The 515,386-nt window shown below is 44.4% G+C and overlaps 2 protein-coding genes, 1 long non-coding RNA gene, 2 other non-coding genes and 1 pseudogene across 5 annotated transcripts; 3 read left to right on the top strand and 3 right to left on the bottom strand.

Moving 5' to 3' along the window:
- Positions 1-13,608: 13,608 nt before the first annotated feature.
- On the bottom strand, positions 13,609-13,776 carry LOC139036255 (small integral membrane protein 27-like; annotated as a pseudogene).
- Positions 13,777-26,772: 12,996 nt separating this feature from the next.
- On the top strand, positions 26,773-33,222 carry SHISA2 (shisa family member 2). The gene is made up of 2 exons (XM_020902982.2): positions 26,773-28,045; positions 31,034-33,222. The coding sequence occupies exons 1-2, from the start codon at positions 27,715-27,717 to the stop codon at positions 31,585-31,587; spliced, it is 885 nt and encodes a 294-aa protein (XP_020758641.1). The 5' UTR covers positions 26,773-27,714; the 3' UTR covers positions 31,588-33,222.
- Positions 33,223-61,347: 28,125 nt separating this feature from the next.
- ATP8A2 (ATPase phospholipid transporting 8A2) lies at positions 61,348-508,394 on the bottom strand. The gene is made up of 37 exons (XM_070471693.1): positions 508,150-508,394; positions 448,499-448,643; positions 416,594-416,693; positions 416,061-416,159; positions 415,217-415,262; positions 414,510-414,550; positions 411,040-411,113; positions 407,990-408,059; positions 406,577-406,704; positions 405,267-405,378; positions 398,194-398,359; positions 394,583-394,710; positions 393,690-393,767; positions 390,875-390,963; positions 388,241-388,285; positions 387,393-387,468; positions 385,637-385,742; positions 385,198-385,280; positions 383,652-383,701; positions 382,950-383,019; positions 381,081-381,165; positions 378,837-378,976; positions 377,287-377,425; positions 369,635-369,699; positions 313,685-313,857; positions 258,398-258,581; positions 254,406-254,516; positions 208,882-208,956; positions 201,540-201,662; positions 199,523-199,601; positions 183,197-183,258; positions 181,569-181,625; positions 180,105-180,212; positions 117,439-117,527; positions 110,087-110,191; positions 71,667-71,758; positions 61,348-66,826 (listed from the first exon to the last, which is right to left on the bottom strand). The coding sequence occupies exons 1-37, from the start codon at positions 508,223-508,225 to the stop codon at positions 66,729-66,731; spliced, it is 3,567 nt and encodes a 1,188-aa protein (XP_070327794.1). The 5' UTR covers positions 508,226-508,394; the 3' UTR covers positions 61,348-66,728.
- LOC139036350 (uncharacterized) lies at positions 178,990-198,942 on the top strand. Its single transcript, XR_011489096.1, has 2 exons — positions 178,990-179,237; positions 198,688-198,942. It is a non-coding gene; the product is annotated as an uncharacterized lncRNA (long non-coding RNA).
- TRNAE-UUC (transfer RNA glutamic acid (anticodon UUC)) lies at positions 362,909-362,980 on the top strand. Its single transcript has one exon. It is a non-coding gene; the product is annotated as a tRNA-Glu (tRNA).
- On the bottom strand, positions 374,479-374,585 carry LOC139036408 (U6 spliceosomal RNA). The gene has a single exon (XR_011489200.1). It is a non-coding gene; the product is annotated as a U6 spliceosomal RNA (small nuclear RNA).
- Positions 508,395-515,386: the final 6,992 nt, after the last annotated feature.

Raw genomic sequence — 515,386 nt, 5'->3', positions numbered from 1 at the left:
ATAAGAATGAAACACACACAAAATGGATAAACCTTAAAAACATTATGCTAAGTAAAAAAAAAAAGCCAGTCCTAAGGGGGCTCATGGGCTTCCCTGGTGGCTCAGTGGTGAAGAATCCACCTGCCAATGCAGGTGACATGGATTTGATCCCTGGATCAGGAAGATCCTTTGGAGAAGGGCATGGCAGCCCTCTCCAGTATCCTTGCCTGTGAAATCCCATGGACAAAGGAGCCAGGTGGGCTATGGTCCGTGGGATCACAAAGAGTCAGACACAACTTAGCGACTAAACAACATCAAGGGGTCACATACAACACGATTCCATTCACAAGAAAGTCACAAGCAAATCTACAGATGTAAAGTAGACTAGTGGTTGCCTAGGGCTGGGGGTGGAGGGGCTGAATGGAAGGTGGGGCGATTGCTCAGGGGCACAATGTGCCTTCCAAGGGTGATGAAAATGTTGTACATTTGGATAGTGGTGCTAGGTGCACAATTCTGTAATAGTCTAAAAATATTGCACTATGCACTTAAGGGTGGATTTTCTGGTATACAAATTATATCTTAATAAAACCATGAAGTTTTTAATCACCTATTTCAAAAGTGATAAATTCAGACATTTCAAAGCTACCACGTCCATGCTTTTATGTGATTGTAGCAAAAGTTTATTATGCAGATAGTACAGGCTGCACACTTTGCTAGGGGTACCAGCAAGAAACAAGAAAAACAAGTTGCCTGACACCATGCAGGTTACAGTGTGCTTAGGGAAAAAGTATTACATGCCTACTTTACTTTGACAGCATCTCACCTGTTTCCTGAAAAATATCCTTTCTCCAGCCAGTGAGGCTTACTGAGAAAAGATTTCCTGACCAAAAACCAACCCAGTGATGGACTATCCTATGTTAATCATTTGGGAAAATGTCTTGTTCCAAAGCTCCTTGTTAAAACTTCATTTCTGGGCAGGAAGCCTTTTTAGGAAGCTTATTTGTGGAAAGGAACTTATTAATATTAAAGACCTGTGCCGTCTCTTGCTGGCCTGCGTTTTCCAAGGCTAGTTGCTCAAGCTTTCCGTCTATTGTTGCTGTTTGATTGGTTTCTTAAGAACTAGGACACCAGGTGGTCTGTCCATTTCCTGGAAATATAGGCCAGCCTCAGCTTCAAGCGGCCTCGAGGATTTGATCCTTTGGGGGGATGTCTGCACCTGGTCCACTACTGATCCACAACCTAGTATTAATAGAATGAAACACAATATTCCCTGGCAAATAAACGATTGTACACCCACGCTCTGAATTTGGGTTTTGAACCTCTCAAGTTGGTATTTTTGTCTAGTTACCTTAAAGTTTTTTTTACATTTATGAACTGTGCGCAGAGACAGCAGCCACATTTAATACTCTGAAAACCAAAAAAAAAAAAAAAAAAAACCAATCAAAAGTTGAGTAAGATACCCTTGGACAAGTCACTGCTCAAGAATTTTGTTTCGGCAGAGCACGGATTCCCTGCACGTTCACTTCTATGGCGCCTCTTTTCTGCGCAGGTGGCTAGAGACCCAGGATACTTCGGGAATCCAGGCGCAAGGAGCCTGCGCAGGTGCGCAGATACGGCGCGGGGCGGGGCCGAGTGGGGAGGAGCGGCGCGCGCTGGGAGAGCGTGGGGGTGCGCGCGGGGTGTAGTCCCAGGGGGTTCACGCAGAGCCGGCGGATCCTTCCAGTTCGCGAGGCGAACGCCACACCCGACGGCAGGAAGCAGGCTTTCTGAGGCGCTCCCAAAGTTCAGGCAAGGGCCGCCCCCCAGCAGATACACGTTCCCAGCTCCTGAAAAGCCCCCTAAGTTCGCGGCTTTCTGCACTCTTTTTACCAAGCCCGGTCCCTCCAGCCCCACCAGTTGAGTGCGGGACGCCGGGCCAGCCGGACCTAGGAGGGGACTGGGTGACTGGCTTCGAAAGGGTCGGGGCTCGAACCGATGCGGGGGCGACTCGGGCGCTGGAGGGGCGAGACCGGCCGAGGGAATGGAGGGACCTCTGTGCACCCCCTTGCAGCCGCAGGTGAGCAGGTCCGCGGCGGGAGGCTACGGGGAGCGGAAACGGAGGTGGGCGCAGGGGTGTGCACAGGTGTGTGCGCTGCACGTGCTTGTGAGTTCACTAGAGGGGAGAAGCGCCCCGACACCCCGTTGGGCATCGCATGTCCTCGGACCCAGGGGTGGGTCAGCCGGAGCCGGGCACGTCTGTTCCAAGGTCCAAGCTCGCGGCTGTTCTGCGCAGGGACGCACAGCTGGGCTTGTTAGAGACTCAAATTCGCGGCGCACCCTGCTATTGCGCGTTTGGAAATTCAGCTGTTCCCCGACGAGTCGGGGAGTCAGACAGTTCAGCTGGGGTCTCCACGCGCACGATGCGCTCCGGCCCGCAGGGGAGACTTAGCCCGGGTGCCCAACTATGGGTTTTTGCACGCGAGGAGCGCGCGGGGCCTCGGACGCACCAGCTAGCCGATCGTTAGTTTCCTGGCCCCTTAGGCGCCCACGTCTGGCTGAGCTTCATGAGGGTGGCCAGGACCCAGAAAGCCGTGTCCGCGGCGCACGCTTGGTGCCCAGTTCGGAAAGAGCGTTGTACGGGTCTCTGCCTGCTCTTGGAAGCCTCTGGGTTGCATTCGCAGAGGGGAGCCCTGAACCCCTGGGCTTTTCAGGGCAGACGAGGGCTTCAAGAAGCCTTTGGATTTAGACAGTGGGGATTTAGACCATAGGGAGCATGCTGCCCTCCCCTGGTGATACAAAAACAATTTGTCTGCAGTTCCTTCGTGGTGCAGTTAATGGGCATAGCTGAAGGTTGTGTTACTCCGCATCCTCCACCTTTGACTTGGAAAAAGTAAGGGTTGGCTACTGTTTTCACCTGCCCGGTATGGAGTGGGCAGAAGTGTTGGGGTCGTGAGGGTGTCCTCCCTGGACCAGGAAAACATCAAGTGCAAGGTTGAGGACTTAAAACTTCTAGCTTCAATGGAAGCAAATCCTTCTGATTCTTTGGGTTCACCCAAGTCAAACGGGGGAGTATTATTCAGTAAAGGCACACTATTAGTTTTCTTCTGCCTTTCAATAGATTCTGTTTGAAAACAGCTGGGTGACCTCATCATGATAAGATACGGTTTTGTTGGCTGTGAAGCCTTAGGAAGGTTTTGGGCAGCCCCACAAATCGATCTCTGAAAAGCAGTGCCTTGTGACTTTGGGCAGAGGGAAGCTGGAGGGGTGGAGCAGGTGGAGACTTGGCAGTAAGGTGCTCCTCTAGGCGTGTCCCAGAGGACTGGGTGGGTAAATCCCAGCAGAATCCACCCCAGCACCGGGGAGCCAGCTTCTCAAAGTGATCCGACCTCCCGCTGATTGTGGTGTTGATTATTTAGTGTTGTCGCTGGGAGACCAGTGTCTTGTATCTGTGGGACCTCTTGGATGCTGTGTCATTTGGCCTGGGTCAGCCCAAATTGTGCAAAAACAAACCCTTCCTGGGATGTCACGTGCACACCTGCTGTGGTACTCAGACCTCAGGCTTGAAGAGATGGAGATGTGGCTCTTGAGGTGGTAAGTAAGGAAACTGATTCTTTGACAAGCCCTGTGTTCTGTTTCCTCCTCTCACCAAAAATCACATGCATGAAAAATACTTTCCCAGAAGCCTGCTGTCTGGCTTTTAGTTTTGTTCATGTTCTTTAGCTATTTGAACTTTTTAAACATCAAATTCCTGAAGCTTCTAATGCAAGTGGTAACAGCAAATAAATAGAGACCATTCTCAGCACTCTTCTGATCACATTATTTTGATTATTTCTCTGAAGGAGGCTTTATTTTCTTAATGGCCCCTTTCTGTTAGTTTGTTTTGATAGTTGCTTATTTGACTGCCTTAGATCTAAACTAGGTTAAAGCAACATTCAAAACTCCCAGCTCTACACAGCCGTCAGCAAACACTCAGCCTCCCGTCATTTGTTGTTGTTCAGCTGCTAAGTTGTGTCTCTCTCTATGACCCCATGGACTGCAGCACACCAGGCTCTTCTGTCCTCCTCTGTCTCCTGGTATTTACTCAAATTCATGCGTGTGAATTCATAAAATATCTCATAAGTAAGGATGGGGAATTAAAATTCATTCACTGTTCTAGGAATTGTTTTGAGTCAGGGAAAAAATCTACAGAAATCTTTTCCCTTGAAATAATGATTCAAAAATTTTAGAATGCTGCCAAGTCAGATGGAAAGACAGCAGGGGGCAGGAGAGACGTTTTTCCCTCTGGTCAGCAGCACTTTCCCTGAATAGGAAGAAAGAAGACATGTCCAATGTTGACGTTTGTAGTTTTTCCACCTACCAGATCTGCATTTGTTTTGTCCACAGTTTATATATATTTCTATTCCCCCCCCCCCCCGAGCACTGGGTGAAAATCAAATTGGCTGTGTATTAACAGCAAATCAAACATCTGGGCTGACAGTGAATATTTGTTTCACATGATTTGCTCCCAGAGCAGCAATTGAGGCCAGGAAGAGCGTTCCGTCCTGGTCATGCAGCTTCCTTCTGCTTCAAGGTATCAGGATGTGTTCAGAGAGGGTTTTCCACTTGGCTGGTGGCTCAGATGGTTAAGTATCTGCCTACAGTGCAGAAGACCTGGGTTCAGTCCCTGGGTCGGGAAGATCTGGAGAAGGAAATGGCAACCCACTCCAGTATTCTTGCCTGGAAAATCCAATGGACACAGGAGCCTGGTAGGCTACTGTCCATGGGGTCACAAAGAGTCGGACGCGACTGAGCGACTTCACTTTAAAGAGGGTTTTAGGGGAAAAAAAATGGTACCCTTGTGCACAGAGTAGGAAATACTTCCTAGAAAGTGCTGACTGGGAAAACAAATGCCAGTAATTCAAACAAATTGCAGGTGGTAGGCATTATATTGTGTTCAATAATTGTTAAGTAGTTGTTGAGTCACTAAGTTGTGTGTGACTGCAATCCCATGAACTGCAGCACACCAGTCTTCCCTGTCCTTCACCATCTCCTGGAGTTTACTCAAAACTCCTTTCATCCTCTGTTGCTGCCTTCTCATTGTCAAGTTACCTGAATGAATTTATAAAAGGTGCTTTGGAAACAGTAGTATTCAACATTTTTAACCCTGTATACCCAGTGATTAAAATAATTTTCCTATACCTTCTTGAATGATGAGAAATTTCAAAAGAAGTGGTTTGTCTGTTTTTTCCTATCAAAATTTTTTTATTGGTGTATAATTGCTTTATGGTTAGTTTCCTCTTCCAAGTAGTCAGTGATCTGAAAACAGTGAATTTTATGCTTGCCTGCCTCAGAGATTCAGAGGTGTCTGCCCGTTTTGGTTGGGAAGGAATCAGCTTCATGGTGGGCACAACTAGGACGTATCCTGTGACTAACAGGAGACAAATGTTAGTTTGTGTCTCTTGTCTTTGATCAAGCTCATTGCCCTCTTTAGTTCACCTGTCCAGGCCATCTTCAGATCCCAGTAGAGTTATCACAACGATGTAACCTTGGCAGCTCTGCCAGAGATGGTTGAATCCCCCTGCCCCAACCCACCCACATGCCGACCCCCTGCAGAATCCGCCTGCCTGACCTCTCCTCCCTGCCTGGGGCTCCAGCACCTCTCCACGGGTTCATCCAGTCAAGATGCCCTACTGTCCATTTTCAGACCTATGTGTCTTTGCAGAGGCTCCAGTCCCACCTGAAATGCACCGTCTCTTTCCTTCACCCAACCTAGATGCCTCCCTCCAGTCTCTGAGCTCTGCTTGGACCTGTTTTAACATCACATACCTTGTCTCCATCTTGTGGACTAAGTCTCTTCACTCACATTTCCAGGGCTGCACGCGTGTTGTCCATTTGGTAGATGCTCAGTAAACCCTTGCTGGATAAATAGACTTCTGGCCAGGTCCAGGGCTGAACTTTTCTGCAGGTTTAGTTTGGGTTCTCTGGCCATGAGTGGTCCATAAACTGAACTTTTAAAATTCATTCTTATGGAAGGCAGAGGGGAAAAAAAAATCCAGGTCTGAGTAATCACTTGAACCATTATCTTTTTTGTATCAGGCACTTTTGATTTCCATCCTGTATTTCAGACAGAGTTCCTGAATGCATGTAGTCAGCTTGCCCTAGCCGAGCATTCAACAAGGAGCCCACCTTCCCTCGCATCTGTAGCGGCTGCTTCTCACCTTCTAATCCTGCAATCTCTTGAATCCCAACCAGCTGAATTTCCTGATACTGATTTCGAAATAGCTTTATCACAGTTAACTAAAAGTTAGGCTATTCCAACAAAAAGCATGTTTTTTCTACTGGATGTGCCATTCTTTAACTTGGAGGGAAAGTTTTTTTACCTTTTTCCTGTACATAACACACAGTTCCCTTCCTCTCTCACACATGCTTCTGCTGTTTTAAAATAGCAACTACAGCTGCCAGTAGAGACTCTTGGGGGAATTTTTAAGGCCACTAATCAGTTTCACAGCTGGAGGCAAAGCACGTTGCTGGGGAATATTTTTCGCATGACACACCAGGTGCTTTGACCTTGTCGGGGCAGCCAGAGGGTTAAGCTTAAGGAGTTGGGGGGAGCAAGGACCGAGTAACGAGACCACCGGAGGCCCAGTTCCTTCCCCTGACCCCTGCACTGTGCAGAAACCAAGCCAGGCACCAGGGGGATCCCATGTCCTCCAGGAGCCTCTGGGGGCATAGAGCTGGGGCCATCGGGACCCCCCCAAGTCCTCCCAGAGTCTCTGGAAGTGCTGGGAAGGTCAGAGCTCTCGGTTCCCCCTCTGAACTGAGCACAAGCCCCAGACTTTAAATGTATGCAGAAGCAAAGTCCTCCTTGAAAGACACCTCCTCCTACCCGATGTTGCTCAGCTTCCAGGACATCAGAACCTTGGAGGGTTCCTTGGAACATGGATTGCTGGGCCTCAGTCCAGACTGCTGTCTCCATAGGCCCAAGAATCTGCATTTCTCACCCGTTCCGAGGCGACTGGAAACCACTGTTAGAACTTCTTTTCTATTCAGTCAGTTTAGTTTCTTTCACTCAAATATTTACTCAAAAGAGAGTTTGTTTCTCCCAGACACACAACGTGGATGCGGTGAGCAGAGCAGATGAAGAGAACAGAGCGGTGGTTACCAGAGGTGCCTGTTGGGAGAGGTGGTGACTGGTACAGGGGGTCAGTTGTCTGGTGACTACAGAAACAAAAAGTTTTAGTGGTGAGCATGTTGTAGGCTATACAGAGACCCAGGATGCTCTGGGAATCCAGGTGCAAAACTTAACTCGCAACTCTCAAGTTGTACATCTTTTTAGTTGACAGTTTTGGTGACCATGAAGGGACCCAGAGTGGACTTCCCTCCCTCACCTGAACTCCATGAGGAACCTGATCTTTGGTACCAGCAGCAGCCCCTTGCACCCATTCGCCTTCTTGGGGAATCCAGACGAATTTGGGTAAATCTCTGTTGGTTCTCTAATCTCCCGTAGTGGTTGAGATTGGGAGTTTTATTTGGCGGTGGAGCAGGTTAGCTGCCCCCTCCCAGTTGGAAAGATACTGGCGGGAGTGGGGCGGGGGTGCTCTGGTGAAATATCCGGGGCATACGCAGTCATGGTCTAGACACTGAGTGGGGCTCAGTTGGAAGATACTGAGAAATTTCCACCCAGTTGAAAGATACTAGGTGGGAGGCTGGGTGGAAAAACCCAGCAAAATACCCAGCCCGTAGAAAGGTACTGGTTGGGGGCCTCGACTGAAAGAAATCGAAGCATACCCAGGGCTCAGTTGAAAAGATACTGAGGTCACTCCATTGTAGAGGATTGAATGATCTCGGCTGAGTGCATAGGTGAGAGGCTGACCTGACATTTTTCCTCCATTCAGCTGTCTTTATAGAATTTGTTGGGATAAAAGTGTGGAAGATACATGAGAGCTTTTCTCCAAAGAGAAGGGACGAGACTCCTCCTGGCCGGTTTCGGTTTTCTCAGGTGACAGAGAAATTTACTGGAGTGGTGGAGGCCTAGTCCTCATACCATGCAGTGGTCCCATAGGGAAACCCACTCATTAATTAAAATATTTGCTCGTCCAGGGGTTGCACATAAGAACTGGCCATTTAGCAACCTGAGCAGCCACGGTGGTCTTAAATTGCTGGAGGCAGAATCCGAGACTTATAAGAGGGCTGAAATGACTCTAGGGTGACTCCTAGAAGAGTTAAGCTCACAAGCAACACACGGGCCCACTACACAAGTTCACTAGTGATTTTTATCTCTGACAAATTCAGCTTAAAATAGGAAATAGAATCTTGCAAAATCAAAAAGGAGGGGCATCAGAAAGCCAACCTCCAACCAACACCCCAGCCAAATTCATGTACAATATGTGCGGATCTCATACTTGTAGGTACCTAGTTAATTGGGGAATTTATACTAAAGGAGACCCTAACTTAAAATGGCCAAACTGGCATTCTTTCGATATTCCAAAATTGATATTTTTGCATGCACAACTAGAAAAAGCCAGCCGTAAGATCAAACAGACTGAATGGAATGCTTACTCTGGGTAGTGTCTAGAAGCTTCTAAAAGAGGAAATAATAGAGTAACTTCTTTGCAGGAAACCAACAAAAAATTGCTTGATATGATATCAGAACTAGGAAAAGCCACTGCTGCTAACTCTGTCTCTCCCTCTGCTCCTCTTCTCTCTGAACTGCCAGACACTTTGTCCTTCAGCCTCCTGTTGCTCCTCTTTCCCCAGCAAAGGAGGATAAAAAATCAGAAGTAATTATGGCTCCCTTTAAGGAGAAACCTATCACAAGGAGAGGTGACCCATCCTCAGTGTTGACCTTCACACCCTGGACCAGTACAGAACTTAGAGCCGTCGCTAAGGAATTTCCTGGTCCCAGTCAGGATCCATTGGGATTTTCTAAGGAATCTGAATTAACCATCCAGGCCTACAAACCTGGGCTTTCAGATCTATATCAACTAATACTGCTATTAGTTTCTGAAAGTAAAGCAAGGGAATGGAGAAAGCCAGATGGAAACACCCTTAATGAATTTTGAATCCCACAGTCCACAGGCTCATACTAAGTGCAAGGAATTGGCTCAGAAATTATTCGAACTTATCCCAGAGCTTTTTTCAAAGACTGAGGACTAGACAAAAATTCAACAGTGCAAGCAGAGACCAGATGAATCAATCCAGATTATTATGAGGGATTTGAAAAAAACTTTTAAACAATATTTAGGTTTGACGCCTGAATCATTCTCCAGCCCCCAAAATGATTCCGTGCTTAACTCCACCTTTTTAGAAGGTTTAGATGAAGATTTGGCTACTTTGGTCAAAAGACACAATCTAGGTTGGTCTGTGTTGTATACCAGTGGTCTCGTTACACTGGCTGACCAACTTTTCAACACCATTAGAAAGAAAAAGGATTATCTACCAAAATCATGAACCTTCAGCTGTGCCAGTTAAGTACTCAAAGCCAGTTGAAGGTCAACCAACCCTCATTTAGTTCTCAACTGAGAGGAAAACAGTTTGGTTTTACTGTGGAAAACCAGGACATCAGAAAATGAACTGTAAGCTAAGAGGGAAAAAAAAAAAGGCTAAGGGAGAACTGGGTTTTAGGCCAGAATTCCGAGTTAAACAGGGATAGGGCTGCTGCTCCTAGGGAACATGGGGCGCTTTCCCCCTTTTCCTCTCTAATACTCTGGGAGAAGTAGAAATGATTATAAAAGGGGAAACAAAGCCCTAATAGACACAGGGGCCACCTTTTCAGCTTTAAACCTTACCAAAATTAAAGGCGCTCTCCCTCAGAGTGATACCTCAGTACAGGTGGGAGGGGCTTCTAGTGCGCCTATTAAGGCTCCTAAATCATTACTCTTAGAGTTCTACATGGGGAAACTTAAGACATTCCTTCCAGTAGAAAGTGCTCCTGTTCACTTGATAGGTAGAGACCTACTGGTAGTTTGCGAAGCCCATATTTCCTTTATTTCTGAGGGAGAAATGTTTCTAGATCTAAAGGACAATCAGATTTCCTTCATCATATAATGTTTGTGACTCATGATGAGGATGATGCTGAACAAGATAGGTTGCTAGCCTTAGTACCTAAAGAATTATGGGCACTTGATTCTACTGACAACAGATGAATACATTCTGCATCCCCCATCAAAATTACTGTAGATAAAGATAAGCCTCTGCCCAATATTTGCCAGCATCCATTAAGGCAGGAGGCCATAGAAGGAATAAAACCTTTAATATCAGCTTACATCAAGAAAGGGCTCATTGTGCCTTGCACAAGCCTCTGTAACACTCCCATTTTGCCAGTTAGAAAACCAAACGGCAAGGGTTGGGGATTTGTACAGGATCTGACATCTATCAATGCTATTATTATCCCTCGACATTCGGTAGTGCCAGACCCCCATACTTTAGTGTCGTGGAATCCTAAAGACAGAAATTTCTTTTCTGTGATTGATCTCTGCAGTGCAGCTTTTAGTGTCCCTGAACACCCTGGTGATTAGTATCTTTTTGCCTTTACTTGGAATGAATGGCAATATACGTGGACTGTAATGCCACAAGGATATACTGAAAGCCCCACTTCTCCCAGATATTGAAAGCTGATCTAGATGATCTGGACTTCCCTCACAAGTCCGTGTTGATACAATATGTAGATGATTTGCTGCTGTGTTCAAAGTCTTTGACAAACAGCCAGCAAGACACCTTGTATTTACTCCAGAAACCTTAAAGGGACATAAAGTGTCGAGAGAAAAATTGCAGTTCTGTAAGACTGGTGTAAAATATTTAGGACATAGGGTGGTGACCCGAGGACAAAAGAGCAGATAAAACCAAGGAGGGTCTTGGAATGCAGGAACAGAAAAACCAGACCCTTATCGTCCTTCCCTCCCCCATGTTGTAACTATTAATGGAACAGTATAACCTGTCTCCCCTGGGAGAAGGTATTTGCCCTACTCTTCCCCCACCCAGTATACATGCCTCATCCAATCAGCAAATGACCTGCAAGATCCCTATCCACTCCTTGTACCCTGGGTATAAAAGTGGACTAAGGACTCCCTGTTCAACGTTGGTTCTCCCTTGAGCTGGCCCACTGTTCTAACAGCGTCTCCCACTCTAATAAACTTTATTCCCTCTCATTCTGTCTCATGTCTGGAAATTCTTTTCCAACCCACGCCTGGACCATGACACATAGGATCTCTAAGGAAGAGCTTCTGATTGATCTGGTTGGAGTGAAGGGCATTCTGGCCTTCCCTGCCCCAAAGACAAAAAAGATAACCAAGGGGATTTTTAGGACTTGCAGGCTACTGTAGAAATTGGATTCCAAATTTTTCCTTAAGTGCTCAACCATTATATAACCTACTCAAACAGGACTAACCTGAATCACTTTGCTGGAATGCAGAACATTCTGAGGCCACACGGAGACCTTAAAAAAACAAGGCCCCAGCCCTGGGGCATCCAAATTATGATCTGCCCTTCTTCCTCTTGGTTCATGAAAATAAGGGAATTGCACTAGGAGTACTAACTCAACCACATGGTGGTTACTACCGGCCCATAGGGTATTATAGCCAACAGCTAGATTCGGTAGCCAGAGGCCTCCCCCCTTGCCTCCAGGGTATTATGTCAGATCACAGAAGAGACAGTCATGAGTCCCCCCTCACTATCTTTGCTCCTCATTCTGTGGAAGCCTTACTAAATTCTCATCACACACATTACTCAGCAAGTAGACTAACTTCCCATGAAATTATCTTGCTCTTGCCAAATATGACTATTCACAGAAGCTTAACCCAGCTACCTTGCTGCTGGAGGAATCAGGTATCGAAGATGAAAAACATGATTGTATTGTTTTTAACTGTCAATCTTTTATCCCCTAGGATTGACCTCTGAGAAAGCCCTATGGATAATCCTGATTTTATATTATTCACTGATGGGTCATATTTGCGAGGACCTCATGGGAAATACCAGGCTGGTTATGCTGTTGTTTCTCCAGTATCAGTCCTTGAGAATGGTCCCTTACCTGATGTCTCTTCTGCCCAAGAGGCCAAATTAATAGCATTAACTAGAGCCTGCCAGCTGCAAAAGGGAAATCTGCTAATATTTATTCCAAGAGCCGCTTATGCATTTGGGGTGGCACCTGATTTTGGCATGCTTTGGAAACAGGATTTTTAACATCTGCAGGGAAACCTATAAAAATGGGAGACAAGTTGCAGAATTGTTGGATGCAATTCTGCTACCAAGTGCATTAGCTTTCATTAAGGTGTCAGGTCATTCAAGGGCTGACACTGCAGAAGCTAAAGGGAACTTTAGCAGATCACACCACCAAAACAGCAGCTCTGCAGAATGATAATAATCAATTAACAACTTATTTCCCTTTTCAGCTTCCTAGTAATCTTACTAACACCCTGTTAAATTTTCAGAAAACAGCTCCAAATGGAGAAAAAGGTACTTAGAAACAAAAAGGAGGAAGGTTTGACTCCAATAAAGGGCTGTGGATAGGCCCAAATGGAAAGCCTATCCTTCTGTTTGGAGCTCAGTACCCCACTTTTCAATATATTCATGAGTTAGCTCACTGGAACCCAGATAAGATGATACTATGGGGTAAACTATTATTGGAAGCCATCTTTCACTATAGCTCAGAAAGTTTATTCTAGGTGTACCATATATCTGAAATACAACTCAGGAAAGCTGTTACATAGTTCTCAGGGAAACTTTCCATTACCAGTTGGCCCTTTTGAAATTTGGCAGATTGATTTTATCCAGATGCCCCCTGTCAAGGTTACCAGAACGTACTTGTCATGGTTTGCATGTTTTTACATTGGATTGAGGCATTCCCATGCAGATGGGCCACCACGCAGTTGGTAGGCAAATTAATCTTAGAAAGAGTGACTCCCATTTGGGGAGTCCCTGCAGAAATACATAGTGATAGGAGAACCCATTTCACTGGACAAACTGTTAAGGAAATTTGCAAAATCTGGCCAATTATGCAGCATTTCCATTGTGCTTACCATCCCCAGTCCTCTGGGCTGGTGGAAAATACAAATGGAACAATTAAAATTCAGTTGGCTAAAATTGTAGATGCTTATTCCCTTCCCTGGCCAAAGGCTCTTCGTTGGTTCTCCTCAACTTAAGGTCTACTCCCTTTGGAAAGCATCCTTTGTGTCCCTTTGAAATTGTCGCTGGGAGACCAATGAGACTAGATGAAGGATTGTATGAACCTATATTATTAAAGGGGATATGTTACATTATCATAAAGGCTTAATCAAACTCCTAAAGGAACATTATAAAGGAACATTCTAAACTTGTTTCTGAAGCTCATCATAGTAATCTATCTTTGGATGAAGATAAGGTATCGCATGATCTGCAACCAGGAGATCATGTGTATTGGAAAAAACATCATATAAAGGATTCCCTGAAACCCAGATGGAAAGGCCCTCATCAGGTACTCTTAACTAACTCATGTGCAGCAAAATTTAAAGGAATTGACTCTTGCTTTCATTTTTCCCACTTAAAAGGGGCCCCTGCTCCAGACTGGACTATAGAAAGGGCTACTGATCTCAAACTCACTTTTTTCCCCCCCATTATATTAAAGATTTTACTTTAAATCGAGACATGTATCAGACAGAGGTAAAGAACTGTATATGCATGCAATCAAATCCAGAGGAATTACAAATTTTCGTTCATTCTGAAGATTTTGTCTGGGTAGTCCCTGCTTAATTGTCGTCATGCAGCTACATTTGATGCATAGCTGACGTATCCCCAGGAGAGCAATATGACCGCGGGGATCAACACGGAATAAATCCGGTCTAGGGTGCGGCGCCTCACTGGCTTCATGGTAAGGTGGTGGCAGTGGTTCGCGGGCACGGGCGGAAGCCGCAGGCCCTACAGTAACCTCCGGGGTGGTGGCATCTTTCAGCTGGGCGCGAGCGCCTACCCACTCAAACTCACTTTAAAACAATGCTGAAATAGAGGAGGAGCTGCACTCAACTTCAGGATGAGAAGAGGACGACATAAGTAGACAGCTTGCCCAAGATGCTGGACCTGAACCGTATGATCATTTATAATGTTTTCCTGACTTCTTGGACCTTTGCATATGAATCAAATGTTTTCATGGCATGGGTACAATCCTTTGCAATCCAATTTTAAGAATCAGTCCAATTGTTGGTTTGTGGCCAGTTACCTGCATCTAGTACTTCTGGGTTGCCTTGGTCTCCCCTTTAAGGCTCTGACTGGCTAGCTCTTAGGAAATTTATTTTAAAAGAAAGAGAGTTTAACTCTGTTTTGTCTATGCCTGATATTACTAGATGGGATCCTCTCAATTGGCCAATTAATAATACGTGCTCTGACCCTGGCCATAAATTTAACTTTTCTGTTAGGATTACTCAAGCTCATTCAGAGCAACAAGCTAAATCGCAATCAAAAACTGTAACGTCTCGTCTATTAAAAGGAAAACTTCCACAATTATGGGATGGATCCATGTTGTTAACACCAGGCTATGGTCATTTAAGTTTAAAATCTCCCCTATGTTGGGGACAATTAAATCACAATAAGGATGATCAACCTAGTAATATCAGGAAACTAGGCTGGTTGCCTTACAAACAATGCCTACATATTATTACCCTTAGAGAGAGTGACTGTTACGGAACTGACTGGTTCAGACGACCAGATTTGCTGGGTTGCACCAAATGGAACTCAGTGAATCTGTGGTACTAATTTATGGCCTTGGCTTCCATCAGGATGGATAGGAAAGTGTACCCTGGGATTCTCATGGACACAAGGTGTTATACATAACAAATTAGAGGTAACTCTAGCCAATCTACCATTGATGTGAGCCCAATGGGTCAAACAGTCTATATTCCACTGGTATGACCATTTAGCGGCTCTTCTTTTGCCTCCAGTAGGATTAGTGGATGTAATTGCCCATATCGAAGCCTTAACAGCTTTCACTCAACAAGTTTTAAATGATAGTAACCAGGCTGTTAGCCTCTTGAACTCTGAGGTCTCTATGATGACAAAGGAAGTGCTACAAAACCGCATGGCCCTTGACATCCTTGCAGCATCTCAGGGAGGCACCTGCGCCAAAATTCAATGTTGAACGTTGTGTTTTTATACCTGATGAATCCTCTAATATAACACATTTGATGAATCATATGAAAAATCAGATTTCTTCTTTAGGTGACCCACTGCCTAGTCTTGATGATGTTTTAAAATGCTGGTTTGCACAATGAGGTACCATTACATGCCAGTCAGGATGGCTGCTCTCCAAGTCTACAAGCAATAAATGCTGGAGAGGGTGTGGAGAAAAGGGAACCCTCTTACACTGTTGGTGGGAATGCAAACTAGTACAGCCGCTATGGAGAACAGTGTGGAGATTCCTTAAAAAACTGGAAATAGAACTGCCATATGACCCAGCAATCCCACTCCTGGGCATACACACTGAGGAAAGCAGATCTGAAAGAGACACGTGCACCCCAATGTTCATTGCAGCACTGTTTATAATAGCCAGGACATGGAAGCAACCTAGATGCCCATCAGCAGACGAATGGATAAGGAAGCTGTGGTACATATACACCATGGAATATTACTCAGCCTTTAAAAAGAATTCATTTGAATCAGTTCTAATGAGATGGATGAAACTGGAGCCCATTATACAGAGTGAAGAAAGAACATTACAACATACTAACACATAAATATGGGATTTAGAAAGATGGTAACGATAACCCTATATGCAAAACAGAAAAAGAGACACAGGTGTACAGAACAGACTTTTGGACTCTGTGGGAGAAGGCGAGGGTGGGATGTTTCGAGAGAACAGCATCGAAACATGTATATTATCTAGGGTGAAACAGATCACCAGCCCAGGTTGGATGCATGAGACAAGTGCTCAGGCCTGGTGCACTGGGAAGACCCAGAGGGATCGGGTGGAGAGGGAGGTGGGTGGGGGGATCGGGATGGGGAATACATGTAAATCCATGGCTGATTCATGTCAATGTATGACAAAAACCACTACAATATTGTAAAGTAATTAGCCTCCAACTAATAAAAATAAATGAAAAAAAAACTATAATTCTACTCAAATTAGAAATGGAAATAAAACTTCAAATCACCTTTATTAAAAAATAAATAAATAAAATGCTGGTTTGGTGTGGGATGCTCATGGCTAATATATTTACTTGTAATTCCACTAATGTTATTAACTATACTATTTTGCCTGTTTTAGAAGATTATAGTTTCTTGTATTACCAAGTGTATGACAGAGCTTCCAACCAGATTAATGATGACTAGATTTGAAGCAGTTGGTCCGTTTGAGATCAATGATTGTAGCGTAGGAGGCAGCACCTCAGATAGCTCTGAGAGACTGCTCCAAAGAAGTGGTAGGGGAAGGTCAATATATAGGATTTTGGTGAAGGGGGGAGTCCAATACCATTAAGCATTCCTAGATGTGGGAAGATGCAATGATAGGGAATACTTTCCTGGACCATAACTAGAAGACAGGTGTCCAGAGATCTTTAACTATGAAGACCTAGTCCAGTAATAGCACATTGAGTGGCTTATCAGCTAAAACCTTCTTCAGAACTGGAAACAAGCCTCCCCAGCAATGTGGGCCAAAATGGTCATACACTGGGGCCATGTCAACTACAAACTGGCACTTGCCAAGATTGTTGCCGATGACTGTACAACAAAGGCATTGGCCATCTGCCTCTGCAGAGACCGAACCCTGCCCTGCTGCAGCTGTCGACCGTCACCACCTCCTGAGCGAGTGCAGGGTGGAGTAAGGCACTCTGCTCCAGGCAATCTGGTCAGACAGGCTTTTAGATAGATGTTTTAAGAACAGATTTTATGATCTCAATCCTTGCATCTCCTCATACCTAGAAAAGCAATAAACCCCTTCATGGTGACATCAGATCCTCATGACTAGCAGAAAATTTGTTGTAAAAGGAATGCTTAATGGTATTGAATTCCCCCCTTCACCAAAATCCTATATATTGACCTTCCCCTACTACCTCTTTGGAGCAGTCTCCAGAGCTATCTGAGGTGCTGCCTCCTGGGCTGCAGCCCTCATTTTGCCCCAAATGAAACTCAACTTGCAACTCTCAAGTTGTCCGTCTTTTTAGTCGACAGCTGGGGAGAAATATCAATAACCTCAGATATGCAGATGATGCCACCCTTATGGCAGAAAGCAAAGAACTAAAAGAGCCTCTTGATGAAAACAAAGAGGAGAGTGAAAAAGTTGGCTTAAAACTCAGCATTCAGAAAACTAAGATCATGGCATCTGGTCCCCTCACTTCATGGCAGATAGATGGGGAAACAATGGAAACAGAGACTTTATTTTGGGGGGCTCCAAAATCACTGCAGATGGTGACTGCAGCCATGAAATTAAAAGACACTTGCTCCTTGGAAGAAAAGTTATGATCAATCTAGGCAGCATATTAAAAAGCAGATTACTTTGCCAACAAAGGTCCATCTAGTCAAAGCTATGGTTTTTCCAGTGGTCATGTATGGATGTGAGAGCTGGACAATAAAGAAAGCTGAATGCCGAAGAATTGATGCTTTTGAAATGTGGTGTTGGAGAAGACTTTTGAGAGTCCTTTGGACTGCAAGGAGATCCAACCATCCTAAAGGGAATCAGTCCTGAATATTTACTGGAAGGACTGATGCTGAAGCTGAAACTCCAATACTTTGGCCACCTGATGCAAAGAACTGACTACTTGGGGGAAGACTCTGATGCTGGGAAAGACTGAAGGCGGGAGGAGAAGGGGACGACAGAGGATGAGATGGTTGGATGGCATCACCGACTTGATGAACATGAGTTTGAGTAGGCTCAGGGAGTTGGTGATGGACAGGGAAGACTGGCGTTTGGAAGTCTGTGGGGTCGCAAAGAGTTGGACACGACTGAGCAACTGAACTGAACTGAACTGACGTTATTGGTTATACCAATTGGTGTGTTCAGTTTAACTGTCTTGACTGTGTGCTACTTGCTCAGTTGTGTGGACTTTTTGAGACCCCATGAACTGCAGCCTGCCAGATAAATGGAATTTCCCATTCAAGAACAACTGTCTTATGGACAACTTTTAGCCAGAAGATGGTGCTCAAGAGCCAAGATAGGAAATCTTGGCACGTTTACGGCTTTCATTCTTTTCCTCTGTTTTGAAAGGCCTGGAGTCATACTCTTCAGTTTAGCCCTTGAGCCCAAAGTTCAGCAGCCAGATACATGTGAAGTTAGCCAAGCTATCAGGAATGGGTCCTCCAATGATGTGTTTTAACAAGCATACGATTGAGAGTTAACAATTTGTTGACAATAAGGAAATGTATAAATCAATCACCAGCATGAGAAAATGGGACTTGGGTCTGTTCTAACAAGCAGTGTACAATTGGTGATGTTGGTGCTGTGATGTTGGTCTTCGTGTCTGTATGGCAGATCACCCCAGATCAGAAGGAGCGGGGTTAATCCATTCTGTGAGTCATTGTTTGGCCATAAGACAGATTGCCTGAATGTGAAAAATTGCTGACCACGGTAAAGGGGTACAGAGCGGTGCTGTATGCCATTCTTATTCATGCAACTCTTTCTCCAAGCTTGAAGTTATTTGCAAGTGAAAAATAAAAACAAAAAGCAAGCTTCCTAGTTTACAGAGTCAGATATGACATGATTTTATCATTTGGGTAACAGCAACGCTGACACTGCCCTTAGCTTACTTCGTAGGAAAAGACACTCAAATATTGGAGTTGGCGGAAACCTACAGCCAACTGTGAAATGATAAGTCATGAGCATTAATCAAGGGAGTTTGGAGATTTGATATGTGTCAGTGATCTGAATCTCAAGTGTTCAGAGTCCGAGGAATCTTGGAGTCTCCAGTGACCAGAGACGTGGCAGTGTCTGAATTCTTCCAGAGAGGCACGGGAAAAGGCGAGGAGCTAGGTTTTGGCTTTCTTTCTTTGTCTTTTAAAAAGAATCTTCCAACTTAGTGTGCTTGCTCACTCTTCATCCATGACTCAGCCAGGATAATCCCCGCCTGTGCTAGAACATCTCCCCCTCACACCCAAACCCACAAGTGGCTGTGCCTCAGGGCCGGGGGGTCGAGATCTATTCCAAGTAAAGTAAAGTAAAACCAGCCCCGATCTTCAGCTTTACCTCCAGGACGACCAGAACGGGACCCACCATGATGAAGAAAACAGCAGCGAGAGCTGTGCTGGGAGCCAGTTCCTCATATTTTTATTACTTGGAGTCTGTCTTAATCTTTCTCTTCCTATCAGGCAACATATGGATTATATTTTCTCAAAAATCAGACTGAGTTTGGCAGCCCCGTGCAGATTCTGGAAATGTATGAATGAGTTCAGAAGGAAGTGGGCTTTTTTTTTTTTTTTTGCTTGCTTGCTTGTTTTTTTGTTTTGTTTCTGAGCACTTAGTGTTCATTCCATACCAAGAGGATATCGGATGTGCAAGTACGTCTGAAACAGAGCTGTAGATGTTGGGAGTTCTCTCCTATGGCATCAGCACTCAGTATCAGGACCACTGTGTTCACTTGGCAGGACTTCTCCACGTGCAGTGAGAGATACCGGTTTTACTGCACTCTATAAATACGCCACTTATTGGCTCCAACACATTTATGTGTCCCTTCACTCAGTGCTCACTTAAACTGTCCAGTTTGCTTGACCTGGTCTATAAATGTAAATTGCCTACATCTGAAACCCACTCTGGTTGCCTTCTGAATGCACAGGAACTCGAGTCGCATTACTTCTGCAGACAGAGACCAGGTCTGAAGATAGCTCTCAAGCAAGGGGTCACCTTCTTACTATCTCTCCCCCCCACCCCCTCAAAAGTGTTAAATATGCATATGATTCCAAAACTGTAAACTATTACAGGGATGGGATACCAGGTACATTTTTGGAGGCAACGTTTTGTTTTAAGATGTTTTCTTTGTTGAAGGATGTCAGGAAGCTTGACTGATGTCAGAGGAACAAAGATGAACTGCATTTGTTTTCTTTATTATAAGCCTGACACTACACATTGCATAGTAAGAGTCAAGAAATACTAGGAAGGAATCTTGAGAGTTTAACCAGTCTTGGCCCTGTCTATGGCACAGCTATTCTAAGACATCCTTCCCTCTTCCGAGGCTGGAGTATGTGTGCTCAGTCACTTCAGTCGTGTCTGACTCTGCATCCCCATCGACTGTAGCCTGCTAGGCTCCTCCATCCATCCATGGAATTTGCCCAGCAAGAATACTGAAGTGGTTAGCCATTTCCTCCTCCAGGGGATCTTCCCAATCCAGGGATGGAAATTGTGTCTCCAGCATTGTAGGCAGATTCTTTCCACTGAGCCATCAGGGAAGCCCAAGCTCTTACGGGAGGTAGGGGCTAGGCAATTTCACCCCCTATTTTCATCCTCCGTGTTCCTGCTTCTGTACCTACACTGGTTAAACGATGTGCTTTAAGTATCGCTCTCCATGATTGATTCCCCTTGCTCTAGTCTGCTTTCTCTGTACTGGAGACTAAAGCCCACATCGTTAAAGGGTGTTCTGAAGCAAACCCATCATCTTTTTTTCCCTCCGTCACAGTAGCTCATCACCTGAAGTCTATACTCTCCTGCTTTCAACTTTTTAAATATTTTCTTCTGTACTTATCTCTAAAGTCAATCAACCTACTTCCAGAAATAGAATTAAAAATGGAACTAAAAATATGTACACCTTATAAAATCAAACTGCTGTGCATCAAAAAGGTGATCGAAATTAAGAATGCCAGCAGTTTGTCATCTTCTAAGACATCTCATTTGTGTCACCTTAGTAACTGGTTCATTGACCATAAAGACTGCGAAAGGAATGCTAATGATACTTGTGTTAAAATTAATTGGATGACATTCTGTGTAGGCTGGAAATTCCTTTTTAACTTCTTTGGAAATTTTAGAGAAGTGGATGAAGAAACCTTTCTAAAATGCTTTCTTAGTAAACTTATTAGGAGAGACACTGTAATGATAATCAAAGAATTCAGCACAATGCCCAGCACATACCAGATGTTCAGTAGTCAGTGGTCCTTATTAGCTGACGGAGCTTCAGTCTTTGAGCTATTCAAGCATATGTTCTAATGTAAAAACATTAAAAAAATAAAACAACCCTTTCTTCTAATTAGGTAATGAAGGCTAGCCAGTTGGAAACTGTCCAGAGAACAGTTACATTATCTGAGAACTTACAATATCAAGCAAGCAGTGCCCTGAATGCTGCAAAGCTGCAAAATGGTCTGAAATACTTGAGTCTGAAGTATAATTGGGCTGCTAACTTAGATTCATGGGACACAGACTCATCAAACCTTTCTCCACTCATCTGAATACTACACAGTACAGAACATTCTTCCTGTATTCTTTTAGTGAAGACATTTTGAGGAAACACAAATGTGGGGTGTTATCCAAGGTCTTTTAAGCAAATGTGAAGTTTAATTCAGTTGCTTCCTGAGAGGCTGACTTCTTGCAAAAGCCAAGGAAAATCTCATACTAATCCAAAAGGTACCCAAAAAAATGTCGACACCGTAACACGGGGGAGGGCTCAGTTTGGAAAAGTTAAAGTGTTTGGACAGGGGTAATTACGAGGGCTGTGAGGCTGCACTGTAAATTCCATCATCCCGTTTCTGCTCAAATAAGCAGCACAATGGTTCTTTTATCTTTTTATGTTTTTACCAGGAGACTAGTAAGGCAGCTTTGATGAAGGAAATTCCCATTTATGTCAAATCTAAACACCCAGGATGAATGGGATTTTTTCCCTATGACCCGGGCATATAAAAACAATGATCTTAAGAGTGAGAAATCCCAAGGAACCAATGGTCTCAAAGTGACCTCTGAATTATTAAGTTAAAGATACGAAATTTGAATTCTGTGTAAAATGACATCCTTTCATACAACATAGCATTAGACATGATTCCAGGTTGTCTTGCCCTGCCCCACCTGGAAAGTCCTCTCCATTGGGGGAATCCTTGGGTGACTGAGCTTCTCAGACTCACCTTTGTGGCACCCTCTGAAGCTGGCAGCCTGCTGGGCCAGCCCTGGGTCTCAGTGGTACCCAGAGCCCCAGTGCCCAGGCTTCTGCTTGGGGAAGGCCTGATGATGTCCCGCCCCCACAACACTGCAAATGATGGAAGCTTCTGGCACTGGTTCTGTGGATGGCAAACTTTCCCGTTTCACCTGGTGACACCCAGGAAACAGCTTGTTTCTTTTCTCAGCTTCCTTCATTGCAAAGCCACTCTCACCTTCAGCCTCAAAAGGATTCTGTTAGGTGGGGCCCTGGGAGGTTCCAAGCAGGAGTTCCCTCCCTCTGAGCCTGCCTTCCAAGGCTTTCATCCCCAGCGTCCTCTGTCCTCTTAGAGTCACATTGAGGGGTTAGGGCTTCAGCCTGTGCATTTGGGGGGGGGGGGGGGGGGCGGGGGGCGGGGAGGGTCATAATTGAAGTCCATAATGGAGAACTTGCAGCATTCATTTTAGAGGGTAGGAATTACATTCAGAAGTGTCTGACTGTGTCTAGCTTCCTTGGTTTACCATAGTCTTTCCAAAGTTCATCCGCTCTGTAGCGTGTCAGTACTTGATAATATTCCAGTTGTATGGCTTGACCACCTTTTGTTTATCTGATCATCAGTGGCTGGACACTGAGTTGTTTCTATTTTTTTGACAATGATAAATAGTGCTGTTATGTGTACAATTTTTTTGTATGGACACAAGTTTCCAACTCTTTTGGGTGTGTGCACCTAGGAGTGGAATTGCAGGGTCATAGAGCAATTCTGTTACTTTTGAGGAACCGTCAACTTGCTTCGCACAGTGGTTCGTATTCCCAGTTAGCAAAGTGCAAGGTTTCCAGTTTCTCTCCAACACTTGTTATTTTCGGTTTATTATTATCCTTAGTATTACTACTATTGCTATCCTAGTAGGTTCGAAGTATTACTGTGATAGTGACTGGGTTTCCTTGGTGGCTCTTGACAGTAAAGATTCTGCCTGCAATGCGGGCGACTCCATTTCGATCCCTGGATTGGGAAGATCCCTAAAGATGCTGAACGTCTTTTCATGCGTTTGTCAGACTGTCTTCTTTGGAGAAATGTCTATTCAAATTCTCTGCTTGTTTTCTGATTGGATTGTCTTTGAGTTGTATATACACTCTGGATACTAGACTCTTCTCATATAATTCGAAAAAACTTGCTGCAGGCTTTTTGATGTTGTGTTGGTTTTATTTATGTCACCCTTTCAGATACTCTGGCATTACTGGAAGTCCTGGCTGGTGTTTAACTCCATATCTTCAAAAAGAAAATATACCACTAGTAAACAGAAAAATCAACATAAAAATGGTTCCTTAAACTGTGGAGTTAGGGGTGAGGGTGGGGCAGGAAGAGAAGTATGCTAAATGTTTAAAGTGAATCGTAGATGAGAAGGAAAGGAATTTTAAATATGGAAATTACTTTCCTGAAAGTCAGTGTATTAATTACAAGGAAAAAACAGGAGGATGAAAGATGAAAACTGTTAAAACAACAGGAATTTTTTTTCAGAGTTTTATGACCATTTTTATTTTCAGATGAGGTTAGGTAACCACAAGACAAAATTAAAAGAAAGGTAAATTAGCATATTTGTTTGGGTTTGCGGTCTCATTCGTTAACACAAACACTTTAACTTGAAAGAAATTCTGGTAGACCAAATGTGAGTTTTCAATACTACTCCCATTTATAAAAGAGGACGAGAGAAGCGAATGAACCCAGGGAAAGACACTCTTCCGAAACAGACTGCTGACTGGTGTGCAGATGGCAGTGACCTTCTGCTCTTCCTGAAATTTATAGAAAATCACTGTAGATCTTGCAAGTTTTAGAACTGCCAGACAAATGAAATATGACTACCCTCATATGATTTGCATCAAGTCCAGTTAGCAAAGTTATAAGTAATCATTTCTATAGTTCTATGACTTTGTACTTGTACTCTTGAAGACATGTCAGAAGTTTGTTTTTAAATAGTTGCATTTTATTCATATATATCTGTATATAGGCACAGACTGAAAGGTAAAACAAACTGAAAAATCTGTAGTTAGTGTCTATAGAATTCAACTTTTTAAAAGGGGGAAGGGCACACCTTCATTGGTGTTTAAATCTACTCTGGCAGACTGCCTGACATTTAGTTTTGATTATGATAAATTATTATTACTACTACCTATATGTTTTGATAACTAATTACAGCTGCTCAGAAGAGACTAGTAAAATAGTTTAAGGCTATCTGTTAAGGATGGTCAGGGAATTTTTTATGGAAGGAGTTCCACTGCCTTACTATGTTCAGGTAGTACCTCTCACAGCGATGCCAGTAAGTACCTGACAACTTAATTTATAAAACTTCAGTACAACATACTAGATACACAAAGAAAAAGTAAAATCAAGTCAGAGAGAGGAACCGAGTGATATAAAGTCTCCATGAGCATTGAAGACAGTCAACCACCGCATTGAGCAACCACGGGAGAGGCCACTCCTTCACTTTTAGGGAATACAGGAATACAGCAATGCAAAAAAAAAAAAAAAAAAAAAGGATGAATTTGCTCAAAGCTTTGCACTTCCAAGTCTGCTGGTTGTGGGCTAAATTGTGAACTGTTTGGGAAAAACTTGTGTTTAGGCTCAGGTATTACCAGCTCATAAATCAATTTCCATATGAAAATGACCAACATTGCTTTCTTTATTAGTAAACTCTGACAAATGGTGGGTGTTCTGGAGAAGTAGATAAATGTATAGTGGAAAGAAGCTATGACATAGGTGCTGTCTGAAGAAATGGACAGTTCCCTTGCATTTTCCCTCCCCAAGACAAAAAGCAAGGTAAAGGATTAAACCTTTAAACACCACCCTAGTTATTTTATGGTGCCATAGGAAAACAATGCTGCCTAACCATCTGGTCATTGGTATAGACTCTGAAGTTCAGTCCAGGCTTTTTGTAGTGGAGCCTGGTGACCAGCAGCATAGTGGGCAGGCTTTGGAGTCCAGGAGACTGTCACTTTCTGTTTGTAAGGGTTGCACGGGCTGTCCTCACCAGTAAAGTGGGGCAAATCATTATATCTTCTTTGTGGGGTTGCTGTGAGGATTACTCAGGTAAAACAGCCCTGTGTCCAGCATAGAGGAAGCACTCAATAAACATTTGCTCATAGTATCTTCTAAGAAAAAGACCCAGTCTTAACACCTGAGTCTTCCCTCCACTTCATCTGGACAAATGCCATTGCTCTGATGATTCTTCTGACCCTCCCACCCACCTCCCCACCCCCAGGTTATGTGCTTAAACTGACTCTGCACATCACCACTCAGCTTTATAATACTTGTACCATCTTTGCTTAGTCAGTTCTTTGGGTCTCTGTCCAATTTCCATTGACTTTCAGCTCTGTTTGGAGGAAATGGCCAGAATGTCTGGCTTTTTGGAGAACCCCCAGTACCCAACCCAGAGCACAGTACACCGTGACTGCTTAGCATGTAGTTGTGGAACAAATAATTTGATATTGAAATTTTGTTAATTTACTCGGTTTAGAAAAGTTCCTGGCTGGTGCATTTAAATGCACAATTTTCTGAAGCTAAAAATACACCCCTCCCCAAAATGCAATGAAGTAAAGTGCAGTGCTTGGAAAGAAGTTTACTGAAGAGTAAGATGTTTGTTTCCAGTGTGTAGGGTAGGTTTTTTCCTTTGATTCTGTGTGGTGGCTGGCAGGGTAGCCACCCTACTTGAGTTGGACAGGTGACCCAGCCGACACAAGCGCTATGAATAAAACTGCCTTATGTTACACGGTCATGGACTTGGAAGGGACCTCTGTGGGTCGTGTGTGTGTGCGCTAAGTTGCTCAGTTGTCTTTGACTCTTTGCAACTCCATGGACTGTAGCCCACCAGGTTCCTCTGTCCCTGGGATTCTCCAGGCAAGAATACTGGAGTGGGTTGCCATGCCCTCCTCCAAGGGATCTTCCCAACCCAGGGATTGAACCCGTGTCTCTTATGTCTCCTGCATTGGCAGGCAGGTTCCTTACCCCTAGTGCTACCTGGGAAACCCCTGCAGGTTCTGTGCTCCACTTTAAGGATGAGGAAACTAAGGCCAGCACAGTGCAAGGTTCTTCTTCTGGTCAGATGAGGCCTAGATTTCAGGTTGCTGACTAGCAGACCTTGTTGGCTGGGTCACCAGATCTTTTAAAAATAATCTGGCGGCTTTAATAGCATCAGCACCTGTCACTGCGGCTTCCGCAGGTCAGCAGCTATCAATTTCTCCTTCTCAAAGCCGCGCTGAGGGTCTGTCGGGAACCTTGTTTGCTTCCTCCCACAGCTGTCTACACCGCCGGGGCCAAATGTGGGGCCCAGGCACCTTTCTGCCTGGATCCAATAAATCGCTCGGCCCAAATTTAGAAAGACAAAAAGCGACACAAATCATCGGGAAGGAGGCCCCATTGGGGCATTCTCCATCCCACCTAGTAGAGACCCGAGCCCACCGCGCGGCCCCCGGTCCGTGCGTGGCTGGCCGAGGCCTGGACAGCAGGGGCCTGGAACTAAGTGGGACAGTGATTCTGAGCAACAACTTCAGTGTCTGCCAAGTGGAGCGCAGTTATCATCCTTCTTTGGGGAGTTTTGAGAATCAAACCGAACTGTGAATGCCTAAGACCTGCAGAAACACGTTTAGTTTGTCCTTATTGCCAGGACTGCTGTTACTGTGTCAGCTCCGGCCCGGGTCTCCCGCCCGCCTTCCAGCCGGCAACCCACCGCCCGCGGCCGCCGGAGTCCAAAGGTGCAGGGCGGGCGGCCGGGGAGGCAGGAGCAGGGGGGCGGTGGTCCAGCGCGCATGCGCGTCCGCGGCGCCCGCCCCTCTTAAGAGCGCAGCGCAGCCGCTGGGCCCCAGAGTCGGAGCCGCGCGCGCGGGTTCCCTGCGCTCGGCTTCGTCCGCAGCCCGGGGGGACCTAGACTTCCGTGGGAGGCGCCCGGCTGTGCGCGCTCCCTGCCCCGCCCCCCGCCCCCCGCGAGGGCGCAGCGCCGGGGGAGAAGGAGCGCCGGACAGAGCTGGCCGCGGCCGGAGAGCAGAGAAGGGGAGCGGGGCCAGCCGCCCGCCTGGATCCGCGCCCAGCAGCAGCCGCGGCCACCGCCAGCCCGGCCGGCTCCCGGGACCGCGGCGGGGCGCGACGGACCCGCATCTACGTCCCGGACGCCCGCGAGCGTCTGGAGACCGACCGTCCGGCCGCAGAGCGGATCGTGGGGGCTGCGGCCGGGTGGTGGGGAGGTGCGCTGCCCGGGTGGCGCGGCCGGAGCCATGCGGACCGAGCTCGGAGCGCAGAAGGCTGGGCGCGGCCGACCGCTGCACTTGCTGCCCGGCTTCCTGGGCTCTTCTCACCGCCCGCGCGGGGTATAAAGGCAAGGAGACGCACTCTGTACCCTGGGGCTTAAACTCTGCGGAGCACCCCGGCTCCGGGTACGCCGCGGCGCGCCCACTGGTGGTCCGGCTAGAGTGAGCGTCCCCTCGGGGATGCACGGGCAGGGTCCCGTCGCGGGTGAAGCCTCCAGGGGCTGCGCCACGGCAGCCCCGGGGACCCTCTGACTTGTAACCCGGAGAGCTCGGTCGGCGAGTGCCCACGAGTCCAAGGCTGCCTCTGCTCGGACCGCGCCGCCGGCCGACGGAGGGCATGGCTTAGGTCCCGGACGTCGCGGCGGGGGCGGTGCCCGCGGACCCGACACTCGGCGAAGAGGACCCGGCCTCGGCACCGCGGGAACCAGGGTGCCGGAGTCGGTTCTGCGCCCTCGGAAGACGCGCCGCCCGCGCCCAGGGTGGTGCCATGTGGGCCGGCCGCCACCCGGCCGCCGCCTCCCCGGACGCCGCTTCACTCCTGCGGCTGCTGCTGGCCGCGCTGCTGGCGGCCGGGGCGCTGGCCAGCGGCGAGTACTGCCACGGCTGGCTGGACGCGCAGGGCGTCTGGCGCCTCGGCTTCCAGTGCCCCGAGCGCTTCGACGGCGGCGACGCCACCATCTGCTGCGGCAGCTGCGCGCTGCGCTACTGCTGCTCCAGCGCCGACGCGCGCCTGGACCAAGGCGGCTGCGACAACGACCGCCAGCAGGGCGCCGGCGAGCCCGGCCGCGCGGACAAAGACGGCCCCGACGGCTCGGCAGGTAGGCGGGCCGGGCCGGGCCGGGCAGGGCGAGCCGGAAGGGGCGCTGGCTCGCCGGCGGGCCCCGCGAGCCTGGAGAGGGGGAGGGTGTTAGGAGGCTGCGATTGCGGGCCTGGGGTCTGGACTGGGTCGCGGGGGGCGGGGGGGGGGGTGCGGGGTAGGCGGGGGAAGGTGTCTGCACTCTGGCCCAGCCTTTAATGTGTGCGGAACCGGACACCGGTTCAGTGCCCTGGGCCTCAGTTGCCCCATCTGTCAGCTATAGGGTGGCTTGGCTTGGATTTTTCTCGAAACAAACAAGATCGTAACATGCAAGTCAGGGTTGGCCACAGACAGCCCCACGTTCCTCCTCCCCGGGGGTCTCTGTGCCCCTCCCCGTGTCTCCTGTTTCCATGAGTATAAGTCCCAGCACAGGGTCCTGTCCTGGCGGGGGCACTCGAGGGCTCCCCAGAGGGGAGACAGCTCCGGGGCCTTCCCCGGGGTGATGGTGACGCGGCGCCCCCATACCCCGGGAGAGTTTAGCTCTCCCTAAGACACGCTCCCCTGGCCGGGTCTCCTTACCACGTCAGACCTGGTGCGTGTGACATCAGAGCGCTGCCAGTCTTGCACTTTGTGGCTTTGATTTTTTAATTATAGTTTTTTAAATTGCCGAAATTAGAGTTGGAAAAATATAGGCCTGAAAGCCTTTGGTAGGTTCCACCTCCTCTGCTTGTCACCAGCCTCCAAGACCCCTTCCTACCTCGAGGGTCCACCCAGGATGTGTCCAAGGAGGGAGGACATGGTCCGGTGGAGGTGGCAGGGCACCTGTACTCCTGAGGGGCATCTCCTCTGATTCTTTGGCAGGTATTGAGAAGGAGAGGACTTTGCACCTCGACCCCCCTGGGTTCCAGCTGCCTGAGCCCTGCTCTGCTGGTCACTCTTCCCAGAACTGGCTGGGCTTGTGAGAGGCAGCTCCTCTCGGTGTCCTTCCCCTTGCAGTGACACGTTTCTGTTAGCCGCCCTTCCTGATCTCTGCCTTGACTCTGAAGAGGAGAAGGGAGGGTGACTCCAGATGAGGAGCTGTCCTGGAAGGCAAGCCCAGTGCAGCTGGGTGTGTGGCCACAGAGCAGACCTGGAGCTGGAGGGAGGATCCAAGGCACAGGGCTCCCGGGGCTGCCCAGTTGGCTGTAGATGGCCTCCCAGATGCCGCGGTGACTGCGGACCAGTCAGCGGGCAGCCGGCTTCTCACAATCCTGTCGTGTGAGCAGATGCCTTCTGAGTTGCACTTTTGGATCTGTTTTCCTAAAAACCCTGCGCTTCTGCATTCAGTAAGGACAGCATGTCTAATCAAGCAGTCTCCAGGGTTTCTAGGAGCACTGCCTTCTCTGCCCTGCATTGTTATTTAGGCTTCTGATTAAAATCCTGGAAAGAGAACAGTTATTTCCCCCCAAAACTCATTATGTGGACTTAGACTGCTTTCAGTTAGTTACACTATAACATTTGGGGTACTTTTTCTTAACCGTTAATTCCTTTACTTCTCAATAACATATAAGGCTGGTATCTTAATTTAGAAAATGTTATCTTCCATCATCAGCCTTTGGTTACATGCTTAATAAAGTATGTTTTACTGAGAAGCCATCTTTTTTCCGTGACTCTGTGCGATTCTGTGTCCTAGAAACACCAACTCCAGAAATACCAGTGCTGTCAGAGGAGTGTGGTTAGAACAGCCGCTGCTCTAGTGGACAGTTAGGATAAGACAGTGTTTTGAGTCTCTGCCCTCCGGTGCCGGGGAGCTGCACATCTTCCTGGACCGTGTACTGACCGAGACCGGTGGGACCAGTCCTTGTCCTCATGTCCAATCAGAGAGTCAGGGAGATGGGAAGGAACACCTCAAAAGACATGGTCATGTGGGGTGGGGTCCACAGACCCCATCAAGCCAGTGTGTCCAGCTTCTGAAACCCCATAGTGCTAGGCCCACGGCACCCCCCCACGGTCTTTGTAAGTAAAATAATTTTAAAAATGGAGCTCACTACTGATTTTAGGAAAGTGTGATTTTTATCTTGACAGTTTTATTTTCTGGAATAAATCTTACTGGCTAGGTACAATGTCCACTGCTATATGTTCAATGGCTTTCCCTGGGGTTTTCCACACAGAATCCAGTGTCCTAAGCCAGGCCTGTGACTCCTCCTCCACCACCTGGTCCTGCCTAGGCCCTTCTTGGTGCCCTGGAAACACTTGTCCTCCTGGGTACCTTGTTTCATGCTGACCCATTGTCTGGACAGATCCCCTGCTCCCTCCCCACTGCCCCCCATTCAGGCCCACCTCCTAGTTACCAGCCTTCAGCTTGGCAAGTGTGTATGGGAGGGCTTTTTTCCCTTAAAACCCTTCTTTGACCTTTGTGCCTTACAAACTCTTTTTGGAAATGGTTGTGACTAGGATGTGACCTAAATTTTTGATTTATTTGCCTGTGAAACAAGAACCTGTGAAAAAATGGTCAAAGAAGTTTGCAAGAAATGCAAATAACTTTCTGGGGAAAAGAAAAAAGACTTTGAAATACTATCGACTCATTTCTGTGCAGACCACACAAACTTTAGGGCAGACTGAAATGTGGGCAGTGCAGTTACTGTAGAAATTTTAGAATAACTCAATCTGCAAAACTCATATTTTTACTAAATTGGATATCTACCTCAAAGAGTGTTGTGATTGGTGAGTCTAGCTGTCAGCTTTAACAGCTTTGCTTTGGGAACCGACCCCCCGAGTCTGCAGGCAGGTCCTATTCCTCACCCCCTTTTCCTAAGCTCCTGATAAAGGACGGTGCTTCCTGTGCTGTGCAATGCCGATCAGCGCACATACCAGCCTGGCCGCGGTCCCGAGGCTCTGGGTACTGGCGCGGCTCATTTATTCACCTCTGCTGCCCATCACCGATTTTTACTGCATCCTTCCAGGAAGTCATCAGATTTTTACTGCCTCCTTCCAGGAAGTCATCATGGTATATCTCTCTCCTTTCCTTCAGTCCCCATCTACGTGCCCTTCCTCATCGTCGGGTCAGTGTTTGTCGCCTTCATCGTCTTGGGGTCCCTCGTGGCTGCCTGCTGCTGCAGATGCCTCCGGCCCAAGCAGGAACCGCAGCTGAGCCGGGCCCCGGGAGGGCCCCGCCTGGTGGAGACCATCCCCATGATCCCGAGCGCCAGCACCTCTCGGGGTTCCTCCTCCCGCCAGTCCAGCACGGCTGCCAGCTCCAGCTCCAGCGCCAACTCGGGGGCCCGGGCACCCCCGACCAGGTCCCAGACCAACTGTTGCCTGCCCGAGGGCACCATGAACAACGTGTACGTGAACATGCCCACGAACTTCTCTGTGCTCAACTGCCAGCAGGCCACCCAGATCGTGCCCCATCAGGGGCAGTACCTCCACCCCCCCTTCGTGGGGTACACCGTGCAGCCAGACTCGGTGCCCCTGACCCCGGTGCCCCCGTTCCTGGATGGGCTGCAGACGGGCTACAGGCAGCTCCAGGCTCCCTTCCCTCACACTAACAGTGAACAGAAGATGTACCCAGCGGTGACCGTGTAACTCAGAGGGCAGCCAGGGGCCTGGACCAGACGGCTGAGTGGGCGCTATGGGCTTGGGAAGGATGCCAGCCTGGAAGTCTGTGCCTGTCGGTGTTGCTTATGACATGGTTCTGTTGGATGGCTTCACTTGCCCCCAAACTGTATGAAAACATCTTTCTCCAAATTAGCCTGTCTAGATTTGTTTATCCTGGTGAATGATTGATTTATGATGGGAAAGAGCAGTCCCTGGAGATACCTGTGTCGTTACCAACAGCTCCGTGACATCTGTAAGCCTTTAAGTGCCCTTGAGGTATGGCTGTCAAAAGAATTTTATAAACGGATGGAGCGTTTTTATTATTTTGTTATTATTACTTCTTTTTTTTTTTTTGTACAAGATCAGAATTGCTGTTCCCTCCCTGTTACCTGGGCCAGTTTCTAATAAGCATATAAGGTTTTAGGGGAGATGCAAAGAACAACAGTTCTTGTAAAAGGAAGCCAACCTGGACTCAGACGTTAGTCCTTGATCTCAGTATTTCCCAGGCACATCTTAATTTGTTGTAAAAAGATATATATATTATCTATTTTTGTGCTTTATGGGGGGTCTGTTTTGTGCTTTTTTACCTTGTGTAGAGATCTTATTACAAAGTGATTTTCTACATTAAAAAAAAGACTGAAAGAAATTGTATAGTTCTTAACTGATGACATTTCAGAACTCTGGGATTATTTTAATCTTGAAGTAGTGGATGGTGTAGTAATAAAACCATTCATCCCCTTCTTGATTGTATCTTTAAAATTTCTGGCTTTACATTGGTATCTGAGAAGAAGTAATTGTTTTTGTGTTGAAATCATAAACTGTATCACCTGCTACTTCTCCAGGTTACTTTTTAATTTTGCTGTGTGGTATGGCTTGGCTTTCATTCTCTTTGGTGTTCAGATCTCCATGTCTATACGGTACTGAGTGCAGGTAATTACTGTTGTTATAAATGTTATAACATCAGCCTTTCTGCCTAGATCTGATAAAACATTTTCTTGTTTTCCCTATAAAAACTCACATGCTTTATAAAGATACTTAGTATCATTTTTCAGCCATAATCCCAGTCTTGGGATGAAATTTAAACCACAAATACGATTTACTGTGCAAATCATAGGGTTTTTATACTGTCGTTATCAAAACATCTTATTTTTCAAGCAAGAGGGACTGTTAAGTTGAGAAGAGCTTTTCAAAGTAGATATTGTCTTTCTTCCCCACAAAGTTAGTTCTTGTTTTCCTCTCTTGGTCCTCAGCAAGCACTGTATTCATTACCAGCATGGTGAATTATGAATCTCAAGTGAATTTATTTGTGTATTGTTCACTTATAAGAAATAAGTCAAAATGTGTGCCAGTAAATTTCCAAATGCTAGCAAAACCAAGATTTGTAATTAAATGGTCATAAAGTATGGTCTTTTACATATTTATATCTGTATCTGTGGTTATCTGTCGTCAATCATCTGTCTACCTGTTTGATTGCTTATGTGCATCTCTACCTGTTATCTCATGACTGAATAATGTAAAACCATTGTTGGCAATTGGTGTCAACAAGATACTCCATCAAACCTCTTAATAACCAAAGGCAGGGGAAAATCATTTTACTTATTAATAAATATTTTATGGGATGAATTCCTAGGGGAGCTGGTTTTTTTTTGAATTTTCATTCTACTTGGTAATTTTTCAGATGGTCTATTAAACCTGTTAATAGAGTAAAATTGCTAAAAATCATAAATACTGCTTTCTAGAACCAAGAGCCTGCCTTTAAAAGTTATTAATATCTGGGAAAGTGGTGGTGTGTTCTGAGTCAGTGGGTGTCATTTTACATGTGTCTTGGGAAATGTTGCCAGCACAAAACAAACAGTTCTTCTGGGGTCATTATACTATCAGGCTAATGTGTGTTCTGTATATTGTCTTTGACGGAGGATTCTAGCTTATCTAAGGAAGTAAAATTCCCAGGAATTTGGAGGTGAAAGGAGCCTCAGAGATCGCCCAGACGAAAGATTGGCAAACTATTTTTTTTTCTGTAAAGAGCCAGATTGTAAATATTTTAGCCTGTGCCTGTTGTCTCTAAAACTATTCAGCTCTGCCATTACAGCAGAAGGCACATAAGTGAGCGTGTCTGGGCTCCAAGAAAACCTGATGGATGGACACTGAAATCTGAATTTTATGTAATTTTCGCATGTTACAAAATACTCTTCTTTTGATTTGATTTTTTTCCCCAGCCATTTCAAAATATAAAAGCTATCATTAGCCCTGCTGCTGCTGCTAAGTCGCTTCAGTCGTGTCCAACTCTGTGCGACCCCATAGATGGCAGCCCACCAGTCTCCTCCGTCCCAGGGATTCTCCAGGCAAGAACACTGGAGTGGGGTGCCATTGCCTTCTCCAATGCATGAAAGTGAAAAGTGAAAGTGAAGTCGCTCAGTCGTGTCTGACTCTTCACAACCCCGTGAACTGCAGCCCACCAGGCTCCTCTGTCCATGGGATTTTCCAGGCGAGAGCACTGGAGTGGGGCGCCATCACCTTCTGATCATTAGCCTTAGGGCTAAACAAATCCAGTGTGCCAGATTTGGCCATTAGGCCGTGGTTTCCCAACCGCTAGTGGCTCAGCTGGTGAAGAATCTGCCTGGGTTCTTCAGTGCAATGCAGGAGACCTGGGTTTGATCCCTGGGCTGGGAAGATCCCCTGGAGAAGGGAAAGGCTGCCCACTCCAGTATTCCGGCCTGGAGAATTCCATGGACTATGTAGTCCATGGGGTCACAAAGAGTTGGACACAACTGAGCGACCTTCACTTTCCCAACCCCTAATCTAGTCCATGGGCTTCCCAGGTGGCTCAGTGGTGAAGAATCCACCTGCCAGGGCAGGAGATGAGGGTTCAGTCCTTGGCTTGGGAAGATCTCTGGAGAAGGAAATGGCAACCCACTCCGCTATTCTTACCTGGAGAATCACCGTGGACAGAGGAGCCTGGGGGGCTGCAGAGTTGAACACGACTGAGTGACTCACACACACACGGTCCAGTCCATCGTTACTTGGTGCCGGAGTCCCCATGCAGCGTTCTCAGCAGCCTTTTCTAAACACAGAGATGGAGGGCGCCTGCTTCTCTATGTGAGACTGTCTGACTTTGTCTTCTTTTCAATATCATGATTCAAGCAAAAGTGCACTTTAATGAAGGAAATGAGTTTTTCACTTAGTGAATGCTACTTGGTCTTTCAAAAAAATATAACATCCCTAGAAGCAACTTCAGGTCTCTTCAGTTTTGGTCAAAACCGGAGAAATGTAACTGACAAAGTATCCATAAAGACGTTCAAACGCCTAGTTTTGGTATACCTGCCTTACTGCCAGGAAATCAGAACCGGTAAAGTGTAACGTGCACCCCACAGAAACATTGTAAACCGTTGGAAAAAGAAAAAGCACATACAGACAGGAAATAGTCTAGTGCTACACATTCTCTGTGTGGAAAACTTCAGCGTTGGCTGGTTCATGATGGTTCAGGGGCATTTGGGGTTCCCGTTTGTAAGAAAGTTAGATCCTTTGACGGCAGGGAAGACATTAACTAGGTCTTGGCATCCACTTGAGAACCTGGAAACTCCCCGTCTCCTATCTCTATTGCTGCCGCTGGGAAAGTTAAATTTTAACAAGAATATCAACAGTCAAAGTGGCGAGAAGACCATTGAGACAAATGTGGTTTTCCAGTGTGTTTACTCTGCATTGCTCACCTTGAAGCCAGCCTTCCGCTTCTGATCAAGTCCTTAAACTCATGATTAAGGACGTATTTCATCTATTAAATTTACCTTGAGCATTGTCATGCATTGCATTGTCATGCTCCATGAATTCTTGTATTTTCTCCGTGTTTTGTTACAAATTAGGATTTAAGTTTCCTCCGAAAGCATCTCCTGAGGAATGCACGAAGGTGAGAATGGGGTTGGCGAGGCAAGTGGGGCAGAAGTTCCGGGCACGCGAGAGAAAAGTTGATTAGTCACTAAGTTGCATCTGACTTTTTGTGACCCCATGGACTGTAGCCCGCTAGGCTCCTTGGTCCATGGGATTCTCCAGGCGAGAATACTGGAGTGGGTTGCTATGCCCTCCTCCAGGGGATCTTCCCAACCCAGGGTTAGAACTCCATGTCTCTTGCATTGGCAGGATTCTTTACCACTAGTCACCCGGAGAAAAGTTTAAATAGAGCTACAAGTGGGGCTCAGAAAGTTTGGAATACTGCTTTCTCTCCTCAAGTGGCCCCTGCCCAATAACAGCGATCGCCTTGTCCCTTTTTCTCTCGAGACTTTGACCAGTGTTTCCCTGCAAATTCACAGCAGTCTTTCGCTTACATAACATCTTCCCACCACACACGTGCCCAGCTATTCATTAAAGTGGTTTAAATTAATGCACAGATGCTTGCTTTTAGTTGCTTAAACTTCCTAAGCGTGTAAAAGGAATACGTTTATTTATAATTGACTTTAACATTGTGACTTCCCAGGAACTTGGCCTGGTCCTCCTCTAGTCTGTCAAAGTGCAGATTAAAATGAGTCATGGGTGTTTGACTCCATCTACTCCTAGCCTGTTCTGGAGAGGGCGGTGTGCTGGTGGGATCTGGGGAGAGGGGTTACCCGGGCTCAGAAATGAGACTGACCGTGTCAGTCATCAGGAGGGAAGGCCAGCGTCTCGGGCACCTGATGGACTTGATGAGCTGCTGCCCAGTGAGTCAGGTAACAGCAGATGTGGCTGGCTGAACTTGCTGGGAGTTTTTTGTTTTTATTCTATTTAAATTTTTTGTCAATTTTTTAACTTTTTATTTTATATTGGAGTATAACTGATTAATAATGTGATAGTTTCACCTGTACATCAAAGTGAGTCAGTTATATACATATATCTGTTCTTTTTCAGACTGATGCTGAAGCTGAAACTCTAGTACTTTGGCCACCTGATGTGAAGAACTGACTCATTTGAAAAGACCCTGATGCTGGGAAAGATTGAAGGTGGGAGGAGAAGGGGCTGAGAGAGGATGAGATGGTTGGATGGCATCACTGACTCAATGGACATGAGTTTGAGTAAACTCCAGGAGTTAGTGATAGACAGGGAGGCCTGGCATGCTGCAGTCCATGGCGTCGAAAAGAGTCGGACATGCCTGAGTGACTGAACTGAACGGATTCTTTTTCAAATTCTTTTCCCATTTAGGTTGTTACATGATATTGAGCAGAGTTCCCTGTGTTATTCAGTAGGTCCTGTTGGTTCTCCATTTTAAATATAGCCGTGTGTACATGTCCATCTCAAACTCCCTAACTATCCCTTCCTCCCACTTCCCCCCGGTAACCGTTAAGTTCGTTCTCTAAGTCTGTACACTACCCTCACGGTGAAGGTGCCTGATAGCATCTGATCTTGGAAGGTAAGCAGGGTCTGTCCTGGTTAGTGTTCGGATGGCACTTTTTAACATGATCACTTCCCTATTTTGTTTATTTCCTTCGCGTCTTGAACAGGAACAAAATCACAGTATCTGAGGATGCTGTGAAGGAATCCCCAGACCCAGAGTGGGTGGCCGCAGAAACTTAAAAAAACCAGAGGAAGGCCGAGGAGCCCAGCAGTGGGTGGGAACCTGGCCGCTGGGGAAATCATATGTCTTGTGCTCTTACAGGGCTCCCCAGGTAGCTCAGCGGTAAAGAATTCTCCCACCAATGCAAGAGACGCAAGAGACCCCTGGGTCAGAAAGATCCCCTGGAGGAGGAAATGGCAACCCACTCCAGCATTCTTGCCTGGAGAATCCCATGGCCAGAGGAGCCTGGAGGTACAGTCCATGGGTCACAAAGAGTCGGACACGACTGAGCGAGCACGTGCACGTGTGCTCGTAGAGCCCTTGCATTTTTTGAGCAGCCTATATATTGCAAGGATGGATGAGTCATGCACACGAGTGAGAACCCCATTCCCTGTCAACTGATCAACTGTGATCCTCCTTTCCCTCCCCTTCTTAGATAGTAGAGCAAGGAGGACAGCTTCATCCTTCTGCCCCCCCCACTTTTTTTTAAAATGTGCTATATGTTTCATTATTTTTTTTTCCATTTTTATTAGTTGGAGGCTAATTACTTTACAATATTGTAGTGGGTTTTGCCATACACTGAAATGAATCAGCCATGGAGTTACATGTATTCCCCATCCCGATCCCCTCTCCCACCTCCCTCTCCACCTGATTCCTCTGGGCCTTCCCAGTGCACCAGCCCTGAGCACTTGTCTCATGCATCCAGCCTGGGCTGGTGATCTGTTTCACCCTAGATAATATACATGTTTCGATGCTGTTCTCTCGAAACATCCCACCCTCGCCTTCTCCCACAGAGTCCAAAAGTCTGTTCTGTACATCTGTGTCTCTTTTTCTGTTTTGCATATAGGGTTATCGTTACCATCTTTCTAAATTCCATATATATGTGTTAGTGTACTGTGTTGGTCTTTATCTTTCTGGTTTACTTCACTCTGTATAATGGGCTCCAGTTTCATCCATCTCATTAGAACTGATTCAAATGAATTCTTTTTAATGGCTCCCTCTCTCTTTTTTAAGAACCAGAGATGAACTATTTTCATTGGCCCATTCATTCCAAAATACTTATATAGAAAATTTCTTGGACTTCTGAGAATTTTTTCTTAATTGAAAACATGAATGTTACTGTGATTTAAGTACCTTTCAGGTGGACAAGTGAAAGATGACAAAGAGAAATTATTAACCCCTTTCCTGAAAATCATGGCACTACATGGGCACACGTGTGTCCTGCAGATTTGTCAGTGAAAGATGAAAAGATAAAGCCCTGGAAAAACAGTCCCTCCTGTCTAGAATGTTTGGTATTTTTTAATATTAGCTATAACCCACAGTACTTTTGAGATAAAATGTGGGGGGTTGGCTGTAATGGTCATTTTACTTTTCATAGTTAAATGTTCAGAATGCTGTCAACACTTACACTCAAAACTGAAGGACATAGATTCCAATCAAGAACAAGAAATTTAGAATTAATGTTTAAAAATTTTTTGATGAGAGATGATAAAAAGGGGTAAAAATGATGGCAGATTTAAGATCAATTTTAAACATAAAACTGGCATCTTAATTTCACACATCTTGAAATGCAGGTCTTTCCATTTAGAAAATCCATAGTTTACATGAGACATTATTTAAGGAGCCATAACAGTTGTAGAAGTCTGATCGCCGTCTGTATCATGTATGTACAATTGCCGCGGGTGTGTGCACATAGGGGAAATTGGAACTGGAATGACTTATTATATGAAGCTGTCTCATCCATGACTCTGCTTGGGGCCCTTGACTGTTATTTTGAAACTGGAATTTGTTTGCTGGGCTCAGCTTTTCCTGTTTTGATAGAGTTGGTTCTGTCCACCCACTCTGGAAGTAGGTGGGCCCAGGTTTGAACCCATTTCTGCCACCTGCTGTGTGGCCTTCGAGGAGGATTGCCAGTCTTTAAGCCTTGGTGTGAATTCTGTAAAAGGGGATTAACACCCACCTCCTACGGTTGGCATGGGGATGGAGGACCTGGCATCATACACTCTTGGTGGCATCCAGTAGGTTTCTGTGATACACATAGAACTTAACTTCTTTTTCAGGTGTTTTTAACCTGCTCAATATAAAGAAATATATACCTTATTTGACAAAGTATATCACATAAGTATATATGTGCATCTTTATAAGAGAACCAGCTTAGGATATTTCCCTTATTTTTGTTTCAACCACTAACGGGTTTTACCTGGGTTAGTCTACATTTCTTGTATTTTGGGGTTGCCTAGTATACTTGTATGGGCTTCCATGGTGGCTTCCATGGTAAAGAATCCACCTGCAATGCTGGAGACCTGGGTTTGATCTCTGGGTTGGGAAGATTCCCTGGAGGAGGGCATGGCAACCCACTGCAGTATTCTTGTCTGGAGAACCCCATGGACAGAAGAGCCTGGCTACAGTCCATGGGGTCCCAAAGAGTCAGACACGACTCTGCGACAGCACACACGCACAGAGGACTTGTGCAGAACTGGTCTTCTCTGACCCTGGGGTCATTTCCATTCATCATAACACCCTGAATGCCTGCATTACTTTGCTGTTGCTTTATGAGTTCCCAGGCTCTGTCTGCTCCTTGTATCTCTACTAGATTTGATATTTCCTACCAAGCCTTCCTACTCTGCCACTTGGCATCTCTTTGAAGCAGTTACGGTTCAGTCCACAACCTGGACTGAAACATTAAAATTTCCCACTGAATTACAACCAAGCACACACATCTGAAATCTACATCACAGTGGACCATCACCCAGATCAAGAATAGAAAATATCTACTTGATAGCACCCTTAGAAAATAAGTGCTCTCTCGTCACCAATGATTAGCATTGCCTGGTTTTGAGTATCATACAAATGGAAGAGTACACAATATGTACTCTTCTGTGTCTCAATGTTATGACTAGTGTTGAACAGGGCAATTTCTTCCTCTTCTCTGCTGTGTACTATTCCACCCATGGACCGCAGTGTAATTATTTATCAACTCTACTGTCAATGGAGCTAGTGGAGGACAGAGGAGCCTGGCATGCTGCAGTCCATGGGGTCACAAAGAGTGGGACACAACTTAGCAACTGAAAAAACTGTGGGTGGACATGGGTTATTTTCAGTTTGGGGCTGTTAAATAGGCATTTAGGAACATTTTGAAACTTGTGTTTTGGTGAACAAAAACACTCGGTTCTCTTGGGTGGAATTCCAGAAGTAGAGTTGCTATGGTGTAAGATATATTTGTCTATATTTACCTTAGTATAATAGATATGGCCATTGACACACCAGTTATTTTTAATAGAAATTTGTGTTAAGGATTTGGTTAAACAGGTGTGAGAGGCCTGGAACAGCAGAAGGGGATGCTGAGGTAACTCAGAGGGAGACAGAATTGTTACCCACTCGAGGCAGTTACTTCCCCAGGGTCAAAGTGAAGGGAAGAAGCTGGGTGTTGGAATCTAGGAGCTGGAGGACCCGCCATGATCAGAGAGGGGGTACCTGCAGACCGGTGTCCAAGGGGTCACAGGGAGGCTGATTCTGAGGATATCTATGTTAAATATAGCAGTGTGTATGTACATGTCAATTCCAGACTCCCAATATAGTCCTTCATCCATCCCTCCCCCCATAGTAACCATAAGTTCGTTCTCTTAAGTCTGTGAGTCTATTTCTGTTTTGAAAACAAGCTCATTTGTATGATTTTCTAAAGCTTCATCTTAATTCAACATTTTCTGTCACTGACGATACATTGGTGGAAGAGTTCATGGTGTATAAGTTGTTCTCACATCCATTACCTCCTCCTAGATGAGACCATCTCCTTTCCCTAAAGTCTTGTGTATCCCCAGGGAGGCATCTTGTGCCCACACTGCTTCAGTACCTTGTACACACCTCACTTCTATGTTGAGCTGGAATAAGACGGGCCACGAATTCTCTGGAACTCCTTCCACAGAGAGGCAGGGCTGTCAGCCCCCTCCCCTGGGATCTGGGGGACGAGGGGCTCTGTGGCTTCTGACTGACGGCATTTGGGGAGGAGATTCTGTGGTGTCTCCAGGCCGGACCTCAGCTCAGCTTCGACTTCTTCCTCTTGGACGCCAGAGCTGCCACAAATGACCTCTGACTGTGGTGAGAGTGAAACTGCGGGTGTGACAGTGAAAATGTTAGCCACTCAGTCATGTCTGACTCTTTGCGACCCCATGGACTGTAGACCACCAGGCTCCACTGTCCCTGGGATTCTCCAGGCAAGAATACTGGAGTGGGTTGTCAGTCCCTTCTCCAGGGGATCCTCTCGACCCAGGGATTGAACCGGTGTCTGCTGCATTGCAGACAGATTCACAGTTGGAGTCGCTGAAACTGTGGGTAACCATGAGTTAAATCCATTTCACCTGTGACTAGCTTTCACGAATCAAGTTCATTTTTAATTGCTATTAGGAAGGACTTGCGTGTCCTCCATTGGAGAGAACCTGAACAACAAGAGGTTTCCTAGTGACCATGGAGTCAGCTGTGTCTAGTTCTAGCTGAGCCTGTTAAGACTGGTCCTGACAGGAGCACCTGCCCTCCGGCTGGGCCGGCCTGCATGTCCTCCTGACCTCGTGACGTCAGAGGACCCCAACCCCACCTTGAGCATGTGCTGCCCGCCTCCTGCGTCTCCATCCCTCATCCCACGAATACCCTGCCCTCACCTTCTGGAGAGCTGGTCTGAGGCTTGTTCTGCCATCTTCTTGGACCTTTTGGATAAACCCCTCTTTGCTGCAAACCCCAGCGTCCCTTGGGCTGTGGCTCCTGACAGCATGTCCGGCAAGCGGACCTGGTTTGGTGACAAGGTGAGACCAGGTGGCGGGGCCGCCGGTGAGGCTCAGAGGCGCGGGAGGCTCGACCACGGCGGCCTTCCCAGGTGATGGCTTAGCATCGTCAGCAGTCACTGCTGCTGAACTCTGCAAATCACTGCTTCAAGAGCAAAAGAAACTGTTGTTCTTTTTCTTCTTTTTGAAAAAAAATTGTAAAATACACAAAATTTGCCACTCTGACTCTCTTTAAGTGTAGCATTGAGGACATTCATATTGTTAAACATGTACCACCATCCATCTCTAGAACTGTTTTTTCATCTTCCCAAACTCAAAAACTCTGTACCCTAAACACTCACTTCCTGTGCCTCTTTTACCCAGACCCTGACGACCACCATTCCACTTTTGGGAGGGGGAAGATTTTATTATTTATATTTTATTGAAGTAGAGTTGATTGACTAGTATTGATTATACTATTCGTTTCAGGTGAAGTATAGTTGGTTGACTAATATTGATTACAATGTTAGTTTCATGTGAATTATGATAATTTTATTTTCATTAAAAGTTATTATAAGATAATGGTTATAATTTCCTGTGCTGTACAATATATTCTTGTTGCTTGGCTATTTTATATATAGTAGTTGTATCTCTTACTGCCTTTCCTACTGGGAACCACTAGTTCTATCTGTGAGTCTGTTTCTGTTTTGCATATGCATTCATTTGTATTATATTTTGGATTTCACATGATTGATATCATACAATATTTGTCCTTCTCTGACTTATTTCACTAAGCACAAGATTCTCTAGGTATGTCTACATTTCTGCAAATGACAATATTTTATTCTTTTTTATGACTGGATAATATTCTACTGTGTGTGTGTGCACATGTGTGCTATATCTTCCTAATCCAGTCCTCTGTTCATGGGCAATTGGACTGTTTCCATGACTTTGCCATTGTCAGTAGTGTTTCTGTGACCACTGAGGTGCATGTACCTTTTCAAATTAGTGTTTTCATTTTTTTCCAAATATATACCCAGGAGTGGAATTGCTGGATCATATGGTAGCTCTAGTTTTCGTTTTTTGAGGAACTCCATACCATTTTCTATAGTGGCTGTGCTGATTTACATTCCCAGCAATAGTGTAGGAGGGTTCTTTTTTTTTTTTTCCAGAGCTTCTGCAGGGTTTGTTATTTGTGGACTTTTAGATGATGAACATTCTGACTGGTGTGAGGTGATATCTCATCATCTTGATTTGCGTGTCTCTAATAATAAGCAGTGTTGGGCATTTTTCATGTGCCTCTTGGCCATCTGTATGTCTTCTTTGGAAAAATGTCTATTCAGATCTTCTGTTCATTTTTTAAATTTTTTTTTGATATTGAGTTGTATGAGCTGTTTGTATATTTTAGATACTAACTCCTCATCAACTATATCATTTATAAATATTTTCTCCCATTCTGTAGGTTGTCTTCTTATTTTTTCCTTTCCTTACCAAAGCTTATAAGTTTAATTAGGTCTTATTTATTTATTTTTGTTTTAGTTTCCTTTGCCTTAGGATCCAAAGACTATTGGTATGATTTATGACGACTATTCCGCCTAAGGTCTCTTTTATGATTTATGACGACTATTCCGCCTATGGTCTCTTTTATGATTTATGATGAGTATTCCGCCTATGGTCTCTTTTAGGAGTTTTATGGTTTCAGGTATTAAATTTGGGTCTTCCATCCATTTTGAGTCTATTTGTTTTTAATATGGTGACAGGGAGTTCTAATCTCATTGCTTTGCAGCTATTTCAGCAGCATTTATGGAAGAGACTGTCATTTCTCCACTGTGTATTCTTGCTGCTTTGTCATAGACTGACCATCGGTGTGTGGGTTTATTTCTGGGCGCTCTCTACTATTGCACTGATCTGTGTGTCTGTGCTTATACCAGCATGCTGCTTTGGTTACTGTAGCTTTGTTGTACAGTGTGACATCTGAGAGACTGATACTACCTGCTGTGTTCTTTTTTCTCAAGATTGCTTTGGCAATTTAGAGTCTTTTGTGGTTCCATGCGAATTTTAGGATTATTTTTTCTAGTTCTGTGGGAAAATATTATTGGTATTTTATGCTTAGCGTCATGTCTTTGAGCTTATCCGTGTTGTTGCACATGTCAGAATTTCCTTTGGAGAGTAAATAATATTCCACTGTATGGACAGATGAGTTTATGTATCTGTTCACCCAATGGTGGACATTTGTGTCGTTTTCAGTTTTGGCTGTTGAGAATAATGTGTGTAAATATCGGTCTGAGTCCCAGCTTTCAGTTCTTTTGGATATATACCCAGAAATGGGGCTTCTCAGATGTCTCTAGTGGTAAAGAAGCTGTTTGCCAAGGCAGGAGATGCAAGAGACATGGTTCAGTCCCTGGGTGAGGAAGATCTCCTGGAGAAGGCAGTGATAACCCACTCCAGTATTCTTGCCTGGAAAATCCCACGGCGGGCTACAATCCACAGGGCTCACAAAGAGTAGGACGCAACTGAGTGCACACACATACACACCCAGAAGTGAAATTTCTGGGTCTTACTTAACATCTGTTTGGTTTTTGAGGAGCCTGTTGTTTTGAGCCTAAGTTCGGAGGTGGTTTGCTCCATGGTAACAGGCAACCCGAACGCTCCTGGACTGCGCTGTGTGTTTGCATGTCTGTCTTCTCCACTGGGCAGAGCTCCTCTGATGCCCTGTTGGTCTGCGTTGTTAGCTTGTAGCAGCGAGCATGGACCATGGTTCTGGCACTAGTGAACGGAGAATCTCACAGCCAGCTGTGACTTTGAGAATATTTATGAATCTGATGGGCAGTAGGCATGGGTTTGTTACAAAGGACCAGTGCCTTGTAGGGTCAGGAACACCCCCTGACCCCTGGCAGGTATCCCCTCTAGTTGCTGGATGGTGAGGTGGTCCAGAGGTGGTGGTGGAGTGGACCCCCTGCTGCTTTACTGGCAGGGATGCAGCTAGTTATCACCTGGTATGGATGTTTCAGCATCTCTGCAGGCAGCCGAGTGGTCCTAGGGCGTCACTTGCAGCAACAGTGTTCACCGTTGCTGTTGGGGGCGTGGACCACATCCTGCAGGTAAGGAAACTGAGGTGTGGAGGAGGGCGGGTCAGTGACTTCTGTGAGGTCACAAGGTGCACAGGTGTCCATGCTCATGAAATGGGGGCTTTGATTCTTAGTCGAAGTCCTTCCATCACACTATGGGTGCTGCAGGGGAAGTTCACGGTCATCCCGGGAGGATGGACTTCTTGTTGTAAGCCCTCTAGCTGCAGGGACTGGGGACTCCGGGCTATGGGTGCAGGCCTGTGAGCCCTGCGGTCTGAGGCATGCCCTGGGGAGGCTGTGGGAACCAGGCTCTGAGGATGTGGGTCTTGGTCTGGGGGAGGGAAAGCAGAGAGCCCAAGTGGGCCGTGGGCCTGGATGTCCAGAGGCCCTGAACTCTGGCTGAAGTGGTGATCCTCTGGTGAGCAGACAGATGGCCATCTGCTGGGGAAGGGAAGAGACACACTTGTCCCCTCTCTGGTCAGTTACTGTGTGGCCGATGTGAATGTCCATTCATGGAGAAGATTGTGCGGTGAGAAGGAATTCACAGAAATATTAGCAAGAAGAGAAATTCATTTTCCAAGAGAGGGAAGAGCCAGATGCTTAGAGTGGCATTGGCACAGAGATGGGGGTCTGACTTTTATCAAGTTTAGGGGACCAGGTGCAGGGAAGAGGGGTTGCGTGCATGTCTATCTTTGTCCCCAGCAGAATCCGGGCTGCTGTGTCTGTACAATGTGGTTTTACTGCGATTCTGTACGTTCTTGTCTTCAGTAGTTTTCCAGTCCTGGGGTCTGAGAGAGACTCGATAGTGGCCCTTGACAGGTGCTGCTCTGTTGTGAACAGTGTTAGATGGGTTTACATTTCCCTCCTCTGAATATTCTGGCTTCCTAGGTAAAGAACCCATCTGCTAATGCAGGCAACGGGTTCAATCCCTGGGTCAGGAAGATACCGTGGAGGAAGAATGGTAACCCACTCCAGTATCCTTGCCTGGGAAATCCCATGGACAGTGGAGCCTGACGGGCTACAGTCTGTGGGGTCGCAAAGAGTCAGACACGACTGAGCGACTAAACAGCAGCAGAAGCTTCTGAATATTAACTTAGTCTTAAGAGTTACATGGAACCTAGATGGCCCCTCTGTTGGGAATCAGGACGGAGGCTCGTCTTCTGAGCTGGGCCACAGAGCTGTCCCCACCTGGGGGCCCTGGAGGGTTGTCTCGGGATTGAATTGACTAGTGATGGGGGTGAGGGGCGGGGAAGGGCAGGAAAACAGTTCTTGGTGAAGGAGAGGAGAAACCAGACAAGACAGGGAGTGAAGCAGAGGAGACAGCGCAGCAGCTATGGAAGAGTACAAGATAGCCACTTTAGTGCCTGAAGCCAGAGCTGCAGCCACGGTCACTAGGACGGACAGAGGCTGTCCTTTCATCCGGCATCTGAAAAGGTGCGGGGAGGCGTAGTCCCGGTGTGGCTGCTCTTCTGGGGTAACAGGGGTGCAACAGTGCAGCTTTCGATCCAGTTAGAGGAGTACAGAGGTCCCGAGGTCCCACGGAGGAAGTGCTGTCCAGCTGAAAGGGGCATCCGGCTGCAAGAGCTGTGGAAAAGCGGACGTTCACGTCTGACACTTCTGGCAGGGCCTGTGTGGGGGTTACACGCAGAGGGCTCCCTCCAGAGGGCTTAAGGTGGCAGAAGCCTTGGGGAGACTGGAGGTTCTTTTCCCAGCTGAGAAGCTGTCCTTGAAAGTCAAAGCCCCAACTTTTTGTGGAAGGAGCAGATGTGTTTGTGATGGGTCCTCGTTTCACCTAGCTGTGTAGGGCAGGTGCCAGGGGTTACCTGGAGAGGAGGTCAGGTGAAAGTCAGTGGAACTGATAGGAGGACAAATAGAAGTCTTGTGAAAGGACTATTGACTGAAGGAGGATGGAATTGTTTAGATGCCCGATTTAGGAAGGCCCCTAGGTTGGGGAAATTATTTATTTGAGCTCTGTTTCTTGTTCTGCCCCAACGTCAAGAGGGCGTTTAGGTAGAGAGTTTGATTGCAGTTGGGAGGAGTTGGGGGTGAAGGTGTGGTCTGGGTGTGAGGCCAGGGGACCACCCCTGAGGAAGTGCTGGCCATAACGTACCCGGGAGACTCAATCAGTAAGGAGACCTCCTGGAAGAGGGGTCCGTGGAGGGAGGGGAATTAGAGGAAGTGGATCCATGAGACAGCCTGATGTCAGAAATGCCACCATGGGGGGAGGGCCTGAGTAGGGACAAGGTTGCCTGAGGGTGTCCTGGGAACCCCGAGGAGCCTGTCCTGCCAGTGGTACCACACAGCCAGCAGCTGCAATGCTGTGAGCCCTTGGCCTTTGGAAGGAGGGCCGTGGTTTCTTCTGTTATGTGGAAGGAAGGGCGATGGATGAGAGGCCCCTGACGGGTGGCTGGTATGAAGGAGAGTGGTCAAGTACAAGGTGAGAAAGAGAACAAGCATTCTGTCTTAGCCATCTGCAGGGCTGGTCCAGCAGGGGCTGGGAACTTCCCTCCAGGGACAGGAAAAGGGTTATGTCTGCCGCTGTGCAAGATTATAAAGAGTAGAAGGGGAAATAAGAGAGTAAGACCCACGTAAGCCCCCCTGGGTATCTGGGTTTCGGTGGTCTCTGGGTTCTGGTGGACCTGTAGTTTGGAGGCAGATGATTGCTGACTGATGTAGGGGAAACAGCAGGGGGACCAGTGGGCTTGAGTCATGACAGGTGGGTCCAGCTGGATGTCCCGAGAGCTTGGCTGCTGTTGGAGGTGTGAGTAGTACCTGAAATGGACCCTCTGCAGGAGATCGAGGGGTTTGGTATGTGGGTGGAGGCTCTTTCCTAGGACCCAGTCCCCAGATTGTAGGATTGTGGGTGGGGGCAAGTCCTGAGGTCAGGGTGTGTGCTGCGTGCCAAGTCACTTCAGTTGTCATGTCCAACTCTGTGCAACCCCATGGACAGTGGCCTGCCAGGCTCCTCTGTCCATGGAATTCTCCAAGCAAGAATACTGGAGTGGGTTGTCATGCCCCCTCCAGGGGATCTTCCCAATCCAGGGATGGAACCCAGGTCTCTTAAGTCTCCTGTATTGGCAGGTGGGTTCTTTACCACTAGCACCACCTGAGGTTGGGGTAGGTATCTATTAGCATGGGTCCATGAAAGGTTCTAAGTTTAGTTTTAAGGCTGAGAGGTTAAGAGCTTGGAGGAGGAGTCCTCATGGTAAAAAAGAATAAGAAGAGCTGGGTGTCATACATGAGTTCAAAGGGATGGAGATGTAAGTGGGACTTCAGAGTCATCTGGAGTCAGAAAGCACGGGAATATGTTCTAGCCAGCCCTGATGGAGTTCCAAGGTGAACTTGGTGAGATGTTTTTTAAGGCAGGGGTCCCCAACTTCTGGGACCTAATGCCTGATTTTCTGAGGTGGAACTCAGAAAATAATAATAATAGAAAACAAGTGCACAATAAATATAATGCTCTTGAATCATCCCGAAACCATCAAACCATCCCCCAGTCTGTGGAAAAATTGTCTTCCATGAAACTGGTCCTTGGTGCCAAAAAGGATGTGGACTGCTGTTTGAAGAGAAGAGGGAGCCTTTTCTGGTTTCTCCTGAAGGTTGGGGATGCCAGGCTGTATGTGGTTTGTATTTAATGTCTAAAGTTTGAAACACCTGTTGGGTAATTTGAGAGGTGAAAGCTGAGCCACTGTCACTCAGAGAGAGGTGGGGAGACCCAATCTAGGGATAATTTCTTGCAGAAGTGCCTGAGTTGCACAGAAGCCCTTCCGGGTGTAGCGGGAAGGACTTGGTCCACCTAGTAAAGTGTCTACAAGTGTTAACAGGTACTTGCACCTTTTATGGGTGGTCATACGGGTGAAGTCTAATTGCCAGTCCTGACCTGGCAGGCATCCTCTTAATTGCTGGGTTGGGAGAGATGGCACAGGCTTTAGATATCTCCGGGAGTTCACTCGTTTGCAGATAGGATATGATGAGGTGACATCTTCTAGTTCTACTTCTAAGTTAGCGGAATGGAGAAGAGGGGCTGAGAGAACCTTTCAGGGCTCTGTGTCCATGTGGAGAGTGGTATGTGGGTCAGCCTCTTGCTGACCCAACAACATTTTCCCGAGAGTAAAAACTGTGGCCTGTCCTGAGGAGCTCCTGGTTCTGAGCACACCTCAGCCTCAGACTGGTGAACATGCAGGGCATCTGGAGAGGGAGAAGGGCTGGAGAGAGCCTGGCAGGAAGGGGGAGGCCCTGCAGCCGCCAGTGTGGCTGCTTTGTCAACTGTGCTGTTGCCTGTAGTCTCTGAGCACTGGGTCTGTTGTTGCCCTTTGCGGTGCATGACTGACACCTGAACGGATGATGACGTCTGAGTTATAGGATAAGATGGGCATGTTTACTTGAGGTCCCCTGGGTGGTGAGCAGGCCCCTTTCTTTCCAGATAGTGCATGTGAGTGAAGGAGATGGAAGGCAAATTTAGAATCTGTGTGTTTGTTGACCTCAAGGTCTCTAGACCTCAAGGTCTATTTGTAAAGCTCTGTGCCATGCCTAGTCACTCAGTTGTGTCCAACTCTTTGCAACCCCATGGACTGTAGCCCGCCACGCTCCTTTGTCCATGGAATTCTCCAGGCAAGAATACTGGAGTAGGTTGCCATGTCCTCCTCCAGGGGATCTTCCCAATCCAGGGATCGAACCTGGGTCTTCCGCGTTACAGGCAGATTCTTTACCATCTGAGCCACCAGGGAAGCCTGTAAAGCTCTAATTAAGGCTATTAATTCAGCCTTTGGGGGAGAGGTATTGGGTGGCAGTGGGGAGCCCTCTCTTACTTGGGTGATGGTGACAGGACTGTATCCTGCTGTGCATTGTTCATTGACCATATATATATAAGAGCATATATATATATATATGGTGCTGCTGCCACTGGTGAACCAAGTGTTATCCAGGGATGACATGGGGTGTCTTTTAAATCAGATTGGACAGTGATGGACTGTTCCAGGATTTCTATACCAGAGTGTTCTGGGGATTTGGGTTCAGAGGAGTCTGACAGGAATGTGGCAGGTTGAGGACTGAGTGCATAGAGAGACGCCGAGTGATGGACTGTCGGGTAAGAGAGTTTGATATTGAGTGATCCTGCTGTTGGTGAGAAACTGAGGGGCCTTGTTTGGAATGTCCATCACCTGGTGAGGTGTGGGGAGAGGAAGTGTCTGTCCAGAAGTGAGTTTGTTGCCCTCTGCTCGGAGGAGGCCTGCCTTCAGCTGTGGTATCCTGGTTCTTTGAGAATTAAGCTACAGCTTTAAAATCAGGGTTGTGTTTTTGTCCTAAGACTTGTGGGGTGATTCCTCTTCATTCAGGGGGGTATAGCCAGAAGGGCTTCTCCAAGTCTGGGGGGCCAGGGCCGGAGCAGTGGGGAGGACTGACTGGGGAGAGGGCCTCAGGAGGAGGTTTGGCTGTAAGGCCACAGTGAGGGGCCAGATGTGGAAGTGCCCAGTGAGGCTCAGAAAGGCCCTGATTTCCTTTTAGTTCAGAGGTGGAAGGAGAGAGGCTGTGAGCTCTGGGTGTTGAGTAGTGACTGCGTGATGTCCTGGGGGTGAGGGAAATTCCTGGGAATCCGACTGTGACTGGACTGACGTGTGTTCTAGAAAGAAGACCTTGGTAGCCTCACAGAGCTCGGTGGGTGAGGAGGGCGGTGGATCTGGTGAGGGAGGTGTGGTGGTCCAGCTGTAGAGGAGGGGTCGTCAACACGGTGAGGAGGAGTGCTGCCCAGGAGCCATGGGTGGATAGATCAGAGGCGGGGGTTTGACCAGAGAGGTGGGAGCTATCTCTGAATCCCTGGAGAAGGGAGGGCAAGGTGAGTTGTTGTTGGGAGTGGAGAGTGTTAGGGTCCATTCATAAAAAAGCAAATATATTTCGAGAATCTCGGGGGAGAGGGATGGTGGAGAAAGCATCTTTTAGATGGAGGACAGTAAAGACCTGAGTGTTAGGAGAACTGAGGACGGTGTGGGAATTTGGGACTGCAGGGTGGAGAAGGACCACTGTCTCATAAATCACAGCTAGGCCCTGTACTAGACGACACGTGCCTTCTGCCTTTTAATGAGTTGAACAGGGGTGTTATAAGGGGAGTTGCTAAGTCTAAGGAGTCCAGAGTTTAGAAATGTGTGAATGAGGGGTGTGTGTCCCCTAAGATCTTCCAGTTTTATAGGGTATTGAGAGCAGCAGGGACAGCAAGAGGGGTCCCTCCTGGTGACAGTGACAGGAGTCAGGTGAGAGGTCCTCCTGGGGGTGTCAATGTCCCGTACCACTGTTGTTCAGTCGTGTCTGACTCTTTGCGCCCCCTTGGACTGTAGCGTGCCAGGTTCCTCTGTCCCCCACTATCACCTGGAGTTTGCCCAAGTTCATGTCCATTGAATTGGTGATGACATCCAACCATCTCATCCTTTGTTGCCCCCTTCTCCTCTTGCCCTCAATCTTTCCCAGCATCAGGGTCTTTTCCAATGCGTTGGCTCTTCACATCAGGCAGCCCAAGTATTGGAGCTCAGCTTCAGCATCAGTCCTTCCAATGAATATTCAAGGTTGCTTTCCTTTAGGATTGACTGGCTGGATCTCCTTGAGGTCCAACAGACTCTCAAGAGTCTTCTCTGTATAATTGAAGGAACCTGTTTAAGCATTTCTTGTGGGAGAAGAGGGCTGAGCATCAGAGGGAGCATCTCTTAAGACTCCAGGGAAGGAGGCTCATGATGTAGAATTAGTTCAGTCTTTAGTTTGGTCCAAAACAGGGTTGGGAGGAGGCCTATGAGTGTGCCTAGGAGGGGATGGGACAGCTGGGAAGGACGAGGAAGGAGTGTGAAGATCTGATCTCCCAGTGAGCGTGGTGAGTCACAGGTTTGGAGTGTAGGTTGAAGTTTGCCTTCTGCTGTGATAATGATGATGGGTGAGGGAATCAAGGGACCTGAGAACTTGGGAAGAGCAGAGTAAGTGGCTGCAGTAGCAGTTAAGAAATTGACTTTCTTACTACCTCTATGAATAGAGTTACCCGAGGCTTGGCCAAGTCGATTAAACAATATATTTGTTTATTTGACTGTGCCCGGTCTTAGATGCAGCATGCAGGATCTTTAGTTGAGGTATGTGAACTCTTTAAAAATAAATACATATATATGTGTGTGTGTGTATACACACACACACACAGACACACACACACATTTTTTTATTTGACTGTTGGGTCTTAGTTGAGGCATGAAAACTCTTATATATTTTTATATATATATGGGCTTCTCCAGTGGCTCAGTGGAAAAGAATCTACCTGCGGGTCTGGCGTGCCATGGGGTCACAAAGAGTTGAACATGACTTAACAACTAAAAAACTACACTATTTATTTATTTATTTGTCTGTGTCGGGTCTTAGTCGCAGCACGCTGGATATTTGGGTGCAGCATGCTGGCTCAGTAGTCATGGGCTTAGTTGGCCCAAGGCATGTGGGATCCTAGCTCCACAACCAGCGATGGAACCCATGTCTCCTGAATTATAAGTGGATTCTTAACCACTGGACCACAAGGAAACTCCCACAGGCTTAGTTGATCTCATGTCAGGGAGCCAGGTCCAGGGTCGTGGCCGTCAATCTGAAGATGGTAGACGTTCTTGAAGATCATGGGGGTGGAGGGGTCCTCGCAGGAGGGTCCCCAGTTTCAGAAAGGGATTTTGTCCCTTCTCCTCACGGCAAGGGCGGACAGTCCCTCGCCTAGTGTCTTGTTCGTTCACACAGGGGGCACTGTCCTGTGGGCAACCTCTCCTGGTAATCTTGATTCCAGGGCCCCCTGGTCTGCAGCAGGAGTAGGAGCCAGAGTCGGGGCCCAGTGACTGTTTTCCTTGTCGCTGCTGGGGGGCCTCAGACGATTCTTAGCCTGGTGGGTGCCTCTGATCGATTGCAGAGGTGAGCGTTTAGAGAGATTTTTCTGCTCTCGAGACCCTTGTGATCTCGCTCGCTCTCAGCCATCCTCATCTCGGTTATTAGAGACCTTAAAGACTGGTCTCTGAGTTCAAACTGGGTAGTCTGAGGACCCTTCTCTAATTTTTGGAGTTTTCCACATGTGTTGGAGGTTGGCTGGGAGATGAAACACATTGCCAGCATTGCTTTGCCTTCCTCAGAGGTTAAGTCGGAGTTGGTGAAAAGGTATAGAGCCTCTGAAAGATGAGACAGGAGAAGAGCAGAGTTTTTATCTGGGCCTGAAGTAATTTCTTTACTTTTGTCATAGTTGCAGCCTTGGTGGTGGCCCTTTTCATGCCTTCGATGAGGCAGGTAAGCACATGGGCCCATCGCTGTCTGTCCCGACACTTCCTGGTAGTTTCAGTCAGGGTCATTGTCAGGGACCACCGTGGGTCCCAGCACATGAGCATCAGTTGGCCCCTGTTAAGGTCGTCCCCATATTCCCTGGCTCTAGACCAGATTCTAGCTTGCTCTGCTGTTTTGGTACAAGTGGGGAAATGACATGTATGTCACACCAAGAAAGGTCTTGAGTTAGAGTAAGATATTCAAATTCTTTGGTAAATTTGTTGGGGTCTTCCAAGAAATTGCCTGCTTGAGAGAGATCAGACATAGAAAAAGGAACACAGACACGAACGATTCCCTGGGAACCACGCACTTCATGTGAAAGAAATTGTGGGGCTGACTCCAGAGGAAACTAGGGGGGACATCCAGACCAGGTGTGCTGGGGAGGAGAAGGAGAACCGGGGGCTGGTGGAGGAGCGGTTGGTGGTAGGGAAGAGGGGGTGCTGGGGGTCCTGGTCTGGGAAAGGGATTCAGTGATTTCAAGGGGCTGGAGGAGGATGTGGCTGAGGGGACTGGGGGGAAGCTTCAGAAAGAGGGAGGTGCTCAGGATCAGAGGTGGGAAAGTCAGGTGGTATTGATGGTGATGTGTGGCATCACCACACATGGGGACCACAGTTTGGGGTCTTGAGTGAGTTGACACAAGGCCTAGACGTCAGAAACCTCAGACCATCTGCCAAGGTGGCGGCAGTACAGATGGAGAATAGTGTTGCAGGTGAGACAGCTGTCCTGGGGCTGGACCTCCCAGTTTCCCAGTGTATATTGAGGCCAAGTCGTTGGCAGAAGACCTTTCATTTGGGTCTGAGGTTGTCCAGGTTGAAGTGAAAGTGTTAGTTGCTCAGTCGTGTCCAACTCTTTGCAACCCCATAGACTATAGCCTGCCAGGCTCCTCTGTCCATGGGATTCTCCAGGCAAGAAAACTGGAGTGGGTTGCCCTTCCCTTCTCCAGGAGATCTTCCCCACTCAGGGATTGAACCTGAGTCTCTTGCATTATAGGCAGATTCTTTACCAGCTGAGCTACCAGGGAAGCCTAGTCTGAGAGCTTTCCAGTGTTTGAGGAGACATCCCAAGGGGGAGTCTTTCCCTGGGGCAGATTGACAGTTGCCCATAATGACAGCTAGGAAGAAGAGGAACGAGAGAATTTGGGAGATGGGGCCATCCTGGGAATCCTGGGGTTCAGAAGAAGCATCCCTCTCCCCCTTTGAACAACCTAGGATTCACTCTGAGTCAGAGATGAATTGGATCATTGATGAGACATAAAGAAGATGGACGGGGGCATCTGAGAGGCCATGTTCCAACCTAGACCTCGATGGTGACAGACCTGACCTCAGGCTTTCTGCCGCCCAGATTCTGCCACTGATCTCCCTAGAGGAAGCCGCATCAAAGGGAATGACTTTCAGTTTGGTGGATGTCTCGGTGGGTGATGAGGAAGGTCAAATCAGAGGTAAAGGCGAAAGGAGTTCAGTTAGTGGAGGTTCTCCCCGTGCGAGCCACCAAAGTGTTAGGTGAGCCGATGCAAGTTGTGAAAGAATTCATGGGAATATTAACAAGAGGAGAAAAGAGTGTTTGTATTCACTTTCCATGAGAGGAAAGGGGTAGATGCATGGAGCAGTGCTGGCACTGAAGATTGGGGGTCTGAGTCTTTCATTGAGTTTAGGGTGCAGGGAAGAGGGGATACATGCATGTCTATCCTTGTCCCCAGCAGACTCTGGGCCACCATGTCTCTGTAAGATATGGTTTTCCTGAGATTCTGTTTGTTCTTATCTTCAGTAGTTTTCTAGTCCTGGGGACTGAGAGACTCAACAGTGGCGCTTGACAAGCACTGCTGTATTTGTGGACGGTGTTAGGTGGGTTTATGGAGGTTAAAAGAGAAGGACAGTTTGTTGGCTGAGTGGGACTAAACCATCTTCAGGGCTGTGGGATGTGGCTCCAGGGTTTGGTGCAGAGGGTGGTCACCTTTTGCTGGGACTGGGTGCTGTGTCCCCCTGAAGTGCTGCCCCCGTGAGGAGGTGGGCCATGGTGGGTGGTGGAGTTAGTGCTTTTGTAGAAGGGACCCAGGAGCTGCCCAGACACTGCTGTGGTGGGAGGACCGGGTGGAAGGATGCTGTGACCCGACCAGACCCCTCTCCTACATCTCAGCCTACAGCCTCGGCTACGTGGGAAAGGAATGGGGTTCTTACGAGTCCTCAGGGCTGAGTGGTATTGTCGGGGCAGTGTCTGTGCTGTGGGCTGAGCTGTTGGATCCCTCTTTCTGTCTCTGCTTCCCCTGGAAGATAAGCTCCAAGAAGCAGGGACTTTGCTCCGCTGGCTCCTCTCCAGAGTTGGGAAGATGGCTCAGGAGCAGCTATGCAGGTATGTGACTATCTTGCAGGCCAAAAGCCCCTGGACAGCAGAACTCAGGGTCACTGGCAGGTCTTGCTTCCAAGCTTGGCTGTGGCGCCCACGTGGACGGCAGGGCCCAGGTCTTCTACCTCTGCCTCCAGCCTAGCTTCTCCCCAGGCATTGGGCCTCAGCCACCTCATCAGAGAGGCCCAGGTTCTTAAACAGCTGTCTGGGCAGCTGGGACCCGAGGGACCCTGAGCCGTCCCTCGTGCATGCAGTTGCCAGAAGTATGTATTCTCCTGTCTTCAGAAACAAGCTGTGGGCCAGCCTTTGCATACCTTCATAGCATTGTCAGAGCTGCTCTGCCAAATTCTCAAGGTTTTGTTCATTTGTGTTCATGGACATCTGTCTCCTTCACTGCCCACCTCGGAACCAGCCCCTGTTTCACTTTGCCCACGTGGTTCCAGAAGTGTCCTTTGTGTCTGCCCTGGGGGCCCTCATGTGGGGGGGCAGGAGGTGGTGGAACGCCTGCCCCCCGCCACTCCTGCATCCCAGGTCCGCAGTAAACCCCCCGGGGCTTATCACCGAATAAATTGGAGAGCAGGATTCCATTAAAATGTTTTCAGCAAAAGTATTAAATAAATTTGCTGGGAGGTGGTTTCTTTTACCGATGCATGAGGGTCTCCCCCGCCCCCATCCAATTTTAAATGTAATATGGAAACAAATTCAAGGGCTTTACCTGCAGCCACCTTTGCATGTAATTTGCAGGCAGCGGCTTCTCTTAAGCACACTGAGAAGGAAGAAAAGAGTGACTTTGTTCTTGGCTGAAGGTCCATTTCCACTCACAGCAGCTACTTGTGCCCCCCATTCAGGGTCATTTGGGAAGGATCGGGGACAACCCAGTGTAACCCCCCAACTCCCCTGGCCACGGGCAAGGTGTCTGGTCAGCAGAAGGGCTTTACATTAAATGAAACTTAACGTATGCACAGATGTTTTGTTGGAAGAGAATCAGGAAGAGTTTCTCAGCAATTAGAGTATTTCAAATCAAAACACACAGTCTTTAGAGTAGAGGAGACAGTGCAGGTAGCATTAAACTGTGAACAACTGAGACAAGCTCTGTGGATACTGGACAGGACAGATCCTCCCTGTTCAGGGCTCAGGCCAAGGCTGTGACTCTTAGGACAGCCCTGAATCCTTGCTGTCAGCACCCGTCACTCTGCAGTCTGAGGTCAAGGACTGTGCACTGCAGAGAGAGACGAGCATGAAGACAGAGCTTTGAGGCCAGCATCAGGAATTTTAAGTCATTTTATTTATGTGTGTTGTTATTGTGGTTCGATTGCTAAGTTGTGTCTGACTCTTTGAGACCCCACGGACTGCAGCACACCAGGCTTCCCTGTCCTTCACCATCTCCTGCAATTTGCTCAAACTCATGTCCATTGAGTCGGTGATACCATCCAACCATCTCATCCTCTGTTGTCCCCTTCTTCTCCCACCTTCAATCTTTCCCAGCAACAGGGTCTTTTCCAATGAGTCAGTTCTTCACATCAGGCAACCAAAGTATTGGAGTTTCAGCTTCAGCATCAGTCCTTCCAATGAATATTCAGGACTGATGTCCTTTAGGATGGACTGGTTTGATCTCCTTGCAGTCCAAGGGACTCTCTAGAGTCTTCTCCAACACCACAGTTCAAAAGCATCAATTCTTCAGCACTTAGCTTTATGGTCCAACTGTCACAACTGTACATGATTACTGGAAAAAACACAGCTTTGACTGTATGGATCTTTGTAGGCAAAGTGATGTCTCTGCTTTTTAATACACTGTCTAGGATGGTCATAGCTTTTCTTCTGAGGAGCAAGTGTGGCCTCCTTTAAATAAGAAAACCTCAGTGTCTGGGAGCTGGACTATGTGGTTTGGTGCTTCTGGTTTTGCTAAGTGGAGGATTTTATTCAGTCCTCCTTTGGGAAAAGATTAAGTCCCACACCTCCAATTATAGACCCAGGTACATCGACTGCCTAGCTTTGCAACAACTGCTGGAAAGTCCCCATGAAAGATTCCTATGTAGAAGAGAGCGTAGGCAGAAGATGTTAGAGGCTGGAACAGGTTTCTGCCGTGTGCTGTGTTCCTCTGACCGTACTTCAGTCCCTCATGTTGTGTATATTGTACGTAAAGGTTTTGAAAATACACAGTGGAACCTGAATGATTTTTCAGAGCATCCTGAGTCTTTTTCAGAGACAGAACTATTCTAGAGAGCGCTGCTTTAGGCAGAAAGGTAGGGTCTGCTCATTGTCGTCAGCTGCCCTTTGGCCTTAGTGGCTCAGGTTCATTCTGGTGAGCATATTGGCAAAGGCAGATTTTTGTAGACATGATCAAGAAATGACAACGGGTGGAATTTAACACTTTGCTGCTGATCGCATGAAATCATCTTGTCTTGCATGACTTTTTTTAAAAGAGAAAGCAAGGACTATTTAGAGCAGAGGAAAAGCTGCAGAACTCTGCCTGGAAGTGAGGTTGGCCTCCTCTCCCCACTGTGCCAGGAGATGGGGCCACCAAGGTCATGACCCCTGTCCAAGTCCAGTTCTAACAGCACATGGCCTATCTAGGAGGAATTGATACTGACCAGGGTTCTTGGCCTTCTCAAGGCAATAGAAACTGATCAGAGGCCAGACAAGAAATTCAGGCAGGGCTTTATTGGGGCCCCTCTGCAGCAGAGGGGAGCAAGAACAAGTAAGGGATTCCCTTACTCACTTGTTCCCCAAGGGGAGGTGGTGAGCTGGTCCCTTATATGGGGTGAGGGTAGGGGTGTGTCCAGGGGTCAGGCTGGAGGGTGGCTTAGGTGGGGTTTGCCCAACCCATTGAGGGTGTTGAGTGCAGGGGACATGTGCAGTACCCTGCTTTTGCTCTTGGGTCCTCAGAAGTAGCAGTTGGGGTTCTTTGGTCTCTCAGTATTTTATTGTCCATAACTTGCCCTAATTGTACATTGTTGTTGTTCAGTCTAAGTCATGTCTGACTCTGTGACCCCATGAAGTGCAGCACACCAGGCTTTCCTGTCCTTTACTATCTCCTGCAGTTTTCTCGGTGATACCATCCAACCATTTCATCCTGGTCACCCCTTCCCCTTCTTCCCTCAATCTTTCCCAGCATCAGGGTCTTTTCCAATGAGTTGCCTCTTTGCATCAGGTGGCCAAAGTACTGGAGCTTCAGCTTCAGCATCAGTCCTTCCAATGAACATTCTGGACTGATTTCCTTTAGGATTGAGTGCTTTGATCTCCTTACAGTCCAAGGGATTCTCAAGAGTCTTCTCCAGCACCCAGTTCAAAAGCATCAATTATTTAGTACTCAGCCTTCTTTATGGTCCAACTTTCACATCCAGACATGTGTGTGTCCGGATGGGTGTTATTTGCTCAGTTGTATCTGACTCTTTGTGACCCCATGGACTGCGAAGGCTCCCCTGTCCATGCATAACTACTGGAAAAGCTATAACTTTGACTATATGAACCTTTGTCATCAAAGTGATGTCTCTGCTTTTTTAAATTTTTTTTTATTTTTTTTTCTTCCATTTATTTTTATTTGTTGGAGGCTAATTACTTTACAACATTGCAGTGGTTTTTGTCATACATTGAAATGAATTAGCCATGGATTTACATGTATTCCCCATTGTCTCTGCTTTTTAATACACTGTCTAGGTTTGTCAAAGCTTTTCTTCCAAGGTGCAAGTGCCTTTTGATGTGACTGCAATCACCATCCTCAGTGAGTTTGGAGCCCAAGAAAATAATATCTTTCACTGTTTCCACTTTCCCCATCTATTTGCCATGAAGTTATGAGACTGGATGCCATGATCTTAGTTTTTTGAATGTTGAATTTTAAGTCAGGTTTTCACTCTTTTTTCACCCTCATCAAGAGGCTCTTTAGTTCTTCTTTGCTTTCTGCCATTAGAGTGGTATCATCTGCATATCTGAGGTTGTTGATATTTCTTCTGGCAATCTTGATTCCACCTTGTGATTCATCCAACCTGGCATTTCGCATGATGTACTCTGCATATAAGTTAAATAAGCAGAGTGACAAAATACAGCCTTGATATACTTTCCCAATTTTGAACCAGTCTGTTGTTCCATGTCCAGTTCTAACTGTTGCTTCTTATTCTGCATACAGGTTTCTCAGGAGGCAGGTCAAGTGGTCTGGTATTCCCATCTCTTTCAGAAGTTTCCCCAGTTTGTTGTGATCCACACAGTCAAAGGTTTTAGCATAATCAGTGAAGCAGATGCATTAAGTTATTTTTAGTCCCTCATTGTTTCTTTGCATCCTGTTTCTGGAGGAGACATTTGTCCGGGTGACAGGCACTGCAGCAAAGGGGCCCAGGGCCTGTCTCAGAGACATAGTAAATGCGTCAGTCACTCAGTCGTGTCTGACTCTTTGCGACCCCGTGGACTGTGGCCCGCCAGGCTCCTCTGTCCATGGGATTCTCCAGGCACGAATACTGGAGTGTGTAGCCATTGCCTCCTCCAGGGGATCTTCCCAACCCAGGGACTGAACCCGCTTCTCCCACACTGCAGGTGGATTCTTTACTGTCTGAGCCACCAGGGAAACCCAGGTGAAGTGGATAGGTAAGAGGTTTTTGGGTTCTGGCCTCAGGTCCTGCAGGGAACCATGTCCAGCATGCTTTACTTCCTCCCTGCCCTGCACCCCTGGGATGTGTGGAGCTGCCCAGACAAAGCCAGGCAGGCAGGCCACTGGCCAGGGTTCCGGCAATGATGCCCCCTCCCCTGTGCTCCAAAGCTGACTTCTGGGCCCTCAGCTCCCCTAACCCAGCCTCCCCATGGCCTGGGCCATGTGAACTGTGCCTCCCAGGGAGGGACTTCTGGGGCTGTGGATGCTTGCCCAAAAGCGACATGTTGTGCCTGCAGCGACATGAGCGGTCTCGTGATGCTCTTGAAAATAATGGCAGTTCTGTGGTTGGTCGGGTTCATTGACATGAAACAGGAGAAGAGCACACACATTTATTTAACATTCTTATGTGCACATAGGAGCCTTCAGGAGGAAAATGAAGACCCCAGCAGCTCATCTACTGTTTTATGGAAAGAGAGATTGTGGGACGTGAGTAGGAAATTTAGGGGGGGGAACTTGTGGAGGATCAGGGTTATTTCACAAGATGGTCTGTCCATGCCTATGAATATCTCCACACCCATTTCTGGTGGCAAGAACGTCCTTCTCTTCATGATGCAGGGAGGGAGGGCCCCTTTCTCACAGAGATGCTGGGGCCTGACTGTTGGTGGAAAGCGGGGGCGGGGAACCCTTCCCGCACCTGCTGTTTCGCAGACACCTTCAGCTCAAAGTCATCATTATGCCAAAGCGGTTGCTCTCTGGATGCCATGTTTGGACCCTCTTTTAGGACAGTGTCATGACTTCACACTTGACAACAGAATCTGAACTTCCCACATCTCAGTTTGCAAGGGAACTGGGATGAACCAAAGGGAATGAAGTAATTGAGAGAGAAGGCCTTCTGTGCACAGTCTGCCCCTCTGCCTGGTCAGTCTGGCTCAGGGAGGCCTCTCGGACCTGCTTCTCATAAAGGGGGCCTGGCCTCCCACTCATCTGCAATTCAGATCACTCTGCACGCCCGCCGTTCACAGCAATTCCAGACTGTCAGCTCGGGAGGCAGAGCATGCGTGTGTGTGGGTGTGGGTGTGTGTGTGTAGTCTGTAGCTGCTGACAAAACCTCTGTGTAATAGGCCAAAATCCCTATGGCAGGAGCTGCTTATTAGTGGGAAAGAAATTCACAAATACAGCCCAGTCCAATCATTTACTTTAACAAAAGATTTATTTGAAACAGGTTTGTGCAGACATACACCAGTCAACAGGATTGATCAAAGCCACGCATCATTACATTTTCCAACCCCCCCTCCCCAAAATACCAGTAAATGCCCTTCATTTGTATTCATTCAACGAGGAACCCCCGGCTCCCGGTTCTGGCTAAAGACTGCTGTAATTTAACAACCAGAGGACGTTAATAGGACATGAGGACGGTAGTAAGACTTCCAGAGGGGGAGGACAGGACCGCTATACTCCAGAGAAGAGCTGCCCACTCTGCTGGGAGCCAATTAAGCCAGCTCCCCCCTACCCATGCCCCCTTCCCTCTGCATAACCAGATGAAATCTCCCAGCCAAATGCCATCTCAGCAGTGGCAGCACAGATGTGACAATGGAAAGGAGAACACGTGGCTTTGCCCAAGTGAAGGAGACACTGCAGGGTGGCATGTTCAGACCGCAGCCGGAAGGGTGACCTGTCAGGGCTGCAGGCCCTGGGGGCGGGGGGACTAAGGGGGCAGCCCAACACACCTCCCAGCTCAGCCACCCGGGAGAGGGCAGGTGGAGTAAGAGCGACTGGACTTGGGTTGACTTTATTAATTATTAATGGAAAACCGCAAACGCATTCCCCTGTGCAGGGACTTCGTGGGGAGGAGGGAGGCCCCGAGACAAGGCAGGTTGTCTTTCTGTTCTGTACCTGGTGTCTCCTGCTCTGCCTGCAGCTGCACGCCCAGCGGTCTCAGGACCCCGGCCGGCTCCGGTCCTTCGGAAGGAAGTGGGCTCACATCCTGACCCTCAGGCGGCCCCCCTCCTGCTGGCCCTTTCTCCACACTGTCAGGCTGGCTTGTGAGAGGCTCTTGAGAAGGCTCTCTTGACCCCGGGTTTCCCCGGGCAGGGTTATTTGGATAGCGCCAGTCTTTCCACTTGCTTCTTCCTCTTCCGTCATAAATCAAAGCCACCTGACACTTTGTTCCCAGCTTTTAAAATGCACAGGTCTCCTTTCTGTGGCCAGGTCAGGAGAAATGCTGATGGGCTAATCTCAGGAGTGTGTTTTTCTTGGTCTGATGCCTGGGAGTAGATATCGCTAAGGCAACTCGGACGAGAGATTGTCACTTGAAAACGAGCCGGCCTGGGTGTCAGAAGAATCACTCTCTTGTCTCCTTCCTGTCCACCGCCCCCCCCAGTCAGGGGAGCAGGGGCCTCTGCTGGGTGACAGGTATGGGCTCTACGTGGTGTGGGGACGGGGGGGTGCGTGCCCCTCCTCCACTGCTGCTTGTTTCACAGTCTAGCCACTTGGAGCTGCTGTGGGCTCCCAGGGCTTTCTTCCTGCCGGAAGGATTCCCGTGTAGACCCAAAAAACCAGAAGCCCTTTAAACAGCTGGAGCTGGAGGTCTGGCATTAAATGAAGCTCTTGTAAAAAAGAGTGGAGGCGTGGGCTGCTGGGCACTGGAGGATACAAGAAAAACTCAGTGAAGAGTCTGATACGTCGAGTATCATGGGTCCCTTCCTTTTGGGAACACTTGTTAGTTTGTCATCACATGGGATCTCAGGTCCTGACCTCTAAGACCCATTGGAAAATCTTCTGTCCTCTTAGTTCTTCAAGATAGAAAGATGGCTAATATGAGGCAAAATAATTTTCCCCCAAGACTTACAGAGACCAAGAACAGACTTAAAACCATAGAGCCTCTGCTGTATTGCTCTATTTTTTGGGAAGGGATGCTTTATTTTCACTGTCTCCATCACTTGTATATTTTCTAATTTAAGCATCTGCATGAAGAAATTGTTTAATGAATATGATGGGGTGGGGGGTGGTATCCTTTAACTTGACCTGATAAATTCTCTTCTTTGCCACATTATTTCAGGCTCTGCTTAACCAGTTTCCCTGTTAAAATTCTTTATGGCTCCCAGGAGATAAAGGCTACATTTCAAATGCTGAGCCTAAATCACCTTTGAGTTACTTGGGGACAGTGACCCTGGGCGGTAATTCAAACCCTGGCTGAAATGTGTGTAGTTCTTTCAAATGTTCAAAACTAAAGACCACCTTATCTTAGAGCAGAGCTTTGAAAACATTCTATTCAACCTGTGGTCCAGGATGTAAATCTCTAGGAGTGGGACTATGATAGGAAATTCTCTTCTTTATGGTTAAAAAAGATAAAGGGTCATTATTATAACAATAAGATGATAGACTAGAGCTTTATTTAAAGAAAATTCAACCATATAGTTGATAATATTATGTCCATATGCATTTTCAGATATTAGTTACTTATACTCACTTTTTCATGATCACAGTTTCTGGACAAGTAATTATAGATTTTCACTGCCAGCTCCCTACAGCAAGACCTAAAGCCTTGTCAGGGGAAAGCAAAGACCAGCACAGCTCTCAGCTGTGGTCCACCAAAGCCCAGGCTTCCATGTTAGGGTTTCACTCCAAATGTTAAAGGCACAGCATCTCCTTTCTCCAAAGCACAGGGTTTTTGTTTTGTTGTTGTTGTTGTTGTGTGTGTGTATGTGTTGGGAGATGGGAGAATGTAACACTGGTCAAGACTGAAATATTCTGCCTAGAGACAGACTAGAGGCATCAGTGACACCCAAAAATTATGACCAAGCCCCCAGACTGGTGATCACAGGCTAATCCCAACAGCCCAGCAGAAATGGCTGATTTCTTCTGCTTTCTCATTTCCTCCTCTCGGCGTGCAGGCACCCACCTGTGCTCGCCGGTGCAGAGCTGAGAGCTGGGGAGGCTGCTCTCTTCTGTTTGCAGAGGCAGCCGGCACCAAGCAAAGGTTCAAATGCGCATCAGCAGTCTGGGTACCAGGCTAGCCCAGCACTGGGTCCGAGTGGGATCTGCCATTTTAGCCCAATCGAATGTCAGGCCCTGCAGTGCCGACCTGCTGGCCTGTGTCACGTTCCGTGTGGCAGAGTGACAATTCCCAGGTGGCATCTCCACGGAGCTGACAGCGTGGAGCCTAGTCGGCCCACCCTGCTCCCAGGGAAGGGCTTGTGTGCGACACTCTGACCTCAATTTAAAGATAGGACAAACAACACAGCGCGAGTCGCCCCAGCTGAAGGTCATGCATCTCACATAGTGACAGCTGCTCTTCCTGGACACCCAGTTTAGTCATTTGGCTACAAGATAGCTTAATCGTGGGAGGGAATAAATAGAAAGGCATCTCTCTAGTGCTTCCTTCTCTGTGCATCTTTCATGACTGCAAAGGCTGTTTAGTCTACTTCTCAAGAGAGCTGGAAAATATACTTCAGTCTCAGAAAACTCAGAACTGTATTTCAACGTGAAAAATGAGAATGATAAAGCCCTAAAAAAGTGCACGCAGTAATTCGCAAATCTGATTTGGAAGGCTTCAAGAACCAGCCAAATGTTTGACCAAAAAATTGAGTTTGAATTCCCTTTTCCAACCAGGCTTAGTTCCCAGATGACACCAAATTGTCCTGGGTGCCTAGCGCAGCTCAATCCAAAGGTTCATTTCTCCTCTGTATTTAGGACTTCCTCCTCCTGTGTGTGAAGGTGGGACATCTGCCTGGCTTTGTGTTAATTACAGGCACGTATTTTGTTGTGATTCTTGCTCAAGGGTCCTCAACCCCTCCTCTCTCTGGTTGCCCTAGTGTTTAAAATGTCTCAGACCTTGGGAAGGGAGAAGGGGCCATTTTCCTACCCTTGCCTGTTTGCTGTGCTGTTCTGCTTGCCCTGGAGCCCTCTCTGTGCTCTCATCACCTCTCGTTTTCTGTAAGCCAGGCAGATCATACCCTAAATGATCTCAATGCCCAATCAGACGCGGATGCTCTGAAAAGAAGCCAAGGAAGCAAAATGCCCCATTGTTTTATTTTGTAATTTAGCATGGCCCTCCCCAGGGGAACTGTGTCATTTTAACCAGCCACAGCTGCCCAGAAGTATTGATGTTACACCATCCAAATAGCTGGTTTGGCAACAAAGCTGCAAGTAGGGGACATGCCTCCAGGCTGGTTCCAGGTGGTGCCTTCCCGCCTGAAGGCACCTGGGTTTTGTCCTGTTCAGAACTTGGACAAACACGTGGCCACCCCAACCCCCCCCCCCTGCCCCCCCCCCCCCCCCCCCCCGTGTTGGAATCAGGGACCCTCCTGTTCAGACAGCTGCTTGCATCTAACATGGGCAGGATAGGAAGGAAAATCTGTCCAGGTAAGAAAGGCCGCTTGCTTGAAATGTCTGGAGCTCTGTTCAATTAAGACTGCAGGCCTGTGGACACTGTAGGCTGATCATGACGACTATCTGGGCTTCGGGCTTGATTTCAGAATTCTGTTGACATTTGCAGGAAAAGCGTCCTCCTTCGGTGTCTCTGCCGCCACTCCCCTGCAGTGGCTGTCTTCCTCTGCACCTTCAGGGACTCTCACTAGGCTATTTATCCTCCCAGAGTCTGGAGCGACTGGTGTGTTCCTTTGCTGGGGAGACGTGCTGTAAATTTACTCAAAATCCAAAATGTGCTCTGAACTCCCAAGAGAACGAGTGTGGGTTCTAATTTAAGCAGGTGCCAAGGTCCAGGGGTCTGGAGGCCAGAAAATGAGGTTTGCGAGCCTGAGCAGAGCAGGCAGGGCTCCAGCAAGTCCACATCACCCTGACCCGCAGGCCTCCTTGTTGCCAGAAAGAGGAAGATAAACACTTGGAATATATGCAAATTGCTGTATCTTTAGATAGAGAAGAAGGGGGGTTTCTTGCATCCGTTTCTGAATCTGGGGGAGAAGGAGGGAGGGTGAGGGTCGGAGCAGGTGCCCGCAGCTGCCATGCACCAAGCACAGGGCCAGCCATGCAGCAGGACTGTTTTGGGGGCGCCCGGCTGGGAGGCGCCGGGCAGGAGGGGTCAGGAGACTGTGCAGACCCAGCGGGTCCGCCCTGCTGAGACCGTGACTGAGGTTCCAAAAGTTCTTCTCAGGTTTACCACCCAGATACCTATGTTTATGACTTCACTGCAATCAAGGTGATGATGCCAACTTCATACAAACACAGGGGACATCAAAGCCAGCGGGCTGTCCACCTCGAGGGAAGGTTCCGTGCAGCCTGCGGAACAAACCCGCGGGTATCCGACCCCCAGCTGGGCTCCTCACGCAGCATGAAAGCCTCTCCCTGTTCTCCCAGAGCCACCCGGACGGATGTGTAAATACTGGGGAAACATAATGGTTTTAATTTCACACCTCACAGCGCACAGTTGAACGCTTAAACAAGAGTCGGGCCGAGCACGGCGGACGAGCAGGGAGGGCGTGGGGTGCCCCGGCAGTCTGGGTCCAGGCTCGCCAGGGCACGGAGCGAAGGAACGGGCTAAGGCCACAGGACGTGTTGCGGTGTTTTGGCTGCTGCCATGAGTCTCTTCTTGCGCTCCGGCGGGAGGCAGCGTCCTACTTCTTCCTGGATTTCTGCTTCGTGGTGTCATAGGCGCGGACGATTTCCTCCTGAGTCACGGCTCCGTGTTCCTCCTGGGAGAAGGCGTACCCGTCTGCAAGAGAAGCACAGGGGCCGGTGAGGAGGGGCGTCCAGAGCAGCTGCATTTGGGGGAGAGACTGCGGCTCTGTAGCCTTGGATGGGGGTCCAGGGCCCTGTGACCCCCATGAAGGGGGGGTGCTGACGCGGCTGGGCAGGGCTCATTTAGCGCAGCCTGTGAGGCATCATCTGTGGGTCACTGGGCCATGGCTGCACTTTCCCACCACCCATCAAGAGGAAAGGTAAGTCGTCCTGTGCGGGAAACATCCCAATGCGCCCCGAGCCGCAGGCCAGTCGGTAATTCATGAAGCCATAAACACACTAACAGGAAAGGCTGGCAGATCACACATGGCGCTGGGAGCCTGCCTGGCTGACGTGCACGGATCTGGACCGGTAATAAATTACCGTGAGTGTGTATTCGTGTAAATAAAGAAAAAGATCACTAGATAAAGTTGAGGAGTTTAATGATTGGCCCAGTGGCTACATAAAGACTAGATTTTACAACCAGTACCAATAATGATTTTTTCCTTTTTTTGGCCACAAAGCTTGTGAGATTTTAGTTCCTCACTCAGGGATTGAACCTGGGCCCTTGGCATTGACAGCCTGGAGTTCCTAACCACTGGATCCCCAGGGAGTTCCCACTTCCAATGATGATGACAGCAGACAATTATTAAATGCTATGTGTCTTGGGCACTGTTGTATGTATTATGCTAAGCACACATGGCTTATTTCCTCCTCCTGACAGCCCTAGGAGACAGGTGAGAGCTCTTCCCATGTCACAGGTGGGGAAACTGAGGCACAGGTGATGTCATTTTTCCCAAGGTGGCAGAGCTGGGAGTCAAGCCCAGGCAGGGCCCACATTCCCCTGCAGCTCTGTCCTGTGTTCCTGGGACGGAGTTTGCATTCCCAGCCTGAGGCAGGACACTCCCTCCTAACCAGCCCTTCCCACTGGAGGGACATTTGTAAGACTGCCTCTCTGCTCACTGACCCTCCTGGGTCAGGGGTCCAGAAACGCCCCACAGCCAGATAAGACGTTCTGAGCAAAAGACAACCCAGGCCAGAGCCTGCCTCCCATCCACACATGTTTATGACTTATCACTGGTGCTGTTATCTCATCATATCCTTTAAAGGAGAACAAGAAATCAGGAGTTTTGCCTGTGTATCATCCTGGATTTCTTTTTTGTTTGAATTTTTATTTTATATTGAAGTATAGTTGATTCACAGTGTTGTGTTTTGGGTGGACAGTACAGTGACTTAGTTATACATGTCTTCAGTTCAGTTCAGTTCAATCGCTCAGTTGTGTCCGATTCTTTGTGATCCCATGGACTGCAGCACGCCAGGCCTCCCTGTCCATCACCAACTCCCGGAGTTTACTCAAACTCACGCCCATTGAGTTGGTGATGCCATCCAACCACCTCGTCCTCTGTAGACCCCTTCTGCTCCTGCCTTCAATCTTTCCCAGCCTCAGGGTCTTTTCAAATGAGTAAGCTCTTAGCATCAGGTGGCCATAGTATTGGAATTTCAGCTTCAACATCAGTCCTTCCAATAAACACTCAGGACTGATCTCCTTTAGGATGGACTAGTTGGATCTCCTTGCTGTTCAAGGGGCTCTCAAGAGTCTTCTCCCAGTTCAAAAGCATCAATTCTTCGGTTCTCAGCTTTCTTTATAGTCCAACTCTCACATCCATACATGACTACTGGAAAAACCATAGCCTTGAGTAGACGGATCTTTGTTGGCAAAGTAAAATGTCTCTGCTTTTTAATATACACGTGTATCTATTCTTTAAGCTCTTCTCCCATTTAGGTTATTAGGGAGTATTAAGTTCCCTGTGCTATACAGTAAGGTCTCTTGTTTGTCTATTTTATATACACACGTGTGTACACGTCCGCCCCAGTCTCCTGTCCTGTCGCTCCCCCCCACCCCCATACCATGAGTTTGTTTTCTGTGATTCTGTTTCTGTTTTATAAACAAGTTCATTTGTAGCCTCTTTTAGATTCTGCATGTAAGTGACATCCTATGATATTTGTCTTTCTCTGCCTGACCTACTTCACTTAGTATGTAAGTGCTGCTCCCACACCTGGGGAGGTAGGCAGCCACGGGGCTCTCCATCCTAAGCTGGCTGTCCCCCCACCCCATTTTTACAGGGGATCTGGAGCCCAGGGCCAAGGCCCCAGGTGAGAAGGGCTGGTTCCAGTCCTTGCTTGGCCACAGAACTGGTGCCCTTTAAGGTTTCGGTCTCCTGGGTTTACTTTTCCATAAAATAAATGGGCTGTACCAGACGAGGTCTCCACCTCGTCTTCCATGCGGGCCAGCACGGGCCCCTGGCTGACAGTGCCCGGGCCACAGAGCCCTCTCCTGCAGGCAGAACTGCTTCTACCCTTGGTGTCCCCAACGGAGGCCTCCACTCCAGGTCAGGGACCAAGGAGCCTGACTTGACAACCAGCCCAGACAAAACAATTGGTAACTGTGTTTTAATGCGCCTTCTCCAGTGCTGGATGGGCTGGAGTGAAGGGGGCTTGCTGAGAGGTACAAGTAAACACTGCTTGGGAATGTCCTGTCGGGAAGAGGGCCTTAGCATCTGGAGTGGTCTACTCCCTGTTCCAGGGGAAGGGCTGCAGCCTTATCTTTTATTTCGTGTTTTCTGTTCAGACCTGCCTGCGCCTGGGGGACTCAGCTGCAGTGCCCTCCTGGGCTCCTGGGAACAGGGCCATCCGGTGGGATAGCTTGGCCCCTCGGTGGTGGGAAGGTTTCCAGGGAAGCTTCTGGTCAGACAGCAAAGCTATTCTCCTGGAGTCCCCTCTACCAGCTCCCCCAGGGGGATCCACCAGGATGTTCTCAGCCTCAACTGAGGCTAAGTGGACTTGCAAGAAAGAAAGGATGGCGGTCCTAGGAACAAGGGTGCTCTGTGATTCAAATAAACATTTTCCTCTTGGAAACCAGTCCTGGGAGAGGTTAGACCAGAACCACCAGGACAGTAACCACCCAGGCAGCCTCCGCCTGCCCAGCCTGACCAAGATTCCCCATCGCTCACAGCTCCTGCCAGATGAACAGGTAACTGCCATCTGCATTCAAACGGGGAAGGGGGGAGCCCTGGCTCATAGCATTTCCCGCCATCATTCATCTCCAGGAAGTCCTGAGAGCCGGGAAGGAATGCTGGGGGCCTGGAGAACACACTTGATGGCTGGTGCATCAGCTTCCTTGACCTCAGTCGCGGCCGGGACCTGAGGACAGTGTTCGGGTAGGTGGGAGGGCAGACGCACTGCTTAGTTGTTTTGTCTTCTTCTGGTAGGACATTTGGGGAAGTCCATAAAATCAGGTCATTTTTTCATTATTTTGGAATGAAACGTCCCTTAAGTAGCATTCCTTCAACGCTGAGCTCTGATAACATCTTAGGGGAAGTAGCTGTTTCCTATCTGGAAGAGTCCTCAGAGCAGAGAATGTGGGAAGACCAGGGGGATGGCAAAGAGATCAGACCGGCCAGGGAGCCCTGAGCCTGGGCTGCGGACACCGTGTACGTGCGGTCCCCGGGAACAACTGCTCCAGGACCTGGGCTCCTGGTTTCCTGGGAACACTGAGGCCGGAGGCTGCTCCCGATGCAAGATGGTCTTCTCTGGGGGTGAGTGATGAGAACACCCTCCTGCCCATCAGGGTCTTACTATTAGCTGCTGACTGTCTTTAAAACATGGTGTGATTTTTAGCAGCTTGCCTATGCTTTGTACTTGTTCATTAGAAAAAAAAAATTTTTTTGTCCTTCAAAATATGGAGAGTTCAGAAAACAATTCTTAGTTATTTTAAGAGCCTTTCCGGTTGTTGCCAGACAACCGAATGGGTCCTCAAGTGGTCTTTGCTCTCCTGTCTGTCCTTTCTCTGGTCAGAGGCTCCACAGCACAAGACCTGTGTTTATGGAGCCAGCGCTCCCGTTCCTCATGGGCTGTGCTCCGACCGTCATGCGACCTCACAGACTGTGTAAGATGGACATCATTCCATTTTTTCCCCTCAGGTGAGAAAACAGATGTTCAAAGAAATATGTAAGTGGCTCAAACTTATTCAGTTAGTGGCAGAAAAGTAATACCTAGCATTTTACTCCTTACTGTTAGGCTCTGTGCCAGGCACTCTGTATGTACAACCTCAGAGAATCATCCCAGTAACCCAAGTATGTTCTCATGTCCTCTCTGATTTACAGGTCTAGAAACAGAGGCGTTAACTCACCTGAGGTCACAGAGGGGCAGAGATGGGACAGGACTGCAGGCAGCCCGGTTCCAAGTTGCGACCCCGAACCTCGGAGCCCACCACCCCACCTCCTTCAGACTCACCCTCTCGAGGATCAGAGGCCCTGGCTGGGCTCTGGAGCCCTGGGTGGTGCTGGATCAGTTACTGCGCTGATCTGAGGCTCGGCCAGGTGTCCTGAGGCAGGTAAGCCCACCACCTCCCTGAGCTCCATTCCCTCTGAACTCTCGTGTCTCCCGCTCCCCTGGCCTCTGGCACATCCCCGTGGACCCCACTTGGCAGAAACCAGGCCAAGCCTCCACTTGTGGGGCCAGGGGAGGCAGGGGCCAGTGATTGTCATTGCTTAGTTTGCAAAGAGCACGGGGCCATCCTTGGGATGCACCAGGCAAAGGCAACATCACTTCCATCTTAGAAAGAATCTGACTGGGAGGCTGACACAAGGATCATAACCACATCCAAGTTTTAAGTTTATGGACCATGTCATTCAGACACTTGACTAGGTCCTGGGGAATTACCTGCCACCTAGCTGTCCCTGCCTGGGGCCAGGTACACCAATTCTACTTCCCTATGTGGGGCTCCAGCCTGGCCGTAGGCTCCCCCCATCCCCCCGTCCCAGGGGGCTACTCACGTGGCATGGACTGCTGGAGGGAGCTGCCCCGGAAGAGGGTGGGCGGCGTCTTCCTGCTCAGCCTCTTTAGCAGCCGGTCTCGCTCGTTCATCCTGGGGGCACAGCACACATGGTCAGTCTCCGGCCCCGTGGACACCTCCTTGAGGTGCTTGGAGGGCGACTTCAGGTCATAAGATGAAACAGACCAGGAAGAAGCTGCCCCCATCCAGAAGAATGCCCCATCTTACCAGCCACCTGTCCACACAGATGCTGCCTGCTGCTGCTCGACCCCGTGAACTGGGTCCTCTGAAAGCAACCCTGTGTCCAGCCCACCCTGTGCAGGACACCTTGGAGCCCTGCCAGCCTCACCCCGGAGGGGACCAGTGCTGTGGCTCTGGTGAATGAAAACCCTCCATCCCTGCCAGGCCTGGAGCCTCCCCCAGTACCCTGGGGACCCAGCAGGAAATGGTTTCTTTCTGTAGAATCTGATGCTTCTTTAGAACCACGGTGAACACCAAGGTGCATTTTCTTTGAAAACCTAAGGATTAGGAGTTCTTCCTGCTTCTCCAGACATGATCCCCTCCAATGCTGCCACTGCTTTGGGAAGACACAGGTCCCCCCCGAGGACAGCTGGGTTTTATGCCTGCAGATCAAGATGGGGGGTACTCGGGGTGGTCCAGTGCCCTGACTTCCTCCTGTTGGGGGGACGTCACCAGGCTTTCCCCAAGAGATCACGGTGTACAGAGCTGCCCACACCGTCTGTGATGGCTGGACTGGGCCCCTCCAGACTGCACCTGTGGGAACCCCAACCCTCCAGGATGCCAGGATGGGCCTGGATTAGGAGAGGGGGCTTTTAAAGAGCTAATTAAGTTCAAATGGGTTCCCTGGTGGCTCAGACAGTAAAGAAACCATCTGTAACACAGGAGATCTGGGTTCACTCCCTGGGTTGGGAAGATCCCCAGGAGAAGCGAATAGCTACCCACTCTAGTATTCTTGCCTAGGGAATCCCATGGACAGAAGGGCCTAGCAGCCTACAGTCCACGGGGTTGCAAAGAGTTGGACATGACTGAGCAACTAGTGTTAAGTTCAAATGGAGTCGTTGGGGTGACCCTAATCCAATCTGACGGGGTCTTTATGAGGAGAGGTGATTAAGACACACATACACAGAGGGACGACCAAGTGAGGACACAGTGAGGAGACTGCCTTCACCTACAAGCAGAGGAGGCCACCTCCGGAGGAACCAGCCTTGTAGACACCTTGCTCTGGGACTTCTGACCTCCAGAACCATGAGAAAACACTGCTGTTGTTTAAACTATCTGCTGAGTGGTACTTTCTATGGCAACGCACACAGCCCCCTCCCCAGCCCCCAATCTGCTCTGCCCCGATTCCCACGATGGGAGTTGTAGGAGAAGCCGAGGTTGCCTGTGGTCCAGGCCTGAGCCCAGGTCCCACTTCATGCTCCCCCAGGGGCCTATGTGGGGGGAGCAGGGCCCAGCTCCTCTCCATTGACCTACGAGCTGAATTTCACTGTGCACTAAGACTGCAGTGTCTGATTATCTTGGTTGGAAGGACGAGCCTCAGCCTGCCCTTCTCGGGAAGACATCTGATGAGGACACATGCTTCCCTCTCCCCTCACACTGCTTCTCCCTGCCCTCTCGTCTTTCCTTCCAGGGAAATGAACTGCCCTGGGCCCTCTGAACCAACCCTGAGCCACAGGGCTGAGCAGATGCACCATCCACAGCTCCCAGACTCTCTGGGCATCACCAGGCATTGCGGTCTTCATGCAGGTATGCTGATCATGGTGCTTGATTATTTGTCAGCTTGACTTACTTTCACACACACACGCAGACACAGTCTCCACTTGCACTCTTGTACCAAGTCGTACAAGTGTTGGAAAAGCTCAAGACAGAAATGGGTATAAGAATAATATTTACCACTTCCAGCATTCTGCTATCTATATATAGTTTGAAAGTCACCTCCTCAAGAAGACTTAGGAAGAAAGGTGAAGAAAACACAATCAAATATTTGCTTTGGTTAATTCTGCTTAATAAGAAAAAAAAAGAGTACAGCTTACTTAGGAAAGAATAATTTAGGTCTAAAAAAGAGAACTCTTGATAAAATATTACAAACCAAATTCAGCAGTATAATTAAAGGATTATATAACCTTACCAAGGACTTCCCTTGTGGCTCAGTCAGTAAATAATCTGCTTGCAATGCAGGAGACCCAGGTTCAATCCCTGGGTCAGGAAGATCCCCTGGAGAAGGAAATGGCAACCCACTCCAGTATTCTTGCCTGGGAAATTCCATGGACAGAGGAGCCTGGTGGGCTTCTGTCCATGGGGTCGCAAGAGTTGGACACAACTTAGCGACTAAACTTACCACCAACAACCTCACCAAATGGGATTTATTCCCGAATGCAAAGGTGGTACAACATACAAAAATCAATCAATATAATACACCACATCGATAGAATGAAAGAATAGTATCAATGATCACCTACATTAACACAGAAAAATTATTTGACAAAGTCCAATGCCCTTTCATAATAAAAATGCTCAGCAAACTAAGACAAGAAGGGAAATTCCTCAACAGAGCATTTATGAAAAACCCACAATTGACATCATACTCTGTGGTGAAAGACATCTCTCTCATGATCATGAACAAGACAAAGCTGTGTTGTTTCACCACTTCTATTCAACAAATTTACTGGACATTCTAACCAAAGCAGTTAGCTAAGATTCCAACAACTTTTTGTTTTAATAGAAATGGAAAAATTTATCCTAAGATTCACTTGGAATTACAAGGGGCCCCAAGTAGTAAAAATGATCTTGAAAAAAGAACAACAGAATTATTGGACTCATACTTCCTGACTTCAGTTCAGTTCAGTTCAATTGCTCAGTTGTGTCCGACTCTTTGCGACCCCACGAATCGCAGCACGCCAGGCCTCCCTGTCCATCACCAACTCGCGGAGTCTACCCAAACCCATGTGTAAAACCATAAGTGAACGTGAGTCACTCAGTCGTGTCCAACTCTTTGTGACCCTAGGGATTATATAGTCCATGGAATTCTCCAGGCCAGAACACCAGAGTGGGTAGCCATTCCCTTCTCCAGGGAATCTTCCCAACCCAGGGAATGAACCCAGGTTTCCCGCACTGCAGGCAGATTCTTTACCAGCTGAACCACAAGGGAAACCCAAGAATACTGGAGTGGGTAGCCTATCCCTTCTCCAGGGGATCTTCCTGACCCAGGAATTGAACCGGGGTCTTCTGCATTGCAGGCAGAATTTTTACCAACTGAACTACCAGGAAGTCCTGAAATTTACAGACATATAAATCAGCGTAGTGTAGTTAAGTAGTAATCTTGTACATCTATGGTTGGCTGATTGGCCAAGGTACCAAGACCATTCATGAGGAGAAAAAAGTTTCTTCAGCAAATGGGTCTGCAGTAACTGAGGTTGAGCTCTTACCTGCAATCACAAGCAAAAAGTATCTCAAAATGGGTTGAAGACCTAAATGTAAGAGCTGTGGTTGTTTTTCAGTCACCCAGTCATGTCTGACTCTTTCGACCCCATGGACTTCAGCACACCAGGCCTCCCTGTCACTGTAAGAGCTAAAACTATATAAATCTCTATATGGATAAATATAAAAAGATTTATATATATCTATATCAGTTCAGTTCAGTCGCTCAGTTGTTTCTGACTCTTTGCGACCCTGTGAATCGCAGCACGCCAGGCCTCCCTGTCCATCACCAACTCCCAGAGTCTACCCAAACCCATGCCCATCGAGTTGGTAATGCCATCCAGCCATCTCATCCTCTGTTGTCCCCTTCTCCTCCTGCCCCCAATCCCTCCCAGCATCAGGGTCTTTTCCAATGAGTCAACTCTTCGCATGAGGTGGCCAAAGTATTGGAGCTTCAGCTTCAGCATCAGTCCTTCCAATGAATATTCAGGATTGATTTCCTTTACAAAGGACTGGTTGGATCTCCTTGCAGTCCAAGGGACTGTCAAGAATCTTCTCCAACATCACGGTTCAAAAGCATCAATTTTGTGGCGCTCAGCTTTCTTCACAGTCCAACTCTCACATCCATACATGACCACTGGAAAAACCATAGCCTTGACCAGATGGACCTTTGTTGGCAAAGTAATGTCTCTGCTTTTTAATATGCTATCTAGGTTGGTCATAACTTTCCTTCCAAGGGGTAAACGTCTTTTAATTTCATGGCTGCAGTCACCATCTGCAGTGATTTTGGAGCCCAAAAAAATAAAGTCTGTCACTGTTTCCACTGTCTCCCCATCTATTTCCCATGAAGTGATGAGACCAGATGCCATGATCTTAGTTTTCTGAATGTTAAGCTTTAAGCCAACTTTTTCACTTTCTTCTTTCACTTTCATCAAGAGGTTTTTTAGTTCCTCTTCACTTTCTGCCATAAGGGTGGTGTCATCTGCATATCTGAGGTTATTGATATTTCTCCTGGCAATCTTGATTCTAGCTTGTGCTTCTTCCAGCCCAGCATTTCTCATGATGTACTCTGCATATAAGTTAAATAAGCAGGGTGACAATATGCAACCTTGACGCCCTCCTTTTCCTATTTGGAACCAGTCTGTTGTTCCATGTCCAGTTCTCACTGTTGCTTCCTGCCCTGCATACAGGTTTCTCAAGAGGCAGGTCAGGTGGTCTGGTATTCCCATTTCTTTCCAAATTTTCCTTAGTTTATTGTGATCCACACAGTCGAAGGCTTTGGCATAGTCAATAAAGTAGAAATAGATGTTTTTCTGGAACTCTCTTGCTCCAATGGATGTTGGCAATTTGATCTCTGGTTCCTCTGCCTTTTCCAAAACCAGGTGGAACATCTGGAAGTTCATGATTCATGTACTGTTGAAGCCTGGTTTGGAGAATTTTGAGCATTACTTTGCTAGTATGCGAGATGAGTGCAATTTTGGGGTAGTTTGAACATTCTTTGGCATTGCCTTTCTTTGGAATTGGAATGAAAACTGACCTTTTCCAGTCCTGTGGCCACTGCTGAGTTTTCCAAATTTGCTGGCATATTGAGTGCAGCATTTTCACAGCATCATCTTTTAGGATTTGAAATAGCTCAACTGGAATTCCATCACCTTCACTAGCTTTGCTCATAGTGATGCTTCCTAAGGCCCACTTGACTTCGCATTCCAGGATGTCTGGCTCTAGGTGAGTGATCACACCATCGTGATTATCTGGGTCATGAATATCTTTTTTGTACAGTTCTTCTGTGTATTCTTGCCACTTCTTAATATCCTCTGCTTCTGTTAGGTCCATACCATTTCTGTCCTTTATTGTCCCCATCTTTGCAGGAAATATTCCCTTGGTATCTCTAATTTTTTTGAAAAGATCTCTAGTATTTCCCATTATATTGTTTTCCTCTATTTCTTTGCATTGATCATTGAGGAAGGCTTTCTTATCTCTACTTGCTATTCTTTGGAACTCTGCATTCAAATGGGTATATCTTTTCTTTTCTCCTTTGCCTTTTGCTTCTCTTCTTCTCACAGCTATTTTAAGGCCTCCTCAGACAACCATTTTGCCTCTTTGCATTTCTTTCTCTTGGGGACAGTCTTGATCACTACCTCCTATACAATATCATGAAGCTCTGTCCATAGTTTTTCAGGCACTCTATCAGATCTAATTCCTTGAATCTATTTGTCACTTCCACTGTATAATTGTAAGGGATTTGATTTAAGTCGTACCTGAATGGTCTAATGGTTTTCCCTACTTTCTTCAATTTCAGTCTGAATTTGGCAATGTGTTCATGATCTGAGCCACAGTCAGCTCCTCGTCTTGCTTTTGCTGACTGTATAAAGCTTCTCCATCTTTGGCTGCAAAGAATATAATCAATCTGATTTCAGTATTGACCATCTGGCGACGTCCAGGTGTAGAGTCTTCTCTTATGTTGTTGGAAGAGGGTGTTTGCTATGACAAGAGCGTTCTCTTGTCAAAACTCTATTATCCTTTGCCCTGCTTCATTCTGTACTCCAAGGCCAAATTTGCCTGTTACTGCAGGTATTTTTGACTTCCTACTTTTGCATTCCAATCCCCTATAATGAAAAGGATATCTTTTTTTTTTTTTTTTTTTGGTGTTAGTTCTAGAAGGTCTTGTAGGTCTTCATAGAACCATTCAACTTCAGCTTCTTTAGCATTACTGGTCGGGGCATAGACTTGGATTACTGTGATACTGAATGGTTTGCTTGGAAACGAACAGAGATCTTTCTGTATTGAGATTGCATCCAAGTACTGCATTTCAGACTCTTGTTGACTATGATGGCCACTCCATTTCTTTTAAGGGATTCTTGCCCACAATAGTAGATATAATGGTCATCTGAGTTAAATTCACCCATTCCTGTCCATTTTAGTTCACTGATTCCTAAAATGTTGTTGTTCACTCTTGCCATCTCCTATTTGATCACTTCCAATTTGCCTTGATTCATGGACTTAACATTCTAGGTTCCTACGCAATATGGCTCTTCACAGCATCAGACTTTGCTTCTAGCACCGGTCACATCCACAGCTGGGTTTTTGCTTTGGCTCCAACTCTTCATTCTTTCTGGAGTTATTTCTCCAATGATCTCCAGTAGCATATTGGGCACCTACTGACCTGGGGAGTTCATCTTTCAGTGTCATAACTTTTTGCCTTTTCATACTGTCCATGGGGTTCTCAAGGCAAGAACACTGAAGTGGTTTGCCATTCCCTTCTCCAATGGACCATGTTTTGTCAGAACTCTCTGCAGTGACCTATCCGTCTTGGGTGGCCCTACATGGCACAGCTCATGGTTTCATTGAGTTAGAGAAGACTGTGGTCCATGTGATCAGATTGGTTAGTTTTCTGTGGTTGTGGTTTTCAGTCTGTCTGCCCTCTGATGGAGAAAGATAAGATGCTTATGGAAGCTTCCTGATGGGAGAGACTGACTGAGGGGGGGAAACCAGGTCTTGTTCTGATGGGTGGGGCCATGCTTAGTAAATCTTTAATCCAATTTTCTACTGATGGGTGGAGCTCTGTTCCCTCCCTGTTTTTTGATCGGAGGCCAAATTATGGTGGAAGTAATGAAGATAATGGCGACCTCCTTCAGAAGGTCCCATGCGTGCACGGCTACACTCAGTGCCCCAACCTGCAGCAGGTCACTGCTGACCCACACCTCTGCCAGAGACTCCTGGACACTCACGGCAAGTCTGGGTCAGCCTTTTGTGGGGTCACTGCTCCTTTCTCCTGGGTCCTGGTGTGCACAAGGTTCTGTTTGTGGCCTCCCAGAGTCTGTTTCGCCAGTCCTGTGTAAGTTCTGGTGGCTCTATGGTGGGGTTAATGGCGCCCTCCTCGAAGAGGGCTTATGTCACACCCAGGTATAAAAACAAAACAATGCCATTAGCAGCAAAATGGATAGACCTGGAGATGATCACATCAACTGAGGTAAGCTAGACAAAGACAAATACCACATCACTTAGATGGGGAACCTAATAAAAATGATACAAATGAGCTTAGTTACAGAACAGCCTCACAGATCTCAAAATCAAACTTAAGACTAACAAAGGGGAAACTTCAGGAAAAGTGATAAATTAGGAGATTTGGATTAACAAGTACACACTATTATATATCAAATAGATAACTAACAAGGACTCACTGTATAGCACAAAGAATTCTACTCAGAGTTCTGTAATAATACACCAGAGGGAGCGGGTGGAGAGGGAGGTGGGAGGGGGGACCGGGATGGGGAATACTTGTAAATCCATGGCTAATTCATTTCAATGTATGACAAAAAACCACTGCAATGTTGTAAAGTAATTAGCCTCCAACTAATAAAAATACATGGAAAAAAAATAAAGTATATATATAAATACATATATATAACTGAATCACTTTGCTGTTCACATGAAACTGATACAACATTGTAAATCAACTATACTCCAATTGGAATTTTTTTAAGAAAGTGAAAGGACAACCACAGAATGAAAATATTTACAAATCAAGTATCTGGTAAGGGCCTAGTACCCAGAATGTATCAATAATCCCAACTCCAGGCAAAAAGACAGACAAACCAAACCAAAAACGGGCAAAGGATTTGGATACATTATCTGAAGAAGAAACACCGTGGCCAATGAGCACCTGAGAAGATACTCAACATCATCAGTCATTAGGGACATGCAAATCAGAACCACAAAGAAATAGCACCTAGCATCTACTAGGGCAGCTATAAGAAAAGCTAGAACAGATAACGACAAGTCTTGGAGAGCACGTGGAGAGATTAGAATGCTAGCACATTACTGGTGGGCCTGTAAAATGATGCAGCCATGGTTCTTCAGGAACTTCAATGTGGAATTGCTATCTCAACTGACAGTTCTGCTTCTAGGTTACATAACACCCAAAAGAACCAAAAATGGACTCAGACCTTTGTACACCAATGTGTGTGGCAGTGTTATTCATAATAACAGTCCAGATAGATACCTATCAATTGCTGTGTGGATAAACAAGGTGTGATCTAGCCATACAATGGAATATCATTCAGCCACAAAAAGGAACAAAGGACTGACACATGCACAACATGGAAGAACCTTGAAAACCTTATGGTGAGTGAAAGGCGCCAACCCAGTAGGCTATGTCTTGTCTGGTTTCATTTATATGAAGTGTCTGGAACAGGCAACTACACAGAGACAGAAGAGTGGGTGGGGACTGCAGCGGGGAGTAGAGGTGGGGAGGGGAAAGGGGAAGAGAGCGGGGAGGGTCTGCTCAAAGCATCTGAGGTTTCCATTTGGGGAGATGAAAATGTTCTGTAATTAAACAGGGGTGAGGGCTGCACAGCAGGTGAATGTACTAAATGCCACCGAACTTAGTGGCTTAGTACATTTAGTACTAAGTACACAACTTAGTACACTTAGAATGGTAACTCTTATATTCAGAGTAAACAAGGTCCTGTACTGAACTATATTTAGTATCCTGTGATAAACCATAATGGAAAAGAATATGGAAAAATATACATGTATAACTGACTCATTTTGCTGTATGGCAGAAATTAATACAACATTGTAAACCAACTCTACTTCAATAACATTTTAAAAAATAAAACTGAATTTAAAAGGACAGGGGCTGGCTTCTGAATGGAGCAAAATTCCTTCTCCTCACCTGAAGGGCTGGTAATGTCCTCTTTATGGTTTATCTTCCCCACCGGAGCTGGGAGGGGGAATGGAGCCTAGTGCTTATTTGACCTTTGTCCATTGCAGCTTAGGCAGAGATACTGCCTGAGCTCTGTCCCCACTGTGGAAGGTGCAGGTAAACACCAGTGATGGTGGTGAAAGCCCATCTCATGCAGCCCCTAAGGCAGACTGCTGTGAAGCCGGCACATCCCGGGGGAGGTGGTTGGTGTGCTCCAGTCTCAAAGAGCAGGAGCAGGATGGAGCGGAGAGCTGGCAAGCATTATTCGGGGGATAATAAACCTATGCCCACGTGTCTGCCGGGAAGCTGCTCCTGCTAGAACCACACATGCATCACTGGTGCAGAGCAGACCATAGAGAGTACAGCAAGAACCACGATTCTGCTTTAGATCTTGTCAAAAGTTGACGCTTTCCAACTGTGGGGCTGGAGAAGCAAGGAGATCAAACCAGTCAATTCTAAAGGAAATCAACCCTGAATATTCATTGGAAGGACTGATGTTGAAGCTGAAGCTCTGATACCTTGGCCGCCTGATACAAAGGGCCAGCTCACTGGAAAAGACCCTGAAGCTTGGAAAGATTGAAGGCAGGACGAGAAGGAGACAACAGGGGTGAGATGGTTGGATGGCATCACTGATTCAATGGACATGAGTTTGAGCAAGCTCCAGGAGTTAGTGATGGACAGGGAAGCCTGGCATGCTGCAGTCCATGGGATTGCAAAGAGTTGAACACAACCGAGTGATTGAACAACAACAGAAGTTACAGCTGGTAAGAGTCACAGCTGACACCACAAAGCAGCCAAAAAAACAGGTATTTTTAGACACTTATTTTTAAATGACTGCTGGACTGTCTTCAAAACATAAATCTAATGGGTTCCTCAAGATAAAAGCTAATCCAAAGTGCCCTTACCTTCAGGTAGGGCCAAGCATCTACCCAGCTAGCTGATTGTTGAAATTAGAACCCACTTTTAAAGATCCCCAGGGAATGAAACTTCGTGGCCTCAATTGGTAACTTATTTGGCTCATTATAATCTTAACATTAGGAAATGAGAAATTTGGGGCTCAATCATACTCCAGACTTACCCAGGTCTTTGTAGGATTAAAAAGTAAAAGCCCTAACAAAATAACAACAATAACAAAAAAAACCCTCACCTTTGTTAAATACACTTAGGTAATGAGGGAAAATCACAAGAACAAAAAAACCAAAAAAAACAAAAAAAAACAGTATTTCCAGCCCAAGATTCCAATAAGACAGGTGTTCTACGCTGGACGTATGAGTCCTTCATAAACTCTATGGTGGTGGTGATGCTTTAGTCGCTCAGTCGTGTCCGGCTCTTTGTGACACCATGAACTGTAGCCCACCAGGTTCCTCTGTCCATGGAATTCTCCAGGCAATTAATACTGGAATGGGTTGCCATTTCCTTCTCCAGGGCATCTTCCTGACCCAGGGATTGAACCCAGGTCTTCTGCATTGGCAGATGGATTCTTTACCCACTGAGCCACCAGGGAAGCCCTCATAAACTCTATTAGATGGTGGTGAATTATTCTCCTCCTGGGCTGCCTTTGAGGCACTGGGGGCAGGGGGCTGTGTCAGAGACGCTCTCCCGGCCCCTTATCCTAGGAACCACAGAGAGCAGGCAGGGAGGAGGCCTTGTGAGCAGAGACTCTCAGAAACACCAATGCAGCTCTGCGTGTTCCCCTGGAGGGCTCGTCCTCAGACAGGGACCGGGTCCTCTGTCTTCTCTGCATTTTCACAGTGCCCACCCTGGCTGAGAACAGGGGACACAGTTACACACACAAACCCACCCTTGTGCTTGGCACCGCCCTGTGTGTCTGCCCTGTGACTCCATCACTGGGCCCTGCGTCTTGAGGCTCTGCGTTTGTCCACACTGCCCACCGCTGACCTCAGGACAGCCGGTGTCCCCATGCTAGCTGTGAAAATTCCTCTTTAGTAAATTCTTCTTTTAAAATGACAGAATGGAGAGCCTTCCCTGGGGGCTCGGGGGTAAAGTATCCACCTGGCAATGAAGGAGACACAGGTTCGATCCCTGGTCTGGGAAGATCCCACAGGCCGCGGGACAGCTAAGCCCATGCACAGCTGCTGAGCCTGTGCTATAGAGCCCCGGGGCTACTGAGTCCACGTGGCATAATTACTGCAGCCCTGACACCCTGGAGACTGTGCCCCACGACAAGAGAAGCCGCCACAGGGCGAGGCCTGAGTGCCACAGCTAGACAGCAGCCCATGCAACAATCAAGACCCAGCATGGCCAAGTACATCAACAATGTAAAGAAATGACAGAATAGGGCCAGCATCCCACTTCTCTCTGAGAAGAGGAAAGCCCCCTCTGGATCCTCGACAACACGATGAGCAAGAATTAAAACAGTTCCGTGGCCTTTACAGAGACAGGACGCTGTGTTTTGTCAAGAAAAGAATTCAGACGCAAGCAACAGCTGGAGGACAATCTGGCTGAGGACAGGATAGAGTTCAAGGTTAACTAACTTAATACAAATTCCATTCCCCAAATAAAAAGATTGCTCTCATCCTCCCAGGTCTCAAGTCTCCTCTGACCATCAAAACTGGGAAGGCTTGTCTCAGCAGTGTCTGTTTTCTTCTCTTCTGCACAAAGCTTTGGACAGTGCAGGTAAGGGGCGCGTTCTGGGCGTCAGAAGACATCTCATCCTTCTATAGTGTGGATTGGGTGATTTCTTTTCAAAAAGAAGAGTGTGACCAAAGAGTGGCAGTACCAAATTGGGTGGAGAACTTGACAGGGGAAATAGTGGATCTGCAACCTCAAAAAAAGGCGGGGGGGTCTGGTAGAGAACAGACTAGCGGACACAGTGGGAGAGGGCGGGGCACATTGAGAGAGTAGCACTGAAATGTACACATCACCGTGTGTGAAATAGCTAGCGGAAGCTGCTGCATTGCACAGGGGGGCTCAGCTCAGTGCTCTGGGATGACCTAGAGGGGTGGGATGGGCTGGGGGGTGGGGGTGGGAGGGAAGTTGAAGCGGGAGGGTACACATGTATACTATGGCTGATTCACGTCGTTGTATAGCAGAAACCAACAGAACATGGTAAGGCAATTATTCTCCAATTAAAAGTAAATTTTAAAAGCTATTATATAATACCTCCTTGAAGTCAAACAAGACAAGTGAGGTCTGTCTGTTGACAACCAGCCTGGCTCAGGACACAGGTGGTGTGCATGAGGTGACAGTGGTGATGGATAGGGCTGCCTGGGAAACTTTTAACAAAAGGAGGGGCAGGGGACATTGAAAAGATTCCATAGCAAAGACAGATACATGCAAATCCTCTTCCACCATGCCTGCTCATGAGGTGGGAATCTAAATAAACCAGTGAGGTTAGGAGGAAAGCCAAAAAGAGATAGAAACGGGCAGCCAGCAACTACACTGTCCTTTACCTGAAATGGCAAGTTAGCTAAAATTGGCAAAAATGCTTCTCCTGAAAATCTGTATTATCATATCTCTCTACTTTTAAAACGTTTAAAAGGCTGTTAAAAACAAAATTCCCAGAGAAACTTCTGCCTTCAAGAGGATGGAATAGATGCATTTTCTTTATTCTGCCTGTAAAGTACAACTGACAACCCTGGACATCACATGTCAAACAAATATATGAAGACACTGAAAAGGTGAGAGAAGGTGGAAGACCAGCTAGGAACCTTGGGGCATGAGAAACCCGAGTCTCCTTTTGGCTTGTAAATTCCAGACTCAGAGTGGAAGAGTCTCGCAACACAGAAATGTCCAGGGGTGCAGCCAGAAACCCAGGAAGAAAGCCCTCTTGTCTTCTGCCAAAGAAGCAGGAAGGCTGCAGCCTCACAAGACAGAACACTCTTAGACTATAACCACTCTAATCACACACCATGGAAGAAGCTGTGACTCTGCTTCCATCTGTGCCAGAAAAAACCAATGGAGGCCTGGACTCCACCCTCAAGAGGCTGTGACAAGGTGTCCTAAAGCCCTACTGTGTAAGTGATGGAGGAGGCAAGGTAGGGACCTGGGGTTTTCATCCCTGCCAGCATCTGGCCCCTGTGGTGTCAGAGAAGATGTTGGGAGATGCACAGGCGAGAATGGACTTCTGTCCTTCCTCTCCTCACTGGGGGCTGGTATCAGAAAAGGCCTAATGGAGAATCAGGACTTTCATCCTTACCCAATAGTGATAAGGACGTACCTACCTGAGACCCCTCCCCACCTGCCCTGCAGCATCACTGGAGACCACGCAGAGAGCAGGAACTCACACCTGCTCTCTGCTGGCATCAACACAGACCAAGCTGGGGTCCAGGATCACCTCTGCCTGGCTGGGGGGAACCTGCCATAAATCCAGAGTCACATAACACAACACCCAAATGTCCAGGTTTTATTTGAAAGGTTCTACACTGAGAACCATTAAGGTCTGAAATTGAATGTAAAGAGATCAACAGATACTGATATCAAGATGACAGAGATGGTGGAATAACCTGGCCAAGATTTTAAAGCAGCCATGATACAAATGCTTCAGTGAGCAACTATGAACATGCTAAAAGCAAATGGAAAAAAAGAAGAAAGCCTCAGCAAAGAAATAGAAGATAGAAGAAGAACCAATTGGAAATTTTAGAAGCTCAAAAACACAATCACTGAAATAAAAAGCATGGTGGATGGGCTGTCTTGATGGCAGGGCAGAAGGGACAGAGGAAACAACCTGCAAACTGGAAGACAGGGAAGTAAGCAATGATCTGAGTTCAATAACAGAGGCAAACAGTCTGAAGGGAAAATTAGCAGAGCCTGGGGACCTGTGGGACCATAACTGGCAATATAACCATTCATGTCTTTAGAGTTCTAGAAGGAGAGGTGAACGAGGATGGGGCTGAAAAAGCATTCCAAGAAATAAAGGCTGAAAACTCCCCAAATCTGGTGAAAGACATCTAGATATTCAAGAAGCTCCATTAATCTTAACTGGGATAAACCCAAAGAGAGCCAGGCCAAGACAGATTATAATTAAACTTCTGGAAATTAAAGACAAAGAAAAGATCTTAAAAAGGAGCCAAAGAGAAATGACACTCTACCTATAGTGGAAAACCAATTCGAATGACAAAGGATTTCTCATCAGAAATGATGAGGCCAGACATGGCATAATATTTTTCAAGTGCTGAAAGAAAAGAACTGTCAACTCCGTGAAAATACCTTTCAGAAATGAGGAAGAAACTGGAACATTCTTAGATGGAAAGAAAACTAAGAGAATCTGTCACCACCAAAACTACCCCATAAGAATTGCTAAAGGAAGTTCTAAAAACAAAAAGGGAATAATAAAAGAAGGAATTTCAGCACATCAGGGGAGAACATGGTAAGCAAATATATGGGTACAACAATGAGCCTTCTCTTTCCTCCTGAATTCTCCAAATTATGTCTGACAAGTTAAAGCAAAAATTACATACTGTCTGATGTGGTTCTGAATGCATGCAAAGAAAATATTTAAGAATATTATAAATATGGGTGGGTAAACAGATAAAAGGAGGCAAGATTCCTGTACTTCATTCAAACTGGTAAAATGACAACACCAGTAGACTGAGATTAGTTTTGTATATATAATATAATGCATAGAACAACAGTAGAAAGAAACTATACTGTAGAGACACTAAAAAACACAACAGATAAATAAAAATGGAATACTAGAAAATGTTCACATAACACATGAGAAGAAAAAATACAAAAATGAAAAACAGAACAAATAGAAAACAAAAGATAAAATGGTAAATGAAGCCCAAACATATTAATAATACATAAAATATAAATGTTTTAAATATGCCAATTAAAAGACACAGGGTGGCAGAATGGATCACAAAACCGGACCCAATGATATGATATGCTGTTTACAAGAAACTTACACTTTAAATATATTGCTATAGAAAGAAAATAAAAGGATGGAAAAAATACATCACATGAATATTAATCAAAGGAAAATAGGAGTAACTATATTAACATTAGATAAAGTAGATTTGAGAACAAAGAAAAAGTACCGGACAGTGAAAGACATTAGTTCAGTTCAGTTCAGTCGCTCAGTCGTGTCCAACTCTTTGCGACCCCATGAATCGCAGCACGCCAGGCCTCCCTGTCCATCACCAACTCCCAGAGTTTACTCAAACTCATGCCCATCGAGTCGGTGATGCCATCCAGCCATCTCATCCTCTGTCGTCCCCTTCTCCTCCTGCCCCCAATCCCTCTCAGCATCAGGGTCTTTTCCAACGAGTCAACTCTTCGCATGAGGTGGCCAAAGTATTGGAGCTTCAGCTTCAGCATCAGTCCTTCCAATGAACACCCAGGACTGATCTCCTTTTGGATGGACTGGTTGGATCTCCTTGCAGTCCAAGGGACTGTCAAGAATCTTCTCCAACATCACAGTTCAAAAGCATCAATTTTGTGGTGCTCAGCTTTCTTCACAGTCCAACTCTCACATCCATACATGACCACTGGAAAAACCATAGCCTTGACTAGATGGACCTTTGTAGGCAAAGTAACGTCTCTGCTTTTTAATATGCTATCTAGGTTGCTCATAACTTTCCTTCCGAGGAGTAAGCGTCTTTTAATTTCATGGCTGCAGTCACTATCTGCAGTGATTTTGGACCCCAAAAAAATAAAGTCTGTCACTGTTTCCACTGTCTCCCCATCTATTTCCCATGAGGTTATGGGACCAGATGCCATGATCTTAGTTTTCAGAATGTTAAGCTTTAAGCCAACTTTTTCACTTTCCTCTTTCACTTTCATCAAGAGGTTTTTTAGTTCCTCTTCACTTTCTGCCATAAGGGTGGTGTCATCTGCATACCTGAGGTTATTGATATTTCTCCCGGCAATCTTGATTCTAGCTTGTGCTTCTTCCAGCCCAGCATTTCTCATGATGTACTCTGCATATAAGTTAAATAAGCAGGGTGACAATATGCAGCCTTGATGCACTCCTTTTCCTATTTGGAACCAGTCTGTTGTTCCATGTCCAGTTCTCACTGTTGCTTCCGGACCTGCATATATGTTTCTCAAGAGGCAGGTCAGGTGGTCTGGTATTCCCATCTCCTTCAGAATTTTTCACAGTTTATTGTGATCCACACAGTTGAAGGCTTTGGCATAGTCAATAAAGCGGAAATAGATGTTTTTCTGGAACTCTCTTGCTCCAATGGATGTTGGCAATTTGATCTCTGGTTCCTCTGCCTTTTTTAAAACCAGCTGGAACATCTGGAAGTTCTCAGTTCACGTATTGCTGAAGCCTGGCTTGGAGAATTTTGAGCATTACCTTATTAGCGCGTGAGATGAGTGCAACTGTGCGGTAGTTTGAGCATTCTCTGGCATTGCCTTTCTTAGGGATTGGAATGAAAACTGACCTTTTCCAGTCCTGTGGCCACTGCTGAGTTTTCCAAATTTGCTGGCATATTGAGTGCAGCAATTTCACAGCATCATCTTTCAGGATTTTAAATCTTTCAGGAAAGACATTATGTAATGACAAAAAGTCAGTGTACCCAAAGCACACAGCGATCCTAAATGAATGTCCGTGCACCAGGCAACAGAGATGGAAAGTGCGTGAAGCCCAAACTAATACATCAAAAAGAAAAACAGACAAACTCACAATTATAGTTGAATCTGTCAATATGCCTCTACCAACAGTTGAGAGTACAGACAAAATAAGCAAGGAAAAATCACATGATCGTATCAGTTGATGCAAATTAAAACCACAATGAGTTATTGTTACACAACTTTCACAATGGTTAACACTATAAAAATAGGGACCACACCAAATGCCAGCAAGGATCTGGAAAAACTGGATTCCTCACACATTACTAGTAGGGATGTTATGTGGTCTGACCACTAGTTCCTTAAAAACACCAAACATACCACATCATTGTGAATATACCAAAACCACTGAATTTACACTTTAAAATGATGAAGTTTATGTCTTTAAATTCTATCTCCAAAAAAATGATCAGATAAGCCTGGAGTAACATGCAGCCCAAGTTGCCAATCCACAGAACTTTGAGCTAAATAAATGGTTGATATTTTTTCAAAGAGGGAACACCTAAACATGCAAGTACCATAAACCCAGCAGTTGTACTCCTGGACTTTTATCCCAGAAAAATGAAGAACTTGTGTTCATGCAAAAACCTGTACACATATGCCTATAAGAGCTTTATTCATAATAGCCCCAATCTAGAAACCCAGGTATCTTTCAACAGGTGAATGGTTTAACAAAGCTCGGTGTATCCATACCATGACGTACTACTCAGCAATTAAGAGGAAGGAAGTACTGATACACGAAATGACACTCATGAATCTCCAGAGAGCTATGTCGTGTGAGCAAAGCTCACTGCCAGAAGGTTACATACTGTATGGTTCATTTATACGACTTTCTTGAAATGACCAAATTATAGAAATAGAGACCAGAGAGATGGAGCTAAGCAGAGGAAGAGAGTAGATTCGATTATAAAAAGATGACATGAGAAACCTTGTAGTGATGGAAACATTCTATATCCTGACCACGTCTGTATCAGGTGTAGATGACTGAATCTATTCCTGGTTGTGAGACTGTTTCTTCACTTATGCAGGATGTTACTATCAGGGGAGGGCTTCCCTGGTGGCTTAGTCGGTAAAGAGTCTGCCTGCAATGCAGGAGACCTCGGTTCAGTTCCTGGGTCTGGAAGATCCCCTGGTGAAGAAAATGGCAACCCACTCCAGTATTCTTGCCTGGAGAATCCCATGGACAGAAGAGCCTGGCGGGCCACAGTCCATGGGGTTGCAAGAGTCAGACACGACTTAGCAACTCAACCACCACCACCACCACCACCACTATCAGGGGAACTAAGAGTACACGGGATTTCTCTGAATTATTTCTTACAACTGCAGGTCAAGCTGCAATTTTCTCCAAATAAAAAGTTTTAATAAAAATCCCTCTCAGTTTTGCGCATTCCCTCCTGTTTTGTGTTTGTCTGCAGTAACCCTTTTGAAGCAGTCGGGGGAATGCTGCATCTCAGAGCTGTGTTAGAGCGAGATGAGGGGGGGGACCCTCCTCCATCTCCCGCCAGCCCTGCCCCAGAGAGCAGCCGTCCACCTCCACCGAGCCGTCTGACCTCATTAGAGCAGGCGAAGTGGAGTTGGATCGACAGCCCCGCACATATGGAAACCATTCCCATCCCAGGACTTGCAGTGAGGAGGGAGGCTCCCCTCGAACAGAGTGGAGCTCCGTGGGTCAGTCGGAGAGCCCACGGTGAGGTTAGGTCAGAGTCCTGGGGCTGTGAGGAACAGATAAATTAGCAGGGGCACCTGGCTGACCCGGAGGGGCCTCAGGGAACGGCGGCTCCGTGGGTTGAGGAGCCCCAGATGTAATGGAGCGAGTCAGGAATGGTCCAGGCTCCACGCGTTTCCTGACGGGTATCTGGGGAAAGGACGAGCCTGAACAGGACTGCAATGGTACAGCAGCATGTGGGTCAGCAAGAGGCAGCTTTACTGGCAGGAAGTTTTGTTAAAGCTCTGTTTCCGCCCATTGGACCTGACTCTCACCTGCTCAGAAGCATTGGCTAAAGGACCCTGGCTTCCTCTCCAACCCAGCATCCTACCCGCCCACCTCTCCCTCGCTCTGCTCCAGCCACAGGGCCTTCCGGCCTTTCCTGGGACACCCCAGACAGTGTCCCACCCCAGAGTCTCTGCCTCCCACGTGGCTCCTTTCCCCACTTCCCTCGGAGCAGCCCCAGGACCACTCACGTGAGAATGCCCTCCTCTCTCTATCCCCGTGTCCCCTGCTTTACCTTCAGCCCGCTTTCACCGCAGACTTGGTGTTGACGTCTGTGGTCCGTGCTGGATGTCAGCTCCAGGAGGGCTAGAATTTGGGTTTTGTTCACAGTTCTGCACCCAGCACCCAGAACAGTGTTTAAGCCCATAGCAGATGCTGAGGAACTATTTGTTGCAGGATTGGAGGAGTCAAGAGAGTCTGGTCTCTGGGCCAGAGCGCCAAGCAGAGACAAAGACAGACATGGCAAGGCCACAGAGCCCTATGCCTTTTCTTCTCCCCATGAGCTTTCCTCTTCCAGAGGGGTGAGGGGGTAGCTGGCACGGCCTCACAAGATCTTGTCACAGGAGCTTCTTTCTATAAAAGGGAATTTCCAGGTCCACAGGACTCCCAAGTCTACTTTGTAATTTGGCCAAAGAAGAGCGGGCACTCCTCAGCAGACCCATAGTCTGGCGAAGAGTCAGGAAACCGTGCATCATGGCCCCAGTCCAAGGTGCACCTTCAGATGATGCCCAGAAGCACAGACTTATTGAAGGCTGCAAAATTAACAAATGAGGAGGTCCCTGGCCCAAATCAAGGTTAGGAATTAAAATCTCAGGACACGTGATCCACCAGCAGCCGAGAGGACTTGAAGCGATGGCCAGTCAACAACCACCTTGCCTTTCTCCCCCTCCTCTGAGTACACCCCCTCCCCAGCTCCACTCTGCTCTGTTGCTGCTTGATTTGGGTTTGTTTTCTTTTTTGCTTAAACTCTTGACTTTTAAAAAGATGCCTCAGTTTTCTCTTTTTGTAGGAACAGTATGTAATGAAGGAAGGAAAAGAACTTTGGAAAAACATTTATAAAAAGGCAACAGTGGAAGCAGCCTAAAGGTCCATCAACAGAGAAATAAAGAAGAGGATAAATAAGATGTGGTACATATAGACAATGGGACACTCTTCAGCCATGAAAAGGAATGAAACTGTGCCATTTGCAGAGATGTGGATATAGAGACTCATATGGGTGAAGTAAGTCAAAAGGAGAAAAACAAATACTATATATTAATGCATATATGTTGAATCTATAAAAATGGTATAGATGATCTTATTTGCAAAACAGAAATAGAGACAAAGATGTAGAGAACAAATGTATGGCTATGACGGAGGTGGGATGAATTGGAAGATTAGGGTTGACACACATATACTGTTGATACTACGTGTAAGAAAGTGAAAGTCGCTCAGTTGTGTCTGACTCTTTGCGATCCCATGGACTATACAGTCCATCAAATCCTCCAGGCCAGAATACTGGAGTGGGTAGCCTTTCCCTTCTCCAGGGCATCTTCCCAACCCAGGGATTGAACCCAGGTCTCCCTCATTGCAGGAGGATTCTTACCAGCTGAGCCACAAGGGAAGCCCAAGAATACTGGTGTGGGTAGCCTATCCCTTCTCCAGGGGATCTTCATGACCCAGGAATCGAACCTGGTCTCCTGCATTGCGGGCGGATTCTTCACCAGCTGAGCTACCAGGGAAGCCCACCAAGTGCAAAATAGGTAATGAGAGAACCTACTCTACAGCACAGGGAACTCGATTCAGTGCTCGCTGCTGACCTTCATGGGAAGGAAATCCAAAAAGAGGGACTAGACGTACACGTAGAGCCGACTCACTGCCGTACAGCAGAAACTGACAGCAAAGTAAAGCAACTTTACTCCAATAAAAGTTTTGTAAGAAGGCAGCAGTGAGTGATTTTTGATGGTTACAGGTAACAGCTGGAAGACGGACTGACGTAACACAGGGTTCTGGAGAAAAGCCGGGGGCGTGGAAACCACATAATAAAGGTGGGTTTGAACAATGAAGCCTGTTGGGCTACAGTCTAATTTCCCGAGGGTAAGGCTAGCAGCCCCAGCACGTAAAATACTGGAAAGTTAACCTGACCGGACAAAGGAGCCAGTTTGTGAAAGTTAAGGCATGCGGACAGGGCCTTCATCATATTTTTTGAAATCAGTTAAATCCCCTGAATGTGAACTTGCCCTTAAAGGAAAAAGAAAATTTGCCTATTAGAACCCGAGCAGATTTGAATCAAGTATGAAACCACCGATATCTCTCATGATGGTGATTTTGTTTTAAGGTAGCCAACTTCCCAGGAGGCCCATGAAGCTGCAAATTAATTATAATAAAATAACTCCCCCCTCCACCATCACCCCACTTTCATTCCCTCCAATACACACAGGGTCTGGGCAATGAACACCTGACTTCACAGATTCAAATCAGCGTGCAGACAGACAGAAAAATTCAGAAGGGGCCACAGGGTCCCCCGACTCAATTGTGGAAGTAATTAAAGAAAGATGAGCTTCTCTACCGATTAACCTCCTAAATGCTAATTAAAGATAATGATGGATGGAGGTGCAGCCTGCCCTGTTCTCTGGTGTCTGCGGGCAGGTGCCCCCAGGGAGGCGAGGGTGGAGTGGGCACTGCCTTCCTGCCGATCGATGGGGAAGACAATAACCTCACCCGGTAAGAACAACTGGGGAGGCCCTGCAGCCTCAGACCATTCTCTGTTTCTTTACAGACATCAGACCACAGACGAGTCACTGCTCGTTCAGCCCAGCCTATGGGGAGAGCCGGAGAACGTCAAGAAATTGGTTTTTACACCAGAGCACTTGAGTCACGGTCTTGAGCTGCCTAAAACCCGTTTGGGAACCAGGTGGGTTTATAATGTAAGCAAGACTTTACAAAGGGGGATGCACTCATGGTCCTGAGCCCCCAGAGTCCAGCCGGCCACTCCCAGCACGTGGGGGAAGCTCCCCCCATCCTCCCCCACCGCATCCCCAGTGACAACTAGTCCTGGGGAGACTCAGGAAAAGCCACCAGCTGCCCTCCCTTTCAGATGACTGTGTTCCACGTGGGATGCGGTGCTGGGATGCAGCGGCTGGGGACAAGGTGAGCGGGGTGACTGTGGGGTGAGCCCAGGCCTGTCCTCAGCCCCATGCCAGGGCCCAGCATCTCCATGCTTGGGCACAGGTGGTGTCTGAGCTCTGTGACCCCGAGGGACAGGCCTGCCCATTGGCTGAGGCTGACGGCCCTGCTCCGTGTCTTGGCGGGGCCCCTTCATCATTCCCGGGGGACAGGTCTCTGCTACCAGGCATGGCCACTTTGGAGCTTTCCCAGATTTTTGGAGATTTCCCAGAATCCTCTCTGGAGACTAACAACTCTATTTCCCATGGCCAAGCCGCCGGCCTGGCTGAACCCCTGACTTTGCTTAAACCCTGACTTTGCTTAAATAAACTTACTTTTTAAAAATATGCTTTCAGTTTTCTCTTTTTGTAGGATACTATGTAGACAGCAGTGATGTTTCTCGGATGTTGCTATTAGTTGTTATTTCATAATCTTTATGGATGACCCAGAGAGAGTCTTCTTGGAAGAGGCCCTGTCTTCTTCCAGGTAGGAGAGCTGCTAAACTTGCTGGTGTTTCTGGCAGACCATCGCTTTCAAAATTTCAAAATAACATTACTGTCTGCATCACTGCTGGCTCACGCTTTGCAGTCTGAAGAAGAGCCTTCGTTGAGAGGACTTACCTATATCCAACAGGGTGAGGCTGCCCAGGCAGGTCTACCGGATCACCTTGGTCTGGGTGCCAGCAGTCTGTGGGAAAGTCCTGGCAGCTGATGCTAGGACCGTGTGTGAAGGACGTGATGAAGAGAAGTATAGGGGGCGCAGGAGAGAAAACAGGTTTCCCTTTCTCTTCCAATGGAAAAAAAAAAACCCTCTGGATTATGAACTTTTTAAAGAGTATATTAAATGTTTAAAGTTAACTCTTCATATATTATTACCTGGCCTCTCTCTGGGTCATCCATAAAGATGATGAAATAGCAACTAAAAACCAGAGTCTATCTCCAGTGTTTGATCCCTGTACTTCAGGAGTGCATAAACCGCAAGGGAGAATGCTGAAACCTCAGAGTATGACACATCTCTGCCTCTGGGAAGCAATGCTGTTTTTCTAAGATAAAGAATAACATCCATCAAGAGAGGAATGGCTAAGGAAGATGTGACACATAGATACAATGGAATACTACTCAGCCGTAAAAAGAATGAAATGATGCCATTTGCACAAACATGAAAGGACATGGAGGTTATCATACTTAGTGAAGTGAGACAGAGAAAGACAAATACCAAATGATATCACTTATATGTGGAATCTAAAAAAAAAAGGAAAAAGATACAAATGAACTTATTCACAAAACAAAAACAGCTTCAAAGACTTAGAAAACAAGCTTGTGGTTGCTAGAGGAAAGGTGAGGGGCCAGGAGCTTGAGGTTAACAGATACACACCGAGTGCAGAGTGAATGCTTGGTCGCTTAGTCGTGTCTGACTCTCTGTGACCCCATGGACTATAAGCCCACCAGACTCCTTTGTCCATGGAATTCTCCAGGCAAGAATACTGGAGTGGGTTGCCATTTCCTTCTCCAGGGGATCTTCCCCATCCAGGGATTGATCTCGGGTCTTCTGCACTGCAGGCGGATCTTTTTTGTCTGAGTTACCAGGGAATCCCAGGATACACACTACTATATAGAAAATAACCAACAACGAGCTACTGTATAGCATAGGGAACTTACACCTAGTGTTTACTTTTTAAAACCTGCTTTTGGATGTGATTTGTAGTAGTAGTTTGGGTTTTAACACCTTCTCCATTCCTGTAAACAACCAGCACATGTTATTTCTCCTGGCTGAGTAGACCCATCAGGTCCTGCCTGGGTGACAATATGCCCACTGGTGCCATGATTTCAGGATGGAGGCCAGGTCACGGTCAGCTCCGGGGACAGTGTTCTGAGCACACTGCATGTGTGCTCAGGGCTTTTCTGCAAGGCAGTCACTCACCTGCACTTTTTTTTTTCTCAAAAACAGTGTGAGGTCACGGTGAGAAAACCTTCCTATGTTGTAAGCTATTCTAGGGTGGGGTTGAGGGTGACCTTGGAATACTCCTGGATGAAATATGCGTGTCCCAGGACAGCCCCGGTGGGGAGGACTCCCGGGGACATCTGAACTTTGTTTCTGCGTGGACACACTGCACAGAGCAGGGTGAAGAAAGGCCAGTGCTCTCTCCTCAGAGGATCTCACTCATGGCTGTTTCTTGTAAGTGAGGCCAAGTGAGGCTGTCGACAGCTCCCTGTGGTTTACAGAATAAAGCCTCACAGGTCATATGATCTGGCCCGCCACCTACTTATGAGACCTAACTTCTCAGCCCTTGTTCTGCATTTTTCACTGTGCCCGGATAACTCTTCACATCTGCCCTACAGCCAGATCCCTCCCTTGCTTCACTCTCCAGGGACAGATCCTAATTCGCATGGTGCTCTCTGGGCAGTCTCTGCATCACTGCTACAGCACCTTCCCACTGTATTCCCATGCTTATCTGCCATCCCTCCCTGAATTTCTATACCACCCACAACGATCTCTGGCAAAACACAGGGACTCAGTATAGGCTCTTGCCTGGTTTAGCATCACCACGAAGGACAACATCATCAGCATCTCTGGGTGAGCAAACACATACCAGCAGCCCCATGTGGAAAACTCTCGGGAGCTCCACTTTTATCCAAGCTGACCCCTAGCCATTAGGAGGAAATCGCACCAAGGTTCTGTCAGAGAAACCTCTTTTCATAACATGACCTTCAACAACAGGATATGCCTATTCACAGGCATTTAAAAATAGTGGGATTCTGCTTGCTTATCAGGTGTTTTGTACAAAACATTTGTAAGAGTTTGGACGTAAATGGTAATGGTTTATGGAAGAAAAAAAAAATTAAGGGAGTATTATGTCCTGTACTGCTCACTGATGGTTGAGCAGAGTTTTGAGAGAACAAAATGTCACTGAAAACTCTAGAGTTGCTTCTTTTTGTTGTTACTTCATTTTTCTTTTGTTGTTCCTATAAATAGTAGAAATACTCTTTGCACAGCAAAGAAAGCCATTGATAAAATGAAAGGACAACATCCTGAGTGGGAGAAAATATTTGCAAATGATATGAATGACAAGGGGTTCATATATAAAATATATAAAAAAAATATACAACTCAGTATTAAAAAAAAAAACCCACAGAACCCCATTTAAAAAATGGACAGAAAACCTGAATAGACAGTTTTTCCAAAAAGGTATGTAGATGGTCAACAGACACAGGGAAAACTGCTCAACATGGTACTTATCAGGGAAATGCAAATCAAAACCACAGTGAACTATCACCTCACACCTGTTAGAATGGCTGTTATCACAAAGACAACAAACAACAAGCGCTGGTGAAGATACGGAGAAGATGGAACCCATGTGCACCGTTGGTGGGAATGTACGGAATAAACTGGTGCAGCCACTATGGAAAACAGTGTAGAGGCCTGAAAAAATTAAAGAAGAACTACCATATGATCCAGCAACTCCACACCTGGGTATATATGCAAAGAAAATGAAAAGACTAATTGGAAAAGGTAAAAGCACCCCAATGTTCAAGGATGCATTATTCATCATAGCTAAGATATGGGAACAATCTTAGTACCCATCAACAGACAACTGGATTCACACACACACACACACAACGACATGCTACTCAGCCATAAAAAGAATGAAATTCTGCTATATGAAGCAATGTGGACGGACCTGGGGAATATCATGCTAAGTGAAATGAGTCAGACAGACAAAGACAATTACTGTATAATATCACTTACATGTGGAATCTAAAACATAATACAAATGAATGTATATTGCAAAACATAAACAGACTCACAGCTACAGAAAACAAGCTACTGGTTACCAGTGGGCAGAGGGGAGAGCGGAGGGGAGAGAAAGGGATGTGAGATTAAGAGACACAAACTACTATATATACAATAAATGAGCAACAGGGAATTACAACCATCATCTGTAATAGCTTTAAATGGAATACAACTTATAATAATACTGAATCACTAAGTTTTACACCTGAAAGTAACATTACAAATCGACTATATTTCAATAAAAAAATAGAAATAGATGTTCTTTTGTTGTTCTTGTAAATGGCAGAGTTAGATGAGAAATGTTGGCTGAGTATATGTGTGTGTATATACCTAACAACATCAATCAGTGGTTAGGTATGTGAAAACACTTGCTGCTGACATGAACATGAAAGCAACAAGGAAAATCCAAGTGGATCCCCAGCAGGTGCGTCTCCCGGCCTCCACGCTATGTCTACTGATGTCATGGGCTGGCCGCGCTCCAGCACGGCTATAAAAGAACAAAAGTCAGCGCCACAAAACCTCTGCCGAGTATGAGCTGCTGCCTTCGGGAAAGAAACGAAGGCAGGGAACACAGCAGTGACACAGTTATGAAGTAACCCTGATGGAATGATGTGGTTACGTCCTTTGAGACTACCACACAAAAAGGAAGAAGAAGTTGATCGTAAGGATCAAAGGAGGAAGAAGGATGTCTGCTGGGCTGAGAGGCGAATTCCCTCACGATGCTCAAGACGAACCTTTATCTGGAATCAGACGGTGCACTCTGCCCATAGACATTCCTTACAAAACAGCACAGACACATATCTATTGTTTCTGAGGATGAAAGGGTGTTCTCATTTCCCAGCCCTGAAGAAACTCAAGTGAAAACCTCCGAGGGATGGCAGGAATGGTCCTCAGCCGTTGGATCAGGGCAGCACGATTTCCAGACGCAAGAAGCAGGGGCCAGATGGAGCAGACGTGCAGGTGCAGCATTTCCCTGGGTTATCAAACGAGCAGCTCCCTGGGATTTTAATTTGGAAAGCCGCTGGGGAATCTCAGAGGCTCCAGGACACATCATTTTTGATGCTGGTCAAAGAACCCAGCACCGCGGCCATTGAGCCAGCACACAGCCCAGCCCGACACCGCTGCCACTGAGGGCCGTAGCATCTTTCATCCGTTTTGAGAAAGGCTGAATGAAAGATGCTGCCTGGATGGAGCAGGCAGAGGCCTCGGTCTCCAGCCTTGACAGTTCTCCTGCTTTCTACATATTTGTGAGGATAGTGAAAAGATGACACCGAGACAAGAGGCCCAAAGTTCACATGACCAAAGTGCTTCCACCGAGTTCCTGTCCTATGTGCTTTTCAAAAAAGACAAATGCTTTCTGAATAAGTAGCACAGAGTCAGGATGATACAGGGTGTCTGGGTGGTATGTCAAGGCTTTAATAAACAAACCTATTGTTCTACAGATATCTTGAATATCTAACAATTGTGATTATTTTGGATGAACTGGCAAAAAGAAATCTATGGTAGAATTTAAATTTTAAAAATTTCATTAGTAATGAAAAGTTATGTTTGTCAGTAAATTAAATGAGTGCATAAAATTTACTTTTTAATTTAATCACATGTTCAAGAAAACCGGGTCCTGCAGTCACCTTGCTGAGACCCATCCCTGACTCTGAAGACTGAAACCCTGGTCCCCTGAGCTGGCTCACCATCCCCCAAGAGACCCTGCTGCCTGCAAAAAGACTCTGCCTGCAAGAAGACTCTGCCTGCAAGAAGACTCTGCCTGCACTGCGGAGGCCCCCAGTTCAACCAGACAGCCCCCTTGGCTTCCCCACCAGCCTCTCTGCAGCCAGCAGGTCTCTTTCCTCAGATCTGTCTGGTTGGCCGTGTGTATTGATTTTATTCGGGTCTCAGAGTGTCACCTGGAGAGGCTCTGCTGCTACTCCAGCCCTGCCCGTCTCAGTCCAGCACAGAGCTCTGCCTCATTTTCCTCCTTTCCTCCTGTTCATCTTTCTGTTTGTTCTCTGTCACCTGCACTGAAATGTGAACCTCAGCACAGCAGAAATCTGTCTCGCCCTACGCCACACCCTGGTCTGGCTGGTCCTCACTTCGGACTTGTCTCCTAGTAAGCCGATCAATGGTTCTATTTGTTTGGAAGCCAATGTGGTGAATCATTAGCAAGTGTGTGAACTCCCAATTATCCCAGTTATACCACCCATGGTGCCCTGAGTAGATGCTAATTGCATGAGAGAGAATACATGCTGAAGATCCATGTTATCAGTGTCTTGTTAGGAAGCAAAGACTTTGCTGAGGTCCCGGAGTAGCTGAAAACCGAGGGACCACGATTAGCAGTCATGCCTGTGTCCTGTGTCCTGGTCCAGAGAAGGATTTACTCTCTAGAGACACTACTCAGTCCATGACTAAATTCAGTGATTCTCCAACAATGACCATCTCCTAGTTTTTGTGTCTTGGAAATTTATTCTCCAAGTTCTTCTCAATCTCAGGGTCAACGATGTAATATTTACCTGTGACCAAATGGGCAAATAGATGGGGAAAAATGGAAACAGTGACAGACTTTATTTTCTTGGGCTCCAAAATCACTGGGGATGGTGACTGCTGTCATGAAATTAAAAGACACTTGCTCCTTGGTAGAAAAACTATGACAAACCTAGACAGTGTATTAAAAAGCAGAGTCATTACTTTACTGACAAAAGTCTGTATAGTCAAAGCTATGGTTTTTCCAGTAGTCATGTATGGATGTGAGAGTTGGACCATAAAGAAAGCTGAGCAACAAAGAATTGATGCTTCTGAACTGTGGTGCTGGAGAAGATTCTTGAGAGTCCCCTGGACTGCAAAGAGATCAAATCAGTCAATTCTAAAGTAAATCAACCCTGAATATTCATTGGAAGGACTGAAGCTGAAGCTTCAATCCTTTGGCCATCTGATGTGAAGAGCCGACACATTGAAAAAGACCCTGCTGCTGGGAAAAATTGAAAGCAAGAAGAGAAGGGGGTGAGAGAAGATGAGATGGCTGGATGGCGTCACCAACTCAATGGACATTGCTTTCGAGCAAACTCTGGGAAACAGTGAAGGACAGGGAAACCTGGTGTGCTTCAGGCCGTGGGCTCACAAAGAGTTGGACATGACTGAGCGACTGAAAATCAACAACAAATGGGCCTCAACTGGCCTTCCAAGTGCCAGGTACAGATGGGGCCGCCTCATCTGACACAAACAACCATGCCTGGGACCTGGGCGATATGTTCAGAGCAGTATCAGTGCAGAAGCAGATATGGGACGTCAGCGAAAAATGTCCAGCAGCCCATCTCAACTTTTTCACCCCAACAGTCCAGTATGACTGGGGGATTCAATAATCTCGTGACTGCACCACAAAACCCACTGGCAGGGCACCAGAAAGTCCACACTTCTTTCCTCGGTCTCCCCAAGAACTGAGGAGTGAAATAGGTGGTAGCATTAGGTCCTTCCTGGACAACATCTCACTGTGGCTCCGTTTCAAAGCAGGTATTCTGGGTCATCTGGTTTCTGGCTGGGATGTTTTGCTCCCATATCAGCTGGAGGCAGGGGAGATGGGATGGGGTGGGGTGGCAAACAGAAAAGCAAACAGCTCACCGATAATCAAAGGAAAGCAATTAGCAGAGATCTTCTAAGGTGGAGAAGAACTAATCTCTGCCTGGAATGTGAAGCATCACCATTCAAATGATATGACCTATACAAGCAAAACAGACGTCTTACGTCCACCCTTGATTGCTTCTCTTGTTGCTCAGATGGCTTAAATATTAATAAAGTCAACTTTCAAAAAAGAGAATTAAAATAGTTCATGTTAGTTTTATAAGGATGCTATAAGCTGTCTATCCTGGGTCGTTACTGACATTAACTTCATGGGTGAAAAATTTTTGAAAAGGGGTCTTGTTGGCAGATAAAAGTTGACACTGAGCTAACTTAAGTCATAATCCAAAACAAAATTAAACATATTTAAGTCATTTGACAAATAGAATGAGGACTGCTGCCAGCAAACCACTGATCAACACTGAATCTGCCTTCACCCATTACCTCGTCTCCCTACATCGCAAGGAAACAGCACTCCTGCCCAGCCCTCTCTGGGTGTCCTGTAAAGATGCCATCATCATTCATCAAGCTATGGCCAGTGGCTAGATTCTGGGCACATCTCAGCACAGCTAGCCTGCCTCCCAAGGTGGACCAGAAGTCTATTTCTCGCTTTAAAACAAATGACAAATGGTGTTCAGAAAAGTTGTTCCTAATTATCAAACACCAGGCCATAACAACAACAACAGGACCCTTGGGATGGAGCATCATAAAATATTAATAACAGAGCCGATTAATTCTAGTTGACACGGGCGGCTTAGGTGTTCATTAACCACATGCTAGTCAGGTCTCTCACCTCCTTAAGAGTTTATTCCCTCAGCCCCTCCTCCCTGGGCCCAGGATACAAAACAGTTCCCAGAAATCCCCGTCTGGGTCATCCCATCAGCCCTCCTGTCGTTTTCTGGATCATCTACTCTCCCTGTCCCCCAGATGCATTTCCTTGCCGGCTCTGACATCTCCCTGGTCTCACCTGGGAGTGTTGCTGCCTCTTGCTGGTAGTTCCCCTGAGAGGGCTCCCTGGTGTCTAAACTGAAAGACCTGCCAGTGCTCAGCCTTGCCCCAGGCTCTTCACCACACCCAGGGTCTGTTAGGCACATGCTGGTCCCCTGGAAGGTGATGCTGGCCAGATGCCATCTTTCTCCACAAGGCTGCTTCTCTCTGAGCCCGTGGAAACAGAGCAGTCTTCATCAGCTCCCTGCCCTTCTCTCCTCGGCAGTGGTCAGCTGCTTGGCTTCTGGTTCCTCTAAGGGAGGGTATGGTTTTTCTATTTGCCCCATGTTTTTTCTGCGTTTAGGGACCTAAAGCCACCACCCCCTGGCTCCCCAGCTCCTGCAGAGCCCTGCTCATGACGTCAGACTCTGGTCTGCAGCCTCTGATGGGGCTCCCGCTCCAGGACGGAACTCCCTCCTGGTCTCTGGGGCTCCGAGGCTCTCCAAGAACTCTGAGGAAGGTCAACTCAGAAACTGAAGCACTCAGTGACTCTCACTATCTTGGCTTCCTAGAAAGAGCCCTGGACTTGGAAGACAGGGTCCAGCCCCTGCTTAGTTGGATGACAGGGGCGTGAGTCCACCTCCCAGAGGGTAAGCTCCCCACTCTGTACAGAAGGAAAGTGCCAATTGCTGCCTGCAGCAACAATCGTGATGAGGAAAATCAAATGGGGCATCATGTCTTCAAGTCCATGGCATTAATAACAAGGAAGGGGATGCTTCTTGAGATCCAGAGACTTAAAAAACAGAGCAAGCACAGGTTATGTGTGGACCTCACCTAGATCCTAAAACACACCTAATAAAACCCTAAAAAGACAGGGCTGAGATGACCCAGAAAATATTTATGGGCTGAGCATCAATTGATACTGAAAAATGATTGCTAATTATTAGAGGTGATAACAAGCAGTGGAGTTACAGTGTTTCTATGTCACAACACAAACAAGGATAAGATGTATTAGTCATCAGTTCAGTTCAGTCACTCAGTCACGTCCAACTCTTAGCAACCCATGGGCTATAGTCCACAAGGCTGCTCTATCCAAGGGGATTCTCCAGGCAAGAATACTGGAGTGGGCTGCCATGCCCTCCTCCAGGGGATCTTCCCAACCCAGGTCTCCTGTATTGCAGGTGGATTCTTTACTGTCTAAGCCACCAGGGAAGCCCATAATGTAGGATATTTAGAGCCAAATGCTGACATATGCCAGGGTGAAATGCTGTCATGTCTAGGATTTGCAAAGAAAAAACAGGAGTGGGGAGTTCCCTGGCACTCCAGGGGTTAGGACTCGGTGCTTTCACTGCTGAGCGCCTGGGTTCAATTCCTGGTCTGGGAACTAAGATCACCCTGCAAGCTGTGAGGCGTGACTGAAAACAAGAAAGAAAATATTTATAACAATACGCGTATCTGACTGAGGGCAGAAGAGAAGGGGTGATAGGAGATGGTTGGATGACATCACCAATTCAGTCGACATGAACTTGGGCAAACTCCGAGAGACGGTGAGGGACAGGGGAGGCTGGCGTGCTGCAGTCCACGGGGCTGCAAGGAGTCGGACATGACGTGGTGACTGAACAACAACAGAAGGGTCTAGATGAAACAACTGTGGCAGCATCTTGAAACTGCTGAACCCGGGCAGTGAGTACACAGCAATTCCTTGTACTAGTCTCTCTACTCTTGTGTTTGTTGAATATCTGAATAATTTAGAAAACTGTAGAAATGAACATACTCAGGGAAGCCCAGGTGTATGTCAGGATAGCGGGAAGACTCAGGAACGAGGGAGCAAGGTCAGTGTGTCCGGGGGAGGAAGCATCTGTCCTCAGGGCTGGGTCCCTGCAGCACAAGGATCTGACTCTATGCTTCTCCAAGCCCTCTGAGAAAACCAAAGATCCAGTGGAATTGAACTGCGGTTCTGCTTCTGAGTTACAGACACAGGAGTATTAACACTTTCTGAACGTCTACATGTGCTACGGATTTAACATGTATTATTTCACTTAGACCTCAAGTCAAAGTGATGATAAGCAAACTAAAGTTCAGAGACGTCTGTAACTCAGCCAAGGTCACACAGTGCAGTGAGTAGCCGGGGCTTGGAGCCCAACTCAGCTCTGTCTGTCTCCACAATCTGTGCTTCCTCCCCAGCTTCATGACACATCGATGGAAAAAACGCAGCTGGAAGTGAAATAAATCTTAACCAGGTGTTGGAGGCAGAAGTTTGCCACCTGGCCTGGAGAGGTTCATTGAAATGATGGCATAATTTCCTAACCTTTTAGCTAATAAAACAACTAATAGATATTTTAGGGGGGAAAATGTGGGGAGTGGGGTGGAGAGGGAAACAAAATGAATGTGTTGTTCGCAGCCAATACTTTGAGAAAGAATTTTTCCTGAAATGATATAAAACCCATATTGGAGAATAATATACAATCAAGCTGGTTGTTTCCTATTTTTGGCCTTATTTCTACTCATCTTTGACTCAGCAGTTGTACCCAATTTGCCTTGGAGGAATGACGAAACCAAATAGCTTTTTAAACATCATTTTAAAGATCAAAGGATTTCCATTTGAAGATCAAAGCATAATGGATATTTTTTTGGTAAGAGCACACATTCAAAATGTATTGGGCAGTTTTTGTGTTTTGTTTTTAACATAACTTGTTTCAAAAGAGCCTGGGAGAGTGTGGCCTGTGGTGGAGTGGATGAGCTTTTTGGTCTGAAAACCCTGTTGATGGTGCTCTCTGACAGTCCGGAGGGATGAGGTGGGGACGGAAGTGGGAGAGGGAGTTCAGGATGTGGGGGGGGTGGTGGTCAGAAACACATGTATACCTATGGCCGATTCAGGTTGATGTATGGTAAAAGCCATCACTATAGTGTAAAGTCATTATCCTCCAATTAAAAAAAAAAGAAAAAAACCAACCCCTGCTGATGTGTTTCAGGCTCTGTCCTCTGGTTCTGGGCAGATGACACTCCACGAGGAGGCCCAGATGGCCAGCGAGGACCATGTCCTGGCTGTGCAGAGCAGCCTTGATGCGATGAACGCTGGGGGACACGAGGAGGCTGTGGCCCAGACAGAGGAGCAGAGAGGAATTTCCGAGAGGCAGATGTGTGTCTAGATTTCCCCTGAGTGCTGGCTCAGGTGGGGCAGAGTGGGAGGGTGGGGGACATTGAAGCCTGTGCATCAGTGTTCGCAAAGGACAGAAAACCACGTGGGGGATGCGGTGATGGCTTAGGGCCCGAGGAGACCAGCCGCATGGCTTCCTCTACCCAGGCCTCAGTGAGCTTGGGGAAAGCACATAAACGAAAGAATTCCACCACCTGGCTGGCCCAAGGCAGGGGCAGCAACCAGAACTCTTGACCTTGAACCTGGAGAAGATCAGCATAGGGTCCACCCCACCTGCCTCCTGCCAACTCTGATGAGCAGAAAGGTCTGGGACAAGACTGGGGCCTGCTTGTTGCTCCTTCAGACTTAAGGCACAGCTGGGAAACTAGGCGTTTGCATCAAACACACCCAGCCTTTCTTCTTGCTTTGATGAAACACCTAAAACACCAGGACACCCCCTACTACACACCAAGGAAGAAAAATAATGTAAAGGGGAGAAAACAATAGCTTGTCCCCTTACATGATATTTTAGGCATTTGTCTGAACTGTATTTGTAAAGGAAGTGGCCACTGGGAGATTTTCTTCCAGTGGGAAAAAAAAAAATGCATGAGTTATGCATTAGGAATAAAGAGGGAGGGATAAACAGCAAGGTCCTACTGTACAGCGAGGGAACTACATTCAACGTCCTGAGAGAAACCATAATGGAAACCAGTATGAAAAAGAATGTATAAATGCATAACTGAGTCACTTTGCTATAAGCAGAAAGTAACACAACATTGCAAGTTAACTCTAGTTCAATTTTTTAAAAAAGGAATAAAGAGGGAAAGATATTACCAAAACATTGAAACATGGAATTCTTCCAACTTAGCTCATTTTTAAGACCATGTAGAGTAACGGTGTGCATGACAGACTGTTCCATAGGCAGAACGGTAGGGCTATCTTCTGGTGAAGAACACTGGGAATATGGGTTGGCAAGAGGTGTTCTGAACAACCAAATATCTCTAAGTTCTTAGCATCTCTACTGTACACAAACTACCTGGTGAGAAAAATGCTCCACCCAGAAGAAACAAACTGCAAATCAAGAAAAATCATTTTGCTCATCCCCTTGGCATTTCTTACTTCACTATACTTTCTAGACACCTAATTCTCTTTCTCAGTTTCTTTTCTCTAAGTCATAAGAACAGGCGGATTTATGTCCAAATCACACAGGTTAATTTTGGAAGCCGATTCCACTCATGAGGAAAGGCAGAAACCGTTTCATGAAACTTTAAGGTTTACCAAAATCACGCAAAAGTCTGGGGGCTTAGATAAATCAATAAAATGTTTGGGTATTTTCACTGGATGAATTAGGGGCACAGAGGGGTACTTGGAATCTCCAGGTACCATTTCAAAATGGTCATTTGGCACAAAAGGGGTTTTGGAATTGATGTAGAAAGATTTTGGTACTGTTTCTTATGAGCACGTTCCTGAGAAAAACGGCTAGATGTGGCTGTTCGTTAGACTTTGCCAGTGACTTGGACCTGCTTTTAGGACTTGGCAGGCTGTGCTCGAGGCCCTCTTTCGGGCATCAGAGCTAAACTGAGGGACAGTGACGGGCAGGGTTCGGCCATGGAGCCAGGATACCTGGGTGCTGGGGCAGCAGGGAGGACCAGAGCCCCATCTGCGCTTCTCTCAAGCCACCAGCTGAAAGGGCCCGGTCACTAGAGGTTGAGTGACAGCCTGCACCCTCGGTGGCCACTTGCAACAGGAGCGATCGCCCTGGCACCAGATGCAAGAAAGCTGCAGGTTCACCTTCCTCACCTCGCTGGGTTTCTGCATTTCCACTTGGTCAACAAATATTTACGGGGTCTTCCCCGGTGGCTCAGTGGTTAAAAATCCACTGGTGTGGAAAGATCCCACATGCTGTGGAGCAGCTAAGCCTGTGCACCACAATTACGGACGTGCACCCTAGAGCCCATGTTCTGCCGGAGAAGCCGCTGTGATGAGAAGCCTGCACAACGCAAAGAAGAGCAGTCTCCGCTGGCCGAAACTAGAGAAACCTGAGTAGCAACAAAGTCTCAGTGAAGCCAAAGAGAAGAAATTAACTCAATTAAAAGAAAACAAATATTTACAGAGCTTCCTTATGTGCCAGACTGACAGCTGGAGAGAGAGGCGTGGATGAACTCAAACATTACAGGAGGTGGGGAAGCAGGCACGGGGATGTGGGGGGAGAGACAAAATCCTCAGGGTCTCTCAAAGAGGGAGCCGGTTTGTGACTCTTCAGATGGGGGGACAGGGCCGCCCCCACCCTGGCCCGGGCCGCACCTCCCCCAGCAGCTCCTCAGCTGCGGGGAGTCCGAGCAGGAGTGAAAGGAGCCAGGCAGGTGGCAGACGAACAACTGGGAGAGCAGAGTCCTCTCTCCAGAGCAGCTGCCTCTCCAGGCTGCCCATGGACCACCCAGGAAATCTGGGAGCCGCTGGGGGGAGGAGGAAGGAGTGAGGGGCGCTGGGAGGCCTGGAGTCCCTGAACTAACCTCCCCAGGAGCCCCAGTGTGAGGCCAGATCTGGGAGAAAGGAAGCTGTGACCCCACGTTTCCTCCTGCACACCCATGTTCACACCCTCCCTCCACCCGCTAATCGACTGTCCCGGTAAGGAGTTTACAGCGTGCTCAGGGAAGAGACTCCAAAATGCCTGAGGCAGAGACCACGTTTAAACTCCGGTTATCTCTTGATCCGCCTGAACATATGAAAGTGAACTTTGAACAGGATAAGTGCTTTTAGAAATTACATTCTCTTTGAATCTGAAAAAGTATGTGTATGTCTGTATAACTGAATCACTTTGCTATACACCTGAAACTAATACACATTGTAAATCAACTATACTTCCATAAAAAATAAGTATTTTTTAATTTACTTTTTTTTTCAAGCAACCACAAGCTGAGAGCCCAAGACACCCTTCAACATCACAACCTTCCTGACAAACCAAAGCCCAGCCCCTGACCTTTTGCTGGCCAGAGACTCAGGTTTGATCCCTGGGTCAGGAAGATCCCCTGGAGAAGGAAATGGCAACACACTCCAGTATCCTTGCCTGGAGAATCCCATGGACAGAGGAGCCTGGCGGGCTACAGTCCAGGGGTCGCAAAGAGTCGGACAGGACTCAGCAACTGATCACAGCACTGGTCAGTGTGCTGTCACTCATCATAAACTCAGTTTCATAAATTCTAACACCTCCCACCCTCTACGAGTCTCCATCTCTAATAGATGAAGACAGTCTCCTTATAGGAAATCTCTCGCCCAAGACTGCAGGGCTCGCCATGGCTGAGCCAGGATTCAGACAGGCTCAGAGCTCTGTGATCCCCTCTGACTCGAGCCTCCGCCACACAGGCTCTCATCCTTTCTGTGCATCCCCATCCTCACAGCTCTGTCTTCCATCCTGTCTCCAGTGGGCAGCCTCTCTCGACTTCTCAAGCCAGAGGCTACCTGGGATCGCCGCCTCTTCCAGACGTCCCCTGTGCCGCTAACTCCCCATTCAGGCTTGTTCTGAGGACCCCACGGGCCAGAGATCCCGCCCAGGTCAGCTCAGACTTGGTGAAGGGTTGTCTTACGCTGCCTTCCTTGCAATGTTTTCCTGTCCAATGTTTGAGAAGAGTTTTAGAATTTTGCTTGGAAAGTCTCATTGTCCTCAGAAACGACTCATGATCTCTTAGCAATCACTGTGTATATATGGGAGAATTCTTGAGATACAGAAGAGCCTGTAAAATTTTTTGCAAATAGGATAAAACAGTGCTTATTTCGCTTGACAGTTATTAAGACTGACATCCATGTATTAGTTTCAATTTGTAGAGGCATCTCCCTATTTTTAGAAGCTATGAACATGTTGTTTTTGGAGATTAAAGAATTTTGTGGGTCCTTGACAACCTAGACACAAGCCCTGTGTCTGCTGTCCAATGGGGAGAAGAGGCCTGCTCACCCTCAGCTGTGTGGCCTGTGTATTAACAGACCACCTTAAAGCCCAGTCCTGCCCCCACCAGTCACGGCTTCAGACAGAGATTTTTGTCCAGCTGACTGATAAAGTCTTACAACGACTAGCACAGCTGCCATAAAATAAATGCTAATGGACTCAGGAAAAATGTCATAAATACACAAAAAAATCACAACTTCAACCACAGAGCCTTCAATCCTATACTCTTCAGCCCCTTTCCTAAAATATCTAGCCATTTGAGATAATATTCCTGATACTTCTCAAAATATTTGCATTCTCCTTCCTAAAAGCAACACAAAACAAAAATGCTTTGATTTCATTGCTTTGAAAGATGGTACAAGAAGACAGGACCTAAATAAAACAGAACATAAATATCAGAGGGTCTCTGGAATTACTCCACTTCTAGATTTTTGTTTCTTGAGTAGCTAGTTCTAGGATCCCTTCCAAGTAGTTAGAGGGGAGCCGTGCTCATAATCTCCTGGACCTCCGTGCCCCTAAGGTGGCCAAGGCCTCCTATTACCTGCACATTGTCCTTGGGCTCAGGTCATTTTCCTTCAGTAAATTTTAACCAGATGCAATCTGATAACATTTTAACACATACAACTAAACCAAACCTACTCACATGCCCAGCAGTTAGGAGAGGAGTAGGGGCCACTGAGGCTCTGTAAGAAATAAAGGGGGTGGGGGGGGCAGCCCCTGCTTTGCTGGACCAACCAGTAGGTCACATGATGCTGTCTCAACACCAGGAACAAAAAATAATTCATCAAAAACAAAACAAAACCTGGGTATACTTGGAATGAACAGAATCTACACGAACAAAATGCATTCTTCGATGAGCAGAACTTCAGGGCAGATACCCTTTAGCACATCACTGGGGCCGAGAGCAAGAGGCCTGGCTTTTAAACATGCTTTGCTAATATTGCTGACACAGCACTTCTCCACCTGAAGATCACTATGTTATTTTCTATTTTCTGCATGTCCACACCCCATATAAGCCTCTGTTTCACCTGGGGGCAGGCCCAGAGACCTGAAAGTCAGATTTCATGTTGCCCTTGAGAGGGCATGGTTTCTGTTTCATCCATCATGTGCTCACATTGAAAACCAAGAGGAGGAAGGGAAACCCCAGAAGGAGAGATAGGGAAAAGGAGAGGGGGTCCTGGGGACCCTGGCCCGGCACTGCCCACCTCTTTCCGTTACTGTCCCGGAGCATTGCTCTGCCCATCACTCTGGACTTCGTCTCCAGCTCCTGCACCTCCTCCAGCAGTGTTTTCTTGCAGGTGTGCTTGGCCCTGTGTCCAAGGAAAAGACAAGAAAGACATGACATGTGAACTCAGCCGTGACAACAGGCTGCTCCCCCATGGGCCCTCTCTGATGTCCTCTGACCCAGGCTGGGGCTCAGGGACACCGTGGAACATGCGCCAGCCCTGTGCCTGGCAAGGGCTCCGCCTCTGCAACCTGGGAAGCACCCCAAGTCCTGCAGAATGGGCCCAGGCCATGGGTGTCAGCAAATGATCCCCTAAGAGCATTGCTTGTGGCTGCAGAGTGGGCTGATATCCTCCAAGTCCAGACAGAAGCCCAGGGTTCCTGCAGGGTCACAGGTCTACCTCGAAAGCTGTCTACTGCAGGACCTAAAGACCCAGAAGTTGTTCTAATCCTCACCCAAGTGGACATATGCAGGTTCTTTGGACTGTGCCCCAACTGTAAGGTCAAGAGCCGGGGGAAACAGTCTTCTCTCTCCTTTTAGGGTAAAAAACGTCACAGCAAGATGGAGTTATGATGCCAGAGGTCACTGTTGTCATGCCAAACCCTTGATCTGAAATTCGGGTCAACACAAATATCCAGGCACAGATTTCCTTTCTTCTCTTGCAGACTTCAGAAGCGTAAAACAACAAACACAGTAGCAAAACAGGCTGGCCTTTCCAGCCTGTAAATCTCAAACTCTCTCCCTGACCTGCGAAGAGTTACCTGCATCTTCTCCTGATTAAACTAAGAGACACCTCACAATGTTTCAATAAGTGTCTGATTGCAAAGGTCTTCCTAAAATTGAGATTAAACAGAATGGCTGGTTGGAAGCTATACAGGCGAAGAAAGGGCATTGATGGAGACACAGGTTAGAAATGAGAAAAGAGAAACTGTAAAAAAGCAAAAGACTCTAGCAGAGCAGCACAGGGCAGTGTTTTTCTGAAAAACTTTTTCTAGTTTTTCTGCAGAAGCGCATGTGGGCTGCCCATCAAGCACCCAGACTCAGAGACAGAATCAGAACCAAATTGAGTGTGTCTGCAAAGACATGGCACAATGCAGTGGAACCTTCTGGAGACCTGAGCTGCTCCACGGAACCACGTGCTCCCATCCACCTTCCACCCTCAAGGAGTCTGGGAAGACAGCGCCCAGTTGTCTGCTGACACCCCAAGTTCATTTCCGGTGGAGAGTCAGAGCGGAGGCTCTGTGTAAGTGTAGGTCATTTATTTCCCCACAGGAAACAAGAACTGAACCACACAGTTTTCACACATAATTCCTTAACCACACCAAGCAGTGTCCTGAGACTCAGGGGCGATTAAAACACTGCAGTTCAAAGCGGAGACAGGGAAATTTTCATTTAAACAAGAAATGAGAAAATGTTTAACTTTCTGCTGGAAAGAAGACAAAAAGAACGTGACACTGTTCACTATGAATGAATGTGCCAGGCCCAAAGTCCACCTTTGATCTCAACTGGGCTTCTGGGCTGTATTGATAACAGCCATCTGGGTAAACAGCCAGCCCCGCTCCACTTGGATTCACCCCAGATACACGGGTCCTGTGGAGTGTGTCTGCCTTGTCCTTACTGTTTCAGGAATGTCTTCACTCCAGCATCCTCCCTTCCTTCTTCCTTTCTCGCCCACAGAGCAAGCAGTGCTCATCAACCTCTAGACCAGCCCCGAGTGTTATTCTCTGGGTTGGGGTAGGGGAAGGGAAACACGAAGAAGTAGGCTTGAAACAGGAAGGCTGGACCACAGGGCGCAGAGCACCAGAAACCTACAGCTTGGGCCAAGAGAAAAGAGACTTTGACCCATGGGACTGAAGCTGCCAGTTTTCACTCATTCATAAAATTGCTCAAGAAGGAAGTAAGCATGTTGATTCTACTAGGCCTTGTTTACATCCCCAGTAGATGAAAATGTATTCATAGCCAAGAGTTATTCAGCAATTTTGTAGTATTTCCACAAAGCTAGTTCCCGGGAGTCAGCCTGGGAAGTTAACCAGTATGAGAACATGGCTAGTCTTCCTGCCTGGAGCACTTCAGTAGAGTTGATGCTAGAAATTTAAAACCATGTTTTTGGGGACTGTCCTGGCGGTCCAGAGGCTAAGACTCTGAGCTCCCAATGCAGGGGCCCTGGGTTCAATTTCTGGTCAGGGAACTAGATCCTGAATTTGTGGTTGCTGTTTAGTCCCTAAGTTGTGTCTGACTCTTTTGCGACCCCATGGACTGTGGCCCACCAGGATCCTCTGTCCATGGAATTCTCCAGGCAAGAATACTGGAGTGGGTTGCCATTCCAGGGCATCTTCCCGAACCAGGGATCAAACCTGAGTCTCCTGCATTGGCAGGCGGATTCTTTACCACCAGAGAAGCCACCAGGCAATCCCAGATCCTGCCTGCTGCAACTAAAAATTCCACATGCCACAACAAAGACTGAAGATCCCACGTGCCGCAACTAAGACCCAGTGCAGTCAAATAAATAAATAAAAATAGCTAAAAATATTTTTCTTCAAGAATCTTTACCTAATAAGGCCTTACTTAGAGAAATGATTCTAAGACCTCCCCTGCCAAAGTCTACATTTGTCATCAACTAAAATCTAATACTTCTAAGTTTCAAAAAGCCAGCCACTAAGTATTAACCACTGGCAAGGAAATCAGGTCTCAGGTCTACATGAGCTGGGGTTGGGTTTGTTCTGAATCACAGCTTGGGCAGAGTGAACCCAATTACCTGTGGATGGCTGTTTCCCAGGGCTCCTCCCCCAACCCCATGTCCAGAGGCCAGGTGAGCACAGAAGAGCAGGTGGGGATGCTTAGACCCTGTAAGAGTGTGTGGCAGTCCACACTGAACCTTCAGATAGAATGAAAGGTATTCTCCAGGTTATCAGAGATTTTTGAAATAAGTAAGTCGGCCTAAAACCCTGAACTTTTCATCTTCTTGTTTCTGAATTATTTTTCCTGGACTCCTTTTCCTTTTTTTCCTTATGGAAGGAGAACAAGTCAGAAGGAAACATTAGATTCTAAATGTGGATGAAAATGTAAATAGAATGTGCCTTAAAAGAAATTAGTCTAGTTGGAATGCTTTTTTTTTTAATCAAGGCCCCATTGTACACAGAAATTTCTTATTACCTTTAATTTCCACTTAACTGCCTATCGGGGATTATAATAAGGAAATGAAGTCATTCTGGACTTGCCGAATGTACTGTGTGCTGACTGGTAAGGTATAGGAGATACAGTTAGATAAAAAGAGATGGGTCCCTGAGTTCTGTGGCCTTGAGCTTTATATTATTTTTATAAAGCAACGTAAGTGAATTGTTGCTTTATGAGCATAAGTACATGGGAGCTTACCTAAGAATGTTGTCATGGGTAAACATTTTGGAAGCACATGAGCTAAAGGATATTAAAGTAGTTCTGGACAATTTAAACTGCATGCATCTAATAAAAATATTCATTAGCCAGGTAGCATCTATCATCAATTATTTTAATAAAAGATGTGTTAGTTTAGTCCCTCATGAAAATTCTGGTTAACAGAGTAACAGAAGAAGTTTTTTTGCAAAGTCCAAATCTGCCTTAACATACTTTAATAATGGACTTTCATTCAGAAATTTGATAGACTTCACTGAAAAAAATCACCAAATTGCCTCATGCTATTTTTTCTTCCTTACGCTTAACTGTGCAGGTCCTGAAAATGGGAGAGAGACTGGGCGAAGAAAGAGGGAAAATGCAGGAAGACAGAGCAACCTGCGTGCACAGAAATGCACAGTTAAGTCCCCTATATACGAACCATCAAGTTGCGAACTTTCAAAGATGAGAATGTGTATTTGGTTCCAGCATGGAGCCAGCACCTGCTCCATGCACATCAGGTGTGAGGGACACTGCAGCTGGCCCGCCTCCTGCTGCTGACGACCCTTCAGCTCTCCCACCTCCCACCTCCCCTCCCTCCGCTGCTCGATAACTCTCCTTGTCTGTTCACTCGATGCCAGCACCTGTGTGCCTGCTATTGTACTACGAGGTACTGTACCGTAAGATTAAAAATGCTTTATTTTTTGTTTTGTTTTTTATGTATTACTTGTGTTAAGAGTACTATAGGTCACTACAATACTATATAGCTGATTATGTTATTTATAGTTGGGTACCTAGGCTAAGTTTGTTGGACGTATGAACAAATGGATTTAGCAAACACACTCTTGGAATGGAACTCGTTTGTATGTAAGGGACTCCCTGTATGTGAAAAGGCAGGACTGCTTTGCGCTGGAATTTAAAAGAGAGTTAAATAGAGTTAACCGCCAAATCTCAAAATAAAACGAAAAGGTCTTAAGACTGGCCCAAGGCAAGATGAAAGAATCACAGCAAATTTACAGAAGGTTCCAGACACTGCCCCAAGCTGATTCAGCTGCCCTGACTCCCTATCATGTCACACAAGCTGTCTTCTCCAGAGTCCAGGGTGCATCCTGGCACATCACGTGACAAGAAACATTCTACAGTCTGAACCAAATGACGAGCAATTTTCTGGACAATTGGGATTAATATTTTTGTTCATTGTGTAGGAAGGAAAAACAGGACAGCTTTGTAAAGCTGAAGAAAGAGAAATGACAGGTAAGTGTCATGGCCTCATTAGAGGTAAGCAACTCATAATACACTTTCCCTGGGAGAAGCCTCTGAATTTACTTGAAGTGAAGTGAAGTGAAAATCACTCAGTTGTGTCTGACTCTTTGTGATCCCATGGACTGTACAGTCCATGGAATTCTCCAGGCCAGAATACTGGAGTGGGTAGCCTTTCCCTTCTCCAGGGGATCTTCTCAACCCAGGGATCGAAACCAGGCCTCCCGCATTGCAGGCGGATTCTTTACCAGCTGAGATATCAGGAAAGCTCCCGAATTTACTTGACTCAACAATAAATATTTCAGGCTGGGAGTATAATAGGAGATAAAAGATGGACTCCTTGATCAGAAGCAAAATGTCCAAAGAAACTTGCTGAATTCTTGCTTTTGAGGAGAGGGATAAGTATAGTTTAGACATTAACTATGTATTACTGGTCATATATTTTGGGCAAACACTCTGGGTCAGAGGCTATACATGCCATACAATCCAAATTAAATGAGACAAAAATGCATTTCAGGAGATGGGGCTGGAATTCAGAGGGGCCTTTCCTGCGCCTACCTGGCTGGCAACCGCCTTGGAAAGAAGTGACTTCCCTTTCCAAATAGGAGCTGGAAGCAGTGTCCTTGTTAAAATATAAATAGCGCTAATCTGGCAGTGCCAGGAACCCACCTCCCCCCCAAAAAAAAATCCCGTTGGAGAGGATAGATAATTTGCTTCACACAGACATGGAACTCTTCCTTGGAATGTATTAGAAAAGATCCAGAAAACAGAGGAGGTGGCAGAGATATTACAATCTGCAAATACTCTCTTTTGAAATGGTAGAAAGATACTCCTGCCAGCATCTCACTTAGTAAATACATCAGTCTCAGCAAAAATGTATGGCAGAAACCAACACAATACTGTAAAGCAATTATCCTTCAATTAAAAACAAATTTAAAATTGTGTACTAATAAAATTCTTTCATGACATTAATTTGATAGTTGAATTAAAAGAGACCAAGATTAATCTATAATCAAGTTACTAGTCTCAAACTATACACTAAAAAGTGATCTGATGTAATCAAGACCACATTCTATTTACCTAAACTAACTTGATGATCTTGCAAAACTGAAGAAATTTGGCAAGGCAATGTATCGTGCCATAATTGGGCTGTGTTATTAGCACAAGTCATAGAACTCAGATTTTCTTTCAGTTCATTTATTAGATTAAGAATACATCTTTCTTGGGTATCATAGTTTGATTTCCAAGGATTCAAATTCTGCTATTTATAGAACACAGTTTTAGCAGATAAAATGGAAGTAGTGATAAATCAAAATTTTTGAGAAATCACAGTTATTTAATTTTCACTGACAGTTGTAAAACTTAGTGAAGAGAAGGAAAAAAAGAAAACACCCAAAATATGTGCTATAAAATCCTCTCTCCCACCTTCTCTCTCTGCAGATCATTGGTTGTCAAGATAATGCCAAGATAAAGATTTTTTTCAAAATACACTCCTACATGTCAGGTAGGAGCAGTTCTCATTGAGTGGGGGAGGAAGGGAGAGAGAAAAATGAAATCTGATGTCTTCTCCTGGAAGGTTTGGAATCAAGTCTCAGTTCTCTACCTTAGAGATGCCAAGTAATTATGCTTTGCCCAAAGTAATACCAATCCAGGAGCCTCAATCCAGGAGCCTTGATTTTCAGGGAAGTTGGCAACAGTATAAGTCATCAGGTCTAACCCTGTCCTCAAAAATCAACCTGATCTCTTTTGCAATATTCCTTCTTTTCCCTGCAGATGAAATAAAGTTTATTTTATCTTGGAACCTCGTAGCTTTTTTTCACATTGTAAATAAGATAGTTAGAAAATAATATATTTTGAAACACAAACAAAAATTGAGCATAAGTTATTTCCTATTGAACCTATGTGATAATTTTGTCATTGTGATTAATCTTCTCATAGAATTGTAAACTGACACTTCAGGAAAATTATATTTGAAGGATTCTCACTGGGAGTAATTTGGAAAAACAGAGACTACTTGATTCTAAGCATCTGGTGATTTGAAATGACGTACATATACACACAATTTCCCTTTAAGCATGGAGTTTAAAGCCAGACTATATTTGTGATCACTCAGCATTGATAAAAATCAATGAATTTTGAGGGGCTTGTCTAGTGATCCAGTGGTTACAGATCTGCCTTGTAATACAGGGGATGCTGGTTCAATCCCTGGCCAGGGAACTAAGATCCCACATGCCTGGAGGAGCTGAGTCCTCACACTGCAACTACGGAGTTCACATCACAACTGCAGAGTTCATGCAACACAAAGAAAGATCCTACATGATGCGATGAAGCTCTCGTGTGCTGCAACTAAGACCCGACACAGCTAAATTTTTTTAAAAAATCAATGAATTTTGAGTTACGCTTCTTAACCCTGGTGGAATGGATCTGTACTCAGAAATTCTCCCTTATAATCCTGTACAAGCAACACCTCTCTTGACATTCACACAGTCTGACTCCTTTCCTACTATATTCTCCTATCAAGGTAAAGCACAGGTTAAAAGAAAACAAAACAAAACAAGCCAACATCCTTTATATCTGCTGTGGCAGGTGGCAGGAGACCTGTGACTTCAGAAATCTCACAGCATCTAACACCCTATGAAGGGGCTTGCTAAAGACTAATAGAGGACACAGGACAAGACCTGGGGTATCACTTTATCTCTCACTTACGCTCTCCATGCCACGTCTTCGATCAGACATGCGGTGGGAACCAGAAATAATCCCAGCCAGAAGTGCGCAGAGCTCAGAACCATGGTTGCCTGCAAAAACCAGAAGTGACACATGCATTAACACTGCTGAGAGAGAGAAATGTAATTCAATCAGTATAAAACGCTTCTTAAGCAAAAGAAGGTTATTAAGTTCAATGAAAGCTGAAATACACACTCAGGAAGAATGTCAAGGGGACCAACCGGTGGCGAGAGCCCCTCATCATGATCTCCATTAGCTCTTGTCTCCACCCTGATAGGTTGACGAGTTTTGTCTCCTCTTTTATAAAGCACTTCAAACCCCTTCACGGCAACAGGAGTGGGAATGGGAAAGGAAGCAGGATTAGCCCAAGTCTCAGAACTGAACCTGAGATCTCCCGATGCTACTCACCCAGAGTTACACTGCCTCTTTAAGTGTTACATGCTGTGTATATGTCCATATACATTGATGCATATGATGGCTTTTGTGTGTTCTGGTTTGGAATCTCCTCAGCTTAAAAAAAAAAATTCATGGGCCTCAAACACAGTGCATCACTCCAGGCCTTGATCCACTGAGACTATGCAGACCACCGACCACTGGACCCACCGTGAGATCACATGGCAGGAAAAACGCATGCAGAGGTCTCTCAGAGGGAGTGCACTGCAGTTTTCATAGCTCTTTGGCTATCTCTAGTTCCCATTTCTCATACAGAAAGCATTAACACAGAAGAAAAATTTAACTCACCCGCCTAGCCACAGCAGCCCAAGCAAACCACAGGGAGATGCTGAATTATCCAGGTTCTTTCTGCAGGTCCCGCCTTCCTCCTCCAAACCTATCCCAGCTTGATGGAGCAGCAGAAGGCGGGCTTGTTAAAGCTAGATTTGTGGGGCTACTACGTCCTGGATCATTACCGGCTGGCATATTTATCAAAGAATACAGTTACTTAAAAATAACGTCTTATAGAAATGACAATTATCTGATGAACTGGAGGTGTTAGCTAATGCTGTGATGGAAATCATTTTCCAAGACGTAAGTGGATCAAATCGACATGCTGTATGTACCCCTTGAACATACGATGTTAGATGTCAACTGTGTCTCAATAAAGCTAGGAAATGCTTTTTGAGAAAAGTAAAAATAACATTTGATAACAATCATGTATGTGCTATTTAAAGTGGGTTATGAAACATCAGTAAGAACTCTCATGGCTGAGGGAAATGAGGAAAATAATCTTGAACCCAGTTGACAAAGGTTATGTGGGGATTTGGAAGTATGGTTTTGTCGTTGGTTTTTAAAACTTGGAGCTGTTAAAACATGTCGTGGAAATAACTGATTTTGAGGGTGTGTCTCCAGAAAGATTTTCTAGTGTCTTGATTTTCACATATTGACTAAGTTCGAGGTACTGAAATCTCTGCCAAGGCCACAGCTATTGGTATTGAAATTGAGATTTAGTTAGATTGTTCTTATTCTCTTAGCATAAAAAAAAAAGGTTTATTAAACTGGACTAGGTGACAAACAGCATTACTTACTCCCTTCTCCCCACCCACATACACTACTGAGTGAGGCATCCTTTTGATGTGCTAACAGCTCCACCAGGAATAAGGCACCCTCAGTTAACCCATCTTTAGCTAGTGAGGACTCTTGGGTTGGGTGCCAAATGCATGGGCTTCCTTGGCAGCTCAGTGGTGAAGAATCCACCCACCAATGCAGGAGACTCCAGTTTGATCCCTGGACCAGGAAGAGCCCTTGGAGAAGAAAATGGCAACCCACTCCAGTATTCTTGTCTGGAAAATCCTATGGACAGAGGAGCCTGGTGGGCTACAGTCCATGGGGTCACAAAGAGTTGGACATGACTGAGCACACATGCCAGATGCAGAGGAACCTCTTGCAGTAAATCAGAGGAAAGTGAGGCTTGCCACAGCTGGTGAGAGCCCAGAGAGGGTAGAGATGGTCTGGATGTAACACAGCACAGAACCGTATCTGGACAGACCAGGGGTGCCATGAAACAAGTGGCCAGGGATTAGAGCATGCAGAAACTTCTGCGGGCTCCTCATCACACACACACAGTGTCCATGGTGCGCAGGACCAGACACCCAGGAACATGGTGACAGACGAGAGACGGTTCTAGAAATGAGGCTGGAGGAGCCTGAGTTGGGCAAGGTCGGTCTGTGTTTCCTGTTGTGGGGTGGATTCTGGATGCCGTGATGGCCATGGAGGAGGCAACCACGGCAGTTGCTCCCCTGCCTGGTGGAGGAGACCAAGATTGCCTGGTGCATCGCCGAGTGCCAGGACTTCCCATAATGCATTCTTCCCAGTCCCTTTTCTACAGAAGAAAATCAATACTGCAACCTCCCCAGGGACCCAACTCCCTCCCTAGGTGTGAGGGGCAAGGGGCTTCCTTTGGGAGGGACCTGGTGAGGGACCACCTCCTCATGAATGAAGAGGCAGACAACAGGAACCAGGTAATTAATACGATGCTTGCGCTGAGACACACATCCCAACTGGGACATCCTTCATCCCACAGGAAAGGCCTCAGCAATCACTCCTTGGAGCAATTAGAGTATCTTTAAAACTCCAAGTGGGACCTGAAAGACATGCATATTCTAAATTAGAATAAAAACCACCTGATAAAAAGGTCATGTTTCCTGGATCTTCAATCTTGCCCAAAGATTTGAAAAATGGATCATTTCATATTGGTAAAACCAGAGTGTTCAAATACATATGAACTTGGAGATGCAGTGAATGCTACAGGATACATCCCTGGACTTCCAGGGTATGTGTGTCTCCCTCATCCACTGTCAGAGGTATTTCATTAATTAAGGAGAGTGGACTTAACAGTCAAGAATACGTATCTGGTGTGGAGACTACACATTAGATGACCAATCCCTGAGGTGGGAGCTTAGAGGGGCAGGAGCGGGCGTTGTTGGGGGGACACAGAGGGGCCATGGATCACCAGGCTTCAATCACACTACAGTTTCGCTGATTCAGGTTTCAGGTGGATCCTACCTGGATCAAGGTTTCCATATTTCCAACCCACTGGATCTCTTGGGGGTGCTTCTCAATCTAGATCCCAGAATGGACACAGAAGGGACAAGAAGGATTCCCCTTGGGGACAGGACCAGCGTCTTCTTCTCCTCCATGAGTCACCAAGAGCATTTGCTGGGGGTGGGGGTGCAGAGTCCTTGCCCCTGGGCGGCAGCCTCGGGCTACCAACTCTTGCTGTTCTGGGGGATTTCTCAGCAGTTGAGCAGGTGGATGGAGCAAGGTCTTCCGGTTCACACGGAGCTGGGAGGGAGCTGTGCCTCTAAGCTTTAGACGGTGACACCTGCATGGGGCCACTGCCCTCTGCCTGCCTCAGTTTCCCCTGAGTGGCCAGGACCAGGACAATGGAACCTCTTCCCTTCGAGGGGCTGTGGTACCCAGCTCACTGTCAGCTGCACTCACAGATGATCCATGCCACCAAAGCCCCGAGCAAACCTTCAAAAATAAGCCCGTGCTCCTCCCTTCCTTGAAGTCTTCCTAGCTCTCCCAACCCCCACACATCTGATCTGGAAACAGCTCTGCCTGTAAGATGACTTAGCGCCGCCAGTGAGCTCAGGGCTGGCGCGGGCACCGTGTCTGAGCCCCCGCCCGCCCTCTGGCTGCGCTCCAGCCCTCTGCTGACTTCCTGGAGCAGAGCAGCCCGGGACCCTCGATGAGCCGTTTTCTCCACTGTTTTCTTTACCTCTGACAACTGCAACTGAAACTGAGCAGCAGCCTGCAGCCCTCCAGGGAGCCCTTCCGCAGTTTTTTCCTCTCTCTCTCACTCTTGCTGTTACTTTTTACAGCTCCTCCAACCAAAGTTCAGATTGCTATTTTTTTTTAAGAGAAAAAAAAGAGTCTTGGGAAGAAAAGATCTGACTTCATAAACAGTTTATGACAACCAAACGAGAATTGCAAATGACCCATCCACAGGACCAGACTGAGAAAAGAAAACTATGCTTTCTACTTTTAAAGTAAATTTATTTCTTGAAGCTAGAAACTTCACAGCAACAACTATTCTGCCTTCCCTTCTCCAAGGTTTTGGAGCTCTCGGTACGTACCAACCTCGAGGTCCCTTTGTAGAGACTTGGGGATGGAGGAGGGCCATCCATGCCTCCAGGGCCTCATCTCCACCCACTCACAACATGTGTTGCGGGCACTTCTCATTTCCATGGACACACTGCTGGATGTACACAAGGATCTGCCAACACACCCTGCACCAGCTCCAAATTCCCCAGAGGGGCTTCCCAAATAATAGACGTGTATTAGCAGCTGAAATTAGTGATGGACAGGGAAGCCTGGTGTGCTGCAGTCCATGGTGTCGCAAAGAATCAGACATCACTGAGCATCTAAAACTGAACTGACTGAGTAACTGAAAATCAACCCTCCCACCTCCCCACTCCTCCCCTAGCCTTTCCTACTTTCATTAAGTGACACCACCTGCCTCAGGCTTGTGTAAGAGATGGGTCTGGTTTCTGCTTCTCTTCTATTAAACCTCTCTTCCTGGGCACTCCCACATATATTGTTTCTAAGCCCCACAAAAACCCCCTGCAAGAGATTGCTCCCATTTTACAGATGAGGCAACTAAGGCTCAAGGACAAGTGGCCAATTCAAGTTCACCTGTAGGGGGGCTAAGTCAAGATCTGAACCCAGGTCTCTCTTAGTCTAGTGCCAGGGCCTCTCCTGTGGTCTGAGATCCATATACTCAACAGACAGGGGCTTTAATGGCTCCTCATAATTTTCTAGTATTTTCTTTCCCATTTGCTAGCATTTCAATAACTTTTATTTTAATAAATTGCAAGCCTTTAGATATGTATAATCCAGCTGCAAGTTTTGGCTCAGAGGTCCTACTCTATTGCAACTTTTCTGACCTTGTCTTTTTCCATTCTGCTTAAAATGCAACATTTTTCAATGATGGATTTAATAACTGGGGTATTTCATGGGAATGTCATTGTTCCAGAGGGTGATGCAATGTGCTGACCCAGTGAGCAGGCGTGCGTTGTCTAAATTAACAGACAACAAAGTGCCATGTCCATAAAAACTAGAGTCTGGTGCTGGAACAGCTGTGGGTCTGAGTGGGTCTCATGGTCCTTACTATTTCTCAGTAGGACAAGTCTTATTAAGGTTGGTACCTATGAAGCAAAACCAACATCTTAGTTTTCACAGCATCTTGGCTGGCATCAACAGGTTAGGAAACAATCATTTCTATAAAAAGGTCTTTGATGACCAAGGTTCATATAGTCAAATCTATGGTTTTTTCCAGCAGTCATGTATGGATGTCAGAGTTGGACCATAAAGAAGGCCAAGTGTCGAAGAATTTATGCTTTCAAACTGTGGTGCTGGAGAAGACTCTTGAGAGTCCCTTCAACAGCAAGGAGATCAAACCAGTCAATCCTAAAGGAAATCAACCCTGAACATTCATGGGACGGACTGATGGTGAAGCTGAAGCTCTAATACTTTGGCCACCTGATGCAATGAGCTGACTCACTGGAAAAGACCCTGATGCTGGGAAAGATTGAAGGCAGGAGAAGAAGGGGTTGACAGAGGATGAGATGGTCGGAGGGCATCACTGACTCAATGGACATGAGTTTCAGCAAGCTCTGGGAGATGGTGAAGAACAGGGAAGCCTGGTATGCTGCAGTCCATGGGGTCACAAGGAGTCAGACATGACTTAGCAACGGAACAACAACAATTTAAAAGTGGAAAAGAGGCTACCAGTGGATGACCCAATTGTTCTCTGGAGATTCCAGCTTCTAGACACTTAGCCTTAGCTATACTGAAGGTCTCAGGACTCTTGAGACTCTGCAGAGGGACAAAACCTCCCATGCAGTGGACCATGGACCATCTCAGACAGGCTCTGTATTCAAGCCACTCACCCGTAGGCAAAGGCTCATGGTCCTCTAAACTTGGCTAACAGAGTACCCCCACCCATTGCTCAGACCCTACCCCTCAGATGCAACCCCAGTGACTGGGGGCCTGGATGTGCAGAATCCCAGTGACAGCACTAGAGATCCAGAGGTTAGGAGTCCTGCAAATCTGTGGGGGAGGAGCTCGTCTAGATGCAAACATCTGGTTCCACCTGCTTCGAGCCTCAGACACAGATCACTTCTGGTTGGATCGGAGACCTCCGGATGAAAGGCAAAACTTAACACTTATGGAAGAAAAGGTGGGAGAGTCCCTGATTAGCTATTAGAAAAGTTGATATGAAACAGCAAAAAATATGCAGGGAAACGAATGAGTGTGCATTAAAATGGAAGACTTGCACTAAAATACAACATAACAGAGTTTAAAGAAAAGCCACAGGCTCAGAGATTTCCAATGGGCATTCCAATCCTGGTCATACATATGCTCTGGTTATACGTAGGCTCTGGCTATACATATATATGTTCACAACCAGATACAGAAATCTGCGCAGGAATGTTCACTACAGCATTTTTGGTGATTGAACTTCACCAAAAGTCAAAACCTTAAATGTTTGTCAATAGAAGGAGAAATGCATTCTGGCATATTTATATGGGGAGATTCCCTGATGACTCAGCAGGTAAAGAATCTGCCTGCCATCCCTAGGTTGGGAAGATCCCCTGGAGAAAGAAATGGCAACCCACTCCAGTACTCTTGTCTGGGAAATTCTATGGACAGAAGAGCCTGGTGGGCTACGGTCCATGGGGTTGCAAAGAGTCGGACATGACTGAGCGACTTCACTTTCACTTTTCACTTTCATGCATTGGAGAAGGAAATGGCAGCCCACTCCAGTATTCTCGCTTGGAGAATCCCAGGGACAGAGGAGCCTGGTGGGCTGCCATCTATGGGGTTGCACAGAGTCAGACACAACTGAAGTGACTTAGCAGCAGAGCGCATACACACATATTTATATAACTGAAAACAGAACTAAAATGAGTCAGCTACATATGCATCACTATAGATAATCCTCAAAAACCAGTCTTGGAAAAAACCAAAGCAATCCAGTTTTGAGGGGAAGAGTATATATCACACAGTCTATATAAAGTTCCAAAACCCTGCAAAAGTCAACATTGCTCATTATTTATATTTTCTACATACATATTACATGCATGAGGATAGTAAACATGAAAGCAATGAGAATACTTCTAGCTCAAAAGGAATGAGACAGGGAGTTCCATGAGGAGGACTCAACAGCATGGCTAACACTTTCTTTTTGAAAAGATACGAAGGAAGTGGCATGTCAACATTCAATATTCAATATTCAACTAAGCTGGGGGTTTAACTCCACATCCTTTGTCTCTCCATGTGAAATCTGTCACCAGGTTGAAAAATTCCACAGAAAGAGGGTCTCTGAAACAGCCAGGAGGACAAAGGTGAGCCTTGACTGGTCAGAGGGCAACAGAGGCGGTGGGCAGGAAGAAGAAGGAGCCTGTAAGGAAGGGGAGGTGGAACCACAGGTCCTGAGGCTGAATGAGGCGAACTTGCAGAAAGTTCCAGTTTTGCAAAGAATTGGAGCTCCCAGTAATGACCACCACGTGGAGGTGGATGAGGAAGGCCATGACCACAAGGAAAGAGCCTGCTGTGTGCTCAGTCCTTTCCATAGTCAGCTTCCCCCATCCTCCCGCATCCAGGTAAGACGGGCTCTGTGGCAACTCCCAGCTTACAGACGAGGTCCTCTGCATCCTATTACAAGTTAATCACTAAAGGGACATTGCCTATAATCCATACATAATGGCCCAGCTCTGGGAACTCTGCCTCGAGGATGATGAGCATTAAGTTAAAATACCTTTGTTTAGGTTACAGGAAATATCCTGACCAGACCCACCTGTGAACGACTGTGGGCAAGAAGAAATTAATACATCCCCTCTGGAGTCTAGCTGGAACCAGGAAATGTCTGACATTACTCCCTCCCCTTTTAGGATAAAAGAGGCCTGAATTCTAACTCTGGGAAGACAGTTCTCCAGGACATGAGTCCACCATCTTCTCGGTCTGCTGGCTTTCGAAATAAAGTCGCTGTTCCTTGTCCCAACAACTCCTCTCTGGATTTACAGGCCTGTTGTGAGGTAAGCAGTGTGCACTTGGACTTGGTTACAAACCCAGCCGACTGACCCCAGGGCTATGCCTTCTCACAGGAGAGGTAGGCTAGCTCTATTTATTCAGAGGCTCGTTTGTACCCAGTGAGAGGTAAATCTGTGGAAATATATGAGATCATGAGGAAAGGGAATACTGGGTGGGGAAAGGCTTGAGATTATCATCTGAGTGATTCCTACACTAGCAGGTGGGGAGTGGAAGGAGGAATCAAGACTCAGTGAAGCTTGGGGGAGGGAGTCCAGTATGGGGCTGGGTTCTGAGGTGAGGAGATTTTAGGGATGATGAGGGGGAGGATGATGGGGGTTGGGGTACAGTGATAGCATGAGGAAATGGGGGCAGGGAGGAGAGCCGGATGGAGCTTGTCCAGTAAGATGAGATTGCAGCGGGGGGACGGGATAGGAGAGAGAAAAAATCTTGGGAGGTAAAATGAAAGTGAAGTGAAAGTTGCTCAGTCGTGCCTGACTCTTTGCAACCCCATGGACAATACAGTCCATGGAATTCTCCAGGCCTGAATACTGGAGTGGGTAGCTGTGCCCTTCTCCAGAGGATCTTCTCAACCCAGGGATCGAACCCAGGTCTCCCACATGGCAGGAGGATTCTTTACCAGCCGAGTCACCAGGGAAACTCAAGAATACTGGAGGGGGAAGCCTATCCCTTCTCCAGGGGATCTTCCTGACCCAGGAATTGAACTGGGGTCGGGTCTCCTTCTTCATAGGTAGATTCTTTACCAACTGAGCTATCACGGAAGCCCTGGAGGTAAAATAATCAAGAGGACAGGGTGTGAGAGTGGTCCCAGCAAAGTGCAGAGAGGGGATGGGGTGGAAGGTGTGACTTTGGAAGTTCAAGGGCCAGTGTCAACTCAGAGGTGCTAAGGGCAACTTTCCAAGACCCCAGACACACACGGCACTTCACAATTATCAAGAAACAACCCTCCAGGTCCTCCGATAAATAATGACACTGAACGAAAGCCTATCTCCTCCCAAGTCTTTCCTCGGGCTCCCAGGCTGCTGATGACTTGGGAAAAGGAGCAGGAGACCCATCACACATCCTGTTTCACCTCTGTCCTGTTACAACTATAATTCAGATGAAACACACACACACGTCTATCCGAGAAAGTTAGCATCACATCCCGGAATATGAAATACTACACATATGCCATGGGGCTAATTTACAGTTACTGCGGGATCCACAACTGTGTAATTTCCTGGCTTTGGTCTGTATGGTTTTTCAGACTCAACATTTTATTAAGTTTTCCTTTAACCCAGCTATCTGTTTTTGGCTAGTATTCCCCATCGTACTCGCGTGCATATTTCTAAGCTGAAAATCATGTTGTAAAGGTCTGTCTATTTCCTCTCATCTCTCTCAGTCCATCTGTGTTTTTATGTCTCACCTCCTGGGTCTTCACCTTTTTTTGGCTCTGTAAATTTAATTAATGTAGTTTTGACGTTCTTTACCAGGTCACTGTTGAAAATTTACATAAAGCAGATGCAATTTTTTCATCGTACTCTAATAGAAACATATCAGCCATGTTTCCCTTTCCCATATATTTCATTTTATCTCAATATAGCTTCCCGAGTTTAAAAATTCATAGATGCAATAGTACATGAATGCTTTTGACTGATTCTTCTTTAACCTAGTTATCTATAGATATCCTACTACATTTCAGCATCTTCTCAGGTTAGAACTGGGTCATGTACATAACATGTAATAGCATTTGCCCTTCATAAAACGATCTAAACTTTCTTTTATTCTTTAAGAGTTCAATATAAATATTTTATATATATATATATACATATATATTCTTTGTCATATTCTTTCCCATTATGCCTTATCCCAGGATATTGACTATAGCTCCCTGTGCCGTACAGTAGGACCTTGCTGTCTAACCATCCTATAGACAGTAGTTTGCATCTGTTAATCCGACACTCCCAGTCCATTCCTCCCCTACCTCCTCGGCAACCACAGGTTTGTTCTCTGCGTCTGTGGGTCTGTTTCTAGATAAGGTCACTTGTATTGTATTTTAGATGCCACATACAAGTGACATTATGTGGTATTTTAGACCTTCTTTTTTTTGGTCTTTGTTCCCTTAATATTGTTGAAGGCACTGTGGGATTTCTTTTCTTTTACAGAAATGTCTTATATTAATTTTGGAGAAATGAAGATGCTTTCAGAGGAGAAACAAAACTCAATAATTATCCCTCTTTCTCACTTTAAAAAACAAAACAAAACAAAAACAGTTAGGCTAATTTGAGGCACTGTTAAAATTTCTAGCTGATTGTGTGAATGAATTCTACTAATGCATTTGAGATTTTGAATAATACAATGTTTATTCCAAGGATCCATTTTGCTTTTTTTCAAACTTTTACTTGTTTATTCATTATGGAAATTCATGCCAATTATATACAATTTTATGTCTCCTTTATCTGTTTTTTTCTTTAAAAACATTTGTTAGCAACCTATCACCATTCCTTTGTTCTCCACATTAACTACCTGCTTTCTCCCTAGCACAAATGTTTATATGTTTACCTTCAGAAAACACAACATATATACTACAATCTCAGAAAAAAACAAAAAACAAAAAATTCATATAAACTCTAAGGCAGTAATGGTTGAACATACATCTTTGCCTGTAATTCTTTCTACTGAAATCCTTGAAAGTGAAAACCACTCAGTTGTGTCTGACCATTTGTGAACCTGTGGACTATACAGTGCATGGAATTCTCCAGGCCAGAATACTGGAGTGGGTAGCTTTTTCCTTCTCCAGGAAATCTTCCCAATCCAGGGATTGAACCCAGGTCTCCCACATTGCGGGCAGATTCTTTATCAGCTGGCCTACAAGGGAAGCCCAAAATACTGGAGTGGGTAGCCTATCCCTTCTCCAGCGGATCTTCCCGATCCAGGAATCAAACTGGGCTCTCCTGCATTGCAGGCATATTCTTTACCAATTGAGCTATCAGGGAAGCCCTCTGAAATCCTTAACAGGCTATAAATAAGTTGGCAACAGACCTAATGGAAGAGAAAAATCTGAGAAGAAAAAAAAGTATTCTGAGTTCTATTTCACTTAAAGTCCCTATTTAAATACTTTTATTTCTAAATTTTTCTTCAATGAGTCTTACTGGCTCAGGTGATTCGAATCATGTCATTGCTTTCTTTGTGGCTCTTTAAATGACTTTATTTTTTAAACCAACAACAGTGACTGACATGCACTGACCAATGCAATTGAATTGTATGAGAAATCAGACTGAAGTCCATTACCCGCACAGAGGTTGACCCAGAAGCACTTAATGTAGTTGTCTTCTGGTTAGCTTTCCACAGAGCAGTGCTAAGAAACAGCCGAGGCTCACTGATGGTCATTGTGCAGACACTGAAACTGTCACCTAGAGCATCATATGCTCTGGACCTCTAACTCACAGCATCTTGGAAAGCAGGCTGAGGATGAGACAACAGTACATGTACCGCTGGTGGAGCAGCTGGACAGATGAATTTTAGGATGGCCAGAAATGGGCAGGAAGAAACACTTCTGTGTAATCCTGGGGTAAATCGACCCCAGACTTAAAGGAGACTCCTGGAAGCAAGGCCAGGGATGGGCCACCAAGCTTCCAGGACTTTGCCAACCGTCTCCCAGTGATTCACATGGAATCAAACAGAGGATACCGCTCTGATGAGTCAGGACCTCACTGATTAATTCACAGTTTAGAATTTGAACGAGTATCTGTGGGATTAGGATTTCTTCACTTCTCTGTTCAGCTGGACTTGTAGATGATGATGGACAATTTTTCCTTCAATCCAAGGACACCGGGAGAATGTTTGTTTTGCACCCTGATCTGCAGGCCCATTGAGGCTTATTTCCTAGAACTTCTTACCACAGGTTCCACGGGGCCTATCCAGCCCCCACAATAAATTACTTCCACAGATGCTCGGGCCCACGGCCTCCCCAGGTCCTCCCCTGTAATCCCCAACATCTGTTCTGTGTCCAGCGCTGACCAGCGTGGGAACTGGCAAGTCCCGGCCATCAGCATCGCACAGAGGAGCCGCCAGGCCTGCATGGCCTCCGCTCCGCGATTCCAGCTGAACACGCCGGACGTGGTGAGCCTCTGAGTTAAACCACTTGCGGCCCAGAGGAAACACCTGTTTAGAACTCATCCAAAATAAATGCATGGTGAGCATTCTGGGTGCACAGCAGCGGTGGAGATGACAGAGCTCGGGGTTCTAGGGTGTGTCAGATACCCCAGCTCCTAGGTTGATGTGAACATGTGCTTTTACCACCTTTTAATTGAGGATGCTTCATCTGAGGTTGTGTGCATGCATGCTCGGTCTCTCAGCCATGTCCTACCCTTTGCAACCTCATAGACTGTAGCCCACCAGGCTCCTCTGTCCATGGGATTCTCCAGGCAAGAATATTGGAGTGGGTTGCTGTTTCTTCCTCCAGTGGATCTTCCTGAGTCTCCTGTGTCTCTTGCATTGGCAGGAGGATTCTTTACCTTCTGAACCATTTGGGAAGCCCATCCATCTGAGGTTGGTTTGGGTCTTATTCCTTTCTGGGTGACACACAAAATTTCATTAAATTCATAGCTTCAATCTCAACCCAATGTTTCATATTATCCTATTTTGCACTCAAGCTAATACCTACCATAAAAAAAAAAAGAATGTGTTGTTTTGTAACAGGGTGCCTGATTTATTTGGAGAGAATATGACCCAAAGTAAACATGAGTCTCTGTGTTGGTGTTTTGCCTTTAACAGAGAAGCAGGGCTCCACCCCATCTGGTCAGTGGTCCAGCTGGTGAGGGTGACCCAACTCTACTTTAAGTCTCACCATCAGAGGAGATGGTGTATTTTATTTATTTGTGGTATTGCTTTGTTCCAAATGCATCCAAGGGGAAGTGGGTAAACATGAAACAAAAAGTAAGGCAACACAATTGAACATGAAATATGAGATACCTCTGTCAGGTGGGCAGCCTGCCTAATTCCCCAAAAGTTAATATGGTGAGTTGAATGATGAAGTGACAATCTCCTTGAGCTCAAGTGCACACATCTGTAAAATGGGGCTATCTTATCCTCGGAGGGTGAATTTGGGCATCAAGTACCATAAAGAAAGCTGAACACCAAAGAATTGATGGTTTCAAACTGTGGTGCTGGAGAAGACTCTGGAGGGTCCCTTCGACAGCAAAGAGATCAAACCAGTCAATTCTAAAGGAAGTCAACCCTGAATATTCATGGGAAGGACTGATGCTGAAGCTGAAGCTCCAATACTTCGGCCACCTGATTGCAAATAGGTGACTCACTAGAAAAGACCCTGATTCTGGGAAAGATTGAGGGCAGGAGGAGAAGAGGATGACAGAGGATGAGATGGTTGGATGGCATCACCGACTCAATGGACATGAGTTTGAGAAAGCTCTAGGAGATAGTGAAGGACAGGGAAGCCTGGCATGCTGCAGTTCATGGGTCACAAAGAGTTAAACATGACTTAACGACTGAACAACAACTGTACATAAATTGCCTAATAGGATACTTGGCACTGGGCTTTTTAGCACGTTGCAAAACTTGGCAAAATCTCTCTACAAGGGCACCTGAGGCCACTTTTGGTCTTTCATTCAAGACCCAGTTCTTGGCCTTGCCTGCCCAGCTGTGCATTCTGGCCACATGGACTGTCTATATTTCTCCAAATCCTCAAGGTTCTTTTTTTTGCGGGGGGGGTGGGCGGGCTTTGCCCACCTTGTTTTATGCTTGGCTGACAGTGCCCACCTCTGCCATGGTTCTAACAGTGAGAATTCCTCTTCCTTCTTCAGGATTCAGTTCAAGGATCACCCCCTGGGTGTCTCCAGGCAGAATGATCCACTTCCTCCCTTGTGTTTGTCTATACCGGTGACAGTTCTATTGCTGCCACTTCTTGCATGACTACTGTGTGTGGCTACATGGTCACTTGCTATCGCCTGGGTTAACACGCACAGATGGCCCTGCAACAATAGCATTCACCTCTGTTTCACAGATGGGGAAAGTCTGGTCCAGAGAGGTCATGTGTCCTCCCTCTGGAGCCGGAGGTAAGAACCACCCCCTGGTCCAGGTGGGCAGACCTCAGGGTGTACCCACTTTCCACAGTGCCTTGTGATTCTGCTCTGTGCTTAGGGATGGTCATGTGTTGCTTGATCTTCTTCCTTAGACAGAAAGCCTCCTGAGGGTGGAGGTGGGTCCTCAGTGGCTGATGTCATAGGTGACCCCTTATTAACAGGTTCGCTGGCACAGGCTAGTCACATACATTATAGAATCTACACTGTCGTCTTGGTTGAGGTACAAATATCTGGTAAGAAAGCTAAGGCCGGGCCTATGAGTACCACCAGTTCCTAAATCTTCAGCAGCTAATACTCAGCATTTTCATCCAGGCTCTTAAGGATTCTTCAGTTGGCATCAGGCAAGCCTCTCCCCTGGCCTGGCTTTCCAGCAGTCAGATGGGGTTAGGTTCCTCAACACGTGGGTCCATTCTGAGCCGATGACTGAGTGATCTTCTCTAAGGGGCAAGCAGTGTGCTCACTCCCAGGTCGGCATGCCCCAGCCCTGGGAGACACGGTGCTGGCCTGTAAGACTGTGATTTTGGTGATAATTCCTCAGTGAAGGAACACGGCAAACCCTAAGATGTTGGCGGTTTCCACCACCCCGATCCGCCTTTGGCAGATGACGCAGCACAGCGTAAAGACACGGTGACTCATCTAAGGTCACACAAGACAAGAAGCAGTCCAGCTGGGAGACCTCGTGCTCTGAACCCTGGGCTGTGCTGCTTCTCGGGCAAACCCAGGTTTTACTAAAGCCTCTAGAGACCAGCAGGGAAAAGCAGGCAAGGAATCCAAGATCATGACCGCCAAACCAGGCAGAAAAGCTGGGCTGGCCCTGCCTTGTAATCCGGCCTCAGCGGAAGGAAAGCTGAGTAAACAGAAGTTGGAGGAAAAGTTCGCACATGGCTCACAATAATGCACTGGGAATGGGAAACCTCGCCGGGAAGATGAAAAGTGAAATTTGCGGGCATTCAATATGGTTCCTTTCAGCTCTAAAGCCCACGACTGACTTCCCCAGCAGGTCTGAAGCAATCCAAACACCCAGGACAAATCCTATAAGCGTGCCTAATGGAATAATCCACACTCTGTTTGCTTGGGGTTTTGAAGCATCAAAACAGTTCCTTTCTGCGCTTACTTTGGCTCCCCTGCAGTTTTAATTAAGCCTCCCGCAGCTCACGAGCATATGAAAATTAGGCAGAAAGAAAACCCGGGGCCTCTGATGCCAGGGACCACAAGGTGCAGGCCTTCCGGTTTGCTCTTTGCTTGAGCGGCCTCAACGAATGCTCAGAGTCCACCATCTTATTTTCTTTTGTGGGGAGGGGGCTGTGATGACTCAAGTGATGAAAAGGTTTCTTGTGGGAAGCTGCAACAAAACAGGCACCACGGAATCCTCAGGCTGGGCTGTCATTTCTCCTCTGACCTGGCTGGGGAGACAGGATGACTGTGGGCCTCTTCCCTCTCTGCGCCTCTCTGAAGGCCACAGCATCCGCCCACCAGCTGTGATTATACCATACTCTGGTCCTACCCCTGGTCTGCTGTCACGGAAGCTAGACATGTCAGGTCTGCACCCTGTGGGTGAGTTTATTATAAAACAAGGAGTTCACCTACAAGTATATCCAATGCATCTAGCAAGGGAGACTAACAAGGCACAATTTCCTCCAGAATCTCACATTCTAGTGCAGAAGAGGAAGAAAGTCAGTGGTTCTGGGCCGCATAGAGTAACAGCCGAATTGAAGACTGATTTTGACTTTTTCTCCCCCAACATTTCTGGAAGAAGGTATTTGTTCTGCCAGGATCCAGAGTACCCAGGTTTTTCTGGCCTCGGTGCCATCACCCTCAGTGTTAGTTTTCTTCTTTCCACTCTCCTGTGGCTTCATGGCCCCAAGATGGCAGCCGTAACACTAGACCTTCCATCTGTCTTCCAGGAGGGAAGACGAGGCAGCCTATCCAGCTCCCCTCATGCTGGAAGGCCCTGGTTGACGTCCCCACTGACCACTACCTAATTCTGGCTCATAGGACCACTTCCAGCTACCAGGGAGTTGGCCCCCTGAATATGTGTCTCCTTAGCATCCTTAGTAGTAAGTGGTAGGAACCAAAGAGGCTGCTAATGGCACTTGAGTTGGCTATGGCGATGTAACTTGGGGAAGAGGCAGTTAGCTTGAGGGAACAGAGCAATCACATGGCTCCTGAGACAGAGGTGAAAACACATATGATACAGAGGAGCTGGGAGAAGAGAAACATGAAGGTGGTGATGGCTCGGTCACCAGTGTGGCACACGGGACCATCCTCGGACAGAGCTCAAGCGAGGGAGGGCGGGAGAGAAGTGGGGACCATGGCGGTGTCCTCTGGGCAGCATGGAGGAGCACCTGTCTGTACTTAGCCCAACCTGACCTGCCGGGTTGGGCTCCAGCATGGAGACCTAGGACCACGTTCCATGACTCAAACACCACTTCTGATACCAGTTTCCTTTTAACGATTTATTGGGTTGGCCAAAACGTTTGTTTGGGTTTTTCTGTAATGTTGTACGGAAAAACCCAAAAATGTTTTGGCCAATCCAGCTGAATACTCATTTTGTTTTTTCTTAAATGGTCAACTTTCAAATTCATGGGGAGTTCTTGCTCTTTGTTCCTTTTAAGTATTTAAGGGACTGGCTGAATTAATTTTAGGGTATAAATATGAACGTAGGCTTAAAGGAAAGAAAGAAGACTGAGAAATATTGTCAACAATTTCTACTTGAACACAGAGAAATAAGTGGAATACATATTTTCCTACCTCCCTCAATTACATAATTTTGAATCAACTGAAAGGATTCTAGGGCTTCCCTGGTGGTGCAGTGGCTGAAAATCTGCCTTGCAATTCAGGAGACACTGGTTCGATTCCTGGTCTGGGAAGATGCCACTTGCCTCGGGGCAACTTAAGCCCACGTGCCACAACAACTGAGTCGGTGCTCTGGAGCCTGGGAGCCGCAACTACTGAGCTCACGGCTGCAGCTACTGAAGTCCACACATCAAAACAAGAGAAGCCACCATGACAAGAGAAGCCGCCGCAACAAAGAAGCCACTGCATAAGAAGCCCACGCACCGCAAATGGAAAGTAGTTCCTGCTCGCTGCAACTAGAGGAAAAGCCCACAGAGCAATGAAGACCCAGCACAGCCAAAAATAAATAAATAAATAGACCTTAGAAAAGAAAAAAAAAGGATTCTAGTTTCTATGATTGCAAAAATACTGAAAAACGCTAATACGCATGTCTGCTGACTCCTTGTCCTTCCTTAATAAGCAGCCCCCCCCAACGCCCCCGCACCCCCTCTCCCTGTCATCTGCTCTGGGAAGCCCAGAGTGTCAAGGAAGTACCTCTGCCAAGCTGGAGCTCCTTTCCAGCCGACAGGGAGAAAATGTGGCTTTGCAGAACTTCCCAATTGTTTTCCCTGGGGTTTGAAACCATAACATTTCCATGCAGAGGAAATAGTCGTAGGATGTTTATTTTTTCAGACTTCATGAATATTAAAAGCACTGTGATTGAGGCCAAAACATAAGAAAAATGAAGGCAGGGATACCAAATGTGGGCGTTCTTTCAAAGCCGTCTTCGCCCTTGTAAAATGTTTGACGCAAAAGATGAGGAGTGGTGTACACGTAAAGTGAAATCAAACGTGGTTCTGGACATGTGGTGATCACAGTTTTATCTGGGCTTTGGCTGTGGTCTGGGGGACAGCGTAGTGGAAGGGCTGCGCTGCTCTGAGTGGATGGAGCCCCAAGAAGAAGGAAACGTTGAATTTTCAATTGAAAATCAATGTGCCAATTCTTTTTTTAAAGGTTCACACTTACTCAGCCCGGATGTATCATGAACCTCTGAGGACTTACACATCTTTTTAATGTGAAGAACTAATAACCAGTGAGTGGCTTAGATAAGACCTTATGAATATTCAGACCTTTTAAATCTTTGGGTGCCAAGATACACACTTCCAATGTGAACCCAATTACTCCAGTGAACATTAGACTATTTCTTTTCCAGCCCTGTTGACCCAACAGCAGCACCCACAGTTGGATAAACATTACCTGGCATTATGACCAAAAAAAGGAGCCCAGAACCCTGACACAGCCACCTGCCTATTTTGAGACTGAGTATGATTCAACACTTTGGCCACCTGATGCGAAGAACCAGCTCACTAGAAAAGACGCTGATGCTGCACAAGATTGAAGGCAAAAGGAGGAGACAGCAGAGGATGGGACGGTTAGATAGCATCACCGACTCAGTGGACATGAACTTGAGCAAACTCCGGGAGACAGTGGAAGACAGAGGCGTCCGTGGCACGCCAGTCCATGGTGGTGCAAAGTGCTGGACGTGACACTGTGACTGAACAGCAACAACATGATTGCAGGTCCCCCAGATGTCAACTCTGATTGACTTTTAAAGAGAAAAACCAAACACTTCTGAAATGAAGAAGTCATTACATTTTGTCCAATGAAAGTGACAAAATACATAACCTTAACCTTTTAAAAGTTAAGATTACATGCCTTTTCCAGTCTGTTGAGTAGTAGAAGAGATGAAATACTGTGATGGTGGGGTTCGAAGCACAAGGGCCAGCCACATGGTCAGGGAGGGGAGCCCAGTACTGAACGAGCATTGATACGCTTCTGTTAGAACAAACTGTGGGCCCAGCACGCCAGGAAGGATGGAGGATGGGGAAAAGGAATGGGAAAGACGAAGTCAGCAGAGAAGAGGGAGGCTGGGGGCATCTGGGAACACACATCACCCACTGCTCCTGTGATCCTCTAAGGCTTTCTGGGGTCAGGGTAAGTAACTACCAAGCCATTTTTCAGTTCACTAGTTCATTCTTCCAAACATTTCTGTTAACTGAATCAAACTACATTAGTTCTGCAGTTTTACAAAAGATAATAATAAAAAAGCACAATCCAGTCCTTCATCTGGTTAGTTCTTAGTGAGAATTATACATAGTAGGAAGCAAAACTATCTCAACGTAAAATCAATTTATGACACTGCTATAGGTTGAACTGTACCCCTCCCAAATTCTCATGGTAAAGTCATAACCCCCAGAACCTCCCAGCCTCAGAAGGTTGGAAATAGGCTCACTGCAGATGTCACTAGTTCAGATCAGGTGGTTAGGATGGGACCTTAATCCACTACGACTAGCATCTTTTAAAAAAGTGAAGTGTGGACACAGACATGAAGACAGGGAGAAAGCCATGTGAACATGAAGGCAGGAATTAGGTGGTGCTTCTCCCAGACATGGAGAAGGAAATAGCAACCCACTCCAGTATTCTTGCCTGGAGAATCCCATGGATGGAGGAGCCTGGTAGGCTACAATCCACGGGGTCGCAAAGAGTTGGACATGACTGAGCGACTTCACTTCACTTCTCCGAGACAAGGAATGACAAAAATCACCAGCAAACCACTGGAAGCAAGGAGACAGAAGCCTGGGGAAGACCCACCCTCAGTCTCAGGAGGAACCAACCCTGCCAACACCGTGACCTCAGACTTGCAGCCTCCAGAACCACAAGACAAGACATTTCCGCTGTCTGAGCCACCCAGCATGTGGTCCTTTCTTACAGAACCCTAGGAAATGAAGGTGGATGTTAACAGGTCTGCTATTTGCAGTTCAATCGTCCTTGTCAAGCCTTCCATTGCTCTTCCTCTGGGTCTGGGACCTACAGGAAGAAATTGGGAAGGAGCTGGGCATGTTTGTTGGGATGCAAACCATAGACATGACCAACCTACTTGATTCTTGCAAAGACACAGAGGGTGAGCTGAAGGGCTGCTGACTGGCTAGTGTGTGTTTGCCTACCTGAGCCAGCCACCTGGAAGAGAAGTGCCCTCTGATAATGCTATGGCTTCCCAGGAGGCGCCAGTGGTAAAGAACCCGCCTGCCAACACAGGAGACATAAGAGATGCTGGTTTGATGCTTGGGTCAGGAAGATGCCCTAGAGGAGGAAATGGCACCCCTTCCAGATCGGTGCCTGGAAAATCCCATGGACAGAGGAGCCTGGCGGGCTACAATCCATGGGGTCACAAAGAGTTGGACATGACTGAAGAGACTTAGCACACACACATCCATTAAAAAGCCAGACACTTGTAACCATACTGCTGTTTTCTGGAGTGTCTTATGCAGCCAGAGAACAACTTCACAGAAAATGCTAGAATTACATAATCCTATCTAGATGATATTCTCAGAAAAATAAAGCCAGAAAGGAATGAAATGATTCAACCCTCTGTCTACAAAAAGATGAAGATCAGAGCCATCATATCCAGAGGATCTCTGGATGTGGGCAGTGTTTTTAATACACACGGGACCTCCAAGGCCATTGTTATGATAACTTCCAGGTACCAAGGGGCCTAACATCATCCCCATTTTACAGAAGACAAGTGGAGGCCAGAGATCAAGATACCCCCAGGCTGAAATGTAAGGCATCTGAACTTCATCACTGGGATTTCAGTCTCAATCATTTTTCTAAAACAAATGGTGAAAAATAAAATAAAATAAAATAAATGGTGCCTGGATGGACATGGTCACGGACAGGGTAACTTTTCTTAACTTGAAAAATAAAAAAGTAACAGTAAAAGACATGAGACGCTTTTGCACACTCTGCATTTCACGCTTTTCAGAGCTTAGACCAGCCTTCGGTGGCGGAGGCCAAGGGCTCGCCTACTGTCTGCAGTGCCTCGCTGATTACTGGCTTGTGGAGGGCAAACAATAAACGTTCCCTGAAAGTGAAATAAAAGATCTTAATAAAATGCTCTTTTAGGAGACTCCTTGAACTGCAAGCCTGTGGCTGCTGCTCTTGGCAGGGCATTGGCAGTGGATCTGGTTGTGGGAAAACTTGACTACACTGTTCAGTCAAATATGATAATTGGTGACCTTTTCTGATGTGAGGAGGGGCGCTCTTTTTCACTCTGTGTTCCTCCCAAGACATGTGTTTCTAGGTCTTTCCTTGGCTTTGTAAAGTAAACAGGGTAACCAAGTCTGGAGCTGTCCCTTCCCCATCGTGTTGGTAATAGAAAGATCAACTCAGCACAGGGTCTAAGACTGGGTTCCTGGGAAAGAAGGCGTTCTCTGGGTTTCTACTAGGTGAGTTTCTGGGTCCAGTGATGCGAGCGAGGCTACAGGGATCAGAATTAGCCCATGCTGCAGGCAGACAGCGGGGCTGGCTGGCAGCTGCCTGATGCCAGCAGATGAGCAACAAATGTGCAGCAGACCCATGGTTCTCCCCTTCGGTTTGGGAAGCATGGGGTCTCTGGATGCACACAGGCGTGTGTGCCTCGGCATCAGAATTCTAGTGGCGGGCCAAAGAAAGAATGCCAGGAATCACTGACCCTTCTGCCTGGTCTCTGAAGGGGTTCCAGTAATTGCTTATTTATAACCTCGGAGCACTTGGTGGCCGTCCAGGAAGCAGTGAGCAGCTGCCTATAACAGGAAACCCACGGCCCTGCCCACTGACTGCAAACACATGTTCCTTTCTGTCATCTTGGGAAGAGGTGTAGCTCCGAAACGGGAGAGCTGTCGGCTGGTTTCCTTCCGTCTGGGGTTCACTGCAACTTCAGGATCGAAAGGTCTCATCGTCCTGTCACCAGCCGCTGTTGATTCCCCAAACAACGTGACAAGAGTTAAGACCGATCACTCTTACTCTTGTAAAGTCACTTTTCATCCTAAACTACACGCTCCTGTGCTCCCCCACCCCACCCCCAGACATACTCAGATACCCAAATTCTGGATGCTGGAATAAAATTCTGAATGTTTAAAAACTCCTAAAAAGCAACAGCAAACTGGCCACAGAGACCTTTCCAAATCACATGTTTACTGGTTAAGATGACAGACTCATTCATGGAATTTTAGAATTGAAGACCGCATCCATTTTGTAATATAGTTTCACCTCCTTATTTATATAGATAAGATCCAAGCCATCACCATGCCAGGACTTCTCTGTTTGATCCTGAAACTCTGAAAATGCAGCTAATTCTTACTCTTCAAATTTAAATGAAGTTACTTCTTACCCTCCAGACTTCACACAAGGGTGTCACTGTTTTTACATTTCAGAAGTTGAAGAAATAAAGCTGGGAAAGGAAAAATATTCACTACCTCAAGAAATTATTTAACTTATTTCTGTTTTAGAAACCTAGTTCAATATACGTTTCACTTTCATACACATTTGATCAAATAAACACAGAGAACTACTCTTTCAAACTATAAATATTGTACCGGGCCACAGCATGTCACATATTCCATCAAAATAACATATTTTGGCTTTGAAGTCTTTCAAGTCAGCACACAATTTTATAGGTAAATAAATTAAACAGAACACACAGATATGAATTACTTTCAGTTCAGCTTTTCTAGTATCTGATCATCTTTTATATATTTTAAAGGTGGGGGGAAGATTCAACAGTTCTCTTTAGAAACTTGCTCACACTAGCTTATTCGGTTGCAAGAAAAGTCTTATAGCCTTGCTGTTGAACTTTGTTAGATCTTATTCATTAGTCATTGCTTTTATTGTGTGTCTAAGAGTAAGGAAAACAGTGCTGCTTCTTGTAACACTAGGAGGAAGACAGAGTTTCTGCCCTCTGAACCCTCATCGTTTGTCCCTTGGCACAAATAAGGAACAGTAAAATATGACGACAGAGGATGAGATGGTTGGATGGCATCCCCAACATGATGGACATGAGTTTGAGCAAGCTCTGGGAATTGGTGATGGACAGGGAGGCCTGGAGTGCTGCAGTCCATGAGGTCGCAAAGAGTCGGACACGACTGAGAGACTGAACTGAAGTGAAAATAAGAAAGTGTTGGGAACGTTAGGGAAAAGGACTATTTTAAAGGCAAAGGAAGGAATGGGAGTTCAAGATGCTAGGGTAAATGGCAAAGCTGCAGGATGGGGACCCCTGGGCCTCCTTGGCCAGAAATGGTGCGATTCCACTGAGCCAGGCAGCCAGCACGCCGGGAGACCTGGCGATGTTTCAGACACAGAAACCCCAGGCTCGTTGATGCCTCGCCTGCTGAGAGAGAGGATGGTGGCTCCCCATCGTGTGGGCTGGGAGACGGGGACGCCATCTTTTTTAAGGAGAGGCAGAAACACAGACTGTTTCTGTGGGCGTGCGGGGGAAAGTGAGGCCCCTCTCCCACATGCTGGGCTCGGGGTGCGAGTGTTCTCATCCAGGCTGGGAAGCGGGAGGATGCTGCCTCACCAAGTCCTTGCCTGTCAGCGCTGATGACGTTCCCATCTACTAGTCTCACCCAAGTCTGTGACCAGCTCCCAATTCCAATTCCAAAGAATAGCTTCCATCTTACAGACTTCCTTGTAGTTTGTAACAGTGGCTAAGGCTCTGAGCCCTGGTGCCGTTTCCAGTGTCCAACTAGCAGGAGCGGGAGGTCCTGGGGGGGCAGGAAGCCTGTCTCATGGGAATACAAGTAAATGCCAGGAAGAGTCCAGGAAATGGACTGGATTTCCTCTATTTTACTAAAACAAGTGTGTGTATGTACACACTTAGCAGTCATCAAAATAACTGCAGACAGTGACTGCAGCCATGAAATTAAAAGACGCTTGCTCCTTGGAAGGAAAGCTATGACAAACCTAGATAGCGTATTACAAAACAGAGATATCACTTTGCCGTCAAAGGTCCATCTAGTCAAAGCTATGATTTTTCCAGTAGTCATGTACAGATGTGAGAGTTGGACCATAAAGAAGGCTGAGCGCCAAAGAATTAATGTTTTCCAACTGTGGTATGGAGAAGACTCTTGAGAGTCCCTTCGACAGCAAGATCAAACCAGTCAATCCTAAAGGAAATCAACCCTGAATATTCATTGGAAGGACTGATGCTGAAGCTGAAACTCCAATACTTTGGCCGCCTGATGTGAAGAGCCCACTCACTGGAAAGACCCTGATGCTGGGAAAGACTGAGGGTGGGAGAAGGGGGGCGACAGAGGATAAGATGATGGGCAGCATCACAGACTCAATGGACATGAGTTAGAGCAAACTCTGGGGGATAGTGAAGGACAGGGAAGCCTGATGTGCTACAGACCCACAAAGAGTCAGACATGACCAAGAGACTGAACAACAATAACTTTAAAAATATCTGGAGTTAGGAGTCATGATGTGTGTATAATTTCACATCTTAGTTTACTCCTGAAAAACGATTCACAAGCCCCTTCCCCTACCCTCAGTGTAAAGACCACACTTAAGGAATCAAGGAAAAGAGAAGAACAAATCATTTCCCAGAGGGCTGAAAGCTGTAGCCAAGACTTGCTTGGTGTTTTTTCCCAAATGAACGCATGTAGTTTTTCTCAGCATCTTGGTCTTGACTATGAGATCACCTGAACCCTCCAGTAAGAAGAACAATGTAAAATTTTGGAGAATGTATTAAAAACATGACTTGAAAGCGGAAGTCGAATTCCAGGTTGGGTACACAGCCATTGAGTCACTGGCCAGGACTGTCCAGGCTTCCATTTCCTCATGGAAGGAAAGGACTGGGGTGTTCCCTAAAAGTTCCTCCAACTTTGCTTGGACACATGCTTCACGTAGGGCTTCCCTGGTGGGTCAGTGGTAATGAAGCCGCTTGCCAACGCAGGACACACAGGAGACTCAGGTTCGATCCCTGGGTTGGGAAGATCCCCTAGAGAAGGCAATAGCAACCCACTTCAGTATTCTTGCCTAGGAATCCCATGCACAGAGGAGCCTGGTGGGCTACAGTCCACAGGGTCGTAGAGTTGGACACAATTGAGCATGCATGCTATGCTATGCTTCATGCAGTAGATCCCATGATGCATTTTTTAAAAATTGAAGTATAGTTAATCTACAAGGTTGTGTTGATTTTCAGGTATACAGCGAAGTTACTCGACTCAGTTACATATGTGTATTGTTTTAGATTCTTTTACATTAAAGGTTATTATAAGATACTGAATGTAGTTGCCTAAGCTATACAGGAGGTCCCTGCTGCTCATCTATTTTACCCATGGAGCATTTTAAGTTGAATCCTGCTATCTGACAGGCCCAGTCTGTAGGTTGGGCAGCAGCCAGATGATATCTCAGCAGGGTGAGGCTGATTTACAAGCAGGAGGGTGACTGCTGCGTGCCAGGAACATGGGCTGCCCTGGGATGGCTTTATTCTTTGGTATGTCTCCTTCGAGGGAAAGCTGGACCAGTGAGGCAGACAGGCAGCCTGACTACACAGCTCCGGCCCCACACCCACTGTGCCCTGCCCATGTGGCCCCTCTCTCTGAAAGATCCGCTCTGCGTGGTCCAGGGGAGCCTGGTCACAGCTGGGGAAGGAGCCGGTTCAAAGGCATATTTAGGATGACTGATGTGAAAATTGCCCACAATGTCATTTTTCCTTTTTCTCTCACATTGTTAGCATTTATGAAGCCCACATCTCGGTTTCCCTTCCTTTACTTTCACGTGACTCACGGTTGGTGGAGAATGTTTTCAAAACCGAATTCAGAGCTGATAAATAGCACTGGCTTCACGGTAATAAAGGAACAGAGTTGAGATGGAACGAGAGCCTGGGTTTAAGTAAATAATGACACAAAACCCTATGATTTTTGGAAAGACAAATTTCATGGAAATGTTTCATGTTTTTGCTTCCACGTGATGATAAATGGAAGCAGAGGGGTGGAGAAAGCATCATTTTGGTCCTGGAAGGAAACTCAAGAACTCACTCCAATTCACTAAATATTTAAATATTCACTAAACCCTACTTGGTGCTGGGTGCTGTGATTACAAAAGCAAGCGAGATGAGGTCCCTGTTTTTAAGCAGCTCAGAGCACATCATGGAGACAGACACAGCCGCTATCTGTGCTTGGTCCCATCTGCCTCCAGGGCCTCTGCACGGCCCCTGCTCTGCTCTGCTGCACTCGGGCTGACCCCGGCGGGCTGCAGGTCCTGGGAGCTCCAGCCGGGGTCTGCCAGGAGGGAGGTGCTGGCAAGCGATCACAGGGTGGGGAGTAGGGAGAAGCCAGGATTTCTCCCCTCTGCTGGGATGTCTCCAGAACTGGCTGTGTTTTCCAAGGGCTCTTGCTCTTGCAGGTGAACCGGCCAGGATTCCTGCTCTGTGCAGTGGTCCAGCCCACTCCCCCTTCCACCCTGCAGCCTAGGGTGCAGGCACTTTCCACTGTGGCTCACCTCTGGCTGCCCTCCCAACCCCTGTGTTACCTCCACAGCCATCTCTTCAAATTAAAAAAAAAAAAAAAAAAACTTAAAAATAATGAGCCTGACTTCTCTGTTGCTGGTTAGACCCTGACCAATGTGCAACAAATTAATGATGAGATACAAGATTCCTGGAGAAGGAAATGACAACCCACTGCAGTACTCTAGCCTGGAAAATCCCATGGACAGAGGAGCCTGGCGGGCTACGGTCCATAGGGTCGCAAAGAGTCAAATACAACTTAGCAAGTAAACAACAGCAACAATAAGTAGAATAGACATTCTTCTAGCAACCTGAGCATTTCAGAGCTATGGGTGGGCATAGAGAGAAAGTTAAGTTTGCTCAGAAGACTGGAGAAGACCACCCCCAGGGAGTAACACTTGTCATGGTGAAACCCTGACAAGTGATGAGGGTTTAGTCCTTGAAAGGTCAACCAAGTCTTAAGAGCTTTACACAAGGGGGAACTAAGGTGCAGGCTGGAAATGAGCCTTGGATTTTTCCTGCCTAGAAGGGAAGGTTTTGGAATGTTTCCACCTGGGCTTTCCTGGTGACTCAGATGGTAAAGAATCTGCCTCTAATACAGGAGACCAGGGTTAGATCTCTGGGTTGGGAAGATCCCCTGGAGAAGGGAATGGCAACCCACTCCAGTATCCGTGCTTGGAGAATCCCATGGACAGAGCAGCCTGGGGAGCTACGGTCCATGGGGTCACAAAGAGTTGAGTACAACTGAGCAAGTTACACTTTCACTTCCACCTGGGTTGGAGCCTCCGACCCCCACCCTGACGCTGACCACATGGGTCCTGAACTGCCAAGCTACTAACTCCTTCCTTTCAAGCTCCTCCCTCATCCCTTTATGATTCTCAGGGTAAATTCTAACTGCTCGCAGCACACTTCCTCCTGCTTAAGCCTAAATGAGCCCCTACTCTGGACCCCCACTGGGCTGCCCTGGTACATCACGGGACACTGGCTGGGAAAATCTCTTTTTAGTGCCCGAAAATCACCCTAGTACCTGCACCTCTGAGGAGGCCTGTGCCATTATTTATTACAGAATAAGCTCTAGCTGTTGAGGGTCAATTATTCCATTGACCAGGCATTACAATAATTCCTGGTAATTAAAAGAGGTACTTATGTGAATCCGGGTGCATATTGAAAGAAACATTAGTCCTTTTGTCATCTTGGCAAGTCTATTGTTCTGAGCCAGGCCCAACCAATTAACATCTTTCCCCAATCCCTGTCAGCTGGGGCTTGAAAAAAAAGAGGAGAGAAAGGGGGTCACTCAGATGCTAATTTAGATACAATTGTGTCAGGGCTGTTTGGAGGGGTCTGGCTAGAAAGAAGCCACTGGGGTTTAATGAAGCAAACAGCTTGGGTCCCAGTGACCCTGCAGGGGTAATTTTTAAAAGACCCTTCTGTGTTCCTTTGCCAAATAGAAGAGGGCATCACAAGAAGCCCTTCCTTCAAAAAATAAAAAAAAAAAGAAAGAAAAAAATTAAGACAGGGATAATCATGCATTTAATCTGCTCATTAAACAAATCTCTCAGGCGGACTTAACGTGAATTAGCACTTCTCTAAAAAGGTAAAATGTGACATACACCAGACAGCTCAGATCATTTGAAAAAGGTCACAATTCTTTGTCAGAAGCTCAATTGTTAATGTATTAATATTCGAGGATATTGAGGGAAGACCTCCACCTCCATTCAACCCCAGGAGCAGAACAGTATACGTTTTCCTAACTGGAAAACAAAAACACTTTCTCCAGGTACTGATACAGATGGAAGCACAAGCTACATACAGATGATGCGCAATTTTCAAACAAAGGAATTAAGAGAGAGAGGGGAAAAAATCCACAACTGAGTCTGCTGGCTCCCAGCACAGCTTTCCACCTGACCCTGCTGGGCTCACCTGTATGGTTGCTAAGATCCAGTAGCGACATCAATCCTGAATACTCATTGGAAGGCCTGATGCTGAAGCTGAAGCTCTTCAGCTTTGGCTAAACAAATACTTTGGCTAACTGATGGGAAGAGCCAGCTCACTGGAAAAGACCCTGATGCTGGGAGAGATTGAAGGCGGGAGAAGAAGAGGGCGACAGACGATGAGATGGTTGGATGGCATCACTGACTCAATGGACATGAATCTGAGCAAATTCTGGGAGATGGTGAAGGTCAGGAAAGCCTGGCATGCTGCAGTCCATGGGGTCACAAAAAGTTGGACAAGACTTAGCGACTTAACAACAAGAAGACTACCCTTCTGTGGGGACTCTCAGGGCCACCTGGTCTGAGCACTACAGCCTGGACGCAGGGACTCTGGCAGCTGAGGCTCCAGGGAGGTTCCAGGTTGACAAGGTCTGGAATATAAACTTCCTGGAAAACAGTGGAATCTTTTGTTCACCCAAGAAACATCACACTGACACACATACCTTTCAAAGATCTCAGCCTTCTCTAAAGTGGGCTAACTGTCTTCTCTCCATAGTTACCTAGTCATCTGTAGGTGCCGCAGAGGTTGAGACAATGTCTATAGGAAAGTGTGAAGACTCACACAATTCTCTAACTAGTCAACCTAGACCCTCACACAGGACGCTTATACCCATGAAGGTATTGTTTCAATGGAAACAAGAGTAAAAAGGCCAATCCTGGACCCCCTTTGAAAGACACAGTTGATGTTTCTTGTCAAAAAGTATTTCCGATCATAAGAAAAAGAGAGAGAGGCCCATTTCAAGACAAGTCAATACTCAAACTGAAATGATACACCTCTGTTCATGGCAGCATTACTCACAATAGCGAAAAGGTGGAAATAACACAAGTGTCCATGAACAGATGACAGATAAACAAAACCTGGTCTGTATTCATGGGGTTGAGGACACCCTATCCTCACCTATGGCACCTTGGCAGAATGAATAGTTTAAGCTGAAGGAGTCTGCAAGCATGTGGCAGAAGCAAGATGTGTCTCCGATCTCCACCCTGCACCCCTGGGGTGGGTAAAAGACCTTCACGTGAGAGGTACATCCTTAAAGAGCAGGGACAGACGGATCCGACAGACAGGCCATGCGGAGCCCCTTCAGCTCATCACCCTGAGCTCATACTCTGCTCAGTACAACTGTCCACTCTTTGCCCGGTGAAAAGTGAAAGTATTAGTCACTTAGTCATGTCTGATTATTTGTGACTACATGGACTGTAGCCTGCCAGGCTCCTCTGTCCATGGGATTCTCCAGGCAAGAATACTGGAGTGGGTAGCCATTTCCTCCTCCAGGGTATCTTCCTGACACAGGGTCTCCTGCATTTCAGGTGGATTCTTTACCATTTGAGCTATCTGAGAAGCCTACTCTTCAGCAAACTCAGCATAAAAGCATTCAGGTTTAACCATTTTTTCTGGGCTTCATTTCCTTATGAAGTTTTCTGAGTCACATAAAATTCAAATAAATTTGCATGCTTTTCTCCTGCTGGGCCTCCTTGGGGGCTCAGATGGTAAAGAATCTGCCTGCAATGCAGGAGACCTGGGTTCAATCCCCGGGTCAGGAAGATCCCCTGGGAAGGGAATGGCAACCCACTCCAGTGTTCTTGCCTGGAGAATTCCATGGAGTCTGGTGGGCTTCAGTCCATGGGATCGCAAAGAGTCAGACATGACTAAGTGACTAACACTTCTCCTGCTAACCTGTCTTTTTCAGTTTAATTTTCAGACTCAACTAGCAACTCTAAGAGGGTCAAGGAAAACCTTTTTCCTTGTCTATGAAGCATTTAATGGAATCATGTGATTCAGCCTTTGAAAGGAATGAACTTCTGATATGAGCGACAACATGGTTGAGCCTTGAACACATCATGCTAAATGAAATAAGCTAGAAACAAAGGATGAATAGTGTATAATTCTACTTACATGCGAGGTACCTAGACTAGGCAAATACAGAAGGACAGAGAGGGGCTGGGTAATGAGAGGGTGTGAGGAGTTAAAGGGGACAGACTTTCTGTTTGGGAAGATGAGAAAATTCTGACAGTGAATAGTGGGGATAGTTGCACGCATTATGAATATCCTTAATGCCACTGAGTTGTACATGTAAAAATGGTTAAAATGATTAAAAATTAATATGAAACAAAATATGACATGGATAATAAGTCACAGTTAAATGACTTTACCAGCTACATTTTTCTACAAACTTAGTGTTAGTCTTTCAGTTGTGTTGGACTATTTATGACTCCAAGAACTATAGCCCACCAGGCGCCTCTGTCCATGGGATTCTCCAGGTAAGAAACTGGAGTGGGTAGTTATTTCTTCTTCTCCAAGGGATCTTCCTGACCCAGGGATTGAACCCAGGTCTCCTGCACTGCAGACAGATTCTGTGCCATCTCAGCCACCAGTCAAGCCCCCTAGAAACTTATGAAACTATTACCTTAGGATGATTTAATTATAGTAACATAAATGGGCACTTAGGATTTCCTTTTTTTAGGAAAGTAAATAAACAATCAGAAGATAAATCATTCAGCAACTCCAATGTCTATTTGCAAAGCTCTTCTACTCAGCTTACATCAGGTTGAAATAAAGATTTAGCTATGGGTATTACTGATAAAGAAGAACTCTCAAAGTTCAAGCTTTATTTTACACCATCTAAAAATTTAATACCATAAATTCAACATAAAGCCATGAATAAATCACTTAGCTTTCTTTAGTATTCCTTCACACTGTTTGCTTTTCCTATTTTCCAAAGAAAATTTTCTACTTTATTGGCTGCTTATATATAAAAGCTAAGTCACGCACTAAAAGTATTAAGAATCATTGAGTCAACTGCCCCATCTACAGAAAGGCCAAGGGAGAGAAATGCTGTTGAAGTCAGTGGAACCAGGCTCCCGACTGCCTGAGAGCTGCTCCTGGGAAGTCAATCTCTTTTGAAGAAAGCAGCAGTTCATTGGCATTTGAACTGTTTTCCCTCTTTGGTACTTGTTGTCTGAACAGTTAAGTCATGTCAGCTTTAGCTCAGCCCCCTTGAGGCCCAAACCCAGCGAAGCCTGAATTCACCATTCAGCGCAGCAGTGGCCGGAGGGTGTCTGGAATCTGTTGAGTGCAGTGAGCCTTACAATGGCACAGCTGCCCTGGAATGCTGTTACACGACACCCAGGGGGCCTGGGCCTCGGGGATATCCTGAACAGGGAGGCCAATCACGGCTTCTTTATCTCCTTACCAGACAAGAAGCTGCAAATGGGAAAGTGTCCAGGAGCAGCCTAAGGACCAACGGGGAAATTCTCGGCTCCTCGTGGCCCCAGCTGCACAAGACCACTCAGTGGGTGAAACCCTGCTCAGCTCCCCTACATCATTGTGACCACAGACCAAAGTGCGCGGTGCAGAGCCACCCGGCTGTGAGCCCACGGGATTGATGACTCATAGGAAAAATCGCTTGTATAAATATACCATGTCTTCTTTATCCGTTCATCTGTCAATGGATACAGGTTGCTTCCATGTCTTGGTTATTGTAAACAGTGCTGCAGTGAACACTGCGGTCCATGAACCTTTTCGAATTATGGTATATTTATACAACGGAATATTATTCAGCCACAGAAAAGAATGAAATAATGCCATCTGCAGTAACATGGGTGGACCTGAAGACTACCTTACTAAGTGAAATAAGCCAGAGAAAGACAAATACCGTATGATATGACTTACGTGTGAAATCTAAAAAAAAGCTATAAATGAACTTATATACAAAAAACACAGACTACAAAGCTGTGGTTACCAAGGGGAAAGTGGAGGCAGGGAAAAATTAGGAGTTTAGATTAACAGATACACTCTACTACATATAAAAGAGTATATATATGTTTGTGTTACTGAATCACTTTCCTGCACACCTGAAATCAACTCAACATTGTAAATCAACTATATTTCAATTTTAAAAAAGGATGCTATCAAAACCATGCATGAAAGATCTGCTCTATAGATGCAGAAGCAAAGAAAGTCTGTCTCAATAGGAAACCATCAGGCATGGAGGAACTGGCTCCAGCAGAGATTTCTAAGGTTTATGTCAAATCATGGTAGTTATTACTTCAGTCTTGATAGCCTGGTAGTGGGAAGCACTAGACTATAGAGATGATTTGTTATCAAAGAACCATGATCTGAAAAAAGTCTATCAAGGATGCAGAAGTAAGTAAAATCCTAAGGACCCAGCTACGTAACATGACACCTTAACTCCTGAAAATCACCTGTAAGACCCCACTTCTGTTCAGAGCCAGCTGCACCAGGTCACGCTTTGGTCAATCCCAGACTGAGAAAATCTCTTTTTACTCTGCAATCTACTGTGTTTATTTAAGAATGTCATCTGATGACTGAGAGCTGAAAGCACGGGGACCAAACCTGGGGTGGGAAATAAAGGTAGGAGATAAAAAAAGAGGGGCATGTGGAAAGCTTGTGATGGCAAAAAGGGAATAATAAAAATTATCTCTCTGAGGCCTGTTAATCAAGCAAGGCTTTTGTCTGTCTTCAGAAAATGTCATTGATACGGTGCCGTTGAAAGCAGACTTAGGAATCTGCCGTGTCCCTTTCGTAGGTATTCACGGAATGGTTGTTGAATGGTTGAGTCAATAAACCCTTTTACTGAATAAATGAGACAAGCAAGAAAAATAAAGAAGACATCTTAGGCCTCTGTCAAGGAGAAACCCACTGAAGAACCCAAGATTCCAAACTAGTGTTAATGTAAATGGTTATCAAAGTGGAGGTTTCAGGTTAATTGAGCTCCCTTTGAAAGTTATCATTTGTTGGAACACAGCAACATCCCAGCCCCTTGAATGTGTTCTGCCCTGTTTTAACTGCCTGACAACCTGTACTGATTGAGGAGCCCTGCTCCACGCCTAGACGCGCTCACCATCGAGAAACAGTGTGTATACTCAGTCACGCAGTCGTGTCTGACTCCTTGCGACCCCATGGACCATAGCCCGCCAGGCTCCTCTATCTGTGGAATTATACTGGAGTGAGCTGTTATTTCCTCCTCCAGGGGATCTTCCTGACCCAGGGATTGAACCTGCGTCTCCTTCAGGGGCAGGCGGATTCTATACCACTGTGCCTGGGAAGCCCAGAGAGAAACAGACATGGATGCAGAACTCAGCCAGACCCACATTGGCGCCGAACCACGTCACAGGAGCCAGGGTCTCCTAACCAAAGGCTCTCATTTTGTCATCTCGATAACTAAGCAGAAAAAGCAAGAGCAAAGCAAAGATTGTGTAGAATGTGTTCACAAAGAAACAAGAACAAGGAGGAGAAGCAGAGCATCTGGGTGGAAAGAGAGATGGAGAGGAGAGCAGAGAATCTCCTCTGGGAGCACAGAAGACGTCACAGGGAGGCAGAGCAGGGAGGGGGGACCCTGACGCTGGGCAGTGGGTGCAGAGGGGTGGCGGACGGCCGTGGGGAGCTGGGAACCCCGGGGAGGTGTGTGCAAGGGAAATAACGGAACATCTGCAGATTCTGGGCAGAGGGACCATGAGAACGGGCTTTCAGAAGTCAAGGCTGTTGGCTGTGTGGGTCCCGAGAGGGGAGACCAAAGGTGGGAAGCAGGAAGCAATAGAGGATTTATGCTCTCGGGCTGGAATAAAAGCCAACAGGGGCAGACGGGTGGGCTGGAGAGACAAAGGTGGAGGGCAGAGACGCGAGTCAGAGGGTGAATGACAACCACAGCAACTAGGAAGGATCTGTCTCAAAAGGGAGTAAAGAAGACAAAAGTTTCAGACAGTGAGGTTTGAGGTAAGGGTATTACCCATGAGAGGCACAGCTGGCAAGCAGGGAGCTGGAGGGAGGGCTGGGGGCGCTGAGATGGACGGAAGAAGGACAGAAGTGGCAGCCAGGCCACGTCAAGGAGAGGAAACTGGGAAACTAGGAGAGGAAGTGTCAGGGTCCTGCTGCTGACCTTGGGAGGTGTGCATACAGGAGTGATGCGGGGAGAAGCCGGAATGAGTCCCTGATTTGGGTTACTTGAAAGCAAGACAGGGCTCACAGCAGGAGAAACACCTTTTATTCCTCTTTGTCCCCCCGCCTTCTGATGCATGCATGTGTGTGTGTGCGCTCGTGTGTCTGCGTGTGTGTTGAGGGGTGGATAAAGTGAGTTACTACTTTGACATATTGATTTTGAGAGGTCTGGTGACCAAGAGACATTTAGGAGGAAGTGACCAGTTGAAAAAGCTGTGCCCAGTCAATGTCAGTCTGAGGCTCAGGATGCTGTCTGGGCTGGACACGGGCATGGGGTCATTATCTAAGAGTGGGGGTGGATGTTGCAGCAATGATGTACTGGGCATTTCCAATGAACAGACACAACAGACTGTTTCAAATACCCACGATCCAAAATCTAAGTATAGGCACGTAGTATTTACACTCTTCTCTCTCCACCAGGTATGGGGATTCTATAGGCAGAAGCTGGATTTCCTATTTCAAAAATGCCCATCATTTGGACAAATAACCCAATCAGTTTGTAAAGAAAAATGTCCAATGTCCCCCGAGGCTTTGGGGAGACGAGTACAGAGATATGACTGAAGCTTCAACGTGTAACTAAAAGAAGACCAGATGGACCATTATCACATCACCCTGCCGTCAGATAATGTCTTCTGGTAGGAACTGCATCTGCCTCTTGAAACGACAAGATGCTGGCGGGAGAGATGGGTCCCTGTCCGCTGAGGAATCAACCCCTTCCTGCTCAACTTTTTCACTATTCTTTCCCAAACTCCATGCTTTTGTTTCATTTTTTTGCCAAGAATTTTTAACTTTGTTATCTTTTTCTATAAATACTAGGCTAGTCGCTTAATGGATCCCAAAGCCAGGTCAACACAGCTAAATTATTTAGAATTATCTTTAGTGAGTCACCTTCCAATTTGGTAGGTCATCTAGTATTGTGTATGCTTGCGCATATGATATTTTCATTCAAATCATCTGTATATGTTTCAAAGTTGGCCCTCTGAGTACTTGGGGATGAGCTATTGTCAGAAGGAGCAATGATCATTTACAAATAATCACCATATCCTGTTCGGAGAGAGTTTCCCAGCCAAGAGACTGGAAGAGGCCTCTCCAGAGTGAAATCTAATCTGACTTTGAAACCTCAGCCGTCCAGCACAGTTGCTTTGTTATCAACAGCAATTTAAAGCCTGGCTATTCACTCCTCTCAGAAACAGACCTGTGAAACGGCTCAGTTCCCGCTTCTAAGATCTATATACAAAAAACAATGGAAAAACGAATCATCAAAAATTTTATTTGATCCTATCTAGTTGATCTAATTTTTCTATGAATCATACTTTCCATGTATATAATATAGCTATGAATTTGTAGTCATAGCTATGATACATTTTTACATAAAAATGTACATCTCCTGAGTATACAATTTAATTCCTTTAAAGGCACACACATGCAGAGAAAGTATCTCAACTACAAATACTACATGTAATTTTTTTTTTTTCTTGGACATGAACAGATGCTGCTGGAGCTCCCTCCTTCAGAAAAGTTCTCCAATCCCACAAAATTCCCAAAGCCCCTCCTGCTCAGCCCATTTCTCTTTTTCCTGTTCCTCAGACTCTCAACTTTCATATTCCAGCGCTACTTACAAGATCCCCAGCCCAACACTCTTATCACCCTCTTCCAGCACCACCCAGGCTGGCAGAAGTCTCCAGAAGTATCCCTTCCTCCAGGCCTGGCACCTTCAGCAAATCTCACCGACCCTGTTTAGTCACCCATCTTAGCCAGTTTCTTTGCCATCCGAGGGTGGTGGCCATCTCTCTGTCTTCCTTCACCGCCCCCCTCCAAACTTCCTCCTTAGACCCGTGGAGGGTCGTTTCTTGGGCCCCACCTCTAAGCACAACACTGCATGGCATTTGCTTCAGGGTGGCTCATGTTTTGGATACCGTCATATCCAAGGGGAGTCAGACTTTTCTCTCACCTAGACCCCAACTCTGATGCTCACTGGTTTTCTTGCTTCTTCCAAGCATCTCCCTGGAACCAACGAGGCCAGAATAGAGAAGCTGTGTCCCCCATAAAGGCACCTCTGTGCTTCACATGAGGGCAGCCTGGCCCGGGACCCAGTACTAGTCAGCCGAGCTGGTGACGACCCGCTGCAGAGGAGAGGGCGTGGGAGAAGCTTCCAGTCGTAGGAGAGACAGCCCTGCACTCTGTGGGCACAGACCTCCCAGAGCACCTCAGTAACACAGGTGGGAGAACAAGAAAAGTCACTGAGGCGTGTGAAGAGACAGTGCCCGGGACTTTCCACCTATTTTCCATGGGCATCAAGGAAATTTCTCTCCTCCAGCCCAGATAAATCTCTTATAATGAAGGAAGTGCCTCAGCACACCTGGATAGGCCCTACATGGTAAGAACCTAAACGATACCAGCTCCTAAGAAAACAATAAAGAGACATTCAAGGTCACACGCATCCATTTTCTAAAAGACGTGAAGCCTCAAAATCAAGCAGACAACAACAACAACAAAACACCATTCCAATCAATCTGTTAGAGACCTTACTTTGGGCTTTCTTTTGAAAGAGTCAGACAAAAGAAATCCATCAGTCTTTCTGCTGCTTGTTCTTTTCCCAGAATGGGCCCCTCTGGCCCTTCCTGGGGAAACACTCAGACACCCGAGTGCAGAGACAGAAACAGCGGTGACCCCTCCAGAGTTAGTCCCCTAAAGTTGATAGATTGCTCTTTATTTTTTAAAGTTTACTTCATTAAAGTACAATCGATCTACAATGCTGTATTAGTTTCAAGTAGACAGCCAATGATTCAGTTATACACACACGCATTCATTCTTTTTCATATTCTTTTCCATTATGGTTTATCACAGGAGAGTGAATAGTTTCCTGTGCTGTTCAGTTGGACCTTGCTGTTTATCCATAATAGATTTTTTTTGGACAATTCATAGGGATGAAGGAGGGTGGTGGCAGGACCCAATGGTTCAGATCTAAGAAGCATCCCTGAATCTACTCCATTCTGGATTCTGTAGGCTTCTCAACATGATCATTCTTGAGTTATTTGAAATATTTGCCGTAAAGAAATATCAAGTACACTTCAAAGAAAATCTATGGTTTTCCCCAGTGAGAGCCAAGTAGAGTGTCTATTGAAAAGTGAAAGTGAAAGTCGCTCAGTCCTGTCAGACTCTTTGCGGCCCCAAGGACACAGTCCATGGAATTCTCCAGGCCAGAATACTGGAGTGGGTAGACTTTTCCTTCTCCAGGGGGATCTTCCCAATCCAGGGACTGAACCCAGGTCTCCCGCATTGCTGATTCTTTACCTGATTGTTGATTCTTTACCAGCTGAGCCACCAGGGAAGCCCAGAATGTCTATTAAAACACACTTTTCATTAGACAAAGGTAGATATCAAAGACCGGGGAGCTTGCTGGCCTCAGGAAGAGAAGCGTGATCCTCTAACAATGATGGGCACCCCTCCCCTCCCCAAACCCGTGGCTACCACACACCCTCAGCTGTGAGCTCTGCTGAGCTGTCAGAATGTGTTCCAGGTTATAACTTGGCAAACGTGACTTAACCTAAAGGAAATGCTTTAAAACAAATTTTCATAACATCTGCCATGTTCTGTCTAAGCAGTACCTTCTGTTTCCACAGAACTTAAACACAACTTTGTTTTTAAAAGCTAAATTTCATAGGTCTTTCTTCAGCCCTATGGAAGACTCACTTTTGGCCATAAAAATCTCCCCCTAGGAAAAAAGTTTCCCAAATGTTTCAGCATTTCAGCTCCGCAGACTGAAGTTCAAAAGCAGTCTGTCCCACAAGAATCTAGGAAAAAACTCTTCTGCAAAGTGTCACCTTGATCCCAAAAGAAGCACTTGTACAAGAAGTGTGATAGGTGGGTCCTCAGGTCAAAAGGTGTCAATAATGAACACGGCATGAGGACAGAAGAGTCTGGGAAAGGAAACATCCTTATTCATCTTTCAACATGTCATTACTTAGGGAATGGCTTTCCAGGTGGCTCAGTGGTAAAGAAACCACCTGCCAATTCAGGAGATGCAAGAGACACGAGTTCAATCCTTGACTTGGGAAGATCCCCTAGAGAAGGAAATGACAATCACTCTAGTATTCTTGCCTGGGAAATCTCATAGACAGAGGAGCCTGGTGGGCTACAGTCTATTGGGTTGCAGAGTCGGGCATGACTGAGCAACTGAGCACTATTAGAAGAAGTTCATAAAATTGAACAGAGAAATTAATTTAATTAAGTTTTAATTAAATTTTTACCAGTGTGATAATGTTCTCCATCCATCTAATATTTTATTATGTACCAGGTATTCTGTCAACTATTCAAAGAGACACAAAAGGTGAAAAAGACCTGTCTCCATTTTCAAAGTAAATCAAGCTGCAGGTAACTATCAAGCTTTGGCTGAAAGACAGACAGTTAGGTGTTATATTAGTTTTTAGCTGAAATTAAAGACTTTGGTATATATACTGTAACCTAAGAGAAAGTTAAAATAAAATAAGGAAAGAATCCTTCAGACTAATTATACTTTACCGCCACTGAAATGGAGGTAAAGAAACAGTTAAGAAAGATAGGAGAAAACTATGTTTCAGAAGCAAAAGACAGAATTTCTAGAAGACTCAGGATCAAGTGCTGCCCAGAGATCAACCACCATGAAGGTGAAGAAGAGGTCACTGTATCAGGGAGGGAGGGGGCGGAAACGGTATTGATGATATCCAACAGGAAAAGAGCTAAGGTTTGCATAAAAAGCCCAAACTGAGCCTAAAATAATAGTTCTTCCAAAAGAACACGTTCTTCATCCGCCACGGAGCCTCAAGCAAGTGTGAACAGAGTTATGATCAGACCACATGTCAGGGACTTTCTTAAGAGAAATGAAACCACGTCTTCAAGAGTCCTCCAGCCAAGAGGCAGAGAGGCAGTGATTTCAACAAAATTTGTTCATACTATGCTCTGTCCCCAGGATTTTCAACTTCCTGAAATTATGAAACCTTTTATTATCTTTGAAAAATCATTTCTGTGACATATTTGACAAATGATGAGAAAGCAAATTTAACAGCAATAAGGAGACAAGGTCTCTGTTAGGAAATGGGGAAGATCAGAACAGTAAGAGCAACAAGATAGGAGAGCAAATGATAGTCTGAAACGGGCTTCAGACAACACTTCATTATTCCTTTGTAGAGAAGTCTCTCAGGTGATGAAGCTGAATTGGCTTGTTTCTTGGCATAGCCCGGGTCATGGGGGAAAAAAATGCCATATTAAGGTGAAAAAGAAAAAGGAAGCATCAGAAATAGAACTTGCCCATAAGCTTAAACACATGGGGGGAAAATTTGGTCTATTCCAGTAAACTTTCCATCCCTGAGAAGGGCCACTGAACTCGCACAGGCAGACACATCAACTGGTCCAGTAAGGGGGCTCCTGCCCTGATGCTGCCTGAACCCCCGCACCGCCGACCTCTGAGAGGCTGCTGCACACAGCCTCTGGGTGGTCACTGTCCTTTTGCTTTTAGCCTTTTCTGCACTTTTTCTTTATGAAAACAAAAAAAAGAGTTCGTATCATGTAGTTTTAGAAAATTTACGCAAAGTATTTTAAAGTTCTTTATTGAATCAGACTGTCATGCTACTGAACTCTCAGTCAGGATATTGCTTTAACATCTCAGGTAGGGAATCTCATGGTGACTCAAAGTTATTTCATTTTTCTTTTCAATGTTATTTTTTAATTGAAGTCCAGTTGATTTACATTGTGTTAGCTTCAGGTGTATAGTATAGTGATTCATGTATGTGTGTATGTGTGTGTGTGTGTGTGTGTGTGTGTGTGAGAGAGTATGTGCAATCTCAGACTCTTTTCCCTTATAGGTTATTATAAACTATAGTTCTCTGTGCTATTTAGTAGGTTCTTGTTGGTTATCCATCTTACATATAGTAGTATGTATATACTGAGCCCAAACTCCTAATTCATCCCTCCTACACTATTGATGGGAATACATATTGATGCATCCATTATGGAGAACAGTATGTAAGTTCCTTAAAAACCTAAAAATAGCAATCCTAGCAATCCCACTCCTGGGCATATGTATGGAGAGAATTATAACTTGAAAAGATACGTGCACACCAATGTTCATTGCAGCACTATTTATAATAGCCAAGGTATGGAAGCAACCTAAATGTCCATCAATAGATGAATGGATAAAGGAGATGTGTTGCATATACGGGTTTCCCAGGTGGCACTTACGGTAAAGATCCTGCCAGTCAGTGCAGGGGACGCAAGAGATGTGGGTTTGATCTCTGAGTTGGGAAGATCCCCAGGAGGAGGAAATGGCAACCCACTCCAGTGGCTAGAGAATCCCACGGATTGAAGACCCTGGTGGGCTACAGTCCATGGGGTTGCAAAGAGTCAGACAAGACAGAAGCGACTTAATATGGCTGTGTGTATATGATAGAATATTACTCAGCCATAAAAAAGAATGAAATAATACCATTTACAGCAACATGGATAGATCTTGAGATTATCATACTAAGTGAAGAAAGCCAGATAAAGACAGATATCATATAACTTTGCTTATATGTGGCAGCTAAAAAAAATGACAAAATGAACTTCCGAAAAAGTTCATCCAAAATGAAATTATATACAAAATGGAAATAGACCCACAGACATAGAAAACAAACTTGTACCAAAGGGGAAAAAGAAGGGACATAAGATTTAAACAGACATATCTCCAAAGAAGACACTCAGATACCAAAAGGCACATGAAAAGATGCTCAATGTAGCCATTGCATTTTTATAAAAAGATTGAATTATTCAACCCATCTTTCTATTAATAGAGCCATCGCGGTACTGCCTAGGGCTCCCCTAGTGGCTCAGATGGTAAAGAATCTGCCTGTAATACAAGAGACCCAGGTTTGATCTCTGGGTGGCTAAGATCCCCTGGAGAAGGGCATGGCAACCAACTCCAGTATTCTTGCCTGGAGAATCCCATAGACAGAGGAACCTGGTGGGCTTATGAACTGCCTACTATCCTGTGCTATCTTTGGTGGGCAGAAGGCCGTTACCCACCCCACCATGTAAATGCTGGGTTCCCTGGGGCTGTTCCTTTCCTGTCTCTCTGCCCACTCACCATGGGCCTGCTGCCCCTCCCGTGATCATCACCCACATGGTGCTAATTTCCAAGTCAGCCTATTGAAAGGGATATTGAAGAATATTCACTGCAGAAGCAGCAACAGATGCTTTTATTCAAAAGCATTCTACTGAGGTTAAAAAACATATTGATATGCTTATTATTTAAAAAAAAAAAACCCAAGCCAAACACCCAACCTGGGACCCTCAATAGACAATCCAAAGCTTGGTAGGGAGGGTCGTCAGATAATACACAGCCGATGGGGTCCCCACCTCCAGTGCTGCAGGAAACAGCCACTTTGATCTGCAGCCTCCTCTCTCCTCTCATCTGCAATTATTACTAATGAGAGGTGGATTGATAGCTCAGTGGGTAAAGAATCCACCTGCAATGCAGGAGACAGGAGACGTGGGTGCAGGTTCAATCCCTGGGTTGGGAAAATCCCTGGAGGAGGAAATGGCAACCCACTCCAGTACTCTTGCCTGGGAAATTCCATGGACAGAGCAGTCTGTTGGGCTGCAGTCCCTGGGGTTGCAAAGAGTCAGACACAACTGAGTGACTAAGCATGACAGATTGAGGAAAGAACATTATCCTCATGCTCTTATGTCATACTTACAAATGCAAAGTTTTGATTGAAATAAAACATGTACATGACAGAGTGCACAGACGATATGTGTATATTGCAAATGGGCTTTCATTTTTGCAAAACGAATACTGTGAACACAGCACTCTGATGGAAGCAAGCCCCCAGAAACTCAGCAGACAAGTCTTCAGGCCTCTCCCATTTCTCACTCCTCCTCCACCTAAGCGTAACCCCTGCCCTGACCCTTAACACCATAAATTAGTTTGGCACGTTTTTGAACTTTCTATGAATGTAATCACACAGCATGGATGTTTGGCGAGACCACTTGGATGTTACAGAGAGTCAACCACTTCATGGGAAAATATTCTGTCTGCCTCTTGACTGGGTGCTGTCAACAGCTGAAGTGGATGCCCTTTGCTTTGCAAACTGGGTTCTATAATATAATAAACAACCTGTGATGTCGCATCTGTAAAGCCTACGGAACACAAAGGGCCTGGCAAATGGAAGCCTCCTCATGTTTTTCTCATAATTTTCCACTTTCATGGCAGTAAATCTCTGATAGTCCCGCTGGAGGAGGCCCCGAGTCTCAGAACATTTTTCCTACATGCCACTCAACAGCTACCAGATGTGACAAAGATGCCCTGGGCTATTGCTTGGCACAGATTCCCCAAGTGGCCGGGGAGGCACTGTGCCCATGAGGTCAAACCCAGGGGGACCACCCCTCTCCCGCGGTCAGCACCCAGCACATGTGGAACGTGTGGGGCCATCATGGCGGCAGCTGGGTGTAACACCCTCGTCTGGATTTAGGGACCTGTTGTAAAAGGCAGGCTATGCTTCCAGATGTGACCTAAAATAGAGAGACCAGAGCAGGGGACGATGTCCAACAGTCATTGCATGTAAACCCAGGGCACGAATGCCGTCCCGCTATAAACACACACAAAGCACGTGCAGTCAAGTCCAGCCAGAGCCGAAAGCCACCAAGTCCAGAGAATCTTCCAGAATGAGAGCGGATTGAGATTTATGACCTAATTTCCCCAGCATCACTTTAACTCACCATCATCTCCCATGATCCAACGTCTTTGGAGAGGGGTGTGATAGGGTTTGTATTAGGTAAGGTAGAAAACATGGCATTGTTGATTAATACGGGTGCATAAACACATAACCTCATCTAAGAGAAGACATACCACTACTTGCCAGTTTCAGAACTAGCTACTATAATAGAGATAAAACTCCCTTCAGAGCAAATGCAACTTGAAAACAAAGGTATATGCTAGAGGGGCAATAATGTGCTGCTCTGGGAGGTCGCTCTCTTTTTTCAAAAATTAAATTTTTCAAAAAAATATTATTTTAAGTAATTTATTATTTTTATTAATTTAAAAAATTTTTATAATGCTGTGTTATGTTGGAGATGGCTCTCTTAGACATTTCCAGTCCCTCTTTGGTAGGGTTTTCAGTTTCTCTCTGGAATTTTGAATCTTCAGTTCCCTTTGCTTTTCCTGAACAAACCCCCTCCTTCAGTAGAAATCCTGGTTATTACAAGTTAATATTGGATTACTCAGGGTGAGAGAGGTTGTGTGGGTCTAGGTAAATAAACACGCCATCGGGGCAAGCGTGGAAACAATGCCCATGGCTGCGTCAGAGGCCAATTTTCAGAGAGGAAAAAGCACCTCAACTCCACAAACACCCTGACTGAAGTTCCCTCCACTCAGGTTATGACTTCTAGGGAACAAGACTACAGAATCAACGGGAAGAAAGCAGATAATCAGAAACAGACTTCTCTGGGTTAGGGCTGGACTACTCAGGGGCTGGTGATGTTTTCTCCAGTTTACCTGGAGTGGCCGACACGGGAGGGGACTCTCTAGCTTTTCAAAGCAGCTTCGGCAGAGCCCTCGGCAACCCAGTCCAGTACTCTTGCCTGGAGAACCCCCATGGACAGAGGGGCCTGGCGGGCTGCAGTCCACGGGGTCACAGAGAGTCCGGTGTGACTGAAGCGAGCAAGCACACATGGGACAAAGCCCAGGGCCAAGGGCTCTCCTCGCCCCTCCAGAATCACTCAGGCTCAAGTTCCATCACCCAGTCCCCCCTTCACCGCCCCCCACCCCTGGACAGGCCACAGCACAGGATGGAGACTCGGGGCTGGGGGTGTTCAGGAGGAGCCACCTCTGACCACTGCCAGCCCGTTCCAAGCCAGGCCCTCTCCTGAGATCCCTACCGGTCCAGTGAGTGAGGGACGTGCACGCACACTCGTCTGTAACAACAATGGTAACCTTTTTCATAACTAAATGACACAGAGGACTCAGCGCACAGAGAAGGCAGGAAGCCCTCTGGGAGGCAGGGAGGCAGGCTAAGAGGCTAAGGGGGGTTGTGTTTGGGAGGGTGACCGGGGCTGAGAGGGGCCCTCAAGGCAGCCCAAGGTCAAATCCTGCCTCCCTCCCTGACTTAGCAACCACGGCAGTTCCTCTGCTTCATCAGAACGTGGTTTCCTGCCTAGGAAATGGAAACTGTAGTGAAGATTAAATAGTTGAAGCATTCAATAAAGTGCCCAGCACTGGGTGAGCCCTTCTGACCAGCAAGGGCACCGAAGGCTTAAGAAAACATTTGCAGATAAAATGAGTGAAGAATCTGCCTCTCTGGACAGCCACTCCTTGCTGAGTGGGTACAAGGAGTCACAGTCATTACTAGCTGGGAAACAGATGTCTCTTTGGAACACACGGCAGTCAACGAGCTCCTACAAAGCACAGCACGAGAACCACCTGGCAATATGTAAGTGAGCACCTTGCCCAGCACGGCACGAAGAGTTTAATAAACACGATCCAGGGAGGACGGCTCCACCCCCAAAACCATTCATGAACATCAAATGTCAGGAACCAGCCCTGTCAACGTTTACAGGTTCATGGTTCCAAGGATGCTCTTGTTCTAAAACTCCTTCCCCTCCCTGCTTCTCAGGGACTCAGCTTTGTAAGGGAAGGGGTGATGTGAATAGTCATTTATCTGCCAGCAGCCTGTGTGGGACCGGCCGCTGTCCCACTTATCTGAACCCCTGGAAATCTGATCTGCATTGATTTAAAGGAAGAGGAGGGGGCTGTTCAGGGTGTTTCATCTTTTCAAATAACTGAGACTTGATCTCAGCTGGCACAGCCCTCTCCAGCTCCACTTGGTTTGGCACTTAACGCTGACCTGAAAACCTCCCTTGTAGGGCAAGACCATCTCTTCTGCATTATCTCCTGGTCGCAGGGCTGCACTGGTCCACAGTCTGGTTTCTGAGGCGCTGGTCCCTGCATTCCAGCCTGAGCCCGGCAGGAAACGGAGCCTCTGCAGCTGCCAGCGTTTATTTACACACATTCCTGCCTCAAATTGAATTAATGAGCATAATTTAACTCAGCCGATGTCCTCCCCGCCCTCCTTCCTCTCTGCCCCACACGCTCTTGGGTGATCTTACTGAGATGGGACTCTGGTGGCCGAGATCTAACTCAGGCTTCTTCCCCTTTAATGTCCTACGAAACCCCTGGGACTCTGGTTACAAATGCAGACTCCAGTCCAGTAGTTCGAGACTAGGGCCTGAGATTCAGCATTTCTAACAAGCCCTCTCTTCAGTGACACTGGGGCTGCCAGTGGCTGGGGGCTGCATGAATTACTGAAAAACTCACCTGCACTGCATATAATGATCTTTGTCCTCAGTGAGTCACCTGAAGGCAAACGTGACCCTGTGAGCCTTCTGACAAACCCGACATAATGTAAGGTTTCTCAGAAGTGTGTCCACAGGGAATCCGTTTCCTGCGTCTACCTTCTCTGTGTGTGCATAAATAACACAGAGTAAGTCCTATTAAACCCCAAGGCCTATTAACCCCTAAACACAGCCATACGCCAATTCCAAAGCGTAGGGGTTAGAGGAGTTGGAATAGGAATGCTGGGACCCTTAACTTTTACACAAAGAGCAAAAGGAACCCCACATAAGAAACTTTGGTGTGGATGTGGTTAGATGCAGGAGGTCTGTTTATTGCATCGGGCAGACCCTGGAGGAATTTCCTGCATGCCAAGCCAGAGTCAGAGTGCATGGAACTTTCTCTGAAGTCTGCAATGAAACCAGCAGCTCTCCTGTGTATTCACACACTGTCTGCCTTAGCTCGTTACTCCTGGCAAAAATCCTTCCGAATTCTACCAAGTGTGGAAAAGGATTAAAAGCGGGAGTGGGGAGAGAAACATTCCCCCAAGACAAGAGAAGGCAAATTAATATATTTCAAAACCACTGTCAATGTGTTGGATTTTGCTCTTCCTGGATACGAATACACGTAATGCCTCCAGCAATAAATATCCTTAACCTTGGACCCAGCACTGTTTGCCCAGGTCCACATACACTCAGCATTTGGCTGCATCAAGAGAGAAAGCCCCACATGTCGAAATTTGTGCAGAAAAGTAGATTTGGGGAGCTTCTTTTTAGAGGAAAGATTGAATTTATCATGGAACATATTTCTTCAAGAAACTGGTAAAATGAACCACCTTTCTACCCAAACCACAAAGACTGCAAATTCCTTTGCTGGAAAAGTTGGCTGCTCTGTTGAAAAGATTAACTTACTCTGAGTAGGTTTAGGAGGGGGCATGCAGGAGTAGATGGGATTCCATTTTTCATTTAGAGACACAGAACTTGTAAAGACACTTAGTAACTCTTGGGAGAGGAAAAATGGTTATCTTATTGTGAAGATTCTTCTGGAAATTTTACATGAATTGATCTAAAGGTATTCTAGAAAGATCCTCACAATGCCTAAATTCTGCTGCAAAGCCAGAAGTCATCTCAAACCTTTCATTCCCACTTAAGGTCTCTCTGTAAAGACTAACAATAGGGGAACAACTTCCCCTGGTTTTAGTGACTGATCCGATCAAGTTGAAACTACCACTGTGTTTTAATTAATATAATGAAATAATGCTAATCGTATGTTTTCTCTTCTCTTGTTTTGGTTGCTCCTGATTTGACAGAACCCTGAAAAAAACAGAGAAATTACACTTTTTAACCTGGTGGAATGTCTAACTACTTCATGTATGTGCTTAGTAGTTCAGTCACGACCGACTCTGTGACCCCAAGGACTGTAGCCCACCAGGCTCCTCTGTCCATACGGATTCTCCAAGCAAGAATACTGCAGTGGGTTGCCATGCCCTCCTCCAGGAGATCTTCCCAACCCAGGGATTGAACCCGGGTCTCCCGCATTGCAGGGGGGTTCTTTACCATCTGAGCCACAGGGAAGCCGTACTTCATGCAGAGCAAGTTTGCCAAGAGACAACCACCTACAGATGAGCTGCTGGCTTCCCTTGAAGCGGAAGGAAAAGGAAATTCATTCTTTGAGTTCCTATGGACCCTGACAAGCTCTAGGTAATTATATGTCTATATGTGGTTTACTTCTGACTTCAGGATTATGTCCTTCTCGAGTTCTTAATGAGCACAGCCCACTTCCTAAACTATGTCTGAGGGGGCTGAGAGTCTTACAGAATGACGTCAGAATTCACGGAGACAGATTTTGGTAGAAGACACCCGGGCAAAACTGTGATCTATAAATTAATTTAATCTGACGCCACTACAGCAGCATACAAAAGTTTAGAAAGGCACTTGCTCTAAGACACACGAGAGGAGACACCCCATAGAAGTGACCACTGACTGAGACCCAGAGTCAGATGGAAGAGCAGGGGGCGACCATGACAAGACATCAAAGGGAAAACCAAGAAGTAGCCTGAAAGAAGGCGAGAGGTATGTAAAACTACCAAATATAAACAATTCTCTGTGAAACAAAGCAAAGCGACATAGAGAATTCACACGCAGGACAGCTTCAAACACATCACTTTATCAGTCAGATGTTCATTGTTTAGAGCTTTGAGTTCTGGAAGCTCATTTCACCCTATCGAAAGTTTAGGGGATAAAGAGGGTTGGGGCTCTGTGGACGACCTGGCCCCAAAATGCAACTTTCTAAAATGACTAACTCCTTTTGGAAAACTAACTTATGGTTACCAGGGGAGGGAACGATGGGGTGAAGAGATAGTTAGGGAGTTTGGGATAGACAAGTACACACAACTATATTTCAAGTGGATTACCAACAAGGACCTACTGTAGGGCACGGGAAGCTCTGCTCAGTGTTATGTGGGAGCCTGGATGGCAGGGGGGCTTTAGGGAGAATGGATATGTGGATATGCATGGCTAACTTGCTTTGCTGCTCACCTGAAACTATCACAACATTGTTAATTGGCTACATTCCAACATAAAATACATAGTTAAATGACAGCCCCTATCTTGGTAGTTACATAAATATATATGGAAGAATAAAGGACAAATTGCTTTTCTTTAAAAAAGTTTTGGGGGAGCAAATGGCCTGAAATGGCCTCTAGAAGATGGTAACCCATCACTAAGACCTATGTCAGAAGAAGGTCTTAGAAGATTTGAATAGAATTCACATTTGTGCCTTGTATGAGAATACTGCCTTTGTTCAATTATTCCACTAAATCTGAGCCATTGAAAACACTGAAAATCTAAAGGACCAATTTTTCTTTTAACAAAATGAGCAAATCCCCAAGTAGACAACTTTGTTAATTATCTAAAGTTGTTCCTTGATTTTACATTTCCAGTTCAAAACAAACCATTCTGGCATAATAAGCTATTTTCTAAAATTGTGATCATCTCAGATTTTAAAAAATCTCATCTAGAATCAATAAGTTTATATAACAGAAAACTACTGTAATGTTCTAATCCAATATTTAATTATTTTTGGATGGTGGAATGAAGACTTTTTTTTTTAACAGCCTAGACAAGGGCTACAATTTTATTCATTTAAAATGATTCAGTTGTCAGAAAGTCAGCAAAAAATGAAACTCCTATGCCCTCTATTTCCTTTCGTTTCTAAGAATTAATTTTCCCACATTGATCATAAGAAGGTAAAACCCAGACTCATTATGTTACAGGACCTTTATTTATGGTCACCCTCATTCTTTCTTGATGCCATGTCTTGGAAAATTTCTCAACAACCCTGTAATTTCCTTTGGTGAAATTTTAAAGCCCTCTCTTTCCAGCCTCATTGCCCCACCTGGCCTTCTCCATCACACTAAGACTTCTCATGTCCTTCCTGTATCAATCACAACCCCCTCCATCCGTCTGTTTCCCACCGCTGCTTCTTCTGGTTTCACTGGACATAGAAATCACCGTACCTACCGCTTTTCCTTCTTTTAATGAAGATGCTGTATTGGGTACAAATCAAACTTTTTGCTTTCTTGTAATATCACTTTACATGACACTGAAATTCTACGTCCCAACGTGGTTCTTGGTGTCAGATCCACTCCAGCTTTAAACCACAAGCCTGGAATGCTTCCCCTTTTGACTAAAGGCTCAAACCCCCCAGAGAAGGTCTGTTTTTTCCATGAAATCATCTCAGATTTATCACAGGCCAGCTGCTAATGAAACTCTACCTATGACATTTTCTTGACCAAAACCTCCTCCCCAACTATGTGCTTGTATTTATTACTCTAAAAATAACCAATCCCTTCAACAGAATAATAAAAAGGCTGTCTGATAATGCTTTTGTTTAGAGAACTTACATTTCTGCTAAAACTATCTGTGACCCACTAACTTCATCAGTTTTATCTCCAGTAAAAAAACTGTTGGAAAATGATTAGCTTAGTACTTCCTTGAAGTAGGTACTCAAAATTTCATCTCTATTCCACATTTACCTTTCCTTTAATATTTGCTCCAAAACAGCCATTTCCATTAAGTAATTAAACCTTAATATTAACCCTACACAAATATCAACATCAACAACAAACATTTACCACAGGTATCACCCATGTAGCTAAAAATTATTCAACTACAATTTTAACTGGAAGTGTTTCAAAATTTCTTTAAATCTAGAAATCATTCTTTGGGTGGGAAAAATGTATGGTTCGTGCACTGGTTTTTTGAGCACACTTCAGAAAATGGTAAATTAACTAACCAATCCCTTCTTACATGCACATCCTGTGCCAGGCTATTTCCAAATGTTTGACTATTTGGCATCTGCTTTTGTTATCAAGTCAACAAACAGATATTAAGCACCTATTACACAAAGTCAAATCCATTTTCCATTTCTACAGGAGAGGTGTTTAATTCTGCTTTATTAATCCATTCATTTAAATACTTACTGAATGCCAGGAAAGAGCAGAGGTAAGCACTAAAGACATATTGAAGAGCGTTCACTTTGCTCATCAGCTTACAATTTAGAGGAAGAAATTGATATGAATTATGAAATCACATAAACATAAATTTTTGAAAATTGTGATAAAAATAACATAAAATGTACCATCTTAAGCCTCTTAAGTTCAACAGTGTAAACGATCTTTACATTGCTGTGCAACAGATCTCTACAATGTTTTCATCTTGCAAACTTGAAACTCTTTCCATTGAACACAGCACCCCATTTCCCCTCCCAGCATCCCCTTCTATTTTCTGTCTCTATGACTGACTACTTCAGGTTCCTCCTACAGTGGAACCACAAGGTGTCTGTCTTCTTGTGACTGGCTTATTTCACGCAGCCTACTGTTCTCAGGATTCATCCATACTGGGTAGAGGCTACACAGTATTCCATGGCATGGACAGATTGCATTTGTGTAGCTGATTACATGTCAACAGGCACTTTGCGGCTCCTTCCTCTTGGCTATTGTGAATCCTGCTGCTTTGAACAAGGGTGTACAAATACCTCAAGATTCTGCTTCCAATTCTTTCAGGAATAAGAAGTGAAATTATGAGATCATGTGCTAATTCTTTAACATTTTGAGGACACTCCATACTGTTTTTTTTTTTCAGTGTCCACACCATTTTATACGCCCAAGGATTCCATTTTTCCACATTTTGCCGGCATTTGCTGTTCTTTGAGTCTTTTTAAACAGCGGCTATCCTAATGCGTATAAAGTATTATCTCACACACAAAGGTAGATTTTTAATTGTGCTAAGTGCAAGGGAGAGAGGTAAGTTGTGTGAAGAGAACACACAGCTAGGAGGGTTTCACCTTGTTAAGGCCACAAGAAAAAGGAAGGAAGGCCACCTGCAGGAAGAAATGACTCATCGGAGGTCTGAACACCAGGTGAGCCCTAGCTCCGTACAAGGTAGAGACCAAGGCATTTAGGAAGTGGGGGCAGGAGCAATTACACTGTGGGAGCTTAAACAGGGCCCACCCAGCAGTGAAGGAAGGCCAGTGTGGGTGGGGCGGGAGTGGGCGCTGGCCAAACAGGCCTGGCAAACGGCCTATAGTTTTACCCTGAGCACACTGGGAGGCCAGGGGGACAACTCCATCAGTTTTCTGTTTTGAAAGCCACTTTGGCTGCAAAGGGCTTCCCTGGGGGCTCAGATGGTAAAGATTCTGCCTGCAGTGCAGGAGATCCAGGTTTGATCCCTGGGTGGGGAAGATCCCCCGGAGAAGGGAATGGCTACCCACTCCAGTATTCTTGCCTGGAGAATTCCATGGACAGAGGAGCCTAGCAGGCCACAGTCCATGGGGTCACAAAGAGTTGGACACGACTGAGCGACTAACATTGTCACTTGGCTGCACAGAATAACGGGTCTAGACAGGTTTTGAGAAACCAGTCATGAGGCTACTCTACTGCAATGGTCCAGGCATGAAATTCTGTAGCACTAACTGCATGGGAACAGAACTGGATGGAAGGGGACAGGTAAGAGATATTTAGGAGGTAGAAACAGTAGGGCTTGCATCCAGCACAATGATGTTGGAATGATGGCCTGAAACTCTAGAAGGAAAAAAAAAGGATGGATGTTCATACAATCTTAGGAATTAAGAATCCTACCTGAAATTGCTGCTTGCTGAACAAATTAACCCCTTGTTCACAACAAATCTAGTTTATTTTTGGTGGCACTTGTTACTGTGACTCTACGACTCCTTAGTTGGTTGCCTCTGTGTGCATGCTCAGTCGTGTCTGACTCTTTGTGACCCCACAGACTGAAACCCACCAGACTCCTCTGTCCATGGGATTCTCCAGGCAAGAATACTGGAGTGGGTTGCCATTTCCTCCTCCAGGGGATCTTCCCCACTCAGGGACTGAACCCAGGCCTCCTGCATTGGCAGGTGGATTCTTTACCACTGAGCCACCAGGGAAGTCCTTTCAGCTGGCTGCCGCATCATAGAAAAGTGACCAAACGCCTCCATCCTGACTTCTTCCATCCCACGTCCAGGAAGATGTGGCTGGGTAATTAGCCAGCACTTTGAGAAAACCACCTGAAGTCAGATCCAGGTTTCCTAAGTCTTGGTTTATACACTTTGCTTAAAGCAATTAATGAGCAGTGATGAACAGCAGCTCCAGGGTCCCCAGAGTTTCTTCTTTAGGGGAAACCTCCTGTAAGACCCTTTTCACTGCAGGTGACAGAGATCAAAGTCAGACACCCACACCATGCTGCAGAGGAAGGTCCTGGAGGCCAGGCTTCTCCCAGGCCCCAGTCTTATCTGAGCCCGGGTTTCCCACCTCTTAATCTTGCCTGCACTAAATTTAGTTCTGGAGCGTGAAACTGCTGTTTAAGAGCTGGGCTGTCCAATACATTAGTTGCTGTCCAGGTGTGGCTACTGGGCACTTGCCATTGAGTCAGCCTGCCTTGGGATGCCCTCCAAGTCTAACATTACACTGGCTTGCAAAGATTTGGTGCAGCGATGCAAATTACCTCTTTAACAATTTCTTTAAATGCCAACTACATGTTTAAGTGATACTACTTTGGAAATGGTGGGCTAACTATATTAATAAAGCTAACAAGCTGTTCCATTTTCCATTTTTTTTTAATGGGGCTGCTAGAAAATTCAAAGTTATAATGTGTCTCCCATTATATTAATACTTCTATAGGACAGCATTGCTCAGGACCACGTGACTCTGAACCATGTTGAATTGTTGGCTGCAGAGAGAAAGAGGCCCATCTTAGAAAAACTTCTATTTCCTTCCATCTCATTTTTGAACAACCACTTCATGTCTTTTTTTCTTGGGGGGCGGGTGGGGGGCGTGGCAGGAGAAGGGCATAGGAAAGCCACAAAAGTAGGCAAATTCCCTTGGTACTCTGACTCTCCGACTGCCGACGCAAGATGCATAGTAGGGAAATTCACCAGCTGCTTTTCTACAACATAACCAGTTTCCCAGAAGGGACGAGTTCTCGTTACCTTAGCTTGACCCAGCTGATTTTATCCTTTGTATCTGTAACTTAGCAATTTTTTTGTTAATTAGAAACCTTTTCAGAAGTAACAGAAAGCCAACTTGAATTGTATTCTTCATTCATATACCCAAAAATGGGTATATATTGATTTAATGTGTCTGGAAGTTCACAGATCACTCCAGCTTCAGGTAGAGCTTGATCCAGGTGCACACTCAATGCCATCATCTCTCACTTTGGCTTTCCTCTGTGCTCGATTCATCCCCAGTCAAACACTCTCTTGGCGGTGGCCTGTGGCATCTCAAGACTGATGACATCCCTAATACATAACAAATCCAGCAGCAAGAGAGCTCCTCCCTTCCCTCTTAGTTTCTACAGATAATCCCTGAACTATCTCTAAGTGGCCGTGGTGGGACACCACGCTGTTCCTGAATCAGTCCCATTGTACACGAGACAAAGATCCTGCTTGAGTAGTCCTAGGTGGTGGGTCCAGACCCAGAGGCAGTAGAACCAGCACTGTTGGAGTGCATGTTCTGAAAGAGGGGATGGGACTGGGGGGTTGGGACCAGAGGAGGGGAAAAGGGACATAGGGCAGGCGACAGGTGAGGAGATGCTGCCGCTGGGTGGAGTGGGGGAAGATGCCTCCATTTCTCTTTTTCTGTCTTTTGCCAAAGGAATGCCAAACACACCGGCTGGTTAATCCAACTCAAAAAGCATATGATTTTGATGAACACTTGATAGTATGTAGCACCCTGAGAAGGACCAGCACATCCACATGTGCCCTTCATTCTGTTTCTATCCTTTATCAAGACCAGGGATCCCTGACATACTGTTGGTGGGAATGTAAACTGGGGCAGTCACTAGGGAGAGCAGTGTGGTGGTCCCTTAAAAAGCTAAAACTAGAACTACCATATGATCCAGCAGTCCCACTCCTGGGCATATATCCAGAGAAAAGCACAATCTGAAAGGATACCTGAACACCAATGTTCACAGCAGCACTATTCACAATAGCCAAGACAGGGAAATGACCTAAATATCCATCAACAGATGAATGAAGAAAATGTGGTACATATATACAGTGGAATATTACTCAGCTATAAAAAAGAACTAAAGAATGCCACCTGCAGCAATACGGGTGGACCTAGAGATTATTATACTAACTGAACTAAGTCAAAGACAAATACCATATACTATCATTTACATGTGGAATGTAAAGTGAATACAAATGAACTATTCACAAAATAGAATCATAGACCTAGAGAACAAATTTATGATTACTCAAAGCAAAAGGTGGCAGAGTGGGATAAATTGGGGAAAATAAATGCATAAAATATTTAATAGATTTTTTTTAAAAAACAAAGTTGGAGACAAAAGAGAACAGGGTGCTGGATTAGGATGGACCCACAGTACTATCAAGTAAGACTTTGAACTCAGTGACTGTTTCCTCATAAGAGACGCCTTGTCCCACGCTAACGATGTGTGTTTACATTATGGTATGTCTAAAATTTTCCATAATAAAAAATCTTAAAAATTAAGGAAAAAACACACTGCAGTAATTTTACTTAAAAAAATATGTGGATGAAAGTGCCCTACAGACATGGACACAGATAACCTAGACTTCTCTTTTCCGGCCTTTTGCCAAAGGAATGCAAAAAAAACAACAGCTGGCTAATCCGACTCGAAAGGCATATGATTTCGATGAACATCTGATAGTTCGTAGCACCCATGGCAACAACAGTTAAAGCTCTCACCTGCTTTAAGTCCTTTCACTATCTGGTGCTCTGGGATGCTGTCAATAAGAGCTTTGCATCCTCATTTGCACAAAACAGGGAAACTTGGTACATGTATAATAGTGTGCTGAGATCCTGCTTTCTCTCTTCTTAGCCTAACCCAACCTATCTTCTCCTGCATGAATTCTTTATCTGCTGGTCTTTCTCAGGCACCTCTCTATCTCTTAAATAGAATAAACCTAAAGAACCCGGATGTTGGTGGGTGGTGGGGAGAACTACAGCTCTGGTCCCCAGATAGGCATCTCCCTTCACAGATGTTTGAGAAGAAGTCAATCCCTGCAGAGAACTTCAACCCCAGAGCTCCCCACGCACATTTCCACATGTTTAGAGAAAGGAAAAGTTCAAAACCACATCAAACATCCTCTGTGCCCATGGAGGATAAATATTCCAAACAAACAAAATCAGCATGTAATGTGTACTTCAATTTGCTGACAGATATTTTAAAAATTAACATCAGAATGAATGGCAAACGCCAACACCAACACCAGACCTTTAACCCCAGAGAAAAAGAACTCGCAATCAAAGCCGTCCAGTTTTGAATTAGCACACAGCATCCTTGAAACGAGAGGCCAAAATAAAACAAACTTCCAGAATGGAGAGAACGGTGCAGAAAGCAGGGCTAAGAAAATTTCCGCTTTTTATGATGTGCTTAGAAAAAGGCCATTGTTTGAAACTGGCTTGACTAGGGTTCATAGGCAGTTGTTGCTTAGTCGCTCAGTCATTGTGTCCCACTCTTTGCGACCCCATGAACTGCAGCCCATCAGGCTTCCCTGTCCTTCACTATCTCCTGGAGTTTGTTCAAACTCATGTCCATTGAGTTAGTGATGTCATCCAACTATCTCATCCTCCGTCTCCCCCTTCTCCTCGATTGCTGCTTAAATATGAAGTATGTGTAGAAATTCTACATTCATATTTGAAAAATTCTCTGAAACTGCAGGGCAAGTCACGTCAGATACAATCTAAGAAAACCAAATTTTTAAGAAGTTTTTAAGAAGTGACTGGCACCTATTTGATCCCTGGTTTGCACCAAGCATTGCCCTAGGTGCTCACCATAATGACAGTGTGTGGAGGCTCGTACCCTGAGATTTCGGGGACTCAGGAAGCCCCAGCTACCTTCCACAGCCTGACCAAGGTGCTGGTTTCTTTCTTACTAAGCCCCTACCTGTTCATATGGTTATAGAGTGAATTATCAGATGAACTAATGCTAATTTATTATACATGTAATTTCACAGGCAGAGCATATTTATTTGAATGTATATTTTGTCTGGGACATAGTACTTTCTCAATAGACATCATCTGTTGTTACTCATTGGAAAAGACCCCAATGCTGGGAAAGATTGAGGGCAAGAGGAGAAGGGGTCAACAGAGGATGAGATGGCTGGATAGCATCACTGACTCGATGGACATGAGTTTCAGTAAGCCCCGGGAAATGGTGAAGGACAATGAAGATTTTTTGATGTGGACTATTTTTAAAAAGTCTTCGTTGAATTTGTTACAGTATTTTTACTGTTTTATATTTTGGTTTCTTGGCCCAATGGCATGTGGGATCTTAGCTCCCTGACCAGGATCGAATCCACACCCCACTTGGCACTGGAAGGCCAAGTCTTTACCACTGAGCTACTACGGAAGTCCCATATTATCTCCTTCTCACACCTGACAAAACTAAGGCTCAGAAATAACACAATTATGGTCTTATGGACAACTGACTTGATTGATTTCTTAAGCACGAGGCTAATTTAATTCACATCCCACTTTCACTGTTAGGATTTTCAGAGAATAGGAAAGAAGTTTGATTCGGGTCACATTAACCTAGACCTCAGTTGATCCCGCAGACCCTGTAGGAAGCAGCCAGGAACCAGTGGGCGCTGGTTGCATTCCTTTAGGGGAAGAATCTGGATTACTTTGAGGGGCAAATGGATTTTATAAAGCACACTTTCTTCCTTGTTTGGTAATCAGGAAAAGAAAAGCAGAAACAATTTGGCATGACATATAATGACTTTGAAAGCCATAGAACTCTTGTCCAATGCCTGAATTTTCTGATTTTTAGAGCCCAGATATTTATAGCCCTATATTTACAGTGAGAACTCATCTAGATAGCCCTGGTCAAGTGACTGTTTTTGACTTCCCTTTTGTTAGTGAAGAGCTTTTTGTTATAGTTTTCTTTATTTATTTTTCAGTTCTAGTGACTAACTCAGACAGGGATTCGTGTAGGGAGCATTCAAGAGGCAAATGTATATGAATGCAAGAACCCTGGATGCCAGACACATAAAAACCAGAAAGTCCTTAACCTCTTAATTTTATTCCTATTGATATTTTTTCAGATCATGCCATCTAGAAACAGCAAGCTCCTCCTTGGACGCCAGTCTTATGATTACACAAAATGCACAAATTGAAAACCAAAATGTAAACTGGACTTCAACAGATAATTTGGCCAAGTTCCACACAGAAGTATACTGTACAAAGAAGGTGTCAGGAAGTTATTTCAAACCAAGAGGCAAGTTTCTACTGATGGGACTTCCTGCCTAACTGGGATGACCATGTCTCACCCTGGTCAGGCCACAGGCTCCTGAAATATATTATTTAGGAAAAATAGGACCAACTCCATTCAATATTGCTGTATCAAAAGATTTCAATGAATTTATGATATTCACATTACATGTTTCTGGGATATTATCATGTAAAACACTCATAATTGCAACACTCAAGTAATTGTTTACAAAATCTTTAAACAAATCTATAAATACCTAAGTTTGAGTGAAACAGAACTTGGGATATTAAAGCCTTATGACTGCTTTTTAAAAATCACCTGTTTTCTTTGTTGCCCTTATACTTGCAAACACAAGAGAAAGCTCCGTCCACGGGAGGCTGACAGCTGCTTCTCACTGAGGCCAGGCAGCCCGGGGCGGTGCTCCTGGGGGGGCCTGCACTGGGGGTGGCCTTCCAGGAAGCTGCACCTGCTGTCTGGACAACCGTGTAACAGACGTTTGCTGGTTTCGGTCTCTCTATTTCTTCTCTCAAAGCAGCAGTTTGATTCTGGAGCTGGCATCTCTCCCAGTGGTGAACAAGTCCAGGCAACCTTACCCACTGTGCATAAGAGCAGACCAAGTCTCTGAAGGGCTTCTTTCAGGAGCAGACATGCGACTTTGCCAGGAACCCCAGCGAACGTTTCCTTGCATCCCCCTTCAGGGTTCTGAACCACGCATGACAGCACGGGGTTGGGGACAAGCTCCCCACTGGACTGAGGGGTGGAAAGGCTCCCTCAGGCTTGCTCTTCCAAGAGGGCCAGAATGGGATATGAACTGGGTCCCTCAGCAAAGGTGGGAGGGAAGGGGGTGCTGGGGACAGACAGCAGTGTCCCAAGCCACAACAATTAACCTGAGGACATGGGTTCTCCTGGCCCTTAGGCCAGCCTCGGCCTGACACAAACATTCTGGAATGTTCTGAGCAGAGATGGCCCTTACCTCGGCTTCTCGGTGTACCTCTTAACACCTGGAAACAAAAACCCTTCTTTTATATTTATATGGAAAATGCCTGCATCTGAGATCTTGCTCAGCTGCAAAGTCCAGAGAAAGCCAGCATGTAGGGAAGATGAGGAATTAATCGCTTTGATCCAAAGATGGCACTGAGGCAGCCAGACCCACTCCCCCTTCCCGTTCACTCTTAGTCCACTGGGATCTGCATTGTGTATACAAAGTGTGTATATAAAACTCAAAAGTAAACCCATTCCTGGGTTTGGATTAAAAAAAATAAAAGACTGCCCTCTGCCAGAAGCTGGCTGGAGCCTGGCACTGGCAGACAGAGTTAGCGGTTTGTCGGCTTTGAAGTGAAGGTTTCTTTCCCTCTTTACTAGCCATGGAAAGGACTTTAAAGGAAAAGCAAGGAGCAGTCGGCGAGGAGTACTTTTCTCTGGCAGACGAGGTAATGTCTTTGGGTATAATCTGCTGCTTAGAGCGCGGGGTTGAGAGCAGACGCCACACCACCGCTGGCGCTCACGGGCCCACCGCTCAGAGACGCAGGGCCGCTGCGGACACTCAGACGCCGTCTTCTCCAGGAACCCCAGGGCTGGCTTAAATGTCAGGGGTCACATTTTAGGTGTGGTGAGCAGGGGTGCTCCAGCTTTAAACAGAAGAATAGCCTGGAGATTTATCACAATTCAGAGGCTGGGGCTCCAGGCTCAGGGATTCTGATTCTGTGTGTGTGTATTCCAAGTACATATTTTTTTGGTGGAGAAAGAGGTTGTCATTTTAACAAGCAGCCCAGATAGTTCAGATGTAGGTGGTCAGTGGACCCTACTAAGAAATTTCACCTCAAGAACCTATAGAATGTTGAAAATAAAGTGAAAAAGAACCCATAAAATGTTAAAACTCTTTAGTCAAAAGAAATGGAAGTTTAAGTCACAATATTCTGATTTATAAAGGCTTGAGGAAATAACTGATCAGTGAAAGATCAAGAAGAGGAGGCATGTCTCTCAGGTAATTCTATTTTGACTCCTGGTAAGAAATGCCATTTGCCTTCAGAGACTAGTTTAATTTTACGACTCAAAAGAACCGCGTTCCATTGCCAAAACCTGACTGCCCATGACCTACAAAAAATGTTTATAAAAATCACTAGAAACAATCTTATAATAATATAACAACAATAATCTTAAAAATGCAGTCTTTTTTCCAGAATACCGTCACCCGAAAGCCTTGGCCAACCGTCTCAGTCAGCTTGAGCTGCTGTAACAAAATACCCCAAAGTGGGTGGCTTCTCAACAGCAGGAATGTATTTCTCCCTGTTCTGGAGGTTGGGTATCTGAGGCCAGGGTGCCAGCCTGGCTGGGCTCTGGTGAGGGCGGGCCCTCTTCTGGGTGGGAGATGTCTAACTTCTTTCATCTATTTTTTCCCTCTCTTGCTGTGTCCGTCAGGCATTTTTAAAAATTGAAGGACAGATGACTTACAGTATTGTGCTAGTTTCAGGTGTATAGCAAAGTGACTCAGATATGTACATTTTCAGATCCTTGGGTTTTCACACAGCAGAGAACGAGCAAGCTGTCTCTGAGGTTGTCTCTCCGCTCATCTGATCTCTAGTCCCTCCCCAAGGTCCCAGCTCCATGTTGGAGAGGGGGGTCAGGGCCTCAGCACAAATTTGAGGGGGGCCCAAACATTCAGCCCACAGGACCAGCATAGCACCAAAGGGATGGATGTGACTTAGCCACATTTTCAACTTCAAGACCAGGGATAAGAAATAGTCCTTTCAACACTGACTGTGGATTATCCACCCAGCAGCTCCTGGACATGAAAACTACAGTGGAATTGCCTTCCATGTCTAATGAAAACCTCGGACTCAGCCAGTGACGGGCGATTTCAGAACAACATCTTTTGCCTCATGGAAATAGACCAACCAACCTAAAAGCTGAAACGATGTAGTTTATGTTAAAAAAAAAAAAAAGCTTTTATACCTAAGAGAAACATGATTTAATATTACAAATTCCTTGCTCTTGGATGGCAGGAATAGCTCACTGGTTTTTTCCAGAAAGTCCCCAACTATGGAAATTTCATCATTACACTGAGCCTTTGAACCACACAAAAGAACATGCAACTCGGACTACACAGTGAATGGTCCCCCCACATATCAAAGGTCAACCTCCTGATGAACTGGTGACCAGTCTAACTCATGCACGTCTGAATTGGGGTTACTGGAGCCAGTGAACATAGAGGGGTCACTGGAACATCTCTCTGGGGAGGGGCTTTCAAAGGAGGGGGCTTTGTCAACCAGCCACCCGACAGCTGATTCCATCCTTCCGCTGTCATTCTCCTCTAATTTAGAAGATTGTCCTCTGCAGTTGGCTGCTGTCCCTTTTATCGTCCCCTGCCCCAAATCCCCCCAGTGAAATGTTTATTGGGCCACACTCACCCTTAACCACAAGGCAAGAACATGAAGCAGATACTTTAGGCACCAAGCCTTACCCGGTGATCATCATTATGGATAGTTTTCTTGCTTAATTAGCCCATGCATATGGAATCTACAAAGATGATACTGATGAACCTATTTGCAGGGCAGCAATGGAGATGCAGATGTAGAGAACAGACTTGTGGACACAGTCGGGGAAGGAGAGGGTGGGACAAATTGAGAGGGTAGCATGGAAACATATACACTACCATATGTAAAATAGACAGCCAGTGGGAATTTGCTATATGATGCAGGGAGCTCAACCCAGTGCTCTGTGACAACCTAGAGGGGTGGGGTGGGGGGGTGGGATTCACGAGGGAGGGGACACATGTATACTTATGGATGATTCATGTAGATGTGTGGCAGAGGCCAGTACAATATTGTAAAGCAATTATCCTCCAATAAAAAAAAATTCAAGAACAGAAAGAACTGGTTGAAGGGTACAAAGCATCTTTGCTGGGAAATGCTTGTTTGGCTACGCAACGATCTTCTTGATTCATTCACTGCTCTGTAATTTCTTATACCGCTTGGATTTGGGAAGGACCTAAAAAGTGTGTTATATGTTTGTCCTGGTGCCTTACAGGAGGCAAAGCTGTGTTCAGGGACACACAAGTCACCCCTCTAGGATACATCCATCCTGCTCAGCACTTCAGAGGAGGTCCCAGGCCCCCGAGGGTACATCAATGGATTCACCAAGTAAAAATGGCAAGCAGCCCACCCCGATGACCTCACAGTAAACAGTTGCCGGGTGTATATCTAGACCTAGGAGACCTGAGTTCTGGTTCATTCGTGTAGAGTAAGTGAGGTAAAGATAGCAGCCCAATGTGCCGTGCATGGGCCTGCCCCTATAATACATCAGCGTGGGGCAGGAGCCAGAAGAAGCCTGTAACCCACAGCCTTCTCTTCCGATGCTTGGTTCTGACCAGAGACACCGGCGCCCTCGTGCAAATCTGGGGGGATGACCCAGAGCAAACCTCAGCAGACCGAGCGCATGCCCCCTGCGAACAGCTGCCCGGGCCCTGCGGTGTGCTCCGGGCCTGGAAGTGGGGACAAAACAAGGTAGGCCTGGCAGGTAGAGCTGGGGAGCAGACTACAGCTGGGGTGCTTCCCCAGCACCAGGACTGCTGACCTGGACAAGCCCAACCAGGGACGGTCAGCAAGGAGACCTCCAAAGGGGTCTGAGTGCAAAGAGAACAGGGAATGCAATGTCTTCCTTCATAGACATTCTGTGTCCCTTCCCACAAATCACATATTCTCTTATAAACCCTGAAACACTTCCCTGTAAAGCAAGTTTTACAGCTTCATTTGTAAACTGAGGGGGTTTGGAAGCCAGGGCTTTCAAGTTCCCCCCCCCAGACCCCATCCTGTAGGATCTTAAGATCCAGTGCGTCAGGGCTGAAGGCTCCGTGGCAAACACAGACGGAGATAATATAAAAGATGAAACAAAATACAAATGAGCGTAAAGGTCTTCTATCTCAGCCTCTCCATGAAGAGATGCACAGTGCGAAATTCTGGTTAACTAGTGATCTAGTTCATAAGGTAGTTAGATTTCTCTTTCACAGGTGACCTTGTCAACTACTCAAAGTATAATAATACCACTATCAAAATCGCAACCAATATAATCATGAACGACTCAAATCATCTCCCATTTTCCATGTCTGTGAACCGTACACCTGAGAACAGAATTCACTGCGGAAATGCAGATGCGCTGGGTAGGTCAGAGGACCTACCTGGGTAGGTCACAGTTTACCTAACTGTGAACATTTCAAATGCTCTTGCTGTGGCCTGGACAACCTCTTCCTGGGGTTCTAATGTGGTTTGTTTCCCACCAGATTCATGTTGACAGAAGCAGGCAACACCAGCCTGTCCTGCAGTTCATCCCCACCCTGAGACCCAGGACGCCCATTGATAGTTAGTGGCACTGACCTGTCCTTTCATGTCTGGAGCGATGGGAATGGTGGGCCAGATGGTTGAGTAGATGCCAAAAAATACCAGCCAGATGAGCATGCTTCCCCAGACGGCCAGGTGACTGAACTGCAAGAGGAAACAGACGCTCATCAACAGGGCCATCTGCAGGCCTGGGAGCCACCTGACCAACCCCGCCCCACTGCAGGAGCCCTTGGTCCATGCCACTTTTCTTTACGGAAAGATTTCTATGAGTCACTGGTCATTGGAGAGTTTGATCTTTCTCATTTTCTTGTCTCAGAGTATTTAACGGTGAATTTAAGTAACTAGTGACCCCAAACCACCCTGAAGAGGAAAGTGCTTTTTGCACCACTGCTGATGGTCCCCTAGGCACACCCCATGGTGCCAGCAGAATCCTGCCCGTCCCTTACTGGTGTGCATTCCAACCTGGTCTGAATAAACAAGGCCTCATTCGTCTAGTAAGAGGGTGCTGGACAGACAAAACGACCAAGGTCGTTTTATTTATCATTCTGAGACTTCAATTGTTCTTTTCTAAAGAACTTAAAAAACAATCTGGCATGGACATATATCTTAACAATACCACTCTGAGCATCTACTGGCTTGTGAATTTCTTCTCCTTTGTCCTCTTAATAGGATAATCCTTGACTTCCTCCATGATCTAATCCATCATGAGCCTCTGTCAGCTTTTTAAAAAATCTGACCACTGCTCAGTGCCTGCTCTAACCCCCAGGCTAAGCCACCATCCCCCCTCACCTGGCTTCATTGTCTCTGTCTCAATTCTCTGCTTCCATATTTACCTCCCACCCCTCTCTTGCGTAATCAGCACAGAATTAGAAGCCTTTGTAAACAGCAGAGACAACTGTGAAACATTGGCCATAACCCTCAAGAGTTGGAGATAACTAAAAATGCCCCAAACTGGGACCTGATTAAACAAGTGATGGGATATTGATAAAACTCAATCCTCTTTAATCATGAACTATGACTTTGCAGAAGCATATTTTAAAGCATGTAAAATACTGATATATTTTTAAGTGAAAAAAAGGCTACAGTACTCTATGTTCTGTAAAGCTTCATCTTATTAAAATAAATGCACAAAGTCTGGAAGATAATATAGCAAATGTTAAAAGTAACTACCTCTTGGTGGTAAAATTATGGAAATTAAAAATTCACCTTTCTGTCCTGTATTTTCTTTGTATGTATATATATATATTTTTTATAATGTGCATACATATTTTAAATGAGCTGTTAATAGCTTAGAGTTGTATTAAGAGCCTAGCAAATGATTAGGGAACTTTGGATGGCAAATGTGCCCTGATAAAGATCAAACCACAATTTTTAGATGCAAAAATTTAAAGTCCGTGGCTTGACATTGCTTACCGTTTTCCTGGGTTTTTAAAAAGATACTATGCCACAAAAATATCTATACTGGATAGAGAAATATTAATAATTCTATAGAAAACTTACTTTTGTCCAAGCTGTCGTCTCCAAACCAGCTTTCAGACAAACAGTAACAACAACATACTGTGAAAGAAAGTGCAATTTGGGAAACGTGTTATCCTTGTATTTTCAACCAGGAAAAACCCCACATCCTCCCCAGGGGCAGTTTCTTCCCAGCAGCTGGACTTTGGAAGTGCTACCTTGGGAGCTAGTTTCCTGGGGGTAAGTTTTAGGAAACTTACAGGCAGGTTTCTTTTAAGAAAAGCCCTCACTTTAGTGATTGTCTTCTCATAAGTAATATTACTTCTCCCTTTTCTTTAACTTGGAAGATTAGGGAGAAATCACCTTCTCTCAATGTAGGGGTTTTTTTTTTGTTTCTTTGTTTGTTTTGCTTGTTTTGATTTTTTCACAAGTAGGTGTGAAATGTTCATGTAAAGACTGAGGGAAGTCTGTTGATCCCTTGTCCTGAAGTCTGAACTTTACAAAAGTGAGTGAGTGAAGTCGCTCAATAGTGTCCGACTCTTTGCGACTCTGTGGACTGTAGCCTACCAGGCTCCTCCATCCATGGGATTCTCCAGGTAGGAATACTGAAGTGGGTTGCCATTTCCTTCTTCACGAGATCTTCCCGATCCATGGATCAAACCCAGGTCTCCCGCATTGTAGGCAGACGCTTTATCCTCTGAGCCACCAGGGAAGTTCCCACCAGGGAATTTTGCATAAACTTCACTAAAATACAAGGTAAGCATTTTACAACCATTTTGAGCTTGTTGTTGTTGTGTTGCTAAGTCATGTCTGACTATTTGCGATCCCATGGACTGCAGCACACCAGCCTTCCCTGTCCTCCACTATCTCCTGGAGTTGTCTCAGATTCATGTCTATTGAATTGGTGAGGCCATCCAACCATTTCATCCTCTGTCCTCCCTTTCTCCTCCTGCCCTCAATCTTCCCAGCATCAGGGTCTTTTCTAATGAGTCGGCTCTTTGCATCAGGTGACCAAAGTGTTGGAGCTTCAGCTTCAGCATCAGCCCTTTCAATGAATATTCAGGGTTGATTTCCTTTAGGATTGACTGGTTTGATCTTCTTGCTGTCCAAGAGACTCTCAAGAGTCTTCTCCAGCACCACAGTTCGAAGGCATCAATTCTTCGGCACTCAGCCTTCTTTATGGTCCAACTCTCACATCTGTACATGACTACTGGAAAAACCATGACTTTGACTATACAGACCTTTGTTGACAAAGTGATATCTCTGCTTTTTAATATGCTGTCTAGGTTTATCATAGCTTTCCTTCCAAGGGGCAAGAGTCTTTTAATTTCAAGGCTGCAGTTTTTCAGTTCAGTTCAGTTCAGTTCAGTTCAGTTCAGTTGCCTAGTCGTGGCCAACTCTTTGTGACCCCATGAACTGCAGCACTCCAGGCCTCCCTGTCCATCACCAACTCCCAGAGTTTACTCAAACTCATGTCCGTTGAGTCGGTGATGCCATCCAGCCATCTCATCCTCTGTCGTCCCCTTCTCCTCCTGCCCCCAATCTTTAAGGAATCTATAATATATACTTCAGAGATTTGAAATAATGATGACAAAGACCTTATACAAAGGGACAGAGAGATAGAACCCACACACGTGCCATTTAAGAAAGATTCAATAAACAGGCAAACTTACTGTATAAACGATATTTCCAACAAATAAATAGTCTGTGGCATGACCATTGGCCAACACAGTATCTGAAAAACAAAGAAGTCACAATTAACCTGTAGAGCGCTGCAGTCTGTTTTACTCAGAATGCAAAAAGAGAACTTCAGAGACATTTACATTTGTCACATCATCTGTGGTTCTAATGCCTCCTCTTTCTAACTCTGAATTTCTTCTTCTTATATTTTCTCCAAATGAAGCAAACACACAAAGTCAGGTTTCCAACCAACCAACCAACCAACCAACCACTTTTCATACAGATTAAAATTTCTCTTTGTCTATTAGAAGAAGGGATAGAATAAAACCACATTAATCTATCTCTGGGTTTCCCTGGTGGCTCAGTGGTAAAGAATCCATCTGCCAATGAAGGAAATGTGGGTTCAATCCCTGGGTCGGGAAGATCCCCTGGAGAAGGAAATGGCAACCCGCTCCGGTATTCTTGCCTGGGAAATCCCATGGACAGAGTGGCCTACAGTCCATGGGATCAGTCATAAAGGGTCGGACATGACTAAGCAACTAAACAACCAAAAAATCTATTTCTGTGGGTGCTAGTATTAGACAGTCTCTGTGTGTTCATTTGTCATTTGTCTTTAATTTTTGCTAAATTGGCATTGTAGGCCAATAGCACAGATAACTATGTGATACAAAATGAGTCCATGATGACTGCACTCAGAATTCTGGAAGACATTCACTACTCATGTTCTCCATCAACTTCTATGTGAATTACTGGGGGCCTGTAAATGCAAACATTCAATGCGAGATGCCTAGACAATATAACTAGGATGTGAAGCCTTAATTTTGCAGCTTTTCCATTTTCCAACGTACATAATGATCACTAAGACAGAAGTGAAGGGAAAGTCACTCAGTCATGTCTGACTCTTTGTGACCCCATGGACTATACAGTCCATAGAATTCTCCAGGCCAGAATACTGGAGTGGGTAGCCTTTCCCTTCTGCAGGGGATTTTCCCAACCCAGGGACCAAACCCAGGTCGCCCACATTGTAGGCAGATTCTTTACCAGCTGAGCCACAAGAGAATTATCTAGTTCAGGTCAGCTAGCCTGCTGTGAAAAGTCTGATTTTTACCTTGAGGGTTGAAAACCTGTTTTAAAATCAGAAATGGTTTATTTGAGTGACACTGCCAATGTCCTTTTATTCTTTCTTTATACCCAAATTAGACCTGTGGCCTATAGGCCAAGTAAACATGGATTTTTGTGTTCAAATTTCCAACCCAGTAGCTGTTGTACATGTACATTTGGGCTCATCAATTTACCCATCTGTTTGTTGAAGAATCTGACTCATGAAAGAATCAAAATCTATTTAGTTTTGTCAAACACCATAATGACGAAGTACATCACAGGTAAAATATGATCGTCATGGGACCCTGGATCCAGCCACAGGGTGTTCTCTTTCTCCTGAGTCCTGGTAAGAAAATTGGTGGATAAGGACAGATGAATCCTCAAAGAGACATCACGGGCTATGTTAGCTACAGACCTAAACTGAGAGTTTCCAAACTACCTCCTGTTTGTTTTAGCTCAAGATGGATTTCCTATCCTTAGTCTTGCCCTCTGACTTCACAAACGAAGAAAAGACATTTGATTGAGATGAGCAGTGATCTGAGGGCCCTGAGTTCTACCTACACGAAACCCTGACGGAGTCTGGAGAAAACGCTGATCAGATGGAAGACTTAGAACAGCTGGGAGGCTAAGCTGAAAACCAGGTTTACAATTATGGTTTGACAACTTCTGAATTTCCTTTCAACAGTAATATTACAAAGGCTGGTTGACTCATGTGCTAAAAGAAATTAAACATAGAAAGCATTTGTCTACATATGGAGGACTGAGAATGTGCTTCATACTTCAAGAATATACACTTAATGAACAGAAAACTGTTAATTCTACACTGAAAATAGAAATTACATTACTAAGCATAAGACAGGCTCTGTTCTAAGCACTTTACCTCCATGAGTATGCTTACTAATATATGTAATACTAATAGATGACTATTAGCATTGCTAATACACAACACTAAAATACCTAACACTTCTTTGACGCTCCAGCAATGGTATGAAATGGTATTATGACCTGCATGTTTCAGATGAGGAAACTAGGGCAGCAAAGAGAAGCTAAATGACATGTGAGGCCATACTCTGAGTGAGAAACTGTGGACTCTGGAAATAAGACATTGTTCTCACTAACTGAGAGAGAGAAATGGATCCCAAAGTGGTACAGAATCTCTGCCACGTGAATCTCACTTTTATTTCCACCTTATTTCTCTTCTAGAAAGTTCCTTCCTATTAGGTGTTGGTATTTCAAAAGAATTCTTCTTAATTTAGTTATTTTTCCCCTTGAAGTTGTCTTCTTTTATTCTTCGGGGGCCATTTTTCCCATCAGTTGGAGGGTGCTGTCCCTGTGATGGCAGGGTGTTCGGCAGCATGCCTGGTCTCGATCCACAGGATGAGAATAATACCGACTCCCTGGTTGTGAGCCAGTAGTATCTACCATCAAGTTGTGACAACAAAAAATGCCTCTGGACACTGCCAAGGTCCCCTGGGGAAAATTCCCCATATTGAGAATCACAGTATTAGAGGAAAGAAAACAGAGGAGCTGGAATAAATACAGAGAATACACCCTGAAATAAGAGTGGTGAATGAAGGGAATGCCCCTCGTCTGCAGTCAGGCTGAGGAGCAGAGTATGTTAGGACCTCACAGCTCACACCATCAGGAGAGAAGTAAGGTTAGGCCTTGGTACAAAGAGATGGAACTGCCATTGCTTGATGGCTTTTAAAGGGACAAACTCTGTAATCACCTCCAGGGCTGAGACCTCACTGATGGAGAGAGCATCTCCATGGAGACCCTTAAGACCATGGACCACCATGCTGGGAATTTGGCACAAACAGAAGAAACAGATAGTGAAACCCAGGGATCTCTTCTAACTGTAGCTTCTAGAATTTTATAAGGCATGCATTTCTACCTTGCCATGACAGTACAATGCTACTAGCATTAAATAACTGGCTTGCACCTGAGTTCATCTGAATACACTTAAGATTAGTGAAGCCAAGATAACCCTACTATTCCAAATCATCATTTTTCAAGGATAACTCAACACTGTGTTTTAAGTTTCTGCTTAGGAAAGAGCATCTCCCAGCCCAATCGAAACTAATACCATCTGGGAATAATTCATTCCTTGAAGGAGAAATTCCCAAACTAACTTGTGATTCTGAACATACCAACAGCCTTGGAAAAGACAGCATCCACTAAACAACTCACAAGTCACTGCTTGGCCCGCCCTTTTTGGGAAATTCCCACAAAATAGTGTGTTCTCTTAAAAGTTATATGTTGACTGCTTTAGAGGGAAATACCCATTGGAATCAGTTCTTATGAAAAATTTGCCAGTAGCATCCTCCTGAAGAAAAGACACCAAGTCTTAAACGATCATTGGTGAAAGAACACATTCATAAGCTACAGCTGGCTTATAATTCAAGGCTGGAAAAGTCCATTTGCACTGTCCACTTTATTATTTCTGCAGCACGTTACTCACAAATTATTTCTTCCCGTTTTGCTTAATCTTAACAATACTGTTTTTTTTTTTTTTCTTTTTTTTAAAAATTTTTATTAGTTGGAGGCTAATTACTTTACATCATTACAGTAGTTTTTGTTATACATTGATATGAATTAGCCCTGGATTTACATGTATTCCCCATCCCAGTCCCCCCTCCCACCTCCCTCTCCACCCGATCCCTCTGGGTCTTCCCAGTGCACCAGGCCCGAGCACTTGTCTCATGTACCCAACCTGAGCTGGTTATCCGTTTCACCCTAGATAATATACATGTTTCGATGCTGTTCTCCTGAAACATCCCACCCTCTCCTTCTCCCAGAGTCCACAAGTCTGTTCCATACATCTGAGTCTCTTTTTCTGTTTTGCATATAGGGTTATCGTTACCATCTTTCTAAAGTCCATATATATGTGTTAGTATATTGTAATGGTCTTTATCTTTCTGGCTTACTTCGCTCTGTATAATGGGCTCCAGTTTCATCCATCTCATTAGAACTGATTCAAATGAATTCTTTTTAATGGCTGAGTAGTATTCCATGGTGTATATGTACCACAGCTTCCTCATCCATTCGTCTGCTGATGGGCATCTGGGTTGCTTCCATGTCCTGGCTATTATAAACAGTGCTGCGATGAACAATACTGTTAAGATCCACCACTCTACTCTGAAAAACAACTTTCCTGTAGCTTAGCTGTTTTCATTTTAGCAGGGTATTTAAAACTCAAGTAACTTTTTAAATAGGAGATAAAGAACCCCTAAACCAAGGTAAGTCATTGGGTTCCCAAGCCAGCCTTTAGAACATATTTATCCACCGTCTATGTAAGCGATGATAAGATTACTGCAGATGAAGCAGCACGGGGGGCACAGATGGATGTAGGGAGGAAGGGGGCAGAGAGAGGGGAAAGGACAGTTCAGGCACAAAAGGAAATACATCCACCTAGAGACATGGGGGTGGATGCCTGAGCTGCATCAGGCGGTGACGTCAGCTGGAGCCAAGCCATTCCAGGTTCTGAGAAGGTCCCAGTAAGAGAAACCCATCCAATGCACAGGTGGAGAGAAGTGATCTCAACACACCTTTATTCACCAGCATGATGTTGAGCATCTCCCAGTAGAAACCATCACTAGCACACAAAGGCCCAGCAGGCCCAGGGCGGGGTGGGGGAGGGAGGGGGAGGGAGAGAGGGATTGAGGGGGGAGGGGGACGAGGGAAGAGGAGAGAAGTGGGCTGCCTGTTGTGTCAGCACTCTCCGCAGCGTCTCACTGGACCATGTGAGGTCAGCCAGGAGATCGAGATTGAGGATCAGCTCTCCCTAGATGAGAGCTGAAACAGGGGGGGACAGTGTGTGCTCCCCGTCCCTGCGGTCCAGGGAAAGAGCTCTGCAAGGTAAAAGAAGCTGTAAGAGTGGGAAAGATGCTTGTCTCACTTGTTGGTCACATATAGAATGACCTGGTGGGGCTGCATGTGGGGTAAAATCTGATACAATAATGGGATGACCGTGTACATCAAAGGTGGTATTACGGGATCCTGAAGCTCTGTCCTGAAAGCCACTCATTCTCCTCCAGGCAGAAATGATGCTGTGGCTTCAGGACCCACAGACCCTCAGCAGCCGCCCAGCCTGTTGGTCCAGACTTACGTTATCTGCAAAGTAGGGTTGGAGTCAGGGACTAGCATGATGTAGGAATAGCCAAATGAGGTTGACAAACCCAGACACTAAACCGACTGGTGTGAACAATGACGACAAACCCACATGGACCCTCCAGTGACTAGTGACAGCCCCAAACACTGCAAGCAAAACGCTCTCCAAGAATGTTTGTGGGGAAAGTCTGTCTCATTTTCTAAACAGGCAGAATGATTGGGGAACTTACCTCAGAGGCTTCCAAGGGGCTAGGCTGATGACATCTTATAAAGATGCCATTTCAATGAAATACTCGTTAAACACACTACATTATGACCCGGCTAAACCACAAAAACGTATTCAGAGAGGGCTTTGACGAAAAGCAAAATCTGAAGCCTAAGTTACAGCGTAGTCCTGTGCAGTCAGGGCTCAATAATCAAGAAAACAGATGGCGTGAATGCATACATGTGTTTTTGGTGTGTTAAGAACCTGTGGAGGACTGGATTCAAAATCACAGCATCGAGCACACATCCAACTCGAGAGGAAGAATTAGGGAGATGGCACCGTTCCCTTGACAGACACCAGGGCACCTGCCAAGAATTTTGGCTGGAGAGCAGATGCCAAGTCCCTCCTGTTCTCTTTCTTCCAACCTTTTGCTTCAGCAGCACCAATTCAGTGTGCGTGTTAGTCAATCAGTCATATCCGACTCTTTGCAGCCTGCCAGGCTCCTTTGTCCGTGGGATTTCCCAGGCAAGAATACTGGAGTGTGTTGCCATTCCCTTTTCCAGGAGATCTTCCCGACCCAGGAATTGAACCTGTGTCTCTTGCTTTGCAAGTGGATCCTTTAGCATCTGAGCCTCTAATCTTCAGCACCACCAATTCAGAGCAGCCCGTGCTCCAGCACATTAACAGGCTCTCCTCTCCCCATCTCACTCTTGGGGCCTCTTAAGATGGCAGAGGCTCAGAGGTACAATGCCAACCAGCTACGACTGGATGAATATCAAGAGTGAAAATGTCTTCCAAGTGTCAAAGAACTCACTTACAAATGCACTTAGAAGTCATCCTGCTCAAATGACTTCACTGTCTGTATGACAACTGAAATGATTCTTTTTGCTTCTGATGCTGTGTATTCATAAAGAGAAGATTCATTTTTCCTTTCTCTGTAGAGTGCCATACACTATTGAAAGGCGTTTCTAAACGGTAGAGTTTATACAAGTGTTAGTGATTATAATTACATTGAGAACCAGCACTGGGTTAAGTTCCTGGTTATATAAGCCTTTTTCTGGATTTTCTCCTCTCTACTGACATTTCTGCTGGATAAAGTTAAGGATATGAAACTCAGATTTCAACCTTTCTCTTTTTTCATTCTTGTTTACTAAAAATAGATTTTAAAAAGGAAGTGAAAATGATGGAAAATAAACTCGACTGCCTGTCGATGTCAAACAGCCATCTTGTAGGCACAGGCTCGTTTCTGACTCCCAGGAGCAGAGTCTAGGGACAGTTCGAGGCTCTTCTTACCTAGGCAGGCCCTGTGACTGGTTCTCGCCAATCAGAAGTGATGGATCCTGTCCTGCCAGAGAAGGTTAAGAGCCATCAGTCCTCCCGGCCCTCTCCTGTCCCTGTGTGAGGCTAAGGGTGAACTCGGGGGCCATGAACAGATGAAGCACCACTATAGAGATGAACCCAGGGCTTGTTTTAACCAGCTGTCAGAAGAGAAAACGACATGGATGTAATGGTCATGAAGGGCGAAGTTTATACTCAAGGATGCCTAAAAACAGGACACACAGGATGTCAGGCAGAGTCACGTGGGGAAACAGCAGGGTCAGGCAGGAGGGGAGAGGAGAAGACATGACCCAGAGCTTTTATTTGGGTTTTCACGGGATAAAATGGACAAGGCAGGGTAGGTACACTGTGTAAGCTCAGGGTTGGATAGTGTGAATAATTTCAACAGCCTCTGGGTTCAAGGTTGATCCCTAGCTATGTGATACCTGGTCCAGGGTGATTTAGGGTAGAGAAAGTTAGTCTGGTGTGAGAGAGTAAGATACAGAGATGTCTGGGGGCCCCAGAACTGTTGGCTGGATATCAAAGGCAAGCCTGCAGGGGAGCTGTCTGCTCTAGGAATCAGCCAACACTGGGAACACAGCCTCTCCAGAATCAGCTCAGTTCAATCACTCAGTTGCGTCCAACTCTTTGCGACTCCATGGACTGCAGCACACCAGGCTTCCCTGTCCACCACCAACTCCTAAAGCTTGCTCAAACTCATGTCCATTGAGTCAGTAATGCCATCCAACCATCTCATCCTCTGTTGTCCCCTTATCCTCCTGCCTGCAATCTTTCCCAGCATCAGGGTCTTTTCCAAGGAGTCAGTTCTTTGCATCAGGTGGCCAAAGTATGAGAGTTTCAGCTTCAGCATCAGTCCTTCCAATGAATATTCAGGACTGATGCCCTTTCGGATTGACTGGTTTGATCTCCTTGAAGTCCAAGGGACTCTCAAGAGTTTTCTTCAACACCACAGTTCAAAAGCACCAATTCTTTGGCACTCAGCTTTCTTTATAGTCCAACTCTCACATTCATACATGACTACTGGAAAAACCATAGCTTTGACTAGATGGACCTTTGTCAGCAAAATAATGTCTCTGCTTTTTAATATGCTGTCTAGGTTGGTCATAGCTTTTCTTCCAAGGATCAAGTGTCTTTTAATTTCATGGCTGCAGTCACCATCTGCAGTGATTTTGGAGCCCAAGAAAATAAAGTCTGTCACTGTTTCCATTGTTTCCTCATCTATTTGCCATGAAGTGATGGGACTGGATGCCATGATCTTCGTTTTCTGAAAGTTGAGTTTTAAGCCAGCTTTTTCACTCTCCTCTTTCACTTTCATCAAGAGGCTCTTTAGTTCTTCTTTGCTTTTTGCCATAATGGTGGTGTCATCTACATATCTGAGGTTAATGATATTTCTCCCAGTAATTTTGATTCCAGCTTGTGCTTCGCCCAGCGTGGCATTTCTCATAGTGTACTCTTCATATAAGTTAAATAAGCAGGGTGACAATATACAGCTTTGATGTACTCCTTTCCTGATTTGGAACTAGTCTGTTGTTTCATGTCCAGTTCTCACTGTTGCTTCTTAACCTGCATACAGATTTCTCAGGAGGCAGGTCAGGTGGTCTGGTATTCCCATCTCTTGAAGAATTTTCCACAGTTTGTTATGATCTACACAGTCAAAGGCTTTGGCGTAGTCGACAAAGCAGATGCTTTTCTGGTATTCTCTTGTTTTTTCGATGATTCAGTGGATGTTGGCAATTTGACCTCTGGTTCCTCTGCCTTTTAAATACAGCTTGAACATCTGGGAGTTCACGGTTCACATATTGTTGAAGCCTGGCTTGGAGAATTTTGAGCATTACTTTGCTAGTGTGTGAGATGAGTGTAATTATGCGGTAGTTTGAACATTCTTTGTCACCGCCTTTCTTTGGGATTGGAATGAAAACTGACCTTTTCCAGGATCAAGGTGCCTAATATCAGGGCATCACAAATGCAGAAAATAGAAAACAGTGTCAATATACCATGTACAATATACTATTCCATTTGATGATGACATGAGGCAGAATTAGCCTTTATTGGGCTAAACCCTTGATATTTGGGGGTTGTTTGTTGCAGCAGCTGTTCCTACCCTAATACACCTTGATTCAACTTCTTGGTAGAGTTCTAAAGGTGAAATTTAGGAACTCTGTCTCATACTTTTTCAGCGTTACATCAAACCCAACTGTGTAAAATACATGTGACACAGTCAGGTTACAGAAGTTGTCAACAGTGCAAAATAGAAATGGTTAATGAATCATACTTTGGGGCACGGAAGAAGTCCAAGCTGTACAGTTTATTATTATCTTCTTGAGAAAATATTGGCTTCCCATGTGGCTCAGTGGTAAAGAATCTGCCTGCCCTATAGGAGGTGTAGTTTTGATCCCTGCGTTGGGAAGGTCCACTGGAGGAGGGCACAACAACCCACTCCAATATTCTTGCCTGGAGAATCCCCATAGACAGAGGAGCTTGGCTGGCTACAGTCCATGGGGTTGCACAGAGTTAGACACAACTAAGGCAACTTAGCACACATGCACACACAGTCAGATAGACCAGGGAAGTTTTCATTAATGCAATATTCAGCTCAGTTCAGTTGCTTAGTTGTGTCCGACTCTTTGCGACCCCACGAACCTCAGCACGCCAGGCCTCCCTGTCCATCACCAACTCCCGGAGTCCACCCAGACCCATGTCCATCGAGTCGATGATGCCATCCAACCATCTCATCCTCTGTCGTCCCCTTCTCCTCCTGCCCTCAATCTTTCCCAGCATCAGGGTCTTTTCAAATGAGTCAGCTCTTCGCATGAGCTGGCCAAAGTATTGGAGTTTCAGCTTCAGCATCAGTCCTTCCAATGAACACCCAGGACTGATCTCCTTTAGGATGGACTGGTTGGATCTCCTTGTAGTCCAAGGGACTGTCAAGAGTCTTCTCCAACACCACAGTTCAAAAGCATCAATTCTTTCATGCTCAACTTTCTTCACAGTCCAACTCTCACATCCATACATGACCACTGGAAAAACCATAGCCTTGACTAGACAGACCTTTGTTGGCAAAGTATGTCTCTGCTTTTTAATATGCTGTCTAGGTTGGTCATAACTTTCCTTCCAAGGAGTAAGAGTGTTTTAATTTCATTGCTGCAATCACTATCTGCAGTGATTTTAGATCCTTCCAATTCTGCCCCCTTAGTAGCCCTCTAATCCATCCACCTCTCTGACACTGTCACTATACAACCTAAGCAACAGCCAACCAGCTGGATGCTAAAAATCGTTCTGGCCAGTGTGGTCACATTGAAATTTATCAGCTACTTGGCTCTCTGCTTATAACCCATCAGTGACTCCCTCTGAACTTATACTTGAAAAGGCTCACTAGTCCCCAAGACTGGGAAAGGTCTGATCTCTTGGTCTCCATCCTTTACCATCCCTAGGCAATCGATCTCACAGCCTCGCTTCTCAGTCTTCTACCCACACATGTCTTCTCTGACTCTGAATCACAGCCTCTTACCCATGCTGTTCCCATAGCCTGAAACCCTTCCCTCCCTACTTTCTTCCCAGCTCTCTCCTCCCACTCATCCTTCGACTATGTAACACATCCTCTAGGGGGCAGTCCTCAAACCCGGGGCCAGATCAGTGGTCCTTGGAACACACACCATTCGACCTTGATTGTCCTGTCATTATACTTTCTGTTCAGCCCTGCTTTGTCCTGTGTGAGCTCCACGAGGGCAGGGAATCTGCCTGCTGCTACTTGTACTCCATCTGCCAACAGGGACGGGGCACAAAGGACATAGTCACTTGTCTTTTTTTTTTTAAATGAATGAGTAATTGATTTTAAGAAGATGCAATCTCAGAGAACAAGGGCAATCTAACCCCAGTTTAGCATAATGTGAAACTTATGTGACATAAAAATAACCAAGTTTATTGTAACAGGTATAGGGTCATAAATAATTCAAGCTAAAATGACCCAGTACTGCCACAGGCAGAGAGAAGTACCCTACATCTCATTTTTTGCCCCCCAATCATCAAATATTTATTTATTTATTTATTTTGCTTTTATCATTTTGTTTTTTTCTTTTTTCATTTATTTTTATTAGTTGGAGGCTAATTACTTTACAATATTGTAGTGGGTTTTGTCATACATTGACATGAATCAGCCATGGACTTACATCTCATTTTATACGGATATACCATCATTTCAGTTTATAAAACGTGTCTCGTCTTACAGCAGCACATTTATTAGAAAATATAATGTAGCCATCTCCAAAAATGTTCAGAGATCCTGCTGCTTAAATAGTGCCAATACTATAAGTATGTACATCGCATTTCTTCTGGAAAGAGATGGGGATGGTTTCCAGAGTGTAGACAGGGAGGAATCAAGAATAAATCTTTTTGGGGGGGCATTTTTCTCTGATGCTAAGTATATTCCTATCCCTTCCCTCTTAAATTTCATCAAGAAAAACAAAATCTGAAAATTTCCTTTTTAAAAAGTCAAAACGGATTTGCCAATAACCACATGCCACTTCAAGGAGGGTTGCTCAAATATGCAGACTGGATACACCACTGGAAAGTCCAAGAGTGGCCCACCACCAAAGTCTTGGTGAATTTCGGTCCCTGCAAAGGTGACATCTCTGGTTTTAACCTAGAATCACGTTTAAGTTTGAAGGGTGGGAGCTGCAGACTGGCCATGGCCATGAGCATAAGGTTGTGATGGTTGGAAGAAAATTGATTTACTACAGAATTGCTGGAGTGGAAAAATGTATTTTGAAACTTGAAATGAATCATCACAAACTCCATCAGCCAAGCACTGCTTTGAAAATTCTATCCAAAACCACGCAGAAATAAGCAAAGCAAAATTCTTGGACACTTCTTAAGGAATGATCGATGGGCTAGCACCTCTCAGAAACGTTTCTTGCCAACAGTGATGCTGGGGGTGACCAGCTCTGTCTGTACCTAAGCCTCTATGCTGGGAGTGACCAGCATTGTCTATACCTAAGCCTCTCCCCAGGACGTCTGGAGAGGATTTCCTGGTAAAATCCACTACACTGACGATGCAGCCCACAGAGTATGAAACACTGCAACCAAGCTGCTCGGTGGATCTCAGCCCCCAGTCGAGCAAAGGTCCTCAGGGCTGAGTGTAGCCCACGGCTGACGGACAGCTTCCGGCAGGACTTGGGGCTGGGGCGGGAGTGGGGGGCCCAAAGCACTGTTCTGTGAGATCAGGGTCCCCGTGGTTTGATGATGCCCTCGTTTGTCTCAAATTGGAGCTATTTTCCAATACTTCTTTGGGAGCGGGGTGAATGCCTCCTTCTAAGGGGTGGTTCAGAGTGTTAACAGGAGCTCATTGTTATTTAGGGCAATCAGCCCGTGAACAAATAATCAAATCAGCTGCCACATCCTGGTTCTTCTCAAACTTGCAAGCTTTTTGATCCCCCCCCCCCACCCCCGACTTCCTTCCCTCCACTAAAAAACCAAATACACAAAGACCTGTGCTCTTGCCAGACCTCATGCACTTTTCTACACGGTTGTCTTGTCTTCCTCAGAGGCAAGTCTGGGGTGTAACTCTCCCACCCCAAACCTCTCCCTGAAAAAGGGCCCCATCTGGGTTTTAGTGACCTGACCCTCAACCTAACACCCCTATGCTATTGCCCTCTCGACTGGGATGCTGCTGCAGATGCAGAGGGGATGCTGGAAATGTGCGCAGTCATGTTTTGATTCACAGCTGCAGAAGGACGGGGGAAAGGCAGTCGGGAGGGGATTCGCTGTCCACGGCCAGGGACGCTCAGGGTCCGGAAGTGCTCACCAAAGGCTGAACAAGGTCCCGAGTCCATCCCCTGCATCCCCTTGGGGGCCACTGTCCGAGGACTCTGCCAGCTCCTAGGCAGCACAAGCCCCGTGTGCTTGCGCTCCCTGTCAGGAATGCTCTTTCTCCCCTACCTTCCCTACACCTCCCCTGCCCCACCTGCTCACCCCCTGTTCCTTTTTTTAAGAACTTAAGTACTACTTATCTTCTTGGAGAAGATGCTTCCTTGACCCACTCAACTAGACTATGTCCTGGTATTACAAGCTCCCCAGCAGTCTGTAGAACACTGCACGCTGGCCATTAAGCAATTACACGCGTAATTCCTGATCATCTAACAGCTTCTTCTTCCGACCTCACAGACGCTCCCAGAGAGCAAGACAAGCTGCGTTTATGTCCACCAGGCCCTTGGTACCTGGCCCATCACAGGTCTGCCATGATTCTGCAGGAGGACTTCTCAAAACAAGTTCTCCCCTCACTAAACACGTCCCTAGTCCCAGGTTTAACCCTACTTAAGCTCCCTGGAACAGCTGGAGACCTACCCAGGACTCCTGCTATCAGTTTTCCTTCTACTATCGGCCTTACAAGATGTGATGGATTCAACTTCCCAAAACTGCTCTGCTCGAAATACTCAACTCAATCTAAATGCTACTGACTGTTCAGTTACTCCAAATGGAGTCTTGGCTTCTTAACATTGCATTCCAAGTTCTTTGCAGTCCAGTTTTCACCCACCTTCTCCAACTCTTCTGCCTTCCTCCCAGTAAGGAATGAACTTCTCAAACTCTCCGCATCTGTCCTGAATCGCCCGCTTCATTCAGCTCTTCCCTCCAACCTTCGCATCTCACTCTGCCTGGACTTCCAGGCTAAGCCTACACCTTATCCCCTCCAATAAGCCATGAGTCATCCTAAATGAAAGACATCTCTCTCAGCCCCCTGCAATCTGAGAGTGCTTCCTCTGGATTTTACTTGAGAGTTACTTTCTGCCTGTACTAGAATTATCCACATCCCTTACCAGACTTTGAATGCCTTGATGGTGAGACCCACGTTGCCACATTTACCCACCACCCTTAGACTCTATCACAGGGCCTTGGAGATAAATATCACATCAAAGAATAGGGCTGAGGGACACTGTAATCATGTTTGTGGTGTACTGATACTGAGAATTTAGAAATGAATCCTACAATATTCGTTCCATTTGCTAGAGGACATCAACTAGTGACCAAAACACCAACAGTCTTCTGTTGTTCTTTACCAGGTAGACTTCACACTTGCTGTTCATTTCACCTTCAACAGTTTCAGTCAAAAGGTTACTGTTTATAATATAACCAAAAGAAAACCTCTATGCAGAAGCCTTAATAAATATAACGAAATCATGATGCTAATCATCATGGCGATTAAAAAATGGAAAAAAGTCATCCTTTTGGTTGCTAGGCAAATTGCTAATCTGAATGAAGCAGATAAAGTGAAAGTCACTCAGTTGTGTCCAATTCTTTGCGACCCCATGGACTATACAGCCCATGGAATTCTCCAGGCCAGAATACTGGAGTGGGTAGCGTTTCCCTTCTCCAGGGGATCTTAACACAGGGATCGAACCCAGGTCTCCCACATTGCAGGTGTATTCTTTACCAGCTGAGCCACAAGGGGAGCCCAAGAATACTGGAGTGGGTAGCCTATCCCTTCTCCAGTGGATCTTCCCAATCCAGGAATTGAACCGAGGTCTCCTGCATTGCAGGGGGATTCTTTACCAACTGAGCTACCAGGGAAGCCATGTGGTGGAAGCTAACTTGAAATTTAGCTGGTGACACCTCTTAGGTAAACTAGTAACTGTTGGGGATCTATCTTCTCTTAAATACAGACCACATTGGGAGAGTGGATGGATTTATATGATGTGATCTAGGTAAACAATAGTGATCCCACCATAAACTACAAGCCGCCATCTCAGAGCACATAATGTTGACTCAGGATCAGAAAACCATCTGATCAGATGGGGTCACACTAGTTCCTTCTGAAGCGGCCAAGTAAAGGACCCTCTTGTAAAACATCTATGAGTCCAAAGCAAGCACTGCATATTTACAGAGTCCGCATAGACATAAGAGGGTGCTGGGCCTAGAGATAATACACAGAGTCAGTATGAGTACAAGTCTTCCTCTGCACAAAAGGCTGGGCTTGGGGACCAGAGGACACGTACCAAAGCTGCTCTTGTGCTCAGCAGACAAACAGCCTCCCATCACCAGCCCAGCCTGATACAAAGACAGCCACTTTATCACCAAATTGCCAGAGCTTCTAATACAAAGCACAGTCAACACTCTTACATTTATAAGCCCTTAATCACAAAATCATTTCAAAATATTGGGTTGGTCAAAAAGTTTGTTCAGGTTTTCCTGTATGATCTTATGAAAAAATTAAAAGAACTCTTTGGCCAACCCAATAAATTAAGACCACTACATGTAAAGAAAATGGCAATCCACTCCAGTAGTCTTGCCTGGGAAATCTCATGACAGAGGAGGTTGGTGGGCTACAGTTCACGGGGCTGCAAAGAGTTGGACACGACTGAAACGACTACACAACAGCAACACATAAAGATGAATCACAGGAAAGCATCACCATCCAAAGAATGATTCACCTAGAATGCCCCTTTGGGGGTGAGGCTAGAAGCAAAAAATTTTACTTTCTGATTTAGAGACTCAGGCGTGGAGTAGGAAATGGCAACCCACTCCAGTATTCTTGCCTGGGAAAGTCCACGGACCGAGGAACTTGTCAGGCTAGAGCCCATGGATCACAAAAAGTCAGACACGACTGAGCACACACACAAGTAAGCAAGAGACTCAGGGACCCTTGAAAGAAAAGGAGGTCTGATGAAACAGAGAATAAGTCATAAGACATATAACACATTGGCTGTGCATGCATTTTCTCTAACAATCAGTATTTGACAGGTTAAAGCGCATCAGTGAGGATGAATCATGTCCGTCTGAAGCACAAAATCCACCGACACAGAAGCTTGGAAGAAGAAACAAAGAAGCTTGGAAACTTCATATCCTTTGGTTCTCTGAACAATCAGAGGCCTTGTCTAGTCAACATTTGGAGTAACTTTCCCCGGGGGTATTTTTATGATTTGAGAGGGGTAATAGACTGACATTCTCATAATACGTTTTCATTTTTTGAGATTAAAAAGTATGTCTCTTTAAGAAGCCACATTTTGGATGCATTAATGAGAACAAGCATACCCTCCTCCAGCTCAGCGAAGGTTAAAACCAACTGGAATAGTCCGGCCTCCAACAAACTTTAAACATTTGCTTGAAAAGTGTACATCAAGGAAAAGAGACTTTGAGAAGACAGGGTATAAAATTATACTCTCATGAGATTTGAGTTATTTAGCATAGAGGTGTGTCATGTTTGGAAAACGAAAGCCCAAGTAATTAACAGAAAATTTCAAACTCGAGGGCAAGAGGCATTGATGTTTCATTATAGTAAAGTGCTTTTCTTCAAGATCCTAGACTGAAATGGTTATTAAAAATAAAGTTTCAAATTCCTAGTATTTAAACTCTCCAGGCAACTGGAAAGAAAATGGGTTCTTAGAGCCAGAAGGGGTGAAACCTACAAGCTATAAAGCCGAGACTAGCTCTCATTAGATGTTATGTATGTTTTTCTTCTGAAATTTGTTCCTGTGATCTCTAGGCCTGTGGAACTGGGGAAAAAATTTGTGAACAACTGGCGTGGAGGGGCTGCAAAGCTACTTGCTGAGAGTTGAATCATGAAGCCATTACCTACCATGCTCCAGCGCTTTCATGGGAAACCAGAAGAGGATGAGCGAGTGGACCAAGGCGTTGATGCAGTGACCCCAGAAAACCTAAGGGAAAACAGACCGAGGTTGTCAGGAACTGCCCACACTCTTGACCTCTGTGTGGCTCAACAAGCCCCTCACTGTCAGGGATGCGGGCGGCAATTCCAGCTCCAGAAGGCGGAAAAAACCAATTTCCTCCTTTTTAGCTACAAATGAGCCGGCTGTCTCCAGATAATATTCCTTGAGTACAAAGACCTAAAGAGATATTCACATATACACAGGACAATATACAATCTACCCACATCTGAAAAATAAATGATGATCCATTTCCTTTAGAACTGAAAGCAAGCCGGCAACATTTTACCATCACTCAAAAAAAAAGGGGTAATAGGTCACAGTGGGACTGAAGGGACTGAAACCATCCTTTTGGAAAGCATTAAAAACATTTAACATGTGAATTCTCACACAGCACGCTCACTCTCTTGTTTCACCCCTGAATATCCCTCCCATTTTCGGTTTTTAGGATTTAGATGAGTATCATTCAGAGTTAAAGATTCTGTTTAACACTTAAAAGGTCAAACAACAGAACTTTAGTTCTAAACCAGTCGTTTCTTCTAAATTACAGATTCATAAATGCATTTCAATCATGCTTTTAACCCTGAGATGAAAGAATTACTAAAGCCAGATTGAATTTCTTTAAAAATCTACACATCATACTAGGAACTGCCATATAGCTTGCTCTTAACTAGTGACGGGACAACTGAAAATGATGAGAAATAATAAGACAATGAGATCTTCCTACTTTAATGTTTAATGTTCATGATTTCCCTATCTCTTCCCTGCCCTTTACGTGCCACCCCCATCTTCAAAATGCCTGCAGGTTAGTCTCCGAGCACCCTCATCTCTGCTGTCTTTCCAATGGGTCCACTCCCTACCCCCACCTTATGCAGCCTTTGAATTCAAATTCTGTAGATCACAGATTTGATTCACATAAATGATGCTGGACAAAGAGACCCTATTTCTCATGGACAGAGCCACAGTGAACAAGGACACAATCAGTCACTCCTATCTCCTTGTGTGTGGAACACACAAGATCCAGCAGGATCCCTCGTACTTTTTCAAGATGTGGACACAGCTATCATGCTTTCCTGAACATGAGGCCGCTCTGAAGGAGGACTGTCACAACACCTGGCTCAGAACAAGGTCTTCAGGGACCGCTCTTTGCCCAGGACTCCGGATGACCCTCTCTCAGGCCCCGACGGTGGTCACACAGGCTGGTCACACACTCAACCAGTACCTGCTGCCTTAACTGAACGGGGCAATGAGCCTCAGTTCCAGCCCCTGAAACCCCTCCTGCATGAACACTGGAGATGGAAACATGGCAAATGCAGGCATATGGGCATCTCTGCCTCCAGCCCAGCTGGGCAACTGCCCTCCTCAGGGTGGGTCCTCACCACTGCCCCCCAGATGTGGCTGGCTGGCCAGTGACCCACCAGACCCCTTGGCTACTCTTGATCAGAGGACCCTGCAACACCTAAGCCTGCTCCTGCTCAGCTCAGCCCTGGATCCCTACTCCTTGTCTGTCTAGATGTCTTCTCTTTACCGATTCTTCAGACTGAGAAACAACAGCCACGTCTGACTTGATTCCTGCGTTCACCTCTGGCCAATTCTCCTGAAGGAATATTTCTCTGTCACTGAGAACCAGGCAGTGATGGAGTGAGGACCGTGCCAGGTGACGGGGCTTGATGGGATGGGGGAGGATTGGATCCTACAGGCCTCGGGGTGTGGGGGCCACTGGCCACGTGGCCATCAGGGGAGCAGGTGGGGAAGAAGGCTTTGTGAAACAGGAAGACTGGATGCTTCCTGCCTGGTCAGGCAGCTCAGAGTCCCCGGGTGTACCATCCTGGGGGAGGTCTGGGGCTTTGCCTTCCTTCAAGCACTCCCTCCGAGCATCGGCGGGGTCACCAGCCTTTCCGAGGGGTCCCATGTGCACATGTGGCTCACCTTGGTGTTGAAGCCCTCAGCGTTCTGGGTGATCTTGTAGAGCTGTGGGAACCTCAGCATGCTCTCCTGGCTGCAAGACCTCTCGAAGATGCCCAGCGTGAAGGGGGGCAGCGCCGTGAAAATCTGCGGAGATAACAGTGAGCCGTTAGCAGAGGCCCTTCCGACTCCTGCAGCCCCAGAGGTTTAGGTCAACGTGATGATGCCGTAACTTCAGGTCAAGTCCAAACCCGAGGTTCAGGGACTCCCTGGACACCCTCCCATCAGAGAAAATAAATGAAAGGTCATTTTACACTGTTGCCTAATCAGCATAAAATAAATTGACACAAAACACTAAGACCAACATCCTAAAAATGTGATTGGCCAAGAGCTCTGGTTCAAGGAATAACTGCCTTCCTTTGCAGATGAGCTGTGACTTCGAACCCGACACGGTGGGCTCTTTGTGGTGTGGGGGTATTTTTCTGTGGGAGCCGAGGCCCCATTTACCTTGATTTTATGCTCACTTTTCAGGAAGCACAATGTCCTTCACCCACTTACTCAGTCATTTTACTGAGAATACATGATGGTTAGATACTGTGATAACCCTCAGGAAGGGAGAGATTTAAGAACAGAAGAAGGAAGAAGGCAAAGAAGCAGGTCCCTGATCCCTTGGAACTCTGTCTACTGCAGAGGTGGGGACGCGGCAGCTGGCAACAGGCACAGAACATACATACACAACAGCATGCTCTGCAAAGTCACTCCTGGGGAGACGATGCAGGAAGCGGGGGGATCAAGGAAGGATGTTTGGACCACAGAGCCTCTGGCCTGGAAGGTACTGCACCTGTAGAGTTTGGCGGGATGGCAAGGGGTGAGAGTGGGAGGGGACAGGGGGCAGCAACCCCACAGAACGAGCACCCGTCACAAAGTTCTGAGGCTCAAACACACACAGAACATTTGGGGGGACCTGGAGGTCATCCAGGGTGGCCAGGGACATGGCAGGAGACAAGGCTGGGATGGAGACAGAATGACCTCTGGATATGCTGAGCAGAGGGTGCTGACATTTGCCTGTCCTCCATAGCATGTGGCAGGCTTACATCTGTGTTCTGGAAAGAGAAAGCTGGGTGCTAAAGCACAGGGCTGGAACAAACATGTCATCCCATCTGGCAGATCTACGGGCCACCTCCTCCTCAGGTGTGAGCATGGGCCGCTCTCTGCTCGGCATGGACCAAATCTGTACCCCCAAGCCTGCCAAGTTCTGGGGGCCATGAGAACTGAATGTGCGTCTCAAGAAAGTGCTGAGTGCATATCAGTTCCCAGCACCTGGATGTCTGGCCAGGAGTCAGCCAGTCCTAAGTCTGCTGGGACAAGGCAACCAGAGTGTGCTGGGGTGAGGCCCGGAAAACTGGCCGGCTCCACCTTCAACTGGGAGCAGAGGAGAACAGCCCCAGGATGGCCATGTTCTAAAGATCTCAAGGAGAAAAAGATGTCAATGACAAATGCTACAGGAAGGTGCCCCACAGACATCTCAGAAGTGCTGCACACTCAGTGTATATATAAACTCACCCTCACTGTCGGGCTGAAGGAGTGATCCCCACATTATGTACACAGCCAGCTGTTTCTTCTTTTCCTTTTTTCACTTGACTTCCTCCTCCTACCTACTTCAAATCCTCTGGCCCTCTGCACCCCCAGGCTAACCACCTGCCAGATAGCTCACCTGGATTGTAGTGTGTGTGAGTGCGTGCACACATGCGCACACACGCGCACACACACACACACACACGTCAGGGATCATTACTTGTTTTTCAGAAACAATCCATCATACAAACTTTCTTCATTGTATTTTTCTTATTAAACGAAACACCATGGGAAGCCCCCAAGTTCCCAGGGTTTGACCCCAAAGCCGTCATTTTCATGCTCACATAATAATTCATACTATAAGGGAACCGTATTTTTTCAACCATCACCTATGAATAGGCATTCATCTTGTTTCCAGTTCTCTGTTGCCACAACCATCATGTAATAAACACCTAGAATATATTATAATATCTATCCTGTATCTTTTATTTCTCTGTGAAGGATTCCCAGAAGTAGGGCTATGGGATTTTAAAAAACAAATACATTTTTAACTTCACAGAATGCTGCTTGGCTGCTTTCAGAAAACGTCCCAATGGTTTATCTCTCCTTTCATGAAGGACACAATCTTTTCCCTGCTCTCCTATCAGCAATTGCTTGTTATATTTTATTTAATACTCTCCACTTAGAAAAACTGAAGATTTGACTACTTCTAAAAATAAACATTCCCGGGCCACCAGTGAGTCTGACCATGTTTTCATGTATTTGCTGGATGTGAGGATTTGGAATTATGCGCAACATCAGGTCCTCTGTCCATTTTCAATTCATGGTTTATCTGCTTTTCTAAGAGTTCTTGAACTCTGTCTTTCTATCATAAAATTTCCTCCAAATACACTTTTTGTCTACTGGCTTTCTTTACGGTTTAATTTGTCATATAAAATGCTTTGAATTTCTATAAGATCAAGAATAGTTTTTCAACATGCAATTACGTCAGGAGTTTCTTGCAGGATTTTTATAGTTTTACTTCTCAAATTTATGTCTCAATTTTTTTCTGAAACTAATGTATCTATGCTGGATAAGAAAGGAGTCCAATTTTACTTTTTTTCCCTATAAAGAGCCAGTTTTGAGAACACAATCCAAACTTTTTCACCACACTAAAATATCACCTTGGACATTGACTTATTAAATTCTCACATGTTACAGATCTAGAAGCTAGAACTGGGATTTAGTGCTAAGTTCCCTGACTGATCCACCCAGTTCTCTCAGTACCATGTCGATGCGGTTGTGGCAGCCTTACAGCATGGTTTGATGTTTAGATAAGTCTACCCTCTGATTGTTCTTTTCTGAACATGCTTCGCATATTTACTCTTAGGCAGGCACCTGTTAATTCCATTTACACTTCAATATCATTTTATGCAATTCCCTTCCCCTACCCTCTCCCACCCAAACAATCATCCATCAGGATTCTAACTGGAATCACATAAATTTACATGCTAATTTTTGGATGGGTTGATACAAAGTTTTATATGATACTGTGTGAAAGTCGCTCAGTCGTGCCTGACTCTTTGCGACCCCATGGTCTATACAGTCCATGGAATTCTCCAGGCCAGAATACTGGAGTGGGTAGCCTTTCCCTTCTCCAGGGGATCTTCCCAACCCAGGAATAGAACCCAGGTCTCCTACCTTGCAGGCAGATTCTTTACGAGCTGAGCCACAAGGGAAGTCCTCAGTATAAAAATTATTCCTATGAAAGGTAGAGTTCTAATTGCTATTTTGAAAGGAATTATTACTCTCCTTTCATTTCTAAATCTACTGCTATACTAAACAAAAATAGCTAGTGACTGCCAGGTCAGAAAAAGCTATTGGTTTTCATGTATTTATTATGAATCTAGTCATTTAGATTTTCTTATAATTTTATCATTGTCTTATAGATTTATAACTTACAATCAAAATCTTACAATTTTATAATTTTCTCATAATTCTATCATTTCTTTACTGATATGTTTTTGGGCTTTTTAGATGTACAGTCATATGAACATATTTACACAGCCATTTTTGGTCACATATTTGTATGAGCACAGAAATATTTTACTTTTTCCTAGTATTTGTAATAGCTATTTAATTTTCTTGGCAGTTGCTGAAAATTCCCAAACAATGCTGAATTATATAGTGATGACAGGAATCCCTGACTAATTTCTTATGTAAAATGAAAGTTTTAGGATTTTACCATTTATGGTAGTACGGTACTAGTTTTTCATAAATAGTATGCATTATAGCCAATTGACTTCCTTCTATGTTATGTTACTTAGATTTCTTATTTTGGGACTGACAGTTGGATTGACTCAATAACTTTTGCAGCATCTACTGATGGGATCACATTTTTCTTCTTTATTTGGCTGATACAGTGATATTTAGAAAGTTTTTTAAAGTTTTGAGTCTCCTACATTTCTGAAATAAACCAATTATCTGTCAAATATTTTATCCTTTTGATATACTGTTGAACTCTATTTGGTGACACCTTATTTATAATTTGTACACTTCTTTTTATAAGTGAAGCTGGGATCAGTTTTCTTCAAATTCTGCTAGCTTGATAAAATTAAGTCAGATACATTTCTTTGTTGTTAAAAAGTCATCTCTTCACACACAAAAAATGGATAAAATGTAACTGAAATCCATTTGATCATGGTAGCTTTTGTCACTGGTGGCTTCTTTGGTCTCATTCTACCCATAAAATAAAATGATGTAGAAATTTGACTATGGATATAATTAACATCTAATAGGATGGCATTGATCCATCACTTCAGGATATGGAGGAATCTGAAGTTAGTTTCAGAGCTATTTAATTCAGCTCTGTGAGAATTAAATTGGGAAACAGAAACTTGCTGCTTTAGCTGGTTTGGTGAATCAAACATGGAGAGTTAAGTATGGAAGAAGGAAAAGCAATATTGCTTGAAGAAAATGGGAAGAGCGACCCCAGTCCAGAAAAGCGGTCACCAGCATCATCTCAGATGTCACTAACTGCCTCTTGCCCTGGGTATCTGCGGAGCAACCTGGAGAGGAAGGAAATGCTAAACAGAAGAATGCCAGTGTATCTGTGGTAAAAGAATCTGCCTGCAATGTAGGAGCCAAAGGTGACCCAGGTTTGATCCCTGGGTTGGGAAGATCCCCTGGAGGAGGGCATGGTAACCCACTCCAGTATTCTTGCCTGGAGAATCCCATGGACAGAAGAGCCTGGCAGGCTATACCCCAAAGGGTCACAAAGAGTTGGACACGACCATAGCGACTTAGCATGCATGTACATATAGATTAGACAGCAGTGTTGTAGCCATATTAAACTTCATGATTTTGATCATCATACTGTGATTACATAACAGAACTGTCTTACCAGCTATGCACTTGAGGATAAAGCAGAAGGACATGATGTCTTTAAAAAAAAATTTTTTTTTTTAGTAAATCGCTTATTTGTTATTTATTTGGCTGCCCTGGGTCTTAGTTGCAGCATGTGTGATCTAGTTCCCTGACCAGGGATTGAATCCCGGTCTCCTGCATTGGAAGAGCAGAGTCTTAGCCACTGCACCAGCAGGGAAGTCCCAGGGACATGATGTCTTAACTGATTCCCAATTAGCTCAGAAATACATGTGTTGCAGTGTGTGCATGTGTTTGACTATATGTGCACATGTGAATGTCTTGAGAGAGAATGCCAGTGGGGGCAAAATGTTAATAACTGATGGATGAAGGTATACAGTTCTGTGTATCCTTTTTACATCTTTTCCCTAAGTTTCTATTTATTTCAAACAAAAGTTACCAAGACAATTTCCAAGGGAGGTGAGCAGACTTTCAGTCCTCAAAAGCATTGGCCCTTCCGTGACTGACTGTGAGGTCAATGACCCTCTGAGCCCACTGGACTTGACTGTCCCAACTCTCTGCCACCACTTCCTGGTGACCAACTTCCACACTGTGGCAACAGGGCCTTTTCACCTGGGAATTCACTTCTCAGCTGCAATAATCTCTCTCCTCTGGATTTTTAAGTTACACTTAAAAAATACATCCCAAACCCTAGGGGGTCAAACTTTAATGTGGATAACCACTGTTAGAAAGTTTTGCTAAAAATTTTATTTTGTTTCTCAGTATCTTTGGGAAACTCTTTGTTAAGTTGGGACGGTGCTCAGGAATCCGCATTATCAAAGAATTCCTGGTGATGCTCATGCATGCGATCTGAGGACCACGTTGACCAACATAGTCCCACAGCCCATCAACATCTGATGTATCATAGATATGAGTTTGCTGGATGAACCTGAACTGCCCAATATGGCAGAGAACTAAGGAGAGGATTCAATGCTCTGCCTGAGCATGAAGACAGGGCTAAACTCCTTTTATTGTGTAACCAAGTGATGCGTATTTCAATTCTTAGTGCTAAAGCACAGCCTCTTAGGTCTCAGCCTTCCAGTTATTAATACTATACCTATGCGGGCCAGTGTTGGCCTTTTCCAATACTAAATCACTGTGGAGCAGTCCGTATATTTCCCCCTGAATGGTCACATAATTTTAACCTACTCAAAACACTTCTAAGTCCCGCAAAGTTAACAACCTGCCCAAGGGGAGGCCCTTTCCATGTGGTAGGTGGTTAGAGTGGCTTTTCTAGCATAGGTGATAAATGGCCATCAATTCAGCTCTGTTCTCTCCACTTGTCACTTTTGCCTTTGGGGGCACAATTATTAGCAAAAAACGTACTAGTGCACTTTGCGGTGAGTAACATAGTTATCAACTGATCAACCAAGATCTGAACTTGGTTCAGCACCATCTTAGTCTCCACATGCGACCCTCTTCATCTGTTGAGCTCTATAGGGCTGAAGCTGTGTGTTCTGTGTGTTGCATGCAGTATTTTATTAAAATATAGAGCACCTAGCAGAGTGTCTACTTAAAAAAAAGAGGGGACTGAGTAGATGGATGACTTGAATATCCAGCCACAAATGTATATACAAACTCTAAATATTTATAGCACCATGATTTATATTACTGTATGTCTGGTAACTTCCATCTATGCCTACCTATGACAGCTGTTTCAGAGTATAAACTCCCCCAAGGCAGAGAATATCAGAGTTAGGGTCCAAAACAAAAGTGTGAAAGCACAATTCAAGAAAGGTGCCTTAAGTTACACCCCTTGCCAGGAAAACAAAAGGCTAAGTAGTTACTTAGTCATGTTAACCTATAGTTGATACTTATTTTTAGCTTTTGAATTTGTTACAGTCAAGTAATGAAATGAGAACTCGAAAATCATAAAAAATACCAAATAAACTGAAGACCGTTTTCCACAGGAGCTGGGAGTCAGAACTCATTACTTTAGCACTAACTGTGGGAGGAAATGTCCATCCACAAGGACACATAAGCTTTTAAGAAGGACAAAAAGGACACCAGCTTAGGTTTTGTACATTCACATCTGGGTTGATAGATTCAGAAACGAAATTATGGAGCTGAATGAGTTTAGACACAGTTCAGAAATTTTTTTTCTGGAGCTGCAAACATGGAAATGTTGCCCAGGCATTTAGTCAGGAGGTAACAAGGGTCTATTATCAAGATATATGGGTTAATAATTTCATGGGGTTATTCAGGAATGATCTGCAATGATTGAAACCATGTGTGGGGAGTTTGTGCTTCTGCAGGATGTGTGGCAGCAACGGAGGCCCTAAAGATGTATGTGAGCAGTGGATGCAGATGAGGGACTTAGCTCCGCGTCCCAGACACAAACAGCGCGGCCCCGCACGCTGTCAGAGGGATAGGGAGAGTGCTTACTTACCACGTTGTACAAGCCGATGCACCAACGTTCAAATAAAATCTGCCCAGAAAATCCATTAACGAAGGCAAACCAAAGCTGAAAGAGAAGGAAGTTCATGAAGTTTTATATCAATATTGACCTAAATGTTTCCATTCACTGAAGGAATCGCGGGGAATGTGGACCACCAGCTGGACACAGCTGCCTAGGGACACAGAGCCAGAGGACCGAGGTTATTCTTCCATAAAATACAGATTCCCAATATCACAAACACCAACATCCTAAGGACACTGTACATTGAAGGCATTCATCGACTTTAAGAGGTAGCATGCACATATTTATAGAAAAGCAATTTATGTTTAATTTATATCTAATGTTTCGTGTCAGCACGTTCTCAATATGGGAAGGATCTCTACTTCATGGTCTTTTCCCTATAAAATTGACTTGATAAATATGACTTATCTTTGTAGGGCTTTCAAATAGATAAAAATGAAAAAGAAAAAAACAAAAAACAAACCAGACACACCACTGTTGGTCACATGTGTTCTTAGCTCATTAAGTACTTGTGTGCTCAGGCGTGTCTGACTCTTTGCAGCCTCATGTACTGAAGCCCACCAGACTCCTCTGTCCATGGAATTTTCTAGGCAAGAATATTGAAAGGGGTTGCCATTTCCTCCTCCAGGAGATCTTCCCAATCCAGGGATTGAACCCACATCTCTTGCATCTCCTGCATTGGCAGGTGGATTCTTTACCACTGAGCCACCTGGGAAACCCAATTTAAAGATTAGCCACCCCTAAAACAACAGTTTTATTCACATGTCTTCCCTACCATGTGAGGCCTGGGAAATCAGTACTTCAACCAAACTTTTAGTGCAATGAGAGTCCAGATCCATACAAGATACAAACATAATTCTAAAGTGTTTTAAGGGTCTTAACTTAATTTTCCCAAGATTGTGTTATACTTTTCTTTGTCCTTTTCTCACACAACTGAGTGAATATTGATAAATACCTAGCAAACAGAACTATTTTATTGCTTATTTCGGTTAATTTATTGGTTTTTGTTGAAGATAGAGTAGTAATATTTTTACTGCCCTGACCTCCCTAATAGCAACTGAAAGCAGCAAAAATAATTGAAAACAAAAAAGATATAGCTATTTTCAGTGAAACTATGAGATAGCCTTAGTTAAAACTACAAATGACATAGAATAGAAACTGATCAATAAGACGAGAACGTCAACAGCAGACAAAACCTTCAGAGACAGGACTTCCCTGGTGGTCCAGTGGGTAAGCATCTGTCTAAGAATGCAAGGAACCTTGGTTTGATCCCTGGTTGGGGAACTAAGACTCCCACATGCTGCGTAGCAACTAAACTTGTGCACGGCAACTACTGCGCCTCTGAGCCCCAACTAGAGAATCTAGTGGAGCAATGAAAGGATCCCACATGCCACAACGAAGACCCGACACAGCCTCATTAATTAATTAATTAAAAGAAAACAGAAAAAAAAATTTTTTTTAAACCCTTCAGAGTAAAAAGGTTTCCAAGAAAGAGGTGAAACAAGCCCAGAAAGAGCAGAATCAGCTCTTATTTAGAGGGTGAGATTGATGTAGGGGTGAGTCATGACTGATGTCCTGAGACTGATTCAACACAGCAGGCACACAGAGTTCAAGAGCAATCTACACATATATGCCTCCTCTCCTCGTAAGTGATGGAGGAGGAGATTGGCAGGGCCCAGTAAGGAGCAAAGGGCAATCAATGCGGCAGATGCTAATTGAGGTAAACCAAAAGGAAATAAATGCAGATTCACCTAACAGGAAAGCTGTGATACACAGAAATTCACCACGAGGTGTAGAGGCCTCCAACTCACCTGCAGAGAAAAAACGGTGGTGAGGGAGGTGGTCACAGTAGCAATGGGACAGGTGACCCAGGCAGAAGAGACAAACTACTGATGAGAAAGAGTTCTGAAAAACTGAGGTCCCCTCCCCTAGGCGTCACTACAAAATAACAAAAAATAAACAAAATAATGTGGCATAAATGACCAAATATGAAACAATCTCCATAGAAAGAACCAGTTCAAAGCACAGAAAAATATTTTGAATGCTCTCGACAAGCCTAAAAGAGCCAAAGAAGATGTGACCTTTCACTGAAACAAGCTGGAACAAGATGTGTAAGATACCAAAGAGGGAAACAAATAATAAGAGGCTGATGAGACAGATTAAGGACACATAAAGGGAAATAAAAATGGGCTCCCCACATGGCACTGGTGGAAAAGAATCTGCTTACCAATGCCGGAGATGCAAGAGATGTGGGTTCAATCCCTGGGTTGGGAAGATGCCCTGGAGAAGGAAATGGCAACCCAATCCAGTATTCTTGCCTGGAGAATTCCATGGACAGAGGAGCCTGGTGGGCTTCAGTCCACAGCATCACAGAGAGTTGGACACAACTGAGCATCTGAGCACACACACAACGGGAAACAAAAATCAGGATGGACACTGAAACTAGTCTGGGTTGGGTAGGACAGGCTCTGAGTAGAAAAATGCTGGGCAAAGGACAAAAGTTAACACTGAATTTAGGAGAAACTGACAGCCTTCCACATATAACAACAAAAGCCCGAAAAGGGGTACCTTTAAAAAAAACGTAGACTAGAAACAAATGTTCAAAGATATAATAGAAGAAAAATTTCTGAAATAGTCTAAAACCTTACTCAGCCAATAAATACAGAAGACACCCTTTGTCCCCAGAAAACAAAACAACAGCTACAAAAAGATCAAAAGCCATGGGCACCCTGATGTATCAGTTAATGACTTTTGAAACTTTGTAGTATCAACCCTTTAATATATTCAACCAGGAAAACCAATTAGCCTACAAGGGGAAAAGTCAAGTTGGTGTCATGTTTCTCCAGCACAGTTAGACAATACCCGAAGTCAGCAGTGAGTGTTCACAAGCCCTTAGGGAAATAAAGCATGAGGATAATTTCAGTAAAACGTAGAAACCAAGGAAACAGCAAGAGCTGAAAACATAACATAAAATGTGATAACAGAAGCAATACCAAATATGTCTGTTACATTAATAATGCACTGAGAAATGCAGAAAGGATTAAAAATATGAAACCCCAAATATATGCTAAGTACCAGAGAAATGTGAAAAAGAAACACTATTCAAATAAGATTGAATTCATAACCCTAACTTACAAAGTCCTACAATGGACAAGGCCCTTGCCTGTCATCTTGAGGTCACTGTCCTTCCTTACAGAGAGGTAATGGCCTTCCACTGGTTCCTATGAGTGCCAAAGGTGGATCCAGCTTCATTACTTGGAACCCAGACAGAAGGCAATTATGCCAACAGCATTTGGTTCATAAGCCACCTTTATCTCACTCTGTTGAAATGCCTTTTAATATATGTTACCACAGTATTGGAAAAAGTTTTAGGTTGTTTTGGTCTCAAGCCATATACTGAAACTAATTACAGATGGCTTGAATACTTAACCATGATACCCAATGCAAAGCATTAGGAGATAGCAGGAAAAAAAGTTATTTTTTTGTATGTGAAATTGACTCTATATGACATTAATTTTCAGAAATCATACAAAAAGAGAAATACATTTGAAACACTTCTATAGAGACAAACATTAATAAAGTTGAAAGAAGATGAACAAACAGTATATATAAATATGTATTTGTAACATCTGTGAAGATCTAATTTCCTTACTCTATAAAGAGTTCCTCAAATGACGAAGAAAATGCCCAACAAGCTATTAGGAAAACAGGCCAAAAATACACATGCAGTGTGATCACAGGACACAAAACCACTTATAAATGTAGGAAACCTCATTTTTTGTGAAACACACCCACAAAGGGATATCATTTTTCACCCAACAAATGGTCAAAGATTTAAAAGTTTGACAACCTGAGAAAACAGCTACTTTCATACCTAGGTGGCAATACAGCACTGTCCACAAATATGTTTCATATATTTTTCCTTTGATCTAGCAATTCCACTTCTAGGAACATACTCTATATCTTATAGCTATAATCATATAGCATTCAACATAAAATATTAATACTAGGGGGTTACCATGGCATTATTTAGAAGGATAAGAAACTAGGATCCCCCATGTACACTGGAGGCTGGTTAAATGGATATAATTCATCTAAAACAATGAAATACTAGGCAGACATTTAAAAAAGCAATATAGGTCTGTGCACATGGTGATACTGAACTCTCACTGATACAGTGATACATGAAAAATACCAGGGTACATATTGAATGGTCATGGTTATATGGAGTTGGTGGATACACTCCTGCATGCATGGCAAATTTCTGGAAGACCCTTACGAAATTGTTAATATTCATTATCTTGATATAGCAGAAGTGGTCTCTAGGTGGGTAGTATGGAGACTCACATACCTCTGTGAACTTTTTAGACATGTCCATGTTTCATTTAGATAACTGTTTCAAGCAGTTATTCTCAACTAGGGTTGATTTTGCCTCTGAGACACCTGACCATGCCTGGAAATGATCTGAGTGTGTTATCAGCATCTGGTGGGCAGAAGCCAAAGATTCTGCTAAATATCATAGGAGGACCTGGACAGCTCCCTATAGTAAGGAGCTGTCTAGTCCAAGGGGTCAACAGTGCCACTGCAGGGAAAGCCTGGATGAAAGAAATAGGTTCATGAGGTCAACATGATAAAGTTTTAAAACAATATTGTAACATGTTTGTTATAAGCAAAATAACGCCACATAACAGACTGCAGGAAGTCATGCTTGTACGTGTGTGTACAACGTGGGGGTTCAGAAAGCTTTGCTTCTTTTTGAGCAACTCCCCTCTGGGCTGACCTCGTACATAGGACCACAGGCCCTACACCTTAGAGACCGTGGTTACAATGGATGTGACTGCAAAAGTGGACAAAATTAGATCCCTAAACCAGAATATATCTTGATAAATTATCACTGAGATATCACTTTAAAGACAGTAAATTTCATGTAACTGTGACATTCTAATTGTTGAAATTCACAGTAAGGAAAAAAAAAATCCTAAGAAATCAAGCATGTCTTTCTCAGCATTAACCTTCGCCCTGAGCAATCCTAACCAAGTCACAATTTTCAATCTTCACTTCAGATTAACATCCCTGATTAGCTGAATGTTGAGTTATTTCCTCTAAGCAGCCCATGTTATGATTCTGTCCAAGTTGGCCCTGGTTGAGCCACATGTTTCTTCCAAGATTTTTGATATGTTTGTACTAATTTTTATCAATTGCAGGTGCTGCAGCTTTTTGAAAAGTATAAGCCAGCTCATTTTCAACATTTCCAAGTTTGTTTCCATCTTCATTCAAATAATCCATCATTAGATGATCAGATCTGTTTATTTCATTAGAAATATTTATTTGGGAGAGGAAAAAAATTAAAACAAAAATAAACACAATTCTCCTAAATTCAAAATCCATGAGCTGGTTTTCTCTTACGCTGTAAACACTCAAACTTGATTTTATTTTGGCAAGATCTCCCTAGGTGAAATGGAAAAAGTAGAACACACTGTATTCTAAAATATTTATATAAACGTACTGAGTTTTTACTTTATTTATCCACGGGACAGGTACACGACAACTCCCTGACACACTATAAAATCAGACTTTCACACTGGTTAGTCAGACACAAATGCTAATTCATCTACTAAAAGAGAAAGCACTGCCCAATTCGTAAACATCAGTGTCAATTTTGGAGCACCGGGGCTCCAAGCCACACATCCAGGCACACAGCCCGCAGAGCAGACAGACTGCCCGCCCCTCTGCGGTGGGGTTACTTGGACTATGGTTTGCTAGTCGCTAAATCTTACTCTTCTGGACTAAGAGGGCAAAGATTCCTCCGCCTTCACTCTGCTGTTAACTGGGAATGATATTAAATGGCTGCAGTCAAAGTGGAGAGCCAGGCTCTGCCCGGAGAGCCTCAGACTTGTGAGCTGGTGGGAATGCTGGCCAGCAACATGCTTTGCCAAGCTCCTGGGGTTTCTCCTGCTCAAATGCAGTGCTGTTAGGAGCAAACTGACCCAAACTTATTAAATGACTTTTCCTTCTTGGAAAAAGATCCTTTCTTGCTTTAACTGCTGCCCTTCTGCCAAGAATGCAGTAACCGTCCTGGCTGACTGCACAGACTCCCGTCTAGGGTCCCGGCCGCCACTGTACCACCTCGGCAGTTAGCCCTGCTGCTGCTCAGAGTCTGAGCCCCCGGCCCACAGGCTTGGGTGATGGTTTCACCTGGGAATGGGCGGACCTGCTCCGCAGTTGACCCTGCTCTTCCCAGACCCACAGTAGAGGGCTGAAGTGGAAAAGTGCCCTCCAGAGAGTAGTTAAATAAACCAGCCACAGTTCCTCACTAAAGTGGCAGCAACACTGTGATCTACTGATGTGCAGATGGGTCTGAGCCGATCAAAGTCAAAGCGCTACAGTCTTTCTGGAATTCGATCTGGCAATATGTATTAGTATAGAAAAGAAACACACACCTCACCTAGAAATTCTATTTTTAGAAGTTCATTTCTCATAAATAAAAGCACCTGTATGTTAAAATATGTCTTCTTTTGCAGTACTGTTAACAGTGGAAAAACAGATCCCTTGAAGTTCTTTATTAGGGGGTGAAAGCAGCAAGTCTGTCTTTTAAAATGTAAAATCTGTATGTACGTGAATGAAGGAATGTGTGCCAGAGAATCAGCATGGAACTGACCAAAGAAAAGACAAAATGAACAAATAAGTTTGTAGGTAGGTAGTTAGGAAAACAAGAAAATAATTCAGGGGTGCTATGATAGAGTTAAGAATTATCAGAAGTTAAAAATAATAGAACAGTAAAAAAAAAAAAAAGGGCACTAGGTAGGGGGACTTCCCTGGTGGTCCAGTGGTTAAGACTATACCTTCCAATCTGGGGTGTGCAGGTTCAATCCCTGGTTGGGGAACTAAAATCACACAGTGCCTTGTGGCCAAAACATAAAACAGAAGCAATATTGTAACAAACTCAATAAAGACTTTAAAAATGATCCACGTTAAAAAAATAAAATCTTAGTAAAAACAAGTAGTAGCAAAATACCCTAGAAACCTCCCCCTTCAGGACGTTTTGTCCAATAAAGATGGGACTAAGTGGCCAGAATTAAATGAAGACTATGGTAATAAACAGGCAGACTTCCTCTCTGAAAACGACGGGGTTTTTTCTTTCTGGGCCAGTCCTGGACAGGCCTGCCCAACGCTAACAGCAAACACCACGTGCTTTCAAAACTTCTGGTGATTTTTTTTGTTTTGTTTTTTCTTTTTCTTTTATTTTTTTTTTCATTTATTTTTATTAGTTGGAGGCTAATTACTTTACAATATTGTAGTGGTTTTTGTCATACATTGACATGAATCAGCCATGGAGTTGCATGTATTCCCTATCCTGATCCCCACCTCCCACCTCCCTCTCCACCCAATCCCTACGCAAACCAACACAAGAAAGTTACACAGTGATGTGTATAGAATCCACCTCATGTAAAACCACAACAAAAATGCTGCGTGTTTACGTATTTCTATGAATGCAGAGAAAAGCATGGAAGTGACTATTAGTGCAGAAATAGTGGTGGATGAGGAGGGAGCTATTTTTCTGTACACATTGCTACCACACAACAAATAAGCATTCTTTTCAAGAAGTTCATAGAAAAAAACACCTTGTTACTCTCTGTCACTTCACCATGTTCATTTATCTCCTGTACTTTCTGTCGCCTTGTTACCTGTTTACCCCACTATCTGAGGGACGCATGCAGCAGAGATGATGTCAATTCCACTCACTGAATTTCTGTGATCGGGGAAGCTTCCTTAATTCACCTCGAGCTTCTTGTTTTTATGAAATAAATGGAAAGAAAACCACCCACTGCCGAACTGTCATTGTTGTTTCTGACAATGACCATAAAAGCTAATGCGTATACATGTTTTGATGCTGTTCTCTCTAAACATCCCACAGAGTCCCAAAGTCTGTTCTGTACATCTGTGTCTCTTTTTCTGTTTTGCATATAGGGTTATCGTTACCATCTTTCTAAATTCCAGGGAAGACCCAGAGGGATGGGGTGGAGAGGGAGGTGGGAGGGGGGGATCGGGATGGGGAATACATGTAAATCCACGGCTGATTCATGTCAATGTATGGCAAAAACCACTACAATATTGTAAAGTAATTAGCCTCCAACTAATAAATGGAAAAAAAAATAAAATACCATGATAAAAATAAAAGCTAATGCATATTTGATGCTTACTCTGAACAGAACGTTTGAGCACTCTAAGTGGAGTAACTCACTTAAACCTCCTAGCAGTCCCAACAAAGGCATAGTCTGCATTTCACAAGTGACAAAATCAGGGCACAGAGACGATCTGCGATATTACGAATGCTACCAAATAGGTGTCTGATAGGCTGCTGTAGTTATTAACAGTAGACCCTGCATAACAAATCAGTTTTTTTTTTTTTTTAAACGTTGACGTTAAGGCGATTCAGAATCAAATCAATATTCATGGCAACTAACCATGCTGTTGACGGTTTAAGATTGAGACAGGAACAAAATACTTCACAACTATAAGCATGTAAGAAGTTCAAAAAACTTATTAACAGAATGATCTCAGTCTTCAGCCTCTAATAACATGGAAAGAAGCTAAGTCTCCTTTTTAAATTAAGATAGAAACTGCTTTGAAAAACATGCCACAAAACAAAACGCAACCACACTGGTTCTAAAAACATTTTCCTCCAGTATTTTAAGCTGAAATATTACAGCCTTTCGTTAATATGGTTGAAACCAACCCAGCAGACAAGAGTAAGCCCTCTCACCTTTCATTATCCAAAATTTTTTAACATAAAACAACACAAATTAATACTAATGTGACCATCTAAGTTATGTTTAAAGAGATTAGAATGTCAACAGCATAAAACAGAATTTGTTACATGCAAATAAATGTAGCATATGATCTGCACATAGCAATTTTCTTGCTTCAGTTTAAACATTTTCTTTTCCATTAAAATCCCAAATGATCGAAGATGTTAAGCCTTACAGCTCAAAAGACCCAAAAGTTAGTAAAGTGAAATCTGGTAAACAACCTCAAAGTCTTCTTAATTTTTCAGGGCTACCAAATGCCTCCTTTTCTGCAAAATGACGTGCTTGTCCTATGGACCATCAGGTAAATACAGAAACGTGTTTCCTTCCCATAAAAACCATAATACCAACCAGATGGAGTATGCACAATTAAATTGATTTTTAATAAGGAATTCTTGGCACAATAGAAAGTAACCGCTCCAAATTGTGTCAAGGACTACTTACATTTTTTAATAGTTCAAGGCTTAGACTCTCAGCCCAAACCCCGTGCTCCAGTGTTACGAGACCAAACAGCCCTGGAGACTAGTAATGAAATAATGAGCCTTTCGTCTGGGATAACTGATGTTGGAACAGTGGCAGGGGGTTTATTGCAGAAGGGGTAGCAGAAATATGAATAAGATCATTCCACTTATGGATAGGACCTATGACAAATATTTGGGATCATGTGTTTTATAACCAATAAAGGAGTGCTCCTAATACACGAACGGTAAGATTTAAGGCCTGGCTCCACAGATGGGGACTGGAAGGAGGCAAGAGAACACTGATGCTGTTCCTCCACCTCCACAGGTCATCTGACACCTGCAACCTGGACGAGGTGTGACATTTCTTTTCCTTATTTATTTGTTCTGGAAAGTGGGGGCAAAGGATTGTCTACCCTCTGAGAAGGATTAGAAAAATACTATGTATTTTTTTTTCCATTTATTTTTATTAGTTGGAGGCTAATTACTTTACAACATTGCAGTGGTTTTTGTCATACATTGAAATGAATTAGCCATGGATTTACATGTATTCCCCATCCCGGTCCCCCCTCCCACCTCCCTCTCCACCCGATCCCTCTGGGTCTTCCCAGTGCACCAGGCCTGAGCACTTGTCTCATGCACCCAACCTGGGCTGGTGATCTGTTTCACCCTATATAATATACATGTTTTGATGCTGTTCTCTTGAAACATCCCTTTAAAAAATTCAGTTACTGAACTATTTCCTAAGACCCTGCTTCAAATTATGTTCTGTGCTCTGTGTAGCTGGTACAAAGGTGAGGCAGACATGCCCTTAAAGACCTCACTCTGGTTGAGGACAAGTTTGGGATGGATCAGAAGGATGGAAGAGTTCTTTGGTAAATGGATTCTGTCTACAGGAGTCACTGCAGCTTTTCCAAAGGTGGCAGGCACTTGGCTGGGTCTTGAAGTATCAGATTCCATCATCAACTCACAGGGGCAGAGGGACATTAAAGGCAGAGGAAAGACTTGCATGTAATTTTAGCAGATGTGAATTTCCAGGTGGCTAGAACAAGGGAAATGAGGTGAGAGGAGAGGGCTGGCTTCAGACTCTGAAGGACATCAGACAGCTGTTCTTTAAGAAGGTGAACAGCACCGCACACACTGCCTTAGAGAAGTGCCCTAGAGAAATATGCATATACAAGCCTGCAACTCTCTCAATATACACTTATGTATCTTACTGTGGCAAAATACACAGAGCACAAAATTTACCATTTTAAGTGTGCAATTCAGTGGCATTAAGTACATTGGCATTGTTGTAAAACCATTACCACCATCCATCTCCATACCCTTCTCATTGTTCCAAACTGAAACAGTTCCCATAACCAATACCTGCCCATTTCCGCCTCCCTCTAGCCCTTTGTAACCATTCTTCTGCATTCTGTCTCTGTAAAATAACTACTCCTGTGGCTTCATATTGGAGAAGGAAGTGGCAAACCACTCCAGTGTTCTTGCCTGGGAATTTCCATGGACAGAGGAGCCTGGTGGGCTACAGGCCATGGGGGTCACAGAGAGTTGGACATGACTGAAGCTATTGTGTGTGTGTGTGTGTGTGTGTGTGTGTGTGGCTTCATATAAGTGGAATCACGCAATATTTGTCCTTTTGTGTCTGCCTTATGCCTTTAAGCATGATAGTTTCCAGGTTTATCTACAATGTAGCAATTATCAGAATTTCAGTCCTTTTTAAGACTGAATAATATTTCATTGTATATATAGACCATGTTTTACTCATCTCTTCATCCAGGGATGGACCCTTGGGTTGCATCCACCTTTTGGATACTGTGAATAATGTTCCTATGAACCCTGATGTCCAAGTATCTATTCAGGTTTTTGTGTTTGATTCTTTTGAGCATATATCCAGAAGTGGAATTGTTGGATTGTATGGTTCAACTTTCTGAGGAACTTCTATACTGTCTTCCACTGTGGCTACACCATTTAACTTTCCCACCAGCAAGGCACAAAGTTCTAATTTCTCTATATCTGCACCAACACTTGTTATTTTCTGTATGTAAGTGTGTTTTAAATAGTAGCTATCTTAATGGGTATGAGTTGTATGAATTGGTATTTCATAGTGGTTTTGGTTTGCATTTCCCTAATGGTTAGTAATGACCACAACCAGAGGTGGAGCTTGGAGGTGAGAGGGCAGAAGACAAGTTCGTTTTGGGGGTGTGTTAAATGCACAGAACCTGTGGGCTTGGCTCCCCAGGGAGAAATCCATAGTGCAAGGCTGATGCTCAGGGGAGAATCTAAATAAGGAAAATGTTTTCAATATTAATAAATAGGTAATAATCATATCAACAGGAGTAGAAGACATCCAGTGAGGGACCCTGGGTTAGAAGAAACCCATGGATGGGCCTCTGGGTGTCAGCAACAGTTATAGGTCAGGGGTCAAACACAGAAGCAAAGCAAAGGCACTTTGCATTAAATTTTATAAATGGCACTTAAAGTTTATAGCTCATTTATTTCACTGCTGAGTAAATATTTGCTCATGGGCCAGGCACTTCTGGAAGTCCACCCAGAGGCTTTACTTACATAAGACTGGCCAGAACAAGGCACACAGTCTGGTCCCAAACAATTGCTCTGGGGTTGTGGGTGGAAGGGTGGGAAGCTATAGGGGAAAACATTATAGAGGAGGTCAAGTTAGCCTAACATCCTTGTTTGTCCCATCAGATAAGAAACTACACGAGACCAAAGCTAAAATGATGCTTTGTAAAAGCACTCCTACCCTGCCCTCTGTACCAACTGTGATGTTCAAAGTTCCCGACTATGGGACCCTTACAAGTGGCAGTTTCCTCAAAGGTCCCACATTGAGAGCTGCTTCAGTAGGTTTAATCTCAGGATCTGAGTGAATTAATATGGGAAATATCACCAGGAGCATCCCCTCTCTCAATCAACACCACATATTTGCCCCAGGCCTCACCAAGTTGTCAGAACAGGGCAGAGTGATGCTGGTGAATGAGCATGGAAAACCTTCGAGTACTTTTCCCTTTTTCTTCTCCCTTTTCTTTGCCCTCAGCTTTTATTTTCAGAAGGGAAAATATCTCCTCAATAAATTCATAGCAATCGAGCTACTATGATGGCTTTTATTGCCTTTTATTTAATTGGGGCACGATTCATATTTAGAACATAATTTTAAATAATTTTGGGGCACTAATACAGCAACTTGTCCATTTTAAGCACATGTGTATGTGTGGTTACTCACGTCCAACTATTTTGCAATCCTATGGATTGCAATCCTATAGCCCTACAGGCTCCTCTGTCCACAGAATTTTCCAGGCAAGAATACTGGAATGGGTTGCCATTTCCTCCTCCAGGAGGAATCCTGATCCTGGGATTGAACCCATATCTCCTGCATTGGCAGGCAGATTCTTTACCATTGTGCCACGTGGGAAGCTATTTTAAGCATAGGTTCAGAATAACAGTTTTAACAACCAGCAGAAACATTTTTCAATCTTTCTAAAAGGCTAATATAGACAGGCTAATATAAACACTAATATAGAGTATCAGCAAATGCTAAAGGCATTAATTATAGCCTGGTATGTATTTTATGGGGAGTTAAATTCTCAAAATAGCTTTTCTTATTGCAGATACTTGTCAGTCTTAGACTTACACTAAATAAGCTAATATACAATTTAACTTGAATCTAATATATAACTCAATTAATTATTAATATCTTGGAAAAATTCCAGAATTCATTCTTGAGAAAGACCTCTTGATAGCTATCCAAGGATATATGCACATATGCAGTAATAATGATGCATTTTTTATATTTCCATGAAAGAAAACTCTCACAATAGGATGTAAAGGAATAGGTATAATGCTTGTCATTAACTAGATTTGCTAAGAAGCTGGTTATCCATTATTTTCATAGCTTATTGAGATATTCTTTCAGGAGACAAGAATAAATGTGATAAACAGAAAATGCTGTCACCTTTGATCCAAGGGTCAAATTACTATAAGCATACATTAATTTTATGATTGTCTGAAATGTCTTAGCTTATTCAATGTTTACCTTATTAGGTGAATATTAAAATATGTAAATAAGAAATAAAAGAGCTGATTAGAGAAAGTCTAAAACCACACATTGGAGCTTCTGAGAACTTTCAAAAACAGAAAAAGAAAACCACATAAAATGAAGGGAAATGTGGGAACAAAAGAAAACTTCAAATAAATTTTATTTCACATCCTCAAAGAGATATGAGAAGATGTTTCACCTATAAACTAAGGTCAGGATGTTATATAAAAGCAGGGAGTAAAATAAATAAAGCACTTACAAATTAAAAAGAAATAAAAAGATCAACATTTAAAAAAACCTCAATCAGAGGGCTAACAGATAAGACAAGGAATCTCCAAGAGGGCAAAAAATAAGATAGAATAAAGTCAAAGAAAATACAATCTGCTTGGGAGATAAACCCAAGGTTCTATATATGACTAAGCTGTAGAAAGACAAAATGCAGAAAATTGAGGAGGATGTTACTAAAAAAATAAAAATAAAAAAACAATGAAAAAAAATTTCCCAGACTAAAGAAAACCAGTCTCTAGGTTGAAAACGCACATAAAGGAAAGAAGATCCTCCCCCCTTCCCACATCTGCAAATTTCAGAACACAAAACATAATGAGAAGACAGAAAAATATCCTAGAGTCTAAGTACAAAGGATTGGGAATCAGAATTGCATTGAGTTTCTCTCAGAAGAAAGGTAAAAGACACATAGAATTCTGAGAGGGAAAGAATTTCAGCCTATGATTTTATACCTAGCCAATCTACCAACCAATTACAGTTAAAAAAAAAAAGATATTTCTGGTTATCTAATGTCTCAGAAATACACTACCCAATTAACACTTGTTGATTATCTACTGATGTTTATGCATCAGGAACATGACTGAAGAATTTGAGAATAAAGATGACAAGGGGTCCAGGAGACAAATTTCCACAGTAGAAGGAACGGACCATCTAGATGGAGCCTGGAGGGCGAGAGCCTCAGAAGGGAAGAAGGGTGGACAGACAGGACAGCAGACACAAGAAAATAAACGACAGGATGGAGCACATGGAGAGTATTTTGTGAGCATCAGAAGTGTGCAGAATTCAGTTAAGAGGCAAAAAAGAACAGCTTTCAGAAACTGAAACCTGAGCAAGAAAGGAAAATTAATCCTAACACATTTCTTGGCTCTAGAGCAAACGTGATTTACATCATTCTAAAGAGGTTAGCATGGGTCCATGCATTTACAACGTGATAGATGTAACTGCCCTAGAAGCAAGGAGGGGGAAGAGGGCAGGGCTGTGGGGGAGGGAATTCCTTCCCCACCAAAATGGGAAGTCAGAGGTGGGGTGTGAAACAGGCAAACCAACACACAGCACAAGCACTTCATTAGAGACACAAAGATAATTTCCAGGAGAAACGTCTAAAGGGGTTTTTCTCTTGGAATTATGACCAGAGGAGAAATAAAAGTAGTGGTAAAGATTATGATTTTTAATGGAATGTAAATACATACACACTCCCAGTATATATAAGTACATATATATATAGACACCCTATGCCTACAGGTACTATGACTTCAACTTTTACGTAAACTGTATGCTTTATTTTGATTAGAAAATTTAATGTAATTTTACTTCCCAGAAGCATTAATTCTCAAATTATTGACAACCTGGTATAAATTTTTTATTTCTGTATTGACATTTGGATTATACACATTTTTTTCTACTGCCAAGGTTATGCCACTGATAGTGCTGCTTACTTCTTTGCCAAGTGCCTTCCAAACACGAATTATCAACTTAAAATCATGTTATTACATCTCACTCAGCACAGCTTATATAATTAAGAGGGGGAAAAAAAACCCAGGAAAATAGCTGCCTCTTAAGACAGGAGAGTCTTTTAATACAGTTGTGGGTATTTTTTTTTTTCTCTTAGGGGAAGCAAAAAACAAACATCATGTATAACTCTATTGTTCGTCCATTAAAATCCTTAACTCCAACAAAATTTATAGAGCAAACTGAAAACAAAATGATGAATAAAATGTAAAGATGATCATAATCCTATTCTTGAATATTTCTAAGAAGTTGGAAAAGATCATCAACAATGTGAAGGTATAAGCTAATACACCATAATCACATTAATGATTGTTAAAAAGTTCAAGTTGCCAACCCAGGAAACAAGTCGCTGCTGCTGCTGCTGCTAAGTCGCTTCAGTCGTGTCCGACTCTGTGAGACCCCATAGACGGCAGCCCACCAGGCTCCCCCGTCCCTGGGATTCTCCAGGCAAGAACACTGGAGTGGGTTGCCATTTCCTTCTCCAACGCATGAAAGTGAAAGGTGAAAGTGAAGTCACTCAGTCGTCTCTGACTCTTTGCAACCCCTTGGACTGCGGCCTGCCAGACTCCTCTGTCCATGGGATTTTCCAGGCAAGAGTACTGGAATGGGGTGCCATTGCCTTCTCTGGAAACAAGCTACCTGCCTGCAATTCTGCGGCTGAAAGCTCAAACTGGCTTCTCCTGTTCTCTCTCTCTCTTCTCGCCCCTCTTTCTCAATACCTGAGACATTCTCACTGAGCCATTCACATCCCTGTATTTGAATTTTCTGGACATTTATTTACTATTACAGCAAAGTCACATTATTACTACTGCTGGAAAATGGGTCCACGCATCACAGATGTCAGCATTTTCAGGCTGGAAAGGGATGTATTCTAGAGATAGAGCAGTTTAGGCAAAAAGACAGAGGTGTTCTCTGGTCTCAAGGATATTTTCAGGCTGGGGCTAGGATGACAACAGGATGGACGATTAATTGGCATCTTGAATGTGATAAATGCTATTAAGGACAGTAAAGGACCCAAAACAAGGCCCCAGCTTCAGCTGTGGCATCAAAGACAGGCAGTAGCTCCTACCAAGAAGGACAGGGGAGTCAGCGCTCTCATTCATGCTGTAACTTCTAACTTGCCATCTAAAGAAGCAGAATCTCGTGTCAGTTCATCAGCACTGAGACCAGAAGCACAGCTAAAATCAGAAGCCACACGAAGCCTCCTTCAGACAACCTGCCTTTTCCACATTACTTCAGTACAACAGTCCTTCATTCAGTCTGAATGAAGATCACAAACCCTCAGAGCTGAAGGAAAGCTGTCATAATGACTTTTCTGGGGTTCAAAGCCCAGGGAAAAATAAAACCGAACAGAACTGAAACGACTTTGCTGCATTTGAGTGGTGGAGGTCGGCTAAGTGGGCTCCCTAGGAAGAGGGAGGGATGGACGGTCCACTCCACGGCAATACATCAGTTAGGGCTCTGCACAGAGGCTAGTTCTTGCAGACTCTCCAGGGGTGTGACTTTGGGTTCAGCTCACTGCTTATGCTGTGATCATGTGTGGGGCATGTATTTATGAAGCACCAACCATGTATTAGGCTCTCCTCCAGGTGCTGGAGATTCAGGGGGAAGGAATGGTCCTTGCCTCCATGGCAACTGTGGACTAGTGGGAAACACAGGAGAAAGGGGAAAATATACAAATCAGAGGGTCCTGGCAGTGAAGAAAATAAACAGGGTGTTGTGAGATGGAGGTGAGAACAATCACCTTTCAAAGGGAGATGGATCAGCCCAGTTAGAGAGGAAGAGGAGGTGAATATGTTTAGACTACAGGACAGAGGGTAATTCTGCTGGAGTTTAATAAGTACTTGGGAGTGTGGTGTGAAGAGGCAGAGAGGTGGACAAGAATGGACCACAAGAGAAGGGGGAGGGAAGCGCAGCAAGGCTAGGTTTTGAGATGAAAGCATCAACACCTTTCTTGGACAGGTGAAGTTTGAGAGGGTAAAACAACATAGATTTTAATTTCAAATAGCAGTCTTTCCCTTTCTGATCATTTAAAGCCAGTACTTCACATACAAGCCAAGCCATTGTCAAAGTCAGATCATTTAAAATATGCCATGTGAATATTCACCAGAACAATACATTTAAAAAATATTACATGTGTTTTTCACATCTGGCTCTTAAGAAGGACACAGTCCTTCCTCCTGAGATGTGAATTCCTTAGCGCTCTTTCAACTTTTTGAAAAATCTCTCAGTTCTCTGAAAATATGAATTCCCAGTTTGGTTCTCAAGAGATCTCTTTGTTTGTAAGGTCACGGAGGTACCTAAAAGTTAAATCATGTGTAGTAAAGTATAGCTATCTGAAGGTTTTTTTAAATTCAAGCACAAATATCTTTTATGTAGGTATTTCAGGTCTAAAAAGTCTTTGGGGAGCCAAGAAATCAGCTTGAACTTTGGTTCAAAAAAGGTTTATATGTTGTTCAGAATGCCCTTATTTCTTGTCCTGAAATTAGGGTAACTTGTGATTCAAAGCTCTCAGGAAAATGTTTCTGAAGGTGTGTTAAGAGACAGACTCGAGTGCACAGCTGGTGCAGGGACCCTGTACGGTACTCAGTGAGTCAGGGAACAACAAAGAATAGAATATTAAAAGGAAATTCAACAACCCCTTTCCCCTTCCTGCGTGTGTGTGTGTGTGTGAAGTGATCCTAGGGGTCCTGCTGCTTCATGTGTTTCCTCTGTGTTCTGCAGAGTGCAGGAGAACAAATGAGCAATGCAAGCAGACTGAGTTAAAAAAAAAAAAAAAAACAGTAAGAATAACAACTTTAAAGGAATTAAATGGTCCAACTCTCATTCAAGGGAAATATGGCAAAACATTCCCAGTGACAGCATTACAGATATTTTTCCATCCTCTCTTTTCCACAAGGAATAAGTAATGTGACCAAGTTAATTGTATCACTATTGGTATTTCTTTTAAGAATTTTGAGGTTAGACATATAGATCAATAGAGTATAATTGAGAACTCAGAAATCAACCCTCTCATTTTGTGGTCAACTGATTTTCAACAAGCATCCCAAGACAATTTAATGAGGCAAAGAATAGTCTTTTCAATAAATGGTGCCAGTGGATATTCACAGGCAAAAGAATGAAATTATACAAAAACTAACTCAAAGTGGACAATGATCCTAAATATAAGAGCTAAACCTATAGAACACCTGGAAAAAATATGAGTCCAGAGAGTTGGACTGTGAAGAAAGCTGAGCACCAAAAAATTGATGCTTTCGAACTGTGGTGTTGGAAAAGACTCTTGAGAGTCCCTTGGACTGCAAGGAGATCCAACCAGTCCATCCTAAAGATCAGTCCTGGGTGTTCATTGGAAGGACTGATGCTGAAGCTGAAACTCCAATACTTTGGCCACCTCATGTGAAGGGTTGACTCACTGGAAAAGACCCTGATGCTGGGAGGGATTGGGGGCAGGAGGATAAGGGGACGACAGAGGATGAGATGGCTGGATGGCATCACTGACTCAATGGGCATGAGTTTGAGCAAACTCCAGGAGTTGGTGATGGACAGGGAGGCCTGGGGTGCTGCGATTCATGGGGTCGCAAAGAGTTGGACACGACTAAGCGACTGAACTGAACTGAGTTAGAAAATGGTTTCTTGTATTGTGAAAGTGAAAATCACTCAGTGGTCTCTGGCTTTTTGTGACCCCATGGACTGTAGTCCATGGAATTCTCCAGACCAAAATACTACAGTGGTAGCCTTTCCCTTCTCCAGGGGATCTTCCCAATCTAGGGATCAAACCCAGGTCTCCTGCTTGGCAGGCGGATTCTTTACCAGCTGAGCCACAAGGAAAGCATTGTGAAGTGAAGTGAAAATGTTAGTCGCTCAGTTGTGTTTGATTCTTTGCGACCCCCATGGACCCCCATGGACTGCAGCCTGCCAGGCTCCTCTGTCCGTGGGATTTTTCCAGGCAAGAATACTGGAGTGGGTTGCCATTTCCTTCTCCAGGGCATCTTTGTGACCCAGGAATCAAACCCAGGAATGCCATATTGCAGGCGGATCATCTGAATCATCAGGGAAACTCTAGCTGCTTGTATATCTGATACCGAAAACAAGGACAAATGAGAAAAAGATAAATTGGGCTTTGTGAAAATTAGAAACTTTTATACTTCAAAGGATACCATCAAGAAGGTGAAAAGACAACTCACAGAATGGGAGGAAATTCCAAGGCAAGAATAATGAACTGGGTAGCCAGTCCCTTTCTCCAGGGGATCTTTCTGACCCAGGGATTGAACCCTGGTCTCCCACACTGCAGGCAGATTCTTTAACATTGAGCCACAGGGAAGGGAAATGGAAATCAAAACCAGACTGATGTACTGCACACCCACTGGGATGGCCATAACTAAAAAGGAGGGTGGTAACAAGTGTTGGTGAGGGTATGGAGACATTGGAATCCCTGGATACTGCTGGTGAGAATGAAAAATGGTACAGCTAATTTGGAAAACAATTTGGCCATTCCCCAAAATGTTAACATAGAGTTATTATCTTTCTCTGTCTCAATTGTATACACAACTCAACAATTCCATTCCTAGTATACACGAAGGGAACTGAAAATACATGTCTGTACAAAATACTTGTATATGAAAGTCTGCAGGAGTATTATTCATAATAGACCAAAGGTAGAAATGTTTCAAATATCTATCAATTAACAAGTGGATACATAAAATGTGATCTATCCATACAATGGTGTAGTACTTGCCACAGAAAGAAATGAAGTCCTGACACCTGCTACATGCTACAACTTGAAAGCCTCATGCTAACCCAAAAAAGCCAGACACAAAATGCCACGTATGGAATTATTCCACCTACATAATAAAGCATCCCGAAGAGGCAAATCCACAGAGACAGGAAGTAGGTTTGAGGTCGTCAGGGGCTTTGGTGGTGGTGTTGGCTCTATTTTTTTTCTATCACTACTTCCAAATGTTGAGCTTCTACCAGAGCTTTGGCTCTTTTACCTCTTCCTGTAAACAGACCTTCTTCTGTAGTTAAAGAAAAATGCTGTAATAGCTATAGCCTTCATCAAGACAGTAACTTAAATATTTCCACATTTTCGAAATTAGATGCTGCATGCCATTTTATAAGAACAGTTTGTACTTAATTTCTGAAATGCCAGTATGGTTTTCAATGTGAAATATGGACAGAAACTCCATCAAGAGGCACAGCTTTAGGTCCCAAGCATGCGGAAATTTAAAAAGCAATCTTTGCTTTGGAATAAATTACACATATTACAGATTTCTGTGATCAAATCAAAGATATATTACCTCCCTACTTTTAAATAAGGGTAAATAAGAAAAAGTAAGCAATCTCTAAGTAGCTATCTCTAAAGCAAAGTCAGAATTTGTAGGACATGAGAATTTAAACAAGAAAAGATATATATATATATATTTTAACATTTATTTTTATTTATTTGGCTACATAGAGTCTTACTTGTGACATGTGGGATCTAGTTCCCTAACCAGGGATTGAACCCAGCCCCCATGTATCAGGAGCTCAGAGTCTTAGCCACTGGACCACCAGGAAATTCCCAAGAAAAGATATTTTAACAAAACTCTTAGCCGAGTATCTAAAACACACACACTAAAAAGTAACAATCAAGAAACCAGAAGCTGGCAACCAAATGTTTAATATTGGTGAGTTGGAAATGGTTATATTTTGGACCCAAGACCTGAGTGTTTCAGCACTATTAATTGATGCTGAAAATTTGGTGGCTGTGTCTAACACCTCATTTTTCTCCTAAACAAGCTTCATAAACCTCAGCGAGCCTTTTCTTTATACTAGAAGTCCCCAGGGGCTGTGACTTCAGGTTCACAGAAATCATTTTTTCTGCACAACTTGAGTCAAGAAGTCTTTGCAGGGCTACCAAACCCAGGCTGTGTCAGCTGGGCAGCCAGGCCACACCAAGTGCAGACTCCCTAGGGAGCACCTTTAGAGCAAAATACCTGCCCAACCGAAACCCCGTCTTAAAAGAAAAAAAAAGGGGGGGAGCTCACTTTTAAAGATACTTTTATATTTAGAATGTGTTTACAGACAACTTGACAATTTGGGGACCCCATCTATCAAGGAAAACTAGCCCCACTCACTAGCACTATAAATGCAGACACAACCATTTTCTCTATTGAGTTGTGAGATCAATACAATTGCAAAGCTAACTCATTACATGGAATTGGCTAATATCAGAGAAAATTAAACTCCAAAACACATGGAGATGCTATTTCAGAGTTAAAATGAGCTTCCTCATTCCTTGTAGGTTCTAAGTTATACAGCTTTTCAAGCAGGCACCACTTATTTCTATCTTCACACTTTCAATACATATTGTAATTTTTACTAACACTACTTCCTAGCCCAGAATCCTCTGTTAATATCATCAAAGCGACCCTTCCTCACAGCGCCTCCTCACTCCCAGAAAATGATGATAAATGCATACAAGCATTTAAAAATCTCCTGGCAAACACTAAAAGGCTCTTGAAGTTTAAGCAAAACATTTTGCTAAAGTACACAGTGCTCTATACATGCAAGGCATCACTTCAGCGGCAGAATGTTATTAATGTGTTTTTTCTCAAGAGCTGGATCTGTTCATGCTTGCTCTGATCATTTGCTGTCTCTTCTGATACCTAAGTTCACGCTGCTCTTCACAGTATTTCTCTTAAATGGGAGTTAAGTAAAAGCGCTAAAGACAGTGTTTCAGAAAAACTGGAGATGTAGTCAGGTGCAGACAAACCTACACCCAAGTGCAAGTATGTTCTCAGACGCATCGCCTGTAACACACCTCTGGAAAACACAGTACCGGGACCAACCCCAACTAAGGCAAAGAGTAGGTAATAACCTGAGGTACCAGCCACAGACAAGTTCCACGGGTCTGCTGTAGCATCACATGGAGAACCTGGAAGAGCCTGCAGGTAAAGGTGATACTGGATCTGGTTTTGAAAGGATATGCAGCATTTCAATACTCAAATGTAGCGAAGAGGCAAGGGGCATTTGGGTTGAGAGGCTCATTTAGACAAACGCATGAGAGCAAGGCAGCATATGTCATCTGTGCGATATTTATTAAATGACTGTAGCTAAAAAAAGTTCACATGTGGGCCAAGTCTCTACAAATATCCTATTTAAGGATATACATATATATACTTATATACTATGGGATATTCCTTAGAGAAGACTCTTGAGAAGCCCTTGGACAATAAGGAGATCAAACCTGTCAAACCTAAAGGAAATCAACCCTGAATATTCATTGGAAGAACTGGTGCTGAAACTGAGGCTCCAATACTTTGGCTACTTGATGCAAAAAGTCAACTCACTGGAAAAGACCCTGATGCTGGGAAAGATTGAGGGCAGGAGGAGAAGGGGGTGGCAGAAGAGAACAAGATGGTTAGATAGCATTACTGACTCAATGGACATAGGTTTGATCAAACTCTGGGAGACAGTGAAGGACAGGAGAGCCTGGAATGCTGCAGTCCATCGGATTGCAAAGAGTCAGACATGACTTAGTGACTGAACAACAAATTCCTTAAATTGACATCAAAGAACCTCCATTAAATGACTGTGTGATTTAACTGTTCTCCCAAAGACTGAATTATAATTTTAATATTCAGTTTCAATTATATTATGAAACTCATTTTAGTAATCTGTTATAATCCTGTCATCTGGTTTTCCTGAGATCTGCAGTAAGTCAGTTAATCAAAAATGAATCAAACCCGATACATAAATATTTTGTTCAATTGAGAATATATAAACATAAATCTGTTCACTAAACGTGATTCTGCTGGTAGGAACTCCTCTCCGAGACAAAAGTTCTGTCTTCTCCATCACACACAGACACCACAAGATGTCCATATTGTAAGTTACAAAATGCCCAGGGTCATTTTTTTTTTTTAGGTAAAGAGAAAACATGCAAGGCAATTTGGGTGTAAATCCTTCATGATTTTTTTTTAAATTCACCGGTTTTTCAGTTGTTTTACTCCTATCTAAATAGCTTTAAAGCAAACCCCCACCTTTGAGTCTTTCCAAAGCATACAAATTAGTTTTCATTAGGACAACACAACACCCTCCCTTTCTGCAGGAGCATTTCATCACTTCATGTACATTTACACTACATGGTTATGACAACTTGCATGCCTAGCAAGGCAGTAACCACTGAAAGGGACACAAGAATGAAAGGGAAACAGAACTTCACTTTTCTTCCCCGCAACTGGAGGAGAAAAAATTTCCAGGTGGAAGGCTGGAGGTTTATTTTTACAACAAAACTAAAAATAAGTTGATATTCAGATTTCTCTCCTGCTAAGTTAATATCCAACATCTAAGCCTTCTGCTTTACAAATAAAATCAGGACGAGTACACACAGTGGTTATGTCTTCTGTTGCTTCACAATCTGCCGTTTTCATGAGAAAAGGACAATAGACGTTTACCATCTCCATATATTTTGTGTAGGAAAGGAAGTTCACTTGGGGTTACTGCATTTTTTTTTCAATTAAAACATACAATTCATATCTCCTAAGAGAGATACTGATTGATTTGTTAGCTTATTTTTTATTTTTAATTGAAGTATACTTAATTTACAATGCTATGTTAGTTTCAAATGTACAGCAAAGTGATCCAGATATATGTGCATTTTTTTTTTTTGGTATTCTTTTCCATTATAGTTTATTACAAAATATTGAATATAATTCCCTATGCTATACAGTAGGCCTTTATTGTTTGTTTTATATATAATGGGCTTCCTTGGTGGCTCAGATGGTTAAGAATCTGGAGGAGACTGGGGTTCGACCCCCGGGTTTGGAAGATCCCCTGGAGAATGGAATGGTTACCCACTCCAGTATTCTTGCCTGGAGAATCTCATGGACAGAGGAGCCTGGCGGGCTACAGTCCATAGGATTGTGAAGAGTTGGCCAGGACTGAGTGATTAACTTTCACTTTTTCATCTGCTAACTCCAAATTCCTAATTTATCCCTCCCCCACCCTTTTCCACTTTGGTAACCAGAAGCTTGTTTTCTATGTCTGTAGGTCTGTTTCTGGTTTGTAATATAAGTTCATTGTGTCATCTTCTTAGATTCCACATATAAGTACTAGCATATGGTATTTGTCTTTCTCTTTCTGATTTACTTCACTTCGTATGATCATTTCTGGGTCCATCCATGTTGCTGCAAAGGACGTTATGTCATTCGATGTGTTTATTTTGTGGAAGTTGGCACGTGGTGACTGGGCATTCATCATCCCATCTCTCACTGCTCCTGTCTGCTCCCAGGGGATGGGGAACCAGAACAGAGCTGTTAGCCTCCAAGGTCTCCGTGAAGCTGCCCGTGGGAACTGAGCCTCCCTGACTGAATACTGATCACTTGTTCCACCTCAGTTACTCACCATGTGTGTTTGTAAAGACAAGTTCTAAGAGAACATACACCTATTTTTAACAATCATGGGAGGCGTCTCTAAAGAAAAACGTGTTTTTAACATCTAGTATCCAGATGATGACTCTCTCATTAATGTAGGTTACCACACAGGCCACATTTTTAATATTTAAGTTTGTCTAGTAATATCCGTTCACATCCAATCACTTAACAATCTTCAAGTTTCAAGGCATACTGAAAAATTCTCCAAAAGCAAGCCCCAGTCCTCCGGGAAGAAGGAGGAAGAAGATTTAGCAGTATGTCCTCCCTGATCATCCTGGCCACCTTCATGAGAGAACCACCCACAGACAGGGCCATGGGAGGTAGACTTTTAACAGCAGCAGTGATTAGAGTTTACCCGTGTGAGCTTCCAGAAGACTGATGTGCGTGGCTGCTGGGCTGGAGTGACGGAGCAATCCCAAAGCTGGAGATGATTTGGCTGGAAGCTGGGAGACAAGGGGCATTTCATTTGGGTCAGAACGCTAACCCACTCCAGGTGAGTGTGTCTGGACAGCCCACCAAGCACAGAAAATGCCTTAAAGAGAGAGATGCCCTGGGCTCCACAGCTGTCCCCAGGAGAGGGGGCGCAGATTCCAGGGGAACCAGAAGAGGAGGCAGAGCTCAGAGGTGGAGCTCCCCCGCACCCCACTCCAAGCACACTTTAATTCTCTTTCACAGGCAGGCTCTGTTCTGGTTGCAACTGAAGTCATCTTATTCTGGCAGTAGTGCAGTGTATTCTACAGACAAACTTCAGAAAACCAAGCAAGGGTTAGGCTCAGAGTTCAGCTTCTGTGTTTGAATGGAAGAAGACTTTTGCCGAGGGTCTCAGTGATTCTTGATCCAGAAAGATGCTTTCTGCTGCTTCTTCCTGGAATCAGCACAGAGTGGGCAACTGACCGCTTTGAAGGGAGGTCTTCGAATCACAAACCCCCTTTGGCTGCTGAAACAATATCCTACCGACGCCCCGTGGATCCTCTCGCCACTGCTCACTGAGAATTTCACAAAGGTCAAGTTTTCCAAGCAAGGATGGGGATGTGAGTCAGGCTGAAGTCAGGACTGAGACGGAAAAGCTCAGTCCAGCGGTAACGGCTGAAGTCCTCCTTCACCGTGAGACACACACATCCTTTGTGAGAGAGAGCTCCACATCTCAAGTCAGCCGTTTCCTCCCAAGGGACAGCTTTTTAGGAAAAAGGAATCCATATAGTGCCTCCAGGTGTTCGGGAACCTACCATATAACTCCTTTAACATCAAAATAAGTAGCTGCACCTGAAATCATATGCAGGATTTCTGAAAACTCCAGGAAAAGGGTTCTATCAGACATCTGGACCGGATTCAAGCTATTGCATCATAATTTCTGGTGTGACTTCTTAGGACTGACCTGCCATCTAGTTTGTGGTTTTATAATCATGTTCCTGTGTTTTTATTACACTCTTCCCAGATCAGCACAGATGCCTGCTCCCTATCCTCACTGGTCTCAGAGATACAGATTCAGATGCGATGCGTGCATTCATTACAACCAGTATGTCTGCTTTAAAATGTTGGCTTGGCCATCGTTTGACTATGAACACATTGCTTCTGACCTGCATGCTCCTTGGTTTCTTCATGTAAAATGGGGATCACCTTTCGTGAAAGTCTAATAGGGCGTGTGTGTGTGCATGCTAAGTTGCTCAGTCATGTCCAACTCTTTGCAACCCCATGGACTGTAGCCCACCAGGCTCCTCTGTCCATGGGATTCTCCAAGGCAAGAATACTGGAGTGGGTTGCCATGCCCTCCTCCAGAGGGTCTTCCCGACCTAGTGATGCAACCCAAATTTCCTGTGTCTCCTACATTGGCAGATGGGTTCTTTACCACTAGCGCCATCTGGGAATAAGTGAATACATGTAAAGCACTGAAAACAGTGGATGGTACCCAGAGATACACGGCAGATGTCTGCTACACTGTGACTGTACTTACTGTGGAGTATACTGAGTCATCGGAAAATATTTCACCTTTACCACTTCCTTTGGAAAAAGTTTTATATTTCCCCAAAGATCTGGCTGCTCTGTTGGGGAGGTCTGAATTTCGTCTTCATGAATAAGAGTCACTGTCCTGCTCTCCAAGGAGCAGGGCAGCCCTTTGTAATGAACACTGCCGCCGTGCCCTACATCTGCCTTCTATAAGAGCAGCTGACATCCTTGAGTATGAGCGCGGCTTAGGGCTGAGTCCTTAAAAACACAGAGCAAAAGCTCCTCGTTCACCTGGATGCCGCTGCGCTGGGAGCACGCCTCACCTGGACTCTTCTCTCCAGGCTCCCGCTCAGCCTCCATCTGCCCTCTGGGGAGGCAGACCTGCTTTAGGCGACTTTCCAGGGACGAACTCCTGTCATGTCCCACAGAACTGCCTGCCAGAATGACTCTGTTTCGTATGGCACGGCGTTTAGGGCTTTAGACTCTATCAGGCACCCACGTGTCAATACTATGTAACTGCTGCAACTACCATTTAGGGTAGAAAGTCCTATTTTGTAATGAGGACACTGAAATGCAGAAAGATAGTTAATATGAAGATGTTTAATTTTTATGAATTCAGCATGTGATGTTAAATAAAACTTCAAAAATGTGCCATCACAAGTGGTAGTGAAACAGTCAATAGGCCCTTGTAGATTCTACTTTCACACACTCAAACCATCAAATAATACTAGTTTGGCCCTTCCAGCACCTAAAGTAGAAGATAGAACTTAAGTAGAATCTATACTAATACAACCTATACATCAAATTTCCCCCCCAAATAAGTATATATGCTTGATAGTCTATATAGTTGCAGGTAAAAGTGTCCCTCAGTTTCTTTGGATTAAAGCTTTTTATAAACATGCCACTTATTATTATAACCAGCTTACTAGCATAAACTTTTAAATACACAAGCATATTTTAAAACCAAAAAGGAGCAAATTAATATAGAAGAACTCAACAGACGACAACACACCTGACTGCAATGAAAGTGAGATGAAATTAACGATTGAAATAGGTACAACGTAGCTATTTTGTTTACTCCTCACTATGGCAGGTTTTTCTTATTATATTTGAATGTGTTCAGAACTCAACTCATGCAGAAGTGTAAATTACCTAGTGTCCACTAGAGACCCTTGAAGAGAGAGTTCATTAAATCCAGCCAAGGTGAGCATCACTTTGAAAAACTTTCACAGTATGTATCTTTCAGGGAAAACTGTTTGTAAATAAATATGTATGATTGACAGCAAAACATATGTAATAATATAAGATTCCCTGAAACTTTCCCCGTAACGGCCTAATTTTTGTTGCAATGGCCTACTTGAGTTTCAGTGGATTTTGGGAGTGATTTTGTTTTTAATATATATAACAGCTATAATTTCTGGTTGTCTTTCTCCTAACCCTCTTCATTAGAGCATCTATTCATACATGTACAAATTAAAATGACATTTTTCTGCATATAAAATCAATCAATATGCTATTTTAGGTGACATTTAAAAATATCTATACAACACATAGAAAACTCACCCATACATTTACTCAAATGTGAGCATGTGGATATATTAATATTTGCCCTTCTACTCTTTTTTATATGCACATATATTTACAGAGCTGAGTTTATATGGTATAAAAATGTCATTATCTTAAGGAAGCTTTCTCATGGTCATTAAAAATACACAGTCATCACATTTTAAAATACAGGTTTAAAATGGGGCAGTAACTGCAAATAAAGTATCAAAAGGTTCCCCACCCACATTACACTTCACCCTAAAAAGAAGGATTCGATGCAGGTGAAGCCCAAGGGTACAGCTCAGCCACAATGTACAGTTTCGGGGTCAGAAGTGAAGCTGTGAATGGCACTCGTATCTGCAAGTATGTCTTAGTAGTTTCATTTTGATATTCTTTTTCAATTCACTATCATCGTTATTTTAAGTCACCTCTCCAGACTCTCTGATTCCTGTGACCAGTGAGGTAATGATGCCTCGGGGCCTCCACCCACTAAGGGGTGGGATAAAGCCTCCTGCTCAGCCATCCAGGAGAGGGTCAGGGTGATGTAGGCAGGTGTCAGAGACCTGAGATTCCCCGGGTAGGATCAGGCACTGAGAGCTGGAGTTCTATGGGGCACCCACATTCCCGCAGGATGTTCCTGGATTCACCCAAAAAACTCCACCAATGACCCCCCAAGAACCCTGCCAAGGAACCTTCGCTGTTTGTGCGCAGTTGTTGAAGGATTCGTGGTCTCTGGTGGCTGTTAAATATTTTCCAAAGGAAAATTAAAACTGCTTTGTCTGCTACACAAAATTTACGTTCTTCATCCATGTGATGGTGTTTTCACCTCCCTGGGTCCATGTCCTATAAAATCTTACCAGTTTAAAAGGAATCAAGGCAGGTGATGCTTTTGGGCAACACAATGGCCATTTCCAGTGAGATGGTCCCAAACATTTGGAGGCAGAAACAGCCTGCTTCCTGAGCAAATTCCAGAACCCCGGATCATAACTGGGTCATAGACACAAGTTGAACCCCTGATCCTAGTCAAGGATCCAGGATCTCAGAATGATCATAATTCCCCAAATAGATACATCAGGGAAATACTGTCCTGCCAACAACAGATTTCAGTTCAGTTTCACGAATAAATGTAAGGAAATGCCCTGTCTACCATGTTTTGATCAGTTTCTTTGCTCACACATTATCCAAGTAACAAAATATAATAAAGGAGAAGAAACAGTTCTAAACTATTAATTTTTTTTCCCTCTGTCTTCAGCCGAGAAGATTCAGATGATTTCTTTACTATTTACTCACAGGTCTATTTCTGTAAATGTGAGAATGCTTTTCAGCAAACTCCAAATTTCCTTTTTCTTTTGTAAAATACTTGTTATTAAGTACAGATTGAGTTGACCTTAACCCCACAAAAAGGGGGAAAAAATTCTGTAAGTTTGGTACATGGACTAACAATCTTTTTCCTTATTATTGTATTTGTGAGAAAAACTCACTCAAAAATCATTTATACCCACCAAAAATATACAACTAAAGCAATCTACGTCAATGTGCTGACAATCTGCCATCCTAAAGAAATTTCTTCAGCTGTCATTAAGTGAGAATGGAAAAGAAATTGACTAAATATGCTAAATGTGGGCACAGGTGTTTGCATCTTTGAATTGTGGTTTATTATTTACTGTATTCACATTTGAAAGTTAAGGAAATGTATAGAAATATAAGCATTTTAACTATCTTCTTACAACTGAAAAATAATGAAGAGTATGAAGCTGTGATAGCCCGATGGAACACAAATAAATTGCTGCCCCCAAACCTTTGAAACACATAAACTCTCAAGGATGAGAAAGTGGAACGAGAGAAAACTCCATAGTGCTCTTCACATATGCACATGTGAAGGGCTTGCATCACTTTCCCAGGCTTTGGCTGTGGCCAAGGAGACAAAGTTTAGTTTGGTCAAGTGTTCCCCAGTTTTATAAATTATAGAATCAATCTTCTGATCACAGCTCTGTCTGCTGCATCAAAACCCAGGCAGGGATTCATGGACCAGCCTTAGCAGGCCTACACATCAAAAACGATTATAAGAAAGTGTGCAAGATAGTGGGCACATAACCTGAGAAAACCTTAATTCAAAAAGTCACAGGAACTCCAATGTTCACCGCAGTGCTACTGACAATAGCCAGGATATGGAAGCAACCTAGATGTACATGGACAGATGGATGGTAAAGAAGATGTGATACACACACACACACACACACACACACAAAAACACACAATGGAATATTACTCAGCCATGAAAAGGAAGGAAATTGAGTCAGTTGAAGCAATGTGGATGAACCCAGAGCCTGTCATACAGACTGAATTAAGTCAGAAAAAAGAAAAACAAACACCATATTTTAACGCATATATATGGAATCTAAAAAATGGAACTGATGAACCTATTTGCAGGGTAGGAATGGAGGCACAGATGTACAGAATGAACTTGTGGACACATGGGGGGAAGGAAGGCATGAAATGAGAAAGTAGCACTGACATATATACATTACCATGTGTAAAAGCTACCTAGTGGGAAGCTGCTGAATCACACAGGGGGCTCAGCTCAGGGCTCTGACCGGATGAGTAGGATGGGGGTGGGGTGGGAGGGAGGTTCATGAGGAAGGAGACATACGTATGTGTAGACATATATATAGACATATATATATATATATATATATACACACACACACACCCAGCTGATTCACTTCATCATACAGCAGAAACTAATACAACATTGTAAAGAAATTACATTACAACAAAAAATGTGTGAGATTATGAAAGAGAAACAAACTCTATGTGTGTGCGTGTGCGCGCATGTGCGCGCGTGCGTGCATGTTGAGAGCAACAAGAGGACAGGAGGGGAGAAGTTCAATATAAATGAAAGGCCTTTCTGATAGATGCAGAGTTTGACCTGATTCAAATATCAGGAAGCAATTAGTAGACTCTCTCTCTTCACTTATTTGTATTTATTTTTAGATATAATTTATAATACAGTAAAATTGGCCCTGTTCCAGGTACGGTCCCGTGAGTTTTTAATAACTGCATAGACTTGTGCGGCAAGAGGAAGACCTGGTACTGTCCTGTCACTGGGACACGGATGGTTTCAGTGTCTCGGCAGGTCCAGGGGGAAAGGATACAGGGCAGAGCACCTGTGCCTAATCATTACGTCTCCTGGTGACGGGGTCCTTGTAACCAGGCTGCTTTTTGATGAATGGACCGTTTTTATTAATACATAACACAGCATTGCCCAAAGTGCCTGGCTCAAAGAAACATGAACCAAAAGATAAAAAAACTTGTTGGCTGGATGGGGCATTAATTAAAATCAAAATGGGCATAACTATTTGTCCCAGTGATTGGGGTTCCTTAATGAGTTACTCCCAAGACTTAGTGGCTCTAAGTGAGGATGAGGCGAATAGGGCTCACAGATCTGCCCCTTGGCAGGCTCAGCAGGAAGCAAGCTGTACTACCCTGGCATCAGCTGGGGGTGGGGCTGGCAGCTGAGGCCTCAGAGAGCTGTCAACTAGAAAGCTCTATATGCCCTACTCTTTGCCCTGGCCTTCCTACAACAGGACAGCTGGTTTCCAAGGGCAGTGCCCCTTTTATGCTTTACCCTTGGAAGTCACCTGGTGTCATGTAATAGGGGAGAACAAATCTGACTCCATATTGGGTCTGTTTCTTTAACTTTTATGTTCTCTTGCTTTTACAAGTCAAGAATGTTGCCTGTAGCCTGAAATATACAGGAGAGCCTATTTTCAAGACTCTGATCTTTAAAGGTATAGAACTTTTCCATCCACATAAATATAAAAAGTTGCCAGAGAATAATTTGTCTTGTTGAACGGTTTACAGGACTATTATGACCTGACTTACCTGGACAATGGCAAGAATAAAGGACCCTGACACTAAGAAGTTTGCACCAACCAACCACATCCCTCCCCTTTTCATGTCAAAGAAGCCTGAAATCAAACTCCGGGAAGGTGGTTCTTTGGGACAGGAGTCCAGCATCTTCTCAGTCTGCTGGCTTTCCAGATAAAGCCACTATTTCTTGTCCTGAAAAGTCATCTCCAATTTACTGGAGTGTGGAGAGAGGTACAAGCTTGGACTCAGAAACATCTATTGCTGCAGCGTGTTACAACAGTCCACCCTGATCAGGGAAGGGAAACACAGTCCCAGGGCTTAGTTCAGGAGTGACAGGGGCACTTTGTATGACAATCACAGGACTTAAAAGACACATTGGTGGCACCCTCTGTGTAAAACAGCATCTGTTGCTCTGTTATGAGCCATCAACATGAACTGCTACCAGAAAGATCTTTCAGAAGCTTACATCTCATCACATCACTGCTACTATGTTTAAAATGCTGGGACTCACCCATACCTGAGGCTTACCTTCACTCCTGCTGCATTTCTAGGCATTTCTTTTATTCCTAATTTTCAACCATTCAGACCTACTTACAACTTCCCAGCCTCACTTGCACACCCTCTTCCTAAGGAAGCCTTCCTTCTTTGCTTTTGTTTGCTTCCTCCCACTTGTTTCTTTAGGAATCATGTCTCCTGAGCTAGGGCCTTCTGTAAGATACTGTCCTTGGAAGCAGCAGCCTGCATCTGTGCCCCAGCAAGAGCAGGGCCCGTGGTCCCCTCCTGGCTCTGCCCCTGGTCAGCCCTCTGACCCAGAGTCCCATACATACATTTGCCTGAGTCACAGTTTCTAGGAGCTTCCAGCCCGCCCATCAAGAGATGCTGATCTCAAGGGTACTTCTTAACAAACACCCCTCATGCCAACCACATCTCAGAGTCTCCTTCTCAGGAATCCTAACCTGTAGTTAATAGCTTAGAATGATTCCAATCTTTTACAATGAAAAATAAAATACTTGCAACTCATACCACACACTAACCTCCATGATACATAAGGAACCGCTAGAAAAAAATTTTTTTGAAAAGGGAAAATGACAGTGTTTATCAAAATTATTAATGCATTCACCCTATGACATGGAAGTCCCACTTCTGGGAATTTATCCAGCATTGCAGCATAATTTGTTAAAGGAAAATGTTGAAGTTGGAAAAAACCCAAGTGCCCATCAAAAGGGGACTGGTTAAATAAGCTATTTACCTAATTGAACACTCTGCTATTGAAGAAGATTGAGGAGGCCCTCCAGTATTATGTGCAGAGATTCTTGGGATACATTATGTCACAAAAGTGGGTACAGAAGAGGTCAGTAGAATGTGGCCTTCTGTGTAAAAAAAGAAGGCCTAATGGTGAGTTTCCGAGGTGGCACAGAGGTAAAGAAATTGCCTGCCAATGCAGGAAACACAAGAGACACGGGTTCAATCCCTGGGTTGGGAAGATGCCCTGGAAGAGAAAACGGCAGCCTGCTCTAGTATTCTTGCCTGGAAAATCCCTAGAAAAAGGAACCTGGCAGACTATGGGCCATGGGATCACAAAGAGTCAGACACGACTGAGCACGCATGTGCACACACACACAATGGTGAATAATCATATAATCCAGTATCCATAAACAAATGCCAGAAAGATGTATGAGGGACCCCTTCAGAGGGCAGGAGGCAATGATGCAGAGCCAGCAGAGACAGAGGCAGGTTTATATTCTTCACTTGGATGGGGTTTTACAGCTTAGAACCACATGACTGCATTGCCTTTCCACAGCATGAAATGGTATTTTAAACCAATCAGCCAACCAACCTCAAATCCATTTGGAATTAACTTTGGTGACAACAGTAAAGAATTACCAATCCACTGAAATAGTTTTTCCAAATGGCTCCCTGTTGCCCATTAGCATTTATGTCAAGATCTTGGACCCACTCATTTCAAATGCCAGTTTCATCATGACTCAAAGATCCTGCTGGAATTCAGATCTGTGTGTTTTCTCTATCCAGTTTTATTGCTCTGTCCATCCACAGTCCCAATGGCTTTTATTGCTATAATTTTTATACTATGTTTAACATCTGGTGTGACAAATCCTTCTTAACACCCTTATTTTCAAAATTTCCAGGCTCTTTCCTCCTATTTATATTTTCTTATGGTCTTCAGCATTTCCTTGTCTAAATAAATAATCATTTTGATACTTTAATTGTCATTTGAAAGTCACTCAGTTGTGTCCAGTTCTTTCATAGACTATACAGTCCATGGAATTCTCTAGGCCAGAATATTGGAATGCGTGTCCTTCCCCTTCTCCAGGGGATCTTCCCAACCCAGGGATCAAATCCAGGTCTCCCACATTGCAGGTGGATTCTTTACCAGCTGAGCTATGAGGGAAGCCCCTCTAATTGTCATATATTATACATAGATATGTATGCATATGTATGTATGTATCTGAATGTCTGTGTGTATGTGTGCATATTTCTTCATATCCAAAAGTGGGAAGGTCTTCTTGTTTATTCACATTGACTTTCATAGTAGTACTTTTCTTACTCTAGCTTAGGACACTTATGTTCATTTTTAATATATCTTTTTTAAGTATAGTTGATTTTTAACATATTAATTTCTGTTATAAGCAGTGATTCATACATACATATATATATATATATATATATATATATATATATATATATACATTCTTTTCTGATATTCTTTTCCATTACAGTTCATCACAGGATATTGAATATATCCTTATGTTAATGTTTAAGACAAATATTTCTGTAACTCATCATAGGCAGAAAAATTTGATTTTAAATATCATTTTAATTGTATTCTTTAGAATTCCTTCTACCCACTTAATCAGCAACAATAAGACTTAATTGTTTTAAATAGAATTGAGGGTTCTTTTTTTTCCATTTGTGCTTAATGTTTAGAAACCACTGATTAGCATTTTTTTATATAGGCGATACCACCAGGGGGATTATACATTGTGGCAGATGCTACAGAAACAGGATAGAAAAGAGAAGCAGCAGATCATCACTCATGACTCCTCTCTGCACAGACTTGGGCCTGAAGCAGAGTGCTGGCTGTCGTTACAGGAAGTAGCCGATAAGAGGAGGGATGAGGGAGGAAGACAAGAGGAGGGATGCAGGAAGACACATCCAGTGAGGGTTCCTGTGGCAGGAGCCCCAGGGAATTTCCATCACAGACAGATTCCTATCAGACCACACAAAGAGAAATAGGAAGGAAAGGCAAGCTCTGAGGGTATTTGTATATACATGGCTCTTGTGCATCTATGGCAGGGCTTATTCTGGGAGGAACTTTGAGAAAGATGCAACCAGAAGACCCGTGTTAAAACAAGGGCCATCTGTTTGGTGTGATTCAGGTGGGAGAAAAAACCCACAGCTGCTGTATAACTTTGCTGTGGTGAGTCTTCCATCAGTCTTTTCAGATATATTTGAGGATAAAGTAACAAGATACTGCAAGTACTCAGTATGAGCTTTTAATGTTTCCAGAAAGAATCACTAAGTCAAATGCACTAACTCAAATGTTTTACACCAGCTAATGATACTATTATAAGAATGGACCCCACTGGCCTTTATTATGACCCATCAAATAGCACAGGAATGCTTTATAGCACTGCGTTTTGGTTTCTCTGGCAAGTCTCCTCCCCCACCAAAAAAGTCAGGCTATACCAAATACACCCAACTTTTAAAGATTTAAAATGTGCTCAGCAGCAAGAATAGCAACAAGAACCCAGGAAAACTTACTTTCTATTTTCATTCCAACACATACTGGTGACCAGTATCTCACTGTAACCTGCTCTTATGGTAGAGAGCCCAAAGCAGGTGAATTTCAAAGCATCTTTTTGCAGGTGTAACTGGCAGAACTTCTGGATGCTTTAAAACTATAAGTGGAAAATGCCCAAGATCAACACAGCACTTTACCCACCTGAAAGTGCTGACATTACTTTTTTGACAGCACAATTCCCACCCAGTTTGTACATGAGGAGAGAAGAGGGTGTGTTTTCAGGTGATCGGCAGGCACCCAGAGATAGGATTATTTTGGCTTCTAAAGCAGACAGGCATCCTGATCCTTTACAACCTGGAGAGTGACCTTCAGTCCACATGAAATGTCCTGGCTTTGAAAGAAACCGGCAAATCTCATACTCTGGGGGAGAAGCCCTCTCATGTGGATTCCGTCCAGCAAAGTCCAGCAGAGTGGACTGGGGAGAGGATGCAGTTTTAATGTTTCATTTAAATGCTCCTGATGTAACTCGGGCAGAGTGTGTAAGTACCGAGGGGTCTAGGCTACGTGATGAAATTTGCAGGGGCCACTCTGGGTCAGGGCAGATGAGACATCAAAGAATGTTAGAAGAACTCTTTCTCAGTTATGGACAGGGGCCCACGATACTGGAAAACAAAGTATCAGCACCTCAATTATAAGCAATCCACAGATGGGAAGCAAGCAAACTTCCAGTTAATCTAGCAGATTGGTCCTTGTTGTTTTGCTCGACAGTGATTATCCACAGTTGCAGGGTTTAGGATTATATAATCTGAGCCACACTTAAGGCAGAGCATCTACAGAAGCAGTTAAGGGAAGACATGCCTCCTCCCCAGAAGGCTTCCTGTTGTGCGGGAGGGGGACTAGAAAACTAGACTCCTGTTCTGGGGAGAAGCAGGGACGAGAAGCGTCTCAAGCCTGTGAACACAGTGTAGCGGTAAGGGTATCAGATATGAAATAACATAGGGATGCTAAAGGCTGATGTGATGTGAGGGCTGCTATGTGGTTGGCTAAAGGCTTTCCATGGTGATTTCACTTAATCCTCACCAACTTTCTGATACATGGGCTATCTTATCGTCATTTTACAGAGGACACTGAGGCTGGGAGTGGTCTGGGGCTTAGGCTGCATGACAAGCTGGAGACAAAGCCCCCAGGTGGAGCCTCTGGCTGTGACCAATGCTGCCATGGTGATGGTGCCCAGCCAGACAGTGGATGGAAGTGTGGCTCTAGGAGACAATTCTGTGGGCCTCTGGTCTTTCTCTTCCCAGAGAGGTGAAGCAGACAACATTCACCAGGCTGACTCACCCGTCCACTACCACCATCTTGCTTTATTATGGCCAGTGTCATCACAGTCAAACTTGACTCCAGCCCTTCCTTAAACTATGATATTATCTGGAGTTCATTGACTTCCTGGCCCCTGGTTCTCAACCCCCTGAGATTGGGTTTCCAGAACTCCCCAACCACAGGAAACTCTATTGCTATAAAGGAATATTGTGCTGTGCTTAGTCGTTCAGTTGTGTCCAACTCTTCGTGACCCCATGGACTATAGGCCACCAGGCTCCTCAGTCCATGGGATTCTTTAGGCAAGAATACTGGAGTGGGTTGCCATGCCCTCCTCCAGGGGATCTTCCCAACCCAGGGATCGAACCCAGGTATCCAGCATTGCAGGCAGATTCTTTACCAGCTGAGCTACCAAGGAAGTCCATAAAGGAATACTACTTGGCAATAAAAAAAGAATAAACTCTCAACAACTCTCAGCAACATGGATGAATCCCAAATGCATTATGCTGCAAGGAGAAGTCAGCGTGACCACACACTATGCAGTTACATGCCTATGGAATGGCAAAACTATAGCATCAGAAACCAGGCTGGTCATTTCCAGGGACTGGGTGTGGGGGTAGAAGCTGATACAAAGGGAGCTGAAGGAGGTTTGGGTAATGATGATACTGTTCTATATCCGAGAATGGCAATGCATTTGTTAAGACTCAGAACTGTATGCTAAAAAGTATTAATTTTGTGCATGTAAATTACACCTTATGAAATAGGAGAATGGCATACCTTACTAATAAATACTTTCAAAGGAATAAGGGAAACTAATTAGGTGAAGCTAATGAGGAGGTAACAGCTTCTAATTAATAGCCCATGTTATGAAAAAGCAATTTTCAAATTGACAAGTGTCCCACAACAGATTATCAGAACAACATGCAGCTTAGTTAAGGAGCAATGATAAACTTCATCCAATGATCCCAAGATAAAAGAGGCCAATATTTAATCAATATTCTTTTAATGGCATGCTTTGCAGGTACTGGCAGCATCTGATTGCACTAATCTACTTCGTTTACCCTCGTTTGAAAGATCAGGCAAGAAAATATATACATTACTCTTGAGCTTTCTTGAAATAATCTACTGGGTCTGCCAGGACCTTGGAAATAAGAAGGAAAGGGCACCTGTTGGAAAACCAATACCGGGGCTCAAATGAGCTGTCAGAATGCAGCAGAGATTAGCTACCACTTAAGGGTACAGGCCTTTACTGGAGGGAAGACGAGTTTCTAATGTGGTGCTTATTAATAGGAACGGTTTCAACTAAAAGTCAAAGCCAGAAAACTCTCAAGTACAAGAAAAAGAAAGATGAATTGCATTACCATAAGTAATTATATTTTACTTGCCTATAAAAGATATTTTAAAACTATGAGCCATGCTACCATATGACCCAACAATCTCACTCCTGGGCATATATCCAGAAAAGTTGAAAACTCTAATTCAAAAAGATACATGCACCCCAATGTTCATAGCAGCACCATTCACAACAGTCAAGCCATGGAAGCAAGTTAAACATTTATGGATAAAGAAGATCTGATATATATAAACATGCACACACACATAGAATGAAATATTAGCCATAAAAAAGAATGCAATAATACTGTTTGCATCAACATGGATGGACCTAATCATCTTACTAGGTGAAGTCAGGAGAAAGACAAATATCATATGCTATTACTTCTATGTGGAATTTAAAAAAAATAATATAAACTTATTTACAAAACAGACTCACAGATGCAAAAAATTTATGGTTATGAAAGTGGAAAGGGGACAGATAAATTAGGAGTTTGGGATTAACAAATACATACTACTACATATAAAGTAAACAACAAGGACCTACTATAGGGAGCACAGGGAGCTATGTTCAATATCTTGTAACCTATAATGGAAAAGATTTTTCTGCCATTGGAGTCACACATCATCAGTCAATACACTCTGTCTGTTACTGTTACCGACCCCTCACCACTGTCGACTTCGTCGTCTACAGAAGGTGCCTTTCGTTGTCACTTTGTATCTTCTGGGTCTATAATCAAATTCTCCATTTTTTAGAAAAATTTTTTAAAAATTAGTTTTTGGCTGTTCCGTGTGGCATATGGGATCTTCATTCCCAGCTAAGGACTGAATTCATGTCCCCTGCAGTAAAAGCGCAAAGTCTTAACCACTGGACCACGAGGGTAGTCCTTTGATCTTGGACCTTCCACCACACCCACTCAGCCCAGTGTCCCCCACTTTACAGAGATGAACACGGACAGGTAGGAATCAGAATGGATTTGTGCCGAGACATTATCCCAAAATTAACTGTAAAAATGAAAGGAAATCTGGTTTCAACAGTTTTAGGAAACCCAGTCTCTACTGCAAGAAGAACGGAGAGGAAAAAAAATGCATTTCAGGAGAGCAAATCAAACAGAGGAAAATGGCAAGAAAAAAACAGCAGATGAAAAACCTAACTGGTAAAATCAACTTCCTGAGAATGAAAAATCTATTTGAGAGTTTCAGCTGAAATAGAAGTTAGTTTGAGTAGGAAAGTGTGTGTGCTCATTCATGTCCGATTCTTTGTGATCCCATGGACTGTACCTGCCAGACTCCTCTGTCCATGGCGAGAATACTGGAGTGGTTTGTCATTTCCTTCTCCAGGGGATCTTCCCAACCCAGGGATCGAACCCACGTCTCGTCTCCTGCATTGGCAGGTGGATTGTTTACTACTGAGTCATCTGGGAAGCCCGGAAAGTGTATAAAGAATGCAATCAATATTATACTTCACTCTCAAAAGACGAGATTAAACACACTGTAAAATGAATTAACTAATACTTGGAGGGGATATTTCTCCATGTGAAAATTCCGCCCGGAAAGATTTAAGGTTAGACCAGAAAGGCATTTCCTAAAAGGCAAGACACACAGTACAAAGTGCAAACCTTCTCTTCTATCCTAAAAACAAAAACAAAACAAGCAAAAGAGAAAACCAAGAAGCCTGACAGTTTCCTAGAGGCTGGCTGCTACTGAAACCCGCTCAGTCGAGTGTGTGTTTATTGGGTGCTGGTCACTCATTATGCCTGGACGTCCCCACCGATCTGGTGGATAGAGAAGCACCCAGTACTGCCCTGGGTGGAGCTGTCTCTGGAAGCAGGAGGCCTTCAGGAAGGGAAGCGAGTTGGAACCTGTGAACTTTAATGCAGACCAGACATGATGAGCTGGACACTTTGCTGGGTTTGGGTGTTTTGTTTTTTCTTTTTTTCTTTTTTTGGCCCAAGTACCAGATGGTGGGGAAATGTGGTCACCTGGAATAACGCATACCATAGAGCTCTCGAAGTCTTTTTTTGTTTTTGGACTTGCGCCTCTTTTTTTTCTTTTTTTAATTCCAGGGAGGCTTAAACATTTTATGGAGTTAGAGACTCAATTTTTAAAACAGCCACGGCTGAATACTTTTTTCTTCCAGAATGCTGGATCTTTATAACGATCCTCTTAGGTAAAGCAGCTGCGAAAACATCATTAAAAAAGCATATATTGTCACCTGTAAAAAGCAGTAAGAGTCTATTTTTATAAAGTTCAAAGTGCTCGGGTATCTGGTGGGGGGATCCCTCTGGACTGCTAAGATTTCTCTGGCTTGGTGACCGCTCCTCTCCCTTTTTCCTCCCCTCGCCTTCTGCGAACACACTCCCAGCTCTAAGGACCAGCAGCAACCAACTAGGCTTTGAGAGGCTGGTCCTGAGCCCACGTCTAACTAGTTCTGCAGCCGCCTTCTGACCAAAACATAAAATCCCAACAAAATGTACTTTCCCCCTATTGTTTACTTGTATCACTTCTCTACAGAGCTGGAATAAATAGGGCATGGGATGGGAACGGCAGGTGTGGGCTCCCCTTGGCACATGGGTCTAACCTTCCCCTCCAGCCCCTCCTCATCCTCCCGGTGTTGACCTGCTTCGTCCTAGGACCTGGAGGCTGCCACCCTCCCTGGATGTGAAGCACGCCTCTGACAGATCTCATTGCAAGTGTCTTCCTGGAAGTCGTCTGAGTGGTGGGTGCTCCTCTTTCTGTCCCCTCACTCGACTCCAAGAGCCAGGGCTCTGTCTTGCTCATCTGGATCCCGTGTGGGCGTGCTAAGTTGCTTCAGTCATGTCCAACTCTTTGCAACCCCATGGACTGTAGCCCACCAGGCTCCTCTGTCCGTGGGATTCTCCAGGCAAGAATACTGGAGTGGATTGCCAAGCCCTCCTCCAGGGGATCTTCCCAACCCAGCGATCGAACCTGTGTGTCTTACATCTACTTGTGTTGGCAGGAGGGTTCTTTACCACGATCCCAAAATGCAATAGTTTAAATCTCTATTTCTCATTTGGTGATAATATTTCCAGACCACCAGGCTAATCTGCATCCCATTTCCTGGCCCATATCCCATACCAATTTAACGACCCCAAGAAAACACTAAAATTTCTTATATATGGTGCCAAAAATAAGTAGGCACTCACTCTAAGTGGTATAAAAATTCCTATTTTTTTTTTCACCTCGATATCTATATGTCATGGTTATTCTCTGTATTAGGAACCACCAATTGCTCACCATCATGATGGCCAGGATTCATGCCCCAGGTTAAAACTACAGAAGTATGTTAAAGGTCTCTGCTTACCATCTGCCTGCCACACTGACAGACACATTTTCTGAAGCTGCATTTACTGTGGAACATGCCTATTCCAGAATGAAAAACGAATCCCAGCCTCCAAGAGCAACAAAGCTCCTGTCTGGTTTTCAGGCCCTTCCTCTGGCCACTCCAGTGGCCACCCATGCCCTCCTTGCTTCTGCAAATTCCATTTCTTTTCCTGCCCTGAATGCAGACACACAGGGCACACTCCCCTCCAACTGGCTGATCGGGGTCCCACCTGCTTGGCCAGCTTGTGAAGCCACCCCTCTCCCAAGCCAGCCCCATGACAAGGTTTCTCCTTCTAAGTATGGTCCATCTGGTCACAGCCATTAGACTCAGCATCTGCTTGGTTTGATTCATGTCAATATATGGCAAAAACCACTACAATATTGTAAAGTAATTAGCCTCCAACTAATAAAAATAAATGGAAAAAAAAAAAAACCCAAAGTGTAAAGTTGTCTTTCAAGCCTGCAATAAGCTGATGCGCATTTTTTTGGTTTCCCCTCAATGTGACTAAAGCAGCCAAATGCTTGTGACATTCTTTAACATTTTAGCAAAAAATTGTGGCAAAATTCACACAAAGTTCACCATCTTAACCATTTCCAAGCGTGTAGTTTAGTGATATTAGTATATACATTCACACATGTGTGCTCAGTCGTGCATGTCTGACTCTTTGTGACCCCCATGGACTGTAGCTCTTCAGGCTCCTCTGTCCATGGGATTCTCCAGGCAAGAAAACTGGAGTGGGTTGCCATTTCCTCCTCCAGGGGATCTTCCCAACCCAGAGATCAAGCCCACATCTTGTCTCCTGCGTTGGCAGGCAGGCTCTTTACCACTGTGCCACCATATACATCCACACTGTTTTGCAACCATTATCGTCCATCCACAGGACTCTGTGACATTTTTGTTTGTCATCATCGGTGAGAGGCAGACAGAAAACTGCCAGTTAGTTTCTAATGATAAAAACTCCATTTTAATTCATGGAACTGTACACCAAGAAATGGTATATCTTATGGTGTATTAATTATACTTTAAAACAGTGATGTCTGCCCATTCAAGCATCTCTAATGCAGGCAGGATGGGCTTTCTGAAACATACATCTGAGCAGTCCCACTGCCTGGCACAGAGTTTAGAGCATGGGTGCTCCAAATTGTTGGCAACGAATGAGTGAATGAATTCAACTACTCTCTTCAAACTTGTTAAGGGTTCCTGTGTCTAACACCTTTATTGGTAATTCAAGTCATGGTAGCTTCCCTGGTGGCTCAGTGGTAAAGAATCTGCCTGCAATGTGGGAGACATGGATTTGATCCTTGGGTTGGGAAGATCCCCTGGAGGAGGAAATGGCAACCCACTCCAGTATTCTTGCCTGGAGAATCCAATGGACAGAAGAGCCTGGCAGGTTACAGTCCATGGGGTCATAAAGAGTTGGGTATGACTTTGCAACTAAACAACAACAAATGATTCTCCTACTAATGACTAAGGCTAGATACGTGTGTGTACATGCATGACACCTTTGTATTGATGTCTTTTTTAGTTGGCAAATTATTTCAAGTTTGTATTTTTAAGTGACAGTTACATGTATCACAGGGCATCTGAGATGAGAACGTCCTGGCTATTGCAGCTTCTTCTTGAATTACAAGAAAACCATTTAAGAAAAATACACAATATATTTAATTTATTCTCACATAAATAATTAGCTACAAGGTAACCCTTACTTAGAATGCAAAACTTTTGATTGCAAATGAACAAATCAAATTATACCATCTTTGATCTTTCAGCTCAAAATACACTAAAACAGCATGCACATAGTACTTTCCTGTATTTGAATTATGCTTGAAGCGCACCCACTGATGCCATGAAGGTTATGTAGCAATGGCAGATGCGGTCTGAGTCAGTGCTCTGTCTGGGCTCAGGAAGGATTTCGTTTCCTATTTTAAAATGAAGATCACCCAGCCATACCAAGGAGAAAATTGGGCACAGAGCGGTGGAGACACTGTATTTTATATAGAATGTTTTAAAAGCCTGATTATGCAAGACTGTTTAACCCCTGCTGCTCAGCCACAATAGCCAATATTAATGTAAGGAACTTGCCTGGCACGTTCAGAGTTGAAAGCCTGCCAAACAGAATTTTTCAGACAGACTGAAATTGTACTCGTCTCAGAGTCAGCTCACTGGAAGCTTTCTCTTTTTTTAAAGGAAAAAGCCAAGATAGTAGGTGTCAATGACTAAGAAGGGCCCCCAAGGAAGCTCTGGAAAGCTCCAGGGTTGGGGCTCCTTGGGGACGGTTCTGATAAGAAGTCTAGACTATCTGTAATGTGCTGATCATGAGGAAAACCAGATTATTGAGCAAGCTTCTGAAGCCAGCAGCTCCAAGAGATGAACATGCACGTGAGACACGCTGACATGTGGGAACTTGCTGACACCAGGGCCTCAGTGATCCTGGCCCCAGACCACAGCACCAATTATCTGTGACCCCGAGTGACACTCAAGAGGGACTCCCGCTACAGATGCAGAAAAGGCTGTGGGGAGGGGGCTGGCAAACATCTTTAAGCACCCAAAGGGAACTGTAAGAATGTGGACAGAAAGAAGACAGAAACCACAGCATCTATGATGGGTAACATCTGAAAGCTCTTACTCAGAGAGGGTGGAGTTGAACACAGCAGCACCAGACAAGCAGACGAGGCAAGTGGGCTGCCCTTTGTAGGGGTAAGAAAACATATCCCTTCTTCTAGGTTTTCCTATGTTTCAGCTGCTTTGGCTGGGCAGCCTTGTGCAGTGAACAACCTGTGCAACTTGGGGAAACTGCTTGGTAGGAGTTTGGCTACAGAGGGAGGGATGCAAACCTCTAGGTCTGAGCTGACTCTTCAACAGGAAGGATCAGATGATTTGGTCAAGAAACGGTTAACTGCAGTTCCACTAGCAAACCCCATGTCCACGATCTGAGCTGAGCCTTTTCAGGGGCCACATCAGAAACAGTGGATCTATGCCTCAGTTATTATTTCTGCCAAGAGTGGAGAAACCAGACACAAAATAACCTGCACCACACACAATGACCACTGCTTCCCTATTTCCCCAGAGTGACTGCCTGTTGCCTCTTTCCTAAACACGTCTGGAAATCTCTTAGTCGTGACGGCCACACCTTTACAGTAGAGCTGCTCCAAAGGAGGAGGAACGAGGTGGCTGGTGCTCCCATCGGAGTGGAACTTGAAGTGTCTTTTCCACTCGTCCCTGGGCCAGCACCTCTGCCCCGCCGGTCCCTCCAACCAGCATGCGTATTTCACTTACAACCGAATCTGCGTCTTGAAAAACAGGCTGGCGACTCAATGCGTTCATTGAGACATTTTTAATTATGTTCCTGGCTTTCTCCCCACTCAATCCCACATCCTCCCGGCTAAAGCAGCAACATCCACATGTCCCAGAAGCAAGAACCAAAAGCTCAGGAAGCCTGTGGAGTCCGTGAGACATCCAGGAAGAAACCCTTCCATTCAGTGAAGAAAAACCAGGCTGGGTTGCCTAGGAATGTCTCAGCACCCACCACGCCAGGTGCCAACATCTGCCGCCCAGGCTCCCTCCACTGGGGGGTGGGGGAAGGTGTGAGTGACAGCAGGAGGGCCACGCAGAGGAGAGGGCCTTGCCCTGTCCGTCTGTCCATCAGGGAGAGAGAAGGCAGAAGGCAGCCATGGACGCCTGACTTTTGGTCCAGCGAAACTAGATCTGGAAGGTGTCCCCAGCTTCAAAGAGGCTCCACACATCAGGGGAACATCTTTTAAGTATTCCCTGAACAAAACCCTTCCTTGAAGTCACCTAAGGTCCCTCTGATGAGGACCCTCCTCCTGAAGGAAGGGGCCAGCCATGCTCACCTCAATGATGTAGAGAACTACGTTCTTGTAGAAACAGTACAGGATGCACTTGGTCACCCGGTTGTAGCTCCAGGCACCGTGAACCAGCAGGAGCTTCTCCAAGTAGGAAAACTGAAAAAGGAAAGAAAGAGGGTCTGGAATGACCTTCGGAGGAGAAGACGGGCAAGGGAGTGGAGGAACCCGGATTCTGCTGGTGACCAAGAACACCACTCGCTTTAGAGGCAGCTTTCAGGCCAGATGAGAAGGTCTAAGATCTCCTCTTTAAGCTACAGAGTTGTGATTTTCCCCAGTCACACAGCTAGACTTCAGATTGCCGTCTTGTGAAGTTCTATTTACTCTAATGTTTTTAGGATATTAGTTATTAAAAGGAGGTGACCAACCAAAATTGGAAGAAAAGAGCAGTGAAATAAGATGCTTCCATTCAATCACCAATTTTGTAATGACAACAGGAGCAAGGGACAGGGACTGTCATGCACCTGTATCCTTTTAAGAAGAGGGATGTGCATATAGACACTACCTGTTCCTATTTCCACTGTCAGCCTGCAGATGTGAGACAATGACACTCCACCCACAGAGAGACATATACTCTGCCCTCCACTTCTAGACCCATCTCCTTCCCCTTTTTCTGGCCTCCAACAAGTAACAGCCCCTCTTGCTGAAATGTGATGTAGTCATCCGTCCAAATAAAACATCAACATGCAGCTGACACCAAGTTGAGAGTGATGTAATGGCTTAGCTCTTGCAGTCTGAAATATTCAACAATATTCGAATAAAATACTCAAATCCTCCTCGGGGCAGGGGGTCTTTGGACACCACTCCAATCCTATCTCCTCAGCCTCCCTTTAGCCTGCCTTTGTCTTCTGGGTCCTAATTCACAAAAGCCCCCAAAAGTGTGAACAAGGAGCTGGAGGGAGGGAGATGGGCTGTTTTTGGGGTCATAGTCTGGGCGTGTTCTGGCAGTATGCATCATTAGGGGTGATCCTGCTTCACTTCACGGTTCCTATGTATTCAATTAGCCTCTCCTGGCACTGAGTCCTCCTTGGTTGCCTTGAACTAAAACCTCACCTCCTGTTCTGAGTCGCAGGGCAGCCCACAAACTCAAATCCATCACTCTCCCACGAGAGAGGACCATGCACAGATACTAGGAGTTCTGCTGTTGTCAACTTCCTATTAACTTTAGGTTACTTTTGAAGTTACATTTAACCATCTACAGAAAAGAAAGACTGGCCAAAGATACAGTATTTTTTAAACACTTTTTCGAGAGGAGGCCACACAATAGCTGGTATTAACACTAAGGACAGGAGCTCAAGCCACGCAAACCACATCTGGGTGAGTTTCTGCAGGTGGCTTGTCTACGTGTGGCTCCAAAAGCTGAATGAGACTCTGGAGTGGTGGGAATGGGTACACGTGGAGAAATAAAGCTCCCCATACAGGGTCATCAAGGATTCCAAAGAGAATGGTTAAACAAATAAAGAGGAAGTTTGTATTTGACCTGGACACCCTGGCGTTCAACCTTCCACGAGTACAGAGAACATCTGTTGGAACCATCCAGAAGGCCTTAGCTTAGTGCTACAGTGATTTCTTTTCAGAAAACAAAACAAAAAAATCCTAAATCAAAATGCTGTTTTCATGAGGTTGCTCAAAAAACATTAAGGAGGCAGGAGGCAGAAATGACTCTCTCCAAGGAGAACAGGCAGCGGAGGGCTGGAGACACAACATGACACGGGCTGGCCCTGCACACTGAGGCCCCAGCGGGCTGGCCGGCAACCTGGGGCCACCCCGTAGACACAGCACAGGCCAGCTGGGGAGAAACAGAACCAGGGTTTGCCGACTTCATAATTTTCCCAAGGACAAGTCTTTGAGCTAACCTTTCTTTCCTTCTGGATATAACTTTCCAGGGCACGTTCTCAAGAATCCAATCAAAAATATGCTCATCCACATTAAAATAAACAGATCAAGTGCTAAGGCATGAACTTTGACCAAAGACATTTATCACTTTATTAACTTCAACCAAAGGAACTCAGTCAGTTGTGGCATGTCCTACCTAGTAATTATGGCAGAGGAAACATCCTGGTGAAGAGGGTATGAGGTAAGCAGAACGCAGACCTGAAATAACGGGATCTCTGATTACACCTGAGCAGGATGGCAGATGGGAGGGACACGCAGTGATGCTTGTTGGCTAGAGACCCCTGGTGTTCCTCTGTGTTAGTCTTTGGGGCTGTCCATCAGCTCCTCCAGCACAGGTGATATAGGCTGGATGGACAAGAAAAGCCCCAAACAGAATCACATAGCCCTGCCACCCTCTGTATCTGCCCTTTAGTTTTGATTTCCTTGTCATTTTGATTTGCCTTTAATTTGAAGAGACCAACTGCTCCAGATCCCACATCCTATTAGTCCGGTTTCAATAAAGCAGGTCACGGAATCTCCCTTCCCTCGACATTTGCAAGAAAAAGACAAATATTTGCCTGGAGCTCCTAGGAAACCTCTGAAGACCCCTGCCAGCCATATGATGCTATAACTCAAGTATTTAATAATGCTGGGGTGCATAACATCTCCAGGTGCTGACAGCCTGCAGGAAGCACAAGTCCCATAGGCCTTGGGGCAGTCAACTCTGGAAAGGAACCAGGCAGGTGCATGGGGCTAGTTCCCCAAGGTCACGTGCAGGTCCGCTGTTCTCTGACCCTGGGGGCTGGGACCCGCGGTAGGTCACCTCTTGTAAAGGAAGCCCAGTTTTCCCTCCTATAAAGTCGGAATTCCTTCTCCTACCTATGTGAGTCATCATCTTGAAGATTCATTTAAAATCGACAAAAGGAACAAGGTAGATTTCATGTACTTTTTGGACTTATAAGGATCCTGCTGTTCTCTGCGTTTGCAAAACCACTAGCTGGTGGGTGGGGGGTGGTGGGGATTTGAGATGGCATCTAAGCAGAGCCCCCCTCTGGGAAGTGGGGCCTTGAAGATACAGAAGGCCAGTCTGCATCCCTGGGCTTGCAACAAGTTCTTCCACGCTTAACATGCAGCCCCAGATTTCAGCTTCAAGGAGGAAAAGGCCATGATTACTCGTGCTCATGTGATAAGGTTAATGCATTCTCCCAAAGACTGAACACGGAGGACCATGAGGGGACTCGCGCCAACAAGCAGGCATTTAATCCCAGCACACTGTGATTGGAGATGGGAGGAACCGGTCTGTGTTCTCTGAGACACCTAAATTTCCTGGATGGTCAGGCAGCAAAGATGGTCTAGATGCAAATCCCAGCGGGGCAGGAGCTTGGCCATTTCCCTTCACTTTGGGGCTGTCATTGAGGAGTGGACATTCTGTTTGGTCTCCGACTGCTAGGACAGGAGATGCTAAGTATGTCAGGAGCCTCTGCTGAATTGCATAGACCTGAGAGGAACGGGCTGGATGTGGCCGAACTGCCAAAAGCTTTGTGCTGCTGACCACAGGGGGACCGCTGCCCAAGCCTGGGCAGTGCTCCTAAGAGCAGTGGCTCTGCAACCCTGCAGCACAGCCAAGAGGGCAGTGTCTGTGAGTCACTGAGTCCCCCGACCTCACGTGCCACGAGACAGAGGGTTCCAGCACCTTCTGGCAGAGGGGAGATGCCAGGAGGGAGGATGCAGAGAAAGGTGCTACAAGCACAGCCATCCCTGGGCATGGAAGACACTGGAAGAGAATACGCAGCGGGTGCAGGGTTTAGGGGAAGAGACTATTATCATAAAATCAGAGATTCATCTGTTGGAAATGACCTCTCACCTGGACGACAGAAAGCCTGGCCCTTCCCACAGCCGGAAAAGAAACCCAAACCGCAGAACAGGGCCTCGTAACTACACAAGATGAAGCCAAGAGAGAAACCCAGCTATATTGGTGGGTTCTCCTCCACGCCACCTCCAAAGGGGCGGCTGAAGGACTGGACTGAAGGTCAAGCGCCAGCTGGCCTTCATGCCCAGCGAACTCTGTCAACTACATGTGACAGCTGGTCGACCACGTGGCTCACCTGAGCGATGGCGTAATCCGAGTTGTTGGTGGCCTGCATACCCTCATTCCCACTGATGCCTATACCCACGTGGGCCGTCTGGATCATCCCCACATCGTTGGCACCATCCCCGATGGCCAGGGTGATGGCTTTCACCCGCTTCTTCACCACGTCCACTATCTCCGACTTCTGCAGGGGAGACACCCTGGAGGAGGAGAGAGACGAGTTAGGACTCTACACGGCCTTCCAGAGGAAACAGCTGTAATCTACATTTCGCTGCATTAAAAGGGCAGTTACTGGATAATTTCCAAATCCAATACAGACGGTTTTAGGCTCATGTGCAAAGAAGCTTTCAGAAAACAGTAGCTTGCGGCTTTCAAGTATGTGCCAGCTTCACAAATGAAATACACAACTCAAGCTAACGCAAAACACAGCCTGTCAGTAATCACACCACCAGGCGGGAGCTGTACGTGCAAACTCCTCTGGGGCATGCCTGCCCTCCCGGATGATAAAGGCAGTTGAGATGCTCACAGAGGTCTTGGGATAGGTCTTCCCAATAAATCAGAAAACTAGCACAGATTCGTTTTGCTTTGCCGTCCATCATACGTAACTTAGGACGGGCAAGGGAATTTTCTACAAAACCTGCTTTCAGAAAAGAGAATGAAAAATTGGCAGGGCTTGAGAAGTGCAGAAAAGAGGACTAGTGTGAGAGGAAAGAAGAAAGAGGTCTCCATCTCCACCCTGGAGATGGAGGCAGCGTTTAAAGTGCAGCCAAGGCAGAAGGGCTTAGGACGGGCAGACCCAGGACAGAAGGTCCACTGACACCGAACTTGTAGAAGCCCGGCCCCAAAGGAGATGGTGTGCAACCTGTACCTGAGAGGGGCTATTTCCACGGAGAGTCAAAGAAAGTGGGCTCTTTTCCATAGCCCTCCTGGGGGAAAGAGCAGTATAAATCTATGGGATCCAAAACACAGCACCATCAGTTATGATGAAGTGTTTGTTCAGAGTATAAAACCAGATAATAAAGCATGGCGGCTCAGATGGTAAAGAATCTGCCTGGAATGCAGGAGACACGGGTTTGATCCCTGGGTTAGGAAGATCCTCTGGGGAAGGGAATGGCTACCCACTCCAGTGTTCTTACCTAGAGAATTCCATGGACAGAGGAGCCTGGTGGGCTACAGTCCATGGAGTCACAAAGAGTGGACACGACTGAGCGACTGACACTTTCACTTTTACTTTTCAAAATGACTAGTATATGGTACGTGTGTGCTAAGTTGTTCCAGTCATGTCTGACTCTATTGTACATTGGAAACTAACACAACATTGTATATAAAATAAAAGTTGAAAAAATTTCAAAACCACATCTGATTGGTAATATAAAAGGAGAGGTTTCCTTCAAAATGCCATAGGACTGAAGTTACTATTCCTTCTCTGACCTCATAAAAGAGCAGGAAGGATAAGAGACCACAAGGGGGGCCACCAGCACGTCTCTCAGTTGTATTTACTTCTATGAACCCTAATTAATATACACTCAGGGTGACTGAGCACATCCTTTCTGTGGGGTGTGTTTGTTTGTCTCGTTCACCTTTCCTTCCTCATCCTGCCTGGCCCTCACTGCTAATCCAATGATCATACCGTGGACTTTCAATCCATGGGGACTAACTACCACAATCACGCTTCTAAGATTAATTACATCTCTAGCCATACTATGGATAACAGGGGAAAAAATACTCTTCGACCTACACAAAACTACACTAACTTCCGTATAAGTAACAGACCTAGAAACGTGGCGAATGAAAGCATTCAGAAAATGACCAGACGCCTCTGTAAGATCTAAACTTGGCACCCCTGGAAGTAGATAAAAGCACCCCCTCCCCCCACTGCCTGTGGTCCAGGAACGGACACTGTTTACAAGCTTCCTGACTAAACAAGCCAAGGGTCTTGATTTCTGTTTTCTGCCAACATCCCTGGAAACATTATAGACTTACTACAGGCTTTTTGTGACAGCTCTTATTGACATATAGCTGCCAGAGCTCTTTGGCCTCTTGTAGGGCTCTCCTGGGACAGGCTAGCACATAAGCCTGGTCTCTTCCACTCCCCCGTCCCTCCACCCCGGGCCTCTCTCCATCACTGTGCTTTGACTATGATAAGCCGATGGTGAGGCCCTGAGTATCATCTTAAACAAGCACTTGGAGGGCAGAGCAGACACTGGCTCACCAAGTCTCTACAAACACTCTCAGGATGTTGGGTGATGCAAGTCCTCCAAACAAGGTCTTTTTAAGCATTTCACCGGGTATTTGCTCTCTGCACAAGGATTTCAGTCTGAAATCACACGCTATTGAAATCTCCAACACTTGAGCGCCTTCGCACTGCTAATAACGATCAACGCAGAGGCTAGTAGGATAAGCACTGAACTTGCTGACTAAATAAAATGCGGAATCTCATTACTGGTGACAAACAGCTGCATGAATTAACGATGAACCCTGATGCTGGCCAGCCAATGCTATGACACACAGGCCACCATGCCACTGGATTTGCCAAGAAATGAAGCTGAGAGCTCAGATGTGCCAGCACCATTACTTATTTTGGTATGGTTGAAATGCACCCGTTTTGATAACATTTCCTGTATTTTGCCAGCTTCAGCCATAAGGCAGTCTTCTTCTGACGACAGTGGAGGTTGAGTGTGTGCTTTGGGCACAATGTGACAAATCTGGCTATGTGGGGGCTGAGGGGGAAGCAAGCAGGTGCCCTGTCATCTTGCTTTATATCCTGCTGGGACAATTCTACAGTCACTTTAGGAACTTAACACATACATGTGGGCAATATTAAATTCAAACTGCAGAAAATGTAACATTTCTGCAGCATCCTATGGGTACAAAGATGATTTTCAACATGGCCTAAATGTTCATTTTCCTTAATGGTAAGTAAAAATGATTCCACGCTCCAGACAAGACACTTCAGGTAGAAGTCAACTCTCAAAAGCTGAAGTTGAGCTCATCTTCAAACTCTTAACAAAAAGGAGACAAGGGATGAACAAGGGGAGGATAGAAGCAAAAAAAGAACTTGAGAGGCTTTTAAAAAATACTACTTATATAAACTGATTGCTATAACAATACATCAACCTTTTCTACTGATAATATCATTGTTGTTTAAAAGGTTCATTTACCTCATTCAATATTTAATATTTAGTAATCATATAAAATCTGGAGGGGTCCCTGACTATCTTAGAGCTGTACACACACACACACACACACACACACACACATATCACACAAAATACAGTCCTGATTCTCCTACGTTTAGTGTTGGACCTTGAAAAGCAAACTCGCCCGGTCACTTTCACTGGGACGCATTACCCAAGGTTTAAGAATGAAAAATTTCAAGACGAGATTTTCTGGTCCTTGAGGTCATCTTTATACGGCCTCTACATCTTGATTCCAAATGCTGAAAGTTTCCTCAATAAACAGGAATTTTAAAAGGAAGGATGCTATCACCTAATGTGGAGATGAGGCCATCTATTAATATTTATCACTGACCTCAGTGACTACCTGCCCGCTAATAGCCCATCTTGCTCCCCAGCCTCCGGGGGGACAGACCAGCCATCCCACAGCGCGAGTCAGAGGGAACCTGATCTTCTTTATTAAGAGAACAAAACCCTTATAACCTGATCCTGCACCAGGGCCGTAAATGCTGCCTGGGTAACTCGGGCTTTTAGAAGTGCTCTTGGTGAAGGGAGGACACCCTGGCTGAAGATCAGCTTACTCTGCAACTGAGAAACGGCTCCCTTTGAAATCAGGATACCCGGCTTGTGGGTTCAGGATTTATCATCTGCACTTGTGTCCATGACAATTTTATCACAGAGCAACTCAAGAGGCGCTCAGACAGGAGGCTGGCTTCTGAAAACCCAACATCGACACCAACTGGTGTCAAATCGATTAAGATCTGGGTAACCGCATTTTATAAAAACTTTACTAGGCTGTATGTTGTGAATGACACTGAGTTTTATATTCACTGAAGTCGACTGGTTAGCGTCTGTTTCTTCCTATACTAGGTGCAGTCGAGGAAGGCTGGGATTTAAATAAAAGATATAGGATCCTCCTGTTCCCAGGCTGCAAGAGGGATTAGAATAACACATTTAAATACCTTAATGTTTTTAGCACAAAAAGCATAAATTCGATACTCTGCTTCCTTGAAATGCTTTATTAAGGCCCCCAAGACCCTCTCAGGAGTGTCTGCTTCCTTGAAGCTAACATACATTAACTACTCCCCACTGTAAATTTCACTACTATTTCAAAACAGCATGCCTGGCCTCAGCTCCAGGGCAGGTGGGTATAGGAAATACAGTCGGGAGGAAAGCTGAGAAGGGTTTGAGTTTTGATGTCTCGGAGCAAGCTGACGGCTCCATCAGGACCAGGCATTGTGAGAAGCTGCAAGGCTGAAAATGAATGACGACCGAGGTGCTTAAGAGAATAACCTTAATCACACCTGCCCATCACCTGTGCCTGCAACAAAGGCCCCCACCTGGTTAATGATCAACAAGCAGGGCAAGCTGTAACTGCTCATGCTCTGCAAAAAGAAGGCAACCATTTCACCACTGACCTTCACCCCAGACCTAATCCAGACAGCCAACAGTGCTGAGAGGCCCGGGGATGGTGGTAGCCAGGCCAGGTTCCGTGCCTAGGAGGTAAGTGCACAAATCAATGCCTCTCTCTCCTGTCCTTTTTTTAAAAAAATTTGAGAGTGGGATTTGTTGGGTGGGAATAGAAGTGAATTAAACAAAGGACTTTCTTTTAAATAACACAGACCCTTCTCAAAGCTTATATTTAATAAACTGGAGAAGGAAATGGCAACCCACTCCAGTCTTCTTGCCTGGAAAATCCCGTGGACAGAGGAGCCTAGTGGATTATAGTCCATGGGATTGCAAAGTGTCAGACATGACTGAGCACGCATGCAATGCAACACATATTTAATAAAAACCACTAATTCTTGGTCTCAATAGCAGGAAATGATATGCTTCCCTTTTCATGACCATACAAGTAAATGTGTGTAAACCAGGAGGTACATTCATCCAAACCCATAGGATGTACAACACTAACAGTGAATCCTACCATCAGCTGTGGCTGGTGGGTGATAGATGTTGATAGTGGGGGAAGCCATGCATGTGTGGGGCAGGGGGACAGGGGCATATCCAGACCTTTCCTTCATTTCCTGTGAGCCTAAAACTTCTAAAAATAAACGCTACTGGAAAAAAAACAACAGCATTCTACCACTCCCCAAACAGAGGATGAAAATGATTCTTGATGGCTCTGGACACCTGCTTAAGTCCTGGACAGAGGACTTAACGGCCTGCCATCAAGAGAGATATGGCCAGCCATCAGGCACGTGGGCAGGAGGTCCTGGGCTGGTGGGCACACCTGGCATAGTGGACACCCATGGGGGTTCGTGTAAAGAAGGACGTGGGCCTTAAGGCATGTGCACCCCCAGAGGAAATGAACTATGACAGCAGTCAGCCAAGTCTTCTGCAAAGTTGTATCTGTAACTCGTTCTTCAAGCTGATCGAGGCCATCGTCATACTGCTTCTTCAGATAAAGCCTCATCTGAAATGCAGTCAGCTATGCACTTCTGTCTCCACAACTGGGCTCTGAGCTACCCAGGGTTCGGGACCTGCTTTACAGCACCAAATACAACAGGTAATAAATGAACATTTGCTGAATCATCCATTTTTTAAATGATTCTTTGGGACTTCAAACACAGCTCCCCATTTCCTCCTTCTTAATTATAATGAACAGTTTTCATTTCATGTTCAAGGACACACTTAGCGTGCAAAGTGAATAATGTTCATCTTGCAGTTTGATTAAAGAAAGTGCAAGATTAAGAGGATTCGTTTGCCTGTTCAGAGAAGCCTAAATCACAACCTTCGATTCCACCTGGTACTTTCAGAGGAAATGAATTCACCAACAACCACATGTATCAGGTTACCACCTTTCACAACCTCTTATACCACTGCCAAAGAATCAAGCCTGCTGGTTTACAGGCTGTTAGTGGGTCGGTGACACCAGCACCTGCCAGGTCCACCTTGTCTGGTAGGACCACGCTGCCTCAGGGCAGAGTGCCTTGATGCTGAGCTTGTAACAAGGACCAAGAGAGAACTCGCCAGACCCCTGACTGCAGGGGTATGGCTGGCACCAGACTGGGGTCGGGGGGAGAGAGAAGGAAGTTCCAGCTGAGACACTTGAGATGTGGGGGGGCTGCTCCCACAGAGGGGCTCCGAGCTTCATGAAGATGGGTCTGAGTTCCTGGCCCACATGAGCCTTTATGCAACCTTATGATTCCACCCACCTTGCAGCCAAACACGGGACTAAAGTGGGCCCCAACCAAGAGGATGTGTCGGGGGCATGAGACTAGATCAGTGTCACAGCGAACAAAGTCACAGGAACACCCAAACTCTTCAGTTCATTTCCACATACACACTCATCCCCACAGTGTCTAATTAAACTGAATAGGTAAATATACCCCTTACATACAAATGAGTTCTATTCTGAGACCGTATTTGTTAAGTCAAATTTGTTCTAAGTTCAGCAGTTAGCCTAGGTACCCAAGTGACACAACTGGCTATATAGTACTATACTGTAATAGGTTTATAATACTTTTCCCATGAATGGTGCATAAAAAACAAAGAAAACATTTGAATCTTATAGTATTGTACCTTGAAAAGTACAGTAGTCCAGTACAACAGCTGGGACACAGGGGCTGGCATCAAGTGAACAGACAAGAAGAGTTACTAACTGGGGTGGGGAGAGGAGGTGGGAGATGGTGGAGCTGAAGCGTTGTCAGCGATTGGAGATGAAGGGCCAGGTGCAATGTCACTCATGCCTGATGTTTATGGAATGCACATTTGCATCTTTGAAAGTCTGCAACTTGAAGGTTTGTGTGTAGGGGACCTACTGAACTACAGATAGACTCTAAAGTATGATACCTTCTGTGTCCTAATCTGTTTTTCAAGCAATGTAACAAAACTCCAACAATGCTACTTTGTCCTCTGGTTCTTGGTTTCCTGTTTGTGCTTTGGTGGGTTAGTGGGTGACAGCTAAAGGGGTTTCTTTCTGAGGTGATGAAAACGCTCTAAAGTTGACTGGGCTGATGGCTGCGTACTTGTGAATATACTAAAACCCACTGGACTGTACACATTAAAGAGGGGAACTATACGGTATATAAAATTAAATCTCTACCAGCCTGTTTTTCAAAATAAAAAAAAAAAAAAATCTTCACATATTGAGGTCTGGGGAAGTCATTCTGAGTTCACCTGAATGAGTTGACTTGAACTGGATGCTAATTAGAACAGCCTGCTTGTGGCCTATCAAACAAACACTGTACATCTGCTTTAATTATCAAGGAAAAGCACACACTGACCAGAAGTGAAGAACTGTCCACGTTCAACATGAAGATTCAACGCCTCCCTTCCTGGGACGCCGGCGCTGGTCCCCCTTTGATGATGAGTCTCCCTCCCAGGCGCCAAGGTCATGCTGACTTTCTGTGGACGTCAGGCTGGTCTGTGATTTGAAACCTTGAAGAAATGTATCCCTGGCTTGTTGAATGCTCTTTGTTCTGACAAGATATAAAACTGTGCTGAGAACCCTGCCTCTCCAGAGCAGTTTCTCAGCGTCATCTGGGAATCAGGCTTCCGGGCTGTAGTCTTCAGTCTGGCTCAAAGAAAACTCTCCTATTCTTACTGCTGATGGTTTATTGAATTTATTAGCCCTTCCCCTAAAGTCCTGTGTCAATGGTCTCCATGTATAATTTAATATAGTTTCTTTCTATACCAACCCATTAAATAGTATAATCATTTACACTACTATTCATACCTACTGAATATGAATGTAAGTAAACACAAGCAAGATTTCAGGTCTTGCAGAGTGAAGACAACGTCTCCCCTTTTTCAACTGTCCACACGCCCAACAATGTGCTTGGCACACAAGGGCTTCAGCTCATTTACTCTCGTGACCAAGGCTGCAGAAGTGATGGAAGCTTCTCTGCTGTGTGCTGTGGGGACGGATATGCGTGGAGCAGACAGCAAATGTGGAATGAGTGAACTTGTCACTGTCAGCACCCCTCGCTCAGCAGCTCTGTCCCAGAGGAAGTGGGGAGCTGAGCAGAAGGCCTGCATCTGAAGATGGAGGTGAAATAATGCCAGCTTTTTCTGAACGATCACCACCGTACAATGAGCCCACTCCATCCTCATGCCCTAAAACGATGCCCATTTTAGGCATGTTCCCTAGAATCAATGACAAACACCACTAATGTATGTGCAGCCACCCCAAGCACAACCTCCTCCCCAAGGGACCTCAAACATGGAAGCCTGGTTCTCTTCATTGAGACCCCACATCATCCTCCTTCTTGCTCTCAGCTCCAAAATCAAGACAAAACAGCAAACCATAACCCAGCTGGGGTGCAATTAATCCCAGTGAAAGTTTATAGACCCAGTTTGATGCTTTCCAAAGAAAAGGGATAGAAACATATAAAATAATGTCAAATAGCCCTAGCTATGTAAAATAATATCAGTGAACAAGTCAGAAACAAAACTACCCTCTCCAGTAGATGACCATTGTCAATTACCCTATGATTCTAACAAAATCTGTGATTTTTCTCTTATATCAGAGATAATCTGCTGGTCCCTGGTGCCTCAGACAGTAAAGAATCAGTTTGCAATGCAGGAGACCTCAGTTCAATCCCTGGTCCAGGAAGGTCCCCTGGAGAAGGGAATGGCTACCCACTTCAATATTTTTGCCTGGAGAATCCCATGGACAGAGGAGCCTGGCGGGCTACAGTCCATGGGGTCACAGAGAGTAGGACATGACTGAACAACTAACACTTTCACTTTTATAGCAAAACACAACAGAAATTTAAAAAGCACTTTATTTCTGAAGTGATGATTAAAGTCACAGGAAGACTTTAAATTAGAACGTGAATGTGTTCTTCATCTCTGATACAATTTTAAGAGCTAAAATGATGTATGCCTCTGTGCCATCAGACAATTCCCCACTATGTGCTCACTCACATGGGGCTCAACAGAGCCACAAAACTCTAAGCAGAGTTCTTCTAAAGTCAAAGGCATTTTCAGTCAAAGGGGAGGGCTTTTCAACACTACTGAAAAGATGGTTTGGTTTCCAAGAAGCTGGCTGCAGCCTATTAAGTCATATTTGCAAAAGCAGCACCTCCCCCACATCCCCACACATACAAAAAAAAAATCACAGAGGGTTTTTTTTCTGTTTGAAATGTTTAAAAGTTGGAGTTTCCCTAAGAAGCAAACAGAAGGCTGCTGCTTCCTGGAGAGATAACCGCCTGATGGATCTGGGCCATCAGCATGGGGATAAGCCCACTCTGTCTGACTTGCTCACAGATATCCCCAGAGGCCAGGCCAGTTAGTTTAATGAGACACCGACATGCTCTGTCAGTTTCCTTTCCACATTTGGGGACACTTTTTATCCACATGCTATAAAGTTTAGGTCATTAGTTGAACAAAAGAATATATATATATTAATAATCCAGCTACACAGACTGCAGCCAACTGGTCGACCAATATAAATGCATCTGGCAATTAAGTTGGACGTATAGAGACATCCCCCCAGCTGCTGAGGTGCTGCAGTGATAAGGTGGGACATCAATCCTCACTGAATCAGATGTACCTGCAGGGGGCCCGGCAGCTCTTGGAATAAATCACACAGTATGTATGTGTGTGTGTGTGTGTGTGTGTGCTTAGTCGCTCAGTCGTGTCTGACTCTTTGTGACCCCATGGACTAAAGCTCGCCAGGTTCCTCTGTCCATGGGAGTTCCCAGGTAAGAATACTGGAGTGGGTTGCCATTTCCTTCTCCAGGGCATCTTCCCAACCCAGGGATCTAACCCGCATCTCTTGTGTCTTGTGCATTGGCAGGTGGGTTCTTTACCACTATCGCCAACTGGGAAGTCCATAAATCACACAGACATAGTGCTAAATGCAAGGGAAGTGGTTTCTTTCCAAGTCCTTGAGTGAATGTAGGAGAGAAAAATATACATGAATGTTGGCTTAGTACACTTTAATGGTAATCGGAAATAGCCATTTTCTATTTCTTCCAGATGCACGTTAATCAAGGAAATAGACTAGTCCTGAATTTGAGGAGGTTGTTTTGATGCAGGTGTGGTACCTCTTTTCCTGCACACTCACTCACCACACCCAGGGCAAAAGGACACCCTTCAAAGGCAGGGAGACCCTTCACTCCAGAGCATCATCATGGGTCCCTGGTGGGGCTGCCGGTTCTCAGACATCTCGTCCCTGAGAGACAAGCTGGGAAGTGCCATCACAGGCATGCAGACCCTGTCCTTCCACACTGAGGCTGGCGTTCCCACTGCCATCTCCCCAAGGCAACACCACACTTGTTGTTTCCCAACATAACGCCAGTGGTCACCACACTCCTGGGTATGTGGTCCACTCTCACGACATTTGTGGATGGACCTATGCCACCAAAATGAGAGTCTCCACACCTACAGCTGCATGTCACCCTGGTCTGTGAGGAAGGCAGTATTGTGCTCATCGAGAGAAGAGGAAGCATCCTACCACACACACACATACACACACACACACACACGCCCCTAGAACATTCTGCCAGCACTTCCAGGATTCAGTTCTGAGCTGTTGGCTGAAGGAGCTGGAGAGGGTTTTATATGTGTGTGTGTGTGGTGGTGGGGGGGGCTGTCGAGTGGGGGTGGGCAGCTGCAGGACCACACCCAGGAGAATCACCCAGCTCATGGGCTCCCATGTGCATCCCCCGGTCTGTCTGTGATGCCACCTCCCAGCTTCACCTGCATGTTTTACTCATCCAGTGATCTGACATGTGCTGTGATCATCCTGCCAGCATGTCTCTGATCTGTGGTTCCAACGTGGCACCTACCTGGTCTGTGCCTTCTCTCAGCACATGAGCTGTAGGCCCACCCTGGGGAAGGGTCCCATGGGAGGGCCAAAGACCCCCACGGTGAGCCACACCCCACCCCTGCCCCCAGGATGCCACACTCCAGCAGGAGAGATAAGAGCTGCTTATTTGTCACCCTAGTCGGGGGGGACAACACAGAAACTAAGGAACAGAAACTAAGGAGACTCTGTTATAGTTACCTGAAGTAATTGTTTTTTCTCCATAATGATCAAAACTTCCTTTTTTAATGTTTTTTTCATAAAAAAAAAAAATCTGAGCAAGTATCACAGGTTTGTCCACCCTGCAGCCTTGCTCTGCTCGTGGGACTACTATGCCCAGTGGACCCTTTCCTAAACACCCTGCCTCTCCCCACAGCCAAAAGCTCACCACACAGGAGGATCCCTGATCAGCTTTGCTCATGATGGGTGTGTCTGGTACCCTGATGGGGTGATGGTTTCATGGTTGTTTGCATATGTCCAAGTTCAGACTATACACACTACCTGTGTGCAGCTTTGGTCTATCAATTATATCTCAACAAAACTTAAAAATATGCAGGAGTCATGAATTCTGAGGAGACTGGTGTTTTATATCTCTAATTGTGTTTTCCTGGGTATACCTAGCTTAATTTTCTCTTTTGACTCTCTTTTGCATTTGACTTGCAAATTAACATTTCAAACACAGAACCTCTCCTTTCTTTCTCTGAGTGCAGATCACGATATTAAATTACAATAAATCCCCGTTTTTGAAGTAAGAGGTTTCCTGACCATCCCCTGCATCAAGGCTGTTCCCTCCAGACACCGCCTTCCCCTGAGAACTCTGGCGCCCAGAACTACGCACCATCTACACCCATCCACCCATTCACGTTCCTATACCTGCTTCTTCTCCTGATCAACGCCCCCCGCCCCGGAACCTGCAGTTTCCTGTTTCCCCTCAGCTCACTTCTGTCCATTCTGAAGACCAGTTCCAAGGTCACCTCCTCTTTGAGAGAGGTCTGTCCCAGTTACTCTCCATATCTGGCCCACCCACCCGCCTAGCCCAGCCACCCTCCACTACCCTCCTGTGGTCCCCTGGTAAATATCTCAATCAGAACCCTCACCCCATCACCCTGAAGGGACCTGTTTCTGTTGTCTAGTTCCTAAAGGCAAAGATGACTCTCCTTAGGAGGACATCCCTGGTGGTCTAGTGGTTAAGACTCTGAGCTTCCACAGCAGGGGGCAGGGTCCAATACCTGGTTGGGGAACTAAGATCCCACATGTTGTGCAGTGCAGCCAAAAAGTAAAAATTAAAGATGATTTTCTTTTGTATTCTCAGTGCCTGGTACAATGCTTAGCACAAAATGTGCCAACAATAATGAAAGTGTCAACTTTTATCTACTGGACAGAAAAACAATGCTAAGGACCCACAATTGGATGTTACTAAAAACTGTTCTGATAATTTCTCTCTAGAATGGTGTCATAACTCCATTGTCTTTCAAGGACAAACACTGATTACCTATGCTAACTCTCAAACTTCCTAAAAATTTTGGCATAGAACCAAACTGGGTTCCTATATTCTGACCTCTATGTCTTTTAAATGTGGAAGTCGTGTCCAACTCTTTGTGACCCCATGGGCTATACAGTCCACGGAACTCTCCAGGCCAGAATACTGGAGTGGGTAGCCTTTCCCTTCTCCAGGGTATCTTCCCAACCCAGGGACTGAACCCAGGTCTCCCACATTGCAGGCAGATTCTTTACCAGCTGAGATACAAGGAAAGCCCTTATAAAAATTAAGGTGTAATAATTTACAATATTGTATTAGTTTCAAGTGTACAGTGAAGTGATTCAGTTATGCACATGTATATATTCTTTTTTCAGATTCTTTTGCATTATACGTCATTACAAGACATGCAAGAAAGTTTCCCGTGCTATGCAGTAGGTCTATGGAAAAGCCCATGGTATGTACATGTGGGAATGATGGTGGGCTGGGTCTCTGCAAATACTAAAAACATTCAAAGAGAAAGAACAGAAAAGACATTTTGAAAATGCTATAACCCAAACCAGAAATAACTGCTAATACAAACAGACCCCTTCACAAATGCAAGCAGGTCACAGGTCATAGGTCACCTCAAAGCGGTCACAGCCATACTGTTTACTCTCTTTTTGGGGCTTAAAAGCATTTTAGTTGATGAACAGGCTCTGAGGCAGAAACATCTAAACCCATGCTAATGCCCAGCAGTGCAGTAACTTCTTTTGATTAATTTACCAGGACTGAAAGCACAAGAAAGAGATCAAACCACGTTCTGTGCTAAACAATTAAACAAGCGGCCACTGCCTCCAGGATGGTGTATGTCAGGATGAAAGCAGGACGGGGTCGAATGAAAAAGCAACAAATAGCTTGCATTGATTAATGCTTATAGGATTTTTTCCCCTTAAATGTCATAACATTTCATTCAAGGGTCCAACCAAAGAGTTTATATAACATTTACAACAGAAAAAAAAAAAGTTCCAAATGCTTAAGAAAATTCAGATGTGTAGTGAGGAGAAAAATCAGGTCAGTTTCAAAGATCCTTCAAAATGGGTTGGCAGAAGGCTGGCCAGTTTGTTGAAGAATCTTCAACATGAAACAGCACAGGGTGTGTGTGTGTGGTGAGGGGAGAATCTCACTGTCTCCTTTCACCAAAAAATAGCTTTTACTATGAGTGAAACTTTCACAAACTATTTAGCTCATTTACAATGTACAGTACTATCTACATATACTGCTTTGAAAACACAGAGCTAAAACTATTAAAGTACAAACAGATCTCTACTGAATATATTTTTCTATGAACTAAGAAACTTAAACCAAACTGACTTTCAAATCAAAATGCACTACAAACATGTTAGAAATGAACCCTCAGATTTTCTCAATCATTAGCTGAATTGATTTTTTTTAAAACCCAGTGAATCCTTTTGTAATGAAACAAAACTCATTCACATATTGTACTTATAGAAAAATACCTGAATAGAACCAGCTAAAAATGTCAACCTGCTGGAAAATCAAAATTGGCTAATTTTATATCCCCGGGGAACATTTCTTAGTTAATTCAGCATTATGTTTAAATGTATTTCTGTGCCCGTGGTATTGCTCACTGCTGTTCTTTCCTGGTCTGTACAATGGGGGTGATGAGGCATGCCTGCAGGGTCTTAAGCTGAAATAAAAGTATACATACAAAGCAGGTATCAAAACTCCACACGAGGTACATGCCTCACTGCACAGTCTGCACTGGTCCTCGCTAGACCATCCCCAGAGTGGTCCCTCTTCCTGGGAGATGTTCCATGTGGCCAGCTCCCCTCCATGCTGGCGCATCACCTCCAGGGTCACCTCAATGCCACTGTATCCTAAAGACTCCTTCACAAGCGGCCTTCAGGGCAGCTATTCTCCTGCAAAGGTCCTCCAGGATATGAAACATCATAATGCCCTTTACTACTTCTGCCAAAAGATTAAAATAGAATTCCTTAAACTCTTCTATGGAAAGACCATAAAAACTGGGGAATGCAGAAAACTGACTCTTCTTCTGACCTGCCCACAAGCCTGCCCCTCGTATGAGTCCAAGGATCATGGATGTAGCAGCGTGTTTTCCAGCTTAAGCTGGTTCTAGCAGGCTTGAATTCCTTATTACTACTAGTGGATAAAATAACAGGGTTACAGATGAGATGGATGTATCTCTTGATCCCTATTTTTCCTTTCTCCTATGTGTACACAAAACGAAAATTACCCTTCTAAAGCTTTCTGAAGATGGTAACATCCTCCCTTGTTTAAAAAAAAACAAAACAATTGGAAAACCCTTGGGTGAGATCAGAAAACCTGAGAAAGAAGAGTCTCACCTTACAGAGGAAGTGGGGAGATGTGAACATGATCCCAGCGGACCCTGGGATTCCCCTAAACGAACTAAATGTCTCCGATCCAAGACACTCTGGTCACAGGGGTGTTTTGAAAGCCCGGATGGAAGAGCCAGAAATGACACCACAATGTTTAAAATATGAAATTAAGAAATACCTACTCCACAGTGATTTTCACTCTGGTTGTAAAAATTGGCTTTCACTCTGACCTGTTTATATAGCTCAGACTTAAATGCAATTCTCTCTCAACACTCTGAGCTGGGACTCTCAGGTTTTAGCTATTGAGGAAATGCTTGCTTTTCTGTTCATTGCTATTGTTGTTGAGGCATAAACAGTGTCCATCCAGGGCAGAGGATGCACTGTAAAGTTTCCTTTTGATAACCTGATCCTCAGTGTGCAAAGAATGAGCAAAGTACATAGTATAATCTCACAAGTATTTGAACACCTACAATGTACATGTCAGTCACTTCAGTCATGTCTGACTCTTTACAATCCCATGGATTGTAGCCCGCCAGTCTCCTCTGTCTTTGGGATCTTTCCAGGCAAGAATACTGGAGTGAGTTGCCATGTTCTCCTCCAGGGGATGTTTCTGACCCAGGGATCAAATCCAGATCTCCTGCATTACAGGCAGACTCTTTACCTGCTGAGCTACCTGGGAAGCCCCATAACAAACAAAGTCATCTCAAATATTTTCCTTTAAAAAAAGAGAATTTTACGAGTACAGAAAGGGACTGTTTGAAGTCCTTCCAAAAATTCAAATTCTTGTGACCACTTTACTCTAAGGAACTTTAACTGTGGGCAAGCATCACTCTTTTTCCTTTCCCAAGTTCAATAACCAGGGAGGTGCCCACGCCATGTTACCCATCCTGCCTGAAGCCCAAGTCCACTGCAGAGCCCACCAACAGCCTGAGAGCTCTGGATCAGTCTGCCCTGTTCCGCCTGGAGTTTTGTCTTTAGGGTTTTGGACTTGAATTGGTTTTATCATTAGTGCCTTGAGGGTATCAGCGAGCAAACCAGTTGCAGCTGGAAATATGATGAACATGAATGACATCATGTGGATTTTAAAGTCTTTTCTGAAAAGCATTATTTCAATGGTGGCAGTCTCTAGGGTACAAATGAAGCTGTAACAAAGGCTCACTGCAGGAGAATGAGAACTTGGCCCCAAAAGATACCCATAGCATGGTGAAAACACTGGGAATCACAGACGTGTGGGATCTAGCCTCATGTTCAGCATTTTGTCCAAACTAGGGAGATCTACCCCTACAACAACACTATTTCTCTTTGACTAAAATATCTTTTTTGGCACCAAAAAAAATATTGCATTTCTAGGAAACTGAACAGGATGGTAAAACTCAGGTATTCTTTGTTTGCTTAAAAACTCTTTTTGAAAAGAAGAAGCAATGAAAGTCCTAATCACATTAGGAATTGACACTGGCACTTACTTCATTCATGTAATAGTCATTTCGTTCCTTAAATGTTACCTTATCTTTGTATCAACTCTGCCCTGCCTGAATTCATATTCCTCTACATGGAAATTCTCCAACACATCCCCAGTTGCCAGGAAAACTCCATCTTCGGTCATAGGTGGATATAATACAGAGCATCAGTGGACTTAGACCAAGCGAATGAAATATTCTAAGTCTTCCTGAGATAATCCTGAAGATGACACCAAATCGAATTCAAGCACCTCACGTAGGGTATCAGAAACAAGATGGGCAAAAATAAAGATACATTAATAGTATAACGGACTTGACTTTAAATTTTAGGCTGGTTCCCCTGACACTGGCACGTGACTCCTGTTGACATCAAGCCATTTGTAGCATAAAGCACAGGGCTTCTCATCAGCCTGAGGAAAACAAGTGGGAAGGTAAACTATATACCATCCATGCTCCCTCCTTATCTTGAAAATTTCAAAGCCAAATCAGAAGAGGTGGGTCCCTTCCCTAGCACTCTCCTCCTTTCTCCCCCCAACCACTTAACACAACCATACAGTCACTGGGTTTTTCAGGGTTTTCTCAAAAGGTGTTAATTTCCCTTGCCCTTCAGCTTTACTGAGATATAACTGATATGTAACATTAAGGCTTACAACATGTTGATTTGGTACACTGATACACTATAAAATTATTAGCTTGGCTCACACATGCATCATGTCACATAATTACCATTTCTTTTTTCTTTTTTGTGGAGACAATGTTTAAGATCCACTCTCAGCAACTTTGAAGTATATAATACAGCATATCAGCTACAATCAGTACTCTGTGCATTAAGTCCCAGAACTTATTTATCTTACAAATGCATGTTTGTATTCTCTGGCCGACATCTCCCCCTCGAACCTGTTCCCCAGCCCCTGACAACCACCCTTCTCATTCCCATTTCTATGAGTTCAGCTTTTTCAGATTCCATATATGCGATAGCACACAGAATTTGTCTTTCTCTGACTTACAACTTCCCTTTTATCATCTGCAGGACATGGGACTATATCCTTGAAAGACATATTAAGTTGGCCAACCCAATATCTAAGATTCTTTCCTCGGAACTGCAACCTGTGTCTGATCAGCAAAGAATGAAGAAAACTCCAGTATTTCTCTCCAGACAGGTACACATTAATTTCACAGCACGCCTTGTAATGTGGTTGTTGTTCCATTATCTGAGGCAAGTCACTCTGACTACAGTGGCTTTGAGATTTCCAACCAAGGGCACAGTTGAGCTAGAACCCACAGTCTCATCTCCTTTCTCAATCTATTTAACAGTTTGCAATAACTTCCTAATTATCACTACCACAGATGCAATTGAAATGATCCCATAATCTCAAACTATGGAATCATATTTTTACAGGTTAAGCTCTCCCCTTCACCCATCTTAGTCCTTTTGAAGGGACCAAGGAAAGTGCATTTGAAATGGCATGTGCAAAACCACATACAGCATTCATTGCCCAGCAGTGTCTCTGACTCCATACCCCTGCATATTTGGGTAGAATGAACCTCACACACACACACATACACACACACACACACACACACACACACACAGGAGGAGACAGCCAGGAGGGCAGGGGGAGGGTGAAAGCAAACCTAGAAGAGAACAAAGAAATATATTCCACTGATAGTTTCAGGGTTAAAAAAAAAATCTACTGCATTCAGATTGGTTTATAAGTTGAGTAGTTTGAAACCATACACTTGTTTTCTATGTACATTTGTTATGTTGAAATTCAGAGAGATTGCGAACAATGCAGAGCACTAAATGGTACCAAATATTGTTAATAATAAATGCTGCTGCTGCTGCTAAGTTGCTTCAGTCGTGTCGGACTCTATGAGACCCCGTAGACGGCAGCCCACCAGGCTCCGCCGTCCCTGGGATTCTCCAGGCAAGAACACTGGAGTGGGTTGCCATTTCCTTCTCCAATGCATGAAAGTAAAAGGTGAAAGTGAAGTTGCTCAGTCATGTCCAACTCTTAGCGACCCCATGGACTGCAGCCCACCAGGCTCCTCTGTCCATGGGATTTTCCAGGCAAGAGTACTGGAGTGGGGTGCCAATGCTACCGAATGTCAAAACTGTACTCATTTATTTACACAGGAAACACTTCCTTTCCCACTGCTGTCAGGAAAAGTTGGACCATGGTCTAAGAAAATTCATACCTAGGGTGCATTATGTCCCCAGAACTTATTTGTCTGACAGAGGCATGTTTGTATTCCCTGGCCAACATCTCCCCTCACCCTTCCTTTCCAGCCCCTGACAACTACCCTTCTTGCTCCCATTTCTATGAGTTCAGCTTTTTCAGTCTGTTCCTTCTCACAAGACTGAGGCACCTGTTGGAAGATGTTAGCTTGTAAAAATTACCAGATCCACAGAAGATAATGAATGACTTTAAACGTTGCTGCTATGCTAGAAGACAGTATATACTTTTTCCTTCCTAAGTAACAGATGTAGTCACAGGATTAACTTACATCCTACAGCATTTCAGAACACTTTCCTTCTAACCCAAAATGCTTTTTCCAAGGACATTCCATCGATGAATAAATCAACTGCTAACTGACAGAAAGCATGCTTCTCAAGGGCCTTCACCTCATTCATCAATATAGGTTTTCACAACTAATTAGCATTCTTGCTAAGGTTAAGAAAAACTCAGCAACAGGTGAAGTGGGTGAAATTGATCAACTTGTTGAAAGCTTTAGAACAAATCGCCATAGAACCCTTTCAGTGGTGCTGCTGGACACCCCAAAACACACTGGTCTAATGTTTCTTTTCCAACCCAACATATGCCAGAAGCTGATGCAAGGTCTCCCGTTACAAATGAAAAATGTGATGGGTAGATGCCACATGCAAAAGTGGAGCTGTGTTCCCAGATTCCGTGACCACCCACACGCACTGGGTTCATCTCCTCCACACCCACAAGCTGACTCTTTGTGCTTCCTGCCCGTGACCAGACTGTCCACCACTCAGCAGGGATCTTGAGGTGAGAACATAGCGAACAGACTCGCGGACACGGTCGGGGAAGGAGAGGGTGGGATGGATTGAGAGAGTGGCATGGAAACATACGCATTACTGTATATAAAACGGTCAGTGGGAATTTGCTGTATGAGGCAGGGAGCTCAAAGTGGTGCTCTCTGACAACCCAGAGGGGTGGGATGGGGGCAGGTTGGAGGGAGTTCAAGAGGGAGGGGATATGTGAATACCTAGGGCTGATTCATGTTGTTGCAAGGCAGAATCCAACACAATATTGTAAAGCAATTATCCTCCAATTAGAAATAAATCAAAAGAAAGAACTTCTTCGTGACACCATCTCCCCTTCGATTAGTTTGCTGGGGCTGCCATAACAAGGTGCACACCTGGGCGGCTTAAACAACAGAAGTGTATTGTGTCAGAGGCCGGGAGGCTGGAGGCTCCATCAGGGGGTTGGCAGGTTCCACTTGAAGCTCCAAGGGAGACTGTTTCAGGCCCCTCTCCTCACTTCTGGTGGTTGGCTGGCGACTCTTGACATTCCTTGGCTTGCAGAAGCATTGCTCCAACTTCTGTATTTACCATCACATGATATCCTGACCATGTTCCTCTCTCTGTCCAAATCACCCCTTTATATAAAGTCATCCTGGATCAGGGTGTATCCTAATGACCTAATTTAATTTAACTAATTTAATTAATTACATCAGAATGACTCTTCCCACTAAGGTCACAGTCTGAGGAACTGGGCAGGTCTGGACTTCAACACAAGGATCTGGGGAGACAACTCAATCCTAAATCTTCCTAAATCTTCCACCTCTTCAAGATCCCTCCACCTCCCAAACTGGAACCTAGCTCCTCCAGGAAGTCCTGTGATACAAGGGTGCCCCCCATCTTGGTCCCCCCACCGTCTCACATTCCATATCCTTCAGATTGAAAGGGGCAGAGGCCGCCTTCTCCTCAGCCTCTGAAGGCCATTTCCAAGTCTCTGCTTCCTCCACCTACTGTAAAATCTGTGGTTATAGGTTCCCTTCCTGAGGCACAGTCCTCAGAGTAAAAGGCCCCAAAGATTCACTGCCAATAAAAAAGGGGGTGTCAAATAAGTCAAATACGTGTGGGCATCACTGCCTACTATGGATTCCCCTCCTGAAAAGATAAACGATGCCAACAGGGGAAACATCAATGCTGGTGAGAGGAGCAGGAAATACTCTGTGAAGCAGAGAGCCTCAGCAACTCCCAGCCCCTCACCTGTCCTAATTCCTCCTTACGATGTCCCTGTGTGCAGTCTGCCTTCGCGATGTGGTCGCTGCGGACACGAACAATGCACTTTTTTCTCATGTACCCTCACACGCACCCTGAGAAACTGACTCTTAGAAAGACATGGAAGGAAGGCTGCTGGGGTTTCCCCCAATGAGCATCCACACTGAAATCTCTACAATGAAGGAGGAGAGATGCCCAGGCACGTCCGCTCAGGTGACCAGAGCCTCGTCAGAGCTCACACATGTAAAGGGCAGGTCCAACCGCAGAACACAACTCTCCTGGTTTCGGGGTCCAGTGTTCTTCCCCAAAATACCATGACAACCAGGCCTCATTTTGTAAAGGGTTGTATTTTAATAGAATGTCAGTAATTCAACATCCCTAAACATTTAAACTTAAAAGCTAAAATTTTGCTTGCATGTATATTTCAGCTATTCTAGGAACACTTCTATTCCGGATATTCTGCCCATTAGCTGCTAATTACTATCAAGGGGGAAAATTCCAGTATCTTAAGAAACAAAGCAGCAATCTGATTTTAACCTCACACATCATCAATGTCCTTAGAATGTGAGGTTTACATCCAGTACACAGCAAAGTTCCCATGACATCCTAGAATTCATTGATTTTTAAACTAATTCTTTGTCAGACAAAGGTCTATCCTACAAACCTAAAATTACGAGAACTTACATTAAGTGTTCTTTTAAATAGCCGTTTTCTTAGGTAGTTCATAGCAACTACACATGGTTTTAAATGTGTGATGATTGAAATAGCTTTATTTACTGTAGCTGTGGTTAAGAAAGGTGGGTGCTTCCCTGATGGCCCAGTGGTTGGGGACGCACCTGCCAATGCAGGGGACAGAGGTTTGATCCCTGGCCCAGAAACACATCACATGCCGTGGGCAGCTAAGCCCGTGTGCCACAGCTACTGAAGCCTGTGCTCCATGACAACAGAAGCCATGGTAACAAGAGGCCCACGCACCGCAACTGGTGAGTAGCCCTCACCAACCACAACTAGAGAAAGCCTGTGCAATGCAATGAGGATCCAGCAGTCAAAAATAAATAAACAAAATTAAACTTTAAAAAAGAAAGGTGAAGAAACAGTCTTGTGGAAAGAAAAAAGATGCTTAAATAACTGGTTTACCTTGTTTTGCCCAAGTTGAAATTCTTGCATTTTTCAGTTTTGGGGGAGGAAAGGTTAAAGGTCAACGCAACATAGTAACTGATGTTTCATATCAACCTTGAACACACTATTCAGTTTGCTAGACCAACCCAGCTGGACCTAAACATTGATTTGGATACTAGAAACTCCTACAATTGAATATACTTTTAACCTCTGCAAAAAGTCAACTGCCAACTCTGCAAACTCTGACTTGCCTCCTACCACCTCTCCTGCGGGTGTTCACCGCGACCTGCTGCCCCAGGGGTGGCGCCATCTTCAACTTCTCCCCACTCCTTCTTGGACCTTCACCTTGTTGACTTTGCCTCCTGAACTTCTCTGAGATCCATCTCTTTGGACCAACCCCATGATCATGGTCTCAGGTTAGTATTCATCTACATTTGCATCTTCCCTAGGGTCGTGCTAACGTCTACCAATCAGTGCCTTCCAATCTCCTTGTCTCTTAAACAGTGAAATGATGGAAGCTAACTTCAGCACTGCTGGTCATCTCTCTGCAAACTAAACCATCTCTTTATTGAGGATATGCAACGTAGGTGGCCCTGATGGCTAGTCTTCTGTAGTGTATTACACAGTCCAGTGGAGACTTCCAAATACTATTGCTCTCTGGCAGTTTAGAACACATTTCTTCTGTTCACTTGGATCCTGCACTTTACATTATTTTCCCCCAGTTGTATTAGTCTGCGTTTTTCAAGCTGTATCTCATTTTGTTATTTCCTGCCTATATTTTTAATCCTTAAGGTATAATTATAATAGTTCTGTTCTTCCAGATTTTTGAAATCTCATGATTCAAGACCACCTGCCAACCTCATTAACATGAAATCTGTTCCTCCTGAGATAAAATAAGATCGATCGTACAAATCCCCGTAACGTCAAGCTACAGTGCCATTTATCGTACATTTATTTACTGTCTTCCCACTATTTTCCATCTGTGTGGCTCTTCTCCAAGCCAAGTTGAATTTACTTGGCAATAGAACAGGGTCAAAAGTACTGTAGAAAATAAGAAGGAAAGAAAGCCTCCTTCTATTCTGTATCATGATGACTTGCACCTCTTGGTTATCTAGTTACAGAGAAAAAAGTTAATGTCCACAAGTTTCACCTTTAAATCTTTCAGCTCCTGTTCCTCTCTCTGTTTCAATATGGTTTGATTGAAGGAGAAAAGAATTTCTCCTGCAAACAAGAGCATCACATCAATAAGCTCCATTTAGGATAAAGTTGGGAGGCAAGGGGGACACAAGCAGTGCTGCAGATGCCTTTGGGACCTGTGTTGGCAGGTGCTGTGAGGGATGGCACCCCAGCATTCATCCTGTGACCAGCAGGCACTTAGGCAGGCATTGGAGACCCTCTTCAAATGCAGGGTGTGACTCTTTTGCCCCAGAAGTTTGAGGGAAAAAACAGAACATTTACTCACCAATTTCACATGCCAGTCTACCCTTTCATGCCTCATGTCTCCCTTCCACACCCACCAACACAGTAACAGAAGTTTATTCATGATGAGACCAATCATCAGCTCAATAATTCCCATGATTTTCAGAGTTGTAAAGTTTTACGTTTTCATGTTTCATGTTTCTTTATGTAAAGGAAACCAATATTCAGATATCCTGTACTGAACAGCTGTAACAGATGCAGCCTTATCTTGCCACCTCATTAGAAGAAACAAACAACTATAAATCTTGTATTACATCCAAAATATTGTCAGCCCGAAATAAAAGCTGGCAAAGATCCAGGTGGTATGAGCCTTGATTCCAGCCATTTTGCCTGTAGTTCTTACGTATGTAAATTGAGAAACTGTTAGCAGAAGTGAGCCAGCTGAAAACAGATGTGTTTAGGGTACACAGACACATTCAGAGGGGCCCCCAGGCTCGGCCCCCTCCCCATTCTTCACCACGAATCCCTTTCTACTTCCTGCCCTGGGTACCCCTTTACCCACCTCCCCCCATCACGACCCATTCCCATTAATTTCTACTGGCTAAGCTCACAAGCCCAGCCATGGCGGTAGACCTCAGAATAAGAACACAGGATATGACAAAATTCCACAGCCCTACAACCTTCTTAAAGATGAAACCAGAGCAATGATCAGAAAAGGAGGTGAGGGTGGGGCAAGGGGACAGGCAGAAACAAGAGGAACATACAAGACAACAGAAACATCACATCTGTGTTTCTGAATCTGCAGTCCGTGCCGAAGTTTCAGCACTCGGGGATCTAAATCCTGGGCCACAACCTACTCTGGGGGTATCTTGGAGCCTTTCTTGTGGGTAAAATGAAAACAATACTCCTGAAATCAGAGGGCTGATCTAAGATTAAACAAACTGACATGCCTAACACTCTGGGTCCAGAGTACGACATGGTCTTAGGACTCAGCCAGCAGCACCCTATGTACAAAAAGGGTCATCTGGTCTCTGGATGTGAAAATAAGTTTATAGAAATAAACTATCACATTGTTTACAATAGCTAGGACATGGAAGCAACCTAGATGTCCATCAGCAGATGAATGGATAAGAAAGCTGTGGTAAATATACACCGTGGAATATTACTCAGCTATTAAAAAGAAATGCATTTGAATCAGTTCTAATGAGGTGGATGAAACTGGAGCCTATTATACAGAGTGAAGTAAGTCAGAAAGAAAAACACCAATATAGTATATTAATGCATATATATGGGATTTAGAAAGATGGTAATGATGACCATATATGCGAGACAGCAAAAGAGACAGATGTGAAGAACAGACTTTGGACTCCGTGGGAGAAGGCGAGGGTGGGATGATTTGAAAGAATAGCACTGAAACGCATATATTACCATATGTGAAATAGATCACCAGTCCAAGTTCAATGCATGAAACAGGGCACTCAAAGCCGGTGCACTGGGACAACCCTGAGGGAGGGGATGGGGAGGGAGGGAGGAGGCAGGGGGGTCAGAATGGGGGACACATGTACACCCATGGGTGATTCATGTCAATGTATGGCAAAAAGCAATTACCATATTGTAATGTAATTAGCCTCCAATTAAATAATTTTTTAAAAAAAGAAATAAACTATCAAGTCTGTTGTGGATTACTTGTAGAAGAGAAGCTTTTACCTGCACACAGGAGACCAATGGGTGACTTATCCTTGGTCAAACAGGAAAGGATTCTCTTAACGTGGGACATAACAAAATGACCAAAAGAATTTATCAGGGCCCAGGTGGGTACAGTAGGAAACTAAAACTATACACAGACACCTGAGTTTGAGTTTGGGCTCAGATTTGGGTAATTTGTTTTACCTTTGCAAGGGTCTGTTTCCTGTCATTTAGACTTGGTAAAGACCCCTGTGCTCACCTGCCCACCTTCTATGCACTCTCCAATCCACCTGTGTCCCTCCTTCTGGCTTACCCCTCCCCTACACGTCCCCCCTGCCTGATGGGCATCACAAAGTTGTTACCTCAGCACTTAGACAGTCACGGTGACAGCTGACTTTGACACATCTCCCCAAACGCTGAAATCCTCTTCCCAGTTTTTATCTTCTGATTAGTGTTCCACAGGGCTCTGTGTCACACGGCCACAGAGTACATGTTCAAAGGCAAACTCCACATGGACACTCTTGTAACCTGGGGGTCAAAATTCCAGCCCACCGCCCAACCTCGTAAGCACAGATGTCCCGGAACACAGCCCACTTCGCTTGTTATGGAGCATCCACAGCCATATGAAGCTTGGGATCCTTATTATCTGACCCTTTACAGAAAAGGTTTGCCAACCCTCAATGCAGACTGTGCTTCAGGTCACATTGGCACGGCTGTCTCCCAGGCTGCTCTCTAAACATCTGCAAGTGCCTGCACTCCTGTCATCCCTCACCCTCGCATTGCACTTGGAATTAAAGGAGGTATGGCCCACCCACAGCCAGGAATCCACCTACCACAGTGCGGTCAGCCTCACCTCCAGCTCTCTAAGCAACCCCATCCACTCTCCCCTGGTTTCCTCCTCTCCCTCACCTCACCTTCTTCTCATTCACCCTTGCCCCAGCTGTCAGTCATTTTTCTGGCATCAAAAGCCTTCAACTCTATTTCTCACTCAGTGTCCCCTAAGATATGGCCCCCCAGGCTTCATCTACATCTACAATCACTTCTGTCTTCACAGCCAACAATTTCCCATCCACAGATCCAGCTGCCTATACAAGGATTTCCAATACCCACCTTCTAAGAGAGGGATGGAACCACAGAACTAAATAAATCAAACTGGATTTTAGGTGATGCACTGGGAACCAAGTCAACTGCTTCTTCCTGAGTCTCAGTTGACCATCAGATGGAACTGATCATGTGTTCCTTTCTGCCACGATGGCACCTTGATCATACCTCTATTAAACAGCTATCACAATGGGTCATGATTATTCACTACATGCTACCCAGTATTCATTACATGCCATCCGTCCTCTGGGCTATGAACTCAAGGTAAGAGCTGTCTTGAGCAACACTAAAGTCCCAGTAACCTCACCCACTGCAACATAACAGGTACCCAATAAATGCCTGCTAAGACACGAAATGTTTTGTGCAAAGTAGTGCACAAAAGATAAGAGAGAGACCTATGTTGCCAACTGTTTTATGTTTAGTTTACCACCCACTTCCTACAGACACAACCTGTCCTACAGACACAACCTGCAGAAGGAAAGGCCATTCGTCCGGACTTGATCAAATTCTGAGCCAAGGGCTTTCCCAAGTGTTGTCTTAGCAGTGGGCCTAGTTCCCATTCCCAGTTTGACATAGGGGCCTTTCCAAGTAGGATGAACCAGGAAGACAGAAAAGGATATGAAGATAAAGAAAAGATAGTTCAGAATGAAAGTGATGCTTTATCTACACAACAATTCACAACCAATACTGATATACAATTGAACATATCTACGGAATGCATACCACATGGCAGTCATGATATTCGAGGTGTCCAGAGTCAGCTCATCATGATAAAAGAGGATGGAAAGAAGTTTAACAAGAAGAGGAAGTTAGAGGGACCTTGGTCTTTTCTGTACATTGGGGAAAGGTAATGTTACAGAAGAGCTGACCAGCTGTTCCCCATCGCCAAGGGAGAAAAATCTAAAGGAAATGGGGTAAGCTGTGCCACAAGGTATTGAAATTTGGTAGGAGGAATAATTTGCTGACATCAAACGGTGCTAAACACTATTTGTGGTTTACAGTTTTACTTTCAGGAGGTCCTTAAACCATTTGAGAGAATCTGGGTGGCTCTATTTGAAGAAATGAGAAGGAACTGATAAATTCTTAAGCTACCTCATTGGATCACGACGGATTGACTTTTGATTAAAGTGGGCTCATGTATAAAATAGACTAAGTGATTCCATACTTGCAACCACTAAACAACACATCCTTTGGAAACACTATTAAAACCCAGTAAATAGGAGGGTTGACCAAGTACAAAGAACAAAATAAGTAGCTTCTAGATTAGTATAAATGAAAAGAGAAAAGTTCTTAACACAAAGAGTAGAACTTTTGGGTCTTGTTGACCTAGGTTTCCAATCTTCTCATGTCATTGATGACCTATTTGACCTTGTGGAAAATGCATGATACACCTTAATGAACATCAAGAGAAATGAGACCCACATGTGCATGCACATACAAGTACATGTTTGCTTACTGTTATAAGCAAACAATGGTATTTGTCTAAAAATTGTGGCACCATTAGTGATTTCTAGTTTCTGCACATTTTCCAAATTCTACAGTTAATATCTATTACTTCTATAGTTGGAGGAGGGAGAAATTGTTCCCCTTCCCACTCCTCCCCAAATCTGTCTTATTTTTGGGGGCAATATAATCCTTCATGCCATTCTTTATTATGCTATAAACTAACTTCTCTATTAATCAAAACACCTGCTGTGGGTCAGCTTCTTCCTGTATTCAGCTTGAAGACTTCACAACACACATTTCCTACCACCCGTATTTCATCCTAAAAGCATGTAAAACTGTTGTTTAACAGCCTATTATTCTCCAATCCACCCTATTCAATTTTCTCACATGTGGGAAATGACACCATTGAGATATAAGACAAATCCCAGCCAACTATAATAATTCTAGATTTCTGGACAGGAACAAAGAAAGGGTGGGAGTTCTGTACTACATTTCCAATAAATTTTCAATAACTTCCAAATGTTTACGCTTTCTGAGTGTATTCACACCTGTGGGACAAATCAGCAATAATACTGGGTATGAGGTATTCTTTTCAGCCATAAGTTAGCTCTTTTACTGAGGCAAATTATGTACTTTTTTCCATAATTTGTATCCCTCTGAGACCTCACTGATTGACTCATTAAAGACAGCATCCATTCTGTTATCGCTCAGTTTGCTAGAGCAACTCAGCTCATAGATAGGCTGAGATCCTTCACAAGTCAGGATGCCATGAAAATAAAACATCTCAAGTCAAATATAATCCCACAGAAAAATTAAAGAGCACTTCCTGAAATGACTCATTGACATCAATGAATATTCTCGGTTACAAGCTATAAGCGCAAAGTAAATTCAGGAGAGATTTCATTTATTTCCCTTAGGTACTGAAATTTAAATACTATCTATAATTTCTGAACAATAAACAATATCTTGGAGATAGTGGAGTCTATTCCTACTTTATAATCAGGAAATAGGGGTCTGAAGTGTGAACAGCTTGTTCAAAGGACTCATGGTGAGTGACAGTCTCCATGTGGCCACACAGGTCCAGACACTCTCCCATCATGCAATGCTGCTCATCCCTGGAAACCCATGAGCACATCTCATCCACATGGGACCGTCCATACATCCAGCCTCCAAACTGGAGGCTGTACAGGGGGAGAAGGGCCTCCTTCCTCCAAACCCAATGACTGGACCAGGGGTTTCTCGTTCCTCCAGGAAAAGTCGAGCTCTTTGGGCTGGGGAGAGAAAAGCTTGTTTTCTCTCCTGATGTTAGGGAGACTGAGCAGCATGTCCCAGGTAGAGCACCACAAGAGGGATGGTGAAGAGGAAGGGGAACCAGTGGGGGGTGATACTGGGGACCCTACAAGGACACCAGAGTTCCAAGGGGGAGGCACTACCCACCTGTGGAAAAAGTCTGGTTTTCCAATGTTGATGGTGTCACCCTAAGATCAAGAAAGCATTCAATTCCACTTTTTGCAAATGCGATCACACCAACAGACATATTCCACTAACCATTGCAGTGACTCTAAGTGTCTTACATGAGCTCTCATGGAATCAGCACTCTGACTCAGAAAAATGGAAGTACAAGACTGGACAGGTCTTCCTCCAAGTAAAAATTAGCCTGTGGCCAAAAGAGTTTGGAAAGAGAAGGCAGAAATCAGGACAAGAATTCAATTGATTAATATTTTAACGATTATGGCTTTCCAGCAATCCCACCCCTGGGCATATATCCAGAAAAGATGAAAACTCTAAGTTGAAAGGACATGCTCCTGTGAGGGTGACCCAATAGACCAGTGAAATCTTCTGCAAGAAAAGAAGAGAGAGAAAAGCAAGATTAGCCTTGAGGGTGTATGAATGCAACAGGAAGGGACCCATCTGATAAGGCTAAGACAAAGTTATACCTGCTCTTTGAAAAACAATTTTCAGAGTCAGCCGTTGCCTGCAGTCACTGTCCAAGAAGAACTCAATGGGAACTTCACAACAGTCTCAGGCATATGCCTAGACATGCACACCCAAATGCCAATTCCAGATCTCCCCACACATACTGAAGAGATGCAGTGAGAACCTCGACCTGAAAGCTACAGCTGTGCAAACAGCATGAGACCAGGGGTGGTGGGGAAGATCTCAGTGGTTCTGTTCTCGAGGACACAGCACCAAACCTTCTTGCAGGCTCAGATGCTTCACCACTCGAATTTCAGATGCTCAACTCAAATATCTGCTGCTGACAGTATGATGCCATCCTGACCACTTACAAAGTCCATTTGCTCCCTAAGGCAAGGACCATTTATCTGTCCATTTCATGGCTCAAATATCCTCAGTTGTCCTAAAAAGAAATATGACTTTTAAGTACAGATCTTCCTCAACTTACAATGGTGTTATGTTCTGATAAGCCCATCATCAAGTTGAAAATACAGTAAACTGAAAATGCATTAATACCCCTAACCTACTGAACACCACAGCCTAGCACTGCCTACCTTCAATGCTCAGGACACTTAGATTAGCCTACAGTTGAGCACATTCATCTAACGCACTGATTATTTCATACTGAAGCATTGAGCAAGTCATGTAATTGACTGAATACTGTACCAAAAGTGAACAACAGAATGGTTGTCTGCATCTTGCATGACAGCATGTCAGGTGCATCCCCTTGTGATTGCAGGAGAGTTTCACTCACCAATGCTGCCCAGCATCACAAGAGAGGATCAGACCCCCTATTTCCAGCCTGAGAAAATATCCAAACCCCAAATTTGAAGTATGGTTTCCACTGAATGCATATCACTTTCCCACCATCATAAAGTCAAAAAACTGTAAGTTGAACCATCATAAATCAGGGACCATCTGTCCTAGTGGTTTCAACACAAGATGAGAAGCTCAGAGGAAAGCCCTAAACTTCTTCCTGTAATACTGGGAAAGACCTCACTGCAGCTTTTACCTCCATTATTAAACGGGTAATATCATCAGCCAGGCAGTGTGCTGGGCACTTCACATTTGCACAGGTGGGTTTGTGAGGCAGATGTCCCCGCATCATACAGGAGACCCAATACATGATTCTGGTCAATTCCTTGATGAGGCCCCACAACTAGCAGGTGGACGAGACAAGGTTCAGAACCTGCACCCTCCTAACTATAGCTGCTAAGTTTGTTCGAACACACCAGCCACTTATACATTGTTAAATTCTAAACAATAATACATTATTAATAATGAGTACTTAATAATAAGTAGTAAAAAATATTGGTGCAAATGTTGATGTCTGGTAAAGACTACAAACATGGGTTTTGGTTTAACTAAATCTGACAAAGCTTTAACTAAACAGACCATGTGCCAGTTTAGAGCAGGAGAGGGCTCTGTGGATGCCCATGCCACGGTCCTGCCCTGCCCACACCCCACCCACAGCACCCCTGCCATGCCCCTAAGACACCAAACCAATGCCTGTCACCCCCATATCACGCCCCCAGCCCATACTACATCCACCCATACTACGTCCACAGTGTCCCACCACTCCCACTGCAAAGGGTTAGGGCCACACCTGGGGAGTGGGCCAGGGACCACAGGTGCGCTGTGACTCTGAACCTCAGAAGAGAGGGCTTACAGGCAATTTAAGGTTTCCATCTGGGTCTGTCCCCACATGCAGCCTCTTCAGGGTTCATGCTCTGTCCGTAACTGAGGCGAACCAGTAGGAAATTACACAGGGGCATATTCCCATCGCTCCGTCATACTTGAGGAAATGAAAGGATTTAAGCATATCTGGCTTCAATAAATATTTTCTCTATAAAAACTAATCTACAATTACATTTAGTGTGAAATATTATATACGAAAACATCCCACGTGTTTTTGTTGCCGGAGGACTCTTTACAGTTTGTGTTTTATTACTGGTCCACTGCATAAGTCTGGAAAATTCCCTCTGGGGAAGTTGATTCTGGGTAAGGGCTGACTTCAGCTGTGAGCACTCCCAGCCCTCTAGGACAGAGGGTCTCAAATTCTTCAAAGGCCCGTGGTGTCTGCTTTTCTATACTGCAAATACAGCCCTACCGCGTGGTGGATGCTCTGGTCCTGACACAAATGACACCACGGACAGAATTACTTCCCTGGCTGTGCACAGCATCTTGTGGGAACCAAGGTTTTCATGACACCAAACATACCCCCCAAAGCCCTAAACTTCTTCCTGTAATATTTCAATGCAGTAAACAATATTTCTCAGAGGACGGAAAACTATCACAGGAGGGTTAAGCTTAAAAGGTTTCGAGTTTCTGGTTTACCTTGAAAATTCAGGTGACCTTTACAGTCTCCATCATACCACAGTGAGGTTAATTTATACACAAAGACTTTCCTCTGAGAGCTGTGGGGGAAAAACGTACCCTGGATGGGCCAGGTTTTCTGTGAGGCCCTGATCAGCCCAGTCCGACGGGACACGTGTGCACACAACCTACCCCAGCTGGAGGAGGGTGGGGATGTGGTATTATAGGTACCAGGCACTGCACCGAACATCAAGACCAAGGAAGGGAGCTGAAATGTATACACATATGTCCGCCCAACTTCTCCTCCTCCTCCAGCTGATGCTTAACACTTTATGACCGGGGAGTTTTTGCAGAAACTAATGCCTGTGGCTGGAGATTTGTTAGATAAGGGATATTGCTATGACTCCGGTCAATAACGTTCCAGTAACACAAGACTGCAAGGTCAAACCAATCCATCCTAAAGGAAATCAGTCCTGAATATTATGCTGAAGCCGAAACTCCAAACTTGGCCACCTGATGCGAAGAACTGACTCATTGAAAAAGACCCTGATGCTGGGAAAGATTGAAGGCGGGAAGAGAAGGGGATGACAGGATGAGATGGTTGGATGGCATCACCGACACAATGGACATGAGTTTGAGTAAGCTCCAGGAGTTGGTGATGGACAGGGAAACCTGGGTGCTGCAGTCCATGGGGTCACAGAGAGTCAGACACGACTGAGCGACTGAACTGAACACAAGATGTATCACTTCCTCCCTGGTCAGTAAGCTGTTAACTGCTCTTCCCTACAGAGCCTCCTAGCATTTCTGTCTTGTTGCTGGATATTTCCTCCAGCCCCTAGAAATCCAGCCTTCTCATGGAAAGGTCTCCTTGGAATCCATCAAATGACTCCTCTGTCCTTTCAAGCCAATGATACTAGGCTGAATAAAAGCTTACGCCCACATCTTAATCCTTGCAACCCATAAATGTTACCTTCTATGGCAAAGAGGACCTCTGCAGACATAATTAAGTTCAGGAGCTGGAGCTGGAGCAATTATCTGGGATTATTTGTGTGGTCTCTAAATGTGATCACCGCCGTCCACTGAGGACAGTTTACTGCAGAAGCAGAGGAGGCAATGTGATGACAGAAGCAGCCTGCAATGATGCATTCTGAAGACAGGAGAAGGGGCCACAAGCCGAGGAGTTTCTCATTTAAAGAAACCCTTTAGCGTTAACCCAGTGCACCAGCCCTGAGCACCCTGCCTCATGCATCGAACCTGGACTGGTTCTATTTCACATATGATAATATACACGTTTCAATGCTATTCTCTCAAATCATCCTACCCTCCTGAGGGATGGGATGGCGAGGGAAGTGGGAGGAGGGTTCAGGATGGAGAATACATGTACACCCATGGCTGATTCATGTCAACGTATGGCAAAAACCACCACAATATTGTAAAGTAATTAGCCTCCAATTAAAATAAATAAATAAAACAGAAACCCTTTAGAATTCCGCATCCACCAGACGCTGGAAAAGACAAGGAAACAATCTCCTCTGGAGCCTCCAGAATCGTAAGAGAATAGCTGCTGAACTTGTGGAGACTTGTTACAGCAGCAGGAGGAAACTACTGATACTGCCCAGCTCGCAAAGGGCTCCCTGCCCTCCTCGCATCCATCCCCGTCATGCTTCCCACACCCACTGCGGCTCCCCGAGTCCTGTCTGCCTTCTAACAACAGTTTGCCTCAGCTTCTGGACAACAAAACATGATCTATTTCACCCAAATTGGAAACTTTTCCCCCCTAATATATATATATATCCTAAATATTGGATATATAGGAAATTTTTTCGTTATATATCCAGTATGTCCTCTTTGGAAAATAACTCTCATCTAATAATTCTTTAAATAATAAACACCACTGATGCCTTTGAAATAAATAGGTCCAAAATATGTTGACGGAGTTTTCTATTAAATGTGTATCTATATGCCACAGGTGAACATGGGCTCAGATAGTGCTTGTCAAGTCACTTATCCCCTCTGAGCTTCAGCTTTCTTTCTAGAAAAATAGTGTAGCCACACAAATGAAATTACATATAAAGAGTCTTGCGTAACAGCCGGTACATGATGAGCACTCAGCGTGTGTCATCGCCCCGGCATGTGACATTGAGCCACAGGTATCATATTGATCCCCCGTGTTCTAGGACTTAAAAGGCACACAATGGGTCTATGAGTTGGAAAACCAGTTCATCTGACTTCCCAGTCTCAACACTTGCAAACTCACAGCATATCCCCATTGCAGCTGGCTACATCTCCATGACACCAGAAACAAGAACATCATCAATGATATAAGAACTGAAACAGGAATGGGGACCCATCATTACATGTGACCATCAGGAACAAACCAGGGTGATATCAGCAGGAGGAGACAGAGAGGAAGCTGGTGGGACGAAGGGTCCAGCACCTAAGAGGCCAAGAGTATAGTGTTTCGGTAATAAACTCCGAGGCCTGGGCAATGCACGGGGCAGGTTTTCAGCCAGGGCAGGCCCCAGGGCGGCCATCTGACCGTGTCTGGTCCAGGTCAACAGATGTGTCTGGGAGTCACACCCAGCAGCCTGGCGATCACAGATGCACAGTTTTCTGCCACCAGCACCTAGCGACAGAGCTGTGGGACCTGGCTTCCCTGCTTCTGCATCCTTGCATCCACCCAAGAGTGAGTCCTCTGTTGTCCTGCCCCAATCTTCCATCCTTCAGGTCTGGGAATGTTCACCTCAGAGGAACAGTGTCTGCACAGTGAACGTTGGGTCTGAAAAGGCCCTCGGACCCCATCTCGGTCAACAGTCACCACCTCTAGCTCTGGTCAGCAAGACAGGCACATGACACCACACTCAGACTCTGCCCCGAACCTCTGGGTCCATTCTCATGGGTAAGTGATGAGCCTCCACGATGACTTACCCACCCTGGATCACTGCACAGATCGTGCTACACGTCAACTCATCCCTCCCATTCTTCACTCACCCGAACAGCAGCAAACAATCACCACAGCCTCCGGGAAACGACCACACTGTCCAGCTACACCGACCCTCCCAACAGAGTTGCAAACCATAAACTAACAAAAGCCCGCTAGATGATGCTTAAAAGGAACACAGAAGAGCCAGAAGTGAAAGGATAGGGACGGATGTGCCAGGCAGATGCTCACTAAAGAGAACGCATTACTGTGCTAAATTAGTATCGGATATGAGACTGTAAGGCAAAAAAAAGCATTGCTAAAAGTACAGAAATGCCTTTCATGAGCAAGTGGGGAGCAAAGTTGGGACAAGGAGATAAGGCGCATCACATTTTCGAGGTTGGTAAGAGTTAAACATGTGCTGGAGAAGACTCTTGAGAGTTCCCTGGATAGCAGGGAGATCAAACAAGTTAATCCTAAAGAAAATCAACCCTAAATATTCATAGGAAGGATTGATGCTGAAGCTGAAGCTCCAATACTTTGGCCACCTGATGCAAAGAGCCGACTCACTGGGAAAGACCTTGATGCTGGGAAAGATTGAGGGCAGGAGGAGAAAGGGGTAACAGAGGATGAGATGGTTGGATGGCATCACCGACTCAATGGACATGAGTTTCAACAAACTCGGGGAGATAGTGAAGAACAGGGAAGCCTGGTGTGTTGCAGTCCATGGGGTCACAAAAAGTCAGATACAACTTAGTGACTGAACAGGAGTTAAACACCTTAAAAACCCATGTCCTTAGAGAACAGACTTGTGATTGCCATGGGGTAGGCAGTGTGGGGCATGGACTGGGAGTCTGGAATTCACAGATGTAAACAATTATATACAGAATGAATAAACAACAAGTTCTATAAACATCATCCTGTGATAAACCATAATTGAAAAGAATATGAACACACACACACATCTGAAGAAGGAAATGGCAACCCATTCCAGGACTCCTGCCTGGAAAATCCCATGGACACCAGAGTCTGGTGGGCTACAGTCCATGGGATCACAAAGAGTGGGAAACAACTTAGCAATTAAACCAGCACCACACACACACACACAAGTAAACCACTTTTCTGTGTAGCAGAAATTAACAACATTGCAAATCAACCATACTTCAATAAAGTTAAAAAAAAATACATGTCTTAGCATGTATGTAGATCTGGGGAAACTTCTATAAACTGCTGACCATTCACTTGAAAAAGCAATTCTGCACTATTTAGAAAAGTTGAAAATGTACATTCCCCACTACCAAGAAATTCTACTCCCAAGCATTACACTCTAGGAAAATATTTGTACATGTGCACAGAGGGACGTTTACTATTTGCATATCCACATTGTGTGTATGTGTAATAATCTGCCATCAAGCCAAATAAATGCCTGTTGATGGGAGAATAATAAAATAAGTCATGGGGATATTCATACAATGGGCATTTGTGTGGCAGTGGGAATAAAATACCACAGCTACACGAATCACAGATTAAATGCAAACAACCTTGAGCAAAACGGGCCACACTGCAGTACAATTCCATTTACGCTGCATTCAAACATACATACAGGGAAGCAACGTGAGTCACAGACAGGCAGAAACTGGGAGGAACGCAACTGACCAGGCAAACAAGGTGGGTGGGCACCGTCACCTCCGTGGGGGAGGAGGGGGTGTGGTCTCGGGTACAGAAGGGCTTCAGCGCCATTGATTCGCTTCCATTTCTTGGCCCGGTATAAGACAGCAGTATTTGTTTTGCTGTGGTCATCCCTGAGGGAGAAAGGGCAGCTGTCCAGCCAGCACATGGCAGTGATGCGGTGGAACTATTCTGGAAGAAATGAAATAGGGAGACTTTCCGAACTGAAGCCTGAAGCCCAATGATGAAGTCTTTCTCTGGGCCTGAGTTGGAGTCCCAGGACAGCAGGGCCCAGTGAAGGAAGTCCGGGTGACAGCGCCCGCAGACATTGATGGCCGAGGGTTTCACCCACATTTGAACTCAAAAGAGCCAGAAGAAGGCACAGCCTGGGAGACCCTGCACACAGATGGTGCCACTGGGTGTCCACGTGTGTGATTCTACACTTGAACAAGGCGCAGTCCTTTCTTCCCTCTGCCATTTTGTACCAACTTTGTTCATTCAATCCTTCCTTCCTTCATTCATTCAGTTTGTTCTCATCTAAGCCAGAAGCCAGTTACAACAGAACACTCACTAAACTGGCCCATGTTCGTGTTTTTGCTTCTAACCAACTTTTGAAAGTTCAATTTAGAACAGTGTACTGGTGTTTGTTTGTTTTTCATTAATTAATTTATTTTAATTGGATTAAATGCAATTAATTGGATTAAAATTACTTTACAATATTGTGGTGGTTTTCGCCATACACTGAATGAATCAGGCACGGGTACATGTGTCCCCTCATGTGTACATGAGTCCCCCATCCTGAACCCCCCTCCCACCTCCATCCCCATCCCATCCCTCAGGGTTGTCCCAGTGCACTGGCTTTGGTGCCCTGTTTCACGCATTGAACTTGGACTGGCCATCTATTTCACACATGATAATATACATGTTTCAATGCTGTTCTCTCAAATCATCTCACCCTCACCTTCTCCCACAGAGTCCAAAAGTCTGTTCTTTATATCTGTGTCTGTTTTGCTGTCTCACATATAGGGTCATCATTATCATCTTTCTAAATTTCATATACATGCGTTAATATACCATATTGGGATTTTTCTTTCTGACTTACTTCACTCTGTATAATAGGCTCCAGTTTCATCCACCTCATTAGAACTGATTCAAATGCATTCTTTTTAATAGCTGAGTAATATTCCACGGTGTATATGTACCACAGCTTCCTTATCCATTCATCTGCTGATGGACATCTAGGTTGCTTCCATGTCCTGCCTATTGTAAACAGTGCTGCGATGAACATTGGGGTACACGTGTCTCTTTCAGATCTGGTTTCCTCAGTGTGTATGCCCAGCAGTGGGATTGCTAGGTCATATGGCAGTTCTACTTCCAGTTTTTTAAGGAATCTCCACACTGTTCTCCATAGTGGCTATACTAGTTTGTATTCCCACCAACAGTGTAAGAGGGTTCCCTTTTCTCCACACCCTTTCCAGCATTTATTGTTTTAATCTCTCATTGTTATTCTTAGCTAAAAAAAAACCCTACCTGTTTTCATTTCCTCAACTCATTGTCTTAGGAGGCTCGGCCTCTGTATTGGTCTTCTTGGAGGATGTTTCTTAGATTATTATTGGTTCTTCAGCACGTAAAAAAAAATTTTTTTTTAGTATATATTGATTTTTGTAGCTCCCTTGGGCAAAACAAATACATATTACTCCAGATTTAACACAGTGTCAGCTAAACAACAGCAAACAGGCTCTCAGTTTTGTGTACTAGCTGGCATTCGTAACCCCAAGAACAATAAACATATAAAAAAGAACCAAGAGATTCAGAACAGCAGGACAATAAAAAGGAAACAAAGCTCAAAGCAAACTGTCTAGTCATTTAACTTTCTTCTGACCCTGAGTCTCTGAGATACTAAGATGCTCTTAAATAAATTTTATAATCCAAGATTTCCCTTCAACTCAAGGAATGACACAAATGCTTGGTTTTAGAAACTGTTATTGAATTTCATCATTATGACAAAAAAAGTAATCTTAGTCCAACTTCCCTGACATCACTATCCCACTCTAAAAATTTAGCACACCACCACACAAATAAAATCCCATGACCTAACCAGTCCCAACATCAAGGGAAAAAGATCTTGGGATACATGTGACACCAGGGAGGAGTAACCCCATATAATAGGCCCCAGGACCCCCCTGCCTAATCCCCAAGTCCTTACATGCAATATCATTTTCTTTTGCTTGGGAGCCTGGACTTTAAAGTGCTACCATTAAAATATATATCATGCAGTAAAAGGGAGGAAATTAAAATGCCAAAGATAAGCAAGCTTGATCTCAATTCTTCATTCCAACTGTGTGCCTCAGGCCCTTGCCCACCCCAGAAAGGACTTCAGTGGGGCACATGCTCTAATGACTAGGGTCAATTATACAAAGAGAAGTGTTCAGATTAGGGTTCATCCCCCCAAAAGCAAGCACAGCCACCAAAAGATCATCATACATTACAGAGTCAGTGAGATTATGGGAAATTTCTTTTCTGGGGTCAGCTTTCCTTCTTTGATAAAGTTTTACTTAGAGTTATTATAGATTCTTTCATTCCATCTTTGGATACTTTTTGAAAAGAGGAGTTTGACAAAGTGAAAGGAAGTTCAGCACACTAGTAAGAGGAACTATTATTGATCAAGATTCACAGTTTTGAGATCTGGGGCCTGTGACTTTATACCCTTAAGACTTGGTCTTGTCTGATGGCAGTGGTGGTAGTGTTCATCGTGAAAGGATTTTTTGGACATCATATGAAATGATGCCTGGAAGCTTCTCAGTAGGGAGCCCATTCTCAGCATTAAATAGCTTTCATTACCAATAAAATATTGAATCCCTCATCCCATTCTTGACAATTTGCTCCTTTCACTCTGACTTTTCATACTTAATTAGAGTCCTCTCCATTTTCCATCCTGACCGCCCTCAAATCTGTGAATTTCTCTTCAACTCCTTAATCCAAGCTACTCAAGATCTGACTGACTATGGATGAATGAATGAATGAGCCTGCCCATCTCTGGCAACGTCACCAGCAGTTGGAAACACACTTTAAATGAAAAACTCACAGGCGAAAATAGCACCTATGGGACAATGACAACTAAAGACTGGGCAATGACAACTAAAGACATCTTTCTTTCCAGGAGACTATTTACCAATTCTGTTCTACCCACCTAGTGTGTGACTCGTTACATTCAACCCAAGCATGGAAACACATGTGAGACCTTGTTTCCACCACCTCTCCCTCCCCTGCCACCATACAGCTCTGTCCCCAGAACAGACCAGGAGCCCCAAGGAGGTATTGGGCAGGAATATTTTTATACTACGTACCTTTAACTCATTCAACACATATGCAAATTTCATCTTGATTTTCAACTCAAGACACACCATGTGATCTAAATTTGAATTAATCTTTAGAAGACTTCTAGAATTTTCTGGGATAGTCACAGGAAAGGCACTGAGGTAAAAATAGGAAAAATTTACAAATCATTAGCAGCTGCTAGATTCATATCAGACTTTTCCAGAATCTTGCCTGAGAATCTTAGCTCACAGCAGTGAGATATTTATTTTCCCTAAAACATCTACATGAAAGCTGTGGCACTCTAGTCATCAAGACAGTATGGTACTGGCACAAAGACAGAAATATAGATCAATGGAACAGAATAGAAAGCCCAGAGATAAATCCACGAACCTATGGTCACCTTATCTTCGACAAAGGAGGCAAGGATATACAATGGAAAAAAGGCAATCTCTTTAACAAGTGGTGCTGGGAAAACTGGTCAACCACCTGTAAAAGAATGAAACTAGAACACTTTCTAACACCATACACAAAAATAAACTCAAAATGGATTAAAGATCTAAATGTAAGACCAGAAACTATAAAACTCCTAGAGGAGAACATAGGCAAAACACTCTTCGACATAAATCACAGCAGAATCCTCTATGACCCACCTCCCAGAATTCTAGAAACAAAAGCAAAAATAAACAAATGGGACCTAATGAAACTTAAAAGCTTTTGCACAACAAAGGAAACTATAAGCAAGGTGAAAAGACAGCCCTCAGATTGGGAGAAAATAATAGCAAACGAAGCAACAGACAAAGGATTAATCTCAAAAATATACAAGCAACTCCTCCAGCTCAACTCCAAAAAAATAAATGACCCAATCAAAAAATGGGCCAAAGAACTAAACAGACATTTCTCCAAGGAAGACATACAGATGGCAAAAAAACACATGAAAAGATGCTCAACATCGCTCATTATCAGAGAAATGCAAATCAAAACCACAATGAGGTACCATTACACGCCAGTCAGGATGGCTGCTATCCAAAAGTCTACAAGCAATAAATGCTGGAGAAGGTGTGGAGAAAAGGGAACCCTCTTACACTGTTGGTGGAAATGCAAATTAGTACAGCCACTATGGAAAACAGTGTGGAGATTTCTTAAAAAGCTGGAAATAGAACTGCCATATGACCCAGCAATCCCACTTCTGGGCATACACACCAAGGAAACCAGATCTGAAAGAGACACGTGTACCCCAAGGTTCATCGCAGCACTGTTTATAATAGCCAGGACATGGAAGCAACCCAGATGCCCATCAGCAGACGAACGGATGAGGAAGCTGTGGTACATATACACCATGGAATATTACTCAGCCATTAAAAAGAATTCATTTGAATCAGTTCTAATGAGATGGATGAAACTGGAGCCCATTATACAGAGCAAAGTAAGCCAGAAAGATAAAGACCGTTACAGTATACTAACACATATATATGGAATTTAGAAAGATGGTAACGATAACCCTATATGCAAAACAGAAAAAGAGACTCAGATGTATAGAACAGACTTGTGGACTCTGGGAGAAGGCGAGGGTGGGATGTTTCAAGAGAACAGCATCGAAACATGTATATTATCTAGGGTGAAACAGATCACCAGCCCAGGTTGGGTGCATGAGACAAGTGCTCGGGCCTGGTGCACTGGGAAGACCCAGAGGGATCGGGTGGAGAGGGAGGTGGGAGGGGGGACTGGGATGGGGAATGCATGTAAATCCATGGCTAATTCATTTCAATGTATGACAAAAACCACTGCAATGATGTAAAGTAATTAGCCTCCAACTAATAAAAATAAATGGAAAAAAATAAAAATGAAAATAAAATAAAAATAAATTAAAAAAAAGAAATAAGTTGTAAAACAATGGATGTAAATATATATTTTTAGGAACAAAATAAACCATTAAAAAAAATAAATAAATAAAGCTGTGGCACTCCAAATCAGACTGATTAATTTCAGGAATTTGAAAATTAGTGGGCTAACGTAAATTGGTTCTAAATCAGCACCCTTTCATACACAAAGGTATGCTTGAATAATATATTATATTATATTATATTATATATTATATTATATTATATTATATTATATTATATTATATATACATAAAATAATAATATAATATATTATATTATATTATATTATATATAATAATATAATATATATATAACTGGTAAAAATTCCAAAGCCAATGAAAATCATCCCCTAGTCCTATCAGATAACAGAGACACAGTGAGAATGATGCAATTTGTTACACAGAATTGTAAACGTGCCTTTCAAGTTGGAAACAGAGGAGGCAATTTCTGCTTCTCAAAGTTGACATCAAAACTGAAATATGGGATGAACTGACAAAGCTGGGAACTTAGTAAAAGAAACAGACATCATTCTGGGAAAGGAGGGAACTGTGTACAGTGATCACCATGTTGATTTTTAAGGATTAAGTTACTAAATGTACCTTAAGACAAAATAAATCAAGTTAATCTTAGGATAATCTTAAGGGGAGACTGGTATAGTGAACTAAATACAGTATTAAATTTTCAGTTCCATGAAGATATCCCTCACTTTCCCATCTATCAGTTGAAATAACGTATCCTTTGTTGTTTGTTGTTTAGTCACTAAGTCATGTCCAACTATTAACCTCATAGACTAGCCAACCAGGCTCCTCTGTCCATGGGATTTCCCAGGCAAGAATACTGGAGTGGGTTGCCATTTCCTTCTCCATATGCTTTGTTGGAATGGCATAAATTTCCATTCCAAGCAGTTCCTGGTTTATTTCACAAGGAAATACTTTTAAGGCTATTATTTCCTACTCATGCAACTCGACCCACCTATCATTCATACCCCCGCAAATCCTTTTACATACACAAACTCAGACTTGAGGATTTTATTAATTAGCTTGAGCAGTATGGAGACCTAAGCTTACTGTATTGGTTGGCTCAGGTTGGCATAACAAAGTACCACAGACTAGGGGGCTTCAACAACAGAAAGACACTTTTCCCACTGTTCCGGAGTTGGAAGTCCAAGATCAAGGTGCTGGCCAGCTGGGTTTCTGGGGAGAGCTGCTTCCTGGCTTGCAGACAGTGCCTTCTCCCTGTGTGCGTACCTGGCAGAGAGCTCTCTGGTACCGATTACAAGGACACTAAGCATATTAGATCAGGTTGTTGCTGTGTTTTCATTGTTCCGTCGCTAAGTTATGTCTAACTCTTTGAGACCCCATGAACTGCAGCATGCCGGGCTTCCCTATCCTTCACTATCTCCTAGAGTTTGCGCAAACTCGTGTCCATTGAGTCAGTGATGCCATCCAACCATTTCATCCTCAGTCACCCTCTTCTTCCTTATGACTTCATTTTACCTCAGTTACCTCCTAAGGCTCTGTTTGTGAACATGGTCAAATCAGGGGCTAGGCTTTCAACATACAAATTTTGTTGTTCAGTCACTAAGTCATGTCTGACTCTTTGTGACCCCATGGACTGAAGGCTTCCCTGTCCTTCACCACCTCCCAGAGTTTGCTCAGACTCATGTCCATTGAGTTGGTGATGCCATCCAACCATCTCATCCTCTGTTGCCCCCTTCTCCTCTTGCTATCAATATTTTCTAGCAAAAGGGTATTTTCCAGTGAGTTGATTCTTTGTATCAGGTGGCCAAAGTATTGGAGCTTCAACTTCAGCATCAGTCCTTCCAATGAATATTCAGGGTTGATTTCTTTTAAGATTGACTGGTTAAATTTTGGGAGGACATAATTATGTCCATAGCACTTAGATTCCCTTTCACTGTGTCTATGGTCTCAAGCAGAGCATGAAGGGAGCCACTTAGATCCTTGTCATCTAGTCCTCTAGAGTCTGTAGACTTCCAGCAAACCCATGCAATTGGTCTGCATACAGGCAGCATATTCACATTACCCTGAATAGGCTCATTACTGAGTAAGCAAGCCTGACCTTACCCAAAGCCCTGCCTCTCGGTGACCTTGACAGGGGGACTGAGTTATGGAGGATGCTTCACCTTCCTTGGCACTTCCTCCTCTTCTGAGCCTGCATGGAGAGAGAGGGACTTCCTACAAGACTCATCCTCTTGGCTCCGGAGACCTAGAGGGAGCGGCACTGACCGATGAAGATGGTCTCTGTGCCTTGAGGTGAAAACCTCCATGTTCTGTGCAAAACGAGAGGAGCTCAGAGTCCTTTTCTCATGGGGAACAGCTTCAGTAGTCTGGCTCACAAACCCAAGACAAAGAGCAGCCCTGCGACTTGCACCTGATGGAAACACAGCAAGTCGATAGAGGAGAGCACAGGCTTTCAGTGGCTGCTTGTTGGTGCAACTTCACACATCAAGGAAATTAATACAGAAAGGCAAGGGCCCCCAGAATCAACTACAAAACATTCCAGTTTCCTCCTGCAATCAAAAAGGAACATTCATAGAACATTTGTTCTATGAAAGACGCCAACCATGTCACCTGGTGTCCCATACTGCATCAGCTGTGATGCACCTTCCTCCTGAAGTCCTGTCCACTCAGATCCTGCCTGACCCCCTAGGAGGACAGTACTAGCCTCTCCCCGTGTTACAAATTTCCATCACTTCTGCAAGCTGCAAAGGGAATTCACCTCCTCCAGAAAACGTCCCCTGATCAAACAAACTACAGTGATAAATACTAGAACTTGCCACTGTATGATATTTAATTTGCAATCAGCTCTCATCATTTACATGCGTTATTTTATATATTTTCTAAAGACGTACTATGTTTATTTATATTTTTTTCCACCAGATTGTATGTAGCTCAGGGTGACTCTGTGTGCAGCCCAGAGTCTTTCCCTCTTGTTTTCGTCCTGTAGCTGCACAAACTATAGTGACTAATCAAATGCCGTTTGCAGCTACACAGATGGAACTAGCGATGATCATACTAAACGATCTAAGTCAGAAAGACAAATATTATAACACTACTATGTGGAATCTAAAAAAATGATGCAAATGAACTTATTAACAAAACATAAACTGATCCACAGACATAGAAAACTTATGGTTTGCAAAAAGGGAAAGTAGAGGAGAGGGATAAATTAGGAGTTTGGAATTAGCACATTCACACTACTATGTATAAAACAGATAAATAAGAAGGACCTACAGTATTGCACAGAGAACTATACTCAATATTTTGTAATAACTTATATGGAAAAAGAATCTGAAAAAGTATATATATATGTATATATACATATATATATATATATATGCGTGTGTGTGTGTGTGTGTGTGTGTGTGTATGTAGGGATATGAATATATGTATGCGTATAAAACTGAATCACTTTGCTATACACCTAAAACTAATACAACATTGTAGATCAACTATACTTCAATTAAAAAAATATATAAAAATACTAACTCTAACCATAATTAGACTTTGGCAGGTCTAGAAAATATTTAAAAGCCCTCTTTTTCTCTTTTTGTCCTAAATAACATGACACTGAATCCAGAGAAATCTTTAGCACAAGACAACCTCAGATACAAAAGAAATACGGCAAGGTCCCCAACGGTGGACTCACGCTAAAGATTCAGACACAGTTTTTAAACACATAAAACACAAATAGGACCACAACCAACCCCTGCCTTCTCTCTTTAACTTTTCTGATTATAAATATTTTAAACTTCATGTAATGTTGGTACCAGCCCTAATGCAGTTGTTATTTATTATTCTTAAGTAGCTGTGTTTACACTCTCATGGGTTAATATACAATCACAGCTATATGGGAATAGAAACTCAGATCCCAAGTGCCATGAAAGTAAGTGAACACAGTGCAACATTTTTCTTCCATTTTTCAAATATTTCCAAATATTTTTCTATATTAATCTTGCATTTGTTCCCAGATTTGATCATTCAAACTTCCTATTGTGATGCAAAGCATTAGGGTTTGAAAAAACACTGAACCTATATGTTCACATGTTCAGTAGTCTACAAATAAGCATCTATTCCCTCATTGTTGCTATCTTCTGTTTCAGGGACAATAGTTTATGTTTATCATGGTTTTATAAAGAAAAAATAAGAACTTAAGCCTCAATTATCCGTGCACTGGCAAAATACTGTGATAACATAAAACTTCTAATTTTTCAGGCTCTAGTATATTCAAACAACAACTATCCATTAAAACAAATAAAAGGAAAAACACAACGATTGACAGATGGTTTTAATTTGACGCTTGTATATTTGTGAAAGGATTGTCTTCAAGCTGGTGTATTTACTTTGGTCTTTAATGACTGGTATGCCCAACTGAAAGGACGCCACAACGAGTACTTGCTTAGTAGGAAGAAAGGCTGGCTCTGCTCTTCTCAGATGATCCGGATGTCAAATGATGGAGTACTTGGGTGAGAGTGGCTGTCTGTCCGTCTACCTCGCTCTCATTTGCCAGCCTATCCAGAACTCAGCCACGGGAGACCACTGGCTGGCAGACCTCAGTCAGCTGATCAACAAACAGCAGAAAGCAAGCCTTTCAGCAAAAGCTCTTAGCCTTTGCTGACCCAGCAAAGCTATGCAGAGGACCCTGGTAACAAAGCTCTGAAATCACCAACCAGAAAAGTCAAACCAAGCCCAGGCTTCCAAAATTTGGCAACTTGACTCCACCAATCTGACTTCTCTCCTGTTCACAATTCTGCTTGTAATCCAAAGTGGGACAGAATATAAATATCATATCAAGAACTCTGAGAAACAAAAGATGTCAATGTTCTTCTCTGCCTTGCATTCTCTCCCTTGTCCTGCATCCTCTCTCAAGTTCACCATGGAATCTCGGGGGCTCAAAGCAGAGAAGCCACCCTGCCCTCACGGTGGATGGACGGACCCGGAAGATGTTATGCTGGTGAAACAAATCAGTCCCAGAAGGACAGCCACTGCGCGATTCCTCTTACGAGAGGCGTCTGAAATAGTCAATGGTAGAGCCCCTGGTGGCTCAGAAAGTAAAGAATTGGCCTGCAGTGGCAGTTTGATCTCTGGGTCAGGAAGATCCCCTGGAGAAGGGAATGGCTACCCACTCAAATATTCTTGCTTGGAGTATTCCATGAACAGAGGAGCCTGGCAGGCTACCATCCACGGGGTTGCAACGGAGCAACTGACACTTTCACTTTCTTTTTTTCATAGTAATCAACAACAGAAAGGTGGTGACGGAGGGGCAGGGGGCTGTTGTCCAGTGGGTACAGACTTCCAGTAACACATAAGTGAGCTCCAGAGATCTGCTGGAGTTCACGATGAGGTCCTTGACAATCTGTCCACAGAGTCGATCTCACACTAAGCATCCTTACTACATCAAACAAAAGAAACAAGCAAAAAAAACACCATTGGGGACACAAGGAAACCCTGGGAGGTGGTGGATATGTTAATTACCCAGATTGTGGTGATGGTGAAAAGAGTGGATACATATGTCTTGACTCTGCAAACTACATATGCTAATTACGTGCGGTTTCTATATACCAATTACACCTTAATAGAGCTGGAAAATACAAGCAGAAATATAGACGCCTTCAGTCTGTGGATGCAAACTGTAACCCTGATCCTTCCTATTCAAACTGGGGGACAGTGAATCTTCAGGGTGGAGCACTCCATATGATGTTCAAAGTCATCGGAGGAATCTTAGCTGTCAGATGAGGACAGGGAAGGCATCGATAATTCAAGAGGTGATAAATGAGGGAACGCATCAGATACATAGACAGGAAAAGGGAAAACATAATTTTCTTTGGGACCAATTAAGGTAAGAGCTACTTTGCATATTCTCAATCAGAAAGACATCAGTGCTGTCAGGAGAAGTGGGATTTTTTTCCGAACGAAAGTTAACATGACACTTTCTTGTATTAATGAAACACGTTCTGGACGACTTCACAGGAAACGGAAAAAAAAGGCACTTTAAGAACAAATACTATCACAAGGCAAGACCTGGGGACATAAATATTCACGACATATTCCACATGTTTAATTGAGCTCTGTTCTTGACTTTGTCCTCCACTGGTTTGTTTTTATAGTAGGAAAGATGCCAAATATTATGAGCTTCTATTTCAGAACTTTGGACCGCAGTTTGACCTAACATCACTCTGTTTCATTTGGCAAGCAGCATTGTCAAAAATGACATGCACCAGAGAATTAATCATTCCTGAAAGGGTGGAGAGGAAGAAACACAGGGAAAAAACGTGAGACGTGACGTGTCTCTGGGCTCCTCTGGCATCTCCTGCTGGCCCGGGTGTTGGAAGTAGCAGAGCAGAAGGATGGAGAGCTGGGGAATCCTGTTACCATAATTCTTAGACTACTGCCGAAAAGAAAAAGGGTCTCCATCCTTCCCCTGCCCACTTTCTACCTGAGGTTCTATGTAGACACACTGATGTGAAGATCACCAATCCAAGGGAACTCGTCATAAAAACCACTTTTCAGAAATGTTTAGAATAATACTTTCCTTACAGATGAAAGGCGATACAACACTAATTTTATAACTAAAAAGAATTTTCTTCTAGGAGATGTTTCCAATAACACAGCATATTATTATAGATCAAACCCTATTATCATATGTCCCCCAGTAGATATTTCTATCATGTTGTCATGTACCAACTTTTCATTTGAATTACTTATACTAGATTTTCTTAAAGAGGATTTTCCTGCAGTCTGAATCTATACTAAAATATTTGCCCATGTTTTATCACATGTACTATAAAAAGCCATCTGTCTACCAAATCAGTTTGTTAGTTCTGGACACAAGCAACTAAGTTGACAGGTTAGTTCACTTTTCTATGTCTCACTGGAAGGAGTTACATGTAAACAGTGGTAACAGATAACTTTTAGCTGGAGGGGAATCAAATGTATCAGAGACCTCTAAAAGTCAAAAGTTGATCTCAGAGTGATTAGCATAAATTATTTCCTGCAATAGTTACTTAAGATGAAAATAGTCCATTTCTAAACATGAGTCATAGTCAAAATTATCTTTGGCTTCCAAAAGTTGAATAAAATTTTTTTTCTAAGATGGAATGTTTAGAAAGGGATTCCTTTCACTATTTCAGATTAATACTCTGAAGCCTTCAAATATGCCAGTCTCTACAACGGTTAACATAAGGAATTTTTTATACATTACAAAACCTACATCCATTTCATTTTCATTCTGGAGAAACACTAGTAAAACTGTGGGTAGAAAAACATTTCTTAAACTTTGAGCTTCTGGAAATTGTTTTCATTCAATGTGTTGCCAAAGAACCATTACACCTAAGCACTCTTTAGCAGAGTAACAATAAAGCCAGTTAGGACCATATAAAATTGCTGTAATCATTCAAATAATAGCATTCATGTTAGAGCTAACCAAAAAAAGAGAAAACCTGTCTAAAAATGAATTCTCCCTTAATTGCATTTAATCAACAAACGGGCTTACATACTCTTAAACTGTAATACAAACAACCCAAGGATAGACTTACAACTCGACAAGTTAATAATGCTCTCTGGAATAAAAGGTCCAAGGAGGAAGTTGACTTGTAACCAAACACGTAGGATGCCGAGAAATCACATCATGAAAGAAACCAAAGAAAAGTTTTATTTTTGCAAGTGTACGATTGGATCCCTACCAACATCGAGGCCAACCCAAACATGATCGGTGGTACAATTCTAATTAGTGTGTCTGAGCTCTGCTTTGATATTATTCTTGTGGATGGCTCACAGGCTGAAAGACACCCCATGCAAAATCACAGTGCCCTGAGACGCCTCAAAGTCCATCATGCCTCATTAATGGGAGAGCGGAGCTGGAGGGAGACTGAGTGGGAAGAAGCAGTTCCTTTCCCAGGGGGACAGAGGCACAGACATTGGATAAGTGAGTCCGGAGCTTCAGGGAGTTCAGAAAATGTAAGATTCAGAAAATGTAAGACTGAGCCAGTTGTGGGAATGACACTGTCAGCAGGTAAAAATGCAGTGTGGTTTCTCCCTAGATTCGGCATACGCATGTCCTGACACAAAATAGTTTCTCAACTGCTCTTCTTTCTAGGCGAGACTAACAAAGCCCAGCTCTGCTGCCGAAACAGAGGACAGCACATTTGTCCTGGCCAGGGGGTGACCAGAGAGTGGACCAGTGAACCAGAGAGTGACCACTGACCACACCCAAGTCATCACTTGGCTTTCCGAGAGGAAGGGCACAGACATTTTTGTAAATTTCTGTATTGCTCCCTCTTGAATCCACTACTATATTATGGAAATCAAGCATCCTTACAAAGACTGAGCTATAACAACCTTATTCACAGTGATACTTAAATCAGTGGAGGGTGGGGGGGAACCCCTCTTAACCTGAATATTCAGCAACAAGGAATAAATTAAACAACACATTTATGTTACTATTTGCCATAAATACTGTTAAAACATCTTTGCACTCCACATATTGTGGACAGTCTAACTCTCTTCCAAGAAAAACCATTTCAACTGAAAAAGATGTACATTTAGACACTGATAGCTAAAAAGGCTTATCTCCAGCCTACAGGATTGGGAATGCTGTTTTCTTTCTTCTTGTTTATCTGCACTTTCTGACTTCTCTCTACAAGAAATATAAATCACTCTTAGAAAAATAAGCCCCCAAAGCTTTCAGAAACATTGGTCGTACCCACTCTGCGCTCTCCTCTGCACTATCTTTACTCCCATGGTGCGAGAGTAGGTACATACTTGTTTATCTTTGCATCTTTCCTAAAAGACAGAAGTCTAAACACATTGGAGAAAATAAACGATGCCTTCTGAGATGCCTAATTTGCACAACCAGGGTAAATCTCTGCTGTGATGTTTTCCTTCCACTCCATCTCCTGCCCAGAGACACAGAGCCATAAATCACCTCCGCCTGGGTGGCGGCACTGGGGCTGTGAACACCCCGTGTTTGCAGGGGGCTGCGGTGGGGCCATCCACCGGCTCCCTCACAAAGCCGGCCCTGATGATTCTTTCATGACTCTCTTCCTGTCAAGATAAACTTTTAAATTTGTCAAAGTTCGAGAAGTCAAAGTGTCCCTAGACTCTCATCTGTGCCTACAAAATTGATCTGCATTTTGAAGCTCTCCAAAATAAAGAGCTTCACAGAAAAAGGAAAAATAAGAAAACAAGATACATAGTCATTTTAGGTAACGGGAACAGGGAAGAGAGAACAGAGGATTCCTTCTTTCAACCCATTTTCTACATGCCTGCTATCCCTCTGTGTGTGCTTGCTAAGTCGCTTCAGTCATGTCCCACTCTGTGTGACCCCATGGACTGTAGCCTGCCAGACTCCTCTGTCCATGAGATTCTCCAGGCAAGAATATTGGAGTGGGTTGCCATGCCCTCCTCCAGGGAATCTTCCCGACCCAGGGTTCGATCCACATCTCTTAGTCTCCTGCATTGGCAGGTGGGTTCTTTACCACTAGCGCTACCTGGGAAGCACTCTGGGGAATGATAAATCCCACAAAATTTTATGTTGAATAGGTTTAAACAAATTCTATGGGTTTAAAAATGTGTTAAAAATCAAACCTTACATTTGGTCCCAGTAATAAACACAGGACCACTGATTTTCTGGCACAGACAACTTCATGACTCAGAAGTGGATAATGCCTCCATCACTTGCTGAACCCATAGGCAAGATGATGTAGTTTGTCTGAGGCTTTCATTTCCTCACTTATAAAAAATCAAGACAACACTTTTCAAGAATAAGTTTTGAGCCTGCAATTTCTGACCTCGATGTCATAATCTGTCTATGTGTTTAGTCTCTCCAAAAGTTCCTTGGGTATAAAATCATGCCTGTTCTGCTACAAAAAGGCCCTGGTGATGGAGAAGAGTACCATCCACTGAGACAGTAAACCTGGAAAACCAGTGGGAAGACTGGCAAGGATAATGAGATGCACAGCCCAGAGGACAGTAACCAACTCAGTCACATTCCAACTCAAGATGCCCAAGAATGTCAGTGTGAGGAACCCCAGACACAGATGGAGCAGCTCTCAAGCTGGAGCTCAAGGGAGCGGCTGCACGGGACAGAAAGACTGGGGAGGTCATCTAGTCTCAACCCTGACTATTCATCAGAACCACCCAGAGGCTCATAAAATTCCTAGAATTCCACATTAATTATCCTGGGATAGGGCCTAGGGCTCAGGCTTTTTTTGCTTATTTTCTCAACAAAGATTTCATTCAAATGAATCAATAAAACTTCCATTCAACATTCCATTTTTTCATTCAACAAACATGTCATTGCAATGGATGAATTCTTTGGTTCATTTGTTTATATTGTTAAGTTAACATTCTCCTTGGAAGAAAAGCTATGACAAACGTAGACAGTGTATTAAAAAGCAGAGACATCACTTTGCCAACAAAGGTCCATATAGTCAAAGCTACAGTTTTTCCAGTAGTCATGTATGGATGTGAGAGATGGACCATAAAGAAGGCCAAAGAAATGATGCTTTCAAAGTGTGGTGCTGGAGAAGACTCTTGAGAGTCTCTTGGACTGCAAGGAGATCAAACCAGTCAATCCTAAAGGAAATCAACCCTGAATATTCATGGGAAGGACTTACGCTGAAACTGAAGCTTCAATACTTTGGACACCTGATTGCAAAGAGCTGATTCACTGGGAAAGACCCTGATCCTGGGAAATATTGAGGGCAAGAGGAGAAGGGGATGACAGAAGATGAAATGGTTGGATGGCATCACCAACTCAATGGACATGAGTTTGAGCAAACTCTGGGAGATAGCGAAGGCCAGGGAAGCCTGGTGTGCTATAGTCCATGGGGTCACAAAGAATCAGACACAACTGACTGACTGAACGACAATAGCAATGTTAACATAAAATTAACCACATCAAGTGTAACAGCTCAGTTCATTCACAGTGCTGTGTGCAGCATCACTGCTGTGGAGTCTCAGAACATGTTCATCAACCCCAAAAGGAGACCCGTATCCACCAGACACTCTCCCGATTCCTCCTCCCCCAGTCCTAGACAACCACTAAGCCACTTTCTCTCTGTGTGGATTTGCTAATTCTGAATGTATCCCATGAATGGAACCCTATAATGCACAGTCTTTTGTGACTGGCTTATTTTTCTGGGTATGTTTTTGAGGTTTATCCATGTTACAGCATGTATCAGTGCTTCATTCCTTCTTATGGCTGAAAAAGCACCCATTGTATGGACAGACCACATTTTGCTTGTCCATTCATCCATCGAGTGACACTTGGGTTGTGTCCACCTTTTGGCCATTACAACTAGTGCTCCTTTGAACATGCACACGCAAGTATTTGCTTGGTCACCTCTTTTTAATTCTCTTGAGGAGCTACCCAAGAGTGGAACAGCTAGGTCATACAGGGGTAATTATATGCTTAACTTTTTAAAGAAAATGTCTTAGGCTCTCCAGATAATCCAGTGGGAAGTTAGCATTGAGAATCTCTAATGGAGAAGACAGATGAGCCGTAAGAGCAGAGGGAACACATGTGTTGAAGAGACATGGGTTGAAAATACAACAGGGCCAAAGGTGAAAGCTGAAAATATGGAGTCTCAAAGCTGGTGTGAAAGGCCCTATGAGGGAAACACAAAACTAGGGAGAAGAGAAAGGTGTCATGGAAATAGAGGAGAATCCAATGGGCAGTGACTCTCAACATCAGATGCTGAGGACAAATTAAGAAAAAAATTGAGAGGCTGTGCATATGGCAAGATGGAGGCCTTCCTGGAGGAGGCCTGATTTCAAGGAGGAGAGGAGTACAAGAGAAGTAAAGGAAGATACCAGAAGCAAGGATTACAAACACACATTCATCATTTGCACTGAAAGCAAAGACCAATCTTTTCTCTGTTCTCCGATGATGCCCAGGAACATATAGTACGAATATCAAGCCTACAATAAACACCCTAGTGGACTATTCATTTTAAATCTCAATAAATAAATGCCAACATCCCTGCCAACAACAGTAAGCTGTCATCCACACTGATCGCTAAATGTACTGCTGCCCAGATGATGACTTTCCTAGAATTTTAAGCACATGAAAAAATACTCTGGTATCAGTTCAGTTCAATTCAGTTGCTCAGTCATATCCAACTCTTTGAGACCCTGTGGACCGCAACACGCCAGGCTTCCCTGTCCATCACCAACTCCCAGAGCTTCTCAAACTCATGTCCATGGAGTCAGTGATGCCATCCAACCATCTCATTCTCTGTTGTCCCCTTCTCTTCCCACCTTGAATCTTTCCCAGCATCAGAGTCTTCTCCAATGAGTCAGTTCTTCTAATCAGGTGGCCAAAATAGTGGAGCTTCAGCTTCAGCATCAGTCCTTCCAATGAACATTCAGGTCTGATTTCCTTTACAATTGACTGGTTTGATCTCCTTGCTGTCCAAAGGACTCTCAAGAGTCTTCTCCAACACCACAGTTCAAAAGCATCAGTTATTTGGCACTCAGCTTTCTTTATAGTCCAACTCTCACATCCATACATGACTACTGAAAAAACCATAGCCTTTACTAGATGGACCTTTGTTGGCAAAGTAATGTCTCTGCTTTTTAATATACTATCTAGGTTGGTCATAGTTTTTCTTCCAAGGAGCAAGCGTCTTTTAATTTCATGGCTGCAATCACCATCTGCAGTGATTTTGGAGCCTAAGAAAGTAAAGTCTGTCAGTGTTTCCATGGTTTCCTCATCAATTTGCCATGAAGTGATGGGACCGGATGCCATGATCTTAGTATAACAATATGTAATTAGCAAAATAGTGTGATTCCAATCTCAGCAAAATCTTAAATTCTTCCATTTTCCCTCCTTCTGCTGCCTAAAATATTTCTTTAAAGTATTTATCCATTACACAGCCTCTGCCAGTCTTTGAATCAATACTGCTGGGAGACTATACAAAACAATGTCTGTGAAAAATTATTTTCTTCTATTATTAGAGAAAAGGGTAACTTTGATAACTATTACATTTTAAAGATGAAAAAGTCAACCTTAAATGGAAGGTTAAACCTTATATTTGAAGCCACATATTAAAGTTTAAATCCTCAATGAAGAGAAAGCAACTGAAAGATGCGCTTTAAAAAAAAAAAGAGAAGTATGTGGTTTTTCTCCCCTTAATCTTAAATGTGAGACCAGCCAAGAAACATCTCCTGGAGGTAAAACTGCACCATCCCAGGTTCTTTTTTTTTTTTTTTCCCCAATTAATGCTTCTATTTTGTAGACAGTAACGGTATTTAATTTGAAATTTCCTCCTTCCGTGCCAGTTCCAGGGTGAACGCCTTCCTGTGAAGCGATGAGGGATGCAGTGAGGTGGGACACACAGAGGCCTCAGGGAGCAGCCATGGTCAGAAGGGGAGAAAGATGTTTTCCTCTGGTGTCCAGCACCTGGCAAGCGGAGCGCGAGTTCCCGTGGAGCCTGGAAGGCACTCCTGCTCTCCCCTGAGAAACCCAAACGGGCTCCTTTCGCTTTCCCTTTGAAAAACCATGACGTGAGAGCACATGTGCTGGGACTCACAGCCTACCAGACCTCCCGTGTCGTTTCCGGTGGTGTCTGGCGCGTCTCTGCTCACCACGGCGGCGGGCTGGTGGCTCCCTGGCCATCGTGGGAGCTGCCGGGGATGGTGACACTCTCACCGTGACCTCCGGCTCCGCATGAGACAGTGAGTGACGCCCTCGGGTGCTGGCACCTCACAGACACACAGCGTGCCTGCCAAGACAGCCTGGCTCCGATCACCTCTACCTTCTCAGAAGACAGTAGAGAAAACAAAAACGCAAAAGCCACTGACTGCCTCCACAAAATCTGTGAACGGACGGTTGAATCTGTATTGTTGTTCTGCTTTTTTTTCCCCCCGAAACTTCACCCTTAGAATTCCCACGTGTGGTTCTCTTACGTAAACGAAGGACATGGACAAGTCAGAGCATGAGCCTGGGGCAGCCCGGCACCTACCTGCAACAGATGACCGCCTTGCACGAGAGGGCCAGGTCCAGGAAGCTCCTCCGGACCTCGAAGGACAGCGCGTACTTGAGGGTGTGGCCGTCGATGATGAGGGCCGCGTCGTTCTCCTTGCCCAGAAGGCTCCCGAGGTCAGCACAGTGCTGGGTGATGGCCGCCCGCGTGGCCTGAAACAAGGCGGTGGGGGGGAGGGTTGAGGCGGGGTGTTACAGCTCAGTGTAGCAGAAACAGCAGCAGCTTTTAAACAGCAGAAAAAAGACCCAGAAATCCAAAGTAAGTTCCTTAAAATGAAAACATGCCCCCTATAATGTAAAACATACAAACAGAGCTCAACTTGGCCTATTGATGCATTGATATTATAACAGACCACAGCCTAGGTCTGTGCTATGGGTGAAAACATCCCCATAGTGTAACTTACAATAACCTACTGTGGTTGCCATCTTCAGCTGACCTAGAGCATCTGAATTCTTTTCCATTGGAACTTTAATTGCTAAGGTTCCTGTGACTAACTTTCTCTCTCCTCCTTTACCTACATACACATTATTCTTGGTGTTCCTAGAACAGGAGATTCCATAAATACAAATGTTTTTTGGGAGGTGGGTGAGGGTGATAATGTTGCTGGAACTTAAATGTCAAGAAGTTCTCAGTTTACACAAGGTCATGTTCAAAGCATGCAAAAGAAATTAGAGGATATAAAAATAACACAAAAGGTCCCTTTCTTTTCTTTGCTGAGATCTGCAGAATAAACCATTTTTCTTCATGAATCATCAGAGTAAGAAACGAATTGATAATTTTTTTCATGTTACAAAAAAATATTCAAGCAAATTAAATCACCAGTACCTTTCAAAACGTTACTACCAGCCTGAGTAACTGTTTTCGTGTGATATCTATTATCAGAAGGAATTGAAGCATAGAACCACTTTTTAAAACTTTTTATTTAGTACTGGAATATAGCCAATTAACAATGGCGTGAATTTCAGATGGACAGCAAAGGAACTCAGCCATGCATGTACATGTATCCATTCTCCCCCAAACTCCTCTCCCATCCAGGCTGCCGTGTAACTATGAGCAGAATTCTCTGTACTATACAGCAGCTCCTTGCTGATAACCCATTTTAAATAGAAAAAGTGTATACATGTCTAACCCAAGCTCCCTAACTATCCCTTCCCCTCATCCTTTCCCTCCAGCAACCATAAGTTCATTATAGAATCATTTTTAAGATTTAAAAAAAGGATGTTCTGATCTTCCTAGGGAATTTGTGATTACGAATAGGATATCCAGTTCAAATATAAGAAGATATTTTGGGCTCATAATAAAAACCTGCTTTAAATTAATCAGGGATGCACACCAGTCAGCTGAAATTCCTCATTTGGACAGCTGTCCTTCGGCTATTAAGTGACATATACATGTATTTGTCATCTGATAACATAGAGTACAGTTAAGAAACATGTAGAATGAATTGTAATTCTTCTACCCCTTGTTAAACTGAGGATCAGCCACCATCACAAGGTGAGAAGCGGTTTCTACTGTCTGACTGCTCAGCTTTCCTTCTCAACAGGAGGCTGTCAATGTCAAAAAGTCTTTGCTAAGTAGCAGAAACTAACCACACTGTAAAGCAACTATACTCCAGTAGAAATTAATTTTAAAAAAAGATATATCTAAGGCACAATTGTCGTTCTATGGTCAAGTGTCCTGGGGTCCGGTCCCAACTCTCCCCTTATTGCCTCTGTGACCTTGGGCAAGATGCAAAACCTCTTTAAATAGCAGTTTCCTCAAGTGTAAAACAAAGCTAAGAATACTCACTTCATAGCGCCCTTCTTATGAAAAATGAGCTACTCAGCGTAACCCACTTGGCATATAATAGGCATCCAGTCAAACCCATTCCTCTTCCTGTTACTATTTATTCAATAAGAACTTCCCACATCAAGGAAAACACACATCTCTGCCACTTCAGGCAGTGAATAAATGCCATCCGTGACAAGACCTGCTTTGTCAACGTGGTAATAGAGGAAGTCATAAAATAATGCTCTAAGAAAAAAAGTTAAATGGACTCCTACTAAAAATAAAAATAAAGGACACTTTATGCTTCTTACTCTTGGTGAGTTGTGTAATTCTGAATCTCAAACAAAACATCTATGTTTACTTTATCTGTGCCAACAGCCTGTCCTTCAGAATTTGGGTAGAGAAGACAATTCCAGCCACTTAGGGAAACTCCAGCCTGGCAGTCTGGAGATGTCTCCGGGGGAACTCAGACAGGTCCAGGCAATTCTGGAGAGCATGCCTGCCGGGGTCAGTGCACAGTGGCCAGAACACCCTCCTGGGAAACTGCTCACCACAGTTATGAGACTGGGTTTGCAGATGTGGTCCACAGAGGTTCAGGCATGAATGGGGGTTGGCCCAGAAGAAGTCTGAGCAAAGGGCACATGATGGCAGAAATGTGCTGATAAAACGTGCTCCAGGGTTACCACGGCTGCTCCCCTGGAATCACACCCTGAAGTGAAAGTTAGTCACTCAGTTGTGTCCAACTCTGTGTAAACGCATGGACTGCAGCCTGCCAGGCTCTTCTGTCCATAGCATTCTCCAGGCAAGAACACTGGAGTGGGTTGCTGTGGCCTTCTCTGGGGGATCTTCCTGACCCAGAGATCGAACACAGGTGTCCTGCATTGCAAGTGGATTCTTTAACGACCAAGCCACCAGGGAAGCCCTTCATACCCCAAACCCTCCGTCAAATGTCAATCAATTGCTCTTCTCTAAGTTTTAGAAAGAAGCTGCAGAGAATAAAACTGGTTAAAACCAACTAGGCCCAAGATGGTATGGGCCAAAAATGTCACCTGCCGCGTCAGTATCTAAAGGGTGTTGCGGTCCATCCAACCATCAGCCAGCACAGCTGCCCCTGACTGTACAACCTTGGGGGTGCAAGATGGAGAAAAGCCGGACAGTGGCCCGAGACAAGACGCACAAAGGACAGAATTCAGTGAGCCCATAATAACCCCATTGTGCCCTTAGGAGAAGAGACAGGAGAACTTCTCTCTCCCTTCCCCTCTCAACCCTCATGAGGACAAACCAGGAAGAAAGCCCGCACGAGACACTGGCTCTACTCCTGGGTCCTGGTCTTCCAGCTTTCACAACTATGAGGAGAGAGCTCCGGTTGTCTAGGCCACCAGACTACGTACTTTTGTGACAGCAGCCTGAGCTAACACAGAAGGTCACTCGGTGAATTCACGGGTGCTGCAGCACTCTTGTTGGAGTAGTGGACACAGAGATGAAAGGACCAGGAGGACATGGTCACTGAACAAGCAACAACCCATCACATTTACTGTCTGGAATGAGGCCTCTGCTCCAGCGTGGCAACGGCGGTGTCAGATATGTGCAACATGGGAGACAAGGCCATGAATACTTGGAAATGGGGTGAGCAGGGCATGGCCATTGGCGTGGGTGGCGCCCACTGGCTATGCTGAACTATACCCTGTAAAAACAGGGCAACCAAGCTCTCCACTTGCAGTAAGAACACTAAATGTTACTAAAACACATTTTAAAAAAGAGAGAGATTTCACGTTCATATTCCACTGACTGGGAAATTTCTCATACACTAGTAAAGAGTGCAGTACGTTAACAAATACAAGTTTCCCCATGAATAAGAAGGGTTCAACTAAGCAATTACATGAGTCAGACCTATTACCATCAACCAACCAAGATGTGGTTACTCGAGTACCTACTACACTCTGGGGGACTTAATCCCCAGAAGTCCTACTATACCATCAGGGTAGCAAATACACACACAGAAGAGTGAATAAAAAACCTAATATTCTTATGGACAGAGTATAGGTCTCACCAACATTCTGCCCTAGCCAGCTCTGGCTCATCTTTGAGTCTGGCTGGAACTGTACTCAATTGTAAATTTGATGAAGGCAGAAACTTCCTTTGCCAAACTCAGATCATGCGAGCCCAGAGCAGCTGCTCAGTAAATATGCTGACTTCGTAAATGAATGAATGTGTCTCAGCTAATCCTTCACTGTAGTATCTTTAAGAGATTATTTATAGGTCTCACAGGCATTTGTTTGTCTGGAAGACATGAGCTATCCAGCCTTCCTTTTCATTTGACATTATATTTCCTTAAAAATTACTGGTTCTTCATGCGTTTGCTTTCTATGAGTATGGGTCTATTTCTGTTTTATAAATTGGTTCATTTATAATTTGTATCTTTTTTTTGGATTCCACGTATTTATTGTTGTTCAGTAGCTCAGTGGTGTCCGACTCTTTGCAACCCCATGGACATATATAAGTGATGTCAGTGGTGTTTGTCTTTGACTTAGTACTTAGTATAATAATTTCTAGATCCAACCATATTGCTACAAATGACATTCTTTCATTTTTTCAAAGAATGCCGCTAGATTTAACACTTCTCAGTAAAATCTATAAAATGATTAGGAAATAATATCAACTATAAAAGAGATAAGGGTATAACTCACCGTCTCTAATTTAATAAGAATATTTGCAAACCAATTAAAACATAATTTATATTTCCAGGTTCAAAAAAAATGACTGGTTCTTGATTCACCTTCCTCCTCCTATCCTAGCCTTTTTGTTTTCAATGTTTTCTACATTTAACCTCCCTAGTCACCTGTTCTCCCCTCATTCCATCGGCTCAGAACCACACCTGTGCCTTTGAGATTAAAACCCTTTCCTACCACTAAACCCCCTCCAGACCCATCCTTCCAGCTCTACCCTTGACTTGTCCCCAGTCTCTACTTTGGTTTTAATTCCTACGCTTTCAATGCCCACTCAGCAATAATCTTTGATCAAACCCAGACAAACTCGGCTCACCACACATGTGTGGCAGAATATAGGTCCCTTCTGTGTACTTCTGGAGCAAGCCAATCGGAGGTATTACTATCACAAACAGTTCCTTATTCTCAAATGGACTATGATTCAAAAGTCTATTTGTAAGTTAGTTATGGGGCACTTAGAATCCATTTTCCCAAAGGAACGATGTTACAAATTGTGGTTGGATCCCAGGGCCTGTTAATACCTATTTAGCCTAGTTGCTAAAATTTATACTACACTCTCTTATTTTAATAAAAAACCAATTACAGAAAGTTACAATAGACTTGGCTGTTACAAGGGGCAGAGGGAATTGGGGCTGGGGTTTCATTGCCTGAAAGATGCGAAACATTCCGAAATTCTTCATTAGAATTTGCCTTTTAGGCGTTGCTATGAAAAATTACATTTCCAGCTTTTCATACACATTCTCCATTTTCCTTCACAATTAAAAGCACACAAGACTTAAAGCCAAAAGTGGGCAACTCAGAGGGAAGGTTGATCCCTGAGTCACACCAGACACTTTTACCCAGAAGTGCTGTACAATGAACCCTGCACTTCTTATCAGTAAAGTCAGTGCTTGCCTCTGCCTTTCCGGGTTTTTAAATATGATTAGATAAACAACATAGACAGTGCTACCCTGTGATCTCAGGAAATGGTTCTCCTCTGCAGATTCATAGATCAGATGTTCATCAGATGGCCCCTGAGCACAGCTGAAATGCACTCCGCTCAGCCTACAGGCAGATGGGATCTGGAAGGTGGTGCTACTGTTCTGACTTTAGACTTAATAAACAAACCAGGAGAGACGACCATTTCTAGACCCCGGATGCATGACTTCCAGTCTGCAGATAGCAGGAATCTTTCCTCAAAATTAAACAGTGCAGCAACACTGAGCTCATCCAGACGGGTCACTCTCCCCTTCCCTGACCTTGGCAGGGTCCTAAGGAATGTCTGAGATGGCCCTGCTAGCAGCAGCTGCCTCAGCTCTCATGTTGATGTTCTATAAATTCCAACACGCTCAGAGCTGACGATGCTGAAAAGCCCGGATGGCTTGAGTTTCAGGGCCGGCAACTCAATCAAATCACACTCAAGAACTTGCACAGCCTTCATGTTCAAGGGCGAACTACCTTCTCCTGAGGGAACTTTGGGCTCACAAGCCTCTTAGGCTCATGGCCATCCTATGGCCCAAGAGTTCAAGAGAAGAGGAATCTGTTAGATGTGTAACATTTCAAAGACTTCCTATAACACAAATAATTTCAGGGAAAATGGCATGATATGTCACAGGCATGAAGCAAACATCCTCAAGAGATCATGTGGTCTCTTGCTATTAATACAAACACAAGGTGCTTGTCAGGTATCCTCACATCACCTTTTACCACATCCCACTCCCATCAGGCCCTTCCCTGCACTGGCCATCTCCACCTCCTATAGAATGCTTGCATTTCTGATTTAAAAAAATTAATCTCAGAGTAAACCAACCCAATTTACTAAATTTGCACAAGCACAAAAGCCTATCCAGAGGTTTGTTTGGTTTGGTTTTGTTAATCAGCTTCATTGGGTTATAATTAACACAAAATTGAGCCACTTTAAGTGTACAATTCAATGAGTTTTGCCAAAAGAATACAAAATGATGTCAAGACATAAAACTAAATAAAGAGGAATAATTCAAGTAGTACACAGCGATAGTTTTGTGTAGGGTAATAACAACAGGGCTTCCCTGCTGGTTCAGCGGTAAAGAATTCACCTGCCAATGCAGGAGACGTGGGTTCAATTCCTGGGCTGGGAAGATCCCCTGGCGATGGAAATGACAACCAACTCCAGTATTCTTGCCTGGGGAAATCCCATGGACAGAGGAGCCTGGTGGGTTACAGTCCATGGGGTCAAAAACAGTTGGACACAACTGAGGGACTAAACAACAATAACAGTGGAGGACATAGGCCAGCCCCAAGAATCTCTCTATAGATTGGTCATGTAACCTCTTCAACCATTAAAATACCGATCTCCATCACTCCAGCATGTCCCCACCTGACATTCCACAGGCAATTTCATCCCTTCCTCTGCCAGCCTTTGGCCACTTCTGTTACTACAGTTTTCCTTTTCTGGAAAGCCATATAAATAGAAGCAGAGTTTAGTCATTCCTCTCTCACCTATCCATTCGGCCTAATCTTTTGAGATCTGTCCAATATTTATGCACTTACCAATAGCGTATTCCTTTTTGTTTCCAAGTGGTATTCCAATGTATGACTACACCACAGTCATTCACTCACCTGTTATTACACACGGGGATTGTTTCTAGTTTTAGGATATTTTGAATTAATTCTACTATAAATACTTGTATACTAGTCTTTGTGTGGACACACATTTTTATTTTTCTTTGGTAGATTCTCTAATTGGAATTACTCTGTCTTACCATCTATACAGATACATACAGAACACACATGTGTTTACTTTAAGGAAACAGAATCTTTTCCAAAGTGGGTGTATCATTTTGCCTTCTCACCAGTCCCAGCTGAGCTTTCTAACTACGCCTCATCCTGTTCACACTGACACCATCCGTCTTGCTAATGTCAGACATTCTAATGGATAGGTAGTGTTAGATTTAGTAGTTTTCATTTGCATTTCTCAAATGACTACCAGTTTGAAATATCTTTGGATGCTTAAAGAATTAAACAGACTTCTATTTGCTGGAATTCATGACATGCAACAAAGTGCAGGGGAATAATTCACATAATACACGGGGGACATTATGTAGGGTAATGTGCTCAGATGGTAAAGAATCCACCTGCAACACAGGAGACCCGGGTTTGATCCCTGGGTCAGGAAGATCCCCTTGAGAAGCAAATAGCAACCCACTTCAGTATTCTTGCCTGGAGAGTTGGAGAGTGAAGCCTGGCGGGTTACAGTCCATGGGGTCACAAAGAATGGGACATAATTGAGCAACTAACACTGACTGACTAATAACAACCATGTACATAGGCTAGCACCAAGAATCTCTCTTCAGGGCCGGAATACTCTATTTTCTCAGGTTCTTCTTTTCTTTTTACATTTCACATCCACAAAGATCCATGATTTCCTGAAAAGGCAGCCCCAGCAGTGTTAGAAAAGAGATTCAGCAAGTGGGGCGTGTGAAAGAAACCAGTGGCAGCCACTCACCCACAAGTATCATTTATAAGAAAGAGACCATTTATTCACTGAGGCTTCAGACCCTAGGAAGTTTGCAAACTATCAGTCCCCACTATTTATTGAAAGAAAGTTCGACTAACAGTTGTGACACAGTTCACATCACTGAGGTTAAAAAACTCCCTGAAAATACGTACTTCCTTTTACTTCTCAAAGGATATTAAGCAGCAACCCAAATATGCTTAACTTATTTTCTTCCAGAAAACTAGATTTTGGTTTTAGCACCAGGAATCCTTTTATAGACTGAACAGATATGTTTCTTGTATAACTGCGTACAGTGAACTGAAAGTCGCTCAGTCTTTGCAATCCCATGGACTATAGAGTTCATGGAATTCTCCAGGACAGAATACTGGAATGGGTAACTATTCTCTTCTCCAGGGGATCGTTCCAACCCAGGGATGGAACCCAGGTCTCCTGCATTGCAGGCGGATTCTTTAGCAGTTGAGCCACAAGGGAAGCCCAGCTGTGTATAATAAGATCTCAGAAATAATGTAGATGCATGAAAAAACATTTGGTACTTGAATTTCAGCTATGGATCCTTTTGGCAATGTTGGAGAAAAGAGATAACATTTTTCTTTAAGAGATGACTTCAAAGCATGACGCTCTTGCAAGAAGAATGTGACATCCGCATTTGTGAGCGATCACTCAGCTGTGTAGAAAATGACCCTCTATAATTCCACACAACAGTTGCTTCTCACACGTCTGTCCAGACTGGGTCTCAGGAAGTAGCTGTCTATTGTGGGGACATGGTGAATTGTATATTTACAATCATCACAATAGATAAACAACAAGGTCCTACTGTTGTAGGAACTACATCCATTATCCTGTGATAAACCGTATTGGAAAAGAACATGAAAAGAACTTACGTATGTGTCACTGAGTCACTTGGCTATACAGCAAAACGTAACACCATTGTAAATCAAGTAGACTTTAATAATATTAAAAATAAAAAGATAAAGAACTCACACACAAATAAAACAGAAAAAAAAGATGTAAGTATCGTCAGTGATTCTGAAAGAGTCACAAATAACACACTTATCACTAAAGTACCTCCTGGACTCCAAAATTCCTGGGCCTTATCCCCCTCCCCAACCACACACACACACACACACAAAAACCACTCACCAGGAATAATTTTACTCTCCACATAACGACCTCAGCTTAATTGCTTTTTCCTTACCTTTGCAGATTTACATTTTTAACTTTTAACCTATCTATGATATAGTCATTGCACTTAACTGTTTCAAAGTTGCCTTGGTTCTTGGAGGAATTATAAAATGCCCAAAGCAAATACAATGGTGACTGAGCTGAGAAATGCAAAAAGAAAAGTATTACAGAAAAAGATGGTAGAGTATTTCTAATGAACTGTGTGATTAACTACATCAGGTAAACTTTGGCAAAGGAAGACAGTGCTATTAATCTCACATAGGAAACATAACATATCTCAACGAGGACCTACTGTACAACACAGGGAATTATAGTCAATATTTTATAATAATATATAAGGGGAAAGAATCTGAAAAAGAATCTAGAAAATATATTCTTCTCTCCCCCTCTCTCTACATACATATATATACATTCTAGATTCTTTTTCAGACTCTTTTCCCTTATAGATTATTATAAAATATTGAGTATAGTATATATATTAAATTCATAAGTCTAGGTATTTCTGGGCATGTGTATGTGCTTAGAGTGTGCTCAGCCGTGTCCAACGCTACAACCCCATGGACTATAGCCTGCCAGGCCTCTCTGTCTATGGGTTTTCCCAGGCAAGAATACTGGAGTGGGTTACCATTTCCTCCTCCAGGGGATCTTCCCGACCCAGGGATCAAACCTGAGTCTCCTGTGTCTCCTGCATTGCAGGCAGATTCTGTACCACTGGGCCACCTGGGAAGCCCGACATATACACATACAGACAGGTATACGTTTGACTGACACTTTGCCGTACAGCTGAAACTAATGCAACATTGTAAGTCAACTACACTTCAATTAAAAAACAGGTAAAATACCAATTACAAACTAAAGGCCTAAATAGCTCCTCAGTGACAAATGCTAACATCTGTCACGTCCTCACGCAGAGCACATTGCAACTACTACAAAATCATCTCGGTTCTTGAACTACTGATTTGTTGTATGATGAGACCAGATTCTTTAAAAGCACAGGCTAACTTTTAAAATAAACCTTATGGATGCCATGTAAAAAATGATCATATTATTAGTTAATTTCCTGACGTTGGAAATTTAAGCTTTTAACATTAATATTTCGAGGATATGGCCTTTGCACTTCCTACTTCTAAAGGCTTCTGGACTCAGAGGAATTATAATGTGTCCAGACTGTGTTTAGACTTGTGTGAGCAACAGAGAGGGTAAAAAAAATTTCTGAAAGAGAAACAGTGAAGGCAGATCATAAAAATGATCTGTGTGTGGCATGTGCGGCAGCTGCAGGCTGAGCGAGCGGGCAGTGAAGAGTGTCACCCACAGGAAGAAGAAGGGACCGTGGGCTCTCATTTGGGGCACTGAGGCAGGACCACAGAAGGGGGAGGACTGGGCCTGGCTGCCATCAGAGCTGCCACCAGAACCACCCACCCCGCCCGGTTCTGCAAAGAGTCTGCCCACAGGTCCTCTGCACTTTTCCTCAAATCGGCAGTCGTTGGGAGAAGAATCTGTCACGTGAGAGGCCAGCTGTCCGCAAACCCTCAGCTCTGTTAGGAAAACATCTCATGTCTTCGTGGACACTGCTGCACACTTTCTAAGCGATAGTCTCTGGTCAGAAAAGCCAGGGGTGTACTTCACGGCACACGCATTTGAAAAATGAAAAAATAAAACCAAATAAATCAGCAAAGAGCGTAGGAATGGTCGCGTTTCCACAGGTGACCTCTTCCCTGGACTGATGCCCTCCCCATGGCCTTTTTCTGAGCCTGCCCTGTAGAGTATGCTCCAACCTTTCCTGAGCGACAGGAGCGCTTAGGGAAGGGAGCCGTGGGTGGGGAGCGGAAGACCAGCCAAGGGGCTGTGCCAACAGCCACGGAGGGCGAGGCTGGGCTGGGGAAGTGCGGGATTGGAGATTTCTCTGGAGCAGAAGTACCAGGGCGGGTGGTAACAGAGTAAGGCTGTGAGAGGGGCCATCACCTCCAACAATAGCTAGACCACCTTCATGGAGCTGGGGGCGGCTGGAGGGATCGGGGGAGGGCAGGACGGATGGACACGGAGTTTGACTTCTGAGCCTCTTAATTAAACAAGGGGCACTGATCCATCCTTCTCAGATGCAGTTCAAAGCCTAATAAACTCCTCCAAGATGATTTTTAAAGGCTTAATTTATTCCTTGAACAATTATTCCTTCAACAATTTACTCTTTGAACAAGCCCAAAGACCCACATGGGCTCAAATTCACTAGGTATCTGTGCTACACCCCAGCAGAAAAGAAAAATACCAACACCAGAAATAAGTGTGAAATGATGATATGCAGAAGACCAGAGTGTCCCTAGTGCTTGAAAACTATGTAGAAAATTTTTTAAAAGAGTAGTAGCTCTTCCCTCCAGACCCACATTTAATAGGTTCTAAATCCAGGCTAGATTTGACCTTTACTTTAAATACATTTTCTTACAGAGAAGGGAAGAAAACATTGATTCATCCAAGACTCCTGAACGACCTACTGTTCACATGACTTGAAATAATGTCTGCTTTAAATCAGAATTCTTGAGACACAGAAATAAATATACCAAGAGGGTTCTAATTCTGGGCTTTCACCAACTGATTATTTTCATTCACAACAGAGGACGAACTTGATACGGCCTTTCCAGAAGACAGCCCTTGACCACAGAGAGGAACGTGGGGGGGAACTGATCACACCACTGCCAGCCAGGCTCAGGCTGTAGCCAGTCGCGAGATCAACACTTTCAGAGAACAAATAAGAGATGTGAAATGGAGAGGATTTTGCTTGTGTTAATTCAGCAACATTTGGGGAAGAAGGGAAACCTAGCAGCAAAAAATCTTTCCAGTAAGATCAAAAGCAGTGAAACCAGGGTCATTCAATACCAGTGCTGTTCACTCAGTCAGTGTGAAGCATACAAGCTTCCCGCCCTGAACGCAGTCATTATGCAGTTAATCTGTAATCCTGGCCCTAAGCCTTCCTAGTCTATCCTTCAGCAGTTTTATTACCTTTCGTAAATGTTGTTTCAACTCTTAATTTTCAACTTTCTTTTTTTTGGCCACACTGCTTGGCATGCGGGATCTTAGTTCCCCGACCAAGGATCGAACCCATGCCCCCTGGAGTGTAAGTGTGGAGTCTTAACCACTGGACCACGAGGGAAGTCCCCTCAACTGTTCATTTTAAACCACTATCAGAAGATAGTTGGAGAGAGAAATACAAATACAATTGATCTTGAACTACATGGGTTTTGAACTGTGTGGGTCTACTTATATGGAGTTTTAAACATTTATAGGGTTTTCAATAAATGTAGTGCTTATATTTTCATTTTATAGATCTTTAAATTAACTAACTGGGGAAAAATTTTGATATTGTTAGAGATCACAAAATGTGAAATCAGAAAAAGGAGGGTTTGAGTCTACCCCAAACGTTTCAGCTTTGTGCATTTGAATGAGTCATCCATTCCTTTGTTTTTGAGGCAGACATAGTAGAATATAGATCTTCAATTACTCAGGGGTAGGTGCCCCTAACCCCGGCTCTAATAACGGGTCAAGGGACAACTGAATAAACTGAATAGAAATCTGTCTATTGGCTTTTGGTTGGGAAGAACTTGAAAATGTGCTTTGGGAGGTCATTTATCTGCACACAAATGTATCTGCAGATACAAATGCAGATAAATGACCTCAGGGCACCAGCCAGGTTATAAAAGTATAGCTGACACTGAGGAGCAGCGGGGTCTGTGACCAATTACAAAGTGCCACTCACCAGCATGGACAAGATGGTTGGAGGGCATCACTGACTCAATGGACACGAGTTTGAGCAAACTCTTGGAAATTGTGAAGGACAGGGAAGTTTGAGTGCCACAGTCCATGGGGTCACAACTGAGCAACTAAACAAGAGCAGCAGCAAACCCATTGGCACATGAGAATCCTCAGAGCAGGCCCCACAGCCTGAGGACTCTGGGGAAAGACATCTTGCAGCTGAGAACTAACCAAGTCCAGCACTCCTCGGGTGTAACGTGATCAGTCGCCCTGCAGAAACCCACCAGTCAATGGCTTTGCCAAGAACTGAGCAGAGGGCACAGGTCTCCTCACCAGCCATGCACCGCGTGCAGAGAAAAGAATCCCAGTAAAGAAGGGGGAAATGACTCTCGTATGATTTTCAAGAGTTTTCGCAACAGATGAAGAGAACTGGGGCCAATTAAAGCAGCTGCGCAAGTAAGGAAACCAGTGGCTGGGGAGTGCGCCAGGAGGCCAGGCCACTCCGGCTGGAGGGCGCAGGGGTCCCAGGGCCGGGCTGCGGCCTGGCCACCCCCTCTCAGAACTGCGAGGTGTCTGGGGAGGAGCGGGGGATGGAGGGTCCAGTTAACCACAGACCCAACGGGAAGGGGCAAGGCCGATGGGGGACTCCAGAAGCCCCTGTGCCCAGGGTGCCCACATCTTCATGAAAACTGCCACGGCACTTCTTCCTGCCACACTGTCTGGGTCACAGAGAAGAGCAATCACAAGTTGTTCCCCCCACGTTAGTGTTCCTGCAGCTACAGTTACACACACAGTTACAAGCAGAAGCCGACACGCATTCATCTTGCTTCTATGTGACACGGTTTGCTTTTCAGCGTCAGCCAAGGACCAGAGTGTTCTTCAGGGCCTGGACTATGGTCCAGCACGCTCGCTAGAGACGCAGCCTGTTTTAGTCACACAGACCACGTGGCCAGCCGTCAACCCACAGCTGTCCCCTCGTTCCCTCTGTTCTGAAAGGTGCACGGAAGGGAACAGGCCCTGAGGTTCCCCTTGTCTCCTGCCATCTCAGATCACTGTTTTCACACACTTCCAGTTCTTGAGGACCCAGGTACTCGGTCTTGGTGAGACGAGGAGGAGGGAAGTAAAAAGAGAAGGACTGGAATGGCCAATCTATGGAGGGTAAGCAGGGCCATCCACAGTTCCTACCGGGACCATGTCTCTTCTTCCACTGGGAGAAACCACTGTTTCTGGAGCTGCCCTGGAAACTTCGAGAAGGGCTCCCTGCTGCTTCCTTCCCAGCCAGGGAGGCTTTGCCAAGAGCCCACAGTGGCCAGGACGGCAGGAATGCACACAGGTCAGGCTGCTAACCCAAAGTCACACACCTGTCCATCTCTGGAGTAACCACAGCTTGGAAACTTAAAGAAAACATGAGTGAGGGGAACACAAATATTTCATGCTGCATCCAATATGTGACAAAGCTTTCAACATGTCAGCACTTAGTCCTTCATTGGAAGGACTGATGCTAAAGCTGAAACTCCAATACCTCAGCCACCTGATGCGAAGAACTGACTCATTGGAAAAGACCCTGATGCTGGGAAAGATTGAAGGCAGGAGGAGAAGGGGATGACAGAGGATGCGATGGTTGGACGGCATCACCAACTCGATGGACATGAGTTTAGGTAAACTCTGGGAGTCGGTGATGGACAGGGAGGCCTGGCGTGCTGCAGTCCATGAGGTCACAAAGAGTCGGACACTACTGAGTGACTGAACTGAACTGAACTTAGGCCAAGCTCACCGTCCAACACAGCAGCTCTAAGAGAATGGACTGAAGACACAGGTTTTCATGTGTCCGGAGTCACAGGACACATAGACAACCAGCCTGCAATGCCTTTGCCACCCTCAGGCCCTGGATCTTGGGACGTCCAGCTGCCTGAACACAGATCTTTCCTTTTATTTTCCAGTTTCTTAACCTTCAAAGACTCTGTTCTCCAGAAAGCCCATCTAGAATTCCCAGTGTTCCTGTAGGCCCTTGTAAAGAATCAGTCACTTTAAAACCAACTGTTTCCATGACTTGCAGTTGCCAAGAGGGAAGCAGGGAGGGTGATGGACTGGGAGTTTGGAGTTAGCAGATACAAACCAGCATATATAAGATGGATAAACAGCAAGGTCCTACTGTATAGTACAGGAAACTATATTCAATAGTCTGTGATAAACCAGGATGGGAAAGAACAAAAGGACGTAAACACGTGTACAACTGAGTCACTCTGCTATACAGCAGAAAGTACCACAACATTGTAAAATCAACTGCTGCTGTTTGTTGTTCAGTCACTAAGTCGTGTGACTCTGTGACCCCATGGACTGCAGCATGCCAGGCTTCCCTGTCCATCATCATCTCCCAAGTCTGCTCAAACTCATGTCCATTGAGTCTGTGATGCCGACTTCAATTAAACAAAAACAAACAAAAAAAATGCTTCCACACAAATTCCCTTCACCCATCAACCTGCAGTGGTTCGGAGAGTGGGAATTATTCTCCTCGTTCTGGGAAGATGAAACAGCCTGAGAGGTTGCCCTCTATTCCCTATACTTCACCAAGATCTTCCACACATCTGAAATTGACCTTCCCATTCACACCTTTCCTCAGACCCACCTCCTGTCTGTTGGAACACCACTCATTCTTGAAAAAGGAATGAGATGCCTCATTCGTTCCACCCAGTCTCCTGGGAGCTCCAGCCCGTGGGTTTTCCTCACCACCTGATAGTGAGACATACTCAGTCTGTACAGACAGCAAGACTGCAGAAGGCTTAGAAGCCAGGTTAAGGTGTTTACACGTGAAGCTTTACAGGACAGGAAACTTCTATGGACGTTAGACCAGCATCACCAATAGAACTTTCTGTGATGATGTCAGTGTTCTTCTCCTCGTTCTGGGAAGATGAAACAGCCTGAGAGGTTGCCCTCTATTCCCTATACTTCACCAAGATCTTCCACACATCTGAAATTGACCTTCCCATTCACACCTTTCCTCAGACCCACCTCCTGTCTGTTGGAACACCACTCATTCTTGAAAAAGGAATGAGATGCCTCATCCGTTCCACCCAGTCTCCTGGGAGCTCCAGCCCGTGGGTTTTCCTCACCACCTGATAGTGAGACATACTCAGTCTGTACAGACAGCAAGACTGCAGAAGGCTTAGAAGCCAGGTTAAGGTGTTTACACGTGAAGCTTTACAGGACAGGAAACTTCTATGGACGTTAGACCAGCATCACCAATAGAACTTTCTGTGATGATGTCAGTGTTCTTCTGTCTTGTCCGTACGTGGTCATGGAGCGCCTGAAATGTGGCTGAAGCAACCAGGGAACTAACTTTTCAACTGTGTTTAATTTAAATACCCACACACAGCTGGTGGCAACAGGAGTGGGCAGATTTCTAGACTATGGTGATGCCACAACAGAAGGCTTTTTTTAAAAGATGAGTGTGATCCAGCAGGACAGCAGGTAGTGTGCTGAGGACCCAGTGAGGGAAACTAGCCAGGCGCCCCTGGAGGCAATCTAAGCAGACTTCTCTTTCTCTAGAAGGGAGGAGAAAGAGAGGACTCTGTTCCACCACCAAGGCACTAGGAAAAGAAAAATGAAAAGAAGAGTAGGGGGTTTCCTAAACTCCTTAAAGACACAAAACAACAAAAACCACAAGACTAGAGAAGATAAGACATTTTTCCATTTGGGAGCATTGAAACTGTGTTAGTAGCTCAGTTCAGTTCAGTTGCTCAGTCATGTCCGACTCTTTGCAACCCCATAAATCGCAGCGCGCCAGACCTCCCTGTCTATCACCAACTCCCGGAGTTTACTCAAACTCACGTCCATCGAGTTGGTGTTGCCATCCAACCATCTCATCCTCTGTCATCCCCTTCTCCTCCTGCCCCCAATCCCTCCCAGCATCAGGGTCTTTTCCAACGAGTCAACTCTTCGCATGAAGTGGCCAAAGTATTGGCGTTTCAGCTTCAGCATCAGTCCTTCCAATGAACACCCAGGACTGATCTCCTTTAGGATGGACTGGTTGGATCTCCTTGCAGTCCAGGGACTCTCAAGAGTCTTCTCCAACACCACAGTTCAAAAGCATCAATTCTTCAGCGTTCAGCTTTCTTCACAGTCCAACTCTTACATCCATACATGACCACTGGAAAAACCATAGCCTTGACTACATGGACCTTTGTTGGCAAAGTAATGTCTCTGCTTTTTAATATGCTATCTAGGTTGGTCATAACCTTCCTTCCAAAGAGTAAGCGTTTTTTAATTTCATGGCTGCAATCACCATCTGCAGTGATTTTGGAGCCCAAAAAAATAGAGTCTGACACTGTTTCCACTGTCTCCCCATCTATTTGCCATGAAGTGATGGAATCAGATGCCATGATCTTAGTTTTCTGAATGTTGAGCTTTAAGCCAACTTTTTCACTCCCCTCTTTCACTTCCATCAAGAGGCTTTTTAGTTCCTCTTCACTTTCTGCCATGAGGCTGGTGTCATCTGCATATCTGGTTATTGATACTTCTCCCGGCAATCTTGATTCCAGCTTATGCTTCTTCCAGCCCAGTCTTTCTCATGATGTACTCTGCATATAAGTTGAATAAACAAGGTGACAATATATAGCCTTGACACACTCCTTTTCCTATTTGGAACCAGTCTGTTGTTCCATGTCCAGTTCTTGCTGTTGCTTCCTGACCTGCACATATGTTTCTCAAGAGGCAGGTCAGGTGGTCTAGTATTCCCATCTCTTTCAGAATTTTCCACAATTTATTGTGATTCACACAGTCAAAGGCCTTGGCATGGTCAATAAAGCAGAAATAGACATTTTTCTGGAACGCTCTTGCTTTTTCGATGATCCAGCGGATGTTGGCAATTTGATCTCTGGCTCCTCTGCCTTTCCTAAGACCAGCTTGAACATTTAGAAGTTCACGGTTCACGTATTGCTGAAGCCTGGCTTGGAGAATTTTGAGCATTACTTTACTAGCATGTGAGATGAGTGCAATTGTGCAGTAGTTTGAGCAATCTTTGGAATTGCCTTTCTTTGGGATTGGAATGAAAACTGACCTTTTCCAGTCTGGTGGCCACTGCTCAGTCATGTCCAATTCTTTGCAATCCCATGGACTGTAGCCCGCCAGGTTCCTCTGTCCATGGGATTCCCCAGGCAAGAACAATGGAGTGGGTTGCCATTTCCTTCTCCAGGGGATCTTCCTGACCCAGGAATCGAACCCAGGGCTCCTGCATTGCAGGCAGATTCTTTACAATAAGACGTTTTTCTATTTGAGAGCCTTAACTTGTCAAATCTGAATTTCCAATTGACTAACCCTACCAGTAAGAGATTTTGAGTCCCTACTAAGTTCATCATTCTATCAAATCAAACACAAAATTATTATTTTCTAGACAGGATATGTAAAATGTAAAATAATCATGTAATAGGAATTTCTATATTTTCCTTTCCACTTTGGCAAAATTCAGCCTTTTTATTTTGGCACACATTAAACAATCTATTTCTGAAGTGTGGGGAGGCTGGGAGAAGGTAGTAGGTTTTATGATATGCTCATGTAAAATCAACTGCTGCCAGGAAAATGGTCAGGATATCCTCAGGTACTGCTCACAGTGGTCTCTAAACCAGATTAGACCTCACTCCCCTGAAATGACCTATTTGCCACCTTCCGCCTCACACAAAGGTCTGCACTTTCCTGGTAGAACTCAACTTTAGTGGCGAGCTACTGAGGGAAGCAAATGCAGAAAGATCTATGAGAAAAACAACCTAGCTCACCCCTCCCTGGATGCCCGTGAACATTAAGGACATCTGACAATCTCTATGCTTGAGCTCTCAAGTTGGAAACTTACTCCTTAATTTGAAATTTCAATCCCCTGATTTGTACTTCCACTCAGATCATGAGCTTATAACCATTATCTCTCTGTCGGAAGACTTATCCTCCAAGGCACTCTGATTTTTCAAATGAATAAATAACCAAGTAAATAAATAAGGAATGTAATTATAGTAATTGAGTTTATGTAACCTAAATCAAAGAAAGAAAGCACCAACTGGGAGATTTCCAAAAAAGTGTTCTTTTTTTTTTCATAGAAAATAAACTTACGGTTATAAAGGGGAAAGTGGGGAGGAACAAATTAGGAGATTGGGGTTTATTTCTTAATTGGAGGATAGTTGCTTTCTGCTGTGCAATATCATGAATCAGCTATAAGTATACATATATCCCCTCCCTCTCGAGCCTCCCTCCCACCCCCCACACCCCCCTTAGGTCCTCACAGAGCACTGAGCTGAGCCCCCTATGCAATACAGCAGCTTCCCACTAGTGAGCTGTTACATTTGTAATGTGTATATTTCAATGCTACTCTCTCAATTCATCCCAGCCCTTCCTCCCCTGCTGTGTCCACAAGTCTGATCTCTACATTTGTGTCTATTCCTGCCCTGCAAATAGGTTCATCAGTACCAACTTTCTAGATTCCATATATATATGTATATATATCATAAATAAATGACATGTGTTTTTCTCTTTCTGACTTACTTCAATCTGTATAACGGGCTCTAGGTTCATCCACCTCATTACAACTGACTAAATTTGGGATTACCATAAACACTACACTATATATAAAGTAATCAACAAGGACCTACTTTACAGCACAGGGAATTCTACTCAATATTCTGGGGAAAGGATCTGAAAAAGAAGAGATATACATATATGTATAACTGAGTCCTTTCGCTGTATGCTTGAGACTAATACACTATTATAAATCAACCATATTCCAATATAAAATAAAAAATCAAATGTTCTTTTTAGAGCCTCTGCATCACTGATTGGCAGCACTCAGACTTGCTAATCGAAAGTAAGCACACTCAACTCATGAACTCCAGCAGAACCCAGGAGAATATTTTCAACACTCTTCCAAACACCTTCACTCTCCAAAACATACTCATCAGAACAAAAGTTAATGCCTGAATCTGCTGAAATCTGTCCACAAGACAGCCTTCTTCCATAATTCTTTCCTACTTCTGGAGGAATGACTTCACATTCTACCAAAAGCACACAAGATATTAGTGAGAAAAGGTTATGTCATCACATTTCCTAAGATATTAAAATGAAAACCTACTTGATAAAACACATAACCTCCACATAGTCGCCAGCATCTTAAAAATATTGCAGGCATGTACCTGGCCTGCAGCGATTCGGTCTGTCCTGCTCTACAACTCATGTATCCGCTAGGCTTGACTTCAACAGTGACCATGTGCACACACGACATGCCTTCCGGAAAGGAAGAATGTCAGATGTCTTTAAGCATTTCAGAGTGGCAACTGCAGGGCACTGGTCCTGGTGACAGACAGACAGCTTGGCTCCTGCTCAGCCACCTGGCATTTCAGGTCACATGACCCAAATCTTCAGGACAACAGACACAACAGACATGTAACATGCATTGCTGCCATTCCCCAAATTCTGTCCCAGGAGGCCTCCCCTCCACCTCATGGGGACCATGTCCATTTCGTCTGTTCACCTACCTTGTAAAGCCTGATGCTAACAAGCAGGTGGACACATTTAGGGGGAGAATCGGCATGAGGGACAAAGGGAGGGAGAAGAAAGCAGGTTCACCCCCACCTGGTCCCAGAATAGTTCCATGAATAATAGGAGGAAAGGAAAGAATGAAAGGGTCCATCCATGGCTCCCTATATTCACTTGATGACTACAGTTTGCTTTCAAACCACTCAGAAACACAACCAGTGAATCTGGTACCTTCAAAAGCCCACCCGTGAGATGATCTTCTTGAGGCCAGTGGAAACAATTTAGGCTCGGTTTCAAGCTTCAAGCCTCTCTCACTTCAAGCACTGCTCCCAATTCCATGCTGTTGAGAACTACAGTCACACTGCCATTTTGAAAAGGGAGTCAAGTATTACTCTCTCAAGAGCCAAGCAATGGGAAGAAATGTGCCACTGAGGATTCCAGGGTATGGAGATTGTGCCAGAGAATGTGCTTTCTCTCAAAGTCTCAGTCTCATTTTGCTCTCCAAATCTGATGGTAATTTTATACTCTTCAGAGAAAAAAAAAAAGAATAGGAAACTCCAGTCTGTTACAGGGATTATAAAGCAACAAATACACCACCTACTAGGAGAGGCAGAAATAAGAGGGCCATCCTGGCAGGGAGCCCACAGGAACCTCCTCCTGCTGAAATATGGGCGCCAACAGGAATCAGAGACATTTAAAAGCTGATTTGTTTCAGCCAATTCAGGACCTAATGACTTGATTGGAGGCCTAAAACTGCCTGGAATGGAAAAACCATTATGTGAGGAGTCGTGATTTATAAAAAAAAAAAAACCTAATTTGCATACTTTATTCCACACAAGGCTGAAAATAAAACAAACTTCTTAGAATGTGCCCAGGGTCCTCATAGACCTGATACAGTTTCTTGACATCTGGACCCTCCACAGGACCCCTGGAAAGGCACTATGACCAGGATGGCTGTTTCCTTCACAGAGATCTGGAGGCTTCTCTCAGTGCAGAAATGTTACTTTGGGCAGAAAATGGAGCTCCTTGGCTGGCTCGGTTATAACTTGAGACATCAACGCCATCCCGAAGGCATCATTCTTCAGGCAAGGTATAGCCAGGATGGATTCCATAGCTGCAGTCACACTCCTGGGTGTTTCCTGCTGAACCACCAAAACTTTAAAACACAAGCTTCAGGAGGACAAAGCAGCATGTGGACTACAAAATTTCTAACCAGTGTCCTACACCATCTTTCACTTGTTCCCTGATCTCACTTTTTGTATTTCTCCTGTCCACTTAAGGGACCAAGTAAAACTAGGACCACAAAAGCAAATAAATACATCTTTCAAAGTAAGGGGTTCCTTTTCCGTTAGTTCAGTAGCCATTTTCCTTTCTTTTTGTAAACCCCACTGTTGTAAAGTATTCTTTATAAGCCTAAACCATTTTTCCCACTTATGAAGAGCTATCTGGGTAGAGTAGATGGAAGATTCCAACTCCATTTGTGTCTAGAGTAAGAAACCTAGCTTATTGGAGGAACAAAGCAGGGTGAACAGGGAGTGATAAATGCCAATTTGTAAATGTCATGAAATTAAGGTCAATTAGTTAGTAAGGTTGTATGACTCTCAGAATCACATTAGTTACAGTATATTTTTTACTTCCATTCCTATAATTACATCGATATTATACACAACAGGATTGGAGTAATGAGATTTCATTTCCTCTGTGGTGTACAGACATGAGAGTCATTGCTTTCTAGTTACAGCAATTGGTCTCTGGGAAGTTAAACAAGAATTATTGAATAGAATCCCTTATGAGTTTACAGAAGGCCATCAGCATTCACTGGTAAGAATCTCAACAGAAATATGCAAATGGTATGATCTCAAAGCCAGAGCTTTGAGAATGCAGGAATGCCTCAGTCTCCCCTCTGGTCCTCCTCTGCTGGTAGGACAGGGGCAGGGTCACATGGAAAGACAGTGCTAATGTGGGAATTCTGTGATTTTCCATCTAAAATACCATGCTCATTTTCATTCTGAAGATGGAAGCTGGAGAGATTATTTTCAGGGCGTGTGTGTGTGTGTGTGTGTTAGTCCTTCAGTCATGTCTCTTTGCGACCCCATGGGATGTAGCCCGCCAAGCTCCTCTATCCATGGGATTTTCCAGGCAAGAATACTGGAGTGGGTTGCTGTTTCCTTCTGCAGGGGATCTTCCTGACCCAGGGATCAAACCTGGTCTTCTGCATTGCAGGCAGACTTTTTACCATCTGAGCCATCAGAGGCTTTCAGGGCGTACTGACCATAAAAGCTACCACAGGAACAAAATTTTTGTCCCTGTCCTGCCTCTTCCATCTCTTCCACAATGCCTCGTATTATTCATGTCTCCCAAAGTCCCTGAAACCACCGGAGCTTGTCCCATCCCACTCCCCTCCCACTCCGTAATTGCCTCCTCTTTCCTCTATGACCCAGGCTCTTCCGGTCTTAAATAAGCATGTTCACAGTCTCAAAATGTTTTAATAGCTATCATATGCGAGGGAAATTAGAAGAATATATTAGCTCCAAAAGGCAGAACCGGGACCCATTGGTACAGATTTTCACCCCATCCAAAGGTCAGATGCATCCACACTCACAAAGGAACAAACTGGCCCATGTCTGGCAACTGGGAGAGGCAGCTCCAGAAATGCTGCTGACAAATGAATTTAAAGAACAAAGAAAAGAAACAGCAGCCAGAATAAGTTTGTAGGCAAGGAAACTTTAGGGCCTCTCAAAAAAAAAAAAGAAAGAAAGCACACATGTTAAAAAATATATTCCTTATAGTTTGGGATCTGACTTCCCATATCAAATATGTTAGAAAAGAATATCACCCCATCCCCAAGATCCAGCCCCAAAGAGAAACAGACTAACCTTGTCAAGTGATGCTCTAAGAGGTTAGTACTTACAGAAATGCTTAGGACAATACAGTCAGAAAAGACAAAAAGCCTGATATATCTGCTCTGGCGCATGCATATTCAATGGTGTCTGACTCTTTGCAATGCCACAGACTGTAGCCTGCCAGGCTCCTCTGTCCATGGAATTTTCCAGGCAAGAGCACTAGGGTAGGTTGCCATTTCCTACTCCAACCTGTTCTACGGTGGCCTGTAAAGACAGGCTGAAACAGAATCAGAATTTCCTTGGGCATCTTGTATTGATGCCCTATAGAAAAAAAAAAAAAAATAGCAATCTTCAAATAAGACAATAGGCATACAAAGAGATAGTCAAAGAAAGAGATAAGAGACAAGACAGATTGGCATACACTAACTCCAAGCTGATACCCATCTGAAGCAGATGCTACAGCCTACAAGGTCCTCACTGAACAAAACTGTATCCTGTTCCTCTGTCTGTTTCTAGAAGATACAGGCTGAGGTGTGATATATAACAGACAAGTAAATACGAAAGCATGTGTACCAAAAATAACTACAGTACAAGACACTGGAACATTAAGAGCAAAAAGTAGTAAAGTAATAAGGAATTTTTTTTAAAGTAGATGTTTCTTTTACAAGACTTTCTAATCCCCCACAACTAGCAGATGTGACATCTAAGACAGATGTTAAGAGACAGGTAGACTACAGACCCACGAAGGAGAGAAGGTGAGGGAGGGGAAAGATGGGGAAAGGGGAATGACAAGGGGGAGACCCCTAGGCTCTACACCAGCAGTGGTGACTGACTCACTATGAATACAACAGGACAGAATGGGAACTGGTGGGCTGGTAAGACCAGGCTGGGTTAAGGGAGCACTTGAAGGGGAGCCACTAAAGCTGAAGTTTCATTTTGAAGTTAACAGGTGTTTGTTTGTTTGTGTTTTAATTTTTTTAACTGAAGTATAGTTGATTTAGGGAATTCCCTGGTGGCTCTGATGGTAAAGAAATTGCCTGCGATGCAGGAGACCCAGATTTGATCTCTGGGTTGGGAAGATCCCCTGGAGATGGGGATGGTTACCCACTCTGATATTCTTGCCTGGAGAATTCCACGGACAGACAAGCCTAGTGAGTACAATCTATGGGCTACAATCACAAAGTGTCAGACATGACTGAGGGACTAACACTTTCACATTTACAAAGTTGTTAATTTCTGCTTATGGCAAAGTGACTCAATTATACATATATATTATTCTTTCATATTCTTTCCCATTATGGTTTATCACAGGATATTGAGTACAGTTCCCTGTGCTCTACAGAGACATCAGAAGTCCTAGGATCATGTTGATGTTGCCTCTAACCAGATAGCCTAGTTGCAAATCCATCTCAAAGTTTTATTCCTTTGCCCTAATCTTTCTGAAAGCAAAGTTAAAACGCATGCTTCTTTGCTGTAGCTTGGTGTCAGACTCTCAGAGTTTAACATATATAACAGTGAAAAGAGGAAAAATACCAAAAAATATCCACTTTTAAGCCAAAAAATTCAAAGTTATGATAATAAACCCCAATATGTGGGATAGCAAAATTTAACCTTAAATCATTCGTTTCAAAACTACTATTTTTAAGATTCGACAGTTTAAAAGTTCCAGAGAATCTCTTCCCAGGAAGTTTAAAGCCCATTTCATACCACGCCAGTTTTTGAGAACAGGAAGGCACACCTGCCTTGGTCTGGGTAAACATTCTGCTAACAAGCCTATGATGATCTTCCCACCAGCCAATAAAAGTCAAAGGAAAGAAACACCACTGTTAATCTTAAATTTTCTACCACACATTTCATGATTATGCAAGGCTTAATAATCCAATTGGATTAAAAAACCTAGCCAGCATGGTTACCGGGAAAATTGAACAGCAACATGTAAAATAACGAAATTAAAACATTTTCTAACATCATATACAAAAATAAAGTCAAAACAGATTAAAGACCTAAAACCATAAAAGACCAGAAACCATAAAACTCCTAGAGGCAAAGAAGTAGAATGCAAATTTTTAAACTGTGGCAAACTATTCTGGATCCATCTCCTAAAGCAAGGAGAAAAAAAGCAAAATATAAACTAATAGGACTGAATTAAGCTTAAAAGTTTTTGCATAGCAAAGGAAACCATCGACAAAAAAAGACAACCTACTGAATAGGAGAAAATCTTTGCAAATGATATGACCTATAAGGTATTAATATCCAAAATATCTAAACAGCTCATACAACTCAACATCAAAAACTAAACAACTCCATTTAAAAAATGGGCAGAATACCTAAGCAGACACTTTTCCGAAGAAGACATACAGATGGCCAACAGCACATGAAAAGATGCTCAGCATTGCTAATCATTAGGGAAATGCAAGTCAAAACCACAATAAGATAGCAACTCACACTTGTCAGAATGGCTAGCATCAAAAAGAACACAAATGTGGCAGAGAGTGTGGAGAAAAGGAAATCCCTGTATATTGTTAATGGGAATGTAAATTGGTACAGCCACTGTCGAAAACAATACAGAGGTTTCTAAAAAAAAAAAAAACAAAACCTAAAAGTAGAGCTACCATGTTGTTTTCGTTCAGTTGCTAAGTTGTATCTGACTCTTTGCAACCCTGTGAACTTCAGCATGCCAGGCCTCCCTGTCCCTCACCATCTCCTGGAGTTCACCCAAGTTCATGTCCATTGAATCAGTGATGCCATCCAACCAGAAATTCCACTTCTGGATATATATCCAGAAAAAATGAAAATACTAATTCAAAAAGATTAATGTACTCCAATGTCCATAGAGGCAACCTAGGCATCAATAGATGATTTGATAAAGAAGATGTGGTATATATACACAATGGAATACTACTCAGTCATTTTTTTTTTAAAAAGGTAATTTTGCCATTTGCAACAACATGAATGGACTTGGACAGCATTACGCTAAGTGAAATAAGTCAGACAGATAAAGACAGATACAGTAGGAGAAGGGACAATACACAGATAGGGGAATGAGAGGTACAAACTTTTCTGTATAAAATAAGCTACAAGGATACACAGACAACATGGGGAATATGGCCAATATTTTATAATAACTATAAAAGGAGTATAACCTTTAAAAATTGTGAATCACTTTATTGTACCAGTGAATCCTAAAGGAAATCAACACTGAATATTCATTGGAAGGACTGATGCTGAAGCACCAATACTTTGGCCACCTGATGCGAAGAGCCAACTCACTGGAAAAGACCCTGATGCTGGGAAAGATAGAAGGAACGCGGAGAAAGGGACAACAGAGGACAAGATGGTTGGATGGCATCACCAACTCAATGGACATGAGTTGAACAAATTCCAGGAGATGGTGAAGGACAGGGAAGCCTGGCATGCTGCAGTTCATGGGGTCCCAAAGAGTCGGACATGACTTAGCAACTGAACAACAACATTATATTGCACACCTGTAATTTATATAACATTGTACAGCAACTATACATCAATTAAAAATCATTGATGCATCTACATATCAGGATTTTCTCCTGCATTATAACAGGATGCTTTTTGTTGTTGTTCAGTCGCTAAGTTGTGTCTGATTCTTTGAGATACCATGGACTGCAGCACACCTGGTTTCCCTGTCCTTCACTATCTCCCAAGGTTTGCTCAGATTCACGTCTCAGAGTTGGTGATGTTATCTAAGCATCTCATCCTCTGCTGTCCCCTTCTTCTCATGCCCTCAAGCTCTCCCAGCATCAGGGTCTTTTCTACAGGCAGATATTCCTGGTTGCACTGAATTACCTTATAGACACATTAGTTGAATCTTACGAAACCTGCACCTTCAGAAGATTCGGCAGCTCTGGAGTTACTCCAAACTGAGTGATGCGAGCCTTGGCTCTGCCATGCGCTATGTGTGATTTTGACTGGGATGCTCTTCTTCCCGCAGCCTCACTCTCCTCCAAAGGCCAGATAGAGGCCACTGTGTCCCTCTTCTGGATGCCAGGGCACATTCACTGGACTGGTGGCTGAGGACGCCAGCACAAAGCGCAGGCAGGGTGGTTGGTTAGGTGTCCACCTGGCTGGCTTCCTACCAGTTACTCTGTGAGTTCTGGGTGATCCTCTGATTTGGGCTGCTGCCATCTTTTCACTGACAGAGTACTTGGAAATGAGCTAGTATCTGTGTATGAAGGTCTTCTTCTGCATTGTAACAGATGTTACAAGCAAATATTCCCAGTTTCCAGAAGAACCTTCAGCACAGATCCGGGTTTCTATAAACTTTTTCAAGAGCACCTTCTTAGAACCCTCAGCTAATAATTTTAAGGGACATGAGCAGCCTAAAGACAAGTACACACAGGTACCTCAATGTGAGGGCTTCCCTGGTGGTTCAGGAAACAAAGAATCTGCCTGCAATGTGGGACAGCAGAGTTCAATACCTGGGTCAGAAAATTCCTATGAGAAAGGAATGGCAACCCACTCCAGTATTCTTGCCTGGAGAACTCCACGGACAGAGGAGTCTGGTGTGCTACAGTCCATGGGGTCACAACAGAGTTGGATATGACTGAGCAACTAATACTTTGATTTTCACCTCGATGTGTAAGGTTTATTTGCTGCCAAGGGATTTTTTTTTCTAGGTTAATCACTAATTCACTTTTAGAACAGTGATTGTAAGTTCACACTTCTTAGAATAATTTGTTTCAGCTTGCAATGATTCGCTATTAACTTGCAGTCAGGTTTCTCTCTCAGACAGACCATTTCAAGAACATTCTTAATTTGATACCAAAGGATCTAAAAATTAGTACGACCTCTTTTCTGTTTAATACAATTAAGAAAACAACATACAACATGCAAAGCTAGAGACGAACAAAGATCCAGAAGCCCTCACAGGGGTGGTGAGCACGTAGGTCCCAATCGGTCACACATTAGGCCTACAGGTACTTTCTTTCTGAAAAATGGGGTGCCATCTTGGGGCACCTACTAAACCTTTTTTTAATTGAATTATTACTAACATATAATGCTGTGTTAATTTTCGTTGTACAAAGTGATTCAGTTATACATATATATATTCTTTTTTATATATTTTTCCATTATCATTTAGTGTAGGCAACTACCAAATTTTATCAAGGATACAGCCCACAAAAAAACACTTAGGTCTGATGCTGTGAGCTGCCTTTGTGTCCTAGTCAATCTCTGCCCACTCATCACAGCAAGTCATGGTAGCCAACACATAGTGCTGACAATATGCTATCAAGTGCCTGTTTTTTGTATTGCAGCATAGATGATTAACAGCGTTGTAAGAGTTTCAGGTGAACAACGAAGGGACTCAACCATACATGTACATGTATCCATTCTCTCCCAAATTCCCCTCCCATCCAGGCTGCCACATAACACCGAGCAGAATTCCATGTACTATACAGTAGGTCCTTGTTGGTTATCAATTTTAAATACAGCAGTGTGCTCGTGTGCCTATTTTAACTCACTTGATAATCCTGAGGTTGGTGTTATGATTAGCACCATTTTATAGTAGGGAGAGTCTAGGCATAGAGAGTTTAAGAAACTTGGTCCGGATCACAGTCACAAAGTAGTACAACCAGATTCAGTTTCAGACTATCTGACCTCAGGATTCTTGGGCTAATTGCTACCCTATATTGCCTCAAGTGTGATGGAAACAAGCATGGTCAAAGTACAGAATCCTCACGTTTCCACTGGTTCTCAGTTCACATCAGTGATTGCACATGTGTCAATGCCAACCTCACACCAACACTTTGATTAGCATCTATCCTTCTCTCTCCTTTAAAATGATGCCTTATTCCCTAGTGGCTCAGCTGGTAAAGAATCCACCTGTAATGCAGGGGACCTGGGATCGATTCCTGGGATGGGAAGATCCCCTGGAGAAGGGAATGGCTACTCACTCCAGTATTCTGGCCTGAAGAATTCCATGGACTACATAGTTCACGGGGTGGCAAAGAGTCAGACACAACTGAGTGACTTTCACTTTCACTTATTTTTAAAACATCCTTATACAAACAACAAATTTACTCCCCAGTCCCAAACAATGGGCTTAATTTTATGTCAGTGCCCATTAGGATGTAAGAAATGGGTGCTAAGTAGAGTCACATGGTTCATGATTCAGACATTACATCTCACATCTTCTAAATTCTGCTTTACAGAAGTGACATACAGCCTCTCCAGAGCTATGCAAACTGATTTTATCCTGCTTAAGTTCCCCCCTTTTTCCTTCAAGCAGTTTTCACTTCATTTAGTATGTAACTGAAATATCAAGGCTAATAAACAAGAGAAAAGATAATCCTGACTCCACTCAACGATGTACATAATGTGCATGCGTGGTAAGTTGCTTCAGTTGTGTCCGACCCTCTGCGACCCTACAGACCATAGCCTACCAGGCTCCTCTGTCCATGGGATTCTCCAGACAAGAATACCAGAGTGAGTTGCCATGCCCTCCTCCAGCAGATCTTCCCGATCTACATAACAGTTGTGGTCAAAGACAAAAATTGTTTGTCTATCCTTTTTTGTGTGTGTTTATCCTATTGAGGACCAAAAGACCCATTTATATGCCAATAAGCAAAATGAACGAATATTATCTGAATCAAGAAGAGTATAAGTAGAAAAATATTTCTCATCTTTAATACTATGCATTTATTCAGCATTGGATCCATCTAGATTAAGTGGGGCGGCAGCAGGTTTTACGGAAATGAAAGAGTAGAAGAGATGGTCCTATAGTCAGTATCTGATAGGTGGGTCAGGTGTATTCCTGTGTCAGAGAACTTGTGTATCATAATATTCTTGGACTTCAAGGAACTCACGATTCAGTAGAGGATTCTAAATCTGCCCCCCGCCCCCTGCCCACACACACACACATCTCTCTCTCTCAGACCCATGTGCGTGCACACACATCAGTTCTTACTACGGATCTACAGTTAACATGAATTCAGAAACACAGATATCTCATACGATTGTTGTGTATGTATGTGCTGAGTGTGTGAGTTGTGTCCGACTCTTTGCAACCCCATGGACTGTAGCCCACCAGGCTCTTCTGTCCATGAGATTCTCCAGGCAAGGATACTGGAGTGGGATGCCACTTCCTTTCCCAGAGGATCTTCCTGACCCAGGGATCGAACCCACGTCTCCTGCACTGGCAGGTGGACTCCTGACCACTGTGCCCCCCAGGAAGCCCCACAGTTGCTTAGAACAAAGGTAATCATTTTAAAAGCATCCAGCATGTGATGAGAACTCAACGAATCCTGCCATCATCATCCACCTGAGAAACAGATAACAAAATAATACACCTATTGCTGGATCAAAGACTTCTCAAAAGCTAAAAAGCATATATAATCATATTGCTTAGCTTACTGTTTTTCCCAATTTGCTGCAAATATGTTAAAGGGATTTTCCTTGAAAATTATCCACCCTGTAATCATCCCAGCATATTTTAAATTTTTTGTATATTTCCTTACACATCCCCACAGGCTAGTTCAGACAATGGCTCCTCATTTACCACATTCTTTAACCTACCCTTGCCAGTGTGTGGGCTTTAACCGGGTAGGTATGTTAGCTGCCAGAAACCAAGAGTACCTGATAGGCCCTGCTCTCAAGGGTATCTTGAGATAACAAGGGAATATTTCTAGATTTATGACTTGGTTTGTTGCTTCACACCTGAGCATAGTCTATTTTTATTTTCTATGATATTCTCTACAGTTTGACGATTTGTTATCATTAGATAATGTGGGGCACCCTTTGTTTGTTTTAGGTCTATGGTGTGGGATCTAAGTTTCTGGCTCCAAACTGCCATTTTTCTATGCCACCATCATTCCTGAAGAGTTCCAATGTCTTATTTGGGAGTAATTTTTGATAATAAAATAGACTCAACTTGCTAGCTGGCAATTTCTCGACTGCCTTATGGGTTCTTGCTATTTTATGTGTCCCCAGCACCATACTGTTTTAAGGATCAGTGTGTTAACTTGGGCTCTAGTATTTGATGGGTTAAGCCCTCCCCTCAGATTTGTTGTTTCAGAATGTATTTGGTTGGCCAAAATGTTTCAGTTTTTAAGTAAGCTGTTATGGAAAAATTTGAAAAACTTTTTGGCCAACCCAACACTACTGGCCTCTCTGGCCCATTTATTTTCTGCACGCATTTCAGAATCACAAGATTTCAATGAAGATGATGTATTTGACTTTAGGGGAGAAAGCTCAAGCATGAGGACAGGCACTGAAAGTAACGAAAAGGATTCTTCCATCTCACTTTAATTTTTTAAAAAAGAAATGGATGCTGTCTAGAAAGACTTCTTTAAGTCTAACATTTGGAAGAGTTAAACTTGTCTGAAATAAAGGGCCTGACAGTAAAAGATTGAGTTCCTTTCTGACTGCGTCCTGTTAGCAACAACTGGCTTCGACTGGTTCTAGTTCATTAAAAATAAAAGGGGAAAAAATGGCTAATAGCAAATTCAGGAGGGTGGCTCAGCTCTCAGTAATTCAATTCTGAATGTAATAACATGCTTATTAAAAATGGAAGGTCACTCTTCCAAAAATTTCCCCAAAGGCACAGCTGCCAAATTGACTTCTGATTTCGTCTTTACAACATTATTAATTCAATGACATAATAGAGCTGGCAAGAGAAGGCTTTGCGTTTGCCTCACAAAGGGAGCTGCCAGCGCCTGAGAGAGGACCTTGCCTGTTTCCTAGAAAAGTGACCTGAAAAAATAAAAGTCAGCTTACATTTTTAAAAAAAGTTGTCCTGATAAAGGACTAAAAATACTCTGGCTTTTGGGAAAAGCCTACCAAACGGCTTCCCTAATTCCACCACCTCATAGGCTTCGCTTTGTCTTCATGCATCAGCAGCAAAGAGTCCTACAGGCAGTGGTGCTGGAAGGGTCGGTCCAGGGTCCCCCCCCCCCCCCGCCCCGGACTGGGTCTACCAGCTAACCGATCTAGGTAAAAGGCAGCATATCCTGGGAGGTTGTCTACCTTGACCGCTGAAACATACTTGGCACGGAAGTCGGCCTCCAAACCATGACTTGGCAGTGAACGCTAATTAAATGAAACTCGACCACAAGGTGCTTGTTGATCTTAACTTGTCTCAAGTTCCAGACTTGGACAGCAGGTTGAAACCTGCTAGGATCGTAATCAGCACAATCGATAGCTTTTGGAAAGAACATTCTCGACCTGGGTTGCCAAGGGTCATCAGCTCCTCCTGACAGAATCGCTGCGTCTGCAATTCTGCCCCTGAGACGTCCTGACTCTCCCAAGTCCTGCAGGGGCCACCCCGCTCCCCCCAGGTCTCACCGCCTGGACGAGAGACCATGTGTGAAGCAGCTTTTAATGAAATGGATCATTCATTCAGTTTTTACCATCCATCTCCCTTTATAAACTTTCTCCTATAATGTGTCCTTCTGCCTCTAATGTTTCTCAAGTAATGAAAGTACCGATGTAATAATACCATCCACTCTTACACAGGTGTCAATGCCCCTCACCTACAGATCGCTAGGACGGCCTGTGGGAATCAGGTGTCCAACAGGCAATGGGAACTGGGGTGGAGGTGGGGGGGTGCTCCAGAACAGGTCCAGGAGGGGCTTGTTACAGGTTGAGTTCTGACAGCTGATTTGGGGAAAGCTTCACAGCAGGCTCGCATTCTCTCTGGATTGGGGGCTGTCAGAAAGCAGGGGCAATCTGTGATCAGGGGTCTTGGTAGTTTTATTAAGAAGATGGAAAGACCCAAGGAAGGCACGACCGTCAAACAGTAAAGCAGAGTAGCCTCCCCAGAGGGGGAGAGAGTGTGGGTGCCTGTGGCTTGGACACTGGTAATTCTGTCTATACGGTCAATTTGCAAAGTCACATACATTTTTCAGGTAATTCAACTTAGGGAATCTAACAAAGGCCCAAGCCAAACAACTGTCTGCTGAAGAGGCCAAGCAGTCACTTCAACCCGCTCTTATGTATTAAGATGACCGTCTGCTATCCACGCCTAGGTCTGGGGGTCCTGCAAGCTCGGGTGTCTCTGTCCGCCCCTAGGCCTCCCCTGATTTTGGGATTCTGAGCCATAAAACTGAAATCCTTTAGCAGATGATGCAATCAGTTGAACACAAAAGAAGAGAAGAACCCAATCCTTGAACCTTGACAAAGGAAACATCACTAAAAGGCAAAAGACAAGCATTCCAAGCATTTTACAGGGTGGCGTTGGCTGTATTGGGCCAAGTCTGACTTGTAGCAACTGCTCTACCAAGAAACTGTGGGTGGAGTTATGTATTCACTCATACAGCAGGTGCCCCGAATAACTCAGGCATCCCACAGTAGACCAGCCAGCCCACAATAACCCTCACTAGTCCAGTCCAGGCCACTTCACTCAGAGCTTCCAGTAACGTCACCCGACACCCTCAGTATTCCTGCATTACATGCATAGTAAATGTGTTCTTCCTATTTCAAAGAAAGCCAACAGATGGTTTTAAGCCTGGATCCTAAGATATGATTTACTGGGGCCGTGCAGTACTCCTAAAACATCATTTCCAGCATGCCAAAATCAAGAGATTTTACGTAAAAATCTAAGTTTCTGCTTCTTTTGAAAAATCAGACTCTGGAACGGTGGGCCTGAATTCCTACATGAAACAAATGGTTGGCACCAGTCGGCCTGAATTCCTACATGAAACAAATGGTTGGCACCAGTCGGTGGCTGAACCTTTAGAAGGAAAAGGTTCTGCCTGGTGACAGTCCCCACCCAGCCACCACACTCATGTATTTCCCTATCTCACCCCAGAGGCATCTGAGCTTGCGAAATGGATCAAGACCGACCCTATGGGTTCCTCCCAGGACAGTCTGCATGTCCTCCACCTGCCTCTCGTCTATAGACAAATTTTAGTCAGAATAAATTTAATCAGACAAAAATGAGGAAATATAGAAAAAGTAGTTAAAACAAAATAGCAATAGTTTCATCATTAAATAAATGATCTTGCCCTTTGGTTCCCCATCAAGGGCTAGAGACAATATTCTGAGCTGTGTCCTTTGAGCTGTCTTCTAGATATTAAAACCTCTACCAGGTGGACTAGCTTCGGGTGACTTGATCACAAAGCTGGGATTTTGAATCTTAGAGTCTTATTTCATATCCAAGGTCAGAATAACACTTCAGATTAGAGTTTCATTAGAGATACAAATAAAATCAAGTTGGAAGAAATTTCTCAATCTTTAATTTCTAGATAGAAGATGGCTTTTCAGGTCTAAAAATAAAGGGAGAAATTACAAACAAAAAATCTGACTGAAGACTGAAGAATAGCAGAGAAAATCATTTACAACAAAGTTGGAAATTGTGTTAAATGATTAATATCTTTCATAAATACATAGCTTATAAGAAATGAGAAAAATTATTATGATGGACAAGAGTGAAATAGATGTGTACAGTTCAACCTTCAGAATGGCTATCAAATAAAGCCCAAGTCTGTTCTTTGAAAAGTCTAACATAGTCCCTGGTAATATTGCTCTAATCAATAAGATGTAAAATAAATCAATAACAAACTGAATTAAAATGAGAGGCACTTCAGTCATAAAGTTAAGAGGATCATAACTATGAATAACTTTAAGCCAATAAATTTGAAAATTGAACGATATGAACAACTCCCATCCCCTGAAAAACAGTATAGCATAATAACTTGACTTTCCAAGAAAAAGAAAACTGAATAATCTTATAATCATCAAGAAATGGACTCCATATTTTAAATCTTTCCACAAAGAAAATTACAAATGGGCTCTAGCAAACTGTAAAAAAAAAAAAAAAAAAAAGTCATTCCAGCTTTATACAAACCATCAGAGAAAAACACAGAACTTGTCCTGAGCTCGTTGTGTGTTATGTAACCAATATCACAATCCAACAAGGACAACAGAGAGAAACAAAAATCACAGACAAATTACACTCATAAAGTGTGTGAAGTTGCTCAGCCATGTCCAACTCTTTGCAACCCCATGGGCTGTAGCCTACCAGGCTTCTCTGTCCATGGGATTTTTCAGGCAAGAATACTGGAGTGGGTTGCCATTTCCTTCTACACATGTAAATAGAGATATAAAATTCTAAATAAACATTTGCAAATAAAAGTCAGTAAGAAATAAAAAATGTAATTCATCCTAAGTTGGATATTTCTGGGAATGCCAGAGTGGTTTAATATTGAATAAATGCAAATGTAGCTCAAAAATTAAGTGTACTTCCAGGCTTCCCCAGTGTGGCTCAGTGAATCTGCCTGCCAATGCAGAAGACACAGGTTCAATCCCTGACCTGGGAAGATCCCACACGCTGCGGAGCAGCTAAGCCCACGCACCACAAATTTTGAGCCTGTGCTCTAGAGTCCAGAAGCAGCAACAACTGAAGCCCAAACATCCTAGAGCCTGTGCTCCACACCAAGAGAAGCCTCTGCAATGAGAAGCCAGCACACACGGCTACAGAGGCACCCCCGCTCTGCACAACTAGAGAAAAACCCTTGCAGAAATGAAGACCCAGCATAGCCAAAAATAAATAAATGAAAAGATATTAGAAAATTAATTGCAGCTCAAAAATTAAAAGATGAAAGATGAAAAATCAACAGATCCTCCAAATTAATATATAAAAACAATCTAATACAACTCATATCCATTCATCTTAACATGGTAAAGAGTATCTACAGAAAATCTATAATAAGCATCATTCTTAAAGGTAAAACTTGAAAAGACTTCAGACAAGAAAGAAACAAAACCAGCCCCCTGACTATTTTTATTTGGCAATGTGCAGGACGACCCAGTCAGTAAGGTAAGTCAAGACAGGGGATAAACCACGAGGGCTTGGAAGATGTACCACAATTCCATTCAAAGGGTATATTATCATTTTCACTAAAAACTAACATTTCATTTTTAATGTTTCATTAAAAACATTTCATTTTCATTAAAAACTAATATTTACATTAGGATATTAGAGTTTAGCAAAGTTCCTAGATCACAAAATAACCTACTAAATAAATTCCATTTAGAAATGCCAGCAATGTATATGTAGCAAATAAAATTTGGAAGAAGTCACTATCTATCACAACATAGAGAAGCATAATATACCCAGAAATAAATCTAAAAGCATACAGGAGACCTTTAAGGAGAAATTACAAAATTTCAGCCACAATCGCTCTTTCTCACGGACACAGCTCACAGCCTGGAGTACAGATATTCAGCAGGACACTCTGCACATGATGGCAACCTTCTTTAAGGAGGAACTTATGCCTTATTTCCCCACCCCCACCCCATCCTTTCTCTCCAATTCATTTCTTCAGCCTTAACCTTCACTAATCTTAGCCCACTCCTATCCACATCCCCCCTTATTTCCACAGCCCTCTCTAGGTTTATGAGTTTGCACTTTTAAAACATTTTGTTGGTCCCTCTCCCTTGAACTGAGCTTGGTGACCCTGATGATGAGAGCTTGCCTCCCCAGCACAGAGCGAAGCCCCTACCATGTAGTAAAAACTGATAAACACTAGGCAGATAGGGACAGTGCACACACAACAATGCAAACTCACTTTTCCCCCCCAGCTTTGTTTCTGGTACTTTTTTTTAAACTAGAAGGAATATTCCACAGAGCAATTTCAGTAGGTATTTCCATCCTTCTCTTTAAAATTTAAAAAAAAAAAAAGTGTGTGTGCTAATGATCAGGTAATTGTGTTTTTTATGATTACAACTTCCAAACCAATGGCTAGCCATGATGGCTAGTGTCAAAGAGGTTAGTTCTCAGGGCCCTAACTCCCCTGGGAGGCCTAGCTGGTCAGGGACCAGAGTTAAAATTGCAATTCTATGTCAACTTGAAAAGACAAGTGGAAGGAGGGAAGCGGAAGAAAGGTTTGACACAAGTCTTCTTTCCAACATTTTCCACTGAAGACAGAATACAAAAGTACCACCACAGGAAAGTGAAAGAAGTGAAGTCGCTCAGTCGTGTCAGACTCTTTGAGACCCTGTGGACTGTAGCCTCCCAGGCTCCTCCCTCCATGGGATTCTCCAGGCAAGAGTACTGGAGTGGGTTGCCATTTCCTTCTCCAGGGGATCTTCCCAACTCAGGGATTGAACCAGGGTCTCTCACATTCCAGGCAAACGCTTTAACCTCTGAGCCACAAGGGAAGCCCAAGCAAACTAAACATGGACTTATTTTTCATGCCACTACTTGGTACAGGAGGATTTAAAAGAAAACATCAGTTTCAACTTCCTTAGAGAGTCTTAAGAGATTGTTATAGTCATAGTTGAAAAGCCTTAAGATGAACTACTTCTCATTAAAATTTGAATTTTTTCATAGTTTAGATGTAGCTTAAGTTTACGATGTGTTAGAATTTTATTTCTGAACGATCACTTTATAGGCTGGATGAACTGAACACCCACACCCACTAAGAGCGCTTACTGTAGTTTAAAGCAGAATGTGACCATTTTAAAGGGCTAGAGACCTAGTATTTACTTTTTAGAAATTAATATTCATGAGTTCCATTGATTTGTTGCCTGCTCCATCAGGAGCACAGTTTCCAACTGTAGTTAACGGTTCCCAGAGAAAAACCGACAGCTTTTCTGAAGACTTGTTTGGGGACACTGTCTCCTAAAACGTCTGTAGCTAAAAGCAGAGACAGCACAGGTCTGTGTCAAGCTTGACTGAGTTAATCCTTAAAGTTCTTACATTTTGGGGTGAAGTTTTGCAGATTTTGAGAGCATTCAAATTCCTTTTTTCTTGATCACGTTTAATATTCAGGTGGTTGTCCCATCAACAAATAATATTTGCCAGGTACTCTTGACTACAATCTTGATTTTGCTGATGCTACGTTACATCCACCTTATCCCACACCTCATTCCTGCAGTGCACAGTTTGTCCTCCCAGAGACAAACTGACAGCAAGTGACTATTACAGCATCACTACTGTGATCACATGTCACTTTACTGCTGCTACTGAAAGGGCAAAGTAAGAAATTAATTTTGATGCCAACATCTGAGATTTCTATTGGGCTAGCCAGAAACAGGAAAACCCAAACGAACTAGCTGGCTAACCTAATAAAAAGTCAAAGATGTGATCTTACTCACACGCTGATGCATTTCATATTCTCCTTCTCTCCTTCTTCCTCTCCCCCTGCCCCCACCTCCCACCTCTTTCTTTGTGAACCCATGAACTTTAGCCCACCAGGCTCCTCTGTCCATGGGATTCTCCAGGCAAAAATACTGGAGTGGGTTGCCATTCCCTTCTCCAGGGGATCTTCTCGATCCAGGGATCAAACCCGGTCTCCAGCATTGCAGACAGGTTCTTACTGACTGAGCCACCAGGCAAGCCCCCTAGAAAGGAAAACAAAGCTGTAATTCAAACCACTGAGACTCACGATGGATAGTATTCACTCTTCATTCTTTGAAATCACACTACAGGATGAATCCCCTTAAAAGCAGACTATGAGCAGTGAACATGGAATATACAATGAATACTCCAGGAAGCAATACATGTCTTTACATGCCATTCTAAAGAGAGGTCGTTACTTACTCCGTGTGGACACTTGGGGAACCTCAATCTTGACTCTGTAAAAACAGAGCATGCTAGGCCAGATCAACCTCCATCTATAAAGGTTATAATAATGGATGTCACCAAGCTCCAGAGGAATAAAACTTCATTTTTCTTTGCCAATGGGAGTAAGTAGAAGCTGGAAGAAACCAATCCCCAGGATCCCCTTTTTCAGTACTTTGGAAATCAGCCAAACAATTTTAGACACTAAATATACTCCCATGACTCAGCACTTTTACATAAAATTGGTCACCTAGGCATGAAAGCTTCAAACTGCCTGTAGTAAATAAACCGTGAGACTCTGAGAGCATCTTCCAGAGTCCCCTCCCTGCGGAAGTGACAACAACTTGCAGGGTGAGCAGGGCACCCCCATTCCCCTGAGAAGAGAGCTTCCCCCTTGAGCTGGGGACAAAGACACAGATGTCCACACCTCCTCTGAATCTCTAAATGAAAGGTGCTCCCACAGAACTGCCCCTCGCAGCCCAGGATCCCACCGTCCATCTACCTCCCACCCACCCTCCCCCATGAGTTACCCCTGTGCCATGACCTTGACGACAGCCTGCAGAAGCCCACCAGGTCAAAGAGACTGCAAGGTGAAAGACAGGCACCTTAGGGCAAAGACCAGGTGAGCTGTGAATGCACAAAATCGGAAGAAGTAGAGGGATAGTACCCAAGTTGACGGTAGCAGCAGTTTTTAAGTGCGTTTTAAAAACACTGTCATCATGTTCCTTGGGCCACTATAAGCTAATCCAGCCTCAGGTGAGACTGTATAATGCCCAGGACAGATACAGCCTTGGTCTCTTCAGCTTGTGAATGAAGCACAACCCACCAGGTTACTCTTCTCCCACATGAGCAGCAAGCTCTTTCTTCTAGAGTCAAAGTCATCATCCTCACCCAGCACTGGACAAAATGATGTTGCATAAAGGGTAAGTTTAGATGATCTCAAAAACATAAGCCTCTTCCTCATATCAACTCAGGACCAAAAATATAAATGTATCCTGGAATGAACCTAAGTACACTAAGTTTATTTAGGATTATCTCCAGCAGGTAGAATTATCTCTGGTCTTTTAAAATATTCTAAATCTCCCCTGAAGGGAATGGCTACTCACTCCAGTATTCTTGGAGCTTTCCTGGTGGCTCAGATAATAAAGAATCTGCCTGCAATGCAGGAGACCCGGGTTTGATCCCTGGGTCAGGAAGATCTCCTGGAGGAGGAAATAGCAGCCCACTCCAGTGTTCTTGCCTGGAGAATCCCATGGACAGAGGAGTCCACAGGGTCACAAAGTGTCTGACACGACTGATTGACTAACACTTTCACTTTCAGAACTATCTTCGATCTTTAAAAATATTCTCAATCTATTTAATACATTGCCTGATGAGGCAGCTACCAGTCACATGTGGTAAGTTACACACAAATTCAGGAGAATAAAAAGTTGAGCTCCTTGGGCACACTGGCCTAGGGCATGAAGAGCACGGACGAACATTCCTGCAGGAGGGGACGCTGCTCCTGTAAGTTCTGAAGACCCGTTATTCCCCCTGCAAAGATCACATGTGTTTTTCTCTTACTGAACAATTACCTGGGGAAAGTTACTCTCTTGCTGGGTCAGAAACTGAAAAGGAAATTGCTCTCAGCTCCCGTGGTCTCTGAAAACCCACCATCAACAATTCAAGATGCTGTGATTAAGCTCCGATGAGAGAGGCCCTTCACCATGAAGCCTGCGGTCTCCAGCACAGCCTAAGTCTCCATACCCAGACTTAATCCCCAGGAAACACTCCCAAGTCACTCCCAAGAGCAGTCACCACTTGTGCAAGTTAAAATGAAGGAGGAAAAAGAGAACTCGAACAACTTCTCAATAAATGATGCACTGGCCTTTGGTATGTCTGGGGGATTCGTAAACACCCTGTTCGCCAGCCAATCAGCAAGCTGGAGCGCTCAGTCATCACTCCGTTTATCCGATTATCACCAAAATGCACAACTAAGCGGCGGATTTTACGTGTATCAACATAAGGGCTGCCTCCAGATTTCCTGCAGAGTCTTTCCCTCCAGGAAATACCTGGAAGAGCTTTCTATTCATCAGAGGACATGAGCACTGCTAGCTGAGTGAGCAAAGCAAAGCTCCGGCACTTAAAATTGTTTGCCTGGAGCTAAGCTTCATCCATGAAGCATGAAGGAGGAACACGCCTGTGTGTAAAATGAGGATTACGGCTGGGACACACTGGCCAGGAAACTGATGCTGGAAAGTCAGTGTGACACCAAATAAATGTCGTCAGATAAAGAGGGAAAGGGCATAGAGTCCTCTGATTGGCCATCTCTACGGAGACCTGCCACTTCTTTTGGACACACGACAGTAACTAGACCTGGCCTGTGGGACTCACACGGTGGGTTTGAGTTATAAATTGTCCCATGAACACATTATTTCCCACTAATTGTGAGCAAAACTGGAAATGTTTCAAGGCCACAAAATTAAAGCTCTGAACCTCCTAGCTTCAGCTTTATGTGACCATATGGTCTCCATTCACTTAGAAATAAAACCCTGGAAGGCAAGCACTGAAACACCCTACGCCTGGTTTTCCCTCCCAGTTCCCTGCTCAAGGAAGGGGGGAAAAGTGTCTTTAATAGCGTGAGGGTGGTGCAGGTCTATGACAGAATAATAAGAATCGCTTTCTTTGAAAGAAATTGCCAACACAAAGCTTTCAGTTCCATAAATACATCACCCTTTCTAAAGTCGGTGATTTTTGTCATAAAATTAAACTGGCTGCCACATGAACTGCAATATTATATTCTCCCTTCCCTGCATATCTTAAGTTCTCTCTCAAATATCAAAATAATAAAATTATTACTAAAAATGCTGTGATAGAAAGAAGAACATCCTCCTACACTTCAAACATTTAACAGCATCAGACGGGGCGGCACAGTCTGTGACCGACCGCCACTGAGCCTGGCTGGACCTTCCTGGGCACCATCCCTCTGGTTGATTGCAATACCCAGGTGTTGGCCTCTCGGGATCCTCATCATCTTTCCTTTTTACCAATTTTTATTTCTTTCAGTTTTTTCTTTCCTTAATGCTAATTCCTTCAGTCGAATTATACGACAGGCCCTCTAGCCCAGGAGCCACTCACTCTCATTAAGATAATGTCACACAGCTCTGTTTTGATCCTGTGTTAACTAATCACACTGCATTTTCAAGTTCTAGAATGTCTAGGATAGTCCTGTCTCCTCCTTGTGTACGAGGGCCCCACGTGACCTGCCAAATGCTTTCCTGCTTCTGGACCTCACCCAGCAAATCCCTCGGTGGGGGTGGAATAAAGGTAAATACCCATTTGCTCAGTCCACATGCTCCTCCCCTGGCCCTATGCCAGCATTGCTGGGTCTCGGGCAGAAGGCCAGCTCCTCACGATGGACCCTCTTGAGCATCCTACAGAAAGGTGCTCTCCTTTACCCCCCAAACCACTCAATACACCAGCCTGTCACCTGCCCTTCAAGGCACTTACACTGTCTTGTTGACTCATTTATCCACCCACCTCCCTCCAACTACATGAGGCGTTCCCTTCAAGCACCTCCGTGTCCTTTATAACCTCTTATTCCATGTCACCTAAAACTACACCCAACAGGTGCTCAATAAATTTATTAAACTGAAGAATTCAACCTCTTTTAATGAGCAGCCGATCATCACCCCTTGAACATGGGTTGAAAGATCAAAACCACGATAGACTTGATCTTTGACTATAAGATATCTGAAACCTCAACATAGCAGAGACATAGTTTAAAAAAATGGTCAGACATAGGGAATGGACATCTGGACACGGGGAGGGCAGGGGAGGGTGACATGAATAAACAGAGTAGGACTCAACGCGTATACACTACCGTGTGTGAAATAGATAGCTAGTGGGAAGTTGTCGTATAGTACAGGGAGCTCAGCTCGATGCTCTGTGATGACCTGGAGGGGTAGGGGGGGGGGTGTGGGAGGGAGATACAAGAGGGAGGGGATATATGTACACGTGTAGCTGATCCCGTATATTGTACAGGAGAAACTAACACAGCACTGTGGAGTAATTATCCTCCAATAAAAAATAACAACATTTAAAAATAAAATTAAAAATAAATTGGAGCCAGGAGAGCCAGTGTCAGCAATTCTACTTAGTGGTGTGACCATGGCTAAGTCACTTCTGAGCCCAATACACCCATGTGTGAGAGGGAGACAGAGCTGCCAGGAGAGTTAAACAGGAACTGAGTTATATACCAATGTGCACTTTTCGGTTCATAAGTCATTTAATTTCTGGATACTCGGAGCTCAACCCAAAAATCAAAGCAAGAGTCAAACAGTTCAAGAAACCTCAGCTTTTCCGGACCTGCGAAGGAATCAAATCTCCCCTCTTAGGAAGGATCCCACACCTCACACACAAGTGCCTGGCAGCAAAGCTGTAAGGAGACACCTATCACCTGGCATCTCCAAGACCCTCCTCCCCACTGCTCCACGGATGGTGGATCCCACAAGAAAGCATAATTCAGGCATCTCTGAATTGCTGAGGTTTGTGCAGTTTTAAAGACCTGAGGGCTCATTTAGCAGCCGGAGTTCAATCACTGTAGCAGCACAGGTAATTTTGGCCAATCACTTCACACCATGCAGGGAACTCTGGGTGCGAAGAGCCAAGTATTTTAAGTCCTACTCACATGACTGTGCTTCAACACCCTTTTCATTAAACGATGTCTTCAAGGACTGCATTTGAGGGACTGATAAAGAAGGAGTTTCTCTCAAAGGGAACTCTACTACACAGTCGGTGGGAATGTAAATTGGTGCAGTCACTATGGAAAACACTATGGAAGATCCTCAAAAAACTAAAAATAGAGCTCCCATATGATCCTGCAATCCCACTCTTGGGCGTACTGCTGCTGCTGCTGCTGCCAAGTCGCTTCATTCGTGTCCAACTCTGCGCAACCCCATAGACGGCAGCCCACCAGGCTCCCCCGTCCCTGGGATTCTCCAGGCAAGAACACTGGAGTGGGTTGCCATTTCCTTCTCCAATGCATGCAAGTGGCAAGTGAAAGCAAAGTCGCTCAGTCGTATCCGACTGTTTGTAACCCCATGGACTGTAGCCTATCAGGCTCCCCTGTCCATGTGATTTTCCAGTCAAGAGTAATGGAGTGAGTTGCCATTTCCTTCTCCACCTGGGCGTACACCCAGAAAAAAATAAAATTCAAGAAGATACATGCATCCCTAAGTTTACAGCAGCACTACTGACAACAGCCAAGACATGGAAACAAGCTAAACATCCACTGACAGATGCACGGATAAAGAAGATGTGGTACAGATGTACAATGGAATATTACTCAGCCATAAAAAGATGAAACAATGCCATCTGCAGCAACATGGACGGACCTAGAGATTCTCACACAAAGGGAGCTCAGAAAGACGAAGAAAATACCATATGAAATTACATATAAGCAAAATCTAAAATATGACACAAATAAACTTATCTACAAAACAGAAATAGATTCACAGACATAGAAAGCAAACTTATGCTTGCCAAGGGAGGGAGGAGAGGTGGGGGAGGGATGGGTTGGGAGTTTGGGAATAGCAGATGCAAGCTATTATATATAGGCTAGATAAACAAGGCCTTATTGTACAGGACAGGGAATTATATTCAATGTCTTTTGATAAACCATGGTGGTAAGGAATATGAAAAAGAGTGTGTGTGTGTATATATATATATATATGTATATACATGTGTATGTATAACTGAATCATTTTGCTTTACAGCAGAAACTAACACAATGTTGTAAATCAAGTATATTTCAAAAAATAATTTAAAAAAAAATGGAAACAAAAAGAACAGGGTTTTGTCTTCTTAAAGAACACTTTGTCTCTTGATGACTAGACCCCAGTTGAACTCAGACTAGTTTAATTTGGGGGCTGAGGGATGCATATTACAATATATTCTTTAAACTTCAATGGCTCATAATTTATAGCAAAGACATTTAATTGAGAATATCTCTAACAGATTTACACACAAATGTTTAAATGAGAAAATCCTGGCAAATCCATTTTTCTCTTACATGATGACTTAGGTCTGTAATGACCCTATAGGAACTCCTATAAACATTTGTTTCAGATTATTTCACCCCTTCCCAAAGTATCGGAGCGGGGAGAAGGGTAGGAAGGGGGGGCAGGACAAGATTCATTGCTTTTCTAGGTTTCAAAATATAATAATTTTATATCTCAACATTACCAGTTTTTTAAAAAGCTTTCACTGAAGTGTAGTTGATTTACAAAGGTGTGCTCCTTTCGGCTAGACAGCAAAGGGATTCCGTCATACATATACAGGCATTTTTCTCATGCTCTTTCCCACTGTGGTTTATCACCGGATATTGAATATAGTTCCTGCGCTCTACAGTGGGACCTTGCTGTTTATCCATCTTACATGTAACAGCTTGCGTCTGCCAACCCCACACTCGCAACCCTTCCCTCCCCTACCTCCCCTTCTCCTCGGCAACCACAGGTCTCTTCTCTAAGGTCCATGATGCTGTTTGTTTCACGGAGGCTCATTTGTGTCATGTTTCAGATTCCACACACAAGGATATCATGTGGGATTTGTCTTTCTCTCTCATCAGCACCCCCACGGCTTTGTGACACCCTCTCTCCTGGCTTCTGCTCACCATCACCCCTCACAAGACTGCTTACGTCACTGGTTCTTTCCGTTTCTTTTCTCTCCATTAGGCACTAAACAGGCCAGCTGCCCAAAATCTGCTTAGCTCCGCTTACACATCTCACACTTGCCACATAAATTCCTCGAACATCTTGATTTATAAAAATAACACAGGGGCAAGGTGTAATTGAATCATGTCCACAGGACAAAATTCAAAGCCCACTGTGGATTTTAAAGACAAACTTTGGGGTAAATTTGCTCTAGATTCAGTACAAACTTGTTCTCTACGATTTCTAATTTTGACAACCAATACTTCAAAAGAACCAGATTTTCAAATATCTCGAGGGGAACCCATTGTTATATAAGCAATTGCACCTGCCACCCACCCCCAAATTTCCTCACATGTATCAAGACTGGATTTGATAAATATCAACATTAGCTGGAATGATTAAAAAAATGGACTTTGGGGTCTGACCAAAAAAACTATGAAGATCTCTGTCCATAACGACTCTCGTTAGGAAGAACATAGATTACACAGTAAGGTTTTTTTTTTCTCTAGAATTCAATCTTTTATTTGAATAAGTATTTTACATCATTTATTCATTGCCATTATGTAGATTTTGATACAAATTCAGAATTAGAAATGACCTAATGGAGTTCCTATAGAAAGAGCGAACAGAAAATGTATTTTGTCCCATGAACTAAATTTATGGTAAGTATTTTCCACATGAATGCAATTTAAAACAAAATGTATGAGCTTACTTAAGGAAAGAATTCCTCTTTTACTATCTCAAAACTTTGAAACAAAAATAAAACTCCATGTTCCAGTATGTCTCATAATACAGAAATAAGACTGAATGATGGTGAATTTAACTGTATGTGAATTAGATTTTGGTAAAAAATGAAAGTGCATTAAATAAAACCTAAGACAATTATACTTAAGAGAAAGCAACTGATCTCTCTGTTCTGCAAAATCCCTCAAGAATTTCCAAGATTGACATTTATAAGCATTATTAGCCCAAGATAATACTTGAGGAGTTAAACATACTAATTTTAAAAATCCAAGACAAAAAAAAATATATAAAAAAATAAAAAATAAAAATCCAAGACAATAGCAAGTAAGCACCAAGTAGCAAAACAGGTTGTGGAAAATAAAAAAAGTGAAGTAAACTGATTTAGTCTAGTTCTAATTAAGTCTAATGGTTAATTTGTCATCCAACGTCTCCACCAACACTCAGCCCAGGGACTAAGAAATCTGATATTTGACACGTAAGTAGGTTTTATACTTACTAATGCACAAAACAAGTTATATTGAGAGCATCTTTCCTTATTATTAAGTAAATATTTCTTGATGCATCTCAAGGTACCTTCTTGTGAACTGGAGAGGAGAGCAGACGTGAGAGTAAGTAGGATAAGACGCCTTCCCTGGGGATGCTGAGCCTAGAGTGGAGGACGCTGGGACCAGTCCCACTAACATAGCAAGAGGAGCAATAAAACAGAGGCCAGACAGCAACACTGATAATCCTTCCACAGGGCCACGGCTCAACCCTCACCGTAACGCCCTCAAACCAGCTCCCCGTCACAATGATCACACATTCCTTGAGGACTCTTTCATTTATTTAGGTCTCTTTTCCCCTATAGTTTCATACAATTTTACTGAAATAAAATTAAAATATCATCATTGGAGCCAAGACATGGAAGCAACATACATGTTCATTGACAGAACGGATAACAAAGATGTGGTGCATATATACATGAAATATAACTCAGTCATTAAAAAGAAGGAAATGATGCCATTTGGACGGATGCACCTAGAGAGTATCATATGAAGGGAAATCAGTGAAAGACAAATACCATATGATATCACTTATATGTGTGATCTAAAATATGACACAAATGAACTCATATGACAAAACAGAACCAGACTCATAGACATAGAAAACAAACTTAAGGTTACCAAACAGGAAAGGCAGGAGAGGGATAGATTAGGAGGTTGGTATTAACAGATACAAGCTACTATATATGAAAAAGATAAATGACAAAGTCCTACTATATAGCACAAGGACCTATATTCAATATCTCATAATAAACTATAATGGAAAAGAATATAAAAAGGAATATATATATATAACTGATTGCTTTGATGCACAGCAAAAACTAACATAGCTTTGTGAATTAACTATACTTCAATAAAAAGTAATGTCATCATTGGTTTACTGATTTCCAACGTTCCCCCTTGATGACAGGTACCAAGCAAGAGCATTCACAGTGTCTACTTGGAACATTTGATTCCATTATTCTATTTAAAAGGGAGGAAAAGGCTGTTTAGTCTTAAGATTTCTATCAACCATAAAGCAATTTCTGCTTGAAAACTATTTCCAAACAACATGAGGGTTTCCAACTAATATCTATTTCCCACTCTTCAACTTGTAGGCTATCATCATGTTATATTTCAAATTGATACTATATCCCCAGGTACTACTGAATACATTCAGTATTAATCTAGGCTTTATCACTCATTTTACACTTTCTTTGCTTTTTAGTCTGCTGTGCAACTTAGGTCTTCCACCCAAGGCCATTTTCTTTCTGTACAAAATACAAACTTCAACTTCTCAGCCCTAGTTCTGTGAGTACTCTGCACCAGACAGGTGAGAAGAACCCTGTGTCAAGCCCACAGGAAGCTAGGTTCGCCCCGGCTCACTCAGATTCCTAGGCTATGGCCATGAAGGCCTTCAGGACAAGGCTTCGGTTCTTCCTTCAGTTTTATCTGAGAACTCCTCACCTGTCTTCTCTTCAACATGTATAAAAATATTAATTCAACAGCCTTACTTATTTTCAGCAGGAGAGCTGGTTAAGCTTACACCAATCACAACGAGAAACAAGAAATAGCTTCAGTTTTAAAGTTCAAAAAGGAATCTCTTTCCCCACTGCCACCCAAATATCCATCCAAGTTCATACCATCTTTCAGCTCCTACACATTTTCTACAGGACAGGCAACAAGCCCTAGATTCTCAACCTGCTTTTGTGATGATGGCATACTTACATGCTGGCCACTTGCATGCAATTTCCAGACCAGTAATCAATTTCTGTATTGTTTAAATTCATAATATAAAACATAGGAACATATAAATTAACTAATATAAATAATGTGTCATGAGGCAGAGGGGTTCAATAGGCTACATGGGTAGAAACGGTTGAATTTTAAACAAACATGCATCACACCACCAAGTGCTATTTTGCAAAACAGTTAGAAACCCACTCCTTTCTTTACCCATCGTGTATATTTTAAGTCTAGATAATAAGGTTGATGAGGGGAAGGTCACAGAAGCTAAGAGTGAAGGAAGAGGGGTGTTTCTGAAAATCTTCTCACCAGATCACACTCACTTTTTTAAATTCTAAAGTAATGAAGAAAAACCATGGGAAAATATAAGTAATTCAGTAAATTGCATGATTCTAACAAAAATAAATTCAAGAAATCCATACAGAAAACCACAATAAACAATAAAGTTGGAAAAAAAAAAAAAAAACAAAGTTGAGGTAACACCAACAAAGAATCAGGTTGGTAAGCAAATATCTTGTCCTTGTCTCGGCACCCAACTTAAGAGTTTTTGTCAGATGAACCAATTTTCAGTTCTATTTGGCCAAACCCTTCAAATAAACCCACTTACAAAACTAGTCTGTAAATTCTCAATGGAAAGAACTGAAATATTGAAAAGTGCTTATAATTCAGATTCAATGGAACATAAAATCCCAGAATTTAAATAAAGATATCAAGGGAATTTCCTGATGGTCCAGTGGTTAGGACTTGGTGCTTTCACTGCTGAGGCCCAGGTTCAATCCCTGGTCAGGGAATTAAGATCCCACAAGCCACAAGGTGCAGTCAAAAAAATAATAATATATAAAAACAATCAACTTCTAAAACTAAAACCTAATATCTAAATACTGCAAATGCCACATAAATAACAAGGAAAAGACCTTCAAATTAATCTATTAGACAATGATAAAGAAATTGTACATGGTCATGGAATAATAACTCTCTGTACAATTATAGTCAAAAAATTAACTTCAAAATTAATTGAAACTGGTTTTACATTCCACTTGGCATCATAGCTTTTGCTATTTCCATACAAATGCAGCAAGATTTTTAGTCCTACATGAATCTCCTTGTGGAGATTCATCAGTTGAGCCTTGTCTACTAGTAAGACTATAATTAAACTGTACAGTAAGCTATTTATACGTCTGAAATAATTTCCTTCTCAAGATACAGCAGGCTTCAGCTTTATTCTGCAAAATCATTGTCAATGACATATTTAATCTCGAGGTTACTGCTTAAATTACATGTGCACCGCCCTCTAAGCCTAGATCCTGGCTGGAGGCTGGCAGCAGCTGCCACACGTGTCAAAGGGTTACTATGATTACCTTCAATAGGAGCCATATGTGCTTGGTTGGCCACAGCAATTTGTCCCCTACAACCTAATTCAATCTATCAGATTTGTTAATTTTTTTTTTTTTTTAAAGGAACAAAGAGTGATTCCTAGGATTCGTGATTCAGAAACAGAAAATAAACGTTCCAGAGGTGTGGGCAGCCTAGAAGTTCTTTCTGGATCCCCAACAGGTAACTTCAGGGACTCAAAGAATCTGATGAGATAAGCTATCCCAAATACTGCTCTTAAAATTTCAGTTTCATTAAGTGGTCACTGAAGAATGGCAACAAAGAAGGATTCGTCTTCATTTATCTGGGGGAAAAGAACTGCTTTAGAAACCATTTACCCACAAAGAAAAAAAAAAAAAAAGGAACACCGAAAAGGTATGGAGAGCATGTGGAGTCCACAATCCTTAAGAAGAAAATGAGGTTCCACACACTGACAACATAATTCGTCACACAGGCCCCAGAAGTTCTTGTGAGAAATCAGAGTGGAGGAGCACACTGAAAACTTTCCCCAAGCAGTCAGGAAGCAGTACGAAAAAGACCCACTAAGAGGTGACTGTCAGCCTTCGGCAAAGATAATGGGAAACTGACATCTTTTCGTGCCATCCACGGAAATGGGGTTTGGAGTCATGGAAACCTGTACACACGCCTGGAGGAGGAGTGTGTGGTGGAACCACCCCAGAAAGAAGCATCACCTGGGGACACAGTGGGTGTGCACATTGAGTAGTTAGACTTGCTCCTCAGTGCAGGGGGCACGGAGATCACATGCGTGCAACGTTCTCAGCAGCACTCACAACAACACAAAAATGGAAACTCAATCCGACACATCTACCACCAAGTTTTCAACGCTGTTCGGCAACGAGCTAGAAGTAGACTGATCAGCATGAGTCAGTGTCAAAAACACAGGTGAAAACAGCAAACTGCACAGAGATACATAAAATACGATCTCAAAATTAAAGCTTCAACACAAGGTTTGACATAGCTTATAGATACACGCGTGGATGGCAAAGGAACCCAAAGGTTTTAGACCATGGATAAAGGAGAACTAATGAAGCTTCAATCATCTGTAATGTTATGTTTCTTTAAAAAGTTATCTAGCAACCCAGGACATCTAGGCAATAACAGGATATCTAGCAATAAAAGGGACTCCTGGCGGGAACATGCTATCTCTCTACTGTAGAGAAAATGAGTCCATCATTGACTGTGAATAATACAGTTATTTGACAGAGGATTTCAGTAGATGCACCTTATCAAGTTAAGTGCACACGTACTCCAGGATTTAAAGTTCGTTGCTGTTGTTGGTTAAAGATAAATACTAAATTTTTTTCTACATCCAATTGGATGACTGTATTATTTTTATCTGTTAATGAGGTAAAGTATATTAACAGCAGATTTTTCTCAAGAAAACACATGCTTACAGCCTTGGAATTAAACCTAACTGTATCATATGTCTGATTTCTTTTGTATTATTGGATTTGGTTTGTTGATCTTTTATCAAAGAATGTTACCTCTCCGTTCACAGTTGAGACTGATCTGCAATTTTTCTTTACCATTCTGCCCCTATTGCTTTTGATCCAAAGGTTACTTCAAACATCAACCTACACTGAAAAGTATTGACTTTTTTTGGTATTTTTTTGGAAGACTTTTTATAAAATTGGAACTGTTTGTTCTTTTAATTCTTGACAAAACTAGAGTATAATATATTCTCTTTGGAGGAAAAATCAGAAGTCATGACACTATTCCTTTAATGGTTGTAGGGTTATTCAGGTTTCCTATTTCCTCGAGTCTGAAGTTTTATGTTTTTCCTAGGTAATTACCCATTTCATCTAAGCCTCAAATTTATTTACACAGAGTCATTCATATTATTCTAATCACTGCTGTCTCTACCTGGAGTTATTTCTCTTTTCTCATTCCTAACATTTTTTTTCCCTGACCAGCTTTGTGTGTGTTAATCTCATTAGTCTTTTTAAAGAATCCACTTTCAGTTTTGTTGATCTTATCTTGCTCTTTTGCTAACATCTTAAATTGTATGAATAGCTTATTAATTTTAACTATTTCTTCTTTTATACGATAAGCAGTGATAGTACAAATTTCTCTGGGAAATTCAAATCCCACAGATTTTGATACAAAGTATTTTTAAATCATTCTAAGTATTTTCTAATTTCCAATGTGATTTCCTCTCTGACTCTTGAATTATTTATGAGTGTAGTTTTTAAATTTCCAAGAGGACAGATTTTTATGAGTGTGAAAGACCCTCAGTCGTGTCTGACTCTTTGCGACCCCATGGACTGTAGTCCATGGAGTTCTCCAGGCCAGAATACTGGAGTGGGTAGCCTTTTCCTTCTCCAGAGGATCTTCTTAACCCAGGGATCAAACCCAGGTCTCCCACATTGCCAGTGGATTCTTTACCAGCTGAGCCACCAGGGAAGTTTTATAATAAACTTTTTTTAAATCACTGATTTGTTGGTGTGGGGCCTTGGATTCACAGAACAAGCCAAATGATAACCAATTCTCTGAAATGTCATGAAGACTTTCTTTATGACACATAGAGTCATTTTTGGAAAATACTTAATCATTATTGACCAAAGAGGTATTATGGCCACAAGTGTTAGTGTTTATAAAATCCCCTGGTCAATAAATGTGTTAAGAACATGAGTACAAAGAGACAGATATATGTACGTGAATGGGGCACACTCACATCTATGTATGTGTGACCTGTGTGTGTACTATCTACAGCTGCTTTCTCATTAAAGGGGGAGAAAAGAGCAGCTGTGACCTAGAGCCTAAAATATTTGCCATCTCATCCTTCGCCAAGACAGCTCATGAATCCCCCTTAGCATCTTACCTTACACTTCTCCTTTGTGGCAACTGTCACAAAAAAAGCTTAATTAAGTCAATACTAAATGGCTGTTTTCTCAGCTAAAATATAAACCTGAGAGTAGAGAATACACTGTAATTTATTGCTGTGTCTGCAATTCTAGCAATCTCCCTGGCCTACTAAGAACACTCAAATATCTGTTGATTTCATATAAATTCTGAAGTTAAATATGTGCTTTTCTGTTTTCTTATCAGTATCAGTATACTCTTTTATTTGCTTTTACTTTATCACATCTGTAAAGAGGAAAGCTCTATATTTTTAAAATCAGCATTTCTAAACCTGTATTGCTATCACAAGAGTTACTCATCAAAAAAGAAACTCAGTGGTTAAATAAGTTTGGTTAACAAAATATTCTATATTACCCTCTGCCTGACTCACAGTGTGATAAGCATATTAAAGATCGCACAAAACTTATGGTAGGGAAATGTACTTAATTATTTATAAATCTGGATCTCCCCCTCAAATTAGCCAAAGATTCTACTTCTCTCTTAGTGCTTCTTAACATTTCAAAAAACATTGTTTTAGAAGATGCAGCAATAGCACACAATGGAACTAGAATGGGGTCAGTTTCCCTCTGATCACGGAGGGCAAAGGAGCAGACAGCCAACCGTTGAGGGTTCATGGACCATTTGTTCTGTTTTGCAATTACTTATATTTACCACTGACAATATGTAAATGACTGTCTTCCAATAAAACTTTATTTAAAAAACAGGTAGTCAAATCCCTATGTTGTGTAACAGGAACTAACAGTGCTATAGGTCAATTATATTTCAAAACCAACTCATAGAAAAAGATCAGATTTGCGGGCACCAGAAGTGGGGGATCGGGGAGGGGGAAGTGTAGGAAGGTGGTCAGAAGCTACAAACTTCCAGTTGTAAAGTAAATAAGTACTAGGGATGGAATGCACAACATGATAAATATAATTTATTTATTAACTGCTGTTAAGTTACATATGAAAGTTTGTTAAGAGTAAATCCTAAGAGTTCTCATCACAAGAAATATTTTTTCTACTTAATTTTGTATTTAGGAGATGACATTCACTCAGTGTATTATGGTCATCATTTCATAATGCAGGTAAGTAATTTTGCTGAACACCTTAAATGGATACAGGGTCGCATCCGACTCTTTGCAACTCCATGGTCTGTAGCCTGCCAGGCTCCTCTGTCCATGGAATTCTCTAGGCAAGAATGCTGGAGTCAGTAGCCATTCCCTTTCCTGGGGAATCTTCCTGACCTAGGGATTGAACCCAGGTCTCATGCACTGCAGGCAGATTCTCTATTGCCTGAGCCGCCAGGGAAGCCCAACGTGTACAGTGCTGTATGTCAATTATGTCTTAATAAAACTGAGAGAAATAAAAAGTGGTAAGCTTAGATTCGGACCAATGGCCAGAAATTGCTGACCCCTGCACAAATGGACTGAAAATGACCTACACTGTCTTCCAATACAGTAGCCACTAGCCACACGTGTTCATTTAAATTACTTGAAATTGATAGTTCCTTAATCAAGCTGGTTACGTTTCAAGTAATTAATAACCACTTATGGCAAGCGACTATTGCCATGAACAGCAGAGAATAACATTTTAACTTCTCATTAACCCTTACAGAAAGTTTTCTCTCTTTTTTTTATATGTCGCTTTATTTTACACTGAAAATTTAAGTTCTGGGTAATAAGAGAAAAGAGTACCTCAATAAAATAATGTTCAGATCAAATGAATAAGTTCACATGAACTAAAACATCTTCCATGAGGTTTATGATTCTAATTTAAGTGGAAGAAGTAGATGGTTACACCGGGAGAAGGAGACAGTGGTTAACTTAAGAATTTCCCCAATGAGAGCAGACAGCTCATCTCTAAGAAAGAAGACTCCTATTCCTACTTACTAATATAGTAAGCTTGGGTTTTTATCTGCCCAGGGGTTCTTTTTCTTCAACATGTTCTTGAGTCATGCACTGAAGACTGCCCTCATCTTGAAAGACTGAAAACAAAATGCTCATCCAAACAGAAGAGTGATCAGTGACACCTCTTACCATCTCTCGGTTCACTCAGCACCACAGCCCAGGGAGGAGAAGCAGAGACCATCCACATCAACTTACAAGGGGCTTCAGGGGTACAGACACCCCCTGACTTCCGCCCCTGGAATCCTCAGTGGGTACACCACATCCTGGCACTGACAGGAGGATTCACATCCCCAGTTTGCAGGTAGTACATCTCCCCCCTCTACAAGTGTAACTAACCTTAATACCTGCTCGGAGGGCTGGCATTTATATATAACGCACTGCCATGGGTGCCTGCCAGGAACAAGCTCTTGTTAAGTGACCTACAAATGGAACCTCACTGTTGAGCTCCTGGTATCTTATCAAACTGCCAAGCAGACCACTGGTGACCCTCAAATCAGCTCCCAGCCAGGGTCTTACCAGTGGCTTTAGACTGTGAGATGGCAAATAGGGGTCTCTTCCATTCTCCCTGAGCCTGTGTAACCAACTGTCATATACACAGAGACAACTCCTGACACTTGAAACTAGAAAAGAAATCCTGCAAGTCTCCATAGCAAGCAACACTTGAGCTGACCATCACTTCTTTATGGAGATCCTAACAGGAAGTCAAGCCACACTAAGACTCAGTCAGTTCAATTCAGTTCAGTCGCTCAGTCGTGTCCGACTCTTTGCGACCCCATGAATCGCAGCATGCCAGGCCTCTCTGTCCACCACAAACTCCCGGAGTTTACTCAAACTCATGCCCATCAAGTCAGTGATGCCATCCAGCCATCTTATCCTCTGTCGCCCCCTTCTCCTCCTGCCCCCAATCCCTCCCAGCATCAGGGTCTTTTCCAATGAGTCAAGTCTTCACATGAGGTGGCCAAAGTATTGGAGTTTCAGCTTCAGCATCAGTCCTTCCAATGAACACCCAGGACTGATCTCCTTTAGGATGGACTAGGACTACTCCATTATAAATGTACAACTCTAGGTGAGTAAAACAAGGCATCATCAAGGAGATCACAAAGCAATGTCCTAAACTCACTATTTTGACGTTTAAAGATACGACTTTATGCCATCCATTCATAAACAAAAACAGAAAACACACCAAGTAGTTTCAGTCGCTTTTCAGTAAAATTAATAAACACTGTTTATCAGCCATACTAGATAAAATAAACAAAAGGTTTAACACAATTATATCAAATATAAGTTTTGAAAAGCTACTTACGTCCAAAGAATCCTCCTTCAGTAGGATAAGGGCCATGTTCTGTGATACCAACCGGCAGGAATAACCTAGAGTGAAAAAAAGAACAAGATATGTGAATTAACCATCCCCTCCAGGAACGCACCATGTTCAGAGTGACCTGAATTCAGTCCCCCTCCTGCACCTGACTGATGACCATGTTAAGCCTACGGGCTCACGCAGAGGAACCGAGCAGAGCTTGCCCCATGCGGCTCAAGAAGGTCTCCATAACTAATGACTGAAAGAGCAATAAACACTTGTCAGTTTTCTGTGGATCTTCCCTTATCCCTGTTATCCTTGTAGAACAGTAGGATGAGCTCTGGGTTCTCTAGAACAACAGCAAACACTTCAGGAGACAAATGGAACCCAAAAGTCCTCCTCAATCACCATAAATGCGCCTACCGTGACATTAAGTCCCTCACCTGCTTGGGACTTCCCTGGAGGCTCAGATGGCAAAGAATCTACCTGCTAATGCAGGGGACCCGGGTTCGATCCCTGGGTTGGGAAGATCCCCTGGAGAAAGGGATGGAAACCCACTCCAGTATTCGTGCCTGGAGAATCCCATGGACAGAGGAGCCTGGCAGGTTACAGTCCGTGGGGTCACAAAGAGTCAGACACGACTGAGTGACTAACACTTTGACTTTTACTTCAATCCTCACACAGGTTTCTAAGGAATCCTATGATACACAGAGTTACTTTTCCCGGGGAAACTCAAAGCAATCCCATTTCAAAAATTAAATGAGCTTTAAAAAATGTTTGGAATAAGAGTATCTCAGTGCTAATTCTTAATAATTCCCATTGCATTTTAAACAACAGTACCTCTCCTCTGTAGGTTAATTTAAGCCAGGTACTCTCCCACTTTTCCTCCTAGAAGCTGAATATATTTCTATGAAGCTCTTTCCTACTCAGACTTTGAGAGCCTCTTCTGACTCCTCCCCTTCAAATCCCCAGGCTCTGGGGAAGAGGAGGAGGTGGGCCTCAGTCAGTTCAGTTCAGTTCAGTTGCTCAGTCGTGTCCGACTCTTTGAGACCCCATGAATCGCAGCACGCCAGACCTCCCTGTCCATCACCAACTCACGGAGTTTACTCAGACTCATGCCCATCGAGTCGGTGATGCCATACAACCATCTCATCCTCTGTCACCCCCTTCTCCTCCTGCCCCCAATCCCTCCCAGCATCAGGGTCTTTTCCAACGAGTCAACTCTTTGCATGAGGTGGCTAAAGTACTGGAGTTTCAGCTTCAGCATCAGTCCTTCCAATGAACACCCACGACTCATCTCCTTTAGGATGGACCGGTTGGATCTCCTAGCAGTCCAAGGGACTCTCAAGAGTCTTCTCCAACACCACAGTTCAAAAGCATCAATTTTTCGGCACTCAGCTTTCTTCACAGTCCAACTCTCACATCCATACACGACCACTGGAAAAACCATAGCCGTGACCAGACGGACCTTTGTTGGCAAAGTAATGTCTCTGCTTTTTAATATGCTGTCTAGGTTGGTCATAACTTTCCTTCCAAGGAGTAAGCGTCTTTTAATTTCATGGCTGCAGTCACCATCTGCAGTGATTTTGGAGCCCAAAAAAATGAAGTCTGACACTGTTTCCACTGTCTCCCCAGTGACACTGTCTCCACTTCCCATGAAGTGATGGGACCAGATGCCATGATTTTAGTTTTCTGAATGTTAAGCTTTAAGCCAACTTCTTCACTCTCCTCTTTCACTTTCATCAAGAGGTTTAGCCAACCCTAAGTCCAAGGGTGTTTATAGGGGCCCTGGGCTTTCTTTCAAATCACCCTGCTCAAGAGAGCTGGCAACAACATGCATTCACCACCAGCCCCTACTCACTTGATCTCATTGAGAAAAGGCAAGAAGAGAGTCCTCCCACCTAGAAAAGTGGCCCTTACAGCAATAATGGACCACTGACCACAGAAACAGGGAATAAGTTATCAGCATGAAGGACATCACCCTTCATGCAAGGATGCAGGTAACCATCACATGAAGGGCCTTAACCCATGCCGTTCCCTGGGCAACAGGGGCCAGGGCTCTCCTCTACAGAAGAGCCAAAATAACCCTTCCCACAGATGCTGTATTTATTAGAAAAGACAACAGGTATTTAATGGATGAACAAGTCACAGAGCTACTGTGCGTATATGCTCAATTCTACCCAGCAGGCTCTCTTTTCATCCTCAGGAAGCACTACTAAAAGGCACAAAATAGAACTCAAGACAGACTAAAATTAAGATGAGAAAAACCTTGGGGTTTTTTTTGGGGGGGGGGGAGTGATAAATATTTTTGTTTATTTTGGAATATATGAAATATAATCTTCACAAATGATGGTCATTTAACAAGAATATTTAGCAGCCATCTCAGAACACAAATTTTCAAGCACGAAACTACAGCTTTTTATCCAATGGTTATTTTTTTAAGAATGCCATCAAGAATACCTAGTCCAGGCAGTTAATAACAGTTATCTCAAGGGAATGAGACTATTTTGCTGGTTATAACCGCCACATATTATTAATGTTTTTATGAAAACAACTAAGTCAAAAATTATAGGACCACACAAGCAAACACCTGTTAAACCTCTAAGAGGGGGAGAGGGGAAAAAAGGGAGGAAACACAGCACCATTTTCTATGCATTTCCAAACTTGTTCAAGTCTGTGTTTTAACAATAGTGATGAGTAGAAATGAGTTTCCCAGGATGTCATTAAAAGTTCTACAGAGCAGGATAGAAATAATTGAACTTTCTTTCCCCCAAATTTTACAAATGTATTCTTCCTTCCTGTAAATTCTTGGGTGAAGTATAGAAGGGAGGTCTACATTTTATTTTCATTGACAAACAGGGATATTGAAACTTTAATCATTTTTCTTCCCTTGCCCCAGAAACTTCCAGCAACTCCACACAACAGAGACTGCTACAAATTTAGTATAACTCATGTGAAAGGATTTGCTGGTAGTTTTTGATATGAACAACAGCTGCAGAAGCAAGCTGTAATCTTTAAGCCGTCGCCTGCTGCTTGATTTTACATTTTGCAATTTAAGTCAAATGCCACTTGACAACTGAAGCTGCATAAAGATATTATGGAAAAGCTCAAAGTATTTTTCTATCCGTTGCAGGGAGAGGGTAATAAATAAAACCACTGACAGGTTCATGAATTTAAATACACAGAACTCAAGGCTTCTGAGAAGAAACAGGTTTTTTTTTTTTTTTAATTTGGAAAACGAAGCAAGATTTTGCCTAAAGAATTATCACACAGAACACTTGCTCTAGACAGACCATGGAAGTTTAACACAGTTAAATGTGACTTAGCTAATGTGGCAAATTAAATTATGTCAATCCAAGTTTGCTGTGCTTGATTTCTAATGTTTTTGGATAAAATGAGATCAACTCTTGGAGAAGAGCCAGGTATGAAATGTCAATCTACTCTTGTAAATTGAGGTCTATTCCTTTAATCTCACAATCTAACAAGACGACCGTAAAATGACTGAGGAGGGGACCTCTGGGATTTCACTCTTTACTAGGGCTGAAGTTAACAGTACACCACAAAAGTGTTGAGTCTTTCTGCTACCTGAGTAGACTCAAAGAAATCAAAATATTACAGCATCTACGGTACTTAGAGCAGGACCTGACTTTAATAAAATCATCATTCACACTAGAAAATATGACCAAACCAAACCTCTTGGAACTCACTATCACTGTCTTTTTTTTGAGGTAAGCATATATTGTCAAAGATAGCTCAACCCAAATTTCTTCAGAGACACTTTTGGAAGGTTCGTGTTCATGCTAAGTCACTTCAGACGTGTCCAACTCTTAGTGGCGCTATGGACTCTAGCCCATAGGCTCCTCTGTCCATGGGATTCTCCAGGCAAGAATACAGGAGTGGGTTGCCATTTCCTACTCCACGGGATCTTCTGGACCCAGGGATTGAACCCGCGTCTCTTACATCTCCTGCATTGGCAGGTGGGTTCTTCACCACTGCGCCACCTGGGAGGCCCTCTGGAAGGGTTAGGAACGACTGATTCCTACTAACCATAAACCTGGGTTTCACCAAACTAGCTGACAGAGGGATTCACCTTGGTCCAAATCCTCGGCAAGTGTGCTGTTTGTTCTAAATGATATCAGGTAGAATCTGGTCACTCGATGTTCGAGTGTGAGCATGTGGAACATAGCTCCAGATGTCAAAAACAAATGATGACAGATGGAACTCAATCTCCTCCAGACTGGGTCAAGGCTCAAGAATCCTTCCCCATCAGAGAACCAGAATGTTGAAGGCTTGTCCACAGAACCACACCCAGGCACCCTTCTCGCCAGATCCTCAGCTCTCAGAAAGGCTTCAACCATACCTCATCATGAACCCTGCAAACCCTGCCATCGTTACCTGTGCTATGCTCATTCTTTGTCTGAAACAAATTCTTGAGGTTCAAGTTTTAAACCCATCTCACCCATGGAGCCTCCCTTGGTCTTTCTTTTTTTTTAATTAATTAATTTTTTTATTGAATGATAATTGTTTACAGAATTTTGCTGTTTTCTGTCAAACCTCAACATGAATCAGCCGTAGGTATACATATACCCTCTCCCTTTTGAACCTCCCTCCCCATCCCACCCCTCTAGGTTGATACAGAGCCCCTGTTTGAGTTTCCTAAGCCATACAGCAAATTCCCACTGGCTGTCTATTTTACATACGGTAATGTGAGTTTCCATGTTATTCTTTCTATACATCTCACCCTCTCCTCCCCTCTCCCGGTGTCCATAAGTCTATTCTCTATGCCTGTTTCTCCACTGTTGCCCTGTAAATAAATTCTTCAGAACCATTTTTCCTAGATGCCATATATAAAAAACATGGAACGCATCACGAATTTGTGTGTCATCATTGCACGGGGGCCATGCTGATCTTCTCTGTATTGTTCTAATTTTAGTGTATGTGCTGCTGAAGCGAGCACTCCCTTGGTCTTTCTGATGCACATCTTTCCTTCTGGGTAGTGACCATCCCATGTCAAGCTCACACGCTCAGACTCTCAGCCTAGGTGTGGCCCAGGCTAGGTAACCTGGTATCTCTGTGCCTCAGTTTCATCTTTAAAAGGGGATAATGTCGATCTCAAAGGGGATGTAAGACTTACAGAAAGGACTTAGCCATCATATGCCAACTGCCATGTGCACATTCACTGAGTAACTACTATGAACACCAGCCATGCTCAGCACCTACACTGCATGACTGGTACTTTCTCATCTATCTCATTCCTGAGTTGGTCTAATAATTCACTCAGGCCCCAAGTTGGGAATCTAAGCTCCCCAGTCTACGGGGGAGCATCTGGCAACTACGGAGCTGCAGGTCATCAAGAAACCACGCACCTGACTCTTCTGTGAGCATCACTGGGGCCGGGGCCGAGCTCCCCCAGCACCCCCGACAACCAGACTCATCTTCCTGCCAGTGGGCAAGTCCACGTTCATGGGTTTCAGAAATTAAACTTGCAAAAGACTACAGAAGTGGTTTCAAGGTATCAAATGACACCAAAATGTGTGTGTGTAGGGGGGGGGTCTGAATTCCAGCTCAGATGGTTCACAATGAAAGCTGCTCCCAGCATGATGACTTTAAAACGGAATATGCATTCAGAGTTTGTTCTCACTTATGCTGCCTCCACTAAAAGAAAATTATAGACTCTGAAAACCTCACATCTACTTTCTTACTACGTAATAGATGCTTCATCCAGCCATAATAGGAAATGACAACTAAATGATTCACAAAGGCTACAGCTGAAATTTCACTTTAGAATAGCTGATGCTAAATTTTTAGGCTAAAAAAGAGAATTGCCAGTTCCCGGAAACACAGCTCACTAGTGTGTTTCAAGCACGGCACTGCAGAGTCCTGGCATTGTGCCAGTTCCAAAGGACCTCAAAGTCACATGCAGGATGACTGTGTCTACCTAATATTCATAAGCTCATACAAGACAAATATCCTGGAATTTAATTTGACTACATGTATTTATCTTCATATAAACTAAAAGGTATGCTTTAAATAAGTTTTCAAACTCTGATAGATAGATGGGTGGACAGGTGGTAGATAAATGACAAGAAATGGACAGAGCAAATACTAAAGACAGTCAATAGCACCAAACACCACATGTCACCTCTAAAGGGAAACACTGCCAGTTAAAACCATAAGAGTTAACAGTCATAAGACATTCCAACTTTGGAGGCAGTGAAATATGACAACAATGTGTGTCTTAGAATGCATGAAATAAAGTACCTTCTCCAGGGTTTTCAAAGTCAAATTTTGGAGAAGCGTGCTCATGAAAGCTGTGTGAATCTGTTTAAAATGCTTCCTGCAGCAGGACTCATGGCCCCAAGACCCGGCACTAACTGGCTTGGTCATCAAGTAGCGTGAGACCTTGTAGACTCTGATGTCTCCCGCTTCCAGGGCTGTAAGACCGCTGATGTGTGAAGACCAAAGGCAGGGTAGAGGAAGGACCCCCAGCACAGCACTTGGCTCTCAGGACTCGTCTCCTTACTCCAGCTAGAAGGAGAACTGCGAGACACTTGATCTGCTTCCCAAGTACCTTCTGGGTACCCTAACATACATATAGGATGCACTCAAATGTACAAAATATCCAGTCCATATTGTGGGAAACAGATGGATAACAGCTCATATCACAGGATGTTTGAGGAACATGGGACTAGAACAGAGGCTGACAACTGTCCTCGACCTATAGCATGACCTCAGGCTGCTCACAGCCATTGCCTATGGTCTGATGTGGACAAGTCTAACATTAAGTCTAGACATCTGCACTGCATCCTCTACAGGCTCAACTGATGCCCTAATTCAGTGATACACACACAGTGGAATACTACTCAGCCATAAACAAGAAATAAAGCCATCTTCAGCAACACTCATCAAGTCATTTGGACTCAAATTCCCTGTCTTCAATTTTCATTTCTGCAATACTCAGCAACCAAAGAGGTTGTCAACTCATACAGGGAAGGGAAAGATGCAAGCCTCTTGGGAAAACATATCAATTGGTAAAAGTCATTAAAATGGCTATAACTATATAAAATAGTAATGCATATTTATGTTTAGTCTCTGAGACTAAATTTTTCTGAAAAAATAAGAATATCAAGAATAATAAGAATATAAAAAATAATAAGAAAATCAAGCTGTCATCAACTCTTGAATTCCCTAGGTTTTATGAATGTATACTCAGTTGCTCAGTTGTGTCTGATTCTTTGACTCCATGGACTGTAGCCTACCAGGCTCCTCTGTCCATGGGGTTTTCCAGGCAAGAATACCAGAGTGGGTTGCCATTTCCTACTCCAGGGGATCTTCCCAACCCAGGGATCGAACTGGCCTCTCCTGTGTCTTCTGCATTGCAGGCAGATTTTTTTGCCGCTGAGCCACCGAGGAAGCCCTATAAGTGTGTCTAAATACTTTTCAGGAAGGTGTCATAGTTTTACTATTTATAACAGGCAGATAATGCTCATAAAGAGCATGTTAATTTGGTTTCAGTAAACTTTTCTCGACCTTGTGAATGAAGAATTCTATAAAACACCATCTGTCAGTGTGTCTGAGGAGCCCATGGACACTTCTACAAGCGTTTAAAAACACAAGACAAAAATCAGCATCAGGCAATTATTTTTTAAATGAATTACCTATATTAATAGCAGTTTCTTGTTTGTCACCTGTCAACACCCATATTTTAATCTCAGCCTTCAACAGAGTTGCTATGGTTTCCGGCACGCCTGCCTGAAGTCGATCTTCTATGGCGGTGGCTCCAAGGAGCAGTAGATTCTGGATTGAAAAACAGCTTCAATTAAAGATGGGGAAACATGTGAGAGTGGTGTGAATGACAAAACTCCTCACAAATGAAAGGCGGTCAAAATGTTCTGAAGTAATTACCTTATTTCCTCTACGCGAAACCTTTGTTTGCAGATAATTAATGATAGATGCGTGTGGCATTTCAAAACCATCCACAAGGCTAGAGCCCCCCACTCCCCACACACACACACAGGCCAACACTCATCATCTACTTCCAGGTACCCGGGCATCCTGAGATACAGACCATCTAGCAGCAGAGCACTTGGGCAGGTCACCTTGGGGACACCCACAGGACTGAGCCCTCCCTCTCACTTCACTGACAAGCCAAGGACAGTGGTCCAGCTAATGCCTGAGAAGAAATGACTCAGTGACCAGCAAGCCAACAATGTCCTGAGTGCCCACCGCTAGCTTGGGGCCACAAGGGTACTGCATCTATTTAATTGCTTTATGACTCACAAAGTAAATATTGGAATCTTCAGGGAATCAGGGTAAATGGACATGCTAATTCAGCTCCATCTGCACCCAAATTTCTTAAAATGACAAACAAGGGGGAAAAAAGCAAAGGTGAATTAAAATAAATAAGTAAATAAAGGAATGAGAAAAGCAAGCAGGCAATGACTTTGAAGCTACTGAAACTGGAAAACGGACAGACCAACAGTTGCTGACATGAAACAAAAGGTTGAAATCCGGCTCCCAGATTTCAGGGGATCAGCCTGTAGAAAGCTGATTCACATCTTGGGAGAATGAAACAACAAAATCCACACCAGCGACACAAAGCAGCAAAGGCAGAGCTCAAACCGTGTTGGGATAGTAAGTGTAAGAACAGTAGGTATGATGTCCAACCAGCCTAGGCATTCTATTGGCCCAGGAAACTCAATAGGGTCAACCAATCTCATTAAGCCTCATCTCAGGCCAGCCCAGAAAGCCATCGATGCTGTTTTGACCCAGATACTTAAGACACGAATGTTTGGCAGAGGGTGGCTAGACCTTTCCAGTAGCCCATAAAAACTGATGGTTTCTTAAAGAAGAGAAACGATTAAAAACTAATGATGACTTTTTACTTGGTTTTTAGTTTTTCCAAAGTGTATCTTTCTTCACTGATGTACCTCATTGATTTAATGAACTCGTTTTACGAAAAGTTTCAAATAATCAGGTAACTGTTATGTAAGGATAATATGTCATAAAGTAAGTTATCAGGCTGCCAATTTTTGTGTTCAATAAACTGCAATTTCCTAGTGAGAAAAACAAAAAGAGCTAATGGTGAGTTAAGACACTCATAAGACAGAGAACATCACTGTGCAGATATAGCAAAAGGAGTCCTGCTCACAGACTGTCTGCCCGCTGGGTGTCACTGGGCAATAACAACCCCGCCACATGCAGGTACCTTCTCGATGATCTCGTAGCACTCCTCCAGCCGCTGTGCGCGATCCTTCAGGATGGTGCTGGCTTCCTGGTAGACTTGGAGCCACTCCTCGTAATCCCGCTCACTGAGGTCGGCGTAAGCCACACACAGAGTCCGCAAGCCTGCAAGACAGCCCCAGCGTCTCTCGGTGAGGCTGCTGGTGACGGGCCAGCAGGGGGCTTACCCCCGGGGGACACCGTGCGACCCCACTGGCGCATGCAAAAGTGAGACAGACCATTGGCTCTGTAGGGTCACTCTGACTCCACGTTCACACACTCAAAAGGAGAATTTAAAAGCAATTCTATTTTAATATAAACCAGCTCTTCTACAGATGCTGACAGTAGAGAAGAAGCCATAAGAGTGAGCCCCCAGCCGCAGAGCAGGACAAGAGCTGGGTACGACCCACACCCAGGAGCCAGGGCTGGGGAGCAGGAGCGCCTATCAGACAGCAACAGAGGCCCAGCACGCTACCACACGAAAGACACGGGCTTCAATCAGCCAGGCTGTGCATGTACGTGGGCATGTGTCCCTGTGTGGGAGTGTGCTCCCAGGTGTGCGTTTGTGTTCTCATGTGTGCATGTGTGTGCGTGTGCATGTGTCCCTCTGTGGGACTGTGTTCCCACATGTGTGTGTGTTCCCTTGTGTGCATGTGTCCCTGTGTGGGAGTGTGCTCCCATGTGTGCATGTGTGTCTCCATGTGTGCATGTGTCCCTATGTGGGAGTGTGTTCCCATGTGTGCATGTGTGTGTGTGGGCATGTGTCCCTGTGTGGGACTGTGTTCCCACATGTGTGTGTGTGTGTCCCTTCTGTGTGTGTGCCCCTGTGTGGGAGTGTGCTCCCACGTGTGCATGTGTGTTCCCAGGTGTGCATGTGTGTTCCCATGTGTGCATGTGTGTGCGTGTGCATGTGTCCCTGTGTGGGACTGTGTTCCCCCATGTGTGTGTGTGTCCCATGTGTGCATGTGTCCCTGTGTGAGAGTGTGCTCCCATGTGTGCATGTGTGTTCCTCTATGTCCCCGTGTGTGTATGTGTCCCTGTGTGCATGTGTGTTCCCATGTGTTCATGTGTCCCTGTGTGAGAGTGTGCTCCCACGTGTGCATGTGTGTTCCCATGTGTGTTCCTCTATGTCCCCGTGTGTGTATGTGTCCCTGTGTGCATGTGTGTTCCCATGTGTGTTCCTCTATGTCCCCGTGTGTATGTGTCCCTGTGTGTGTGTGTTCCCATGTGTTCATGTGTCCCTGTGTGGGACTGTGTTTCCGTGTGTGTGTGTGTTTCCGTGTGTGCTCCCCTACATCCCCATGTGTGCATGTGTGTTCCCATGTGTGTTCCTCTATGTCCCCATGTGTGTATGTGTCCCTGTGTGTGTGTGTTCCCATGTGTTCATGTGTCCCTGTGTGAGAGTGCGCTCCCACGTGTGCATGTGTGTTCCCATGTGTGTTCCTCTATGTCCCCGTGGGTGTATGTGTCCCTGTGTGCATGTGTGTTCCTCTATGTCCCCGTGTGTATGTGTCCCTGTGTGTGTGTGTTCCCATGTGTTCATGTGTCCCTGTGTGAGAGTGTGCTCCATGTGTTCATGTGTGTTCCCATGTGTGCATGTGTCCCTGTGTGGGACTGTGTTCCCGTGTGTGCATGTGTGTTTCCATGTGTGCTCCCCTACATCCCCGTGTGTGCATGTGTGTGCACAGACGTGGGTACACATGCCCACGGGAGCCCAGGGAGATGAGGAAGCAGAGGCCGGCACTCACGCAGGGGCCCGGCCCTCATCGCACGCATGTGCAGGGGAGCCGGACATCAGTCTGTCTAAGCCCTGCAGAGAACTCCTTTCCTGTTCTCTGTGGGTTCAGTGGGTTATTCTCACGGGAAGTCAGGGTAAGCCAGCGTCATAAGGAAAACAACAACAAGGGGAGTTTTCCCAGAAAGGGACTATGAACTAGAAGACGATTCTGTGCAGCAGCAGGTGTGAACCTGCCTCACCCGCGTCCCCCGGGTTAAGAGTTGGGGGGTTCCCGTGCAGGTCACAGAGCAGAGCTGGTCTGGGGCCTCAACTCTTGTCACTGCCAGGGGCACAGAACACCAGAGGTAGGGCCGGGGTTGGCACGAAACCACCATCCGCCTGTGAAGCAAGCCAAGTGCCGCCCAGAGGTGACACGTGAATGCGAAGGCTCACCGGAGTGGCCCCTGAAAGCACGGCTCTGCCGGCAGAAATAACATTTCCAACTCCACTCACCTTCCGTGGCAAAGTACTCCAGGTGGCAGAGAGTCTCCTCCATGTATTTTGAATCTTTTGAAAGTCTCTCAAAAATCACGTTATCCTATAAAACAGGGAAACGCTGTAATTGGCAAACCCTTAGGCCAGCTGACCCTTCAGCACCACAAGCCCAGCTCCGACTTCCTGGTTTCGATCCAGTACACGCCTGAGTGGGGAAGGGGAAGGACAGCTCTGGGCTGGATGCAGTCATGAGCTATGGAAAGCAAATCGGCTGTGAGTCCACAAATCGGGGAGGACCCCAGGTGTCAGGAGGATACATAATCAGGGACACAAAGGGGCCCACGTTCACCCAGGTTTGTGAAGCTCAAGTGAAGTTTATAATACCCTTTGCAGAAGTGGCAAACATAAACACACCCTACACTGTTCAAGTGTAGGGTCTCTTCCTAGCACTGCTGGACTCCCACCTGGGGGCAGGCACAACCTGCCCAGCACAGAATCCAATTCAGCTGAGAACACGGTATAGACAGTTCATCACCCAGGGATTATTCACAACCTACAAAAGTAGGGCTGGAGGATTGCAGGCTACAGATCATGCAGCAAATATGTTACAAATGGCACAGTGTTAGGCTTCCCCCAAAGTTTTTAAGAAATCTAGTTTGGTTTGGGGGGAAGCAAGTTGGAAAAATATTAAGTCCTATAATACTTTGGGCACCGGTGCAGAGTCAACTTGTTGGAAAAGATCCTGATGTCAGGAAAGACTGAGGGCAAGAGCAGAAAGGAACACAGAGGATGAGACGGTTGGATGGCATCCCTGACTCAAGTGATCACCGACAAACTCACTTGAGCTTGGGCAGACTCTGGGAGATGGTGAAGAACAGGGAAGCCTGGTACACTGCAAACCTAACATAATCTGGACCTCAATGAATTCACATAGGATGTCTTTAGAATTCACACACATTGCCCACTTTTAAAAACTCTGGTCACAGTGTCCTCAAATACTTCTTCCCACAATTAGTAAAGATCAGTAAGATTTCCAACGCATTGTTGATCCTAGTTTTATTTCATATTTCCTGACACAGACTCAAGAACTGAGCTTAATAAAGCTTTCCTTCAATACATAAGACCACAGCGTTACAGAATGTAGTTTTGTGAGTCAGGCTCATAAACAACAGCATCTTTCCCTAAAGATTTAGATTCAATGACCAGGAGGCAGAGAGGACAAAAAGCCTGATGTGGGAAGTAACCAGAGGGGACCAGACGTGATGATGGACCACAGATGGACACCGCCTCAAGCCTGCCACACAGCCTCTGTGGTGAATAAAAACCACAAATACTGAGAGCAACTACTAAAGGAAAAAGACACACCAGAGTTCTTAAAAGATTAAGTCACTTCAGTCGTGTCTGACTCTGTGCGAGCCCATCGACTGTTGCCCGCCCCAGGCTCCTCTGTCCATGGGATTCTCCGGGCAAGAATGCTGGAGTGGGTTGCCATGCCCTCCTCCAGGGAAGCTTCCTGACCCAGGGTCTGAACCCACATCTCTTACGTCTCCTGCATTGGCAGGGGGCTTCTTTACCACCTGGGAAACCCTAAAAGATCATAGGTCAACACAATTGATTGCATCTGTCACAGCCACAACGCAAGGGTGGAAAACGGCAATCAGAATTCACACGCCAAGGATTCTGGAGGACACAGCCAGCTACTGTTTCTGAAACCAACCACTGACTGTCCTGGCCACGCTGGCTTGAGCCCCCGTCACGATCAGAGGGCTTTTACCTCTCATTGAGCTTCGGGAGCCTCTCAACCTGGGTGATCATGAGGGGTGCTGAGAATGGCAGGTAAGGGAGAAGCAGGGGTCCCCCACCGTGCAGACACCAGCCAGTACTTACAGCCCCTTTACAGTAGAGTCGAAGCTGTCCTGAAGGAGTTCGCACTATCACAGACATTCTCTTTCTGTCGCTATAAGAGTAAAGACACAAAGGAAAAAAAACTGTCATTGCTGTTTTACAGGATCACATCCTGTGATTAAACAGTAAGCAGCCCAAAAGGTGGTCTGGCTGCCTCAATCTCCATCTTCCCTACCTTCCTCCTCCAAGTCGAAATTGGTGTGCCTCCTACTCTCTTATTTATATATAAGGGACATAAATCTATTCTCTTCCCTACCAAGGAGACTCACTAGCACAGCTCTTGATGGCAGGAGAGACAGAAATGGAGACCTTGAGTGCCTCCTCTGTGCATCTAATTTTCTTCTGATGATACTCTGTCCATGTACTCTCATTGCACAGCTCAAAAATATCCAGCCACATGCCAAATAACAAAGGGGAAGATTGAATACAAACCCACTTCACTCAAAAGCATCTCATCCTGCCTTCTTTTGACTGGAGTGGAAAGAGATGATGGATTCTGAGAACATCGTGATTTAGCACTGAGGTCCCTCCCTGGCTCCTCCCCAGCGCCCTCCCCCCACCCCCCCACCCCCGCCCCAGCATGTGCCTCCTTGCACATCTTCCATCAGGACCCGCCCTCTCCCTCTGATTCTTCTTCTTGCTGATCAGTATATATAGAGAGAGTTTAAGAAAAGAGAGACATACCTGGAGAATTCCAGGACATTCAGGATTCCAAATGTCTGTTCCTGTCCCATCTAGAGGGGGAAAAAAAAAGCTCTTACCTGAAGTGCGAAGCATTAACATCTCAAAACAACCGACTCCCCACTCACAAACCTCTCTACACACACCTGCCCCCCTCCTCTCCCCTCCTCCATCCTCATTCTCTCCATCTATTCCTGGTCAGACGCCTTCCAACCTGTACGGGTCCCCGCAGTTAGTCTGGTAGGGTCACAGCGCCCCCTTCTGGTGGAAGCTTCTCATTTCCTCCACCAGGAGTGACCGTCCCACTAGCTAGTGACACAGTCACTTCCAAGACATACAAATAAAGGACAAGAGCTACACAGGTCCATCCCAAACCTGGGGCCAGTTAGGCTCACGAATCCAGAATTTTTCACATTTCGTAGAAGTATATACACACAACTACATCCCACTACATTCCCGGGGGGCTAGGACTGCACTCTGTTATACAACACATGGGTTTTCTGCAGTATTAGTCGCTCAGTCACGTCCAACTCTTTGTGGTCCCGTGGACTGTAGCCTGTGCAGCGACATGTGGCTAGGTGAGAGTCACACAGAACAGACGCAGCCCCGTGGCAGTCCCATCAGGTTTTGCTACCAAATGTCCACACTCCAAGTTCAGGGGAATTCTGAAAACAACTTGGAATATGATATTTTGTAAGTTTTGCATGTAAGTAAAAGAATGGACTGCCGCCAGGTCAGGAACAACACAGACTTATTACACCAGATGGACGTGAACTTCACACACATCCATGAGATCCAAGGATGCAGAAAGCTAAGAGCTGTAAAACGCCATGAGTCCTCCCCAAACGGAGGGTGGGGATCGTTAGAGGACTTGCCCACAGACCTTCACCCACCAAGACAGTGAGCATGGCCCCTCTCGGCTCATTACAGAAAACACCCATCCCACCCACCTGTGTCCCCACGCCACCCCAAGATCCCTATCCGACCTCACTCCTGATTTAAACCTTTTCTTATCCCCGAATTTTCCCTCTAGCTCCTTGAGAGGGACACTCAGAAAAAAATCAAACTCATTGATCTCAAGGGGGGAAAAAAAACCCATATCAAAAAAGAAAAAAAAATTTAAGTGACAACACCATCCTCTGCCAGCCGCAGAGACCAGAGTCAGAGACCAAGGGCTTCAGAGAGACAGACACAGACCCGCCCTTGAGGATGGGGTTGGGGCGGGGGATGGATAGGGAATTATTCCCAACAACCACAGACCCGGTATCAGGCTTCCCACGTTCTCTCCTGCACATCAGCGGGTGGAAGACCATGGGTAGTGCCTTTGAGAGAGAAAGATGATAGAAATGCAAAAACACAACCCTGAGCCAACAACATAAAAACACACCACACTGAGCCAGCAGAACCACACAACCTGCCAATTCTCAACGCGCCTAGTTTCTCAGACAACCAGCTCTCCTAATTACAACAGATGTATTATATCTAACAGACAGCCTTCCAGAAAGCAGGTGACCAGGAGCATCCGGCGGTGCCCAGGGCTGTCACTTACGGCCTCGATGATGACAGAGTAGGGCGTTCTGGCTGTGAAGACAAAGCCCAGCTTCCGGGCCCCTTTAACCAAAGCGGCTTCGTCTGTCAATGAGAACAGAGGAGGCATTGACTCATCTCTGGGAGGGATAGCATTCTGTTCAGCAAGTGTTATTTTTCACATGAAAAAGACCCACACCAGCGGCAGACACCTGGTCTTCCGTGCAGTAAAGACTGAGGACCTAGAAAGTGCCCACTCGCTCCTCACCCCCTACTAGGGCCCCGAAAGGAGCACCTCCCTCAGAGGAGAAGCCGTGGGCCTGGAACTAGTCCCCCAGGACACTCTGCAGCCAGCGGGAGACCGGAGACACACGGCGGGGCTTGGCGGGGCCGGCAACAGCACTGCAAATGCCCAGGGGTAGGGGAAGGGGGCAACGAGCACCCTGGCCGCGGGGTCTCACCTGGGGAGGAGGCCTGGTAGACAATGCTGTCCCCATCCCTCTCGGGGACCACGGTGTGGCACACGGCCAGCAGGGTCAGGAACTCCTGGATGCAGGGTGCTGTGGGCTGCAAACGGAGCTGAGGTCAGTGGCTGTCAGGACGCCCCTGACCTATTTCAGGGTAGGGACCTCCTGCTTAGAATCCAGGGGTCCCCTCCTGCTCCCCCCAGAATAGAGGTCAGGAGCCCCGGTGTGGACTCCAGGCACCCTTCCATTCACACCTGCTCATCATCCGGCCCATCTCCTGCGGCTCACAACCCCCTACTGCTGGTACCTAGCAAGGTGTTTGGTGTGAACTAAGCCCTTAAACTGTTTGTAAACGAATGAGTCTTATTGGCCAGTTTGCTGTTTGACAGTTTAAATCCTTTGCTGCTGTCACCTGTACTTCCTTCTTACCCTTCACCATCCCAATGTGAACAGACCATTGCAGCCATCCATCTGCGTTATCACTCTCAACCTAACACACTTTGAGGACGCTTGAGTCCTTTCTCAGAAAGCAAGTCCTCACAGGTGCTCATTTCTTTAACATCCTTAATTAACACTCCCCTCCTCCACAGAAGGTTCTTCTGAGATGCCACTCTTCTGCTTAGAGGACCTCTAGCCAAGTAGCTCCATCTACCTCTGAGACCAAAATCCAGGAAAGGACAGTATCAACGTCTGTGATCCTGACACAGAGCACGGCCTTCAGCAGCATCCTCTGTGCAGCCTGGACCACCTGGTCAGCATCTCTGGGGCTGAAGCAGGACGGCTGCATCCCAACCCGGGAGCACGGGTGCCTTCCATGCTCACATCTCAGAACACTGCTGGGAAAGTTCTAGCATCAACAAATAGGCACTAACTGAAATATAGTATAGCAGACTTCTTCACTGAAAATTCAGTGAACGTTTTAAGTATATCTATCTCTTCACAAAATTTGGGAAAGATGAAGTTTTAATGTTGCTCGCATTTACCTAATTTTAAAACTGAATTTTTTTTTTTTTTTAGAAAAGTCATATTAGGTTTAATTTATACTGGTTAAACTGGTTGTGAAATGCTCTGATCACTGAAAAAGTTAGTATTTTTCAGAATAACCTTTAGAACAAAAATGCATTTATATGGACCTGCAGTAAATCCTGGTTTCCTACAATAGTTCAGAATGTGACATCACAGTTAAGAATCCAACAGATTAAGATTCTGACTTTCATTTCTCCATCTGTTTGCTGGATAACTTTTGGCCAAGTCAAGTTTTCTATGCAATTCCCCATCATCTCTCTGAGGTGACTCAGGTGCTAAAGGAAATATACTTCAAATGTCTAGCACATAAGTAGGATGCTATAAATCCTGCATATTATATCTTGTTTCCTAAATGATCCTAACCAAAAGATACTGTAATTACTTTTCAAAATACATGACCTCTTAGATTCATAACTATGAAGAAACAGTCTTGCAGAAATCTTACAAAACAACAGAAATCTGAAATGTTAGCAAATTCTACGATCAGACTCATCTTGATGTGCTTACTTTATAACTTCACTACATACTTAATTGGGCTTCAAATTAAGTTATGCAAAGTGTTCTTCACAAACTGATCATTTTCCTAAAGTACTAACACCATAGAAGTGAAGCCACATCTCTTCCCCAAGTTCCAAAATAGCAACTTTCAAGATGCTACATACATACATGAATGCAAGTGCATCATAAAATGTTTAATGTCCCAGAAGTGAATGATGGCCCTTACATGATGATCCTCAATGTTCTTCAAGAGCCTGGGGTCATCAAAGTCGCAGGAATCACTAGGTGGAGGAGGAATCCGGCTGAGAAGAGAATAGGAGATATTACTCAGCTCCAAAGTTCCTTTAACTCAAATCTAGGAAAAATATGTCTTCAGAAAGAACCACACGTAAAAGAATCTATAAATTTATATTAAACTTTTAAAGATTTGAAATATTGTGTATTATTTCAAACCTCAAGACAGTAAATAAATCTCACACCTGACTATAAACAAAATAAGGATGGTCCCTGACTTACATTGTTTTGACTTAATAACTTTTCAGTGGTGCAAAACTGATAAGCATTCAGTAGAAACTATCTTCCAATCTTTGAATTTTGATCTCTCCACAGGCTGGCAACACATGGCACAATCCTCTCATGATTCTGGGCAGCGAGTGTAGTCCTACCATCACACAGGTGAACAACTAAAACATAACCATGCTGGACCCAGACAGCCACACAACAGATGAATTAATAAACAAAATGTGGTGTATATATATGTGGAATATTACTCAGCCTTCCAAAGGAATGAAATTCTGATACATGTTACAACATGTATGTTACAACCTTAAAGATATTATGCTGGGAAGTGGGAAGTGAGCAGGACGTATCAGACCGATGGCTGGGTATTTTTGTTAAAAGCCCTGTAGCACGATTGGACTTTTAAAACCATACTCATGTTTCATTTTTATTCTGGTTCTCTCTTGAAATAACATGCAAATTTTATTTACAAAATAATCAGGTTAGAAATGCTGATATAAAACTGTTCCAAAGCCTTTCCCACTAAAGTATAAAGAACTGTTAAAATATACTTACGAGAAATCATCTGAGGATGGTTCCCTTGTCAGTTCTGGAAAATGACTGCCAGAGAAAGAAACAGAGTAGTTACAGAGCTGTGATCAAAAACACAGGCATTCACACAAAGTACAAGCTCCGGCATAGACCATACATTAGGCTACTAAACAAGTCTTAGTAAATTTAAGAAAACTGAACTAGCAAGCATCTTTTCCTATCACAAGATAGGAAACTGAAACTCAATTACCCCCCAAAAAATGGAAGATTCACAAATATGTGATAATTAAACAACATGTGACTGAACAACCAATGGATCAATGAAGAAATCAAACATGAAATCCAAAAATACCTAGAGACAAATGAAAATACTAAAACTTGCAGAATGCAGCAGAAGCAGTTCTGAGAAGTTTATAGCAATAAATGCCTAGCTCAAGAAACAAAAATCTCAAGCAACTTATACCAAAAATAACTAGAAAAGGAACAAATAAAACTCAAAGTTGGAAGGAAATAAAGATTAGAGCAAAAACAGATGAAATAGAGACTCAAAAGTCAATAGAAAAAAAAATCAATGAAATTAAAAGTTGGTTCTTTGAAAAGATCAAGTTAAGAAACCTTTAGCTAGACTCACCAAGAAAGAGAGGACTCAATCAGAAATGAAAGAGAAGACATTACAACTGACACTACAGAAATAAAAGTATCACAAAAGACAACTATGAACAATTAGATGGTAACCAATTTGACAACCTAGAAGAAACAGATAAATGCCTAGTAACATATAACCTAAACAGAAAATCTGAGTGCACCCATTACTGCTAAAGAAACTGAATTAATAATTTAAAAACTCCCAACAAAAGTCTGGAACCAGAAGGCTGCACTAGTGAATTCTACCAAACATTCAAAGAAGAATTAATACCAACCATTTTCAAAAAATAGAAGAGGGAACACTTCCAAACTCATTTTACAAGGTCAGCATTTCCCTGATACCAAATGAAAAAGAACATCACAAGAAAATTACAGGCCAATATCCCTGAATAACAGACACAAAAATCCTCAATAAAGTATTAGCAAACCATATTCAACAATACATTAAAAGGGTCATACACCACAATCAAGTGGGATTTATTCTAAGGATGGAAGATCAGTTTAGTATCTGCAAATCAATATGACAACACCATCCACTTTACCAAAATGAAGAATAAAATCATATAATTGCCTCAATGAAAGAAAGTGAAAGTGAAGGCTGTTCAGTCATGTCTGACTCTTTGCGAACCCATGGACTATACAGTCCATGGAATTCTTCAGGCCAGAATACTGGAGTGGGTACCCTTTCCCTTCTCCAGGGGATCTTCCCAATCCAAAGATCAAACCCAGGTCTCCCACATTGCAGCTGGATTCTTTACCAGCTGAGCCACAAGGGAAGCCCAGGAATACTGGAGTGGGTAGCCTATCCCTTCTCCAGTGGATCTTCCCAACCCAGGAATCAAACTGGGGTTTCCTGCATTGCAGGTAGATTCTTTACAAACTGAGCTATGAGGGAAGCCCCAATAGATTTGCCTCAATAGATGCAGAAAAAAGCATTTGATAAAATTCAAAATTCACATATAATGAAAAAAAAACTCTCAGCAAAATGGGTATAGAAGGAATGTAGCCCAGTATAATAAAGTCCATATAATATATGACAAATCCAAGGCTAATATCATACTCAACAGTGAAAAGCTGAAAGCTTTTCCTCTAAGATCAGGAATAAAACAAAGATGCCCACTCTTATTATTTTTTTTTCTCAACATAGTATTAGAAGTCCTGGCCACAGCAATTAGGCAAGAAAGAGAAGTAAAAGGTATCCAAATAGAAAAGGAAGAAACAAAACTGTCACTATTTATAGATGATATGATTTTATATATAGAAAACTCTAAAAGATTCCACCAAAAATCTGCTAGAACTAACAAATTCAGTGAAGTTGCAAGATACAAAATCAATATACAAAAGTCTGTTGCATTTCTATACATTAGTAAAGAACTATCAGAAGGAGAAATTAAGAACACAATTCCACTTATACTTGCATCAAAAAGAAGAAAATACCTAGGAATACATTCAACCAAAGGAATGGAAGATCATATACTGAAAAGTGTAATACATTACTGAAAGAAATTCAGCAACACAAATGAATAGAAAGATGTTCTGTGCTCATGGATTGGAAGAATTAATGTTGAAATGTCTATACTACCCAAAGAAATCCACAGACCCAATGCAATCCATATCAAAATCCCAAAGGCATTTTTCACAGAAATAAAATAATTCTAAAATTTATACAGACTCACAAAACCTTGAGAAATAAGAACATAGCCAAATACATTATGCTCCTTTTAAAAAAGGAAAGTGTTGAGATCAAAACATGAAGTAGAGATGTATACTTACTCGATTGGAAATATAAAGTTACATATTCCTTGAGATTTCTCATAGGTTAGTATTTATAGAAATAACCATGTTTTAACTGTTCTAAATTGGGACTCATTCAGTAGTAATTATGAAACCAAATCCCTTATAAATACCCTTTCAAAGTATCATAAAGTCAAGGTATTTGACTAAGTGGCTAAAAATAAACTTCTTTTGTTGGAAGAATACAAATAAAATTCAGTAAGTTATAAAGACACTCACCCATAGGTTACCCCAGCAATGCTACACTTTTTGAAATTCATGATATTGCATGTAAGAGTTCCTGTTTTGTCAGAAAATAGATATTTTACCTAAATCAAAGAGAAAAATATATGCCAAGAATGTAACAACATGCAAAGACACGTAAGTGAAGTCTTTTATTCTACATGTTTCAACATCTGTATTAGTTTTCAAAGGTAAATTTCCTTAGGCAAGCAAAACATATTTTATAATTAAATATATGTTATATATGATAACTACATATTATAAAACTAATATATTTTAAAGCTTAAGACCACAATTTTGGACTCCAAGTGTGTGGAAACATACAAAAGAGATTTTAGTAACAGCCCTGAATCTATTTAATATCAGTAAGCACTAAATTTCGCCACAAGGCATCTCAATGACACTTACGCAGAATTCATTCTTGTGTTTAATACATCAAGACAACAAACTCAGATTGTGGCAACCACAAAATATTTGTTTTTAAAACTCCATCCTTTGGTTGTACTAAGAAAGCACATCCTGAAATAGCACAGAACACCAAGCTTTTCAATCACCCTCATGGTGAGGTTACCTAAAGGCAGCATGGCACTGCAACAGATTAATGTAAATTTCTAAGGCACAAAGTTCTATAGATTTAACATGCCAGGCTCTCAATATACAAAGGTGAAAAGAGGAATTCCTATGAAAGTCAATAAGCAAACCATTTGGATATGATTAAATGAGTGCACAAGAGATGAGCCCAAATGCACGTGTGCTGTTGTGCTCTGTCCTCTGGGGTGGATGCTCCGATGGGGGAAAGGGCAAAGAACTCAGGACCACAGAGAAGGGAGTCCAGGTCAGCCTCTGCATCGTGCACATTGGAAAAGTCACTTCAGCCTTCTGGGACTCAACGTCCACGTCCATAAGGGTTTGGCCAGAAGATAAGCAACATTACTCCATGTCTAACTTTCTGGGAAATTACATCATAGATTAGTGAGGGGGCATAATTAACAGAACTGTCTCCAGTAAAATTCCAGTTTCTCAGGGACTTTCTAAAGAGGGGTCATGACTGCGGCTGGATGTGAGATGGATTCCAGGAATTCCCAAGAACCGTGCTAGGGAAGTCACACTGCACTGTTTTTATACAAGACAGATTAATAACAAGAGTTGTGTACTCTAGACTTTTCCTAACTGATAAAATATAAGCAAATACTAAGAATTATTTTTAAAGTGCCTTCAAGTAATGATTATTAATGATCCTAAAGAAGTCAAATAGTACACAGAAATATGAAAGTATTAAAGTAATGAATGTTTAACCATAAACAAGTTTTTATATAAGCTTTATCTGCAGTAAGACTAGGGGTATAAAAAGATCAGTAGAATCAGCCTTTCAAAAAGCAGTATCTCTTCCTGTTTCTTTTTTAAAAGTTAAAAGATGATATCAAAATATTTTAAAATGACAATTTTATAATAAGGAATTAAGATTTTTCTATTCTGCCTATTGGATTTTGACTTGTCTTTTCAGTTCCAACTCAGAACTACTTCCCCATGCAAACTTTTTCTATTCCCAATTAGGATGAACTATCTCATTGTGGGGGCTGGAGGACGTTGAATCCTTCATTTGGGTCCAGTTCAACAGCATCTGAGAACAAAGGTACACTAACCATTATGCTAAAGTAACGAAGGCAGACAAAGACGACCAAAGACCTCGTCTCCACACCCTTGAACAGGCTCAGAAGTCCCAGGACGGAAACAGACACATATCACTGTCACTCTTTTTTACTGTATTTATGTTTGGAGAGATTGTTGCAGAAACACTGAAGAGAGGTAAATTAACTCTGCTGGAAGACTGCAGCAGGGTTCAAAGAGAAGGCTGGTTTAGTCCGATACATACTGCACACTTCATGGGGTTGTTGGGAGAATCATAAAAGATAAGTAAATAAAATGAAATTATAATCTGTAATTATAGTGTATTCAACAGACCTAGACTTTTCAGTGATTTCAACTCACAATGAGGACATAATGCAAAATGTAACTCAGTAAAAGGCAATATGGGTTTGGGGCTGGTGGTGGAAAAGAAACTGGGTCCCTGAAATATTACAGAGATGAAATCTGGAACATGTGAGAGATTTTATGGATTTATGTCCTTCAAATTAGCCCCCACATAAAGTCTCTTGGACACCAAGGAAATCAAACCAGTCAACCCTAAAGGAAATCAACACTGAGTATTCACTGGAAGGACTGACGATGAAATTGAAGCTCCAATACTTTGGCCACCTGATCCGATGAGCCAACTCGTTGGGAAAGACCTTGATGCTGAGAAAGATTAAGAGCAAAAGGAGAAGGGGGCAACAGAGGATGAGATGTTTAGATAGTATCACTGACTCAATGGACATGAGTTTGAACAAACTCTGGAAGATAGTGAAGGACAGGGAAGCCTAGCGTGCTGCAGTCCATGGGGTCACAAAGAGTCAGACACAACTTAGCAACTGAACAACAACCCAATATCCAAGCATCTTAACCATCATCTTCCCTTTATTTGCTCCTGATTAACAATTTTGCATACAAAGTGACCTTGCACTATATTTTTTGTACTAAATGTGTTGCAGGTGATAAGATCTTCTAGGTGATAAGATCTATCCATGCCTCAAAAAGCAAGTCAAGATCAATTAACATTTGTATTGAATTAATACCTCCAAATACTACAGAGCTCTTCAGACATCAAAACCACCTTTATGGAGAATTATTTTTGCACAATCTCTGCACAGTTCTTCCAACACTTGTCTGCCCCCGTGCTCACATCACTGTCCCAAAGTCCCGAAGAGGCGCTCACCTGGCCAAGCTCTTCATTAAGGTTTGATGTCCTGGCCATGGCAGGGGTGTCATTTCCTAGATAATACATATCTGTGTCCTGAGAGAGAGAAAAAAGTGGGAGGACTTCAGCAAATATCCACCATCCATCGTTCATTTAGATTAAGAAGAAGCTCAAAACAGGTAACTCAAACAAATGCTAATTTTTAATTTAGTGGTGAAAATACAGGGTCTGTTTATGTAGAGAAACACTGAGATACAGGTTTATTTATATCTAGAAGATTTGGCTTCCAGATGATCATTTCCTAACCTAGACTAACTCATACTTCTGAGCTTAGCTAACACCTCATTCAAAGGGTTGTTGCGAAGCGCAAATAAAAATGCCCGTAAAAAAAATGCACATGAAAGTGTCTGGTCATCAAATACTAGCTGCTGAGGTTCAGAGCTTCACAACCATGGCGGGGTCCTTGAAAATTCCACCTGGACTCTTAAAACAGAACCCAAGTTCACTGTCACTGTGAATTTTTATATAAAGAACACTTAGGCACACACACTTAAGAGAGCTTTCCTTCTGCACTGGGGAGACTATAGAGCATGAGCAGCTGCAGCCACTCATTCCCACGCACTGGAAGACAGGGACCTGCTTGCCTTCTTCTCCATTATCCCACTGATGCTCCTGGGAGCACCTGCCTGTTTCATGGCCCAGGACACTGAGGCACTAGGCAACTAGTCACCACCACCACTGGCTCAGGGACAACCTTGCCCAGTCTCTGAGCAGTGAAATCCCAGATCGGATCATAAATCAATGACGCTCTTCCTTTTCTGGAGGCCCAGTTGCATCACTAAGGCTCTGACAGGATATTAGGAAGTGACATGTCCCCAGCAGTTCTGCTTCCAGCCCCGTGTGATACTCACCCAGTTTATGAAGAGGGCTTGTGTGTACTTCACAACCTCAAGAGTCACCAGCAGACTGATGGGAATCAGATTGTTGTAGAGGATGATGAATGTCAACAGGTTGTATCCAAAATTGTCTGAGGTCGCGTCTGCAGAAGAAAACCACAATATGTGCATAGCTTAGTCTCTGTTTATTTAGAGATTCAAGTTGAAATAGTTACTGAGCACCTGCTCTGTGCCATGAACTGTGGATACACAAGGCTGTGATGACACAATTCCTTCCAATAAAGAGCTGGCTTCCAATAGGAGGCTTTGGGGGAAGGGGGTTAGCAGAAGTAAGCATCTGCCAAGGTGGTCATATAGCAGGAGATATCGATTAAAGAGGAGTTCACAGGCATGCAGACACCACGGCAGCAGGGGTTTAATGGGAAGGCACCGTCAGTCACTCAAAACCATCCAGAAGAACGGAGGCTTAAGACAAGTTCTGGAGATGGCAAGAAGGCAGCTAACTGAAAAGGATGCAGAAAAGAGGACAGGCGTCTGAGATGGTTGTAGGAATACCTACAACCTCACTAAGGTAGGAGTGTATTGGGGACACCCCAGAGAATTGGTCAAACTGGGGCAAGCGTGAACAGGCGAAACAGGTGCAGACAGAGAGGCGGACAGGAAGCTTTGAGCCTATTCATAGAAGACAAGAGGAAGAATGTCTCAATGGAACATGGTCCCTAAAGGAAGAATCTGAAGCAGAATCGGCTAAGGCAGGAGGAGGGACCAGGAGAGGAGGGGTAGGTACAGGGTCTCCGAGTGTCAAAGAGGAAAGTTCTCTGAAGTCAGAGCTCTGACCCTGATGGCACAAGTGTGAAGTCTGATGGCTTTCACTGGAGCTACTCAGACTTCAACCTAAGGATAACAAGGCACACAGCGCTGAAGGAACCAAAAATAAGTAAGGTATTCACTGCAAATCATGCAGCTAGGACTGGAGTTTGATGTCAGCTGAGCAATTTAAATGACAGTTTCCACAAAGTTTGTATATCAGTACAGTGTCACTGTTGTTTATGTACCTAAACCATGATATGCTGCAACTAGTACATATGCAAATTCATCTGTGTTCACGTTTGAAGCTAAACATACAACATGGTTGAAATCCATGTTTTAAGAACCAAAATCAAGGAATTTTGACCCAACATACAACGGAAGTCCCAGTGCCTTTTTCCATCTGTAAAGTGGCAACAAGTGTCCTCCTGGGCAGTTCAAAATGTGTGAGCTTTCTATATGAGATAACTAGGAAAGGGGAAAAAAATGTTTTCATCAGTTTAACTAAAATATAAAGAAAGGTGGGAATAATAATTATCCCAAGAAAATACTTCAAAGTTTAAAATTCAAATGTATTACTCAACTTATCATTATTTATTTTGTCATTAAATTTTACTTATTTTTCTGGAATTGCTGTGGAAGGAGATTAGCAAATCTTCTCTCAAAACAAGAAGCCATAAAACTGGACAAAACTATCAAAACAAGCATTCAAAGTGCTGAGAAACCAATCATAGAGCACATAAAAAAATAAAAGCATGAATTCAAGAATAACTGCTCAATCTCAATGAGTGGGAGACTTTGGCATTTAAGCCAAAGTCTGTTTTTCCCTTCTCTCCCCCAGATCCATGTTGCTTAAGTTCTGCTCTGGGTTGTAGGTGGAGAGGGCCCTGAGGACTGGCAACTCTCATCCCCCCACCCCAGCCCAGTTGCATAAATTCTATCCCAGGGTGGGACAGACTGTCAGAACAGGAACAGCCTGAGGGATCTGACAGTATCTGAAGCAGAGCACAAAACTGCCTTGCCCAGGGCACTGTGAAAAAACAATAGACATCCCTGATCAAGGAAGACCAATCTCTCCCAATACTAGTGGGGGCAAACAAACCAGCAGACTAGACTGAAATTAAACAGGCAGATCCACGGAAAGATGGCCAAGGAAAACTAGCTAAGATTATACCCAGCCCTGGTGGTCCAGAGGGCAGGTCCATGTGCAAGGCTCCACCTGCTCACGAGACTGGACTAGTCCTTGTGAGCCTCGAGTCCCTGATTGAATGTGGGGTCGATTTTAAACTTCCCATCAATGAGGCCAATTCCGAAGCCACACACAGATCAAACAACTGGCCCCTCACTGGCTCAAGGGAAGGTCAGGACAACCTCTGACCACCCACTGGCTGACTTCTAAGTTATGCTGACCCCCTAGAAGTCCAAGATAAAAACCTGGGATGACTTGTTGCTATCCAGTCTGCCTTACAAGAAATAACAAAGGAAATTCTCTGGGACAACAGGAAGTGACACCAGACAGCAATTCAATGCACATAAAGGAACAAGGGCAACAAAGGTAATTATATAGTGCTTGTAAAAGAATATAGTTACATATGTTCTATACTTTCACATGGATTTTTTTTAAGTGGTAAAAGATTATAAAATTGCACGATGGACATATCTAGACATAACATGGCAGTGGTGGTTTAGTTGCTCAGTCATGTCCAACTCTTTGTGGCCCCATAGACTGTAGCCTACCCGTCCCCTCTGTCCATGGGATTCTTTAGTCAAGAACACTGGAGTGGCTTGCCATTTCCTTCTCCAGGGGATCTTTCCAACCCAGGGATTGAACCTATGTCTCTTGCACTGCAAGCAGTCTCCTGCAGAGCAGGTGAATTTTTTTTTACTGACTGAGCCACTAAGGAAACCCCAATGTAAAATACATGTCAGCAAAAAAGAGTAAGGAAACAAGTCATGTGAAGCAAAGACACGACAAGTTGGTAACTCAGATACACAGGGAGAAATGAGAAGAACTGGGAATAAGAGTAAATAAGTACGTTAAAGTGAAACAACTCTATAAATACACTTGTTTTTTTTTCTTTTTGCTTCTTTAAGAGACATAAAATTATGTAGGCAGTAAATACAACATTGTATTATGGGCTTGATGACAAAGACGGATGTGATACACGTGGTAATAACAAGACAAAGTCGGGGAGAAAATGGACCTACACCGGAGTAAAGTTTCTGTATTTTATTGGAATTGAGTTAGTATTAATCTGAAGTCGATGCTGAGGATCATAATTCCTATGCCGTAATTCCTAAAGCAACCACTAAGAAAATAACTCCAACACTGACAATCAAAAAGGAATCATCTGGGATGTTCCTGGTGGTCCGGTGGTTAAGAATCTGCCTGCCAGTGCGGGGGGACATGTGTCTGATTCCACTAGCCTCGGGGCAACTGAGTCCGTGTGCTGCAACTTCAGAGCCCACGCTCCAAAAGGACTGAAGCCCGCAGGCTCTGGAGCCGTGCGCCTTCTCCTGACAGTGAGGAGCCCGCGTACCACATCTAGGGAGGAGCCCCCACTTGCCACAACTAGAGAAAGCGTGCATGTAGCAGTGAAGACCCAGTGCAGCCAAAACATAAGTAATTTTAAGAAATAATCATCTGAATAGACAACAATTCCCAGATGAGTCCACCTTCACTTTATCACGAGACTCCTGTTCTTCCGATTCTTCAAAGATGGGCTTTGTGTACAACAGCCCAAGGGTGAAGAAGAAGGAAGGATGGCACGTAGTTGGAAGGATGGACCATGTCAACAAGCAGCCCGCCCAGCACGTACCCATCTTCTTGATGTACCAGTTCTTCCCTCCTTGAGAGCCGTTCCAGTACAGGGCCCCCACCGAGCTCACCAGGGCCATGACCAGGAGGATGCCGAACAGCACCAGGATCTGCACGTTGGTTACCTTCTCCACGTTTGACCTCTTGAGAGGGGCTTTGGTGGAATTCTGCACAGGAGCATTTAAAATCAGTGAGGGTCACAGAACACACCCAGGGGCCAAGAGGAGGGGGAAAAGGAGGCAAGTTAACCAAATTCAACAAATAAAAAGACTATGTTTTCCTTGCCCAATAAGCAAAGAAATTTTAAAGTAGTACCTTTAATCAATCAACATCTAGTTTCACATAAAGAACACAGAAGACACACTCTAAAAACATACGTCTCAACTTCACCGGATTCAGTCTGTATTTCTTATGACTACATTTTAACAAAAAATTAGCTACTTGTGTGATCTTAGACATGGCAGGTTCTACATCATTTACATCCAGTTTTAAAGAAATCAAGATGTTGCTAATTTAAGAGAAAAAAAGATTCTACCTCAGGAAAATCTAGAAGCTTCAAAAGAATAACATAGCTCTGTAATTAATACATGATGAGCTATTTTTTAAGCTCAGTAGCTCAAATTTTAATTGGGGCGGTGCAGGGGTGGGGAAGACATACACAAACACACACATTAATAATGCAAAATAGAACAGTAGGTGTCAAAAAGAAATGGATAGACAAAGAGTTCATTTGGAAAGCTGTGAACAGGAATAAAGAAGAGTTGAGAAAGCTTGAGGGGACAGGAGAATTCTGAACAGAGTCCTAAGGTCCTAACCACAGACAGAATACAGGCAGGAAGCAACGACGAAAGCAGAAAGACAGCGCAGCTGCCTATAAATGCTCATGGCCTGATTTCTCACTGCTGGTGGGGAAACCAGCCCAGCTACACAATAAGCGAGTGAGTCCAGAAAGCTTCATTAAGACCAGATTTGGGGACCACTGCACATCACCTTTGGAACCGCATATCCTCTGCAGTGGAAAAGTCAACACAACTGTTTGCACTGGACAGGTATTCATTCAAAGTCATTTTTTAAAAATCTCTGAAGGAAGCTGTGGGGAACAGAATAACATTCCTCCCCAGGATGACCTGGACCATGAATATGTCACTTTACATGGCAAAGGGGCTTTTCTGGTCTGACTTAGGGAGATTAACCTGAATTCTCCAAATGGGCCCAGTTTAATTACTTAGGTCTTCAAAAGCAGAAAAGGAAGAGATCCTTTCCCAGCAGTGGTCAGAGGGAGATATGACTACAGATAAATGGCCAAAGAGATGCAGTGTTGATGCTCCGAAGATGGATGCTATTGTTGTTTAGTCACTCAGTCATGTCTGACTCTTTATGACCCCATGGACTATAGCCCGCCAGGCTCCTCTGTCCATGGGATTTCCCAGCAAGAATACTGGAGTGGGTTGCCATTCCCTTCTCTAGGGGATCTTCCCACCAGGGATCAAACCTGAGGCTCCCGCATTGGCAGGCAGATTCTTTGCCACTGAGCCAGCAGGGAAATCCCTAAGATAAACATGCTTAGTCACTCAGTCATGTCTGACTCTTTGCAACCCCATGGTCTGTAACCCACCAGGCTCCTCTGTCCATGGGATTCTCCAGGCAAGACTACTGGAGTGGGTTGCCATCCAAGAAATTCAGGCAGCCTCTAGGAGGCTGGGAAAGGCAAGAAAGGAGTCTCCTCTGGAACCTCCCGGAATGTTCTAAAGAGGAAGGCTGCCGGACAACACCACGATGTGGATGAGACCCTCATCAGACCTCTGCCCTACAGAACGTCATGTAAGAGCTTCATGCAGTCGTAAGCCACGGCATTTGTGCAATTTGTTGTAGAAGCGACAGGAAACCGACACAGCAATACAGCAGAGGTGACAACCCTTCCTGGAGGAGGACAGAGCAGAAGCCAGAAGAGGACAGCGGGGGCGAGGTGGCAGGAGCTCCACTCCACAGTCTCCTTCCACGAGTCCTGAGCCTTGTCCCCCTACAGGTGACACTGATTCACAAGATCAGTGATCGGAATGCTTGCAGGGCACTGACTGGCCATAAAAATGGCATCAACTCGAGTCCACTCTCTCCCTCCCTCTTCCCAATCTATCTGACCCCAACAGAGCTAGGATGAAAATCTCCCTGAAAATAAGACCACAAAGTCACAACGTGAGAACAAAATCGAGATAAAAATTAGAGGCGACTCATTCCTACATTCCATAGAGAATCTCAGACCACAGGAGGCTGAAACTTATCTGAATTCTATCCCCAAAACCAAGACTGCTGTTACTGTGGCTTTCTGTGAGGCTGGGGAGTCTAGGAGTTGCAAAGCTGGTAATTTTGTAGTCTTATAAGAATCTAAACAGCATAGCACTGTTTCCTTCATGTATACTCTTTTCTCCATTTCACCTTCAGTTCAGTTCAGTTTTTTAGTCGTGTCCGACTCTTTGTGACCCCATGGACTGCAGCACGCCAGGCTTCCCTGTCCATCACCAACTCCCAAAGCTTGTTCAAACTCATGTACATTGAGTTGGTGATGCCATCCAACCATTTCATCCTGTCATCTCCTCCTCCTGCCTTCAATCTTTACCAGCATCAGGGTCTTTTCCAGTGAGTCAGTTCTTCACATCAGGTAGCCAAAGTATTGGAGTTTCAGCTTCAGCATCAGTCCTTCCAATGAATATTCAGGACTGATTTCCTTTAGGATGGACTGATCTGATCTCCTTGCTGTCCAAGGGACTCTTAAGAGTCTTCTCCAACACCACGGTTCAAAAGCATCAATTCTTCAGCACTCAGCTTCCTTTACAGTCCAACTCTCACATCCATACATGACTAATGAAAAAACCATAGCTTTGACTAGATGGACCTTTGTTGGCAAAGTAATATCTCTGCTTCTTAATATGCTGTCTAGGTTTGTCAAAGTTTTTTTTCCAAGGAGCAAGCATCTTTTAATTCCATGGCTGCAGTCACCATCTGCAGTGATTTTGGAGCTTCACTTTAGTTTCACTTTATAGTTCACTAAATTATTCATTCTTTGAAGATTTTTTAAAAATTTCCTCTGGAATCTAAATGGAAATCCATCAGTAAAGGCCAGCTTATCAAATATCATATCAAAGTTGATAGGGTCAACACATCACCTTTGGCCTCATGGCAAGATCCAGAAGACCCATTTTAAGACTGCCTACTCCAATCTTTTAAAAGTTATTTTTAATAAACATTCATTGGAGATACAATAAACATTATTTCTATGACTCTGTAAGTTTACTAATTTCTGATCTGTCCCAGTGTTTGAATCCCGGCCAGTTAACTGGGCTAAGAGAAGTTGTATTTCATTAAACACAAGAGCAAAAACCCAAAACTTCCAGCTTCAGCCCATGCACTTAGGGGAGACAAGGTCTACCTGCTCATCCCCCTTCCCTAAGCATTTCTCCTTGTAGTGATGAACCTGTAATAATGCAAGTAGGAATCTGATATGTTTCTCTCCAAAATTCTCAGAAAATACTGCTACTTCTGGTGATGGAGTTCTAAATAGAAACAGGCCAAAATCTCAGATTTTGCAAAATCTTAAATCAGGCCTGAACTTTACACATTTGATTCCCTTCTAAGAAAATAGTCAGCAGGGTACTAGTCAGAACAAGGAGCCAAACTGCCTAGGTTCAGATCCTAGCTCTCTCTTACTGGGAATATAACTTTGGTAACTTACTTAGGTTCTGTGCCTGTGTCCTCATCTAGAAAATGGGAACAACAATTCGTATTTTCTTCATAGCACCGTTGTGAGGAATCAGTGAGTTCATAAATGCAAGCTCCTTGGAACAATGCATGGGGCACTATTTGCTGCTATTAATGTGACAGTATCTCTTTCCCATTTAATCAATCAACAGAAACATCAGACGCTGAAATATTTTTACCAGTAAGTACTCTCAACATGAAATGAGGGAACTTTGAAGAGTGGAAGACATTGAGGTGAGAGTTGAAAAAAACAAAAAGAAGAACCCTAAAGCAACGGTGTTTCCTCTCTGTGGTCAAGCAGCATAAGTACAGACGGGAAATATTATTTCACAAACAGGATGGCTTCCAGCTATGTGTGTTATATTATATTCCTTTTAAAAGCTCATTATTTTTACTTGTTGTTTTAGCCCTAAAGGCACAGCCACCCTAGCACAGCTTTTCTGGGGCTTTCCATTATTCTGCACTCGAGCAGTCAATGTGTAAGAAGCCTTACAAAGAGGCTTACCACATGCAGAGGCAAGGAAGGTGCCCAGCACACTCTGGAGACACAGACCTCATGAGTTCACTGAGTGTACCTTGTTCACCGAAGGGAGGACAGAATCATTCTTGAGTGTCACTTAAGTATCTCTTACGCCTTAGTTACAAAGCTGTATCACCAACACATGATCTAGAGAAACAGCGTACTTAGTCGCTCAATCATGTATGACTCTTTGTGATCCCGCAGACTGTGGTCAGCCAGGCTCCTTTGCCCATGGGATTTTTTCAGGCAAGAACACTGGAGCGGGTTGCCATTTCCTTCTCCAGGGCATCTTCCTGACCCCGGGATAGAACCCGCGTCTCCTGAGTCTCCTACATTGCAGTCTCCTACATTTACCCACTGGGCCATCGGGGAAGTCCAAGATTTCCACAGAGAAACAGTACTGCACCCTGAAAAAAGAACCACTCAGGGTACAAGGAATCTTAGAGAGCAGCGACATTTGTAAAATGCACAACCTGAAAACTAGTCTCAGAGCCCTACCCAAATACTGAGCGGGTGCCTCGTGCTCTGTCACTTCATCATAAAGACGGAGGTAAAGTGTGGCCGGCGGGGCTTCCAGCTCTGGCCGCTGGCTGCTGATGCTAGGCTGGGGCAGGGTGAGGACCCTCCCCAGGTGGCAGGGTGCTAAGCTATTCATGGAGATCAGGTCTTCCACACAGCCACTCAGAACCCACACACTTCACGTGTTCTGATCAGCGCTGGTGGACAGGTGAGGACCTACAGGAAGGCTGGAGCAGGTGGATCCCAGGTAAGCACAAGTCTTCATCCATCCAAGAGCTGCCTCTCAGCACTCACCAGCTCCTGTCTCTGTGAGCTGCCACGGACCCTTCCTGCCCAGTGCACCCTCTGCAGCAACTCTCCTGCCTCCAAGACCAGGACTGCCCTAGGCCACTAGGCCCTCCTCCTTGCACCTACCTCACCCACCCCTTCCCGGGAGGTGCCCTTGGCAGAGGGGTCTCCGTGCAGACTCCCATGCTGCAGAAGACAGTGTTGCTAAGCGTGTACTCAGGACCGGCTAATACTCCGACACTTTCTTCCTCCAGTGCTGCATTTAAAACCCACATGTAACATTCCTGCATTGGCTTCACTGCCTTCTGCCCCTTCCCCCAGCAAGTCCACCAACTCTCCCCTCCCCCAGTCCCTGAAGACTCGAGCCACCGGCTTCAGCGTCCTCTCTACCTGGCCCTCATCCTACAGTCACCAAATGCTGTGGTCCCTGTGTCGTCCATCACTCCTCAGTGGCCTCCGACAGCTTTCCTTTAGCATCCTACCCTCCGGGGATCAGGCCTGGGCCTCCACTCCACAAACCCTCTTCCCCAGGAGGTCAAAGCCAAGTGCCCTGCACAGAGGCCTGTCACTCATCAATCTTCCTCCACTTCAGTGAGTCTCAGCCCTTCTAATCCCCTCGACCTTCCTCTCCTGTCTGCATTGCAGTGACCAGCTTGTGTAGACACTGGGCTATATCACCCCATTGGTCCTAATCAATAGCTAATGCTCTCCTTCTATATCATTTAACCTTCAGGAGTGGACCGACACAACAGCCTCTGTTCTTCAGTTCAACGTCTAAAATGTGCTTCTTGGTATCTGGTCAACTGACACCCTCCTAACCTGGGCTGGTTGGCCTTCCACATGGACCTGTGTGTGTGTGTGTGTGTGTGCCTGCTCAGTCATGTCCAACTCTATGTGACCCCATGGACTGTATGTAGCCCTCCAGGTTCCTCTGCCCACGGAATTTTCCAGGCAAGAATACTGGAGTGGGTTGCCATCTCCTACTCCAAGGAATCTTCCCAATTCAGGGATTGAATCCTCATCTCTTGTGTCTCCTGCATTGACAGGTGGATGCTTTACCACTGAACCACCTGGAAAGTCACCATGGACCCATGACCCTCAGTAATGACCTGCATCACACACTCATCTCTCCACTCTGTAATCCCCATCACTCCTCAGTCTATCTAACTCTCTGGGGGGCAGGGGGCAAGACTGGGCCTTTCACTATTGTATCCACACAGCCTGGCACAAGATATGGTGCCTGGTGGCCACTAAACACTTTTAAATCAAGAAACATCACCAAATATGTGCCTCGGAGGTTATACAAAAGGGCAGACAAGTTGAAAAGCCAATCCTGATGAATAACAACCATGAGCCCAGTAAGATGCCAAGTGATAGCAAAGCAACGTAAGAAAGGACATGGAAGGACACTGATTTATGCAGGATTTCAAAGTCATCTGGCAAAATGTGTCATAAAAGAATTACAGGTTATAAATTCACAAATAATCTTAAAAAAAATGAACAGGGAGAAAGAACAAAACCATTTTAGTGCTTTTTCTCTTTGGTATAGGATACAAAGAATAAACATGATTTCAAAACTAACTGATTTTCAATTGCCTACAATTCAGTTAAATAAGACAATTTCCTATAAAATCTTAATCAATCATGTGAGAAGGAGAGGTAGAAAGAAAAATAAAGAAGTTAGAACAAATCCCCCCTCCCCCACCCTTGAATCTGAAGACAAAATAGACGAGGACTGATTGTCCCATTAGATCCAGAAAATAAAGACGGTTGATATTTCAGGCAAGAGATAACAAATACCTGATACAATAAAAGAAAACCAGGAGAAACCAACTCGGAACCAAAATAAAGGCCCTTCCTTTCCAAATTTAGGTTCACAGCCAAAACTCGAGCCTCTTAAAGGCAACATCTGCATTTTACACCCTCTACTCCATAAAAAAAAACAGGAAAAAAGGCTAAAATTGGCATTGTTTCTCAGCACAGAAATGTTTTACCTGCATGAGCTTGGTGTCATGTCCAGTGTAAACAACTATGCCAAAGCCCCACTGAGTGTTTCTAAGCTGTGTGCCTCTCAATAAGATCTGGTCCGGCCCAAGGGCAACGGGGCTAAAAACAAGAAACAACATTTATATTCAATGAGAGTTCAAAAAAAAATGAGCATGAGCTTTCCCCTTAAACAAAAACCCACAGTAAATGAAGTGTTTCCTTTAGTCACATTTGGACTATTTCACTGGGACACAGAGGCCATAAAGGTTACCACTGGCTTAATCTACCCCGAAAGAGACCCACACAGAAAGGCTGACCTCATCCATTCATCAACACAGAAAAGGTTTCTTTTTTTTTTTCCTTTAAAACATTAAGAGGAAATATTTTCTCTTATAACTCTATTAGGACACTCAATATCGAAAAAGGAACTTGCTAAGATAACCAGAAGTTTATTCATTTGGGAAAGTCAGTTTATAGATTATAAGAAAAAAAAAAAAACACCAAAGCTATACTATCAGATCTGTAGAAGATGACTTCATTAAATAAAAGCCTGAGTGAAAATTTAGAAATTTAAAAAGATAGTCTACAGAATTGCTCTGCGGACTGCATGAGACCAAGAAAGCTGTCACACTTAGAGTTGTCAGAGGTATCTTATGTCGATTCCTATGGCTGGGTCCTTCCCTTTGGGTCTGTTCAAATATGAATGTGAGGAGCGCTAGTAAGAGGCATGATGATGAAAGATGAGCAGAAGAGAGACACTGCACCGCAACGTAATGACAAAAAATGACTCAAATGATAAAACAAGTGCCAAGAGGACAAGGATGACAGAATATAGACAACAGGGCAGTGAACATTCTAATGGAAGGATAGTTGTTCCTTTCATTTAACTTGCTAAAAGCACAGACTACTTAGAAGAAAGCAAAAAGATAAATAAAAAGGATGTTTCTCTAATAACTGTTAGCCTTTATACACTTCAGACACCTCTCTTCTGCTTTTCTGCATAATTTCATGCACTCAAAACCAACTAGTCTTTTACCTGATGGGTAATACACACAGATAGACACACCAGGCCAGTTTTGTGAACCTCATTTCAGACCCTTGTGACATTTTCTTGCCAAAAATCAGGTCTTCCCTTAAATTTCAGGGAAGCCTTAAATTGATTAAAATGGTGTTTCGGAAAAAGCTCAACATGGAGAAATCTGTTTTAAAACATTATGAAGCCAGAAGACAAACTGATATTTCCCAAAGCTCCTATATATAATTCTTAAGTCACATTAAAGATTAAAATAAAAACCACTAAGACAAGAGGAAGCGGTACCTTTTCCCATCCAAGTTCAAGTTCCCGGTGAAGTCGTAGAGGTGGCGATTGGGCCCTTCACACTCTATGGTCCCAGACAACTTCATCAGCACCTCCCTCGTCTGCATGTCCGCAGTGTGACTCAAACCCTAAAACGTTCAACCCCAAGAGGAAACTGAACACAAACTTCCAGGCTTAGGAACGACACGCAGCACCCCTACTGTTAATCCAAAGGGAAGCCTGAATCAACTAAAATGGAATAGTTTTGGGACAGGGGGCTCCTCAAACATATCAACCCCTCAGGATGGATCATAGGTGGCTTTGGCCACAGCAACCGAATAGAAAAGGTTCAAAAAAATTCAACAAAGCAGGAAGTCAAGACTCTACTACTATGCTGACACATTCATACTAAAGTCATAATTTGTTATTGTTCAGTCACTAAGTCCTGTCTGACTCTTTGAGACCCCATAGACTGCAGTACATCAGGCTTCCCTGTCCTTCAGTATCTCCCAGAGTTTGCTCAAACTCATGTCCATTGAGTCAGTGATACTACCCAACCATCTCATCCTCTGTCGTCCCCTTTCCCTCCAGCCTTCAATCTTGCCCAGCATCAAGGTCTTTTCCACTGAGTCAGCTTTTCGCATCAGGTGGCCAAGTATTGGAGCTTCCGTATGATAATTAGCACACCAAAACACCTTACAGAAAGCATCCTTCATTAGCGGTATCCTGACAGGACCATAAACACAGAATAAAGTGCCCCTTTAATACACTGTGATGTCTAATGCCCTGTAACTCTTCTCTAACGAGAAAAATAAAATGTCTGTGCCAAATATCTAACACAGAAATGAAAACTATGTGGACAGAAGCATCAAATTCAGCTTGGTACCACAGAAAACTGGTGTCAAAATGAATCATTGTTCATTGAACCTTAAAACTTTTCTATCAAAGACTAATCTCCATTCAAGAATTAAAATATATGGTAAGAATGGCTTTATGTAAGGCATGGATGTTTTGTACACTGGAAATCTAATATACTACTCTCTAGAATTAGAATCTCCATGAAAACAACAAAGTCCAGTGAGGCACCCGGAGCCCATCTGGGTCCTCTGTCCACTGCACTTGCTGCCCGCGGCCTCTCCCAGGATCCCTTTCCTCCCACCCGACCAGGTGGAGAGTACAGTAAGATATACATCAAGACATGGCTCCCAGTGTGGGCTGTGTTCTGAGGAAGCCCACTTGCTTTAGTTTTGTCATCACTCCCAAGGAATCCCGCCCCTGACCGTGCTCTTCCCATGGATCCCATCAGGGTGAAGGCATAACCTTTTGTGACAGAACATTTTGTTCCCTCTGGAAACAGCACCGATGGTTAACCTGTGGGAAGCACCTTTACAATCTGGGCTCTGTGACGATGCAGGTGGTAAAGGGCCACGTTACCTGACGTATTTTAAGGTTCGTCTCCCCGTCCAGGTTGGCTGTTTCAACGTAACACATTGCCTGAGGTTCACTAAGGAAAGAGAAAAAACAAAACAGCCAAGTTGAATAAGGTCCACTCCGGCACTTCATGGCTGACAGAGCCTCCACCACAGAAACTCTGCTGACGGACCCTCACAGGGGTGTCAGAATCGACCACCGCGGGAGCAGTGACTGACTGGGCAGACAGACGGACACTCCAGTCCAGTGATCCACCCACAAAGACCCCACACAACAGCGCCTGACCCCACGTGGGCAGAAGTAATGGAGGATGAACAGAAGCACAAGATGTCCCAGCTAAGACCGGCCCAGTGGGCTCAGGTGACCTTGAAAGTCGGAGGCCTGTCGGGAGCCGCCGGGACGTGCCCAGGCCGTGACAAGGTCACGAGATGAGAGAGGAACCTGCAAGGCAGCTCCTCCCCTCGAGGTCGCCCCGGGGACCCAGTTTGTCCCCTTTCTCTTTCTGTCTTACTGTTGTGCTTTCTTCTAAATCTTGGAAATGTAATATGTAGTAATCAGGCCTCCACGGAACAGCCCAAGCCTATTAGGAATTCTCCCCCAAAGCCTAGACCCACCATGCCTCCAGGTCACTGAGAGCCTTATGAGCAACCAGGAATGAAAGGTTTATTTAGATATCTCACAGATCCTCCTCGTTGGACAAATAGATATGAAAGGATGGTATGTAGCCATGGATTTGGTCAGTGTAGTTTTCCACGGTATAAAAATGCTCATGATTCCTTCGGCCCAGGACATGACCATAAGCACCGTACCAAGCCAAAAAGGAAAAGGCCACAGGCATAGATTGGCTGCTTGCTTAGAAGATTATAATGTTCTAGGTTAGAAAAGAGTAGAGGCATTTAGATTCAGAAGTAGATGTACCATAGGTTAATGTTCTTTGGTCAAGAGGATTTTCATTGTTGCTATTTCAGTGCTTCTATTTGTCCACTGTTTCCATTCCCTTAATAAACATAGAATATTACGGGTATTTTTGTAGAATTAGAAATATGTAGCGTAGGATTTCAATAGTATAGAAAATTTATATTAACCAGCCTCACTGCCATTACCTCACTATTAATAGAGGTATTTTTGCTGCTTTAGAGGTGTTTTGTGGTCACCACATCGTAGACTGAGGTTTTGTGGTCTCAAGTAAAGAAAAATGTCAGGGTTATTCTCAGAAATGTCAAACATGTTTTTTGTAACCCTTCCCATGTATTGTTTTATTGTCCAAAGAATTCATACTGTATCTGGAATCTATGGAACATTGTTTTTGTCAGAGTGAAAATGTTAGGCCATTGAGGCAAGAAGACTATGTACGGGACATTCAAGGTAAAAACCTGTAATCGGGATTGTTCCAGATAAAGTCATTGGGAAAGATATGAGGGAAAATGTTGACAGGAGTATGAAACCAACATCTGATGTAACATGGGGTGATGGTAAGGGGGAGGCAAGAAAAAAATTCTATATAATCTGAGCTGTTAAAAAATAAAGTAGACGAGTTCTTGCATTGCAACCAGAGTCCGTGCACTTCTTCTTGCCGACGCCACTCATCCCTTAGGTATTCCTGGACCCTCCAGGGATGGACTCCAGCAGAGGCTGACTTGCCCTTGACCACAAGAGCTGCCCGGGTCAGGCCCGTGCACATGGCATCTGAAGATCACAGCCGGAGGAGCTGAGAAACCAAGGCAGGGGGTTGCAGGCCTTTTCTTTCTACAGTTTTTACTATGTCTACAGGCGACTTTTTAATCAAAACACCTAATTTCAAGGACAGAAAATTCAAAGAAGAAATGTAAGCATGGCAGAGACTACGCCCCGACTTCGGGTATTCAGGTCCAGGCAGCAGAGTTCAGGTTAAGAGAACAGATGCTATGACCACCGGCCACATAGTCTCCTGCGCTGCTCCCCCCGGTGGGGTGGGCTCTGTAAGCTGCCCCTCATCCCCGCTGCATCCCTTGCTGTCTCATGGACCAAGTAGGGATGTCTAGGGTTGGTGGGAAGATGAGATGCGATAATGTGCTCAGCAGGTGGCTTGGCACAAATGCCAACGAGCACATGGGAAACGCGACATCTGCTCAGACATGCTGCCTTCAAACCAGGCTTTCTGAGGGTCACATTCAGCCCTCATAACCCACACTATCAAGTGATCAACGTTTTACTATTTCTGAGAGTTCCTTGGTTACTGATCATTAGGGACAAACATGAGCCCTGCCCCAGGGTACACAGTGCTCATCCCTCTCTACAGGCCTGGGGTGCTTTTATTAAGCTTTTTATCTCAAGGGGAAAATCCATGCTAAGGCTTAAAATCTGACAAAATGAGTGATTCGGCCCCATAAAAGAAAGTCTGTCTGCGCTCAAATCACACACACCCAGTGTGACAGCTGATTCCCAGCAGCACATCAGTACAGCATCTAGTTGAGCTCAAGTTCAAGTGTATTCTTATCCTGATTTGGGCTTTTCTTCTCTGACAGATGTTTTTATGTATCATCCAGGGGAAAGTCAAGGACTGAGATGTCTATCATTTATGTCCCTTGGTGATGATACCTCTGTGACACAAATTACCTAGAAAACAAGGACAGAAAGGGGGCAAAATATGGACCATCTGCAAGTCACATGGACGCTGAGAAATGCCTGTGGTCGCTGAACCTCTAGTGAAGGGAGGCCTGGATTCTGGGGAAGGCTGCTGGGCTGGACCCTCCATCAGAGCTGGTCCTCAAGTTTCAGAGACTCTGTGACCTGGACGCTACTCAACACATCACTCCACTGCTCTGAAACGTTTCCCTACCAATAAGGAACAGCCCAGAACAGCCATGAGATGAAAACGAGTCAAAAAACAGAAAAGTTCAGGAAGAAGGACGAGGTGAAGGCAGGATGACGCAAAGGAGTAAAAGAGGAGGAGCCTAGGAGGGGGTGGTGGCCGGGAGGTGGGCGGAAGGCGACCGGAGTCCTGTCCAGGCACCTGGCGACACTCTACTGTTCTCAACACCGACTCCAAAGCCGTGCCCTCGAGCCCACCTGACCTGGAGGAGAGCAGGACCACGTCTGCTGGAAGGTACTGCCCGTTGACGACCTTGACGATGTCTCCCACGGCCACCTAGAACCCGGGGACAAGGACACAGACGCATGAGAGACAAGCAAGCGCAACGTGGTTAAACATCTGGAGGAAATATTACTGTGTAACTGTGCCATGATGTTTAAGGCAGAGAAGCTTAAATTCGAACATTTCAGTACAGACGAATGGTAATACTGCCTTTTTACAATGATGCTGAATGCAGGAGCACAAGAGAGATGAGTCAAAACGATCAAGGTCTCACTTTCTCACAGCTATTCATCCACTTACAAACACACGCATGTCCATCCCCACAGCTGTGGACAGCCGGGCGAGTGGCTAACGGCACAGATCTAGAGCCTGCCTGGATCAATCCCCCTTCCCCAGGGATACCCCTTCCCTGTGTGTGTAAACATTTGACATTTATATCCAATTTAAAGGCAAAAGAAAGCAAATATTTAAAGGAGATCCCATAATGAAGTCAAAGATGACACACACCTATTTTGACAACCAGCATAAGCAAAAGTATTTACAAAAACTGAAAACGTTTTCTTAATGTAAAAACATTTTATGTGAATAGTTTAATTACACAGAAGAAAATCAGACGCAATTAGTTACGGAAAAAACTAGAAAGGAAAATTACTCATGTTTTCAAAAGAAAAAAGGCCATGAATTTTTTTTTTTTTTTTTTTTAGTTCAAAGTGGGAGGACAGGGAAATTATGGCTTTCCCTTGTCTTTGCTAATGAGGTAGAAATGCTTCTTAGATTAAAAAAAAAAAAAAGTACTAAGAAGTTTTTTATATATGAGAAGCTACTTACTTGGAATTTCATTTGAAAATAGTTTTCTATCTGGTGTTCTTATGTGTGGTCGTCCCTTACGTGTGTAAGACTACCTAGAGGAAGGTTTCTTAAGGAGGGAAAGGGCCCCCCATCGGTCCCTGAATCCCCTCTTGCCTCACAGGGCTGCTCACAGTTCTGAATAAGCACAGAGGAAGGTCCCGCCAAAGAGCCAGGGTCACAGAGATGCCCCTGAAGCTGCCGCTGCAGCTGAAGAACCAGAACAGCCAACTCCAGCTTACAAGTCTCAGACTCGAGTCACGTTGCTTGGGGACCCGCGAGGCAGCCAGCTCCCCATGCCTGACCCACCGCCCCCGCACATCACCCCAACCTCTCATCACCTGTCCTCTCACACCTTCTCAGCCTCGCTCTGAGCAGCTCTACAGATGCACTGGCTCTCCACCCACCTCTAATTTTGCCCAGTTAGCTCTTCACTGCAGCATCTGTGAAGCAAGCCTTTCCTGACCTGAACTGGTGGGTCCAGACCACGTGTCCCTCCCTGACAGCCCCGGGCATCTGAGGCAGGCCTCACCCCAGGGCTCAGTGTCCACACAGCATCCTGTTTACCTGCCCATCACTTCCACTACACCTGTGATTCTGGAGTGGGATCCCCGGACCAACAGCATCAACCTCACCGAGGAACTCTTAAAAATGCAAATTCTGAGGCCTCAGCCTGGAGTTGCTGGATCAAAGGGTCTAAGAGAGGGGTCCAGGACCAGCCCACCAGGCAACTGGGGTGCCAGCTGAAGCCTGACCACTTAAACCCACCCCACCCCCCCCCGCAAGGGCAGGTGCCAGGCTTAATTCTTATCTGCATTTCAGCGCCTAAGACTGCCTCTGGTCCATGCTCTTCATGCTTCATGCTAAGTCGCTTCAGTCATATCTGACTCTGTACAACCCCATGGACTGCAGCCCGCCAGGCTCCTCTGTCCATGGGATTCTCCAGGCAAGTATACTGGAGTGGGTTGCCATGCCCTCCCCCAGGGGATCTTCCTTACCCAGGGATCAAACCCATGTCTGTTACATCTAACCTGCATTGGCAGGCAGGTTCTTTACCACTAGCACCATCTGGGAAGTCTGGTCCATGCTAAGAGATCCAATTAAATAAGCACAATGCATTTTTAACTGAAATAAAAATGCATGTGGCAAAGCATATAACAGGTATTTGTTTTGTTTTTTCTCCTCTCTCAGCAAACGTGTGTGGGAAACAGTAACGAGATTTAGGAATCTGAATCCGTCCGCTCCTAGATCCAAAATTCTGAGCTCATCGCTCCAATTTCAAGCAGTGTCGGGAGATCCCAAATTCAAATAATTCTCCACTCTGGCCAGGATGACTGCCTTTCCGGGGAGCGGGTGGGGAGTGGCCAGGATGACTGCCTTTCCGGGGAGCGGGTGGGGAGTGGCAGCAGGGACTTTAGGGAAAGAAAAGCCAATCCTCAGTGCCTGGGAGGTTTTCGAGTTTCTCTAGTACTGGGAGCACTGCCACCCTCTGTGGAGGCAAGAATTTCCAACCACTTGACGGAGGGCCATCCCACTTCCTAATGCGGTCCAAGTGAGATCAGTTAGTATTTACAGGACAGGACCTCTGGGTGTCTACCAGGTTAAGGTGCTCTACCAGGGGCTAATGATCGCCAGCACAAAGTTAAAGGAAAAGAACTACAATGAAGGCCGCATTACCACATCTCCGGCATCCTAGAGACTCACAAGGTTATAGAGACATTTTGAAACGTTGCTTATTAAATGCTTAGCAAGAGAAACTATTATAAGTCACCCTTCTAAAACACAGTCTTCTTCTGAAATGAAGATAGTCAGCTTTGCATCTTGGAATCATGAGTCACACTCCAAGAACATCTTGTGACCGTTAAGCTCCAGTCACAACAGACACTCCTGAAAAAGCCAACTTTAGTAGACATGAAATACCCAGATGGCACAGCAGGTCCTTTCTCAGTCTTCTATTTCTCACTAGCAACAACCAAATCACCAGGCCGTTCTCAAGCCCTGCCAACCCCAACCTCCAGGCGTGTGGATGCAAAGCCTTCTTGCTCTTGTAAAGCTAAAAGCATCAACAACTCTCAGCATCAGGACCAACACAAGACGATTCCAAACCCCGACTCCACCACTTCAAATTTAGTGCTAATCAGTCCCAAACCCTTTCCACCAAAAATGTCAGAAGTGAGAATCTCAAAAGTTAAAAAAAAAAAATCTTAAAAAAATCGAACTGACACTAAGATAGCAAAGAAGACCAGAGGAAAATGTTTCTTGAACTGGGTTTAGAAACTAGAAAATGCTGTGAAATTTCAGAAACATCCATCAAGAGCAATGAATTTCCCAGTTCTGAGCTGACATGAGGGAACACCTAGAAGATCCAGGAACAAAGGATACACATACCCGTTCCAGGGAAGTCTCAGGGAAAACAATATTGCCACACTTACCTGAAATGGACATGGCTGTGTCTTAACACAAACTGTATTCCAAAATCTACAGTAACAATTAATTACAAGTCTCCAAGCCAGTACTTTCTGGCATATCTGCCATCACAATATTGTAAAGTAATTATCCTCCAATTAAAATACATAAATTTTAAAAAATAAAATCAGTCTTTACCTCTTTCCACACAATGGTTTGCCACATACCATTCCTTAACACTGAAAAAGAAAAACAAAACAATGTATTGGTTAATACTGATGATAATCAGAATAAAACCAGCTTTCCAAACTCCAAAAGGCTCCCTTTAAAATTCCACTGATTAATCCCACTACACCATATCCTTAGACATAAAGATGTAACACCACCACTCCCCAAAACAGAGCCCCATCAAGGTACTTACATACCATATATTCAGCAAAGAACACACATAAATACATGTGGACGCAAGGAAGTTGCATCTATGCATATTTAGCCCATGTGAAGTAAAGTACATCTCTGTGCTGCTACAAGATTTTACCAAAGCACACATGCACCCCCTAATAACACAGAGCTACTGTTCTAGAAATGCTAGAATAAGTAGACAGAGGTAGGGAGCAATTACAAAGCCAGAGTATGAATGCTTTGACTTTTTACAGACACAATGTATGTCTCGCTCCTGAAAACTACCATCTTTTCTTAAATTTTACACAAATCCTGTTCAAATCTTAACTATCAGGACTCACCTTCTACTGGGCTCATCTGTCATTTTGCTATTTTTAATGTATTTTATAGATTACTTCCCTCAATTTATCTCAACACCATTAACTACCAATTTAAAATTCCTTAAATGCAAGTCTTGTTCTTAAGTTTTCTAGCAGAAAAAGTGAGTCAGCCTGGAATCTTACCTATGGTTTTCTTTTTGTTAACTGCATTGTCTGCCTTATGTCGCTTCTGTTACAGAAAGGAAAAAAGATGTTAGTTTCAAAAGTTCCAAATGAATAACTGAAACATCAAACAACAAGACTGGGCAAAAGCAGGACAAAGAAGGCAACTGGCAGGAACACTAATGTCCTAAAATTCAGTTCAATGGACAAGGTCACTCACTAAATTCAGAGGCTAACACAGTAACAATAAATGAGGTTTAAATGCCTATATTTTGGCTATAGCAAGTAACAAGCACTTTGAAGTATAAAACTTTTACTCCTAGATTATTTTAGATTGAACAAAAAGAACTATTCTACATGATTACCAACAAACAACGGAGTTCATTTTATTAATAAAGAACTTTATGGATAAAGTACTTTGGCTTTGATTTATATTGCATTGATTCATTTATCTATTTCCAGAAAAAATGTGTGTGCACGTATGGGAGAGAGGGGGAGACAGACAGAGAGGAAGGGGAGAAGAGAGAGCCTGAAAAGAAGACAGAAAACAGAGGAGAGTATGAGCCAGTGAACTTGGAGACACTGACACAAGGATGAGAGGGAGAAGAGTCTTGTAAAAATAACCTCAGTGCTGCTACCCTAGACAACCTGACATCAGTCAACACAGACTGAACTACTTCTGTCCCACTGTATGGGTATTTCAGACATTGTGTGGGCACATTTTCTTCCCCAAGATACCATCACAAGCCTTGAGAGGCTGGTTAGCCTACAGACCAATTTTTCTGCCTGAAAGACTCCAAAGCAACAAGTAAGTTGTAAGATACAGTCAATACAGTGTTGTTATTATCTGAAAGCAAAAACTTACAAAATCTTCTACAATCTCTTTGATGCCTGCGATTGTTAAAATAATGATCAATGGCACCAGGGTGGTGTATCTTCCTGTTGGAGATACATCTGGAATTTGCTGTAAGATAAAGAAACCAAAAGTAGGGACTGGGCACATTAAAATCCTCTCCATGAAAAAGAAAATACAGCACTCACTCCTCACTCTTCTGTAGTTCTGTTTCATTTCTGTTGCAGTGATTACCTTATTTTAAAAACTAGCTAAGTGTGTTACATGTCTTTAAAATTTTACCCGACATCTCTGTGTTTGGAACAAAAACAGGGTTAAAGTGGGACCCTGCAATCATATTTCAATGCCTCTTTTCGCAACTGCAATTCCCTTAAGCAAACACCTAAAGAATTCTACCTTTATGCAAATATCGCATTCATGCAAACAGTGACTGCATGAAGGAAGCAAATTTCATCAAGTATGATAACACTTTCTCAGTTAAGTGACCTTTCAGCAAGAGCTTATTTTGCATGCAATTAAAGCTATGAATTTTAAATAAACGTCACCTGTAATAAGGCAATGAAGAGGAAGAAGGCATTGGCAGCTCTCCTGATCTGCTCGTACAAGAATCGAGGTAGAAACGTCACCACGCTGTACTTGGCCGTGCTGTGAGGGCAAGGGACAACACTGCTATCAGGTATAGACAGAAATTCTACACAATGAAAACAAAGATTCCAAAATTACACGAGTAACTGTAAGAACAAAATATTTCAAAACTCAGGATAAGAACATTGCTATGCTGGCCTGCTCCTACGAAGCTTCATTGTGTAAAAAGACCTTTCCTAAGAAAATCTTCTGATGTGATCTTGGCTTTCAGACTTTGATAGATATCTGTTTGGTTATTGCCACCCAGTGTAAGGGTGTAAGGACATGAACCCACCTTCTGGGAGCCTCGGGCTGTGAACAGAGTGAGCGTGCAAATGATGTTTTTAGAGATAAAGACGTGTCAAAGGTCACAAAACAGAAAGAGGCACACGTTCCCAACGCAGTAAGATATGAATGGAGAGAGGTGAAGCATCACTGAGAAACTCACAATCAGGGGAGAATTATCACCCTGGGATTGGTGATGCACTAGAATTCTCATCACACAGTCGCTGATTCAACGTAGAAAGTCAACTCTGCCAAACATGGTAATGGGTATATGGTTGGCCGTTTAATGTACCTCTCTGGGCACTCACCACAGGCACTTTACGCCACTTCCACACACCCTTCAGTCAGTCATGTTCATTCACATTCCAGCTTCCACGGCCAATGTTCTGTGCTTCCACGTGGTGTCTCCAGGACTAAATGGTCCTACCCATCTTACCCTTCCATGAAGTCTGGTCCAATTCGAAGGCTCTTCCCCCAAGTCACAGTGTGGTGTTTACACCTTTGTTACACAGTCTCTGCTTTGCTTTGTATTATATTTATCTACTCCCAGAATAGACTCTGGGAATAATAAGATTATTTTCTTTATTTAAAAAATAAAGAAATAACAGACCCAAAGTGGAGTCACTAGTGCTCAGCCCACATCTCCAAACCAAGGCTCAATGCCAGATCTAACGGATGAGTTTCAGCCTCTCTCAGGAATGTATTCTCAACCAGTCTGGAGTCACCTGCTGAGCACTCGGGAGTAATCTGCCTGACAGACCCCCATGCTGTCCCCCCAAAGGAAGGTGACCTTGTCCCCAACAACCTATTATTTGCTAGCAGCCTCTTTGCCTGCTCCCATCTGCTTATAAAAATCTTCCACTTTGCACAGCTCTGCAGAGCTCCTTTCTATCTGCTCAGTGGAATGCTGCCCAACTCATGAATCATTGAATAAAGTCAATAAGATCTTTAAAATTTACTCAGTTGAATTTTTTTTAAACAACTTTGACTTCGTATATTCCTGGCACGTAGCAGATAATCAATGAACCATGAAATAATGAAAAGGCCTGAACTAGGGATCTGAGGGATAAAATTAACCATGCCTCCTTTAGCTGCTCAAAGGCTCATCCATAAGAGTACCTGCCTGAGTCCTAGCTCACCTTATGAAGCCAACTCTTCTCTTGTGAAAATCAAGAGATTTTCTAGGTTTAAAATACACTGATGCTGAAGCCGCAACTCCAATACTTTGGCCACCTGATGCAAAGAACTGACTCATTAGAAAAGACCGTGATGCTGGGAAAGATTGAAGGCTGGAGGAGAAGGGAATGACAGAGGATGAGATGGTTGGATGGCATCACCGACTTGATGGACATGAGTTTGAGCAAGTTCCGGGAGTTGGTGATGGACAGGGAAGCCTGGCGTGCTGCAGTCCATGGGGTCACAAAGAGTCGGACACGACTGAACTGAACTGAAAATACACCTCAGTTAGAAGCACCAGACAGAAGAGCCAAGGGCTCAGAAGACAGGCTACCTGAGGCACAGGTACTCCTTAAAGACCCGACAGTGACCAAACCTGGGAGGACAGAAGGAAACATGAAAGCAGACAACTCAAACAGCACAGTAGCCAGAGGCCATCTGACGGAGCTGAGCAGTGGCTCAGTGGGCCATCTGCGGCCACTGCCTCAGGGAAGACCTCGGACCACAGCCTGGGGTTTCATTATACGGTGATTACTGTCATCCTTGAGTTATCTTTAGCCTTCTTCTGCGCAAGGTGCTGTGATATTGTCCTTCATCACAAGAAATATGTATTTGGTTTTCATCCCAGTTTCTGGCACAGAGCTCCCAAAACCCTGGGGACTGCCACATTGTTGAGAGAGAGAGAGATAAAGGTATCTTTTGTTACCTCAATGAGGTGACTCATGGAAAGCCCCTAGGATGCTGGCTGGTTCCCAGAGGAACCAACCACATGATCAGAGGGTTGGAAATTTCAGTCCTGCCCCCTCCTAAGAGAGAAGAGGGACTGGAGATTGATTTCAATCACCAACACCCAATGATTCACTCAACTGTGTGTTTGCAATGAAGCCTCCGTAAGAACCCAAAAGGACAGGCTTTGGAGAGCTGGAGGTCAGAGGGAAGATCTAATGTAGCAATTCAAGTCTGTAGACCATCTGCTGGCAGAATTCCTTCTTCCTCAGTGAGGTGACTCTTTGTTCATTAATGCTGTCAGCTGATCTGACAAGGTCCACCTACATTACCGTGGGTAATCTGCCTTATTCAAAGCCCATCAATTTAAATGTAAACCTAATCCAAAAGGCACCTTGAAAGAAACATCTAGAGACATGTTTGGCCAGATATCCAGGTGCCATGGCCCAGCCAAAATGACATGGAAGATTAACCATCGCATGTATATCCTGATTCAGTGGGGCTTCCCTGGTGGCTCAGATGGTTAAGAATCTGCCTGCAATGCAGGCTACAAGGGTTCCATCCCTGGGTCAGGCAGATTTGCTGGAGAAAGGAATGGCAACCCACTCCAGTATTCTTGCCTGGAGAATTCCATGGACAGAGGAGCCTGGTGGGTTACGGTCCGTGGGGTCACAGAGAGTCAGACATGACTGAGCAACCAACTTCCTGATTCAATAGGTCTGGCATGGGTCTCAGATTTTGCATTTCTAACAAGTTCCCAGGTGAGACCAGAGCTGCTGGTCTGAGGACCACAGTTTGAGTGGCAGCTACCCCTGAGGAGGTAGATGTATTCAAATATCACATTTGAGTTCAGTCCAGCTGAACATTACATGATGTAATGGGATGGGAGATCTTTACCATTGCTGCCCCAGGTGAAGAACACGTACAGGATGACCGGGGTGAAGGAAGAGCTTCCCAACAGAAGAGTCTGTCCACTGGGTGAGCTCACTGACCCCACAACGTTCCCCCTCAGTCTGCAGGCAGCAGCACCCCTGAGAACCTGGCCCAGCGTCGGCTGCCAGCAAATCTCAGGCACTGAGCGAGTCCGCAGGGCCTGGGGCACAGGGAGAAATGACCAGGAGAAAACAGAACTGTACCCTGTCATTCAGTCCATCTAAACACCTGTCAAACCAGTGTTTCCTGAAATCGGGTGACATGAAGAATGACCAGGGGCTTGACAAAAATCCACCCATGCATCCACAGGTATATCCCGAGCCCCATCCATATACCAGGCACGGGGCCAGGCACTGTGGGAAACTGGAGGGTCACAAAAGCATAGTCTCAAGGGAATTACATTCCAGAGGAAAGTGAGATTTAAAAACCAATGCATGGCAGGATAGATGATGATGAATACCATGGAGGGAAACAGACCAGGGATGGAGGGCGGGGGAAGAGGTTGCTTTCAATGATGATAAGAGACCATGTCGCTGAGAAGGTGACCTGTGAGCAAAGGCCTCTCTGGGGACCTGACTCAGCAGGGCCAGAACTTGGCTACATGTGTGGTGGATACACGTCTTGCAGAAACTCTTACAACGTGGCAAGTGTGGGAAACAACCCATCAGAAAATAGGGCCTGGAGAAATGTGTGTCAAGGGCTCCCCACCCATCACACATCATAAGCACTTACAGAATCTGACCTCCAGAAGGCAGCCCCAGGACCAACCCTGAAATGATGTCTGAGTGTGAATTTTCAGCTGGGAGAAAAATTCAAGTTGATTTCCAAAGGCAAATCTAAAAATTCAACAGCTGCTCAAAGTGTAACTTCCCTGAATAACAAGCCTCCAGAAACCCAGGAACCAAACTAGCTTACACTGTACGTGTGAACAGTAAACACACACTGGGGTGTTTTCCTTCTCTGGCCCCACACAAATAAATTTCTTGCATGAGCCTAATATACCCAAACTGTTCGATGTTTACTGGAAGGGAAGAAGCCTGTTTAAACCCCTTCACCCCTTTGAGCTGGCCAGGGGCTCTAACACCCTGTTCTGGTACCCTCCACTCTCCCCAGATCCCTGCAGGAGACCTTTCACCTTTCTGCTCTCACATACTCAATGAGAAAGAAGTTCTGAATTACTGGAAGAAGAAGACATGTCCTCAGTCATTCATGTACTCATAAACAGCTTCATTCATTTACCCCTTCATTCATTTATTCCATTTATTCCATGGAACAGTCCATGCGATGTTCCAGGCCAGAATATTGGAGGGGTAGCCGTTCCCCTTTTCAGGGGGTCTTCCCCACCCAGGGATTGAACCCAGGTCTCCCTCATTGCAGGCAGATTCTTTACCAGATGAGCTACCAGGGAAGCTCAGTAACACTGGAGTGGGTAGCCTATCCCTTCTCCAGCAGATCTCCCAACCCAGGAATCAAACCAGGGTCTCCTGCATTATAGGTGAATTCTTTACCAGCTGAGCTATTAGGAAAGCCCTATCTACCCCTTAAGAGTCCATTATTCTCTAACCCAGATCACTCTATGCAAAGCCCCCAGGAGACCCCCTGCCATTGACTCCTGGTCTCACCACACACCTAGGACTCACCCAGGAGGACATGCCAATGGATGGCCAGGCCCACCGTCCTCTCCCTGGGCTGGGACTCCTGATGTGTTGTCAACCACTCCTCCCAAATTATATTCTGGAAATCTCAAATGCAAAAATCCCTCTTAATCACCAGTGCCCATCCACATGAATATAAGACCACTAGAAAGTTTTACCTCATTTTACTAAACTACTAAAATTTTACCAGTTGCACATCAGAGGTTAATTAACTCATTTCAAAATGTTGACATATTTATTTTCAACACTTCTCTGATTTTTTTGGTCTATAGCTGGGAAACAAGTGCTAAATACTGCCTGGCCTCATTGCCTGGACCAGAATGTAGTCATGAGACCAGCAGTGCTATTAGTGCTATAATTATTTATAGCCTTTATTATAGATCATGCCAGCTGAAAGATCAGCCTAATCTTTATAACACACATTCAATGAGAAAAATGGGCTGAATTTTAATCAGCTTATAAATATACCTTTGAAAATTAGATACCCTCATAATTCCTATTAAACAGCATGAGAGTCTTGTTCCTTTCACATTCTTAATTTGGTTTTCCTTTACTCAATACATTATTCAATGAATAGCTTTGGCTATAAAGCAATTTATTTTGCATAGAAACATGGACTGACAAGAAGATAACAAAGAGAAGATAGCATCTTGAGCATGGTAGTTGCTGCCAAGCAAGTCTTTCAGTGCAGAAAACTCTTAGGTAAGCATTCTCAAAGGTCGGACGTTAGATGCTGATGGCTAACATCTTTAAACGCAGCACCATGAAAGAGTAGGTTAGATTCATCTGCTTTACAAGAAAACGTGTGAACTTTATGATGTAAAATCAAATGGAAAGAAGTTCTGAGACTCATTCAATTTTGCATCACAAATCTCCAAGGACCCTTTTCCATGAGAAGTCTCATCTTCAGTGAAAAAAAAAAAAACAAAAAAACAGCAGATACTTATGAAACTATCTGTCTTGAAGGCAGGTAAGCACAGAAGCAGTCACAGTTAAGGCCCAATCCTACCACTGGGCCACAGAAAGAAAGCAATATGGTTCAGTCCACTGAATTACAACACCCTTGGCCCTTTGCTCAGAATTCAGTATATTCTTTCCAAACCCAGGGCAACAAGCCCTCTCAGAAGGGAAGGATTAAGGCTGCCCTAGATGTCAAACAAGGTGTGACCTGACTCTGAAATTGAGTTATAAAAACAGAAGCATCCAAGTCCACCGTGCATGTCTCTGCCCTCAGCCAAGGAGGCAGTGGTGCTGCAGGTCGCAAGGGGAGGGCACGTGACTCGTCCAAGAGGTAACTTCCCAGTGGGCAGAGTCTGTGAGCTCCAACAGTGAGCGACACCTACCTGGAGACCAGGAGGAGGTGGAATCAGGGTGCAGGGCTCACACAGAAACCTCACCCAGGGCTGGTGTAAAGCAAGTCTGTCTGTCCTTTATCATTGTGTGTACGTGTGTGTGCACGTGTGTGCATGCACGTACTCAGTCAGGTCCAGCTGTTGGTGACCCCATGGACTGTAGCCCTCCAGGCTCCTCTCTCCATGGGATTCTCCAGGCAAGGATACTGGAGTGGGTTGCCATGCCCTCCTCCAGGGGATCTTCCCAACCCAGGGACTGAACCTGCACTTCTTGCGTCTCCTATATTGCAGGCAGATTCTTTACTGAGTCACCTGAAGCTCTAGTTTATTTTTGTCAATTTCGCACATAATTGCCAAACTTAATCCAAATGTTCAATTTTAGTGACAGATTTCTTTTTGGGTTCTGTGCAATTTCTTACATTCACGATGAGTTAAGGATACAACTGGACTTTCCAGAAGTGAATACAACCATGGAGGCGACTGCCTGAGATTTAACACAGAGACATGAGGGGTATCAAGTCTCCACGAGTGGATTCGAGAGCAACAACGGCCCAGTCTCAAGGGGGCCTGGCTTCTGATACCCAACTGTGAAATGGACACACACATGTTATACTTCTGTCTACTCAGGCACCATTAAAATAGTAGGAAAGAATGTCATGTGTTTAAAATTGAGGAATGAAATTATCAGCTAAGGTGATTTTTTCCCCCTGAAATAGACTCCTTTCTGCTTCTGGCATCACCTCTAAGATGCCTTTTGAAAATGAGCTGTGGTTTGAGAGGGATCTACAAAGGTCCGTCTAGTCAAGGCTATGGTTTTTCCAGTGGTCATGTATGGATGTGAGAGTTGGACTACAAGGAAAGCTGAGCACCAAAGAATTGATGCTTTTGAACTGTGGTCTTGGAGAAGACTCTTGAGAGTCCCTTGGACTGCAAGGAGATCCAACCAGTCCATCCTAAAGGAGATCAGTCCTGGGTGTTCATTGGAAGGACTGATGCTGAAGCTGAAACTCCAATACTTTGGCCACCTCATGCGAAGAGTTGACTCATTGGAAAAGACCCTGATGCTGGGAGGGACTGGGGCAGGAGGAGAAAGGGACGACAGAGGATGAGATGGCTGGATGGTATCACTGACTCGATGGACATGAGTTTGAGTAGACTCCAGGAGTTTGTGATGGACAGGGAGGCCTGGCATGCTGTGATTCATGAGGTCACAAAGAGTCGGACACGACTGAGTGACTGAACTGAACTGAATGAACTGAACAGAGGGACTGTGGCCTCCCGGTCCCAAAGAGGATCAACCCAGAGAGAACACACCAAGAAAGACTGCAATTTCAATGAGGCAAAAATTAAAGAGAATATTAAAAGCAGCGAAGGAAAGGCAACTTAAGTTACATACAAGGCAACTCCCATAAGGTGATCGGGTCTTTTCAGCAGAAACTTTGCAGGCCAGAAGGGAGTGACACAATATACTTCAAGGGATGAAAAGGTAAAACCTACAACCAAGACTATTCAATCCAACAAGGCTGAATTCAGATTTGATTCAGAAATCAGAAGTTTTACAGACAAGCAAAACCATGGAGAGTTCAGCACCAAACTAACTTTATAAAAAATTGTAAAAGGAACATTTCTAAGCAGAAAAGGCCACAACCAGAAATATGAAAGTCACCAAAGAAAAAATTATTAGTAAAGGCAAATATGAAGCTGAAGTGCCAGTACTTTGGCCACCTGATGCAAAGAGCCAACTCACTGGAAAAGACCCTGATGCTGGAGAAGATTGAAGGCAGGAGGAGAAGGGGACAACGGAGGATGAGATGGTTGGATGGCATCACTGACTCGATGGACATGAATTTGAGCAAACTCCGGGAGATAGCGAAGGACAAGGAAGTCTGGTATGCTGCAGTCCATGGGGTCGCAAAGAGTCAGACTTGACTGAACAACTGAACAACCACAAAAGGAAAGTACACAGTAAAGGTAATAAATCAGCCATATATAAAGCTAGTAGGAAGGTTAAAAACATTAGTAGTGATGTCTATATCCACAATAATTATTAAGGAATACACAGAAAGATGTAAAATATGTTGTCAAAATAGTTGACCTTAAACAGTACTATACATCAGTTATATCTCAGTACAGATAGAAGAAAAAATAAAAACACTTTAAAAATAAGGTACAGTGAGAGGCTGAAAAATATAAATATATAATGTTCTGATGGAAAAATAAGAATTGATATGTAAAAAAAAGTTCCAGTAGAAAAATAACACAGGAAAAGTAAGTTGTATTAGAAAAGAGACGAACATGATACACTACTTCATGAATTCATCCCAAAGCAAATGAGTTAAATATCCATCTACAAGAGAATTCAGAGAGATTTCTTCTAAATCTAGTTTAGAAACATGGTGGAAACCACCAAAAGAATTAAAAATAGTGGTTGCCTTTGGTGAAGTAAAATCAGAATGGGAGAGATGAGGCTGGAGGTACTGATTTTCATGCTAAGCTTCTATAGCGTTTGAACTTTTACCTGCCTCCATGTATGATTTTATTAATAAACATTTTAAATAAGAATAGTACCCAGATGTAACTGTCAAGGGAACTATCGGTTCTTCTGTTTTAAGCTAATTTCAGGAATGGCTGCATATAAGGAGTTGCTTATTAGAACATGAAATCAGGCTGAACACCTAAGTTATTCACATAGTACCTCCCAGCAGAAAACAATCTATTGACACTCATCTCTGACAGTGATTGCTATGGTCACTCTCTTCTGCCAGCAGCTTCTGGGCCCCTGGTGAGGGATAAAAGGAAGGGAGTTCTAAACTGCCCTCCATGAGCTTAACGAGGAGCAGACATCAGCCCAGAAACCCAGGTACAAGGCGTTTTTCCACTCATCCCTTTGAGAAGAGAGTCTGGCTTTCAGGATGAGAGCCTCAATCCTGTAACTCAGCCCACAGAAGCAACAAGAGCAAAGTTCCTCCCCCTTAAATGGAGATCATTTATTCTGAAGAGTATCGAGCTCTTCCTCAGTTCCCTTGCTTCCTGTCATCCTCTGCCAAATTCTTCGAACATCTTTCTTTCTTCTTCTCAAACCACATCCTTCTCTTCTGAGCCAACAGCCCAAGGGGTCATCTTCCCTGCAAGCTTTTCCCTATGCATGCCTTCCCAACACAATCAGTTCAGCTGCCTGTGTGAATGTGGGTGGGGGGTTGAGGGTGGAGAGAGAAAGCAATTCCATCTGCTCTTAGCGGTGGGCTCTATGAGCCACATCAAAGACCCACTCCCTTAACCACCTGTGCTTTCCTTGCAGGTGGAGAACTCCACGCACCCCGCACACCAGCAACGCAGCGCCCTCTGCTGGCTGGTCATCACAGCGGCGTTTCTGCGGGTAAACCTCACTGCTCCATCCAGCCTGAGCCAGACCTGGGTCCTCAGTCATTTCCTAACAAAGCCTCAGAGAACCAGTATTTAATGAAGAAAGTTCACATTTTATTTAATTTTAATAGTTGGTCCATGTAAATTCACTAGATAAGTCTCTGGAGCGTCCCTTGGACAGCAAGGTGATCAAACCAGTCAATCCTAAATGATATCAACCTTGAGTAAATCACTGCAGATGGTGACTGCACCCATGAAATTAAAAGACACTTGCTCCTTGGAAGAGGTGAGTGAAAAAGCTGGCTTAAAACTCAACATTCAAAAAATTAAGAACATGGCATCCGGTCCCATCACTTCATGGCAAATAGATGGGGAAATAATGGAAACAGTGACAGACTTTATTTTCTTGGGCTCCAAAATCACTGCAGATGGTGACTGCAGCCATAAAATTAAGGCACTTGCTCCTTGGAAGAAAAGCTATGAAAAACCTAGACAGCATATTAAAAAGCAGAAACATTACTTTGCCGACAAAGGTCCGTCTAGTCAAGGCTATGGTTTTTCCAGTGGTCATGTATGGATGTGAGAGTCGGACTATAAGGAAAGCTGAGCACCAAAGAATTGATGCTTTTGAACTGTGGTGTTGGAGAAGACTCTTGAGAGTCCCTTGGGCTACAAGGAGATCCAACCAGTCCATCTTAAAGGAAATCAGTCCTGAATATTCATTGGAAGGACTGATGCTGAAGCTGAAGCTCCAATACTTTGGCCACCTGATGTGGAGAACTGACTCATTGGAAAAGACCCTGATGCTGGGAAAGACTGAAGGCAGGAAAAGAAGCAGGCAGCGGAGGATGAGATGGTTGGATGGCATCACCAACTCAATGGACATGAGTTTGAGCAAACTCTGGGACATAGTGAAGGACAGGGAAGCCTGGTATGCTACAGTCCATGGAGTGGCAAAGAGTCAGAAACAACTGAGCAACTGAACAACAACAATCACTGACTTGTGGCCACTAAATATTTTAAAAATAAACTATTCTAGTTCATTCCTGAATGTGAATTTGTTAGTTGGTCAGTCGCGTCCAACTCTCTGCGACCCTACGGACTGCGGCCCACCAGGCTCCTCTGTCTATGGGATTTCCCAGGCAGGAATACTGGAGTGGTTTGTCATTTCCTTCTCTAAGGGGTCTTTCTGAACCAGGGATCGAACCTGGGTCTCCTGCATTGCAGGCAGATTCTTTACCATCTGAGCTCTAAGTAATCCTAAAATTTTTTCTCACCTTTTCATTTAATTTACTCATTTAAATATTCAGACCCAGATTTTGTGGGATTGAGAATATGATTTGTATATAAGAGGCATACAACTTGAGAATCTCAGTTTTTTAAAAAAAACACAAAATCACCAGAACAAAACAAAGTACAAAAGTGAATACTTATTTAGAATGAGGGGGGAAAAGAATTACCAAATAATTCATGAAAGCTGGTATATAACTACACTAACATCCAGAAAACAATAATTTTTATTAAATATGTGGTATTCTATAAAACTTTTCCCCATATTTCATTGCTTAAATTGATTCTCACACAACAATTTTGTAACAGTTTTTATAGAAAAAAATATAAAAAGAATTCATTCTTTCCTCTTATATGGTTATTTTTCATTGATCTTTCGGTAATGTTTCTTTCAATGTCATAATTCATGAACAGCTGTGCCATGTAAATTTTTATGGTTGGTGTCAAATCGAGAGATATTTCCATCAAATTTCTTCTAGAAATTTGGATGTGGACAGAATGTGTCCAAAAGAAAAAACGGGAAGACAGAGGTGACTGCTTTTCAAAACAATTATAAAAATGTCAAAAGCTTCAGATCAGATTTTGTCCTTCTGTTTTCAGTTTTCTAAACACATATGAAGGTCCTCTGAACACCAGAAAAGCAAAGCTCTTCTAAAAGCCCACGGGTACCAGAGTCCCTGGCCCTCGAAAAATGAAAACAAAGAAACAAACACAGTCTGCGTCCTCCCTGTTCTCTTGTCACACCCGCCTCTCCCATCCGTCTCTGCCAGACCAGCCTCCATACCCTCTGCAGCAGCGGTTTGGTTCCCAGGAAACCTAATTAAATATTTATTCATGTTTCAACCCTCTGCAGCGGCAGGAAGAGCAAAGCTTCCCCCACCCACAAAGCCCCTCGGAGCCGGTCGCTACCACACCTGGAAGTCACTACTGCCTCAGAGCCAGGCTGGTCTCTTTACTTCATTTCAGCTTTCTTTCTCAACAAAGGTTTAAAAAACACTAATCCATGTTACTCCAGGAAGCAAAGCCCAGCAGACCCTCCACTGTGCAGTGACCCACGTGTCTCCCTGGGTTCTCTGGGCCCCTCTGGAGGGGACAGCCCCCTCCCCAGCCTCCGGGGCCCTGCTCATGCCCCTCCCCCTCCCCACCAGCCCCGCCCCTGCCCTTCCCCTCCCCACCAGCCCCGCCCCTGTCCCCCCTCCCCACCAGCCCCGCCCCTTCCTCGGAGGCTGTGCCCCGCCCCCGACCACGGGGGTAACTAGACTTGTTTCACCTGGATCTCCAGCTCACCGGCTGCCCCAGCTCCTCAAGCTCCGCCCTCCCCATCCTCCCTTGGGAAGGGATGGCTCTCCCATCCTGTCCAAGTCCACGGTTGTCCGCTTAACCCCAGTGCCTCCTCCAGGACTGGGTACCATCAGAAGTGTCAACATCTCTGCTCTCCTCTCCTCTCCCTCACTGCTTACCCCTTAGACTATGAACAGGCTCAAAACTCTGCGGCAAGATCTATTTTGATCTAAAATCCCTTCAGATCTTCTCCCTTTCATCAACCTCTCTTCATCGACTTATCCCAGAGGAAGGGGCTCCTGCCCACCTCCCTCCCCAGAGGGCCTCCTCCCTGGGGACCACCTTCCCTCCTTCACTGATGGGCACTTAAATGGGACCCTCTCTTGCTCAACGTCCTTGAGTATCTCTCCACTCACTTCCACATCTCAGACTGCCACCAGGGTGCACATAGTCACCAAGTCCACCTCCAGCCCTGACCTCTACCATAAAAGCCCTCCTTGGACCAGCATGTTCTGGGTTCACCTGCCTGCCCATCCCAGACTTGCCAGGTCAGTGCTGATGGTCCAAGCTGATGGCTCTGCCTCCCATTTCTAACTTGGTTAGTACTTTCATGATGAGCATCCACAACCACACTTGAGAGTCCAGAAAAAAACAAGAAAACAAAGAGACCAAACAAACAACAGAGAGGTCAAGTGTCCCTCTGTGAGGAGTCTGTCACTGAGAAAAAGTAAAAACGAGTTCACAAGCAACAACACAAACATGAGCAAAAAGAAAGCAAAGGCTGTTCTGTTCCACCAAAATCAAGTCTGAGGCCAGAACAATCAATATGCATAAAGCTGTGGGCTTCCTAGATGGCCCAGAAGGTAAAAGAATCCACGGGTAATGCAAGAGACCCAGGTATGATCCCTGGGCCAGGAAGATCCCCCTGGAGAAGGGCATGGCGACCCACTCCAGAATTCTTGTCTGGAGAGTCCCATGGACAGAAGAGCCTGGCGGGCTACAGTCCAGGGGGTCACAGTCAGGCACGACTAAGCGACAAACACTTCAGAAATACCAATTAGAGCCAAGTCACCACCAGCATGGTAAATTCTAGGTACTGACACAGTGTGAAGCAAGTCAAGCAAAAATCCTGAGCACATGGACCAAAAAATCTGTGACAAGAGGAGACTGATGATATTGTCAGACTAACTGGATAGGTAAGAACATAGAATGTCATGTAAAACAGTGGTCCCCAACCTTTTTGGCACCAGGAACCAGTTGTGTGGAAGACAATTTTTCCACGGGTTGGGGTGGGGGAAGGTTTCGTGTTGATTCAAGCACATTACATTTACCAAGCACTTTGTTTCTATTATTATTACATTGGCTCCACCTCAGATCATCAGGCATCAGATCCTGGAGGCTGGGGACCCCTGATGTGAAAGTGTGAACAAAGGAACTCCAGGACCTACAGAGAATCTATTTCCTCCCAAGTGCAAAGGGAGACCTAGGCACACCTCTCTCTCCTAGTCTGAGGGAACAAGAAGGAATCCACAACATGCCCATGGGCCACCTGCAACGTCTGCCAACCAGTAAGAGAAACCGATCCCACCCACCTCCAGTGCTAAGGATGGCAGGTGTGGGGGGGTCACAGCAGAAACGGGTTCACAGGTCACACCAAACCTGTTCCCCCTGCGCCAGGCCACGGGCTTTGCATCGAGTCACCACAGATCACAAGTGAAATAGACCTTGAAAGATCTCCTTCCAGCCCCTCATTTAACACAGGAGGAGACTAAGGCCCGGAAGACAGAGCGCTGTGGCCAACTATACCTGCCCAGGTGCAGAAGATGGGGTCCACGGTCAAGGACAGCGAGAGACCAGGACCGGGCCAGGCCAGCCTGCATCCGGTGTGTTACACCCAAAGGACACAGGGTTTACCAATCCCCTCCTCTGTGTTGAAAACTTACTTTCATAACAATCATGAAATTAAAACATACAAAATGGACCAGGAAACATTGTTGTGATCAAGTTTTATCTAATCATGGCCAATTATGGTACTAAAATGATAGTACCAAAAAAGCACACCTATTCATTCAATCATTTTTGTATCTATGTAGCAGCTTGAACTTGGATCTCTCAGTTACAGGCTGCTACAATATTTACGTCCATAATTGTCAACTAATTCACAGGCAAAATTTAAGAAAACTGGAATGTCTGCAGAAAATGTAATTTAGACAACTGCTAAATCATACCACTAATGTTAGGTTTTTATTTTCTTGATTTGGTCTCCAAATTTGCAAACAATGAATAATTATGAAAAAATTTCAGCTGTAAGGTTTTTATTTAGTCTGTATGCAGTAGATGGGGGCCAGAGGGTTGCCTGGGACTGTCCCTAGTCGATCCCCATGTCAAAGATAATAAAGTAATTAAAAAATATGTTAGCTTAGAACATATATGTGCATGCATTTTACACATATGTTGGGTTAGCCAAAAAAGTTCACTCAGCTTTTTCTATAACATTTTATGGAAAAGCCCAAACAAACTTTTTGGCCAATCTGGCCCCAAACAATCTTTATAGCTAAATAATCATCACTGCAAGAGAGTCCAAAACTCAGTACTTGCGTGCAGTTTCAAAAATGACAAAGTGATCTCTGTCCATTTTCAAGGCAAACCACTCAATATCACAGTAATCCAAGTCTATGCCCCAACCAGTAATGCTGAAGAAGCTGAACAGTTCTATGATAACCTACAAGATTTTCTAGAACTAACGCCAAAAAAAAAAAAAAGTCTTTTTCATCATAGGGGACTGGAATGCAAAAGTAGGAAGTCAAGAGATATCTGTAGTAACAGGCAAGTTTGGGCTTGGAGTACAAAATGAAGCAGGGCAAAGGCTAACAGAATTTTGCCAAGAGATAGCACTGGTCATAGCAAACACCCTCTTTCAACAGCACAAAAGATGACACATGGACATCACCAGATGGTCAACACCAAAATCAGATTGATTATATTCTTTGCAGCCAAAGTTGGAGAAGCTCTATACAGTCAGCAAAAACAAGACCGGGAGATGACTGTGGCTCATATCATGAACTCCTTATTGCCAAATTCAGACTTAAATTGAAGAAAGTAGGGAAAACCACTAGACCATTCAGGTATGACCTAAATCAAATCCCTTATGATTATACAGTGGTAGTGACAAATAGATTCAAGGGATTAGATCTGTTAGACAGAGTGCCTGAGGAACTATGGATGGAGGTTTGTGACATTGTACAGAAGGCAGTGATCGAGACCATCCCCAAGAAAATGAAATGCAAAAAAGGAAAATGGCTGTCTGAGGAAGCCTTACAAATAGCTGTGAAGAGAAGCGAAAAGCAAAGGAGAAGAGGAAAGATATACCCATTTGAATGCAGAGTTCCAAAGAATAGCAAGGAGACGTAAGAAAGCCTTCCTCAAAATAAAAAAAGAAAAAGAAAAGAAAGCCTTCCTCAGTGATCAAGGCAAAGAAATAAAGGGAAAAAATAGGATGGGAAACACTAGAGATCTCTTAAGAAAATTAGAGATACCAAGGGAACATTTCATGCAAAGATGGGCTCAATAAAGCACAGAAATAGTATGGACCTAACAGAAGCAGAAGATATTAAGAAGAGGTGGCAAGATTCACAGAAGAACTATACAAAAAAAGATCTTCATGACCCAGATAATCACAATGGTGTGATCACTCACCTAGAGAAAGACATCCTGGAATGCAAAGTCAAGTGGGCCTTAGGAAGCATCACTACAAACAAAGCTAGTGGAGGTGATGGAATTCCAGTCGAGCTATTTCAAATCCTAAAAGATGATGCTGTGCAAGTGCTGCACTCAATATGCCAGCAAATTTGGAAAACTCAGCAGTGGCCACAGGACTAGAAAAGGTCAGTTTTCATTCCAATCCTGAAGAAAGGCAATGCCAAAGAATGTTCAAACTACCACACAATTGCACTCATCTCACACGCTAGTAAAGTGATGCTCAAAATTCTCCACGCTAGGCTTCAACAGTATGTGAACAAAAAACTTCCAGATGTTCAAGCTGAATTTAGAAAAGTCAGAGGAACCAGAGACCAAATTGCCAACATCTGTTGGATCATCGAAAAAGCAAGAGAGTTCCAGAAAAACATCTATTTCTGTTTTATTGACTATGCCAAAGCCTTTGACTGTGTGAATCACAACAAACTGTGGGAAATTCTTAAAGAGATGGAATACCAGACCACCTGACCTGCCTCCTAAGAAATCTGTATGCAGGTCAAGAAGAAACAGTTAGAACCGGACATGGAACAACATACTGGTTCCAAATTGGGAAAGGAGTAGTCAAGGCTGTATATTGTCATCCTGCTTATTTAACTTATATGCAAAGTGAAAAGTGAAAGTGAAAGTGAAATCGCTCAGTTGTGTCCAGCTCTTTGTGACCCCATGGACTGTAGCCTACCAGGGTCCTCTGTCCATGGGGTTCTCCAGGCAAGAATACTGGAGTGGGCTGCCATTTCCTTCTCCAGGGGATCTTCCCAACCCAGGGATCAAACCCAGGTCTCCCTCATTGCAGGCAGACGCTTTACCCTCTGAACCACAGGGAAGCCCCAATATGCAGAGTACAACATGTGAAATGCCAGGCTGGATGAAGCACAAGCTGGAATCAAGACTGTCAGGAGAAATATCAATAATCTCAGATATGCAGATGACACCACCCTTATGGCAGAAGGTAAAGCAGAACTGAAGAGCCTCTTGATGAAAGTAAAAAAGGTGAGTGAAAAAGCTGGCTTAAAACTCAACATTCAAAAAACTGAGAACATAGCAGTCAATCCCATCACTTCATGGCAAATAGATGGGGAAATAATGGAAACAGTGACAGATTTTATTTTCTTGGGCTCCAAAAATCACTGCAGATGGTGACTGCAGCCATAAAATTAAGATGCTTGCTCCTTGGAAGACAAGCTATGAAAAACCTAGACAGCATATTAAAAAGCAGAGACATTACTTTGCCAATTTGTCTATCCAGTCAAAGCTATGGTTTTTCCAGTAGTCATGTATGGATGTGAGAGTTGGATTATAAGAAAAGCTGAGCGCTGAAGAATTGATGCTTTTGAACTGTGGTGTTGGAAAAGACTCTTGAGAGTCCCTTGGACTGCAAGGAGATCCAACCAGTCAATCCTAAAGGAAATCAGTCCTGAATATTCATTGGAAGGACTGATGAATGAAGGAAGCTGAAACTCCAATACTTAGGCCACCTGATGTGAAGAACTGACTCATTGGAAAAGACCCTGATGCTGGGAAAGATTGAAGGCAGGAGGAGAAGAGGATGACAGAGGATGAGATGATTGGATGGTATCATCGACTCAATGGACATGAGTTTGAACAAGCTCCAAGAGTGGTGATGGACGGGGAAGCCTGGCGTGCTGCAGTCCATGGGGTCGCAAAGAGTCAGACATGACTGAGTGACTGAACTGAATTGAACCTAATCATCACTGCAATTGTTTAGACCTTAGTTCAACTGAAGACTTCTTCAGGGAGGAGTATTTTTATTGCCAACACTGCTGACCACTGCTGGTGCACGAGACAATGCATAGCAGACAGACTTTTAGTCGGTTTTACTGTTTGCATCTCAGGCACATCTGCATCTCCTTAGTCCTCCATGGACTGTTTGGCTCAGGTGAGTTACAGACCCTTTCCTTGCAGGTCTTCCTGTGAAGTGGGGATCCCAGCTCTGCCTTGCCCACACTTCCCACCCAGCCTCTCCTTGGGATGAAGGCTTGGACGTGGGAACCTAGCCCCCTTGCCTATGCGCAGTCTATACCCCAAGGAGAGCCTAAAAGGAAGGCGCAAAAGTTACAACAGCCATGAAGGCTGATCTGAGTCTCCAGCTCCTAGAACTCCTCTGCTAAGGGGCTGAGGGTTTGAGCCAGAAAGCAGAGGACAACTAGCTTTGGGGGGTTGACTCTGTTTGATAAACAATTGAGTAGGACTCAGGTCTGGACAAAATGTGCGGTCCCTCAGTCATCACTTGCACCCAAGCCCATCCAAAAAGCTAAAGCAAAAAAACCAGGGGGGTGGAGACAAGTCACAAATGCCTTGCTTTTCCATCATATCCCCAGTGGCAGCTCAGAGATTGGTGTACTAGGGACTAAAAATAAATTTGTCGAATGAACACATTTTAAACTTTGAAGGACAGAAATGACTAAGGATGCCAGTGATCACATTAAATCCCAAAGGCACCCACCCTGGAGGGCAAATATCAATCTGTTAAGTCTGAAGAACTGATGTGAAAAGCATTTAACTCAGCATACCCCCCACCTTTCAAGAGTACTTCATAAATAAAAGCAAAACATCAAAACCACATAAAACATCAATTTCCAAGGTTTAAGTAATGGCTTTGGGGGTTCAGCTCTGTTCAATAAGCAATTAAGTAGAAAGTGAAATCTTAGAACAATGTGTGAAGCCAATTCCTATTTTCTGCTCGGTTCCGACCTTCACCTGTGGAGCAAAGTCAGTCAGCAAAGACTTCCGGCTTCGGACTGGCCAGCATGGGGACTGGGTCCTGGGGAGGATGCTGGGTAAAGTGGATGGACTTTGCCATCAAGGATGATACAGAGGAGCTGGGGAGTCAACCATGAAGATAGATGTGATGCAACCCAACCAGCTCATTCCCCAACAGAAAAGTCAGAGCAGCGCTGTGGGGCTGAGAGGGGCTGGACTTGCCAAGGCGGGTGGGGGGATGTGAAACAAGAAAGACAGGCTTATGTGATATGAAACCTTCCTGGGATAAACCATAATGGAAAAGAATAAGGGGGGGTGGAATGCATATATTCTATTCTGCAGGACAGGGTGACAATGAGACCACCTTCAAAATCACCAAATGCTGGTTTCCAACAGAAATCAGAGCCCTACCCCTTCTTATGCAATGTAAGGTTATTTACTTATTTATTTATTTATTTTTGGTGATTTATATCTCCTGGTCTCCCCAATTCTACGACAGGAAATGAGAAGCACAATACAGCCTGTGGAGTGCAAGTATGATAGTAACAAGAAATTGAGGGCAAAAAGTGACCACTGGCACTGATGCCATCTTGCAAAGATTTCACAAAAATGTATTTCATCATTTACGGGCTACATAAGCCTGGCAAAACGATTTTAGAGACAATTCACTTTTTTTTTTTTTTGACAATTCACTTTTAAAAAACAGTTTGTGGAAGTATAGTTGATTTACAATGATGTGTTACTTTCTGCTTTGCAAAGTGATTCAGTTATATATATTATTTTACATATTCTTTTCCATTATGGTTTATCACAGGATACTGAATATAGTTCCCTGTGCTGTACAGTAGGACCTTGTTGTTTATCTATTCTATACATAATAGTTTGCATCTCCAATCCCCAAGTCCCAATACACTCCTCCCCCACCCTCACCCCTTTGTCAGAGACTATCTTCCAAGTCTTGCTAAGCAGAGAATACACCTTAGACGTTATGACAAAGCTGTATCACTCAACCACTATGCTACTCAGTACATCAGAAACATTATTCCAAGGACGTTTGTGGACCCATTTTTAGGCTAATTTTTTAAATAGTCAATGTATTTCAGAAAGTAAACAGGATATGAGTTTCTCAAAAACCCTAGGCTTTCTTACTGCATTCATTTTTTCTAATCACGATATCTCAAAACACCAAAATTCATGAGGTCCCTTACCCAAACAGTTTAAAAGAACAGGTGGCACATAATCAATATGTCTTCAACCACTGTGTGCAAAAACATATTTGGCTGTGAAGAATGTTAAATCAGTATCTGCAGACTATTTATATAGAAGGGATTATGAATTAAAATCAAGTCAGCTAACTTTCTTATAAAGCAATCCAAAAATAAATAAATAAATAATAAAGCAATCCACTATTCCACAATCCTTAGACGTCATGTGTTGGTTTCTGTAAAACATTTATTTTACTTGATGGCAAACACCAGTACTGTATTAAAAAATAGTTTCTTGTCTAGGTTAAGTGTATGAGTGAAACAAACCTTCGCAGCACTATATTGTGTCCATGAACCATCCCAAGAAAGACCATCAAATGGACCACAAAAGTCAAAATACATTGTCCTCAGAAACTGGAATTAGAAACATGAATAAGTGGTCAGTAGCTGATTAACATCAATCTTTCTCAACACGTCCTCAAAGTTCAATATGAGCATGCAGTTTTAGAGTTTTCAGGTACAGTTTTAAGGGCAAAAATATGGTACATAACTTTTCCAGCTCTTCTGCCTTATCCAACAGGTGTTCATTTGTAAGTAGTGAGAGTTTCTGGTGTGGGGAAGGGGTGTGCATGGACACACGTTTACACAGAATGGAGGAAAGAGACTGGTTAAGACATCAGAAGGAAGGTCCCATGTTGTTATCTTTTGCCTTGGAGTTTCCTGACTGCATAATATTGACAATATTTGGCTTATAAACATGGCTGACTCATGTCAAGACCTCCATATAGAGAATAACTGAATCCACACACATACACACACACATGACTTCCTGTCCTTAAAATTATTTATCTTGAAACATATAAGGAAACAGAATGAATAAAATGTTACTGAAATCCCAGCAGTAGTGAAATCCTGTGACAGCTGACAGGCAAAAAAAGGAACACTGAGAGACCATGTTTCTGTCTGCCCTCACCATTGTTGTTTTATGAAACACTTCAATTTACGCTGATATATCAACACTAGAATGATTAATGAACTCTAATTTGTAACAGCAACATTAAAAATTCAGGCTTTACTATTCTAACAGAGATGGAATATTAAGGAAGTAAGTATACACTACTCAGTCGACAGCCTTCCTCTTTTCAAGTAAAGAGCTCTATTTTTAAACTGTCAGAGCTTGGTAACACATTTCATATGCTAGACAATACTTTCAAAACCTCCACCCTTTGCAGGAGCAGAAATAAAGGAGGAATTTTTTGATTCCTTAAATTATCCAATTTAATTATCCAATTTAAGGAATAATCCCTTATGTAACTAAGTCAGGCAAAAGGGTCTCAGACAGGAATGATCGCTGTCACTTGTCCCTTTAAAAGCCTTCCTGAAAAAAAAAGGGAAAAAAAAAAAAAGCCTTCCTGGCTACGGCTAACCCTCCTCTAGAGCCTGGCCCTTCCAGGCACTCAAGCATCATCCACATGGTTTCTGAGAGGCACACACGTGGCTCCTAGACCTTCTGCCCTTCCAACATTAACTCCAACCCAGCTCACTGGTCACCTGCAGGCAGCTTTCCCCCACCCCTCAGAGCCACAGGCCACCCCCCAGCCCACCCCATCATACGTCACCCCTGACAGAAGGGGGCTCACACCCTCCCTCGTACAGACCAACGCAGGCCTGGAAGCGGCGCTCAAGTCTCCCTTCAGTGATCAGTCTATGGCTGCTGAGGCTGAATGGGCAGGACAGGTTTTCCCCAAGAAAGAGAATCTAAAGCAGATGGTTCCACCGGGGAGTGCTGGAGGAAGTTTTACAGCTTATACGTACATGCGCCTCCAAAAGTACGCTTTACTAACATTTACTGAATGTGTTGACACTGGTCCCCCCAGCTGCAGGGGAGCACCTAACAGTGCGGGTGGGGTGCTGTGGACTGAACTGTGTCCCCTGAATCCACAGGTCAAAGCCCTCATCCTTGGCAGATGGGGCCACTGGGAGGTGATGATGCTGAGATGAGGTCATGAGACTGGGCCTTGGGATGGGACTGCTGCCTGGGCAGGAAGGGACCCGAGAAAGCCTGGTCTCTTTCTCTCCTCACCACGTGAGAAGGAGGCTGTCTGCAAGCCAGGAAGAGTCCTCACCAGACCTTGACCCTGCTGGCCCCCTCACCTTGGACTTGCAGCCACTAGAACTGTGAGCAAATGCATCCCTGAGGTGTAAGCGCCCAGTCTACGGTGTTCTGTCTCATCGGCTGAGATGACTTAAGACAGGGAGTAACAGAGGGACCCCCCCTGGTCATTCTCTCTGCTTATCACAGCGTGTTTCAGTTTCCATGTCCAGCTAGGTGCATGGATGATTAATTTCTCTCATTTCAACCCAGCTAACCCTCCCAAAAAGAACAAGGGGCTGAAGACTGATGCAATGAAGCAAACTTCAGACTGAAAATGATAAACTAATGACAAGCCCACAGACTGTAGAACGGCACTTCTAGGAAAGAAAAGCTCTTCAGAATCATGTTTCCAGGTTGTGTTAGGATAATTTAATCCAATCTGATAAATCAGCCCAAAGTATTCAAAAATCAAGAAAGTTACCAATGATATGGATTGACACCCACAATTCTTAACCAAGAAATCTTGGTCAATACATATTGGGTCTTCAGATAAGAACTGTAACACATATCAAGTCAAAGTGTTAGTCACTCAGTCACGTCCGACTCTTTTGCGACTACATGGGCAGCCAGCCACCAGGCTCTTCTCTCCATGGGATTTTCCAGGCAAGAATACTGAAGTGGTTTGCCATTTTCTTCTCCAGAGTATCTTCCTGATCCAGGGATTGAACCTGGATCTTCTGCATTGCAGGTGGATTCTTTACCACTGTGCCACCAGGGAAGCCTGGTAACACATACAGACAGATAGTGAAATAGACATAGTACAGGTTCATGGTAAAAAGTTTTACTGATGGGCCATGTGGTCAGAAAAGTGTGGAGATCACTGATACAGATGCAGAGCTGATGTGAGAGAGGGAGGGCCCCTCCCCAGATGTCATCCTATCTCAGGCAGGTCTGAAAGCCTGAGCCAGCCAACACTCTCCAGGAGCTTGTGGAGGATGAATACCGAGGATACAGAGAATAATTTCTCTGAAGGATGAATCACAGCATCCCAAACTCAACCCCAAATCTCTCCCTAATTACATCTAATAATCCGCCTGCAATGTGGGAGACCTGGGTTCGATCCCTGGGTTGGGAAGATACTTGGAGGAGGGCATGACAACGCACTCCAGTATCCCTGCCTGGAGAATCCCATGGACAGAGGAGGCTGGTAGGCTACAGTCCATGGGGTCACAGAGAGTCAGACACAACTGAGCAACTAACCACAGCACAGCGCAAGGGTAGCTAAAAGCCTACAGTCTGAGTTGGACGAGGCTTCCATTTAGCAGAAAAGGGTTGATCAGCATTTAACTGATCAAACCCAACCTCACAATTTCAGGAAATTTCTCTGCAATGGTCAGCCCTCGCCTTTTGTTCTCTGGAAGCATTGTCCCTCTTGAAAGGGCTGCTGATTGGCATTTCTGAGTAAGCTTCTGCTGTCTGCTGAGTGATTCAGCCAGAAGTAGTAGAATGAACACTTAGATGCTACTTTCTAGATCACTACACAAAAGCTCACAAGACTGAACTCTGACTGCACCATTTTCTATAGCCCACAGTTCTACTTTTTCAAATTCAATACAGCTAGAGCAGACGTTACGGAAACGAGCTCCAGTACTGCCAGGTAAGGGGATGCTGTCTCCCTGTCTGGACAGCATCATGATAAACGTGTGAAGCTAGGAGTCCAGTCTCCCTGACTACCTCCCCTTCAAACACACAGCTCTCGCCAATAAGGACCCAATACTTCCCATAGCATCCAACAGAAAGATGAGAGTTGACCATTTAGTTCCTAATCTCCCAGACAGTTCTTGTTAATTTTTAATATATTTTTATCTTGAGATAAGTTTATAGTCACAGAAGTTACAAATATAGTACAGAGCTGCCATAAACCTTCACCCTGCCCCCATGTCAGTATCTTCAATCACCACAGTATAATCTAGATCAAATTAGATCAAAACTAATATAATGGCATCAGCATAAGAATACCCCAAATTACAGAGTTCAAGTTTACTAGTGTTACATACATTTAATCGAATGTTACTCAGTCATAAAAAAGAATAAAATAATGCCATTTGTAGCAACACGGATGGACCCAGAGATGATCATACTAAGTCAGAAAGAGAAAGATAAATACCAGATGATATCACTTATATGTGAAATCTAAAATACAACACAAAATGAACATATCTGTGAAACAAAACAGACGCACAGTCATAGAGAACAGATTCATGGTTGCCAAGGGGCAGGGGGTAGGGGGAGAGGGGGATAGATTGGGAGTCTGTGGTTAGTAGATGCAAACTATTATATATAGAACAGATAAACAACAAGGTCCTACTGTATAGCACAGGGAACTATATTCAATATCCTGAGATAAACCATAATGGAAAAGGACAGGGAAAAGAATGTATATATATATATATATATATATATGTATAACTGAATCACTTTGTGTACAATAGAAATCAACACAACACTGTAAATTGATTATACTTCAATTAAAAAAAAAAATTCCAGTGCTTCTTCCAGTGTACCTTTTCTGTTCCAAGAGCTGATTTAGAACCGATACTGCATTTAGTTGTCACATCGCCCTAGTCTCCTCCAGTTATGTTAATTTTAACTTGCGTTTTTCACAAATCCTGATGCTTCATTCTTTTCATGGGTAAAGATCAGACATGCTAAGTTCACAGAGGATGTTAACAGTTAACAAAATCTGTGATCAGGAATGAGGGGAAATAAGTAAGTGACCAGAACTCAAACCCAGCACCTTTCCCAGTTTTTACAGATCAGAATGGCACAGACGTTTTAGTCTGTGTTTTTAGTTTTGAAAAATATTTAGTTTTGAATATTAAATTCAAAACATGCACCAGATCTACCCATACAAGGGTCAACTTGATGGAGAAATCACCCCAGTCAACTCCCCTAGACATCTGCTGTTTCCTTAGAAACAAATACAAAACTGGCCCAAGGCTGACATGGTTTTCTGTTTCTAAAAATAATATATTTCAAGAAAGCTCAAGTGTTTGATTACCAAACTATACAATGCCAAAGGCCCTGAGTTTGAATGCTTTTGCCTGCAGAATGCCTCAAAAGCCTTGTCCAGCGGTACAAACCTGGTAACACTTCTAATTACAAGCAGCTTCTGTGGCCTTAATTGCTACTGGCTTGTATAAAGTAAGGATTCTCAGTATACTGTGACATTCATGTTCAGGAAATATAAGATAGGAGTGCCTGGTTTGGAGACTAAATATATGGCTCTAAGGGCTTCCCAGGTGGCACTAGTGGTAAAGAACCTGCCTGCCAATGCAGGTTAGATATAAGAGATGTGGGTTTGATCCCTGGGTCTGGAAGATCCCCTGGAGGAGGGCAAAGCAACCCACCAGAATCCGGTATTCTTGCCTGGAGAATTCCTGACAGAGGAACCTGGTGGGCTGCAGTCCATAGGGTCTCACAGAGTCAGATACAACTGGAGCAACGTAGCATGCATTCATACAGCTCTAAATTAAAAAACAGTGAATGGTAACTATGTGAACAGATTACCTAAACTGTAGCTTTTCACTACATAAATCAAATCTCATTTTGTATGTCTTAAATACATACAATTTTCATTAAAAAATATTTAAAATAAATTAAAAATATATTTATACTGGGGTTCTCTTATGGTTCAGATGGTAAAGAGTCCACGTGTAATGCAGGAGACCAGGGATCAACCCCTGGGTTGGGAAGATCCCCTGGAGAAGGGAATGACAACCCACTAGTATTTTTGCCTGAAGAATCCTATGGACGAAGGAGCCTGGCAGGCTACAGTCCATGGGTTCACAAAGAGTCAGACATGACTGAGCAACTAACACTTTCACTTTCTAAATATATACAATTTTCATTAAAAAAATAAGTAAACAGAAAAATAAAAAGAACATTAAATGGAAGAAAATCCTGGTCATTTGAAAGTAGGTAAATGCAATGCTTTCAACATAATCAACTATTTGGGGTGAGGGGGTGGCTGGTGTTGCACATTGAATTTACTTTCTTTCGTTGGCCAAATTCTATGGAAATGATGGGAGGATACATGCAAAGGAAGTTGGGATTAACATATACATACTACGTTATATGAAATAGATAAATAACAAGGTGCTACTATAGCACAGAGAACTCTCTTAAATACTCTAACAGCCTATTAGAAAAAGAACCTGAAATAGAGTAGATATATGTTTCTGTATAGCTCTTAATCAACTATTCTTGATAAGGGTTTTTATATACCTTCACCAATCTTGACAAGGATAACTATCTCAAGTGAGATCTGTAAACCATGGTTCTTAATACATCAATCTGTACGTGAATCAAAAGGAAGTTAGAGTTGTTAACAGCATCTTGGCATTCTTTCTCTGTTAAATTGTAAGCACCTTCATTGTGAGACCAGACTCCACTTAAATTCTGCAGCAGTAGCCGCCCAGGAAGAGTCGCTGCTCCTAAGTCCTCCACGGTCTTAGATCTGGTACTGTATCATCACTTAGCACCCTACTCATGCACAAAGTGCTTTTGAACATGACTCTGTTCTCTTCACCACTTAAGACAAAAATATCCTCTCAGACATCAGGATCCCAGCAGAATATTACACAACTATGATGCTACAAGACCTACGACCCTGTACTCAATTCTCCTTTCTGTAAAGGCAAAATTCTATTTCAATCTTATCCTGGCAAAACCAACAGGATATTCACATGAAGTCAATTTCTTTCAAGACAAAGGAACCCAAAGCAATGCAATAGCTTGGCAAAGTTCGAGTTACTGGTTTAATGAAGATTTTTCCTACCTAAAACTCCTACCTAAAATGAATGACTCATTCAAAACTGAGTATCTGTAAACATTCCTAACTTGCTTTGAAGACCTCATTTCAAACACTGGAGAAAACCATCTGATAGCCTTGAAACTCACTGTTTTACATGGTGTGCTGACATTCACATAAAAAGATTGCACTGAACTTGATGGCATAAACATTGCCCATTCCTTTGACCAATAAAATCATGAAGATATTTTCTGGAAAAAAAATTAACTTGAAACATTTAAGATATAGATACATGAAATTAATTATTCTCCATCAATAATAATTAATACCAAGTTTCTCTAAATATAAAACTTTCTATAAGCATTTAATATTTAACTTAAAATGCTTAAAGGACATGGTATCATTCATATAAAATATCCAGAACAGGAAAATCTACAGAGGTAGGAAGTAGGTTAGTGGTTGTCTCAAGCCTGGAGAGAAAGGGACTAGGATATGACAGCCATGGGAACAGTTTATTCGAGAAATGACAGAATGTTCTGAAGTGATGGTGATGCATGTACAATTCTGAATATACTAAAAGCCACAAAACTGTATCCTTTAAATGGGAGAAATTATATGGCATGTGAATTATCTCTCAATAAACCTGTCCAATTTTAAAGGCGATGTGATTGTACACTTCAGAAAAGGAATCCTATAAAGTAGACATACATATACATGTACATGTACAGATGTAATAATTACACTGCAAAATCTACTCTTTTCTGGATAATGGAAGACAACTATTGTCTTCACAGTTAACGTCCTAGAAAAATCAATCCCTACAAGATCCCCTGGAGGGGAGAATGGCAACTCACTTCAGTACTCTTGCCTGGAGAATCCTATGGACAAAGGAACCTGGTGGGCTACAGTCCATGGGGTCAGAAAGAGTCAGACACGTCTGAAATGACTTAGCACACAGCACACACACAAGAAAAGACCATGTTATGTGTCTCTATAATTATGATAATCTAAATTCACTGGCTTCAGTAATGGAAAACTTCATCCTACCACAGCTTCAGGTCAAATTAAATACTGGTGTCAAGTGTCAAGAACAAGGTTTAGAGAGACATCTGTTTACATAGCACAGACCCTCCCAGAATTTCAGGAAACAGCTTGGAATTTGAGTCAACACAACTGGCATTCCCCTGGGGCCGCCAAGGCCACAGTCAACCCAGGCAGTGAACTTCTCACTCCCACTAGCCTGGTGGTGCCTTCTCCTTGGACAGACACACCAGTCCAAACGCTAACCCCAGACCATCCATCCCTACTCTAATGGTACCATCCTGTCCTCACCAACCTCCCCAAACACCCAACCACCATATCCCTTCCTGGCAAACTCCAGTCCCTCTAGCGAAGTCAAAACACCAGCTGCCCACGAAGATGGTCAAGAGCAACTGTCACCATTACCAGGTTCCAATCCAGGGAGGCTCTGGGTTGGGGGAAGATCAGTGAGAGCTGGGTCCCAGGGAAGACCAGCCTTCGAAAGGGCAGAGTGTCAAATATGCCAGACAACCCCAACACCCTCCTGCACCAATCACGTGGTCCCTTCTTCTCAAAAGCCTCAATTTAGATGCAGACAGCCTGGAATGACACTGTCTGACCCACCAAGAAAATCCATCACTGTTATCTCAAGAAAAAGCTATTCAGAAAAAGAAATCCTTTATCAACTCCCTTTAATGAAAATATCCCTTTCAGTAGCTTTATCAACTTTCAGCAAACATTCATGACCAAGATAAGAAGCCTTATTTTTTTTTAATCAGTATTTTATAAAATGAATGGTCCAGTGCTGAAACAATGTTGCTCAACATTTTATAAAATCCTTAAACCATAATGCCAAGAAGCTTTAAAATCAATTCTTTAATGAACTATGAGTCACATTACCATTAGTAATTCCTAATTAAATAAAGTCAAGATAAAGTAAAAATTGGAAGACCGTATTCTAGGACAACAGGCAACACACCTTAATTTCTAAAAGCCTATTCCATGTATTCTGAAACCAATTCTCACAGTATAAGCCATGAACTCAGAAACCGTATGAACTGTAAGCATATTTAACTAATTCAATTGTACACTCACACATAAGGAATGATTGTGTCTACCTAATTTATTCCTATTTTTTTTATTCCTATTCCTTTATTCCACCTATGGTATACTCCCATTCAGCCCTCCCCAACTCCAAAAAAGTACAAATGAAACTGTATATCAAGCAGCCACTGGAAATCTCTGATATAAAAATCAGTCTCAAAAGTCAGTGAGTCTTCAGACATACACAACAAACTTATGATCACCAAAAGGGAAAGACGGGAGGAGGGATAAATTAGGAGTTTTGGATTAACATATACACCCAACTATATATATATATATATATATATATATATATAAAATAGATCTAACAAGGACCTACTATATAGCATAGGTAGCTATATTCAATATCTTGTAATAACCTATGGTGTAAAAGAATCTGGAAAAGGATTTATACATATACATGTATATATAGAGCTGTGTGTAGAACTGATTGCTTTGCTATACACCTGAAACTAACATTGCAAATCAATTGATACTTCAATAAAAAATAAATAAATAAAATTTTTTTAAAAGTCAATATAAGTCAATTAAAGAACAGGTTGTGAGACCCCGTTACCTAGACTTTTAAAAATCTTCACCTTCCATGGGAACTAGAGAATTTAGACAAAAATAAAAAAAAAAAAAGACCCCTATTTCTTTCTCCCAGCTTTAAGCATCCACAAATGAATACTGAAATTAAGAAAATTAATAGGAACTAGTCAAAAGACTCTTGAGAGTCCCTTGGACTACAAGATCAAACCAATCAATCCTAAAGGAAATCAACCCTGAATATTCACTGTTGCTGAAGCTGAAGCTCCAATACTTTGGCCACTTGATTTGAAGAGCTGACTCATTGGAAAAGACCCTGATGCTGGGAAGGATCAAAGGCAAAAGGAGAAGGGGACGACAGAGAATAAGATATCTGCTTGGCATCACCGACTCAATGGACATGAATCTGAGCAAACTCTGGGAGATAGTGAAGGACAGGGGAGCCTGGTGTGTTGCAGTCCAAGGGGTCGCAAAGAGTCAGATGTGACTTAGCAACTGAACAACAAGGCAAAAACACTACTTGAAAACATCTTAAAGTTAGAAACACATGACAAAGTCTGAGGAAATGGAACTATGCTGTCAACGCGGGATTCCGGGTGGGGTAGGTGTGTTTCACAGAGTCATGGATCCATCACCCCACAATGAAACCCCACATACATTACAGTCTCTCCCCTTTTCCCAACCTCCTCCTCCACCCTAGAAACCACTAGTCTATCTTCTGTCCCAATGGATTTGCCTCTTCTGGATGCTCCATATACATGCAATCATACATGAGACCTGTTACTGGCTTTTCTCTTAGCACAATGTGTTCAAGGTTAATCCATGTTGTAGTATAACATTCCTCTTTGTGGCCAAATGACATTCCACTGTATGAACATACCGCATTCTGTTTATTCATTTGTCAGTCGATAGACAACTGGGTTGTCTCCCCTTTGGGCCACTCTGATGAAACTGCTATGAACATCTGCACCCAGTTTTGTGTGGATGTGTGATTTCCTTCCTCTTGGGCATATACACCTCGAATGGCTGGATCATGTGTAACTTTACATTTAGCCTTTTAAGAAACTGCCCAACTGTTTTTCAAAGCAGCTGCACCACTTTCCATTCCCGCCAGCAATGTAGGAGGGGTCCCATTTCTCCCCATTCTTGCCAGCACTTGCTACTGTCTTTTTGATTAGCGCTATCCTAGTGGGTGAAGCAGTAACTCATATGTGTGCTGCTCTGCATCTTAAACCAAACCCACTCATCCTTGAATTTTGGCCTCAGTTGTTCTTCCAAGCTACACATTTAAGTAAAAAATAGGCCCCAATGGCCATTCTTAAAACCCAAAATAAAGTCAGGATAATCTAACACTCTTTTAATAAGTGTCACTTCTGCACAGTATATGCACCATTATTTTACCCCCAACCCTATGAAGCTACAATAACGCCCAACAGCCAGGCCTTTCTGAATAAAGATTTCAGGCTAAGTTCAAGTGCTAAGGCTTCAGGGTGACACAACACACAACAAAGTTTTAAGCCACAGCTTTTTAAGCCACAGAGAGAGAGCTCTGGACTGGAATTCAGTTGCGCACACACATAGTACTGGCAAACCTAATCCATCACCTCCCTTCTCTGCACCTGAGCACGCGGTTCAGAGCCACTCACAGAAGCACATCCTCTGAAGTCCCTCCCAGGGATAAAGTTGTGGAAGCCTGAAAGTTTAATGAAATTTGCAAACATCCCAGCTTTCGTGCCTAAAAGATTTAGCTTCGCACAGCACAAACACTTTGAGCTCAGCAGCCAGACAGGCTGGGTTCTCTGTCCAGCTCTGCCACTTGGTAGCTAAATGGCCACAGGTCCTTTAACATCTATCTTCATATGTCGGTTTCCTCACATGAAGGTAAGACTGCCTTCTTCTACGGGTGATGAGGTTTCATAAAGCTATTGTAACTAAAGGGTCCAACAGAGCTGCTGGCATAGAGCAGGCATCTAAATCTTAGTGTTCATCCGTCTTCCCGCTAACTCTGGGCAAAGTTTCCCAGAAAAGAAAGCCTTCTTAACAAATGTCCTGGGCATTGAGAGCTGAATGCAAGTTCCTGTGACAAGAGGGATCCATTATAAAGCACTCTGCCACATTACAGTCGGCAAATTGCTAAGGAGAGCTTAAAACAGGCTTAAATTGTCTCTAAAAAATTGGCTTAAAAACGGGATGGGGGAGTTCTTGGGAGGGCACTCAGGGATAAAGAGAGAGAAGAAACCTTATTTTTGCCAGGACAGAAGCCTACAAGCATCCTTCAGGCTCACAGACAGCCTGCACACAGAACCAACGCAAAGGACAGAGGATGAAAGGTATATTCCCACACTCCAATGGGAAACGCGGGTATAGACTGCCGGGCTTGAGTGGGGAGGGGAGAGGATGGGGCTGGAGGCCGCAGGGACACGGGTGGGGGCTGGCTTGGCTCCTGCGGGGGTCTCAGAGGAAGCCAAGCCCCCTCCTATCGGGGAATTAACGAACGGCTCCGACTGCGCCGCCCTCGCCTACCTGATCTGGTTGTCACAGAATTTGTTGAGATGCGGTTGGTTGAGGTAAATGGTGCGGGCTGGTGCGTCCAGCTGGTCTCCAACAGACGTGGCCCGGGACATCTCATCGTCTGCCTTCTTGTAGCCCGGAGGAGGACGGACAGGTCCTGCGGAGAAGAGGCGCGGGCAGAACGCAAAACACAAAGAAGTCACGCAGGGCAGCGGCGGCAGCACCGGCGGGCGGGGACTAGATGCAAGGATGCTCCGGGCGTCGCGCCACCCAGTCCCTCCGCTGCCCTGGAGACCGGCGCCGGCCCCGCCCCGCCCGCTGGTCCCCAGGCGGAGGAGCCTCTCCGGGGGTGGGAACCTCGGCCCCGCCCCCACTCGTCCCTCCCCCCCACCTCCCCCTCCCCTCCTCCCTCCATCCTCCCTCCCCAAACCTGCAGCCCCTGCGCCAGACCCGCAGGCTCGTCGAGGATGGTGAGGGGCGCACGGCTGGAGGCAGGGCCCCCGTGGACTGCGGGGGTGTGGGGAACAGAGACCAGAGCCTCCCCTCCCCCTGGAGGGGGGCGAGCTCCCCTCCAGGCCCAGAGACCGAATTCTGGAGCTAGGCTTTCTGGCTCCTTTGTGCTTGGGAACCGCGAGAGGAACCGCAAGGGGGTGTGCCCTGCATTCGGGCCCAGGAAAAGGGGCACCTCTGTGCTTCAAGATGAAATTCCCAAACCTCAGTGTAGAGCCCTGGCCCCCCCAGCTTAGCCTGCACAGACTAGCAGATGCCCCTGGCCACCTGACCACAGAGCACTGCCCATCCCAGCTCAAGGGTACATGCTAGCCTTACCCCGAGCCTGCATCCCGAGTCTCTGTGGTTAAGACCCAAGCCCCTCTGTCTCCTTAAGACTCGATTTCAGCCATACAGCTAACCCTTTCTTGGGCTAAAACTCCCCACTCACCTTCACTTGAGGAGGGGTCAGCAAGGGGAATGATGACATAACCATTACTGAAACCACTTCCCTGGGCTCACCCCCCCCACACCCCCACCCCCACACACACACACCTCCAACCACAAGGCAGTCTCCCTCCCTGGACAGGGCAACCCAGCTTGAGAACTGACCTTCAGGGAGGAGGCCCTGAAGTCCAGGCTCACAGAAATAAGTGCCCTGCAGGTGACGGAGGCCCCTCTCCTTTTCCTTAAATCCCAGCTGGGCTTCCCTTGTAGCTCAGCCGGTAAAGAATCTGTCTGCAGTGCAGGAGACTCCCGGGTTCGATCCCTGGGTGGGGAAGATCCCCTGGATAAGGAAATGGCAACCCACTCCAGTATCCTTGCCTGGAAAATCTCATGGACAGAGGAGCCTGGTGGGCTGCAGTCCATGGGGTCGCAAAGAGTCAGATACGACTGAGCGACTTACACTTACTGTGCTCTAGTACCTGCCGCACGTCCCACCTATAAAAGAAACAGGTGTCGCAGGACTTAGGTAACAGGCATCTCACTTCAGACACAGTCACTTCATGCTCAGAAACGTTTTGAAGTAGACAGTTTGAGCTATGTAAATTTATCACCTTTTTCAAGTGATTAGAATCCTGTTACAATCTGCATCCTAAGATGGGGACACCCCAGTGTAACATTGGCTATTGAGGGTTGACATGTTGTCATGGGACATGCTCACAACCGGGTCCCTGGTCACAAGCTGGGTGTAGGTCTGAGTACCGGACCCCCCATTCTCAGATCACCCCCTGTAGCCCTCATTGTCTGGCATCCCTCTGCTCTACTCCCTGCTTGTCCACAGGGGGCAGCAGAGAGCAGCAGGACCTTCAAACCGGCTGGACCTCAGAGGAGGCTGGTTTTAAAGCATTTGCTGATTTAAGGCCGACACAGGATATTTTTGAAACCAGCCTATACAAAAGTGCTGCTTTCCTCTCTGCCCACTCACCCCACTTTGTTCTCCTCCACAGCCGGTGTCATCATTACCTGACATTATTTATTTATGGTCTGTCTCCCCAAGGCCAAGAGCAGAAGCTCTAGAGCAGCAGAGACGTGTTTTGTCCACTACAGGGACCTGGCGCCCAGAACAGTGCCTGGTACATGAAGGGCACTTGTATTTGCTGGTTGAGTAAGTCATGTAAAGGGTCGCTTTGAATTCTCCAGGCAGGGATGCAGTGATGGGCAGCAAGGGCACAAGCCCCACACCCTCCTGTGGGCAGAGCAGCTCACCTGGTCTTCGTTCAGTGGCTTTCAACTCTGGCTGCAGATGATCACCGAAAAAGTTCTCACAATTAGCCAGTTCCTGGGTCCACCCCTCACCAATTGTGCCTCTTGTTTTTAAAGCTTCTTAAAGTGATATGAATGGGTAGCCACAGTTGAGAATCCATGGTGAGATGCAGGCGAGACCACAAAAACAAAAAAGCTGGCTCCTGCTCTCAAAAGTGTTAACCAGCATAACCTCAGTTAGCAGTGACTAGGACCAAGTGACGAAGAGGGGACTTGAAGGGGCCAGCGGGGTCAGAGGTCAGCGGCCACTTTGTGCCAAGGGCGGAGAGCTGGTCAGAACAGTGTGAGGGTCTCAGAGCCTTAACCTCTGGGTCAGGTTTACAGTAGGAAAAAGGACAATCTGGGTGAGGACGAGAAGACCTCAGACAGAGGCCCCGTAGACAAAGCACATTGCGGGAGGGCGGGGGCGGGGGGGGGGGGATGGGAATGGCAAAAACCAGCACTGGGCGTCCAAACTGGGAAATAATAGACAGGAAACTCGGAAAAATAGCCAGTGGCCAGACTGTGGATGATTTTAACGCCAGGGGAAGAAAGCTGAACTTCATCCTGAAGGTCAGATGAACCACAGACGCTTTCTAAGCAGGAGACAAGCGTACCCGAGGCAGAAAATGAACTCCACCATCGAGGAGTGAAAGTGAAAGGCGCTCAGTCGTGTCTGACTCTTTGTGACCCCATGGACTCTACAGTCCCTGGAATGCTCCAGGCCAGAATACTGCAGTGGGTAGCCTTTCCCTTCTCCAGGGGATCTTCCCAACCCAGGGATGGAACCCAGGTCTCCCGCATTGTGGGCAGATTCTTTACTAGCTGAGCCACAAGGGAAGCCCAAGAATACTGGAGTTGGTAGCCTATCCCTTCTCCAGCAGATCTTCCCAACGCAGGAATCAAACCAGGGTCTCCTGCATTGCAGGCAGATTCTTTACCAGCTGAGCTACTGGGGAAGCCCAACCATCTAGCAGCAAAATGATAAAAGTATCTATTGCATGGAGAAGGGGAAAACAATGGACATGAGAAACAGCTCAAAAGAAAATTCTGTGTGACTTCTTTTGGACAAAATGTGTGGACCAGAAAGAAGAAGAAATAACTGGATAACTGAGGTGTGAAGAGAAGACTGAGGCCAAAAAAAAAAAAAAAATCCCTGATAGAAATAAGAATGGAAACAAGTTTTCCCTAATAAGTATTTCAATGTTGGATCGTAAATATTGGGGTGGAAAATTACTGGCACAATTGGTGGAAACAACATGAAGTGAATGATTTCCCAAGTACATGTCATCTATCAGGCCAGCTCACCTTTCTATACAGCTACGGGGCCAAATCTGGAATTTTAAGTAGAAATACTGTCCCTACCTCCTCATCCCATCTCCAGGACTCAGATAACTTTCTTCTAGCTCAGGGGCTGCATCGTGACCCAATCCTTCTTTGGAGAAAGACACTAATATTTTGAAAATAACTAACATGATTTGTTGAAAATGTCTTGCCTAAGGAGAATGCTGTACCATATATAGCAAAGCACATTATGAACAAGGTTTCAAATTCAGACTCGTGAGGTGAATTCTGAGTTAATGCGCTAGGAAAATACCACCGTATAAAATCAAAGTGTATGTTTACAACTCCCCCATGTACAGAAGCCTGATGTCAGCAGGAACTCAGGAAACATCTACTGAGAAAGAAGCCAAAGTAAAAGGAAAGAACAGACTCAGATGAGCACAGAGCAACCCAGATTGGGCAGTGGACAGCCAAGGCCACGAGGGCAAGGGCTCTCTCTAGTTCACGACTCTGCCCCGTCCTCCTATCAGCTGGGTACACAAAGGGCTATGCGGTTATGTGGTCCAAGTTGACCCAGTAAGAGTCTGCCTCCTGGAAACTTTGACGTGGGACCCAGGGAGGTGATTCGTTTTTCTGTTAATCTGTCTTATGTCAATTTGATTACTAGATCGACTGGTGAACCTCCAAGGACAGAAGGAGAATTTTTCTGCCTTTTCGCATGCAAAGTTTTACTATCACACAGAAAGAATTCTTGGGAAGGACTCTTGCCTTCCTAAGTCAGAAGCCTGTTAAAATGATAAGCCTTTCGGCAGCACTGCCACCCAGCTCCATGGGAAGTGTCAAGCCTCGGCCACTGTCTCAGAGTGAAGAATTCAGCTGGTCTTAGTCCTGGCTTCCCAGGGGGGAGGCTCTGGCCCCCTGGAATCTCCCAAGTGATAGGAGTATCTGTTGTTCATGATGGAACCTTTTGAGCACACCTGAGTTTATACCAATGGGGTGACTCCTGTGGACCCTGGACAGTCTTAGGATGGGGGCTGACCTGCCAGGAGCACCGTGTGATTGGAGGGCTGGGGATTGAGCCAGTTGACATCAGCCTGACCTCCTGAATGGGAGCTCAGAGGGAGACATGGGGACTGGAGACCTATACACAGGAGTCCCATAAAAATATGAGGCCCAAAACGCAGCCAGGAAATTGCAGCTTATGTAACATCCTGAGCTAAGGGGGCAGGGGGTGTCAGGACACGAAGGAAGACCTTTCACGGGAAGCAGAGGAAGTGTTTGGGAAACAAAGGTCGCCCTGCACCCTGTTATGCAGGGGAGTTTCTCAGGTAGAAAGTTATCTCAGATGAAAGTTCAGTCATGTGGCCAATTAATAACACCCGTGTAATGAATGGGCTTCCCTGGCTCAGTGGTAAACAATCTCCCTGCATGCAGGAGACCCAGGTTCGATCCCTAGGTCTGGAAGATCCCCTGGAGAAGGAAATGGCAACCCACTTCAGTATTCTTGCCTAGAGAATTCCAGTTTCTTTTTTCATGAAATCCCAATAAAACTGTGAACACCAAAGCTCAGGCGATGTGTCTGGAGAAAGCCTCCCACAGGGAACCTCCCAAGCCTCACTCCGTCTCTATAGGCTAGTCCTGATTTGTACCCTTGTCCGATAAAACTATAATCATAAGGAGATCAAACCAGTCAATCCTAAAGGAAGTCAACCCTGAATATTCATTGGAAGGACTGATGCTGAAGCTGAAGCTCCAATACTTTGGTCACCTGGGACTCCCGTATTTTTATGGGACTCCTGTATACAGGTCGGCAAAGAGCTGACTCATCGGAAAAGACCCTAATGCTGGGAAAGATTGAAGACAAAAGGAGAAGGGGGCAACAGAGGATGAGATGGTTGGATGGCATCATTGACTCAATGGAAATGAATTTAAGCAAACTCCAAGAGATAGTGAAAGACTGGGAAGCCTGGCATGCTGCAGTCCATGGGATCACAAAGAGTTGAATTCGACTTAGTGACTGAACAACCAATAGCACTCTTTCCCGAGTGCTCTGAGTTATTCTAGTTTATTATTGAAATCACAAGGTCAATGGGAACCCTGAATTTGTAGCCACTTGCTCATAAGTGCTGGAGCTCTGGGGACCCCAGACCTTGCAGCTAGTGTCTGACTGAGGACAGACATAAAGAATTGTGCCCCTAACCTGTGCAGTTTGACCAACTCCTTGTAGTTAGTGTTTGAATCTCATTGCAGACACCACTCTGAATTCTAGGATGACAGAGTCAAAAGGGAAACTTCAACAGTCACAGAAATGTATTAGGTAGGTCCAGTGAAAGCAGGGTTAAAAGCCAGACCTGCAGACAATTGGACCCAACTCTCCTTCCACTGGGCCCGGCTGCCCCATGAACTCAGCCCCCCTGAGCCCTGGTTTCTTCAGCCACAAAACAATACACGAATCAAGGGCTGGCAAATTTCTGCAAAGGGTTGGGTAGTAAATATTTTAGGTTCGGGGCTACATGTGGCTTCAGTCTCTTCTTTTAAACACCAAAGTCTAAAAAATGCATGAACCATTCCAGCCCCTCTTCAGACCAGATTTTGCTGACTCATATAAACCAAGTCCTTTCACAGTTAAACTGACTATATCCCAACCCCCATCTCAAGGAAAAGTTAGATTACATTTCTCCTTTATCAAAAAGACAGGACATTGAGTTCCTGGCAACACAGGTGCTTGGGCTTTGGCCACATGAGTTAAAAGTTGGCTGGATAAACAAGGTCCTTGCTCAGCCGTGACCAACTCTGCGTGGAATTCTCCAGGCCAGAATACTGGAGTGGGTAGCCTTTCCCTTCTCCAGGGTATCTTCCCAAACCAGGAGTCGAACCCAGGTCTCCCACATTGCAGGTGGATGCTTTACCAGCTGAGCCACAAGGGAAGCCCACAATGTACAGCACAGGATATCAATATCTGTGATAAACCATAATGGAAAAAAATATGAAAATATATGCTTATATAGCTGAAACACTTCATAGAACAGAAATTAATGCAACACTGTAAATCAACTATATTTCAATAACACATTTTGTTGGCTATTTTTTTATCTATTAAAATATTTTAAAAAGTTTTTTAAGTTGGTTATGTCATTTTCCTAATTTTTATGTAGCTGTAAAGTATGTAAAGATGGGGGGGTTTTTGCCTCCAGAAAGATTTCCAAGAAAAGACTGCAGTCATCACAGAGCTTTGCAACAAGAGGTACATGAATGTGCACATGTGCGCACATGCACACACACACACACACACACTCTTTCCTTCCCAAGGAGTTTCGAGTTCAACTCCGGGATCTACCCACATTAACAAAGATGTTTCTAAACCTTCAAGACAGACACAGAGCAGTCTGGTAGCCAGGGAGGCACTGGGGCTGTTAGCTCTCCTAATAAAGTCAACATAATGAAAACACTGCACAAATGCAAAATGTGCCTCTTCTTGCCTTGACAGACACACTTCAGGGGCCTTTTCTAGACCTTATCTTGTGAAAACCACATCTCCCCAAACACAGCATCTGTGATCCACTTTCACCCAAGATTTCAAAGGAAATACACCAACAAGTCAGGATCTCTCATGACTGCAAATGCCTATTAGTTTCTCTTTTCAGGGAAAGAAAAGATGGGGGAGGGGAGGAAGTATGGGCCATGGACTATTTACAATTTAAGATGTGGGGCACCATTTCACCTGGAGTCATGGGGCATCTCCCAGACAGAGGCGTGTTGCCAGGTGGTGGGAAGGGGAAAGGCAGAGGCTTACACTTAACAGAGGCAACAGAAAGAACCAATAACCTGGGAATTCAGAAGACAAATGTGACTGCCAGGCTCATGCAGGCCAGAAAACCAGAGCAATTTCATTAAGGAAGAGTTTGCACTCAGCTATTAAGAATGGCTATGACCTGGTTGTGCAGACAAAGTGCAGAGCCTTCCAGGAACGGTATCACATGAGCGGAGACACAAGCCAGTGATGCTTAATGCACAGCCTGGCCAGCTCCAGCTGGTGGGTGAAAGGTGAGCCACGGTCACCCGAAGCCTAGTGTCCAGTAAGCACAGCTACACAGACTGGGCTGTTCCTTGAAGCTCATTCTATACCTGTGTGCTTAGTCACTCAGTCATGTCCAATTCTTTGTGACCCCATGGACTGTACAGCCTGCCAGGCTCCTCTGTCCATAGGATTCTCCAGGCAAGAATACAGGAGTGGGTTGCCATGCCCTCCTCCAGGGGATCTTCCCGACCCAGGGATCAAACCCAGGTCTCCTACTCTGCAGGCAGAGTCTTTACTGTCTGAGCTACCCAGGGAGACAGACACCTTAAAACCCATCACGTAAATTAAAACAAGTATGCTTTCCATGGAACTCTGTTCAGTGTTACGTGGCAGCCTGGATGGGAGGGGAGCTTGAGGGAGAATGGATACATGTATTTATATGGCTGAGTTGCTTTGCTGTCCACCTGAATCTATTACAGTCTTGTGACTCAGCGATACCCCAATAAAAAATTTAAAATTTAAAGTTTAGAAATAACAACAACAAAGACTATAATAAAGTGGTTAAGTAAAGGTGAAAAAAGTATACTTTTAAGGAAATACATTTAATAACTGAAAACAAAGAAGAAAAGCTACGTTTCAAATATTCAGTTCAGAGGGTTTTTCAATATGGACAGGATTGACTGAGACTTAAAATAAAGCCCAGTGAGTTTTCTGAAGCAAGTCCCTCTTTTGCGAGACTTGGACACTCTTCATCACTCCCTGGGCCTCAAAACTGGGCTGGAATTACAGACAGACTTTAAACCCCACCACCAATTCAACATGTGTGAACACAGTCTCTGCTCAGTTAATCCTAGAAGAGGGCCAGTCTGAACTTGTAGCTTGCCTATTCTAGGTGTTTTAGGCTTCCCTGGTGGCTAAGTGGCAGAGAATCTGCCTGCCAGTGCAGGAGATGCAGGTTTGATCCCTGGGTGGGGATGATCCCCTGGAGGAGGAAATGTCAACCCACTCCAGTATTCTTGCCTGGAGAATCCCATGGACAGAGGAGCCTGGTGGGCTACAGTCCATGGGGCCGCTAAGAGCTGGACATGACTGAGCGACTAAAGTCTCTCTCTCTCTCTCTCACACACACAGGCACACACACACACGCACACAAGCACACGTGTTTTGAGACTCCCGAGACCTTGGCCAAAGGCACACAGGCTCACTGCACATGTTCTCCAGCACCCTGGTGACCCATCTCTCCCTTGGTCTTGGAGCTCCCCTCCCGTCAAAGCAGCCTTCTCCCCTCCTCAGCTCTGTCCCCCGGGCACCGGCACCTGCCTTTCCTTCCACCTGGTCTGCTCCTCTAGGCTTGGCTTTGCCGACACCATCCCATCAACCCGCCATCTCCAGCACACCCCTCAGCTCGGTTCTTCCCTGAGGCTGCATCCTTCCTTTCACTGCGCCTAGGAAACTGGTTTGCTCACCCTCTGACTTCCAGCGTTAGCTGTAAGCTCCACGAGCAGGGGCCCTGCTCATGTCAGTCGCCTCCATGTCCCCAGTGACGGGACACAGAAGGTGCTCAGTAAATGTGTCCAACGAACAAAGAGAATGTGACCACAACACATCCTGTCTAAGTGGACAGAGAAAAATGTAGATTGAATTCGAGGAGTTGCAAACTGGACCCTAAGGTACCACCCAAAAGGGACCTGGGGGAGAAAGGGCAATATCTGGTTCTGTTTGGAACTTAGTCCAATTTTATAATTTTAAAAGTTCATGTAAGTGGTGTTAACTCTCTTGAGGAAAGATGTTCTGGCTGCCAGAATTTCACCCTCTCCTCTCACCTTCAGATAGCATCGGGGGGAGGATGGGGGCAGGGCGTGGGCGTGGGAAGAGCCCAGATGCTTGGATGCCTTCGGTCTCCACTGGTTTACAGGGTGATATCCCAGGCCCCCTGCTGGAATCTGTGGCCACAGCTGGTGACAGGTCTGGCTTGGCTCCTTGAGGGGGCATTCGTGTCCCCAGGAGGCTGCCCCTCACCTGGGCTCCCTCTGCCGAAACCGCCACCCTGCCACTGTCTGAATCCAGGCTGCCCATATCAGTCATCCACCTGCAGCCATGCAGGACCAGCCTCTGGTCAGCCAGAGGCTTTCCAGTCAGCTCCTGGACCTCATCGACTGTCAGGCAGGTGATTCAAGAAAACGAAACCTATCAGCTCTCAGTTTTACCCTCATGTGTCCCCCCACACCTTGGCTCCCCAACTGGGGAAACCTTTCCCAGAGGAGGAAAGTTCAGATGTCTCTTGTCCAGTGTTTCTTCTCTCCCAACCCCTCTTCTTTCTATCCCAAGAAGATCAAACACAGAGGCGAGCTTCTGAGTGCCTGGCCCTGACACCATCCTTCTGGATTCCAAACAACCCTTTAAAAACCCACTGAGGCATCTCATCTTCAAGCTAGAAAATGCTGAGTCAAGACTCCCAACATCTGCTGTAAATATGACAAAAGGGTGAGAAACTGACCTGCAAAGACTCCTCGCAACCAAAGTCCATGCTTCCCTGTCCCCACTCTCCCTGAGAGGCTGGGAAGTATAGCACCGTGAGGTTTCTCCTGGGACTTCTCATCTTCCCATGCCCGTTAGGGCTCTGAATGCCTGCAAGTCAGATGCCACATTCAAGAGGAAGGCACGTGTGTGTGCATCGGCCACCACCCAGTGTCACATGCAAACCAGTCTGTTAGGGTCCCATGACCCACGGTGACAAGCAAAGCTAGCACTGTACTTTCATCAACAATCTTAACGTAATGATGCACAGAGTTGAAGGAGGCCAACTCATCCATTTTCATGGCGAACTTGTCACATACACAAGATACTCTTCCCCAGTGTAATGGCTCCTCACGACTTTCCTACTGATGTGACATTTTGTGTATCACGTTTCTTCTCAGACAGAGAAGTGAGAAAGTCTCAAATATAGGAAATCGCTAAAAAGGCAGTGCAGCGCCAAGGAGACGCAGACATCTGGAGCTCGAGCCCCTCTGCCAACACGGTGTCGCCACGTCCGTTGTCTCCATCAGGTCACGAGGTCATAGATATGGTGTAATGATAAGAAACTCTATCTTCTGTTGAACCTTGTCTAAGCATTTTATCTAAGTTAACCTTTATGGTCCCTGTAACAATCATAGACTAAGCATACTCAACCTGGGAGAAAACAGAAAATGGGGCAAAGAGTAACTTGCAGGTGGCACAGTGGTAAAGAACCTGCCTGCCAGTGCAGGAGACACAAGAGATGCAGCTTCAATCCCTGGGTCAGGAAGATCCCCTGGAGGAGGAAATGGCAACCCACTCCAGTATTCTTGCCTGGAGAATCCCATGGACAGAGGAGCCTGGTGGGCTACAGTCCATGGGGTCACAAAGAGCTGGACATGACTGAGTGTGCGCATGCATGCACACATACACACACATGAAGTATAACTCTGCAACTAGCCCAACACCTACAGGTTGAATTTTTCCTCTGCAGTTCGACACAAGCAGCTCTGATAACCCTCCCCATCCTTCAGACCTCCTCCTCAGAAGCAGCTCCTCTCAGACCCACCTGCAGAGGGGAAGCAAGGCACCTCTTACACACACCTGCGCCCCTCCCCATCTCATCCAAGTCTCCTGTCAGTGTTTGGTCTGTACACACACATATTCCACCCTGGGGTCTCGCAGGCACTGGCCACCAGGAAACCGGTTCCAGCCCCAGCTGAGGCCACAGACAGGGGGTGGTGGACACAGAGGGCCCAGCACAACCTCCTCTGCTCACACCTGGCTGAGTCACACTTGTCAACAGGAATGCATGTTTCACATCAATGCCTGTCGTTGAAACATGCCAGCATCTTGGCCTATTCATGCATACTCAGCTGCTAAGTCGTGTCCAACTCTGTGCAACCCCATGGACTGTAGCCCACCAGGCTCCTCTGTCCCCGGAATTCTTCTGGCAAGAATACTGGAATGTGTTGCCATTCGCTCCTCCAGGATCGAATTTGCAACCAGGGATCGAAATTGCATCTCCTGTGTTTCCTGCATTGCAGACGGATTCTTTACCCACTGAGCCACCTGGGAAGCCCCTAAGTAACTTTCAGTTTGAAAGACAAATTTGCATTCTGAATTTTACCATCATCCTCTAAGAATAACTTTAAGACAGAGTTGAAACAAAATGATATTAATAGTTTCAGTCAAAAGTCAGCATTCTAAACTTAATTATGTTTTATGTGAAAGTCACTCAGCTGTGACTGACTCTTTGTAAACTCATGGACTGTAGCCCACCAGGCTCCTCTGTCCATGGAATTCTCCAGGCAAGAATACTGGAGTGGCCATTCCCTTCTCCAGGGGATCTTCCTAACCCAGGGATTGAACCCAGGTCTCCTGCATTGCAGGCAGATTCTTTACCCTCTGAGCCACTAGGCAAGTTCAATTATGTTTTATAGTAAAATAAAAATTATTAAATCCAATCCCCCAAAAGAGTTCCTTGAGAGATACATAAGATGTAACTACCTGAAACGCACAGCTTATTATCAGCAGTGCCTCACTCTAGTTCAAGTGTTGAAAAGTGAAAGTCTTAGTCGCTCAGTCAAGTCTGACTCTTTGGACCCCAAGGACTGTAGCCGGCCAGGCTCCTCTGTCCATGGAATTCTCCAGGCAAAAATACTGGAGTGGGTAGCCATTTCCTTCTCCAGGGGACCCTCCTGACCCAGGGATCAAACCCAGATTTTGGGTATTGCAGGCAGATTCTTTACCAACTGTGCCACCAGGGTAACATGGTTCCCAATTTAGTTCTCTCCTATCCTGTTGCTACGGGTGACAGCTGTCAAGCGGCCACTCCCTAAGGCTGAAATTTCAGCCTCACTGTAAATACGAAGCTGCTGAAGCCTGTGGCAGGCTTCCCACCTGAGCCGACACTATTAATGCAATGATCTCATCACAGCCAGACACCAGATGTTACAATGAACTCAAGTCTGTCTAACCCAACGTCATAATCCTACCTCTAGACCTCATAACAAATCTCTTAATCTCCCTGACCTCAAACACTGATAGTTCCTCCTGAGAGGTGTTAGAGTTAACAAAGACAAATTTTACAAGCACAGAGCTTTTTTATTAACGATTCCATGAACCTCTATGTCTGTAATTGTCAAATAAAAGAGTTTCAACACCATAAGAAGAGAAGGAAATGGCAACCCACTCCAGTATTCTTGCCTGGAGAATCCCATGAACAGAGGAGCCTGGTGGGTTACTGTTCATGGGGTCACAAAGAGTCGGACAAGACTGAGTGACTAACCACACGACCATAATACTTAAGTGTCTAAATATCAACTACTAGAATTCCTCAACACATGCATCACTCTCTTTGTGTCAAGACGCATTCCCAAGAATCTCTCTTGTTTATTTACTTTATATTCCAACCAGGAATTCCTCTCCCCCATCCACTGATGAGTTTCATCTGACAAGGGGATCCTGCGTCCACTAGTCCTTCTGACCATATTGCTCCTGTACCTTAGAATTCTAAACTAAGTCCCATATTTCCCTTGCACAAAAAAGCAGTTCACTTGTATATTGCACAATCTGACCTGACAAACTCTTCTTTTCCTGCAGTGGAGTCACACCTCATACTGGAAAATATTTTCCAGGTTTAAGGTCGCCCTCAAATTTGCATCATGGTGATGCAATGCCCACAAAAAAAATAAAAAACAAACCCTGTCAAATTACCCAAATCTCCTGGTATAAACCTCCTGGCTAGAGGACTGATAAGTATAGTCATGAATTACCCAAAGACCAAAGACTATTCCATTATAGCTCTCTAAAGTGTCTTACAATGGGTATTGATGCAATAAGGAAGAACCTTGGTATGCTATTACAAGTTAATCACTACAGGGGTGTTCCCTATAAGTTAAAATTGCACACAATGGCCCATCTCTGGGAACCCTGCCTCCCATGTAATGAGCATTAAGCTACCATACCTTTGTTTAGCTTCCAGGAAACATCCTGTGAAGGGCTGCAGGGAGGAAGAAATTAACACATTCATCCACTCTGAGACTGACCCAGAAACAAGACTTGACCCTTTTCCCTTTTAGTATAAAAGAAGCCAGACAACATTCAGATGACAAAGCCTGGAATAAATACATCTTACCAGAAGCCAGAGAAGACATATTATATATTGAGGAACAAAGAAGTATCTCAAACTTCTCATCAGAAACTATGCAAGTCTAAAAGAAAATGGAAAAATATCTTCAAAGACTTTAACTTAATTTAGAACTCTATACCAAGCAATGATATCTTTCAAAAATGAAGGAGAAATAAAGACTTTGTTTTTTAGAAAAGCAAAAGGCAACAGAATTTATGAACCAAAAGAAAAGTTACAGGAATTTTTAGGCTGAAGGAAAAGAATATAGATAGAAACTTAGATCACACACATACAAAGGGATGCCTAAAACTGGAAATACATTAGGTAAATGGGACATTTCTGTACAAATTTTTTTAAAAATTTCAATAGATAATATAAAAGTATGTTGTTCAAATTATACTTGGAACTAAACTGATTTCCTAAAGGAAATCAATCCTGAATATTCATTAGAAGGACTGATGCGGAAGCTCTGATACTTTGGCCACCTGATGAGAAGAGCCGACTTATTAGAGAAGACCCTGATCCTGGTAAAAGGTTGAAGGCAGAAGGAGAAGGGGACGGCAGAGGACAAGATGTTTGGATGGCATCACTGACTCGATGGACACAAGTTTGAGTAAGTTCCGGGAGATGGTGAAGGACAGGAAAACCTGGTGTGCTGTGTAGTCCATGGGGTCACAAAGAGTTGGACATGACTGAGCAACTGAACAACTGTTGTAGCCATGCATTCCAGGAAACAAACTCACTCAGAAGAACAATGCAGATAGTGGAGTGCAGTTTATTACACCGGCAAGCCCAAGGCAGAGTCTCCTCTTAGCCAAGGACCCTGACCAGTTCATGTGAAAATCTTATATACCCTAAGCGTGCCCAAACCCACCTCCCCAAATTCCCTGAAACTAGGCTGAACAAAGGAAAAAGAAAGATATAATCAAAGTTAACCCGTAACTCATATGCCTTAAGCCTAGGGAGTTAACAGTAGACAATTATCAATAGGCTTGTGGTCATACCCCAATACGCATAATAGAATGTGTGATTCTAGGGTATTCTTTCAGGCTATGGAGAGCCCTGGGGCTCTTCCTTCTGGGGGCCTGGTTTTCCAGTTGGTTTGTCCTTTCCATAGATATTGAGCATATAACTCAAAGTCCACAGTCCGGCCCAAGATGGAGTCCTGCTTATTTAGTGAAGTAATAAACTGCACTCCGCTATCTACATTGTCCTTCTGAGGGAGTTTTTTTTCCGCAACGTGTGGTTACAACAGCACCAGGCAAAAGGAGATTTTACAGCAATTTTACCGGGGTAAAAGGCATCACTCAGAAAGATGAAGGACTCAACTCACCAAGAAGACTTAACACTAAATATTTACACCTTTACTCAAAGATACATGAACGAAAACTAACAGACTTCTATGTAGAAACAGTCAAAGCCACAAGTATACTTGGAGACTTGATTATGTCTCAGCAGTTGATACAACAAGGAGAAAGAGAACTCAACAGTGAAACAAGCAACCATGCAGCAATTTGAATATCATCATAAGGCAACTTGACAGAGCTGGCACTTCCAGAACACTCCACCCAACAAAAGCATATGGTCGACCATTCGACAAGATAAAACACATTTATACTATAAAGTCTCAACTCCTTTAAAAGGGCTGAAATTATACAAAGCATGTTCTCTGACCACAATTAAAAATCAATAATGAAAAGTTCTTTGAAAATTTCCACATATTTGAAAACTAGAACACACTTTTAAACTGTAGGGCAAATAAAGAAATGAAAAGGAAAATCAGGAAGTACGTCAAACTGAATAAAAATAAAGACAAGAGAAAGACAAATATACTGATTTCATTTATATCTGGAATGGAAAAAAGCAAATGAACAAGCGTAACAAAACAGAAACAGTTACAGATACAGAGAACAAACATGAGGTTGCCAGAGGGGAGGAAGGTGGAGGGAGCAGGGAAATATGTGGGAGAGATTAAAAGCTACAAACTTCCAGCATGACTCTCGGGGATGAAGTGCACAGCCAAGAGGACAGAGTCAATAACCCTGTAATAGCTTTGTACAGCCACAGACGGCAACTAGATTTATCATGATGATCATTTTCAGATGCACAGAAAAATCGAATCACTATGTCATGCCTCTGAAACTAGCAATGCTATAGGTCAATTACACTTCAATTTTTAAAAAAGAAAGAAGCTTATAATTGAAAGCTCATAAAGGAAAGGTGAGGGGCAAACCAGGGAAGTTACGCTCAACAGTATAAGCAGAAAGAGGACAAAGGTTTGAAGTCCAAGTTAATCTATCCGCTCTCAAAATATTATCCCCCTTTGCTGTGGAAAACAGAACATATCCTCTTTTAACATTAAGCAGAAACAGGGTTTTTAAAAAGTTCAAGCAGCATCAAGGTGGTGCGAATGACTCCTCTTTTCTCTCCCTGTTATTTACAACTAATGAGACATCCATGTGTGTGCTCAGTCATGTCCAACTCTTCTGGTAATCCCATGGACCATAGCCCACCAGGCTCCTCTGTCCATGGGATTTCTCCAGGCAAGAACACAGGAGTGGGTTGCCATTTCCTCTTCCAGGGCATCTTCCCAAACCAGAGATGAAAACTTCACTGGGGAGATGTCTCCTGCATTGACAGGTTGAGTCTTTGGCAGATTGAGTCTTTGGCAGGTTAAGTCTTTACCACTGAGCTATCTGGGAAGCTCATGGATATCTATAACTGGGAAAACAGCGCCTTGGCCATTTCTTTCATAAACTAGTAATAAATCCACCATATGACCCAGCAATCTCACTACTAGGCATATACTCTGAGGAAACCATAATTCAAAAAGACACATATACCCCAGTGTTCACTGCAGCACTATTTACAGTAGCCAGGACACAGAAGCAACCTAGATATCCATCAACAGATGAAAGGATAAAATAGATGTGGTAGAAATATACAATGGAATATTACTCAGCCATAAAAAGGAACAAATATGAGTCAGTTCTAGTGAAGTGGATGAACCCAGAGTCTGCTATACAGAGTGAAGTCAGAAAGAAAAATACAAATATTATTTATTAATGCATACATGTGGCTCTAGAAAATGGTGCTGATGAAACTATTTTCAGGGCATGAATGCAGACATAGAGAACAGACTTGTGGACACAGCGTGGGAAGGAGAGGGTGGGACGAATTGGGAGAAGAGCACTGATGTACATACAGTTCCATGTGTAAAACCGACAGCTGGTGGGAAGTTGCTGGATAACACAGGAAGCTCAACTCGGTGCTCTGTGACAACCTAGAGCGGTGGGATGGTGTGGAGGGTGGGTGGTGGTAGGGAGGCTTAAGAGGGAGGGAATCTGTATATGCTTACGGCTGATTCACATCATTGCGTGGCAGAATCTAACACAACATTGTAAAGCAATTATCCTCCGATATAAAAAAATTTTTTTGAAAAAGCATCTCTGCTTAGCAGCCCAGGACATTGATAGATGCACTCATCTGTGCACTTGAGAGTGGATGGACCGAACCTCGGAGGAGGCTGCGGGGCGAGGGGACTGGACATGGGGCCAGTGGGGGCAGAGGAGACGGTCCACCAGGCAGTAGATGGGCAGAACTGCTGGCAGAGGTGGCAGAAGGTGGAGGTGGCTCATGGGGTCGCCAGGACTAGCTGCTCTCTGAGGATGGGCCACAGCGACCAGGGGAGGGAAAGGGACGGGAGGTAGTGGATTGGACAAAGAACCCTGGAGAAGCGTGTCCCCTGCTGTCCGTCCTGGGAAGCAAGAGCACCACCCCTGACCTCTGGGATCCCCCCGCCATCCTTACCAGGTGTGGGCACACCCAAGGGCCACAGACACACCTCATCCCACTCTGCCCCCACCGTTTGCTTCTCTGTGTCTGTTTTTAATGTGCCCATCCCAACCTTACTGGAGTCAGCGCAGAGAAACCAAAAACTTGTGCTGTAACACCACCTTCTGGAAAACAAGGAGACTCCTAACTAGCAAACTGTTGAACTATTAGAATCAAAGTAAGTGAAGAATAGTTTAAATAAGGAAGGTGTCCAAGACTTCAAGTGTGGCAGCAGGGGCACTTTCCACCAGGCGCTATGAAATATCATGGTAGTACATTATCACAAAAAAAAAAGAAAATGACAATTTTCCAGCAACTAAACCCAAAGACATAGAATATTGCAATCTAACGGAAAGAATTCACAACAGCTATTAGGAAGAAATTCAGTGAGCTACAGGAAAATTCAGAAATGCAGTTCAGTGAGCTCAAGAATAAAGTTAACAAGGAAACAGAATCGGGAGCCCTGAATTAAATCATGGCATTTATAGTCAACTAACATTCAACAAGGGAGCCAAGAATACCCAATGGGGAAAAGACAGTCTCTGCAACAAATGGTGCTGAGAAAATTAGAGAAACACATGCAGAACAATGAAACCAATAGAACCTGGCTGGTCCCCAGGAACCCTTCCAGACGTGAGAGCTACAGCGAAAACAAAACAGGCAGAAGGGTCTGCCCTCACAATCTGGGGTAGGGGAGAGAGAATAAATGAGTTATATAGTATTTTATAAGGAGAAACGTAAAATAGCAAAAAAATTTTCAATGCGTGAGGGTGGAGAATGGGATGGGGAGGGAGTCTGGGTTACCATTCCGGCATTGACCCCATAAACTACTGGCTAAATTGAGTCATGATGGATACACACAATTTCATGTATTTTTTTTAAACTGTGGTAAAAATGGTTAAGAAATATGTGCTTTAAGCATACAGAAGTGTTAAGTGCATTCACTTCATTGTGCAGCCAACCTTCAGAACTCTTTCTCTTGTAAAACTGAAACTCTGTTCCCATTAAACACTGACTCCCTACCTCCCCTTCCCCCAGGCTCCCGGCAACCACCGTTGTCCTAGGTCTCTATGAGAGTAGCCTTCCACAGCCATACCACCCTGAGCTCCTCATCTCCTCCATGAGAGTAGCAGGTTTCATTTGTAACATGTAGTAATACAACCAGGAAAAAACTTCGAGTTATGTGTGACGGATGTCAATAAGATTCACGGTGGTGATCCGTTTAGCTGCATACAAATATCAAATCATTAAGTTGTATACCCAAAACTAACATGTTATATAGGTCAATAATCTCAATTTTTAAAAGTCCAGTCTAATTATTGAAAAATGTATATATGCAAAGCATGAAATTTTAGTGTTGGGTGTTTACCATAGCAGTTTTCTTGGTCATCCAATAATACTTAAAGAAGTCTGAAAGAATAGTTTGCATCAGGTTGCAAAAACCTGAGTCCCAAGTTATAGTTAGGATGGAGAAAAAAATGAATGAGCACATAGGCCAGGATAGCAGACCGAATGAGGAGACGAGAGCTCCTAGACTGCTTCATGGTACCTGGCGCAGCAACACCTCATCACACAGGTCTGGAATAAATGACTAGCACTTCTGGACTCAAGGTACTGATACTGTTGTTCTAACTGTACAGCAGGGATCAAAACATTTGATTGCCAAAAGCACAGTATCCTGACAAACAGCTTTAGAGTCTGTTCAGCTACAGTTTAACAGCTGTTCAGTTCAGTTCAGTTCAGTCGCTCAGTCATGTCTGACTCTTTGCGACCCCATGAATCGCAGCACGCCAGGCATCCCTGTCCATCTCAAACTCCTGGAGTCTACTCAAACACATGTCCATCGAGTCGGTGATGCCATCCAACCATCTCATCCTCTGTTGTCCCATTCTCCTCCTGCCCCCAATCCCTCCCAGCATCAGGGTCTTTTCCAATGAGTCAACTCTTCGCATGAGGTGGCCAAAGTTAACAGCTGTAATTATTACCAATTAAAAGAAGTTGCCCAGAAACTCAGAGTTCAACTCATGTTCTTTGGATTTTTATACTTCAGCAGCCATTCCATCACTGTTGCCAAAGCAAATTAAATACCTAACAATAACTCACCATGATATTTAAACTAAAACAAATAGCAACAAAAAAAAAAAAAATAGGGGATCTTTAATGCTCAACATTAAAATTACTTCCTCTCCTGCCAACTGGAAGCATAAAGTTTCGAGCTTATAATATTTCTTTCACCTGCTGAGGGGTAAAGAAACCTATTCCAAGACCACAGAATATTATTAGATCATTTTCACATGTAACCTCTGTCCTAAGCACTATATAATTCAAGGTTTCATCTAAATATTTGCATTACAAAAAAGCTATTTCAAGGCTCTCAACAAATATTTTTAAAATATTTGGTTAACATTTGCAAAAATAAAAAGAATTCCCTATATCATCATCAAGTCTGTTTCGGCTTCATTTTAAGCTAAATGACACATGCTCAGTACTGAGAAGGCATAAGAATGAAGAATTGCTGACTACAGACTAACCATCTACTAACCAGCTTGCTGCTCCTCGGAGGGACCCCATGAGCCACTCCTGTGTGGGCTACATCTCTACTCAACAGCTGCAGATGTGTTCATTACCTATAGAGCAGTATCTTCTCCAGCTGCGGGCCAGAGGCATGGCGCTCCGTCCCCTACACGGACACATGGAGACTAAGGCGGCAGTAACCGCTGATGGGTCTCTGAGTATTAGGAGAGCTCAGGGCTGAGCTCACGATAATCTGGGAGAATTGTGTTACGACCTGAAACTGGCCTGCTCTACTTCACCTGGCAGGAAACACAGCTCTCGAGCACAAGAAACTCTAAGGGGTAGCAGAGTGTCACGTGGAATTGAAGAGCGGGGGAATTTTTTATTTAAAAACAAACCTTTTTACCTACTAAATTAGAGAAGGGGGGGAAGGGAAGGAGGAATACTACTCAGTGCTATTTCCTGCTGCTCCAGTAAACCATCCAATCAATAGGAAGTCTTACTGGCTGCACTTCCCAGTCACACCTGAGGATTGATCATAGAGTCCGTGATCGAATCATAGGGAGAGCCAGGCCAAGACCCAGGCTGTCCTGGCCGCCCTGGAGCGCCTCCCAGCTAACCGATCTTCCTGCAAAATTCAGGCGAGTACCATGTCATATCATTTACAAGGACGGTGCAAATGGGTGACACATGCAACCGCAGTTTCTCCCTGGCTAACCTCCTCCCATAAATTGGCTCCTGGAAGGTGTGGAGAAAAGGGACTTACCTACACTGTTGGTGGGAATGTAAACGGGTGCAGCCACCATGAAGGTTCTTTAAAAATTACAAATAGAAGAACCATCCATCAATTCCACTCTTGGGCATATATTCAGACAAAACTATAATCCCAAAAGATACCTATACCTCCATGTTCACAGGGCACTATTTACAACAGCCAGGACATAGAAACAACTTAAATGTCCATCAACAGATAAATGGATAAACATGTGGTGCATATACACAGTGGAATATGATCGGCCATGGAAGAGAATAAAACAATTCCACCTGCAGCAACGTGGATATACCTAGAGACTGTCATTTTAAGTCAGAAGAGGACAAATATCTCATGATGTCACTTAGATGTGAAATCTAAAATAAGACATAATTGAACTTATCCATGAAACAGAAACAGACTCACAGAGAACAGAGAACTCTCCTTCCAAGGGGGAGGAGAGTTTACGGAGGGAAGTATTGGGATTTGGGGGTTAGCAGATGCAAACTATTATACATAGGATGGACAAACAACAAGGTCCTACTGTAGAGCACAGGGAATTATATTCAATACTTGGTGATAAATCCTAATGGAAAAGAATATTAAAAGAAAAAAAATGTATGTGTGTGTGTGTGTGTATATATATATATATATATATATATATATATATATATGTATAACTAAATCACTTTGCTATGCAGCAGAAATTAAAACACTGCAAATTAATTAAATTTCAATAAAAAATAAATAAAATGAGTCTTGGATTTTAATCCTCCAACTCCATAGATAGCAAAGATCTCTCAGCATGATGGCTTTTGGCTGACATCTAGAAAATATACAGAAGTCCTCAAACTCAACATACTAAACAAAACCATACATGGGATATGTCCTAGTTGAAACCCAAAATCAGTAGAGGGAGTTAGAATCCTGTGACATTTTTAAAGCCTGTCATGCATCAAGGATGTGCAGAGGCAGCAGCAAACATTATCCCTGAAAGTGATAGCACAAATCAGAGGCTCTTTCTTTCTTTTTTTTTTTTTCCTCAGAGGCTCTTTCTTATACAAAGTGGCCAGATTGAGCCTGGAGCTCCTCACAAAGACACGGGGACACCCTTAGGAAAGCCAACAGTGTTGCCTTCTGTAACTTCTATCCTGAAGCATCTCCCATCTCCCAAGGAAGATGTAGCACCACCTCCCTGGTAGGGAGACCCTGAGGCAGCTCCAGATACATCTAATGGGGACCATTCGCAAGAACTGCCCCAGGACTGTCCCTGCCCAGCCCTGGCACACACGATGAGCACTGGGAGGGCTGCAGGCAGGCACATAATTCTACCTTCTTCAGGGATGCTGTGGAGGTTGTGGTCCCTGATCACAGCGCCAGTTTGCATCCCACGAGAGAAATCCCATCCTCACCTCAGTATCAGAAATAGCTCGGTGGCCCCAGGGCAGAGTTTCTCCTTGACTGGACACTAATTCTCAGGATACATCACGTTTCCTTTCCGCTTTTGCTGATTAAAGGCTGAGCCAAGTGTTCATTCTCTGATCTCTGGTTTTCTTCTTTTTTTCTTACTACCTCTCTTTTTTCTTATCGTCTATTTTCTCCCTTCTTTTCAATTGAGACACAGCATGCCATATCGATGTGTAGATAAACTCTCCTTCCACAAAAGGACTATAGTGAAATAAATAATTTGTCACACAGAAACAAAATCTCAGCTGAATTTGCTACCAAATTTGGTTTAAAGCTGAGAGAGACTGTGTTTTCTAATTCATCTCTTTTTTTGTTGAAAGTGAAAATCTTTCTAAAGAAATCATCCCCAAAAGTTGATAACAGTTAAAAGCTCTTACTGAAAACACAAGGTTTTTAGAGGTAGGCTTCTTCCTTAAATACTTACGGGACTTCTCTAGGTTACAAATCTCCCACCCAGAACTTCTCTTATTTCTCATCTGCTTTCAAGGTTTAATTATCCCTCGGTTAAAAAGCCACTAAGGATCACAGAATGCCTCAGAGTCACTCACTGATTTAAGATTTTTAGATTGTGACTCTGAAAAAATACAAATACAGCAAACCAGTGAAAGCAAATTAAAACTCATTATCTCTTGTTAAGAGGACAGACACCAATATGTTAGTAGTAGTTATCTTCTTTGGGCTTTAAGAACATAGACGACTGTTTTCTTCTTTATTTCTGTTTCTGTTCTCATATTTTCAAAAATGCAAACATTTTATGATTCGAAAAAATAGGAAGGGTAGTTTACTATTCTTTTTAATGCCTTATTAATGTTGGATTAATAAATTACCATTATCTTGAGAAATATTGTATGATATCACTTACTGGCTTCTAAAAAATACAGCAAACTAGTGACTATAACAAGAAAGAGAACCAACTAGTGGTTACCAGTGGAGAGAGGGAAGGGGGAAGGGCAATTTAGGGGTTGGGAGAGCTACAAATTTATGTATCTACAAATTTATGTATCAAATGAGCTACAAGGACATCTTCTACAAGGAATATAGCCAGTATTTTATAATAACTATAAATAGATTGTGGGCTTCCCTTGTAGCTCAGCTGGTAAAGGACCCAACTGCAGTTCCGGAGACCCCGGTTGGATTCCTGGATCGGGAAGTTTACCTGGAGAATGGATAGGCTATCTGGTCTAGTGTTCTTGACTGTATAGAATTCAGTCAAGGATAAACTACCCTTCTACAAAAGGACTATAGTGAAATAAATAATTTGTCACACAGAAACAAAATCTCAGCATAAACAAGGCTGAATTTGCTACCAAATTTATGTTTTCTAATTCATCTCATTTTTTGGAGAAAAAGAAATGGGAAGAGGAGCCTCATGGGCCACAGTCCATAGGGTCACAAAGAGTAGGACATGACTGAGCTACTAAGCACATAAATGGAGTGTAACCTTCAAAAACTGTGAATTACTATTGTTCACCTGTGACTTACGTAATATTGTACATCGGCTACACGTCAATTTGAAAAAAAACAATGAGGTATTACCTCACATCTGCTAGAATGGCTATTATCTAAAAAACTGGAATAGGGCTTCCTGCTGGCTCAGAAGGTAAAGAATCCACTTGCAGTGCAGGAGACCTGGGTTCAATCCCATCTTTGGATCAGGAAGATCCCCTGGAGAAGAGAATGGTTACCCACTCCAGTATTCTTGCCTGGAGAATTACATGGACAGAGGAGCCTGGTGGGCCACAGTCCATGGGGTGGAAAAGAGTTGGACATGACTAAGCAACGAACATTTTCACTGGAAATAACGAGTATTGGCAAGGGTGTGGAGAATAGGGAACCCTCTTGCACTGTTGATGGGAATGCAAATTGGTTCAGCCACTATGGAGAACAGCATAGAGATTCCTTAAAAAACTAAAAATAGAGCTACTCTATGACCCAGCAATTCCACAACTACGCATAAACCTTAAGAAAACCATAATTCAAAAAGACACCCATACCCCAATGTTCACTGCAGCTGCAGCACTATTTACAATACCTAGGACATGGAAGCATCCTAAGTGTCCCTAGACAGATGAGTGGATAAGTAAGATCTGTACATTGAAGAAGTAATATACAGTGGAATATTACTCAGCCATCAAAAGGAGTGAAATTGGGTCATTTGTAGTGATGTGGATGGACCTAGAGTCTGTCATACAGAGTGAAGTAGATCAGAAAGAGAAAAATAAGTATCATATATTAACACACACGTGTGTGTGTACATGCATGCTCAGTCATGTTCAACTATTTGAGACCCCATGGACTCTAGCCTGCAAGGTTCCTCTGTCCATGGAATTTTCCAGGCAAGAATACTGGAATGGGTTGCCATTTCCTTCTCCAGGAGATCTTTCCACCCCAGGGACTGAACCCAAGTCTCCTGCATCTTCTGCATCAGCAGATGGATTCTTTACCACTGTACCACCTGGGAAGCCCCCAGCACACATATATGGAATCTAGAGAAATAGTACAGATGAGCCCATTTGCAGGGCAGGAACAGAGACACAGACAGAATGGACCTGTGGACATGGCAGGGGGTGGGGAAGGAGAGGGCTAGATAAATTGGGAGAGTAGGATTGGCATATATACATTCAGTTCAGTTCAGTTCAGTCGCTCAGTCGTGTCCGACTCTTTGCGACCCCGTGAATCACAGCACGCCAGGCCTCCCTGTCCATCACCAACTCCTGGAGTTTACCCAAACTCATGTCCATCGAGTCGGTGACACCATCCAGCCATCTCATCCTCTGTCGTCCCCTTCTCCTCCTGCCCGCAATCTTTCCCAGCATCAGGGTCTTTTCCAATGAGTCAACCCTTCGCATGAAGTGGCCACAGTACTGGAGTTTCAGCTTCAGCATCAGTCCTTCCAATGAACACCCAGGACTGATCTCCTTTAGGATGGACTGGTTGGACCTCCTTGCAGTCCAAGGGACTCTCAAGAGTCTTCTCCAACACCACAGTTCAAAAGCATCAATTCTTCAGCGCTCAGCTTTCTTTACAGTCCAACTCTCACATCCATACATGATCACTGGAAAAACCATAGCCTTGACTAGACGGACCTTTGCTGGCAAAGTAATGTCTCTGCTTTTTAATATGCTATCTAGGTTGGTCATAACTTTCCTTCCAAGGAGTAAGCGTCTTTTAATTTCATGGTTACAATCACCATCTGCAGTGATTTTGGAGCCCCAAAAAATAAAATCTGACACTGTTTCCCCATCTACTTGCCATGAAGTAATGGGACCAGATGACATGATCTTAGTTTTCTGAATGTTGAGTTTTAAGCCAACTTTTTCACTTTCCTCTTTCCCTTTCATCAAGAGGCTTTTTAGTTCTTTTCTTTCTGCCATAGGGTGGTGTCATCTGCATATCTGAGGTTATTGATATTTCTCCCGGCAATCTTGATTCCAGCTTGTGTTTCTTCCAGCCCAGTGTTTCTCATGATCTACTCTGCATATAAGTTAAATAAGCAGGGTGACAATATACAGCCTTGACATACTTTTTCCTATTTGGAACCAGTCTGTTGTTCTATGTCCAGTTCTAACTGTTGCTTCCTGACCTGCATATCCATGTGTAAAACAGATATCTGGTAGGAAGCTGCTGTCTAGCACAGGGAGTTCACCTCGGTGCTCTGTAGTAACCTAGAGATGCAGAGGTGGGAGGGAGGCTCAAGAGGGAAGGGGAATATGTATACATATATCTGATTCTTTACCATCTGAACCACCAGGGAAGCTCTGAAAAAGACCTGAAGCTGGGAAAGATTGAGGGCAGGAGGAGAAAAGGGCGACAGAGGATGAGATGATTGGATGGCATCACCAATTCAATGGACATGAACTTGGGCAAACTGGGAGATGGTGAGGGACAGGGAAGCCTGGCGTGCTGCAGTCCATGGGGTCGCAAAGGGTCGGACACAACTGAACAAATGAACAACAACTGATTGACGTTGCACAGCAGAAACACAACGTTATAAAGCCTTTATACTCCAATAATAAAATTTAAAAAAGAAATTATACTAAGTCAAAGAAGCCAGATGCAAAAAGCCCCATATCCTAAGACTTACAAGAAATGTCCCAACTAGGCAAATCCATGGAGACAAAGCAGGTTAAGTGACCACTAGGGGCTCAGAGGAGCGGTTGCTAAGGGGTACAAGGTTACTTTGGAGCTGATGGAAATGTTCTGGAATTAGATGTGGTGATTGCTATGGGACTCCGAATGTAGTAAAACCCAGTGAATTGTACACTTTAAAAGGGTATATTTAATGCATGTGATTAAAATAAAAAAGAAAAACCATGCACTTTTCTATAAGTAATAATTTAATGACAAGTTAAACTTGTAAAAAAAATGCTACAAGCATTTTTTTCTCAGAAGCATCTCCTATTAAATTAGAAGCAATCAAGCTACAGCTTAACTGAATTTCAGATAACCTCAGGTCGTCTTCTAGAGCTCGGGGAGTTGGAGGGAATCAATTCCCATTTTGTTGTGACTGCATGAGGCTTCTTCCCAAAATAAAAGTTGCATCAGAACACGTCGATTAAAATTTGTTTTAGAGGAAGCATATAAAATGAATGTCATTGAGGACTTCCAGCTCCCTCAAAGGCTTTATCATCAAGATTGGAGATTATAGATTATATATAGGAAGGACAGACATTTATATCATGTAACTAATATGATGTGTTACGTGTTGTATATTGTATGTAATGCACACACACAATGAATGTCTACTTTGTAAGATACATCTTAGGAAGGAAGACACGCTTAAGCGGGGAGAGGCACTGATCACCAGCTCCCTCCTCCATCTCACAATCCAGAAGAGGATGATGACGCTGCCTTGTCTTTCCTGAGATCAGAAGTCAAGGTTGCTTGTCCTGTACCTGTTTTTAATCCTCTCCCAGTAACTGCTCAGTACCACTGTTTTAGGAAGGACACTACATGATACAGAAAAATGGTGATAAATTTACAAAGAGCCAAAAAATAGAGAGAGATTCAAATACCCTCCAAGGGACTTCAGCTGTCTCTGTCAGTCCTGCCAGGCCGCACAGTTTAGCAGTAAACACACACCCAATCTCCATCTCGGATTTCCACGGCACCAAACAGAGCCGGCACATGGTGACAGAGCCAACTCTATTTTTGTTTTCTCTGCCCCGCTGTGCACTGTCAGTTCTGTGCAGGCAAAAACAGCGATCAGTACTTGTGTCGTTTTCAGGTGGCCATACAGTTTACTCCTCTTTTAAAAGGAGAGGAGAAACTGGAAGTTACGGAGAAACAGGCTAACAAATGTCAGAATAGTCACTATGCTCCCTGACACAAACTGGGGAACACAACTCTGGAGGAACCCCGCAAACAAAATGCTCTGACAAGCAAGCACCCGAGAACCACTGCAACCCCAGCCCATTAAGAGAATGATCTCTGGGAAGTTCAACCTGACCTGTGCATTTTACGCCAATGAAAATGATCAATAAACAAGCAGTAACAGAAACAGAAAATGGTCTTACTTAAACCAAACTGAAGACGAGAGCCCACAAGCCTGATTCCCGGACGACTCTGAGGAATTGCCCCAGAGAAGCAGGGTTTTCAGCACAGCTTTATTTCTTATCAGAAACAAGTCAGAGAAGCAATTTAAAAAAAAAAAATCAGCAGGTGCATAGGGAGTCAACAGAGCCTCGGGACCTAGGAAGGAAGGCTTATCATCAAAGGAGGACCAAGGAGGGAGGCATTTCATCTTTATTTTCATTTTTAAACACAGACATTCTTTACTTCTGGTCAATGTGCCCTTTTCTTTAGTAATTAAAGCATTTGACAGGCCACAAGCAGGCTGTTTCACTTGGCATAAAAATCAAGTTAATGTGTAAGCCAGAATGACTTCCCCAGACTTCAATATGTGAGCATTTCTATTAAGAGTGGTTATTTCTTAAAGAACATGATTAGAGTTTTGTCACACTTTACACAATAGACACATTTAGACCTGGAACTTGGAGCAAAGTTTTGGAAATACAGGGAAGGCGAGGCTTAAATAAAATAATCCTGGAGAGATTTTGTGGACCTAAGGTAAAGATAAAAGGTGTTTGTACAAAGCTGGTTTTACCTATCCCAGCTAAATCTTAAATTCATCCTTTAACATTTGAGCTCTACTAAGATCAATGACTGTGATCCTGAAAGCATGTCACTTTATAGATTCAATGTGAAGTCCATTTCAGTCATCCCATTAAGTTTTATTTTGTACTCACAATATTGCACCTAAAGTGTGTCTAGTATTCAATGTAATAATCTTTGGCACATCCCATTTCTGAAAAAAACAACTTGTAAAATGCTAACAAAAGAGACCTCCCTTCCACTGCAGCTTGGCCTTGGCTCCAGCTAAACTGCCCGCCCCCTGCCCCACCCCCTCAATTTATCCTGGTTTCTGATTGCTTTATTGACTATGCCAAAGCCTTTGACTGTGTGGACTACAACAAACTCTGGAAAATTCTTCAAGAGATGGGAATAACAGACCACCTGACATGCCTCTTAAGAAATCTGTATGCAGGTCAGGAAGCAACAGTTAGAACTGGACATGGAACAATAGAGTTCCAAATAGGGAAAAGAGTACATCAAGGCTATATATTGTCACTGTGCATATTTAACTTACCTGCAGAGTACATCATGAGAAACGCTGGGCTGGAGGAAGCACAAGCTGGAATCAAGATTGCCAGGAGAAATATCAATAACCTCAGATATGCAGATGACACCACCCTTATGGCAGAAAGAAAAGAACTAAAAAGCCTCTAAAAAGTGAAAGAGGAGAGTGAAAAAGTTGGCTTAAAACTCAACATTCAGAAAACTAAGTTCATGTCATCTGGTCCCATCACTTCATGGGAAATAGATGGGAAAACAGTGGAATCAGTGACAGACTTTATTTTTGGGGGCTCCAAAATCACAGCAGATGTTGTCTGCAGCCATGAAATTAAAAGACACTTGCTCCTTGGAAGAAAAGTTATGACCAACCTAAACAGCATATTAAAAAGCAAAGACATTACTTTGTCAACAAAGGTCTGTCTAGTCAAAGCTATGGTTTTTCCAGTAGTCATATATGAATGTGAGAGTTGGGCTATAAAGAAAGCTGAGCACCGAAGAATTGATGCTTTTGAACTGTGGTGTTGGAGAAGACTCTTGAGAGTCCCTTGGAATTCAAGGAGATCCAACCAGTCCATCCTAAAGGAAATCAGTCCTGGAAGGACTGATGCTGAAGCTGAAACTCCAATACTTTGGCCATCTGATGCGAAGAACTGACTCATTTGAAAAGACCCTGATGCTGGGAAAGATTGAAGATGGGAGGAGAAGGGGAATGACAGAGGATGAGATAGTTGGACAGCATCACTGACTCAATGGACATGAGTCTGAGTAAACTCCAGGAGTTGGTGAAGGACAGGGAAGCCTGGTGTGCTGCAGTCCATGGGATCACAAAGAGTTGGACACAACTGAGCGACTGAACTGAACTGAACTGATTGCCATTCACCCCAGCTAGGGTCCTGCCTGAGGCAACCCACTTCCAGGCAATTCATCCTAAAGTGGTTCTTTTCAAAGGGTCCCAAGGATGAATTCCCTTTGGCCCTCTTCCCATCCTCCAAATGAGTCAAGTTTGGACATGCTCCCAAGCTTCATCTGAAGGCTGTTTCTCTGGTGGTTCTTCTACAAACCCTTAGATGGAAAACCCCAGAATCCTGGAAGATGACTTAGTCACTGGGCCACGGTGTGCACACACACACTCTGCGAATTATCTCTGATGATGCTTTCTAGGACTACTCACACATCTGCATCAGTTCTTTGCTCCCATCAACTGTCAGGAGAATCCTGGCCAAGGTCGCCCTTAGTCAGGACTGTTAAGAACCATAAGCGGAGAGTCAGCTACAGCTATTATCACTTATTTACATTATTTCTCGTCACAGCTCCTGACTGTATTTTGCTCTTGTAGAATCTCCCGTTTTAAGCTTATATATCCAGTTAAATATAAACTCCCTAAAGTAAGTGATTAAGTCTTACAACTATCTAGAAGCCTGCACAGGACCAGTGCTTGTACTAAATACACTGTGGTTGATGGAAGAAAATGAACTTCCTGATGGTTCCCACAGACTATTATCTCTCTGAGTCACAGCCAGTCCTGTTACGGAAACTCAGAGACCCTTGGTGAGAGGTCCCTCAGGTATCATCTAAACTTCATGGAACTTTTGCAATTTGGATGCCATGGGGGTCCATGTGTCCCCCTCAGCCCCACCCCATGATGAAGGAGGATGAGGTCAGTGGAGCCAGGCTACTGGCAGGGAAGGGAAGCAAGCTCACTTCTGGAGGAGGCCTGCTGCATGCCAGGCACTTTGCATGTCATCTGATTTCAACTTTACAAAATCCTGAAAATGAAAGTCGCTCAGTCGTGTCTGACCCTTTGCGACCCCATGGACTACACAGTCCATAGAATTATCCAGGCCAGAATACTGGAGTGGGTAGCCCTTCCCTTCTCCAGGGGATCTTCCCAACCCAGGGATGGAACCCAGGTCTTCTGCATTGCAGGCAGATTCTTTACCAGCTGAGCCACAAGACAAAATCCTAGCAGGGTGAATAGGGGCTTCCCAGGGACTCAGTGGTCAGGATGCCTGCAATGTAGGAGCTGCAGGAGACGCAGCTTCAATTCCTGGGTCAGGAAGATCCCCTGGAGTAGGAAATGGCAACCCACTTCAGTATTCTTGCCTGGGAAATCCCATGGACAGAGGAGACTGGTGGGCTACAGTCTGTGGGGTCACAAAGAGAGGGACATGACTGAGTGGCTAAACACGCACACACTAACGCATATACACACACACATAGGGGGTGAATACTGTTACCTCGGTTTGAATGATGAGACCACGGGGGAATCACAGAAGTTCAGCAATCTATTCAGTTCACACAAGAAGAGCTAGAAGAAGATCTGACTCAGGATCCTTGCCCCCTTCACTCTCATATAAGGAAGGACCAAAATCAATAGCCGGGATGGAGGTGATGGCCCACATAACAACGAGGATGGGACCACACAACATATATGATCACACAATCACGTATGAAGTGTTTTGACATGTGTATCTGAGCCAATCCTCACACAAACCTGTAGACAGCCACCCAGGTATTTCTGCATGCTTCAGATAAAGGATCTACAGGTAAAAGGCTGGACCACAGCCCTGAGGGGTGCCAGCAGTTCAGTAGGATGAGAGGTCACCTCATTAGGGTCAAGGGGCTGATGTCACTGAATACACTGTCATATGTTCATCTCTACTTAGAAATTTTAGTTCTGTTTCTACAGTTAATACTGACTTCAGATCGGTTGTCCATAGATTAAGTCAATAAGCACTGGATGAGCACTTCTGCTGTGTCTGGCACCCTTGTCGGAGACACGGTGTTTCTCAAAGTGCAGCCAATAGCCCCCTGATCAGAACAGCTATGATTCCTTGTTATGATGGAGATTCTTGGACTCCACCCCAAACAGTGAGTCAGAAATCTCCTCTCTAAACAGACTCCACATTTATAGCCACTGAAGTCTGAGAATCGCTGAAATGGAATCTTTGTACAATTGAATGACAGGATGACTGGACTATCGAACTATTAAATTTGGGTTATTGGAAGGGGCTTCTACAGTTAGTGTTGGTTGCTCAGTCATGTCCGACTCTGCGATCCCATGGACTGTAGCCTGCCAGGTTCATCTGTCCATGGAATCTTCCAGGCAAGAATACTGGAGCTGCCATTCCCTTCTCCAGAGTACCCTGTCAACCCAGGAATTAAACTCAGGTCTTCTACTTTGCAAGCAGATTCTTTACCATCTGCGCCTCATATCTAAATGACCTGCCTCACAGAAATGTTATGCTAACCAAGAGGGGATCATTTTCGTGAAAGTGTTTTGTATGCCGTGAAGGCAAATGCTATTACCCGGCTGTCTCAAATTCTTCCCAGAAGCAAACTCGAATGTGAGTCAATGATAAATGAATCACCCAGTGAAGAGTTATCCACTACTATGCATAAAACAGAGAATAAGGACCTAGCGTATAGCATAGGGAGCCCTACTCAACACTCTGCAGTGACCTATATGGGAAAGGAATCTAAAAAGAAGTGGGTATATGAATACATATTACTGAGATGCTTTGCCATACACCGGAAACTACTGCAACATTGTAAATCAACTATACACCAAAAAAATTTTTTCAACAAGAGTTAAGCAGTGTCCATGAAAATCGAAACCCTTGTATCTGCTGATGAATGAATTCTCGGGTGTAATACAATCATCCTATCTTATAGACAAACAAACTGAACGTCAGCCTAACTTGACCAAGATCATGGCATTAGACTGTGACGAATTCTGCCCAGACCAAGAAGGCAGGACCTGGGGCTGAGCACCAGGGGAGGGGGGTACTTCACCGTGTGGTCAGGGCACAGCATCCCAGAAGTTGGAGACCCCGTTATATCATCAGGCTAAGGATGGATGGAAATGCCACATTCAGCCTAACCTAGGGAAACCGAAATCATAACCTGCCTCCAGAAATGGCCATGAATTCTGTGAAACTGAGTTCAAAAGGTCCCAGAGGCAAAGATGGGGTCTTCAGACAGGGGACAGAAATGAAGTGCTTTCACTTTGTAATTAAATTGCTGATAAATGACATCACTTAATTTGGAAACCAGTTTTCAAAACATCCCCCCCCCCAAGGTGGTCCAAGTTTTAAGCCTGGTGACAGTCCTGAGCAGGAAAGACCCCAGACCTCCCATGACGAGAAGAATCACAGGTCACAAGGACCAAGTCAAGGCCTTTGACACGTGTCTGTCCCAATACTTTCAACCCTAGAAGCAGAAGGGTTGCTGTGAGCATCTCTCGTGAATAAAAGAAAGGAGTAAAGGAATAGGAAACCATTTGGAGATTAATTTTAAAGATTAATGCAGTTAGTCATTCTGCAAGAATTATGGACAGTTCAGGCTTCTCCTGGGCCGTGTGCGTCTTGTGATGTGACAAGCTAACCAAAGGATGGCAGGAACGGGCCCCAAGGGGGTTAGAATCGGCCCATTTGGAGAGGGCCTGGGGAAGACAGATACTCAGCTTCCTGTCAAGCAGATGAGCACGTGGACAGCAGAGCTGTCTGGAAGTGCACGCACGTCTCATCTTGCTGTCAACGCCGGGTCACGAGAGGAGCACGCAGGGCTCTCACCTTCCGAGGCTGGTGTCTGGATCTGCCCTGGAGTCTTTCGGAGACCTTTGTGTGAAATCTAGAAAGGTAAATGGGCTCGGGCTGGGGGCGGGGCCGGGGGGAGGGGCCACACAGACAGACCCAGTGAGCGACCATGAGGGACATCCTAGGATTTTACTACCTGCATGGTGCCAGCACCCTTGCAGCCGTAATGTGCAGCTGCAAAACTCGGAGCTTTAATAGGAATCTTCATCATCGCAATAGAGTCTCAGATAACCCCAATGATTCATTTCACAAATACTGGTTTTCTGTATCAGAAACAGTGGACAAAACCCAAAATAGAGACACAGATGTAGAAAACAAACATGGATACCAAGGTGGGGAGGTGGGGGTGGGAAAAGGAGGGTGGGATGAACTGGGAGACTGGGATTGACATAGCTGCACTGCTATGTATACAATAGGTAACTGACGAGGCCCTCCTGGATAGCTCAGGGAATTCTATTCCATGTCCCAGGGTGATCTAAATGGGAAGGAAATCCAAAAAAAGAGGGGATATATGTATAGCTGATTCACTTTTCTATACAGCAGAAACTAATATCAGAATGTAAAGCGACTATACTCCAATAAAAATTAATTTTTAAAAAAACAATGCCCGGGGACTTCTTGATGGTCCAGTGGTTATGGCTCTGAGCTTCCACTGCAATGGAGGCATGGGTTCGATCCCTGGTCAGGGAACTAAGATCCTGCCAGCTGCACAGTGCAGCCAAAAAACAAAACAAAGCGATGCCTGTCTTGTGGAGCCTGCGATCTAGTCAGCAGGCACATAGCACACATATCACATATTCAGTGAAGAAACATAGAGACTAAGGGCTCAGAGGGTGAGCCAGGAGTGCAGTTTCAGATGCTGGAAGTAAGAACCAGCCCTGTGAGTGCACAGCGTCCCGATGGAGGCCAGAGTGCCTGAAAATCATCAGGGAAGCCATGCGCTGGGGGTGCAGGCAGGAGCAGGAGGCTACCGGGGAGCCAGTGAGGGTCCCAGGGCTGGTCACAGAGGACCTGCACCTGTGATGGGCTTTAGACTAAAGTCTAGGTGGACTGAAAAGACACGTTAGTATTCAGGCAGGAACATATGCTCAGAGCGTCTGCTCCCGGAAACCATTCATCTTTCGCATCTCCTTGATCCACAAGAGCACCATGCTCTTCGGCTTCATCCCTGAAAATTCCAAATACATACATGCTCCTTGTCAATTATTTACAGAGTACCTGCTCAGCATGCCCTGGGCCAAGAACTGACAAAAGAACAAATGAAGAGACAGAAGAACAGCTGGGTAGTGGTGAGGGCACACAAGGAAGGAATAAATTAAAAGCAACCAAGGGCAATTCTCCGAGAACAAAAATGTACATTAGGTATTAACCAAGACAAGGCAATGAAATTCAGCCTCATTTGTGATTCTGAGACTTTGCAGCACGGAATTAATACACGACAAGTGTCCTTAACATACAGGAGGCCTCAGTAAGCTACATGGAAGCACTCAATTTATGGAAAAGCGACAGAAGTAAGACGATTCCAAGGACTGATTGATGCAGACACTTCTAAATGTGTCCTGAGGCACAGAGCAGCCAGCTTCACCTCCTAAAACATATTATGTTTACTTTTAAAGCCTATGCAACTGATGCTCCCATTTAGAAGTACAGTCCTTCAAGAAGACAGACACAGAGTCAAGGGTCTGGAGTTCCCAGGCACAGCCCTGGGCCCTGAAAAGTCACTGGGTGCCTGTGGGTCTCAGTGTCACAGCGTGAAAGTCAAGGTCAGGTCCATGCCCACCCAGCCTCCTCCTCTCCAATGGGTCTGCTCTCTGGTCACAGCCAGGCCACACGGCAGACACTGGCCAATCTCTGCCCTCATCGCTGCGGCCACTAAGGCAAGAACAGGGCCTGCACTCTGAAAGATTTTCAGCTCATTGGCAGGAAAATGATGAACCTCATTAGGGATCAAAGAAACAGAAATGAAAACAGAGGGTTACTGAGGGGTTACAACACAAGGCCTTTTAGGAACAGAAAACTTATTCTGAATTAATGGCCAGGCAACGGAGAGCAAATGGTCAGCAACAGAGAAGCGGGTCTCCCAGGTGGGACACCCTCTCCTGAGGTGACCACCAGCCTCACAGTCACTGGTCATGGAACATTTCCAGCCTCATTTTCTTGTTTTAAAAAAGAAGTGTTTGAACTCCACACTGCATGTTGTGAGTGTGTGTGTGTGTGTGTGTGTGTGTGTGTGCGTGCTCATGCACACATGCAAGCTCACTCATGTCCGACTTCTTGCAACCCCATAGACTGCAACACACCAGGCTTCCCCGTCCTTCACTATCTCCTAGAGTTTGCTCAGACTCATGTCCATTGAGTCGGTGATGCTATATAACCATCTCATCCTCTGCTCCCTTCTTCTTTTGCCTTCAATTTGGCCAAAGTATTAGAGTTTCAGCCTCAGCATCAGTCCTTCCAATTAATATTCAGGGTTGATTTCCTTTAATATTGACTGGTTTGTTCTTATAATCCAAGGGACTCTCAAGAGTCTTCTCCAGCACCACAATTCAAAGGCATCAATTCTACAGTGCTCAGCCTTCTTTATGGTCCAACTCTCACATCCACACACAACTACTGTAAAAAACCATAGCTTTGACTATATGGATCTTTGTCAGCAAAGTGATGTCTCTGCTTTTTAATATTCTGTTTAGGTTTGTCATACCTTTTCTTCCAAGGAGCAGTTGTCTTTTAATTTTGTGGCTGCAGTCACCATCCACAGTGATATTGGAGCCCAAGAAAAAAATAGTCTGTCACTTTTTCTCCATCTATTTGCCATGAGGTAATGGGACCAGATGCCATGATCTTAGTTTCTTTAATGTTGAGCTTTAACCCAGTTTTTTCACTCTCCTCTTTCATTTTCATCAAGAGGCTCTTTAGTTCCTCTTTACTTTCTCTCATCAGAGTGGTGTCATCTGCATATCTGAGGCTGTTGAAGCTGATATTAAAAATATACTTGACGACACTATAAATAAGTTGCTGTCTTTGGCCATACTGACCGATGGGCATTTTTCCAGAGAAGAGGTAAGGGAAGAACCTAATGGGGGGTGGATAGGAGCCCAGCACTCTTGGAAGACAGCATTGCTAGGAAGCAGGGATGCTGACAACAGAACAGGCAGCTGGGTGAACCTCTCAGGACCCCACATGTGAAGGTGTGAACAGCCAGAAAGAGGAGGATGGTAGAAGCAGTGATCTGAGAGACATGAAGGTAAGATGTGGGCCCGGGGTAGGGCAAAGTCTGTTCTGGGAATTTCACCAAGTGTGATCCCTGGGAAGATGCTGTTGGCTCTGCCGGCTGCCAAGGGGTAAGGCCACAGCAGGGCTCATCAGTGGCAGAGAACCTTCCAATCCTGACGACAGGCTTCTGAGAATGCATGCCCACCCTCCTCATGGGTGGAGCTGAAAACCATGTGCTGACTCAACACGATCTGCTATACTAGGGCCCCAATCCTGCTTTATTTAGAACTAATTTATTCCCCAGCAAACATCTCCTGGAAGAGTACTCTCATGCTGTGCACTATGCAGGATGTTGAGAACAGAAGGGAGAAGAAGATACAGCCTGTGAGTTCAAATAAGTCAGAATCCAGTGGGAGAGACAGGAGTGTAAATAAATATAGGACAGCAAACGAACGTCTCCCTAGAAACAGACAGCGGTGCATGGGGCTTTTAGGAAAAGTTATATCCACACTGATGAGAAGAAGAAACGCTTCCCAGAAGAAAAGAGCCTTGGGCCAGATTTTGAAGGCAAAGTGAGTTCAAGACTCAAAACTGGAGAGACCATTCTCGTGAAGAGGGAGAAGGCCTGAGAAGGAACATCTGTACAACCTCATCTGCACATGTAAGTCCACGGCCACATGTGTGCTGTGAACAAAGCCCCGCAGCGAGGGCCAAGCAGAAGCCCCACTGCAGTGGGCTTCGTATTTATTCTGGAAAAGCACTGACCTGGGGGCAGCCTCTCTGATCCCTGCTACTCCTTATAATACGACAAGATGTTGGACTTCCCGGGTATTGATAGGGGTAAAGAACCCTGCCAACACAAGAGATGGAAGAGATGTGTGTTCGATTTAGAGGAGGGCATGACAACCCACTCCAGTACTCTTGCCTGAGCCTCCCATGGACAGAGGAGCCTGAAAGGCTACGGCCAGGGGCTCACAAAGAGTCAGACACGACTGAAGCCACTTAGCACACATGCAGCACACTGGTGCAACAGGAAGATGGCTTAACCCCTGTTGGCCAACTGAGGCCCACAGTCCTTCCTGAAGACTGGGCAGTGTGTCCTGTTTCCTGGGTGAATGCCAACGTTTTAGTATTTTCCATGGTTTTCCCAGTTACCCTCTAATTCAGAGGCAGCAACCCTGTTAGACTGGCGCTTCGATGTGCCTGGCACAGACCTCTGTCTCTTCCTGAAGGTCATGATTTATAAGGACCTGAAATAAAGCACTATCATCCTGTCAAATCACTTTTTCCATTCACTCTTCCAGGTTATCTGTTCCACCATCTCTGTCTCATTTCAGCTTAGCTATTTGCTATGGTATTTGCAATTTTTCATCTTAGATCTTGAGCCCTGTATGTCGGAGAGCTTGTCCTTTTGTTTGTATTTTTCACGCTCCGTAATGATCATGCTCAGACTAATAAACAAATGTCAGTAACCGTCTCCTTCCTCCCCAGAGGGAAATGAGGCCCAAGCAAATCTGTTTTTTGTAAACAGACACAATCGACATTAGTATTAAGCCTGCAGACTCTGAGTCAATACTGCAGTGTACAGAGTGTGCATCAGGACAGAGAAGGAATGAAAGCCAGCCCGCTGGTCTAGCCAGCAATGTTATTTCCAGAAATTGTTGATTGCAGAAAAAGTGAGCTTTACAGGAATATCAAAGTAAGAAAGGGTATACATCAGTTCAGAAGGAGCAGAGAAAACTAAAAAAGAAAGATCTTCAAATAACAATTCTGCAACATGATATAGGAATTTGCATACAACTGAAGATACTAAAATCAAGCACCACAACATTGCTTTACTGAAGTGTTATGATTCTTTGCATATTTTCAGAAAGCTCATTTTTTCTACATTTAGGCTGCTTCTTGTGCAACATTCCAAGAGGATCACAGTCTTGTTCTCTACCTATACTCAGAAATCAAAACTAGGAGGCATAAAATCAGTTTCCTAAAATTATTAGACACAAGTTGGGTTTCCAGGAACTATGAGAGCTGTTCCAAAGCACAGGAGCTATGAGGATTCCCTAATGAAACTGTTTTTAAAATAAAGCCAAGATTATTTTGGGAGAGAGAAGATTTAAGGTAAAGGCTTAATACAGAAAACCCATAAATAGAACTCATTAATAAGACACTAATACAATACTTGGAGAGTTTTTACTTTGCTCTGCTACAAACCTGGCTGCATGCTGTGTGCATGCTGAATTGTGTCTGACTCTGTGACCCCACGGACTGTGGTCCGCCAGGCTCCTCTGTCCATGGGGTTCTCCAGGCAAGAATACTGGATTGGGTTGCATTTTCCTTCTCCAGGGGATCTTCCTGACCCAGGGGTTAAACCTGGATCTCCTGCATTGCAGGTGGATTCTTTATCGTCTGAACCACCAGGGAAGCCCCCCTCCAGAGTTGAATCAGAGTCAAAACTCTCTAGTGAGAAACCCACTGTGGAACCTTAGAATCCTTCAAAGGATCCTCCACCACTTTGCAGGTGAAGTTCAAACTGTTTAAGGAAGCTGGGCTTTCCTGCTCCCCAGACCAGATGTATCCAGCCCCCACAGGCTGCTTCCTGGGCCCTGAGCCCTCATATACCCCGACACCCTCCTTCTGAGACTCAGTCTTCACATGGAGCTTCCTCTGACCACCTCATTTGGGCGCTCACCCACCCTCCACCCGAGACATCCCTCCTTCCCCTCCCCGTCATGGCTCCTATCACCCTGAACAAGCCGTCTACTCATCTGGATCCCTCAGGCCCCCAGCACAGTGTCAGCACTTAATCAGCACCTGCACCCAGAAAGTACTCAACGACTGTCCCAATGGATGGATGAGAACACGAACCAGCATCCCCTGCATCTGGCATGATCCCAGGATTCCTTACCTGTGATCAATGAAGATAACTTCCATGCAGATTATAGAATCATACATAGAGTTTTCTTGGACATTCCCAATGTCAAGGTCTCTACTCCTCTCAGGCCCTAATCTTCAAAGTGTCATGGCTGAAACTAGCTACCAAATGCCTCAAATCAGTGGGCAACAGTCCCTTTAAAAATAAATGTATATTAGAAAAATATGCCTCTAGACCATGTGTTCCAGCTGGGTTCTGGGGAAACACGGTGCCCTCCCCGCCCCCCACCTCAGTATGGAGAAAGCTGGCCTGGAGGCAAACATCTGGATGCAGAAGAGTTGAAAACTGATTCAAGGTTGCCCGGTTAGTTCCTGGCAAAGGTGGAGACAGAATTTACAACTCATACGACTCACCACGAATTCCGCTTAAGGATGGTTTTCTTCATATTTTCTGCGGTTCCAGTACTATTCCAGCTCAATAGTACTAACCAAGACAGAAGGTTCCATGGAACAAGAACCATTCTATCAAGGAGGCCTCTGTAAGTGGGCCTCTATGAGCATGCTCATTTGCTCAGTCGTGTCCAACTCCCTGTGACCACATGGACTATAGCCCACCAGGCTTCTCTGTCCATGGGATTCTCCAGGCAAGAATATTGGACTGTGTTGCCATTTCCTTCTCCAGGGGATCTTCCTAACCCATGAATCGAACCCACATCTCCTGCATTGGCATATGGATTCTTTACCACTAGCACCACCTGGATAGTCCCTAGGTGGGCCTGGGGAACTTAAAATTCAGAGGGCTCTGTTTCGACCAGAGTCCTGAACTGGCATTCTGCTAGATTCAGCCACTCTCTACTGAAAGGCAGAGAATAAATGAGACTGAACCAGTAAATCCTACACTTGTCCCAGGAGCCAGCACCTGGCAAACCAACACGGAACATAGGCTGACTGCAAAGGGCACCATCCATCAAGCCTACCCTCTCACCCACACAGACACCCTCCAGCACAGAGGTCCCGTGGCCAGGATACCTGCTTGAGGCTGATCACCTGGCTCTTACGCACACATCTGCTGCCTTATTCTCCTGAAACAAAAAGCACTTATCTTTGCCCCTTGAAATCTAGCCTATACTATATTAATTGCTGGGGGGAAAAAATAGCTTGAAGCAGGAGAATAGGGATGAAAAACAGTAATTTTTGGAGAAGAAAATTTTTGGCTGCCAGTTAAAGGAAACAAGAGATTCCTATTATAGCCTGTTGTTGTTCAGTCGCTAAGTGATGTTTGACTCTTTGCAACCCCATGGACTGCAGCACACCAGGCCTCCCTGTCCATCACCAACTCCTGGAGCTTATTCAAACTCATGTCCATTGAGTCGGTGATGCCATCCAACCGTCTCATCCTCTGTTGTCCCCTTCTCCTCCTGTCCTCAATCTTTCCCAGCATCAGGGTCTTTTTCAACGAGTCAGCCTGAGTAAGCATTTATTAATACTGGGGACTCCCTGGCAGTCCAGTGGTTAAGACTCTAAGCTCCCAATACAGGGAGCATGGGTTCAATCCCTGGTTGGGGAACTACGATTCCACATGCCCCACAGCACAACCTAAAACTAAAATATAATAATAATACTAATACTGCTGCTAGCCATTTTTTCAGGTTCAATTTATAACCTGAGAGATACACACTCTTGCTCTAGTGAGGCAGGCTGAAAGACCGTGAGAAAATGTCACTTCAATTACAGCATCGTGCCAGTTATCTGCAGATCCTATGTTTAACACTTTGAGTAAAAGAAATGACCATCCCCTTCATTTATAACACTGAACCACTTTAAAGGGCCTTAGTGTACTTCTCGTTATCCTCATCAACTCTGCAACACTGCAAGGGCGAGAACGTGTCCAGATCTCATGAAGAATACATGCTTCTTAGGGCAGGTAGGACCTCCATCTCACTTCCCAGCTGGGCAGCCCCATGCGGTCGATTCATCTCTGTATTAACCCAGCGTGCGCATGAGTCGTCCAGGGAACTGAATAAGAGTTACCATTATCGCCAGCTGAGGACGTGATCATAGGAAAAAGACACTAAGCCATAAAATGCCCATCATTGAGCTGGCAGTCACAGAGCCCATGAGCACTCAGACCGCCACCTCTCAAACTCACCCACAGCTTTCAATAAAATGTATCAACCACACTGTATGGGCACAATTCTATGAAGGTCTCCCTCCTCTCCCGACTCCACCGCTGGGGCCCCTGTCCAGACCCCAGCACCACAGCCCAGATTCCACAATGGATCCGGGGCACCAGCCAGCCATGCTTCTGTTCCCAGGTGGAGCCCCGAGGGTGACCGCACCTCACGTTGTATGGACTCGGCACTAGGACAGAGGAGCCAGGGACGAGCTGGCTGCTCCTCCGTGCCCTGGAATTTGATAGCTTTATGTCTTCCTTTTAAAAATAATTTATGTATTACTTTTGGCTGTGCTGGGTCTCTGCTGCTGCGCACAGGCTTCCTCTAGATGCAGCGAGTAGGGAGCTGCTCTCCTGTTGCAGAGTACAGGCTCTCGGGTGCATGGGCTCAGTAGTTGTGGCACAAGCACTTAGGCGCTCTGTGGCATGTGATCTATTCCTGGACCAGGGATTGAACCCGTGTCCTCTGCATTGGCAGGCAGGTTCTTTACCACTGAGCCACCTGGGAAGTCCAATAGCTTTATTTCTTAAGCCAGGTACTTATATACTGTACATTACGATAGACGGTGGGTGAAGGTGCCACAACGACTGAGGCCGCGCCCTAGAGCCCAAGTGCTGCAACTTCTGAAGTCTGAGCACCCTAGCGCCTGTGCTCCACAACAGGAGAGGCCACCACAACAAGAAGCCCAAGCACCACACCTAGCGAGCAGCCTCGGCTCGCTGCAACTAGAGAAAAGCCACCACAGCCACAAACACCCAACACAGATAAACTTTTTTAAAAGTTTTAAAGAATAAATAAACTTTTTTTAAAAAAAGCTCCCCACGACCCTTCTGTGCCTCTAGTATTCCTCTATCATCCATGCAACCCATCAGAAATTAATTATGCCTTGTGGGCCGCTCTTTTATGATTGCCACAAATTGTTATCTATTTTTCATTATTTTTTCATGACATGCCCTGCTCTTATCTCCCCACCCCAGATGATTAAATCCTTGGAAACGGACCATGTAGTCCTGTGCATCCTTCATCCACAACAAGGTACCCAAGTCACTGCCTGACATAATGTAGATGAGATGTGTTCAATAAGTATTTATTTGCATTAAAAAACACATAAGTTAAATATCTGGGGGACTTCTTCAGTCCAAAGTTGAGTATGATAAACAGGTGTGCAAACACCTTTCTCCATTAAACCCACCCCCACCTGCAGCCTCATGTCATAGATTCTCCTAAATTCACCGAAGCACCATCCTCAGGTGGGAAACTGATGTTGTTTCACAGGAAGAGACAAATTCTCCTGTGCACTTACTGATATAAGCAGAATTCATTAATGCTCTTCAATAATTAAGCCCACTGTGTCCATTGACTGGAGAATGGATAAAGGAGATGTGGCATATTATATACAACAGAATACTAATCAGCCATTAAAAAAAAAGAATGAAATGATGCCATTTGCAGGAACATGAATGGACCTAGAGAATATTACACGAACTGAAGTAAGTCAGATAAAGACAAACATCATATGATATCACTTATATCTGGAACATAGAAAAATGATACACATGAATTTATTTAGTCCTACAGATATAGAAAACAAACTTCTGGCTATCAAAAGGGAAAGGGGAGAGGAGGGATAAATGAAGAGTTTGGGATTAACAAACTACTATATATAAAATAGATAACCAACAAGGACTAACTGTACAGCACAGGTAACTCTGCTCAAAATCTCATAATAACCTATGATGGAAACACTCTAAAAAAGAAAATACATATATGTATACTCATCACTTCACTTTACCCCTGAAACTAACACAACATTGCCAATAAACTCTAATGCAAAAAAAATTTTTTCTAAAAATTAAGCCCACTAAGACTTACATATGACTTTCCAAAGACATTTGTAACCACACAGACAGAGCTCGAATTATACAGTGAGAAGTTAATGATCTAGTTACAAACAAAATCAACTTGGATGATAAGGGCCCTATAGTCCTAGTATATTGTTCTTGAAATAATTACATTATCACATTCAAGTCACTGCTTTAATTATAAATTTTATAATAATTCATAGTCACACTAAGTTTCAGGCAGTGTGAAGTGCTCTCAGTAATCAGGGGGGTAGGGAGGACTATCACTGTGTTTTACATGTGAGGAAAGTGGTGCTGAAGAAGAGGTCACTTCCCCAAGGACACCTAGCAAGGAGGGGTCAGGGTCAAACCCCACAGCAGCAGTCATCTAGCTAAAAACCCCATGGGGAGAACTTCCCCCAAAGAAAGACACAATTCTCAAATGGAAAGAACTTTCCAGCACTAAGCATTTAATTAAGAGAAAAAGAAATACTGAGGCCATCATATTGATATTTGAGAACATCAAGGGTGAAAATATTAGAAACTACAAAGAAAAATAGCTGCAAAGGAACGAGAATCAGATTTTTATCAGCAAATCTGAGTAGAGGAAAATAAGGAAGCAGCCTCCCAAGGGCTGAAGGAAAAGCATTTCCAGTCTAGAACTCTGTATTCAGCAATATTAGCCCTCAGTTGAAAGGGTGACACAGAAGTATTTTTGTGCTCAGCCCAGACCGCAGGTCCAAACAAAGGAGAAAAGAGTGTCTGGTTGGCTTCCAGCCTCAACCAGCACACACGCTCTGAAGTAAAGAAAGGAAAAAGTGGAACAGACAACTCGCATGGGCATGTGACCCCAATGCCTAGAAAGGGTTAACCCACTGAAACACTGGCCCTCTGGGAACTGAAAGGCCAGCAGTTTTCCCTTGGTGGGGTCCCTGGCTCACAGGGCACACGGAAGAGCTGACGCGGACAGGACTCAGCAGACCAGCCACAAGGAAGCCCTGGCAGCTCATCCCACCATCCTGCACTCACTGAAGACCGTGTGGGCAGTCCCAGTGGCCAGATGCGTCCCTTCCAGGACTCTCAACTTCAAAAAAAAAAAAAAAAAAAGAGTTCTGGAATCACTGAGTCCCAAAGATGCATGCACACCATGAAAAGGGGAAAGCAAGAAGAATTCACATTCAGTAATAAAGTGAACAGAAAATACTCTGAAGCAAGTATAATTTATGTCTTCCAGGAAGGGAGTAATCAATCCATAAAGCAATACTAGACTGTTACAAAAAAAGAATTGGTTAGAGACTCTGGAAATAAAATATCTAATTGTTGAAACAAAAAGTCAATAGATATGAAGAACTGACAAGAAGAGAAGCTGAAGAGAGAATTACTGAACTGGAAGGCAACTCAAAGCAATTCTCCCCAAGTAGGGCATAAAGAGATGGGCGGGCGGGGGGAAGGAGAACTGAGAAATCAAATCGGAGTTGGGCAAGGGACCAACAGCAACCTAACTGGGGTTGCAGGGAGGAAGAGGAGCAGAGGGGAGGCGGTAAGAGCTGACAAGGGAGGTGAAACACGAGAATTTCCTCCAAAGAAAGACACAATTCTCAGACTGCAAGAGCTTCCCAGAACGGAACATTTAACTGATGGAAAAAAGAAATACTGAGGCTGTCATACCAAAATTTGAGAACATCAAGGACAAAAATATTTCAAACTAATCAAAAATAAAAAACCAGCTTAGCTGCAAAGGAACGAGAGCCAGTTTCTTATCAGCAAGTCCAGGTAGAAGAAGATAAAGAAGCAGTATCTTTTAAGTGCTGAAGGAAAAGCATTCTGAGTCTAGAACTCTGTAGTCAGCAAAACTATCCCTCAGTTGCAAGGAGGACACAGAAGTGTTTTCAGGGACAAAGGAATCAGTTTACCACTCACAGATGGTCACTGGGAGACCTTAGGGGATCTCTTCCAATGAGAGAAATGGAACACAAAGAGGAAGATCTGTAAGCAAAGAAATTAGTAGGTACCTATTTCCTGCTGTGTGGAACAGATGCAAGAGCTGTCAGCAAGGAGGCAGGGTAAAGGAGGGGAGACAGTGTCCACGGCTAGTCCTCCTGCTGTCCTTGGGGCTCGTTGAGGAGAGGGAAGTGATCTATATACTGATTAATTCTAGCGGCTGTTACAGGAAAAAAAAAAAGAAGTAAATATGTGTATTCTATCTTTATAACTTAAAAGCACCCTCTAGAAGAATAGGTTTTCTTGAACTAGTTTCCAAAAACTAAGGGAAAACCTTACCAAAGAAAACTGGAAACAACAAAAGCATCATTCATGGAAGAAAACATTGATAAGTTGAATTCTTTTTTAATTAAGAACCTGTGCTCTGCCGAAGACACAGAATGAAAAGATGAGCTGCAGAACGATTTGTCAGCTGCTCCCCGTAGACAGCACAGCATGTGGTCAAAAGTCCATTTAACTGTAAATCCCAAGTGTATGATGTTGGAAGGTTCTCCCAGCAAAGACTGAAGGATAATACCTGACCAACAAGACTCTCAAGCAACTAAGTTTTATGAGTGATTGAAAGTGAAGGGCAAAGTGAGTCACTCAGTCGTGTCTGACTCTTTTGTGACCCCATGGACTGTCGCCCACCAGGCTTCTCTGTCCATGGGATTCTCCAAGCAAGAATACTGGAGTGGGTTGCCATTTCCTTCTTCAGGGGATCTTCCTGACCCAGGGAATGGAATCTAGGTCTCCCACATTGCAGGCAGTCTTCAACTGAGCCACCGGTTCAAAGAAATGTAATAGGCCTTTGCAGTATTATGACCCAGTCTGTTTTCTAAATTAATTCTAGGTGGATCTTTTAGACTATGCCCATGGGGGGGGGGGGTGGTTTACTCAGTGGAAGAGGAAGATAAAATAACCCTGACAAGGACATGGCTGGAGCTTGAGGGCATGGGTCCTAGTCTCCATCACTGACCTGGAGCCCCAGTGGGTCCTGGCTTCACCCCTCCCAGCCTTGGTTTCCTCACCTGGAAATGTGGGCACTGGACTGCCAGATGATTTTATTCCAAAAAGTCTGCAATTCCATGAACAGTCAATCAGAACTGTTTGGACGAGATGACCTATCACGTTATCCAACAGAAATATTTTTTAGCATTAAAAAATTTTTTTCTTTGCATATAGTTGATTTGCAATGTTGTATTTGTTTCAAGTGTATAGCAAAGTGAATCAGTTTTAAATATGTGTGTGTGTGTGTGTGTGTGTGTGTGTGTGTATACTTTTTTAGATTCTTTTCCCATATAGGTCATTACAGAGTAGTGAATAGAGTTCCTATTCAATAGAGACCTCTACAGAGGTCTATAGACTCTACAGACTCTATAGAGACCTATACAGTAGGTCCTTATTAGTTATCTATTTTACATATTTTTGCTGTTGTAGTTCAGTGGCTAAGTCGTGTCCAACTCTTTGCAACCTCATGGACTACAGCACGCCAGGCTCCTCGGTCCTTTGCTGTCTCCCAGAGTTTGCTCAAACTCATGTCCATTGAGTCAGTGATACCATCCAACCATCTCACCCTCTGTCGCCCCCATCTCCTCTTGCCCTCAACCTTTCCCAGATCAGGGTCTTTTCCAATGAGTCAGCTCTTTGCATCAGGTGGCCAACTTTATATATAGCAGCAAGTATATGTCAATCTCAATATCCTAATTTATCCCTCCCCCCCCACACCTTCCCTGCTGGTAACCATAAGTTTGTTTACCAACAGAAACACAATGCAACATTAAACATATGCAACCTGAAATTTTCTGGTAGGCACACTACAGAAGGTAAAAAGAAACATGGAAGATAATTTTTGATATGCTTTTATTAAACCTGACATAGCCCAAATACTATTTCAATATATAACATAAAATATTAATGAATATTTTACATTCCATTTTTGTAAGAGGTCTTCAAAATCCAGTGTGTATTTTCCACTCATACGACAGCTGTTTCTGGTTCATTTTACTGCACTCAGTAGCCACGTGGGGCTGCTGGCCCCACACTGGATGGCACAGACGTGGGGGATGCCTTCAGCATTGATAATGTCTGACTCGGGGCAGAAACCCTGAGCTCTCTGAGGGACAGATATCAGACCAGCAAGACGGAAATACAGCTTTTCTCCTTGCCCACCCTCAGAAAGCGTCTCCTCACCTCTCACACGCCTGGTCTCTGTCTCTCCAGCTCACGATTCCATAACCATCCTTCCTCTTCATCTCTGACGTTGCCCTGGTTCAGGCTGGCATTTCCCTCAGCCCCTAACCATCTGTTTCATTTGCAGTCTTCATTGATCCCATGTTTCCACCCAGTCCCATTCATTTTCACAGGCGGCTCCTCTCAGTCACCTGCCCACACTGGTGCTCCCCCTCCAGAAACAGCGCCTGAGCCCTGACTCAGAAGTGGAAACCAGTGAGACCCTGGGATCCAGACATCGGGAAGGGGGCCACAGGAACACAGTGCAGAGCAGACCTGGAGCCTCTCTTAGTTATTCTCACCAGCAAAAACGAGCAGGGAACTTTAGAGAAGGGACATATAGGGCAGGGCACACAATAGAAACAGCACAATCGGACACGTCTAGCAATTCGGTTCAGCTACACTTGGCCCTTGAGTGAGTCCCTGAGATTCCAGAGGACAGAAGCTTGGTTGCTAGATATACAGTAACTACCTCTCTGGGGGTTCAGAGATGGATAACCTAAATGTCCATGGACAGAGGAATGGATAAAGAAGGTGTGGTACGTATATAACTATAGTGGAATATTACTTAGCTATAAAAAGAATGAAATAATGGCACTTGGAGCAACATGGATGCAACTAGAGGTTATCACACTAAGAGAAGTCAGAAAGAGAAAAACAAATATCATATGCCACTTAGATGTGGAATCGAAAATAAGATGCAAATGAACTTATCTACGAAACAGAAACAGAGGGAACAGACTTGTAGTTGCCAAGGCGGAAGGAGGTGGGGAGGGGTAGACTGGGAGTTTGGGATTAGCAGATGACAATTATTATATACAGAATGGATAAATAAGGCCCTACTGCACAGCACAGAGAACTATAGTTCAACATTCTGTGATAAACAATATTCTGTGATAAACCATGATGGAAAAGAATATGAAAATTAATGTATGTCAACATATAACCGCATCACTTTACTATACAGCAAAAATTAACACAACATCATAAATCAGCTCTGCTTCAATAAACATTTTTTTATATTCTGTAGCTTTAAAACCAGAGTTATGCTTCCTCAGTGCGTTAAAGAAAAGAAAACTGAAGAATCTTAAATAAGGATCAGCATGATGAGGCTAAAAATAGCTGATAAGAGGCCTGATCCTGCAGCGCCCTGACCTGAATAAATCACCCGCAGTGAGCGAGTCACTCCGCGCTCTGAAGATGCATGAGTATCTCCTGGTATGAAGGTATCAGCTACCGGGAAGAGCAAGCATCTCTGCACTGAGGAGGTGGAATGAGATTCCCGACGTCAGAGCGAAGTGCTGACTCGATGTGTCGCATGCTCACCCTGGTTCCCTGGATGACCAGTCTTGGTCATGTGCTTAAAATATTACCATAAGCCCAGGATCCTCGGTTCCACTGATGGCTAACAGAGACAGGAAAGGGAACAGGGGCTCCTAAATGCCCCACCAGAATGTGGGAAATGCGCCATTTGGCATAAGGTTACAAACGACTGGAAAACTTGCTTGCAAATGTATAAACGCTAAATCAAAGTTAATCAAGATTAGGGTCTTTTTTAGGGTGAAATCTGATGGTATATTAGATTCTGATTCCTTTTTTTTTTATTCCTTTTTTATGGTTCAATTTTTTAAACTTTTTTAAAAAAATTATTTATTTTTGGCTGTGCTGGGTCTTTTTTTTTTTTTTTAACTTTTAATTTTGTATTGGGGTAAATGGCAACCCACTGCAGTACTCTTGCCTGGAAAATCCCATGGATGGAGGAGCCTGGTAGGCTGCAGTCTATGGGGTCGCTAAGAGTCAGACACAACTGAGTGACTTCACTTTCACTTTCATGGCTGATTAACAAACAATGTTTCAATAGCTTCAGCTGAACACAAAAGGGACTCAGTCATACATATACATGTATCCGTTCTCCCCTAAACTCCCCTCCAATTCAGGCTGCCACATAACATTGAGAAGTGTTTCCTGCGCTATACAGTAAGCTCTTTTTGTTATCTATTTTAAATATAGCAGTGTGTACAGAGAGGCACTGAGCAAGGTAAGAGATGAGCTGTCAGAGCAAGAGACGCGCACAGAAACAACAGACACACACAGACACATGCACAAATGTGCTGATGAATGAATGAAACAACAGGAACACAGCTACGCATGCAAACCCAAGCAGCTGTGTGTGGGGGACTCTGTCCCTTCCACTGTCAGAGTATTTTCAAGTGCAACCAACCATCCTCAAGTCCAGGTGAGGACTCTGTCCAAGGTCCTGCTTCTGCCTTTGTCCTTGATGGTGGAGAGAAGCTCTCAGGGCACAGATGTGAGATCACTTTTATTTTTAGCCTTTCTTAATGGTTGTTGACATTTGCTCTAAGCACTGTCACAGCCTAAAAGGACATAAATAACACCTTGTATGCAGTGTGATATTCACCAGAGGTTATATTTAGCCCATGTAAAGACCCAGACTGGAAATGTAGAGACCCATCTTTAAAGGTGCTCTGTACACACCCACCCACAAATGTTTGAAACCTTTTCAGAGAATAACTTTAACTTAATCCATTTGTCTAGCTGGCACCTATGTTAGATTAGGGTTTGAGATAAAGCATCCATTGTAAAGTAAAATCAATGAATGATAAAATAGCAGAAGTCATCAACTGATGTGCTTATTGATCCCTGTTGGGTAGAAAACCGTCTTGGAGGGAAGACTGCTTCTAACAGAAGGTGACAACCTTCAGAGACACCAGAGGATGGAAATCAGAGTGCTTGCTGGGTAATCACACACACTGGACAACAGCACAAACAGAACACAAATTAACCAGTGACAACCATGCAGTCATCTCCCAGTTAAGCCTCCATCATTTGATGCAGACAAGAAAATAACAACTGAAGTTTTTGCCAATTCTGCTGTTTGCAGGATAAGTAGGTGGTGGAACTGACCTTGGCTGATGCTGGGCAGCATGAGAAAGACCAGACATGCCAATATGAGCTCAATCAGATCACAAAGTCCTCTTTTTAATGGGCCGGGTAACTAATGTGTGCCCCTTTATACATATTACTAACTAATCACAACCACTCCATGAACTACACATTTTTTATTTTCATCCTCATTGGTAGTAGAAATAGAGAAAGCTTTGTAATGTCATACAGGTAGCAAATGAGTATCAAAATTTAAATCCACTTCTCTCTAACCCAAAAGCCTGATGTTTTAACCCCCATATATGTGTGACCTCAAGGAATCTTCCAAGTTAGACCAAGTTCAAAAATAATGCATGACAAAGCTCAGCCAAATCTTAATTTATTGAGTACCCACAGGATAGACAGTACAGAAAATGGAAGAAATTAGACCTAGTTCTTTATTTCCACTGGAGGAACAGAAAACAATACAGAATGAATTAACCTGTTCTATGAATGCAGGTCTGCTACTGAACTAAGAAGTGGTGGAAAGTAGCCTGGATTTGGAAACTAGCTGTCCTGCTGGAAGTTGACTAGCAAGCAAGACACACCTGGGGTTGGCGTCTCTTCTGTGAAATGAGGGGATTAAACTTTGAGATCTCTTCTAGTCCTTACATTTGTGGTCTTCGCCCTTTCAGCTGCCCCAGTTCTCCACACTCTCCCCTTGAAACTTGGGGCAGGTTGTTAGGGTAAATCTAGATCCATGTAGGAACGCTTTGTAAAACAAAACAAAATTAAAACCACCTTTGAAGACCAGGAGAGCACAGACAAGATGGATGGGTGGGGTGTGGATCTGGAGGGCTCTTCTGGAAGAGATGTCAGCCTCTGGGGTCGGTATTTGGTCTGTGTGCCTCCTGCCTACTCACCGTGGTTAAACTTTGCCAAATCTATACATTCAATAAGGCTTCTCTGGTGGCGCAGACAGTAAAGAATCCACCTGCAATTCACAAGACCTGGGTTTCATCCCTGGGTGGGGAAGATCCCCTGGAGGAAGGCATGGCAACCCACTCCAGTATTCTTGCCTGGAGAATTTGCATGGACAGATGAGCCTGGCGGGCTACAGTCCATGGGGTCACAAAGAGTTGGACATGACTGAGCGACTAAGAACACAGCACACATTGAATAAGGCAGGGGTAAGCTGCTGCCCAATACCACCAGACATCGTTGTCCATGGAAAACACCTCCCCTTCTGTCCGTCCTCACTCTCACCCCTGTCGCACACCCACCGACACACTCAGAACCTGATTCCCTGCTCACCCACGTGCACCATCTGTGAGGACACACATCCCATGTGCCCAGCACATAGCAGGCCCTCATACATATCTGCTCAAATCAATGACTTTGTTTCCACTTTGCCTCCCTCACTAGACTGAAAGGCTCCACCTCAACCAAACTGTAAGTTCTATAGAGGCAGAAGGCCCCCTCTTAGTAGTCTCATCTCCAGGGAAAATGTCTGAAACACACCAGCACAAAGTATATTTGAGCTGACCAAAGTAAAATCTCATATCCAGGTTAAGACAGGAGTCAAAGATGTCTCGTAGGTGAGAAATAACAACCCTAGAATTATTTCACTCAACAGTATGCAGCTTGGAGGGCTTCCCAGATGGCACTAGTGGTAAAGAACCTGCCTGCCGATGCAGGAGACATAAGAGAGGCGGGTTTGATCCCTGGGTTGGGAAGATCCCCTGGAGATGGGTGTGGCAATTCACTCCAGTATTCTTGCCTGGAGAATCCCATAGATGGACAGAGGAACCTGGTGGGCTGTATAGTCCACAGGGTCACAAAGAGTCAGACACGACTGAAGCAACTTAGCACATGCAGCTTGGCATGTAGTCTTTTTAAAAAATTTCATTGAAGTTTAGTTGATTTACAATGTGTTCATTTCCACTGTGCAGCAACGTGACTCAGTTATACATACATATATTCTTTTTCACATTCTCTTCCATCACGGTGTATCACAGGACATTGAATACAGCTCCCTGTGCCATATAGTAGGACCTGCTGCGTATCCAGTCTATATGTAATAGATTACATATACTAAGCTCAAGCTCCCAGACACCCCTTCCCTACCCCTCTCCCACTCGGCAACCACAAAACTGTTCTCTATGTCTGTTGGCACATAATCTGAAAGCAGACCCCGACCGCTGACCCCTTCATTGCTAGTTTGCAAAGAATGAGAAGCACAATTTGAAGGGAGTACCCTATTGTTTAAGCTCACTCCTGCTCACATTCAGCCAAGATACATCAAGCAGGAGGTAACGTGCCAAGCACAGAGCTTCTTAAACACAGAGGCTCCGTGGTGTTACAAAGGTGGTGGGCAATCTAATTGCCCTGAAGGAACCTCCTACCATGGAAATTATAATAGTATAATTCAAATGTTTTCAATGGGAATATACCACAAGACCTGGAACACGACAATTAACCATTTGATTTGATGAAAAATGACTATGCCTTACTTTTGTATATTAAATGTTATATTTTGAGATCATTTCAGATGCACATGCAATTGTAAGAAATGACAACTGAGGGTTCCCTGGTGATTCAGTGGTAAAGAATCTGCCTGCCAATGCAGGAGCCATGGGTTCGATCCCTCAACCAGGAAGACCTCACATGCTGTGGAGCAACTAAGCCTGTGTGCCACCACTACTGAGCCCATGCCCTCTAGAGCCTGTGCTCAGAAACCAGAGAAGCCACTGCAATGAGAAGCCCACACACTACAACTGGAGAGCAGCTCCCACGCTCCACAGCTAGAGAAAAGCCCTCAGAGCAACGAAGACCCAGTGCAGCCAAAAAAATAAATACATAAAACCATTTAAAACTGAGATGACACTGAGATTGCGTGTACCCTCCAGCCGGTTCCCCCAGTGGCACCATCTTGCAAAACTATAAGGCAGCATCACAAGAAGGACACTGACATGGAGGAAGTCAAGATGCAGAAATGCCCCTCAGCACAAGGATGCCCATGTTGCCCTGTACCCCTCCCACCCCTGCACCCTCCTGCACCCCAGCAACCACTAGCCAGCTCTCCATTTCTATTAATACAATGTTGCATTTCATGAATGTTACATCAATGGGATCAGACAGCATATAACCTATTGTGGCTGGACTTTTTCACTCAGCAGAATTCTCTGCAGATCCACATTGCTGTACTGGGTTCCTGTTTATTGCTGAGCAGTGATCCCTGGGACAGAGACACCACAGTTCTTGTTCAATCACCCAGCCACAGAAGGACATCTAGTTTTTGGCTATCAGAAGGACATCTAGTTTTTGGCCATCTAGTGCAGCTGCTATGAATATTGATGTACAAGTTTTTGTGTGAAGGGAAGATTCCGTTTCTCTGAAATAAATGCCCAAGGGTACAACTGCTATGTCAAAGGACACTGCAGGTTCAGTTTTGTAAGAAATTGCCAAACGTTTTTCCTGAGTGGTTGGCTGGACCATTTTACCTGCCCAGCACTAAGGTATGAGTGATCCAGTTTCCCTGGACCCTGGCAGGTGTTTTTTGATGTCATCACTTTTCATTATAGCCATTCTGATAGATGCTCCATGATTCACTTTAATCAACACAAAGTTCCAGAGGTGAAAGGGAGAGACCCCCAAAACTACCAGGAATCTTGATGTATTTTCTGGTTTCTTATGATTATCTAAAAGGTGCAAGCAAACCAGCCTCTGCCCATACTGAACTGGGGACAGGTAGGAGGGCAAGAGTCCTTCCCTAGTGTAACAGAACTACAGCTTGAGAGCAAACTTCACACTCCAGAAGCACGAGATCCTGGAAGCATCCCCTTATTGTACTTTCAGTAACCATTTATTGGCAGTACTAGCAAATATAATCAAATGGGAAAAAATATTATAGCATTTATAAAGGAAGAAACTAAATGACTATTGGCAGATACTGAGACTACCTAGGCTTGAAAATTGTAATGAATCCATAAACTATCAAAATCCTTGCCACTATTATTCAACATAGTTCTGAAAGTCCTAGCTACAGCAATCAGAAGAAAAAGAAATAAAAGGAATCCAGATCAGAAAATAAGAAGTTAAGCTCCCAGTGTTTGCAGATGATGTGATACTGTACATAGAAAACCCTAAAGACACAATCAGAAAATTACTAGAGCTAATTAGTGAATTTGGCAAAGTTGCAGGATACAAAATCAATACACAGAAATCACTTGCATTTCTATATACTAACAATGAAAAATGAGAAAGCACAATTAAGGAATCAATCCCATTCACCATTGCAACAAAAAGAATTAAATATCTGGGAATGAACTTACTTAAAGATACAAAAGAACTGTACACAGAAAATTAGAAGACACTAATGAAAGAAATCAAAGATGACATAAACAGATGGAGAGATATTCCATGTTCCTGGATAGGAAGAATCAATATTTTGAAAATTACTATACTACCAAAAGCAATCTACAGATTTAATGCAATCCCTATCAACTTACCAACTTACCAATGGCATTTTTCACAGAACTCGAACAAAAAATTTCACAATTCATATGGAAACACAACCCCCACATAGCCAAAGCAGTCCTGAGAAAGAAGAGTGGAGCTGGAGGAATCAAGCCTCCTGACTTCAGATTATACTACAAAGCTACAGTCATCAAGACAGTATGGTACTGGCACCAAAACAGAAATATAGACCAATGGAACAAGATAGAAAGCCTAGAAATAAACCCATGCACCTAAGGGTACCTTATTTTTGACAAAGGAGGCAAGAATATACAATGGGGCAAAGACAGCCTCTTCAATAAATGGTGCTGGGAAAACTGGACAGCTACATGTAAAAGAATGAAATTAGAACACTTCCTAACACCATACACATAGATTAACTCAAAATGGATTAAAGACCTAAATGTAAGACCAGAAACTATAAAACTCTTAGAGGAAAACAAAGACAAAACACTTGATGACATAAATTAAAGCAAGTTCCTCTATGACCCACCTCCTAAAGTAACAGAAATAAAAACAAAAGTAAACAAGTTGGACCTGATTAAACTTAAAAGCTTTTGCACAGTAAAGGAAACTATAAGGAAAGTGAAAAGACAACCCACAGAATGGGAGAAAATAATAACAAATGAAACAACTGACCAAGGATTAATTTCTAAAATATGCAAGCAGCTCATACAACTCAATACCAGAAAAACATACAACCCAATCAAAAAGTGGGAAAAAGACCTAAACAGACATTTCTCCAAAGAAGACATACAGATGGTTAACAAACATATGAAAAGCTGTTCAACATTGCTTATTATTAGAGAAATGCAAATCACAACTACAATGAGATATCACCTCACACTGTTCAGAATGGCCCTCATCAAAAATCTGCAAACAATAAATGCTGAAAAGGGTGTGGAGAAAAGGGAACACTCTTGCACTGTTGGTGGGAATGTAAATTGATACAGCCACTATAGAAGACAGTATGGAGATTCCTTTAAAAACTAGGAATAAAACCACCATATGACCCAGCAATTCCACTCCAACTGAAAGAGACACATGTATCCCATTGTCCATTGCAGCACTATTTACAATAGCTAGAACATGGAAGCAACCTAGATGTCATCGACAGAAGATGGATAAAGAAGTTGTGGTATATATACCCAATGGAATATTATTCAGCCATAAAAAGGAATGCATTTGAGTCAGTTCTAATGAGTTGGATGAACCTAGAACCTGTTATACAGAGTTAAGTGAGTCAGAAAGAGAAAAATAAATACCGTATTCTAACCCATATATACAGAATCTAGAAAAATGGTACTGAAGAATTCACTTACAGGGCAACAGTGGAAAAACAGACATAGAGAATAGACTTACAGACATAGAAGGGAGGAGAGGGTGAGATGTATGAAAAGAGTAACATGGGCACTTACATTACCATATGTAAAATAGATAGCCATATGGGAATTTGCTGTATGGCTCAGGAAACTCAAATAGGGGCTTTGTATCAACCTAGAGTGGTAGGATGGGGAGGGAGATGGGAGGGAGCTTCAATAGGGAGGGGATATATGTACACCTATGGCTGATTCATGTTGAGGTTTGATGGAAAACAGCAAAGTTCTCTAAAAGCAATTATCCTTCAATAAAAAATTAATTAATTTAAAAAATTCTTAAGACAGCCCACTAGGCTGTTGGATACACAATCGATATAGAAACCCCAAAGCTTTGCTAGGCACTAGCAAAACCAATTTAAACTGTAATTTGTGAATAACCTTTTTTCTTTTTCTATTAGTCTTTAGATGCATGCTCAGACATGTCTGAATCTTTGTGACCCCATGAATATAGCCCATTAGGCTTCTCAGTCCAGGCAAGAATACTAGAGTGGGTTGCCATTCCCTTCTTCAGGGGATCTTCTCCACCTTGGGATAGAACCCATGTCTCTAGGATCTACTGCATTGGCAGGCTGGTTCTTTACCTCTAGTGTCACCTGGAAAGGCCCACCAGGCCCTTCACGCAGGTTCAAATGTGTGCCCCAGAGAGCCCGCACTGTCAAGGCCGCCCTCTTCCTTACACAGTGTGTAGTGAAAAAGTGAAAGTCGCTCAGTCATGTCTGACTTTTTGCAACTCTGTGGACTGTAGCCTGCCAGGCTCCTCTGTCCATGGAATCATCCAGGCAAGAATACTGGAGTGGGTAGCTGTTCCCTGCCCCAGGGTATCATCCCAACCCAGGAATCAAACCCAGGTCTCCCACATTGCAGGTGGATTCTTTACCATCTGAGCCACCAGGGAAACCCAAGAATACTGGATTGGGTAGTCTATCCCTTTTCCAAGGAATCTTCCTGACCCAGGAATTGAACCAGGGTCTCCTGCATTGCAAGCGGATTCTTTACCATCTGAGCCTCCAGGGAAGTGTAATAGACCCCAAATAAACTCCCATCTTGCAGCGTATCCAACAGTGAGGCCCCCATCCTCCACCTCTGAACGTGTCTTCACTGCTCCACCCTGATGACGTGCTCTCTTCTCTGAATCTCAGAACCCTGCCCTCCCTTCTCCCCTGGCTTTTACGTCCGTGCCAACAACTGTACAACTGTCACATTAGCCTTAAAACGGCCTTCTAGAACTCATTTCCTCCTCCAGTGACCACTCCCCTTCTGCTCCATGCTCCCTAGCAACAAAGTTCACCCTAAAGAGTTTTCCGGTCAAACCATTTCCAACGCCTGTCCTCTTTGTCTCTTATGGACATTCTTCCCGGGATCACACAGAATCAGCTCCTGCAAGGACACCAATGCCCTCCCCTTCCTGCTGCTGAACAAACAGATGATTCTCAGGCCTCACCTGTCCTGAGCCTGGGGTGAGGCCAGGCCCAGTCGGACACCCCGCTTCCTGGACACGGTCTCTTGGCTCCCTCTGAGCTCACTGGCCAAACTCGCAGCCCCCTGCTGCCGCCTGCATCTCCCTGACCTTGAAACATGGAGTGCCCAGGGCTCTGGGCAAAGACCCCTCTCGTTTTGCCCACATGTATACACATGGGTTACGTAATCAGCAGGGCTCAGAGCCAAATGAAAGCACAGGCCCCTGGCTCAAAAATCAGGAAGACTTCCGACAGAGCAAGAGCAGGGCCTGAAGGCAAACTGGGGACTCTCCAGATGGCAGCCTGAATGAGTGCTGGTCAAACCCCGTCCTGAGAGCCCGTCCTGCTGGGCAATCCTCCGGGTTCTCCTCTCCTCACCAGCCTGCCTCTCTCCACTGGGCTCTCTGGCTGGCACTTCACAGGTTCAAAGCCAAACTCCTGATCCCCTCTCCCCCACAGAAAACAGAACCCTGCTCTTCCTGAACCTTTTCCCATCTCAGTAACCATTTCTTGGACCCCAAACCTCCAATTTTGCATCTCCTCCTTCACTTACACCCTCATCCTAATCATGAGCAAATGCTGCAGGTCCTACCTTCAAACACAAGGCAGTTGTACCCCCCTTCCCCCTTGGCACCCACACAGGGACCATCCGCCCTCCCCCGACCTGGGACTCCGGCAGTCTGGTCTCAGCCCATCAGCCCCCTTATCCTCTGCCGCTGGGATTCTCTGCAAGTGACTCCGAAGGTGCCCCGACATCACTCAAGCCTAGGAAACAGCAGTCTAGACTGTCTGATAAGCTGCTTCCCTTTCACATTATTCAGCCACAGGAATAGGGAAGTCACTTATTTTTATATGCCTATTTTCTCAAACAAAATCCACGGGAGACTACTACCAGAGACCCCAGCTCCAAGCCGCAAAGCCTGGACCTGCCTGTATGTACCTACAGACTTGTCAAGAGCCCCGAAGTGGCACGAAATCTAATCGTTCTGAAGCGCCCTTTCAATGTTTCATGATCGAAGGGTGTCGATAGAGCATCCTGTGTCACCATCACGTGACACCCAGCTCCACAAGCCTGTGGTCCCTACACACGTTTACATAACAAACCACACACGGCTCCAGAGGACTGGCTCCGAGGCCGCCCTCGACGCGCCGGGCTGCGTGTGGCTCTAACGACCGGGCCTCCGAGGAGCAGTGCCGGCTCGCGGGGGCGCCGGGCGGCCCCCGGGGGTGAGGGAGGGAGGGGTCAGCGGCTCGGGCGTCGCTGCGCGCGGCCGCGGGGTCCCCAGGGAGTCCCAGCGCCGAGTGCCCCGCCGCCCCCCACCCCAGCTCTGCGGCAGCAAGGCGCGCGGCGAGGCCAGAGGGGCGAGATGCTGGCGCGCCGCCCGCCCCGAGCCCACCGCAGGGGGGACGGGGGTGGGGGCGGAGGGATGGGGGGGGCTGGAGGCGAGCCGGGCCCCTCCCTTCCCCATCCCGGGGGGACCTGCCCCCACCCGCGGCCTGGGCCTCGCAGCGCGGGGAGGGGTCGGAGGCGCGGACGAAGGGCGGGGCGCTGTGTCCTGACCGCGCCCCTGGCCCGCCCCGCCCGCGCCCCCCCAACTCCGCCCGCTCCCCGGCCCAGAACCCCCCCAGTCCGCGCCCCCGCTCTCACCCACGGACGCGCGGATCCGCGGCCTCCCGGGCAGGGACATCCTAAGAGCCTGGGCGCGGCCGGGGCCGTTGGGCATCGCGCCCCCCGCGGGCGCTGCGCGGGGCTGGGCGCGGGGCCGGCGGCCCGAGGGCCATGGGGGGCGCGCCGGGCGGGAGCGGGCGTCCTCTGCGCGGGGCTGCGCCTTCCGTGCCGCTGCGGCGCCCAGTGCGGCGGCGGCGCCCGGGCTGCGGGCGCGGGCGCGGGCGCGGGGCGCGGAGTGGGGGGGAGCCCAGGGCTCCGGGAAGCAGCCGAACGTCACGCAGGATGGGGCGCCTGCAGGTGCGGAGAAGGCGCGGGGCGGGGCAGGGGATCCGTGCTTTGGGGGTCCGCCTCGGGGACGCGCGCCCCTAGGGGACTTTGTCTCTGGTTTCCCTGCAGTTGCCGTAGGGCGCTGATGTGAGGCGGTCAGGACGCCTGCTTTCTCTTTTTACGCCCCCTCCCCCGCAGTTTCTGTTCTTCCATTTCCTCTGTGTCCGGTCTGCTGGGGCCTATGCGGAACCTCACAGGAACAGGTATTTCTAAGGTGCCCGATGGTGGCCTTGTCCCCAGTGAAGTCCTGGGTCCCTAGACTCCTACCACCACCCCCACCCCCACCACGACACAACCTCCCTCCAGCTCTACCTGGTGGCTTGTTAAAGCTATAAGACATGTGGGCATCACTTAACACCAGATGCACACACACATACACACACTCACACGGAAACAGAATCATTGAGGGGTGAGGGGACTGGTCCAAGATCACTTGATCTACTTTTGGTTGTTTTTACCTTAATGTTAATGTTGAAACTGGGCTTGGTCCTCCTGGGCACAGTTCCATAAAGGTGGGGGTGAGAGAGGGGGGCACAATCTGTTTAATATCTGATAAAATTCTGACCTCAAAGTGAACACACACACACACACACACACACACACACACACAACGATGTAAGTAAGAGCCTGTCCCAGCATTTACTGATGCGATCATTAAGCTTCAAAAAACATAAACATCAGGGTTGTCAAGAGCAGAGTTCAGCACAGAGAATCCTCCCCCAGACGCAAAGCCATGTGGTGCCAAGCTCCCACTTGGCTGGCTTCTGCCTCCATTCTTAGAAAAAACTGCAGAAGGAATGGACAGCTTGCTTTGGAAACTGAGGGCTGGGAATTTCAGCTTCAAGTAGGATTCCTGCCTATCCTGGGCCCTAAAACAAAACAAAACAGGTTCCTGATAAGCAATGAGCCTTTAGCAGGAAGTTGAGGAAGAGGACATGTTCTGAATTGCAGGGCTGAGTTTCAGGGTGGCAGAAGATGTTTTCTTAGAAGGTCATCACAGCTGTTGGGGTGATCCTAAAAGTTTCTACCAGTGAGTTCATCTTTATAAATTTATAAATAAGACTTCAAGGGACTTCCCTGGTGGTCCAGTGGCTAATACTCTTCACTCCCAGTGCAGGAGACCCGGGTTCAGTCCCTGGTCAGAAAACTAGATCCCATGTGCTCTAACTAAGAGTTCACATGTTGCCACTGAAGAGCCCACATGCTGAAACGAAAAGAACCCCCCTGACACAGGGAACATCAAAGACCCCACGGGCTGCAGCTAAGACCCAGTGCCGCCAAAGAAATATATATATATATATATATATATATTTTAAGACATTAAACCATTTCTTAAGCCTTTCTTTTCCTCAAGCTAAAACCCTATTTCCTTTTTAAATGTTCATGGAAAGTGAAAGAGTTAGTCGCTCAGCTGTGTCCAACTCTTTGCGACCCCATGGACGGTACCTGCCAGGCTCCTCTGTCCATGGGATTCTCCAGGCGAGAATGCTGGAGTGGGTTGTCATTTCTTTCTCTAGACCCAGTGCAGCCAAATAAATAAATAATTTTTTAAAAAAGATTTTAAGCCATTTCTTAACCCTTTATTTCCCTCAGATTAAAACTTCATTTCCTTTTAAAACTGTTCATAGTAGGTATACATATACATGTCTACCTTTTATATATGGATGGGCTTCCCAGGTGGCTCAGTGGTAAAGAACCCACCTGCCAATGCAGGAGACACAGGAGATGCGGGTTCAATTCCTGGGTCAGGAACATCCCCTGGAGGGGGAAATGGCAGCCTGCTCCAGTATTCTTGCCTGGGAAATCCCATGCACGGAGGATCCTGGCAGGCTACAGTCCATGGGTTCACAAAGAGTCAGACACAACTAACCACAAACACATGTTTATATGTGATGCATGTCTATAGACATTTGTAAAGGAAAGGCATATATATGGCATGTAAAAAGGCACCGATTAGCATATAGCTAGCATGCACACTCTGCTCCCCAGTTTAGGGAACAAACAAATCCAGACACAGAAAGCCACCAGTCCCTAACCTCCTTCCTTTCCCTCTGGTCCCCAGACCAATTTCCTTTCAGGCTCTCCTCTGATGTTATTTACAAACTAACAAACCAAAGAGCAACCCTCACAGGATTAGGCAAAGGGTCAGTTCATGGGGTCACAGAGTCAGACACAACTTACTGATTGAACAACAACTGGGAAGGGAGAACATTCAATGGAAATCTTTATTCCCCTGTTCCTTCTTAAGAGCTCTGCAAAGTGCATTTCGATGACTCTTCTCCAGATTCTTTTCAATGTTACCCATTGTTTTTAGAGAGCAGTGGACCACACCAGACATAGAAAAAGCAGTATGGGACTTCCCTGGCAGTCCAGTGGTAAAGAATCCACGTGCCATTGCAGAGGACACAGGTTCCATCCCTGGCCCAGGAAGATTCCACATGCCTCAGGGCAACTAATTCCATGCACCACAACTACCAAGACTGTGCTCTAGAGCCTATGAAGCACAACTACTGGAGCCCATGAAGCCTAGAGCCCGAGCTCCGCAACAAGAGAAGCCTGCGCACCGTAAGGCAGGGTCGAGCTCGAACAACTAGAGAAAGCCCGAGAGCTGCAGGGAAGACCTAGTGTGGCCAAAAATAAAATTTAAAAAGAAAAGAAAAAGCAACCTGCAGTAGAACTGCCCATCTATTTTCCTGATGACAAAGCAGCAGTTGTGGCAGGCCCTCCCCCTCAGTCATTCATTCACTTTGACTTCCGGCTGCGATGCTGGCTGCAGCAGGACCACTGCACACGGCCACTCCTGGTAATCCCGGCTTCCTCACAACATGCTGGCTGGATCCAGGGGTCCCAGGAAAGAGAGGAAGGTGGACACTCTGTCAGCCCTTCCAACCTAACCTTGGAAATCATGCACCATCTCTCCCTCCACATCCTGTTCATTGAGGCAGCCACAAGGGCCCAGTCGGTCCCAGGGGACAGGAAAGAGAAGACCTCATCTACTGATGGGAGAGTGGCAGGAGTCTGCAAGAGCATGAGGATTGGAAACCGTTGCAGCCATTTTGGGAAATATAGTCTATCAGAACTACCAGGAAGCAATTGTGATTTTCATAAAGTATTAGTCGTAAGTGCAGCAAAATCATGAAACACTTACTGAAAAATTAGTGGAATATGTGCAGAACCTTCACAATGAAAATAAGGCATTTGGGCTCCCAAAGAACGAAACTGATGGACTTACACTGCCTGGTTTCAGGTCTTACTTGAATGTGAACACTACTCAAGAGACTGGAGTGTGGACATGGGAGTAGACAGAGCCCAGAAACAGATACCTGCACGTGTGCGGAAATGATTTTGAGAGGTACTAAAGCAGTTCAATAGGGAAAAGGTAGTCTTCAATAAATGGTGCTGTGACAACTGGATGTTCATAGGAAAAAAATAACCTTGACCCCCTTAACCATACACAATGATTAACTTAACATGGACTGCAGACTTAAAAGTGAAAACCTAAGCAGAACTTATAGAAGAAAACGGATGAGAAAATACTTCCTGTGCTGGGCCACAAAAAAACCCTGATCAGAATAGGAAAAACTAATAAATGGAATGTCATCAAACGTCATTTCTTCTGCCAAAAAAGTCAGTAGGCCATCCACTGACTAGGAAAAGATATTCGCAATGCACCCTTTCGACAAGGACTTGGATCTAGAGTGGATAAGTAATTCCTGCAGCTCACAACTAAAAGAACAGCCCCAACTTGTTCATCATCAGGAAAATGCATATCACAGCAGATACCATGTGATATTGCTCATGTGTGGAACCTAAGAGTGGCACAAATGAACTTATTTATGAAACATAAATAGAGTCACCAATGTAGAAAACAAACATCTGGTTGCCAGAGGGGAAAGGATGAGGGGAGGGGTAAACTGGGAGACTGGGATTGGTATACACACACTGCTATATATAAAATAGACAAGTAATGAGGACCCACTATACAACACAGGGAACTCTACACCATAGTCTGTAATAACCTATATGAGAATGAAATCTTTTTAAAAAGAGGATACACATATAACTGATGCACTTTGTGTACACCTGAAACTATAACCCAACATTGTAGATCAATTATATTCCAATTAAAAAAAAAAGTAGTCCACTACACACCCACAGGATGTCAAGGATAAATGACTCCAAATTATTGTGGAGGGTGTTGAGCAACCAGAGCTCAGACATTGCTGGTGAGAATGTAGAATGTTGTAACCACTCTGGAACACTCACAGTCCCTGTAGAAGTTAAATATCCACCTTCCATAAACCCAGAGATACCACTTCTAGGTACTTACCCATGAGAAATGAACACATATTTACAAAAAGACTTGTAAGAGGATATTAATAGTAGTTTTTTGGGGCTTCCCTGGTGGCTCAGTGGTAGAGAATCCGCCTGTGATATAGCAGACATGGGTTCAGTCCATGGGTTGGGAAGATCCCTTCGAGGAGGGCATGGCAACCCACCCCAGTATTCTTACCCAGAGAATCCCATGGACAGAGGAGCCTGGTGGGCTGCAGCCCATCCCAAAAAGTTGGATATGACTGAACAACTAAAGAGCAATAACAACTTCACACTGGGAACAACCCAACAGGTACCTGGATAAACAATTGCAATATATTCATAGGATATGACTCAGCAGTAAAAAGGGATGCATTTGCAATTACCAATGTGTACAACAAGATGGATCTCAAGAGCCTGATGCTGAATGAAAGTGAAGGTCACTCAGTTGTGTCAGACTCATTGCGACCCCATAGATTTTATAGTCCACAGAATTCTCCAGGTCAGAATACTGGAGTGGGTAGCGTTCCCTTCCCCAGGGGATCTTCCCAACCCAGGGATTGACCCAGGTCTCCCAAATTGCAGGTGGATTCTTTACCAACTGAGCCACCAGGGAAGCCCAATAATACTGGAGTGGGTAGCCTATCCCTTCTCCCGGGGATCTTCCCAACCCAGGAATTGAACCAGGATCTCCTGCATTGCAGGTGGATTCTTTACCAACTGAGCTATGAGGGAAGCTGAATGAAAGCAAGAGACAAAAGATTAGATAAAGAATGGTTATCACAGACTCAATGGACATGAGTTTGGGCAGACTCCAGGAGATAGTGGAGCATAGAGAAGCCTGGTTGCTGCAGTTCGTGGGGTTGCAAGGAGTAAGACACAACCAAGCAACTGAACAAATGTTAAAATAACTAGATTAATCCCAAGATGAGTTGCTTATGCCAAGCCCCACATCAGCAAACCGAAACTTAACAAAATTTCTATGCTCTATGCTTGACTCTCCCAGAAAAGGAAAGCCTCATCCACCCATCAGGGCTAGTCTGCTCAACACAAGTTTCCTGTCTGCTCCATGACTTCCCTTTGTTCCTTACAAGGAAAGTAGTGACCGAACAACAACCACCCTGTCTTAACCGATCAGCAAATGCCCAGTATCACTTTCTTGTTCCTGCTCTCTCTGGTCTATAAAAATCTCTTGCAAGGTATTCAACATCACTAATCATCAGAGAAATGCAAATCAAAACAATGGGATCAGCTCACGTATGTAAGAATAGCTATCATCACAAAGACAAGAAATATAGGACTTCCCTGGTGGTCCAGTGGCTAAGACTGTGTGTTCCCAATGCAGGGGGCCCAGGTTCAATGCCTGGTCAGGGAACTAGATCCCACATGCCACAGCTAAGATCTAAGGTCCTGTGTGCTGCAACTAAGACAGGATGACAGTCAAATAGATAAAAATAAATGTTTTGTTTAAAAAAAGAAAGGGCTAGTGGTCACGAGGATGCGGAAAAAAAGGAACCCTCACGCACTGTTGGTGGTAATGTAACTGGTGCAGCCTCTATGGAAATAGTATGGAGGGTCCTCAAAAAGTTAAAAATAGAACTGCCATACAATCCAGCAATTTTAGTTCTGGGTATTTATTGGAAGAAAATGAAAACACTAATTTGAAAAGATATGGGCACTGCTGTGGTCACTGCAGCATTGTTTATAGCAGTCAAGATATGGAAGCAACCTAAGTGCCCATCCATAGATGAGTTGATATAGAAACTGTGGTGTGTATATATGACATATGTGTATACATGTGTGTGTATATATATATATATGCATGTATATATGTGTGTGCACATATATATATATGCATGTGTATATATATATATACACGCATGTATATGTGTGTGTGTGTGTGTATATATATATATATATATGGAGTAAAAAATGGCACCCAACTCCAGTATGCTAGCCTGGAAAATTCCATGGGCAGAGGAACCTGGTGGGCTACAGTCCATGGAGTTGCAAAGAGTCAGACATGACTGAGTGACTGAGCATATATATATATGTATACACACACACACACACACACACATACACATGCATACAGAGAGAGGTTATATATATAATATATGTATGTATATATTTCAGGGAAACTAGACCACAACTTTTAAAATGCTAATAAAGGGAATTCCCTGGCGGTCCACTGGTTAAGACTCTGAGCTTCCACTGCAGGGGGCACAGGTTCAGTTTTTGCTCTTGGGTAACTAAGAGCACACCACACTTTTGGTGTGGCCAAAAAAATAAAATCCTAATAAAAGGGAGTTCCCCAGTGGCCTAGTGGTTAGAATTCCAGGCTTTCACTGCTGTAGCCTGGTTCAGTTCCTGGTCGGGGAACTGAGGACCAGAAAGCTGCACCACCTAACCAAAAAAATTAAATACTAAATAAAGGAAGCAAGTATTTTAGATGCTTGTCCTGGGATACTCTTAATAATGTTATTCCTAATAGCAAAAACCTGAAAAGCAAGCCCAACAACAAAAGAAGGAACATCCGGGGCTGGTGCACTGGGATGACCCAGAGGGATGGGAT

The sequence above is a fragment of the Odocoileus virginianus genome, chromosome 8 (assembly GCF_023699985.2).
Source record: "Odocoileus virginianus isolate 20LAN1187 ecotype Illinois chromosome 8, Ovbor_1.2, whole genome shotgun sequence".
NCBI classification, from domain to species: Eukaryota; Metazoa; Chordata; class Mammalia; order Artiodactyla; family Cervidae; genus Odocoileus; species Odocoileus virginianus.
Note: the sequence above shows the minus strand (reverse complement) of the source record. Positions and strands in the feature narration are given on the sequence as shown.

Excerpts from the sequence above, each read along its gene's own strand:
- SHISA2 (XM_020902982.2), top strand. The coding sequence starts at position 27,715 with ATGTGGGCCGGCCGCCACCCGGCCGCCGCCTCCCCGGACGCCGCTTCA. Across the intron at positions 28,046-31,033 it reads CGGCCCCGACGGCTCGGCAG|TCCCCATCTACGTGCCCTTC; the intron begins GTAGGCGGGCCG and ends CCTTTCCTTCAG.
- ATP8A2 (XM_070471693.1), bottom strand. The coding sequence starts at position 508,225 with ATGCCCAACGGCCCCGGCCGCGCCCAGGCTCTTAGGATGTCCCTGCCC. Across the intron at positions 406,705-407,989 it reads CGAACCTTAAAATACGTCAG|GGTTTGAGTCACACTGCGGA; the intron begins GTAACGTGGCCC and ends TGAACGTTTTAG. Across the intron at positions 199,602-201,539 it reads CTGAGGGCTTCAACACCAAG|GTTTTCTGGGGTCACTGCAT; the intron begins GTGAGCCACATG and ends GTTTTCCCTTAG.